Source organism: Pan troglodytes, chromosome 12 (assembly GCF_028858775.2).
Source record: "Pan troglodytes isolate AG18354 chromosome 12, NHGRI_mPanTro3-v2.0_pri, whole genome shotgun sequence".
Classification (NCBI taxonomy): domain Eukaryota; kingdom Metazoa; phylum Chordata; class Mammalia; order Primates; family Hominidae; genus Pan; species Pan troglodytes.
In genome coordinates this window covers 53,472,954-54,049,669 of record NC_072410.2, presented here as the reverse complement: position 1 = coordinate 54,049,669, position 576,716 = coordinate 53,472,954, and the positions used below count along the sequence as shown (strand labels likewise).

Sequence of the window (576,716 nt, the reverse complement as noted above, 5' to 3'; positions counted from 1 at the left end):
AAATGATTTCTTAGTTAAATTGTTTGACCTTTTCTGTTCTTGACATTGGATACATATGGCCCTCCACCATCTCACTGCTCCCGAAGATAAGAACCCATAAATGTCAGTTTGTATGATTAAAATGCAACAATTCCAACTGCACTGTGAATGTTTGAAGCTGCTTTGCATTTTTCTAAGTTCCTCTGGGGGAAAAGCACCTTTGCTAATGAAAAACATATTTTCAATATGGAAATTGCAACTGGAGGCACAGCCTACTGTGAAGAGTTCAGACATATTTGGTTAATTGGTGAACAGATTTGACAGATGGCTATTTGCATTGGGGACAAAGGAATCTTCTAATTTGTGCTCTGTGTCCCTGTGTGGGATTCAAGCTGTGCACACTGCTGGAGTACAGACATAACTTGATTTTTCTGGTGGGCTGATGGGATGGCCTACTTCACTCTGCTTTGTGAAGTCATAGCCTGAGGCAAGAAGGAGCCAAGCATGAAGAGTTTGAACCAGTGAAAAGATATATTTCCCAGGGGGATTAGGGATTCAGAGAACATAAAGACTATTCCTTAAATCTTCCCTTAGCTTAGATCCCCACATGTCCATGGGGGAATAAGATTGAAGGGAAAACTGGAAATTCTGTAATACACCAGGATCCAGCAATCCTGCTTCGGGATTCCTCATTCAGCACATAACACAAAATGGAGTGAACCATTCTCAGTCATTCCTCTTCAGAACATTGCACAGATGGGTGCCCTGTGGCTCGCTCACTGTTTGCAGCAGGATAGCCCGGGCAGCAGAGATGGTCAACCCGGATGAGCTGTGCCGGAGCAGAGGCAGGATCTTCTTGGCAATGTGATGGTGACCACAAGTCAGGAAACTGCTGTTGAAATTGCCTTTGCAAACATTGTATCAGTGAGAAAACTATGACAGTGAAATAGATCTGATCTAATCAACCCCCATCTTGCCCTTAACTTCCAAACTTCCCTTGGTCATTCCTGGGCTTGGGCTAACTTTGGGAGAAATTTAGTTTATAGTTCAAATGATAATAGCCCTCCCCCAAACTAAACCACCATAGCAAAACTAATGAAAGACCACCAGGTTAGGAGGATGAGATGAGGCTGAATTCTGCTAAGATATAGGCATAAATGATTACCAGCCATTATTCCATACACAAAATTTGCAGCATCCCTAATTACTCCTGCAGATAACATCATTGTTATAGAACCCACTGGCCTTTTGAAATGTCTTTTCAGGGTTTTGTATTTCTGATGACCAGATGGCCCCATCCAAACCAGATACTCTTGACTCAACAGGCCCTGTGGCCCCACCCAGAACCTGACTCAGTGCACAGGGACTGTTTTCCACAATCCTAGGATTGCATCCTCAACCAATCAGCAGCACCCATTTCCCTGCCCACCAAACTATCCTTGAGAAACCATAGCCTCAGAATTTTCAGAGACACTGATTTGAGTAACAAAACTCCAGTCTCCTGTTCAGAAATTAAACTCTTTCTTTTCTGCAATTCCCTCCCCCATCTTGATAACCTGGCTGCATCTGGACAGTGGGCAAGGAGAACCCCACTGGGCAGTTACACTGTGTGCAGTGGAGATTTGAAGGAAGACACAGCTAATGGCAGTGTCTATGGAACTATACAGATACCATGAGAGTGAAACTTCCCTATGTACACAGCCCACGAATACTACCTGCTCTTACCTGCTCACACTGTTACTCCAGAAATACCTAGACTAGAGTAACAGTGTAGGCAGGTAAGAGCCAGGCTATTTGTTTTTTATATACAATTTAACTGAAATTAATATTAGAATAGCTTAAAGCTAAAATATGAAGATACAGGATATTAGAAGTATGAATACATTCAGAATATTGGTTACTGAGTTTTATTTTTAGGTAGCAGGTCACCTTGATTGAGGTCATTAGGGAGTGCAGAATCCAATAACAGTAAAACATCAATGTAAAAGTTTTGCTTCTGTTTAGAATATAGAAAACAGAAAGGGAATGTCACTCTACTAACAGGACAAAAAGCCAGATAATCTATGGAATTCTTGAGTCCATCAAGATCTAAGGTTGTAAAATGATTAGGTGACATGAATTTGAAAGGGTTACAGGCCCCAGTGAGGAGAGATAAGACATACAAATTGGGTTTTAGCATGGCGAGAGCATGGAAGGAAGTGGTAGGAACCTTGAAGGCAAATAAAAAGAAAACTAAAATTTTAAGGAATTCTTAATGGCCAGAGGGTTCCTACCACTTCCTTCCACTTAGCATGAATGAATACATACTCTTTTGTGCCTGGGCTCCCAGAATACTAAACTGTCATGCTAGGAGTCATGCAGCTAGAGGCCACAAGATTCTGAACCTCGCCAATTGCTCCTAAGGATAATATAACTATTGTAAAACCTAACATTGGCGTTCGAGATATTTTTCAGACCCCACATTCTGATGCATTAGCTGGTTCCACCCAGACTGGTTATCTGGCTTAGTCAGTTCTGTGATACCACTTAGGAACCCACTTTGACCAGACAGCCAGAAGAAACCACTTTGACCCCCTACAATTTAATCTTTGACCTGGCTAATCAGCACTCTCCATTCCCTGGTCTCCTAAACACCAAATTATTATTTTAAAAATTCCAGTCTCCAAATTTTTGAGGAGACTGATTTGAGTAATAAAACTCTGGTCTCCCATTCTGCTGGCTCTGCATGAATTAAACTCCTTTGCTATTGCAATTCTCCTGTCTTGATAAGTTGGCTGTATCTGGGCAGTAGGCAAGAAGAACCCATTTTGAGGCTAGAGAAAGAATGGGGGCTAGATTCTGCTAAAACAGGTTATGAGAGGTGGGGGAAGAGGCTTGGCTAGCAAAGGTGGCCTTGTTATGTAGATGAAGGCTGTCTCAGAGAGAATAGCTGGTAAACGGAGTCAGACTCTCAATCTCTGCTGGATACAGGGAAAGAAATAGAAAGGGAAGGGGCATGGCTGCATTAACAGAGATTCTTTACAGATGTAAAACTTCCCCACTTGAGACAGCTTTGCAAGGCCACTTCTGTCAGGATAGCCAAGTGGCAGCCATTTCAAAATAAGTCAAAGAAATATATTTTGGGGTAAAATATTTAATTTCCCTCAATATACATACAAATATAGAGTCAATTCTCATTATTCATGATAATTATGCTCTATAAAGTCACTCTAAACACTGAATTAGTGAATTAAAGAACCATCGGTCCTAGAGAAAATATAGAGTTAGGTTCCTATGAGTCTTTGGCTGTAACATGTTTGTCAACTGATCAATATATAACCTTGTTTTATATATGTTTCTATTTAAAGGCATCTTATTTAATATATATTGTTGATTTTAACATTGAATTCATGGTCAATAGCACTGTAACTCATGCTCAAACAAAGCTTATTTAACATATATTTTCTCCACAAGGCACATTACCATAACCACCCAGTGGGTCCTTGCCTGCTGCCTAGACAGAGCTGATTTATCAATATAGGCGAATTGCAATAGAGAAAGCATTTAATTCACACAGAGTCAGCTGTACGGAAAACTGGAGTTTTATTATTACTCGAACAAGTCTCCCTGAAAACTTGGAAATAGGGGTTTTTAAGAATAATTTGGTGGGTAGGGGGTCAGAAAGGGGAGAGTGCTGATTGGTTGGGTCAGAGATGAAACCATATGGAGTTGAAGCCGTCCTCTTGCACTGAATCAGTTCCCGGGTGGGACCACAAGACCAGATGAACCAGCTTATGGATCTCGGTGCTGCTAAGCTGAACCATAGAGTATGGCTCCGTAAAAATCTCTCAAGCACTGGTCTTAAGTTTAACAATAGTGACGTTATCCCCAAGAGCAATGTGGGGAGATTCAGGATCTTGGAGCCACCTGCTGTATGACTACTAAACCACAATTTCTAATCTTGTGGCTAATTTGTCAGTCCCCACAAAGGCAGTCTGGTCCCCTAGCAAGAAAGGGGTTTGTTTTGGGAAAGGGCTATTATCATCTTTGATTCAAAGTTAAACTATAAACTAAGTTTCTCCTAAATTAGTTCAGCATATGCTCAGGAATGAACAAGGACATCTTGGAGGTTCAAAGCAAGATGGAATCAGATATGTCAGAGCTCTTTCACTGTCAAAATTTTCTGTTATAATTTTTGCCAAGGTGGTTTCATTACTGTGAGAAACATGCTCACCCGTCCACACTCAAAGAATGGACCCAGAGGCATGAAGAACAGCGAAAGTGAGACTTTTAATGGCGGTCTTGCAAGATGGGGTGTCTGGTAGGCAGACACACTGGGGGCAGCTACAGCAGGTAATTTATCTCCTAGCACACAAGTCCTTCTCCCAGTTCGTCACTGGTTGAGTACTATGGGGTTACAAACTTCCTGGATGCCGCCTAAGTTTTATGATTCCCCTTATAAGGTTATACCCCAGTCCCCTTCCCCACTTGAGTTTCAACTTCCCAATAATGAACCTTTCTTCCCTTTTATGGGCTGACCGCTCCTCTACATTCTGTTCGCTTATCATGACTTTCTAGGAGCATGAGCCATGCCGTTGGTTACATCCACAGGCTGGCTGCCAGTCCTTAGATTTATCATGCCTTGAAAATGGACCATTCAAAATATTTTCTCACAATTACAGCCTTCTTGTGCTTAGGAATGACAGGTAGCATTTCAGAACTACACTTGGGGATCATTTAAAAAAATGATACCACCAATAAAAATGCAAAAACATAGCATTAAACAGATCGTGGAAAGGACATGAGATCGCGCTGAGAAAAGAAGGCAGAGCGTTGCTTTATTTAACCTTAGTGAGACAGCCTATTTTAATGGTGCAGGTGTGCAGAGTTTGCCAAGGCTTGAGGGTAAGGCAAGAGTACCTGGTAAAGGTTATTTAATCTCTTGGCTCTGTATGAATACAAGGTAGTAATTATCTGCCACTCAGAGAGTCAAGATAATCTGTATGCTTTCACAATAAGAAACAAAACCCATCTGCTTCTGGGAATAGGGAGGGAAATAAAACTGCCTACATCCTGGACTTCACTTTATTTGATGTGACGTGAAGTCATCTGCTGCCAGAGTTGCATCTCCCCCATCCCTATTACTTCCACCTATTTTCCTCTTCCCACATCCCCTGGCTGGCCATCTCATCCCAGGCTTAAGTTGGCTGTTGCTGAAGAGGGTAAAAAAGACTCCTGCTCTTCCACCTTGCCTGGACACTAGGAAAAAAACCTTTATCCTCCTGGGGAAGGAACAGAAAATTTGCTTGGAGTGACATCATTCACTGATACAAAAACTGAAGTATGCTGCCACTGAAGGAGAGGGAAGAAACTGGTTTGCCCAAAACCTCCCTGCCAATACCAGAGTTTTGTTGCTATAAGGAGGAGTAGCAGGAAACCTACCTGTGTGTTAGGTCCTAGACTTCGTAGAAGACAAAGGTTATCTGGCACTGGAGGAAGACAGACAAAGAGAAAGCCATATTCTGTGATTCAGGAAGACAGAGACTGCCTAAAACTGAGGCTGAAGCAGAACAGAGAAACATCCCCTGCTGCCACCATGAGCCTCAACTGAAGAACCAGCAACTACCACTGAGTAAAAGTGAGTACAGAGACCACCTCTGTGACACAAGAGGCCAGGCCTGGCTAAAAACTGAAGGCAGGGTGGCATTATTAACAAAAACCATCTGGAACTCAAGACTGCTTACCACAAGGTAGCAACGATCTACCACTGAAGGAATAGGAAGCCAGTGCAGTGGTACACAAAAACTATAGCACCAAAAAGAAAAAGACAATCCAAACTAAGCTCAATTATTGGCTAGATCAACTCACTCCTTTACACACACATCTACACACACACACAAACACACTTGGTCTGAAAAAATAACTGTGTCAATTTTCCAACATAAACATTATTTAATTTACTCTCTACCATTCTTTAACATTCATTGTTTGGCATTCAATTAAATATTATAAGACAGAGAAAAAAAAGCAAAAACATATTATCAAGAGATAAAGAGAACAGAACAAGACTCAGAAATGGCCAAGATGTTGAAACTATCAGCCAAAGGATTTAAAATAACTATGATTAATATAATACAGAATATAGTAAAAAAGGTGGTCAGCTTGTATAGGCAGATGAGAAATTTCAGCAGAAAAAAAATAAAACTGTAAAAAAGTGTCAGCTGGGTACAGTGGCTCATGCCTGTAATTCCAGCACTCTGGGAGGATGAGGCAGGAGGATCACTCGAGCCTTGGAGTTTGAGAGAAGCCTGAGTGACATGGCAAAACCCCAGTATTACAAAAATATTTTTTAAAAAATTAGCCAGGCATAGTGGCTGTGCCTATAGTCCCAGCTAATCAGGAAGCTGAGGCAGGAGGATTGATTGAGCCCAGGAGATTGAGGCTGCAGTGAGCTGTGCTCATACTACTGCACTCCAGCCTGGGTGACAGAGCAAGACCCTGTCTCAAAAAAAAGTGTCACATCAAATGTTATAGATTTTAAAATCTGTGATGCTAAAGAAATATACTTCTTTTGGTTAGACTGTCATAGAGAAGCAGGAGAGAAAATAACCAGCAAATTTGAAGATATATCATTAGGAATTACTCAAAATAAGACACAAAGAAAATAAGGCAACAGAAAATAAACAATTAAAGAACTCAAGATTTCTGAACAATATCAAACATCTAACAAAGGCAGTCTGCTAAGCTGAAGAGAAAGACAATATAGCAGAAGAACTATTGGAAGAGATAGTGGTCAAAATTTTTTCAAAATTAATAAAATATAACAAACCACAGATCCAAACAGCTCAAAGAACAACAATACAATGAAAAAAGCCAAACTGTGGAAAACTAAATAGAAAGAGAAAGTCTTGAAGAGAAGATAGAAGGAGGGGCAAACCCATTGCATACAGAAAAACAAATACAAGAATAACAGCCAACTCCTCACTGGGATCGATGCAAGCCAGAAGACAATGGACACTGTCTTAAATAAAAAAAAAAAAAAAAAAAAACCTGTCTTCCTAGAATTATATACCTAGTGAAAATATATTTCAACAATAAAGATGAAATGAATATTTTTTAGGTGAACAAATCCTGAGAAAACTCATTGCCAGCACATCAGCACTATGATAGAGGTTAAAAAATTTTTTTTAGGTAACAGAATATAATACTAGATGGAAATAAAATTTGGATATACACAGAGGATTGAAGGGTGATAGAAATGGCAAATATGGTAGGAAATCTTAAATGACTTTTATTCTTCTAAATTTCTTGAAAACATAATGGACTGCTTAAAGCAAAAATTAAACTTTTTGTTGTATTTATAATATATATAAATTAAAATGTATGACAGTGATAGCACAGTGACAGAGCAAGGGAAAATAAGAGTATACTGCTGAAAGGAGTTTATGCTACATGTAAAGTGGCATAATATTACTTGAAGGTAGACAGTGATAAGTTTAAGTGCTGTAGTCCTATAACAACTACTAACCAATAAATAAATAAATAAATAAAAGAGTTATAGCTAATAATCCAATAAATAAAATAAAATAGATTTATAAAAATAGCAAATTAATTAAAAAGTGCAGGAAAAAAGGAACAAAGACCCTAATAACAGAATTTCAAAATATAATTTTTAAAAACCCAACCTGATAAAACAGAAAACAGACAAAGGCAAATTCAAAATTACAGCTAAAGGTTTTAATACTTTACCCTTAGAAATAAATAAAATGAGTAGAGGAAAAGTAAGTAAGGATATAGAAATCTGAACAAAGCTATCAATCAGTTTTATCTACTTTACAATTATAGAAAAATCCACTTACAACACTAGAATACATATTCTTTTCAAGTGCACATACATCATTTATCAAGATAGGCAATATTTGCAATAATTTTTAAATGATTCAAATTATATAACGTATACTCCTTGAACATATGCTTCCATTAAAGTTTTAATATCTAGGATTTATAAGGAACTTAAACAATTGAACCAGTAAAAGACAACACCATTAAAAAATGGGCAAAAGATATAAACAGACATTTCTCCAAAGAAGACAGACAAGCAGCCAATAAACATGACAAAATGCTCAACATCACTAATCATCAAAGAAACGCAAACCAAAACCACAGTGAGATACCATCTCACACAAATCACAATGGCTATTATTTAAAAGTCAAAAAACAACAGATGCTGGTGAGGCTGCGGAGAAAAGGGAACATTTATACACTGTTGGTGGAAATGTAAATTTAGCTCAGCCACTATGGAAAGGATTTTGGAGATTTCTCAAATAACTTAAAACAGAACTGTCACTCAACCCAGCAATCCCATTACTGAGTATATATCCAAAAGAAAATAAATTGTTCTACTAAAAAGACACACATACTCTTATGTTCATCGCAGCACTATTCACAATGGCAAAGATATGGAATCTACCTAGCTATCCATCAATAGTGAATTGGATAAAGAAAATGTGGTACATATATACCATAGAATACTGCCCAGCCGTGAAAAAGAATGAAATCATGTCTTCTGCAGCAGTATGGATGCAGCTGGAGGCCATTATCCTAAATGAATTAACGCAGGAATAGAAAATCAAATACTGCATGTTTGTACTTATAAGTGGGAGTTAAACATTGAGTATTCAGGGACATTAAGATGGCAGCAACAGACCCTGGGGACTACTAGAAGGGGCAGGGAGGCGGTGGGGCAAGGGGTGAAAAACTAAGTGTTGGATACTATGCTTACTACCTGGATGAAGGGATTATTCATATCCCAAACCTCAGCATCATGCACTATACTCATGTAACAAGTGTGCACATGTATCCACTAAATCTACAAGTTGAAATTATTTTTTAAAAATAGAAATGTGTCAGAAACATCCTCAAATAATTGAAGATGAAACAACACATTTTAATTCATGGTCAAAGAAGAAATCAAAAGTGAAATTAGAAAATGTTTTGAATGAAATGAAAATAAAAATGCAACATATCAAAATTTGCAAGCTAGACTTCAAGTAATGCTTAGAGGGAATCTTATAGCATTAAAATCTTATATCAGAAAAAGAATAAAAGGTCTTAAGTCACTTATTTAACTCTCCATTGTAAGAAACCAGAAAAAGAAGAGTAAATGTAATAATAGTAGAAAATAATGAAGAGTAGGAAATGATAACAATGACAGCAGAAAACAGAAGCACAATAGAGGAAAAATCAGCAAAAATGTAATAAAAATTCCATTATCTGAAAAGATCAATAAAATTAAAAAACTCTAGCTAGAAAAAAAAATAGAAGAGACTAGGTAAACTAGTAAAGTTCACTTAAGAAGACGTAGGTAATCTGATTAGCCCATATATATCTATTAAGTAAACTAAATCTGTGGTTAAACACTTTCTCACAAAGCAAACTCCAGTCATAGGTTAAGTTTATTGGCAAATTCTATCAAGCATTTAAGGGAAAAATAATACAAGTCTTGTACAAACTTTTCCTGAAAGTATTAGAGAAGCAAATAGTTCCCAAGTTATATGAGGCCAGTATACAGTACAGACTATAATCCTCATGAAGTTAGACACAAAATCTTCAGTAAAATATTAGCAAATCAAATCCAACAATAAATAATCAGGAAAATATAATCAAATGGAGTTTATCTCAAGAGTACAAAGTTGGTTTAGCATTCAAAACTAAATCAATATAACTAACTCTGTCAATGGAATAGAAAAGAAAAATCGCATGATCATCTTGATAGATGCCAAAAAGGCATTAGACAAAATTCAATATTCATTCATGATCAAAGCTGTAAGAAAACCAGGCCAGAAGGAAAGTTTCTCAACTTGATATAACGCATCTGCAAAAACAAACAAAAACTGTATCTAAATTGTGATGAAAATGTGAATGTTTTTCCCTTATGACTGGGAAGAAGGCAGGGATGTCCAATTTCACCACTTTTTAAAAATATATATAGAAAGAGACAGAGTCTCACTATTGCTGCCCAGGCTGGTCTCAAACTCCTGGACTCAAGTGATCCGCCTGGCTTAATCTCCCAAAGCGCTGGGATTACAGGTGCGAACCACTGCTGCGCAGTGAATTTCACCACTTGTATTCAACATTGTCCTGGAGGTCTGAGCTAGTGCAATAGTCAAACAAAAGAAATAAAAGGTGTAAAGCTTAAAAAGGGGAAAGCAAAAGGCATTTTTATTCTCAGATGTGATCATCTGTGTAGAAAATCCTAAGGAACTTACAAAATGTTAGCAGAATTAATACATGAGTTACGCAAGGTCTCAGGATACATGGTCAATATATAAAAGTTATAATTGTGTATACTAGCAATGAAAAATTGGAAATTGGCTGGGCACAGTGGCTCATGCCTGTAATTCCAGCACTTTGGGAGGCCAAGGCAGGCAGATCCCTTGAGCCCAGGAGCCTGGGCAACATGGTGAAAACCTATCTCTACAAAAAAATACAAAAATTAGCTGGGTGTGGTAGCACATGCCTGTAGTCCCAGCTACTTGGGAGGCTGGGGTGAAAGGATCTCTTGAGCCTGGGATGCAGAAGTTGCAGTGAGCCAAGATGGTACCACTGTAATCCAGCCTGGGCAGCAGAGCCAGACCCTGTTTCAAAAAGGAAAAATATTTAAAAAAAAGAAACAAGGCTGGGTGCGGTTGCTCACACCTATAATCCCACCACTTTGGGAGGCCGAGGCAGATTGATCACGAGGTCAGGAGATTGAGATCATCCTGGCTAACACAGTGAAACCCTGTCTCTATTTAAAAAAATACAAAAAATTAGCTGGGCGTGGTGGACGTGCGTGTAGTCCCAGCTACTCTGGAGGCTGAGGCAGGAGAATTGCTTGAACCCTGGAGGGGGAGGTTGCAGTGAGCCGAGATCGCACCACTGCACTCCAGCCTGGTGACAGAATGAGACTCCATCTCAAAAAACAAAACAAAACAAAAAAAAGAGAAAGAAACAAAAATTGGAAATTGAAACTCCAGAAAGTACCACTTATGATAGCATACAACATAAAATATTTTAAAATGTGTAAGACCTGTGTAAAGAAATCTATAAAACATTGCTAACAGAAATTAAAGAAGTCCTCTATTAAAAGACAGCAAGTCCCTGAGCACTGACCTAGAGCTCTCTCTTAAAGAAAGCCAAATCCAGTTTCAGAGATAAGCCTGCAGATGGAGGCTAAATAGCTGTGATTGATGAATAGAAAGATGATAAATTAGTTAAGGTAGCTACAAGTCAGAGGAAAAAAACTGACTCATGTCTTAGCCTGGTTTCCCTAAAGGGGAGCCTTTGGCAAAGGCTTGTGTGTCAATATTTCACTAGGGATTCCAGTTCCAGGGAATACGAGTGAAGTTAGTGAGACAGGAAAGGAGAGTCAAAATGAAGGTGCATTACCTGGGTAGCCATTACTTGCAATCAAGCTGACTGATTGCTTGATAACATGAAACTCTCTTTGAAGAAGCCATATACATGACTATTTCTCAGAACTTTCCAATTGAGGTAGAAAGGGAGAATTTGTTAGCTGATTTCTGTCTCCCTCCACTCAAATTTCTGCCCTACAGGGTATTAATTCATCCATCTGTCTGAGTTGCACATGCCTAAATATGAGAGCAGTCACACTGTCTCTCTTGACTTATTGCCAACAGGCAAGCTCTGGGACACCTGAAGAAATCGGTGGTCATGAGGCAAGATGGTTTTGAGTTGTGCCTCCATAGAGTTGTTTTGGCTCCACGCTGAGTTGGCCGACCATCTTTTCACTCTGCTTTCCTCATTCTCATTGTGTCAGATTTTATCTCAGACCAGACCCTTCATGCTTGCAAGAGGCTGCAGCAGTTCCAAGGATTGTATCTAGAAGGTTTCTTTCTGCATTGTCTTCCTTATTGAGGAAATCCTTTCAAAATATTTCCAGAAGGCTTCTAATTGGGTACCCTTGGCCAGAATTGAGTCACATGCCCATCTCTAAATAACAAGTAAGAGAAATGAGATTACTGTAACTGAATTACTAGAACCAGGGTATATTCCCTGAGGCTTGTGGTAGGAGCAGTTTTCCCTGAAATGCATGATAGGTTGTAGAAGGGATGGTAAACTGCATATAATTAGGGTTCTATTAGGAAGGAAGAAAGGAGGATTAAGAGGTTAGATAGACAACACACAGTATCTGCCATAGATTTAAAGGCAAAGATCGAAGATCACATGGATTATGCCTGTATTCTATTTTCAATAGAAAACCAGGAACATTTTTCTTCTTAAAAAATCTTCCTGACTTCAATATAAACCATCCATCTATCCATCCATCCATCCATTTATCCATCCACCTATTTATCCATTTTTGCCACTTGTATTATTTTTTACACATATTAATTGCCTTGATGCTGTGAATAGGCACAGAATCACCTAGAATCTGATTTATGTGTATCTGTTGTAAGTAGACTTTCATAGACATTTCATTTTGTTACTAATCTTCTTTCAGATTCTGTGCCTAAGGGATCTGTCACACGAAGTGCAACTAATTTAGTTGTTAGAAGGCTATTCCTTTTCTCTGTGTGCCAATCAATTTAGTATCAGCATCCCTGCACGATACTGGCCAAGCAAAGTCAGACACTGGCGAAGCTTAGCCTCTTTATCAATCTGAAGGATAGTCCTGAATGCTCATATTAAGTAGGTCGCTTTAGAAGTTACCAAACATCCATACTCAATGACTTCCTTTTAAAGAAATGACATGTAAAATTTGCTCATTTGATATTCCTTCAATGACCTTGTGGACTTTTCAAACTGAAAAGTTTCAAACTGAAAAGTCCAGGATGCAACTCTGGACCTCCACCCCTCCCCGACAAATGTCTTCCTCTTCCCAGTCTTCATCCTCTCAGTCAATGGCATTGAACACTTATTGCCCACTGTAAGAAAGGGGCAAGCATCTTATTCTCCTTCTTCCTCATCTTTCTCTTTTAGTCCAACAGCAAGACCTATGACTCCTATTTCCAAAAATGGATCTGGAATCTGTCCCTCCGTTCCTATTGTGGCCACTGTGGTCCTCCTCCAGGATCTCTCCCCTGAGCTACTGCAGTAGCTTCCTCGGTGGACTTTTTATACTCCTTCTTCTCTTCTTCCAGTGTATTCCCTTCACAGCAATCAGGGAAATCTTTTGAACATATAAATCAGGTAATGCTACTCTCTGCTTAAATCCCCTCATGGCTATACAATACACTTTAAATAAACTTCAAACTTCTAATTACCTAGGAAGCCCTAAATGATCTGACATTTGCCTATCCCTACAAATCCATCTCAACCTGTATTCCCTCTAGCCAACTGGAGTCTAGCATTGCTGGCCTTCTGTATTAGTCCATTTTCACACTGCTATAAGTGTATGTAATTTATAAAGAAAAGAGGTTTAATTGACTCACAGTTCTGCATGGCTGGGGAGGCCTCAGGAAACTTACAATCATGGTGGAAGGCAAAGGAGAAGCAAGCACCTTCTTCACAAGGTGGCAGGAGAGAGAGAAAGAGTGAAGAAAGCCACATGCTTTTAAACCATCAGGTCTTGAGAAAACTCACTCACTCTCATGAGAACAGCAAGGGGGAAATCTGATCCTATGATCCAATAGGCTCCCACCACATCCCTACCCTGACACATGGGGATTACAATTCGACATGAGATTTGGGTGGGGACACTGAGTCAAACCATATCACCTTCTTCTCTCTTCCTGGAGCACATCAACTGATCTTCCAAGGACTCTGACAATACCCTTCTCTTTGCCATTTTAACTAAGTCAGCTCCATTCCCACCCTCAGATCCCTCCGTTGGACTCTTCCCCCCAGAGTTTATAAGTGCATGACAGTGAGAGTTCATGCCCATGTTGTCTACCATTATATATCTAGTTCTAATACAATGCCTGAAACCTAGAAGGCATTCAATAATGACCTCAAGGCCTTCATATCTGTGTTTTCTGTTCTGAAGTACCCTTCCTCCACATCTTCACACCACTTGCTCCTTCATATCAGTTCCCTGAGCTCCTCTCCCCTGTCACCTCTTCCAAGAGACCTTCCCATCACACTCACCCATAGCTCTCTTTACCTTTAGGTAAGCCTTCATTATGTGAACTATTTTATATATTCCCTTAAGGAACATGAGCTCCATGAAGGCAGTGGCTTTGTTCATTGCTTTATGTCCAACACTGAAAGTAGCACTTAGAACATAGTGATACTTCATAGACATTTGTTGAATGAATGAATGTAGAAAGCCAGGGAACGTAACATTAAAATCCAAAGTGAAATTGCTGTGAAGAAGACTAGAAAATAAGTTTGCATTAATTGCCAATTATTAGCAGCGTGAGAACAGACTAATACAAATGCAAATTCATTTTTCAAAAAACTCCCTGATTTAAAAATTACAGGTATATGTATAAATATATGTGTATGTGTCCATATGTAGACACAGACACATAGTAACAAATTATAACAAACCAGTGTAACAAATCAGTATGGTTTTGTAGTGTGACAGTTGACTGTAAAACAGTATTAATATGCTTTGTAAAGAACGAAGGGTTGCAGGAAGGTATTATATTATGTGTTTATAATATCTTCCTAGATAGAAAAAACTATATAAATCTTTTGTTCCCTTGTCCTATGTGTGCTTTGACTGACGCATGACTGCTTGGGCAAATTTTGGACTGCTTCCTTTGGTAGGAAATAACTGAGACCATACATTTGTAAGGCATCTATCTGGCCAAGGTCATGGACATAGCCTAGAGCCTTGAAATCATTTTTCTTGGGGAGCTCTAACTAGTGTAAATAGTGCTCTGGCCAATGACAACCAACCTTTTAGTCTCTGAATCGACATGAAAAAATCTCTTCTTTTGCCAGGGATAGATTTGATCCATAGACCTCAGGACTGTGGGCTCAGTGTGCTCTGTGTGTCATTCAGCACTGTGCCCTGGCTTCCCTGCCATCATGCACAATGAATGGCTGTGAACAGGTTGGGAGTTGTTGGGAAAGGCTAAGACCTGTCTTCCCAGTTGATGTGGACCGGACTTTCCTACCAGCTCACATTTGGCAAGAAGATGGCCCTCGATGTGTACAAAGCTCAGATGCAATTTTGTCACTGGGTGGGTCAGCTGGCTGCTCACCAGCTTCAGAAAGAATGCAGTGGAACTAGGAAAATCTTTAGGGACAAGAAATAAGAAAGCTCAAGATGAGAAAGCAGCAAGATCTTTGGAAATTTGGGTATATTGCTGAAATTCTCTCGGAATTGCTGTTATTGGTTCCTGAAAATCTTTGAGGAGAATAGGAACCATGAAGAAAAGATAACATAATTAATAACATTTTTGTTGTTGTTCGAGGAAGCAAAGCTATAGGTCCCATTTAAATAACCAAGCATATTGAGTCAGATTGATCAACCGTTCTCCATTTCTTTCCCTACTAAGCCTGAATAAGTGATATAGGTTTAAACTATGGCAGTCAGAGTTTGCATTAAACATAACACATAGCTTCGGGCAGAGTAAACATGCCTCAGTCTTATTTCTTTGTGGGGTGGGCTGGAGAATCTGTGTTTGAATTTGGACTTGCCACGGGGAGGCCCCTCTTCCGTTCTCATCTTTTGAATCACCAGGTTCCTTGAGAAGCCAAGATCTGTCTTCCTAGTTGATGTGGACTGGACTTTCCTACCAGCTCACATTTGGCAGGAAGCTGGCCCTCCATGTGTACAAAGCTCAGGATGGGATCCTGAGGGGACAGGTGGTTTTCTGAAAGGCCAGCAGAGGGAGCTAAGAAACAAGAGTTTTTTCCTTCTGTCAACTATTCCCAGTGGTTACCGATGTGGATAAACAGTCTTTTCTCTACCAGGTTATGATCTGGAACATATTAAACCAAGATCCAAACACCCCGTAATTTGGCAAGTGAGTGCGCCTTGTGTATCAGTCACTCTGTGCCTCCCTGAGCCAGCCATGTGGTCTTTGTCTCTGAGTGCTAGGAGGACAAATGCAACACAGGCCAGTCTATGTGGATGTCTGCACTGCTTTATGATCCTCCTGGGGTGGAGGCAAAGAGAGCAGAACCCAATCGCATTTTGGATTATGAGACTGTTTCGCCAATACATTTCTCCTCAATTCTTTTGTTCTAATAAATTAAAGAATGGCTTTCCTTAAGGTAATAGTGTTAACCCTTCTGAGATGCTTTATAAAAGAGTCTGATGACAATCTCTTCATAAAGGAAGCAGCCAATTACCCAGGGCAGATAGCACGGGGTTGATTTTATGTTAGGTCAGTCAGCAAATGGACCAATTAGGTAATTTACAAATTTAAAAAAAATAGCCATAGAAAGGCAGGAAAAAAACAATAATTCAACCCAGAATTGCAATTGTAAAGAGAAAAAGAAATGCTTTTTAAAAAGTACATAAATTTGAATTCTCGAAGAAATTCATCTATGAACAGAATCCATTAAATCTCCAAACAAATGGACTAATAACAATAATTTTGCACTAATGGAAGACCTCCAGATTATTTCCTGGGCATTAGTGGGGAATGATGACTAGAACCAAATGGAACATAAGTATTATTTGAATCAGTCTTTATTCTTCAGATGTGAATGAAATAATGATTATGGACTGAATTGGGCTAAAAATAACTACAGAGCTTTTATTTATTTACTTACAGAGTCTCCTGCAATGATTCAGACTTGGCTTTTCTGGCTTCTTCCATAGATAAGCACCAGCCTAGGAGCTCTCAAAGTTGTTCCAGCTAAAGGACACACTCAGCTTTTGGTCTACAGTGGCTTCCAGCCTAAGTGGCTCTGGACACTGCTGGAACCCCCCGCTCCATCTCCCTCCATAAATATGTCTCTGCAGCAGGTGAGTGACAGCTCCTTCTCAGAAGGTCAGAGTCCTCAGTCATCTGGTGATTTCACAAGGCTCAAATATTTGATCCCTGACATAAACTTGGTGGCTTTTTCTAGTTCTTATATAACTGAGAGTTAGCTAGGGGGCTGCCTGCTGCTTGAGATGGAGGCAAAATTGGCTTCAACTCTCTAATAAATGGGCCTATGGAAAGTGAAAACCAAGATCTCTGCTACATCTCTCTAGTGTGGAATCACCTTATATGGTTCTCAGAGTCTTTTCTGCCTCCTTGGACTTCCACTTCCTCCCTGGTTGTCTAGGTCATCCTATGTCAAACTTGAACTTGGCCTTTTAAGTTTCCACCACAACAAAATCATTCATACAGAATGCAGCCCCCTCCCTCTCAATGGCACCCATTTAACTTGCCTTCTTTTCTGTGCTGGATTTGCCGAGGAAATCCAATGTCTTCTCCTTTTATTTGTAGTGCATTCAGCTGCTTTCTCTTCAGCCTTGGTGCTGACCTTCATGAACATCCATGATGCTGGTTGTGGTGGATGGGGGAGGAATGGAGGTGAATTTTCCCATAAGTCCTTCTCAAAGTATTTCCAAAGGGGAAGAGTGACTTTGCTAAGATAAATTTTGGTGCAAACCACAGGTTGATATTTTGCCAACCTCATTATGATGATTTTAACTCAATTATTAGTATTTATTTTCATTTTGAGATGGAGTCTTGCTCTGTCACCTAGGCTGGAGTGCAATGGCGTGAATTATTAGTATTCTTGAAAGAATAGCTACTCCCACCTCCATTAAGCTCCATTCACAACCTCCATCTTTTTAAAAAAATTTTTTAATATACTTTAAGTTCTGGGATACATATGCAGAACGTGTAGGTTTGTTACATAGGTATACATGTGTCATGGTGGTTTGCTGCACCCATCAACCCATCATCTACATTAGGTATTTCTCCGAATGCTATCCCTCCCCCAGCCACCCACCCCTGGCAGGCCCCAGTGTGTGATGTTCCCCTCCCTGTGTCCATGTGTTCTCATTGTTCAACTCCCATTTATGAGCAGGAACATGAAGTGTTTGGTTTTCTGTTACTGTGTTAGTTTGCTTAGAATGATGGTTTCCAGCTTCATCCGTGTCTCTGCAAAGGACATGAACTCATCCTTTTTTACGGATGAATAGTATTCCATGGTATATATGTGCCACATTTCTTTATCCAGTCTATCATTGTGCATTTGGGTTGGTTCCAAGTCTTTGGTATTGTGAATAGTGCTGCAATAAACATACATTAGCATGTGTCTTTATAGTAGAATGATTTATAATCCTTTGGTTATATACCCAGTAATGGGAATCCTGGGTCAAATGGTATTTCTGGTTCTAGATCCTTGAGGAATTTCCACACTGTCTTCCACAATGGTTGAACTAATTTACACTCCTACCAACAGTGTAAAAGCATTCCTATTTCTCCACATCCTCTCTAGCATCTGTTGTTTCCTGACTTTTTAATAATCACCATTCTAACTGGCGTGAGATGGTATCTCATTGTGGTTTTGATTTGCATTTTTCTAATGGCCAGTGATGATGAGCTTCTTTTCATATGTTTGTTGGCCACATAAATGTCTTCTTTTGATAAGTGTCTGTTCATATCCTTCACCCACTCTTTGATGGGTTTCTTTCCTTGTAAATTTGTTTAAGTTTCTTGTAGATTTTGGATATTAGCCCTTTGTCAGATGGATAGATTGCAAAAATTTTCTCCCATTTTGTAGGTTGCCTGTTCACTCTGAAGATAGTTTCTTTTTCTGTAAAGAAGCTCTTTAGTTTAATTAGATTCCATCTGTCTATTTTGGCTTTTGTTGCCATTGCTTTTGGTATTTTAGTCATGAAGTCTTTGTCCATGCCTATGTCCTGAATGGTATTGCCTAGGTTTTCTTCTAGTGTTTTTACGGTTTTAGGTCTTATGTTTAAGTTTTTAATCCATCTTGAGTTAACTTTTGTATAAAGTGTAAGGAAGGGGTCCAGTTTCAGGTTTCTGCATATAGCCAGCCAGTTTTCCCAGCACCATTTATTAAATAGGGAATCCTTTCCCTATTGCTCGTTTTTGTCAGGTTTGTCAAAGATCAGATGGTTGTAGATGTGTAGCATTATTCCTGAGGACTCTGTTCTGTTCCATTGGTCTATATATCTGTTTTGGTACCAGTACCATGTTGTTTTGGTTACTATAGCCTTGTAGTATAGTTTGAAGTCAGGTAGTGTGATGCCTCCAGCTTTGTTCTTTTGGCTTAGGATTGTCTGGGCTATACAGGCTCTTTTTTCATTCCATATGAAATTCAAAGTAGTTTTTTCTAATTCTGTGAAGAAAGGCAATGGTAGCTTGATGGGGATGGCACTGAATCTATAAATTACTTTGGGCAGTATGGTCATTTTCACAATATTGATTCTTCCTATCCATGAGCACAGAATGTTCTTCCATTTGTTTGTGTCCTCTTTTATTTCCTTGAGCAGTGGTTTGTAGTTCTCCTTGAAGAGGTCCTTCCCATCCCTTGTAAGTTGTATTCCTAGGTATTTTATTCTCTGCAGCAATTGTGAATGGGAGTTCACTCATGATTTGGTCCTCCATCTGTTATTGGTGTATAGGAATGCTTGTGATTTTTGCACATTGAGTTTATATCCTGAGATTTTGCTGAAGTTGCTTATCAGCTTAAGGAGATTTTGGGCTGAGACGATGGGGTTTTCTAAATATACAATCATGTCATTTGCAAACAGAGACAATTTGACTTCCTCTCTTCCTATTTGATTATTTCTTTCTCTTGCCTGATTGCCTTGGCCAGAACTTCCGATACTATGTTGAATCGGAGTGGTGAGAGAGGACATCCTTGTTTTGTGCTGGTTTTCAAAGGGAATGCTTCTAGCTTTTGCCCATTCAGTATGATATTGGCTGTGGATTTGTCATAAATAGCTCTTATTATTTTGAGATACATTCCATCAATACCTAGTTTATTGAGAGTTTTTAGCATGAAGGGCTGTTGAATTTTATCGAAGGCCTTTTCTGCATCTATTGAGATGATCATGTGGTTTTTGTCATTGGTTCTGTTTAAGTGATGGATCACATTTATTGATTTGTTGATGTTGAACCCGGGGATGAAGCCAACTTGATCATGGTGGATAAGTTTTTTGATGTGCTGCTGGATTCAGTTTGCTACTATTTTATTGAGGATTTTTGCATTGATGTTCATCAGAGATATTGGCCTGAAATTTTCTTTTTTTGTTGTGTCTCTGCCAGGTTTTGTTATCAGGATGATGCTAGCCTCATCAAATGAATTAGGGAGGAGTCCCTCTTTTTGTATTGTTTGAAATAGTTTCAGAAGGAATGGTACCAGCTCCTCTTTGTACCTCTGGTAGAGTTTGGTTGTGAATCCGTCTGGTCCTTGGCTTTTTTTTGATAGGTAGGCTATTAATTACTGCCTCAATTTCAGAACTTATTGTTCTATTCAGAGATTTGACTTCTTCCTGGTTTAGTCTTGGGAGGGCGTATGTGTCCAGGAATTTATCCATTTCTTCTAGATTTTCTAGTTTATTTGCATAGAGGTGTTTATAGTATTCTCTGATGGTAGTTTGTATTTCTGTGGGATCAGTGGTGATATCCCCTTTATCATTTTTTATTGCATCTATTTGATTCTTCTCTCTTTTCTTCTTTATTAGTCTGGTTAGTGGTCTATGTATTTTGTTAATCTTTTCAAAAAACCAGCTCCTGGATTCACTGATTTGTTGAAGGGTTTTTCCTGTATCTATCTCTTTCTTCTGCTCTGATCTTAGTTATTTCTTGTCTTCTGCTAGCTTTTGAATGTGTTTGCTCTTGCTTCTCTAGTTCTTTTAATTGTGAGGTTTAGGGTGCCAATTTTAGATCTTTCCTGCTTTCTCCTTTGGGCATTTAGTGCTATACATTTCCCTCTAAACACTACTTTATCCGTGTCCCAGAGATTCTGGTATGTTGTGTCTTTGTTCTCTTTGGTTTCAAATACCTTATTTATTTCTGCCTTAATTTCGTTATTTACCCAGTAGTCATTCAGGAGCAGGCACAACCTTCATGCTGATACACAGAAATGCCTGGTTGGAGAAGGGCAAAAAGTTGAAAATATTCTTTAGTAGAAAAAAAATGTGCACTAAAAAGTTTTTTTTTTATTAAAATACAGAAGGAAAGAAAAATACAATGGGTTCAGATGGGCATATGACAATAATAAAATGTCTCACTTCCCTTCCTCCCCTTCTCTCCCAGCACTCCCCTGAGGTTGCCATTTTTGGACATTTCTGCTTTTAGCTCTTCTGGTGGTTAGAATCATGACTTCCCTGACTGAGAGGCATGACTAGCCCTGAGCATGAGGGTGGGGCTTGTGCGCTGGAAGGCTTAACTTGAACCTTGTGAGCAGGAAGTCAGTCTAGAACCACACTCCTAAAGTGCCTGGGGAGGTTGGGACTTTTCACTGTTGGTTGCTTCCTCAAATCCAGTGGTTCTCGAACTGGAATCCTCAGCACTGCCTGAAAAGTTGGTAGAAATGCAAATTCTTGGGCCCTACCCCAGACTTATGGAATCAGAACCTTTGGAGGTGGTGCCCAGCAACCCATGTGCTATTTTAACAAATTCTCCAGGCCATTCTGATGCCTGCTCAAGTTTGAGAAGCCCCGTTCTAAGACAGCCAATCAAACAACCAAACACCACCACCACCACCAACAAAGAGACAAAACTCATTTCTTCTTCCAGTGATTGGTTTGGGGTGGGCACGTGACCCTGCTCTGGCTAATGCAGTGCAATGGGAGGCTTGTTTAGGGGCTTCCGGGAGGAGGTCATGCTCTTGAAAAAGATGCTTGGGAAGAGTAAGAGGCATTGCACCGGGTGCTTTCCTGTGTAGGTGAGAGGCATGGGGCTGCTACTGCCATCTTGTGGACACACTGAGTGGAGGAGGTGAACCGAGGGAAGAACCTGGATGCCTGAGGAATGAATGCCAGAGCCCCCAGAGTAACCATCTGGGAGCCATCCTACTGTGGACTTCTTGTATGATATGTATTATTTTTTAAAGTTAAGAACATGTTGAGTTTGGTTTAGCAGTGAGGCACCCGGACACAGTTCCATTCTGGAACTGTATCTCCTCCCAGACATAGATGAGTGGCTGCCAAGAACAGCTCTCTGGGTAGGCTGGGCCATAAAAGCCACTATTACATGAACAGGTGAGGGCGGTTGGGAGGAGAAATGAATCTACTTCACTCTTTATTCCATAGGTATTTTCAGTCGTTTTCACACCTGCCATTTCTGAGTCCGGGGCCCTTCTGGCGCCCTGCCCTCTTTCATCCTTCTCTGGGCCATGTTCTGAGCTGTTGTTCCTTCTGCTAATGTTACTTCCTGAGTGTAATTCCATCCACTGACAGGCTTCCAGAAGTTAATGAAAATCCTTGGCCTGCCCATCCTTTCCTGTGCCCGCCATTCTTCCTATCTTCCTTACTGCCATCTATTTGGGGAAAGTAGAGAGATAAAGGAGTGTTTGGCTTGCCAACTTGAATGGGAAGGCCCAGATTGTTTCATTGTTTGCTTTTACTGAGACTTGGTTATCATTCTCCCTTTTCAAAAGAAGAAAGAAAGATGAAATAGTGGAGGAGGAGAGCTGCCCAGCAAGGTTCCCTCTGGGACATCCATGTAACCCTCTTGGAACATATGCTAATGCTATGGAAATGATTCTTAACTCTTCATTTTGTGGCTCCTTCCAAAATGCAGACCATTCAAGGTAGATGGGGACACTGTGGTGAGTCAACTTGATGGGGAGGGGCTCTCAGAGCTCCCGAGTTTGTCCTAGATTATGTCTATCCTTCCCCGGAGCTTGGGTGGACATCTTTCTCTCTAAGAAGATGAAGAACATGGGTCTCTTTGCCTTCATAAGTTTGTGAAACTGAAATTTCAGTTGTCCAGCACAAGCAGATTGAGAATGTATATACATAGTTTTATTCAAACCTTCAACCACATGATGTTATCTTGAGGTAGCACTTACACTGGTGAGAAACCACCGTGGGATCTTAGGGTCATCTCAGATAGGCGTCCTTATTCTACTGTATAAGTTTTCTGAACCAAACTTCCTTCATTGTGACATGGTTTTGCCACAGCTGGTCTTTCTCTTTACTCTTTGATCCTGGTTGAACGATTCCTGTAGATTCTATCTCTCTTTAAATGTCAGAATGTGACATTCAATATTTTTGGCGGTATTTGTTTTATGTGTATTCCTTAATGTTTCTGTTTTAGTTAAATACAGTCACACATCATTTAACAATGAAGATATGTTCTGAGAAATAGGTTGTTAGGTGATTTCAGGTGATTTCATCGTTGTGCAAATGTCATAGAATATACTTACACAAAACTAGGTGGTATACACCTAGGCCATATGGTACAGGCTATTGCTCCTAGACTACAAATCTGTATAGCGTGTTACTGTACAGTAGGGAATTGTAACACAATGGTAAGTATTTGTGCATCTAAACATATCTAAACATAGAAAAGGTACAGTAAAATACAATATTATTGTCTTATGAAACCACTACTGTATATGGGATCTGTCATCAACAGAAATGTCTTTATGTGGCACATGACTGAATACATCAAACCTTAGGTTCATTGCTGTGTGAATCAGGGACCTCTATGTTAAAAGGCACAGTATGGGAGAAGCATTGTGATCTGGCCCAGGGTCAGGATGTTGAGGCTTTTACTGGCTCTAGAACTGAGTCAATTCAATCTTTTCTTTTTAAGCTTTAGACACTTCCTCTGCAAAAGACGATAACTTAATCACAGCCTCTGACAGGTTTGTGGAGTTGAGGCTTGACAAGGGTGTTAGGTAAAAACTGCAGTCTTGCATATGTGAAGCCAAAGGTCTGAGCTGTGAGCAAACCTATCATCACTGCTATTGAGTGACAGCAGTCACTCGGCCTTTCACATTCCAACTTAAAAAGCAGATGCCTATTCCTATGGCTTTTCTTTGTATAAACACTATCCATAAAGCAATGGCAGAAAAGTTCTGGTTTCTCTAAAGTGGGAGTGAAAACTAAGACATATTTTAAGGTGTTCCAAGTGTAGAGGTTTTTATGAGTCCCCCTTCCACTTACCCACATGTGAATTGACATATTTTTGCCAATATAAATTTATTCTTCCTTTCCAAAGCCATTAACTTAATATTCATAAAAAGAGCTCTGTTTTTTCTTTTGCACTCATATTTCATTGGTTTAAGTAACCCACTTTATCATATAATTAGAATAGTAAGTACGGTTTATATCATCTTGGAATGCATTAGCTGGGCAACAGATAATTCACTTGGTGGGAGTAGAAGTAAATGGTGTACTACCAGCTGTGAACACTCAGCAGCTACTATGCACTCATCAAAGAATGTTATAAAGGGTTACAGAGAATTGGGAACTTAGTTAAGGGCAGATTTGTTAAAAAAAAAAGTATCTTCTTTGCCAATCAAATGTGTCCCCTCAAAGTAGACCTCTAGAGCCTGGCTACTCAAAGTCTGATCCAGAGACCAGCAGCATCACATCACATTTTCTTTTTCTGGAGGATCTAAGGGGAGAATCATTTTCTCACCTTTCCCAGCTTCTAGAGGCTTCCAGCATTGCCTGATGGCCCCTTTCTTCCATCTTTCTGACCTTTGTTTTGTACTCACACTTTCTACTTCTACAGTCAAATCTCTTCTTACCTCCTTCTTATAAGGGCACACTTGGATAATCCAGCATGGCATCCCCATCTCAATATCCTTGACTTAATCGCATCTGCAAAGTACTTTTACCATATTGTGAAATAATAAGAAATATATAAGTGTGTGTGTGTGTGTATGTATAGATAGATAAATAGATAGATACCTAGACAGATAGATACGTACATAGATACATAGATAGATACATAGATAGAGATATTTGTCTCTGACCCCGGTTCCTGACATAGAGCTCCTAAACTTTTCTAATACCCTAAGTGGTACGGGTACTAGCAGCATCATTTGTTCTAACATTTGGTCTTTGAGTCCAGTTCCTGACACAGAGCTCCTAAATTTCTTGGTATTTTCTGGGTGATAAGAGTGTCTTTTATTCAAATGAAACAACTCTTGATGAGGCCTTGGATAGCTTTAGGATAGGGGCTTGTCATCAGAAAGACAAGGCCATGATTAGAAGCTTAGCACTTTTAATTCCCAACCTTCATTCTCTGGGGAGGGCAGAGGAGCTAGAGATTGAGTTAGTAATAGATCAAGCCTACATGATGAAGCCTCCAAGAAAAAAAAAATTCCCTAAAGTATGGGTTTTGGAGAGCTCTGGGGTTGGTAAACACATCCATGTACCAGAAGTGTGGTGCACCCCAGCTCCACAGGAATAGAAGCTCCTGCACTCAGAGCCCTTCCAGACCTCATCCTACATACCTCTTTATGTCCTTTATTATAAAAGAAAGTGGCAAACACAATAAGTGTCTCCCTGAGTTTTTTAAACTATTCTAGCAAACTATCAACCCCAAGGAGAGGGTCATGGGAGCCCCAGTTTATGGCCAGTCTGTTAGAAGCACAAGTGAGAACCCTGGACTTTTGACTGGTGTCTGAAGTGGGGGCAGTTTTGAAAGACTGAGCCCTTCGTCTGTGGGACCTGATGCTAACTCCAGGTAGATAGTGTCAGAACCGAATTGAATTGTAGGACACCCAGCTGGTATCAGGGAATTGGTCGACATGGCAAAAAAAAAAAAACCCCACAAAACAAACAAACAAACAAATAAGAACAATGCCCACATTTTGGTGACCAGATGCAAAGTGTTGAAAATGTAGAGGAAAAAAATAACTTTTTTTTTTTTCTATATACATGTAAAGGAACACATTCTCATGTTCTAGGGATTAGGATGTGGATATCCTCGGGGGCTGTTATTCAGCCTACCACAACTTTGCTGTCAGATACCATTTTAAGGTAACTTAATGATTATTAACACTACTGTTTAACAAGTGCCTGCTATGACCCAGGCACTTTACATATACATGAAACCTACTTCTTATAAGAATACCCCACAGTAGATATTATCACCCTATCCATGTAGATGAGAAGTCTGGGGTTCAGAAATCCCAGTAGGTAATGACAGAGCAGGGGTTGGTACCCAGACCCCCATGGGTCCCAGCCTCTGACCTTCTGTTGGTACCTGGCTCATGCCACCATCATAATCATCTGCTTTATTCCCAAACTCAGCATAAGGTACGTCTATGTCCAGGTTTGTCCAGTGACCTGTCGTGTTCACTGATCTAAAGTCCATGCTTAAAGATTTCCTTTTGAAAAGGAATCTTTAATGTTACATGAAGACCAAATTGATGGTTTCGGTAAAAAGCCAGAGCAACTTCCTGTGCACTATCAGCTGACTGATCAGGGTTCTTTTCTAGAAATCACACACCCAGTCAGGGAAGGTCTCCATCTTCAAAATTACAGGAGTTAGACAGAAATGCTGTCCCTTGGCAGGAAGTGGCTTGAGAGATGCCACTCTAATGGGCTTCCTTGATAAACTGTGCCTTAAGGGTTTAGTGGAGCCATGGGATGAAACTGGGAAAAAACAGGAATTGCAGACATAGAAACACTTCAGTCAAAAAAAAAAAAAAAAAGAAAGAAAAGAAAAGAAAAAAGAAAAAAAAAAGCTCCTATACTTGCTCTGGAAACTTTACTCTGTACAGAGATTAACTTCTTCTTAATTATGTAGCCATTATTTAGCCATAATCACTTTGTTGTTGGTATCATCCAAAAGGACAAGTTCTGGATGCATAATGGCCACAGTCTGTTTTTTGCCTTTTCTTCACCTTCTTGATTCCCAAAGTCCTACAGTAAGTTGGGCAAAAATCTATGTAGTTTTAAAATTTGTAGGCTATTTTCTAATAGACTTTCTCTATGCTAGATGTTTTGGGGCATTTGAAGGTGATCCCAGTAGATTCCTCTGCTTGACCAAAATTATCTTTCAAAACTGAAATCGATTTTTATCTGGATGTCAGGATTATAACTCTCCCCTTTCCTACCTACCCCTTCCCACAACACAACTTCCTTTCACCTGGTGAGTCTAAGCTGACCAAACTGGGTGTGCCATTGTTTGCACACGTACTGGGCCACTGGGCAGGCAAGGAGGGGCTCCTTAAACCACACCAGAGGTTTTTGGTCCAGAACTGGTCACCACCCTCAGCATGTCACCATGCAGTGCTTTGTGGACTGAAATCCATCTGTACTCACAGATGTGGCTGAACGCAGAAACACTCAAGGCACCCCCAGACTCCAAAGCCTTACTGTGGCATAATATCCTCATTGCTTTTTCCCTCCTTATGTTCCTGGAGCTACACATGAAACTTCTTGGGGGCAACTTCAACTAATGCCAACTTGATTAACATTGGAAATAGTTATGTTTCAAATAAAAATGTACACAAGTTTTAATTGCACTGGCTACCTCAAATTTTCTGAACAAAGCTTTTTTGCATAAGAGATAAAGGTTGGTGACGCCTTTTATGAAATTGGTCCAAACTCATCAGAACTAGCAATCAAAAATTAATTCCTTGTTTTATTTTGAATTTTATACTTTATTGTAATGATCGTATTGTATATTTCTGAGCATTAGGTTTGCAACAACTCATGGATAAAGTATGGATTTCTGACCTGACCTGTAAGCAAATTACTCCTCCATTCCACACCTCTTTTCTGTGAAACGGGATGACTTAATCTCTGCCCTATTTACATACAAAGTCATGATGACAGTCATGAGAAGGAAGTGGATTTGAAATGGCAATGAAAGTCAAAGTGTTATCTTTGCCAGTGTGTGGACTCAGTTTACATTAAAGTTACAGGTTCCCACCAGCTCCTCCTCTCCCCAGGAGGTCTGGTGTTCTACGTGTAATCACTCAAGGTGAACCATGACTTTCATATCAGCAGTGAAATCAGCTGCTTTAGTTATTTCCTGTTCTGGCAGCACCCTGCTGAGCATCTCGTGATTTCAGGAGAGTAGAAGCTGGGTGGTGGAGCAGTCCAGGTTTGTCTTAAAAGTACAGTTCTCCAGCTGTTGTATTGGATTTCCTCTCACGGAAACCTAAGGTCGACAGAGGATTACAAATTTGCCTTTCCATAACTTGGATCCCTTGCTCTTCTCTAGGTGTCGGGATTATAACTCTCTCCTTTCCTACCTACTCCTTCCCACGACACCACTTCCTCTCACCCAGTGTGTCCAAGCTGATCAAACTGGGTGTGTCATTGTTCGCACACTTGCTGGGCCATGGGGCAGGCAAGGAGAGGCTCCTTAAACCACACCAAAGGTTCGTGGTCCAGAATTGGTCACCACCCTCAGCATCTCAGCATGCAGTGCTTTGTGGACAGACAGCGTCCTTTCTCACTCCTTTGAGTGACCCTCCCCAGCTGGCTCAAGTTGGCCTTGCAGCCTGATAGGCCTTTTAAACAAGGAAAGGAAGGTCTCTCAGCACACTTTAACTTATTAGTTATTCAGCTTATTTTCTTAATAAGCCACAAGCTCTAAGGGCTCTTCAGAACTCCTAATTTCAACATTGGAAATTATTTTCTTCTCTTTATTAAGAATTTGTAGCCAGGTGTGGTGGCTCACGTCTGTAATCCCAGCACTTTGGGAGGCCAAGGCAGGTGAATCACTTGAGGTCAGGTGTTCAAGACCAGCCTGGCCAACATGTTAAAACCCTGACTCTACTAAAAATGCAAAAATCAGCCAGGCGTGGTGGCACATACCTGTAATCCCAGCTATTCGGGAGGCTGAGGCAGGAGAATCGCTTGAACCAGGGAGGCGGAGGCTGCAGTAAGCAGAGATTGCACCACTGCACTCCAGCTTGGATGACAGAGCGAGACCCTGTCTGAAAAAAAAAAAAAAAAGAATTTGCTACATGCCAGGCACTATATTGAGTGCTTTTTATATATAAGAAGTAAAGCTTAAAGAGGTTAAGCAACATGCCCAGGGTCACCCAGGCAGTGAGCTGAGGAGGTAGGATTTGAACCCACTCTGGCTCTAGGGCCCATGTCTCACCCTAGCTCAGGCTCCTGAACCTCCCAATTTTTCCCCATCAAGCTGGGCACATGAGCCCTCAAGGACAGCTTTGCAAAGCACCATACAAAGTGCTTGAGGCAAATACGAGTGTCACTTGGTGCAGACACCCTCAGGCCAAGGTCAACAGCCACATAGGCTCCCCACTCTCCAAATGGGAGAGGTGCGCTAGGTCTGGAGTTCAGCTGGAAACACATGGGCCTGTGCTCCAGCAGAGGGCTCCCACCACCTCTCCGCTCTCTTTTTTTATGAAGCAAGGGTGACAGCGCCTCCGTTTTGCTTCTTGAACTGGCCATTCCAGTGCTCATTTAGATGCACCGGTAATGGTTCATAGGAGTGTGGAATATCCAGCAAATTCCACGATGCTGGGTGTGGTCATGGGAGGCAGTGGTCATAAATGAAGTTCTTGCTGTGGGATTGTCAGGGAATCCAGCACATGACAAAGGGAGTTATCCATGATCATAGTAGTCTGTGATCATTCCCTTGGAAGAGACAGACAACTTCATGCCTTGAGAATGTTTTCAAGAAAGTGAAGTCCCCTAATCGGGGGCAGGGAGCCTATAAAGTTAGCCTTCTAGTTGTGGGCCATGCCACATCCTGGTGGGATGCAGCCCAGCTCACTCAAACCACATGCCACTTAGCTGGTAAGCAGTCTATCTCTGTGTCACATAGATTCCCTGTTGGGCTTCCCAGTCCTTGGTGGCTGTTTCATGACTGTGCTGAGTCCTGCAGGCCTCTATGGTCTGTGGTATAATATTATGGCTCCTGCATCCAGAGGCTTCTTGGGCTTCTTCATTCCAAATGCTTTTCTCAGAAGCGGTCTTTTCTGTGCAGCACAGTCCCACACTGCTAGCTGAGAGGATGGGGACTGTGGGCACCTGCTAACTCTTCTATCCCTAGTCCCAGCCTGTGGAAGTGATGGCCCTGGTGTTTTCTCTAGCAGAGTATACCAACGTGGAATGAATGATGTCTGACTAGGCCTGCAGAAGGGATCAACAAGGCCCTACAGGGTGGTTTATTTCATTTTGGAAGGAGGAGGAGAGACCCTAATTGTTCAGGTGTAGACACATCTGATAATGGGAAATGGGTGGTGTGGGAATAAATCTCTCTCTCTCTCTTTCTCTCTCGGTGGGGCAGGCTCTCACTCGGTTGCCTTGCTGGGGTGCCGTGGCACCATCTCAGCTCACTGCAGCCTGGACCTTCGGGCTCAAGTGATTCTCCCACCTTGGCTACCTGAGTAGCTGGGACTACAGGTGTGCCACCACGCCCAGCTAATTTTTGTCAAATCTCTCCCTTCTTTGAGGTCTGAGTATGACAGGACAATGGCCTCCATTGATGAGCCACTGGGGCCAGAGAGCAGAACCATGCAGCTGAGAAGGACCGTCAGATGACTGACCTCTGGAGCTCTCTGGACAGCCTGGAAGAGTGGCTTCTTTCTTCCAGGGAGAAAGCCTCAGTCTCTCCTGGACTGGGCCCCAAACTCTCTGCACTTCACACTGGACTGGCCCCGAACTCTCCAGGTGTTAAGGAGCTGACATTTCCCCCCAACTCTCTAAACATCTTGTCTCTAAGCTTAGACTACCTGACACCTAAATCTATAATGTTTATTTCTCCTGAGCAAAACCTCTCTCATACTAGCCCCTCTGCAACAGCAGGCAGCTGCCTCACTGGGGAAGCTCCACAGTGCATGACCTCTGTGGGATGCTAAGAGGATGGGACTATAGCCACCTGCTGACCCTCAGGCCATTACCAATTGTATTTGCTGATGTTCTTCCTGAGCCACTCTGAGTGACAAAAAATATTTAAGGTTGAGGAAAGAAGCCTTTGACATTATTTAACTATGCTCCAATGGACCTCTGCCCTAAACACCAGTGGCAGTAGGATCTCCATTTGGAGATGTTTACTGGGCATCTTTGGCCTAATGCGGGCCTATCTCCAGCCTCTGTCCAGCCTGCTCCTTCCCTGTCTTTCCCATCTCAGCAAACGGGACCTTCTCCCTTCCATTTTCTCAGGCCGTGCTCGACCTTGTCATTTTTCCCTTGGCTTCTCTCATTCTGTCACGCCTGTCATCCAACCCATTGGGAGAGCAGATAAGATCGATCCAGGATATATATGAAGTATTGGACACTTCTCATCACCTCCCTGGCTACCAGCAGAGCCTTTGCTGGTCTATATTGTGTTGCTTTTCTACAATTTAGAAAAACATCACCCCCATGACTGAATGGGTGGCAGAGCCTTTGAGTAGAGAACGATACTCCTTCCTTGGATGGCTGAAGCCCCACAGTTAGACTCTGGGCTGATGCTCAGTGCCCTGACTAGACTCCAGTCCCACCTATCCATGAGGCTGGTGCCTTGCTCCCTGCATCACCTGCACAATCATGCGCAGTGAGCTGAGCAGGCCACGCTGGTGCAGACCTGCTGTCTCACTCACCTAGACCATTGCAGTCAGCTCTAAGGTCGCCGCTTTTACCCTTGCCCTACCACCTTTCAGTCTATTCTCAATGCAGAGGCCACAGCGATCTTTTATTATTTTATAATAATAATTATTATTATCATTGAAACAGAGTCTCTCTCTGACACCCAGGCTGGAGTACAGTAGTGTGATTGTGGCTCACTGTAGCCTCAAACTCTTGGGCTCACACATTCCCCCCATCTCAGCCTCCTGAGTAGCGGCGATTACAGGTGTATGCCATCCTACCTGGCCAATTTTTTTCTTTTCTTTTCTTTTAGAGATGGGGCCTCAACTGTGTTGACCAAGCTGTTTAGAATTCCTGGGCTCAAGTCATCCTCCTACCTCAGCCTCCCAAAGTGCTGGGATTACAGGCATGAGCCACCATGCCCAGCCTGATTATTTAAAAGTATACATCAAATCAAGGCACTCCTCTGCTGTAAACCTCACTCTAAGCAAAAGCCAAAGTTCCGGCAAAGTCCTATGAAGCCCCATACAATTCGTCCCCTATTACCTTGTTGACCCATCTCTTGTTATCTTCCCCTTCCTCCCTTTGCTATGAACACAAGACCTCCCTGGGGTCTCTTGAAGTGCTAGGCCTCCTCTCACCTCTGGCAGAGCTCTTGCACTCACACCTCCATCTGCTGGAAGGTTCTCCCACATAGGTTTACCTGGCTCATTCTCAACCTGGCTTAGGTCTTTACTCAAATGTCACCTATTCTGTGAAATGTCACCTTCGCTGTCCAACTATTTAAAAATGCAATCTCCCTCCTCTCTCCCCTCAATCTGACATTTCTTTCACCCCTTCCCATAGCACTTTTTCTTTTTCTCCACAGCCCTTACCACCATCTAACACGTTACATTTATTTCACTTATTTATTTTCTTGTCTCTTTCCTCATTAGAACAAGCTCCACAAACGCAGGCATTTTCATCTGTCTTCTTGTTGGCTGTGTTCTCAGCCACTAGAGCACTGCCTGATCCCTAATAGGTGAACGGTTCCTTTATATTTGTTGAATGAATGAGTGGCAGGAGGCAGAGTGGGCCTATTATGTGGAAATAAATGAAATTGTTCTTGCCAGTCAAAAGCTGTCAAATATTGGCAGCTTCACGTGGTTCAAATTAATGTAACGTAATACAGAACAATGGCCAAAAGGAGGTGTTACGTGAGGGACATTTGCTCCTGATTTGCTCAGTGTGCTCCTTCCTGTTGGAAAACATGAGATTCTTTTATAATCCCTTGGGAACGAATTTCCCATATAAATAGACATTTCCCTTCCTGAGCCCATCATTCACAGAGCAGCCTTCTTCCAGGTAGAGCCCCAGCAGTAATAATGCCCGTCTTGGCCTTCAGGCCTCCAGATATAAATTTTTTGGCTATGGGACAATTTTTTTTGGCTATGGGACACTTAGAAAAAATAAAGGTCAATAGACTATCAAACTGTAGCCAGACATCAGATCCAATGCCAGGGACCTTGGCAAAGGTGACATCAGTAACGAGAGGAGGTGCCTCCAACTCACTGCTCAGGGCTGGGAGGAACAAGCCTCTGTGGTCTGAGCCCAGGAGCCTGCACCCCATCCACTGGGCTCACACAGAGTGTTCAGAGCCCAGAAATCTCTTCCTCTGCCAGGTCTGCCTCTGCTGAGCTTGCAAAAAGGCATAGTCCTATTGCACAAATCTTTTTTTTTTTCTTTTCCTTTCTGTTTTTTTTCCATATACCTAAGGGAATGGGAATAAAACCTTGATTTTGTGCCTTGTAAATACAGCTTTTAAAAAGATATAGACTATTAAAATCCAAATAAAAAAGATCTTTACGTTTGGTGTCTCCAAATGCTATATTCCAGGACGTACATGCTGAGGCATCTGTCAGTCAAGACCACAAGATACAGCCATCCGGCCTATGCACTTAGTATTTGCTAAAAGCGTGGTTACTGGTTGAGTGCGTCTGCAACACGGGGGCCCACATTCAAATGCCTGCACGAGCCAGGTGGGAAATACAAGCGAGTGAAACTGGCTGACTCATGGCCACAAAGAAATGTGTTTCCTCCCAATCTGCTTGACTTCAGGCCATCTTTTTTTCCCCTCACTTTTGGTTAAGATGTGGATACAAAAAGTATTATGCTTTTCTTCTTAAATCTATTAGAAGGAAAATATCAATACAAGTGTGACTACAATAGCACCTGGCACAGTCTCCCAGGAATGTAAAGGTTTGTGCCAATTTAGGGCACTTGATCTGCCTCAGAGGGTCTGCCTCTGCGGAGCTTCCATCTGCTGATTAACAGGGCATCGCCCTACTTCACAAAGGCCTGTGTTCAGAGAAACCTCCCCCGGCTTTGTGCCATGGCCAGGGACCTCCTGACAAAGGTAGACCCTCACATTCTGACTCTCCTGGAGTCTGTTCTTCACTCTGACCCAAACTGTGTCAAGTTCAGAAAACTGATCTCTGCTTCTCCCTCCATCCATTTATCTGATGCTCATCCGTGAGGCAGCTGGAATAGGATTGCTCCATTCCCCTGCCCAGGCATTGTTTTAAATCCCTGCAGAAAACAACAGCTACAACCATCATGGTGATGAGGGATGACGGTGACAACCACAACCTGGAGAGCTCGATGGAGAAGGAGAGGGAGAGATCTGGTGACAAGTGACTCTCTTCAGCAGATCTAATCACTCCTAGAAAGATGTGACTGCCTTTTCATGCACAGCATCACTTAAAAGTTCTAGAGAACTAGGCAAGGGGTAGGGGAAATGCAGCTGAAGTACATAGAAAAAAGTCTGCCGGAAATTTGAAATGATACTGAGTACAATGTACATCAGAAGGATTAAATGGAAATAAGGCAAAAGTAGGAAAGTTTCAGTCAAAGTTGAAGGCTTGAGTTTTAGCTGGATGTGGTCTTGAGGAAATGCAGGTTCAGTGGGACTACATCATCGGATGTTTCACGAAGCAGGAATTCTGCTTTGGAAAACCAAACCAGCCAATAAGCAAATGAAAAGATGCTTAACATCATTAGTCGTCAGGGAAATGCAAATCAAAACCCCAATGAGATAATAACATTTCATCCTAACCATCCACTAGAATGGCTAAAATTAAAAAAGACTGATGATAACAAGTGTTGGGGAATACGTGGAAAAGAATGAAACCCTCATACATTTCTGGTGGAAATGTAAAATGGTGCAGCTACTTTGTAAAACATTTTGGCGGTTCCTCAAAAATTTAAACATAAAGTCACCATATAACCCAGAAATTCCACTGCTATGCCCATCCCCAAGAGAGATGATTTTTTAATTAAAAAAAAACTTGCTTATTCAATTGAAAATAATTTTTAATAAAAGCAATGATAATGCCATTTTGTCAGGGGAAGATAATAGTTTATAAAACTTGTGCACAAGGCCAGGCATGGTGGCTCACACCTGTAATTCCAGCACTTTGAGAGGCTGAGGCAGGAGAATCACTTGAGCCCAGAAGTTTGAGACCAGCCTGGGCAACATAGTGAGACTCCAATCTTTATAAGTAATATAAGTAAACATAAGTAAATAAATAAATAAAATTTTAAAAACTTGTGCACAAATGTTCATAGCATCATTTTTCATAATAGCCAAAACCTGGAAACAATCCAAATGTCCACCCACTAAATGAACAGATAAACAAAATTTGATCTATCCACACAATGGAATATTATTTGGCCATGAAAAGAAATAAAGTTCTGATACATGCTGCAATATGAATGAAACTTCAAAACATGCAAAGGGAAAGAAGCCAGTTACAAAAGACCACATATTACAGTATATGACTTCATCGTGTGAAATGTCCAGAACAGACACCTTTGTCTATACACAAATCTATAGAGACATAAAGTGGTTGCCTAGTGCTGGGGAAAATGAGGAGGGTCTGCTAATGGGTATGGAGTTTCTTTTGTGGAAGAAGAAAGTGTTCTACAGTTGATTGTGGCAATGGTTGCACAACTCTGAATGTACTAAATCACTGAATTGTACACTTTGATGGGTGAATTGCATGGTATGTGAATTATGTATCAATACAGCTCATAAAAAACAAGCAGTCAGGTGAAGAACAAACATGAGAAACTGTCTTCAAATGCAGATAACAGTAACAGAGATGACAAAATGAAAGACAAGGAAGTGACAGAGTGGAGAGCTAACATGCAGATAACTGACGCTCCTGAGGAAGATCCTAGAGCCAGTGGGCTGCAAATCAGAAATAAAGATATAAGAAACTCCCCCTGCACTGATTCCTTGCAAAATCACTCAGACACATCGACACCTAGACACATCCAACCCTTACAAATGCCCAATAAACACATTAAAAAATAACTTTAGTTTCACTATTTAATAAAAAAAGTATTTGCTTATTCAACTGAAAATGATTTATAATAAAAGCAATGATAATGCCAACTGTTAGTGAGGCTCTGAGGGAACTGGGCCCTACATATATTGTTAATGGAAACATAAACCGTAGAACTTTCTCATGTTTGTTCTTCACCTGACTGCTTGTTTTTTTATGAGCTTTATTGATACATAATTCACATACCATGCAATTCACCCATCAAAGTGTACAATTCAGTGATTTAGCAATTTGAGAGCACATAGCAAACCTTAGTATAAGTATATTCTTATTCACTTTCCCAGCATTTCTATCTCTAAGAATTCCCCCTGAGGGGGGAAAAGGACTAGATTTATCCAGATATTTAGCTATAAGAATATTATGAAAATTTATGCATATCTCCAATGCTCAATGACACAGGGATTTGTTAAATTAATTTTGCTCTCATCAAATATTAAAAATCATGAGGCCACTGATGATGTTTTGGAAAAATGCTTAATGACAGATACTTTTTCATGATTTTTTTTTGTCAAAGGAAGATAACGGTTTATAAGACAGCATATGCACCATTTAAAAAATTTACAATACATGCATACATACATACATTACATGTACACATGAGTAGAAAGTGAGGGAGAAGTAGGAAACCAAGAATGGGAAAAGTTCTTATTACACATTAAGTGGTAACAATGATTTTTATTTTCTTTTTGCTTTTAAAACACTTGTATGGTGATTATGCACGGACTTCTGTAATGGTAAAAATAATAACGAAAGATGTTTTAAGAGTTCTCCAGGCTGGACACAGTGGCTTATGTCTGTAATCTCAGCACTTTGGAGGCCAAGGCAGAAGGATCACTTGAACCCAGGAGCTTGAGACCAGCCTGGGCAACATAGTGAGACCCCCATCTCTACAGAACGAGTTTTTAAAAAATTAGCCAGGCATGGTAGTGAAAGCTTGCAGTCCCACCTGCTCCATAGGCCAAGGCGGGAGGATTGCTTAAGCCCAGGAGGTTGAGGCTGCAGTGAGCCATGATTGTGTCACTGCACTCCAGCCTGGTTGACAGAGTGAGACCCTGTCTCAGAAAAAAAAAAAAAAGTTCTCCTCAGGCTAGAGTCCAACCCTTCAGCAAGTGCATCAGACCCTGGCCCCAGCAGCCCCTGCAACTTCAACTAGTGGGTATGGGGCATCTTTGGGGGCCATACATCATTTCTGATACTTCCCTAAATGGGGGCCGTATTTGTGTTTTCACAGCGATCTGCCATTTCATTTGCCTGGAGCGTTCTCCTCTCACTCCCCCACCTGGCTTCCTGACTATTCTCTCATGGATCCCCTTTCCTGGGATGCCGCCCAAGCAGAGGGAACCATTTCCTGCTCCCACTTTACCCTGTGCATGCACTATTTTTGTATCTTGCACGGCAAGTTTACATTTCTCTCTCATGACTCATTTGAGGATTAGGCTGGGTTCTTAATCATCCTTCTTGTTTAATCAGCATCCAACGCAGGCCTGTACAAATGTTTATGGAGTAAACGAGTGAATGAATGAATGAGTCTGTTTGAGCTCTAGGCTCACATGAGCCTTGAGTGCAGAAGATCTGCACTCAAGTGCCCCTTGGGTCCCTAAATCAACATGCCCCAAACTAAGCCCACCGTTTTCTCCTTGTTCCTCATTACCAATCCTCACTGTTTTTGTGCGTGCCCCATCTCTGTGATTGGAACTACACCCTTCCAGTGACGAGCTGGGATCTTGGGTGTCTCTTTTTTCTGCTGTAATAATTCTCCTGGGGCTATCAATTCTGTCACTCACATGACTCCTGTGTTGTTTTCCCTTCTTTCCATGCCCATGCTGCCGACCTCTCTCCCTCACTCTTCCTCTCTCTTAGATATCTGCCACAGCCTCCTCACCCCTATCCTGTTGAAAACTCCCCAGTGACCTCCGTTTTCCCCAGGATACAGTCAGAACTCTTTGTCAAGGTTTACCTGCCCTGTGTGATCCAGCCCTGCTCAGCCCTGACTATCTCTCCAGCTTCGTTTCTCCTCAACCCCACCCCTTTCATCCTTCTTAGGAGCGACCTGAAGAGCTTTCTTCTCTCCGTGCCTCATTCATATTGTTGGTTTTGTCTGGAATCCTTTTTCCAACCCCCTTGCCTCCCTAACTCATTTGTCAAGCCTTACTTTAAAAGACACTTCTTCCAGGAACCCTTCCTTCACTCCCCAAGTCTAGTTAGGCCCCTCGCATATACACCCCCCTAGCTCCCTACACTTTCCCCAACATAGCTCTCTCACACTGTATTTAATTGTTCACTTAATTGTTCTTCTCCCCCAACAGACTGTAAGAGACAACAGCCGGTGTCAGGGCGGTGAGGTGGGGAAGCAGAAAACACGTCTGCTTGTTCACGAACGTTCCTCCAATGTCCAGCAAAAATTTGGTCCTTAATAAATCCGCTCATCATTCAACAAGCCAACAGATGGAACAATGTTTGCTTGCGCTACTGCAGATGCTAATTCAAACTTTGGGACCAGGCAAGGCATTTGGCTCTTCGTTTTATGAAGATCAGAGAGAGGGAGCGCAGTACCCAGCTGACTGACCGAGAGAGAGAGCTCTGTGGTGGGGGAAGGCTGCTGTGTTGGGCCCTTGTGGGGAGTGTGCTTTCCATCTGATTGCCTTTCCGCATCTGCACAACTAACTTCCCCCATGGGTCACGAGTTTTTCCAAGACTGACAGGAACCTACCCTGAAAAGTAAAGGAAGTTCCCTGCGTGTTTCTTAATGACACCTTCAAAATATTTTCAACATTCCTCAGTTTAAAGGTCCCAGGACTGAAATTTTAGATGGTGTCGAATTCCCCCGTGGAGATGCTGCTGGGCCGGGCCAGACAGCTACCTCTCCCACACCCGCTTCATGAAGTTGGGATACGAAAAAGAGCAGTGGTGTTTGGGTCAGGCAGGCAGTAGTGCAATGTCTCCAAGTAGCTGAGTCAAGTTCAGCGGAATCCAGCTCCCTGGGGAGGCTGGAGGGTAGCTGGGTAGACTGGGTGAGTGTGGTGGATTGGAGTCTTGATCAGCAAACACTCCGGCCCTTCTTCCACCCCTCCGGCCCTTCTCTCTCCCCACTGCTGCTGAGGACTGGGTGTACTTCCGGCCTCACTGACTTTGAGCTTGGCCATGTGACCTGTGTTGGCCAATGGAATGTGAGCAGACAGGGTGTGCACAGAGGCGTTAAATGTGCTTGCAAGGTTCTTCTCTCTTGTGCTCCTTTCATTCCTGAAGACAGGAGTATACACCAGGTCACCACTGTTCCTTCAGCCTCGTTCTCTGGATATACAGTTTGGATACATTTAGTTTGAGATGGCTACTATAGATCTAAGCAGAGATCCATGTGATTTGGAGTTCAGGGGGTCTGGGCTGGAAATACACATTGGAATCATCTGCAAATATGTGACATTTAAAGCCTTGAGACAGATGAGCTCACCAAGGTGTGAGTGTGGATGGAAAAAGAGTCCAGTCGAGTCTTGGTTTCCTTCAATATTTAGAGGTCAGAGAGATGAGAAGGAATCAGCAAGAAAACAGACACGGAAAAGCCAGAAAGGCAGGCAGACAGCCAGGCCAACCATGGGCCGTGGGAGCCCCATGGACAGAGGGCTCAGAGTTGGAGAGAGCTATCAAATGTGTCCGACACTGCTGATGGGCCCGTGAGATGAAGATGAAGCCCTGACCTGTGAGTTTAGTGACAGGGAAGTCGTAGGTATCCTTGATGAGAATATATTTTGTGGAGTCATAGGGGCAAAAACATCAACCAAGGGATTTGGGAGAGAATAAGAGGAGAGATATTTGCAAGTTAGACAATTCTTACTAAAGCTTGGTTCAGAAATGAAGGAGAGAAATGGGACTCTAGCCCAAGGGGGTGGTGGCATCCAGAGAGATTTTTTATGGGATAAAAAATAGTAAGTTTGAACGCTGACAGGAAGGATCAAAGAGAGAGAAGAAGTTGATGATGCAATAGGGATGGGAGAGTGTTAACAGCCAGTTCACCCATTGTACCAAGAATAAGGTCAGGGGTACAGCTTGCATGCAGGTAGGTGAGCAGATAGAGTGAGGGAAGCTTGTGGACATTCTCTTTCAGTTACATTGATTTTCTCAATGAAACGGGAACCCAGGTCGTCAGTAAGAGTAAGCAAGTGGCAGGTGAAGAAGAAAGTATGACAGAGTCATCTAGGAGAGTTGGAGAATGAATGGAGCAAGGTGTGCAGCTTAGATGCTGGCTAGCAGTGACTGTTCTGAGCACTTTGTACTGGCTTTTCTACTAAAGCCTCACAACAGCCTATGAAGTAAGCCCTATTATTTGCCCCATCTACAGATAAGAATTGAAGCACTAAGTGGTCAAGAAACTTGTCCATAGTCCCACAGCAGGAAAGCCAGGATTTGACTACCAGTGATCTGTTTCCAGGGCCCAAATGCTTAAGCACTAGGTTAGGCTGACCCAGTTAAACATGAAAGCTTGTCACGGAACTGAACTAAATAGAATAGAATAAAGGTTGAATTAATGTGTGTGGTGCAACCACTCTGTGTCAAGCTCTGCACTAGATTCCTCTGCAAAAACCCTTTGAGTTGTGGTTATTATCAACCCCATTTTACTGATGAGGACATTAAGGTCTGGAAAGATTCAGTTGCTTGTTCAAAAGTTGAAGAGCTAGCAAATGGAAGCCCACACCATGTATACAGCCCACACACCCTGATTCTAAAGCCCACACCCTGTGTACAATGCCAAAGAACCCTTAGGATATGTGAGTGGGTCGACCTAGCTTAAGTTGCTTCATTAAGCCAAATACATCAAAACCCTCCCTACATCAGGCTGAGATCACTTGCAAACTTTATCCTGAGCACCTGGAGAGCTTGCGACATGGTCCTTACAGCAGGAAGAATTTAAAAGAAGATAACTTTGGGGGAATGCTTGTTGTTTTTCTGACCATTTTTGGATGCTTGATCCGTTAGGTGAGGAAGAGGAGAGCTTAGAGTTGAAGTAGATGATGGGAGTTTCGACATTTTCTTTTAATTAAAACTGTAATCTTTTATAACAGAAGCAACCATTCTGGTTTTTCAAGCATTTCCAAAAACGATTTTCTCAAGAAAGAGTGCTCATAATGTATCATCTTCACTGAACAGCCACCCACTTCCTCAAATGCAAGGAAGCAGACAGTTAAAAAAGAAACACACACACACACACACAAAACCAAGAGGCAGCAGTTGTTTATCACGACCTCAACTCAGTAAGGCCTGAGATTCTTTCGAAAAGGAGCTTTGCTTCCCATGACGCAGAGGGAAGTGTCAACTGGGATATTTCTGGTAAAACTGAAAGCAAGAAAAGCAGGGTGCTAGCCCCTGTGGGACTGAGGGTGGAGGCTGGGGGAGTTTGGGTGCCATCCTCCAGTGACAGATGGATGGACCTTTCATCTAAGAGAAAGGAGGAGACACGTTGGCAAATCAGCCTCAAGCCTAAGATTGCTTGTGAAGCAATCATAAGGAGGAACAAAAACAGACACAAAAACAGAGGGAAAGAGCGAAAAGACAAGAAGGGCGCAAACTGTGACAGACTCACCGCTTCACTGACTACTCACTTAAACTGGAAGCAAAATGTCCCTAAAATTGCCAAGGAACTGGGATTTCAACCTGAAAGTGGAGGCTGCGAAAATAGGTATGGTTGGTGTCTTTTCGTTGCCTCTGTGATTCTTACGTATACTCGAGCACCATTTGCATGTTGGTCTGCAGGGAGCATAGTCTACTTAAAAATGGATCTCGCAGCAAATCTGAGTTTGAGGGACCATTTGCATTTAAGTTGGCATGCCAGGTCCAACTTCTAAAATGCTGGGAGGGGGTTCTCTTTCATTTGGACAAAACAGTGGGATGGAACTCCTTGGTGTGCAGGATCTGGGGTACTTCGGATGATTTAAGGCTACAGACTACACACAAAACTGTGAGTTTTTAGCATATTCCATTTCCTTCCTGTTTGGAAACTCATCCATATTTTGAATGGTTCTGAACAGGAGCACAAAGACTAGAGTCTTTTGAAGTGCTCAATCTGTAAGTAAATTCAATGGGTATTCTGTTTTGTGAGCCCAGGAGTCAAGGTGTATTAAAAGGTAGTAGCAAAAGGTAGACAACAAAAACAAGACAGGAACATAAAAATATACTAAAGTATAATAAAGACCTTACATAATAAAAATATAATTAAAGGAACAGAATGGGAGGGAATTCTTAGATGAGTTGGAAAAGAGATGTATTTTTTATTATTTTAAGGGAGACTGGCATATTTTCTGAGATAGTCTGGCCTTTAATCCATACCCTGTCCTTCTAATGATGATAGTGATACATTAAGTTTAATCTATATATTCGTTATGAAGTTCTTTACATAGATTTCTTCTATTGCTAAATTGGTCACAGTAATTCACGTCAGAGCAATCGGGCTGAAAACTATTGCCTACATTTATGTATCTCACCCATACATGAGATAACTTCCTTGATATTAGATATAGATAAGTATTAAGGTGTTTCTAACAGCTTGGAGGAATTTTGCTTGGAAAAAGGTTTAGATTTGAACCTCTAATGGGGTTAAGTGTGCTACTAAAATAAGTGCTCCATTGAAAAGTCACAAGCGGAGCATTAATGATGTAGGTCTGAGAAAGGGTTTGAAAGAAAACAGAGTAATCAGAGAAGCCATTTATCTTGATAACTAGGGGAGATTAGCGTTCCCTAATCAAGCTGTGAATGATTGTATGCTGAGGTCAGTTCAGAGAAAAGGTAGTGTTCATACCTCTTACAAAAGCAAGAGATTTTCCTCCTAACTATCATTGATACAAATGTACTTGGCTAATGCTCAATCTATGTCATACAAATTATATGGTTCTGTTCCTTTGAAAGTGTCCTGCTTCTACATAAATAAGGTCATTCTGCCTTCTCTCCACCTATGTTTGAACCTGTGTTTGAACACAGGTTATTAGGGTCTTACTCTCCTTTGGTTTAAAAAACAAGAAAGTTGAGACAATTAATAGTTAAATGATTTTTTTTCACAGATATAGGAAATTACCACACTAGAGCTCAAGACTGCATATACTCAGGTCTGGGATTTGATTGAGTGAATTTCATGATTTTTACCAATGTTTCTTAAAGCATGGTCCCATAGATAACCTATATCAGACTCACATCAAGTGCTGGCTAAAAATGCAGATTTCTGGGCACCATCCTTACAAAATCAGAATCTCTGGAGGAAGGCCCAGGATCCTGCATTTCGACAAGCACCCCCCACTTTCATCCTCACCTGAGGAAGAATTCCTGCTGTAGGTACTGTGGTCTATGTTCACTAGCCCCAGCAGACAGTTTTCACCCATTTAGTATAGGGCACAGTGCTTGTTCTTAACTGGGCACACAATAAATATTTGTTGGCTGAATGAATGCTTCAGCCAACAAAAACAAGCAGATGATGTTATTTAGTATTACTTAATGAAAAAATAATAATAAGGACATAATGAAATACAGAGGAGCCCTTGTCATTATCCATGCTATCTATAAGTTTGTCACCCTGAAGGACTGGACTACAATAGGGTGCATTTATAAGTGTCACATGAACTAGAATTCAGATCATAATCTGAGTCCTCTGATGGGGGAGAGCCCTTGACTCAGTCACAGGACTTCCAGTCCCCTCTCCAGCATCCTGTGTCCAGGTGTAACTGTAGGAACTGGCTTACCAATATATCAAAGAAACTTACCTCTATTGGGAAGACCTGTGGAACTGGGAGTTATGTCAGGAAAGCTGACAGTCTGTGGTTTTAACGTTTTCTCAACCTAGATACCATTGACATTTGGGGTTGGATAGTTTTTTGTTGTGGGGCCTGTCCTGTGAATTATAGGATGTTTAGCGAATCCTTGGCCTCTACCTTCTAGGTGATGGTAACACCCCCCTACCACTACCAGTTGTGACAAATAAAACTGTCTTTACATATAGCCAAGTGTTCCTTGGGGATGGGGGTGAGGGTAATATCTTCTCTAATTGAGAACTCCTGGAGTAGATGATCACCAAAAGGGTGGAATATAAGGTCATTTGGGACTAGAACCCAAATATAACTCATGATTCACTCTGTAGCTCAATTTTTTGGAGGCTTTTATTGAGATCTGTCCTCAGGGAGCCAGGCCATAGCTTAGGAAGGACACTAGAATGGGCACTTGGTGAAATAGCAAGACACTGACCCAGAATGTGACCCAGGAAAGGGGCCCTAGCTTTTTTTGATGAGCTATGCTTCCAGTTTCCCCAGAATCTTGTGAGCTGGAGTGAAAGTGAAAGTCTCTGAGAGCGAGGGGAGGGACTCTCCACTGTACTTCCATCTCAGAGCTGAAGAGGGTCTTGCTGGATGGCAGACTCACCTGAGTCCACTACCATGAGTCTGACAGATTTTCATGCAGTGATGAAGAAAAGTCACAGAACTTCCTGCATCTGACCTATTGATCCTGGCAGGAATAGGGGTTGGAAGAAAAAGGAAAATGCAGAACAAACAGTCTTGACTTGAGGTGGAGCCAAGAGCACACACTTCTTCCTTTGATCCTTTATCATTTTCAATTTTAGAATCATGGCAGCCTTTCACTGCCTTCACGCAGTTACTCAAATATTTTGCTCGTTAATTTATGTGCCTTTTTAACTGAATTGTCATCACTGGAGGACAGGTCCAGACTTTCTGGACCTCCAGCCCCAGGTTACAGGGCTTTCTTGAAAGAGTTACATGGCTTCCCAATGACCAGGCCAGTCTACTTGAGCACATTTTGTACCTTATTTGAACACTGAAATGCTGGTTCCCCAGTTTCAGGAGAATCCTGAAACTATATAGCCCATGGTGAACTGATTTGTGTTTGTTTGATGTTCAGCTTTCGGAACATCAGAAAGTGGTGAGTGTTTTCTTTACAATTCATTACCAAACTTACTATATACTAACCAGACCAGCCTGGGTTATGGACTGAATGTGGTCTGTTTGCTGTGCCCAAAGTCTTTGCTTTCCATGAGTAGCCTCCGGTCCCTGATCGATAAAGGTCCCCGATAGATAAAGGTCCCCACACATGCAAGTAGAGTCACTGCTAAAAATACAAAAAATTAGCTGGGCGTGGTGGTGGGCACCTGTAATCCCAGCTACTTGGGAGGCTGAGGCAGGAGAATTGCTTGAATCCGGGAGGCGGAGGTTGTAGTGAGCCACGATCATGCCACTGCACTCCAGCTTGGGCGACAGAGCAAGACTCTGTCTCAAGAAAAAAAAAAAAAAAAAAAAGAATATGAACATGGCCTTCTATAGACAGTGAACAGCTACACAAGGGAGCTGTTCCTTCCAGGGCCCACTCTATTTTTATGCAGAGGTTACATTGCCATTGGTTGTTTAAGTAAAAATGTCTGTCCATAATGTTGCTGTTGACTTAACATTTAGGCATAAATTAAATTCTCTCCACGAAGTGCATGCTTCCTGCTGCCCAGGCCAACAGCCTTCTGGCTATTTGAGGAAAAAGGACTGATGTCACCTCTGGGCCTTCTGCAGCAGCAGCAGAGTGGGGACCAACCTAAGTGGTGATGGGAAAACAGGACCTGGTTTTATATCCACTCATGCACAAAATTCCCCCTGTACATGCCAGATGAGGTCAGCTTAGATTCTGTACTTTGTCTGAGACTGTGCACTTGGATTGGCAGAGGCTAGCTTGATGGTTCTTGGTGCCTATGTGTCTGAAACTAGGCCAGGGTTAAGATGCCCAATGGCCCTGGCGTGGGTATACATCACTATAAGTCACTTCATTAATGGTAGTGCTGCCATCTCCCTGTCTCACACCTCACAGTTATGAAGCATCTTCATGTAGCATCCAATGGGAGAACTCTATGGAGACTCCACCAGCTGGAATGTGGTCCTTTTGAGTAAGGCCCACTGTGGGGGTGTTGGAAAGATGCTGGGACCAATTGAGAGAAGTAAGTTGATGAAAATGGTCCTATCACACACAACGCAGCTTGAGGAAAGAATCTTGCATGAAGGTGCACCCCAGTCGAGTGGTCTGAACTTGTGTTAAGATACAAGAGATGGGAGGGAGTAAAGAGCAGAAGCAAAGTCCCACTGGTGGCCACAGCAATTGAGACCAAATAGTACCTGGAAGAGCATGACGGAGAGCCACAGCGAGGCACAGGCAGATTGTGGGGATTCTGTCACAGAGGATGGCATGGAAATTTTGTAGAGTCCCCAGACAGGAACTGAGATACAAAAGTTACAAAGAGAGAAAATAATTGACATTTTTTGTGTTATGCTTTACTCATCATCCTCTTTCTCTTTGAAAGCTTGTTTAAAAACCAAAAGTCACTTTGCAAAGAAAAACAAAAATGATACCAATAGGTCTGGCAGACCTAGAATATAACTTTGTCTTCTTTGAGGGACTGCAGTGCTTCCTCATTTCTAGTAAGACAGGAGTGCAACTTACTGTGTTCTCTTTGTCTTGGCTGCCAGGAAGCTGAGCTAAATATGAAATATGAAGACAGTCCTGTAGGGCATACAGTTCAGTGGGGGCAGAGACAAGGAAACAACTGCAAAGCGGTGAGAGAGGTGCAGTGATGATGAGAACAGCTATGGGAGTCCCAGATGGTGCCTAAGAGGAATTCTGGCCCCACCACCCCTGTTCCCATCACTGCCATTCACCTTCTTTAAGATCTAGGTGCAGACGTTCTTGAGGGGGCCCCAGACTCGCTGTCTTTCTCACAGTGATTTTCCTGCACATTGTATCTACTTTTTTGGAGAAACAGAAGGCTTTATACTATGTATAGACCCTCTGCATGAAGGAATTAAATGGAAAGTCTTTATGATCTGGCCCTTCTTACCTGCCCACCTCTCTCTTGCCACCTTCCCTTCTCCTGCTGCACACTGGAGACTTCAGCCACATCCTCCCTTCTGTAGCTTCCAGCTCTTTCTCATCTGCCTGGAGCCCTCTCTCCATCTGGGTCTCCCTTACCACCACCAGTTCCTACCCATGCTTTGGTCACAATGTAAACATCTTGTCCACGGGGAGTCTCTAGGTCTTCTGATCACTGGAGAGAGAGTATAATAATCCTTTCCCAGGCCATTTAAACAGAGAAGTTTACAGCTCTCAATACTATGGACTTCCTTTTAGATAAGAGCCATGAACATTTCTGAGCATGCATATATGAGTCAACCCCACAAGTAACTGATCCTTTGGCTTTTGAACAAAATGAGTTGTTCTTAATACGGTATGTAACACCAGCACTCTAGGCCCTCACTGGGGAGAATAACCTCAGATTGCCCAAAGAAAGGGGCTAAATTGTCCATTGACTCTTCTTGATAAAAATTGTGAAAGAAAGGAGGACGTGTGATATAGGAAAGTGTGCATGAGCTTGGGACTCTGCTTTAAGCAGTAGTGAATCTGGGGCAAGTTGCTTAGCTTCTACAAATGAGATAGTAACACATATGCTGAGAGGAAGAAAATATTTCATGCATATGACATATGTTAGGTGATCAGCAAACATCTGTTTCCTTTCTTTATAGGCAGTCTCATTTCCAACCTCAGATCAGACTAGAAGCTGTACTTGGATTACATTATCTTGCTACCCTCGCAGAATAGGGCTCACTGAGTTGTCTTTTAATGTTATATCTTCAGTTTATAGCTTCCCTGCAAGTAATGATTTCATGAAATCTGCTCCTAATTGTACTGGAAAAATGAGAATGAAGAATGGAGAACGCCAGCAACTTCTATGTATAACTCTATGTGAGAAAGTTGCTTGGGAATTCAGTGTTCAGAAAATAACTTTGTCTTCTTTGAGGGACTGCAGTGCTTCCTCCTTTCTAGTAAGACAGGAGTGCAACTTACTGTGTTCTCCTCTTTGTCTTGGCTGCCAGGAAGCAGAGCTAAATTTGAAGCTGAGTCACAACTTCTAACGCCCATTTGATTAGCATACTTTTAGTCTTTGTCTTTGATCAGAGTTTATGTGTTCATTGCAAATAATTTCCATACTTTAAAAAATGTTATTATTTAAAAATATAGATGGGGGAGTCTCACTATGTTGCCCAGGCTGGTCTCGAACTCCTGGGCCCAAGCAGTCCTCCTGCCTCAGTCTCCCAAAGTGCTGGGATTACATGCATGAGCCACCACACTCAGCTTCAGATTTCCTACTTTTTAGTAGTGACTGAGCATTGCAATTTATCTAAGAAAGGTTCAAGGAATATTAAAATGTTGAAAGTTATTTCTTTTAGTTCATAAAGTAAAACGCAATTCCATGACCACTCATATTCTTTACCTAGAGTTACATAAAATTATGCAATCTTCAGTACATTCAGACCAGTCATTTCATTTCATGCACTCATTGAGTCACTCATCATGAAACATGTATTTGCTCACTTGTATGTGAGAGGTACTTAAGCAGCATTGCCCTGCTGTGCCTCTCATGCTGCAGGCACCCCTCACCACCCCTCCACCTTTCTAAAAGTGATGCTCAACTTTGCTACCACCATCTATTCTCCTTAAGCTGTGACTGACTAAGGTGAGAGCTGCCGCACTGTCTCCTTTCCACGCCGTACTATCCATCCACCCCCAAAATATGCACACATGGATCTCAGCTCTGGATGGGGCTGCGATACCCCACTGCTGGAATTTTGGCCTACGGTGGCTGAACCATTTGCTTCCTTGTTGGTTTGGAGTTTCAAAGTGAAAGAGGAAGCAGTAAGATATAGAGTTCCTGAGTGTGATGTAAATACTTTTTAATATTTTAAAATAATTTTATAAAGTTGACAAAAAGAATTTTCTGACAAAGTGTAAACTAACCATAATGGAATGAGCCAGCTATCATACAGTGGTTAAAAAGCTGGCTTTGGGGCCAGAATGCCTGAATTTGAATCCCAGTATCATCGATCGGTCACTGTGTGACGTTGGTCCTCAGGTTTTCCAACTGTAAAATGAGTGCAATCCTAGTGCTAACTCATGCAGTTATTGTGAGGGTAAGAGAAGATGATCTATGTCAAACTTTAGCATAAGAGCTGGTATCTAGTAAGTGCTTCATAAACACTAGTAAGTATCATTATTGTTATGGACATTAGCTATAATGGAGATCTGATATCAGCTCCTTTGAATCAAGTCATTGGTGAAAACCACAGCCAGCAGTGCCAAGGTTTTGTTTGTCTTGATTAGGTTTAGTTCTTCATTCTTTTCTTTAGACATATGGTCTTTACAACATCTGCAGATATCTCCTTTCCTGCCCAGTGTCTGTTCCTGGCTCACAGCACACATGCTGATCTGCAGTTGACTGGTCATGTTCTGCTTCTTACTCTTTATGCTTCCAAATGCCATGTACTCACTTCCTTCTCAATTTGCATGAATTGTGTCAATTTTGTCTGCATGGCTATTCTTGTTTTCTTCCTTTTTGCTTTGTTTTGTTTGTCTGTTTTTGCCAGTTATTTTCCAAATAAGTAAAATGCCTGAGTTGTGACTTTCTAATAAGGATAATGATAGCTTCTGGTAAGTTTCCTGCAGAATTCCTGCCTTAGAAATGTCATTGTCTCTGTGCTATGACAGGAGCAGTTCCTCAAACTTTCCTTGCTTTGGGTAGGCAAAGAGTGACTCTGGGTTGTTTGCTGTGTGGAAGACCCTCCTCCATGACTTAGTGCTTCCTCCTCCAGAGCTGCCCACCATCTCCTACTGTCATGCGTACCTCTGGTCACTGAAGTGAGGTTGGAAGTTGTTAGTTTGGGCTTCAGGGGCTCAGTGTTTAACTGCTTGTGATCACTTACATGTGGGTTACAGCAGTGGCAGAGCAGTTTTTCCTATTAGCTGTAAGAGTCCTGTACCTGGCCTACCATTCTCTTTCAGATCATTATTTGTAGATATAATTGTGGGGGAAGAGCAGGACCTTCAAAATGAGGCTCCTGCCTTTCTTGTCCTCAATTCTGCTGTTGCTACCCAAAGATTCTTGTGCATGCATTCTTCCTCTTTGACTGTCATTCTGCATTTGATTCTATGCACCTGGTCATTCAGAAGCCAGAAATCCACTTTATTAGTGAGTGAGGAATCTCCTTATGCAGACATCTCAGAGTAAAAATGATAGCAGATGTAGAGTTGTCACCTCCAGTCCATTCTCAGCCCAGCCCTTGTGCTCTGTCCTGAGACCAATCTGTTTGATCTTGATTTTGGCACTGATCTTCTTCCTGTGAGCGTTCCTCATTCTCTTTCCCAGGTACAGTGACAGCTGGCCTGATTTGTCTGGGACTCAGGGGGCTCGTGGGACATGGAACTCAGTGTGAAAACCAGGAAAGTAACCCTAGAATCAGGTCGCTAGGCCCAGGGAAACAAAGCTGTAATTGTGTTAGGTGCTTTGTGTGTTTCTTGAATTGAATTTCCTGAGAAGCCACACAATTTATGGCAAAAATTGATTTAGGAGAAAATATCTTTAAACCTGGAGTCATTATTCTTTCTTTTTAGTACTCATGGTTAGAAATCCTTCCAAATTCATTTTTCAGCCTCCTTGAAACTGTCATGCTAGCTTCCTCCATCTGTTTTTATGAAATCTTTTAGTCTTGCTCACATTTTCTCCAGAAAGATCGGGAGCCACATCTGTCAGTGTATTGCAAGGTACTTCTTTCTAAAATCACACAAAAATTCCTACCCTTGTGGGTCCTATATCTGGCCCGTAAGTTTGCTATTCTGCTTTCTGGATATATATATATTTTTTCCAACTCTATCTCTCCCTCCCCATTACCAGGGCCACCACCCAGCTTGTCCTGGGAAGGCTTCCTGAATTACCCAGGTACAATTAGTCCCTCTCCCTTTTGCGAGATTGTACCGTTTTGCTCATTTTTCTTCTATTCTGATTGACACACATTTATTGGACACCTACTATGTGCTGGACACTTTACTAGGCTCAGAATTAAGAAGATGAAAAAGATTAGGATTCTGACAGTCTCATTAGAGACACTCTGAGGAAGCAGGGCTCTCCCACTAAAGGGAATTAGACATATGCAGTGTGACTGTGACTGTGACGTTTAAAAAGCTGACACAGAGTTTGTTCTGTAACAAAAGCTTTTCTTGCCCCACTTGAGCCATAGCCCCTAGATATCTACAAGGGGCAAGTTTTTACATGTTCATTCAAGTCTATATGCTCCTTCCAAAAAGCCACAAATCAAGCTTCTAATGCCACATTGTTATTCTGATTTAGAGCCAGTAGAGAGTGCCCGCGGACAATGCAGTTGCATTTCCACCAATAAATGTGGTCTATTTTCATTATTTCTCCCCAGAAAACCCTGGATTTAACCAGTTTTCTGGCCAGCACAAAATTATCCCAATCTCGTTCTTCTGTGGCCTGAAATGCCCAGCATGGTAATGAAAGTGATTAATAATGTAGTCAACTTTGTGTCTTCACAGATAAAAAGTAAGATTCCAGATAAAAATCACTTCCTGAAAGAAAAACAAAAAAGGACACTTGACTTAACTACGAAGACATACCTGAATGTAGTAGGCAGTCTTTGAGAATGAGGCCCCTAAAGGCAGATGAGCCTGGGTTTGATTTCCAGCTCAACCTTTTCTCACTTCTTTGACTTTGGGCAAGTCACTTTAATGTCTCTGTGTCTCAGTTTTCTCATCTGAAAAATGGGGCCGGTAGTTCCACCTCCTTTGCAGAGCTGTTAGGTAATACTTCCTCCAACCAGCTCAGCCACTCATAGTCATAAATAAACCATGTCACCTCCTACAATTGTACCACCTCTGAAATCTCACTTTCAGACTTCCCACTCTGTGCCCACCACATCCTATGTGCCCAGCTCACCCACTCCAGCAATTCTCTGACATTACCTCAGTGAGCCACCATTCCATTGGTCCCACCATTTTTTCACTATCAGTCACCCCATTAGGTCCTCCTTACCATAGATTCATAACTAGCATTAAATCTACTACTGAATATGCACCCTTAAATTCTCTGGCCATTTTTCCTCATCATAACCCCTAACCCTATTTAAACCTAATAATCCACCTTCTTAGTGCCTGTAACTGGACAGCTGAACATCGCTGGAGAAGATCACCCCTGAGCTGCCTGGATTCACTTTGAGTTTATGACCAGTCATTTGAGGTGGGCACTCAACAGAGCCAGACAAACTTACTATGTCTACTGTCTTAAGAGTCCACTAGTGCTGCTGTAACTAAATAGCTGAGACTGGATAATTTATACAGAACAGACACTTATTTATTACAGTTCTGGAGGCTGGCAAGTCCAAGATCAAGGTGCTTTCAAGATCCATGTCTGGTGAAGGCTCATTCTTTGTAGATGATGCTGACTTGGTGGTCTTACACGGCAGAAAGGGATGGGAGGGCAAAAGGGAGGAGTGCCGTGACCTCACATGATGGAAGAGCAGAAGAGGGTGAACCCACTCCTTCAAGCCCTTTTACGAGGATCTTAATACCATCCATCAGAGCAGAGCTGTCATGACCTAATCACCTCCCAAGGGCCATACCTCTTAATACTGTTGCATTGGAGATGAAGTTTCAACATGAATTTTGGAGGGGACACCATCATTTAAACTATAGCACATAGCTAGTAAATTCACTTTCATTTTCCCCAAAGCTTTTATGCCTACTTTTTAATTTTCTCCTCAAGGTCTTAACACTTCCTTCTGCCGTCACTCTCACTGATAACATTCATAGAGAAAAATATGTACAACTAAGTGAGAATTACTCAATTTTCCTACCACCAAAAGTTTTCGTCTACCCACATCTTTATCTCCAGTGCTTCCCATAGGCCTGGACAACAGGGGCCTCCATTGGAAACATGTATTTTAGAGGGTCCTGCTCTTTTCTTGCTCCATCTGTACTCCTTCCTCCTCACAGGGCAAGGAGTCTGGTCAAGCGGACATGCCCACCTAGACCCTGTGCCCTGCCTGCCTTCTAGACCATCTGAGATTGTGAAATTCCCTACGCAGATGGCCAGGAGCTGCAAGAATGTTTTCTAGGTCCTCCCAGTGGTTTTTCTGCAGACGGTTGATTGCAGAGAGGCCCAGAACAAAGTTCGGATGTCTGGGCTGGGGTGTCCACATTCATGTGTGTAAGGCCCCTGACTGTGAAAAATGGAAATGGAGATGGAGGGAGAAGGGGCATGGGCATGGGTTTAAAGACAGGGACCACCCCCCTCCCCGACCCCACAGGGCCGGGCGCGGTGGCTCACGCTTGTAATCCCAGCACTTTGGGAGGCCGAGGCAGGAGGATCACCTGAGGTTGGGCGTTCGAGACCAGACTGACCAACATAGAGAAACCCCATCTCTACTAAAAATACAAAAAATTAGCTGGGTGTAGTGATGCTCGCCTGTAATCCCACCTACTCGGGAGGCTGAGGCAGGAGAATCGCTTGAACCTGGGAGGCAGAGGTTGTGGTGAGCTGAGATTGGGCCACTGTACTCCAGCCCAGGCAACAAGAGCGAAACTCCATCTCAAAAAAAAAAAAAAAAAAAAAAAGACAGGTGTCCCCATGTATCTTCTTGACACAGGCTTTCAAATATAAGTGATAGACTGATTCCTTCTCACTCATCAGTCAGCCCAATTAAGCATCTGTCCTCGTCTTACTCAACTGTCCTGCAGCATTTGACACAATCAAGCATTTTCTCCTTGAAAAAAAATTTTTTAGACTTCCTTGACACTGTGCCCCCTGGCTTTCCCTTACCTCATTAGTTACTCTTTCTGAGTCTGCTTTCATGAAGTCTCCTTCTCTACCAGATCTCTTAACAATGAAGCGTCCCAAGCAGGACTGGCCACATCATTCGTGGAGCCTAGTACAAAATGAAAATGTGGGGTCCCTTGATAAAAAATTATTAAGAATTTCAACATAGTGACAGCAAAGCATTAAACCAAGTGCAGGGACCATCTAAGCATGGAGTGCTGTATGACTGTACAGGTTTTCTGTGAAGCTGGCTCCGGTCCCAGGGCTCAGTCCCCCTGTCCTCTTCCGTTTATCCAACCTTAAAACCTTTAAAGCCCTTTCCATGGCTTTAAGTCCTACCTTAACTTTCATACATTAGCTCCAACTTCTCTTCTGGGTTCTGGATGGCCCCACACCTCCACCTGAATATCTCACAGGCTTCCTCCCCCAGTGTGTCCAACACAGAATTCTGAATCATCCCTCTTCCCACCCCTCCACACCCAGTTCACCTGCCCTTTGCAAAAGGCTCTACTATTCACCGAGTTGCTCAGGCTAAAAACCTAGAGTCATCTTCATTCATGTTTTCCCCTTCCACTCCAGATCTAATCCACCAGAAAAGACTTTTGGATTCACCACCAATTTATGTCCTTAATCTGATTATTTCCGTTATCTCCAATGCTGTAAACACTGCCATTTCTTGCCTAGTCTAGGAAATAGTTAGCTGACTTGGCTTCCTGCCTCCACTCTTGTCCTGGACCATGTATTTTCTGCACGGTGGCCAGACTCGACATCTTTTAAAAGTGGAAATCAAATGTGTCAGTTCCTCATTAAAATTTTCAGTATACTTAGGATTAAATTCAAACTCATGATCTATGCCCGTGGGATCAGGCCCCTTCCCCTCTCTCTCCACCCACCTGTAGTCCTCTGCTCCTCCCACACTGTGTCCCAGCCACACCCTCCTTCTATTAACAGTTTTCTGAACATCCAGTGCTCATAGCCACCATCTCAAGGCCTGTCTGCTGTTCTCCCTGAAATGTGCTTCCCAGATCTTACCATGGCCTTTCCTCCACTCCATCCAGTTTTAGTTCAAATATTATCTCTTCAAAGAGGTCTTTCCTGACCCTAGCATATAATTAGCTGTAATTAGCCCCTGCAAATCCAATCTCTCTTTATCCCATTATCTTACATTTTTTCTTTATACTGTTATTTGTGCCTGAAACGATCTCATTCCTTTGCATGTTTGCACTAGATCATAAGCTTCTGAAGGCAGGGCTTTGCCTGTTTCATGCACTTTTAGATAGTCACTGCCAAGAACAGTTTCTGGCACATTACATGTATCAAAGAGACTTTTGTGGAATAGCCTGTGGCCTGTTAACTTTTCTGCAGCCCAGTGAAATTAAGTAAGTTAAAATGAGTCCAAAGCATTTTTTTTTTCCTGTCCTTATTAGTGATTGAACAACAGTTTGGTCCAGAGAGAGACATTTCTGACTTTCTTATGGAGAGGGAAGTGGGGCTTTTGGTTTCTGAAGCTAATTTGGAACAGCATGTGGGTGACTGAGCATTTAGCTATCCCTGAGGGCGGTCAGGTCTTAAGTCATTAAGGCTTAGACTACTGAACAGAGCTACAAGGGGTATGTCTTGCTCCTATAATCAAAGTCTTCTTGATGATTGAAACTCAAGTGTGGTCAGAGAAATCCTTCAGACTCAGGGGCCCTGGGAAAAGTAGCTCTGCTCAGGAATCCAAACATGAGAATTAAACCTCAGTTTTGTAGTATGGGCAGTTAGGTTTAGTGGGTAACTGTGATTAGAGGCGAGGATGGGCAAGGGAGAGGAAGAAAGAAAGACAGAGAAGCTTAGAGAGAGAGGGAGAGAGACACCAGCATATAGGGGTGAGGGAGAGGCAGATGGAAGGAAGAAGGAGGAAGAACAAGTGGAGGGTGGATATGGGTGGAAGAGAGGACCAATTACATTGGGCCCTATGCTTAGAAGGGTTCCACACTGAATTTGATGTTTTGTTGTGACCATACTAAAATTCTTAATGATTTTTGAACAAGGGGCTCTACATTTTCATTTTGCACTGGGCTCTGCAAATTATGTAGCTGACTGACATTCTGCCACCTTGTATCACAGGAACTAGGTCATCTTTGAGCCATCCCTTGGCCTCATGACTTCCCCCTTCCCCAACTGACTGCACCGTCAGTCCTGTCCACCTCCTACCTAGATCTCACATTCATCCACTTCTCTTACCTCCCTTTCAAGCCTAGATTCCACTGTAAGCCTCTTAACCATTTCCCGTCTTGCAGTTTTCATGGCCTTTAATTTATTCTCTGTGAGCACCCCAGTGCTTGCGAGTGTCGATAGCTTTGTCGATCAGAGCGGTCACCCTGAGGCTAAAGGGAATCATGCAAAGGCAGCCTCAGTGCTTGAGCTGAACATTCTCAACTCCTGCACTAAGTTAGTGGTTACCAAACGTGGCTGTCCTGGGGAGGTTTAAAAAAATTCACCTGCCCAGGTTCCACTCCAGAGACACGGATTTAAGTAACAAGGGCTGTGGTCTAGGTATTCGAACTTTTCTAAGCTCCCAAGTGACTGGATATGCAGCAAAGTTTGTGACCTGTGCCATAAGTGTTGCTAAGACCCAGAGCCACAGCGCAATGGCAACACATTCCCAAAATGTTTGCAATTGTGTTACTTTATCATAGTGGTTTTGAGTTTTGCAAAATTTTCTTCTCTAAAAATATACATTAAAACATTATTTAATATTCCAGAGTACAGCTTTGAGTAACCTGGCCCTTTTTTAAATTTTATTTTTTAAAGAGACAGGGTCTTGCTCTGTCACCCAGTCTGGAGTACAGCTGTGTGATCACAGCTCACTGCAGCCTCAACATCCTGGGCTCAAACAATCCTCCCACCCCAGCCTCCCAAGTAGCTGGGACCACAGGCGTGCACCGCCATGCCCGGCTGATTTTTTTATTTTATTTTATTTTTTTCGTAGAGATGAGGTCTTGCTCTATTGCCCAGCTGGTCTTGGACTCCTGGCCCCAAGTGATTCTCCCACCTTGGCCTCCCCAAGTGGTGGGATGACAGACATGAGCCACTGCGCCCAGCCCCATGAAGCCACTTTTTTTTTTTTTGAGATGGAGTTTCATTCTTGTCACCCAGGCTGGAGTGCAATGACATGATCTTGGCTCACTGCAACCTCTGCCTCCCTAGTTCAAGCGATTCTCCTGCTTCAGCCTCCCGAGTAGCTGGGACTACAGGCACCTGTCACCATGCTCGGCTAATTTTTGTATTTTTAGTAGAGACCGGGTTTTGCTATGTCGGCCAGGCTGCTCTCAAGCTCCTGACCTCAGGTGATCCTCCCGCCTCGGCCTCCCAAAGTGCTGGGATTGCAGGCACGAGCCACCGCACCGGGCCGAGCACTTTTTAATTTTTGGAAAATGTGTACCTCCACTGTGAGAGGCGTCTGTGTGTGTGTGTTGTGGTTTGAGTGCCCTGAATTAGTTAAAGGCATTCCTTCTTCTCTGAGGTTCCCTGCAGACCTGACTGTCTGTGATTCTGCAGATGTCAGGGCTGCACAGAAGAGGGTGGAGGCCGGGCCGGCCCCAGATCCTGCTCACACAGGGAATTAGTGTCAGAAGTGACGTGTTAAGGGGTTACTGAAACCAAAGGTGAAAGCTTTTTGCTTATAATGTGAGTAGTGAGGAGGAGGCACTAATAATAGTTATTAATGCCACTTGTCAACAGACCCCTGGAAAATAGGACAATACATCCTTTCTCTCCCAGCAAGTCCAGCTGACATTTATTTCACCCGCTTTAAGCACGAATTACCTGTGGAGTATCCTAGAAGGACTTGTTTTTGGAATAACATTGCAGACTCCAAAAATTGTCTACCGTTTCTGACTCTTTCAATGTCTTTCACTTGTACACAGTGTCTCATTCCATCCTAAGAGGGGTTAAAGGATGCTCATCCTCACGCTGAGCCCAGGGAGGGTGCAGGACTTGCTCACTCACCCAGCCAATGGGGGGTGCTGGCCTAATCCCAGGCAGTATTCTGACTCCCAACCCAAACCTATTGTTGGTCCACTAGAGACTTTGGATAGAAACCAGAGGAGAATAGGAAGGGCCAGGAAAAACTCAGGCATGTAAAACAAGGAACCAATTTTAAGGGTGGAAAGCTAAGGTGGAGATACATAGCATGTATAAATACAACTAAAGAGCCATGGGCATTTGGCACATTTTAGAGGACAGTTAAGACTCTTACTATCCTCCAGTTAGCAGTAGATTTCCTCCTATTCGCACACCTGCCATTGCCATTTTCCCTTTCTGTTCCAAACGACTTCAGAATGGCTTACAATTACACCCAGCTAACATCTGTATCAGGTTTATATTCAGTGTCTTTCCCTTTGTGTCCATGGATTAGCTTCAGTAAGCCCAAAACCCTCTAGAAATTCTGTGAAAAATTATATGCATATAGGCAGATTCTCAAAGGGGCCTGTAATCTCACAAAGGTTAAAACCATTGCTTTAGGTTTCCAAGTACAGAAAATCTCCTCATTAAGTAATCCTGTAATAATTAGTCTTCCTGGTCTGGACCAATCCAAGAGCGACAGCTAACCGGGAAAATCCTAGAATGGCCTGCTGAAGGCTGGTCCTGGCCAGCCACAGCTGCATCCTGTTCATTGCGAGGTGTAAACTGACGCTGGGAGTGGCCACTAGATGGCGGCAAACTCAGCCAAGTTTGGCATGGGCTTCCGTTGGCGCTACCAACTGGCAAGCTGTGCAGGTTCCTGGCATCCATTTCATTAGCTTCAAAATAACGCGACCACGAATAGTTGATTGAATTTTAGACCCCACGTAAAATTCTTCTGGACCTCACTTATTGTGTTGGGGCAGAGATTTACTGTTCTTTCAATTCACTTGGTCTTTAAAGCATAGAGGGCAGGCAGCAAAATTACCCTCCACGTCCTGACATCTCTAAGGGAATAAAGCTTGGGACTGCTATAAATAAGGAAAACTTGTTAAAGTTCATGAAATCAGCTATGGAAATTGTGGAACATAAGTCATGGTTCCATTTGTTTTATAGAAGTGTAAAAAATGAAATCTGTTCTTCAAGATAGAAAAAAAAGAGAAATATTATGAATGCCATTTAAAGGAGACACCTGCCATTTCTGTTTCCAAGTTCCCCTGGGGCCCACAACCTTTTATTTGATAGTAGGTCTCCAGAGGAGCGGTGGCATTATTGTTATCTCATAGATAAATATAATGGGCCTCCTTAGGGCTGTTTTCCCAACTCCACCTTTCTAAGGGCTCCTGACCCAGTCTCCAAGGATGGTCACTGGCTTGAACTTTGGCTTGAACATTCCCCCTTGGACATAGCCAACTAGAGCAGAATGAACAGCTGACTCAAGCTGTGTCTATTTCATTTCTCCTCAGTCTGAGGTTCACAGAGAATGGGCATTTGTAAGTGAGTCCTGGAAATCAGAGGGCACTAAGAGGAAGGCCTTTGAACTCTGTTGAGAACTCAAAACCTGCAAAATGTGCCTTGTTTTCTACTCTTTCTGAGCCATGATTTCCAACCCCCCAAATTTCCCTAGATTTTGTGAAATAATATACTATGCTTTAAAAATTACACACACATATATATTATATACATAGTATATATACAAAGAGAGAGAGAGAGAAAGAGAGAGAGATATCAGGGATTCCCAATCTCATCACTATTTTGATCCAGATAATTCTTTATTGTTGGGGGCCATCCTATGCATTGTAGGGTAGTCCCTGGACTTTACCCAGTTGATGACAGCATCAATCCTCCCAGTTATGACAACCAAAAATACCTCTAGACATAGCCAAATGTCCACTTGGGGTGGATGGGGGGGTGATAAAACCACCCCCCAGTTGAGAACTATTAGCTATCTATCCTTCTATTTATCTGTATCTAGATTAAACCAACTTGATTTGGTACCTGTTTCTTGCAACCAAGATATTAACTGAGACAATGGGAAAATAAAGACGTAGAGAAATTATCTGAAATGCTCATATAGTAACACAGCAAGTTGCTGTATGGCGGAATCAAGACTAGATCCCAGAGCTCCTGAACATTAGTGGGTTTTCTGCTACTTTCCACAAGAGAACTCCTGTGCAGGGTCTTTAACCACACCAACTTGCCCAGCATCTTGCTTTCCTTTGTATTAAAACCCAGTACTACTTGAATTATGGAAGGAAACACTCCTGGCTACATTTTCTTATTTGTTTGGGTCACCAAAATAAATAATGTGGGTGGGGATCATGGTAGGGCTTTCTTCACAGGAAGTTGAAGCAGTGTGGGTTTGTTGCCAGGCGTGGCATCGCATGGCTTTCCTTAGCACCTGTGAAAAGAGCAAAGCTAAATGAAGGGGTGCTATCTGTCCACTCTGAAATGTTACTCCCAGATCACTGGGGTAGATTTAGCTTGATGTTGCTCTTGAATGTAGTCTTTCCCACGTTCTCATGTTTTTTCAGGTTACTTACCTCAACAAGTCGCTGTAGAATAGTAAATATCACTTAATTTTTTTCATTCAGAACTTCAGAACTTGCATTATCTGTGGAAATATTTGAAGGTCAGGAGGAGGTGAGAATGTCAGCTCTGTGTAACAAATGTGCAATAAATGTGAGCAAATGAAAACAATGTTTTTAAATGGTCATTCGGTAAGATGTATTTTTTTTTTTTTTTTTTTTTTTTTTGAGATGGAGTCTCGCTCTGTCACCCAGGCTGGAGAGCAGTGGCCCAATCTCGGCTCACTGTAAGCTCTGCCTCCCAGGTTCACGCCATTCTCCTGCCTCAGCCTCCCAAGCAGCTGGGACTACAGGCGCCCGCCACCATGCCCAGCTAATTTTTTTGTATTTTTAGTAGAGACGGGGTTTCACCATGTTAGCCCAGATGGTCTCGATCTCCTGACCATTTTGAACTGCAATCAGGTGGGTTTTGTTAAATACATACAGCCACGTAACAACCACCACAATCAAGAGTTCCATCACTGTAAAAAATTTCCTCCTCTCATCTATTTCTAGTCAGCCCCTCTCACCCAGCCCAAACCTTGGACAACCACTCATTTGTTATCTGTTCCTATGCTTTTGCTTTTTTCAAAATGTCATATAAATGAAATGATAATGTGTGTTTTTTGAAGCCTGGTTGCTTTTATTCAGCACAATGCATTTGAGATTCACCCATGTTATTACTTGTATAGATAGTTTTGTCCTTTTTATTGTTGAGTGGTATTCTATTGTATGAATGTATCTATTCATCACTTGAAAGATATTGGGATTGTCTCTAACTTTTAGACATTACGAATAAACTGTTGTAAATATTTGCTTATAAGTTTGTGTGAGCATAACGTTTTATCTCTTTTGGGTAAATATTGAGGAGTGCTACTGCTGGATCATATGATAGGTATATATTTAACTTTATAAGAAGCTACCAAATTGTTTCCCAAAGGGGCTGTATCATTTTATGTTCCTACTGGCCATGTATAGAAATTCTGGCTGTTTCTAATTCTCACTGATCCTTGATATTGTTAGTTTTTTAAAAATTTATGTTAGTTATTCTAATATATTTGTAGTAGTATCTCATCTTGATTTTAATTTACATTTTCCTAATGACTAAGGCTGTTTGGCCTCATTTCATTTGGTAAAGTCTCAGATCAAAATTTTGCTCATTAAAAAATTTTCTTGTTTTCTTATTGTTGAGTTTTGTCCTTTTTCAGATATATGATCTGCAAATATTTTCTCCTAACATGTGGCTTGCTTTTCACTCTCTTAGTGTTTGCTTTTCATTCTCTTAGTTTTAATTTTGATGAAGCCAAATATCATGTTTTTCTTTTATGAATTGTGCTTTTGGTGTCAAGAGTTGTTTTTGATAACCTCAATCCAGTATATTCTGTAAATATTGAATACATTTCATAAATATTACAGACTCTTTGAGTCTTTTGTTCAACTCCTGCTTGCAATGGTTTGCAAACATTTTCTTTTATTTTTTCTCTCCAGCACTGCCCACATGAACACACCCACACACTTAAGCATTATAAACACAGATTTCCTGTGTTACTCTGAACTCTCAACCCTCCTTTTCCAGGCCTCCTCCCAAAGATCATAAAAGCCACATTTTCCAAAATATCTTTTATCACTCAGAGAAAAGTGCTGGAAGATTGTAATGACCAGTGCTATTTTTATGGCAGAACACTCCAAAATAAAAAAAAATATATCATACTGGATTCTCTTTTTCAAAATTATGCAAGTTAATTCAAAATGGCATTCTGAAAACTCACCGCCCGCCAATCCATCAATCCCAGGTGTAGCATAATACATGCTATGTATTAACTGAATTTAATGTTAAAGTCAATTAATTAGCTACATTTATCTATTTGTATTTTGAAACCTCTTCCCATAAATTAAAAGGAACAGAAATTTTTGCATGCTTTTTCTTGAGTCTGAGTACAACTTCTACCTACCGCTCTTGCATCTGATTTTAAGTTGGCTTGTTTCACAGTTGATACAATAAGAAAATGCCAAGAAAGAGGAGTGGGGGTAATGGTTGAGTTAAAAAGTTGAAAGAGGAAAAATTTGATTTGTTCTTGAGCACACGGAGCAAATCCCTTTCTTTTGTTTCTACAATTTTACGTTAAGATATTTACTATTTCTTTTCTAAATGTATCCTAAACAAGCTTATCATAAAACATGTTATTTTATGTTTGATGAATCTCTATTTGGTATATGCATTAAATTTAATGAAATTATACCCTTAAAATATAGCTCATAGAGGATTATGTGTACATGGCAGAATCTATCCCGCCACCTAGACAACAATTACTCTTTCCAAGTCTGTCTGATGTATCTATTTTGGGACCCTGGTGTCTAATCAAAATTGGCAACTTCCAGAAGGAGGCTTGGACAGTGAGTTGTACTTAATTTCAGTGAGTTTCAGCTCTTAACACAATAGTGGCTGCACATCCTCTACCCCTAGCCCTCTGGCAGGCTTTCCAGATGTGCATACATTCCAGTAGCAGCTTGTGCTCAACGTGCAGGGGCCAGAATGGGAAAAAATGAACCCTGTCCTACAAATAACAGGGATCTATGTTGTGATCACTGATGCCTGCCTCTGATCACAAAGGTACAGACAAAGAAATGGCAACCATGTGTTTGCAACTCTCCCTATTGTTGTAAGCACCTCCCCCTCTGGCTGAGGTGACTTCCAGGGGATTTAAAGAGCTTGTGCCTTTTCCTGTGTCTCCTTCGTTTTTCTCCTTTTCCCTTTTTGGGAGCCAGACATTGAAGACTAAGACATTCAAAAGCAACCACATATATGGGGTAAGTTGGAAAGACATTGAACTTGCCCAGGGGAAGGTACAGCCTCAGAAAAGACCTAAGAAGACTCTTAAGTGTGCAGTTCAGGCTGATCCTTGGCAACCTACAACAATTACAATAAACAAACAAAATCCAGCAAATCCTTGAGGAAGGGAGACAATCTGATTTCCAGAGTTACCATATCATCAGATTCAGATATCCAGTTTTTAGCAAAAAATTATGAGGCATAAAAAGAAACAAAAATGTATGGCCCACTCAAAGGGGAAAACAAAGACCAACAGAAACTGTGCCTGATGAAGACCTGATGGCACATCTACTAGACAAAGACTTTTAAAAAAATCTTAAAGATGCTTAAAAAACCGAAGGAAAATGTGGAGAAAGTCAAGAAAATGGTGTATGCATTAAATGAAAATATCAAAAAAGAGATAGAAAACATAAGAAAGAAACTAAAAAGAAATGCGGGAGCTGAAAAGTACAATAACTGAAATGAAAATTTTAAAAGAGGGATTCAAAGGCAGATTTGAGCAGGCAGAAGAAAGAATCAACAAACTTGTAGATAAGACAGTGAAAATTATCAAGTATGAGAAATACAAAGAAAAAAATATAAGAAAAGTGATCAGAGCCTAAGAGACATCTGGGTTACCATTAAGTGGACCAGCTTACTCACTGTGGGAGTCCTAAAAGGAAAAGAGAGAAGGGTGCAGAGAGAATATTTGAAGAAATAATGATGGAAAACTTCCCAAATTTGATGAAAGACATGAATATAAACATCCAAGAAGTTCAATGACAGCTGATGAACTGAAAGAGACCCACATCGAGATACACTATAATCAAACTATCCAAAGTCAAAGAGAATTTTGAAAACAGTGAGGGAAAACTGATTTGTCTCATACAAGGAATTTTCAATAAGATTATGAGCAAATTTATCGTCAGAAACTTTGAAGGCCAGAAGTAGTGGTCTGATATATTTAAAGTGCTATTTTTTTCAGCTGTCAACTAGAAATTTTATATGCAGAAAAAATATTCTCCAAAAGCAAGGGAGAAATTAAGACATTCTCAGATAAACAGAAGCTGAAGGAGTTTTTTACTTGTCTTTGCAGTAAATGCTAAAGGGAGTCCTTCCTGCAGGTTGATATAAAAGGACACTAAACAATAACTTGATGCCATATGAAGAAAAAAAGATCTCAGCGAAGGTAAATACATCTATGATTATAAAAGTCAGAATTACTATAATGATGGTATGTAACTCCACCTTTGTTTTCTGCATGATTTAAGGGGCAATCATTTTAAAAACAATTATTAGTCTGGAAGCTAGCATTATTGTCAGTCTGGTTTGTAATTTCACATTTTGTTTTCCACACAATTGTGGAGACATGAAAAATTATTAGTATATAAAGATGTAATTTTGAGACATCTGCAACTTAAAGGGGTGGGGTGCAGAGCTGTTAAAGGAGCAGAGTATTTGTATGTTATTAAAGTTAAGTTCATATAAATTTAAATTAGAATATCATCACTTTAGGATAGTAAGTGTAATCCCAATTGTAACCAAAAGAAAGTAGCTAAATAATATAGACGTACACAAACACGAAGGAAGAAAGTTAAATCTTTCACTACAAAAAAATCAACTAACATAAAAGAAGATAGTAATGCAGGGAATGGAGGACAAAAAAGCTGTAAGGTATGTAGAAAATAAATAGCAAATTACAGAAGTAAGTTGCTGCTTGCCAGTAATTACATTAAATGTAAATTAGACTAAGCTCACCATTAAAAAGACAAAGATTGGCAGAATGGATAAGAAAACAGCCCACCTATACGCTGTCTACAAGAGACTCACTTTAGACCCAAAGATACAAATAGATTGAAAGTGAAGATAGAGAAGGATATTTCATGTAAATAGTAACCAAAAGAGAATGAGTGACTATACTAATATCAAAGAAAATGAACTTTAAATTTAAAAAATGCTACAAGAAACAAAGAAAAACATTATACATTAATAGATTGCTCAGTACAATGAGAAGATATAACAATAATAAACATTTACACATCAAATAACAGACCATAAAAATATATAAAGCAAGCATTGATAAAATTGAAGGGAGAAATAGGCAGTTCTATAATAATGTTGGAGACTTCAATACTCCACTCCAATAATGAATAGAACAACCAGACAGAAGATAAGTGAAGAAATAGAGGACTTGAACAACACAATAAACCAACTAGATCTAAGAGACATATACAGAACACTCTATCCAACAACAAAATACACATTCTTGTCAAGTGCACATGGATATTTTCTAGGATAGTCCATATATTAGGACACAATTTAAGTCTCAATCGATTTTAAAAGGTAGGTATCATACAAAGTATCTTCTCCAGCCACAATGGGATAAAATTAGAAATTAATAAAATAAGGAATAGTAGAAAATTCTGAAAATTGTGGAAATTAAACAATACCCTATTAAACAAACAATAGATCAAGGAAGAAGTCACAAAGATGGTTAGAAAATACTTAGAGGTGAATGAAAACAAAAACACTACATGTCGAAACTATGGAAAACAGAGAAAGCAGGAGTAAGAGGGAAATTGATGGAAGAAAGATCCCAAATCAACAACTGAACTTTATAATTTAAGAAACTAGAAAAAGAAAGGATAAACTGAACCCAGAGCTAGCAGAAGGAAGGAAATAATAAAGATCAGAACAGAGACAAATGAAATATAGAATATAAAAATAAGAGGGAAAGTTAACAAAACCAAAACTTAGCTCTTCAAAAAGGTCGACAAAATTTACAAGCCTTTTGGTAGATGGATAATGAAAAAAAAAGAAGATTCAAATTACTAAATTCAGAAATGAAAGTGAGGGTATTACCACCTATTCTACAGAAATAAAAAGAATTATAAAAGTACTATAAGCAATTGTACACCAAGAAATTTGATAACCTAGATTCAATGGAAAAATTCTTAGAAACACAAAACCTATCAAGCCTAAACTAAAAGAATAGTTTTAGTTTAGAAAAGAATAAAATCTGAATATGCCTCTAACCAAGGCAATTCAGTCAATAATCAAAAATCTCCTAATGAATTAAAGACCTGATGTCCTCACCAGTGTGTTCTACCAAACGTCTAAAGAAGAACTAATACCAGTCTCTTTGAAACTTCTCAAAAGAATTGAAAAACAAGGGAAACTTCCTAACTCATTCTACATTACCTTGATATTAAAGCCAGACAACAACATATCTAAAGAAGAACTAATACCAGTCTCTTTGAAAATTTTCAAAAGAATTGAAAAAGAAGGGAAACTTCCCAACTCATTCTACATTACCTTGATATTAAAGCCAGACAACAACATATCTAAAGAAGAACTAATACCAGTCTCTTTGAAAATTTTCAAAAGAATTGAAAAAGAAGGGAAACTTCCCAACTCATTCTACATTACCTTGATATTAAAGCCAGACAACATTACAAGAAAACTGCAGACCAATATCCCTTATTACATTGATGCAAAAATCCTCAACAAAATGCTACAACAGAAAAATGACACAACTGCACAATAAAAGATTATAAATCCAGACCAAATGGGATTTATTCTTGGAATGCAAGGGTGATTCAACATAGAAGAATCAGTCAATTTCATTAATACATCTCATTAACAGAATGAAGGAGAAAAACATATGATCATCTCAAATGATAGTCATGTATTCGACAAGATTCAACATTCCTTCATGATAAAAACACTCAATAAACCAGGAATAGAAGGAATCTACCTCAATGTAATAAAAGTCATATGTAAATAACCCACAGTGAACATCATACTCAACGTTGAAAGACTCCAAGCTTTTACTCTGAAATCAAGAACAAGGCAAGGATGTCCACTTTTGCAACTTCGATGCAATGTAATACTTGAAGCCCTAGACAGAGGAACTAGGTGAGGGAGAGAAATAAAAAGCATCCACATTAGAAAAGAAAAAGTACGCTTATCTCTATTTAGAGATAATATAATCTTATATGGAGAAAATCCTAAGGATTCGACCAAAAAGCTGTTAGAACTAATAAACCCAGCAAAGTAGCAGGATACAAAGTCAAAGCTCAAAAATCAGTTGCACTTCTATACACTAACAGTGATCAATCTGAAAAGAAAATTAAGAGAATAGTTTCATTTACAATACCATCAAAAAGAATAAATTAATTAGGAATTAACTTAACCACCAGAAGGTGAAATACTTGCACTACAAAACTACAAAACTGCAAAACATTTCTGAAAGAAATTAAAGAAGAACAGAATAATGGGAAGACATCCCAGGCTCCCTAGGTTGGAAGACTTAATACTATCCAAACCAACCTACAGATTTAATGCAATTCCTATCAAAATCCCAATGACTTTTTTTTTGTAGAAATAGAAAAACTCATCCTAAAGTTCATATGGAAACTCAAGGGATCCTGAATAGCAAAAAAAAAAAAAATTTTTTGAAAAAGAACATTGTTGGATAACTCACATTTCCTATTTGAATCATATAATTCAAAAATTATATGATTAGTTACAAAATTTAGAGTAAACCAAAACAGTGTAGTAATGGCATAAAGACAGAAACAGATGAATGGAATAGAATAGATTGTCTGGAATAGAATAGATGTAGAGGTCACATACACATATATGACCTCACATATATGTGTATGGTCAAATGATTTTCAACAAGGGTGCCACGATAATTTAATGGGGAAAAGATTGTCTTTTCAAAAATGATGCTAGGAAAACTGGATATCCACATGCAAAATAATAAAGTTAGGCCCTTACCTAATACCATATACAAAAATTAACTCAAAATGGACCTATGAACTAAATTTAAGACCCAAAACTGTAAAACTCTTAGAAGAAGACGTGGGGCAAAAACTTCACAACACTGAATTTGGCCATGATTTCTTGGCTTCAACACCAAAGGCACAGGTAACAGAAGAAAAAATAGTCAAATTAGACTTCTGAAAATTTAAAAAATTACGTATCAAAAGATACTACCAACAGAGTAAAAAATCAACAGAATAGGGGAAAATATTTTCAAATCATATATCTAACAAGGGATTAATATCCAGAATGTATAAAAAGCTCCTAAACTCTACAAAAAAAAAACCCCACAAACAACTCAGTTCAAAAATGGGCAAAGGACTCGAATAGACATTTCTCCAAAGAAGATATGCAAATGGACAATAAATGAAATGATGCTATCAATATTAGTAATCATTAGGGAAATGCAACACGAACTACAGCGAGATAGCAACTCACACCCATTATGATGGCTGCTATTAAAAAACTGGAAGATAACAAATGTTGGTGAGGATGTGGAGATATTGAAACCCTTTTGCACTGTTGGTGGAAATGTTAAATGTTACAGCTGCTATGGAAAACAGTATAGCAGTTCCACAAAAAATTAAAAATAGAATTACTATCTGATCCCAAAATTCCACATCTAAATATATACTCAAAGAATTGAAAACAGAGTCTTGAAGAGATATTTGTACATCACGTTCATAGCAGCATCATTTGTAATAAACATGGAGGCAACCCAGGTGTCCATTGACAAATGAACTGACAAACAAAATGTGGTATACACATTCAATAGAATGTATTCAGCCTTAAAAAGGAAGGACATTCTGCAATATGCTATAACACTGATGAATCTTGAGGACATTATGCTAAGTGAAATAAGCTGCTTCAAAAAAGACAAATGCTGTATAATTCCACTTATGTGAGGTGCTTAGAGGAGACAAATTCATAGAGACAGAAAGTAGAACGGTGGTTACCAGGGGCTAGGGAAAGAAGGAAAAGGGAGTTAACTCTGTAATGGGTACAGAATCTCAGTTTTTCAAGATGAAAAGAGTTCTGAAAATGGATGGTGATGGTTGTGCAATAATGTGAATGTACTTAATACTACTGAACTGTACAATCAAAAATAGTTAAGATAGTAAATTTTATGTGTGTTTTACTGGAATAAAAATAATTGGGAAAAAATAAATCATGCAAGTTATAATTTGAGAAAAATAGCCCAAGTCAAATATTACAACTCATTTTTCATCTTCAAAAGATCTCGTATGCTATTAGATGTGCTAAGCCAGAGGGATTTGGAATTAGGACTGCATCCTGGGGTCCTGGTGTTAGCCTGTTGAGTCACCCCCTCATGGTTCTCCTTCTTTTACCTCCTGTTTGTGCATCTCTGGTTCCTGCTTCTTCAGCCTTTGCACAAAAGCTTAGTTGGTCCTTCAGTGACTACTGGCTAAAAACAAACAGAAAAAGAAAAAAGAAACAAAAATGGTGTTCTTCTAGTTCTTCCATGAGAACTGTGAAGGAGTGGCCAGCCAAAAAGAAATGTCAAGCAGAGGCTAGTGTGTGGGCCAAGAAAGTCCAGGTCAGACAGAAACACTACAGTTGCTCACAGATACATACAAAATAAGTCCTGACATTTTTGTGAGGACCTTGGGTGATAAAAGGGAAACCCCCTAACGCATTTTTCAGGCAGCTGATAATGTTTGACAGCTTTGAAGAGGAAACAGAACTACCAGATGTCAGTGGCTGAATCACAGGGAAAATACTGCATTCTGCAAAGCCTTACTCAAGCATCATGAAGTGTAGCCCAAAGTTGATAGAAATGCTGATAAATAATAAAATTTTATGAAAAAGTAAAATCTCGATACTTTTTCACAAGTCACTAGCTGTAACCAAGACAATGATGTTGGCTTTTTTGTATTTGATCATCTTTCATGAATTTTAGAATGCTTTCTTTATCAAACTCTAAAAAATCTTTAACAAAATTGCAAAGTGTCACAGCAGTGAAAATTTTCATAAACTTCACAGCTCTCAATTATATGACACAGTAGAAGTATCAGAAGTATTCTGCTGTGTCATTTTCTGTTTCTTTGAAGATTCTCTGCTGTACTTCATCATTTTTCCATATACAGTTAAAACACCAAGCAAATATTTGGCCTGAATCCTAAAAATGTTTAATTCTTCCAATTTTCTGTAGTTGCATTTTCAGCAATATAGAGCGTTCCTTCAATTCTTCCCTCCCCTTTTTTCGGTTTGAGATACACTTTAACACCTAGGAATGTGATCTTCTGTTCTTTATAACTAACATTTAATATAAACTAATGTTGAATTTATCAAAAGCAAGTTCATAATCTTTGAAAACATAAGACTTTTTAAATTATTGATGGGCTAAACCATTTACTAGTTTTTTAAATATTGAAGTATTCTTGCATTCCTGGAATATTCCAGACATTTGAGTGACAAAACAGGCAAAAATCTCTAACTCTGCAGAGTTTCTGGCATGTTTCACCGCATAAAAAGTGTAGAAAATTATTCTCATTTTTTCTGCAGAAACTGTTCTACTCTTCACTGTTTCCATGGTGGGTTTTTTGTGTGTATGGCAGTTATATATATTATTTAGTTTCTAATCTTTCTTTTAAAAACTTTACTGAGGTATAATTTATATGCCATAAAATTCCTTCATTGTAAGTGTACAATTCAATGATTTTTAGTAAATTTATAGGGTTGTGTGATGATTACCATAGTCCAGTTTTAGGACATTTTTATTACCCCAAAAAGTTCTCTCCAGCCGTTTTGCAATCAATCCCTGCTCTCACCCTCAGTCCTGGCAACCACTGTCTCTATAGAATTGCCTTTTCTGGATATTTCTTATGCACAGACTCATATAATTTGTTGTCTTTTGTATTCAGGTTCTTTCACTTAGCTGAATGTTTTTGAGGTTCTTTGTGTGGCATGAATCAGTCCTTTGCTCCTTGGTGTTGCCAAGTAGTATTGCGCTGTTTGGCTTTCCCACATTTTGTTTATCCAGTAACCTGTTTGTGGCTTCTGGATTGTTTTCAGTTTTGACTATCATCTATAATACTGCTAGAAACATTCACATTCAAAAACTGTTATGGACATGTGCCTTCACATCCCCTGAATAGATTCCCAGGAGTGGAATTGCTGGGTGCTATGGCAAGCTTATGTGTAACTTTTTAAGACGCATCCAGTTAAGGGGTTAAGGGAGGGTAGCTACCCTCTCTGTTGAAGGAAAGTTCATTTTCTTCTTGTTTTTCTTCTTGTGTAGCTCCAGGTTAGTTGGACAGGCACCCTCTGTTCTCACTGGTATCGTGACCTGGTTGAGGAGGCAGCAGGACAGAGCTGTTACTTTTTGTCTGGCCTGACTTTGGGCACCCAGGGTAAACTGGAAATAACATGCCCCAGCCAGACCTCTGTGCGCACTTGGAAGGAGCTCTCAGGTCTCCATCTGTTCCCCGCCTCCATGCTGCTGCTGTTCCTCTCTAGGTGTTGTTAGTGCAGGATTTTCTTGGGCCCTTTCCGCTCCCTCTGGGGCAGGCTGTTCCATATGCATTGAGTTGTGAGACCAACAGCTTTCTTCAGTTTAGCCTTGCCTATCCTACATCTTGCAGAAATCCCTCTTCCCCCCAAATGGCATGCAGATAGAATCCTTCTTTACTTTTACTTTCATTTTAGATCTCCCCTTGTTATTACTGAGCTAGTCCCTTTGTCATTTTAATGGAAATTTGGAAATGGAAGCTCTTGCCATGAGGTCACCTAGAATTCTAGGTGGTCATTCCTTCCTGAGTTCCCTCACAGACCACCCTTGGGCTCCCTCCGGTTTCTGCTGCCCTTTCTCTCTCTCTGCCAGTAAGTGTTGGGGTAAAAGCTGACTTTACAGGAAATACTATCCATACTGGCAGCCTCAGTAAGTCCCTCAGTTCTTCCCATTCATCAGCTGATAAAGTGACAGTGCAGGGATATGGAGGCGGATCTGTCTGGGAGGAAATGTGTACGTAAGTGGTATAACATCTGTGTAGTGTCATTCCGCTGTGCTCTGAGGAGTAACAGGTCTGAAATGCAGACCTTGGAAAATAGACAAGTTGAAGTTTAGAGCAATAGTTGACATGTAAAAAAAAAAAACCCAACAAGCCTATTGAATTTATTTTTAAGCCGAATAAAATATTTAAAAAGATCATTTATTATATCAACATTCCAAACACAACAGAGAAAATATAATGAACCCCCATGTAGACCCACTACTGAAGTTCAACAGAATATTTCGTCACATTGTTTTATCTATCCCTTTCTTTTTCTTTTATTCCCTTTTATGCTAAGATATTTTAAAACAAATCCCAGACACATTTTCCCCATGCTTAAGTATGCGTCCTTAAAAATATGGAAATTTTATTTTCTAGCCACATTGTCCTGATCACGCCTAACAAAACTAATCAATAATTCATTGGTATCATCTATCCTTTATCCACGATCAAATTGTCTCAGTTTTTAATGAAATCTTTTTATCAGGTTGTAGAATAGGAGAAACATATTATGACTCGTTTCCTGGGCCCACCCCACTGCTAGCATTATTCATTGGTCACTTTAACTCTCAGTAGTGTTAAAGTTTAAAATCACCGTTCCCTAAGACCTGTAGAGGCCCCAGAAACTGACTGGAGTGATGTCTGTTAGGCTGTAATGGCTTGTAGCCTCCTCAAGGGCCAGTGCTTGATGGTAGTTGCCGGTACTTGAGCATTGCCCCGGAAGGGTCCTTCCTGTGAATTACTCAGGCCATATAATTCATCCATGCTTATGCAATACAAATATTTCAAGCATCCTAATGCACTTATTTATTTATGAATGCTAGTGACTAGTGAACCAAAACCTCTTACCTAAAATAAATGACTAGCTTTGGCAATGGAGGGGTCAGTACTTCGATTGCTCTTCCTAATTTAACACACCACTAGGGTGTTGGGCAGAGCTTACTGCACTAATTATCCTGCAGTCCTACCTGATGAGAATTGTTCTTCCTTACACTAACGCCTGGGAAAGCAGGTAGCTTGCATATGCAGTTAACCAGCTACAGTGTCAAAGAATTTTCTACAGAGAAAATTTGCCCTCTGATTGCCAAATCTCCACTTTGCCTTGTGCTGAGGAAGAGGCAGCTCTGGGGCAGTGTTCAGTAGGAAATGTTCATAATTCCGCAAGCTTCTTGTTATTACACGTGGCTTCCTGTTATGCAGAGATAGGCGGAGAGGGCCGGGTAAGGTGTTGCAACTGATGGAGACACACAGACCCACAAGAGGCAACTGCACTCTAAATTCCTAAGAAACACGAAAGCCACAAAACATGAACACTGGAGGGGTGGCCCTGGAGAGGCACCCTAGGTGAAACAAATTTGCTGGCGTGCAAAAAAACCTTGCAATATTTGTTGCTGGCTCAGGTTTCCAGAGCTGCTGATAAGAAAGAAGTAACAGAAAGCCAGTACTCCTCTCTCTCTCCCCTTCTCTCTCTCTCTCTTGTTCTCACTGTCTGTCATTCTCTCTCCCTCTCTCTTGTTCTCACTCTCTGTCATTCTCTCTCCCTCTCTCTTGTTCTCACTCTGTCATTCTCTCTCCCTCTCTTTTTCTCTCTCTCACACACACAGATAATTTCTCTCCCTCTGTCTCATATTGCTACCAAGACAGCATTTTTTACCTCTTCCTGCAGAACACGTAGCTATTGGTGCCAAGCCCCTTTCCAAAGCAGATTCTTTTCCTTTAGGTTGACATAGTCACTTGTCAAACAATAAAGGGCATTTCTAGAATCCGTAGAACATGGGAAAATGAAATCTGCCCAATTCCGGAGTATTGAGGCAGGCATTTAGGGAACGACTTTTAGACATTTCTATGAATTCGGTTATACAAATTTGTCTCAAGGGTGAGTGCCCTGGGAAGACCCGTGTGGTTTAATTTCAGGGTACAGAGAGAAGGCTCCTTTGCCGTCATCAGTCTCACAGTAAAGATGCCTTTTGAAAGGGCAGTGCTTTTCATACTAAAGTTAAAAACAAAACTCAAAAGAATGATGGGTGCTTTTCAATGGGGGGGTGGGCGTTTGCTTTGAAGACAGAAAAGGGATACAGAAAGTGAGCCTGAAGTTTCTGAAGTCACATGTCCTAATTTCCTTCTGGGTGGAAACTGAGGGCCGTCATCCCGCAGTCTGATAACAGGATAGGTGGGGGGTCTGCATGTATGTATGTGTGAATGTGGCAGGGGCGTTGCATGTGTGTATGTGTGTGGGGTGGGGGCAGGGACGTATGAATCTGTTTATCATTTTCAGGTGGTAGCAATGCCAGGTCTGCTGTTTCAGAGAGCTCCCCAGTCGGCTCCCTCCTCAGCTGTGGTGTGGGCCTGACTGCCGGCCCACGGTAGCTTAGCTCACTCTCTCTCCCTCCCATGCCTCGGCCACGTGGGACCTTGCTCAGAATCCCTAGGTCTCTCCACATGAGCTTGGGTAGCAGCTGGTAAGACGTGGCAGGATTACCTAATATGTCCGTTTTCTTGTTGGGGTGTCAGCACAGCCTCAGTGGTGGGCTTGAGGTTTCAGTACCATTTCTCTGTCACTGTGTTTTCGAGGCCTGCTGAGCCTTGCAGAGCATACACTGGCGGAAATAGCACAAAATTGTTTGTGCACAATCTAGAGGCAAAATGGGTGGGGCTGAGGCAGCTGCTTCACATGATAGGTTAGGAGTAGTGGCTTTGTTCCCAGCTCAGTGAAGGGTGGCATGGTCTCTCCTGTCCAATTCACTCTGGGTTCTTTAACCCTGTGAATTACTAGACATGGATTCCATCTCCAATGTGGATGCCTCTCTTCACCACAGGAATACATGCTCCTTTCTGGGCTGTGGCTTAGGTATGGATATTGGGCTTTGAAATCAGATTTCTAGTTGTTAACTGGAGCAGATCATTTCACCTCTGTGAGCTTTGGTTCCTGGTCTGAAAAATGAGGGTGACAGTATGGTACTTACATAAAGAGCATGAGCATTAAATGACACAGCTCTATAAAGTGCTTGCACTGTGGCTGGCTCATGGTAAGTACTCAATACATAAGTAACTTGATATTCATTATTGTTAGATCAGGGATTATATCTTCCATCGGCCACTCTGCTCAAGTGGATGCAGTGAACATATCCACAAATCCCGCCAATAGGTAAATTGGCCAATATTTCTTGCAAATACAAAATGCCTGCGTGGTGGCTCACATTTCGTTCTAAAACATTTATTTTATTAACTCAGCAAATATTTATCAAGATGCTTCAATTGCCAGTTGCTTTTCTAGGAAGTGTGGAGCTTTACTAAAAATCCCAAGGAAAACAGCACCCTTTTCTGTCTTGCATCTCAGTTTATCCCCACAGCCTCAAGTTAGAAATGCTTCCCTCTGTGCTGGTTTCCTCTATGCCATCTTTTCTTTGGTTTCTGAACGTCTATGCAAATAACTTTTCTGGTCTGAGATTTTCATGTCACTCAAATCTTCTGGCTTTCACTTGCACCTCTTTTCTCCCCCTAGTCTCTTTCTTAATTCATAAGCCTTACTTATCAAAAGCAAAACTCTTGGGAAGCTTGAAGCTCTCAGTCCACGCTCACACTTTATCATGTCCAGAACTGGACTCACCTGCCTGTTCAAACTGGCCTTGTTCTCTGATTTCCTTTCTTGCTTCCATGAATGGGTCTCCCAGATCTATCAGGGCTATGTCTGGCTGATCTCATATCCTCAGGACCCGAAATTGTTCTGGTGCATGTCAAGTCCTCAATCTTGAATGAATGAATGAATGAATGGGGAAGGCTACCTTACCAGAGCCACTCAAACCCCAAACCTCACAAAAATCTTTGTCTCCTGCTCCTCCTTGTTCAGCAGGGGGCTGAGTCCTCTCAGTATTAGCCTCTCATATTGTTTCCTCTTCCATCCTAATCCAGGCTTCTGGCTTTGCACCTGGGATATTATGCAATGTCCAGCCAATCTCCCTCTATACCATCTCTCTCCCTCTTTTCATCCCTCCCCTCTGTAATATTCTCTTTCTTTTCTCTTATTTAGAATAAAATTGAGTCCATACTATAATAATAATGTTAATAATAATAGCTTTCATTTAATGTCTATGTTTTAAGAAGCAGGCACTGGCTGGGACCTGTCCACTTATCCTACTAATCCCTATGGATTTATCACCCCATAAGATACATGTTATTATCACAGCTTTACAGAGGAGGAAACTGGCCCTCAGAGATAGAATATGGCTTACCCAAGGCTGCGTATGTAGAAGCCTGTGCACTTCTGCTAGTTTCTCCTTCCTTCTCTCTGTTAGGCACTGTGTTAGGTGCACGATACAAGGATGAGCAGAGCCAAACATCAAGGGAGTACCCCTGTCTTCTTAGAGTGCAAGTGGAGAGGGAAGACAGGAAAAGAAAAAAGTACCAAGCAAGGCGACAAAGGCTACGATACACATGTGTCTCCACTGACAAGGGTCCAGAGCCAGGGAGCAACTAAGTCTGGCAGGGCCAGGAAGGCTTCTCACAGGAAGTGGGGCCTGAAGGGATTCTTGAAGGATAAGTAAGAGTTTTCCAAGAGGTCAAATTGGATGTAGGTGGGGGTGGGTGGGGAGGACATTCCAGCAGAGAGAATAGCATACTGTCCTGGATAAAGAGCAGGATGGGTATGGAGAAAGAGCAGGAAATGCAGCAGAAAAAGCCACGAAGGACTCCAACTCCATGGTAGTTTAGACTTCATCGTTTAGGAGGGAGATGCTGGGGGTCATCAGAGGCTTTTAGGCAGGAAGGTAACATGATCAGAATTCTGTTTTAGAAGGCTCACGTCATAAGCAATGCTGTCAGTGCTGAATATAAGGAACAGGCAGCCTTCTGTGTTGATTGGTTGGCTGGGAGAATGTCACTCAAATACATCAGAGAGACCAGCGGACGTAAAGCAGGTTTGGGCATGTGTGTCAGTGTTAGCCAGAGGAATGGTAGAGGTGAGAAGGGGAAAGGTGGTAAGTTTGATGAGGTGGTAAGCATGATGAGCTTGACATTCTCATGGAGGTGTGTTAGGAAGCTGGATGGATGGGTCTACAGCTCAGAAAAGAGGGCTGGGGGAAGCCATGCAAATTCTACTCCCTTTTCAAATCCATTTAAACATGGTTCCCAAACTAATGCACAGCTCATATCAACATACTGGGAAAATACCTGAAATTGTTTCCCCAGCTCTGAAAGAACTATTCACACCTCACCCACACATTTACAGCCATCCAAAGTGGAATCTAGACTGAGTCAGAATTGAGAGCAGATTATTTTGAGGGTTCAGCGGCAGAGGATGAAGAAAGGAAGTGATAACGTTTCTCAGCTGACTTCTCTGTTCATACTTCCTTCTTTAATTTTCCTTTGCCCCATCTTGGGGCAAAAAGCAGCTAACTTCTACAGCAGAAACAACATCCCTAGGCATGTGGCACTTCTTCTATTTCTCTTCTTTCCTTTCCAGTACTCTCTCACACCTGCAGACTAAAATTCAGCACCAACAGTCCAGTCATACAACTATATTTTATCATGGGCCTCCCTTGCTCAGGAATATGAAATAGCTCCCTACTACCTCTCTAATCAAGTTGAATGCCTCACTCTGTCATCTAAAGCATCTTCTTCTCTGGGCCCTCCAGCTTGATTTCTCTATTTGATAAAATGCTGCCTCACTTTTATGGCCCATTTCCACCCCATGCTTTGTAATGATAGCACTCAGGTTCTGGGAAGTGCTGACCAGCAGAACTTTCTGTGATAGTGGAAATGTTCTCTATCTGTTGTCCAGTACTGTAGCCACGAAACACACAGGCTTACTGAGTACTTAAAACATGGCTAGTATGACGGAGGAACTCAATTTTAACTTAATGTAACCTATTTAAGTCATTTAAATGTACACAGCCACTTATGGTTAGTGGCTACTGTACTAGACAATGCAGTGCTAGGGGCTTGCTCATCCTCTCTCTACTAGAATAATGTGAGGTTTCTAACCTTATTGAGGCCCTCATTTCTCACTTGCCCCAAGGTGTTCTGTAAACACTGAGCAACTGCCTTCCCACCTTTCCCTGCCCTGGTCTGCCTGCAGCCCCCTCTCCAACCCTCCGCCTGGTTCAGACCTGCTTCCTGAAGGGCTGGGAATGTGCACTCAGGGTACAATGACTGGCTCACAAGTGAAGCTTATCATGGTTATTATTTTCATTATGAGAAACAGCTCCATTAATAGTAACAGATCTCTTTGTTTACTTTATCCGGAACAAGTCACACCCACAAAGAAGAGAGACTGTTCAAAGAACCTAACAAGGAAAGTTGGTCAAAACCAAGACAAACTCAAGGCCCCCAGACTTTCTTCTCTGCTATTTTAATCATCTCATGCTAGGCCTGGCTGGTGAGCAACACTGTGGGCTAGGGAGGGAGATGGCTCTGCACTTGGGATGGAAAGTGCCCCTGCTCAATCCCTAGCTCATCTGAGACCCCAGCTGTCTCCCTACCCTCAGGGTTTGGGCCTAATTCCAGCAGTGTGGAACTTCGTACTGAGCTATCCCCACTCTCTAACTTATAACAGGTGGCCCAGTGCCCATAGTTACACAAACTATGGTGGGATGTTAACAGGCACTAAAGAAACACTGGTTGGATGTAGAGTTAGTGGTATCATTTATGGATCTAAAACATGGCCAGGCAGAGCCTTGTTCATATGTAAGCAGATAAGCTGGTTGCCTTTCTGCTACAAGGGCATCAAAGGTCCCCTTGGCCAGGTCTGGGAACATAAGATCCTCGCACTTACTCCTGCCTTTGCCAGGTCATTCTGCAATGCACACGTGCTCCTAGGAGGGTTTTTTGTTTGTTTGTTTTTCTTATAGTTGTTTTTGCCACAACAAAGCATGAAAAATTTCACAGAACTGTGAACAAAATACCAGCAACTAATTTCTTCTATGCTGAGTGAATTCTTTCCAATCTGTAGTATCTTTTTCTCTTCTGCTAACCCCTTCCCACTTCTTCAATGCTGTTGGAGACCTTCAGTTTCCCCTAACCCCCACTGTGGTCCTAATGATGTCTGTGGGCCTCTGGGGGTGGCCCAAGGGGCCTGAGTCCTTCTAGCCACCATGTGGCACTTCCCCTCACTCCTGAGTTGGCTCCATGTGATGGCATCACCTCAGAAGCCAAGTAAAGGTTCCTCATATGCCACTGCTAGAAGGGGGTCCTCCCTATCATGTCTGATGTTGCTACAGTTGGATGGTCACAAAAGCCACACCGGGATAGACTTCACTGAGGCTACTGAAGTGGGGGAGAATGCCTCTGCATCTGCTGGAATGCCTCACTCTTCGATTTTCTCCAAAAGTTTTGTGTGTAAACTATCTTTTTCATTTTTGCCTACTCTCTGCCCTCTTTCTAGGACAGATAAGAGTCCTTGCAAGGTATAGTCTCTGACTTAGAGAGATACAGAACTGTATACAGTCCTTCAAATTCCCTCCTCCCCATTGTATTCTGCCAAAATCTTTCTGTAGTTCTTTTGGGATCATTTCCCCAGCCTTAGAGCAAGTGATCAGCCCACACTGGCTGCTTTTTAATTACAGATAGAAGGCCTTGAAGATAGCAAGTAACTGAGGAGCAAGATCTCAGATAAAGTTCTTAACTGGGATGCTAAGACACACTGATATAAAGCAAATCCTTTGTAAGCAAGCTACCAAATTGTCATCAAAATATCAAATTATCTTTTCTACATCTGAGTATAAGCACTCTTGTGATGATGTCTGTCCAATGGGAAGCTGAATCAAATATGTCTTGCAACGTGGGATACAACCTAGTATGACCTCACCAGGTCCCTGGTGGGAGGTAAGAAGTGACTGCCAGATGGAACCAGGTATAAGAGTATATTATGGGAACTCAGACCCCTTGTGAGGGTCAAGGGAGCCCAGTTACAGTGGAGTCCCCTTCAGACAGCAATATTGGACCGAAGGGTGAAATGTGGAAATAGGGTGATAACTCCAGATACAATTGGAGATAGCTACAGAAAGACTCTGTAATGCCATATAAAACTCTGGTGTTTGAAAGTATGCCATGATTATAAATAAAGATTGAGAATCACAGGCGTAGAAGGAGATAGAAATAAGGGAATCAGAAAGAATGAAATTCTGTCCTTTGCAGCAACACGGATGGAGCTGGAGGCTATTTATCCTAACTAACTCAGAAACAGAAAATCAAATATCCCATGTTCTTATTTATAAGTGGGAGCTAAACAATAGGTATACATGGACATAAATATGGGAATAATAGGCACTGAGGACTCCAAAAGTGGGGAAGGCAGGAGGAAGGTGAGGATTGAAAAATTACCTGTTGGTTACAATGTTCAATATTTGGGTGATGGATACACTAGAAACCCAATCCCCACCATTATGCGATGGACTCATGTAACAAACCAGCACGTGTACCCCCTGAATATATTTTTCAAAATCAATGAGGAGATGTTGGCAATTTAATGCATTAAAGATAGGAAAGAAGAAAGAGAGGAAGCTTGATGATGGAATGACATTTTGAAGTGAAGAGGGAAGTTGAAGAAGCTCTCAGTGATGACTCCCATCCTTTTAGTAGGAAGTAAAGTCACCTGTTGATAAAAACAGCAAGAGTAACATATACTTACCTTTGACCAGGGACTGTGCTAAGTGGTTTGCATATGTTTGTTTAATCTCTATAACAATTCCATAAACAAGGAAGTATTATTATCCTAATTTAGCAAGTGAGGAAGCCGAGGCTCAGAGAAGCATAATTTATCCACCGTCAAAAAGTCAGGAAAGGTAGAACTAGTCTCCAATCAGGTGAAATGAAATGGGTTGGGAGCAGAGTTGGTAGCTTAGTTTAGCTGTGTCGTGAGTGGTCCAGGGATGGACAAAAGCTGAAAAGGGGGGTTGGAAGATGGAGCCTTCCTCCAGCAACACTTGGCAGAAGGAGAGGGGTGCAGACACTGGGTATTAGCAAGTGTGGAGGGCAGTGCAGGCCAAGGAGACAAGGGCATCATTGACCTGGCTGGGAAATAAGGAAGATGGGGCTCAGAAGGAAGTGTTGAATGGGGACCAGGGTGATCGATGGAGCGCTGCGGATGGAAGGAAAGGAGAGCATGGTCCTGGGTGGGGGTTACCATGGAGACAAGATGTGGAGGTACAGGCTGGACTTAATCGAATGACAGGCAGAACTCCTGTGTGAAAACGAAAGCCAAATATACCATGCTGAGTGCATGCAGGTTCAAGGGGTTCTGGCTTCAAATCCTGCTTCTGAGTTCTATTGGCAGTGACGATCTAACTGTAAAGGTCATAGGAAGGCAGCAGCAGTGAGCGCCTTGTACAGCATAAAGGGCTGGGATACTCTCCGTGGGCAGGGGACAGAATGGCACTGGGCAGGAGAATTCAGAAGGTGCCAACTCCCTGCAGGCTGGCCCTGTGGCCGGGGGCTGGGGTTTGAGTGGGGTCCGCTGGAGGGGGCCTGCGTTCCACAGCGAGGTTGGAGCTAACAGCTTCTGTCTTGCGGCCCCTCCTCTAGCCGGCCGCTGTGGAAGAGTGCCCAGGCAGCTTCCGGCGGCCTCTGCAGCTGCGTGGGACTCACCCCGAGCCTTCAGAGTGAGGCATTATTTTCTCCTCTCTCTTGTCAGATACTGACGCCCACGCAGGAAAAAGGAAGCACCTTTTGTCAGATGCTGTGGCCACTTCCTCTTCAGAAGGCTCCAGCCAACCTTTCGGTTTGCAGAATGACGGGGCCCGCCGCGGTGCCGGACTGCCTGTGCACGGGGCCACCGACTGCAGCCTGGGTTTTATTCTTGGCCTGGCCCTGACCGGGAGCTGGCCCCTCGGCTGCTTCTCTGGCTCGGGGGGGACTTTCTCTGGCTCAGATCCGGACCCCTGAACTGGACCTGGTTGTCGTCCCCCCGCTTCTCAGCCCCCTCTGGGGTTCCTCTCTCCTCTCCGCCCACTCTTTGCTCACTGCCCCATGTCCCTCGGTCAGTCGGCCTGTCTGTTCCTCTCTGTAGCTCGGTCAAGGAGTGTGATGACTGGCGAGCAGATGGCTGCCTTCCATCCATCGTCCACCCCCAACCCGCTGGAGAGGCCCATCAAGATGGGCTGGCTGAAGAAGCAGAGGTCCATCGTGAAGAACTGGCAGCAGAGGTACTTTGTGCTGAGGGCGCAGCAGCTCTACTACTACAAGGATGAAGAGGACACGAAGCCCCAGGTACCAGCCAGGCTGTTTGTCCCGTTCATAAGGCACGGAGGAGGCGGGCCTGGAGCCCGCTGGGATTTCACTTAAACTCACAGGGGCCTTCTCAATAGGACCAGACACACCCATTGGAAAGGAAATTGCTTTTCCCTTTACACCATTTTCTAGATACATAAAGTGAGTTGCAAAGATGACAGAGTGGTCCTCCAGGAAGCACCAGGATGGGCACTGTGGAGTTTCCTACACATGGCTCTAAGTCAAGACTGGCAACAGGGCGGTGATGGTAGTGACACTCAGTCAAGGGCTCGGAGAGAGTGGATTTGGGTTCAGGAAAACCGATTTTGGGACTCATTGATTTGTTTGTTCAGTAAGTATTTATTGAGCGTTTATTATATGCCAGACACTGTTCTAGGTACTTGAAATAAACTATGAGCAAAACAGATAAAAATCTCTTCCATATGCAGCTTAGAATGTGGAGGAAAAGACACATAAACACAACAAATAAGAAAAGTATGTAGTTTGTTAGAGAAAAGATTAGTTCTATGAGGAAAAAATAGGATGAGCTAGCAGATGTCAAGAGTTAAGGGAAGATGTAATTTTAAAAAGGATGGTCAAATGACCTCATGAAGAGGGTGACACTGGGGCCAAGACTAAAGAGGAGAGGGAATAAGCTGGGTAGATCTCTGGGGAAAGAGTGTTCCAGGCAGAGAGAACGGCCGGTGCTAAGGCACCAAAGGGAGCATGTCTGGCCTGGCTGCGGAATAGCAAGGAGGGCACTGTGGTGGGAGCAGAACTAGCAGGTAGGAATCAGAGGGGATGAGGTCTGAGAAGCAAGAGGGTAGTCAGGGGTCAGGGGCACAGACTGCTGGGGCACTGCAGGCCACTGTAAGGACCTGAGCATTCACACTGAGGGCCACAGGGAGGCATTGCAGGGCTCTGACCAGAGAGTGACAGTTTTTGGTTTAAACTGTAAAAAGACAGCTGTGGCTACTGTGCTCAAAAATAGAGCCAGAGGAGACGCAAGTAATCTAGGTAAGGGGTTATGATGTTTAGGGGCTCAGTAGGAGTTGTGGGCTGGAGGAAAATGGTCAGCTTCTGGATATACTTTGAAAGTAGAGCAAACAGGATTTCCTGATGCAGTGGATAAGGCTGTGAGAATGGGCTTTAATCCTAAATCTTGGGCCTAGGTCTCTTCGGCCAACCTCATTGCTTTTTTGGCCATTGTGGTGTGTGAGAATAAAAGAGGATGCTCTGAACAATTACCCCAGGACCCCAGGTGCAAACTGGATGTCTCAGGGCATCCAGCACAGCTGTCACCCACCTAGAACTCATGTGTGTGGAGATGGAAGTATGGGCTTGGCCAGAAGGAGCTTATTTGGGATGACAGACTCTAGAACCTTCTGGAGCCAGAACAAAATCCCGAGAAAGGCAAGGACAAGAAGTGTGTAGATATTGGGGGTGGGTGGGACCAAAATGAAAAGGTCATTTTGGAAGAGGACTGTTTTCTTTAAGGGCAGGCTTGAGGATCCATTGCACATCAGCAGGACTTGGTTAACCAGTTCCTCCACTTAAGGGCTCTGAACTCTGGAGTGTCTGTCACTGCAGAGGCCAGGGAAGGATCACAGGGACCCCACCACAGATGGGGCTCTTGCCTGGTGTTCTGTGCATGGTAACCAGCCTTCCTTCTTTTTATAAACACCCCAGACCTTATTAAAGCCAAGCAATTCCAGGCTAAGATGGCGGTTGATATGTTAAGACGATGGAGGAAGTCCTGCTATCTGCAGAGTGTAAGGGAGACGGCAGTAACGCTTTGGCCACCCCAGATCAATGAAAGGGGCAGCTGAGTGTGTTTCCATGAAGTGTAGAGGGTGAGAGGTACTTTATATAAAAGGATGTGTTCTTTTCCTGGTTCCACCACTGTTTGGCCCTGTAATTATTTAATTTTTCTGGACCCCTCTTTATTCTTTTATAAAATTAGACAATACTACCTGGCCTGCATTTGTCACAGGATCAAATGATATAAAGCCGGTGTAAAAAACTGTTTTGTAAAAACATAAACTAATGTCAAAGGGTAAAATAAATATCTGAAGGTTCTTGCTTCTCCTCCTTACTTCTGGGAGGAAGAAACCCAAAGCCTTCTCAGGACTAAATTAGCCTGAGATAATGAGGTAACACTTCTAGGATGACAGGGATAATTTATTTTGAGGAAATCTATTGATATAATACATCGGATCAATAGGTCAAGTAAGCAAAACCACACAACCCTTCAATAGATGGCTGAAAAATGCATTGATAAAATCCAACACTCATTTCAGATATGAAAAATAGAAAAATAAAACCTTTAGGAATAAAATAATAATTTCTTAGAAAGAATAGTGTATTTTACCACATGTTGATATGTATCATTTGATTATAAAAGCTTTAAAACTTATTCACAATCCCATCAGTAAGAAATAGCCACCTATATCCCCTCCACTTTCAGCCTTCCCTATACATATGTATTTAGGAACTCATCTATTGTAAATGCAAAATTAGTATAATAAATATTATTTAATGAAAAAATTAACAATATATCATGAATTTTGCCCCAACACTAAATATGATTCTACAGTGTAATTCTTAGTTATGTCAAAACAATCTATTATATGAATGTTCCATAATTTATTTAATTAATTTTCCACTGTTAGGAATTTGGGCTGATGTTTATACTATTATCACAAACAATAATTAAGTATATTCCCCACAGCATTGTTTATATTAGTGATATGACAACAATGCCCAGTGGTAGGGGCTAACTTATATTAGGCTACATTTATATGTCTATACAATAAAATACAATTCAGACATTGATGCTCCTAATTAATACTTTTTGAAATGGAAAAATGTCCATAACATTACTGTCTTTAAAAAGCAGTTTACAACAGAAGATGATGTATATACTAATCCCATTCTTGAAAAAAAAAGCATGAATCTGTATTTATAGAAAAAGGCCTAGAAAGACATACACAGAAGTATTAACCGTGGTTATCTCTGAATACTGGGGTTACACATACAATTTCTAATGTCTCTTTAAAAATATTTTTATAATTGAAGTGTAATCATTGTAAATTTAAAAAGAATGCACACAAACATCCTATCCCCCAAGATACCAAAAAACAGAAACATCACAATAATCTTGGAGCCATCAGGCGTAAGGGCCCTCACATACACTGATGATGTGTGTGTTGGTTGGTACAACCTATCTAGAAAGTCATTTGGCCAGATTTACTAAACACCAAAAAATTGTCATATCCTTAGACACAGTAATTCTGGGTCTACTAAGTTCCAAAAGAAATAATAAGAATATTCAATGCTATTTATAATGAGAAACATTGGACCTAGCATCCGGCAAAGGAGAATGTAGATAAATTATGGAGCCGTGTATGATAGACTTTCCTGTATGTGCTTCTGGAGAATCCTGTGGCCCTACAGAAGGCAGTCTGTGCATTTTTTCTTTGAGTTCTCGGAAAGATCCTGTCCAGTTTTAATGGTTTAAGGCTGTGTAAGTCCATGAACTAGCTTTATATAAACCATTCTAGAAAGTTGTTTGTCAGGGAAATTGTTTCAAACAGAATCTCAGCTTATCGCCCTCAAGTTTCTGTTACAATGATGGTCTCAGACAATCCTAGTAGTAGGGTAGACCCGTGGTCCCATTGTCTCATCTGCCTGTTTTCTGAGGCATCGCCACAAGTGGCTGTCTACCAGCGGTGTGCTGGTAAATAGTTAACAACTGGCCCTCTGATGGGAGAGCTGATTGAAGTGCAACATTTGCTAATTTCTGTGCGGCAGATACTCCCATCATGAGTGATGCAAGCTACCAACATTATACCACTGAACTCAGAGTTGAGAAGAGACATGCAATAGCACCACATTATATAGGATTTCCACCACACAGATAGAATAGATGGAAATAACAACAGCAGAAATGATAGCAAAATAAAGAATCAGAAAGTTGTACAATTTAAGTATCTTCACCTTTTTAATAGAAAATATTTCATTGTAAGCTTATAGAATTTAAATTTTAGTAATAGCTGTATTTAACTGGCTTAAAATTTAACAGTTAAGTTCTCATGAGCCAATATAAACATTTTGAAAAATGCTTTAACAAGGAGTTGGGCTAAAATGTAGTTCTAGATGAACTACAAATTGGATTTAAAAGTTATAGCTAGAGAATTCTAGATATTCTGGCACCTCACTGCCACAGCTGTCTCCATTGCTTTACTGCTGAAGGACTTGTGGCCTCCTGCATAAACCTTTCTGTCCTTCCATCTTTATACAGAGTCCACCCCAGTCAACTTGCTAAGTACAAGTGGCTCTGGGCAACTTGGGCCCTTCCCTTCCTGGAACAATTCTTCCTTCCCTATCAGTGTCCCCACCCTCACCCCTACTGGTGTCTCTTCCTCTTACCTGCTTTCTTCTTGCCATTTATGAAGTTCAAGCCTCTCATGCTGAGCTCGAGGAAAGGGCCTGCAATTAGTCATTTACACCTTGGTGTGAACATGTTTAACTCTGATTGTTACTTCTCTCAGCAAGTGGGACTTGTAAGTACAGCCTTATTTGTAATTCCGGAATCACACTGACTGAGGCTGGAATCGTAGATTTCTTATTATCTAGCTTTTGTGATCCTGGGTCAGCTAATTAACTTCCTTGAGCTTTACTTCTTCCTTTCTCCGATGGGGAAGAATAACAGTCCTTCCCTCCTAGACTTCTTATGAAGATTAGATGTGCTGATACATTCAGGGCAATTAGCATAGAGTCAGACACCTAGGGAATGCTCAATAAATGGCATGTATATTTTTAGTATTTTATTGTTACAATTTCTGATGAAATGATTTTGGGTATCAAAACACAGTTTCGAGAGGTACTTAGGGGAGGCAGACACCTCTGTGTTTGCCCGTTCCTTCTCTCCTTACCAGACAGTGCTCCATCCTGTCTAAAAGCAACAAGGCCTTTTATTCTGGTGCCATAACTCATCCAAAGTAGCTCTGCAGCACAACCTCAGGGTCATTTTTTCTGAAGGCATGGATGTGATTTATTAAAGATGGTGAGGACTGTGTAGGTGGAGGTTATTTTTAAATAATAAAATTAGAGGAATGTAGAGGAATTGCAGAATTCTACTTTCTAGACCGATTTTCTTTTTCTTCTCCTCCTTCCCCTTCCCCCTTCTCCCCTTCCTTGTCTTTCATCCTCATTCTCCTCCTCCATTTGTTCTTTCTCCTCTTCCTTCTCCTGCCCTTTCTGTTCCTTCCCCTCCTCCTCCTCTTCCTTCTTGTCTTGTTCTCTCTCAGTCTTAGGCATTTTTATTTCTAGATCCTCAAGAAACATTTATTCTCTTAGGCTCCTGAGTGGATCTTACTTCTGAGATTTCCTTAAGACTCTTTTGCCTTTATAGTGTTCTCTGCCACCAATCATCTCCATCGGTACTTTGTTTTGAAATAAAGACACGTGTGTTTACTCAACTCAGAATCAGGCCTGCTACCTTCAACAGCCAGCGAGGTGTAAATTATGAATAACTAGATCCAGTGCGCACTAACTATGTTACTTTGTGCAGTCACTTAGACATTCAAAGTGTCAGTTTCCTCATCTGCAAAGTGGCAGTGATAAATCTTGCTATGCTCTGGATATGGAGCTGTTGTGGGGGTCTAATGAATTATCTCAAGTGGGCCAGGCATGGTGGCTCACGCCTTTAATCCCAGCACTTTGGGAGGCTGAGGTGGGTGGATCATGAAGTCAGGAGATCGAGACCATCCTGGCTAACACTGTGAAACCCCATCTCCACTAAAAAAAATACAAAAAATTAGCCAGACGCAGTGGTGAGCGCCTGTAGTGCCAGATACTCAAGAGGCTGAGGCAGGAGAATAACTTGAACCCAGGAGGCAGAGGTTGCAATGAGCTGAGATCACGCCACTGCACTCCAGCCTGGGCAACAGAGCGAGACTCCGTCTCAAAAAAAACACAAAAGAATTATCCCAAGTGAAATGCACTGTAAGTGATAAAGCACCATGCACACACATGGTGGAAGTGGCTTGTTTTTCTGATAATATATCTGTGTGTAAGAGGTCACAAATCCTACTAAACTCTCAGACCCCTTCATAGATCTGGGCTTGGTGGTGGGACCATTTCCCACCACCTCAGCTTTGATGGTGAAGAGCATTGGCTTTGGAGTGACTTCTGAGATGAACTACTATTCTGGCACTTACTAGCTCTATGACTTTGGGTAGATTATAGAAGCTTTCTGATCTCTTTTCTTCACCTATAAAATTTACATAATGATACTTTGCTTAGAGGACTGCTGGAAGGACTACATGAATAATACATTCAAGGTGGTTAGTGAAGGTGCGAGCACCTTCTACTCAATACCCCATCCCCTCCAATGGTCACCTGAGTGGTTCAGTCCTCCCTGAACCCCTCTGGCAGCTTGGCAGGTAGTATGGTCTCCGCAGCCTCAGCATTGCCTTCACAAAGACCAAGTGGCTCATTTGGCCATCAAGTTGGGTCCTTGGAAAAGTGGGAAGAGGCAAGTATTGGTGATGGCACCCTCTTAGCTCATTCTTATATCAGAACCTTGTCTTTCTCTGGGCACCTGATTTGCTCTGGAATAGCTGCCCTTTGATTTGCCCAAGGCCTGAGTAGCAGAAGGGGCCCCATTAAAACTGGGAGGCTAGCTTCCCACGTCCCTATCCTCCTACTCTCCTCCCCATCCCATCATTATCCTATCTGTTCTCCAACCCAATTTTAGTTTATATTAAATTGCTGCTTATCCTTAAGGCCTGACTTTTCATCTTTCAGGGCTGCATGTATCTACCAGGATGTACAATCAAGGAGATCGCCACAAACCCAGAAGAAGCTGGGAAGTTTGTCTTTGAAATCATTCCAGGTAGGCCACAACAGGTAGGACAGAGGTGCAGTGCAGAAGTAAAATTCCCATTTTACTTCTGGACCCTAGAAGTCAAAGCTATATTCGGAGAGTAATTCAATTAACTAACCAACCAGCCTGTTGAGAGCCCACAGTGGTTCTTTATACAGTTAATGAAGCTATTGTAGTTTATTAACTAGTATCAAGTGCTTGAATAATGCCCATGAAAGAAGTAGGTGAGCATTTTGTTCAACTCTGTAAGCATTTCATGAGCGTGTGCTAGGAGCCAGGTACTGTACAAGGCTCTGAGACACTGACATGAAAAGTGCACCTTCTCTACTCACTAAAATGAACTCAGTGTAGAAGGAGAGTAGGTCATCAAATTTAACAGTTAAAATATAAATGGAACCACGTGAAATTGCCATTTTGATGGGTCAAAAATTGTAAAAATTCAGCAGCCTCAGATGGTTCCACCCATTGCATCTCACCCATTGCACATGACTGGCACATTGGAGGTGCCTCTTTCAAATCAAGAGTTTCCTTCCTTGAATGCATTTGGAACAAGGGGAGTTTGGGTCATGCTCCTGGATCTGCCACACTGAGATGCTTCTACTCTTCTCCCTGTCTCTTGCTCCTCTGCTAGCCCTAGCCCTGCCAGGGGCTCCAGGACTAGAGGCTAATCTGGCTGGGTAGCCTTGCTGCTACTGCTGTACTGACCACAGCGGAGGAGGCCACATGGCCCCTGAGTGCCTCTTTTCTTCACCCCCTCCTTCCCATTCACACAAGGTGACTGTGTGCATAAGAAAGTTGATGGAGAAGGCAGCGTAGCATAGAGGTTAGAAGTGTCCAGTCTGGAGCTAGCCTGCCCTGACCCTGGCACTCACTATTTGTGTAAGAGGTTACTTAATTTCTCCCTGCCTTTTGATTTTTTGTCTATAAAATGGGGACAATAATGATAATAGTAAAGATTTAATAAGGAAATAAATATGAAGCATTTGATACAGTGCATGTCATATCAGTGTTTGATATTTGGGAATAATCTAGAGATAATTATAATGCAGAAAAAAAATCCTAAACTTGGCTATGACTGTTTATAGAATACAAATTTACAAAAATTTTTAAGTTCCTAGATGCTTGCTTGTTTGTTTTTTTTGTTTTTTGTTTTTTGTTTTTTTGAGTTGGGACAGTCTTGCTCTGTTGCCCAAGCTGGAGTGCAGTGGCGTGATCTGGGCTCACTGCAGCCTCTGCCTCCCCAGTTCAAGCAATTCTCCCTGCCTCAGCCTCCTGAGTAGCTGGAACTAGAGGTGTGTGCCGCCATGCCCAGTTAATTTTTGTATTTTTAGTAGAGACAGGGTTTCACATGTTGGCCAGGCTGCTCTCGAACTTCTGACCTCAGGCAATCCACCTGCCTCAGCTTCCTGAAGTGCTGGGATTACAGATGTGAGCCACCATTCCTAGCCTCCCTTGCTTTTTCATCTGAATGTCTGACTTCCTCTCTTTCTCTTCAGAGGAAAAGCAGGAAAGCCTGCTTTTTCAGTCTCTCCTCACTAGAAATATCTCTCTCCCTTTCCACAAAGGTTATTCTGTTCTTAGGATGCTTCTCCCAGTGCAATTCATGGGACACAACCATCCATGGTAACATGTGTGTCCTAAAGCCTGGGTTTTCAATCTAGAGTAACCCTACTGAGAGATCCAGGTGAAGATTCACTGTGGGCTTTGCACCAAAAATACCTACTCTTCAACATTGCTATACCAGTGCAGGAGGAAGGTTTGTTCTCTCATTATCACTTATGTTTGCAGCAGTCTCCTGGCCTGCTAGAGGAATTCACAAACAGATCCTTTCTCTCTCTCTCTTTCGCTCTCTCTCTCTCTCTTTCACACACACACACACACACACACACACACACACACACACACACACACACACCACATCTCATAAGGACAAATAATACTAAAGTAATAATAAGATAGGAAACCATTTTCATAAAGATACCATCATCTTCCAAGGTTCCACCCAACCCTAAAGTGAGATATCCTTCATGTTATAACATAGAGAATTTTTAGTTCCTCTTTTTATCATCCTCTTTTGCAAGATGATTCTCTGGAGCTAATGCTGGTGTAAGAAATGGGCTTCCCAGATAGGATCCTCTCTCTGTGATCACCAGTTTTAGTTGCACAAACACCACATAGAAACTTTTAATTGTAGGCATGCTAGTTTTTTTTTTTAATTGGGGGCAGGCAACAATTTAGGGTAGGCTTCCCTCTCCCTACTGATCTCTCATAGTATAACTATCTATTCTTCTATTCTCCTCCTACCCCAGGGAACCACCAGGAAGGGGTTGTTCCTTCTGTTGCATATGTTATCTCATTTAGTTCTCATACCACTTTATGATCTGTTGTTACTCATTTATATGACAAATTCATTGAGCACCTCCTATGAGCCAAGTACTATTGCAGGACTGGGAATGTGGCAAAGAACAAAGCAGCCTGCATGCACGTTACGTGGGAAGAGACTAGCAGCAAACCAAATATATGGGCAAATTATGTAGTTTTTCTGATAGGAGAGCAATTATGGGGAAAATTAAACCAAAGAGAGAGAAGGTGCTGGCTGAGGTGGTTGATTGGTTATTGTGAACAGAGCCGGCAGAGTTTGTGTTATTAAGAAGGTGAACTTTGGGCACAGATCTGAAGGCAATGAGGGAGTCAGCTAAGAGCACAGCTGGAGGAAGAGCATTCCAGGAAGTGGAAATTGCCAGTACAAAGTCTCTGAGCCTATTTCATATGTTCAAGGAAGGTCAAGGAGGCCAGTGTGGTTAGAGTGAAGTGATGGCAGGAGACAAGAATAGGACATTTTCTCAGGGGTGGGCACAGATTTCATAGGCACTTGCAGGCAATGTGAGAACTTTAGCTTTTCTGCTAGAAGGATGGCGAGCCACGGGAAAGTTTTGAGCAGAGGTGTGACATGACATAACTCATGTTTTAAAATTCTTTTGAATTGAAAACAAAAGTAAGTAGTGGGGGCAAGGGCAGAACAAGGAGATCAGTGAGGAGGCTTTTGCAAGAATCCAAGTCAGAGATAGCAATGATGAAGGGGCTGTGAAGTAAGCAATTTCTGATCACATTTTGAAGGTAGGGAGGGCTTCATTTGCTAATGGATTGGATGTGGGAAAAAGAAATCAATGTTGACTCCAAAAGTTTTGGCCTAAACAATGGAAAAGATGGATTTGCTGAGATTTGTGCATGTAGCAAGTTTTTTTCAGGGGTTTGGGGGTAAGGGCATCAGTTTTGGACATATTAAATAATATCTCCATTGTACTGGTAAGGAAACTATTGCTCAGGATAATTTAGCTACTGCAGCGATAGAGGTAAGAACAAGATATTAAGGGATTATAGAATAAGGACTCCCCACTCAACTTGGAGTAGGGGGAAGAAAGGTCCCTAGAAAAGGTAACATTTGAGTTGGGTTTTAAAGAATGGGTAGGAGTTCTTTAGGCAGATTAAGAAAAGAAGAGAGGTCCATTTCCAACAAGAGAAATAGCCCAAAGGGTAACACATGTTGAACAGGCTGTGTTTAAGTCAGATAAATTATGTGCCTGAGGTCAGAGGTGCTGTTCATAAGCTTTGTATTAATGTCAGGCAATTCCTGTTAATGAAAGTCTGTTCTAGCACCCCAATTATGCCCAAATATTTACTTTTTTTTAGGACAACAGAAACCTTTCAACCCCCCTTTGGTTCTTGTCTCTTGGACCTATCTTAATATCATCAAGCTTCACATTATTTCACCCTTTGGGACAACCTGATTTTCAATCATCCTGTCATCAGGTCATCAGCTCTCCTAACCAGAAGAGTTAGTCCATGGAAGTCCTCTTCATTCAGGAATATCTTGAGACCTGCGTGTTTCCCAGTGGGGTTGCTCATGACAGAACAAAAAGACCTCCCAGGAATCAGGGTAAACTGAGAAGACATGTTTTAACAACATAGTAGACTGGAGTTGAGGCATGGTGGAGACGGAGCGGGGAAAGACACCAGATAAATTTTGTCCAAGGTCAAATTTAGGAGCAATATGGGCCAGTGGAATCTTTCATGGGAGTAAGGACACCGACAGACTTGCCCTGTGTTTGGCAGCAACTCACTGGATACTGACGAACTGGTGCTTTTGCATCCCTGGGGTTCAGTTCTATTATCTATAAAACGGAAATAATACTAACTCCTTATTCTATTTCAAAGGGATATTGCAATTCCTAGAGGGTCTTTTCGTTCTGCCCTGAGTATTTTTAACTTACCATTTTACTTCTGAAAACATCCAGTTCTCAGGATACTCTCAATGCCCAGGGCTTTAATGGTCAGAAAAGCTGATGACCTAATGACAAGATGGAGTCAGAATCAGGTTATCACAAAGGGTGAAAGAAGGTGAGGCTCAGTGATATTAAGATAGGTCCAAGAGACCAGAACCAAAGGGGATTTGAAGGTCTTTTCCTGCCCTACAGGGAAATACAGGTTTAGGCACAACTACTCAGCTAGAACAAGCTCTCTGAGGGAGATGGCCTGCCATTGTGAGAAGAATGGATTGCTGCTTACGAAGGCACTTTGAAATTTAATATCCCATAATTGAAAGGGATCACTATTGTTTTCTTGTCCCCGCTAAGACCTTTTTATTTTAACCAACTAAAGAAAATACCAACTTTGAGGATTTCCATTTGCAAGCAGGTCCACGGATGAAGTTAGAGTTCAAGTCTCAGATCTGATACTAACTAACTGCATGGTCCAAGACCTGTGTTTGATACTCTCCTTTTCCCTCTCTTGCTTCTTTCTTCCTTTTTCACTTTCCCACATTCTTTCTCTTCGTCTCTTTCTCCCTGCTCTCTGTTCCCTTCAATTTCTCCCACCTTTTTGGTCCATTTGAGAACACCAACCGAGGAAGCACTACACCTATCTATAATCTTAGGTTTGAAGTGAAAATGGTAAAGAAAGTTCTAACAAGTTTCATGTATCCATTAACTGAGTATTGAGAACCTACATTTGAAAGGTGTTGTGTGGCCAGGAGAGCAGAAATATGATCACCAAGCACCAATTTTGTGAAAAAAGCACACATCTATTCACTGTCACTCCCACCTGAGGTTGTCATCTCCTACCCTACCCCCACAACTGAGCTCAGGACTAGCTTAGGAAAGTATCCATGATTGGTGTGATGATCTAAAGTCTTCTAACTTTTATGGGCTGACCCTGTCTCATCTATGCTGAAACTGCACCATGAACTTCCTTTTCCTTTTGGTAGGAAATGACTTCTGTCCTCTTAAATGAAAGTAGCTCTCAGCCCAAGCTATGCCAATTGCAAACCATTGTGTTCAATGATTTGTCTGTTGAGTTAGAGCTTCAGTAAGAGTGCCCGGATATCCAGTTCCACTGAGGATAATTCAACAATGCATTTGTGTTGTTTGGCTGGTAGTGCTTCATTGAACCAAGACATCAATTTAGGTCTGGTTCCCTTCCCTTCCCCTTGCTCTCATGTTCTTATCACTCTAAGACCTTCACAAGTGCTAATTCTTCCTCCAGCCTCATGGGACCAGAATCGCATGGGACAGGACTCCTATGTCCTCATGGCCAGCTCTCAGGCGGAGATGGAGGAGTGGGTTAAATTCCTCAGGAGAGTTGCTGGCACACCCTGTGGAGGTAAGGACCCCTGCAGGCTTTCCTGGGCAGGTGCCTATGACATCTCAGAAAGTAGGAAGTAGCTCCAATGTGATAGCTCCTTGAGCAGTGCTCAAGGGAGACAACCAGAAAGCAGTTCTCTGCATGCCCATGGCCAAGTGCTCTGTCAAATGTGGAGGAAAAGTGGGCTCAGAGCTTCTAGCTTCCCACCCCCTGCGGCACCTGGGTCATCTCAAAGAGCCATCTCCAAATTAACTGGAGGGAAGGCAAGTCTTTTGCAGTGAGTAAATGTGTATGATATCTGGAAGTAGTGCTTTCTCCTCTCTGGGCCAAAGTACTCTCATCTGTAAAATGAATGGGTTGGATAAGCTGACCCTGGGTACCCAGCAGCACTGGCTCACGCAGCACCACGAGTCTGCCTGGTTCTGGGAACTGATGGCAACAGCTATGCTGAAAGCATAAGTTAGGCTGCATAAGTCAGCACATGAAAATAAAGCTACTGTCCAAAAGAGGGATGATCAGACTGGGGAAGGTTCGGGAATTGTGTCTGAAGTCTTGCAGGTGTACAGTGAGTTCAGCATTCAACACTTTTCTGGGTTTCACAACTCAAGAATTTGAGCTCTCTGGGAATCCTGGTGATGTTTCCACATTTGAGGAGGGTCCTGACTAAAGAAAACGGATGCAAAAACTATCTGAAATTAACAAACACGTGAATCTAGTAAGTTTCTCTCCCTTTATAAAAATATGAAAAAACCGACAGGTATGAGTTCTCAAGTTAACATTTTCCTTCAACTTTTTAGGAGCACGCCTACTTGTGTCAACTCCAGATAACCTTAAATATATAGTTATGTATTGACTGTGTGGCCTGTTATTTTGGAAATTATTTAGGGAGGCTTTTGTAGTTTGAATATTAAATATTTATTTCATTGGCCTACAGCTTCCTTCAGAAATTTCAAGAATATCACAATAATTTTGTGGAAAGTAAAGAAAAAATATTCCATCAGAGGCATTTTATGTTTATCTTTCATCTACTGTTTACATCTACACACTTTTTTCAGAATGGCTTAAGCATTTTCCCCAAGTTGCTATGGAATCTTTTTCTTTTTTTTTTTTTCCGAGACGGAGTCTTGGTCTGTCGCCCAGGATGGAGTGCAGTGGCGTGATCTCGGCTCACTGCAAGCTCCACCTCCCAGGTTCACACCATTCTCCTGTCTCAGCCTCCTGAGTAGCTGGGACTACAGGCGCCTGCCACCACGCCTGGCTAATCTTTTTTTGTATTTTTTTTAGTAGAGACGGGGTTTCACCATGTTGGCCAGGATGGTCTCGATCTCCTGGCCTCGTGATCCACCCGCCTCGGCCTCCCAAAGTGCTGGGATTACAGGCGTGAGCCACCGTGCCCGGCCTGGAATCTTAATTGATACATTTCAGCATTTATTTGGTTACAAATAGAAATTGTATCCAATGATGTTAAACAACCAAGAAAGATTTGCTGGTTAGATACATTAGCTTCTCAAAGCAACCAAGAGCAGAAACTGCCAAGAGGTTTTATAAGAGTCTGGGACCAAGAAAGGGGACATTAGCATTGATTTTATCCTGTCTGTTTCTCTGGGAGCACATGACCTGCAGGTACATAATTAGGCCACATGCTGGAAAATCTTAGCTGTGACCATCCTTATTGCGCTGGATTATGAGATTGTGAGCCACCCTTTTCTGTTTTCTCCAGTCCAGTGCTTTAAGCTATCTGCATAGACAAGGGTAGTGGATGTTGCCTAATCATGCACCTGCTCTCTGAGTCAAAATGGTATCCGTGTACTTTCACTAGATTCTGTGGCTACTGTGATGCTTGGCTGAGCCTTGCCATAGTGAACTGCTGTACTCTGTCATGATACACATGGGGATTTCACCCTCACCGCACCCCGAGACCACCACCCTGAGAAGCAAGTCAAGCATGAGTCCTGTAGGCGGTGGAAAGTCCAGCGAAGGGGAAATCAGAGTGCAACAGCACCTATTTATTCAAAGAACAGTGTTGCCTCTGATACAGCATCTCAGATTATTATTATTATTATTATTTTGAGATGGAGTCTCACTCTGTCTCCCAGACTGGAGTGCACTGGCACGATCTCGGCTCACTGCAACCTCCACTTCCAGGGTTTGAGCGATTCTCCTACCTCAGCCTTCTGAACAGCTGGGATTACAGGCATGTGCCACCACACCCAGCTAATTTTTGTATATTTAGTAAAGACAGGGTTTCACCTTGTTTTGGCCAGGCTGGTCTCGAACTCCTGACCTTAGGTGATCCACCACCTCGGCTTCCCAAAATGCTGGGATTACAGGCATGAGCCACCGTGCCCAGCCACGTTTAAAGTTACTAACCAAAATCATAGATCCCAGAATGTGAGGGCATTTTTAAGACAGTATAGAGTCTCATTTGAGGCCACTGGACAAATCAGAAATTTGTTCTTCCTATTTGTAAGTTAGGGAATGTTGGCCTTAAAGGGACAAATGACGTGTCCCGTGGGCCCAGGAGGTGAGGGGCAGGGCCAGGGCTCTTTTGCCACAGCACATTACCACTTGGAAAGAATCTCTAACGTGGGTTGACTAGATGGGAAAGACATGCCTCCCAAATATTGTGAAGTCACCGAGACATGTGGCTGCCACCTCTTTCTAGCCCTTTGTGAAACTTTCTTTTTCCAACCAGAGCCTGCCCCCTTCCCACCACCTTCACTACTACCACCCCAAAGGAGATGGAATCCTTTCTTGTCAAATTACAGCACTAACCTTGAAACTCATCTCCACACATTCACCCCTGCCTTCTTACAGTCTGTTTTCGACAGAGCGGCCAGAGTGAGCCTGTTAAACCTGTCTTATCAAGATTCTTCTCAGCTCAACATTCTCCGATAGCTTCCTTTCTCACTCAGAGTAAAAGTCAAGGCTTTATAATGATCTTACAGTGCACAGTCTGCCCACCGCCTCCCCTCCCGCATTTCCCTTCTGACCTTCTCCCGTGCTCATTTCACTCTAGCTTCACCAGCCTCCTCAAACATCCTACCCGTGTTCCTGCCTTCAGGCCCTTGCACTTGCTGTTTCCTTCGCTGGGAATCCTCTTTCCCCAGGTAGCTGCATGGCTTGGTCCCTCACCGTCTTCAGGTCTTTGATCAAACATCACCTTAGTAGGCCTTCCTCTGTGATTCTGTTTAACGTTGGATCCCTTCCTTACCCCTCAGTTCTGCCTCGCTTTGCTCCTTGGCACATAACCTCTTCTAACATGCTAAATATTTCACTCATTTGTTTTGTTCCTAGCTAGACTCCCCTCACTGGAACGAAAGCTTCAATCTACTTGGCAGGAATTGTTTTTCTCTTTTTTTGTGCAGTACCATATCCTAGAATCTAAACAGTGCTCAATAAAGATTTATTAATCGAATGGGTGAAAGAATCAAGTCATTTTCCCATAGCAGCACTATGTTCAGCTCCCTCAGTAGGCTCTTCTCTGCTAGATGATGATCAGCTTATCTGAGAGATTATTCAGTAAATGGGTTGTGTCCTCTATAATTATAATATCTTCCTCCAAGTATGTCGGTGGTGAGTCTCGGTGGAGCTCTTTATGGTGCAAAGACCTCCCTTGGAGAATCTGATGAAAGCTGTAGAAACTCTCCCCAGAAAAATACCTAGACACAAACAATTTTGCTTCGACAGCAAAACATTTTCAGACACCTGTAGCCCGTCTGTACACCCTAGGGAATGAATCCTAATTTTAAATTTTAGAAGTTACTCTGGTGACAATTGTGCAGAGCCGATGCCTCTTCTGGCTTGCCGTCCCCTTTTGGGCTCCTTTTCTCCCTTGACTGGAGAGATGGCCCACATAGTCTTCACGGCATTCCCAACTTCTTCCTCAGGGCTCCTCCTGCCTGTAGCTGGCTCTGAGTGTTCCTCTCACTTTAGAGGGCAGCACATTGGTGTTTCAGCCTTTTTCTTATCAGTGGGCTAATTTCTGGCCACCCTTCTCTAAGGGCTTGTGACTTCTGACAACTCATTCTCAGCTTACTCCTGCCCATTTCCTCTAAACTACTCCTTCCTTTTAGTAAGGCAGGCTTGCCTTCTCTGGATCTCCACACTGAAACCTGGCCCCTGTCCCGTCTCCAGGGAGCAAGCAGTCCAAATTGCAAATCATCACACTCTGTCCAGACCTGCTTTTGTCCTCTTCCTCCGGAGATGAGCCATCTGAGGTTTTGCTCAGGCTATCGCTGAGTGAGGAAACAATGCATTACATTGTTCTCCTTTACCCAACCCAATTTTAAAGTCCTGAAACAGGTCCTATGTTTTTGAAATTATTATTATTAGTATAAATTTATGGAGTACAGGTGCAAATTTGTTACATGCATAGATTGTGTAGTAGTGGCCAGGTCTTTTAGGGTACCCATCATCCAGATAACACATATTGTACCTATTAAGTGATTTCTCATCATACACCCCCTTCCATCCCCTCATCCTTCTGAGTTTCTGTTGTCCATAATTCCATACTCTATGTCTGTGTGTACACGTTACTTAGCTCCCACTTATAAGTCAGAACATGTGATATCTTTCTGTGTCTGCCTTGTTTCACTTAAAAATGGCTTCTAGTTCCATCGATGTTGCTGCAAAAGACATGATTTCATTCTTTGAAATGTCATATTTACTATTCTTTGGCTGAACAGTAAGTATACCATTGTGTGTTTATACCATATTTTCTTCATCCGATCATCTGTTGATGGACAGTTAGGTTGATTCCATATCTTTGCCATTGTAATAATCATGTGAGAAACATACAAGTGCAGGTATCTTTTTGTTATAATGATTTCCTTTCCTTTGGGTGTATACCCAGTAGTGGGATTGCTGGATCAAATGATAGTTTTATTTTTAGTTTTCTGAGAAATCTCCATACTGTTTTCCATAGAGGTTGAGCTAATTTGCATTCCCACCAACAGTGTATGTGTTTTCTTTTCTCTGCATCTTGACCGACATCTGTTATTTTTTTACTTTTTGGTAATTGCCATTCAGAGTGGCATAAGGTGCGATCTCATTGTGGTTTTTATTTGCATTTCTCTGATGATTATTAATGTCGAGGATTTTTTTCGTATGCATGTTTGCCATTTGTATGTCTTCTTTTGCAAATTGTCTGCTCATGTCCTTTACCCACTTTTTAATGGGGTTATTTGGTTTTATTGTTGTTGAGTTATTTGAGCTCCTTGTAGATTCTGGATATTAGTCCTTTATCATATGCATAGTTTGCAGCTATTTTCTCCCATTTAGTAGGTTGTCTGTTCACTCTGTTGATTCTTTTGCTGTACAGAAGCTTTTTAGCTTAATTAAGTCCTATTTGTTTATTTTTATTTTTGTGGCCTGTGCTTTTGAGGCCTTAGTCATGAATTCTTTGCCTAGACCAATGTCCACAAGAGTTTTCCCTTGATTTTATTCTAGCTTTATTCTAGGTTTTATAGTTTCAGATCTTACATTTAAGTTTTTAATCATCTTGATTTTTGTATATGGTGAGAGATAGGGCTCCAGTTTCATTCTTCAGCATTTGGCAATCAGATTTCCCCAGAACCACTTATTGAAAAGGGTGTCTTTTCTCCAGGGTATGTTCTTATAGACTTTGTCAAAGGTCAGTTGACTATAAATATGTGGCTTTATTGCTGGGTTCTCTATTCTGTTCCATTGATCTATGTGTCTGTTTTTATACCAGTGACATGCTGTTTTGGTTACCATAGCCTTGTAGTATAATTTGAAGTCAAGTAATATGATGCCTCCAGCCTTGTTCTTTTTGCTTAGGGTTTCTTTGGCTATTTGAGCCCTTTTTTGGTTAAATATAAATTTTAGGTTTTTTTTCTAGTTCTGTGAAGAAATGACATTGGTATTTTGATAGAAATTGCATTGAATCTGTAGATTGCTTTGGGTAGTGTGATTATTTTAATGATAATGATTTTTCCAATGCATGAGCATGGGATTTTTTTATTTGTGTCATTTACAATTTCTTTTGTCAGTGATTCTGTAGTTTTCCTTGTAGAGATCTTTCATCTCCTTGGTTAAATATATTCCTAGGTATTTTATTTTCTATAAGCTATTGTAAATCAGAATGCCTTCTTGATTTTATTTTCAGCTAGATCGTTACTGGTGTATAGAAATGCTACTGATTTTTGTATGTTGATTTTATATCCTGAAACTTTACTGAATGCATTTATCAGATCTAAGAGTTTTTTGGTGGAGTCTTTAGGTTTTTCTAGATATAAGATCACATCATCAGCGAATAGGGATAATTTGACCTCCTCTTTTCCAATTTGGATACCACTTATTCCTTTCTCTTGCCTGATTACTCTGGGTAGGACTTCCAGTACTCTATTGAGTAGGAATGGTGAAAGTTGGCATCCCTGTTTTGTTCCAGTTCTTAGAGGGAATACTTTTGACTTTCTCCCATTCAGTATGATGTTGGCTGTGCATTTGTTGCATATGACTTATATTATTTTGAGGCACGTTCCTCCTATGCCTAGTTTGTTGAGAATTTTTATTTTGAACAGATGCTGAATTTTATCATATGCTTTTTCTGTGTCTGTTGAGATGATCATATGGCTTTTGCCTTAATTCTGTTTGTGTGATGTATCACATTTATTGATTTGTGTATATTGAATCATCCTTACATTCCTGATATAAAACTTATTTGATCATGGTGTGTTATCTTTTTGATGTGCTGTTGGATTTGGTTTGTTAGTATTTTGTTGAGGATTTTTGAGTCTATATTCATCAGGGATATTGGTCTGTAGTTTTCTTTTTTGTTGTTGTTATGTCCTTGTCTGGTTTTGGTATCACAGTGATACTGACCCTGTAGAGTGAGTTAGGGAGAATTCTCTCCTTCTCAGTTTTTTGGACAGTTTCAGGAGGGTTGGTATTAGAACTTCTTTGTATGTTTGGTACAATTCAACTGTAAATCCATCTGGTCCTGGGTTTTTCTTTTTTGGAAGATTTATTGTTACTGATTCAATCTCACTACTCATTGTTGGTCTCTTCAGACTTTCTATTTCTTCCTGCTTCAATCTTGGGAGGTATATGTTTCTAGGAATTTATCCATTTCCTCTAGGTTTTCTAGTTTGTGGGCATCTAGTTGTTAATAATAATCTCTGATGATCTTTTGTATTTCGATGGTGTTAGTTGTAATGTCTCCTTTTTCATTTCTGATTTGTTTGGATCTCTTTTTTTCTTGGTTAGTCTAGCTAGAAGTCTAACAATTTTGTTTATCTTTTTGAAAAGCCAACTTTTCATTTTGTTGATCCCTTGTATTGTTTCTTTGGTTTCTGTTTCATTTAGTTCTGCTCTGACCTTTGTTATTTCTTTTCTTCTGCTTATTTTGAGTTTGGTCTGTTCTTGCTTTTCTAGTTTCTTGAGGTTTGAAGTTAGGTTGTTAATTTGTACTCTTTCTACTTTTTGATGTAGGCATTTAATGCTATTAACGTCCCTCTTTGCACTGCTTTTGCAGTAGCCTACAAGTTTTGGTATGTTTTTGTATTTTCATTTGTTTAAAAAATTTTTAGATTTCTATCTTAATTTCTTCCTTGACCCAGTGATCATTCGGTAGCATGTTGTTTAGTTTCCATGTATTTGTGTAGTTTTTGAAGTTCCTCTTGGTATTGATTTCCAGTTTTATTCCACTGTGGTCTGAGAAGATACTTGATATGATTTCACTTTTTAAAAATTTTTTGAGACTTATTTTGTGGCCTGACATATGGCCTGTCTTGGAGAATGTTCCCTGTGTTGTTGAGAAGAATGTATATTTTGCAATTGTTATATAGAATGTTCTGTAAAAGTCTATTCATCCCATTTGGTATAAAGTCTAATTTAAGACTTTTAAATTTATTTTCTGTCTAGATGATCTGGGTAATGCTGAGAATGGGGTGTTGAGTTCCCACTATTACTGTGTTGCTGTCAATCTCTTTTTTAGTTTTAGGTCAGTAATATTTGTTTCATGAATCTGGATGCTCCGTGTTGAGTGCATATGTATTTAGAATTGTTATATCAGTTCATTTATATAGTTCCAAATGACTCACTTTGTTCATTCCTTTTTATTCTTTTTTCTTTATTTTTGCCTGGCTGGATTATTTCAGAATACTTGTATTCGGGTTCTGAAATTCTGCCTTTTGCTTGGTCTAGTCTGCTGTTGCAGCTTTTGAATGTTTTCTGTAATTCCTCCAATAAATGTATTTTGTTCTAGAATTCCTGTTTGGATTTTTAAAAAGATATCTATCTTCTTGGTAAATTTATCATTCATATCCCGAATTGATTTTCTGATTTCTTTGTATTGATTTTAGATTTCTCTTGCATCTAATTAGGCTTCCTTAAAATCAATATTTTGGATTCTTTATCTGGGATTTTGAGAAGTTTTTTTGGTTAGGAGCTATTGCTAGAGAATTATTGTTTTCCTTTGAGGGTGTCATATTACATTGCTTTTTCGTGCTTCCTGTATTGTTACATTGATTTCTGCACATCTGAAGCAATAGTCACTTCCTCTTATTTTTGAATTTACATTCATTATGGGGTGGGGACATTTTTTCTTGAAGATGTGACTATGATGTTGGTTGGGTAGGGCCATTTGACTTTGCTTCTTAGTGTGTACAGTGGTGAAGACGCTGTATGATTTCCTTGGTCATAAATAGCCTTAGTGGTATCTATGGATTCCTTAGTGTGTTAGGGTGCAGTTATTGGTTACTTTTTCAGGTTTCAGTGGTAGCAGTGGTGGGCCAAGTGTGTTTCTCCTTGAGACCTCAGGCAGCATATGCTGGCACCTGTATTGGCAGTTCCAGGCAAGTTGATTCTTGGGCCTGTGGGGGGCTTTTCTGGATGCTGATTGTAGTAGTGGTGTACTGGGCAGGTGAGTGGGCTTTTGACCTTTTGGGCAGCGAGGATGGTGGGGGCAGTGGGTATAAAGGTGGTCATGAAATGTTCTTCTAGTTCTCAAGCACAGTGCTTTTGTGTTAGCCGTTGTTTCAAGTTTCAATGGGCTGTGTGGGCCAGCCTCCAGGCTAGTAGATGGTGCTTGCAGGTAACAACGAGCGGTGGGGGTAGCATGGAGATTTATGCCCGACCGCTGTTCCCCAGAAGAGGTATTTGGGTAACCCAGGTGGTAGTTGGGTTGTGGAACACCCAGGAGCCTGGATCCCACACTCTGTCTTGGAGTAGGGGGCAAAGTTGGGCAGAGCTGGACCAAACAAGCTTGTATTCAGGCCCTCCAATGGCATATGCATGCACCAGCCTTGATTAGGGGGTAGAAGAAGTCCTTAGGCCGCTTGTGAAATGCTTGGTGAGCGGCAACCTTTGCTGTCCTGAAGTCTTAGGATAGGGAGGATAGGGCTGTCCCAGTGGCCACTGCTTTGGCCCACAGGAATGAGACTTGCTTTCGTCTCACACCCCAGTCCCAGCAAAGTTCCCTCCTCCATCCTGGCTATGGCAGCCAACTTGGCCACCCAGTCAGTCCTGGCAGGCTGCACCTAGTCCACAACTCAGTCCTAGGCCATAGGAGATGCCATTCAGCTTAAGGCCAAGCCTCCACAACAACTCTCCTCTTGCTTAGGACCTGGGATGGTGGTGTGCCACGTTGCAATGCCAGTGGCTGGAGCCCACTCCACACTTGCTTCTCAGAACAGGCTGCAAGGGTTCATCCCCCGCTCAAGCCCCAGTCCTGCAAGCACCACCCAAGTTCCCCCATGCACAGCCTGTAAGAGCTCCGATCCAGAATGTTGTCCCACAGCAGCCAGCCAGGTTTCAAAAAGGGTGTAGGACATTCCCTGGAGCAGTTCCATATCATAGTCTTCTTGCCACTCCCCAGGTTAAGATTCGTGGTGTGGGAGAGTCAAGGTGCTCTCCTACGGCCTGGATTGTATAATTCCCCAGTGGAAAAGTGGACAGCAGAAAGGCACTCACTCACCCTCTCCCATTTGGGGGATTCGCTCCCCTTTCCCAGCTGGCCTCAGCCACACAGCTTTCCTGTTTTCTTTCTTCCTGGATATCAAAGCTTCCTCTCACTTTTTTGTTGAACTCCCAAGTTCTTTCTTGAACACTGCATTTAAAGTGCAGTTGTCTGCACACTTGCTTGGTTTCTCTAAGTGGATGAGATTACTGGAAATGCTTGTAGTCAGCCATCTTGAAAAAGAAGATCTTGTGTTTTAAGCATCATTGTGTGTTTTCCAACAGGAAGCATACTGTATGTAAATATTGAATTGTTATATACCTTGGATTTCTTTTCTCCTTTCATTCTTTTAAGTTCTCTGCACCCTTCTGAGCATGATTTCCTAATCCACAGCACAATTTAGCCTGGAGGGGTGTGCAATCATTGTTATTCCATGTGTTCTGGTCTTTCTCACCAGCTACATTCGATATTAAAATAGATGATATTTACTTATTTCCATGAATTCCCTCATCTCTCCTGCCCTCAGCTCCTAACAACAGACAGATACTTATTTATTCATTTGGTCAACAACTCTTTCTTTAATATGTGCTATGTGCCCAGTTCTATGCTAACACTGGGGCACAACAGTGAGAAAGAGAGAGAAAGAGGAGAGAGAGAGAAAAAAAAAGCCAAAGTCTTTTCTCTCAAAGAGCTCACAAGCTAGGAGAAGACACAGCAATTACTTTTAAAGAGCCAAGAGAAAACATAGTTACAACTGTGAAAATAGCCATGTGGGAGAAACACGTGACACCATATGGGGAAAAAATATCTTTGTCAAGTAGGTCAAGGAAGGCTTCCTTGAAATAGTGATGATTAAGCTTAACTCTGGAAGGCCAGCAGAAGCTAACTAGACAGAAAAGGGGGAAGCAGAATGGTGTCTTAGTCACAGGGAATAGCATGTGCAAAGGTCCTGTGACAGAAAGAAGAACAGGCTCTGGAGTGAGGGGAGGGTAATAAAAGGGGAGATAGCTTTGTTAAGGATGTTGGTCTTCATCCTAACAGCAATAGGTAGTCATTGGGGATTTCAAGGAAGAAGGTGAAAAAATCAGATTCTATTTAAAAGATCATTCTAGTTGCTGTGTGGAAAATGGATTGGGCTGGAGGTGGCAGATCAGAATGAAAGCAGGAGACCAGATAGGAAACTCAAGCCATTGTCCAGGCAGAAAGGACAGATGGTGGGTTGGACACGGGTGGTGGCAGTGGAGATGCAGAAAAGCAAACAGGTTTGCACAATGTTTTGGAGGCAACATTGCCAGGGGGTGGGAGTGAATTTGATATGCAGAGAGAATGTGGAGTCAGATGAGTCCGTGATTCCTGGCCTATTAATGAATGGAGAATAAACACTGGGTTGGCAGCATGAGACAGCCCCAGGGCCCTTCCTGACAACCTTGCCTGTCTCTCTGTAATGCTGAGAGCCTGTTTGCTGTCTCCTGGGTATGTCTGATAGGGTTGCTGCACTATTTACTGTATCTGCTCATCAGGAGGACAAAATCATCTCAGTCTACCCAACAAACTACCTTCAAGATCATTATCTCTGAAGGCCCCCATGGAGCCATGTGCAACTCTGAAAGCATTTCCAGGGAATGGTGGGCTGGCTTCATAAACGCTAAGTGAAATTCTGTGTTTCTGCCAGACACATTGATATATAGAACAATGCTGGTAAGGGTTCCCGCGTGGGATTTTTTTTAACCCACCTGGGAGGTATCCCCTGAATGGCAGTTGACAATTAGCTGCTAAGTAAAAGGAGGCACTTATTTTTATTGCGGGCCTTGACAGCTTTATGTTCACTGTTTAAAAGCTGGGGAGTCCTGTGTGTAAAGGTGAGTGGGGAGGGGAAGTGCTGGGGGAAGAAGGGCCGGGAGGGCTGGGGCAGGTGCATACAGATCCCATGGTTTCCTTTTTGGAGTCAGAACCTGAGCAGTATTTGCAAGCATGTGCTGATCTGGAAGTGAGAGAAGAGGGTTCTTTCAGTCTGGGGAGGAGGGAAGGCCTGAGGCTGGCTCATTGGAGGCGTGAGTCTTCGGCCCTGCCATGCCTCACATCCCCAGGATGCCGCGGTGGGAACTGGGCTGTGGCTTTCCTGCCCTGGCACTGCTTGTTTGCTGGGATTTCAGGAGGAAAACCCCCAAGCTCCGAAAGAAAGGTATTTCTTTTTTATTTTGTGGTTCACTTCTTCCACTAAAAGACTCGTTTCCCAGAGCCTCTACCCTCTCCTGTCAGGGGTGGGGAGCGCTTCTGGAACTGATACCCTGGGAAGGAGGTATCAGTGCTGAGCGGGCAGGCACAGTGTGTATGGGGGTGGGGAGCTCTCCCTGAGGCCTGGGCTGGGCTAGAGGCGGGGTGGGGAGGGGCTCTTGTCCTGATCTTAGGATTGTTTCAGTGATGACAAAGGAGGACCAAGGTAGGGAGGGAGGTGACAGTTGCTCTTTCTATTTCCACCTCCCCAAACCAACCCAGTTTCCTGGAGTTTTCCAGCAAATCTAAGGAAGGGGTTGAGGGATAAGGGGTGGAGATGGATTGTGGGGAGAGCTAGGGCAGTTACTAGTGTGGTAGTGAGGCCTCACCCTTCTGTGGTTGTTCAGGATGGGGTCCAAAATTTTAGGTCTGAGGACTGGAGACAAGGCGAACATGGTATGAGGGGAGGTGGGGCTGGCATGGGCTGGCATGGTCTGGCATTAGAGGAACTCCCTTGAGACTTTATGATCTCTGAACTTTTATTCCATTAGCTTTAAACTCTAAAGGGAAATAAAGCACTGAATATAGAATCACAGGGTAAATATGACCTGGGAAAAATTCCTGACTCAAATCTCAGTTTTCTCATCTGTAAAATGGAACAATAATATTTACTTTGTAGAGTTCTCATGAGGACTAAATGAGATAGCGCATGTGAAAGTATCTGGGGTCAGTTCTCAGCATAAAGTTAATGTCATTAATTACATTGGTTAATAGTTATAATTATCATATTACATATATTATAATTACATTATGGTAATTATATTACTTACAATTATTATAATAAATTCATGAAAATTTATACCTATTAAGATGGAAATGCTCTGCTAATGGCCAAAGGGGTGACAATTAGGACCCAGAGGTCAGACACTGGTATAACTCAGGACCAGGTCTTTGGAGTTCCAGGGATGTTTCTGATTCCAAACTCCTCATGTGATCTGAGATTAAGAGTGACAAAACCTGACTTAGCCAAGCTAAAAAAAAACAAAGATGATTTTTCTCTCATGTAAGAAGTGACACTGTTGGTCCTGATGTCTCCAGAGCATCCAGTGGTTGGTTCTTGTTGAGAGAATAGCTTTGACGGATTTCTAGGCTGCAGATGTCAAGTTCAAAGTCTTCATCATATGGGTGATATTTAAAGTGGTGAGACTCTGAGAAAGTGTGCAGATGAGGAAGGGAGGCCCTGGGACCCTCCAACATTTAGAGGACAGCAAGGACAGGAAGAATCCTCAGAGGAGGCTAAAAGCATCTGATGAGACACACGGAGAACCAAGAGGGACTGGTGTACCAAAAGCCACATGAGAAAGTGTCCCAAGAAGGAGGGGGTGGCTTGCTGTATCACTTGCTGCTGATAGAGTAGTTAAGATGAAGACAGAGAATTTCATCTCAGATTTTAAAATGTAAAGGCCATTGGTCTCCTTGACAAGAATAGGTTTGGGGAAGTACTGAGCAGAGAAAAGGGGCAGAGAATGGGAGGAATGGGAGGCAGCAGGTAGTGACAGCTCTCTGAGGTCCATCACATACCAGGTTCTGAAAACAGATGCTGAGCCAGATGGACTGTCTGCCTTTGAGGGGTCCACAGTCCAGTGGAAGAGAGGGATGTTTAAATGAATCATCATAAAATTACATGACAGTGATAACATCGAGGAACACACAGGGAGCTCTATGAGTAGAGGAAAGAGTGACCAATTTTCTCTGAGAAGACATCCAAATTCAGAAGACTGGGTTTCCAGGTGGAGAGTAGGAGGAAGGGCATTCTCTTGAGAATTTTTTAAAAGCAAAGACCATTTTTCATTCATCCTTTCATACTCTCTAGCTATCAAAGAGCCTGGCCCACAGCAAATGCTCAGCCTACATTTGTTGAATGACTTTGTGAATTCTGGTGGAAGGAATTTGCAAGAAACAGAGTTGCAAAGAAACCATTATAACGATATAGGCAGCAGCAGTGAGAATAGGGAGCTTGTTCAAAGCATATTTGGAATGTACCAACCTAGGCCAGGCGCGGTGGCTCATGCCTCTAATCCAGCACTTTGGGAGGCCAAGGTGGGCAGATCACGAGGTCAGGAGATCGAGACCTTCCTGGCTAACACGGTGAAACCCCGTCTCTACTAAAAATACAAAATATCATCCAGGTGTGGTGGCACGCGCCTGTAGTCCCAGCTACTCAGGAGGCTTAGGCAGGAGAATCTCTTGAACCCGGGAGAAGGAAGTTTCAGTGAGCCAAGATTGCGCCACTGCACCCTAGCCTGGATGACAAAGCAAGACTCCATCTCAAAAAAAAAAAAAACAGAATGTGCCAACCTATTTGGGGAGAGTGAAGAGTGTTGCGGATAATTCTAATGCTCACAATTTTGCTAATTGGGTTAGTTAAGTGCAGGCACCTTGTATTAATGGCTTTGTATTTTCAGTGCCTAGGAGAGTACCCGGCACTTGACGATGGAATGAAGCTATTGCCTTTGAGGAAGGCTACAGGAGAAGCAGTGATTTAGGGATGGGATGATAGTGAGATTAGAGAAGATACTGGGAGAATTGCCATTAGACATTGAACTTATGGGAATAGAGGAGAAACAGAGAGAGAGAGAGAGAGAGAAAAGATGGAAATAGATATGATATAACTACATATACAATGATAAAATAAAACACTTTTTTATGAGTATAATACTAAAGAGAGAAAAGCAAATGTTGGTCATTTGCATGAGAGCTGAGGTGGGGGATTATTCTTTCATAAATTATATCTATCAATCCATATGTACACACACATATATCCATATATACACATATATCCATATATACACATATATATACACACATATACATACATACATATATATATATAGAGAGAGAGATCTGGACCAGATATGCAGATTAATAAGTTATAAGTTTATAGGTGATATCTAAATGTGTGGAATCATATGCACTTTCCTAAGGAGAATACTAGAGTGAGAAGAAAAGAAGCCTGAGTTGGAATCCCAGGAAATGATGCACCAAACGAGCAGGTGGAAGATGGAGCACAGTCAAAGACACTTGAAAGGAGTCATCAGTGACATGAGCATAGAACAGGAATGATTGGATTTATTGCAATGTAGGGAGACAGTATTGAAGAGGAAGGAGAATTAACAACATCAGTCTTCAGAGAAGATCAGTAAGTAGGGTGTGGAATGAACATTAGGAGAGCACTAGAAATCTTAGTGAGCAGATTTAGTGAAGAAGTGCAGGCTAATGAAACCAGATTGTGATGGGTTGAGAGGCTGAGTAGTGAGTGATAAGTGAGGAAGTGGGGCAGACATCTCTCTAGAAGTAGACATTTTTATTACAAGTATATGGTAAAGAGAAGGAAGGCAAATGTTGGTCATTTGCATGAGAACTGAGGTGGGAGATTATTCTTTCATAAATGGCAAAGACTTAGACCCACGTGGGATCTTTCAATTGAAAGAGAAAATTTCAACATACAAAGAGAAACAGTAAGTACTGGAAGAGATGGAAGGAATGGAACCCATAGTTCAAGAAGGCATCATCCTAGATGAAAGGTAGGGCCCTTTTCTTCCTCTGGGAGAAGACAGGAACACAGAGGAGAAAGGATGGGAAAGGCAGGGACTGGAGATGAGGGAGTTCACTCGTAACCCTCCATTTGATAATGGAAGGAAAGAGGAGCCAAGATCACCTGTTGAGACAGAGAAGGGAGGGAATGGGTGGGGAGCTCAACAGGAGTGGCAAAAATTTGGAACCAATGTCTTGCAGAGATTGGAAGGATAAATTTCCGCAATATGGTTGTGCATGGTCTTTTGTAGTTCTCAATGGCCTGATGAAGACACGCAAAGGGTAGTAGGAAGCAGCAGGGCGGGGATGTTGAAGAAAAAAGTATGGGTCAGATTAATATTAAAAGGGCTGCATTTGAGGCATGAGAGAAATAGAGGATGAAGGCAGGACAAGGCTGATAGACTGGGATGAGGAGAAAAGCTAGAGAACTAGACATATATTAAGGTGTAAGAAGGAGCTTGGCCCCAAATCACCTGCAAGGTGGAGCATCTCCTATAAGACCTCAGAAATGGAGCTTGAATTTGAAAGCTTTGACTTCTCTGTGCACATCCTTACATTGTGTTTGTGCTATCTTTCCCCATCAAGTCCAGTGGACCTCTGGAGCCTGAGTTTCAACTGTTCCAAGAGACATCTGCCTCTCTCATTGAAGGGCGCCTCTCTGGACCTCTCAAAAGAGAATTTTCCTGATGCTATCTGGTCTGTTTTAAGTCGGAATATTTCAATCATGTCCTATCAATTTGGTGAAAAGATCTGTCCAGCTCCTTTTACAGACAAATAGAAACCTAATTCCATATGGTTATTGAAATTTTCTAATTGTTTCTCACCATGTTTTGTGTGACCCCTCAAAGGCAGACAGTCCATCTGTTATGTTATTTTCATAACTTGTTGGCAAACTCATTAAAAGCAGGAACAAGGTCTTCCATGTCCCTTGTCTGTACAACCCATTCCATGGAACCTGGTGCTGGCACATGGCAGGGCACTCAATGCATGCTAGTGGGAAGCTGAATTCATATACCAAGGAGATTCCTTTTAGTGTTTAAACTAAAGAAATGCCGAATAACCATTAGTCATGTGAAATACTTGCTTAAAGACAAATTGATTCATTAAATCCTTCAGCAAAATTTGTTGACTGTCTACCTTTTGCCAGGGGTTACACTAGACATTGGGGATGAAAACAGCCCTTCCTCCTCTTCTCAGTAGCAGGGCGCTTACAATCATGCAGATGACACAGGTACATACAAATCATGATCACAGAGTGCGGGAAGGATTGGGATATTCAAGAAACAATACGGTGCACAGAGTAGGATGTAGTCCCTCCATCTGGATGTCAGGAAGGCATGGCAGATATGATGACATTTGAGAGGGGCCAAGGAGGAGAAAAAGAATTTTATCCTCTTTGTCCTCCTGGTGCAGCCAGGGAAGGGGGAGAGCAGACTGGACAGGGAGGAGACTGTTCAAGGACATGGAGACTGCAGAGCATTACGTTTTGGAAACGTCAGTGTGAGTTGCTTCTTGGGGCCTGGCAGGACATCAGGCCAGGAAAGCAGGTGGGTGCCAAGCCTTGAGGAATGCCAGCCTTGATTCTCAAACTTTAGCCACAGAAGTATCTAATCACAGTCTCACCGCAATGCAATAAGTGAAACGAACAACAGCCAAGCAGATTTGGTGGTAGTGGGGAATACAGAGGCCACCTATTCAGCTCCTTCTAGATTCCACACTCTCACCTCCCAACACCTGATGTGATGAAAGAGGAGTCCCTGATGAACTGCCAGGGCTTTAAATGTCTATTTGAAAACCATCACTGTGGCAGTTGGGAGAGAAGCGGATGAGTACTGAAAACCAAGAGAAAGGCGCTCAAGCAGAATGATGCTTTAGAAAGGCAAGCAGCAGGAGGGTTTCGAACATGATAGAGAGAAGAGACTGTAGCGGTTACAGGTGAGAGAGGAGGCTGGCCTACGCTGGGTAGTGGGTGGGAGCGGAAAAGAACATGAGGGTCAAGAGCCTGGTACAGCTCTATACAGGTGGAATCCACAGGAACTCGAGATGGGATGGAGGGGACCAACGTGAGAGAGAGAATCATGGGGAGAGTCAAGTGACTTTGCAAACGGATGTCCTAGGGATTGAAGTGCTGGGTGCAGCAGAGCCCTGATTATGGCAGAGGGAAAGTCACGCAGGACAGGACAGAAGCCACGGCCTGTCTTCTGAACCTCCAGGGTATGGAAGCCTGGTGGGAGAATGGATAGGCAGTGGTTGTCCTGATTTGTAAACTTGTCTTCTCACACTGCCGGTGCGGGGAAACTGTGGAGTAAAGTTTCTCCACGCAGACAGAGCTGGGGTGGAGCTGGCCCACACTTGCTTTGCTGGAGGCAGGGTAATTTGGGAAAATATTTTTGGAAAGCAATTTGCATGCCATCAAGTTATAAAAATGTTCAAACCTCTTGACCCAGTAATTCTACACTTGGGAATTTGTCCTAAGGAAATAGTTCAAAAGAATGAAACGCTTTTGTTCATGCATCCAAATGTTAATTAATTAGAAATTATGCATTGTACTGCATACATTCCAGGATCTCTGCCAGGTGAATGAACGTGTTTGCTGTGGCAATGTTTATAATTAAGACATAGTAAACAACCTAAATTATTTTAAATGCCACAGTGGTTTAGTGAGATGAAACATCTATGTGATAGACTACAGTAGTCCCTCTTTATCCTTGGGGGGATACATTTCAAGACCGCAGTGGATGCCTGAGATCTCAGATAGTACTGAACCCTATACACATTATGTCTTTTCAGTCTTATAACTGAGACAACTACTAAGTATAACTGAGACAACTACTACGCGACTCCTGGGCAAGTAGTGTATATAACGTGGATACACTGGACAAAGGGATGACTCACATCTTAGGCTGGACCGAGCGGGACCGCGAGAGATTTCATCATGCTACTCAGAATGACATGCAATTTAAAACTTATGAATTGTTTGTTTCTGGAATTTTGCATTTAATATTTTCAGACTGCAGTTGACCGTGGATAAGGGGGGATGCCATACTGTGTTATGCTTTACTACTCTGTGACGCCAGTGGAACTCAAAACGGCCTGCTTGCTGCCGTGGTTAAGGCATATTGTTGGGAGTTCACTGCCTAGGCCTGAATCCCAACTGTGTCATGCTCTGAGCTGCCTGACTTTGGCAAGTGTCTAAGGCTCAGTGTCTTTAACAGTAAGGTGCGTGTGACATTAATACCATCTCATGGGGTTGCTGTCAAGGTTAAAGGACAAAAAGTGTGCAATTCCTAGCAAAAGAATTCAGTAAAAGCCAACCATTATTTTAAATATGTAAGAAATGTGGGTCAAAATAAAAAGACTGATAAAGACTGCCTCAAATTTACAGGCCCCTATTTATAGCTACAGGAAATATTCTGAGTGATTTGTCTCCCATATTTTGTCTAGTATCATTGCAATAAAACCTGTGAAGTCACAGGTGACACAGAAAGTCAAGAAATAGTTCATCCAAGGAAGCACAGAATGACGGGCAGGTTCTGTTTGCTCTCTCCTCAGCAGTGTTTGGCCAGCGCTTGGATGAGACTGTGGCCTATGAACAGAAATTCGGCCCCCATCTGGTGCCCATCCTGGTGGAGAAATGTGCAGAGTTCATCCTGGAGCACGGCCGGAATGAAGAGGGCATCTTCCGTCTGCCTGGGCAGGACAACCTGGTGAAGCAGCTGAGAGACGCTTTTGATGCTGGGGAGCGGCCCTCCTTTGACAGGTACATTGCCCCACTGCAGTGTCCCACCTCTGCCCTCCCCTCTGCTTGGCTTGGCTGGGAGGGCCTCTCCATTCCAATTGAGCTATGGGACTTGCATAGACACTTCTAAGAGCCCTGGCTTACAACAGAAAGAGCCTTTGTTTTGCCCATGATTGGGAATTTGGGAGACTGGAGCACAGTTAGGAGAGTGTGCAGATAGTTTATGTGACAGATGATGTGAACCAGAACTGGAACCCTGCTGGGCAGATTCAGGTGATGTTTAAGGCACAGGAGAAGGTGATGTGCAGAGGAGGGGAGAAAGATGGGACCTTGCCTGAGGCTCACCCTTCAGGACAGATGAGGAATATGGAATAGCTGAGCTGTACAAACACTCGGTGTAGTGGAGAATGCACCAGATCTATATCCAAGGGCACCAGCGGCTTTCGTTAGCATTCCAGAAGTGGCTAGAACCAGGACTTCTTGTTAGTTTCCTGGATCACAGTACTACGTGATTCTGACTCAGTTCTGAGCCCTTTTGCAGGAGCACATCCTGATATCTTGGCCGCCTGGCATTCCTAAGTGTGGAGGTCTCCCAGCCCTGTTTGGGGCATATCAGGCATAGTGACATTTCCTCCCACCACCCCCTTCCTCCCCACCTTCTCCAGCCACTCAGCTGAGGTTTCATTCTCTGCCACACTCAGCTAGTAAAATCCCCACCCGATGTTGTGCAATCTCCACCCCAGTTGCCTGCGTGAACTTGTCCTGCTGGCATAAGATTGACTGCTCTTTCCAAATTAGCAGCCCATTAACCAAGGTTTAATAAGATGGGCCTGAACTCTACCCAGTTTCCAAAAATGAAAGTTGCTAAGCTTATTTTGGACAATGGGGTTGGGTTGATTCTGAGAAAATTGTGAAGACCTAAGTGTCATCTTGTGTAGAAGCTCCCTCACCCCTCACTCTAATCACCAACGCTGCCCATTTTTCCTCCAAAGCTTCTCTGAGATCTATATGTTTCTCTCCATGCTTATGGCCACAGTCGTAGTTTGGACAACCATAGGGGTGTCTTTCTTGCCCTTAATAAGTTAATTTCCCATGGGTGCTATATTTTAGCACCCTAGGAAGCAAGAGATGGGGTTCTTATTGGAACAATAGCCCGTTATTGGCATCAAACACAGGGACCTTTCAGCAGCACCATAAACTGCATCTTGTTATCAGGCACTTGTTCCATTATGCTCACCACCTTTATATTCAGTTTCTTTTTATGTTTTCAGTTAACCTTGGCCTGAAGAAAGATACAGGTGGGTTGTTGCTAGAGCAATGCCATATAGTGTGCCAAAAGGAATAGAGGTGATTGCTGGGATATGCCAAATAACTGCCTTAGGCTCTAGCCTATGCACTATGGAGTTGGCGTGGGTGGTGGTGTGGGAATCTTTGATTATTTTGAAATATTTGAGGCTGGAAGGAGGAAAATTACCTTACCTTGCGACATCTCCACCCCTAGAAGTGAGGGGTAGGGTTTTTACACATCCAGAAATAGGAAGGGTCATCGGGGGCTTTTCAGGGGCTTCGCAGGGGCAACTCTTAGGTCCACATAACCCTTGAGAGGACAAGTCTGATTTGGGAGGTATGACTGACTCTTATTTGATTCTTATTATTTAGTTACATTTGGGCATATTTAGGAGAGACCAGGTCTTCTCTCTCCTATTCCACTCATGATTCTGAAAACCCTCTTTTCCCCTTTTTCTGCCCTCTCTCCACCCCCTTTTATCCTCCCCTACTTCTCATTCCATGGTGTGTTTTGGTGTTGAGGGCTGTGCCCCGCAATGGACAGAGCATAGAATGCCGGATGCATAGGGAAGGGAAAGGAGGGGAGGGGCTTACAGGGATCAGCCTGACTTTGGGATCATAGAATTGACAAAACCAATAACTCAAGACAGGTCAACAAAACGGGTAAATTAACTCTGAAGTGAAAGTGACCAGTGTTAGATGATTTCCTGAGAGTGAATCTGGCCTGGGAGTGGGAGAGGAAGAGACCAGCCTTGAGACAGTGTTAACCTGAATTGTGTGTGGGAGTTCCGAAGAGGGGCAGTGTGAAAGGCGGTGGAAAGAGGGCAGGAAAGCGGGAAAGGGAGGGTTTTCAGAGTCATGAGCAGACCAGGAGAGAGAAGCTATGGTTGTAGCTTTTTCTGCCTCCTATAAAAGGAATTCTAGGAGTCAGTGGGTGGAAGAAGGGGTATTTGGGAGAGCAAGGAGCTCCCTCTTGCTGTCCCCAACTTCACGGCTGTGGGAACTCACCCAGATCCTCTGCATTGGTTATGTGCTGGGTTCCACCCCAAGATGCCCCCATTACCTCACTAGAATGAAGGTGAGCAAAGGAGCTGTTTGGTGAGACTAGTGCAGGTCTTTCTGGTCGCCTTAGACACAAAAATGTGAACTTTAAAATCTCCTTGCCAAGTTTCTACCAGGATGGACACTGCCTGGCTACAAAGCTAATACACTTCTCACCCCTATGTGTCTGTGAGAAATGCACTTACAGACATGCCACATTACAAGCATCAATGCCCCCAGGGAAGGGCTGGCAGAACCATCTGAGTCTTGGGTAATCCCTAGTGCATCAGCCGTTGAACCCAGAAGCCACCTGGCTCCTGACTTACTCTTAGCCCTTGATTAAAAAAAAAAAAAAAAGAATCATTTAAGGGTGCTCTATTGGGTTAGAGGAACAGCAAACTCAGAAAAAATAATGCTACAAATTTAGACCATAAAATAGACATCTGAGTTAGCCCTAGTACAATGGGGTGCTCACATTAAAATAAAAATTTATAGAAATAATTGTTTAATTTCCATGGTGTTAAGTGCTAAAAAGGAAACTCAACACTATGAAAACTTAGAACAGGGGCTTTTCACATGGTCTGGTGTATTTAGGGAAGTCCCCAAGAAAATGACATTTAAGCTGAGACCCAATAAACAAGAATGAGAGTTAGCAAGGCCCAGCAGTGGGCATGGCTTGTCAGGATTCTTTTTGGTGAAATGAACTGGGAAGCTTTCTGTAAGTTTCAGTGTTGTAAGATGATTTATATAGCTAATTTTGCTCTTTTATTATAACTTTGAAGTATCCATGGTGTAGCTGTATTTATAACCCCTTTCTCTTTTCTAATGATGGATGCTTTTGCTGTCTAAATTTCTCCCGATTAAACTGTCTAGGTGTCTTTTTTATTGTTGTTGTTTCTCTTCAGAAGTTCAAAAGATCCAATTTCCTTTCTTTTCTTTTTTTTTTTTTTTTTTTTTTTTTTTTTTGAGACCAAGGCTAGTGTGCAGTGGTGTGATCTTGGCTCACTGCAACCTCTGCCTCCTGGATTCAAGTTATTCTCCTGCCTCAGCCTCCCGAGTAGCTTGGATTAAAGGCACCTGCCACCACGCCCAGCCAATTTTTGTATTTTTTAGTAGAGATGGGGTTTTGCCATGTTGGCCAGGCTGGTCTCGAACTCCTGACCTCAAGTTCTCCACCCGCCTTGGCCTCCCGAAGTGCTGGGACTACAGACATAAGCCACTGTTCCCAGCCAGGATCCAGTTTCTTGAATTATCCTTTACACTGTTTCTTCCCTTTCAAACTCTGTTTTCTTCACTCATTCCATTGGTGTGTTTTGGTGTTGAGGACTGTGCCCTAGAGTGGGCAGAGCATAGAATGCTGGAGGCATAGGGTAGTGAAAGGAGGGGAGAGGCTTACAAGGATCAGTGTGACTTTAGGATAATAGAATTGAAGGGAATTGGAAGACTGATTGGATGGGGGTGAAGGAGAGGTCCCAATCAAACGGGAGTCCCAGGATGCTGATAGAGACAAATGGGTGGGTTACAGTGTAGGAACTTTAGGAAGATGCAACTTTTGGACTTTGGGAGAATTCTGCTCCTGCAAATTGTCAGCTGACTGTCTTTCTGCCACTTTCTCGGGAACTTCTCATAACATATTTTGACAAAAGTACTTTTCCTAGCCTGGCTTTGCCTTGGGTATTTTTGGGCAGTGACTCAGCAGGGAAGGATTTTCCAGAATCCCCATGTTAAATGAATGGTTCCTACCGCAGATTTCTCGAGGGCAGCCATGGAGCACAGAGCAGGCTCTGTGCCAGCCCGTGTTCTCCTATTGAGGTAGAGTTCACAGGCTGCAAAGGGGAAGCCTTTTCAGAAGACAGCTACAACAACTGGCTGTCAAAACCAAAGTAAAATGCACACAAAGCACCAAGACAGAGCTTTACAATCAAGCCCCAGTATTCTTGCTTCTGTTGCCTCAGATGCCTCCCTTCTCCTCCTCTTGTCCAGATCCACCCCTCCCTTCCCTCCTAGGACCAGGAGACATGTTCTCCAGCCTATTCTATATTTCTCATCACTGAAATCAAGGAGATTCCAAGGTTATTCTGGACCTCTTGCCACATCACAGCTTTTCACGATGCTACCAGGGCTGCTACCTAAGAATGCCAGGTTTTATCAATATGAAATAAACAAACATTTCTTCAATAATCAGCTTCAGGAATATGGTAGTGAATCTTATTTTCTCTTGTAGCGTTGCAGAATCAATGCAATCGCCTTGTAAGCCAGGGGTCAACAAACTTTTCTTAATGGGCCACATATTAAATATTTAGGCTTTGCAGGCCAGATGGTCTTTATTGCAACTATAATACTCGCTCAGTACATAAATGAACAAGTGTGGTGGTGTTCTTCTATAATTTTACTTACAGATGCTGACATCTGAATTTCCTATAATTTTTACATCGTGACATACTCTTCTTCTTGTGAGTGTTTTTCCCCCAGCTATTTAAAAATGTAAAAATAATTCTTAGTTCCCAGGCTGTACAAATAGAGGCAGTGGGACAGATTTGGCTCCTGGCCCGTGGCTTGCCAAGCCCTCCTGTAAATGGAGAAGCTGAACTGAACAGCCGTGCCTCTTTCAGTCAATCAGGCCCACGGGGAGGCGTCCTCTCCTCATGCTCCAGGCTGACACACATGCTGCCTGCCTCATGCCCTAACTCCTCACCGCCTTTCAGAGTTCATCTGAGGTACTCTTTCATCTGAGAAGTCACCTATGTGTTCCCATCTCTGCCTTGGGTGTTCTTTTTCCATACTTCCATAGGATTCTGAGTCCTGGGCTTCCCATATCATGGCATTAGCCACACAGTATTGTAAGGACATTTTAATACTTGAGTCCCCACAGTTCTGTGGCTCGATGGGGCCAGGGCTCCATCCCTGGATTGGATGGCTACTGATGTCCCTTGGATTGGCTACTGAAATCCCAGTGCTTGACAAGTATCTTGCAGTATCTTGCACCTAATAGGTTTTCTCGATGCTTATTGATTGAGTGAATTATTGAGTAAATACGTGAGTGAACCTCAGAACTATTTTAAGCACTCTGGAAGATTAAAGAGAAGAATGGACCAAGAATATAAAGGAGTTAACACAAGCAATATTAGAGACTAATTAGACAATGCTAATTGTGAGGCACTAAATGACTTGAAGAAAGAAGAAAGCAATAAAGACAAAAATCATTAAGGAAGGTTTAGTAAAAATGTAGACCTTGAACTTACCTTTGAGGTAGTTGGGTGGAAGAGACAGAGGAACATTTATTCAAGAATGTTGTTCCAGAAGGGCGAATTAACAAAAATGTTTTGGTCTGATTCTTCTTTATTAGACTCTACTCCTCTGCAAAATCTCCCTTTGTAATTTATGGTTCTATTCACTGAATCATCAGGATGGAAGAGAGGAACATCCTAAAGTTTTTCTTTCAAAGAGTTTCACAGAGTGTTGCTTATTTTCTTCCAGAGACACAGATGTGCACACTGTGGCTTCCCTGTTAAAGCTCTACCTCCGAGACCTCCCAGAGCCCGTGGTTCCCTGGAGCCAGTATGAAGGGTTCCTGCTCTGTGGGCAGCTCACGAATGCGGACGAGGCAAAGGTTTGCATCTTAGAGTTAGTTGTCCTGCTTTAGAAGAAAGTGATTGGTTTTCTGGACACTAATCCAGTAGGCAGCAGTGGGTCAAGGGGCCTATACTTTTTGGTAAGATAGTCAAATGCAACTTCCTCAGCAACATAAGGTATATGAACTCAATCATAATGACTGGCAAACCACAGCCTTCATGAGATGCAATAATCCAATAAAGAATTGGACCATAATCAAATACTGCTGGATCACATTAAAAGTAGTGAGAAAAGGAGGATACATCGGAGGACGGTTTCAAGCATGATGGCCTTGCTGAGACTTGCTGGGACACAAGGACAGGCTGGAAGGCAGGTGTGAGGTCACAAAGCTCAAGCTCTACAGCAGCTGTGACTGTCAGGTGTGGTCATCCAAGGAATGCACGTGCCAGGGAGAAGAAGGACAGGGAGGGTTTTTTGATTGTTGTTCTTTTCAGCCACAGCTGCCTGTAGGGTCTGTAACCACCATCTGCAATATGCTTGTGAGAGCGCGCAAGTTCACTAACAAGATTTTTGATCCTGTATAAATTTATTTCTAGAGAGGCCTTATAGTCAACAATGACCACACTGTAGTCATGTTATTATAATCAACCGACCAACCAAACAACCAAAGAAACTGATGAAACCCAACCAACAACAATAAACCTTGATGATTTTTAAACAAGATTTTCAAAGCCAAGTGATCCATGAAGAAGTTTATGTTTATATCAATGACCATGTTAAAAGCCCTCTCTGGCAAAATGGTGCACAGAAAAATCTATAATGAGACCTAGATTTAACCTTGATTTTGCCATTAGACAAATTATGCATCTTTTATAAGACTCAGTTTATTTACTTAGACCAATAGAACTTTCTATGGTAATGGAACTTTTATGTATCTGCACCATTCAATATGGTGACCACCAGCCACACATGGCTATTGGGCATCTAAAATGTGGCTAGTGCACCTGGGAAGCCAAAATCCTAATTTTATTTAATTTTGATTTAGTTAAATTTAAGTAGTTACATGTGGCAAGTAACTGCTATATTAGACAACACAAACTTAGATAATTTTCATAGTAATATCAGCCATGCCTAGGATTGTTTTCAGGACCCAGGGATATGATACTGGTGGGTGACTTTAAAATTTTTTTCAATATAAGGGAAGGTTTATTATCTTCCACACTTCAAAATGTATTAGATAGTCTGCTTCATAGAATATATTTATTTAAAATGAATGAAGAAATAGCACCCTAGCCCTGCAAGAAAACACAGCTGTGAGAACTTCCATCCCTGACTGAGCATCATGATTTGAATAGATCCTGACATAAGAGAAAAGCTGACTTTCTATTTCAAAATTAAGAAAGGAAGAGAACATGATGCAGGTTTTGTAGCTCTTGTCCAAACAAAAATTAGATTGCATGGATCTGAGGTACGATATTTTGTGCGTAACTTAAGAATTTTATTGGGGGAGGGAGAAAGGGATATGAAAAGGCTTAACTTATACTGGTATATCTGCTCACCATTGTGAAAGTAATAAAATTTTATGGAATAAGGTTTAAAAGGCAGCTAAAAAGATAAACGTTTCAGATCGCATCTCACCCCTGGGTTCTGGGGAAAGTAAAGGAGGCACCTAGATGCTGTGCTGACAATAAGATTCCCACCCCTGCACTCACTTTAGACTTGCTTCTCCCAGCTTTCTCAATCTCAGCATCTTTGAGAGTTTCCACATCTGTGGCAATGCATGTCTACACACAGGGACCAAGGTCCTTCTCACTGGTGAAAACATGGCAGAGGTGGCAGCTAGGAGGGGTGAGTCTGTAGCAACCTTTGCAATGAATTTACTCGGCTCAACTGAAGAAGGGATCTCAGCATGAAGCTGATGCTACGCTAAGAAGGTCTATATCTACGGAAGCTGCTGCGTGTAGGCTGACAAGGCTGGAGGGTGCGTTTTCTGCAGGAGAGCTGCTCAGGTTTGAGGAGTGCCTGCACACCGCATGTGAATTGTGTACTCTCTTTTTTTTTTTTTTTTTTTGAGATAGAGTTTCGCTCTTTCGCCCAGGCTGGAGTGCAGTGGCGCGATCTCAGCTCACTGCAATCTCCGCCTTCCGGTTTCAAGCGATTCTCCTGCCTTAACCTCCCGAGTAGCTGGGATTACAGCCGTCCGCCACCACGCCCGGCTAGTGAATTGTGTACTCTCACAAGCACCATGTTGCAGATGGTGATTACAGACCCTACAGGCAGCTGTGGTTGAAAAGAACACGGAAAAGCTCGCTGGCCCTCTTCTCTCCAGCACATGCTTTCCTAGTAGACCTTGCCTGACATCCACGGCCATCCATTGCAGAGCTTGAACAGTCTGACCTTGCACCGTCCTCCAGCGTGGTCTGCCTGTCTCTGTGTCCCGGCATGTCTCAGATAGGCCACAGTGCTTGAAATCCTTCTCAGAAGAATCCTCCTTTTCTCACCAGTCTTAAAGTGATTCTGAGATATCTTATTGTGGTCTTATTTTTTATTGGATTGTTACCTCTCAAGCATTCGTTAAGCAAACAATTAACGTATGAGTTGTTAAACAGTCCTTCCTTAGAGTAGCTCAGGGTCAAGGGTGGGGTGCAGTGGCATAATTACATATAAATAAAAGTATACATAACAAAAACTATGACCCTTTTTTAAAAAATGCTGTGAGAATTGAGTTATTTCCCATTTTTTTTTTAAACCCACAGAACTACAGGAACAGGAATGACTGCCAAAGTGTTGTTTCTGCAGATACATCAATTCTGTTCCAGGGTCTCCTTGCTGGCACGTGGGCAGGCTCATTTACTGGTAAATGATTTACTTGTGTAAATCTCTTCCCAGGCTCAGCAGGAGTTGATGAAGCAGCTCTCCATCCTTCCTCGTGACAACTATAGTCTCCTGAGCTACATCTGCAGGTGAGAGGCCCCTGGTATCAACTCTACAGTTTTCAACCCCATCAGAAAGAAGCTCCTAGTTAGAAGAGGAAGGGACCGCATCTGTGAACAGAGAGATTCTGGTCTAGCACTTTGGAAGATCAGCTGTATTCACATAGCACTGAAGTAACTTCCTGTATAATTTCAAGGATTCTGAAAACCTGGTTGACCCAAAAAATGAACGTGCTCCCCACTTTAGGCCTGCCTCAGCACTGCCCAGAGTCCTGGTACATGCAAGAGAACCCAGAATCCTTATAATGTTTCTAGAATGATCTCCCATCTTTGTGATTCTGAGCCGTAGCTTAGCTCCAGGGAGACATGCATTCTGGGCCACCCTGGTTATTTTCCTTCAGCCCTTTCTGGGGACCTGCTGTGCACCACCCCTGTGGCAACTCTAGTTGTGGATTGACCCAGATCTGGCTCGGCTGGGAACTGGGATCTTCATCCCAGACTGACCTGAATTTTGTCTTTTATTTTTTAAAAGTAATTTGTTGTAGTTCCTAGATTATAAAAGTCATGCTTGCTTGACTTGGAAACCAGGAAGATATAGCAAACAGTAAATGAGAAATAAAAAGGACCCACAATCCCTTCACCAGCAACAAGCACTATTAACACTTTGGCATTTTTCCTTCTGGGTGTTTTCTCTCTGTGATAAATCTTTTCATACCTTAATGTAAATATAGGGGAATAATATTTTATACTAAATCAAAATTATATAAAGGATTGTGTCCTTTTTTTCGGTTTAATGTTTTATTATGAACATTTCCCTATGTCATAAAATTGGATTATAAATAACTTCATAATATTTCATAATGTTTCATCATTTGGACACGTCACCAATATTTAATAATTGCTCTGTATTTGAAATTGTGTTGCTTCATTCTATCCATTTTTAAATGGTTCTTTGAGAGAGTATTTAGAAATTCCCTGTTTTTACAGTGAATCTGAGAGCTTTGTGCCTCAAAGGGGTAGAATTTTAACAAAAATTCAGTATTAGTTATGGAGAACCTGCTGAGAATTAGCAATGCTTGTGCTCTAATCAGAGGATGAGAGCAAGGAGGCACCATGGATTCCCCAGCCCTGAGATTTTCTTACCAATAAAGTTTTCCTCTCTGGAGACTTGGGTGGGATGGGTGCTGAGAGCTGGGAGATAAGCCTATCAAGGCAGACATGGGTATGGGCAGATACCCATTTTACCTTTTCTAGTCCAGTCTGAGCTCCTGGAAGTGGATCTTGCCTCCTGCTTATGTGATTCCATTCACCTCCCCATCCCCCACCCCAGCAGCTGGGCAGGACCCTCCTGATTTCTCTTCCTTCCTTGGTCTTGGGTCTTTCAGGATGAGGCTAAATTCTTGGGGCAGAGCAGGCTGGTCTCATTCCTGAGTCTGGGAGGAAGCACTGGATCCATCCCTGAGTTCTCATTGGAACCCTGTAGTGCTTCCTCCTGGCTACTTCCTGCTTTCTACCATGGGATTTCTTGGCTGTCTGTAGGTTCCTACATGAAATACAGCTGAACTGTGCTGTTAACAAGATGAGTGTGGACAACCTGGCTACTGTGATTGGTGTGAATCTCATCAGGTCGAAGGTCGAAGACCCTGCCGTGATCATGAGAGGTATGGCTGGTCCTGTAGTGAAAGCAGGTACACAGGAAATAACAATTACAACATTCCCCCTGATATTTGTGCACTGCTCTGTAGTTTCCCAAGCGTTTTCAGCTGGTTATCGATCTCATCTGAATCATGCAATAGCCTTGTGAGGTAGGCAGGGCAGGAATTGTGTCCATTTTTCAGATCACAACAAAGGACAGAGGTCAAGGGTTTGCCCAATGGTCCCACAGTGCAGTAGACTAGTACAATAATAGCTAGCTAGTGTTTGTTAGTCTTTTATTACTTTTAAATACCCTTAGCCAGACTGAGCAAGCAGGTTTCATTTTATTTTATTTTATTTTTATTTAGGTATTTATTGAGTTGGAGCCTCACTCTGTTGCCTAGGCTGGAGTGCAGTGGTGCGACCTTAGCTCACTGTAACCTCTGCCTCCAGGGTTCAAGTGATTCTCCTGCCTCAGCCTCCCGAGTAGCTGGGACTACAGGCATAAACCCCCACACCCAGATAATTTTTGTAATTTTAGTAGAGACAGGGTTTCACCATGTTGGCCAGGCTGGTCTCGAACTCCTGACCGCAAGTGATCTTCCCGCCTTGGCCTCCCAAAGTGCTGGGATTACAGGCGTGAGCCGCTGTGCCCAGCCAGCTTTCATTTTATAAGCCAGCCCACAAAAAGGCTGCTTAAAAAGCTGTGCTGTGCAGGCTTCTGAGGCTGTGTCCTGACACAGAGTACTGATATCTGCCATGGGCGTGGGGGCAGAAAGCCTGGCACATATTTGCTATGTGTCTGATAAGAAACCAGATATCATATTGAGGACCACATCAGGAGAGAAAGATGTCTTCATTTTCTCTGCTGTTTATTGCCTACTTTCCTGATCAAAAACTAATCCAGTGGACTATTGGCTCCCTCTGAAACAGCTCCCTCTTTTATTCTACTCCCGTGTCCTTCTGTTCCATCCCTTTCAACATAATCTCCAACTCCAAGCAATTAAAAAGGGTGTTTTGAGAAGCAAAATGAGGCCCTTCTGGGCCCTATAGTTTTAGAACCGAGTTTGGAGACATCCGCAGGTGGGGATCCTTGAGGACTGACTACCTGCCTCCTACACTACACAACAGATCTTTTTCTTCTTTCTTTCAGGGACTCCTCAGATCCAAAGAGTGATGACTATGATGATCAGAGACCATGAAGTCCTCTTCCCCAAGTCCAAGGATATACCCCTGTCACCCCCTGCCCAGAAAAATGACCCCAAGAAAGCTCCAGTGGCCCGGAGCTCTGTAGGCTGGGATGCGACTGAAGACCTCCGAATTTCTAGGACAGACAGCTTCAGTAGCATGGTAAGGTGCAGAGAACCTTCCTGCTTCCATTGGGTTCTTCCTTTAGTCCAGGCCATCCCATGTAAGGCCTGCTCTCGGGTGGCAATTTGGGGAGTTTTCGCTGCTGCTACAGACTCATCTGAACACACCTTGAAAGCCTGGCCTCTTTCCAAATCTAGTTTCTATTGGCATCTTTGAGGGGGGTGAGTGACAAGTGTGCCAATCACCCAGTGACTGAGCAATGAGGTCCTCACTGAAGCCCACTCTAAAAGAGAGACTCAAATACAGTCCATAGAAGTTCAGTGGGAAAAATGTATACAACATTGTAAATGTTTTGGTCAGAATTGTGGAAAATTCTGGGTGAACGTCCAGAGAAAACTGGTTTCCTGCTAACCCATGAAACGTGATTCCTTTCTCAGAGTATGTGATGTGTTTGTGTAATATTTCTCATTCCTCGATAAGCCGTCTCAGCCGTGTCAGCCCCCACATTTGTGCTGAAGGGTTGAAACTCACGTTCCCAATGTCCAAAAGCTCTGCTGACTCTGAAATGTAGACCTCGTGAGGACAATAATTTACAAAGGTCAAATATTTTTATATATTTATAGGAACAAATATTTTTACAAAGAACATGTGAACTTTATATAGTAGCTTGATCTTTATGTGTGGCCAAAAAATGGATTTCAAATTTCTAGTTGACCAGATGATTCAAGTTACCTACAGTACTGTTAGCCCTGAAGATTGTTTTTAAAAGGCAGGTAGTGGGTAGTGGTTGTAGTTTTTCTTAGGATAGGTCTTTCTGAAGGCAATGCATTCTACTAACACTCTAAAACTAAAATAAAATTTAAAAATGCTCATACTTCATGTAACAAGATCATTCCATAGTCCTTGAGAATAGCTATTATTGTACTCATTTAATAGGTTTCTGCCATTTACTGATTTCTGTGGGCAGGCACTATGCTGGGAAATTTACACTGATCACCTCTAGAGTCCTCATATTACATAACATTGTAGGGCAGAATTTATCATTCGTATTGTGTTATTGAGGAGCAGAAACTCAGAGAGGTTGAGCAGCTGGCCCAATGTAGTAGCACTAGCTTGTTATAGAGGAGGACTCAGATCCAGTCCTCCCTTCAGAACCCAGGTACCTCTAACTCCGGGTGGGGTTTCTGAAGCAAGCGATTGGCTGCAAAGGTTAAAGGGAGGGCTCGAACCTGATTGTCTGATTTTATGTTTAGGTCTCACTTGATCTTAGCCAAAAGGCCGAGAAGTGATTGATTTTGTGTTTAGGTCTCATATTCTCTCTCCTTTTTCTTTATAATTTCATTAAAAAATATATAATATATTCACATGGTTCAAGTAATCAAAAAGATAGAAAAAGGTATACGTTGAGAAGTTCTGCTCCCTCCCGTATCCCCACCCACCCCATCCCTCACTGCCTTAGTTTCTTATTTATCCTTCCAATGTTCCTTTATGAAAATATAAGAAGACATGAGTGTAAATTATTTACCTCCTTTTTTACACAAAATGTAGTATAATTCTCTCTCTCTCTACAGTCACACACATACACATACAGTCACACACAAACTCCCATACAAAACTCTGTATCTTGCATTTTTGTACTTAGCAGTATATTCTGGAGACTTTTTCATGTCAATACATAAACAGCTACCTCATATGACCTCATGTTTTCTAGAGGTATATAGTGTCCCATTCTGTAGATGTACCAGTCCCTATAGATGAAGACACTGCCTTCAGTTCTTTTCTTTTTCTTTTTTTCTTTTTTTTTTTGTGACAGGGTCTCACTTTATTGCCTAAGCTGGAGTGCGGTGGTGCGATCACAGCTTACTGCAGCCTTGACCTCCTGCTGAGGCAATCCTTTGGCCTCGGCCTCCCAAGTAGCTGGGACTACAGGTGCATACTACCATGCTGGGCTAAATTATTTTGCATATTTTTTGTAGAGACAGGGTTTCAACATGTTGCCCAGCCTGGCCTTGAACTCCTGAACTCAAGTGATCCACCCTCCTCAGCCTCCCAAAGTGCTGGGATTACAGGCATCAGCCGCTGCACCCAGCCTTTCAGTTCTTCATACTACAAAAAAAGCTGCAATAAATAACTCTGGGACCTCCTTTTGTACTCAGGCAGATGTATTTCTCAAATGCATTTTCAGAAGTGGGCTTGATGGGTCAGAGGGTAAATAGATTTGATTGTATGATTTTGAGACAAATTATTGGAGTTTGTGTCATTTTACACTTCCAGAAGCAATGCATGAAAGAACTGTTTTCCTACAGTTTCGCCATCAGAGTGTGTTGTCAAATTTTGGGGGTTTGCTCATCTGATAAGTGAGAACTGGCATTTCAGTAATTTTAATTTTAATTTGAGTTTCTTGTATTATGAGAGAGGCTGAACATCTTTTCTTATGTACAAGGACTAGTTTCATTTTTTCCTCTGTGAGCTGCCTGATCTTGTCCTTTGCCCGTAATTACATTGGTTGTTGATCTCTTTCTTCACAATTTTTATGAACTTTATCTATTAAGGAGAGTAACCAATTGTCTGATATGCGTTGCAAATACTTTTTGCTAGTTTTTTTTTTTTTTTTTGGTTTGGTATGTGGTGATTTGTTATTTTGTTTTTATTTTTGTTCTTTTTAATTTTTTAGGTCATGGAAATCAAAAGGTCAAATTTATCAAACTTTTATGGCTTCTGGGTTTTCAGTCATAGTTATAAAGACCACCCATTCTAAGATTACATAAGGATCCTACTTTAGGACTCTTTAACCACAAACAAACACTTGATTTTGGTGAGACTTCATCTCTAGAACATGGTTCCTTTAGTGCAATATCCATTTGGAAAAAAAATGCCAATGCAGATAATCAACTAATGTGATATATTAAGAATTTCATAGGTATGCTACCAGGAAACTTTTGTTTTGGGGTCTCTAATCCATACCTTGGGAGCATGACACACAGAGGTGAAAACCCCATGTAACATCCATGGCCATTTCTTTTCTAGACAAGCGACTCTGATACAACCAGCCCCACCGGACAGCAGCCGAGCGATGCGTTTCCAGAGGACAGCAGCAAAGTACCCAGGGAAAAGCCAGGAGACTGGAAAATGCAATCTCGTAAAAGGACTCAAACACTCCCTAACCGGAAATGTTTCTTGACATCAGCTTTTCAGGGTGCCAACAGCAGCAAAATGGAGATCTTTAAAAATGAATTCTGGTCGCCTTCCTCAGAGGCTAAGGCAGGGGAAGGGCACAGGAGAACGATGTCTCAAGACTTGCGCCAACTTTCTGACTCCCAACGGACTTCCACCTACGATAACGTCCCTTCCCTGCCAGGGTCCCCTGGGGAGGAAGCCACTGCACTCTCTTCCCAAGCCTGTGACTCCAAGGGAGATACTCTTGCCAGTCCAAACTCTGAAACTGGGCCTGGAAAAAAGAACTCTGGAGAAGAGGAAATTGATTCTTTGCAGAGGATGGTCCAAGAGCTACGAAAGGAAATAGAAACACAGAAGCAAATGTATGAGGAACAGATTAAAAAGTAAGTCAGACAGAGGGGCACTGAGAGGCACTTGGCTTCCATCTTTAGAGACAAGAGGGATTGTTCCCATCCACCAGAGAAGTCACATCATAAAGCTTCAATTTGGGGAAGACAGTAATCTATAGCAGGCCTAGAAAGGAAAGAGTAAAGGGAACAATGAGATAGCTAAATTGGTGAACACTCTAAACTTTAAACTAGATTTAGTAAATGTAAATATCTAGCTTAAGTAGTTTAATCAATAATTTCCAAACAGTGGTTCAAGAATCAACATGCTTTAATTAATTTAAAGGAAATTAATTTTTTTTTATGTTAAGGTCATTCATTGATTCTGCAAATATTCCTCGAGCCCCTCCTCTGTGCCAGGCACATTCCAGTTGTTAGGGTATAGCACTGAACAAAAGAGACAAGAGTCCCTGCACTTACAGAACTTCTTCTAGTGGGGACAGATGGACAATACAAATGTATAATAAAATATATGTTATGTCAGCTGATGGCAAGTGCTGTGGAGAAAAATAAAGTGGGTCAGGAGGTTGGAAAGTTCAAGGAATGGGTTCCAGTGTAAAATAGGGGGGTCAGGGAAGGCCTCCGTGAGAAGGCAGCAGGTAAGTAAAGGCCTGAAGGAGATGAGGAGCAAGTCAGTTGCGTAGATGGGAGATGACTATGGCCAGTGCCGAGCCATGAGAAAAGAGCAGGCCCCCATGGTCCCACCCAGGAAGAGTGGAAGCTGCCTGGGGCCAGGGAGAGTGATTAGAGGAGATGAGGGTGGAGAAGTACAGGAGGCCAGGACGCAGTAGGGTTTTGTCAGCCACTGCAAAGCCTGACTAAGAAGCTTCGGGGTGGTTTCAACCTGGTTTATGCTTCATTGGCTCACTGGCTTCCCATTGAGCACCGGCTGCAGGGGGCAAACAGAAGTGGGAGGCCAGTTAGGCAGCTATTGCCTCTGTCACATGCACATTCCCAAGATCTGTGCACACAATTTGTTCTCTTGGGTAGGTAGAGTATTTTTCTTGAAATATTTTTCACACTACTGATTGGCTGGCAAATTTGTTTTCAGGAGAGAAAGCCTTGATCCAGCTGTTCCCATATCAGCACTAGTCATGAGGCAGTGAAATGTGAATTCGTGGGCTCTTAGATTTATGGCTACGTCTTAGTCCATGCAGACTCAGGTATCTGAAGGGAAGACTACTGTGAACCCTCATTCATTGTTCCACACAGAGAGCTGCCATCCAGAAGCAAAATGTAGCTTGTTTGTCTAAGAACCTGAAACCAATCATTTGTAGAATTAAAGACTTCTGTGACATCTTGGCAGTGATCAAAGCAGTCCCATAGAAGGCACACACTGCCCTCAAATATGAGTATCTTCAACAGGGTAGAAAAAGAACTGGCTGCCACAGATGTGCCAGAGTCCTCTGAATCCATCGGTCGGGGAAGCCTCCCATCCCAGGCTCCTGAGCCCACACAGATTCTACCTTCCACTGGAACCCATGGTCAGGATCTAGCACAGTGCCTCACTTGGAATTTCTTCCAGAACCAGAAGGGTACAGAGAACTTGGAGAAGAAAAGTAGATTTGTAATGAGAGGGTCAGAAGGAATGGCCCGGCACGGTGGCTCACGCCTGTAATCCCAGCACTTTGGGAGGCCGAGGTGGGCGAATCACGAGGTCAGGAAATCGAGACCATCCTGGCTAACACGGTGAAACCGTGTCTCTCCTAAAAATATAAAACATTAGCCAGGCATGATGGTGGGTGCCTGTAGTCCCAGCTACTCAGGAGGCTGAGGCAGGAGAATGGTGTGAACCTGGGAGGCGGAGCTTGCAGTGAGCTGAGATCATGCCACTGCACTCCAGCCTGGGCAACAGAGCAAGACTCCATCTCAAAAAAAACAAAAGGAAAAAAAAAAGATGGAATGAGATCAATTTAGCTTTAAGAAGAGATAGGTGGGGGTAAGCAAAGTTCTGAAGATGGATTGTTACCCACAGAATAGGCCAAGGCCCTTGAAGGTAGAACCCAAGTTTTGGGCTCACATGGGAGCTCAAGTCTCCCTTGTGCAAATGGGCAGGCCATTTGGGGAGAAGGGAGGCACACTCTACAGAATGAAATTCTGAAACAAATTTCCAGTCACACAATCGGCGAGTGTACACTCATTCCTAAGGGTTAATTCAGCACAGCCTGGCAGGGGGCCACCTGGCACTACATTAGGATTTGGGCCAGTAACGATTAAAATCCTGGCAATTCAGGAATCCCACAGGTTTTTCACCTGGCATGGGATTCAGAAGTGAGGGTGAGACTGCCAGGACCACAGCTCCCCAAAGGGCAGTTCCCTCTGTTTCTCCAAATCTTGGTCCCCAGGAGATCCTTAATAAGAAAGGGTGCTGGTCTATGCTCTCCATTGACACAGGATGAGGAGGCACTCATGAGCACAGAGGTGTGAGAAATTTGAAATATGGATGGGGCTTCCAGGACTGATACAAGGTGCCATGGGAGTGAATATATAGATCTATTAGAACTGGTCCCTTCTTTCAAAGACTTTGTTATCCGGTTGAAGATACAAAACATAAAACGACATGAGAAAAAACACAATAGATGTCACAAGATGGTGTTAAATGACAAATGAGGGGGCTGGGCGTGGTGGTTCTTGCCTGTAATCTCAGCACTTTGGGAGGCCAAGGCAGGTGGATCACGAGGTCAGGAGATCAAGACCATCCTGGCTAACACGGTGAAACCCTGTCTCTACTAAAAATACAAAAAAAAAGAAAAAATTAGCTGGGCATGGTGGCGGGCATCTGCAGTCCCAGCTACTTGGGAGGCTGAGGAAGGAGAATGGTGTGAACCTGGGAGGCGGAGCTTGCAGTGAGCCGAGATCGCGTCACTGCACTCCATCCAGCCTGGGCGACAGAGCGAGACTCCATCAAAAAAAAAAAAAATGACAAATGAGGGGCTCAGAAGTACTGTGGGGATTCAGGTTTCCTGGGACATCTTCATGTGGGAAGAGGGACGTAGCTGAGAGGTTGGATAAGGGTCTTGTGATTTGAAAGGAAAATGAGCAGCAGGTTGTGAGCAAGGGGGAAGGAAGAGCCTAGAATGAATGCCACATTCTTTCATTCTTTTCTTTCCTTCCCTGTAGCCTTGAGAAGGAAAATTATGACGTTTGGGCTAAAGTGGTGAGGCTCAATGAAGAACTGGAGAAGGAAAAGAAGAAGTCTGCAGCCCTAGAGATCAGCCTCCGCAACATGGAGCGCTCCCGGGAGGATGTTGAGAAGAGGAACAAGGCCTTGGAAGAAGAAGTCAAGGAATTTGTCAAATCCATGAAGGAACCCAAGACCGAGGCTTAAGGGTCCCAGGAATACTGCAGGGACAGCCCCAGAGAGGCCCAACTCTGGCCCCTTTCTCAGTGCTATCTGATGACGGGGAAACAAAATTACTCTCTGAGAGGGAAAGGACATTTGAGGGAAACATCAAATTTCCCCATAAATAAATGAATGGAGTTTGCAGGAAGGTGAGGGTGAGCAGAGATGTGTGTGGACATCTCTGACCATCCCATCCATCGCTGTATTCAAATGGATTGTTCTATTCCATTCTGGTCTCAGGCATGACCACGTCCAGTGAAGACGTTTGAGGCAGCACATCTCAGGACCCAGGCAATAGACTGGCCCCAACTCAGGCTGGACTGAGGTGTGATTAATTCTTTGTTTTTTGTGTGGAACAGCTCACCTTGTCAGACAGCCTCAGGGCATCTCTGAGACACAGGGCCAGAAAATGACATTCATCTTTTGAGTCCTCATCCATGGAGTGCTGTGTTTGGGGGGCTGCATCTGCTGAAGCGAGAACCCCATTCTGCCACCCCACCAGGATGCCCATTCTCCAGGACTTCTCCAACTTACTATTAGACTAAACCAGAACAAGCAACAAACTGTATTTATACAAGCAAAATTGATGAGAAAATTATATTCAAATAAAGCAAAAATTAAAAAAAAAAGGCTATTGCTAATCCATACGGCACCTTTGTGAGAATTAGCAAAAGACACTCCTTCCTTGGGGCAGGTGGCTTGCTGAGCAGGGCATGGGCTGAATTTCAGTCCTGACTTGCCTTTCAGGGACAGGTGTTTCTATACTTGCGGAGCCCCCATTTCTTCTGTATTTCACACAATTGCTGTGGGAATTACATGAGAAGAGGTAATCTAGTCCCTACTTGCTTTTTAATTGTGTATGGAGGGCCTGGGAACAAACGTTTCCTACTATGATAGGATTTGTTGTGGTTTTAGACAGTAATTTTCATGATAATAGTTTCTTTTTTCCTGTTTCACCAAAATGCAAGTGATTTTACCCTTAAAGGGACAACAGGCACTAGATGATAGGTGGGAGAGGGGCTTTCCCAGTGGACAGCTGATTCTTCCCCTTCTATGTCGAGCCAGCTTGGCAGAGGCCCTGGTCAGGCCCCGGACCTCTAGGTAGGTTGGTTGAGTCTTTTTTTGTTGTTATCATTCTAATTGGATGGTCTCCAAGCTCTTTTGACTGGGTAACTCGTCAACAGAAAATGTTTGAGCATACACCCCCCAATATATTTATTTATTTATAAATTATATATATATACTACTATAGTACTCCATAATGTATATTATAAAATACACAGAACAGTAACTGAATAATGATGAGATAAAAACAAAGATCAATAGATGTTCCCAAGTGTGCTTTCAGCTCTGGAGACCCCTGACCCAGTTGCCCAGGAGGTATTACCTGTACCAAATTTATATCTTTCATCCCACTGCTCCCATAAATGTGCTTGAACTCTTGAAGCCCCATGGCTTAATTAGTGATTTGGAATCTATGGTTGCTGCAGTGAGAGTTTAGCCTTCCCAGCACATGGGCCTCCTCTGTCATTCCTTTTTCTCTCTGTCTTCTTCACTCTGGTTAGTCCTCCCTTCCTATGGCCAGGACTTATTACCCACAGAGTGAAAGTACAGACAGTAGCATCAGCATTTCTTGGTCCTGCTACTCAGGCCCTGCTCCACCAACGCCAGCCCCTTTGAGGACCAGACTGATGGAGAAGGAGGGCGACTCCTACGGCATTCCTATCTAGGCCTGCTTGCAGAAGATTGAGGGGAAACTCATCTGGAACATTCATAAGAAAAGCAATAAAATATTGGGATTCCTGAGTTTTAGGTGTTTTTAAATTACAGAATAGCAAACATGGAAACACTTATTGACCACCTGACTTACGTTGGCGAGTGCCTGCATTTCTGCCAGTCACATATCCTTGTGTTCTCCCACGGATTCCTCACACTGACTCTTTGGGGGCTAAAACAGAGTTGAATATGGAAGTGGCTGCTGTCACAATTTCCAAAGAAAACATTTGTCTGAAGATGCAAAGAGGAGGCTCTCAAGTCTGTTTGGAGGCCCGTGTCATTGGACCTTACTGGGTCCGGGAGCCAGAGCTCGTGCTGAGTGGAAGTGCCACGTTTGAATCCCAACTACCTCCTGGTCTGGCAGTGTCTCTCATTCTACTTTTTTCCACCAGTATTATGAGACAACAGAGCAGCTGTTGGCCTCAGAAGCACTAGACAGCCTAGCCTGCAAGTGTCAATCCCTCTTCACAATCAAGAGAAGAGTTTGGCTCGCTTAAGTTGCTACTATTTGCTCCTGTACCACCTTGCATACAAGGAGAAGACAAGAAACAGGGTTTTTTTTGGACCCTGGGACCTTATGAGTGCAAGGGTCACACAAACCCCTTCATCCTGCTGGAAAAGGCTGGGAGGAGGGAGCCCCTGAGGGCCAGAAAAGAAGATCTGGAGTCTGATGGCACTGTTTTAATGCCCTCAAAAGGCATGCATGTGATTGCATGACAGGGTAGCTCCAGGTCTCACCTGGACCAAAGGACCAGGTTCTAGAAGGCAATACCTGGAGACTGACCTGTGTCAAGGGGTGCTGTTGGACTCTGTCGCTCCTACCTGTACTTTCAGAGCCCTTCCATGGAAAGGACTCCATCAACTTTGCCTTTTTCCCAGCCACACCCTCACCTTTATGTTAGCCGCTCTCCTCTTTGCTCATGAGCTGAGAACCCAGAAAGGTCTTCAATGTGCATTTGAAAACCCCTTGCCCTCTTCCCTCCCAAACTCCTTTTCTGTCAGAGCCTCAAGCATGTCCCTTATCAGGGTACTCTTAAGTTTGGGGCAGATATGATGCTTTTCCAGTAAGTCTGTACACTGGATAGGACAATTTGTACTAGGGTATTGGCTGGGATGATCCCCTTCCAGTGGATTCTGTTCAGAGCCTGCAGTCTGGAGAGACCATGTGTGGCATTCCTAGTGCATAGACAGCTGCAAAGGATGTAAACTATAAACATTTTGTTGTTGTTGTTGTTTTGACCAACTTCCTAAAACTCTGCTCAAAGGCCTGTCCCCTCAGAAAAGCACGAAGCCGGAGATTCCCAGGCTGCCCAAGGCCGCTGAGAGGGGGAGGCCAGAGAACACAGTGGCACAGCAACTGCTGGCTGGATTCCACGGGCTCTGGGCCAGAAGATGCGTGTACACGAACGCCCTGTAAACTTCCACATTCCACCACTTCCTTTCCAGATAGCAGCAGTGGTCAGGTCACGTGCTTGCTGGAGAGCAGAGAAAACACTTGGAGGCTGCTTCTGCAATTAAAATGGGCTGCATTTACAAGAATTACACAAAACCTTTCATCCTGCCAGAGAATGATGGGAGGGAGGCCCTGAGGGTGGAGCTCCAGCTGCCACTCAGAAGCTCAGGGTGGCATCTGGCCAGCAGCAGCAGAGAGGCTGGAGCCAGGGGGCTTGTGGCTCAGATGATGTCCCAGGAGAGAATATCGACACAGCTGTGTAACTGTAGCTTCTATTTCTTCTGATGCTGGAAACTCTCTTAGAATCATAGGATAAAAACTGGAAAACACTCTGATTGTATTTAATTCAACCTGTTTATTTAATGGACAGGGGAACTGAGGCCCAGAAACATAAATTAAATGGCCAGTGCTCACACAGAAATTAGGAAGAGGATTGAAGGAGGTGATTTTGGAGGGCTCCTCTAACCCATGATTCAGTGATTCTTGTGGTTCTTGCTTTCTCTCCAAGGGTTCTTTCCCCCAAACTGCAACCATGGTGTGAACCCCATTGAATATCCGTTGCTGAGTGCTTCCAGAATATAGAGCTCTCCTCAGCTCATGATCACAACCAAGACCCACCTAATATGATGCCAGTTTTTCACCTACTGTGTATTCCCAATACTATTTTAAAACACTGGTTCTCAGTCTTGGTGGCACAAGAGAATTACCTTAGGAACTGTAAACAAAAATTCTGATGCTCAGATCTTACTTCATATCAATTGAATCAGAATCTTTGGGGATGGGGCCTAAGAATTGGTAGTTAAAAGAAAAATTCCCAGTTGATTCCAATATACAATCAGGATGGTTAAATAGTTTTAAAACTGCTAAGTTTGGCTTTAGTCATGACTAATGGTAATATTAATTCTACCTGCTCCCCTTTCCCATCTCCAGTTAACACAGCTACATTCTCTGATTTACAGGCTGATTTTTCATGTGTTTATTCATCTAGGATAAGACATGATTAAGTGATACAGAATGGATTTATGTTATATGCCCATTATGCAGATGGTGAAAAGTGAGCCCAAAAATTTTTTTAAAAATGAGTATAACAGTAGCTTAGTATGAACAAATCCAAGGATTTTGAGAATTCCTAAATATATGGGGATACTGTTTACTTGCTTTAAGGGTTGACTCTAAACATAGGCAAAGAAGATAAGCACTTGAGGGCCTGATTTAAAGAGTCCTGAGAATAGCTCTGATGAAAATCATCTCTTTTTCAGACTCATGGTAGATTGAGAAATCCCTACCAGTAGCCTTTGGAAATTAACCACAAACGTGATATTTCTGGGAGACTCCATGAAGCCTCCATTAATCGTTAGTATCATCTTTATATTAGTTATCTGATTCCCAGCAGAAAGCTGTGTAATGAAGGAACGAGAGCCTGGACAGATAAGCAGTGCTGTGGGTGGAGGAACAGATCAAGAGTATGGATGTTGGCCAGGCACAGTGGCTCACGCCTGTAATCCCAGCACTTTGGGAGGCCGAGGCGGGCAGATCACGAGGTCAGGAGTTCGACGCCAGTCTGGCCAACATAGTGAAACCCTGTCTCTACCAAAAATACAAAAAATTAGCCGGGTATGGTGGTGTGCGCCTGTAATCCCAGCTACTCGGGAGGCTGAGGCGGGAGAATCACGTGAACCTGAGAGGCGGAGGTTGCAGTGAGCCGAGATATCGCCATTGCACTCCAACCTGGGTGACAGTGCGAGACTCTATCTCAAAAAAAAAAAAAAGTATGGATGTTACCTAGGAGTATTGCAGTGTGGGGCCCTGGCTGCCTTAGGTGGGGTGAGGGTGCAAAAATCCGGCCTTAAAAAGGGAAACGGGGACTCATCATCAGGGTGGACGGAGAAATGGTTTGCCCCCACATACACCTGATACCTGCTCAAAGTTGGCACTTGTCCTCCTTCCTTCTCTCTGTTCTCCTTTATTGATGTCCTTTCAGTCCTGCTGAGGCCAGCCCATGCTAAACATCACCCTGGTTCTTGGGTCTTTGTTCAGCATCAGTAGCAATATCATGACAATAACTACAAATAATAAGCAACAAATACCATTTTAATACTTTCTGGTGAGCACTGTATCCATGTCATTTCCTTTAAATCTCAAATCAACTCTTTTCTGATTGCAATCAGACCTGTTTTACTGAGGTCTCAATGTGGCTTAGCTAGGAACTGAAGCATATATACAGTCTACACGAGGCTACATTATCCTTGCCCTCACATAGGGAGGAAGTACAACATAGAAAATGACCCCTTGGCAGAGATGGACTAAAGCAAAATCTGCAAAGACTTTTTCTTTAAAAGGCTGGCAGGGGTTCTGGAAAGAACCACTAACTGCCTTTCTGACTCAGCATCAAGATGGAAAAATATACAGAGGCTGTTGCCTTCCCCACAGCCTAAGTCAAATCCACCTGCTTGTTCTGAGGCTGTCTGGGAGGCCACACATCACCATGCCCTTTCCTGGAGTCAATTCTTGGTCCCATGTCATTAGCTCTGCCCTCGAAAGAACTCTGGGAATGGGGTTGCCTTGGAGTCCCTGGTTCCGTGTGGCTAAGGAGTGAGCCTCTCATATCTCCATGCTGAATTTCCTCACTCATTCACAACCCTCCTTTCCATTTCAAGAAATCTTTCTGTTCCCACAAGCCTGGGAGGGCCTTTGAGTGGGGCATATTGGGTAAGTTTGAAGGAGTACTGCCAGTGAGACCTTCAAAAGGCTCTGTGTGAATGGGCTGGTGTTGGTGGGAGGAAACAGGGTCACAGATTCCCCATCCCTTCCCCCTCGTAAGATGTGTCATCAGTTAAATATAGGCTCTGGCCCTGTGGACGTTTACAGGCTAAGACAGCCCGCCCTGACTGGGGGCTCACAGCTTCTGAGAGGAGGACACTGGGATGTCTTCAGCCCATTTCACGTGGGCTGACTGTTTCCAAAACACTGCTGGTGGGTCAGCGAGCAGAGGAAGTGTTACCATGTGATCACTTTAGAAACAACACCCACCTAATGACGCACTAACACGGATTTGCCCTCTGTTTTTCACATTTGATCATTCCTGACACTTTGGCGAGGATACAAAACCCTATTTCTCTTAGAAGTCGCTCCTTCCCTGGATGTGAAAGAGGGCAGTGGTTTCCCTGTCAGTCCTCTTTTAGGGAAAGATCTGGGTGAGCACATGACCCAGCTCAGCTGGTCTGGGGCTGGACACAGACACAATTGTGAGAACTTGAACTGACTCACCAGGAAGCAGGTGGTTGGGACTAGGTACTGTGTCTATTTCAGTGCTAGATATTGCCTTTAATGAAAAACTAGCCCCAATCAGAAAAAAGCCAACACCATGCTCTGCAATACTAAGTTGACTCACCTGTTGAAATGCTGTTTATTAAGCAAAACCAGTATCCTCAGAATTCCACCTTTCACTTTCAAGTTTCTTATGTGAGATTTCATAGTATTGGGCCCAGTGATGTGTACATCAATGGTTTGGCTTGCTGTGTATGCTACTTATTTACTCGAGCAGTCACTCTGGTGTGTTCCCATGGCTTTTCTGAAAGTATTAGAATACAGCTCCCAAAGAATGTGAGTACTATTGGAGAAATAAAATACATGGAAATCATATGGCATCCAGCAATTGCTATGCCTATCTTGAGATAGTTGATCCCTAGATAATCTTGGTAGTTGTGTTACCAATGATGTCTTTACTTAGTACACATAGATTGCACTCAAGGAATAGCAAAATGTTACAACACTGATTCTTCCTCCTATAGTTAATGGCATTTTAAAAGAGTTATGCTTGACTAAAGACATAGTTTTTAAAAATGCAAATATTGAGTGCTTTCAATTCCCTAAGCATGGTGTTTTCTGCTTTACCTGCAATGTACTAATTAATTTTCACAGAAAACTATGAGGCAGCGGCTACTATCATCCCCATTTTACAGATGAGAAAACCGAGACTTAGAAAGGTTAAGTAATCTGCTCAGGCTCACAGTTCATATCCCATTTCTAAGAGACATTTTTTTTTCATTCTAATACTTTTGAAATTCAGTATGTATTTTATAGTTGATTGGTGCATTTAAAATGGAACATCTTACAAATTGATGGCTACTTAGAACTGAGAAAATATAACTGACAGAAGCAAGCATCAAAACCACGTCTACCTGATTCTAGTATTGGATCATCCAACCACAGTGGCTTGAGTGTCAAAGGAAACACTCAACCTGTGTCTAAGTAATGACCATAAAAGTAATAATTAGTCCACATTCACATTGAGGATAATGGTTCATATTCTTCCTATTTGATACTATTTACTCTATTAGAAAAATTGTCTGGTTTGGTCAGTTCAATTAGATTTATCTATTTATTTTTTGTAGAGTATCATCAGTTAAACCTTCTAACCTCTGGGCCACCCCACCCAGTATAAGCCATAAGATATGGCTCATATTCTTCCTACCTATTTGATACTATTTACTCTATTAGAACAATTGACTGGTTTGGTTGGTTCAATTAGATTGATCTATTTATTCTTTGTAGAGTATCATCAGTTAAACCATTTTTGCTGAGAAAGCTTCAGGCTTTTCATTTCTATAATGAGAGTTGTTTTCAAAACACATTTAAATAGTCAAGAGCCCAGGCATGGGTATGGTCACAAGCAGGAGGGTCTGAAGCTCCCTGAAGTTTGAGTTCACAGCGCCATGGCTCCTGCCGTCCTTCCAAGGAGAGAGCAGTCACGTCAGTTGCCTTTGGTTCTTGTCTAACTGAGGAGAGATGCTCTATATGTGGTTTTGGTAATGACAGCATGTCTCTAACTCGAGATTAAGTTTCTGTCCTCTGAAGATCTCAATGTAATTCATTAAAGAAGTGCTTCCCAAAGCTTATCCTTGGAAGGCTTTTCTTTGCACGATATACTCTTTGAACAATGGATTCCATGCTTAAATAAGTTTATAAAACCCTCTTCCCCCTCAAAGATTCAGAAGTCAGGGCAACCACATCATATTGGGAGTCTAATTTGTAAGTCGATAAGATAAAAATCCCTTTGGTCAAAATTATCCTTGAAAATCACCAGAAATTTTATATAAGGTCCCCCAATTTATAGCTTTATGTGTACACCCTGGTCACTAAGGTGTGAGTGTAGTTATAAAGTACTGTTAATGATGAGACTAAGAATACGGACCACTAGGATTGCTATTTTCTTTCCCTGGCATCCTCATTTAAATTGTTTTTATTTTTCATCTAGTGTAAAGTTTGATTCATAGAATTTAAATGCATATATTAAATTAAAGTAGTAATTATTATAGTACTAATAATAGTAATAATCATTGACATTTATTGGGGGCTAGCTATTGCCTGCCAGACTGCTCTAAGTGCTTTATTTGTATGAACTGAGTTAATCTGAACAAAAACTTCAGGGCTGGACACTATATTCCCTTTTTACAACAAAGTCACTTGCTTCTGCTTTTACTCGTGCCTTTGGCAACACAATGACTCTGCAAATTGTCCTGTGCCCAGAGGAAACATTTTTCTGAAAACTTCTGCGCTGGGGCAGATTTAGGGCAAAGTTAACACTTCAAAAAAATCTCCAATAATTGAGTAAATTGCTCATCTGTCAAATTGGCTCTTTGGCAAATTACTCTGCTTGCACATATTAATAGCCAAGCTTAGCCAACTTGAAATATGGAGATTTACTGGAAATCACAGTGAAGTGAAGAGAGAGGCAAGAGCAGAATTGAAATTCCCACCTGGCAGCAAAAGAGAGTTATGCAGAGCATATCAGGTAAGGCAGAGGCACTTCCTGGACCGCTCAACTGAAGGGCACAGCCAGCAGTGAGGTGGGGTGGCCCAGAGGTTAGAAACCCCACAGAGAGAATCAGAGGGAAGCTGGAGGCAGAGGGAGTGCGCCATTTGGAATTCCAGGGGATGAGGACCTCTAGGTCCCAGGTACAGTTGTAAGGCTGGGGGCAAAAAGTTGCTCCTGCCGGGCACTGTGGCTCACGCTTGTAATCCCAGCACTTCGGGAGGCCAAGGCGGGCGGATCACTTGAGGTCAGGAGTTTGAGACCAGCCTGGTCAACGTGGTGAAACCCTGTCTCTACTAAAAATACAAAAATTAGCTGGGCGTGGTGGCACGTGTCTGTAATCCCAACTACTCAGGAGGCTGAAGCAGGAGAATCACTTGAACCTGAGAGGAGAAGGTTGCAGTGAGCCAAGATTGTGCCACTGGATAATGTTGGCTGTGGGGTCAGAGTGAGACTCTGTCAAAAAAAAAAAAAAAAAAAGGAAGAAGCAAAGCAGCTCCAGGCCAGCCTGCACTCTCTTCTTGGAGCCTTTCACCCTGATGGTTCAGCCAGGGAAAGGGTGCCTTTTCTTCCCTGCCAAGGCACAGTCAGCTTCCTAAGCCTGCAAGGCTGCATCAGTCTAAAGTAGGCACTATTTTCAGCTCGCATCAAGGAGCCATAGAGGCAGCTGAATGACTCTCCAACAGATGGTCTCAGTAGAGTAGAAACGGCAGTGTAGCACATTGACAATGAGGAAGTTAAGGTGTGCCACAGTTGTTAATGGAACCTAAGTAAAAACTCAGAGACAGAGGAGTTTAAGGGAGTCTTAGCTCCCCAGAGATTTCTAAGAAGCCCACCTAAAAAAATCTCTTGATTAGTAAATGAAACTATTATTATTGTTATTATTACTAATGGTAGATGAGAAGATATTTTTGTAGATAATGAAGTCAATATCAGAAAGATTTAGTAGTGGACAGATTCAGTAGGCTGCAAAATTATAAGGTCAGACTTCCAATTCTAAAATGACTTCCTTAGTCTAGTCCAGGTGGAGGGTGGTGCTGGTTAAGTTTAAACACAGTATTACCTTGTGAGAAGTGTTCCAAGTTTTTAATTGTCTACTTCCAGGTGTACTACACATCTAATAGAACTACCACACGCCTCTCTGCCTTATAAACCTTTGCCTACCAACAATACAAGCTCAGATACCTTCCTTGAGTGTAGTGGGTACTTACAGAATGGTCGGTCCAGGTTCCTTTAGTAGAACCTGCTACCACGTGCATATCTACATACACCCTTTGTCCTTATGTTACTGTGGAAGCCGCTTTGTCAACTCAGCCTGTTCCTCAGCCGCAGATTTGTTTTCTTTCCTTGGGACCCCAGGACAAATGCCATGATGACACTGTTGCAGGAGCCAGCAGTCAGCTGCTTAAGGTTGTCTCTTCTGTCCACATCTTTGTGCCATTCTTTGGCTAGCAATGTAGGTGCCAGTCAGGGTCATCCTATGAAATATCACATTCCTTGCCTGTAAACTGTGGTAGTGTGGAGGCCTGGCCTACTCAATGCACAAGACCGTCTTTAGGACAAAATAGGCTACTATGGATGAAAGGGCCACATCAGGGGTGTCCAGTCTTTTGGCTTCTCTGGGCCACATTGGAAAAGAAGAATTGTCTGGAGTCACAAATAACATACACTCACACTAATGATAGCTGATGAGAAAAAAAAAAATCTCATAATGTTTTAGAAAGTTTACAAATTTGCGTTGGGCCACATTCAAAGCTGTCCTGGGCCATACACAGCCCGCGGGCTGCAGGTTAGACAAGCTTGGGCTACATGGTACCAGTGTTAGCGTGAGGATGAGGGTGTATTGCACTTCATAACCCCCAATATAAGGATTCTCCTTAAAGCAGTCTTTCTGCCCTGTTTGCCTGGTGGCACTCTGCTCTCACAGTGAGACTTGCCACTAGGAAGGGTGGAAATTCTTCCCAGCTCCTCTGAGTAGTGGGGCTCGAGGATGAGGGTCCATGCCATAGTGAGAGCCTCTAGGCCTCTGACACAGACTGAGAAAATGGGCTGTGACGACACAAAGCCACTACGGGAAGTCTCAAGTCCTTGACCCAATGTGCACATTCCGAGCTTCCGGTGCAGCAATGAGCTGACACAAACCGTGGCGGCCTGAGGACCTGGACCTTCCATTTTGCCTTTCAGGACCCGTGTTCACACCAGCACTTAGTTTGGAGGAAGCACCTGGAGGAGATGCAGAGTCCAGATGTGCGCCCTCTGCCGGAAGCCTACTGCACCAGGACGTAGGCCTGGAGTGGCCCTTAACGCATTTGGAAATCAGTCTTCACTAAAAAAACTTCCTCCAAAATGTTCTTTAACAGCCCTTTAAAAGCCATTGTTTCAAAACAGTCCAAGGTGGTGAACAATTAATATTTTCGATTTACATGAAGACTCTGGAGTAGGAATTACCTGAGTTGGAAACTCAGTTCTACTCTATTGGTATCAGGTTGCATTCTGTATCATCATTAAAATTTTCAGAAAAACTCTCAACCTCGGTGCATTAGTTTTCTAGGACTGTCATAATGAAGTATATCACAGATTCCATGGCTTGAGCAATAGAAATTTATTTCCTTGCGATTCTGAGGCTAGAAATCTGAGATCAGGGTGTTAGCAGGATTGGTTTCTTCTGAGGCCTCTCTCCTTGGCTTGCAGAAGAAGCATAGTTGACCTCTCCCTGTGTGTTCACATGGTCAAACCACTGTGTACATCTGAATCCCAATCTCTTCTTGTAAGGGTGCTAGTCATATTGGATGGGAGCCCACTAATGCGATCATGACCACACCTTACCTTAATTATCTCTGAAGGCTCTGTGTCTAAATACAGTCACATTCTGAGATATTGGGGGTTAGGACTTCAACATATGAATTTTTGGGTGACACAATTCAGCCCATAACAGTAACCCTTTTAAGACTGTCACTTATTTCTCTAATGAAAAGGCAGAACTTTCAGAATCTTTTAGAATCTCCCCTGCAGCTGAGTAAACATCTTAGTGTCTTCATAACTAGAAACCACAGGTGGTTGTTTCATTTTGTTTTAAATTTTCTATCACTGAAGATAAGTAAGATCAGAACTCGAAAGTCTTGCTAACCCATCGATGTCATGAGAAAGGCCCAGGATCAGGGTCGGAAAACCTGGTTTTTCTTTGTAATAGTTAATTATGAGATTATTTATTCAGCTATTATTATTATTATTATTATTATTGAGACGGAGTCTCGCTGTCTCCCAGGCTGGAGTGCAGTGGCGCGATCTCGGCTAACTGCAAGCTCCGCCCCCCAGGTTCACGCCATTCTCCTGCCTCAGCCTCCCGAGTAGCTGGGACCACAGGCACCCACCACCACGCCCAGCTAATTTTTTTTTTTTTGTATTTTTCGTAGAGACTGGGTTTCACCGTGTTGGCCAGGATGGTCGCGATCTCCTGACCTCGTGATCCACCCGCCTCGGCCTCCCAAAGTGCTGGGATTACAGGCCTGAGCCACCGTGCCCAGCCTCAGCTATTATTATTAACAATAATATTTTTATTAGCTGGATGTGATGAGGCAGTATTTAACTTGACCCGGCAACCCTGAATGCCTGATTCTATACTCATCCACCTATTACTACGATGGGTTTGCAGAGATATGCCAGACAAGCACATTCCTTATTACTGTAATGATTTTGCTCCCAACGACAGTTCGGTTCTCTCAGGACCTGGAATGGACCTCGAGGGGTCTAGCACAGGGGCCCATTGCACCTGGGCTCCAGGTGGATCTGCAGCCTACACTGCAGCGGCTGAGAAGTCTCTCCTTCCCCTTCATGCTGGACTCCCCCAATCTCACCATTCTGACACTAAGGAAGCATCACTGAGGAAAGGAAAAGAAGAGCATGCTTTTCTTAATCCTTGCTGTAGAGCTTTTCTAAGCCACTCACTCCAGACCTTCCCAGTCTTCCTACCCAGCTTTAAACTTCCCTCCTGCTAACTGAGGCTTTGGGGGCCAACAATGAAAAGATGTTCCCAAGTCCTGGAGGCATCCATGGCTCCCTGCAAGTCTGTGGAAAATTTCCAGTGTATGGAGAAAAGCCCCTGCAATGTGGAGACAGCATTTTGGGATACTTCTGGTATACCATAAGCCTGGCTGTTGATCGCATATGTGGAAGGGAAGAAACAAATGAAAAGGCAGAAAATGTTGGTGGCCCACTTCCTGCCACTAGTGGGAGCTCTAGGTTCATGCCACTCCATCAACCCAAGGATGGGGTAGAACACCAGGTGAGGATGGAGCCTGGGACTAGGGGATGAGAGACTGAGGTCAAAACTCTCCCCTGCAATATTATCTTTCCAGAGTCCTGTTACTCCACACAAGTAGTTTGGCAAGAGAGGCCTGGGGCCTTTGCCTGCCTCTTGAGCCCCAGTGTGAGTTTGAAAAGCAGGGCTCTAGAGATGAAGATGGGGACCCAGGGGACAGAGGCTCAAGAAGCCAGGCAGCCTGCTTCCAGGTTGCAAGCAGCCTGGGACCTGGACAAAAGGCATCCATCCTAAAAGCCCCAGGTGTTGGACTGGGCATGGTGGCTAACACCTGTAATCCCAGCACATTGGGAGGCCAAGGCAGGCAGGTCACTTGAGGTCAGGAGTTTGAGACCAGCCTGGCCAACATGGTGAAACCCCGTCTCCACTAAAAATACGAAAATTAGCTGGACATGGTGGCATGCACCTGTAATCCCAGCTACTCGGGAGGCTGAGGCAGGAGAATCACTTGAACACGGGAGGTGGAGGTTGTAGTGAGCGGAGATCATCTCATTAACACAAACATTGTTGGCTGGGCGCAGTGCCTCATGCCTGTAATCCCAGCACTTTGGGAGGCAGAGGCGGGTGGATCACGAGGTCAGGAGATTGAGAGACCATCCTGGCTAACACGGTGAAACCCCGTCTCTTCTAAAAGTACAAAAAATTAGCTGGGCGTGGTGGCGGGTGCCTGTAGTCCCAGCCACTTGGGAGGCTGAGGCAGGAGAATTGCGTGAACCCAGGAGGCGGAGCTTGCAGTGAGCCGAGATCGCGCCTCTGCACTCCATCCAGCCTGGGCGACAGAGTGAGACTCCGTCTCAAAAAAAAAAAAAAAAAAAGAAAAGAAAAAAAGACAAACATCGTTAGTTTTAGTTCTATTCTGTACCTACCAGTTTTCTTCTCTGTGCAAGTCATTATTTTAGGAAGGATGGTGTTTACAATCATAGGTTTGCTTCTGCCAAAAGAAACACCTGCTGAGAACCAAATGAAGATAGATTCTTCTCTCAGGCCTAAGAACAAGGCCCGTCTGGCAACACCCTGGCTTCACTTCACTGCATTTATCATAGTTTGTGATCATGAATTTATTGGTAAGATTATTTTATTAATGTTGGTCTCATCCACTAACTTGTTAGGCTCATGGAGAACAGACCGTGTCCATCTGCTTCACTGCATTAGGCCACATGCCTAGCAGAATTCTTGGTACGTGAAAATTGACAGTCTGGTGGTTCTCAAACTATGTCCTGGTGGTTCTCCCACACCAGGAGCTGCAGCAAACTCAGAAGGGCACCATGATATTTTACATTTTTTAGGTAAAAGCACAGCGATCCTCAATATCTTGGTGACCCAGAGCAGATGACCAGTTTGAGGTAGTTTGTAACTTCAACATCAGTTCATCCACATTCCTTTCAATTACATCAAGGCTTTTGAAACTGGGCTTCTGGTTGTTGCTGTGATAAAATGCAAGTGTCTCACAAAAGTGAATGTGAAACAGGAAAGGAGGGTGGTGGTGTCCAATCTAATTCCAAGGTTTGAGAAACCAGGCAGTACCCTATAAAAGCACATATCCCATTAGTAATTGTGGTTATTTACACATGACAAAAAAGTAGCATTGTTTTTCTTCCTATTTATGTGTATTCTTTTTCAAACAGCTACTAAGTTATTGAGACAGAAATGCTTAGCAAATCGTGTGGGATTTACCCAAGAAATGGCACAGTTAGGTATTTCTTTTAGCCCAGGGGCACTGTGAAATGTCCACTGAGAAACTAAGGGCACGTGAACTGAGGTTTGAGAGCTTCTGGCCTAGTCAATACTTGTTGATGGATCGATGGATTCAGGATCCCATGCCTTTAATTATGATGTCCTTGATCACTTTACCCACAAAATATTATAAATCAGAATAAACAAAAAACACCCTTAGAGAAAAAACATCACTGTATCTTTGTTTTTCCTCACAGAGAAGAGGAGAGTTCTACCACTGAGCTCTCTTTTTGAAGACTTACCATTTACTGTTTGTTGAATACTTACTATTAGTCAGGCCGTAGGCTTGGTTTTTTCCCCGCTTCTCTCCCCACTTCAATAAGATGGTCTAAGCTTGAATTTATTTATTTATTTTTAACACAAGAGTCAAAGGAGGTTTGCTTTAATACTAATAACCATTCTTTTCATGATGATGATACATTTTTATAATCCATCACGATTAGTTATAATTTTAACAAATCATATCTTTATTGCTATTGTGAAAGTTAAGCTTTAACAACCTGCCAAACATTGTTTAAGCAATTTACTTAGGCTAGTTTATTAAATGAGAGTAAAATCTTAAAGAAGTGGGTGTTATTAGGATGATGACTCCTATTTCATGAAATAGGTAAACAAGCAAATAAATAAAGGTTTGGCAAGGTCACATGACTAGCCCAAAGTCTCACTGCTATTGGTGGGGGAAACAGGTTTTGAATTGACCGTGCTCCATGCTAATAATGCCTGCAAAATATGAGAAGTTACTTGGTTACTAGTAATTACTTGGTTACTAGATAGAAATGACTTGTTACTGATGTGAAAATTAGGGGTAGAGAAGGCTCCTTACATTCTGGTGTGTTTTATGTAGTTCAGTGTGCTACCGTTCTGAGTGAGCTGGAAGTTTTAAGAAATGCAAAGGGACAGAGAGCCAAACTTCTCTCCTGAAGAGTCAGTAGCTCTTTTTATAGAAGTGTACCCATTGCGGGGGAAGGTGGGCCTCTCAGATTTAGGGTACTTATTCTAAGTAGAAATGTAATTGCCCTTGGAGAGTGATATGTGTTGAAGTGATGGGGTGGCCAGGTGAACAGTGGATCAGGCATTCTCGGTGCCCCTCCCCAATCTGACCGTCTCTTCTACAATCACCTGTACTGAAGGTACACTGAAGGTCAGATATGCCAGGAAAACTAATACAAAGAAAAAGAAGATCATATCTTCTCTATGTCATGGTGACAAACAATACAAGGAGACTTCTAAAAGTTTGTGAAAAAATGACATTAAAAGATAACATGAAAAACAGAATATTTATTTCTCAATATAGGCTCCATCAAGTTGAAGACACTTTTGTAAGCCATGATACCAGCCGTTTAGTTAGTCCATCCCTAAAGAACTGAGGGTCCTGGGAATTTAACCATGTCATTGCAGTCTTTTTTACATTATTAACTGAAGAAAAATGGCTACCCTTTAAAGATTTTTTTAAAATTAGAAGATAAAAGGAAGTCAGGAAGAGCCAAATCAAGACAGTAAGATGAATGCCTAATCTCATTGAAACTCTTGCAAAATTGCCATTGTTATATGAAAGGAATGAGCAGGAGCATTGTCCTGGTGGAGAAGGACTCTCTAGTTGAAGCTTTCCGTGGCATTTTTCTGCTAATGCTTTGGCTTTCTCAAAATACTTTCATAATAAGCAGATTTTGTTACTCTCTGGCTCTCCAGAAAGCCAACAAGCAAAATGCCTTGAGCATTCCCGAAAACTGTTGCCATGACCTTTGCTCTTGAATGGTCCACTTTTGCTTTGACTGGACCACTTCCACATCTTGGTAGCCATTGCTTTGGTTATGCTTCGTCTTCAGGATCCTACTGATAAAGCCATGTTTCATCTACTGTTACAATTCGTCAGATAAATGCTTCAGGATTTTGATCCCACTTACTTTAGTTTCCATGGAAACTAAAGCTCTTGTCTGCAGCTGATCTGGGTGCAATGGTTTTGGTACCCATCAAATGGAACGTTTGATGAGCTTTAATTTTCCAGTCAGAATTATATATGCTGAATCAATTAAGATGTCTATGGTGTTGGTTATTTTGTGTGCTGTTAATCTTCTGTCCTTTTCAGTTAGGGCACAAACAAGTTGAATTTTTTCCTTGCAAATTGATGTGGATGATCTCTGCTGTGGTCTTCATCTTGAATATCATCTTGTTTCTTCTTAAAAAGAGTTATCTATCTATCTGTAAAATGCTGATTTCTTTGGGCATTGTCCTCACAAATGTTTTGTAAAGCATTAATGACTTCACCGTTCTTCCACCCAAGCTTCATCATAAATTCAGTATTATTCCTTGCTTCAATTTTATCATAATTCATGTTGCTCTGATACGGGCTCTTTTCAAACTGATGTGTTATCCTTCTTATTGCCTCAAGCTAGATACTGTTCAGACATGTTATAATAAGTTAGTATGAGTTTATTTTGGTGCAGAAAAATTTTTGAAATCCATATATAGTTTTTTCATAATATACATTTTCCATGAACTTTTTGCAGACTCCCGGTATTTCTCTTTTTTGCATGAATTGTGGAGGAAACAGTATTTTCTGAATTTGTCACCCCACCTGAATAGGTAAGTTGAGTTGATAACAAGTGAGATACCAGAATTCTGGGCTGGAGCTAACATCACACGTATCCAACACTGGCTATAGGGCAGTCCCTTCTGGTCTGGCCCCTGCTCTGTTACTACCTGCAAGGGAATGTTCAAGAGTGCTACCAGCAGTTTCAAAAGGAATAATTTTAAAAGAGAATATGTGTTGGCTAAAGCTCATAAAGAACCAACAGTCTCAGAGAAGGATGCAGTCCTTGTCACAAGGAGACACTATCCCACAGGAAAAAAAAAAATCTTTTGCATGGTTTCTACCTACACATTTTGTTTTTTGCATTATCATATTAATAATACTTGTCCTCATAAAATAAAAATTTTCAACAACAAAATATAGAGATAATTAGCTTTTGGAAAGATATGCTGTAAAGCAGCTCCAGGTTCAATTTTAGGTAGTAGATTTTACTATTTTGTGCCAGACATATTATTTCTTATAACAAATATTTTTAGAGCACCTAGTGAATGCCAGTCTCCATGATAGATACAAGAAAACAATAGTCATTGCCTTCACACCATGGTTCTTCTAAAATGAGAACCAGATATGAGAAAGCAAATAAATAAAAGACCTGTAGATTGTGATTAATACTACTAAAGAAATAAATAAAGAGCTTTGCTAGAGAATGAGAACAAGAGCCCTAAGAAGAATATTTTGGCAGAGGGAATGGTAGAGGTAACGTTCCTAGTAGGTATTGGGATTAAATTATTTAAAACACAGTTCTTGTAAGTAGATACTTCCATATCAATAAAACCAGTGCTGTAATAGGGGCATGTACAGGTTACTATTGGAACACAAAAAAGGACCACTTAGTACCAAATGTAGGGGGAGCTACTTCAAAAGATGGCACTTGAGCAGTACTATGGTGAGCAGGGACTGGTCAAGGGATGATTCTGAGGAGGGAGGAAAATGGTTCAGATCAGAGGAGGCAGCACATGCAAAGTGGTGCCATCAATAATTCAGAAACGCATAATCAATCTGGCTAAATGGAACCAGGTCCCAGAAAAGGTTAGAAAAGATAGGATTGAAATTAAAGTTGGCAAGATTTTATACTAATTGTTCAAAGTTCACAGATAATATTGCTATTAACAATTGTATGTCCTTAGCTCCAGCTCAAACTTTTAAAAATTTGCTGCAGAGCACATTGGTGTAACTCAAGATTTTAAGAACTTGCCTATCCTTTAATAAATACCCTGCAAATTTACCTGGTGCCAGCTGTTTCTCATCTCTTTCTTTGACTCCATTGTCGTCTCTTCATTCTACTCCATAGGGTGGCAGCTGGAAGAGATATACAATTGGACTAGGAATGCTGAAGTATACAGTGTGACCTAAGAAAGGTTCATCTGTTGTACAGAAGCTATGAGGTATTTATTATTTCATAATAACCTATAGCTCTGGGCCCACATGGGCCATTCTGTGTAACTTCCCTAGTCATTGTATAGTATCAAAGACAGCATGGAGAGATCAGAACTTTTTTTTTTTTTTTTAGGAGATGGATTCTTGTATTTTACTTGTGTCTTTTGAAACACTCCCAGCTGGAACTGTCCTTAGCTCCAGCCTTTTACATACCTCTCTCAATGGAGTGTCAAATTCATTTTCTCCACCCTCACCCCAGATGTTCTGTCAATTTGTGTGTTTAACCTTGGTCTCCCTGCCACTTCTCTTACATAGGTCTAGCTTCTCTTACTTTGTTCTCTCCTTGTTACTCCCCTCTAACTGGTTCTGTCTTCCTTTGCCCATCATCCAACTGTACATTACCAAAGTTTAGTACCTGGAACCTGGCAGGCAGAGACAGAACCCAGAAAGCAGGCCCTGGAATCAGTCTGTGTGTGTTTCATGTGAGACTCCCTCCCCACTGACCAGCCTTGGCAAAATAATTTACCTTCTTCAAGTCTTAGTTTCTTCAACAAAAGGGGGCTAATGATGGTAATGACCTGATTCAGTAAAGAATGTTTGACTGCAAATAATAGGACACAGAACTAAACATGAGCCAGGCAGTCCAGCTGGACAACTCTCTCTCCTAATGAGAAATCGAGAAATAGGAGGTACAGATGCGGGAGGGCAGCTCCACAATATCTTAGAGACTCAGGGTCTTCCCTTTCCCAGCTCCCCCTCCACCATCCTTGGTCCTTTGGCTTGTGTCATGCTGGTCATGCTGGTCACCTCATGTTTCTAAGGTGACCCCCACAGCCCCAGGCCATTTGACAACTTTCAAAGTCAAGGAGTGGAGGACAAATGCCTTCCACTTTTTGAGGCACTGTTCTTTCATCTGCAAAAAGAAACATCCCAGAAAACTTCCCCTGACCTCCCATTGCTCAGAACACAGCCACGTGGCCACCTCTTGCTGGACAGGGAGCTGAGGACATGCCTATCTTGCAAAGCAGGGCAGAACACAGTGGTGCATTCAGTCAATTATGAGCCACACCATGGGTGTGAACTAAATTGGGGTTCTCTTAGCAAAGAAGCATGAGTAAACAGGGATCTGTTTTTACCCACTTCACGATGTTGTCATGAGGATTAAATGAGGTGACATCCTTGGAACACTGCCTGGGACTTAGTAAGAGCTTAGTAAGTGTTAGCTACTATTTTTTATTTTTATCTTAATTATTTTTGATTCTGCCTCATCACCCCTTGCTGTAGCAGCCTGGAGTCTTCTGTGCAGCCATTTCACATTCACTCTGAGGTGTGCACACCTGTACTGTAAGCAGCATAGACAAAGGCAGGTCATGTTTATGGGTGAAGCTGCAGTGGTAGCTGAGATCCACAGGAAGGACAGGGGCCGAGAGCAAGGAAAGAGAGTTAGGAGTCTAGAATAATCTTTAACCAAATGGAGCATGGAGACCAGTGGTGACACTTGGAAGTATTGTTAGGCAGTCTGTGGTCTGGACACTATGAGACTAGAGAGAATCTGCATCAATCTCTTGACTACATGGTTTCCCCCAAAGCAGTCCCAGAACCTGAGTGAAGAAGGCAGGAAGTAGTACAAATCCAGGCTTGGAGCTTTGCCTTGTGGATGAGCTGAAAGGACAAGGAGACTTGAGAACACAAGCCAGAGAGTGGATAGACTGATGGATGGTGGATCCATGACAGTAGACATGGGAGTGAAACTTGGAGGGGCTGATAAATTAGGATAAAAATGAAGAGACTGGTCAAGGGACCGAGTGTCTTTTTAAGTCAAATAACTGGTACAGTCAGTGAGAGTGAAGAGAGAGCCAGAAGAGGAAAAACTTGCAAAATGAGGACTGAATAAATCTATTCCTGTCTGCCTGTACCACACATCACTGGTCTACCCACAGGTTTGACATATGTTTCCACAAAATTGTTCCCAAGTTTCTATTTTTCTGTGAAGAGTTTCAAATCCCCACATATTTCTATTACACTTCCACTGATGTGTTCTATCTCCCAAAGCATCCCCAGCGGTGCCAAGATTCACAGTGCCCACAAGACTTCCCTGCCTCCTCTGAGATCATGCCCAAGGGTGAACATTCAACCAGGGCTGGGACAATCCTAGTGCCTTGACCCACGTCTCCCTTGGTGGCTGCCACAGCCACTGCCACTTTGTCATGGTCACCCAAAGGCAACAGCTATGCTGGCCACTTACTCAGAGAAAGGGTAGATTCAATAGGGGTCTTGGGTAGAGAGATGGGTAGTCCTGTGAAGAGGACAGTCTTCTGGTGGTGACTGGCAGACCAAGGTCAGCTACCATCTTCCCAGTATGGGTCTTCATCTCTGACCTTTTTCCCGTCTCCATATTGATATTTCTAACTGCCGGACACATCCACCATGGGAGTGGGCATCTCATACTCAGTATTTTCAAACTAGAAACCTTGTTTTTTCCCTTCAGTCATGCTCCTCTCCTTTGCAATTCTTAGGTAATATGTCACCATTCAACCAGTCACTGCTGCTAGAAAACACAGAATCATCTGGAGTTTTCCATGGCCTCCACTCTGTTCCTGTCACATCTGTTTTCCCACCAAGCTCAGGCAATTCTATTTCTGAAAATATCTCTAACCCATCCTCTCCCAACCTCAAGCATTTATATTGACTCAGACCAGTATCAACTTCCCTGATGGACTTTCTACCTCCAATAGCTCTGAACAAGGAAACAGGACAACTCTGGTAAACAATGATCCTGGTGGAAGGAGGTGGACAAAAAACCTGAGTGACAGTGAGTGGCCACTGATCAGAAGACTCAGGGACCTGTAGCTGTTTTAGCTCCTGGAAATAAGGCAGTGAGAGATATTGTCTAGTATCTGGTATGAAGTGAGCTGCTGATACTGTGGCAGGCAGAGCACCATTGTTTGCAGACTGCAGCAGGATCCACCAGGTCCCTCCAATTGCTACTATAATTAGCTCAGGAGATTAAATTCTGTTTTGTTAAATGCTATTCTTTCATTACCTACCATGTTTCAGGTCCTGGTTGAGACCATAGGGGTATCAGGCAATGCATGAGAACAGCATGTGCCATACCTCATGAAGGAAACTTACAGTCTAGCTGGGAAGACAGATATTAATCAAGTGTGTTGAGTGTTATGAAGAAGAAAGTCAGGGTCCAGTGGAGCATATACCTGGAAGACTTAACCTAGTCTAGGGGTTCATGGAAGGCTTCCCTGTGGAAGTGATAAGAAAAGATCATGCAAGTAGTTAAAAAAAGAATGAATTAACAGCATTTGCAGTGACCTGGACGAGATTGGAGACTATTATTCTAAGTGAAGTAACTCAGGTGTGGAAAACCAAACATCACATATTCTCACTGATATGTGGGAGCTAAGCTATGAGGATGTGAAGGCATAAGAATGATACAATGGACTTTGGAGGTTTGGGGGAGGAATGGTGGGGGGCCGAGGGATAAAAATCTATAAATATGGTGCAGTGTATACTGCTCAAGTGATGGATGCACCAAAATCTCACAAATCACCACTAAAGAACTTAGTTATGTAACCAAATGCCGCCTGTATCCCCATAACTTCTGGAAAAATAAAATAAAATAATTTAAAAAAGAAAAGATTATGCAAGTAGGGAATACCCACAATGGGTGGGAAGGGGGGGAATTGCATTCCAGAGAGAGAAACAAAAGATGAAATTTTATTAGTTGTCCAATTTCAAAATACATTGATTCTTGGAAATGAGTGGAGAGATTTTCAAATGAGGCATGTGGTCACAGTATAGCTGCTTCTTGGAGACCCCTGGTTTTAGCACCACTATGATTTTCTCAAATATATCTGCTAATGTCTGTAATGGCAGAATATCCCATTGCAAGCTAAAGTCTTCGATGAAATCATCATATTTTATTTTTAACACTCATGTATTCATTCATTCAATAAATATTTATTGATTACCTACTATGCCAGGTACTGTTCCGGGAGCTAGGGAATCAGTGATATGAAAATTATCTTTCATATCAGTGATATGAAAATTATCTTTCATATCAGTGATATGAAAATTATCTTTCATATCAGTGATATGAAAATTATCTTTCATATCAGTGATATGAAAATTATCTTTCATATCATCAGTGATATGAAAATTATCTTTCATATCAGTGATATGAAAATTATCTTTCATATCAGTGATATGAAAATTATCTTTCATATCACTGATATGAAAATTATCTTTCATATCAGTGATATGAAATATCTTAGTGTAAAATGGAAGCTGTAAGAACATGCCTCAAATTGTGTTCTGTAACTTTTGTGTGCCTTGTATACATGATCATTCCAGGGGAGCACATGGACCCCAATTTCAAAAACCTTAGAGTAAGTCATGGAAAGTCAAGGTTTGGGAGTTCTCAACCTAGTCCTGCCTGAAAGTGTTTTCTGATCTCAGAAGTTCATTTAGCCTCTCTGGTTTCTGAAAATAAGAGGGCTCAGCTAGATGAATTCTGAAGCCATTTCCAGTTCTACACATATATAAATTTGTACGCTCACATGGTTGGAAGCGACCCTAAAGCCATCTTGCCAATTACACTAAACCCTTAAATCAGTCATTAGTAGAATCTTAAGGAAAGAGCAGCAAGTGTCAGGAACACTTAGGAAGAAAAATGAGAAACTCCGACCAAGAAGGGCCACTGGAGAGTGTTTATTCAGAGACACACAAACATACGGAAGCTTTGCCATGAGGTCACCTCCACTTATCTCTGCACTGCTGATGGACTATACACATTTGTTGGAATTCTTCTCTCAGAAGCTGTGAGTCAGCCGGAAGCCAAGTCACAAATAGGTCCACAATTAACTCAAGAAGTAGGAGCCCTTGCTTTCTTATCTTCCTACCACCCTCATTTTTCTGGTGATGTGAAAGTGAAAATTCTTTGGAGCTCAGAAGGAGGTTCTGCAAAAGGCAGAATTCACAAATGTAAAGCATTTTTTTTAGGACGAGACAGAAGACATGACATTCGTGGGAACCACCACATTTACAAGAGGCAGCACTCCTCCAGGATTCACCTCCAAACTTTTTCGAATGCTTCCTGTGGAAAAGTCTTGTCAAGGATGGTCTTATTTTTTTAATCGGGAATTATTTTCTCACTGATCATTGCCAAACTAAAAATCTTGGGAATTTCATTTTAGCCTTTTACTGTGGGACACTCATTGCTAAAGGAGACCATTTCAGACAAACCACATTTAATAATGTGTGTTCCAATCCTCCAAATTTCTGGTGTGCCAGCTCTGTTGGACTCTACTAGGCTTTGGGAAATGTCTTTGCCTTCACTGGGAATGGCATCAGGAGGGCTCCCTGAGAGCTCTTTGCTGACGCCCTGCAGGTTTATAAAATGATGCTTCCCCAGATCATAACCAGTAACTCATGTGTACACAGAAGAGTAAGGTAAAAATCAATCAGCCTTATATTCAGCCTTCTGGGAAAAGAAGTAAAATATGTAGCAGGGAAAGGTGAACCGGGGTTTTCAGTGGAGGGGGCAGGGCTTCCCACCTTCACTTAGGAATGCTATTCATTGACATTTATTGCTTCCTTACACATTGACACACATTGTTCCAAGTACCTTGAATGCATCAACACATTTAATCTTCATAGTAAGTCATAAGGCCAGTGCTTTTGTTCTTTTCAGTAGGCAAATGAGGGAACTCAGACACAGAGACGGGAAGTGACGTTCTAAGGAAATGTAGCCAGGAAGTGGCAAAGCTGGAATTCAAACCCAGGCAGGCTGGGTCCAGCTCAGGCTTTTACCCTCTGAGCTACACAGCCCCTTCAGGAGCAAAAGGAACCAGGGCTGAGGGACCAGCTCATGGCCATCTAGGTTTCCTGAAGCTTGGCGTGCTAGGGAGACCTTAGCTCTTCCTTTCCACACCTCTGGTCAGCTGAACAAGGGAATGTGCAAAGCACTATCAACTAGTAAAGATTTCAAGATTTCTTAATTTGCAACAGGGTGGCCAGGAAAATATGAGGGTTGTTTCCTATGTCTGTTTTATTTTCCCTGCTCCAACCCCAGCTCTTCTAATTTCTCCATGTGGTCACAAACATTTGTCTAATCAAACATATTTAAGGACATCTGTAATACCTAAGTAGATGTACACACACACACACACACACACACGGCAAAGGAGAAATTCAAAGTGTGTTCAATAGTTTCAAAAGTAGTCATTTACCCTATTTTAATAGAATTGGCTTCAGAATTGAAAAGAAACTTAAAATTCCTTTTGTCCAATAGGTCTCAACTAGAGGCAATATAGCTCCCTCCAAAAGATTCTCTCGAGGGCTCTGGGTTTTTACAATGGCTGAGGGTGGAGTATCGTGCTACTCATACTTAGGGAGGCCAGGAATAATACATATAATGTAACGTGAGGGATAGTCTCTCTCAACAGCAACTTTTTCTGCCTCAATTGCTAATGGTACTCCCTTAATAAACACCAACTGAGGTTCAACACTTTTATTTTACAGTTGAGAAAATTAGTCATAGAAAGATAAAGAATCTTTCTTAAGGTCTCTTAGCTAGTTAATAGCACAGCCTGAAGCTGAATCTAGTTTTATACATCTATAGGAAAGAACTGTGTTGTTGTTTTTGTTGTTGTTTTTTTCCTAGAGAAGGCTCTGTGGACCAGAGAGTCCATAGAAGTCAAAACTATTTACATAATAACACCAGGACATTATTTGCTTGTATCAATATCATTCTCTCACCAAGCGTACAACAGTTTTCCAGAAGCCACATGATATGTGATAATATTGTTTAATGAAATATGTCAACATGTAGAAGGTCTGATGACAAATATTTTCCACATAACAAATATATAATGTTATAGAATTATGTGTAGGTAAAAGGTCCATTAAAAGTACAAGACAAATGGCTTTTAATATAACTAAGTACAAAGAGTTTACAAAAAGATTTAAGATTTTCCCTTGCAACTAACGTTGAAGAAACTACCATTCATTAAGTTTTAGTGTAGTGTCCAAGAACAATAGGCACAATTATCTGAACAGATGATTAAAATATGTTTTCCTTTTTCAACTATAAATTTGTGTGAAGCCACGTGTTTTTCACATATTTCAACCAAAACGACATATTGCAATGGATTGAATGCAAAGCAGATAGGGAAATACAGGTGTCTTTTTTTTTTTTTTTTTTTTTTTTTTGAGATAGGATCTCGCTCTGTCGCATAGGCTGGAGTGCAGTGGCATGATCTCAGCTTGCTGCAACATCCGCCTCGCGGGTTCAAGCAATTCTCCTGCCTCAGCCTCCTGAGTAGCTGGGCCTACAAGCATGCCCCACCACGCCTGGCTAATTTTTTGTATTTTTATTAGAGACGAGGTTTCACCATGCTGGCCAGGCTGGTCTCGAACTCCTGATCTCATGATCTGCCCACCTCAGCCTCCCAAAGTGCCGGGATTTCAAGGATGAGCCACGGCGCCTGGCCCCCAGGTGTTTTACATTAAGTCAGACACTGATGAGATTTACAAAATTGTAAAGCAATGCCAATCTTCTCATGAAACTAATTTTGTTTTGAAAAACATTTATTATTCAAACAAATATAAATAACAACTGTTATTTATATTAATGTGCAATGAGTTTGTTAGTTTTAGAATGAATTAATACATATATATTTTAATTTTCAGTTTTAATTCCTAATATGGTAAATATCAATAGATAAAACCCACATGAACACAAGCTCTTTGGAGTCAGTGATTTTTTAAGGGGATAAAGAGCTTCTGAGAATAAAATATTAGGGAATTACTGCCGTATATCATACCCATTTGACTAAATCTCATTCTCCTGGGTGAGACCAGGGGATCTATTTTTTAAATTACTCTTCAGAAGATTCTGATGCACAAACTAGCTTGAAAACCATTGAAACAGAGTGCATCTTTGTTGAAGAAAGTCCCATTCTAATGTTGGGCTATAGGAACAATGTTAGGATCAAGGGCAGTTCTTTGAGAACTTCAAGGATGCTGTTGGCTATGTGTCAACAGGAAACAGAGATACATTCCCCTAGAATGAGGGAAGAAAGAAGCACCCAACCCAACTCTTAATCAGTCTTAACAAGAAAAGCAGCTGCACATCAAATGGAAGGATGAGCAAAAAGGAACAGTTCCAATTCTGGGCATTATTGGCAGGACTATGGGCTTAGTGGGAAAGGCCATAGTCTCAGTCAAGAGGAATGTGATTCTCCCAGTATTTGTACTAACCTCAAGGCCAGACAGGGTAAAGACGTAGCTTTGGAACCAAATTTGACTCACAAATGTGCATTATTTATACTTCCAAGAATTGTATAAACACTTTCTGTAACCAGGTGGAAAAATTCAAAAACTTTTAAGTTCCATATTTCCAGTTTATCTTAAAAATTGGAATATCTGGTACACACAGGTCTAAACTCCATTATGGTAACAATCATCTAGAACTGCATAGCTGCTGCTCCCAACAGCTGAGGCCTGAGCTGTCCAATGGTACCCTGGCGACTTTCCTTTTTTTATGTTACTTGCTTGGCCCTGGGGTTGCCATTCTGCTGTAGGGAGCTCAAAGAGAATCCTGGGATCCTTGGATGGTCTGAGAAGAAGACAGGAACTAGGGCTGTACTGGTGGACAACAAGATGGCCATACAGGATGAGATGGCATAGAAGAGTCTGTAATCTGGCATTGCAACTTCAGGTTGGTTTAATTTTCCTGGAGCACAAGAGTTACAGGCAAATATTCCAATCTTCCTATTCCTGATTTTAAGTTGTCACATCAGTAATAGCACTAGTATTAGCTCTAAAGGGTTCAAATTAGCTGTAGGTGGTTGATTAACTGCATCTTTTTGGTGAATATCAGAGTTACCAGTATTTGGCATTGTGTCTTTTTCTATATCAGTTGTGCACCCATGAAAAGAGCAGTTCTAACAAACCTCATAGTATCTCCCATATGGAAATCTCTCATTCTGCTGCTGAATTTTCATATTTGGTCTTTGTTTGTCAAGCCAGTTAAGGAAAGTCACTTCCTCAAGTGACAGCTGTGGATCCAAAAACATCTACCAAAGATAAGCAGTTGTCATGGCAAAAAACAACAAACCTAAAGGTGATAGATCATGGGACTCGGTTACTGTACTTGCCGTGTAAATCCGCACTGCCTTCACCCTTTACTTAACTCCACACGCAGCTTTTCAACACCATGCCCTGGGATGTGTCAAAAGCACTTTGCTTCTCACTTTGCAACTCCTCAAGCAAATAACATTCTGCTGCATCATGTGGACCTCTACTTATTAAATAATATTTCTTGGCAGCATTTATTTATTAAAATCTGGCTTTTGTTCAAGTATATTCCTGAAAGTTCAGAAAATGCAGAATATTGTCTAGGAGAATCTGAAATTTTTTCTTTGTTATTTATTTTCTGCCTCATTGAAACAAAAATATTGAGGTAAATCTTAGAAAAAATTTCACTGAAAACATCTTCATGGCAAAAGGTTGAGTCTTAATACTAGAACTTGAGAAACCTAGATCTTGTGGTCAATCCTTTTGCTGATTGATAAAATGACCTTAGTTAAGTTGCTTAATTTTTCTGTGATTCCTTTGTTCAAAGTGCAAGAATTCCAAATATAGCTTTAAAATATACTAGTAAACCAAAAGAACTGAAAGTAGTCTTTGGCTCTAGCTTAAATACATCATTTAGCTTGGGTCACCAAATTTTAAAGACCTGTCATGATTTGACTTAAGAAAAATTGTTATCCCATTAAGGAATATTTGCCATGCCTACAAGTATTCTTCAAAACTTGATTTTAGTCAACACACTCATTTCTGGGTGAATCTTAATTTACTTAGCCAAGCTCTGATTGTTGGGATTTAGGGGAGGGAAGGAGGAATGTCTGCCCTTCACTTCAGGTACAGGAAGAGTTGTTCAAATGGTACCCCTGGGATAACTTGATATGTGTTTCTACATTTGGGGGTGGGGGGCAGGGAGGACTCCAGTCTGAGCCCACTCAGAAATCTGAGGTCAAGAGAGAGCCTGGCAGCCTGGTCTGGTGGAGGAGTGAAGAAGAGAAGCTATTGTTGAGCAGGGACTGGCTTGCACCCTTAGGGTTCATCAAGGCAAGGAAGATAGGGGTGTTTCCTATAGACCCTGCACAGGCAGTACACACAAGAGAGAGAATCCATTTGGAGGATTCTCACAATTTATCTGTGAGAGTTTTTAAAGATGTCTGAAGATTCATCAGCACACTTCCCATCAGGAGGTGGAATCTAATTCTCCTCCCCTTGATTATAAGCTGGTCTTGTGACTCAGTCCTACCACACGGGGTGAGGAGAAAGTAACGCTGCATGGCTCTCAGGGTTAGGTAATAAAAGCCAATACAGTCTCTCTCTCTCTCTCTCTCTCTCTCTCTCTCTCTCTCTTTTCTGAACAGAAAGTCTGGTTACCCTGAGGTAGCTGTGTAGAAAGACAGCGTGGAGGGAACAGACAGAGAGATCTAAGAAGCCCCAACCCAGGGCCTTCAAAATGATGGCATCCCTGTTACCATCAGATGATATGAGATCTCAAGGGAGAATATTCTCCTTAAGCCCATCTGAATCAACCATCAGATTCATGAGCAAAATAAATGATTGTTATTATCGAAAGCACTGTCTGGGTGTGGTTTGTTACACAGTGATAGACAACGATATCATGGCACCATCCGATAAGACTGCCTGGAGGCATAAGGGGACATTAGCACAGAGGAGCCTGGCTGGTCTGCAGGTTCTCTGGGCTTTGCAGGAGTAAGCACCCAGGCCTCAAGTCACAGGAACTGCAGATTGAGAGGTTTTCCAAGAACTCTCCCAAGAGAAAGTAAGGCTTTAAGCTTCTTCCAGGCTCAGATGATGTGAACTTGGTCTAGGATAGTCCAAGGAAGAGACAAAATAGAAAACACTTTCCTTTTCCCTCTACCTTTTCTTATTCCCTTGGCAGTTTCATTAGGCCAGGCCAAAAATGACAGTTATTTTGCCAACAAAACCTTGTAATAATTTTGAAATGGAGAAACCACTTCTAAGTATGAGGCACCTAAGTGAAGAAGCCACAAAGGGAAAGACTGAAAGATTTGACTAAATAAAAATGTAAACTTTTTAAACAACAAAATGTATTATTTTTAAAAAGTTAAAAGATGAGCAACAAACTGGGAAAACTATCCACAGCATATAACAAAGGATTAATTGTGCATAATACATAGAATTCCAACAAATTAGCTAGAAAAATATGAACACTGGGTAAAAGGAAAAGTTTATTTATGAAATGAAGAAAACTGGTCAGGAAATATGTCAAAATATGTTCAAACTCACCAATCACTAAATAATTAAATTTTAATTTTAAGTCAATTTAAATCATTAAAGAAATAAATGTATAACAAGGAATTATTGTACTTAGCATCTGTAACAATTTTCTAGACCGGTTGTAACAGTGTATCACAAACTGGTCTAAACAACAGAAATTTATTCATCTCTCAGTTTCAGAAGCTAGAAGTCCAAGATCAAGGTGTAGGCTTGGTTGGTTCTTTCTGATAGTCGTGAGGGGGAATCTGTTCTATGCCTCGCCCATAGTTTCTGGTGATTTGCTGGCAATCTTTGGTGTTCTTTGACTTGTAGGAGCATCACTGCAATCCTTACCTTCATGTTCAATGGCATTCTCCCTGTGTTCCAACTGTCTCTGTGTCCAAATTTGCCCTTTCTGTAAGGACAACAGTCATATTGGGTTACAGTCTACCCTAAGGATCTCATTTTAACTTGATTACCTCTATGAAGACCCTATTTCCAAATAATGTCACATTCTAAGGTATGTGGGGTTAGGGATTCAACATATCTTTCTGGGGGAACACAATTCTATCCATAACAGGGTCCATTGAGAAAAGCAATAGTATTGAATATTGGAAATTATAGAAATAGTACTCTTATACACAGCTGATGGATTATAATTTGATGTAAAGTTTTGGAGAGTCATTTTTGGTAGTATCTCTCAGAATTATATATTTTAAATGTGCATAGCCTTTTCTCCAGGAATTTCACTTTTAATGAATATAGCAAAATCTAAAATAGGTGAAGTCAACATAAAAAAAGAGAATCTTTGAGGGTAGGGTTTTCAGGACTTGGTGTTGGAAAGACTCCCAGGAAAGGTAGTGAAAATGTCAGTCAGTTCAGTTGAGAATCTTCTGAAGTTCTGGGGAAACATGTCTCTTCCCCAGTGGGGGTCGAGGAGGAAAGAAAAACCTCTCAGGTCCATGTGGTGTCTCCTCACTAAGGGTTGGGAGTTTCCAGTTAGTTGACAGACAGATTTCATAAGAGAGGGAGGGGAAAATCCTGAAAAGACATAGCTGGCCAGGACCCTGGCAGAATGTTTGGGGCATGAGATTAGCCAGCAGTGTCAGCCTGATTCCTCCTTGAGCTGTGGGCTGAGCATCCTGGTCTCACAGCCAACACCTTCTAGGCTCCCAGCCTTGACAGAAATGTCTGGGCAATTCTGATGAGGAGCCGAGAGGACTCAGAGACCAAATGAGTGTCCCAGGGTCTCTATAGGGTTATCCAACCTGTGCATGTGACTCTGCTCTGTCCTTGTCATCACTCCGTGTCTATCTCTGCAGAATTCTCAGTGAGCTCTTAACCTATGGGACCCATACATTGAGAAAGGGCAAGAAGAGGAAGCACCTGTATTGCAGGGAGAAAACTCTTAAAGATGTAGTAGTGAAGAACAGCTCCAAAGAGGGAAGGAAAGCAAGAGACAGGAAAAAGCCCCAGGGGAGGGATGGAAGTATGGTAGGCAGCCTGGATCCTGAGGTATGAGGCCCACTCAGTGTCGCCTGGCTAAAGCTTGGGGGTTTCCAGTTTGTTGACAGATTTTGTAGGAAAATGGATGTGAAAGTTCACTACTTTTGTGGTTTTAAGTAGAAGGCAGCATGGCAGAGCAGGGAAGGGCTTGGTTGCTGGAAGTGAGCTGCTTGGGTTCGCAATCCTACTTCTGCTTCTGCCTGGTTGAATGACCTCTAAGAGTATGCCTTCTTCACTGTGACTCAATTTCTTCACGTATAAACTGGGGATGATGATTTTGGGGTGTTACTACTGTTTTTAGCATTGGCAGACATGGTCAAGGGGATTTCCACTTCAAATCTCAAAGCTATTCTTCAATGATGAACCTTACTAGAATAATTTGTTTAGTGTAAACAAATTAATGCTTTGTGATTAGTCATCTTCTGAATAGCCCTTCTAGGCATAGAAAGGCAAACGACTTCATCTTTCTCTGGATCTTTCCACTCATGTAACCTTCTGAGCAATACCTGACTTAAGCTGCCAGATTTAGCAGATAAAAACATCCAACCAAATTTGAATTTCAGGTAGTCAACCAACATTATTTAGTATAAGTATGTTCTGTACAACATTTAAGACAGACTTATACTAAACAAACTACTCATGGTTTGATCTTAGATTCATATTTAATTGGACATCCTGTATTTCATCTGGCAACCTGATATCTGACCCCAAACTGCACAAAGCAGGTGAGCCTGGACCTGGGGAGCTAGAATGCAGGTGTAATTCCCCGGCGTACACCTCGCTCAGGCATAGTCTGCAACTGTGCTTTTGCAGGATCTCTTTTAAAAGAAAGAACAACAACAACAACAAAGAATAAAACATGCAATATTTGCAGCAAAAGACGTAACAGGAGCTGGTCTCATGTAAATATTACGTTAATTAAAACAGATGGGTCTGGAGCATAAACAAAATAGCTGCAGGGGGCTGGTTTTTGTTCTTGCTGGGTTTCTTAATATAGTAACTCAGTTCCCATCCTGTTAGCACTCTTTGCTTATCAAACATTGAACTGGGGTATAAGGAAGTTTAAACTACCAGTGATTGGAGATCCGTTTTCTAAACACTTGAAACAGATGGCTTATTGCCTGAAAAGCATGTTGAGTTTGGTTATTTCAGGAAAATGTTTTATTGCAGCTCATTTATTAACATCAGGTTTGCCATGTGATGAACAATTTCCCTTCAACTCTGTTCCTTGCATTGAGTTTGGCTACTGAGAAAAGAAAGGTTTCATTTTTAATGCTGTCTGCCTGCTTCTTGGACATTGCATTGAGCAAAAGCCTAGTTACTCCTGTATAGCTTCTCACAGTTTCAGAAAAAGAGCAATAACCATGCAGAAGATTTTTACAAATGAATGTCATTTGAGAGCATACAATGGATGAAGTTGGACTCTCTACCAGCTGTGGTAGCAGTGGACTTAACAAAAAGATAATGTGCTTTTGGCCAGTTTTTGAGGGGTCTAGGATCCAATTCAGGACCACATACTGCACTTAGTTGTCACGCTTCTTTAGTCTTTTCTTTGCCTTTCATTGACTTTTTAAGAGTGCAGAATCTTCTTAAAATAGGTTCATCTGATGTTTCCTCATAATTAGTAAGGTTATGGTACGCATTTTAGGCGAGATACTAATAAGGAGTTAGAACTAAATTTTCTAAAACCGTTCCCATGCTGTGCAAGGAAGTGGGCTCAGTGTTCTGTGTGTGAAAACTTTCTAGCAAATCTTGAGTTGACAATGGTACTTCACACCTCCCATCAATCTTAATTTGAACTGAGTGGCCTAAATTTTTTATAAGATTCTCAGAATCACATTTAAGAGTAAAAATGTATTGCATTGTCTATGCATTTCTGGGCTTTCTTCTTGGAATGAGATGAGCTACTTTAGATCTGTGTGAATGGTCTGAGGAAGGTTAAGAGAGGGCAGGAGCTGTTTCTTGTAAACTGACAGTTCAGGAGAGTGAGTCGGAGATAATCACATAATCCATTTAAACCACCCAAGTTAACAAGCTCTCACCTTCTCCAAATAGGCCGCTTATTTACAAATAGTCACTTCTATACAGAAGTGGGTTCTCGTTCATGTGACTGGAGTCACATGCAGAGATCTCATGGCATGATTTCCCCATACCACAAAGTTCAATTCACATCAGGAATACTATTAGAACCTGTAACATATTATAAATGTATAATGTGAGCTTTGAAAATAATTTTGTCTTACTTTGTAAACAAACTACCCCCCAAATAACTTGCAGCTGTGTGTCTGCCTAGTGCAATTCCAGGCTGTATCAGTAGGAAAGAAATCCCAGAACAAGGCGGCTGGTCCAGCATAGCTGTGATCAGGTCAAACCAATTGCAGAGATGGGTTCCAGAGCCCACATTGTGACAGACTTTTATAAATGGACTTATTTAAAGAAGAGAATGGATAGGTTGCTAAAGAATTCAAAATCAAATTACACGAGTGGCTTTTCAGGTCTGTTTAGTCCAGTCCTGGGCTCAGCCCCATCTTGGGCTCTTAGCTCCCTTTCCTCCATGGGAGAGCCCTGTCTTACCTTATCAGTGCTCATCCAGGGATGAAGGCTGTGCTTCCCTCCGACACACTTGCCAGATTCAGCCTGCCAGCTGAGACACTGGAGGCTTCCCCTCAAAAAAAGTGATGCAGGTGATTTTCTGGTGGAAGAGATTTTATTCTACCTGGGGCTGTCCCTATGCCCTTCAAATTCCACATTCTGCCATAAGAATGAATTTCCTTCTTGAAAAAGCAGCAAGGTCTGTCTGTTGGCCAGGACTGTTACCTCTAAACTGCCTCCTTTGGTATTCAAAGAAGAAATATTTCCCAGCTACTGACAAAAGGGAGCCAATTGTATTTTCTATGAATGCCTGTGGCATTAATGGGAATTACACAAAGTCATATAAAGTGGGAGAACCATGGAGCTACAAAATCCCACTCTCTACTGAGGTCAGTTACAAGCCAAAAACAACTTATGGTTTCTTCAGACCATTCTTTATTAATATAGCAATTAGTTTTATTCCATCGGGATGTGTTATCAAGTAGAAACATGAAAAAGTGGGGTGTGTGCAAAATTAAATACCTTACCTCAAGGAAAAATAAGCTGCAAATAATTATCACCAAAATAATTTTTTTATTTTACTTAAAAAGACTCTGAAGGCACACATTTGGTTCATGAACACAGGGTAAAATATTTATTTCCATCTTCATTTTAGTCTAGTGATAACTATACAAATCTGGACATGGATAATGAACAGGTTTTACCCCAGAACATGACCGTGCATCAGCTGATTCGGTGTGTCTGTGGTGTTCGCTGATTTCCAATGTCCATGAATGCTCAGTAGGTGGGCGCTGGCACATTGGCCGCCCCACCACTATCAAGCCAGGTGCTCACAAAACCAGTGCCCATGTGTGATAAAAACATGCTGATCACAACAAACAGTTATTCCATGATGGGTTTTTAACTTATGACAAATATTCCACATGCAGAAACACCCCTGTGTACTTCTCTTCCATAGTCACATCTACCTTCCATTTAATGTATGAAATCAACTGTTCCTGTTTGGGGGCAAGAAAATGCACAGAGTCATACCAGCATTTCCTCTTGCACCATATGTGAGCTTGCAGAACTGCAAAGGGTTGAGAATGACCCACAGTGACTCCGAAAAGATCTACAACCTTAAAAAGGGCAACATCCCTTCTGTGTTCTAGGCAAGTTAAAAAGGTTTTGCCAGAACACTGCTAGGCTTCATAATCTGTTGATGAATCAAGTAAGAAGAATACATAAAATTCTCTTATATGAAAATATCTTTTACTTGAAGAATATAAATCATAACAAATACTGAAACATTTAGTAACAGTTCTTTAAAAAAAAAGGTTTTTGTCATTAATTCCCCGGACCAAAATTTACACATCAGGAAAGAATTCGGCACTTTGGGGCTGACTCTTTTGGAAATCACTAAGCTAACATTTTTGACATTTACAAAGTAATTGGTCCAATTACAAATGAATTTGACCAATCACATCTCTGAATTTCTGGGTCAGTGAAGGCAACAGGTGAATTCAGAGGGGAAGTACCAGATTTGGGGGATGAAAAGATTCATTTAAATAGCATCTCCATTTACTGAGTAGCAATCACATTCTCTCACAGCCTGACAATATTTGCTTCTCATGATAGACTGACAACATCACTTTATGAAACTGCATGACAATGTATTGGTTAAATATTTCCTGGAACATCTACACTTCAGTTAAAACTGTACTATTTACAAATCAGAAAATATACTACAAAGCATGCTTGTAGGCACAGCATGCCTACAAGACACAAATATACAAAATTATGGCAAGCTATGGCAAGATTCCTTAAACCAATAGAATATTCTGATGCAAAAAGAGAGAGATGGAAATACAGGCCATATATTATATGTGAGCCATACTCTGAAGCCCAGAAGACTCTCTATCCAAAAGGGAATCACAGACATAAAAATAAAATATTTGGTATTCTACAATATTTTACAAAAATAAATATATCAATCAATAAATAGTGGGAAGCCTAGAAACTCTTACATGAATATTTTGGCTGTGGGCTGCCCAAGTCCCTCTGCTATAATTCTCCTCAAGAGTTGTTTAGCTATATCAACTTCAGTGATGATAATTCTGCAATAAAAGGGGGAAAAAAACTGGCATGGGACCTAGAAGAAGGTCTATGACCAGAGAAACATTAGTAAGATTCTACCTTTTTAAGGATCTGACAATATTCTGGCTTCCTGTCAATGCAGGAGTTGAAAGTGACACCGGTGTGCTGCCGGGGTTCCGGTGGGAGCTGGGAGAACTCCTCTACGGGCTGTGTCTTTTCACTTTCTGACAAAAAGCAAAAAAAATACAACTAGCAACATTTGAATAACAATGTATTGCTCTCTGCACTCCCTTTCCACAGGGAAGCAGAAAATCATAGAAATGCAGGTTTACATCTGGATGGGCAGAAAGAAACAACTGGGCTATGCAGCCTGATCGCCAACAGCCTATATTTTCATATCTCTTTAACAGAAGAGTGACTATAAGTGCTCGAGACAAGATTTCTCCAGAAGCCCAGAGCCAGCAGCGCACACAGTGGAAAGCAGGGCTGGCACATCCTTAACATTCTAGTATCAGGGTGCTAATGTCAGCGGTGTGCTAATGTCAGTGGGATACTAAATGTCAGCGGTGTGCCAGCACCAGTGCACAGCTCCCAAGAGCTGACTTAGGTTTTAGAAGTTTCGCAAGCCAGTTGACATCACCTTGGTAGCTCAAGATAGACCATGTAGGAGCGTTTACAGCATTGAAATCCACAAATCAGGGCTTTTTCTCCCCCTGGATTGCTGGTTGTAAGGGATTTACCAGCACACCACTGTCATATGTATTAGACATAAAGAAAATTTGCTTAATTTTTATCTAACCAGGACTATCCTGGTCAGCTGAGGTTTTACTGTGTATCTATTACAGTGTCCTTTAGAAAGGATAAGAAGTACCTTGGAGTATGTGAGTATACATTGTGTACCATGGAGTATGAAGGATGCACCACGTTCCACTGAGGGTATTAAGCGTGGTTATTCAAAGCCAGCTATACATCACACACACATACACACATCATGTTATATGGAGGCTGTTCCACAAATAGTGATTCTGAGTTGCATGGCTTTCTCAAAGCATCAATCACTGTATACCCACTGACGGTCAAAACACCACTCTTCCACGAGCAATGAATTCCCCAGGATTCACCCAGCAGACAACAGATCTAGCGAGCTGAGGTTCAAATTGGGCCTTCTTCAAAATAGTTTTCCTTGCCTCTATTGTCTAGTGCAGTTTGAGTTTATAACCTTAAGAGATTTGTAAAAGGGGACTGATTGTTTTCCAGGGTAAAAAAAAGAAAAAAGTGTCAGACTTCTTAAGGAAGCATTCCTTAAGATGAGTAGGGGTGAATGGGGGATGACGTACTGGAAACCACATTCCTGGTTCTAACAGGAACCATCCATGTTCCCTGCCTGGAGATGCTGGAACAGTTTGGAAACTGCTCTGCTCTGCTCTGGTTCCTCCTGCACAAAGCCCGGAATATGCTTGCCAGGTAGAGGGAAATGGTTAGGGGTTAAGACTGGAGGCTGCCACCTGCCAGGAAAACCCACCGGACCCTTCCTGTGCAGAACACTTCCTCACCACTTTCAGTCCTGGCCAGTTGCAAAATGGGAAGATGGTAAGATGAGAAGATGGGAAAGTTACTGGGTTTCTACCATGAAACAATCATGATTTCAAAATTCAGGCTTGGCTTTTGAGTCATTTGCTTGTGTGTCTATTCATAAATTCGTTTATTTAAATCCATTCATTTGGACTCTGGTTTTCTTTTTCTTATACTTACTTATTCTGGTTTTCTTTTCTCTTATATCTAAGTATTCTTCATGAACAAAACATTTGATAAAGGATATTATTAAAATAAAATCAAATTAAATATCACAGGAAGATTTAGAAATTAGAACACTAACTCCTTTCACCCTGAGAGCAAAGGCACTTAGGTGTCCCTTTACAGTTCACAGCATGCATCATGAAGGCCAGGGAAGAGCAGGGACACAGGGATGGGAGGAAGGTGAGAGGCACTAGGGCAAAGAAGAAAGAGGGAAGGAAGAAGATGGAGCAGAGGAAAGCAGGGGTGCTGAGACAAGGGAACAGTGTTAACAGGTGAAGAAAGATATTAACATCCTTTCTTCCAACAGACAGACCCCTTCTGATTTTCCTCCTCTTAGTCTTTGATACTTCTATTTTGTCCAAAAGATTTAATTCTTTAAATAGAACCACTTTTGGTTTTACAGACACATCTGAGGATAGCCTCTGAGGATAACATCAATATCCTCTTCCCTTTCTTCCTTTCTCCCCTTCAAGTGCCCTCCCAACCCCTCTACTCTCTGCAGCAGCAATGGCCAGTACTCATGGCCTTGCTTTCCTATTGTCTCAGGAACAGATTTCATGCTGGTTTCTTCTGTTTTCCTGCCTTGACCAGGAGTTGCCCTCTGGAGCACATTGGTCCTCCATGGGTTCATTTTTTCCTGTTGTACCTCTAAGTCCTCTTAAGTCCATTTGGTTTCTGTATCAATTAACCCTTCCCTTCAAGCATCCTTTGCCAGGCCCCTCCTCTCTGAGCAACTACAGAAACTCAACTGACAAAAGCTACACTTACATTTCCAGAGTATTTAGGAAGGGTAATACTTCCTAGGATGATTAAAACCCTGATGCCAATTATCTTGACTTAAATCCTACTCAGAGAAGAGGTAACAGAGAACATACCGTTGGCCTTTAATATGCACACATTTGAGTGAGTCATGCATGTAGATGAGTATAACCTGCCTGCATAGAACCAAAAGATTTTTGTAAGTTCATGTATGTACAAATATACATACACAAGTGTGTGTCTTTTGACACTGTATTTTGCCTAGGGGTTGTTTTCAAATCAACAGGGAGGTGGCATTGCCAGGAAATGGCAAGTCCAAAGAGAAAACAGATTGAAAGGGACTTAACTGGAGAGGAAAATATGCATTTCCTACAACAAACTGACCTGTCCATTTCCTGAAGGCAGCAAGCCTCTATTACTGTACACCCTTATTAAATAATCTCATTAAATAGGAACACCAAATATACACATTTACAGTTATTAAATAAGCCATAGGACTCTTCTTCTATCTACAGCCACATTCGGAGACGGCCATGCCTTCGTATTTAAACTTGTAGGTGACGACGCCTTTGTCTAAATAGAGGATGGAGATGGGCTCTAGCTTTGTGGGCACACAGCAGGCTTTGGAAGCTTTCTGGGAATTCTTGAGGTGGACCAAGGCCTGGATAATTGCATGCTTTGTGGGTGTGAGATGCTCTGCCAGGGGGTAGTTACAAACACCACGGCATTCATAGGCTTCGTATCCAGGCGGAGCGATGATCCAGGAGTCCCACCCAATCTCCTTGAAGTCGATGTAGAGCGGGGTCCTCTTACAGTAGTTTCCTTTGGCATTCCTTCTGATTCGGGCAGTGGAGTCATAGATGATGTTTGATCTCATCTGCAACAAAGCCTCTTCCCCAGGTCCACTGGAAAAGCTATCCAGGCCCAAGTTGTCCAGCTCTGGAAGTTGCTCATGGGAAATCATTTCATTCAGTTCCTCCTTCCTCTCCTTGTCACTGCTTTGGTCATCAGAAAACACGATGAGCAAAGGGTTATGCTTATTCTGGGCACTGGTGTCTATTTCTAGCCGTCCACTGCTGGCATCCTCGGCTTCATCGTGTTTGCTCTCAATGTGGACCTCCAGCTGGTGGGTGGATGAGCCTGACTTTTGCCAACGTCTGATGGCATCTGTGACATCAAAAGTCTCCCACTCACTGTTGGTTCCATAGATCTCCCCAGACACCAAGACCAGCATGTTTCTTTCTCCCTCATTATCCCCTTTGCTCTCCAGCACTTCAAAAATGGTAATTTTCCGGTCTACTCCATCGTATATCATACGATCCCTTTGCACCAGTGTGTATAGCCTAAGTTCAGCCATCATGACCTCTTCATGGTGAGGAATGGACACATTGAAGAGGAGGGGGTATTTTCGGAGCCCATTAAAACTGACCGGCTGGGAAAACAGATCTGAAAAAAGAAATTTGCAAAAATCAGGTTTGCAGTGGGTCTCAGGGAAAAACAGATGCTTATTTATGTAATAAGAAGGCCTTCCCATGCACAAAGCTTACTGCAGAAAGAATGAAGGGAGAAAATCAATGAGAACGAACACAATGTCAGCATTCTGTGACACAGGAAATCCCAAAAGGTCAGTGGTAGAATGCCCAAAAGAGTTCAGCTGCCAAGACTAAAATGGAAAATGGGGGTCTAATGGATGGCATAAAACTCAGCCAACCTTGCTTGAATAGCTCATCAGCCACAGAATTACAGAACTGGGAGGGACCTTGGAGATTGTGTGGGCAAGTCCCCAAATTTCCTAACAAACAAAATGCCACCAAATGGGACATGTGGTGATTGTTCCTTTCTTGAAGCTTTTCGGGGATGAGGACTTCATGGTTTTTTAATATTTGTGTTTGTAGTGGGTGGAGATCCCCACACAGTTGGCTGGACACTGGTCTTCCTAAAAGACCTCCATTTAGATCAGAGGTTGGTAAACTATAGCCTATGGGCCAATATGGGCCTGCTACCTGCTTTTGGAAATAAAGTTTTATTGGAACACAGCCTCATCCATTGTTTTTGTATTGTCTGTGGCTACTTTTGCACTATAATGGCAGAGTTAAATAGATACAACAAAGAACATATAGCCTGCAAAGCTTAAAATAGTTATTATCTGTCTGGCCCTTTACAGTAGAAACTTGCTGACTTCTGTTCTAGGCAACAAAGCCTGACAAGGCCAATAAGACAGCCATAAACCAAGAGGGTCTCAGCAATTGACTGCTGGTTATATGGTCCTCTATAAAGAGGAATGGGAGAAAATGAATCCTGGGACTAGATTGGTTGCCTTAGTCTTGTACCCCTAGCACCTGGCATGGGGCGTGACATGTATAACTCACTCAATAATGTTTATGAATCAACTCTGTAAAAGTCCTTTAGTCTTAGAAGCATACTTCCAAATACTATCATGTTGACTTCCTATCTGAATATTTCACAGTGAGCCCAAAGCTCCTGCACACTTGCCTCAGGTAATGAGTCTACAAGGAAGCCCTGAAGGCATTTGCCATCAGATTATCAAAGGACTCCATGGCACCGAAGATGCTAAGGACCACCAACGGGGGGTTCTCTGTCATCATTGGCAGCATTTCCCCAAGTTTATACTTAGTTCATGATCTCAGTGAGTCCCTGTTTCAGATTGTAATCTTTTAATATTTTTCTTTAATTTGATCTAATTATTTTATACTTATTATCTATTTTAGACTGTTCCTAAGCAACACAATTCATTAAAGGAGAGATTTGAGGTGATATTTATGTGTGTTTGCTAAAAATCCATACTAAGAAAAATATACAATAATTTCACATGATTAATAGCTTTCTTTGGGTACCACCTAAATTAATCTTACACACTGCTAGTGGGAAATGCTGACCTACAGAATAAATTTAAACTCCCTGGCATGGCTCTCAAGACCAGCTATATCTGGGTCTTAACCTCCTGATCAGCCATAGCTTACATACGTCCTCCACAGTGCATGGAACATTGTGATTACCCAATAATATTTGTGAACAATTGAATGGATTTGTAAACCCTTCTGTTTTAACTACATTCATATCTTTACCACCTGTCAAAACACTCTTTTTTTCCCTGCAATTTTCACCTTTTCACATGTTCTTCTGACCCTTGGAAAGCCCTTTCACCTCACCTCCACCTATCCAGCTCTGACATCTCCTATAAAAGCCTCCCTTACTTCTCATCTGAAAGTTCCCTCCTCTCCCCTCTGAAATCATTTGATCACTTTATATCTCCTTTGATCCTTGTCATTTACATCCTTATATTTCAGCCATCTTTTTATGAATGGATTTTCCCAACTAGATTGCCATCCTCCTGGTTTGAATGGCTCAAAACTCCCTTCTATGTCTCTATCCTACTACGATGGCTTAAACAGAGGTAGTGCTTTAAAAATATTGATTAGTTGATGATTCTAGGCACCAGACTAAATTGATTTATGGGCGTGACATATGACCTTAATCCATCATCAAGCTCTTGGGTTGGGCTTGGGAGTTATTCTTCCACTCTAAGAAGGGAAGAGACTTGACTCCCCATGGACAGGGAACATGGAAGAGTAGGCTGGTTGCTCTACCCAGGAGAAAAGTATAAAATAAGAGCTCACTGTAGTGGGAGGAAGGCATTACAAAGTATACAAGGAAGCTTTTGGTGTTAATGGATATATTCATGATCTTGATTGTGGTGATGGTTTCAATGAATGTTGCATATGTCAACACCTTTCAAATTATACACTTTAAATATGTGCGATTATACTTTTATACATCAATATTTTTATATGTCATATTTTTATAAGTCAAATATACCTCAATAAAGCTGTTTTGAAAAAGTAAGTTCACTGTGAAGTTCTGTGCATGTGCAAATGCAGTAAGCAATAGATGGAAGAGTTACATTTCAGGGCAAGAGAACGAATGTTTGTTGACAAATTTCTCATGCCAGGTGCTTTGCAAGCATGATCTTCTCTGGTTCTCACAATGACCCCATAATGCAGGTATTGATTCTCTACTCGTTTTGCACCAGAATAAATCAAGCCTCGATGCAGATAACTGATTTCCCCAAATGACAAGGTGATAAAGGAGCAGTGCTAGGAACTGAGGGCACGCTTTTTTCACCTTGGAGGTGGCACTTTTTTTTCCCAAGATGGGGTAGGTTTGGAGTTTTTTTGGTCTTTCTGTCCTAGGGAGCTGCACTAAGCAGATCCAAAGAGTCAGAAGAGAGGCAATAGTAGCCAACAGGGCATGCCCTGTGCAATTTCTGTCCTCAGGCTGCACATTTCCTGCAGACTGGCAGAGGTGCTGGCGGCTGGGTTGTTTACTAAGAGATGTGTTCCTGCCCTCAATAATCTCCAGTAATAATAAGCACCGTAAACTCCACATCCTGACCTGGATCATCCAGATACTCTATGAGAGAAGTGAGAACGGAAAACGTTTCTAGTTTTCCAGGGGATACAAACAACATTTTCTCACCCACACCCTGAGCCAGACACTTAGGGCTCAGTGCTGAGAAGTATTAGGGAGGGTTCTTACAGGAGGAAGTTGTTCATTTTCAATTCAGACTCACCTCCAAAAGGAATCTGTAATCTCAACTTGCCATTTCCATGAGAAAGATATTATGAAATATAAATTTTGGCAGCCAACTCAATTTTAAAGGCAGATAATATCTTAGGGACTAAGGAATACCTACTCAACATTTATTCCAGTACCTAGAATATTAAGTAACTCATTAGTAGTCACTAAAGTTTGATCAGCACTTCATAGTAAATGGAGTGCTTTCTTATCTGTAACCTCCTTTGAGTCGCTCAACTGTGTTATGTAGGTATTATTACTCCCACTTTATAGATGAGGAAATTGAGGCTCTGAGGCATCAGCTAATTATTCACAACCACTAAGCCAACCAGCTCTCAAAATTCCAAATCCTGAGCTATTTCTTCACTATTACCTTTCTTCTTTCAAGAACATCTGGCCAATATTAATGGGAAGCTTCTTTTATACCTGGTTAGTGACTATAAAAGCATAACTGGCAAATATTAAATTAGTTCCTTTGGACCTTCAGCTTCTACTATAGATATCTAGATATCAGGGGTTTTTTTTCCTACTAGGACCATATTAACCAAAAAACAAACAAACAATCAAACAAACAAACAAAAACATTAACTTGCTAGCTCATTAGATTTAGTTACCAAATTTAAAGACCTAAGAGAAGAAAACACACTTTTCCCACCAATAATTCAAAGCTTGTACGTTGCTCTTTATAAAGACGGAAATGATGAGCTGGATGATTAATGGGCCATCTACACTTCCTGGAAACTGTAAACAGTGCTTTAAGGATGTACATGACACATCAAACAACACAGCCTTAGGAAGAATCTTTAAAATATATTTCCATCCTGTTTGAACATTTCTTAAATAAGGTCACAAAATAAAAACTTATCAAAAGTTTGAACAAAACACAAATCACAATTTGATGTTTTTTGACTGTTTTTACCCTTTTTATTCTAAGTAGAAGTTGAGAAATTTTTTAGTTAATTAAAAGCCCATATGGCAATCAAGGCCTATTTGGAAAATGACAAAGGTACGGCAGTAGACCAACATTAATTCTTTGTATTAGTTGGTGTTCAAATTAACATTTTTTAAAAGGACCCAATTATGATGTCAAATTGATAGATGTTTTGTGGCTTTGGATTAAAAGATGTTTGTAAGTATTTTTCGAGGTTCCTGAAATGACTATATAATTGGTATAGAACAAAATGTGCCTTGTTTTTGTGTATCCGTATGTATTTAACATCCTTATATAGATGTATTTACCCTTACCTATATCATTCCCATGCATTGTAAATTTACTTATTGTGTCTTGAAAAAATCCTAGCGAAATTTCATCAGCAAAAACTTACCTTCATTCTTGAAACTCCTAATGATGTTGGCAGAGGGCATGGAGGTCCGATCTGTTGCAAATTTGTTGTAGAGTTCCAACATGTACTCTGGTGGGTCCACCTTGGCTGAATCCTGCGTGGGGATGTCAGAGAGGTTTAGTGTCTTAAGAAACTCATCCTTCATGCTCTGGAGCAGTGTGTTAAAGTCGACACCGTCTTGCTCTGAGAAAACATCACCAAAGAGGGACATATCTTCTTCCAGAGGAGACTGCTCTAGGTTCATGATGGGGCTGCCAGAAACCAAGTAAGCTGCCAGGCAGAAAAGAGCGCACAGTGTCAGGACCAGAGAGCCCATGGCTCCGCTCGAGCTCCTAGGCCAAGCCAGGAAGGTTTAGCTTCCCTGGGCTCTAAGTGGCAGTTTTATCTTGTGGAACGTAAATGTCTCCTGTCACTGGAGACAAGTTTGGAAACTCTTCCTCTCTCTCTCCCTCCCCCTACCACTCTTCCTCTCCCCCTAAAAGTCAGGTTGCAGTAATTGGATAACAAAATCCCCTATAGGGGCCTAGCCTTTCTTATCTCCCTAGTGTAAACTTGTGCACCAGAATTTGTTTCTATCTTGCAATCCCTATTTCTTTTAATGAGCATTTTGTAAACATTTCCACATTCTGACACTGGTTGAGAGATAGGACAATTTTCTCTTTGCAAAGGCTCTGCTTCTCTTCCCTTCAATTCACTTCCTTTCAGCAGGAATGCCTAAATTCTGTTTTTATGGGGCTTAGTTTCACACATGCATATAATAGGTATAAGAATCAACATAATGCACATCAATGGTGATACATGTTAATTTGAGAGGTAGGGCTCAGATAAACACTTGTGAAGACAGACCAAATATCCAAACTTTCCAAGTTTAAGTTAATAGCTATAAATGAATTATATAAATTTTTAGAAGTGTACCTTTTTAGAAACAGGAAAGTATAAACTTCATGATTGACAGGCTTTTTCCTACCTATTTGATCTGGCTAAAATAGCATTTGAAAAATAGGGCAAATGCTTAGTTATACTGGCAACTAGAATTTATTAGATGCTTCCTACAAACAGGCATTGTACTGAGTGCTTTACATCTATCATCAAGTGTGCTCCTGTAATAACCGTATCATTATCTCCATCACATATATGGGTCAGTGAAGTGCCATAGATTGCCAGAGGCCACAAATTTGCAAAGTGATGGGGCCACAATTTCAACCAAGGCAGCCTGATTCTTATGAAGAATAAAACAGTCACACTTTTAAACCACTCTTCTACCAGACTAGGGCATGGGCAATAATGCTGAGAGGCCAACACATCCCCAGATCAGCCTGGAGGCAGGAGGCAGGCAGAAATTTGCAGCTGGATGTGGACATCAGGTCCTCCATCTGTGCAATGAATTGTTAATATAAGCAACATCTCTGCGAAATTCATCCTTCTGACTCAATCAAAATTGTCATCAAGAGGCTCCAGCAAAAGCTTGGTGTGATGGTTAATACTTACTGTCAACTTGATTGGATTGCAGGATGCAAAGTATTGATCCCGGGTGTGTCTGTGAGGGTGTTGCCAAAGGAGATTAACATTTGAATCAGTGGTCTGGGAAAGGTAGACCCACCCTTAATCTAGCTAGGTACCATCTAATCAGCCGCCAGCACGGTTAGAATATAAAGCAGGCAGAAAAACGTGAAAAGACGAGACTGGCCTAGACTTTCAGCCTATCTTTCTCCCATGCTGGATGCTTCCTGTCCTTGAATATGGGACTCCAAGTTCTTCAGTCGGGGAACCTGGACTGGCTCTCCTCGATCCTTAGCTTGCAGACAGCCTATTGTGGGACCTTGTGATCGTGTGAGTTAATACTTAATAAACTCATAAATATATCTCCATCCCCTATTAGTTCTGTCCCTCTAGAGAACCCTGACTAATACACTCGGCAAACAACATTACCAGGCACACAAAAAACGCCAAATGCCTTGGTCCTGAAAATAAAAATGGTAGAATCGATTGTGTGTCCAGATTAGGAAAGACAAATCAGGTTCATCACATTTTCCATTCTAACTAGTGACAGTAGCAGCCGGGGTGCAGCCAGAGAGGCCCTGCGGACAAGCCCAGGGGATGTTTTTCCCACTGAGGTGGTAGGTCTGGTATCTTTCTGACGTGCACACCATTACTCACGCGTCCTGGTGCTGTGTTCCAAGGGCTGTGTCAAGATATTTGGTTCACTGGAATCCTTTCTCAGTTTCTAGGTTAAATTTTCCTATATTCATTCTCATCGTTTAGCTACAATGTCTCCACTTAACTTTTTCTCCAGGCTCACTTAGGTTTCTAGTCATCTTTTGATTCTTTTTCCTCCTAAAATGTACAATGTTACAGCCATTTTTTAAATTACCATAGAAAGAACCATATTTTGTTTAGTAGTTGTTAATTGTCTATTCGTTTAATAGTTTTGATTTTGATTCAATGTTCAATTTTGATTCAAACTTTCTATTCCCATAGTAAAACGACAATTGTAGACTGGAGACAGATTATACCCTGAACAGTCCCACAAGTGAGTGAGTGACTCCAAGGGCCAGAAGCCGTCCTTCGGGTGGTTCGTTTTCACATGAGGTTTCTGACAGCATACCAGCAATGCCCTGTATCATGTCCTGCATCCAAACAGGCACCCATTTATCTTCACACACACACAGATGTCAACGCACACTCCAAAACTCTGAATGCAGGCATGTGCATGTAACTGCCACAGGACAGCAGTGTAAGTGGTGGTACTTACAACCCCTGAGCACACTGGTTTCAAAGGTCACGGGGAGAGACATGCATCCCACATTGCGGAGTTCTAGTTCTTTACATTCTTGAGCATAAAAACATTAACTGAGACTTCACTGGCTTCCCTGTACTTGGTGTTAGAAAAACTACAGGGTTAAATATTTGGATCCATGTTGATATTTGGGGATGATTAAAAGATACAGTAGGAAAATGACTATAGCCATATTTCAGACATTTCAAGATATCAGCGTGTCTTGAGACGCATGCTTGGTGAAGGTTCTTAAACCCATACCTGTGCTGGGTGGACAAGGAAGGAGGTTGGCTTCATGCTTGGAGGAAGGGGACATAAGCTCTCTCCCTCTTCCAGGCCTGAGACACCTCACATCTTAGCTGCAGAGTCTCTTTATCCCCATATTTTTCTCTAGAAGCTTTTTCTGATGACTCTCATCTGACCCTAAAAGGTCCAAATGTCTTTACATTCCTACCCCTATTTTGATCTTTCTGGATGCAATTCATTCTATTCTTTTGCACTTATCTCATTATTTTGTATCCTTCTCCTTTGGAATGTGTTACAGTTCATTCAGAGTGGATGGGCAGTTTCGTGAGCCAAAGATGTAAAAGGTATGTTTAGATGTTTTAAAAGAACCCATACATGTGGAAAGCAAAATATTAATTACACATTATGCTTTTCAACCTGACTGCAAAATGCTCCAGAACCTCTGATTTGCAAAGTTCTGGGCCAGTTTTTAAAACTAGTTCCATAACTGTACAAACTTAAAGAATCTAACATTGAACTTCACTGGATTCTCAAAGGGATCTGGGATCCAGACATGGTCAGAGCCACTGGACAGCATCCTGATGAATTCTGCTGTTTCCTGTGAGTAGTGCACAGCCCCTGAATAAATGCAACCAATAAAATTATCCTGAATGAAAAGAGGCCAATGAAGTCAGGAGGTCTTTGAACATGACTCTAGGTTCTTGGAACCCTCTCTACCTTGGATCCCACTTCAGAAGCATTACATTACTCCTGCTGCCTTCTCAGGACCAGGTGTGATAATAAAAAAAAAATTTAACAAGCTATACGACAGGTTTTGCCCATTTAACTTATATATGAATTGAATCATGTTATATGTTTTCTTCCAAGACTTACTTTTTTGCACTCAACAGGATTTTTCCAATGCACACATGTTGATGCCTGTAGCTGAGTTCATTGATTTTCACTGAATTGTTGTCAGCTTTATAAATACATAAAAATTTATTTGTACATTATACTGTTGATAGAGACTTTGTTTCTTTTTTTCTCATTATTTACAGTACTACAGTGAATAATCTTACTGTTATTTTCTATTTAAGAGATTCTCGGCCAGGTGCGGTGGGTCACGCCTGTAATCTCAGCACTTTGGGAGACCGAGGTGGACGGATCACGAGGTCAGGAGTTCGAGACCAGCCTGATCAACATGGTGAAACCCCGTCTCTACTAAAATACAAAAATTAGCCAGCCATGGTGGCATGTACCTGTAATCCCAGCTACTCAGGAGGCTGAGACAGGAGAATCACTTGAACCCAGGAGGCAGAGGTTGCAGTGAGCCAAGATCATGCCACTGCACTCCAGCCTGTGCTGGCTAATAACCACCATGTTGGACAGTGCAAGTCTAGACTTTATTTAGTAAGAGTAAATATCAGAATAGAATTGCTGGTTGGTAGTCAGAAAAGACTCCAACAATTTTACGTAATGCCAAATTGTTTTCGAAAATGGTTTTCCCAATCCTGTGTCTCCCAGCAAGAGTTCGTGTTGTTCCACATCCTTGCCAATGCTTATGCTGATTGACTTTGGGGACTGTAGTTGAGCCTTGGAGGCTCTCTCTTCTGCTCTTCTCTGCCAGTCATTCCTGAGAGATGCAACAGAGCATGTAGATTTTCACCTTGAGAAAAGGTATAGTTTGGGCTGGGAAACACTGTTTTAGTATTGTGTTGGCTTCCACACCCTATATTAAATGACAGCCCATGTAAAGCATGGTGTCCAAGAGCAAAAAAATTTATTGAAGGACAGGAAAGGAGACTTGCATGAATGTAACAATATTCCAAGTCAATGGATAAGAAGACAATATAATAAAGATGTTAAAAAATCCCCAAATCAATATATAAATTCAATAAAATGTCAATCACAATCCTAACAGGACTTTTCATAGAACTTGAAGAGATGATTCTAAAAGCTATATGAAGGAGCAAAGGATTAAGATTAAGTAAGGGTACTCTTAGAGAAGAATTAAGTAGGAGAATTTTCTTACCAATATTAAAATCTATTAAAAATCAGTAATGATCAAGATAGTGTGGCGTTGGTGTAGGAATAGATCAATAGAATAAAAAAGAAGTTGGAAAAGGACTCACATAAATCCAAAAATTGACATAGAATACCTGACATCACATATCAGTAGGAAAAAGACGATTTCATGAATAATGCAGGGATCATTTATGGGAAATATCAATTGACTACTTTGTACTTTATGCAAAAATCAAATCCAGATAGACTTGGGACTTCATATGAAAGCACAACTTTGAAACTTTGTCTTGGAGAAATCCTAGGAGAAGTGTTTCTTTGCCTGAGAATAAGTACCTCATATACTATCTCCAACCCTAGCGGTTAATAAGGAAATAAATGATTGTCCTAACCCCATTTCCACAAAAAAAAAAAAAAAAAAAAAAGGGAGAAAAGGACAGCTCACATTAGAAAAAGTAGGTACACTGATATTATCTATCAAATTCCAAACTAGCAAAAATAATAATATTATTAGCTTCAGAAAAAACTTCAAGAGTTTCTTGAAATAGTGAGTTCCTCAATTACATTTTTTTTTTTTTTTTTTTTTTTTTTTTGAGACAGGGTCTCAGTCTGTCACCCAGGCTGGAGTGCAGTGGCGCTATCTGAGCTCACTGAAACCTCCACCTCCTGGGTTCAGACAATCCTCCCATCTCAGCCTCCCGAGTAGCTGGGACTACAGTCATGTGCCACCACGCCCTGCTAAGTTTTGTACTTTTTGCTAGAGACGGGGTTTCACCATGTTGGCTAGGCTGGTCTCAAACTCCTGACCTCAAGTGATCTGCCCACCTCAGCTTCCCAAAGGTGGGATTACAGGCGTGAGCCACCACACCCAGCTTCTAATTACATTTGAAATCATGATCATTTTACTTACCCTCCTTTCGGAAACACATTTAAAGCACAGAGTGAGGCAACTTTTACATGTTACAGACAAGATTATGATTATATTATCTGTATTTTAAGTAATATATTCATAGTTCTTAAAGCTAACAAAATCTTTTTTGCATGTGCTTCTTAAGAAGTAAATGCTAAAAATGAAAATGCCCACTGACCTAGGATATCCCAGGAGTGGAATCGACTGTCTGTCAGTGTGCTCTTAGAATCACTAGAGGTGTTTGACAGCTGTGCTAAGCAACAACACAGAGTGCAAAGACAAAGAAGTAAACCCAGCCAGGGCACTCTGCCACCACACTGAGATAAGTCAAGCCCTTTAACACCAGAGGCTGCTAAGGGTTTATTCCACACTCTCAGCAAGATAAGCTGCCATTCACACCTCACAAGACACTCAGATCTGGAAAGCAGCCTAGAGGAAAAAGTAAGAGATGCGAATAAGTGCAATTATTTCAGTGAAGAAATTAACAGATTTCACATTGTTTGATTTCACTCCCATGAACAGCCATCAAAAGCCATGTTCCTTGGAAAGCTGGCTTTTCCAGCATGTTCATGTGGACTAGGACAGAGGAATAACCCCAGGGCCCTACACTGAATTGCACCATGTGTCTGCCTTTCACACTCACTGTCTGAGCATCACTGTGTAAGAAGGTATTTGTTTCTCCATTTTACAGATGAAACTGAAGTACAAAGGATTAAATGAGTTGCCTCAATTCTCACTGCTGGGGAAACTTGGGGATCCAAATTCACACTCTTGCCACCGCTCTTTCCTAGTTCTCTAAACAGCCTTTGTTAGACTTATAGTCAGTTGGGTTGGACTCTGAGAAGGTGAATAGGGCATGGCATAATCCTTGGCCATATTAAGATTATCACATAATTTGGGTGTATTAATGGGCCTCTCTGTGCTAGCTATTAACAGTGGTTTCCCTGAAAGCTGAACGAACCCTCTAAAGTTTTGAGATTTCCTAGGACAGATCCAATTTCAAGTGTTCTGTCCCGTTTTCCCCAGAAGAATAGGCAAAACACGAGTCCCTATTCTTTTTTCTTCTTCTTTTTTTTCATTAAGAAAATAAGATTACCTTGTCAGTAGAACTCAGCGTACATACATTTCAAAGAAAAAACACACATCCCCTCTTCAAATGATCACCCCCAGGACAGTGTCTGGAGAGCTGGAAGATCAAGGCAAACCACACTCATGGTATTGAACTTGGAAATTAACTACTACATGATGATGAATATACCTGAAAGGAAAAGAAATGTGGTTTTATAAAAAAGATTCATCTCAGCCAAATCAGTCTGCAAATGTCTGCGTCACAGTCAGACTGTAAGCCATGTGGAAGGTTACAGGAGTAACCCCTTCCTCCCCAGTTTCATGACCCACTAAGTCAAACCCTATAACTTAGAATTATCAACTTTCAAATATGAAAGGACTATCAGAGTTCAGCCAGGCTGGCCTTTGACACGCTGCAGGAAGAGGGAAGGAAGGAGGGAGAAATAACTGGGGACCTGTCTTATCAATGGGCAGCCAGTTTTCAGCTGACTTTCACTTGACAAGTTCAGAAAGTTGCATGCCAAAAGGGTTTCTTGGAGAAGACCTTCTGCATCAGAGTGATAGCTTAAGTGTGTCATGACAGCCCTGTTGCTGGGCATCATACATTTCTTTGTGAAATCAGTGTCTACATGTGACCCATCTTCCTTAAATGCCACGCATAGAAGAAAGGGAAAAAAACGTGAAGCCATGGGCCACGTTCAGCTTTAGGTAATGTTGGTAAATCTGTTTGCGGAAACGGCCTTCTGGTTCCTAAAAAGAAAGAGATGGTCACTTTTGCCTTAAAAGGCTAAGTTATACCCCAAGAAAATCTCTTTTTCTTTCTTCCCTTCAATGGGAAAAGGTCAGATTACGAGAGTCACGTCCCATTCTAATTATATGATGTCATAAGACTGCAATTTTGCTTAAGCAAGCCTTACAAAGCATTGTGAATATATGGCTGGAAAATGACAAAGTGAATTTTAGATAAGTGCCTTCAATTAAGCTTGTTCTGGTGCAATTTACATTGTGTGGAAGTCCAGGGAACCAAAGCCGTTTATGTGGTCCTACACATGCCCTCCAAAATTAGTGAATTATCTGTCAGGGCTATGTGTTTAGGACTCATTGGTTAATTATCCCCGGGGATTTTGTGCAGCTGGGATTGATAACAGCACCTAAAAGGGATTCTAGTGAAGGACAATAACAGAATTCTTTAAATAGCCAACCAGACAGTTAAATGGAACTTGGGTAGCTGAATTCTCAGAAAATGTAGGGCTTTTTTTTCCAGAAGATTTTTGCAGTTACCTTGATTCTATTGTACCATTCTTGCCACACAGCAATCATCACCCTAGCTAAGATAAAACACCCAAGTGAACTTTGTAATAAAGTCAAATGACCAAATCTGTGATAAAAAGAATTCCAAAATCTGCATCCCCAAGCTGTTATTCCAGGCACAAGAATGGTCATTCTCTGTTGCATGGTTGACATACTTCTGAGTTTTATCAGCTTCCCTGAGATAAGGTTAGAATGTCCGTCTTCTCAAATACCATGGACAACTTAAGGGTGGGGGCTGTGTTCCATTCATGTATCCCTGCAAACTAGCTTAAGGCTTGAGACATAGCACATGCTCAATGAATCAATAAACAAAAGTGCACATTTGCGAATGGCACTATGGCATATTCATCTGCTTTCAGTTTTACAAGGTACTCCACAGAGAATTAAGCTTAAATATAACCAAGGGAATCTACATTTAAATACAGGATATTAACCTTCCTAAATGTCACAATCTTCCCCAAAACTGCAGGTGCATTCTCATCCCTAAAGGAACTTGCATCTCTTGCCTCTTGCCATCCATCTTCTGCCCCACTCCACACCCACTCACCGTCCTCCCTTTGAAAATATCAAGGTTCTCTCTCTGGCTATTTCTCTTTGGGACAGTGGGAAATGCTGGCCAGGGCTCGACCCATGGGAATCCTGGTCCTCCAAGTGGCTGATGAAACAAAGACGGTCAGGGCATCCTTCAGCTAAGAAGGCTCATCCCTCCCCCATCCCAATTGTCCTGCCCCAAAGCCCTCAAGAGGAACTTATTTGTACTGTTTCTTTTTTTCTACTGTGCTTACTTTAAAATTGTCTTTCTTATTAAATGGATTGGAGTATTATCTTAGAGAAAAGAAATAAGTAAACAGCTGCTGTCCTTGGGTTCTGCACCTTGAACCTGCTTACAGCCAAAGCAAAAGTCTATTTCCTCATCAGGAGACCACATTAGGTTTGGGGCAAAATCCTCAGAGAAATAAAATGACTTTTTCTGGAGTGTCCCCCTTCTACATAAATGTTGTTCTCTGGAACTTGTGGTGGTGATGTCAGACAGCTCTGAGAGGAGCCAGGAATCTTGAGCCCCAGCCAGGGGCAACTTATCATGGCTAATAATTCATCCTTCACCACCACTAGAACAAATGTTTATTAAGCACCTACCCTGTGTAATGCACAGTGGCACTAGGCTAGCAAGGAAGTGTGTGCAATACTAACCAAAATAACAATAAAAAGCTACCATTTATTCAACTCCTACTCTGTGCCAGGCACTGAGCCCCATTGTTTATGGTCATTATTTCAGCTAATTCTCCCCTAAACCCTATGACATAGGTGCTATCATCATCTCTGTTTTACAAATGAGGGTGCTGGTCAGAGAGCCAGGAAGAGGAAGATCCAAGATTGACACCAGCTCTGTTCAATCCCTAAGCCCAGTCTTTCAGTTAAACACATTCTACTTCCCCAAGAGGGACTAATTTGATAGAGTGAAGACATGGCAGAGAGAATACAGTTGGGGGAAAAGGATAAGGCAGAAGAAGGGGAGCACCTTTGTCTGTAATTGTAGGAGAGAGGAAAAGATAGATGAAGTGGTAGAGGAAGAAGTTGAGAAACATCATTCTTAATATTCTCAATTTCCTCTGTGAATTAAAAGGCAAAGTCATTTGGTAAAAAAACAAGTGCCCCGCCTGGACAACATAGTGAGACTGTCTCCGCTCCCACACCCCCCCAACACACACAGGCACACACACACACACACAAATTAGCCAGGAACCTGAGGTCCCACCTACTTGAGAGGCTGAGGTGGGAGGATTGCTTGGGCACAGGAGGTTGAGGCTGCTGTGAGCCATGACTGCGCCACTGCACTCCAGCCAAGAAGACAGTGAGACCTTGCAACAAAACAAAACAAAGCAAAAAAAAAAAAAAAAAGAAAGAAAGAAAGTGCAAGAATGGGGTAGAGGTAAAAATAATAAGGATGATAATTATAGTAATGATAGCAGCAAACGTAAATTGCTATGTGCCTAAAAATGCAATTTTAATTCTCACAATTCAATAAGTCAAACAGTATTTCACAACTAAGGAAACCGAGGCTCAAAGAAATAAAATAATATGCACATTGTAGAACACTTACTAAATAGTAGATCTGGGATTTTAACCCAGGAAGTCTGACTCCAGAGGCCAGCCTGCTAAGGAGAAAGTGAGTAAATGGATTAGAAATGTGTAAAAACATAGCTTTTAATTTATTTTCATTTAAATTATAAAAATTTGAAAAGTGGTGGTCTAAGAGGTGGTTGGAGGAAATTTTTGGCTTAGCATGTTTGAACTGAAAATGGAACAGCTAGGTCAATATGTGAAGGAGATAAACATGCTGAAACTAAATTTCAAGAGAGAAATTAGGTATAGAGTTTTAATAGTAACAATATACCATATATATTTATACTTTATTATTAGCACCAAAATTTTTACTTGGTGATACAATTCAAGACATGTATAAATCCCAATATTTATAAATAGTACTAAAACATATCATTTCCCCTTTAAAATTCAATAAAATATTGCATAAATTTCAAGCAACTCCTTAAGAATCTTAACCAGTCTATACAAGTAGGACTAGAGTCATTTCCATAATTATTGAAGTCAATCCTACTTTGAATTTCAGCAACACTGAAGAAATATTGTAAAGCTCGGTAGCAAAATAAACTGTGCCTGAAGGATCAAAGGGATGATGGCAAGTGCTGTGAGCTGCTCGTCCATAAGCTGAGCTTCCGAATGAAGAAAATAGATGGTCTGTAGCACCGGAAGCGGTCAAGTTCCCAGATGACAAGGTCCTCACAGTGAGTTAAATGGTGAGAAGAGGGGGAGGACAACTGGGAAGGAGGCTACCAAGGACCAGAGAGAGGGGCCTTGGAGAGACAGTGGTTCTTGCAGGGAAAATGTAAAGATTGGCCCCTGCTTTATTTCCTTTGCTACTTGCTACTCTTTTCTTGGTACAGAGCCAACGAGAGATCAATTTCTCTGTAGAAAAGAGTTCTTTCGTCGCTGAATTTTTACTGTAGAAGATGCCAGGCTCCAGTGTCACACACTCAAGAGTTTTTTTAGATTAATGAATGTCTCAGGTTCCTTGGCCAAATGTTTTAACATTATCTCTCCTCTTTTTTAACCGGTACTGCTCAGACTTCTTCCATCTGTTCCTCTCTAGGACCCTCCGTCAACCCTGTCCCATCATCGACCAAGCCCGTAAACTCTCTTACTGTGCACACACAGTCCACTTGTTTCCATATTCCAAGGAAGGTAACTTCATCCACAGGGTTCTCAACAAGCTGTCAGTCTTTGGGGGGTCTCCTTTACAGCAACTTCAATACTTATTATCCAGGCAGCAAAGTGGTGTTCCCACTTCAGCTGTGAATGGAATCTGTAGAGAAATCTCTATTCTTTTTATTCTCAGGAAAAATTTTTTAAACTTTGAATATTTATCTTTTCACCTTCATAACCCAAAAATATCATCTAAAATGTACTGCCAGAATCAGACATAATCTAACCTAGGGTTTCTACTCTTCAGAGTGTTACCCTGTGTTCAGAAAACTTGAACATTGCTCTGATTAGGTGGTTTTTCTTAACCCCTCAAAAACTGTATTTTTGTCATCTGTGAAGTGGGGATAACAGTGGTTGGCATAAAAACCTTACTTCTAATAATCGTTATTATGAGAAGTGGGGATAACAGTGGTTGGCATAAAAGCCTTAGTTCTAATAATCGTTATTATGAATGTGCACATCTATTCAGCTCCAGGCTTTTAAATTGTTTATTCTCCCTTTTAAATGGCATCTTGTTTTAAAAGTTAGTATCTTCTGTGTCTTTTGTCATGTACTAATCTGTAAGTGATTCAGGTGCTCTTGAAAACTGCTTAGAAAAAGTTGTTTAAACAATTAAATGAATACATAGCTAATTCTTATTTAATGAAAGAATTCCATTCATTAGAATATGTCAATTGATTTATGTCGGCTAATGTAGCTATTAGAAAATGCCATACAACTTTTGACTTCTGGGTACTCATTTGTTAGCCAGCTGTTTGGAACTCAGAACACATTTTCTCATTATGTGATTATGTTGGTTGTTGGATTCTCAGGCAAGTTCATAAAAGTATATTTTAACCACCATGAGGTAGAAGCATACAATACCAATGCCACTATGGAATATAACAGCTAGAAACTAACAGAGATTGCTGAGGATCAATTAAGGTTGTATATTTGAAACATGCTGAGTATCCAAGAGTTTATATAGAAATTGTAAACATCATTTAAATATCATTATTAAATATTATAAATAAAGCTTATTATATTTTCTAAAAAAAAAAGAATACACTGTAGAAGAGAAGGTCGAATCCTGAACTCCAACTAAATCCCCATTCCTTTTGCACCTGTGTTTGCCAAAGGAAAACAGTATAAAATAAGGTTAATAAAAAACTGCAGCTTGCAAAAGCAGGAGAAATCTGAGATATTCTGCAGCCTGTCCTCTCATGGATATGTGGATGTGAATGAAATGACCATAGTCAACAGAGACAAAGTAAAGGAGAAAGAGTATGGGAATTTACAACCTTGATAATATGGGATTATGAATAGTTTATTTGCTATGTCCTCTCTTCCTCCTATTCTTCTTTCCTTTCTCCCTTTCTTTCTCCTTTCTTCCCTTACGTTCTTCCTTCCACCTTCCCTCCCTCCCTTTCTAAATATATGCTTGGAGTGTTTCAGGTTGTTAACTTAAAATATATGTTACATGTTTTATATGTTTAATATATATATGTATATATTATACACACACACACACACATGGAAAGAAATCTTGGTTAGTACACTACTCTTTGAAGAGTTTACGTTCATGCCATCTGACCCTCACAGTAATTAAAAGAATAGGTGAGGCAGACAAAAATCATCCTTTATATCAATTGGGAAACCAAAACCCCAAATGGTGAAATGATTCTTCCCAGATAACAACCTTGTCAAATACCCCTTCCAGTTGTCATGAGAACTGGGGCTGAGGTCTCACAATTAAACTAGGTCTAAGCTAAAGCGAATGAGGAAATAGGCAAGGGATTATTTTCAAATGGAAAACATGCTGGGTAGCATCAGTACATTAAACTTAGTAGGTTTGTTAATGGTTTTAGTAATTTCAGAGACAATGCAGATTTTAATATTCTATAGAATTTTTGCTGACATTATTTTTAAAATTAAAATCAATAGGCAAAATGAGACACCCAAACACCCAATCTCTCTCATATTAATGACACTTGACTCTTCCCTATACTACTCCACAAATATTTCTTAAGTTCCATATATACCGCCAAATAAGATGATTCCCTCATTTCCCGAATAAAAAATTAAAAAAGAGATAGATTTTGGGGGAATTTTGTATATATGCCTTTTAAGGATGTAGATGGAAGAGTCAAACGTTTACCTATTTTATTTAATAATTTTACTACATATATATTTTTCATGTTATATAAAATAAAATAAAAAACTAGAATTTTTCCACTTTCACATTTTCTTTTAAAATTGCCTTTAAACTCTCCAAGTGAATCTCAAGAGTGTCATCATTTGAGCCATTTTTTCAGTCATTTAGTTTAGCTTCTAGACTTTATCCTCTTGTAATTGTAACATAAGACTTTGTAAGACCTTAAATATAAAATGACTTCTCTTGTCTGCAGTAGAATTTTGGGGGAAATCCTTGCCTTTCTGTGGTAGAACTTTGGGGGAAATCCTTGGGTCTGTATAACAGATGAAGAGCTTTGTGCTCTGTGTCTCCAGGACAGAGTATTTCCCCTTGGGTTAAACAGTCCAGTCTCTGACCGTCCCAGGCAATGGGGCTGCCTACATGCAACACTGGGAAAGCTGGAGAACTTCAGGTCAGGATGGAAAGCTGTCAATGAGATGAGGTATCAACCTGCAGATACACATTCGAGACATCGCTTTACAAGGCCAGAAACCAGGCCTTGCTTCAGTATATGGCCATGGTTCCCTTGCTAGCTGCTTTCTGGCAGTGGTGATAGGATTCCACAGAGTATCTGCTTGAAATGTTACACATTCATTCATCATCATCATTTCAGAAGCTTTTTTCAGAGCAGTTGACATTTAGACCTCTGAATGAGGATTATTTTGGAATGGGCCATGTATGGGGAAAAATGTGGATGATGATGGCTGTTCCAGAGATGGCAGAAATGAAGATCTCAGATTGGAAACTAATTTTAGTCATGCTGCACATACTCATCCCCTGTCACGCTCCTCTATATCTCGCCTCTCACCGAATGGTCTGCTCATGCTGCAGGCAGTGCCCGATAGCATTTATGGGCATCTTCATGATGCTCTTCCCAAAATGTTTTGTAAAAACTTAGCATTGCTCTTTGATACCAATGACTTATGAGAACGACTTGTATCATTCCATTGCCCAAAGAGCATCGACAGATGTCAGGATACTGAAATAGCTGCAGAAGCCGCTGCCAGCACACATTTTGCAAGCAAAATTTGCAGGGTGGCGGATTACAATGACAGAACTTTGGGGAGGAGTATTCATCACAAGATGGAATCAAGTGGTTCACACGTTGGCATTTTCCCAGTTGGTGATTGTTAGTAAATTCAGAGGCATCCTACCAGGCAGATTGCCTCTGCCCAAAGACAGCCTGAATCACCGACACAATAGCATTCTGACGGGAGTGTATTAGGGCAGGACCCACTCATATTTCATATACATGTCTTCTCCTGATGTTTCATATTGCTATTCAATTTTCATGAGTTTATATCTTATCTCCTAATTGGTTTATGATTGGAAATCTAGGACTTGTTTGGGCCACCATTGGAAAGACAGGAGCTTAATGTGGAAATGAGATTCTTGTCCAACAGGTTGAAGATTCTTGACAGGAATCAGAGATAACTGACAAAAGGGGTGGAGATGGGGCCTGCTGGGAGATGTTACTGCTTGAGGAAGATTGTTCTGTACCCTTTGGAATACAAGAAAAGATATGGAAAGGATTTCCTTGGGCTTTTATTAGCATTAACCATTCCTTTCTCTGCTTTCTTGCTCATGTATTCTGCTAACATTTATTAAGCATACACTCTGTGCTAGAAACTTGAATAAGGACTTCTTTGTAGCCCTTATTTTCTCTCCAACTCCTTTAATGTTTTATTTAATACAATATTTAAGAGCACAGTATTTTTGCATCACACAAACCTTTTGATGTATCACACAATAAGACCGCTTATTGACAATATCAACTCAAACAGATGACTGAATCTTTCTGAGACTCTGTTTTCCAAAAAATGGAGATCAGAATATTTCCTACCTCATGGGATTGTTGTGAGACCAAATCAAATAGTGATTATGACATATTTTAGGTCCAATTGCTGATAAATTGTAAGCAATTCTATCATTATTTAGTGCAAGTTTTTTTATTGGACTGAAACTTTTGGATGTCAAAAATGGTAGAATATTGATAACTTCACATGGATCAACTTAATATATGCTTTGTTTTCTAGATGGGTTTATGTTGGTTGTCATCATAAATCTTCTTTATAGTGTAAATGAGAAAAGAACCATGGTGTCCAAAGACTGGAACCAACCCTCCACATTATAAGTTTATGAAAGCCAGGATTATACTTTGTGTAATTAAGCACTAAACTTGAGGCTCTCTACATAGGAGATGGTAAATGAATATTAGAATAATGAATTCATATGTTTGAGATATTTGGACTTTAGGAAATAGGCAACTATTTTTAATCACTTGATTTTCATTGGCCATAAAATTTCATTTCTGATACCTAAGAGCAAGTTGACACAATCACTTTAAAAACATGAATAGTAAATATTTATGAGCTGGCCTGGTTGAGTTTGGGAACTAGATCTGTCATATACAAACCATCTGACTTCAAATCAGTGATTCTTGATGAAAAACAAGGCTGTGAAAATCATAACATGACAATGGTTAAGGGTGAGGGTTTCATTTATATCTCTGCCTCTCTTCAAAAGATGAAAAGATATCTCAGATTAGAAATAAAAGGAGCTAGAAGGTACAAAGCTCTCTTTCCAGTTAGGGATGAGAGCACCATCAGAAGTGAAAGGAAGCTTGGGATCCCCATACTTCAACCCATACACTAAGCAGCATTACTACCAGGTCTGAAAACCACCCTTAATTGTAGATGTGACTCTGCTCCCTGGTTTTGGTCCAGAGAAGATAGTGACGTGATAGTCGTTTTGATGCACGATCATTGGATGGGCTCTCTGGCAAAGTCTACCGAAAACCAAACTTGATTGCTGTAAATTTGAATGTAAAACATAAATTAGGAGAACGTTTGCAAATCTATAGAGACCAAAAGTAGATTGGAGGTTGCCAGCGGGATGCTGGAGGGGGAGGTGGGACAGGGGTTGATTGCTAAGTGGTATGAGGTTTCTTTTTGTGGTAATGAAAACGTTCTAAAATTGACTATGATGATGGTTGCACAACCCTGGAAATATACTAAAAGTCATCAAATTATACATTTTAATGGTGTGTTGTAGGGTGTGCAAATTATTTCTCAATTAAGATTTTAAAAATAACAGAAGAAAAAATTCATTTTGAAAACCTTTAATCCTTCCATGAATATATATAACTTCTTTAAGCACTTCGATGTGTAATATTCCAGACTTTTTCCTATGCTTTGGGAGCTGTTTAGTCAACTACTTTTTAAACTTACCGATATAACTCAAATATCTTTTTATGCCAATGTACATTTATGTAATCTTTATTAAACTGTTGTATAACATTCCAGTTATTTGCATATCCCTAGACTTGCTTAGTGAATCTCTTATTGTTAAATATTCAAATTGCTTCTTTTTATTATTAAAATACTCCTTTGTATCTACAAGAAGAAAAATTAGCAGGGAGAATCCCTGAAAAACGGACTGAATTAACTAAAAACACTGTCAGTGGCGCAAGAGTTGACCTTCTCCTTCCATTAAAATAAAGGTTTGCACTGTGTAAATAGTCTGTTTGACACATAAACACCTACTGTGTCCCAGGTTCTGCACTTTGTGCTGGGGATTCTACAAATGACAGAAATTATCTATCCGTAGTTCAGGCCTGAATTATCACTTCATGGGCAATATTCCTAACTCTTTTTAGGTAATAATTCCAGATAATACTGTATCATAAACTAGACAGTGAATTTTCTAAGGTGTATTTTACTGTCACAACCTAAGCACAGAATCCAAGAATATTAGTGCTGACAGATCATTTATTGAAGCCCTGCATCCTTTTGTTGTCAATGAAAAACCTTAGGCCTGAAGATGTTTAATAACTTTTCCCAGGTGACATAGTCAGAATTTAACAGAACTAAGATTTGAACCCAACTCTCGGTGAGTCCACAGCATTTCCACCATACCACACTAGCATCCAACAGCAAATCTCTCTGTAACACCTTCCTTGCAACTGCCCCACTCCAAAACCCCTTCCCAACCAGCTTGTGTGAGCTCAGCGGAAAAAAATTCTCATTTTTCCACTAGTTATAATTAGGAGTTTTAAGAAAGCAATTAACACTAAGGAGTGAATGAGAGTAGGTTTAATCCTCCAAGGAACATGTGTGTTTTAAAAGACAGGAAGTCCGTAATAATAACTATTTTTGCATATTTGTAGCTCTTTGCCTTTTACAAAGCCATTTCATATTGGAGTTGCACGATAGTAGGATATTAACTGTACAGATGGAGACACTAAGGCTCACGGTGAGTCTTCTTTTCCCTAGAGAGAACCAGTAAGTGGCAAAGCTGGGGTAGACACCCAGATCTTTGGTCATAAATCTGGAGATCTTTCCAATAATAAATTATCCAATTAAATGGATGGGATGCCTGTCAGGGTATTTTTGGTAAGTGTAAATTATCCCTTCCTCCTTCCAGAATAGGAGTCAACCAGTTGGCTCTTCTGCCAATTTGCTGCCCCTGTCACCACCACTGTGAAGCTGAAGAATCTGGGCTCCTGTGACTGCTGTCTTACATGTTCCCTCATTTCCAAGGGGATGGGCTCTTTATAAACTCCATAAATGAATACAAGAGGCGTTGTCCCCTTTTAGCTTATTAAAACCCAGTTTTAGAAAAGGCCAGGTCAAAAGATTAAAGGGAAATAGATATGAAATGTTAGAAAATGGAAGCAAGCCCTTCTAATCCCCTCCACATTCTTCCCCACGACCCTGTCCCCCACTTGCTACCCAGGGAAGGATCACACCCTTTCGATCACAGCAAATCAGCCACCCTGACACGTCCTGAGATCTGCTTCTCCTTCCAGCCTTTCAGCACCCAATATTGGACACACATTCCTTTAGAGCCTGTGGCGGCTGCTGCCTCGTGCGACAAGTGGCCGCGCATTGCAGATGCACACCACAGTCCACCAAGCGTGGTGGAACGGGTTATCTCAGATCAAATTCCTGCGGCAGCCACTTCCTCTCCTTATCTGGGAATCGGGGATTTTTATGAGGGCGGGTGGATGTAAGCCCTTCCAGTGCACCAGCTGTCCTAATAAGCATGACTTCTTGGCAATGCAATCTGAGAGTGAGCTCTAATGTGTGCTAAGGGGGTATGCTTCCAAAGAGGGAGACTTGACAAGCAGAAACCCACTCAGTCATGCATTCGTTCACCCACAAAGGCCTATTCGATGCCCATATTTGCCAGACCTGGACTGGCACATTGGAGACCATGAGTGAGGCCTGATCTTTGCCCTGAAGGAAAGCAAGATGAACAATGTGAAGAATGTACAGAGTGCTGTGGGAATGAGCTATCCAACTCTAAGAAGAGCCAGGGATTACCAGGGTTGACGCGAAAGAGGGCTGACACTCAGCAGGTGAATGATTTGTCCCATGGCCCTCCATGAATGGGTTATGCAGCCAAGATTAGAACCCCGAGCTGATTCCCATACTCCCCACTGTCCGAACTCCCCACTATCCCCACTGTGAGTCTGAAGGATGAGGAACAAATCACAAAGAGAGATTTTCACAGGGTTCTTATTCACAGATTGCTTCTGTCATTTTTTTCCATCAGTTATTGGGGTACAGGTGGTATTTGGTTACATGAGTAACTTCTTTAGTGGTGATTTGTGAGATTTTGGTGTACCCATCACCTGAGCAGTATACACTGCACCATATTTGTAGTCTTTTATCCCCTACCCCCGTCCCACTCTTTCCCCCACGTCCCCAAAGTCCATTGTGTCATTCTTATGCCTTTGCGTCCTCATAGCTTAGCTCCCACATAACAATGAGATCATACGATGTTTGGTTTTCCATTCCTGAGTTACTTCACTTAGAATAATAGTCTCCAATCTCATCCAGGTCACTGCAAATGCTGTTAATTCATTCCTTTTTATGGCTACATAGTATTCCATCATATATATATATATATATATATATATATATATATATATATATATATATATATGTATCTCACAGTTTCTTTATCACTTGTTGATTGATGGACATTTGGGTTGGTTCCACAATTTTGCAGTTGTGAATGTGCCGCTATAAACATGCATGTGCCAGTATCTTTTTCTAATAATGACTTCTTTTCCTCTGGGTAGATACCCAGTAGTGGGATTGCTGGATCAAATGGTAGACCTACTTTTAGTTCTTTAAGGAATCTCCACACCGTTTTCCCTAGTGACTGTACTAGTTTACATTTCCACCAGCAGTGTAGAAGTCTTCCCTGTTCACTACATCCATGCCAACATCTATTGTTTTTTATTATTATTATTATGGCCATTCTTGCAGGAGTAAGATAGTATCACATTGTGGTTTTGATTTGCATTCCCTGATCATTAGTGATGTTGAGCATTTTTTATGTTTGTTGGCCATTTGTGTATCTTCTTTTCAGAATAGTCTATTCATGTCCTTAGTCCACTTTTCGATGGGATTGTTTATTTCTTACTGTTTGTTTGAGTTCATTGTAGATTCTGGATATTAATCCTTTGTCAGATGTATAGATGATGAAGATTTTCTCCCACTCTGTGGGTTGTCTATTTACTCTGCTGACTGTTCTTTTTGCCATGCAAAAGCAATTAATTAATTAATTAATTAGGTCCCAGCTTTTTATCTTTGTTTTTATTGTACTTGCTTTTGTGTTCTTGGTCACGAAATCCTTGCCTAAGTCAATGTCTAGAAAGGTTTTTCCAATGCTATCTTCTAGAATTTTTATAGTTTCAGATTTTAGGTTTAAGTCCTTAATCCGTCTTCAGTTGATTTTTGTATAATGTAAGAGATGAGGATCCAGTTTCATTCTCCTACATGTGGCTAGCCAATTATCCCAGCACTATTTGTTGAAAAGGGTGTCCTTTCTCCACTTTACGTTTTTGTTTGCTTTGTCAAGGATCAGTTGGCTATAAGCATTTCGGTTTATTTCTGGGTTCTCTATTATGTTCCATTGATCTATGTGCCTATTTTTATACCAGTACCATGCTGTTTTGGTGACTATGGCCTAATAGTATAGTTTGAAATCAGGTAGTGTGATGCCTCCAGATTTGTTCTTTTTGGTTAGTATTGCTTTGGCTATGCAGGCTCTTTTTTGGTTCCGTATGAATTTCAGAATGTTTTTTTTCTAATTCTGTGAAGAATTATGGTGGTATTTGGATGGGGATTGTGTTGAATTTTTAGACTGCTTTTGGCAGTATGGTCATTTTCACAATATTGATTCTACCCATCCATGAGCATGGGATGTGTTTCCATTTGTTCGTGTCATCTATGATTTCTTTCAGCAGTGTTTCATAGTTTTTCTTATAGAGGTATTTCAACTCCTTGGTTAGGTATATTCCTAAGTATTTTATTTATTTTTTTGCAGCTATTGTAAAAGGGTTTGATTCTTTGCTTGGTCACTGTTGGTGTACAGAGGAGCTACTGATTTGCGTACATCTTGTATCTGGAAACTTTGCTGAATTATTTTATCAATTCTAGGAGCTTTCTGGAGGAGTCCTTAGGGTTTCCAAGGTAAATGATCACGTCGTCAGCAAACAGTGACAGTTTAACTTCCTCTTTACGGATTTGGATGCCCTCTGTTTCTTTCTCTTGTCTGACTGCTCTGGCTAAGACTTCCAGTACTAAGTTGAAGAGGAGTGGTAAGAGTGGGCATCCTTGTCTTGTTCCAGTTCTCAGAGGGAATGCTTTCAACTTTTATTCATTCAGTATTATGTTGGCTGTGGGTTTGTCATAGATGTCTTTTATTACATTAAGATATGTCCCTTGTATGCCAATTTTGCAGAGAGTTTTAATCGTAAAGGGATGCTGGATTTTGCCTAATGCTTTTTCTGCATCTATGGAGATGATCGTGTGATTTTTGTTTTAATTCTGTTTGTGTGATGTATCACATTTACTGACTTGTGTATATTAAACCATCCCCACATCTCTTGTATGAAACCCACTTGATCATGGTGGATTATCTTTTTCATATGTTGTTGGATTTGGCTAGCTAGTATGTTGTCAAGGATTTTAGCATCTGTGTTCATCAAGGATATCAGTCTGTAGTTTTCTTCTTTGGTTATGTCCTTTCCTGGTTTTGGTATTAGGGTGATGCTGGCTTCATAGAATGAATTAGGGAGGGTTCCTTCTTTCTCTATCTTGTGGAATAGTTTCAAAAGGATGGGTACCAATTCTTTGAATGTCTGGTAGAATTCTGCTGTGAATCTGGTCCTGGACTTTTTTTGTCAGTAATTTTATTGGTCTGTTCAGGGTATCTAATTCTTCCTGATTTAAGCTAGGAGGGTTGTATTTTTACAGGAATTTATCCATCCCTTCTAGGTTTTCTAGTTTATGTGCATAATGGTGTTCATAGTAGCCTTGAATGATCTTTTGTATTTCAGTGGTATCAGTTGTAATATCCTCTGTCTCGTTTCTTAGTGAGGTTTTTGGATTTTCTCTCTTCTTTTCTTGGTTAATCTTGCTAATGGTCTATCAATTTTATTTATCTTTTCAAAGAACCGGCTTTTTGTTTCATTTATGATTTGTATTTTTTTTGTTTTGTTTCAATTTCATTTAGTGCTGCTCTGATCTTGTTTATTTCCCTTGTTCTGCTGGATTTGAGTTTGGTTTGTCCTTGTTTCTCTAGTTTCTCTAGTTTCTTGAGGTGTGACCTTAGAATGTCAGTTTGTGCTCTTTCAGTCTTTTTGTTAGAAGCATTTAGGGCTGTGAAATTTCCTCTTAGCACTGCCTTTGCTGTATCCCAGAGGTTTTGATAGGTTGTGTCACTATTGTCACACAGTTTGAAGAATTTTTTAATTTCCATCTTGATTTTATTTTTGACCCAATGCTCATTCAGGATCAGGTTACTTAATTTCCATGTATTTGCATGGTTTTGAAGGTTCCTTTTGGAGTTGATTTCCAGTTTTATTCCACTGTGATCTGAGAGCATGCTTGATATAATTTCAATTTTCTTAAATTTATTGAGGCTCATTTTATGGCCTATCATATGGTCTATCTTGGAGAAAGTTCCATGCACTGTTGAATAGAATGTGTATTCTGCAGTTGTTGGATGAAATGTTCTGTATATATCTGTTAAGTCTATTTGCTCCAAGGTATAATTTGAACTCATTGTTTCTTTGTTGACTTTCTGTCTTTATATCCTGCCTAGTGTTGTCAGTGGAGTATTGAAGTCCCCCAATATTATTGTGTTGCTGTCTATCTCATTTCTTAGGTCTATTAGTAATTGTTTTATAAATTTGGGAGCTCCAGTGTTAGGTGCATATATGTTTGGGGTTGTGATATTTTCCTGTTGGACTAGTCCTTTTATCATTATATAATGTCCCTCTGTCTTTTTTAACTGCTGATGCTTTAAAGTTTGTTTTGTCTGATATAAGAATAGCTACCCCTGCTCCCTTTTGGTGTCTATTTGCATGAAATGCTTTTCCACCCTTTTACTTTAAGTTTATGTGAGTTCTTATGTGTTAGGTGAGTCTCCTGAAGGCAGCAGATAGTTGGTTGGTGAGTTCTTACCCATTCTGCAGTTCTGTATCTTTTAAGTGGAGCATTGAGGCCATTTACATTCAATGTCAGTATTGAATTGTGAGGTACCGTTGCATTCATCATGCTCTTTGTTGCCTGTGTAGTTTGTTTTTTGTTTGTTTGTTTGTTTGTTTTTGAGACAGAGTCTCACTTTGTCACCCAGGCTGGAGTGCAGTGGCACAACCTCAGCTTGCTGCAGTCTCCACCTCCTGGGTTCAAGCAATTCTCCTGCCTCAGCCTCCCAAGTAGCTGGGATTACAGGCACCTGCCACCACAGCCAGCTAATTTTTTTGTATTTTTAGTAGAGACGGAGTTTCACCATGTTGACCAGGCTGGTTTTGAACTCCTGACCTCAAGTGATCTGCCCACCTTGGCCTCCCAAAGTGCTGGGATTACAACAGGCATGAGCCACCATGCCCGGCCTGGTTTTTGGGTTTTTTGTTTTTGATCTTTAACTTGTATTTTTGTTGTATAGGTCCTATGTGGTTTATGCTTTAAAGAGGTACTGTTTTGATGTGTTTCCAAGAGTTGTTTCAAGATTTAGAACTCCTTTTAGCAGTTCTTGTAGTGGTGGCTTGGTAATGGCAAATTCTCCCAGCATTTGTTTGTCTGAAAAAAACTGTATTTTTCCTTTATATATGATGCTTAGTTTCACTGAACATCAAATTCTTGGCTGATGATTGTTTTGTTTGAGGAGGCTGAAGACAGGGCCCCAATCCCTTCTAGCTTGCAGGATTTCTGCTAAGAAATCTGCTGTTGATCTGATAGGTTTTCCCTTATTGGTTGCCTGGTGCTTCTGTCTCACAGCTCTTAAGATTCTTTCCTTCGTCTTAACTTTGGATAACCTGATGACAATGTGCCTAGGCAAAGATCTTTTTGTGATGAATTTCCCAGGTGTTCTTTGTGCATCTTGTATTTGGATGTCTAGGACTCTGTGAGGCCAAGGAAGTTTTCCTCAATTATTCCCCCGAATATGTTTTCCAAGCTTTTAGAATTCTCTTCTGCCTTAGGAACACCGATTATTCTTAGTTTTGGCCATTTAACATAATCCTAGACTTCTTGAAGGATTTGTTCATATTTTCTTTTCTTTTTTTTTTTTTTTTTTTTTTGAGACAAAGTCTCGCTCTGTCTCCTAGGCTGCAGTGCAGTGGTGCGATCTTGGCTCACTGCAACCTCCACCTCCTGGGTTCAAGCGATTCTCGTGCTTCGGCCTCCCAAGTAGCTAGTATTACAGGTGCCCACCACCATACCCAGCTAGTTTTTGTATGTTTAGTGGAGATGGGGTTTCACCATGTTGGCCAGTCTGGTCGCAAACTCCTGACCTCAGGTGATCCACCCACCTCGACCTCCCAAAGTGCTTGGATTACAGGCATGAGCCACCATGCCCAGCTGTTCATATTTTCTTATTGTTTTTTCTTTGTCTTTGTTGGATTGGATTAATTTGAAGACCTTGTCTTTGAGGTCTGAATTTCTTTCTTCTACTTGTTCAATTCTATTGCTGAGACTTTCCAGAGCATTTTGCATTTCTAAAAGTGTGTCCAACGTTTCCCGAACTTTTTGTTTTTTCTTTAAGCTATCTATTTCCTTGAATATTTCTTCCTTCACTTCTTGTATCATTTTTTGGATTTCCTTGCATTGGGCTTTACCTTTCTCTGGTTCCTCCCTGATTAGCTTAATAACTAACCTCCTGAATTCTTTTTCAGGTAAATCAGGGATTTCTTCTTGGTTTGGATCCATTGCTGGTGAACTAGTGTGATTTTTTTGGTGTGTTGAAGAACCTTGTTTTGTCATATTACCAGGGTTGATTTTCTGGTTCCTTCTCATTTGGGTAGTCTCTGTCAGAGGGAAGGTCTAGGGCTGAAGGCTGTTGTTCAGATTCTTTTGTCTCACAGGCTGTTCCCTTGATGTAGTACGATCCCCCCTTTCCTATGGATGTGGCTTCTTGTGAGCCAAACTGCAATGATTGTTGTCTCTTTTCTGGGTCTAGCCACCCAGCGAGTCTACCTGGCTCTGGGTTAGTACTGGGGGTTGTCTTTACAGAGTCCTGTGATGCGAACTGTCTATGGGTCTCTCAGCCTTGGATACCAGCGCCTGTTCCAGTGTAGGTGGTGGGAGCGTGGGGGTGGTGCAATGGACTCCGTGAGGGTTGTTAGCTTTGGTGGTTTAATGCTCTATTTTTGTGCTGGTTGTCCTCCTGTTAAGAGGTGGCGCTTTCCAGAGAGCATCACCTGTATTAGTATGGGGAGGAACCAGTGGTGGGTGGGGCCCTAGAACTCCCAAGACTATATGCTCTTTGTCTTCCTCTACAAGGTGGGTAGGGAAGGACCATCAGGTGGGGGCAGAGCAAGGCATGTCTGAGCTCAGACTGTCCTTGGGTGGGTCTTGCTGCAGCTGCTGTGGGGGTTGGGGGTGAGATTCCCAGTTCACTGGAGTTGTGTACCTAGGAGGACTATGGTTGCCTCTGCTGATTCATGCAGGTTGTCAAGGAAGTGGGGGAAAGCTGGCAATCAAAGGCCTCACCCAGCTCCCACGCAAACCAAAGGGTCGGTCCATTCCCTCTGTGCCCCCACCAACAGCCCCGGGTCCGTTTCCAGGCAGAGGGCAAGATGAGCTTGAAAACCAGGCTACGTGCCTCGTAGCTGTGAAAGAAAAGGGTTTGTGTCTTCCCCTGCCTGTGGAGACTGCACACCAGATTTGTACCCTCCCACAAGTTCTGGCCAGGAGGCTTCTCACCCCATTCAAATGTTTACAAAGTTCAGCTAGAGATTTCCTTCTATTCTTCCTGTGGAGTTTTTTTTATTGCTGTTTTTGTTTTTGTTTTTTGTTTTTTGTTTTTTTGATGGAGTCTTGCTCTGTCGCCCAGGCTGGAGTGCAGTGGCGCAATCTTGGCTCACTGCAAGCTCCACCTCCCGGGTTCATGCCATTCTCCTGCCTCAGCCTCCTCAGTAGCTGGGATTACAGGCACCAGCCACCACGCCCGGCTATTGTTTTTTGTATTTTTTAGTAGAGATGGGGTTTCATCGTGTTAGCCAGGATGGTCCCGATCTCCTGACCTCATGATCTGCCCGCCTCGGCCTCCCAAAGTGCTGGGATTACAGGTGTGAGCCACCGCGCCTGGCCCTCCCTGTGGAGTTTAACCTGGCTCTCTGGCCTCCCTCCCATTGGATCCCTGTGGTTCCAGAGAGGAATGGCCTACTAGGGGACCCAGCAAGCTCCCAGGGCCTTTCTGCTGCTTCCTCTACCCCTGTATTTTGCTTGGCTTCCCAAATTGACTCAGCTCCAGGCAAAGTCGGAAACTTCTCTCCCAAAGAGACCTTCAGTTTCTCCAGTGGGGGTGTGTGTTTGGGAGAGAAGAGTCTCCCTTTCCCACTTCCACATTTGGGGCACTCACAGTATTTGGGGGTTCTCCCAGATCCTGCAGGAGCAGTCTGCTTCCTTCAGAGGGTCTGTGAGTCCTCTTGGGATTGATGATTTGCTCTTGCAGTTGATCTGGAGCTAAAATTCACAATGCGAGCCTCCGCATGCTGCTCTGTCTGGAGCTACAATCTAGTCCTGCTTCCTGTCCACCATGATCATCTGAGTTTTAGGTATCCTTTCTGCAGAATCGCTTCTGTCATTTCACAGTCAGGTCATTGCAGCTTGTTGAGACTGTCTTTGAACAAAGATTCTCTACTTCAGAACACCTTTTGGTGCAAAACTTTCAGGATATTAGTTTCAGATTTATTCCCTTTAACTCTAAGCCACTCAAAATAGTCACCACTGTAGACATTCACAAGTGCTATGGTAGAAGAGCTCTCCTCTCCTTTATCTTGCAAAATATCAATAAATGAGCTCCTTCTAGTCTCTTTCTTTCCCTTCCTGAGCAACATAATAACATTTCCCTAAATCCATTAGGTGGGGCACTGCTAAGTAGATACCCATGCCAGGGAGGATAATGTGAGAGTAGGAATCATTGTTGCCCAGTATATTAGTCCATTCTTGCATTACTATAAAGAAATACCTAAGGCTGGGTAATTTATTAAGAAAAGAGGTTTAATTGACTCACAGTTCTGCAGACTTTACAAGCATGGGCTAGCCTCTGCTCAGCTTCTGGGGAGGCCCCAGGGAGCATAGCAGGAGGTGAAGCAGGAGCAGGCACATCACATGGCCAAGCAGGTGTAATGCAAAGAGAGGTGTCATACTATCACAAGGACATAACCAAGCTATGAACAATCGGCCCCCATGACCCAAACACCTGCCACCAGGCTCCCCTTCCAGCATTGGTGATTACAATTCATCATGAGATTTAGAGGGGACAACACCCAAACTATATCACCGAAGGTAGGGTGTCAGGATCTAAGCAGGCAAGGAGGGTGTCCGTATGGTAAGGAGAGGGCCATGGCTGGGGTGGGCAAGCAGAGCCTGAGTGTGGTAAGGAGGGCATCCACACAGGGGAAGGGGCGATGGTGGCCATGGGAAATTGGTGGCATGCAGGATGACTGAGCAAAGAAATAAATATATGAAGGATAACAGGAGCCTGGTTTCTCACTGTCAGAGAAAGGAGTTACAAATATGGAAAATGAGAAACTAAAATGAACCCTAGTATTAAATTTAAATTGAATGGGCTGAGCACAGTTGTTCACACCTATAATCCCAGCACTTTGGGAGGGCAAGGCAGGAGGATGACTTGAACCCAGCAGTTTGAGACCAGCCTAGGCAACACAGTGAGACCCTATCTCAGTAAATAAAAAAGAAAAAAGAAATAAGTAAATTGAAGATCCTGGTGTGAGCTGAGGTTTTCATTAGATAGATAGACATGAGATGTATATAATAAATTGATAAGTTAAATACATTATGCAGCATATTTCCATCTATGTCTTTCTATTTCTACATATATTGGTGCATATGTATATGCATACACATATTCCCTAGCTCTGTCCACTGAGAAGGCCTAGGGCAGACCTACTCCAATAGCAATGAGCACATATTGAGCTCAGATCCTGGCTTCTGAATACTATTCTCTTATAAAAGGAATCATTGCTACTTGAAGAAATGGCTGATTGCAGGATCAGGGCAGGAAAATTATAAGATCAACCTGGAATATCCTGTGCCCAGCAGTAGGAAGTACTCAACGCATAATAAGAGCATATCTATAGGACACAGAAGTCAGTGTGAGGCAATCCTCTGGGCAAATCAGGAACAATCTGAGCATCAAAATGAAAAATAAGAGTAATGGATTACTACCCACTGAATTGAATAGGATGCCAAGTCCATGCTGATATAAATAAAATAAATGAATAAATTGAACATTTGATGAGAAATGAAATATTTACATAGTTCCCAAGTATCTCTCAACAAAATTCTTAGTAAGTGCAAAGGGAAAAGAGTAGCTACAGTGGAAAAGCTTGGCAGAAGCCACCCTAGTCAAGTGATCCGAGTGGGCAGAAACAGTGTTAGGACAAAACAAAATCATGTGCCACCTGATGGGAGGCAACAAGAAGAACACAGCAACACTTTAGTGCTATTTCTGACAAGGATGAATCCAACCTGAATGACAGCTGGAATCCAACCATAAGGATGCATCAACTGAACTGTAAACTCAGGGACATTCCACTAAATAACTAGCGTGTAATCTTCAAACGTGTTAAGATCATTAAAATAAAGGAAAGACCGAGGAAGTGTTCCAAACTGGAAGGGACTAAAGAAGCATGACAACCAAATAACACATGATTCTGAACTGGCTCCTTTTTCTATAAAGAACATTAATGGGATAGTTGGCAAAACTTGATCAGGGGCTTACAGATTATATGGCAACAATGTACCAATGTCCGTTTCCTGATTGTGCTGGCTGTTTTGTGGTTATCTAGAAAAATATCCTGGTTTATAGAAAATACAAAAAAGGATTCAGGAGGAAGAGGAGGCAGAGCAAGATGGCTGAATAGAACCATCCAGCATCATGCCTCCCTTAGGAACATCAAATTGAACGACTGTTTAACAAGAAAGCACATTCAATAGGACCAAAAAAAAAAAAAAGAGATGAGTGATCACAGTACCTGGTTTTAACATAATAACAAGGAACAACACATTGAAGAGTGTAGGAAGGACAGTCTTTCATTGCCTACACCATCCTTGCCCCAACCCCAGGCAGTGCAGTGCAGAGAGAATCTGTGTGTTTGGGGGAAGGACAGCAAGGTGATTGCAGGAATTTCCATTGAAACTCCATGTTGCGCTGTCATGAAGAAACACAACACTGGGCAGAAGTCCACCAGTGCCCATGGAGGAAGAATTTAGACCAGCACTGGGCCAGAGGGAAATCTTCTGCCCCAGAAGGAGGAAACCAAGTCCTAACTAGCTTCACCACCAACTGACTAAAGTGGCCTGGGGCTCCAAATAAATTTAAGTGACAGTCATGCCAAAAGAGCTGAAGTTCTTGGGCAAACCCTGGTGCTTCACTATTCTTGGAGGCTGTGGGTTTGCGGCGCAACCCTGTGCAACACCAGCTGCAGTGACCAGGGAAGTTCCTGCCTCAACCATCCCCTAACTCCTGGCAGTGGAGGATGGAGAGAGACTCCTGCTGCTTAGGGGAAGGAGAGGGAAGATTACAGAGGACTTTGTTTTGTAACTGGGTACCAGCTCAGCCACAGTAAAGCACTGGGTGGAATCCTGAAGCCTCCTACCCCAGGCCTTTGCTCCCAGAGCATTTCTAGGCTTACCTCAGGCCAGAAGGGAATCTGCTGTCCAGGTGGGATGGACTGAGGTCCAACAGGATTCACCACCTGCTGACTAAAATTGCCTTGGATCTTGAATAAACATCAGCAACAGCCAGGCAGTAGTAGGTATGGGCCTCCGATGAGCCTCGGTACTGTGCTGTTCTAGGAGAAAGTGGGCTTCAGGCACAACCCAGAGTGGTGCTAACTATGGTAGCTACAGAAGCACCTGTGTCAACTTTCCCTAAATTCCAAGCAGTCCAGCATAGAGAGAGACTCCTTCTTGGGGCAAAGAGAGGGAAGAGAGTGATGGACTTTGCCTGGGAACCCAGGGAATTTTCTAACTTCCCCAAGTCTACACCAAGGCTGTGTGAGTCTGCAAGAGTTGCAGCATACCTGGGCTTAGGGTGTCCTCTAGTGCTGAACTGGCTGAAATGCTGAAGTGATCACAGGCTTAGGTAAAAACACTCAATCCCCTTTGAATTCTTGGAAAGCCTTCTCACAAAGAATGAATACAAACAAGACCAGCCTGCAAAGACTGGAATAAACACCTAACTCTTCAATGCTCAGACGTTGACGAATGTCCACAAGCATCAGGAACATCCAGGAAAATGTGACATCATCAAACAAACTGAACAAGGCACCAGTTATCCATCCTGGAGTGACAGATATGTAACCTCTGAGACAGTGAATTCAAAATGGAGGTCTTGATGAAGCTCAATTAGCTTCAAGATAACAGAGAAAAAGCTCAGAGTTCTATCAGAGAAATTTAACAAGGAGACTGAAATAATTTTTAAAATCAAACAGGAATCCTGGAGCTAAAAAATTCAATTGACCAACTGCAAAGTGCATCAGAGTGTCTCAACAGCAGAACTGATCAAGCAGAAGAAATAATTGGTGAGCTTGAAGACAGGCTATTTGAAAATACGCAGTCAGAGAAGAAAAATGAATTAAAATACATCTACGAGATCTACAAAATAACCTCAAAATGGCAAATCAAGATTTGTTGGCCTCAAAGAGGATGTCGGCAGAATGTAAGATGTAAGAGATAAAGGCAGAAAGTTATTCAATGAAATAGTAACAGAGAAGTTTCCAAAGAAACAGATGGAAAAAAACATTCCATGCAAATGAAATCCCACCTCCCCACCCCCCCCAAAAAAAAGAAAAGAAAAGAAAAGAAAATAGCAGGAGTAACTATGTTTATCTCAGATAAAACAGATTTTAAGACAACTATGGTAATCTCAGATAAAAGAGATTTTAAGGAAAAACTGTGAAAGAAAGCTATTATATAATGGTAAAGGAATCAATTCAGCAAGAAGATATAACAATTGTAAACATATAGGCACTTGATGCTGGAGCATACAGATATAGAAACCAAATATTATTAGAGCTAAAGAGAGAGATAGACCCCAATACAATAATGGTTGGGGACTTCAACACCCCACTTTCAGCATTGGACAGATCATCTAGACAGAAAATCAACAAAGAAATATTGGACTTAATCTGTACTATAGACCAAATGTTCCTAACAAACATTTATATAACATTTCATTCAACAGCTGCAGAATACACATTCTTCTCCTCAGGACATGGAACAGTCTCAAAAATAGATCATATGTTAAGCCACAATACAAGTCTCAAAATTTTTTTTAAATATTGGAATCATATCAAGTATCTTTTCTAACCACAAAGAAATAAAACTAGAAATCAATAACAACAGGAATCTTGGAAACTATACTAATATGAAATTAAACAACATGCTCCTGAATGATCAATGGGTCAATGCAGAAATTAAGAAGGACATTTTAAAATTTCTTAAAACAATGAAAGTGGAAATAAAACATCCCCCAATCTGTGGGATACAGCAAAAGCAGTACTAAGAAAGAAGTTTATAGTACCTATATCAAAAAAGTAGATAATAAGTACCTATATCAAAAAAGGAGAAAGTTTAAATAAACAACCTAATGATGAACCTCAAGGAACTAGAAAAGCAAGAACAAATCAAACCCAAAGTTAGTAAGAGGAAAGAAATAATAAAGGTCAGAGCAGAAATAAATAAAATTGAGACTAAAAAATCAATACAGAAGATCAATGAAATAAAAAGTTGGTATTTGGAAAAAAATAAACAAAATTGACAAACATTTAGTAAGCAAAGAAAAAAGAGAGAAGATCTAAATAAATAAAATCAGAAATTTAAAAAAAAGAAACACCAACTGAAACCATAGAAATACAAAGAATCATTAGAGACTATTATGAACAAGTGTACACCAAGGAACTGGAAAATCTCGAAGAAATGCATAAATTCCTAGACACATAAAACCTAACAATATTGAACCATGAAGAAATACAAAGCCTGAAAAAACCAATAACAAGTAATGAGCTAGAAACAGTAATAAAAAGTCTCCCATCAAAGAAAAACCCAGGACAGGATGGATTCACTGCTGCATTCTACCAAATATTTAAAGAATTAATAACAAACCTACTCAAACAATTCCTAAAAAACCAAGGAGGACAGAATACTTCCAAATTCAGTCTATGAGGCCAGCATTACCCTGATACCAAAACCACACAAAGACACAACAAAAGAAAAAGAAAACTATATGTCAATATCTCAGATGAACATAGATGTAAAAATCCTCAATAAAATACTCGGAAACCAAATTCAATGTCAATATCTCTGATGAACATTGATGTAAAAATCCTCAATAAAATACTAGGAAATCAAATTCAACAACACAATAAAAAGATGGGGTGCAAATATCGTTCAACATGTGCAAATCAGTAAACATGATATATTAACAGAATGAAGGACAAAAACGACATGATCATTTTAATAGATATCAAAATGGCATTTAATAAAATTCAGCATCCCTTCATGATAAAAATTATCTCAACAAACTGGGTGTAAAAGTAACATATCTCAACATAATAAAGACCATATACAAGAAACCCACAGCTGGCATCATACTTAATGGGAAAAACTGAAATATTTTTCTCTAAGATATAGACAAGACAAGGATGCCCACTTTTACCACTTTTCTTGAACATAGAATGGAAAGCCCTAGTGAGAGCAATTAAACAAGAAGAGGAAATAAAGGGCATCGAAATTAGGAAGGAAGAAGTCAAATTATTCTTGTTTGCACATGATATAATCTTATATTTAGAAAAACCTAAAGACTCAACTAAATAAACCATTAGAACTGATAAATAAATTCAGTAAAGCTGCAGGATACAAAAAAGACAAAAAATCAATAGCATTTCTATATGCCAACAGCAAACAATCTGAAAAAGAAACCAAGAAAGCAATCCTATTAACAATAGCTGCAAAAAAAAAAAAAAAGAAAACAAACAAACAAACAACAAACCTAGAAATAAACTTAACCAAAGCAGTGGAAGATCTCTACAGTGAAAACTGTAAAACATTGATGAAAGTTATTAAAAAGGACACACAAAAACAGAAAGACAGCCCCCATGTTCATGGATTAGAACAATCAATATTGTTAAAATGTCCATAGTACCCAAAGTGATCGGCAGATTCAATACAATCCCTATCAAAATGCCAATGACATTCGTCATGAAAATAGAAAAAAAAATCCTAAAATTTGTATGGAACTACAAAAGACCCTGAGTAGACAAAGTAATCCTGAGCAAAAAGAACAAAGTTGGAGGCATCACATTACCTGACTTCAAATTATGCTACAAAGCTACAGTAACAAAACCAGCATGGTACTGGCATAAAAGCAGACACATAGACCAATGGAACAGAACAGAGAACCCAGAAATAATCTACACATTTACAAACAAACAAACAAGTTTGTTTTTGATAAAGGCACCAAGAACATGCATTGGGGAAAGGAGAGTCTCTTCTGCAAATAGTATTGGAAAAATTGGATATCAATGCGCAGAAGAATGAAACTAGATTCTCATCTCTTACTATGTATGAAAATCAAACCAAAATGGATTAAATACTTAATGTAAGACCTGAAACTATGAAACTACTAGAAGGAAACATCAGGGAAATACTTCAGGACATTGATCTGGGTAACGATTTTTTTTAGTAAGAACTCAAAAGCACAGACAACTAAAGCAAAAAATGGACAAATGGGATCACAACAAGCTAAAAAGTTTCTGCACAGCAAAAGAAACAATCAACAAAGAAGCAGCCTACCGAATGGGAGAAAATATTTGCAAACTATTTAACTGACAAGGGATTAATAACCAGATATATAAGAAACCCAAACAACTCAATAGCAAAAAATAAAATAATCTGATTAAAAACAGGCAAAATATCTGAATAGACATTTCTTAAAAAGAAGACTTACAAATGGCCAAGAGGTATATGAAAAAATGTTTAACATTACTAATCATCAGAAAAATGCAATTCAAAACCACATGAGATATAATCTCACTCCAGTTAAAATGCCTTTTACAAAAAATAAATAAATAAAGATTCTGACAAGGATGCCAAGAAATGGGAATACTCATACACTGTTGGTGGGAATGTGAATTAATACAGTATAAAAACAGTATGGAGCTTCCTCAAGAAACTAAAATGAGAGCTCCCATATGATCCAACAGTCCCACTGTTGGGTATATATTGAAAAGAAACGAAATCAGTATATTGAAGAGATATCTGCACTCCCATGTTTATTGTAGCACTATTCACAATAGCCAAGGTATGGAATTAATCTAAGGGTGTGTCAATGGATGACTGGATCAAGAAAATGTAGCACATACACCCAGTGGAATATTATTCCACCATAAAAAAGAATGAAATCCTGTTATTTGTAACAACATGAATGGAACAGGAGGACATCTTAAGTAAAATAAGCCAGACATAGAAAGAAATATCACATGTTCTCACTCATAGTTAGGATCTAAAACAAAATTGATCTTGTGGAAGTAGGGAGTAGAATGATGGCTACCAGAGGCTGGGAAGGGTAGTGGACAGGTGAAGATAAAAAGGGGTTCAGTAATAGGAACAAAAATGCAGTTAAATAGTAGAAATAAGATCTAGAGTTCAATAGCATATTAGGGAGGGTACAGTTAGCAATAATTTATTGTATATTTCAAAATAACTAGAGGAATAGATTTGGAATGTTCCCAGTATAGGGAAATAATAAATTCTTGAGGTAATGGATATCCCAGTTACCCTGATTCAATGGTTACACATTGCATACATGTGTCAAAATATCACATGTTCCTCATAAATATGTACAACTATTATGTATTTATAAAAATTAAAAATATTCAGGAATAATGGCTGTCAAAATGCCAATTTATACTCACAAGGGTAAGGAAAATAAAGCTCTTCTACTTGCAACTTTTGTATAACTTTGTAATTGTGTCAAAACAAAAATAAATTATACATAATTATTATGGAACTGGTGCCCATTTGTTTACAAAATGTACAATATATTCTACTTCATATATTATTTCTTCCAATACATTGTTCCTACCAAATGAGACCATTAAAAAGGAATGTTAATTTTTTTTTTTTTAAGACAGTGTCTTGCTCTGTCACCCAGGCTGGAGTGCAATGGTGCAATCTTGGCTCACTACAACCTCCGCCTCCCAGGTTCAAGTGATTCTCATGCTTCAGCCTCCCGAGTAGCTGCGCCACCATGCCCAGCTAATTTTTGTATTTTTAGTAGAGACAGGACTTCACCATGTTGGCCAGGCTGGTCTCAAATTCCTGGCCTCAAGCAATTAGACCACCTCAGCTTCCCAAAGTTCTGGGATTAGAGGCATGAGCCACTGCACCCAGCCAGAATGTTACTTTATTTGATCAAAATTGCATTTTTACTTTGAACAATAAAAGCCCCTACTTAGTGATTATTCCAGCACTTATCTTTCTTAACTAAGTAATGAGAAGTGATGACATTAAATTTACCAGCAAGCTGTTTAGTTTCTAAAATTAAATACCCTAACGGAAGCTAACTACCTCTGCTGCTCAGTTTTTGACTTAATTCAGTGAGCAAATTGGAGTAGACTTCCTGGTCAGGTGACATCATTGATATGAGAACAAGTTGGAACTGTTACTGGCCCCCCCTGAGAATCTTTTTCTCTATGGCAGTTGACGCTGAAAATCTGTGGGGTGCGTGTGCGTGTGTGTGTGTGTGCAGGGTGGTTGTACAGGAGGAAGAGGAGGTATGGGGGCCCAGCAAGGGCAGGCATTTGCTAATGCATTCTAGCTCTCACCTTCTCAAAAACATTTTTTTTTATAATTTTTTTTAAAAAATTTTAAAAAAATTTTTTATAATTTTTATGAGATCTGAATTCCCAAATGCAAGATACAGAGCAGCTCTCAAACTTAAGTTCTGAGTTTTCTAATCCAATAATATAATTTCATAATACTAACTTTGATAATACAACTGTATAGAATGACTCAGCATCAATTATTGAATCAGAATTTGAGTAAGCTGCAAAATTTATCTAAGTTTCCTCACACTTAAATTAATAACCATAATAATGATAATTCAATGAGATAAGATAAGAGGCTAGCATGGGGTTAGATTCATAGGAAACAGTCAATAAATTGTGACTCATGATTATTTGGTCTGAAAGGAGGCACAGAAACAATAGATATGTGGCCTTCAATAAACTATATAACCTCTCTGATTCTCTTTTTTAATGCACAACTCATATTTAATATTCTATCCAAGGTCATTCTCCTCTCCTGATGGAGGCTAACTTGATCACCTTAATAGCTTGGGGTTGAGGGTGCGACAGAATGGTCTATCTCATCATCGCCTTCCCCTCTGTTGTCATGGGTTAGCTGCTCATAAGGAGGGCAGTGTTAGACATGAGGGAGGCAGGTGACTCAGATGCATGCCTTCAATGAATGGAGCTAGGCAACAAGGTATGGACCAGACACTGAATCAAGCCAGACAGAGTCAAAGGGAGTATTTGAGATGAAAGTTGTCAAGTACGTGTTGTGCAGGGCCTCGGAGTGATTCCTACATTAAGAAAGTAGCTGTGGAAACTTTACCCATCCCAATTCCAGCTCCTGAAGGTGGGGCTGGCAGGGGACTTAGAGAAGCAGCCATGGGTAGATATCATGGGTGGCTGCTGAGGGGAGGCACAGAGCTTTCCCCAGCGGAAGTAGGCTTTGATAAACTCTGGAGTGCTTCTAAGGAGCTGGTAATTTTATCTCTGGAGGTCTAGGACCTCTTCAGTCAGTCATACACCTGAGTCCCTGTTTTGGATCACTGAGGTGGTTTTCTGAGGGATGGTGTGGAGAGTCGGATGGGGTGACCTCTGAGCTTCAGTGCATCACAAGCAGCGGCCTTCTAACCTCAGATCTGAGGTCTTCTTCTTCAAGGCACAATTTATGCAGAGCTGCTTCCTGAAGGGTGGAAATAAACATCCCTCCAGCGACCCCACGCCACCATACTGGTACAGGTGAATCCAGGTTCTGTGTGTTTAAAAGGAAAAGAATTCACAAAAGACAAAAGAGCGTGTACAAGTATGTGGAATGGGTGAAGGAAGCTTCTCCCCTGCTCATGTGTGAGCCTGTGTGTGTGTATATGCAAACCTCTGATCTGTGTGCAGCCACTTCTCCCTCCCCTCCGCAGGTGTCCCTAAGTCACAGCCCTTCCTTCTCAAAGAATTGCCCCAATTTGCCTTATAAGGCAACACTGAGGCTTCTAATTTCTCTTCAAGCTAACAGAAGTAAAATAGCAGGTGCCAAGAGGCGTGGCCCAGGGTCACACTGCCAGAGTGACTCAGCAAGAATCATTTTGGAAAGCAAGCCCCAGTGTGGCTGCTCATTCTTCAGCAGCCTTTCCTTGATAGACACCGGAGGGTTGCCCTGTGCTGCCTGCTGCTCCCTGGAGCTGCCTGGCAATTGTCCCCAACTTGCTTGCCTGCTCTGCCCATGCCCTGGAGTCAACAGACAATAATACCCTGCCCCTTGGAGAACCTTCAGGAGGCTCCTTGTGGGTGTCCCAGTAGGAGCCAGGAGAGGTGTGGTGGGCATGCCCTTGACATCTCATCCATCAACCCACCAAACTATTCCCAGAAGGCCCGGCCTGCTTCGGAAGGCCCATCAGCTAGCTCAACCCCAGGCACCTCATTCTGGAAACAATAACCTTGTTTGCCTCCATTTCCCCACCTCTGACTAATGAAAATTATTACCCTAGTGAAGGGGATAGACTGGAGGGGAAAACTGGGGTCCTGGATACCAGTCAGAAGTGAGATGGAGATGATATTGGGAGGAGAGGAAAGATAGATGTGAGATACACCATGAAGGACAATGACAAGGCTTGATGACTAACTACACAGAGATGAGAGGCACATGGAGGCTGAGGCCAGGATTCTGAACATGGGGATAATGGTCCTGCACCCATTTTCCAGCCATTGCTTTGGATTTCATTTCCACTTGTTTTTTATTCCTTTTGGATAGCGTAGAAAAGAGTAACCTTGATACAAGAGGACATGGGCTCTGTGTCCTCCTTGTAGAGAAGTCGTCCCACTTCCGAGGGCTTCACTTTGTCATCTATAAAATGGGGAGAGAGGCCAGGTGCGGTGGCTCACGCCTGTAATCCCAACACTTTGGGAGGCCGAGATGGGTGGATCACCTGAGGTCAGGATTTTTGAGACCAGCCTGGCCAACATGGTGAAACCCTGTCTCTATTTAAAAATACAAAAATTAGCCGGGCATGGTTGTGAGCCCCTGTAATCCCAGCTACTTGGGAGGCTGAGTGGGGAGAATTGCTTGAACCCAGAAGGCAGAGGTTGCAGTGAGCTAAGATTTCACCACTGCACTCCAGCCTGGGTGACAGAGCAAGACTCCATCTCAAAAATAAATAAATAAATAAATAAATAAATAAAATGGGGAAAGATCGCTCTTCATTTATCCAAAGAAAATAATGAAAATGAAATGTTTGTAAGCTAGGCCAAATAAGTGCAAGATATTATATGTAGATAATTGCAGCCTCATTCTGTCTAGCAAACTCACTCTTTCCCTTGTACCTCGTACCAGGTCTCAAGAAACACCAAAAAGGGCCTGAGGGTCACCTTCCTTGCTCCTACACCCACCTTGTGGCCACTTTGTGAATGGCATGCTACAGGGATAGTAAGCAGAAAGAAAGAAAGAAAAGACTTGGCAAATTTACAAATAGAAAATGATTTGTTGGTTATCCCCCAATTTAGTTAATAAGTCAATGCATTGCCAGTCAAAAGCCCTTGATAAGATGGTTCTAAAATTCATATGCAAAAATAAATGAGCAAGAATAAACAAGACAAATTTGAAAAATAAGAAAGAGGGAGAGAATAATAATATTGGAAAGCTGCAGTTATAGGCCTGGTGTGGTGGCTCACACCTGTAATCTCAGCACTTTGGGAGGCCAAGGTGGGAGGATTGTTTGACCCCAGGAATTTGAGACCAGGCTGAGCAACACAGTGAGACTGCGTCTCTATTTTTAAGAAGAAAAGAAAAAAGAAAATGATTAATGTGACAGGTGGCATTTTCCAAAGGCAGCCACAGTGATATCTCCAATCCCACTTGCTCTTGCAAAATGACCTTTCTATGTCTCATTAGCATTCAAATGTCAGAGCCAGCATTCAAAGCTAGGCAGTTGATAACATCCCAAATCAAGCCCATGACTACTCACCAGCATTGTTCTGAGTAACCAATGCTTTCAATAATCCTACTAGGTAACACTCCTGGTATACCCACTGGAAAGCAAAGGAGACTCATAGAAGAATTGCAAATTGTACTTGATAGGAAAGGAAGAAATAAAGAACAGAAGACAGGGATTTTATGAAAAAATATTTGATCTCATCAGTAATCAAGGAAATAAAATTGAAACAAAGATGAGATGTGATGTCATAACTACTAAATTACAAAACTGAAAAATAAAAGAAATTGTTGTTACTACAAAATTTATATACTCATATACTATGAGAAGTTAAATTTAATACTTTAGAAAGCAATGTAGCAGTGATGATATACATGTATTCTATTGTTTAAAAAGTTTGACTTAGATTTACTTCTAAGAGTTTATCTTAAGGAAATAATTCAAAACAATACTATTGTTTTCACACAAAGATGTTCTTTGCAAAGTTATGTGTGTAATTAGAAAAAGTAACCTATTTTCTATCAGAATGTGAATGAGTAATAGAAATACATAATAAAAGAAATAAGGACACACTTTCACTTATAGAAACTATGTTAATAGATAAATTTGCATAGGAAAATAACAGGAGAGATTATGCAAAAATAATCATAGCATGTGAGAGCGCTAAAGTCAACTCAATTTTCAAGATGCTTAATAATTTTGCCATTCTGTTTAAAATTTATTTTTAGAAGAACAAAACTGTTTTGATGATGCTCCTCTGCAGGCCAGTCTCTTTCTAAATCACAATTTTTGTCTTAAAGAGTCAGAGCCAGGAAATCTCACCTTGTCATCTGGCACAAAACAGGTTTCTTCCTGCCCTGTTGGGGGATGGTGGCAGCCAGCAATCAACTACCCAGGGCCATCCAGAAGTTCACCAGCACTGCCCCTGTGCCTTCCACGGGGAGGGGTCAGGCCTGGAGTGTCCGCACGGTGCCTGCCGTGGGTGTCTGACATTCTTCATCATCGAGGCCTGTCTGCTGGCAGCTGAGGTCCTTGACAGTTGGTTAATCTGCAGTGGAGTTTAAAGCCAAAGTCAGTAGTTGAATTATTCTGTTATCCAGATTGAGGATTAACACCTCTATTGAGTTGATGTGGAAAATGGCTCCAAAATTCCCCTTGACAAGCTCTCTCTTTATCAAAAAACCACTCCAATCTCACCTACTTTGCAATTTGCAGTAAGTGCTGGTATTAAACAAAATTATAAAAGGTAGATTCAGAGTCTGCCCACTCTTCCCAGCTCTCAGAGATGAGGAAGCAATAACTCAACCTCACCCCCCCAACCCCCTAGGGTGAATCTGACTAGGTCCTCACAGAACCCAAACCACATTTAACAACCTTCCTCCCCTGGAGAAAACTGGTCCCCATGCTTCCCTCTTACTGGGCTCCAACCCATTCTCCACATGAGAGCTAGAAAGGTTTCTACAAAAACCCTCTGGTGACCTCCCACTGCACAGGTGATAGAAAACACTGCTGCCGCACCCTACAGGGCTCTGCCTAGCCTGGCCCCTGAAGCTTTTCCAGCAGAGTACTTGAACTTGTCCCACCCTCCACCAGGGACATTCTCTTCCCCTTCTGCTAAAGTCACCAATTCATCCTGGTTTGCCTGGCACTTTCCTTTTAGCGTTGAAAGTCCCACATCCTGGGAAACCTCTCATTGCCCAGCAAACTAAAGCAATGGATCAAACTACTTTGTATTCCCCAACGCACACTCCTAAGGTCTTATCCTAAAAGCCACTTGCCAGAGTCCTGGCTCCTCCTACCTCCCCCACACCCACCATATCTAAAGTGGGTCCTGACTGATATTCTCTCTCATGACACTCTTCTTTTGCTTGAGGCACCTTTTAATTATTTGTTCCTTCATTCACAATTATTGAATTTCTCCTAGGTGCTCTGCATGGTGTTATGGGCTGGGGCTAAAGCCGGAAGCCGAGTAGACAAGGTCCCTATCTTCGTGAGCTTACATCCCAGTGAAAGGCAAGAGTATAAGCAAAGGAATCCATAGGTAAACCACATAGTATGTTAGGTTACATTCGGTGTGTGAGAGAAAAACAAAGCAGGGAACAGGGATAGAGATGTCAGGGTTAAGGATGACATTTGCAATTTTCGATAGGGCCACCAGGAGAGGCCTAATTGAGGTTACATTTTTATAAAGACCTAAAAAAAAGTAGAGAACAAGGAAAAGAATTCCTGAGGGGAAATATTCTAGATGGATGGAACAGAACATGCAAAAGTCCCAGGTAAAGAACAGCAAAGAAGCCAGAATGACAGGAGCTGAGGGTGCAGAGGAGAAGTAGCAGGGGGTGAAGGCAGAGGAAGTAGAGGCCTGCCTCTGTGGGTGTGGGACCATGTGGCTCATGTGGCTTTTATGCTGAGTGAGATGGGAAGCTAAGCTGGGTTTAAATCAGGGAGTGACATGATCTGCCTTACTGTTTAAAACGGGCACTCTGGCAAACACCTGTTAAGGGACTTTCAAAATATTCTGGGTAAGAGATGGGGGTGGATTAAACAAGGGTAGAAGCAGTAAAGTTGATGAGAAGTTCTTTAATCCTGTATATATTTTGAAGGTAGGGCTGGGGAGATCTCCTGATACCACGGATATGGGTGGTGTATTAGTCTGTTCTCACACTGCTAATAAAGACATACCCGAGACTGGGTAATTTATAAAGGAAAGAGGTTTAACTGACTCACAGTTCCACATGGCTAGGGAGGCCTCACAATCATGGCTGAAGAAGAAGAAGAAAGAGCAAAGGAATGCCTTACGTGGTGGCAGGCAAGAGGGCTTGTGCGGGGGAACTCCCATTTATAAGACCACCAGGCCTCGTGAAACTTATTCACTACCACAAGAAAAATATGGGGTAAACCACCCCCAGGATTCAACGATCTCCACCTGGCCCCACCCTTATCACCGTTCAAGGTGAGATTTGGGTGGGGACACAGTCAAACCCTATCAGGTGGGAAACAGAGTGGAGATGGTTCCAATATCATAGTGCTTCCATTCCCTGAGATAAGAAAGACTGTGAGGCAGCAGGTTTGTAGGGGGTGGAACAATTGGAGATCACTTTTGAACAGGCTGATTTTTAGATCATTAGATATCAAGGAGAAAGTTAGACATATGAGTCTAGAGCTCAAGAAAGAGACCTGGGCTGGAAATGTAAATTTGGAAGTTGTCAGAGTAGAGATTATATTTAAAACCATGACACTGAATGCAATCGTGAAATGAGCTAAATAGAGACAGAAGAGAGGAAAGGCCCAGGAGCTAAGGTTGAGGACACTCCTTCATTTGGGGTTGGGAAGATGCAAAGCAGAAGGAGTGGTCAGAAGGATAAAGCAAAGCCACACACGTGTGGTGTTCCGGAGGCCCATTGAGGGTTTGGAGGGGACTCAGCTGTGTCAAAGACTGCTCGTTGGTCAAGGAAGAGTGGGGCTGAGAGTGGACCATGCATTTATTATTGCAGAGGTCATTAGATGTATTTAGGGCAGTTTCAGTGGACTGTTTGAGCTTAAGCCTGATTGGAGTAGGTTCAAGGGAAACCAGGAGGAGATAGTATGAACCACTCTTTCAAGGGATTCTGCTGCTAATGGAAGAACAGAAAAGAGGGTAGTACTTAGGGTGGGAAGTGCAGAAAGGAGAGGAATTTTTTTCTGTTTTATTTCTATCATTATTGTCATTTTATTTTGTTTGAATGTGGGAGGCAAAAATGCATATATTTTTGCTCACAGGAATGATCTGGAAAAGAAGCAAAAAATAGGCAATGCAGGGAAGAGAAATTGATGGTGATAGAAAGGCATGAGCGAGCCAGAAGGAATAAGGTCTGGGATCAAAGCAGAGGTGGAAACTAGGGCTAGGAACTCAGACAGCCAGTCCTAAGAAATAGGAGAGAAGCTAGAGTTTATACACACAGATGCTGGAAGGTGGGTAGACATGGTGGTGGGAGGATATGGAAGTTTTTTCAGATAGCTTCCATATTCTCAATGAAATAAGGAACAAGTTTTATCAATCAGTGACCAATTTGGAAAACATGAAACATTCTCAAGCAGAGAGAATTTTAATGGAAGGAATTGGGTGCAAAAGGCTGGAAGGACTGAAGAAGACAATGGGAGAGAGGGGACCTCTAAGGGGGGCTGTGACTTGCAGGCTGAGCAGGAGCTACCTCCTCTGTAGGTGCTGGAAATGCTGGTGTGGCTGGAACCTGCAGTTGCCTACAGGCAGCTGCCATTGTCAAATCCAGAATAAGAACGATTTCTCCCCTCCTCCTGCTTTCTAATCTGTGTCAGGGTCTCCTTGGCAGATGCTAACTGGAAAGCAGCTGACAACAGTTTGGATAATAGATTTTTGAGACTTGTGCCCCCTGCAATACAAGGAATATGTTGAAAAGTCAGGGATCAAGCTAAATACCACAAGCCACACAAGACTGTCATCTTGTGTGAATGAGGATTGGGGAGAGATATCGGAAGTTTGGGGAGAGATAAAGACATGCAATAGTTGTCTGGCAGAATAACAGTGTGATTGGACTTGAAAAATACAGTACAATTTCCTATGAGTTTTAAGGCCACCCTAGAGGTAAGTGAATGTGAATTTAAAGTCAGACCACTCAGCACAGTCACCAAGTAGGCAATGACGTGGTTTAATTAAGAGAGTTAGGCCGAGGCGGGCAGATCATGAGGTCAGGAGATCGAGACCATCCTGGCTAACACAGTGAAACCCCGTCTCTACTAAAAATACAAAAAAATTAGCCAGACATGGTGGCAGGCACCTGTAGTCCCAGCTACTCGGGAGGCTGAGGCAGGAGAATGACATCAACCCTGGAGGCAGAGCTTGCAGTGAACCGAGATTGTGCCACTGCACCTCCAGCCTGGGCGACAGAGAGAGACTCCATCTCAAGAAAAAAAAAAAAAAAAAAAAAGAGTTCACTGAAGCGAGAATGGGGCAAGGGAGTGGAGGGTATATTCAAGAGAGTGATTATAACACAGGAAGGTAATTGGCCACAGAATTTAAGCTGCATATGGAAGGAAGTGAAGACAGGGAGCAGGGGTAGATAACAGACATGTTTATGTACTAAGTTCTTATCTCCTCCACCAACTAAGAATTCCTTGACATGAAAGATCAAATCTATGTAGCTCACCATTGTATTCCTAACACCTAGAATTCCACCTAGCTCACAATAAGAACTCAATAAACATTTGGTGGGTAAATGATCAATTGAATGAATGGATACCATACTCCTTAATAGGCTGTCAGCAGTATCAGGTCAGGGACCATGTCTAACGTGTTCATTTCTGTCTCCTCAATACTATTATAGTGTCTGGCATATTGTAGATACTTTGATATATTTGTTAAAATGAAATGAATTTAATCCATTGGAAAGGCAAAAAAGCAAACCCAGCAAACAAAAGAAGATAATATCATAAAAGATATAGGGTAGGCTGTGTAGGACCTGTAGACTCTAGCCAGAAGAGAGAGAGAACAAATGAAGGCCTGGTGGTGATCAGTATAATCTAGTAAAATGCCAAGTTCAACTTGAGTCTGAGAAGATGCTACACTTCCCAATCTGTCTCAGCTGAAGGAATGGAAAGAAATGTGGCAGCACCAGAACAGGCAGGGGTCATTCTTGGCACAGGCAAAGACTGTTATTGATGCCAGGGCAAAATGAATGAAGCCTGGCTCAAAGTCCAGGCTCAGGGTTTGAAATTGAGAGTTGAAAGGCCAAAAAAAAAAAAAAAAAAAAAAAAAAAAAAAAAAAAATCCACCCCAATCCTCTCTCCTACCAACTCCCCCAATCCTAAACTTAGAATACAAGCAAAGCAGGTGTATTGCCAACTGGGCTGTCCTCCAGGAGGGGGAAAGCCAGGCCAGCCATGGGGAGCCCAAATATGCTGACAGGCAAAGAGGACTGGGTGGGAACCACAGCAAGTGCTCACTTATTCAGCCTGGGAGGGTTTAGCCCTGGACAAAATCATGAATTTGGCAATGTTGGTTCACCAACTCTCAGAAGCTTGGCTTCTGGATCCCAGACAAGTCTTAAATCTGCTTTCCTTAATGTGAAGTTAAGTCCTCTAATACTTCCCCATGTCCCTTTCAAAACTGCTTACAGTTGAAATAGATGACAAATCTCCGCTATGATAAACATCTCATCTCCCCTAGTTGACAGAAGGCTCTTTAGGGGAAAAGACTTTATTTTATTCAACTTTGAGAACTCCACAACCCCTAGGACCTATTCTGTAGAAGATGCTCAAGGAATGTTTGTTCAAGAAGTGAGTTAATTAATGAGTTAATGACTGGGACACTTCAATATATTATTTTTCCTACGGACCAAATTTATGCCTTGATAGCGTAAATTTGGAAAAAGTTTTAAATAACTTATTCCTTCATTAGGAAAATGCAAATCAAAACCATAATGGGGTACCATCTTACCCCCACTAGGATGGATATAATCAAAAAAGTAAGTGTTGATGAGGATGGCTTGATGGGTCCTCAAAAAGCTAAACATAAAATTACCATAGCCCAGAAATTCCACTCTCCTGGGTGTGTGTATACCCAAAAGAATTGAAAGCAAGTACCCAAACACATACATGTACACACATGTCCATAGCAGCACTATTCACAATAGCCAAAAAGTAGAAGCAACCCAAATGTTCCTCAACAGATCGATGGGTAAACAAACTATGACACATGCATACAAAGCAATAGTGTTCAGCGATAAAATGGAATGAAGTACTGATATTGTCATGTGAATGAACCTTGAAAACACACTATGTTAAGTAAAAAAATCCAGACGCAAAAGGATATATATTGTATGGTTTCACTTGCATAAAATATACAGAATAGGTAAATCCATGCAGACAGAAAGCAGATTGGTGCATGCCAAAGTCTGAGGGAAGGGAGAATGAAAGTAACTGCTCAATGGTTATCAAGTTTCCTTTCAGGGTGATGAAAATGTTCCAGAGCTAGACAGACACGATGGTTGCACAACTTTTTGGCTGTGCTAAACGCCAATGAATTGTCACTTCAAAATAGTTAATTTCATTTTATATGAATTTAACCTCAATTTTTAAAAAATTAGCTCTCTTATGGCATAATAAATTATCCAAAACATGAACACAATTAACATGTATTACATTACACAGTTTGAGAGTCAGGAATCCAGGAGGGCTTAGCTGGGTGGTTCTGACTAGAGTAGCTCATTGGGTTTTAGTCAAGATGTTGCCCAGGGCTGCAGTCCTCTGAAGGCTTGACTGGGGCTGGCAGATCTGCTTCCAAGATGGCTCCTCACATTGCTCTTAGCAGAAGGCCTCAGTTTCTTGCTACATAGACCTCTCCATGAGCCTACTTGAGCATCTTAAAACATGGCAACTGGTTCCTCCAGAGTGAATGATCCATGAGTGTACAAGGCAGAAGTCATAATGTCTTTTATGAACTAACCTAGAAAGTTCCATACCTTTATTTCCACAATATCCCATTGGTTGCACAGGTCAACTCTATTCAGAGTGAGTGGGACCTATACAAGGATATGAATTCCTGGAAGCAAGTATCCTTGGACATCATCCAGAAAGCTAGTGATCACTCCCCATTCTCCCTTACATAAGAGATAATAATGAATTAATGCATCATCCACTCAGCCTAAATTTGACCACCAAAAGTGAAGTACAGGAGGCAGCCTTAGGAACACATGATTGATAGAAAGCAAGGGAAACATTGCATGTGAATATTATCTGTTGGGGGAATGAGTAGATCATGACTGAGTATGTGCAGAAGTTGCTTCATGCACATGTGTTATAATGAGAACCTATATCTTGCAACAATTTCCTGGAAACCCAAAGTTTCTTTGAGACAAGACTCTCCTAAGTAATGGGAGTACTGATCTCTGATAACAAGACATCTAACTCATAATAGCATATTGGGGATGTTGTAAGGGAACTAAGGAAGGGAGTCTTGCCCCCTCTTCCTGTCTCCCAGTTTTCTTTCACGGGTTATTACATGCTAGCACATAGCTTCCTCAACAGTTCCTAGGCATGTCCTACTGCCCAAGCCCAGGGCCACTTCCCTCCCTTCTCTGAAATGGCAGTTTTGCCAAGGTTACAACCCTCAGCGCCCAGAAGGTACTCCAATAAGACAATAGGCACAGTTGTGTCATCTCATGAGTCAGAGCTTCCAAGACCCTGCTGATCTTGGAATCAGATTGCTGATAAGCACATTCCTGAAAGTTAGGCAGATCACTGAAATGTTACCAAAGTCTTGACTTGGGCGTAACACTATAACACTATTTGGATGCCTTCATGGAAGCAAGGGGGCCAACGGCTGGCCACTTTTCATTTGGAGAGAGAAAAAAATGATCAGGCTGTTTGAAGTTTTCAATTGAATAAAAAAATTAGAAATAAGAGAATTCAGCTTTGTAAAAGACTATGTCAACTGCCTAACAAGATGGGGTGGACTGGGAACCCTAGCTGCCAATTTACCTGGAATGAACTTCAGAAAGAAGTGGGGTAAATCAAGCCATTGAGGTTGGGTGCACATAGAGAAAAAAATAAGTAGCTCAGGATAGATACAAGATGCTGCAAGATAACGTGTGCTAACATGCTTTGCCTACTCAGAGGTTCCTGCTTTAGAGAAAATATTAAGGACAAAAGAAAAGGCACAGAAACATCCAGGGAAACTGAGCCAGAAGAAGAGCTAACAGGAGAACAGTGGGATCAGGGCAGTTGGTGTCCTGGAAGGCAGGAGTCCTGGGTTCCTGGATGTATATAAAAATGCAGGAGGTGAAGAAGGTGAGAGGAGAAGATCCGCAGGGTAGAAGAGGGAGGAGGTTGAAAACAGCCATAGAAAACAGACGAATATAATCATAATTGAATATAGAGATGGAAAACAAGTGGCACATGCATGAAGAAGGCCAGGTGTCCTCATGTGTATCTGACTGAATGGAAAGAGCTAATGAAAAACAACCAAACCAAACAACAATATGAGAAGGAGAGTTTGTATGTGGGCCATAATGATGTGATTGGGTTACTGACTTATATTTTTATTTGCTTAGAGATTAGGGGAAAAATACAAGTATATGGGCCAGGCACATTGGCTCACGCCTGTAATCCCAGCACTTTGAGAGGCCGAGGCGGGCAGATCACCTGAGGTCAGGAGTTCAAGACCAGCCTGGCCACCATGGTGAAACCCTGTCTCTGCTAAAAATACAAAATTAGCCAGGCATGGTGGCACATCCCTGTAATCCCGGCTACTCGGGAGGCTGAGGCAGGAGAATCGCTTGAACCCGGGAGGCGGAGGTTGCAGTGAGCCGAGATCAAGCCATTGCACTCCAGCCTGGGCAACTGGGTGAGACTCCATCTCAAAAAACAAAACAAAACAACCTACTCTGTGTCAGGTACTATTTTAAATATTAGACACTAGAACTACAGCAGAGAACAAAACAAAGTCTCTAACCTCACAAAATTGATAATTGACATAAATGTCCAATTTAATATCCTGATCAGACAACTGTACAAATAGATATAACACAACAAAAAATATAAATAGCCAAAGTAAGGTACAGGCAAGGAACTGTGATGATTCCAACTTCTTTAATAATTCAATAACTATTGAGTTTGTGGTCTGTGCATGGTGTTTTTGAAGTACTGAGAGCAATAGAGATATGAGTATGATATTATCTGAGCCCTGGGTGACCTATAGCCCCCTAAAGGCAACTGCTTGATGTTCCTGTGGCCAATTTTTATTAGGCACTGTAAGGACTGAGCTGTCTGTCTTTCCTCCTTGGGTCATTCCAGTGCCCAGGCTTGCCCATACAGAGCACATGTTCTCAGAAGAAGTGTCTGTTTGGTTCTGGCCTTCTGGAATTTGATCCAGGTAGCTGGGCCACCGCCAGTCAGAGCTTGAGGAAAAAAAAAAAAAAAAAGATAATGTATGAAAAGGCCTAAATTCATGCTTGACTTATTATATAAAGGCAATATTTTCCTATGTCTCAGGACTTCCAGGGCTAGTCAAAATATTCTTTATGGAAAAACGTGCCCTAAAATGAAAGGTCAGAGGAGAGAAACAAGCCATGTAGCAGGAGCAAAATATCAGGACATCAGGAAAGTCCACCAGGGTGGATGTTTGAAGAAGTGAAATGAGGTCAGCTTGGTGGGTAGACAGAGGGCAGCGCAGGGACAACCACATGATTTTTGGTTTGGATGAAGAGCGGGACCAGATTGCTTTTCAATCAGTCTAATTGTGTAGTTCAGCCTGTCTCTTTTGGTTTCATGAGGTTTGTCTCAATCACCCACACTGTTAGTAAAAACACTTTCAGGGAATTGAGAAGTAGAAACAGTGAGCTCATTGATTTTTATATTAGAACCATTTTGTGAGATCAATGTTTGCAATGTTCACCTTAGTTGCTAAGGTCATGGGCATACCAGCCCACAAAGATTTGCTCATATGCCATGTTTATCTTGGAACCAATGTTTACCTTGGTATCAGGGTAAAGAGAAATACTCAGATGTAGTTAAAGAAAAGCAATAACTGTGATTACATAAACCTGCCTTTTTTCCTCCCTGAATGGTATCCGGATCATAGGAAACTACCCGGAACGCCTTATCATGGCAATAGTTGAAAGGCGTAGGACTATATAAACCAGATTTAGAAAATAAATGGGACATAGAAAATTCTTCTATGCATGCTGTTGCGTGGGGTATGAGACAGCATGAAACACCTTGTAAGTATATTTTCTAACTTCAAATGTAGGTGATTATGTTCTCAGAGCCAAAATAGCCAGGGAGAAGTTCTTTTTTCCCCATGGACTCTTCAAATTAAACTCAAGGGGAATTTAGAATTTTCAAATATTAATTTGAAAAAACATAGCCTCTCTGTTTTGGAACATCTGAACAAAGAGTCTCTCCCAAAGGAAGTAATAACTAAGTTCTTAAAGGTCCTGAATCCTTGGGGGTTACATAGATATTCATATTTTAGGGTCCTCTCTTCCTAGACTTGTCTTATTTACAAATTTCCAGTGAAGGAAAGTTTCAAATATATTTAATATATACCAACCCTAATAGTTTCATAAAATAGTGTTGCTATTTGCAGCTCATATATTTCCTCTATTAGCCTTACAGCATCATGATGATTATTCATAGAGTAGCTGTTTTCTTTTCTTTTGTATATGTATCTCACCTTTGTTTGCTTTCGTTGCATGTGGGATATTGCGGGGTGGGGGAGAAGGGGAGTTCCTGAGCCTTCAGTAGACCAGATGAGGATGAGGTATGGAATGTGGGGAAACATTCATTGTGCACTTTCTCACCTTGTCCTGTTTCTGCTCCCACCAATTCTCTCTGACTTACTCTCTGATGCTTACAATTCCCTCAACAAGCAAGCAGGCCACACTGAGAAGAAATGATTAACTGCAAATATTTCAATAATTAGTCACATTTAATTATCACGATCTATTTCAAAATAAAGTGCAAATAAGTGGTTCACGGTCTTTTATTCTCAGGCAAAGTGGAGAATCTAGAGGAAAGGAAATCAGGAGGATATCAGTTTCCAGAGAAGGCAGAGAGGGAGTCTCAAATGCTTGGAAAGAGAGAGGAAGGTGCAGAAAAAGAAGACTGAGAACCTGAGTTATCATCACTTATTTTACAATTTGGCCTGAGATGGTCCTTCCCCATGTGCGCATCAAGTGGTTGGTCAGGTTGCCTAATATTTAGCCCAGTGATTAGCAATACATGCAGAGTGAAGCAAAAGGTATCCTTGACTGAACTATATAAAGCTTTGTCTCCTGAGTAGCCAGCATATCAACCATACTGCGTGACAGTCTCCTGATACACTGGGTCCCCCATGCCATGAAAGAGGATGGGAGTTAGAGATCATTAAAAGAAGGCTCCAGCCCCAGCAGGGCTTGGGGCTCTGGACTCTGAGCTCACCTGAAGCTAAGGCAAAAATGCCCTGATATTTGTTTTCATTTCAGGTTGCATCTTCCATCCTTGGGGTCTTTGTCCTAACCCCATCCCTGGCCATGATGGTGAGTAAGGATGGAGAGAGTTCAACCTGTCTAGTCCTCCTTTAGCAGAAGCATTTTAAAAGGTGATAATTAAGGGCAACCTCCTCAAATTTCCTGTGGGTACCCGTAAAACCTACAAGGCATGGGCAAAGTAGGAACTCTGAACTTTCAACTTTTCTCACTGTTGCTTGGTTTTCTCCAGAATATCCGTTTCAACCATCCTTTGTATGGATCTTTTGGGACTCAAATTATCCATATTGGTGCCTTCCAAGGTATGGTCAGCATCCAAGACAACAATATTTTCAGTGAATGGGACGGAATCCTGGACTACAAGAATGTAAGACGAGAAACACATTCATTACAATGTGAAAGAAAGCCACGTCTGGTCCAAAACGTAGCCTTATGCTTTTCCAGAGAAAGAGGACATTCGCCTTCTCTAGGTTTAGGTCCTTGATGGGCATGCACATCATTAGGTAAGGGAACAGCTTTCCTGCAGTTGCAGTGACTTCTTTTTGAGCCAAAAAATATAGGGGGAATTCTAGCTGGTCTATAGGGATCCTACATCCCCTATGTTCCTGTGAGGTGTTGACTTCACACGGCCACCGAAGGCCTCTGATCTCAGAAGCCCCCATGTCTTGTAACTGGTATGTGCTGTAGAAGTTATTTTGTCTTGACTTCTGATTTTAATGTTAATTTCCAAAGAAGAAGAATGATGTATTTTCATTTTTAGAAATCTGACTGCAACTTGCCCATCACTTTCAATGGTAAGACCTAGCAGAAAGACACAATATTGAGAAGGCTCCACCTGTGTGCTTGGCCTGGCTCTCTGATAGAAAAGCACTATAACCACAGGGACATCACTCGGCCTTTGTGTGCCTCAGTTTCCTCCTCTGCAAAATAGCGTCAATAGCTACCATTCCTACCTGGCAGGACTCTGAAGGGTTAAGTGAAGCAGAAGCGCACACTTCTTGTTCTGTCCTGCAAGGCCCTGTCCCATCTGGCCCCACCGTCTCCCATCTGGCCCCACTCCCACCCACATCCATGACATTCCCTCCAGCCACTCCGGACACCTCAGGATGGGCACCTCAGGCACAGGCTTTCTCTCTGCTCCAGCCTGTATCTTCCGTGCTCCCTTCCCTGACCAAGTTCCTCGCTAGTCACCTAACCCACTCCTGATTTCCTCAAGGAAATGTCCCCTGAATCCTGCTAGAGGGCACACAGTGTACACAGGTTAGTGATTTTCAACTCTGCTCTATGCCATGGAGACTTTTCTTCAAACAAAAATATTCCACGGTAGTCTATGACGTGGAACCGAAGAAGCCAGAACTACTCTGGCTGGAGGAGGGAGATGCAGGCGAACCTTAGGCGCAGTCAGACACAGCTGGAGAACTGCTGCTCTGCTCCAGGCTGTGAGAGGCCAGATGACAGGCCCAGGGACTCATGGAGGGGGATGGTCAGTGGCAGACCTAGGGCTAGAATCTGAGTCTAGAGGGCCTGGCCCAAGGTTCCTGAGAACCTTGTACATTCAGAGAGCACTCCATAATTTTCACAGTGCCCTCACAAGCTCTCACAAGCAGTTAATTTCTCCTCTCATCTTCACAGCAACCCTGTGGAAGAGGGGCTATTATTATTTCTGCTTTCAGATGACAAAACAGAGGATCGTGGAGCCCACTGAGGACCATGATGGTTGCTAAGTGGCAGAACAGGACCTGCAATCAGCCTTATTATTAGATCCAACCCCCTATCCCTCCCATCCCACCTTTCCATTCATTGTGTGCAGAATGCCCTGAGAGATTCCTTTCCTCACCCACATCAGGGGACAGTGCCAAAAGCCCCGGGAGCATCAGGGCTCTGAACGTGTTACCAGCCCTGATGCTGGCCTTTTTTTGGTGCCCAGAGTGGCACTCTGCTGGATGCTGTACATCAGTCAGAAGAGCAGCTGTGCCACACTGATAGAGAGTGGGTGTCCATTAATATCATGACTGCATGAATGACGTGTTTCTGCTGTGTTGCTTTAAGGCCCTTTTGGTGGCTAAGGTATTTAACAAGATGGCCTGTGTCCTGGCCAGGATGGACCAGGCAGTCTTCCCAAGTTTGGATGACATTAGCAAGGCCCTGGACAAGCAGGCAAGTGAAGCCAGTTCACTGTGGTTTCCTTTTAGTTTGGTGTTTTCCAACTCTGCATCCAACCTCCTAGGACAAGGCTGTGCACACAGAGAGACTTGGGTCATGCTTATTCTTCATGCCCATGAAATTCCACCATCATACCAAGGACTCCAGGTGCTGTTGATGGCTCATTCAAGTCAAGTCATAATTTAATCAAATAAAAGTTGTATACAGTGATCTCATTTTGATGAATTCCAGAAGGGTTTGAGCTACATGTTAGTGAATATAAATTGTTGAATGTAAATATTAGAGTGAAGTGATAGAATATTCACATTCCCCTACCTTCTTTCTCCTCTACCTAACCCCTAAACATATCCACACATATTCTCTTCAGTTGAAAATAAGCCCAGGACTGCTGAAGCTCTCTTCCCCTCAGCTTCTTAAATGACAAAAGTAGTCCAGTAAGTTAAAAACCAGCGAGTGGTCCTGGGCAAGTCATTGAAATCTGCTGTCATTTGCTTAAATAACCTGCACAGCACGTTTGGCCGACACTGATATTCATGGCAGGAATTGCTGACTCTCCGGCGGGAAGAAAAGATACACTTCAGGTCACATAAAAATAAGGCAACTTACCAATTTTTTTAAGAGAAAAGCTGAAAGTATCCCATCCGATTTAACAAGCAAAAACATAATATAATGCAACAAAAAAATTTAAAGCATTCTGTATTTTCATTAGAGATGAGAAAGCATCGAAGACTGAATGAATTATTAAGTTTAAAAGGTTGAAAGGAACGGACAGGAAAAGCCACCTGAACGCACAGGCAGATTTTTCTGGAGTAATGTCATCACCCTGTGGCCAGACAGGATATTGCTGTTAGAGACTCCAAGGACATGTTTGGGTTCAGAGCTATTCTGGTCAATTTTATCACCCCATGCACTGCCTCCACTTACTCATGGGCCAGGGTCTCAGATCCTTTTTGTCCTGCCTCTTGTGCCACCCCCAAATGCTGTCTCATCATTTTGATGTGCCACCCCTTCCAGGCTTTTAAGCATTACCCTACTACTCGCGGCCTGACTTACACTGTTTTACCCAGCCGGGTCAAGAACTTAGCACAGTATGGAATGCCCATTAAGAACATGTGCAGAGATGACCCCACCTACTTTGCCCGGCAGCAAAAAGAAGGTGTGTTAGCAACTTAACTAGAAACCCAAGACCATGGGTGAGTCAAAAGGCACAGTATGAATTTTAGGTCATTGACAAATTCTAATAACAGTTGTTGGGTTTGTTCTATTTATTCGTTACTGGATATAAAAATAATGGGGCCTAGGATGTATTCCCCCTCTGGTTGTGGAGATGATTTCCTGACAGCGGGACTTGTTGAGAATGGCGAGCTGAGTTAACTTAGCTTTATCAGGAGGCTAAGTTCAGTCATCTCATCAGTGGGATTTGACAGTGGGTACATATCCTCACTTGACCCAAAGCCTCATCACCCCCTGCCCAAGCAACACAGCGCCCAGTATCCTATCATTAGAGTCCCATTGCTCTGGGATCCCCAGTTTCCTCTTCTGCAAGCTGCCCAGAGGTTGGAAGGCAAAACTCTAATAGTTATGGACCACCCTGGAAAAGGAACATCTCAGTGGCTGGCACTCCTGCTAGGGATGTGGTGGCAGATCAGTAGTAACCACCTTGGAAAACTACTAGACAAGACTTAAAGAGCTGCTTTCTAGTCCAGATAGTCAGTAACCGCTTCCCATTAGGCTGCTGCCAGTCACTTACATCTTAATATAAGTTAACCCAATGAACAGGGGTTCTTCATAACAGGAGGATCCAGCAGGAAAACAGGGAGAACTTGAGGGGCTGGGGTTCAGAAGGATGATTAAGGATCACTTAAAGAAATAGAAAAAGTAGAGGTGAGGCCAATGATTGCAGGGGCAGGCGGTAGTAGGATCTTTCATTTTAGTCCCAGTCTTTTGCTAGAAGAGCTGTCCTGAGCACTACAACTGTGTTAGTTGCAACTCATAATATAGCCACTCTATTTGGGGGTCTTAAAGTGCTATTTTTTAAAAATAAAAATCCTTCTCTTTCTTTTTAAAGGTACTGCCCTGGTAATTGACTCCAATTCTTGTTTTGAAATCCAACTTCTGTCCTTTATGGGACTCTTCATCTGCGGTGAGATTCCTGGGCTCTGAACCTCCAGGAGGGCTGTCTGGCATGTGGACTCACCTGGCCTGAGGCTAGTGCTAGGACCCAGCCCTCCCTCTGCCTGTGGGAAGCTGCTCCTTTTAGTCTTCTACCTTCTGCCTTTTGTCCCAGTACCCAGCTCTGTAATCTGAAAAAGTGTGTCCACTTTCTCCCTCTGGGTTAGAACGATAGTTTCTTGCCTCACTGGTCTAGCAAATGAGTCCTCCCTGGCTGCCCTGTCCCCTCTCAGCATTCCCGGCTGCATGCAGCCCGGGACCTCCCACTCCGGCATGGTGCAAAGGAGCTGGCACCTCTCCCAGGATGGCTCATTTTTAAGGGCTTCTTTCTGGGGTATCTCTTGAAAAATTTCTTGAGAATTTTAGCCAAAAAAAAAAAAAAAAAAAAGAATCAATCAATCAATCAAAAATAAACACAGACACTAGCCATAGCACAGACTTAGCTGTTGGGTCTGAGGCTATATCTCAGTCTCCTGAAAAATTGGTGCTGAAATTCCAAGGAAGCCTATTCTCTGTGGTGGCCCAGCCTGTAACATGAAAATTTCTGTGAGAGATCCAGGTAAGCCTCCCTTTGGAACTGGCCTAAGCCCTTTAGTGGTAACTCTCAGGCATTTCTCTCCACTGCAAATGAATAAGGACCATGGATTCTCAGCACTCTTTTTATGTATGTATTTATTTATTGTTTATTTTTTGGAGACAGGGTCTTGCTCCATCACCCAGGCTGGAGTACAGTGGTGCAATCATAGCTCAATGAAGCCTCGGCCTCCTGAGTCAAGTGATCCTCCTGTCTCAGCCTCCCAAGTAGCTACAACTATAGGTATGAGTCACCATGCCAAGCTAATAAAAAAAAATTTTTTTTGTCAAAGCAGGGTATCACTATGTTGCCCAGGCTTTTTTAATCTGTCTTTTTCTTTCTCTCTTGTTGAAATCGAATAGGCTTTGTATTTTAACTGTCCGTTCCTACAGCTGGGAGGGCCTGAGCCACGCCTACCCAAACCCCAGAGCATCCCTGGCTCCTCTCACCTCAGGAACAAGAATAAATGGGGAAGGAGTGTTAGAGACACATGCGCAGATGTCCACAGAAGGTCACGGTGGAGTTTGGAGGACTATAAAATAAAGTAGGACTGGGTGGGGTGTTGCATAGTGCGTGTGCATGGAGCAGGAGGGTTCTGGGGGATGACAGAGCTGCTAGGAGCCAGTTCTGCCAAGAAGATAGAGCAGTGGTTGACTGCCTATAGCCAGGAATGAAAGCCAACTGCACCAGAAAAGCCCAAGATGAACCTCTACCAAGGTGTACACAGGATGTGGTTGGGCAGGCCAGAGGCTCTGAGCCTCTGGAATTGGTCACATATGACTTGCTGAGGGCAAGGCAAGTACAGATACGTACACAGCCACACTACTTGTAAATATCAGATGCAATATACCAAGGCTTGGTCAACCCGAGGCCCTGAGAGCACCATGAGGCAGGGTCTGGCCCCCAAGACTAAGCCCAGTGAATCCCGAGAGTCAAATCACCATGGTTGTCAGTGCATCCTGTATGTGCCTTATCCCTGACACCCAGCCTCCACCTTCAACCTGAGCTCTGGGGACCAGTCCCTATCTTGTCGTATGTGCCTAAGTCCCTGTTACAGTTGCTAGATCCCCACTCCTGAACCTTCTGTGATGGTGGGGGCCTGCTGCCTACTGACCACTCTGATGCCAGTCTCCCTCTTCTGGACTTCTGAGCTTCAGCTGCTCCTGAATTTCCCTTCACCTCTGGACTTCATCCAATTATTATAACATCCTTGTTATTTCCAGGAGACTTCAAGACCCCCCACCATGCTTGTCTCCATCTGTTACATCCTTGCAGATACTCGCTTTCCAGCTGGGACTGGTTTCCTTCCAGAAATGCCAGGTTCAAGGCCTGCTGCCCTCCCGATGTACATCATCACACTTGGCTGTCATTGGCTGGGCTGTGATAGCTCCCTCCTGAGAAAGAGCCAGCACACGCCTCTAGACCTTAGAGGACTTGTCAAGGTAAATTTGGGTCCTTATAAAGAATCTTCCATGCATGCACCAGGATTTGGGTCCTTTGGGAGTTGGGGTGGTGATGGCAAAAACAGCTTTCAAGATGTTACCATCCTACTGATGGCCATTGTTAACATTTATTCTCAGAATACATCTAATTCAGCACTCAGTGAAATTTACCATATTTGAATCTCAAATCAGTGTCCCTGACCCAAATGTATTCCATGTTTATTAAGGCCCTAGCCTTCTGTTTAAAAGAGGATCATATGAACACTAATAACAGATTGTATGTTCCACCTGGGATTACAGAACTTAAGCTTTGGACCTCTTCAAGGAGAACTACAAACCACTGCTCAATGAAATAAAAGAGGACACAAACAAATGGAAGAACATTCCATGCTCATGGATAGGAAGACTCAAGATCGTGAAAATGGCCATACTGCCCAAGGTAATTTACAGATTCAATGCCATCCCCATCAAGCTACTAATGACTTTCTTCACAGAATTGGAAAAAACTACTTGAAAGTTCATATGGAACCAAAAAAGAGCCCACGTAGCCAAGACAATCCTAAGCAAAACGAACATACCTGAAGGCATCATGCTACCTGACTTCAAACTATACTACAAGGCTATAGTAACCATAACAGCATGGTACTGATGCCAAAACAGATATATAGACCAATGGAACAGAACAGAGGCCTCAGAAATAACACCACACATCTACAACCATCTGATCTTTGACAAACCTGACAAAAACAAGAAATGGGGAAAGGATTCCCTATTTAATAAATGGTGCTGGGAAAACTGGCTAGCCATATATAGAAAACTGAAACTGGATCCCTTCCTTACACCTTATAAAAAAAATAATTCAAGATGAATTAAAGACTTGAATGTTAGACCTAAAACCATAAAAACCCTAGAAGAAAACCTAGGCAATACCATTCAGGACATAGGCATGGGAAAGGACTTCATGACTAAAACACAAAAAGCAATGGCAACAAAAGCCAAAATAGACAAACAGGATCTAATGAAACTAAAGAGCTTCTGCACAGCAAAAGAAACTACCATCAGAGTGAACAGGCAACCTACAGAACAGGAGAAAATTTCTGCAATCTACCCATCTGACAAAGGGCTAATATCCAGAATCTACAAAGAACTTAAACAAATTTACAAGAAAAAAACCACTCCATCAACAAGTGGGCAAAGGATATGAACAGACACTTCTCAAAAGAAGACATTTATGCAGCCAACAGACACATGAAAAAATGCTCATCATCACTGGTCATCAGAGAAATGCAAATCAAAACCTCAATGAGATACCATCTCACACCAGTTAGAATGGCGATCATTAAAAAGTCAGGAAACAACAGATGCTGGAGAGGATGTGGAGAAATAGGAACACTTTTACACTGTTGGTGGGAGTGTAAATTAGTTTAACCATTGTGGAAGACAGTGTGGTAATTCCTCAAGGATCTAGAACTAGAAATACCATTTGACCCAGAGATCCCATTACTGGGTACGTACCCAAAGGATTATAAGTCATGCTACTATAAAGACACATGCAGATGTATATTTATTGCGGCACTATTCACAATAGCAAAGACTTGGAACCAACCCAAATATCCATCAATGATAGAATGGATTAAGAAAATGTGGCACATATACACCACAGAATACTATGCAGGCATAAAAAAGGATGAGTTCATGTCCTTTGCAGGGACATGGATGAAGCTGGAAACCGTCATTCTCAGCAAACTGTCACAAAGACAGAAAACCAAACACCACATGTTCTCACTTATAGGTGGGAATTGAACAATGAGAACACTTGGACACAGGGCAGGGAACATCACACACTGGGGCCTGTCCAGGGGTGGGGGGCTGGGGGAGGGATAGCCTTAGCAGAAATACCTAATGTAAATGACAAGTTGATGGGTGCAGCAAACCAACATGGCACATGTATACCTATGTAACAAACCTGCACGTTGTGCACATGTACCCTAGAACTTAAAGTATAATATAAATAAATAAATAAATAAATGAGAACTTAAGCTTCTTGCTGAGTCCATTGAAATAATTTTTGAGTCTCCCTGGGAGTGCCTAAAAGTAGCTAAGAATGAGCCCAGTGATCTTCCAAGCAGGGAAATCATCTTTCTTTTCTTCCTCCCTTGGGGCAGCCCCTGTCTTTGACATAGGCTGACATAGTCAGTGCTGCCTCTTACAGCTGAGAGAAGGGTCCAGGGAACCCACAGCACCCAGAGTCCTCAGCTGAGCTGTCTCCACCTGCTGCCCCTCTGTGGAGTGCTGCCTTTTGGGCAGACACTGCCATCTCTGCCACTGATCTGGGGAGCCTTAGGGGGCTTAAGGGGCATTAGCCCTCTGGACCCAATGCAAAAATAAGAAAAATGAGTCTCTCCTCACCCTTTGGCATCTCAATCATTCATGTATGCCCTGTGTATTCGTTTGTTTTCACACTGCTATAAAGAACTGCCCAAGACTGGGTAATTTATAAAGAAAAGAGGTTGAATTGACTCACAGTTCTGCATGGCTGGGGAGGTCTCAGGAAATTTACAGTCATGGCAGAAGGGGAAGCAGGCATGTCTTACATGGTGGGAGGTGAAAGAGAGAGTGTGTGAAGGAGGAACTGTCAGACATGTATGAAACCACCACATCTCGTGAGAACTCACTCGCTATCACGAGAACAGCATGGGGGAAACCGCCCCTGTGATCCAGTCAGCTCCCAACAGGTCCCTCCCTCAACACATGGGGTTTATGGGGATTACAATTCCAAATGAGATTTGGGTGGGGACACAGAGCCTAACCATATCACCCTGTAATGTGTACCCTAGTTTCTTAGAGAAACTAGTGAAAAAAAGGGGGGGCTTTTCTCATCTGTGGCTACTGTTGTTTTTATACTCAGTCCCCACCCACCACCCTGGGACCTGGAATATGAGTTCACTAGGGACTGGACCAGGGACAAATTTGAGCCTGAAACATCACAATGTCATTAAACTGCTCCTCCCTCTCCAGAGTTTGTTACTGGATTAGGACTGTGTCCCAGCCCCCTCTTTCCTGAGCTGATCTACCCTGGAAGAATCTTTGGGCACTTGGAGGATTACCAAGAAGTCTTTAAGTAATGTCTAAATCCCAGCTGGGACTCAAAACTCTCTTGCAATAAATAAAACTCTCCTGCAAGAATTCCATCCTTGCTCAAGAGTCCTTTCCCAGTGAGAGGAGATCTAAAACAGAGGTCAAATTTCCTGGTCTCCTTGTTTCGAGAAAGGCACTCCATTGACAGACTTCCCTTTAGGGGGAACATCTTAATTTCCTTACCAGTCCTTTCCACCCCCAATGGTGCCACTTCTAATTCTCCCTGCCACTCCTGCTTCTCTGCAGTCTAGGGAAGAGCCAGCTGTGTCCAAGCTCAGGACCGTGGGTATGGGCGAGCTGGCTCGCCAGCCACGTGAGGCAGCTGCCCAGTGTTCATTTTCTGGCTACCTGCTCACTCTGTGCTCTCAGTTTCCTTTCCAAGAGATCAGGAGCAGTGCCCCTTATCCTGCCTGGAATGTGCTGCTTCTCCTTGTCCTGCTGTCTGCTTGGGGCGGAGAGACCCACCCCATAACTTAACCCATATGTCAGTAGTTATTTGTGTGGAGCCCCTCCATTGGACTGAGTTAGTTTGGGCGATGCTTTACACAGAGGCAGTACCCCAGCCGTCCACAGCAGGCAGAGCTGTAGCTGTCCATGGACTTACATCCTCCCCATCCCTGAAGGAAGACCACAGCACTGGGTCCTCTGGCCTGGCTCCAGGCTCCAGGCAGCTGGAACCCGGGCCTTTCGTGCTGATGGGCTCTAGCCATGGCCAACTTGTATGTATCTTGAGACTGCTGAAGACTGGATGGGCCTCCTTTTTGTGTTTTAAATTTTAAAAATATATGAACATTTTTATTGAGTTATACAATGAAGTGCAGATTTTAAGTGCACAGCTCAATGAATGTTTACATATATTCATCCAATGTAGCCATCAACCAGAGGAAGACGTAGAAGATTTCCAATGCCCCAGAAGGCTTTTTCATGCCACTCCCAGGCAATAGCCAACCTCGCCCTTGGCCCCAACGGAGTGGAAAGGGATAGTAATGGAATTATCCTTTAATTTATCCTTAGCACAATGGAATGTGCTGAGGAGTTCTCAGCAAAAATCAAGCATACTCTGGCAAGTCTCTTGAGATGGGGGTCAACTGCAGATGGTAAGGAGTTGGCGAGTAGCCCCAGGATTCTCCCTATTGTGATTAGTTTGGGTCAAACAGGAGAAAAGAGAAGCTAACAAAGGTCATGAATAAGAGGACAGGATGATGTAACTCCATTGACCAGGCATTGTTTACCTAAGGCCATGTATGGGTGTAGCAACAGTAACTCCATTGACCAGGCATTGTTTACCTAAGGCCATGTATGGGTGTAGCAACAGTAACTTTTTAGAGGAAGATTGAGGGGTGAGCTGCATCATTAGAGGCAGTGAGGGGTGAATTCTTGGGGTGTCCCTTTTTGGGGTCATATGCTACTGCATGAGCTGGAAGGGCCATGCAGCAGCCAGGGAATCCTTCCCTAGTGGTTAAAAGCATGCTGAGGAAATGGGCTTACCACCTTAAAATGGGATACACCTAGATCCTAAACGCCAAGAAGCACTCAATTCCATTCCTGAATGTGTGCTGAGCCCTGTGCATCAGAGTTGCTGCAACATCAGACATTTCCCCAAGAGCCAAGGGAGAATTAGGGACAGTGTCTGGACTGATAAGAAGGAATGGCAGGCCAAACAGAGCTGGGCAGTGAGCTTCAAGTGACATTTGCTTGAAGTTATCCTAGGAGTAGCCCTCAGTATTGGGTTTCTGCAGCGTGAGTAAAGGAAGGTGGTGAGCCTGGAATTTGCAAAAGGGTTTTAGGGGTGAAAGAAGTGGAGACAGCAGTGCTGGGTGGGCCCAGGTCTGGAGGCATGTGTACTCACTGGAGTTATCCAGCCTCTTTCAGGTGTATCTGTAAGGAATGCTTTCAACTGTGAAAAAAGAGAACTCAGTCACAGTGGCCTAAACAGGTAGATACTGATCCAGGAAGGAAGTCCCAGGTGGAGCAGCTCTGGAATAATGCAGTCAGGCATTCTAGCTCTTTCTTTCTTTCCCGAATCTTCCTTCTCTAGGATTGTTGCCTCATGGTCCTAAAATGGCCAATCATCTCCTGACATCAGCCTCATATCCTCATTGAGGGAAGGATGATAGGAACACACAAAGGGCAGAGTCACATGCTAGCTGAGTCTGTTACTCCTTATTAGGAAAGAAAAATCTTTCCTGAAAGCCCCACTTAGCAGATTTCTACTTATAACTCATTGGCAGGAACTGAGATCATATGGCCACCCACAGGCCAATCATAGACTGAGGAAAATGATACTGCTTTATTGTCTTAAAAGAAACCAAGACTGATTTAGCCCAGGGCTTTCTCAGCCTTGGCACTGTAAACATTTGAAGCCAGTACATTCTTTGTTGTAGGGCGGTGCCCTGGGCATTGTAGGATATTTAGCAGCATCTCTGGTGTCTACCCATTAGATGCCAGTAACGTACCCTCCAGCTGTAACAATCAAAAATATCTTCAAACACCACTAGACGTCTCCAGGGGAGGGGAGAAAAATCACACCCCAGTTGAAAACTACTGATTCAGACTAATCATGATTAATCCCCTGGAACTAAAGGAATATATTTTCTAAAATTAAGGGCTTTTTTTTTTGTTGCTACTTAAATTGGAGCTGTGGGATTGGGTAATCAATGGACTGGTTTTGCCACAGAGTATTAGACAACTCTTACCAGCAATAGATGAATAAGCATTTCTTTTAAAGGTCATATCCTCGTTAGTTTCTGCCTGTTTGGGGTAACTTTATTGTCTTCAAATGGCTACTATTTATATTTTTTTCCAGGTTTACAATTGTTATGGAAGGAATGTTAGTCTGATATAAGCTACTTCATCATTATTAGAAGCTAGAAGTCTCAATATTTTATTAATTCACCAATTTATATTTATTATGTTTGAGTTAACAAATGCTTGAATTCATTCATTGAGTCAGTTATCCAAACAGACATTTGTATAATAAAGTATTTGTCTGGGTCCATGTATTCTAATCCTGGGAGCTCTGAATGAACAAATCCTATTTAATTCTATCTCAGATGAGCAAAGGAGTTTGCATGACATGTGACATGTCATTTACTGTAAGAAACACAATTGTATGGGAAATAACAAAAATAAGAACCTCATCTACATGCCTCACCCAGCTTCCTGCAAAAGCTCCATTGGCACACTCATATCCTGGGCCCAGTTGCTCCTTCAGGCCAGCTTTTAAAAAAAACAAAAAAACAAAAAAAACCACAAACATCAGTATATTTTATGTGCATACATATGAAAAGGAAGACAGAGGGACCAATGAAGACTCAGAGCAGGCAGTAGGCACACACACTGGTCATGTGTCCTTTTCAAGAGCTGCCCATTTGGGAGACAGTCTCACCCACCTCAAAGGTCCTTTTGCAGAGCCAGGGCTTGCAGCTCCTCCAGGTCTGGGGTGGCCTCAAGGTGGAAGGTACTCTCCCTGCTGTAGCTCCTCTAAGGGCTGGGCCTCTTACTTGCCTTCACTGAGGATGATGCCTACACACTCCAGAGCTTCATAAATGCAGGTTCTCATGAACCGATCCACTCAGCGGATGCCTTCCCAGGAGATCCATGCGGAGCGAGGGACCAGGACTAAAGGGCTTCATGGGCACTCCCTAGGTATTACTGCTGTGAACAAGCATAGACCATTGTGACTCACTGGCATCGAAGAGGGCATAGGGCACATGGGACGGGATGCCTAGCAGATGTCAGAAGTGGTTCAACCATGCAGGGCAGCACATTGTTGTCTGTAACTTAGAGATGCTGCTGTGTCCAGTGGAGAGAGACCCAGGACAGCAGAGGTTCATGAACAGCCAGCAGACACTCCCCACCAGCACCCCTACTGTTTGGCAGGGCTGTGATTACTCCAAACTTTCAATCCCTGGGCACTAAGGGATTGGGGATCCAATACCCTGAAAAGCAAGTTGAAGTCTGGGCTATCACCAGTGAGATCTGAACCAGTATATCCCGTGGTCAGACAGGCAGCATTGCATTTGCTGTCTCCCTTTGCTGAAGGATTGATGCCCTATGACAGGAAATGGGAGCAACAGGACACCTAGATGAAGCAGCAAACACAATGCTGGATGTTGCCAAGCACGCAGGTGTACCCCAGAACCTCCTGCACTTGGGAGCATCAGGACACCTAGATGAAGCAGCAAACACAATGCTGGATGTTGCCAAGCACACAGGTGTACCCCAGAACCTCCTGCACTTGGGAGCTTACAGGACCCAGAGAGAAAATGGTGCCAGGGAATGCCCACAAGGCCACATCTGAAGCAGCGAGACCCGCTGGGCCATCCGAGGGCTAGCTCTGGCTGAGAATTAAGGAAGTGTCAACAAGCTGGCCACTGGACTCAGTTGTGGAATGGGAGTGTGAAGGTAGGTGGTGTGGTCTAGGGGCCCACATGGAAGACCTGGAGGGGTACTGGGATCCAGGAGACTGAGACAACATGGAGCTGGGGAGAGAACCAAGGAAACAACCCAGAGAGAACAGTGAAGCCAGACAGTATTCTCCTTTTGGAATCTTCTCCAACTGTAGATGAGAAGCAGTCTACCTCCCCCCGCCCCACCCCACTGAAAGCCTTGTTCCCTGTAACCCTCAAAGCCCTGGAATTGGTACCATAATAAAACCAAAAGGAGGGCTGGCCCTGCAGAAAGTATTAATTGTTCATCCCTGGATTTGAGGAGCCTGCCCAGGCAGGAAACAGGCTGGGAAATTCCCTTCATTCTGCCCAGGAGATGGCTAATTGCAGAAAAATGCTGCCAAAGGCAGAGTCTGCAAGCCTTTCTCCAGAACTGGGACACCACTGCTTCCCTTCCCACCACAGCCTGCCCCAGCCTGCACCCCGGGTGGTGCTATCTACAAGATGCAGGTAGGGAAGCCAGCAGGGAAGAAATTAGCCTTCTCCTTTTAAAAAATCATTTAAAAAGTGGCAATATCTCCTGTGGAGTGTGGTAGTACCACTTTTTAAGTGATTCATAAAAAGGGAAATGCTAATTTGTACTTGAGTCCTAGTGTGGTCAAGAAGAGACCATGTACCATGGGATGGGCCACTTTCTAAAAGTCCCTACCCCTCGGGGAATGAGGAACAGAGCTGAAGTAGGCTAGAGTAAGGATTTTACCTGTCCACTGCCAGCAAAGGACCTGTCACAGGAGAAAGGGGGTTGGGGAAACCAAGATGACAATGCCTATAAGTGTGGCATGGTTAATACTGTGTAAGGAGTAAGCTCAAAGCATCAGCCTTACTGGGAGGGGTGTGGAGAGAGGGGAAGCCCTGAGGAGGTTTTGCTACAGGGCTGGGAGTATGGCTGAACCAGAACTAATCCCGTCCCACAAACCATGCACCAAAGAGCCTTCCACAGCCGAAAGGTCCTCCTCTCTCTTTCTCCCCCGTTCTCCATGGGTTTCCAATGCTGGATACCTGCTCCTCCATCCCGCAGAAAGCTAGATTGCTCAGCTGGCTTGAACATAAATTAGTCAGGGCACAGATGACCTAGAACTCTGCCTTTTCCCTATCAAACTAACTTGCCTCTAGGTCCCCATTGTGGATCCCCAGGGCCATTCCAGCCTGATTGTGCATTGGAGGATACCATCAGTTCTCAGCTGGGCCACTATGAGGAGAGAGCACTGCCAGAACCCACTAGACTCTGGGCAGGGAGGCATAACTCAGCTCAAGCCAGCTTTTGTAGCCTGACCAACTCTTCCAGCATCCTAGGTTCTTTGTGGTATTCGGTCCAGGTTTGCTCCTTCTCCCTGATGGCCCAGAGAGGGTCTCTGGCTTGAGCATCCAGTAAATTAACGGAGTCAATGTCTACTTTTTTCAGCCTTTAAGAGGGGGCTAATTATGGAAAAAATATAACCAAAGCCCCAGCTGCATCGTAGCTTCCATTTAGACACATTCCTTTTAGGGTGTGCCTGTTATCCTCCACTGGCTGCTCCTAACATGTATTCAGCATGACAACAGCAAAGAGGAGAGTTAGAGAGCAAATGCTAAAAATAGGAGCAATGCTATAAAAATTAATGAGGATAACACATCTCTAAGCAGTAGATTCCAAAGGAGTTTACCAGTCATAACACCCCTTCCTGCACCCCAACTTCCTATCCCTAATGCTGGCCACAGGATTGTGCCCCACATGAGCCAATTAGGATCACATACTTTTAAAATTAAAAGTAATTTGAAATTAGAACTAAAAGGAGTCCTTTTCTCTCTGATGATCAAGGTGGGAAGATGAGGACCAATAGCGGTTGACTATAGTGTAGTTGACAGTGGTATTGACTCTATCCTCATGGAGAAACCCAGTGTAAGATACTGAGGTTGAATGTAGAGAGGAGAGTTGAGACATGGAAAGAGAGTGTGTGGTCACCTTCAAGCATCTAGTTCCACTACTCAAGACCAGAGTATCTCTTTTCTTCCATGGTTAGTTATATGAGACAGTAAATTCCCCCTTGGCCTCAGCAAATTTGATTTGGTTTGCATCACTTGCAAACACCAAAGCCCCAGCTCAGACACTCTACCATTCATTTGGCACTTTATTGTGCATTCATTACTGTTGTTATCAAATGTTTTCATACTAATGCTTATTTCCCCAACAAGAAAATAACTTTGGCAGCTATGGTAGCTTTGCCTTGGGCCTCTTCCCCCAGCATACCTGTTCCAGTGCTGAATACATTGATGACTGTTAAGAAGTAGATGTACAGTTTTAGAAATAAAAATAGTAAATGGCACATAGAAATTATTTTTTAAATGTTATTAAACTCCTTTTACGAAACAATCAGAGAAACCCCAAAACTTTCCTGGCTAGTTTTCAACTGTATTTGAGTTTCCAAAGTGACAATTGATAAGGAGAATTGGAAAAACCTATTTGTTGTTGCATTTAAAAAAAAATCAGTGTTTATTTTATGTGCAGGGAGTATACATACGGGTTTCTTACATGGGAATACTGTGTGATGTTGATGTTAAGTATACACATCCTATCACCCAGGTACTGAGCATAGTACCAGATAGGTAATTTTACAACCTGAACCTTCCTCTCTCCCTCCTTCCTCTAATAGTCTGCAGTGTCTATTGTTCCCATGTTTATGTCCACGTGTACTCAATGTTTAGCTCCCCCTTATAAGTGAGAACACGTAGTATCTGGTTTTCTCTTCCTGCATTAATTTGCTTAGGATTATGGCCTCCAACTTCATCCATGCTGCTGCAAAGGACATGATTTCATTCCTTTTCATGGCTGTGTAGTATTCCGTGGTATATATGTACCACATTTTCTTTATCCAATCTACCATTGATGGGCAGCTGGGTTGATTTTTATCTTTATTATTGTATATAATGCAGCAATGAACATATGAGTGCATGTGTCTTTTTGGTAGAATGATTTATTTTGCATTGAGTATATACTCAGTAATGAAATTGCTGGGTCAAATGGTATCTGTGTTTTAAGTTCTTTGAGAAATCTCCAGACTGATTTCCAGGGGCTGAACTAATTTACATTCCCACCAACAGTGTATAAGTGTTCCTCTTTCTCCACAGCCTCACCAACACCTGTGGATTTTTTTACTTTTTGATAATAGCCATTCTGACTGGTGTGAGATGGTATCTCTTAGTGGTTTTATTGGTATTTCTCTGATTATTAGTGATGCTAATTTTTCATATGTTTGTTGGCCACTTTTAAGAAGTATCAGTTAATCTCCTTTGCCTATTTTTAATGGTGTTATTTGTTTGTCACTTGTTGATTTGTTTAAGGTCTCTATAGGTTCTGGACAGATATTTTGCCTTCGTCAGATCCATAGTTTGAGAATATCTTCTCTTATTCTGTAGGTTGTCTGTTTACTGTGTTAATAGTTTCATTTGCTGCACAGGAACTCTTTAATTAGATCCAACTTCTTTACCAAGGCTAATGTTGCCAAGGTTAATGTTGTATTTCCTAGGTTATCTTCTAGGATTTTGACAGTTTGAGGTCTTTGATCCATTTTGAGTTAATTTTTGTATATGGTGAGAGGTAGGTTCCAGCTTCAATCTTCTGCATATGCCTAGCCAGTTATCCCAGCACCATTTATTGAATAGGGAATCCTTACCCCATTGCTTGTTTTTGTCAGCCTTGTTGGAGATCAGATGGTTGTAGGTGTGTGGCTTAATTTCTGGGTTCTGTAAGCTGTTCCATTGGTCTATGTGTCTGTTTTTGTACCAGTACCATGCTGTTTTGGTTACTGTAGCTTTGTAGTGTAGTTTGAAGTCTGGTAGTGTGATGTCTTCAGCTTTGTTTTTTGTTTGTTCATTTGTTTTGTTTTGTTTGCTTAGGATTGCTTTGGCTGTTTGGGCTCTTTTTTGTTCCATATGAATTTTAGAATAGTTTTTTTCTAATTCTGTGAAGAATGACATTGGCAGTTTTATAAGAATAGCATTGAATCTGTATATTGCTTTGGGCAGTATGGCCATTTTAACAATATTAATTTTTCCAATCCATGGTCATGGATTTTTTTCCATTTGTTTGTGTCACCTATGATTTCTTTAAGCTTTGTAAAGATCTTTCACCTCATTAGTGAAAGCTGTATTCCTAGATATATCATTTTCTTTGTGGCTATTTAAGTGAGTTTGTGTTCTTGATTTTACTCTCAGCCTGGACACTGTTGGTATATAGAAATGCTACCACTTTTTGTATATGGATTTTGTATCCTGAAACTTTACTAAAATGATTCATCAGTTTTAGGAGTCTTTTGACAGAGTCTTTAGGGTTTTCTTGGTATACAAATATATCATCAGCAAAGAGAGGTAGTTTGACTTCTTTTCCTATTTGGATGCTTTTTATTTCTTTCTCTTGCCTAATTTCTCTGACTAGTATTTACAGTACTACCTTGAATAGGAGTGGTGAGAGTAGGTATCCTTGCCTTCTTCCTGTTCTTAAGAGGAATGGCTAAAGCTTTTGCCCATTCAGTATGATGTTGGATGTGGATTTGTCATAGATGGTTCTTATTATTTTGAGGTATGTTCCTTTGATAGATGTTGAATTTTTATTGATAGCTTTTTCTGCCTCTATTGAGATGACTATGTAGGTTTTGCTTTCAATTCTGTTTATGTGGCGAATCATATTTATTGATTTGCCTATGTTGAAGCAGGCTTGCATTCCTGGAATGATGCCTACTTGATCATGATACATTAACTTTTTGATGTGTTGCTGGATTTGGTTTGTTAATATTTTGTTGAGAATTTTCACATCTATTCAATCTTGGGAGACTTTTTGCTTTCAGGAATTTATCCATTTCCTCTATATTTTCTAATTTGTGTACGTTCATAGCAGTCTCTGAGGACAAGTATTTCTGTGGATCAATTGTAACATCACCTTTGTCATTTCTGATTGTGTTTATTTGGATCTTCTCTTTCTTTTGTGTTCATCTAGCTAGGTGGGTCTATCAATTTTATTTATTCTTTCAAAGAAACAACTATTGGTTTCATTTGATCTTTTGTATGGATTTTGCATCTCAATTTCATTCCATTCTTCTCTAACTTTAGTGACTTCTTTTATTCTGCTAGCTTTGGGGTTGGTTTGTTCTTTTCTGTCTAGTTCTTTTAGGTGCAAAGTTAGACTGCTAATTTGAGATCTTCCTAACTTCTTGATTAAGGCATTTAGTGCTATAAACTTTCCTCTTAACACTGCTTTAGCTGTACCCCAGAGATTTTGGTAAGGTATGTCTCTATTTTTAGTAATTTCAAATAATTTTTTATTTCTTCCTGAATTTTGATGTTCATGCAAGAGTTATTCAGGAGTAAGTTGTTTAATTTTCATGTATTTATGTAGTTTTGGGAGATCTTCTTGATATTGATTTCTTTTTAATTACATTGTGGTCTGATATTAAGGTTTGTATGATTTCAATTTTTTTTAATTTATTGAGACTTGCTTTCTTACCTAGCATGTGATTGATCTTGGAATGTGTTCCATGTGTAGATAAGAAGAATGTATATTCTGTCTTTGTTGGGTGAAGTTTTCTGTGGATATCTATTAGGTCCAATTGGTCAAGTAACAAGTTTAAGTCCAGAGTTCTTTTGTTAGTTTTCTGTCTCAATGATCTGTAAGTAGGATGTGAAAATCCCCACTATTATTGTGTGGCTGTCTAAGTCTTCTTGTAGATCAAGAAGTACTTGTTTTATAAATCTGGGTGCTCCAATGTTGGGTGTGTATATATTTAGAATAGTTAAAACTTCTTGTTGGATTGTACCCTTTGTCATTATGTAATACCCTTCCTTTTTTCCAATAAGCCTTCTGTGGTCCAGGCAATACCCTTCTTTGTCTTTCTTAATTATTAAGGGTTTAAAGTCTGTTTTGTTTGATATAAAACTAGTGACTCCTGCTCTTTTTTGTTTTCTGATATTGCATGATAAATCTTTCTCCAACTCTTTACTTTGAGTCTGTGGGTGTCATTACACGTAACATAGAGCTCTTGAAAATAGTGGATGATTGGGTCTTGTATTTTTATCAAGCTTGACACTCTATGTCTTTTACGTGGGGCATTTAGCCCCTTTACACTAGGGGTTAGTATTGATGTGTGAGATGTTGATCCTGTCATTGTGTTGTTATGTAGACTTACTGTGAAATTGCCTATAGTGTCTGTGGGCTGTGTGCTTAAGTGAGTGTTTGTGGTAGCAGGTGTTATTCTTTTGAGTCCATATTCAGCACTCCCTTAGGACCTCTTGTTAGGCTGGTCTAGTTGAATTCCTTCAGTATTTGCTTGTCTGAGAAGGTTTTTATTTCTCCTTCACTTAGGAAGCTTAGTTTGGCAGTGTATGAGACTCTTGGTTGGAATTTTTTTTCTTTAAGGATGACAAAAATAGACCCCTCTCCCTCCATCTCTTCTGGCTTGTCAGGTTTCTGCTGAGAGGTCCACTGCCAGCCTAATGAGAGTCCTTCTGCATGTGACTCGACCCTTCTCCGTAGCTGTCTTTAAGATTTTTTTCTTTTGCATTGACCATGGTGAATCTGATGACTATGTGCCTTGGGGATGGTCATCTTGTATATTATCTGGCCAAGGTCTTCTGTATTTCTTGAATTTACATGTCAACCTCTCTAGAGAGATTAGGGAAATTTTTGTGGGCTATGTCCCCAAATATATTTTCCAAGTTGCTTATTCTCTCTCCTTCTCTCTCAGGGATGGCAATGAGTCATAGATTTGGTCTCTTTACATGATCTCATATTTCTGGGAGATTGTGTTCATTTCTTAAAACTCTTTTTTCTTTATTTTTGTCTAAGTTGATTCAAAGAACCAGGGGTCAAGCTCTGGGATTCTTTCCTCAGCTTGGTCTATTCTGCTATTAATACTTCTGATTGTATTATGAAATTCTTTTTTGAACTCAATAAGCTCAGTTTGGGTCTTTTGTAAAATTGCTATTTTATCTTTCAGCTCTTAAACCATTTCACTGGATTGCTTGGTTTCCTTGGATTGCATTTCAACTTTCTCCTGGATATCTATAAGCTTCATTGACATTCAGATTCTGAATTCCATGCTCGTCATTTCAGATTGGTTAAGAACAATTGCTGTGGAGCTAGTGGGCTCATTTGGAGGTAAGGGGACGCTCTGGTTTTTTAAATTGCTACAGTTCTTGCACTGATTCTTTCTCATCTGGGAGGGTTGGTGTTCCTTTAACTCTGGTGTAAACTGAATATAGTCAGTTGGCTTCATTTCTGGAAGTTTTCAGAGGGCTAAAGCTCTAAACAGTCTGTTGAATTCTAGTCCTCAGCCTGGCAGGCAGGAAAATTAGCAGTTTTTCGTGTTGTAGTTTGGGATGAAATCCAGTAGATGGCGCGTGAGAGCAATGGGAGATAGCTAGACTAATATTCTGCCACCTGGCTCCTTTGTGTATCCGGGCCTTTGAAGCCGTGCTCTGTGGTGCAAGGGGGAGAGGGGTGACCCCTCACCAGGTCTCCTCCTCGGTCTTGGGGGGAGGGACCCCTGATCACTGGCACTGTGGCCGTGACTTTCTGTTGTTGTTAGGTGTTCCAGGTCGTTGGGCTCCTTCAGGCAGAGGTCCAGCAGGGAGACAGGCCCCACACTTACTGGACCAGCTCTGTGGAGGGAGGCACGCCTAGGTTCCACACCAGCCCAGGAACCTGTGCGACTCACCCCTCTCTGAGAGTTTTCTGAGAGTATGGGCTCCTCTTCTGCTGAAGCACTGGGCCCAGTTCCGCACTCCGGAGCCACAGCCCTGGGACGTCCGGATCTGCTCACAGCTCCCTCCCCTGGACCCTTGGGGTTGGGATCTGTGTGCACTGGGGGATTCAAACAGCTCCCACGCTGCCGGAATGCACTCAAGTGGAGCAAAGCTGAGCAGCTGAGGCTGCACTGTGTACACACTCCTGTGGGGTGGCCAGGCAGGAATCCTGGGAGGGACTGGCAGGCAGGCGGGCCTGCGGGACAGATGTGCCCTAATCCCACGGGTAAGCCCTTCTTCTCCCATTCTGGTGGTTATATGGGGCCAGAGCCTCTCAGAGGGAGACAGAGAGCCCTGGGGGATGAGTGCTCCCGCGGAGCTGTCTCACAGACAAAGCTTCCAGCTCCGTGCCTGCTGAAGCCCTTTCTCCATCTAGTCTCTAGTGAGAGTCTCATGTCAGCTCAAACGCGGAGGCCGGGGGTCCTCTGCAGCTAGGATCCCAGAGGTCTACGGCAAGAGAATAAATTGTTGTTAAAGTAATTCCTCTTTGCTCTGAATTTGCATTCAGCCGAACGTTCACGTGTGACCCAGCTTCACGATCTGAGATTTGTAAGCAATGTGCAATTTATTTGAAATATTGAAGTTGCTTTTCTGCTATGTATTGACTTGGCATTTCTAGTCTTTCACTCCTGTTATGATCTTCAGTATGGTGCATCTTTTCCTGGATGTTAGGTGCTCCTTCCTCTCTCCCTTTCTCCCTTCTCACTCCAGGGCAACACATATTATTATAATGTTTATTCAGGTTGAGTCTACTGCTTTGGTGAGTTAAAGGACATTTTAACTCATATGAATGGCCCTAAAAGCCTTCACCTGAGCATTCAACTTGTTTGATAAGCATACGCTACGTCCCTCCCCTGGCCAGGTCAAGGCCACCACCATGTGAGCCTCTTCTCTACCCAGGTTGCTCCCATATATTTGGATGGTTAGATGAGAAGCTGGTCCAGAGGGCAGACGAAGAAATGGAAATTCGACCCCAGCTGACTAGTCCACATGTGACCCAGTGGTATTATCTGGGAATTTTCACACATTATGCACCTTATTTAAAATTCTGGCAATTTTTTTTCTTCTATATAGTGACAAAGACATTGCTTGGATTCCCTTTGCTGCTTACAAAAAACAACAAACACCAAAAAATCTATAAATACAGCATTTATATTTTCTGACTGAATCTCAAAATTAGTTGGGGCATTGGGAAAGAATTTAATTTGACTTTTGAGTGTAAACCAAGGATGTATTTCTTTGAAAAGATAAAACAAGAGGGCTAATCATCCTAAACATGAATGTCTGCACAGATTGAAATTCCCAAGATGCCCAGGAGCCCAGCCTTTGCACAGCCTCCAGCACCGACATTATCTGGAAAAGGGAAAATTTTTCAGAGAAAGAGCATTAAAAAATATATTATTGGAATTATTAGAATAATAATACATTAGCTTAAATAAAACTGACAACTTTTGGAAGTGCTGGTTGGCTCAATCCCAGTGATATTATGCCACTCTGTGTCAATGGCATACCTATGTGCCTTTATTTACTTTATGAATGAGTACTTAAAATTTTTTTCTGGGCAGTAGATATATACTAAACATAAACTCTTCTTTATCTACCTTCCAGTACTCTGAGAAATTTCCTTTGTTGTGTTCATCATCAGTTGGCCCGACCTCTTTCACTCTGGTTGCTCTGCCACGTTTAGAAACTTTGTATAAAAATGACAGTAATATCTGCAGTGGCATATGTTACCCAAATGAATCAGGGTTTTTACTCCCTGTCTGTAAGTCCACTTGGCCTCCTCTTTCCTATACCAATTCTATTCTAGATCCTGAGAGCATTTCTTAGTGACTTCCTTCTTATTATCTTCAAAAGATGCTATTCTAAGGGCCCAGATGACTTTTTGCTACTTGAAATTCTTACATATGAAAGTATACAAGAATCGAGTAGTTTTTCATTGGCACCCAGAAATCCTTTACTCCATCCTCTCTTTTCACTTGTCAGCTTCTTCACTAGACTATGTGTTCCCTGGAGATGTTTAATTCATTTCTGTATTCCTAAAATTTAGCACAATTTACACACATGGCATGTAATTAATTCCCAAAGCAAACTGAACTGAGTACTGTTCCCATTTATTTGCATTTCACTTGGCACCCAACAGAGCACCTGGCACATAGTAGCTTTCAGAAAATATTTGGTGAGTGAATGACTTATTGGTACTCACGTGTGTTTTCAACCACTTCCCCCTTATACAAGGGGATATGTTTGCAGAGTTTCTCAATGGGTGACCCAAGCAGGAACCAATCCACGTCTTTGATCAGAGACTCCAGAGGGTTGTACTTGACCCAGGTGTATTTGTTGGAGAACATGTTGTCCAGAGCCTAGATCGGTATAACAGAAAAGAACAACATAAAATAAATTGACAAAAATTGGTGTACCTTATTCTAAATTGTGACAATTTTTCTCTTTCAGATTATTAAACAGAAAGAACTTAGGGATCTCAAGACATCATCTCTTTTTGAACACTGTATCTGTGAAGTAGCCTCATTAGTAATTACCAGTGTTATTTTACCTCTGGTGGCAATGAAGCCCAAAGAAAGTAAGTCCCATGTCAAAGGTAGCACCTATAAGAAGTTGTGGAGGGAGACTTAAACCTTGGGTCTCTAGCCGCAGTGCACTGTTTGTATATGTTCACTCAACTGTATTATTTCTTTGCATCTTTGGGTCATTGAATATTAGAACTTCTCTTATTACTGTTCCAGTCACCATTTCTCATAGCCCTGCTCTGAGAAGAGAAGCTGATCAGTCCTTGCTATAATGTCACTGGAATTTATTATAAATTCTTGTATTTAGGACTATATTGTGGAAATCAAGCTAAGATTTGCTCCTGCTCTTAAAAAATAATAAAATAAAAGTAAAAACACTTTAATAACTTTAATAAGTTGAGTATCATATTTATGGTAAGGCATGATAGTATGATCTTCTCCCTCACACTCTTCATTTCTCCATAAATACCAGTATTGCCTGGCTTAAGAACAGAGAATACTCAAGAGTGCCCCAGAATTACCTGTTTCTCATAGATGTACCGTTGGAGATTGTTCAGAGGAGGGATGTTCTGATGGTCCATCTTCAGGATAAAGCAGGCTCTTCGGGAGAGCACCCTGGATGCAATGTAGCCCTGAGGCAGCAAGAGTACAGTTACTGTTCCTCCCTAGTTCCCTGAATCTGAACTTGGTGAAGATGATGCCTGAACCTCGGAAGAAAGACTTGAACATGCACAGTGAATATATGGTGGGATTGCTCTCCAATCTGCAATCAACTTTATCCACTTGACTTATTTTACATAACATTTTCATTTTTTCACTTGTCACTTCTACCCCTTTGAAATTGTGCAAACCCATGACTATATTCTGCTTTTCATGTCATGGAACCAGGGTCTGCAGTTTGAGGTTTGAAAGATTGAGAAGAAGCACTTCTCTGTCTCTTTCCATTATTTCATTATTATTATTACCATTATTTTTTTTTTTTTTGAGACAGACTCTCACTCTGTTGCCCAGGCTGGAGTGCAGTGGTGCAATCTCAGCTCACTGAAGCCTCCACCTCCCTGGTTCAAGCAACTCTCTTGCCTCAGCTTCCAGAGTAGCTGGGACTACAGGTGTGCACCACCACGAACAGCTAATTTTTTATGTTTAGTAGAGATGGAGTTTCACCATATTAGCCAGGCTGGTCTCAAACTCCTGATCTCAAGTGATCCACCCACCTTGAGCTCCCAAAGTGCTGAGATTAGAGGTGTAAGCTACTGCATCTGGCTTCTTTCCATTAATTTTATTCTGCTTCCTCCCCAGTTTGGGGTAAATAGAATATTTTTTAGAACTGTGCTGTCCTGGCCAGGTGCAGTGGCTCACACCTGTAATCCCAGCACTTTGGGAGGCCAAGGCAGGCAGATCACAAGGTCAGGAGATCGACACCATCCTGGCTAACATGGTGAAACCCCGTCTCTACTAAAAATACAAAAAATTTAGCCGGGCGTGGTGGTGGGCACCTGTAGTCCCAGCTACTCGGGAGGCTGAGGCAGGAGAATGGCATGAACCCGGGAGGTGGAGCTTGCAGTGAGCCAAGATCGCACCACTGGACTCCAGCCTGGGTGACAGAGCGAGACTCCGTCAAAAAAAAAAAAAAAACTGTGCTGTCCAATATGATAGTTATTAGCTATATGCCGCTATCTAAATTTAAATTCAAATTCGGTAAAATTTAAAATGCACTTCTATTACAAATTTTGAGTACTCAATAACCACAGGGGGCTGGGGGCTTCCCTATTGGAAATTCAAATCTAGAACACTTCCACCGCTGCAGAAAGTTCTGTTAGACAGTGCTGCTTTAGGAGCTCTCATAAGCATACCCTTACCCACACTCATGCACGCTCACACACGTCTCATCTATCCTCCCCTCATTTGCCATCTTTTCTTCCTCTCCAGTTTTCCCCATCCCTTCTCCATCTCAAACCCAAGCTGGCTGGAGAGGGATGGGTTGCAATAAGGTGGGATTGAAAGAGCAATGGAGGGTGAAGACCCTGGGGCCAGATGGGACCTAAGGCCACTGAGTCTTCACCTGGAGTGAAAATTGTCTCTACAGAGTTCCAAATAATGATATACCCTAGAAAGCTGTATCTAATAGAAATCTTTCTGGTTCTTATTTTTCAATTCTCACAAATTGTCAGTTCCTAAAATTCAAAAAATAGACAGAGGCTGAGCCTGGTGATAATGGAAGAAGCTTAAAGCAAATCCTCACTTCTCCATTTTTTTTTAAAGACAGTTTTGGGATTTCCATGACAGTTGCTTAAAAACAATTTCAGTGCCACTTCCTTTGAAACCACATTTTCTAATGACTCTATACTTTCAAATGTGTGATTGAACTGCCAACACCAATGGGAAAGAGGAACGTGAAGACATTTCTAGAAGAAAAGGGACAGAAAAGCAGTTCAAAAGTCTAGTGAGATGAGCAGGAACCTACTTACATCCATAGTGCATAGCTTGGAACCTAGGTAGAAGCAGGTTCATAATTCGTTGGTGGAAGAAATGGAAAACAAATGAATAAATAACTGATGAAGGATACATTTTCTGAGCAGGTTTCTGTGACTTATTGTTAATGCCAGTATCTAACACTTGAAAATAGTTTAGTGCTTTTAGTTAGCAGACTTTCTTTCTTACAGAAAAAGTATGATTTTTTGCCTACCCTATGTACATAATTAAATGTGTATAGTTGCTCTGGATTTCTGCTATGTTGTGATTGCTTTGTGATTGTTCTTTTTATTATTTTATATTTTTTAATTATTTATTTATTTATTTTTTTGAGACAGGATCTCGTTCTGTCACCCAGGCTGGAGTGCAGTGGTGCAGTCTCAGCTCACTGCAGCCTTGACTTCCTGGGCTCCAGCAATCCTCCCACCTCAGCCTCCCAAGTAGGTGGGGCCACAGGCCCGCACCACCACACCCAGCTAATTTTTGTATTTTTGGTAGAGATGGGATTTTGCCATGTTGCCCAGGCCAGTCTCCAACTCCTGGGCTCAAGAGATCCTCCCGCCTCAGACTCCCAAAGTGCTGGGATTACAGGCATGAGCCACTGTGCCTGACCAATTGTTCTTTTTCTGCATGATGTTCTGTGTTAGAAGCCCTATTCATTCATTTATTCACTCAACAAATGAGTTTGAGTGTCTGCGTGCCAGGCTTTGCTTTGGACTTTGGTTACTCTTCTTTGCACTTTCTGAGCCTGTAGTAGGATAATAGCATCACTCTTCCAATTTCTACCTGAAAAGGTCAAGCAAATGCATATGTTTCCTGTCATATGTTTTTCTTCAAAATGGTTTTGTTTTTTTAACCAATTGCTTGATTATTTAAAGAGAAAAGTGAAAGTGAGGAATTCTTAAAGAATTGCAAGGTTAAGTCTAAGAATTCAAGTATATATGCCCCATATATATATAGATCCCTCTGCTCTTTAGCAAACTAGTCCTGATTAATATGAAAATTCATTTGCTGCTTACATGTTTATAGTCAAAAATTGTGGTAGAAGAGCATGATCCTGCATGGATGTTAACGATGGCGGTATTTTTTTCATTATCAATTGTCACTGTCTCCTGAACATTGCCACCATTGTTGCTTGGGCTGATGATGTTAAAAACCTAGATTGAAAAGAAAGACAAAATGTTTTTCCATAAATCTTATATATTTGAAAGGCAACTCTTCCAACAAAATAAAGCAGCTGCCTGCTATGAACAAGGGATTAAAAACTGAAACTGTCCACTGGGGTCCCAGTCCAAAAACTTATGATGCCATAAGAAGGCAAAGCTTTTCCTTAGAGTTTACTATATTATATATGGGAGAAGCAGTGATATCACAAGAGAAATGAGACTGACCACATTTTAAAGCAATGGCTTACATTTGCAAAGGTATTGTGGTTGGAGAGGAATAGCCAAGCTCATTATTTCCATTATTGGTTATTTCTGAGATTCCATCCCAAATAAGGCATATGGCCTCTCTACTGTCTTCAGGCTCTCTTGTACCTTCCCTTTCCTCTCCCAACATCTCTAAGAGATAAAGTCCATAAGGAACCAACTCACCTCGTATCCATGAGATTGTATCCCAAAGATGGTCAGCACCACCAGCAATGCCACCTGAAAAACAGACCCACCACATCCATTCTTTATAGGGTAGTCATTGAGTGTGGGACAGGAGGAAACACTGGACAGGAAAGGCACAGATATCTCAGAAAATGTACACCTAGAGACACTGAGTGGCCACAGATGGTCAGCACTCCCTTTCCATGCACACGTTGATTGGCTCACACATTGGCTCATTTAACAGGCATTTGTTGAGTTCATTCTATTTGCCAGACACAGGGTTCTACAATTGCCACCTAATTCCCAACTCTTTCTAGCATTATAACCATGTAGATAGTAGGAGAAACCCGGGGCAGATGAGCAGTGAAGGATTCATTTCACTATGGAAATACTCTGGTATGATTCACACTAGCTTTGGATAACAGTGGTCAAATTGTGTCCTCTAAAAAAATAATTAATTAATTAATTAATTTTAAAAAACTTTAATCCCTTAAGACTGAGAGGGTAATACAGATTTAAAATGAATCATGGGTGATAAAGACCTGACAGGTTCCTAAGGGAAACTATGAAAATAGAATGCTTGGGAGCACAATTAACTTTTGAGGCTGACATCAAGTAAAACCCCCATATTCTCCTATGCCTTAGTGATACTATCATACAAGTGCTGGGCCCACAGGTCGTGAGCTGACATTGAAGCAGTTCTGATATTTTGCTGTAGTTCTGTAAGAGTCTGTTCCAACATGCTAACCCAGGTTTTGTACCCTCTCTTCTGAACATCAGTGAACTGTACTATCACTGAAAACTACATCAGTACATAGTTGACTGCACTGTCATTTGAAAACTGCTGATGAAAGGAGTCTTGGGGAAGGGGGATATTTTTAAGAACTGTCAGTGGGACTTTCCTACTTCCCTTTCCATCCCACCCTTAATATTTCTCTTCTGGGGACTGGGAGTAGAGCATCTAACAAAGACCTGTGTGCTGATATTCAACCTTCCATAGGGATACATCTTCTCTTACCACAGACCAGCTCCAGCAACATATGATACTCCCGTATATTCTATTTAATGAGTCTAAAATGGTTTGAACAAGTAGTCGAAGGACTAAACCACTTTAATGGTATGATTAGAGAGAGCTTGGGGAGTGTCCTCTGCCCCAAAATGATCTCCCTTCCAACACTGTGGTTAATACACCATGGTTATATAATAATTTTGTGCTTCAGGGTTAGGTCTCAATTTGGAAAATCAAGACAGCCCTGAGAGAGGGAGCTCTTTAAGCTGACAGTCTTTAACACTTTAGAAAGAGGTACTTAACATTTTGCTTTCTCCCTTAGCAGCTGAATGAGAATAAAGGACAGAGACTAGGGGAGCGAATTCCATTCTAGGTCAGAACATAGCCCACTGTCCATGGGGCACTGCAATGTGGAACTACGGAGGCTGGGATCAGATGGAGGGGTGGAGTGGCCATAGAAGGAACGTTTTGTCCTAAGGGAGAATTTGGTCATAATGAGAGGCCATTGAAGACACTCTGGCTGCTTAAATTTGCCATGATTGCACCTGCAAGTGGGGATTCAGATGGATAAATTACATTCTAAATCCCACATTTACGGGCTTGGGAAAATCACATTCCTCTGCCTCTCAGTCTCCTTATCTGTAAAATGGGGAGAATACTACTCAACTCATAGGGTTGTTGCAATGAATAGATGAAATTATTCCTGTGATATGCTTAGTCTAAGGCTTAGTATGCATTTGAGAAATAAGAGGTACTATTGTTACTATTACTGAGATTATTTTTAAATTACAACTTCTCTCTTAGATAGCAAATGTAGTTGTTTTAAATAGCCCAAATTCCCTATGAAGCTCATAATAAAGGATTATTATTAAACACCCTCAAAATCAAAATTATCTAGAGATTTCTTTGTATTTTTGTATTTTCTTTTAAGTAAATATCTCAAAACAGGAAAAGGACAAAAAAAGTCAGACTTATTCAACACTATTTCTGCCAAAGATGTCATTAATTCAATCACAGAAGCTTAGAAGCATGCACAGTATCTGTCTAAGACTCCCAAAATCCATGGCATATTAGATATGAGCATTGTCTGCAAGCAGTCACCACAAGAGTATCAAGAAGCAGAAACAAATACTCACAAATATTTTCATTTTGCCTGGGAGAGGAAGGTGCTGCAGTAAGTAAAGCTGCCCTGTGCAGCTTCTATCCTTTATATGGGCTTGAAGATGTGGATATCTCTTTTTCAAATGATCACTTTGGAAAAGACCATGTCTATATCTCTGACACACCCTAGCAAACTCCTTTATCAGAATTGAGATCCAACCACATACCTGATATCAATGAAGTTCATTAGTCAGTAATGAAAATTCACCACTTGGTCACTCTGTAAATATTCCCTGCTATTTGTACTATGCTGCACTTGACATTTTAATTTCCACCCTTTAAAAATATTGCATGATGCTTGTTCTATGCATACATTTTATAGCTCTACAAGGACAAACTTCTAACATCTCCTCCTAAAGAAAGAGTGCTTCCTTAAGGCCTGAGTTGGGCCCCAACTCAATGTCTTTTCACCACTGTTCTGCTGGCTGAATTCTTCCACAGAGGGAACGGATATGAGACTGGGTGCCAAGACAGTGGCTGGGGAGGCCTGCTTGGAGAACAAACAGCCCAGGACTTTCTTCATTCTTCCCTTTAGATTTGGTGTCAATTTCCAGAAATTAATGAGGAACAAGACTCAGAAAGCATTCTCCCCAATTACCAGGGTTAACCAAATTTTTACATTAAGCTTCGTCCAAAACTGCACAAAACTGTAAGTTAGAGACCTCTAGTTATCTTGCAGAGTGTTAAGAAATTCTCAGATTGAAAAAAAAAAGAGAGAAAGAGAATAAAGTTTAATTTGTGTAATTTTTTTAACCTGACAATTAGAAATGGCTAGTTAGTGTCAGGGTATAATCATGAACTCAGGAAGGGAAATTTAAAAACAAAACAAACAACAACAACAACAAAAACAATAAACTTCGGCTGGGCGCAGTGGCTCATGCCTGTAACCCCGGCAATTTGGGAGGCCAAGGCGGGCAGATCACCTGAGGTCAGAAGTTTGAGACCAGCCTGGACAACATGGTGAAACCCCGTCTCTACTATGGTGAAACCCCGTCTCTACTAAAAATACAAAAAAATTAGCCAGGCGTGATGGTGCTCGCCTGTAGTCCCAGCTACTCAGGAGGCTGAGGCAGGAGAATTGCTTGAACCCAGGAGGCAGCGGTTGCAGTGAGCCGAGATCATGCCACTGCACTCCAGCCTGGGTGATAGAGCAAGATTCCATCCCAAAACAAAAACAAAAAACCCAGTAAATTGCAAAATTGTAAAATACTGAGAATCACCACAGTAAACAAAGAGATAACATAAATAATGGCCTTGTTTTACAGCTGAAACAACTTTCTAACTAGCAGCTTTAAACAAAAATGGGGTTCTCAAAAAGTAGACATCTGGGCAAGTTAGGGGTTACCTAGTTCACTGGAATCTCCCTACCCTGGCTGTTCAGTGGGGGTGGATGTAAAACACGCAGCTTTATTAAATCTTTCTGAGATAGTAGCTGCAGAAAGGATTACAGTTTTGTAAGGCACCTGCAAATTTTCTCTCATATCTGGCTTCAGAGACTCAAAAAAGCAAACCAGCAATGCCCGTAGACATTAGGGCTAATGAAAGTATCACATGCTATCCTCTACCATGTCCCCCTCCTGTCCTCAGGAGTTCTGGGTCTATAGTCTAATAATGATTGTTGCTAGTGTTTGTAGAGCACTCAATATGTTTCAACACTTTCCAAACACTTCGGATATATTGATTCATCTGATTCTCATATCAACTCTAGAAGTTACCTTCTATCCTGTTCCATTTTACAGATAGGAAAACCAAGGTGCAGGGAAGTTAAGTAACTCTCTGAGATCACACAGCTTCGAAAGGCAGTGTTTGGGATCTGAGCCCAATTTAACTCCAGAGTCCACACTCTTAATTCTGAAAATGATACAGCCTCTCCTTGCCTTGCTGAGACAGGAGCATTAGCAAGGAGGCTTCTGCTTCCAGAATGCTCCCTAACTGAAAGATAGACTTGGAAATTGTCAGGCCTACCCACAACTTAGGAGTGAAAACTAAAATGAGAAGTGGTGCTTGTAAACGTTGTTATGAATGAAATTCCTGTCTTCACTCCCAGCTCCCCGCCGAGGGAGTGAAATTGCTGACCTGGAAGGGCCTGGTGCTGACGGTGCCCACCTTTGGATACCCTGACGTAGTAGGTCTGAGAAGGGGCGCAGGCATGTGGACTTCTAAAACTTCCGTGGGTTATTCAGATTGAACGCTGTTTCAAGTCTCATCTAAACCTCTTACAAGGAAACTAAGAGCCAAACAGGTTAAGGAATTTGCCTAGGATCGTATATAGTTAGTATATAGTTTCTGGCAAAAATAACTCTCCCTCAGGCCTTCTGACATTAAGTCCAATATTCTTTAGTTGGTAAAGCACCAAAACGTTTAAAATAATACTTCAATGAATGAAGGTATTAATGTTTATTTATCCACTCTTTTTTAAAAAATTATTATCATACTTTAAGTTCTGGGATACATGTGCAGAATGTGTAGGTTTGTTACATAGCTATACACATGCCATGATTGTTTGTTGCACCCATCAACCCGTCATCTACATTAGGTATTTCTCCTAATGCTATCCCTCCTCTAGCCCCCCACTCCCCAACAGGTGCCGGTGTGTGATGTTCCCCTCCCTGTGTCCATGTGTTCTCACTGTTCAGCTCCCACTTATGAGTGAGAACATGCGGTGTTTAGTTTTCTGTTCTTGTGTTAGTTTGCTGAGAATGATGATTTCCAGCTTCATCCATGTCCCTGCAAAGGACATGAACTCATCCTTTTTTATGGCTGCATAGTATTCCATCGTATATATGTACCACGTTTTCTCTATCCAGGCTTTCACAATAGCGAAGACTCGGAACCAACCCAAATGCCCATTTATTCACTCTTCTATATGGTCCTTTGCTTTGCTGATACAATCGGTGCTGACACAGATGTTTTCATACCTGTTCAAAATCGTCCTGTAGCGTACAGCTTGCTTGGGTCACAGGAGTGTGCAGAGTCAACTATTTGCTAGTTCATATCCTTTCCCCTTTTTCTAATTCTTGTCCATTTTTTATTGTTATGTAGGAGTTCTTTTCATATTCTGAATAAGAATTCTCTAATAATCTCCTAGTCCATATAGCTCATCATTTAACTTTGTTTATGGTGTCCTTTGCTATACAGAAGTTTTATTTACATTTTGATGTTGTTGAAATGAGCAATATTTGCTTCTCTAATTTGTGCTTTTTAGTCTTGCTTAAGAAATGCTTCCAAGGTCTTTAATGTATTTTCCTACATTTTCTTAAAGTCTAGCGTTTTACATTTAATTTTACTGTTATGTTTGAATATAGTATTAGGGTGCAATCTAATTTTTTTCTTCATTTTGATATCCAGTTGTCCCAGCATCCATTATTGAATAATTCAGGCTTTTTTCACTAATTTATAATGTCATATAGTTTCCATGTATGTGTTAGTCTATTAATTGTCTCTCTATTCTATTGTCCTATTTGTCCATCCAGATGACAATGCCTCCCAGTCTTAATTTCACTGTCTTTATAAGTAAGTTTTAATATCTGGCAGAGGAAATCTTCCAGCCTTGCTATTTTTAAAAACTATCTTGGCTATTTTTGTGAATTTTCTGTATTGCTTAGTTGTTTTTCATTTCATTGATTTCTACCTTTATTAGTTTTTCTTTATTTTCACTTCCTTCATAACTATTCTGTTGTTATTTATCTAACTTCTTGAGCTGAAACCCACCCATTTCTATTAAATCTCTTGCTATTTTTAAAGGATAGCATTCAGCAATAAATATTTACCTCTAAGTACTTTTTATTTGCATCTCACAACTATTTTGATCAGTTCTTAGTATTTCTTAATTTCCAGTGTGATCTTCTCTTTAATCCACAAGTTGTTGAGAATATTTTTCAGTTTCTTAAGTAAAGATTTTTCTCCTTTCTCTTGCTCTTTCTTCACCTTTTCCTCTCTTTTCCCTCTCTCTTTCTCTTTCATCATCTATAAAAACTCCAATCTTTGAAATAAATGTATATTTTATATCATCTGGTTACATTTAAAATGGATATTTCCATTAGATCAAGCTTGTTAATTATTCTACATTATTCCTAATTTTTTATCTACCAGATCTAACTAATTCTACTAGAGTCATGTTAAAAACCTTTCTTAGGACTGTACTTTTGTCCGTTTCTATGTAATATTTATAAGTTTTTGTTTGATGACATTCACAGCAATGCTCTTTGGAAAATGCAAATTCATCTTCAGTATATCGTCCTGGAGAACTGTCTTTCATTCTTATGTAATATGTCCCACTGTGCCTCTATTTATGTTCATTTCTTTTTGCCTTTGGTTTGCCTTTTCTTTAGTACTATCTGGGTAGTAGACTTCTTTGCTCATTTTATTTTTAACTTTTCTGTGTGGCATTACCTTAGATGTTTCTCTAGCTTATAGTATTTTACCAAGTTTTATTTATTCTACAGTCTGAAAAACTCCTTTAATATGTGAATGTCATCCGTTTCCTATATTGTGATTACTAATACAATTTAGACTTCTTTCTAGTCTTATTTTATTGTATACTTATTGCTGTCTTTCTTAGCATTCATTCCTTTATTTTTTGCCGTCTTTGTACTGATAAAGATTGTATAGTCTTTACCTGTTATCTTTTTGAAATATGTAAATTTTTATTATTTAGGGCTTCCTTTGAAATTTTAACAAATATACTTAATTATCCATATTTCCTACGAATCCAAAAAGCATCCTATATTTTGTTCTTCCCCAAAGACATAGAAACTCAGTACTTTTATGAGCATGCTTTCTATCCCAAGAGTGTTATAATTATGTAGTTTATTTTCACCTTTAAAAATATCACACAGGCCAGGAGCAGTGGCTCATGCCTATAATCCCAGCACTTTGGAAGGCCAAGGCCAGCAGATCACTTGAGGTCAGGAGTTTGAAACCAGCCTGACCAACATGGTGAAACTCTGTCTGTATTAAAATACAAAAATTAGCTGGGCATGGTGGTGCGTGCCTGTAATCCCAGCTACTTGGGAGGCTGAGGCAGGAGAATTGCTTGAACCAGGAAGGCAGAGTTTGCAGTGAGCTGAGATCACGCCACTGCACTTCAGGCTGGGCAACAGAGTGAGACTGTCTCAAAACAAAAACAAAACAAACAAACAAAAGAAAACAAAGAAAACACAAAACCTCAAAATAGTTAAGTGTACCGTCAACGGATAATTAAATTTACTAAAATACTTTATCAATCTTATGCTAATTATTTCTTATAGCTTGAATACTCCATTTTCTTTTTGCTTGAATATATCTCTTAATAGATTTTTTATTGGAAGACTATTGATATTAAATTCTCTTGTTTTCCTATGTTTAAATAAGTATTTGCCTCTTACTTTTGGATAGTAGTTATACGTTGACAGTTATTTTCTTTGTAGCATTGTGAAGATATTACTAGATTGCCTTCTGGCACTTATTATTGCTTCTGTGAAACCTGCTCCCAGTGTAATGTAATGTTTCTAATTTTTTTTTTCACAGTAATATGCTGTTTTATTTCAGCCTGTTTTATTTACTAATTTTATTCTTCCTTATATATGTAATACCTTCATTTATATCTTTAAGTATCTTAGACATCTTTACAGATGTCTTTTTCTCACTATTCTCCTGTTCAAACCAAACAGTAAAATCTGCTCTAACTATTGATTTGGTTAGTTGCCTTTCTTGAAGATTAGACCTATTTAGACCCATTGTAACTATTACTTTTTAAATTACAAAACTTAAATCCTCTATTTTTACAATATTTCTCTGAAGCACACTCATGATCTCGCGCTCTCTCTCTCGCTCTCTCCTTCTGCAACTCTTTTCTTATTTTCCAGGCAGCATATACTATCTCAAGCTCACCATGTCTAAAATAAAAATTGTTGCACTCCTTTCCCAAAGCTATTCTTTTTTCTGAACATTGTTATTTCTGTTGACAATTTATCTAGGTCTTTGGGCTACCCTTGAAGTCTTCCTTGATTCTTCTGCCAGTTTTCCTCTGTAATGCCTCTCTCATTTATATCTTTTTTCCAATCCATCAGCCCAAGCTCTATTGCACATTCTTATTACTGCACAGTGTCCCTGTCACAGTGACTTTCATTAGTCAGAATATTGGCACTAACTACTCCAACAAGCAATGCCTAAGTCTCAGTGCTTTCACAAAATAAACTTCTATTTCTCACTCACATATAGTTCAAAGCAGATGACGCTCAGGGTGGGTAATTCTCCTCCAAGGAATGATTTGTGGATTCTAGCTTCCTTCTTATGTGGCCACCATCTTCCCACATGGCTTCATGTTTTTCCTGGCATCACTCAGCTGGCAGATGGAGGTTCAGACGGACAACATGGAGAAGTCACACCTGCTTTTAAATTTTGCTTTTAAAAAAAGCAATTAATGATCTTTTGCATTTCATGCAGTTAGGCTTGTATGTCTTTTTCATATGATTTATTTCAATATTTTTAGGCTTAGAAAATCCTTTGCATTGCCAAAATCAGATTAAAGTTTACGTATATTTTCTTCCAGTTTTTTATGGATTATTTCATATCATATATATTGTTTACATGTATTTTTAAAATTAATTTGGAATTAATTTTTGTTTATGGTCGGATCTATTATACATCAGCTTTTCCCAAATAACTAAACCCTCATCCCAAGGCTATTTAAAGCAGAGTCTTTTTCTCCCCAATAGTAGTTTTTGAGCCCCTGCTTGGGGTATGGCAGAAAATGACACAGTAATGAATTAAAATACTTCTAATGTATGAGGGAGACAACGAGTAGGGTATCTTCAACTTACCAATAGTTTCAATAAATCCACAAGAAAATAGACACATAGGATTTTTTTTTTTTTTTGAGACAGAGTCTTGCTCTGTTGCCCAGGTTGGAGTGCAGTGGCAAGATCTCAGCTCACCACAACCTCTACCTCCCGGGTTGAAGCAATTCTCCTGACTCAGCCTCCTGAGTTGCTGGGACTACGGGCACGCACCACCACGCCCACCTAATTTTTGTATTTTTAGTAGAGATGGGGTTTTACCATGTTAGCCTGGCTGGTCTCTAACTCCTGACCTCAGGTAATCCACCCACCTCGGCCTCCCAAAGTGCTAGGATTGCAGGCCTGAGCCGCCGTGCCTGGCCAGGGTTGTTTTTGTTTTTTTTTTTTAATGGGCAAATGACCTGATTCGAAGGAGAGGAGCAATCACAGGAGGTGGTAAAGAGTTGAGGCCTCAGAAACATCCTACCTGGATTTGAATTCCATGTTCCCTATCTCTCACTGTGTGCCTCAGTAACCTCATTTGGAAAGAAAGAATAACAAAATACCTCCTCAAAGCATCATTATAAACATTGAAAAGTTCACATATATAAAATATTTAGAATAATTGCTCACATAGAGTAAGCTCTCAATAAATTTATCTAATAATATTATCAATATTTATTATAAGTAAAACATACCAAACCTCATAAACTATTAGGGAATTATACATTTAAACAGCAGTATTAAATTAAAATGGAACTATGACATCCAAAAAATCCCTAATTATTGTTTTGTAATCACTTCTAAATAAGGCATAGACTAAACAGGAAGTCACAGGGAAATTTAAAAAATATTTTTAATTCAATGGAAGGGAAAATACAATATATGAATATTTATGAGATGCAGCTTAAGCAGTACTTACAGAGAAATTTATAGCATTAAATACTTATATTAGAAAAAGGAAAGATCTTAAATAAATTATCGAGGCATCTACCTTAAATTTGAAAATAAATATCAAATTAAACCTAAATCAAGCACAAAGCAAGAAGTAATAAAGATAAGAGCAGGAATCAACAAAATTGAAAATAGAAAAACAAAAGTAAATCAATGAAAAACACCAATGGCTTATTTAAATAATCAATCAAATTGATAAATCTCTCACCAGACTGTTCAAGAAAAAAAAAAAAAAAGAAGACGTACATTATTCATATCAATATTAAAAAGGGGACATCAATACTGATCTTATACCTGTTAAAAGAATAACAAGGAAATATTACAAACAATTTTATATCCACAAATTCAACAACTTAGAAGAAATTGAAAACTTCTTGCAAGACACAAACACCAAAGATGACTCAAGAAGAAATAAATAACCCGAATGGCCCTATATCAATGAAGAAATTGAATTTGTAGTTAGAAACCTTTGCACAGAGGAAGCTCCAGGCCCAGGTGACTTCACAGGTGAACTCTACCAAACATTTAAGGAAGAAATAATCTGAATTCTATACGAATTATTCTGGAAAATACAAGAGGAGAGCATACTTCCCAACTCATTCTATGAGACCAATATTACTTTGACACCAAAAATAGACAAAAATAATATAAAAAAAGAAATTACAGATCAGTATTCCTCCTGAAAAAAATAAAAAAATATTAGTATATTGAATACAGCAGTATATAAAATTAATAATAATAATACATAAGTGAAGATTTTCCTGGGACTGTAAGGTTTGTTTAACATTTGAAAATCAATCAATACACAGCAGGTTATCAAATAACATTGTTTAGTTCAAAGTGTTTCATTATAATGCTGATGAGAAAAAAATCGATTTCCAGCCAAGGTCACTCACTGTCTGTGTGGAGTTTGCATGTCCTCCCCATGCCTGTATGGGTTTTTTCCAGGCACTCCAGTTTCCTCCCACATCCCAGACATGTGCCCATTCAGTGAATAGGCATGTCTACATGGTCCCAACATGAGTGAGGGTGAGTGTGTGCGTGAGTGTGCCTTGCAATGGGATGACATCCTGTCCAGGGTGGGTTCCTACCTTATGTTCTGAGCTTCCAGGATAGGCTCCAGATGCCTACCACCCTGAACCAGAATAGCAGCTGGAAAATGAAGGAATGAATACAAATGTTTGTCAAATAAAAACTCATAAAGTATATGCCAGTCATATAAATGCATATCAATAAACAGTGCTCAGTGATCCCACTATATTTGTTATTGTTTGTTTTATACTGTATGGTGGCAAGAAGCACTCTATATAATTTTCTCTTAGCAAAATCTCTTCCTTGATTTAACCCACTACTACTACACCAGCTTCACTTGCTGATGCACCAGAACCTGGGAAAACAATTATCTTACTTGTTTTTATGAATGTTTCTTAAATGTATGTATAGCTCATATTTATTTCAATGTTTAATATAAAAAATGTTTTGGGTCTTTATTTAGAAGTTTGATGATGTTTTTATGACCAGAAATAGGCCTCAGGAACTTAACTCTCATTTATATCAATTATCCTATAGTAAAATTGATTTTTTTTTTTTTTTTGAGATGGAGTTATGCTCTTGTTGCCCAGGCTGGAGTGCAATGGCACGATCTTGGCTCACTGCAACCTCCACCTCCTGGGTTCAAGCAGTTCTCCTGCCTCAGCCTCCTGAGTAGCTGGGACTACAGGCAAGTGCCACCACACCCGGCTAATTTTTTGTATTTTTAGTAGAGACGGGGTTTCACCATGTTAGCCAGGATGGTCTCGTTCTCCTGACCTTGTGATCCGCCTGCCTCAGCCTCTCAAAGTGCTGGGACTACGGGCATGAGCCACCGTGCCCAGCCTGATTTTTTTATACATCATTTCACTTAAAGTTGCAGTTTCCACGAACCTATTCACGATGTTAAGTGAGGACTTACTATAATCTAATATATTGTATATTAAAATGAAAAACCATGTGTTCGTCTTGATAGGTGCAGCAAATCATTTGACAAAATTCAACATATGCTCGTGATAATAACTCTCAGAAAACTAGAAGTAGAAAGGAATGTCCTCACTCTAAGAAAGAGCACCTATGAAATACCTTGAGTTAATATCATCCTTAAAAATTCACAAATAGAAAATTAATAAATTGGAGCTCAGTAAAGTAAAAATGTTTGCTCTTCCAAAGACAGTCAAAAATATAAAAATGAGAGGCAGACTGGGAAAAAAATACTTGTAAAATACATATCTGATATGTACATCTGATGAAGAATTTATATCTAGAATATATATGTAACTCCCAAATTCAATAACAAGAAAACATACATTCCAATTTTAAAAACAGGCCAAAGATTTGAAAAGATGGTTTACCAAAGAGGATATACAGATGGGAAATAGGTGCGTAAAAAGATGCTCAGCATCACTGGTAATTAGGGAAATGCAAACTAAAACCATGATGTGATGCCACTATACACCAATTAGAATGACTAAAACAACAAATAAGCAAACAAAACAAAACAAAATTGAAAAGTCCAAGCATTGTCAAAGAGCAGAGCAACTAGAATAATCATGCATTGCTGGTGGGGATGCAAGATGGTAAACCACTTTGGAAAACAATTTGGTAATTCATCATAAAATTAAATATAATTATCATATGACCCAGCGATCCCACTTTTAGGTATTTACCAAAGAGAAATGAAAATATATGGGCCCATTAGAGCCTGTACATGAATATTTGCAGTGGCTTTCCCTGTAATTACCCAAAACTGGAAACAACACGAATGTCTTTCAAATGAACTGTGGTACATTTATATATTAGGATACTACTTAACAATAAAAAAGGAATAACTCAATTTTTAAAATGTGCCATGACACATACGAATCTCAGTGCATTATGCTGAGTGACGCTCTTGTCACCTATACACAATGGTAAGCACAATCCAACTCCTAGCAAGACTAACATAAAACCTCATGCAAAATGCCTATTCACCTCAGTTTCTATCACCCGATAGGTCATATCCAACTTTCAATAAAAAATTACAGGTCATGCTAAAAGCCAAAAAAATTTAAAAACTGTCTGAAGAGACAAAGCAAGCAACAGAACCAGACTTATATATGGCAGGATGTTGAAATTATCAAATAGGGAATTTAAAATAACTATGACTACAATGCTAAGAGCACGAACGGAAAAAGTAGACAACATGCAAGAGGACATGGGTAATGTAAGCAGAGAGATGGCAACTCTAAGAAAGAATCAAAGGAAAAAACAGAAATCAAAAACACTGGAACAGAAATGAACAATGCCTTTGATGAGTTCATTGATAGATTGGACATGGAGGATGAAAGAATAAGTGAACTGGAAGGTATGCCAATAGAAACTTCTCAAATTGAAATACAAAGAGAAGAAAAAATTTTAAAAATGAACAGTTATTTAAGAATTATGGGACATTTTGTAAAGGTGTACAATATATATAACTGAAACAGCAGAAGGGAAATAAAGAGAAAAAGGAGCAGAAGAAACCATTGAACTAACAATAGCCAAGAACATTCCAAATACAATGACAGACACCAAACCACAGATCCTGGAAGTTTAATGAAACTAAGCAGAATAAATACTAAAAAAAATCTACACCTGGGCATACCATATTCAAACTGGAAAAAAAAACCCAAAGACAAAAAAGGAATCTTGAAAGAAGCCAGGAAAAAAACAAAAAAAAAAAAAAAAACAAAACAAAACAACACCATACCAATAAAGGAAAAAGGATAAAATTACAGTGGATGTCTCTCAGAAATCATGCAAGCACAGAGACATTAGAGTGAGATATTTAAAGTGGTAAAAGAAAAAAATCACTGATTGATTCAGCAAAATTTACATTCAGCAAAAAAAAAATGAAGGAGAAACAAAGACTTTCTTAGACAAGCAAAAAGTGAAGAAATTTATCATCAGCAAACCAGCCCTCTAAGGAAATATCAAAAGAAGTTTTTTAGGCAGAAGGAAAAGGATATAGGTAAGAAACTCAGATCTGCATAAAGAAAAAAAAGCATCAGAGGAGAAATACATGAAGGTAAAATAAAATCTTTCATTTTTATTATTCTTAATTGATCAATATTTATTCAAAGTAATAACAGTAACTGTATTTTGAGATTATAGCATATGAATAAGTAAAATGAATGGCAGCATGTTATAAAGGATAAGAGGGAGGAATTGTAAGTACTCTGTTAAAAGGTACCTGTACTACCCATGAAGCAGTATAGTGATGTTTGAAAGTAGATCTAGATTAGTTGTGAATGCACATTGCAAAATCAGCAATCACTAAGAAACTTCTTAAAAGGTATAATTGAGGAGAGAAAATGGAATCATATAAAATCCTTAGCTAAAACCAGAGAAGGCAAAAAAGAGAGGAAGAAAAACAGAAACAAAAAACAAATGGAATGAACAGAGAAGTTACAGCCATGATAGATATTAATTCAACTGTATCAAGAATCACTTTAGATGTGAATGATCTAAATACACCAAGTAAAAGATAGAAAGCGACAGAGTTAATCTGGCTCATGCCTGTAATCCCAGTACTTTGGGAGGCCGAGGCGGGTGGATCACCTGAGGTCAGGAGTTTGGCACCAGCCTCACCAACATGGAGAAACCCTGTCTCTACCAAAAATACAAAAAATACAAAATTAGCTGGGCATGGTGGCACATGCCTGTAACCAGGAGGCAGAGGTTGCAGTGAGCCAAGATCGTGCCATTGCACTCCAGCTTGGGCAACAAGAGCAAAACTCCATCTCAAAAATAATAATAATAAAATAAAAAATAACACCGAACTATATGTTGTCTATAAGAAATTCACTTTAAATATAAAGACACAGAGAGGTTAAAAGTAAATGAGTGGAGAAAATACACCATCTAACACTAATCAAAAGAAAACTGAAGCACCTGTATTAATTTTAGACAAAGTGAACTTCAAAATAAAGAAAATTATCAGGGATAAAGAGAGGCATCACATAATTATAAAGGATTTAGTTCTCCCAGAAGATATAACAATCCTTAACGGGTATGCACCTAACACTAGAGCATCAAAATATGTGAGATGAAAACTAATAGAGCTGGAAAATCTTTGTACCTTCCAATCAATTTTGCTATAAACCTAAAATGGCTCTAAAAATTAAAGTCTATTTTTTAAAAACTGATAAAACTGCAAAGAGAAATAGACAAACCACTGTTATAGCTGGAGACTTCAATACCCCTCTTCCAAGTGCTAATAAATCAAGTAGGCAGGAAAGCAGTAAGGGTATTGTTAAACTAAACAGTATCATCAATAAATTGTATCTAATCAACATTTATAGAATACTTCATTGAATAACAGCAGAATATACATTTTTCTCAAGCTTCCATGGAACACTTACCGAGATAGACCACATGCTAGGCCACAAAACCCACATTAACAAATTTAAAAGAATATAAACCATACAAAGTGTGTTCTCAGATCATGATGAATTTACATTACAAATCAATAACAGGAAGATAATTGAAAAATCCTCCCAAATTTGAAGACTGAACAGCACGTTTCTAATAATAAATGAATCAAAGAAGTCACAAGATAAGTTTTGTTAAAATATGATAAAAAGTTAACAGTGATTATTTCTGCGTAGTAGAATGATATGTGTGAATTATACTTTGATTATTTTTATGTTTTCCACAATTTCTTATGAGTTACTTTTATGCTCAGAAAAGAGTTTTAGATGGTTTTTTAAAATAGATATTTAAAAGAATTTAAAGGCTCTAGTTATCCATTGTTAATCAATTTGAGAGTAGCTGAGGTATCTATTTTGATTGATTCAGAGATTAAAGTGCCATTAAAATAAATAGAAATAACAGAAAAACAGCATGTTTGAGAAGTAACGAAAACAATTTGGTTTGGAGTCTATCTGATTTTGAAAAATGATTATTAAATACATCTAATGTATGCAACAAACTAAAGCCTGAAGCTCAGTAGGGTTGGACCTGTTTTTCCATCTCGTATGGGAGGCTCAAGTATTTAGAATAGAGGAGGTCACACAGGAAGAATGCAAAGGATGAAAAAAAGACCAAGGATGGACTCCAATGCCAACATTGAAGGGAAAGATGAAAGAGAAGAAAGCAAATGTTGAGATGGTAGAAGGAGCAGTTGAAGTGCAAATGGGAGAAAGCAATGTCACAGAAGTAAAGAAAGGAGATAATTTTTTAAAATAAAGGAATTGCAGGATCGAAAAGTACAAAGAAGTTAGATAAGTACTAAAAAAATAGCGGCATGTCAGCAATTTTGAAGTTAGGCTCTTTGTCTTCCTCACTTTTGTGTCACGAATACTGGAGCCCAATTGCCGTGGGTTGAGCCATGATGGTAGGCGGGGAAATAGGATCAGAAAATGTATGTGATTCTTTTAAGGGATGTAAAGAGGAGGGGAGATATAAGGTCTCCATTTGTGAGGAAAGTAGACTTAAGGGAAAGTTTTTATGTTTTGTTTTATTTTGTTACCACTGAGAAAATTTGGCCATACAAATCAAAAAGAGGGAGCAAATCAAAAAGGAAGAGACTGAAGTTTGAGAAAAAGGACAGCTATTTGATGGAGAAAGATGAAAATCAGAGATAGAACTGTTGGTCTTAGAAATGATGTATTAAGAACATATTCCTCCAAGATGAGAGGGAATGAAGTTTGGGTGAAGACAAAGATGGAAGATGGAGGGATGACAGTTCAAGAAGCCTGATACCTTTGAGTTTCTCCATGCAATAGGCTGTTAGCTTGAAGATCGGAGTGATAGAGAGGACTTGGATAATCTGGCAAGGATTTGAACAGCCACTGAAGGGAAGAGGGAAGAAGCTGGCGATAAGTCACAAAAGCTGAGCTCCACTGATGCTATGATAGGTCCAAGAGGAATCAGTTTTAAGTTTAAATTCTTTTCTATATTGGCTCCCACCCAAGAAGAGAGAAAGGGGTTTTCTGGGAAATTGGCCTCTTCCAGATTTGAGAAAAGTGGCAAACGTTAGTACAACCTTTTTTGTATCAGAATTTCATTTGAGGGCAGGAAGTGTGCTGGACACAAGTAGTGTGAGTTTCTTGAGAGAGGAAAAACAGTTTCTGTCTCAAGAAACTACACAGCCCAGCACTCTGAGAGGCCAAGGTGGGTGGATCATCTGAGGTCAGGATTTCGAGACCAGCCTGGCCAACACGGTGAAACCCTGTCTCTACTAAAAATACAAAAAAATTAGCCAGGCATTGCGGTGGGCACCTGTTATCCCAGCTACTCAGGAGGCTGAGGCAGGAGAATCGTTTAAACCCGGGAAGCCGAGGTTGCAGTGAGCCGAGATCGCGCCATTGCACTCCAGCCTGGGCAACAAGAGTGAAACTCTGTCGAAAGAAAGAGAGAAAGAGAGAAAGAGGAAGGAAGGAAGGAAGGAAGGAGGGAAAGAAGGAAGGAAGGAGGGAAAGAAGGAAGGAAAATCACAGCCTAATAGATATCCAGCGATTCCATCATATATCATCTCTATACACATTCTATTTCAAGGTGAGTCATGAAATTCTAAATAATAAAGTGTATTTACATTTCTAAAAGGTATATACTTATTTATATACTCTCCTTTATATGTGCTTGATGGTCCTTTATGAAAAAGCTAAATCAAATTGAAAGGTGTGTCAATTATGAAAAAGTTAAGTGACTACGTTTTTAGGGAAACACCCATGGCCGCTACCTAAAATATTAATTTACTGGGAGGAGCTCAAGGCTGTTGAAAAGTGTGGGTGTGGAAAAGAGAAAAGAACCTTCAGACATGCAGGGAAGTACTGGGCCAAAGAGAAAGGGAAGTTTCAAGTGTCAGTTGGTGAAGATTAAATCCCTGTAATATCTTGATCTCAGTGTGTAGTAAATTGTAGGTTTTTGATAAGTTAGATAATCCTGAGTCAATTCTTCTCTATCTACTGTGATTAAATGAGATATTTAGCAACCCTAAAAGCAAATCTGAGCGTGTTAAGAATGCCATAAAACAATCTCCTCACAACTACTGAACCTCCAGTTCACACCACCTGGCTCTGCTGCTCCTCTAGGCTGGAGTGGCCTGACCCTCTCTCTCTCTTTGTCTATGTCAGTCTATCCCACAGGACTCAGCAAAAGCCCATATGCTGCATGAAGCCTCTGTAACCACTCCAGCTGAGAGATGGCACATTCTTTTGAATGTCTGTCTCTACTGCTTATTTGGCATAAAGGCAAGAGCACAGGCTCCAGGGTTATGTGACTTCAATCACTCCATTCTTACCTGCCATGTGACCTTGGACAGGTCAAAGCCTCTCAGAACCTCACCCTCCTCTCATCTTGCTTTGGTGTGTCTATACTACGTGTGTGTCTTGCCTCCCATCAGGACTAGCTATGCAATTTGCAATGCCCAATGCAAAATGAAAATGTGGGACTCCTTGTTCAGATAGCAGGGAAAAAAAGCTTTTTCCTTTCATCCATAGGTTATCTCTGTCTCTCAACTTGTGATGGTGTTTTTGATTTGCTATTTATTGTCACACACTCCCTTGGGCATAGGGATTTTTGCAACATAAGTGGCCCCTGCAACTCAGCATCTGGGTATATGTGTCTGACCTCAACTCTTCCTGTACCTCTAGCCGTGTACTACCAGTAGAGAGAAGTAGAGGAGTGGTGATCAAGAGCCCATCCAGGGAGGTGGGCATAGCAGGATGACGTGTGAACCAAAGCTCCAAGCAGAAAGAATGCAAAGGATGAAAGAAATGCTCCGTTGTCCCATTCACTCCACTTAGAAAACAAAAATTCAAAAATGAAAGTATTAGGATTTTCAAGGTGGCAACTGCAAAGCACTAAACCCAAGTGTGGGCCTTCTGCGACTGCACTAGTCACAGATCTATAAAGCCAGCCCTGCCTCTCGTATAGATTTCAGGATCTTGGAGTGTGAACATTGTTTGTTTTACATCTTTAAATCTTCTGTAGCACTTGTGCTTAATTGGGGCATGGCATTAGCTGCAGCATGATGCATTGCTATTAATGGGCTATTTTTCAATAAGAGAAAATGAGTAGGGGGTTGTAGGCCCAGTGACCCATTTCTGAGCAAGCAAATGATAGAACTTTCCTGGCATGGATGAGAGGTTTTTATTCAAATCCAGTGGGACCTCCGAAGGAAAAGCGCACTCCAGAATGAATCCTGATGGATACGTTTTATTAAGCATTTCCAGGAATTACAGACTAGGAATGTAGGTAGGGAGAGAGCATAATTGAATAAACATGGAAACTCAAAATTCCCTGAGGCACCCTTGAGGATCCAATGTCACCATCTGAAGATGTGTTCTTTCAGAAGTGAAAAGATTGCATATGTGTGTATTGTGTTCTATGTAAGACGTAGAAAAGGAAACCAATTCTGACCAGTCACCCTACAGAAAACTTGATGATTTACAAAACTGTGCTTCATTGTTCACTGGCCTTAGGGCAAGTCCTTTACTTTGGCCTCTTCTGCCAGGGATGACATGGTGTGGCGGCCTGGGGTCCTCGCAAGGCCCTGGCTCTAGGCACTGCTCTGCCAGCGCTAGCACTTTGGTTCCAACCATTTGGGATCTTATTCTCATCTTTTAATAAGCAGTTTAGTCATTTCCCAGCCTGATTGCTGTTATTTAATGAACACACCATCAGTATGAGTGCTTTTACAACATTATCTCTAAACCGCTTCAATATGAACACTGAACAAAGTATAGTGTTATTATTTCTGGATTAGCCAGGACGTAATTATAAAGCAACATGTTGCTATCACTTTATGATTTCTATTCCTCATATGGGCATACTTTCTTTAAATCTTTTTCAGAACGAATTGTTTAACCAGGCTTGATTGTCCTTCACGATGATAAACATGAAGTTATTGGTCAGCGTTGTCTTTACTTCTACTTTCATATATTTCATACACATGATGCAATTACTCAGGAGATCTTCTTTTAGCAAGATTTTTCCAAACCCCATTTATATTACTCTATCACTCAAGGTAACAACTAATCTTAGGCATAATATATCACTGCCTGCCTCTGAGGGGATCCAGAAGGTTTGGCAAATGCAATTGAACAGACATACAAATAGCCAGAGAAAGCCAGAGTTATATGTATTTTGGAAGGCAACGGTCCCAGAGGAAACAACAAAAATATCTGCTCAGTAATGCAAAGTGCTCCCTCCACTCTGCTGTAACTCGAAAAGAATTTCTCCCCTATATAAAAATAATTATGTATTAAGTTTGGATTTTCTGGAACTTGAAGCTCCTCTAGCAATAACTATTAAAACGTTATTTTACATGTTTCTATCGCTATTTTTTAGACATGTCATTCCTAGCCATAAGTACATATGGAGGCTTTGATAAGGGTGTGTCACTGCTGCAAGCACCAAGGCTGTAGTCACCGGAACCATCATGAGAGTCTTAGCTACAGGCTGGGAAATCAAGACCAGAGAGGGGCAGAAATTTCTCCACAGCGAAGTGTATTCAGACCTCATAATGAACCACTTGACTGGGGACCATCAAAAGGACCATCAGACTGGTGTGCAGTTTGCTCAGAAAGACAAAAGTAAAGGCAAGGAGACTGAAATAAAGTCTGCATGAAGGGACTTCCACACTCAAACAAACAAATTATCATTTGCAGGCAAATGGACTAAGGCCAGTTGAGTCCTAACTATCAGAAAATGGAGAGCAAGAATGAAAAGGAAGCCAAGGTTACTAAGGGCTTCATAGGTATTAATAACCACTAGGTCAGCCCATTAACAGGTCTGTACAGAGACGGAATCTTGAATGAGAATATTTAATGATTAAAATGTACCCTATAGGCAAACATTCCCTTCCACTCAGAGAACAAGAAGGAATGTGAAAAGTCTGATTTCTGTGGGAAAGCACTTTGGTTCCAACCATTTGGGATCTGATTGACATCTTTAAATGAGCAGTTTAGTCCTTTGCAGGCCTCCCTCCAGTTGCACACAGGAGCATATTGCACATGGGATGCATCCCGTCTGCTCCACACGGAGGGAGTTTCCACTGAGCGCAACACAGGGTGTGGAGTAGAATGAAGCCTTGGGTGTGTGTGCATTGTGAGATAAGATGACGATAGGGGCTTATTTCTTCGCATGGCCCAGCATCAATCTCTGTAGGCAGGGCAGGCTCTATTTACCCATGGGCTGATTTGTTCCACACTAACCCCAAGCCACAGAGGTCACACCATCAACTGAGACTCCCTCAATGTGTCATCACAGCCAGTGTAGGGCAGCCCCTCTCAGGCTGGCACCAAAACCAGAAATGACTAAATATAACGCACTTTTTATCCTGTAGCTTAACATCTCCTTTACGCAAGTAAAATTTTTACAAGGGGCCTACTGAGCACCATATATGTGTCTGCATATTTTAGATTCTATGGAGGCGGCCAAAAACATTGGTATGTTCTGTCTTCCCGGGAAGACATTCTTCTTCAAGGGAAGAATGAAACATAAAACACAGTTCTCAGGGCAGAAGTCTTGCTCATGCTTCATTAGGACTTTTGGCCTTGGATGAGACCACGATTGAGGTGAGGGTTGACCCCCACCTTGACCCCCACACTCCCTCTCCCCCAACCTCCCACACCACACAAAGTACAGAAAAAGAGGTTTTTATGGTTATAGAGCCATTGAAGTAACAAATATTGTATAAAGGAGGAATTTCTTCTCTTTTACCCACAAGAAACCTAAGGCCTAAAGCAAAAAATAAATGACTCATTGAAAGATGGGAAAATAGAATCTAGGTCTCCTGGCTCCCAGCTTCATCCAGTAGCTCCCCAAATGGGTTTTCAAATCCAGGGTGCATCCTCAGAGGTGGCACAATTTTTTCACTAAGGCAGGGGTCCCCAGAGTTGTTATGAGATGTTAGGACAAATAAATAAAAGAAAAAGGGAAAACGATCAGGTTCTGTAGTCAACTAAGATGAGAAGAACCTGGATGAAACAGAGATTTTTCCCCTGTAAATTTCTTAGCCCATTTGATGTGTGAATGTGAATTGTCAGTCTCTAAAGGGGGGATTATTGGACCCTGAACCCTACCTATGTATCTATGTATGTGTGTGTATCTATGTGTGTATATGTGTGTATGAATGTATGTATGTATGTATGTATCTATCTATCTATCTATTTATCTATCTATCTGTCTGTCTGTCTGTCATGGAACATCTTCCAGACCAGCATTTCACAGGTCCACTGCAGAACTTCAGGCCCTTGTCCTTGGTATGACATGCAAAATGTGTGCTGGGCACTGCACCTGTGTACCAACATGACTACTGGTGGCTGAGTTTAAACGTAGAGACCATGCTACCCACTCATTGACTTCTCAGTGACATGAAGTTTCCTAAAGCAGATGAAGGCCTCTTCACACATGTCTGCCCCTTACTCCAGGATTATTACCTTCTGTGGATAAAGAGTGAGTTTGAAAGAAATCAGTGGACACATTAAAAAATATCCAGTAATACTGCAGCTGTTCTAATCCACTCCTACCAACAGTTTTGAAGAGATGTTGATAGCAAATCAAGCTTTATAACCATGTGATCCCATCTTATGATTTCAATCCATGCACAGGAGGAAAATTGTGGGCACGAAGTTTCCAAAGGGAAAATTTATAGATTGGTAGTTAATGAAATACAGTTTTCCTCTTTGGCAAATTTAATTTACTAGCTTCACTGTATAGGAAAAAGCAGGAAAAAAATTAAAACCAACTCACCTCCAAACCTGTTTTGAGCTTTTACTTGTCTGCCCAATTGATAGTTTCTACTCTCTGCTTTTGATGAAAGTATTTTTTATTATTTTAATGTAACTTCTGAAAACTAAATTATCTAGAAGCAAATAAAAAGATATTGCTTTTATAGTTCCCAGAAGGAAAAAACAAACACTAGGAAAGTTCTATCTAGCAGATGGGGGAGATGTGATGGAGGCAGTGATATTTGAGCTGAGCCTTGAACAATGAACAGGAGTCTACCAAGCGAGAGGCTAGCGGGTGGCCCTCCAAGATAAAACAACAGCATGTACAAAGGCATGGAGACATACACATCTTGACTTTTCCAGGAATGGTGGGAACGCTGGTGGAGCTACAATGTAGGTACATAGCATAAAGTGGCAGATGGGAAGCCTTTGGAAATCTTATTACGTAGGACCCTGGATGCCATTCCAATGACTTTGCATTTTCTGTAGGCTGCCAGTGAAATTTCCAAGCATGATAGCGTCATGTCTATCTATGCACTTCAGAAAGACAACCTCAGGGTTAATGAAGAAAATGCATTGGAATATAAGAAACTGGTGACCAGAGTGATCAACTGCATGACTGTTGTGAAAGTCCAGGTGAGGGGAGCTGTGGGCAAGGTCAGAGTTGAGAGGCATTTCAGAGATAAAATGACAGTAACTAACTGGATGTGAGACTGAGAAGAAAGGGCTGTACCAGATATATGGTGCTATCATTAAGTGAGCTCAACATTGCAGAAAAGGGATAGGTTTGGTGGGAGTTGCTCACAAAACATGTTTAGTCTAAGCAAAACCATTGCCATGGGCTCAGATAAAAGTTAAGAAGTGGAAACCATTCCTACATTCCTATAGGAGCTGCTATCTGGAAGGCCTAGTATACACGTGGCTTTTCAGCTGTGATTTTGTTTGATTTTAGGGATTATTCTTTTTCTGAATCTGAGCAATGTTAGCGTGTAAAATACTCACACCCACAGCTTTGACTGGGTGAGAAGTTATCATAAATCATATTGAGTTTGTTGTGATACCTTCAGCTTCAACAAGTGATGAGTCAGGTCAACTCCATGTGAAAGTTCCTTGCTAAGCACGCAGATATTCTGAAAGGTTTCCTGGTACACTGGCTCATGGCACAGATAGGAGAAATTGAGGAAGGTAAGTCTTTGACCCCACCTGATAACACCTAGTTTGAGTCAACCTGGTTAAGTACAAATATGAGAAGGCTTCTCATTCAGGTCCATGCTTGCCTACTCCTCTGTCCACTGCTTTCGTGAAGACAAGATGAAGTTCACAGTGAGTAGATTTTTCCTTTTGAATTTACCACCAAATGGTTGGAGACTGTCAATATTCTGAGATTTAGGAGGTCTGCTTCTTATGGCCCCATCATGGAAAATTTGTTTTAAAAAAATTCTCTCTTCAAACACATGGACACAGAGAGGGGAACAACACACACCAGGTCCTGTTGGGGGGTGGAGAGTGAGGGGAGGGAACTTAGAGGACAGGTCAATAGGGGCAGCAAACCACCATAGCACACATATACCTGTGTAACAAACCTGCACGTTCTGCACATGTATCCCTTTTTTTTAGAAGAAGAAATAATGAAAAAAAATCTTTTTTCTATTTATATAATCATGGCATTTATAAGCATCTCTATAGAGAAGGATAATTGTGCTGAGATTAGACAGCTGTCTGAGCACCTCACACTGACCTATTTTTAACAAAATGACTTTCCACATCACCTGATTCCGGTCTCCATGCAGGGTAAGCAGTTCCTACGCCCTAGAAAGTGCAGATCATCCCTCATTCTTGAATTCCTCCTTTTATCTACCAAAATTCCTGAGCATGTTCAGGAAAGATGAAAAGCTTATTATCAAAATAAGTGGCTGAGATAGACTTCTTATCACATTTGTTACAGTAAAATGGGTCTCCAAGAAAGAAAGATTTGCCTTGGGCTCTAGCATGGCCATTTATTTAAGAAAGCATCTGAAAGATGAAGCCACCACAGCATCTCTCCTGTGGTTCCAGACAGAAGCCTGAGAGTCTAGGAGGAGGTGGACCGAGAAACCCTGCCAAAGTAACTAGTAGTGCCGGGTTTCTCACAACACGATGCAAAGGGGCTAGAATCAGATGACTATTTTCATGTTTCGACATACTACACACTGGAAAACGTTACGGCAGACTCTACTTTATAATGGGGCTGCAAATGTAAAATGATTACCTAGAACTAGGTCCTCTTAATAGCAGCAAAGTTTAAAAGGGTCAGAGGGAGCTCCAGACACAGGTTAGATTTGATTTCTCTCCTAGTTCTGCTGTAAACAAGAGGTATAAGTTTGGCCAACTCACTTAACCCCTGAAGCTCAGTTACCTTATCTGTAAAATGATTGCATTGTACTAGGTGTTCTCTAAAATTTCTTCTACCTCTGACTTTTTAGGAGACTAATTTTTAACTCCTTTTTAAGCTATTGGGAGAAAAATTTAATTTTTTTTAAAAAGTTACCTTGAATCTCTAGAGCAGTTCTCAAAACTATTTTGTCCCAGGCAAAGGAAATGAGACTAGGTACCCAGAATGAGGCACCCTGCATAAAGCTCTGTGCTCTGAAAACCAATGTCAGGGACCCTGTGATAAATAATTAAACCAAGTATCCTGGGACACTGCTAGTGACATCGCCTCTGCTGATCACTCTTGCCAGCCAGACACTCTATCCTTGCTTTCTCATCATTGGCATCCAAACTGCCTACTAATCCATTGCTTTGGAAAGTTTTTTTTAATAAAAAGATTATTTCTATTAGGAAGAAAACATCCCAAGTTAAATAGGAAAATTAACTGAAATCATTTTCAGATGTGATTTTTAGCACTTATGGCCATTTCAAACCATAGTATTCATTTATACTATGCTATTTATTGTAAAACTTCTTTTTTTTTCCAAGGAAAATAAGATAGTTTGCTTTATTTTAAAACAGTAACTTTCTTATATTGGGGCACTGACCAAAATTCAATACTGATACAAATATGTTACCTAGGAGGTCAAAATACATGCCAGGTGAATTTTCTGAATTTCTCTAAAGAGAGAATTTTAAACCTTATAAAACAATTAGAAACAAGTGAGTGAGAGGTGAACATCAACAACCTGTGTAACATAAGCCACAGTACAAATTTAAGCTGAATAACCAAGCCATGTCAGTTATCCCAAATCATTTTTGTTAATATTTAGGAGGATACACATATTTTCAATAACTTAAAAGTGAATCTTTACTCCTATCTCTTAATGCTCGAAGAAGTATAACTTTCTTCTTTTACTAGATTTAAGTAATCCAAATATCTACTCAAGGTAGGATGCTCTGTCATTAACTATAGCTGAGTTTATCCAAAATAGAAAAATCATGAAGATTTATAAAGCATTTAAAAAATAATCATTTATAGCAAGTCCTTGAAAGCTCTAAATAAGAAAGGCAGTTCTCTACTTTCTAATAACACCTATGGTTTATATTACATAATATAATTCAACAAAACAGCATTCTGACCAATGATAATTTATAGGAAATTCATTTGCCAAGTATATGTTTTATTATAAAGTTAATATTTTGACAAATCTTAAAAAATTTTAAACTCTATTCTGACATTTCCAGAAGTATTATCTTAGCAAAGTCATCTTTATGATACCACTTATTAAACTGAAGAGAAACAAGATGGTACATTCTGGGTTTTACTTTAAAAGGGATTTGATTTATCACTACTTGAAAATTACATTTTCTTCCTCAGTACTGGATGGCAATGAGATGAAAGCAGCTTTCCTGGCTCTCAACTTCCCTTCTTCATCAATTTTTCCAGCGTTGCATAAGGCCTACACTAAAAATTCTACAACTATATATCACATTAATATAATTACTTATAATTAATCAGCAATTTCACATTATCGTTAAAACCTTTATGGTTAAAAAATGCAAGGTAAGAGAAGAAAAAAACACATTGAACTAGAACTGAACACATTGGTAAAATTAGTGAATACTTTTTATAAGCTTGGATAGAGGAAGAAAGAAGACATCATTTTGCCATGTAACAGGAGACCAATGTTATTTGTGATTTCAGATTGTCTTTGCTGGACTTCTTGGAGTCTTTCTAACTCCTGCCCTTGCTAACTATGTAAGTCTCACCTTTTCAAGTTTGCTACCAAGATGCATTTGCAAGGAAATGTGGTATTAAATCACTCTCAATCTCTTATAAACTTCAGAATATCAACGTCAATGATGACAACAACAATGCTGGAAGTGGGCAGCAGTCAGTGAGTATCAACAATGAACACAATGTGGCCAATGTTGACAATAACAACGGTTGGGACTCCTGGAATTCCATCTGGGATTATGGAAATGTAGGTAGCCAACGTGCAATTTTCACCTTATTGTTTAAAAATACGATTTCTTTTTAACAAAAAATGTGCATGTTAACCATAAATAAATTAAAAATAAATTCTAATTACACATAGCATACAGTTATAAGTAAAGGTGCCCATTTTGCTCATCCAATTTTGTTCCCTAGAGATAACTACTGTTAATAAGTGTTGCATGATCAGTTAAAATTCAAACCAACAAACACTATGTTCAAGGGATTGTGGGTATATACAACAAATATGAACATCCTTTTGCCTTGCCTGCAGATACCCTCAATAATGCTGAAAGACTTATACAACATTACTGCTTCCAAAGCTTAGACTATCTCACTTTGTTTTCAAAGGAGGTTTTACGACCTTCTAAAGAGATTGAAATTGACATTTCACCTAAAACTCGGGAAATGTAAATGACAATATTAATTGGTAAGAGAGGAAAGAAGAAAGAAAGAAAGAAGGAAGGAAAGAAAGAAAGAAGGAAGGAAGGAAGGAAGGAAGGAAAGAAAGAAAGAAAGAAAGAAAGAAAGAAAGAAAAGAAAGAAAGAGAGAAGGAAAGAAAGAGAGAAGGAAAGGAAAAGAGAAGCAAAGAAAGAGAGGAGCAAAGAAAGAGAGGAGCAAAGAAAGGAACACTTAGCACTAGTTAGGAGACCCAACTCTGGAATTATCAGCTATATATTTAACAAACGTTATACTTTTAAATAGCAAACTCTTTATTGTTTCAATTTTATCTGGTCAATTGGAAAAATAATTTTTGTCTTATCTGTCTCCTTGAAATGTGAGGATCAAAGGAGACTAAAACATGATAGCTTTTAAAGTCTATTTCAGTAAAACAGACTTATATAGAGGGGTTTTTATCATGCTGGAACCTGAAAATAAAGCAAACCAGTTAGATGCTCAGTCTCTGCCCTCGAAGAATTGCAGTCTGTCCTCACAAATGTCAGCAATAGATATGATTGCCAAGCAGTGCCCCATCCAGTGCTCTTATCCCAGCTCATCACGATCTTGGAGTTCCCATTTCTCTCTGCAGGTGGAACTGACTTCTGATAAGAATAGCTCCTTGGAGAACACATGCCTCACTATTTGCCTTCTACTTTAACAGGGCTTTGCTGCAACCAGACTCTTTCAAAAGAAGACATGCATTGTGCACAAAATGAACAAGGAAGTCATGCCCTCCATTCAATCCCTTGATGCACTGGTCAAGGAAAAGAAGGTAAAAATAAAAGGCTTTTTATTTTTGGTGAGGGGAGAGGTTTTACGTCCTTCAGTAAATAACGAGAAGATCACAGTCATTCCCTCTTGACTACAGTATCTTGTAGTGTGCAGCACAAAGGGGGAAGTTATTGGTGATTGCCTGAGGGAAGGCAACTACTGCCACATCAAATGCTGTGGCTCACACCTACCTCTACAACCACTGAGCAAAGCACTTGAAACCTTGACTGTTAGAGGAGCAAAGCTCTGGTCACACCAATAGGAGCCTCAGTACTTTGCCAAGGACATTTTTCTGCAAGAGTTAGTTAGGGTTATTAGATTTAGCAAATGAAAATAGAAGATATCCAGTTAGGTTTGAATTTTAGGTAAGCAGCAGGTCTTTTTAGTATAATATATCCTATGCAATATTTGGGATATACTAAAAAAAGATCCATTGTTTATCTGAAATTCAAATGTAACTGGGTATTGTATATTTTGTCTGGCCATACTAATCCAGGTGAGTGGAAAGAAGAGATCCATAATGTTTTAAAATATTTGCCTGAGTTCATATTCCTATAACTGATAAATGGGTACCTTTCATTGACAAGGTAGAGAAAATAAATAAACTGCATTCTCAGAAGATGATTATTACATAGTCTAATCCAAGGAATCTATGATGACCAAATGAGGTCCAAGTTGCAGAATAAATTAAGCCTCAGACTTCTGTGTTTATGAGAAGCTGAGGTTTCAAACCAGCTAAATCCCTTAGGACACTTAGAAATGCTAAGATATACAGAATAAGCTAGAAATGGCTCTTCTTCATCTTGATTATGGAAAAATTTAGCTGAGCAACACTCACTGTTGGCCTCGTATACCCCTCAGGTCAACAAACCACTGGGCTTGGCATTCATTCTCTCCCATTCTTCCTTTCTACCTCTCTTTTCCACACTCAGCTTCAGGGTAAGGGACCAGGAGGACCACCTCCCAAGGGCCTGATGTACTCAGTCAACCCAAACAAAGTCGATGACCTGAGCAAGTTCGGAAAAAACATTGCAAACATGTGTCGTGGGATTCCAACATACATGGCTGAGGAGATGCAAGGTGAGTAGCATCCCTACTGTGCACCCCAAGTTAGTGCTGGTAGGATTGTCAGACTATCCTCGCGCGTGTCCATAGTGGGCACCAGTGATGCAGGGATGGTCATCAAGGCCAACATTTGTGCAGTGCTTGCTCTGTGCCAGGTACTGTTCTATGTGCTTTAAGTGCGTTAACTCAGTTGGTTCTTCACAGCAATCTTATAGGTTCTATTTTAATCCTACTTTATGGATGAGGAAACTGAGGTACAGAGAGGTCACAGAATCCTTGCCTGGGTCAATTCCAAGCATTTTGGCTGTGGATTCTGTGCTCTTAAATGTGATGGAACACTGCCTTTTAAGTGTGAATCAAGAGTAGACTCGAGTCATATTCAAAAGAATGCATGAATGGCTAAATGAAAGAAGAATGCTAATAGAATCTATTAACTATCTATAGCTCAGACAATCACTTAATTTCTGGACATTCAAAGAACAGCTGCACACAAACAAAGTGTCTACCTAGGGACCTAACTTAATGGCAATTTTCCAGATCTCTGAATTGATTGATTTCATCACAACAAGTAGATAAACCTTGACATTAGCACATAGCTAGTTTGGAAACCCCTACTCCCCCAATCCCCTCCAAGAAAAGAGTCCTTAAATAGACATTAATATAGGCTTCTTCTTTTCTCTTTATTAGAGGCAAGCCTGTTTTTTTACTCAGGAACATGCTACACGACCAGTATACTATGGATTGTGGACATTTCCTTCTGTGGAGACACGGTGGAGAACTAAACAATTTTTTAAAGCCACTATGGATTTAGTCATCTGAATATGCTGTGCAGAAAAAATATGGGCTCTAGTGGTTTTTACCATGTCATTCTGAAATTTTTCTCTACTAGTTATGTTTGCTTTCTTTAAGTTTCAATAAAATCGTTTAGCATTGAATTCAGTGTATACTCACATTTCTTACAATTTCTTATGACTTGGAATGCACAGGATCAAAAGTGCAATGTGGTGGTGGCAAGTTGTTGAAGTGCATTAGACTCAACTGCTAGCCTATATTCAAGACCTGTCTCCTGTAAAGAACCCCTTCAGGTGCTTCAGACACCACTAACCACAACCCTGGGAATGGTTCCAAGACTCTCCAACTGCTCTGAAGGCTGCTCTATAGTTGTTGTGCACAGTAACGTTTCAGATCAGCAAGGACAGAAATTTACTCAGAGTCGCATAAGCAAGAAAGGGTGGTTTATTGCAAGGATATAAGAATATCTCAAAAAATCTGAGGGCAAGAAAAGCAGCTGGTTATCAAAAAAACTACATCCAGGAACTCTGCTGACACCAAGACCCAAGTCTGCTTCTCTCCCTGAAGCCACGCGTTACCTCTTCTCTCTTCTTCTCTAAATTTTACTTCCCTCTTTTTCGCATATTGCAGATGGATTTTTTTGTGCTCATGGCACAGAATGGCTGAACCAAATTTTCAGCCTCATCTCTCGTGTTTACATGTCTTTCCAGTTCAAGAGGTAATAATTCATATTGAATCCTGATTCCATTTTCCTTGATCCTGTTTGGCTCAAAGTTAGCAACTTCCATTCACTGATGGCCAAGAAAGTGAAAGGTCTCAGAGAAAATAGAGACTCTAAATATTGTGTATTACAATATAAAACTGTTAATTTTTAAAAGTTGCTCCCATACATCTTTTTTTAATCCCCAGTGCCATAGGGGAATATCTAATCCATTCCCATGTCTTCAGGTGAAATAGCCACAAATAATCCTAACAAATAAAACTAAAGACATTGATTCTCACCATTTGGAAAAATGCTAATATTTACCAGTTTGTATTGGGATGAAACTGCTATATTTTTCCTCATACTGATATTATTTCATAACTGTTCACATGAAGTGCACTATGAGGTTGGTAGAACTTCCAAAATATTCTGAAGCCATGAGAGGTAAAAACTTATCAAAACCCCATCAAAGGTCATGGCCTTAGATATTTTCCTACTGTGAGTGAGAAAGAAAGAAAACTGTGACTCATAAACTGGATACAATGTCATCTACCTGACTTTTGGGAACTGGTAAATCCCATGTTTCTTAGAAGAATTGTCTAGCCCCTATTTCACAATAAAAAATTAAATTCACTAGGAATATATAAAAATTCTAGATTATATATACTTATCAAAATACATAAAAGAAAAATTATAAGAATTGAGAATTTAACAATTTCATTATCCTAGTTGAAGATTTTAACATATATCTTTCAATAAGCTAGAAATGAAATAGTTACAGATGTAAGAAATGTTTAACACAATTAACAAGCTTATGTTAATAAACATATGTAGAACACTGCAGAATATATATCCTCTTAAGCATGTATGAAACATTTACGGCCGGGCGCGGTGGCTCATGTCTGTAATCCCAGCACTTTGGGAGGCTGAGGCGGGTGGATCGCAAGGTCAGGAGATCGAGACCATCCTGGCTAATACGGTGAAACCCCGTCTCTATTAAAAATACAAAAAAAAAAAAAATTAGCCAGGTGTGGTGGCAGGCGCCTGTAGTCCCAGCTACTTGGGAGGCTGAGGCAGGAGAGTGGCCTGAACCTGGGAGGCAGAGCTTGCAGTGAGCCAAGATCACGCCACTGCACTCCAGCCTGGGCGACAGAGCAAGACTGTCTCAAAAAAAAAAAAGAAAAGAAAAGAAACATTTACAAATATTGGTCATTGCTGAGACATAAATAAAATCTCAAAAAAATTCAAATGATTGGCATCATAAAAGAAGAAATTTTTATGACCTAATTTTAATTAGGATAAAATAAACATTTTTCTCTAAATAAAACCAAATTACCCATTTGTTTTGAAATCAGGTATGCTAATTCTAAATAATGCAAGCGCTAACAAAAATTTCATGAATAAAAGTAAAACACATTTAGAACTGTGCAATAATGAAAACACTGCATATAAAACCTTATGAGTAGTAGCTATAGCAATGTGTAGTGAAAAACTGGTAGCCTTAAATCTTTATTTTATAGAAGAATGGCTGAACATTGAGTTAGGCCTTCAATTTTACAAATGAGGGATAAGCATAATGTATACAAAATACATACGAGGAAAGAAATAATATTGACAATTCAGAAATTAATAAAATTGAAAACAAATGTACAATAGTAGTAAAGGAATAGGGTCAAAAGTTTATAAACTTCACAAGAGAAAATTCCAGACCAAGACGGTTTTTACAGGCAATCTAACAAATATTGAAGATACAAATTACTCTAAGCTTATACAAACTATTCAAATGTATAGGGGGAAAACAAAACCAGGAGTACTTCCAACTCATTTCGTAAGAATATTATTAACTTGATTTCAAAACCTGACATGGATTGTATGAAAAAGTGAAATTAAAGAGTGATCTCTGTCATAAATATAGATGCAAAATTTCTTAACAAAATCATTGCAAATCAGTTGGGCAATGTATACAAAAGATAATATAGCATGATTAGGTTGGATGTTTCATAGCAATCCAAGTTGATTTGATCATAGGAAATAATGTAATTTGCTGCATTAAAAGACAACAATTTTGTGATGTATCTCAATAGCAACAAAAAATATATAGTAAATTTGAATATTCGTACTTAAAAGAAGTAATTCTTAGAAATTTAGGAATCAGAAGAAACTTAATTAAACTAAGATCATCTCTTCCAAAAATCTACTGTAAGTATCTTATAAAACAATGAAAGCATTCCTATTAAAAAAATAAATAAAACAAGATGCCTGCCATCACAATTTCTATAAACATTGTACTGAAAGTTAGTAAAGCAAGAAAAATAAATAAAAAGACATAAAGATTAGAAAGAAAGCAGAAAAAAGCCATCATTCTGCCCAGATGATATGATTTTCTGTGTAAAAACTCAAACAAACCTATATAAGTTATGAGTCAGAGAATTTAGAGATTTCTAAGTACCAAAATGACAATCAAATATGAATTGTATTTTTAATGCATCAGCAGCAAACATAGAAACTTCAATTTTTTGTAGTTACACTTATAATTGCAAAAGATATGACATACCTAGGAAAAACTATTTAGTAATATTTCTTAAGCACCCTAATAGTGCTACATCCATAGCACTATTCCACTATAGAAATCCATCAGCATATAAAAATGCAAAGATCCCTGCCTCTTTTAGCTAACATTTTAGTTAGAGGAGACAGAAATAATGATAAATATAATTAATAGTAGGATATTTTGTAGGATAGTAATTTATACTGTAACATAATAGCATAGTATTTTTTCTTAGCATGCTAAGAAAAAAAGTACTGAGCAGAGTAAGAGGAATCAAGAGTGTCAGGACGTAAGAGGCAGTTTGCAATTTTTAATAGGGTATTTGGGATACACATCATTGAGAAGGTGACATTTGAACAAAGACGGAAGGAGATGAAGTTCTTAGCCATGCCAATATTTCTGAGAGAAAAGCATTATGAGCAGAGGAAACAGCCAGTGTTAAGGCCTAAGACAGAAGCGTGTCTGGCATATTAAAAGTACAGCAAGGGGATCAATGTGGCTGAAGCAGAATGAGCAAAGCAGAGAGTAATAGGGGATGAGGGCAGAGGGGTAATGGAAAACTAAATCATGAAGAGCCCCTTTGGGTGTTACTCTGAGTAAAATAGGGAGACATTGCAGGAATTTGAGCAGAGATAAGACATCATTTTGCTAAGTAATAACCAACAAAAGAAGTGCTAGACTTCTATGGAAACTTTATTGAGATGTTAAGGTAAACTAAATAAATGCAGAGATACACCATAGCCTTGAATTAGAAGATTTAATATTACAAAAATGTCAGCTCTTCTGCAATCTATAGATTTAAGGCAAATTATAAACAAATTTTCAACATATTGTGTGTGTGTGTGCGTGTGTGTGTGTGTGTATGTGTCGACTACATAACAAACTAAATTTAGAATATACATGGAAGATCAGGAGCCAGTTGGGAGACAGTTCTCCATGAGTTGTTGGTGCTTCTATACATCTTGTGAGTAGAAGCACTGACTGCCCTTTGTTCTTAACTAATTTTTGCAAAGATTTTTTGTATGGCAAATAGCTTTGGAAGATAGAGATAGTGTCTTCCTTTAGAAGAAAGAGCAAGCATGCTATTATAAAAGATTCGAGTTCCCAAAGCTCAGGGTTTCTCTCAGTAATGCAATCCACTGTGTGTGCAAGCATCAATCTTGGTCTACATCATCACTTCTATGAGACTTATAGGCAACGAGCACTGACACAAACATGCTCATGCTCATACTGCTTGCTGTGACACGAGTAATAAAGTCCTTTGTCTCTGATCCAGAAGTCTCATGTCTTCTGTTATCATCCATGAAACGATAGCTTTCAAGTAGGATAAAATTTCAGACCCTTCCTGAAAAGGCCAAAAATAGCCAAGTTACTGGTGCAGAACAATGAAGTGAGTGACTTGACCTATCATAATTATGATAGAGACATGATAATTAAGATGGTGTGATATGAGTATTAGGATACTCAAATTCATCAATGGAACAAAATGGAAAGCCTAGAAATAAATTCACACATCTATAGATGGCTGGAATAGGACACAGGTTGCACTCTAGGTTCAGTGGGTGAAACATGGGCTTTTTAATCAATGGTATTAAAACAATTAGGTAGCCAAATGAAATAAAAACAAACTAAAAAATGAAATAGACCTCTACCTCATACCTTATTAAAAAATTAATCCCAAGTATATTAAATCTCTAAATATAAAAGGCGAAAAAGTAGAAGGTAATATAAAATAATAACTACATGACTATTGAGAAAAGAAAGGATTTGCTAAACTTCACATAAAAAATCTTAGCCATAAAACAAAATATTAATAAATTTCTCTACATTAGAAATAAGAATGTCTGTTTACCCAAAGACAACAAAAATCATGTGGAAAGACATAAACTAGTAGAGATATTTGCAACACATAAACTGGGTAAGAGATTTGTACAAAAGCGATGTTAAGAATTCTAACACATCAATGAGAAAAAGATGAGTAGAAAAACGGACATTAATAGGTTTCTAACATTAGAGGAGCCCTGAATGGTGAATCTGGATATGAAGAGATCTTAACTTCATTAGTAATAAGAAAAATGCAAATTTAAGCCATAGTGGGAAGATCATTGTATACCCATCCAAGTGGCAAATGAAAAAGTCTAATATCGGGTGTTGAAGAGAATGTTCAGTAACCAGAAAATGGCCAGAACAACTGTGAATTTATACAACTGCTTTGTAAAACAATTCGGCATTGTCTAATAAAGTTGAAGCTGTAAATATCCTGATCCAATAATTGCACTCTTCGGTATATATCCTAGAGAAATTCTTGCACATGGGCATCCAGAAACATGTACAAAAAAGTTCATAGCAACAGAGTTTGAAACAGCAAAAAACTGGAAATAATCCAAATATTTGCCAACAGTAGAACAGACAAATATATTTATTTAGTAGGAATACTAAACATCAAAAAAAAGAAAACTATATTAATCACAGCCACACACAACAACATGAATGACTCTCTGGAAAATAATTTGGGGCCCAAAAAGCAAATTGCACAAGAAAACATATAGCATTTATATAAAGTACAAAAACATGCAAAATAGACAATATGTATATTTTAGAAATGCATGCATTTGTGGTAAGACTATGATGAAAAACAAGGGAATAATAACACAAAATTGGGTATAGATATTAACCCCTGAGATGGGGAGAAGTGTTCATGATGAGTACATGGAAGACTTCCAAGGTGGTAGTAATGGTCTCTCTCAAACTAGATGGAGGGGAGGGGTGTTCATGGGTGTGTATTGTAACATTATTCTTTACATCTTACATATATTTTAAAGTAGTCTTTGTACTTACTCAATACTTAATCACAATTTTAAAAAGTTGAAAGCACAAGTAAGATCATGTTATGAAGACAATAAGAGAGTAGACCTGTGCAGATGGAAAGAAACTGCTCTTTCATTCCAACATGAGGCAGAGGCCTCTCATTGCTGGCTCAACTCAATGTTTGTTGGTTCCAAACATTCAGCCTTTGACCCATATTCCCAGAAGAGTGGTGTAAGTGAAAATGAGTTCATTCAGCACCAGGATACAAGAGGACTGCAGAGAGAGCTCACTGTTCCTGGGCTATGCCAGGGCCAAGCCCTGCTCTCTGCAAGATTCTAAATCACCACTGAGAAGCCTGCTGTGCACAGCTTTCCATTTGCAGTTTTGTTTGGCCTTGGGGATGACCTGAGTAACTAACGCCAGGCCACGGTTCACCTTCCGCACTTGGCCTATTGGGACTGGGAGATGCAGCACGTACACAGAGCTGGCTGGCTTGCAGGGTCATCAGAAGTTTTCCTGACTTCATGACCCCAAGAGACACCAGAGAGGAGCAGATAATATCCTATTAGAGGCCTCTCAGAGAGCGAGGTTAACAAAAAATATTTTAGATAAGCCCTTGCCCATTATTACAGTATCTTTCTGGTCTCTGCGCATTTGTAGATACTGTAATAATGGGCAAGGCAAGGGCTTATCTAAGAGTTTATCTGACATAACTAGATCATTTAAAACAAACCTCCAGCAATTGGATCCTTCCAGAACATTCACGAATACATTTTAACCTATAAGTCAATTTTTCTAAGGAACTTTTATATTGATATACACATATATTCATTAACTGAGTTTTAATTTCCCAAATATTTGAAAGTTTAGAAATAATCAATCAAGAATATCAGCACAATCAAATTAAGGCACAAGAGGCCAGCCACAGTGGCTTCCGCCTGTAATCCCAGCACTTTGGGAGGCCAAAGCAGGTGGACCACTTGAGGTCGGGAGTTCAATACCAGGCTGACCAACATGGCGAAACACTGTCTTTACTAAAAATACAAAACTTAGCTGGGTGTGGTGGTGGGCACCTGTAATCCCAGCTACTGGGGAGGCTGAGGCAGGAGAATCGCTTCAACCTGGGAAGCACAGGTTGCAGTGAGTAGAGATCGCACCACTGCACTCCAGCTTGGGAGATAGAGCAAGATTCCGTCTCAAAAAAAAAAAAAAAAAAAAGTAAGGCATAAGAGAAAATATGCCAGACCTTACATTTAAATAATATCTACCCACATATTCAAACTAGGCTGAATTTGTAGCCAGCTGGTCAGAGGGGAGGGTGGCCTGGTGACTCTTGGACATGCGACTGGTTTCCAAAGTAAAGGTACTCTTGTGGAGATAATAATGCCTAGGAATTTGATCATGTATTTCTTTTTTACAGTATGTACTGTATATTATTTCTTTTTTCCTTTCTGTCTCTCCCTCCCTCCATTTCTCTCTTTTTCTTTCTTTCATTTTTTTCTCTTTCTCACTTTTTTTTTGGCCTAATTGAATTGGTTAAACCATTAAGTACAAAGAATATACAAAAGTGATAGCAGATATCCTCAACTTATATTTCTATTTTTTTCATCGCCATACAGAATTCCAACAATCAGTTTGTCATAGATACATTGAAAGATTTATCTAATTTATCTAATATTTGTTAGATTACCTTAACTTGGGAAAATAAGAAAGAAATTAATGAGAAACTTTTAAATGTTCATATTTGAATGGATTATTTTAAATGAACTAGGAGGATAGAACTTCGCTCAGATTTTTTTAATGTCCTATGATTTGAACATTATTAAAAGGTCAGTTTCATAACGCAAGACAAAACATTTAGCTTAATCAGAAAATGGACTTCAGCTCCTAATAAATTATTTCTAGATAACTGGAGTATCCTGCCTTACAGTTGGGGTGCAAATAATAGCTCCCTGGCAATACGCTCAAAACTCATTTGCCAAGATTTGCCAGATTCTAGACTTTCTGTCTCCCTAGTGCTTTGCCTACCATGTCTGTATATTTGGGAGTATATTTGTGTCTGAAGGGCCTTCCTGGTCACTCTCAGTTCTACATGAAGCCAGAACCATACATGTCTCACTGAGCCTGGAAGACTCCTCAATGGCTGCCAGAATAAGCTGAATTGCAGCTGCTGCCGTCCCCTAAACAGAAGGTCTGGTTCTGTTGCTGAAATCTGGATACTTGAAAGAGAGGTCTTTGCTTGCTCTTATGGCCCACAATTGAATCAGAACAAAGCTTCCCCTCCTGAAACTTGTGATTGTCAGACACGAGGTTGAGGTTGAACACTGCATTGCCAAGGTTTGGCTCCTGGTGCAGATTCCCGCCTAAGCTGCAATAGTTCAGCCAGATGACTTCTGCAACCAGGTGTGTGTCATCTTAACACTGGGCTCTGCTCCAAACCAAATACGTTGATCCAGGGTTTGCTTATCAATTCTCTCGTTTTTCTGTTTTATAATTCATCAGTGTATGTTTTCTTTAATATTACTTACTAATTTTTAAATTCTTACTCTCCTTAAGCTTATCATTCCTTTTATATTAAGCAATAAAACCATTTACCACCATTAATTTCTTCTGTGTATAACTGACTTCATTCCTTAATTTTCGACATGTATTCTTAACATCATTATTATTTATTTTAAAAGCCAATAGCTACATGTTTTATTACTTCAACTACAAAAAATACTGTAGGACCGTATTTTGAATTGTTTTGTCATTTGTTCTTTTATTGTTAATTTATAGTTTTATCTGTGGCATGTGAATCTCCAATTGGAATTTATAGAGCTTTTCTCAAGTCTAGATCAATTTTTGAAAACATTCCAGGGATATTTAAAAAGAAGATGTGTCAGCTCCAAGATTCAAAGTAGAATGTAAAATTAGAGAAGGTGGAGTTTAATTCTCTAGCTTTGAGCATAGGTTGGACTCAGTGACATGCTTCTAGCCAACAGAACATAGAAAGGAAAAAATAGTGAATTTCCAGTGGAGAAATCTGGCTGACACCACCTTAACCAAGTGATCAAGGTGAACATCATCAATATTAAACAGGTTGATATCTTGTGTCCTCTCATATGATGTGACCTTCACCTTGCTCATATTCTTCCTTCAAATCCATAACCCCAGTATAATCATGAGAAAACTTCAGACACATCCAGACCAAGGGACATTTTACAAAAGATCTGATAGAAATCTTCAAAGATGTCAAGGTTATTGTATTTGTTTCTCGGGGCTGCCATGCCAAATTACTACAAACTCAGTGGCTTAAAATAACAGAAATTTATTTTCTCCTAGTTCTGAAAGCCAGAAATTTGAAGTTGAGGTGTCAGCAGGGCTACAGGAGGAGAGTCCCTCCTTGCTTCTTCAGCTTCTGGTGGCGTCTGGTGTTCCTTGGTTTATGGCAGCACCCCTCCAATCTCTGCCTCCGTCTTCACACAGACTTCTCCCCTGCATGTCTCTCTGTCTCAAATCCTCTTCTCCTTTCTCTTATAAGTCATTAGATTTAAGGCGTACTCTAAATCCAAGATGATCTCATCCTGCAATCTTTAACTTAGTTATGTCCACAAAGACCCTATTTCCTAATAAGTTCTTCCAGGGGTATCAGAGGTTAGGGTTTGGACACATCTTACTGGAGAACCCAATTCAACTTGCTAAAGTCATGAAAGACAAGGAGACTGAGAAACTGTCATAAATTGGGGAAAACTAGGGAGCCCTGATGACTGAATGCAATCTGGGATCCTGTCTTGGATCCTAGAGCAGAAAGAAGGCATTAATGAAAAAACTGGTTTAAAAAATCCAAAGAAAATCAGTAGGTGAGTTAACAATATTATGACAATGGTAGTTTCATAATATTGCTTAACAATGTCTTAACATTAATTTCACAGTGTTGACCATTGTGTCATGGTTATTTAAAATGTTCAGATTGGGGGCCGGGCGCGGTGGCTCACGCCTGTAATCCTAGCACTTTGGGAGGCTGAGACAGGCAGATCACGAGGTCAGGAGATGGAGAACATCCTGGCTAACACGGTGAAACCCTGTCTCTACTAAAAATACAAAAAATTAGCCAGGTGTGGTGGCATGTGGCTGTGGTCCCAGCTGCTCAGGAAGCTGAGGCAGGAGAATCACTTGAACCCAGGAGGCAGAGATTGCAGTGAGCTGAGATGGTGCCACTGCACTCCAGCCTAGGCAACAGAGTGAGACTCCATCTCAAAAAAAAAAAAAAAAAAAATATATATATATATATATATATGTTCAGATGTTCATCCATATTAGAGGAAGCTGGGAGCAGGGTACATAAAATCTCTGTCTTTATCACTTCTCTATAAATCTGAAATTGTTTCAAACTCACAAGTTTTTAAAGTGACTAGACTGAACTACTTTATTCAAAGATAAAGATTGAGATTTTGTTTAAAAGTCTAGATATTAGAAAAGACAAAACTAAAGAAACACTGATATGTGAAAAAAGAAATTGGAATGTATAGATACATTTTAAATAAATAATAAAATCAAGGGTGGTAATATTGTCAAAAAGAAGAATTTGTGGCAAAATTAGTGAATAAAATAATAGGAGGTCCTTTGGGATAACAAAACATTCAATCTACATTGAAGTCAACTTTAGAAACAAAATTACATAGATTGAAGATATATAACACCAAAAAAAATCTATTGGAAATGCTAAAAGAAACTAGCAAAGCTACAAAATGGGAAGAGATTTCTATCAGTTTCTGACAGTTCAAATTCACAAAAATAAAATATTAAAAACTTCAATATTTAGATGTTTGCACCAGGAAGTGGAAGCTCCATGAAATGCAGACTCATATAAGTATCTGCTGGCAACAGCTTAAGTGTCACAAGCTGTGTTGCACTGATGACATGATTTTTCCGAAACAGCAAACAATTCTTGATAGTGTTCTAAACAAAGGAAATATAGCCTTCCCTAAATTTACACGCATTCCTGAAAATTTTGGTGCCTACTAAAAAGTTACAAAGTCAATTTCTTTATGTTTGAAGCAAGTTCATATCTCATCTCAGAAAATTACAATCAGATGGAACACAGGACAAGTTTTCATGGCATGCAGCTGTAAACACAATCGAACAAAGTTAGCAGAACATCCCTTCAAACAACTTGGGTATGTAGTGTGTCCCCCACCTTCATTAATTTCGACAACTAAAATCCCCCTGAAATCTTCTGAATTTTTTACTTTGCTTGATACATATTATATGTGAGTAATATGCAGAAAGCCCCAAAACAGAGGCCCTTAGCATAGCAGGCATGTCCCAACTGAGCACAACTTTGGTTACTGCCTACACTTAACTTGGTCTTCTAATAGGATTCCCTAGTTAGGGGACCATTAAAGCAACTGACACCCCTGTTGTCTTCCCTACATCAGCATGCTTCTCTTGCTTGGAACAAATGTCAAAGCCCATCACACCCTGCATGCCTATTACTCTTGAAAATCCTGATGTCATGGGCAGAGTCAGACCTTGCCCAGGGGCAACTGCCTTCAATTCTGTCCTCTCCTTTTCTGAACACAGCAGTATTTGTGTCAGGGTAGAGGTCTCGCCAGAGGCACCCTCAATGTTGGAAACATTCCCACCGTGCCAAATGTTTTCTTTGACACGTTGTTGTTGGTGCTGCTGACGTTAGGCTTGGGCAATGGCCCCTTTCTTGCCTGCAATGACAATTCTCATCATAACCCTGTTGCTGAAATGACTTGCAGGTTACCGGAGTGAAATGGAAGCTGGGACTGTTGCTTCAATCACCTGCTCTCCTGCTGGCATGGACCACAAATCATTTGCAGATTACAGGTTTGACTGCATCTAGACGCTCCTTGTTCTGCTTTCACATCCAGCCCCGTTGGGGCTTAGCTTTAAGTCCCATTAATGTACTGTTCAGGTACTGTTTTTTTTTTTTAATCATGAGCTCATTGGTACTTCCCTCAGACTGGTCCTACATTGTATTATAGTAACAAAAACTTTTTAGATTTTGGCTTTTCAATAGCATCCTTCATCTATTCTACTGCTAGGACAAATTTTTACTCTATTTTTGTATTATTTGTTCAATTCAAAGGGAATATGGAAGAGAAGGGAGTTAATATATAGGCTTAAAATGTTGCCTTGGCCAGGGGCTAGAAAGGGAGATGAGTCAATGGCAGACACCACCCATGGCCTTGTCATGAGGCTTTGAGGGTCTGGCTGGTGGCCAGTGGGACTGGTACGTGTGATAGGCCTGTGGTGACCCTGAAGCTGAGGAACGGGAGGGGCAATTGTTGAGCTGCTGATGTCTCTGTCTTTGGTCTGGCTTGGCTGCAGTCAACAATGGCCATGTTTAGCAGTGACCTGGACAGACTGCGGCCAGATTCTAACAGAGGCAGGCCCCACATGCATTATTTTATTAAAAAGACAAAAAAAGATTAAAAATCAACTATCTAGGTCTTAGATATGAATTAATAATTTATTTTCCAGAAATATGCAGATTTGCTCATCTACCACCTGTTGGATGAAGGTGTGCATTTCTCCACCGTGGGGGTGTCATCTGCCTCTCATGGCATGAGGTGGCGCGGGCAGATGCCATGATGCCATGCAGAGACTGAGCTTTAGCCAGCCAAAGGGACTCACTCAGAACCACCCAGGCCAAACCAGGACCAGGTCTCAGGTTTGGCTCTCTCTCTGACTCCAGTATTTTCCTCTCAGACATTTATTCAAATATCATTCAGTGGGAAAGCAAACATAGCTTATGGGAAAAAAAAGCTTTAATTTATATCAACAACAAAAGCTAAGTCTTAGATGAATGCTAAATCCTTATTTCTCATTGTCAAGAGTATCAAGCGCCAGAGTTTTGGGGCGCACACATACACACACACACACACACACACACACACACACACACACACACACACACACAAGCTAATCTCAGTGAGACCGACGCCCTCCCAGGCCTTTTGAGTTCTTTAGCTAATTGCACAAGGCGGTCAAATCAACAATGCTCTCTTTCATGCTTGAGCAACGGAGATGGGTCCTCCCTACTCAGCTTTTCATCTCTTCAGTGGAAATTATTCAATAAACAGTGAAACACAGTGCAGCAACCTCCTTCCCAACCCACACACCCCCCAAGATCAAAATTGTCAGCAATCTCTAAGAACTTCCTAGGGGCATGGCCACACCTGCCTATGATACCCGTGTGGCAGACAGTGTAGGGCAGTGGATTAGCCAGAGCTGGATTCAAAAACTGGTTCCTAGCTAAGTTAATTAACTTCCTAGGGCCTCAGGGGGGAAATGGAGTTAATAATGCCTACTGTTGTCAACTATTACGACCAACAACAAAATCTTAGTAGCATTCAATAACAAGCATTTTGCATCCATCTATGGGCAGCTAGCTGGAAACTAGCTGACTGAGGCTGGACTTGGCTGAGCATCTCTCCTTCAAGCTATAAGTCCATCTGGCGCCAATGTGCGCCATGCCTCTCATTCTGGCTACAGGTGGAAGGGCAGCACCTCCAGGGAGAAGCCCTTCTCATGGAGCATGGTCTGCCACATAAATCCCTCTTTGCATCACATTTACTTTTATCCCTTGGGCCAAAATAAGTTTTACGATCAAGCCAAAAGTCAAGGTGCAGGTAAATAACCCCTTTGTGTACTTCTCATGTGAAAGGCACTCAACAGTTAGATGGCAAAAGAGGGTGGTGAAGAATTGGAGCTGAAAATTCAATCTGCCCCACTACTGCATAGGGTTGTGGAAAAGATAAAATGCAATGATGTGTGATACATATACATATTAAGCATTTAATAATCATTTGTGTCATTTCATTACATGCACTCCAGACCCATTGCTATAGTGCCCTGGCTGAAGTCTATTCAGGCTGTGGGAGGCAGTCAAATATGGCTTCCATCAATTTCTTCCTTTACTCTATTGGCATGCTTTTCCATGAATCAAAAAGTAGAGTATAATTCTCTTCTTTCAAATCTAAGTTAAACTTTGTGACTTCCCTTGACCAAGATAGAGAAGCAGAAGTGACAGTCTGAGATTCCTAAGGTTAACACATAAGAAGACTTGTCACTTCTGCCTGAGTCATTGGAATGCTCACTTTAGGACTGCTCCCTCTGAAGCCCAGTGGCCAAGCTGGAAGAAGCCCAAGCCACATGGGGAGGCCACAAGTACGTGCCAAAATTTACAACTCCAGCTGAGCTTCCAGCCAACAGCCAGCATCCGCTGTTAGCTATACCAGTGGGCCACTTGAACGTCCAGCCCAGTTGATCCTTCAGATGACCAGAGTCCAGCTGATATCTTGCTGCAGTCACATGGGAGACCCCAAATGAGAGCTTCCCAGCTGAGCCCCAGTCAGCCCTCAGAACCATGGGAAATAATAATTCATTGTTTTAAGTCATCATGTTTTAGGATGGTTTATTTTGCAGCAGTAGGGAGGCAGAAGGCTGGCCAATGCTAATATTTCCACTGGTCACTGAAGCCATGCAGAACCCTGGTGGCTAAAGAATCTTCTCATCCCCAAACTCACCAGAGTTCCCTCTTCGTGTTGGTCCTGTCTCCCCTTTCCAGGGCTGTCAGAGCCCTTTAAAAAGGCTTTTAGCATTAGCTTAGCTCCCTCTCCAACCCCTTTCACTTCAAAGTGGGGAAGGTGTCCATGGTGTGGGAGGTAAACGAATTAGTTTGGCAGCAACTCACTGAGAGTGGACACATGCAAGTTCAAGCCTTTCGAGGGGCTGAAAGGGGATGGCTGTTCAGAGTTCTGATGCATGTATGTTTCCCTAACGCTCTTCATTCATGGGACTCAGAATGACTCAGACTTCAGATGAATTGAATTGACTCTTAGACTTTTGACTAGTAGATGATCTTTGCATTTGACCCTAAATGTACTTGATGCCATATTCAAGAGGCATCTGAGAATCTGATTCCCCAGAATTCTGCACTGACTTCTCCTATTTCACAAGCTCTGGGGAAGACAAGCCCATGGGCAGGCCCATGAAGCTCTACAGAGTGCCTGAGAGCCACTGAAAAGGCCCTGGTGGATCTCATGGGGCTCAGCTGCCAATAAGAACTCCACCCATCAGAGCATAGATGTCCACAGCAGCCCAACAACGTTCTTGGAAACCAAATGCAATTACAACACTTTCATTCAAGTGATTTCTTCCTGCTGACTTGCTTTATACATCTGCTCTGCAAAAGTAATTTTACAGTAAATAAAGCAGCAACCCCTTGTTGGAATTCAAGGACCTTCAGCCCTATGTAAGTCAAAGGAAGAATCCCCATCATCCGCTTATCTAAACATGAGAGTTACACAGTCATTTAAAGGATTCAAAGGAACTAGACAAATTGCAAGTTGGTGACACAAAAATCAACATCCTGCAGTAGAATAAAGAAATAACAAAGCCAAGCACCGTGTTATGAATGGGATTCAGAAAATCTAGTTCCTAGAAATTCCAGTCATGGAAAAAATTGCAGAAAAAAAAAAGGATTATCAGGTTTAAACCTAAACTTTCAAAACTTGTTCAGCTCCTCACCTTCCCACTTACAGACGTTATCAGCAAGCTTTCCTTTGTCTCAATGGGTGACATGGGCGAAGGAGCATCCCAGCTCTATCCCTTACAGGCACATGTATTTTTAACAAAGATATTTGGCAACTGTCAGATTTTCATTCACAGAATGAGGAGCATAATATCAAAATCACAGTTGTGAGTCTTAATGGAACTATGGCATTCATGTAAGCCTTTAACAGAACTCTTGTCTTACAATAATTCATTTCTATGGTCAATGCTAACCCCTAAATCCAACTCTCTCTAGCTCTCTCTGTCTTTCTTTCTGTCTCTCTCTCTCTCATTGCCAGCCTCTACATTTCCTTATTCTCTTTTCAGACAAGGATATCTACTTAACTCCCAACTTAAAAAAAAATCACACAAACAAGCAAACACAAAAGCTCCTTCAACCTTGTATTTCTTTCCTACCTCCAACTCTACCCCAACTATTGCCCATTTTATAGCTTCACAGTTAACTTTTTACACTCACTGTATCTACTGCCTCCCCTTCAATTTACTGTTTGTTTTTAACACTATGTGATTTGTAACATTTACTTTTGAGCTCTTATCCATATGAACATTTTTCATAGTTGCCAACATAAGCTGCATATATCGTACATTTATTTTTTGTAAGAATGCACAATGATATCACTTTCTCATGTTTTACAGGCTTCATGTGCTTTATTTGTGATGGCTACATAGATTTTATTACTGATCCAAAACTTATTAAATTGTTCTCATAATGTTGGGCATTATTTTACATTTTAATTATAACTGTTAAGTGGTGTATGTGTGTGTGTGATGTGGTGTTTATAAAACAAAGAACACACAGAGTAATTTATAAACATTGAAGGCAATGTATTATATATAATTTTTACTGTGTATGTATGCATGATTTATGTGTATATATATGATTTTTAGTGTTGCTTTCAATGTTTATAAGTTACTGTGTGCAGTGTTTTTTTTTCAACTCTTTCAGTTTTGTCAACATTATTTTATAAATATCTTCATGTATTGATATCTAGTTCATGTGACTGTCACTTTTAATGGCCTAGCATTTCATTGTGCTAATAGCTCATTAGGATGAAGCAATGTTAGCAGGATTCCTTAGCAGAACCATTAGAAAAATCTGAAGCATCTCATTTTTTTAAATACTGTAAATTTTTGACTAAGTACAGCAGCTCATGCCTGTAATCCCAGCACTTTGGGAGGCCAAGGAGAATCACTTGAGGCCAGGAGTTACAGACCAGCCTGGCCAACATGGTAAAACTCCATCTCTAGTAAAAATACACACACACACAAATAGCCAAGCATGGTGGCCAGCTACTCAGGAGACTGAGGCAGGAGAATTGCTTCAACCAAGGAGGCAGAGGTTGCAGTGAACCGAGATTGTGCCACTGCGCTCCAGCCTGGGTGACAGAGACTCCATTTCAAAAAAAAAAAAATTTTTTTTTAATGAAATAAAATGCTGTAAATTTTTACTCCAAATAATAAATACACATAGTTTAAAAGTCAGATTGTCCAGGCCGGGTGCGGTGGCTCACGCCTGTAATCCCAGCACTTTGGGAGGCCGAGGCGGGCGGATCACGAGGTCAAGAGATTGAGACCATGCTGGCCAACATAGTGAAACCCCGTCTCTACTAAAAATACAAAAAAATAGCCGGGCATGGTGGCGGGCGCCTGTAGTCCCAGCTACTCAGGAGGCTGAGGCAGGAGAATGGCATGAACCCAGGAGGCGGCACTTGCAGTGAGCCAAGATCACACCACTGCACTCCAGCCTGGGCAACAGAGCGAGACTCTGTCTCAAAAAAAAAAAAAAAAAAAAAAAAAAGTCAAATTGTCTTTAAGTCACAAAACAAAATGCTCTCATTTTCTATCTCACCATTCTCCCTGTTCCTAGACCTTTTCAACTATTTTAACTAAATATTGTCATTTCTACATTGCCATGTTTCTCAATGATATGCATAAACTGATATATTTTGATTCATCAATTTCAGACATTATCTATTGACTTTCTATTTTAGAAGTGATACTCAGCTCTCCAATGTCAATCACATCAAGGTAACTATTATTAATAATTTCTCTTTTCCCTGTTGGCAGTATCCTTTTAGGAACCTTCTTTCTGCTTCTCTCTGGACTGGCTCTTCTCCAGGCCACCTGCACAGCCATCCTCCTAGGGTGGCCCTTTGCTGTCATCCTAAGCATTCCCTTTGCCTTTCTCCTGAGTTGGTGTATTAGGCAGGGTTCTCCAGAGAAATAGAACCAATAGGATATGTGTGTTTGGAAAGAGAGAGAGAGACAGAGAGAGAGAGAGAGAGAGAGAGAGGAAGGTGGGGAAGGGAAAGAGGAAGAAAGAGATTTATTTTAAGGAATTGATTCATGTAATTGTGGGGACTGGCAAGTCAAAAATCTGTAGAGCAGGCTAGAGACCAAGGGAAGAGTTGAATTCTTACAGTCTTGAGTCCCAAGGTGCATTGGAGGCAGAATTCCTTCTTCTTCACGGACCTCAATCTTTTCTCTCAAGGCCTTAAACTGATTAGATGAAACCCACCGCAAAGGACAGGTAATCTGCTTTACTCAAAGTCTACTGATTTAAATATTAACACCATCTAAAAAACACCTTCACAGCAAAGTCAAAACTGGTATTTGACCAAACAACTGGCCACCACAGCTTAGCCAAGCTGACACATAAAGTTAACTATCACAGATGGGTTCCCTGTTTTCTTGGTATCAAGTCTTCCTTTCTGGCTTTCCTCTTTCATTTTGGTGCATCTTGTCTAGCACCATCTTGAGAACATATGCATGGCAGGTAAATTTCTTGAGATCTCACATATTGGAACATGTCTTATTCTATCCCAGCATTTCACTGATAGTTTGACTATGCGTGGACATACAACCCAATTCTGGGTTGTAAATAATTTTCCTCTATTACCTGCTGGCTTCAAATGTTGCTGTTGAGGAACCCAAGGTCATTTTAATTCCTGATTCTCCTTACATGACCTGATTTTTCCCTCTAGAATCTTACAAAGCCTTCTGTCTGTCCCAAATATTCTGAAATGTAATAATGAGCTTGGAGTAGATCTATTTTTAGCTTTATTCAGGGAACTCAGAACATTTTTTTCAAACTAGACACTCATGTCCTTCATTCTAAGAAATTTTCTTCATGATTTTTTTTTCTTTTTTAAATCAACTTTTATTTTAAACTCCAGGGTACATACGCAGGATTTCCAGATTTGTTACATAGGTAAATATATGCCAGGGTGGTTTGCTGCACAGATCAACCCATCACCCAGGTATTAAGCCCAGCATTTATTAGCTTTTCTTCCTGATGCTCTCCCTCCCCCCAAGCCCCTGATAGGCCCCAGAGTGTGTTGTTCCCCACCTCCCCATGTGTCCATGTGTTCTCATTGTTCAGCTCCCACTTATAAGTAAGAACATGCAGTGTTTGGTTTTCTGTTCCCATGCTAGTTTGCTGAGGACAACAGCTTCTAGCTCCAGCTATGTCCCTGCAAACGGCATGATCTCAATCCTTTTTATGGCTGCATAGTATTCCGTGGTATATATGTACCACATTTTCTTTATCTAGTCTATCATTGATGGGTTTTGGGGTTGGTTCCATGTCTTTGCTATTGAAAATAGTGCTGCAGTGAATGTACGCATGCATGTATCTTTATAATAGAATGATTTATATTCCTTGGGTATATACCCAGTAATGGGATTGCTGGGTCAAATGGTATTTCTGCTTCTAGATCTTTGAGGAATCACCACACTACTTTCCACAATGGTTGAAATAATTTACATTCCCACTAACAATGTAAAAGCATTCCTTTGTCTCTGCAACCTTGCCAGCATCTGTTGTTTCTTGACTTTTTAACAATTGCCATTCTGACTGGCATAAGACAGTATCTCATTGTGGTTTTGATTTGCATTTCTCTAATAATCAGTGATGAGCTTTTTTTCATATTTGTTGGCTGCATGACTGTCTTCTTTTGAGAAGTGTCTGTTCATGTTCTTTGCCAACTTTTTGATTGGGTTGTTTTTTTCTTGTAAATTTGTTTAAGTTCCTTGCAGGCTCTGGATATTAGACCTTTGTCAGATTGATAGATTGCAAAAATTTTCTCTTATTCTGTAGGTTGTCTGTACATGCTAATGACAGTTTCTTTTGCTACACAGAAGCTCTTTAGTTTAATTAGATCCCGTTTGTCAATTTTTGCTTTTATTGAAATTGCTTTTGTTGTTTTCGTCATGAAATCTTTGCCCATGCCCATGTCCTGAATGGTATTGCCTAGATTTTTTCCTATGGTTTTTATAGTTTTGGGTATTACGTTTAAGTCTTTAATCCATCTTGAGTCAATTTTTGTATAAGGTTTAAGGAAGTGGTCCAGTTTCAATTTTCTGTATATGGCTAGCCAGTTCTCCCAGCACCATTTATTAAATATGAAATTTGTTGTCCATTATTTGTTGTTGTCAGGTTTGTCAAAGATCACATGGTTGTGGGTGTGCAGTCTTATTTCTGAGTTCTCTATTCTGTTCCATTGGTCTATGTATCTGTTTTTATGCAGTACCATGGTGTTCTGGTTATGGTAGCTTTGCTGTATAGTTTGAAGTCAGGTAGCGTGATACCTCCAGGTTTATTCTTTTTGCTTAGGATTATCTTGGCTATACGGGCTATTTTTTGGTTCCATATGAATTTTAAAATAGTTTTTTCTAATTCTGTGAAGAATGTCAATGGTAGTTTAATGGGAATAGCATTGAATCTATAAATTACTTTGTGCAGTATGGCCATATTTACAATATTGACTCTTTCTATCCATGAGCATGGAATGTCTTTCCATTTGTATGCTCCCTGATTTCCTTGAGCAGTGGTTTGTAGCCCTCCTTGAAGAGGTCCTTCACCTTCCTTGTTAGCTGTATTCCTAGGTATTTTATTCTCTTTGTAGCATTTGTGAATGGAAGTTCATTCATGATTTGGCTCTCTGCATGCCTATTATTGGTGTATAGAAATGCTAGCAAATTTTGCACATTGATTTTGTATCCTGAGACTTTGCTGAAGTTGCTTATCAGCTTAAGAAGCTTTTGGGCTGAGACAATGGGGTTTTCTAGATATAGGATCATGTCATTGGCAAACAAAGATAATCTGACTTCCTCTCTTCCTATGCGAATACCCCTTATTTCTTTCTCTTGCCTGATTGCCCTGGCCAAAAATTTCCAACTTTTATTTTAGGTCCAGAGGGTACATGTGCAGGTTTGTTACATGGGTAAATTGCATGTCTTGGGGGTTTGGTGTGCAGATTATTTTGTCACCAGATAATGAGCATAGTACCCAATAGGTTTTTTGATCCTCACCCTCTTCCCCCGATCCACCCTTCAGTAGGCTCCAATGTCTACTATTTCCTTCTTTGTGTCCATGTGTACTTAATATTTAGTTCCCGCTTATAAGTGAGAACATGCAATATTTGGTTTTCTGTTTCTGCATTAATTCACTTAGGATAATGGCCTCTAGCTCCATTCATATTGCTGCAAAGGACATGATCTCATTCTCTTTTATGGCTGTGTAGTATTCCATGGTGTATATGTGTGCCACATTTTTTCCCTTTATTTTCCTTGTTCTCCCATTCTATGATTCTATTATTCAGATGTTGGACCTTCTGCACTTGTGCATTATTTTATTCACATTTTTTCTTCTCTTTTTCATTGCATTGTCTTTTTTGCTCTACTTCCTACAAAGAAGTCTTCAAGCTTATTTTTCTAATATTCTGTTGTGTTTTTTTCAATTATACTATTGTGTCATAATTTCTCAAAGTTCTTTTTTTATCTGAGTGTTCCTTTTTCTAGCACTTTTTTAATTTTATGGATGTAATATCTTCTCTCAAAGCTCTGAAAATAGCAATTTGGGAAAGAAGCTCTTCTTTCAACATGGTCTCTGTTACCTCTGAGTGCTTTTCTCTGTGTGTATGTGTGTGTTTGTCTCAATCTTTTATAACACAGTCTATATCAGTCCATTCTCACACTACTATAAAGACATACCTGAGACTGGGTAATTTATAAAGAAAAGAGGTTTAATCAGCTCACAGTTCTGTGGGCATACAGGCTTCTGCTTCTGGGGAGGCCTCAGGAAACTTACAATCATGGTGGAAAGCAAAAGGGAAGCAGACACATCTTACATGGTGGCAGCGGGAGGAAGAGAGAGAAAAGGGAGGTGCTACACACTTTTAAATAAACAGATCTCATGAGAACTCACTCACTATCACAAGAACAGCAAGGGTGAAGTAACACAATCATCTCCCACCAGGGCCCTCCTCCTACACTAGGGATTAAAATTGGACGTGAGATTTGGGTGGGGACACAGAGCCAAACCATTACACATCCTTTCTGTGAATGTGTGGTCATTATGGTTCATCTGTTCAAGTCTAAGTGTGGGAACTGATTAGAAGCTCAAAGTTTGTGAGTGGAGCTTGTCTTCTTTAGGCTTCTTTGCAGAGTGACTGGGCAGAGTCAGTCATTGAAAAAGCCCTGATGTTAGTATCTTTAGAGTTTTTTTCTTGGGATGACAAATTCCCAATAGAAAACATTTCATTCTCCTGCCGGTGCCACTGCACTCCAGCATGGGCAATAGAGTGAGACTCCATCTTAAAAATAAAATAAAATAAAATAAAATAAAATAAAATAAATTCCTGCCCGGAAGGTAATGGTCTGGCTGCCAGCACTCATGAAGATCAGTGAGGGAATAGAGCTGAAGGTCTGAGCCTTCAGCATTCAGTACATTCAGTACTCCTCTACTCCCACAACTCCCCTATTTTCAGTAGAGAACTGATGCCCTCAGCTATGCCTAGCATCCCCCAGTCCAAACCCTCTGTTTTATTTTCATCAGAGAACGACATTCCAATCTTCTGCTGAGGTTGAGGAAGACTGACTACCCAGAGAGCATCTGGGGATCTAGCTGCTTTTTAAAGAGCCTTCAATTACTTTCTTTATTTTAGCCCCATGCTGTATCCCTCAGTACCAGTGATTCTGCAGTACAGATAAGGAGGGTTCATCACTTTTCCCATTGTCAGGTTAGATGCAACTTTCCAGCTGTTAGATTTGTATTGACATTGTTCCCTCTTCCTTTTTCCCATCCTTGTGGGACTCGTTATTGTTGTTGTTGTTGATGACGATGATGATGTTTACTTCCCATACTTTGGTTTTAGTGAGATTCTGAGAGAGAGCAAACTTAGATGGGTGTGTTCCATCCACCATCTTCACCTTGATACTTCACACACTTTTCTGCTCACTGAAATATAAATTATTCTCCCAAATTTCCACAAAGCTTCTTGCATGAAGATAACTAAAGAACTCCTAACTGCCAAATCTAATGAACAGCTTTAAGTTCTTATCTTCTTGACCTCCCTACCCCAATTGATATTCATGACTATTCTCTTCTAGAAATGCCTGTTTCCCTTCTTGTTTCCTCTTTCTATGTCAAGCTCTGTAAAGATGTTGGTGCTCCCCTGGGCTCCATCGTTGCCCTCATTTCTTATTACTTTCTTCACTTAGCCCAAGGTGGGATTTAAGCACACTCATAGCTTCAACTCATACATTCATGACTTCAAAAGCTCTTTAGCCTAGGCACAGTTCCTGTGTATAAAATTCATATAAGTATCTTCAGGATTATAATTTTGCAATTAAATTTGAAGCAGCAGTATCAGTGAAGAGTGAAGGAGAATACACTGAAAATTTTGTAGAAAAGATATAAAGAGTACCAAAACAGAGACATAGATCAATGGAACAGAACAGAGCCCTCAGAAATAACGCCGCATATCTACAACTATCTGATCTTTGACAAACCTGAGAAAAACAAGCAATGGGGAAAGGATTCCCTATTTAATAAATTGTGCTGGGAAAACTGGCTAGCCATATGTAGAAAGCTGGAACTGGATCCCTTCCTTACACCTTATACAAAAATCAATTCAAGATGGATTAAAGACTTAAACATTAGACCTAAAACCATAAAAACCCTAGAAGAAAACCTAGGCATTACCATTCAGGACATAGGCATGGGCAAGGACTTCATGTCTAAAACACCAAAAGCAATGTCAACAAAAGCCAAAATTGACAAATGGGATCTCATTAAACTAAAGAGCTTCTGCACAGCAAAAGAAACTACCATCAAAGTGAACAGGCAACCTACAGAATGGGAGAAAATTTTCGCAACCTACTCATCTGACAAAGGGCTAATATCCAGAATCTACAGTGAACTCAAATAAATTTACAAGAAACAAACAAACAACCCCATCAAAAAGTGGGCAAAGGACATGAACAGACACTTCTCAAAAGAAGACATTTATGCAGCCAAAAAACACATGAAAAAATGCTCACCATCACTGGCCATCAGAGAAATGCAAATCAAAACCACAATGAGATACCATTTCACACCAGTTAGAATGGCAATCATTAAAAAGTCAGGAAACAACAGGTGCTGGAGAGGATGTGGAGAAATAGGAACACTTTTACACTGTTGGTGGGACTGTAAACTAGTTCAACCATTGTGCAAGTCAGTGTGGCGATTCCTCGGGGATCTAGAACTAGAAATACCATTTGACCCAGCCATCCCATTACTGGGTATATACCCAAAGGACTATAAATCATGCTGTTATAAAGACACATGCACACGTATGTTTATTGCGGCATTATTCACAATAGCAAAGTCTTGGAACCCACCCAAATGTCCAACAATGATAGACTGGATTAAGAAAATGTGGCACATATACACCATGGAATACTAAGCAGCCATAAAAAATGATGAGTTCATGTCCTTTGTAGGGACATGGATGAAATCGGAAATCATCATTCTCAGTAAACTATCGCAAGAACAAAAAACCAAACACCGCATATTCTCACTCATAGGTGGGAATTGAACGATGAGAACACATGGACATAGGAAGGGGAACATCACACTCTGGGGACTGTTGTGGGGTGGGGGGAGGGGGGAAGGATAGCAGTGGGAGATATACCTAATGCTAGATGACGAGTTAGTGGGTGCAGCACACCAGCATGGCACATGTATACATATGTAACTAACCTGCACATTGTGCACATGTACCCTAAAACTTAAAGTATAATAATAATAATAAAAGATATAAAGAAACATCTCAGAGAGGGATAAAGTAATTCAACTGAAGATGCATAGTAGGATTGCAGTTTATAAATCTGAATTCTAGCTGCAATGAAGACTAGAGGGTGTAGTTGTTTTAACTGTTTCTTAGGAGAACATGATTTATGGGTAACTATCAAAATGTAGAAAAAATATTCCAAATATGTCTACTACATATGCATAGCATATTGCTATGTATAGGATTTGGATTTTTTCCCTTGTTTTTCTCTTTTCCACAGTTCCTGAATTGACTATATGATTAAACACTGTGCTTTAAGCTGACACCATTACCTACCAAGGTTGTAATAATCTCCTGCCATACTTCTGTTTTATAATTTTCTGTTCAGACAGCAAATTAAAAAGCCTTCTTGTCTACCACCTGAGGTTTTTGCCTCTGCCTCTGAGCAAATTCGATTTTTAGAGGACAGTATTCTAGGGCTGGACCTTTACTTCCTCCTTATTGGTCCTTGGATTTGTAATAATCTCATTGAGTTTTTTCCTCTATTTCAAGCCAAGATAGTAATTCCCCTATGCTATAAAGTCCCTTGGTCTTCTTTATCTGTTAATTAATTGACCCCACTATTTCTTTGGGTTAAGCTCACAATTTAAGTACCTACATTTATGACTACAATTAAGATTGCATAGCAGGTGAGTCTTCAACACTTGATGAAAAATATAATGAAGAGGAAAACAAGACCTGTGGTAGCAACACCATTCATGCCTTTAGCTCTCCCTATTTTGAGAAGAGTCTGCCCTAGCTTCATGAATCAACCCCTATCTCAGGGACACAGGACTCTCTTATAAGAATGGTATATGATCTCCCCACTGTTACTTTGGCCACAGAAAGAACAAATGCTTTTACATATGAGGTTCCAGGATAAGCCTACTTCTTAGACCCCCATCTTGGACATATTCATTTCAGCCTGAAAACCTGTGCCAGAAATCTAACCCAGGTCTGAGTGCTCCCAAGCACTTCCCTAAGGTGTCACTGCTCAGAGGCAAACCCATCAGGTAAATGCACACCTTGTCACTAGCTACAATTCTGCCCCAAGCCCTTCTGTGCCCTGGTAAGCCATGATGGATTATGAATAAGAGTAAGCACCCTAGAGATCCCTTTCACTCAGACTGGAAGTGGCTTAATTAGCCCAGATCTTGGCCTCATTGCCACAGGCTGCTCCCTGATCACTTTTGAATATTCTTAGTGAAAGAATGTCTCATTACTAGTAGGAAGAGACATTTGTCATGTTTTAATTCATTCATCTTCTGGCACGAGTTGCCCTCACGAGTTGTGATCCAACAGTGCCTCACTAAGGAGTCCACTGTATCAGAACTACTTGGGATTGGCACAGTGCAGTGATTGGAACATGCTCAGCTTCCTCTAAAAGACAGTCTAAACCACGTTATTGTACCAACACCTGTTTTATGTGTTTTGTCTCCTGACTAAACTCTGTTAAGGTCCAGGTTATATTTATTCTTTTATCTTCAAACACAAGGCCTGCCATATAATAATAGATATCCAAAAACTATTTTCAAATGAATGAATGAGTTAATGAGAATGAATAATAATGGCTCTTTCCTATGAATCCCTAGGTCTCAACACCCAATATCAGAAAGAAGCATCATGGGTTATTACAATGTACTCAAGACATTCCACTAAAGCTTAGCTATCCAGCATTTTTGGCTAGCAGAAACAGCAGGGCTGCCAATAGATAATTGATATCCCCAAAGCATGTTTTCTATTTGTTTTCTGCATGCATCCTAGGAAACCAACAACTCCCAGTAGTTCCTGGGTGAGCTAGAATATTTATCTTTGCATATTTCAAAGTTGATAATGTGAATGTCCACAGCAGAGAAATAGCTTTGGTTCACTGGTGAGCCACTCTGAATGTGGCTCTTCTAAAATTTTTTCTCATATCAAGAAGAAATTCATGAGCAATTTCCCAGAACCCTCCAATAACAATAAAAGCCAGCATTGACTGCATGCTTCCTGAGGGCCACACATAACATATTATCTCATGGAAACTGCATAACAACTCAATGAGGTACATAATATTATTATCCCCATCTTGCAGAAAGGAAGTTGTGGTATGGACAGGTCAAGTACCTTGCACAGTCATCCAGTTAAAACTGGTGGACTTGTGCTTTGCCCCAAATAGCCTGACTTGAGGTTACAGCATTAGTCAGTGTGTTGTCCTGCCTAGGCCTCAAACAGTATATGGGAATTATCATTCATTCTACCTATTTCAAAAGATCGCATCAGGAGGAAGAGGGTCTGAAGCAAGAAGGAAACAAAATGGGTCACTTTAAGACTATTTAAAAGTATATGTGTTCCTCAAACCCCACATTCATTATTGATATTCTTCAGATGAAGGTACCTTGATAAAGCTCCACTGGTTATTTCAGAGTGAGCAAATCTCTTTGTCCCCACCTTCACAGTACCCATTCCCCACATCAACCACAACACACACATACTCACGCATTTTGAGAACCACTAGTCCCTCTGGCTTTGGACTTGGATGGTGGCCATTAGCAAAATGATCAAAGGAGTGTTAGGCTTGATGGGTTGGGTAGATTTTTCCTGGCATCTTCAGTTGTAAATTGATCTGGTGTCTCCAAGTAAGACCCTAGTCTTAAATATGTTTAATTATGTCAGAATTGAGCAGAATTGGACAGGATTGGGCTGAATTGGTCTTGTGGCTAGATTTGTGTTGGCCTTCACTTGCTTAATACAGGTTTCCATTGGGCATTTGAACTCTCTGGGCTTGTCAGGACCCTGGACTGTACTGGTCCATTTCCACTGTCATCTGAGTTCTGAGTTGGATTGGCCTGGTCTCTGGTCTAAATGAAACGAACTTTTTGTTCAGCAAGTCTTTGGGTCCTTTTGAGCATCTGAAATGGACGTTTTAGGTTGTTATAAACTATGGATTACTCTTGACTGGATCCTTGGTAAGAATGTGCTCTTCAGAGGCTTGGCTGTGACTTAAGATGCACAGGGATGTTGTGTGGCCCTAGCTGAGCTGGGATGCAAACCAGATTAAACAGGATCTGCCTCTGGGCTGACAATGATATAGGAAATAGGCTGATTTTTTGCAGGGCTCTGAATTGGTCAGAGTTTGATTGGGCCTGTGTTGAATGGATTTCATCACTGCATTGGAGTAGGTGTTAGCAGGGCTTTGGGATGGGTTTTGGAGTGTCCTTAAATGAATCAAGGGACTTATTGAACTGAATTTATTTTTAAGGTTGACTTGGTTGGGCTTTGGATAGAGTATCAATGGGATGCTGAGTTCAAAGAGGTTTTGACTGTTTCCAGGCTGAAGTTGTGGCTGGCTTGACCTATAAGATACCATCAGGACATCTTGCTCTAGCCTATGGTTCTGCCCCTGGGCTTAATTTTATTACTGTATCTCTGCTTTCCCTATCACCAAAAGTCAATACTCAGCTGATTCAGATTCTTAAGACACTTTGTTTTTCCAGATGATTAATTGCTTCTGGGAACACTCACTTCACTTTTTGCCTATGGTGGTCCCAGAGACTAGAGGATCCTCCAAGATCCTGGAAAACACTGGACCTACCTGACTGACATAAAACTTTATGGAGAGTATCAGATTTTTCCACATTGTGGCAAATATTTCTTCTCTAGGGAAAAAAAAATTTTTACTCAAATTTTTTTGGGGTAGTCTGGGTTACCTGGAACCTTTTCTAAAATGTTAAGAATGCAGACAAATGGCACTTAGTGCCCAGTGAGTTCTTGATAGATTATTAGGACAGTAAACTTTGTGTTTGACAACCGGGGAAAAGGGCTGGCTCACATGTGTTTGAAAGTAGAGGGCAAGTAAGAGACAGCGAGTTACTAAGAGGCTGATATTGTAGCTAGGCAGGGCATATTTAATAATTACTGTCTCAAGGAAGGAAGCCTAGTAACTTCAGGTAGAACAGTGATCAGAGTGCAGGACTAAAGCCTTGAGACAATCAGTCTAGTCAGACAAACTCTCCAATCTTTTGGAAGGCAGGGACCTTGAAATTCCTGGTACCTTTGAATATCTTGGGATTCTTCCTTGCGGCAAATAAAACATTTGAACATTTACAAGTTACCCCTTATCCCCTTATCTTCTTGAAAGAGAGTTTTCTGCTTCCTGGTAACCCAGCACAGTCTAACATTGTTCGCATTACTTTACTGGAATGCTCCTTTGTGACACAGTGACACTTGTGCCAAATCACTGGAGTTTTCTTAGGGCTTATCCTCCTGACTTCCACAGCATATGGCTCTGTTGACTACTTCTTCCTGCAAGAAACTCTTCCCTGCCTAGGCTTCCAGGTTACCCTTCAAATGCTCCCACGTGCATGGTTAATTTTCTCCTGTACTTCTCCAACTCCAGAAATATCCATCCACAGGCTGAACATCACCATGTATATCGTTCTTCCACTGCCTTGAATTAAAGAAGCAGAAGAGTCCCTTCCAAACCTCATGTATCTATCTTTATAGGCCTTGAAAAGGCTGATCAACCTCTTCCAGAACACTGGAGGCCTTGGAAGGCATTAGGAACCAGGACACTCCCAATCAAGTCAGAACACTGAGAATTACCTCAAGAGGATGGTAACATTTGTGTAGGAAGATCTTGACATTTATATGTCTCTGAGTTGTAAAATCATTCTGGAAAATGCTAGCAGGAACCCACCAAGACTCTCCCCAAGCCGCCTTCTAGCCTGCAGTGACTGACCCACCTCTCCCATTTCTCTACAAGCACTAATTATGAGGCCACTACAGCCTAACAAACAAAGGCAAAAGTTGTTGCCAATTTTTGACACCTGACAACATCCCCCGCTGAGCGAACATGCTGGGATCACAGAAGAGGCTTCATTTACCACTGTTATAGACTATGGACATCTTTGTCGTATTTAAACTCTCCCTGCAAATAACCATATCTCTGCAGCTCAACTTCAAGCTCACTTCTCAAGAATGTTTGGAGAACACCTCCCTACAGTGAGTGAGGCTGGCACAAAGCCCTCTAGGTAGAAGAGGCAGCCTGGAATGTATTTCCTCAGGCTGGAGGGAGAGCAGGGTAGAGGCATTTTTAAGATCTAGAGATGGACTTCTTTCTAGAATCCTGGAAGAGAGGCAAAGGCACTGGGACACTCAAATATCTGAATTCCTCTCACTGCCTGTCTGCCCTGGAAAATACCATCTTTGTCCAGAGGTGCCTCTTGCTCTTTCTCCCCTTCCCCATAACCTTGTTTCCCACGGAATATCCTCTCTCCTCCCACCCCTGGAAGAACTATGCCCTCATCTATCTTGGATAATGGTGTCTGTAACTTTGAAGAGCTCTATCAGGACACCCTCTGCTTCCTTCCGGGGTAATTTCCTAAACTATTTTGCCTGTAAAGCTCTCAACACATTCCTCTGTCACCTAAACTCTTAACAACTTGAGACGGCCCTGGGGGCATGACGGTGAGAGAAGATATTCTTAATGCTTCCCTGATTCCTCTCACCCCTCCACCCGCTTTCCACATTCAAGCCCTTTCCTATTCCTTGCCAATCCCATAAACACTCTCTCCATCACATTGTCATATCCCTTTTCTTCTCTTACCAGCTCCCACCAGTGTTTCTGCTTTCCCTTACCCATCTGATTTCTATAGATTTCCTCACTGTCTTTCAAGTCATTGAGCTGCAGTGGGGTCAGCATGGGTTTTCAATCCTTTGAGGAGAAAGAAGACATGGAAGAGGAAGACTTGGATGGTTAGGGTATTTTAATCTCCCTCCAATTATTTTTTTCCTGAGAGCAATAATTCCCAAAGTATGGGTTTAATACATGTTATCTATGAAACAACAGTTTCATGGTCAAGTAAGTCTGGGAAACACAGTTCAGCAATTTTTTTCCTACAGAAATTCTCAAGGCTTTAATATGATACCAGGCATATATTAGTTATCTTTTATTATATTTAAAATTGCCCCCAAACTTAGAGACTTAAAACACTAATAAAAATTCGCTTATTTCTGTGGATCAGGAATCAGGGAATGGCTTAGCTGGGTAGTTCTTGTTTGGGGTCTCTCATGAGGTTGCAGTCAAGATGTCAGACAGGGCTGCAGTCAGCTGAAGGCTTCACAGGAGCTCAGGAACCTATGTCCAAGATGGGTCACTCACAACGTTGGCAAAGTGGTGTTGGCTGCCAGCAGGGGTCTCAGTTCCTTACCACACGGACCTCTCCCTGGGGCTGCTTGTGTGTTCTCACGACATGGCAGTGGGCTCTCCTACAGTGAGTGATCCAAGAGAGAAGGGAAAAACCACAACATCTCTCATGGCCTATCCTCAGAAGCCACACACCATCTTCTTAATTACTCACAGGTCAGTCTCACCCAAGGTGGAAGGGGTGTGAATTCCAGGAGGTGAGAAACACTGGGTTCATTTTGGAGGCAGGTCAGTGCTACGCATGACAAATCTTCAAGGCTGATTTGACAACATGATTATTGGTTAGTGGAGCATTCCAAGACACTAGGATTCCATGGTACACATGTTGGGGGAAACCACCATGGACTGCCACATTGGGGTATAAGGGTCTGGGAGGCACACAAGTGGAGGGGACTATGTGTGTCTGGAGGAAGAATCCTGGGAAAACAGTACATGCGTACGCACTGAGGGCTCCCAGAGTGGAAGACAATAGGAAGCTAGAACTGGGGTACCACTCGGAACTGGGGCTCAGAGGCTGATTCTCCAATTTAGAGAGGCTAGCACAGAACTTCCCTGCCAATTCCAAACTGCTTGGAGCGTCTCTACTCTTGTAAGCTGTTTACTTCCTCCATCCTAAATCAAAGATAGAGAGAAAATGTCAAAGTTCACAGGCTGAAAAGAAGAACTATTATCATAGAATCTCTAAAAGATGGAGATGGTGGCCATCTAGAAGGCTCAGCTGTTCCATGCCGGGAGCAGCCCTAAGTACCACACTCTGTGGGGCTGTTTGTGATGGTTTCAGACCGGACCCCAACAGTCTCTTTTATGGTCCAGACTAAGACCATGTAAGGTCACTCTGATGACTCAGACCACAAAGGTCCCGTTTTTCCCCTACTTCATCTGCACAATGGCTTGTTTGCAAAGGTCCTAGCCTGGGGAGCCGGAGTCACCGTGCTTGGAGGAAACAAGTTCTCATCCAATGTTTAGTGACCTTATCAAAAGATGCAGGATAGGGAAGGAAAAGAAGGGATAGAAGGACTACAGAGAATGGAGGGGCGGTCACGGAAAAAGAAAGGGAAAGTGCGTGGGAAGAAGGAAGGAATAAGAAAACACGCACAGCTCACATGAGAATGGTAAGGACAAGGAAATTTATACGCGAAGCCTGGAAGCGCCCCCGCCCCCGACGCACTCCCGCGGGTCCCATGCGTGCTTTCGCCGCCTTTGTCCACAAGGTGGCAGCCTTTGAACTTTCTTCCCCGTAAGAACGCGAAAGGGGGGCAGAGAGGAAGGAGAGAAGGCAAAGCACTCCCCCCACCAAGAACAATTTGAAAACCCACCCCATCATATTTAAAATCTGGGACAAAGAACCGTCGGGACGGAACTCCTTCCATTGCAAAAGCTCGGCGCGGCCTCGGGAGCTGCCCGGCGGCCCCGGACCGAGGGAGCCCTCCCCTTTAAAAGAAGCGGAGGACACGATTGGGATCCTTGAAACCCGAAACCCAGAAACAGCATCGGAGCGGAAACCAGAGGGAAAACCTTGAACTCCTCCAGACAATTGCTTCCGGGGAGTTGCGAGGGAGCGAGGGGGAATAAAGGACCCGCGAGGAGGGGCCCGCGGATGGCGCGTCCCTGAGGGTCGTGGCGAGTTCGCGGAGCGTGGGAAGGAGCGGACCCTGCTCTCCCCGGGCTGCGGGCCATGGCCACGGCGGAGCGGAGAGCCCTCGGCATCGGCTTCCAGTGGCTCTCTTTGGCCACTCTGGTGCTCATCTGCGCCGGGCAAGGGGGACGCAGGGAGGATGGGGGTCCAGCCTGCTACGGCGGATTTGACCTGTACTTCATTTTGGACAAGTAAGTGCCGCGAGTTGTCCCCCCCACCCCAGGCTAAGCGGGCGAAAACGCTTTCGCCCCGGGCCGGGCTCGTTGGCAGGGTCGCCTGGGGACAGGAGCGCATCTCCAGGGGCACAGAGGGACCGCGCGGCAGGCGGCGGCGGAGTGCTGCGCCTTTGTTGGGGCGCGCTCCTCCCAGCCTCGGCTCCAGAGCCCGCAGCCGAGGCGACGCCGCTTGCTCGGAAGGGGACAGACTTCTTTTCTGTCTTGCTTTCTGTGTCCCAGGAGCATACAAGGGGCTTGGAGGATGCTATTGTCTTGCTGAGTTTCTGTGACTCCCTCCCGTGTTGGTGGTGGGAAAGGCTTGCTTACCAAAGGCAGAACTTGCAGGCACAGGTACTCCTAAAGTTAGAGGCTTGGGCATTTTAAAGCCAATCGTCGCATTTTGTTTTTGTTTTCGTTTTTTTGTTTTGTTTTGAAACGCTGTCCCACGGAAGGCGTTATCTTTGCTCCTAATCGTGTAATGCATACTTCTCACCGGGCACTGAGTGAGAATGAAAGGCAGGGTTTCTTAACCTTAGCGCTTCTGAGATTGAAACCTGGTAATTCTTTGTGGTGGGGGCTGTCCTGCGCGTTGTAGGATGTTTAGCAGCATCCTTGGCCTCTGCCCACTGGATGCCAGTAACATCCCCCGCCCCCCACTCCTTCCTTATTAGTGGTGACAACTAAAAATGCCTCCAGACATTGCCCAATGTCCCTCCCCTTCGACTTGAGTACCCCAGATGTAGGTGAATTCAAGCTCTTGGCCATTTGACTGGTGGGCTACCAGGGAGGTGCAGGAGCCCTGGTTTCCTTGCAAAAAGTGGTTAGGCTTTAGGATTTGCTCAAGGGAGAGCTGAATTCTGACCAATGAAGCACTTCCCAAATCCGCATAAGTTTGCCAAGCCACAGTCACCCAAGGAAGCTTCATGCTGTCTGCTGAAAACCAGCTTCAACGATAAAAAGCCCCTCACAGAAGATCCGTGCTCATTAAAACTGAGTGAGCTCTCCAGTGCCAGGAGAGGCGCTTTGCTGTTACAGTGGTGGGGAGAGGATTTCACAGACTGGAAAGTATTTAGGAGTTGGAAAAAGAGTCCTGCAAAATAAGCTGGCTAGCTAGACACCAAATGTGCTTTGCAGTTGCCCCTGGAGTTTGATTTTTCCGTAAAGGCTGTTTTGAACTCCAGATTCTTTGGATGAAAAGTGAGATTTCTTTTCTGCAGATTTATGAGAAGGTGGATACTGAAAATATGCTCCAGTGCTAAGGAATGGAATTTCTTTTGTTACTTCTAGTGGCTGGAAGCATCAGCTCACAGACTCAGAGACAGTGCATGAAAACAGTCGGAGGTGCTCCTCCTCCGTGCTTTTTTAAAAAGCCAATTCAGAATGATATTCAGGAAAATCTAAAAAAAAGAAAGGGGGGGGACAGAATCACCATGTCTCTGAATGGATGACTGTAGAGATACTATAGAGATATGGATACTGTAGAGATAACCAGTTTTCCCCAAATTAATTTAGAAATTGAATTCGACTTTTCAGTCAAAGTTCTGAAAGAGTTTGTTTTGATGATAAGAATTTAACAAAATGATTCTAGGCTTATCTTAGCAAAAAAAAAAAAACAGGTAAAAAGAGCTGAAACATTTTTGGAAAAGAATAATGAAGCCATATTCTCTCTCCAAATATTAAAATGTATTATAATGTAAATTAATAAAAACAGGATGGTAAAGGCCAAAGAATAGGTGGATAGAGTAGAAAATCTAAAAAGACAAGTACATGTAGATCCAAACACATGTAAACATTTAGTGGAATTTCCAATCAGTATATAATGATTCATTAATTTTAAAAAAAAATGGTTCCTGGACAAGTGATTGATAACATGGAGAATGAAAAAGGTTAGATTTATACTTTACAAACCATACACATAAATAAATTTCAGAAAGGTTGAAAATCTAAATATTTAGAATGAAATGATCAAAGAACTAGAAGATAATTTAGATGAATATTACTGTAATCTTAGGTTTAGAGCTTTTAAAACATGACAAGGAAGAAACCATAAAGGAAAATAGAGATTTGAATATATTAAAATTTTACACTTCTATAAATGAAAAATAAGCCATGAAAAAACATAAGAAGTTACAATAACTATTGCCACATAAATCACTCTCTTAAGATTGATTTTCATATATAAAAAGCAGTAAAAGCAAAATCCCATAGGAAATCACCTAAGTGCATAATTCACAAGAGAAAAAATATGAGTCAATAAATGAACCAAAAAGGTCGTTATTAATCAAAGAAATGAAAAAATCAAACAATGTAATTTTTATTAGGTTGGCAAAAACTTTTTAAAAAATTACAATATTCAGTATTGGCCAATTTGTGGGAGGTAGGCACTGTCATTTCTTACTAGGGAAAATGTAAATTGGTGCAGTCTTTCTAGACTTGCGCTGTCCAGTAGAACTTTCTAGGTCGGTAGAAAAGTTCTATATCTGTGCAGTTCAATACAGTAGCTACTAGCCATATGTGACTCGAGCACTTGAAATGTAGTTAGTGCGATTGAGGAAGTGAATTTTTAATTTTATATAAGTTTAACTAATTTGAACTTTAATAGCCACATGTGGCTACCATACTGGATAGGGCAGACAAGAAGATAATTTTGCGACACGTATCAAATGCTTTTAAAAAATGAGGGGTGTTCCTTTCCATCGAGCAATTTCATGTCCTAAAGAAAAAAAATCCAAATAGTCACAAAGAAGTACCTACATGTATGTTTATGGAGGTGCTGTTTATAATAAAAAGCTGAGGATTTCATGTGTCTAACAGCAGCGGATTTACTAAGGTATGATATATGCATAGTATTGAACCTGCATTGCATGTTATACAAGCTTGTAAGCTATTTTAGGAGAAATACATAATTCTTAATATACTATACACTTTTAGATGAAAATGCAATTACCAAACGTCATCTGCGTTATGATTCCACCTGTTTAAAAAGTTAAACACACACATGTGTATGTCTCTATTTACCAATATGGTACTACTATTTGTCTCTAGCAGGTAGAATTTTAAATTTTGTTTACATGTTTTTCTTAATTTTTCTGTACTGAACATACATTACTTTTATATTCAACAAAAATAAGTTATTTTGAATTTGTTTTAAAAATCATGTCAAGTGGGTCTCTAACCAGTGTGCTCACTTCCAAGCCCCTTGCTGTTGTAAAGGATGCTGCTGCTTTTATATTTAATCCTGGAGTAAATGTCTGAGTGCATCATAGGATTCTCTGAAGCACAATGGGGACCCAAAAATGCTCCAGGAAAAGAAATGGTGGGGAGACCTTTACAAACATTCAAGTGGATGCCTCTGACTTCCTTTAGCTGTTCTGTTGCTGGAAGAGAAGGATATTTTTGTGCTGAATGAAAAACTTGCTAGAACTTGGTGTGGTAGTGCACACTCCACCAGCTTACCACCTCGATCCAGGCTAATTTATGAGATTGATGAGTCCAGAGCTAGGGGATGGGCCAAAAGGCAGTGGTGGCAAACAGACCCCTGGGTGGTCGCTAAAGACATGATCTTCTGTCCTAGAGAGAACCTCCTCACACAGTGCTGTCCAGCACCCAACCACAGCCAGAGTGGAAAGTGAAAAAATGCTGACTCATTTTTTCCTTGGGCTTCTTAGATCCTTTGGCTGGCAAGACACTGTCTACAGTCTGAAACCGAGGGATCATAGGGGACTGAATCCACCATTCTTCTCCCAATCCCTGCAACTCCCTTTTCCCCTGCAACTGGTTCTCTTTTCCATGACATTAAATCTCAGCTCATTTCAGCTTTAAGCAAGCTGCATCTCTGGCCTGGAGGGAACCCAGATTATACATTTAATGGAACGTCATATTTTCTCAACCAGGAGCAAAGACTTCATAATGATAACCTAGAAAATACCACAGTAACACAATAGGGCATTATTAGTGGCTTTGGCGACTGGGCTGGTGGACTGGGCTGCACAAGGCTTTATACTGATGGAATTTCATGTTCACTTAAACATGCTTTTCTGGTTATAGTCAGGAAAAATAGATTGCTGGGAATTCAGTCGGGGATTTGAAAAGTTAGATTTGGAAGGCTCGGTTCAACAAAAAGCAAAGAAACAGCTAGCCTCTTTTAAGTCTTCCAGGGGATCTTCCAAGATGAATGCACCCATTTGACCAACCCACAGACGTAACTACCTTCCCTCTCTCACAGCACCCCCCCACCCTCTCTTATTACGTATATGTTTATGTATTACATATTGGCCTATTTTACATGGAGCTATTAGTCACTTGAATGGAGAAAGTGGATTCTGCGTCGTGAATCTCAAGTGGCTGGCTATGTTATGTGTGCCCTGAAGACTTCAAAAATAGAATGTGGGAAAGAGAGCAGGAGGAGTGGAGATGGTGGGCTGGAGGGCAGGAGTAAATGCTGAGCAGCTTTATTTATAGGACTTTCCAAAGCCACAGCCTGTCATTCATTTTCTGCACCTAATAAATCCTTATATGTCTAAAGGCCCCCCACAGGCTCACCATGTGCTCCTTCCCCGTAAGACCTCCGACTCCCCCTGCCATTTCCCTTCTATTCGGCACCAATTTTCTTTTTCTTCCACTGTACAAAGGGATTCCATGTTACCACTCCCCCAGAGTTCCAACTACAGCACCCACACCTGGATGATGCCCTGCTGGTGCCGATTTGCAGGACCACTGTTATGTGTTGTACTCCAGGGACAGGATCATCAGACAGATTTTTGTAGCATTAGGCTGGAAATTTCACCATCAGGTATAGTACTGGCTTTTTTCTGGGAAAATATCTTCTGAGTTCCCAACTACTATCTCACAAAAGAAATACTGGATTGGGAACTTGTGTGAGTCTTGCAGACTCATGCTCTCTCACAAGGGTCCCAAAGACAACCTTGTTTGGTAGGTAGGGCGAAGCATGACTGTCCCTAATTTGAAGATAAGAAAACCTTTGTTCAGTCCACTGGGTTAAGTGACTTGCCCAAGGACCTAGGATTAGATCACGACAGAGCTAGGACAGTGTCTGCCCTTGACTCCCAGACCAGCTCTTTCCACCCATCTTCCCTGTAGAGTTGGGCCATAATGAGAAGCACATGGCAATACAACTAGAGGAACTGGGTAGATTCCAGGAATTCAAAATCCCCGCATCAGAGTTTCAGTAAATCATGGTGCATAAGGCGATTAAAGTTACTTCATTGAGGAGCTACTGCTCTGCTGTTAAATCAGCTGTAGTTGATGGAAAGTATCAGGAACTCCAACCCCCTGCAACCCAGAGAAATGCTCCAGAGATCTAGGGGGTTCATTGATGAGTCAGACTTTAAGGTGTGTTCAGGACATTTTATTATGATAAATTCGTAATTTGTTCAGACTGAATCTGATAGAAAAGGGAAACTGAAGTCTGTAAATGTGCTAAAACACACAGATGTAGCTTATTTTCAGAAATACATTGGAAGATGGCTTAGTGTCTGCAAAATTGGCTCTGAATAAGGAAAGCAAAGAGTTCAATAGAAGGCACCTTGAAGGTGCTACAATCAGATATTTTTTATATTTTTGGATTTTAATTCATATAAGTCTTGTATATTTACTGTTGATTTCATTCCTAAGTATTTGATCATTTTGGTTATTGTAATGGGAAATTTTCTTCCATTTTAACTTGTTTGCTCTTAGACATATAAAGAGTACAAGTATCTGTGTTGATTTTGTTGTGAATTATTTTACTGTTTCAAATAATTTCCTAGTTGATTCTCTTGGGTTTTCTGGATATATAATTATATAACCTGCAAATAACAATTTTATCTCCTCTTTTCTCATTTCATACTCTAATTTCTTTTTTTTCAACTTTTAAGTTCAGGGGTACATACAAACCTGCACATCCTGCATATGTACCCCTGAACTTAAAATAAAAGATGTTAAAAAAAAAGAAATTACATAAGAATGTGTCATGGAGTTTTGTTGTACAGATTATTTCATCACCGAGGTATTAAGCCTAGTACCCATTAGTTATTTTTCCTGATCCTCTCCCTCCTGTCACCTTCCACCCTCCGACAGGCCCCAGTGTCTGTTGTTCCCCTCTATGTGTCCATGTGTTCTCATTGTTTAGCACCCACTTACAAGTGAGAACATGCGGTATTTGGTTTTCTGTTTGTGCGTTAGTTTTCTAAGGATAACGGCCTCCAGCTCCACCCATGTTCCTGCAAAGGATATCATCTCCTTTTTTATAGCTACATAAAATGCCATGATGTATATATACCACATTTACTTTGTCTAATTTATCATTGATGTGCATTTAGGTTGATTTCATGTCTTTGCTACTGTGAATAGTGCTGCAGTGAACATATGCATGCATGTGTCTTTATAATAGAACAATTTATATTCCTTTGGGTATATTCTCAGTAATGGGATTGGTGGGTCGAATGGTATTTCTGTCTTTAGGTCTTTGAGGAATCGCCACACTATCTTTTACAATAATAATTTTAAAGGGCATCAGAAAAATAGTTATCAGGGGCCAGGAATTTCTTTTATTATTATTATTTTTGTATTGAGGTGGACTTAATGCTTGGTTTTAAATGCTCCTCCAATTAAGTTCCACATTTGGAGAAGCCCTTTGAAGCCAGGCAAGAGTTGGTAGAACTGCCTGCAAATTGGATGGTTTGGCATATGGGTCAAAAATAAAAATAAATAAGGCAAAACTGTTTTGTTTTGTTTTGTTTTGTGTTTCTGTCTGGGTCAGCCAAGTAACTACCTCTACTTTATTTAGCTGTGGAGACCTGGTTAAACTCAGTGTCAAGGAGTGTTGGAGGAAGGCACCTGTCCCAAGATAACCTGTAATTATGTCCAAATGCTAAAGGATTCCTAGTGGTCCAGAAACAAATTCTGGGATCAATTAGGGAGACTTGGCTGTCACATAAATGCAAATGGGATTTGCTCTATGCTAATTTAGAACGTGTGTCTATGTTTGGTATGCGGCCAAGAGACTGGATCTCGCCTCTCCCACTGATTACTCTGCAATAAAAGACAAAGAGAATATTTGAACATTTGTTGACATGTTTTTCAGACACGTCAGGTTCATACTGAAAAAGTAATTAGATTTCTCCAATATGACTCAGCAGATTCTTCCATTCATTTGGCATAGATGACATACTCAGTTTTGATCACAAGTGTGTACTCCAATACAGGTGTGGATGAAACAATGCCTATTGCAAGCAATGTCCTACTATGGGAGGTAAAAGGAATGCAAAATAAACAGGAAGAAGTCCCAGGCTGTCAGGTTTTTATGGAGAAAAGTGTTAGAAGGACTCTAGGCAGCCAAAGCGAAAGGCTTCAATGAGGATTTGGGAAAGGGGCCAAGTAAAGTCAATTTTAGATCAGTAAGAAATAAGAAGTAACATTTACTGAACCCTTGCTACCTGCCAGACACTATAGTAAACACTTTGCCTGTATGACCCTGTTTAGTGTTTACAGCCCCCATAAGGTCTGTACAGTCATCATTACCATTTCACACATGAGGAGACCGAGGTTTAGAGAGGTTACCCAAGGTCACTCTGAATGGTGAAACTAAGCCTCAAACCCAAGCCCCTCTGACTCATAATCTATGCACAAAGTTAAAAAGAATCTAAATATGCAAAAGAACATTGAATCAATCAAGGTAGGTCAGGTTATGCTGTGATAACAAATAACCCCCGAATCTCAGTTACACAAAACCACAAAAGTTTTATTCTCTGCATATACTACATGTCTGATAGGAGTCAGCGGGGCTCTTCTTATGGTGATGGTTCTGGGAGCCAGGCTGGTGGAGACCCTTCCTGATACCTCCTGCCACCATCAAGGCTGCGAGGGAAGAGAATGCTAGATGATGTCTCGCTGGCCATGAAGTGCTCCAGCCAGAAGTGACGTGCGTCCTTCTACTCACAGCCTGTTGGTCAGAACTGGTCAGATAGCCTCACTTTATGGAAAAAGACTTGAAGAATAATCCTCCATGTGCCTCGATGGAAGGGAAAGCCAGATATGGGTGGACAATAAAAGCTTCTACTGAAAACATATAATTATAGCTTGCTTTGGCTCGAATAAGCAAGAAAGAAGTAGCCATTGAGAGAGAATAAAGAGATAAGACTTCTGGAGAAAGGTCAGTTTTGAGCCAAGTCTTGGATATACAGCATTCATCAACCTAGAATTACTGTCAGACGTGATGTTTCAAATATGCCCAAGAGGCAATGATAGCTCCTTCTCTTTTCCTCCCGTCCCCATTCTCTGCATACTTTAGATGAAATATTCAGTGAGGTGGGCCGGGGATTAAATTAGATTAAATGGAAAGTAGAAATGGAGATTAGACATGCTCTCCTGCCACCTAAGTATTACATGAATATATTTGAAAGATAAAACTCTCTTTTTCCATAGTTTATGGAATATGAGGGAATTTGAAAGGCTGGGGAAAGACAGCAGCCCATGGAACACAGACCACTGCAGCAGCAGAGCTCAGAGGATGCCTGTACACTGCAGGGGCTGATTCTGAGTTTGAATCAAGAGTATCTGGGCTCCTACTAGTGCTTCTCAATGAGGGTGCTGTTAGCATTTTTGATGGGACGGTGTTTCATTGTGATGGACTGTGGGATGCTTTAGCATTCCTCATCCTTGCTTTCTAAATACCATTAGCCTTTCTGGTCATTGTGATGACCAATAAGTAACAGCCTCTATACTTATTTCTAAGGTTGGTACCACCTTGGTTGAGAACTCCTGACTAAAAGAAGGCAGGGCAGAGCAGGGTATGCCATTGATGTTGATTCCTAGCATCCAAGAACCACATCTGGGCATTTGTCTGAAGGAAGAAATTGGGAGGCTTCCATGATAAAAGCTCCAGTGGAAATTGTAGACCTTGGGAATGAATATGCTAAACTGAGGTTCTCAACCAAGGGCCAGATCACAACTTCAGAGGCCTGAGGCAGACGTGTATTTTGGAAAAGCTTCCCAGGTGATTCTGATTCAGGTCCCTCCCTCAGTGAGTCATAAGACTGAACAGGAAGACAAGAAAAGCTGCCCCATAATGATGGCTCATGCTTATGGCCTTATGATGAGGATATAGCTGAGGCAGCACACACCTTGGAGCTGGGCTACAGGCAGAGCTCTTATTTTAGATGGTGGCAGAAGAAACCACACACCATATGAAGGCAGAAGAGCAAAGGTCACTGAGAGGCCATGTTTTGCCCTTCAGTGTTGCCAGGTCCTGCTGTGTGTACATATACATTTAAGCCATGATGTTTACTAGCCAGGACACTCCTTTGCTTCCTTTCTCATAAGTCTCCCTACATGAAATGTGCCTCATGGGAATGCTTAACACAGGGCTTAAGAAGGCCACCTTTGGAATCAGGCATCTGCAGCTTCAAATATCAGCTCAACGCTTCAGCAAGCATCGTGACCTTGGGCAAATTATTTAGCCTCTCCGAACTTCAGTATTGTTAATAAAATAGGCATTAAAATGTCTGCCTCACAAAAGTGTTGTAAAGATTAAAACCTTTAATTCACCATTTGGCACATGAGTGCTGAGACGATAGATGGTGATGGTGATGGTTATGGTGGTGGAGGTGGACGTGATGATAAAGATGATGGTGATGGTAGTGGTGATGGTGACAGTGATAGTGGTGATTATGGCAATGTTGATAGTTGTGATGAAGATGATGATGGTGATAAGGATAATGGTGATGGTGGTGGTGGTGATAGTGATAGTGATGATGATAATGGTAGTAGTGATGATAGTGATGGTGGTGGTAGTGATGATGGTGATGGTGATATGGTGATGGTGGTGGAGGTGGAGATGGTGGAGATGATGATGATGATGATGATGATGATGATGATGATGATAGCAGTGGTCATGGTGGTGGTGGTGTTAGTGCAGAAACAGAATATGGTCCTCTAACAAGAGATACCTCCATAGATTCCAAGCAGTACTGCCTGGCTAGGATAAGGAATATATCAATTCAATATTTATCAAGCTGTGCTAGAGTTCTGGAATCAAAAAATGCCTAAAACAAGTGCCAAGTCTCAAGGAGCTCATAGTTTTGTAGAAGACATGGAGAAACAGTGAAATAATTTAATTTTGGTTGAGATGAGAGGGACTTAGGAGGCTTCATAGAGGAGGTGACTTTGGATCTGGAACTTGGAAGTTGATCAGGATTTTGTCAGGTGACAAAGTAAAGAAAAAGGCAACATTTGGGAAAGCAAACGAACACATACTCTTTGTAATATGAGTGTGACAGGGAAATAATCTGGAAAGAGTTTGGATTTTATTCCATCAGGAATAGGTTATGAGATTAAAGGTTTCTAAGGACAAAAGTGTCAAGCTTATGTATGTGTTTTAGAAATACATATCTATCATCTATGTTTGCAGTGAGGATGAAGGAAAAAAATAATAAATGAGACTGGGGGCTCTTTTGTGTTAAGGATCAGCAGGATTGGATGAGCCACTGGCTGAGAGTGAATGGGAGAGGAAAGGGTTGCAACAGTAAGGAGCAGGCATCAGAAGGAAAGAGAAGTTGGTGTGGACATGCTAAGTCTGAACATGTAGGGCATGTGCATGGATATGTTGAGTAGGCAGTTAGCTTGATACCCTGGAGCTGAAAATAAAAACTTGAGTGTTGTAAGCCCAAGGGTAATAGTTGAAAATGCAGGTAGGGATAATAAATAATATCAAGATAATATCAGGATTTTTAAATGCCCAGAAGAGGTAGAGTTTGAAGAGGAAGATGGCCAAAGTCCAACCCAAAGGAATTGCTAACAGGAATTGTCTGGGCAAGAGAAGAAATTACATTAAACAGAGCTGAGAAGAAGCAGAACAGTCAGAGAACCAGCAAAGAATTGTATTAGTGAGGCAAGGAGGGACAGAATTTCAATGGGGGGAAGGGGTGATCATTCAGATGTTTTCTCCTGAAATCATCTCCTCCTCAATTTGTGGTCTTGGTGAATGGTGGCACTGTAAGTCCAGCTACTTAAGCCAGAGATATGAGAGTAATCTCTTGTTCACACTCAAGTCTGATGATATCCACTGCCATATCTCTCCCAGGTTGACCTTGTTCTCTACCTTGTCATTGTCTTAGCTCAGGCATTCACCATTTTCACCCAGTTATTGGTCTCTTTGCTTCATTTCTTTACCCCTCTCCCCACCTTGTATTCTTGACAATCAATTCTAAAATTGATCTTTTTAGAACACAAATCTAATGTCGTTACTATCTTCCCTCTCACCTCTTACCCCTTAGACATTTCCGAAGCTCTTTCAGGATAAAGTGTAAACTCTTCAGCAAAGTATGCAAGACCCTTATTGCTCAGGTCACTATGCATTTCCAAAACTTCATATCTTACCATATCCCACATCTTTTTAATTTTCAAAAAACTGTACTGCATAGTTCCCCAAACTAACCCATGCCCTCTCTTGCCTTTGGCTCTAATGCCCTTCACCACCACACCCATCTTTACCTAGGTGATGCCTCTCCATTTATCCTTTGAGATGATTACTAGTACATGGTCCCCTTCTATTACTAGTTGCGGGCTCCCTGTGGTAAGAAAAATAATAATAATAAGAACAACCACTTTTCTATGTTATTTCTTCATTCAAAGTTCCTTCCTTATTCAGAATCTCCTAAACCCATAACAACTCATATTGCATGACAAGCAGTGGAGTGGTCCCTTTTCAAGAGATGGAGAGGAAAAACCCTTAGTGTTTGTCCTATGAGGTTTCATCCAGTGACCTGACCTGTTTTTCCCCTGATGCTTAATGATATGCAGCCCTAATTAATAAATACCTGTAGAGACCTCCTGGAAGATGGCTTTCCCAACATCTTGATTGCAAAAGGATTATGATCAGAATCATAGTCAGCCTACCATCACTCTGGACGTTAAAAATAATGCAGATTCCAGGTTTGCAGAAATTATATAGCAAATAAGAATTCTATAGCAAATAAGAGAAAAGTGAAGACTCCTAACTGTAACTTTAGACCAGTCACAATAATAAACAATATAAGGTAAAATGAAACTTCAGATGCTATTAGACAACACTAAGCATAAATAAACGTTAAAGTTCATTGTTAACAGAGTGACCAAACATCCTAATTTGCCCAGGACAGGCCTGGTCTATGCTTGTTGTCCCAGCATAATTATGAATGTCTTCTTCGTTTACTCTCAAAAGTTTCTCAGTTTGGATTTTAAATTATATGGTCATCCTGATTATTAACTATTGTAAAAGGCAATATCAAAAGGAAAGGGGATTGAAGGTCAAACAGGTAAAGCAACTTGCACACTTTGTTCCATTAAAATGGGCAGCCATTTCAGCACTCCTGCTTCCATTTAAGTGCTCTAATTTTAAGTCTTTTCTGGAATCCTCACTCCCAAATTCCCGTAACAATTAGCGGAAGTTCTTTAATACCTCTCACTATCTTAGCACCTAACACTCTGAACTGTAATTGTACATTTCCTGACCCTTCCATGGGGAGGCAGTGTTGCCTAATGGTTAAGAGCACAGGGTTAAACCCAGAAAGACTTTATGAGCATAGCGTTTGGACAAGCATGGACTTCAACATGGACTCTAAGTCTAGACCACTTGGGTTCAAATCTCAGCCCTACCACATACTAGCTGTATGTCCTTGAGTAAGCTACTTAACCTCTCTATGAATTCAGTCTCCTCATCTGGAAAAAGGGAGATAATAATAGTATGTGTCACATAAGGTTGTGCTCAGAACAGCGTTGGCCACACTGGAAATGCTAGCTGTTATTATTAAGTGGCAATGAATGTAAAGTGCCCAGCACAATGCCTGCTGCTTAGTCAGTACTCAGTAAATGTCAAGTGTCATAATTATTCATCTTTATATAGACTACAAAGGACCAACCAGGCACTCAAATATCAGTTTGCTGATCAATATGTGGCATACTATAAGTAGGTCCAGCAAGATGAGAACTGAAAACAAGCCATATACTTTAGCAGAAATAAGGGCATTGGTGACTTTTGGAAGTGCTGTTTTGGGGCATCATAAGAGCAGAAACTAAAAATTAATGAGCTGAGGGGCTTAATGGGAGATGAGAAAGCAAGTTTATGACTTCAGAAAAAGATCTGGAGCATCTGGAGCATAAACAGTTAGCTTCTCCCTCATTCCTTTCCCCTCTATCATCTAAAACTGTCCCATCTCCCAAAAGAAAAAGCCTGAAGAAAGTGTCTAGGAGACGCTGCATCAGGTCCAGAGACTAAGGGCGTTGACACTGACATGCAACACATGCGTTAGAAATTCACTAGAAATAAAGCAGACGGACTGAGTATGAAAGAGGTCAAGCCAGGGTCTACTTTCAACTCTGTTGCCAAATTGTAAAAAAATATGGAGAGAAAGATCAGTGAGGAGCCCCTAGAATAATCCCAGATCTGGAAGTGAGTTTGCAGTCGAGTGGGGACCTGAGAGAGATGAGAACCATCCCCTTGGAGCCCTGTTGCTGTTGGGCATCAGCATCATGCAGTGGCAGCTGCTCTGTGGGGGTCAAAGGGGAAACCAAGCCACAAGAGATGCCTATGAAAACCAGGCACCTCCATGACTGTGATCCTGTCCAGCGCTGCTGAGTCCTCCCGCTAGATCGCGCGCCTCCAGGGAAACGGCAGAGTTTTGTGTTTAATTATGTGGATGTACTGGGGATCAAGATGAGGCCAGGTATAGCACAATGTGAACCTGAAGTAGAGGCCAGGCCAAAGCATCCCCTACATATGGCAAGCTGGAATGATGTAACTGTGTCCAAAACAAGCAAACAAACCTTGCAAAGGTGAAGTTCCTTTGTGGAAATGACTGGGGTTGATTCCATTCCCCACTCTCCCCTAACTGATGGAACAACAACATGATCTTACTTTAGCCATCAAGACTAACTCCTTTTCACCAGATTAATTCCTTAGAGAAGTTTATAAGTGTGAGATGATGCAAGTGTGTGTGTGTGTGTGTGTATGTGTGTGTGTGTGTGTGTGTGTAAGCTATTTTGGAAGCAAATGCCAAGCCAAGTTATACCTTTCCACATTCAAGGATGAAAATAGGGCCTACAAAAGTTTAGCACCTTAAGATAAGTGATTAAACAAAATTCCTGAGGTGGAAGAATAATATATTTATGGAAAGCATTTTCAGTAGCAAAAAAAAGGTCAATTGTGGCACCATATGACTTCAATTAAGTTAAATAAAACAGTAAATTTGTGAAACAGGAGAAAAAATATGAAGTGAGAAGATAAGGGACTTAGAACAGTTAAGGAAATATAAAATAATATGGAAAAATTTAAAGTCACCAAAGAAGCAGTAGAGAGCAGAACAGACAATGCAGAAAATGAAATAAATGATGCAGGCATGTTTAAGGAATTCTCATAATTTGAGGAGGAAAACACAGCTAGAGGAAAGTGATGAATGATAAAATGATAAATAATGAATGAAAAAAATAGCTATTCAAAGGACCAAATAACTTTGCATTGCTAAAGTATAGTCTAGAAGAAACTTTCAATGCTTTAATAGAAGAAAACTCTTCTGACTTAAGAAAAATTTGAAAATGCAGATTAAGTAGGCTCACCAAGTGATAATCTCAATTATTCATTAAAAAACACTAATACTTAAACATTTCCTGGTGACAATCTTTAAAAGACAAAAGAAGAACTTTATAAGTGGGAAGAAAACACATGGTACCTGCGAAGGCTCTGAACATTAAACGGTGAATTTTGATTGACACAATTAATCTTTTATGATGGATAAAATTTTTGATGAAGAAATTCTGATGGATTTATGAACTAAAATGTTATACCTAGCCAAGATATCACTTACACATGAAAAAAAATAAAAAAGCATTTTCAGATACATATGGATTCTTTCTGAAAGGGGAATGGGATAATTTTCTTCAGGAAATTATCTGAAATGTGAATCAAAGTTTAAACATATAAAATATAATAGTTATTACACAAAAGAAGTGGAAATGACCATTGAATCAATTTTAGCAAATATATGTCTAAATAGTATTTTCAATAAATTTTGACATAATATTGCATCAACAGACAAAACCAGTCTGTCATGAGAAAGGAACAAGCTGAAAATAAGAAGCTTTGGGGGAAAAAATACACTGTTTCTGAATATTCAAATCCATTAGAAATAATGACCACCTCATTGAATATTACAAAAAAGTAGATTTAGTTCATCAGAGGACAGTTTGAGAAAATTCCTCAGAACTTAAGCTGAAAGGATGCAGAGATTAAAATTATGAGAAAAGAGGCCAGGTGCGATGGCTCTCACCTATAATCCCAGCACTTTGGAAGGCCAAGATGGGCAGATTACTTCAGGTCAGGAGTTCAAGACCAGCCTGGGCAACATGTTGAGACCCCCCCCCCCTTCCATCTCTACTAAAAATACAAAAATAATTAGCCAGGCATGGTGGCGCGTGCCTGCTGTCCCAGCTACTCAGGAGGCCGAGGCACGAGAATTGCTTGAACCCAGGAGGCAGAGATTGCAGTGAGCCAAGTTCACACCACTACACTTCGGCCAGGGCAACAGAGCAAGACCCTGTCTCAAATAAAATAAAATAATGAGTAAAGAGAAAAGTAGGTCAAAGACTAGATCCAGGATATCTAATATCTAATATACATATATTAGATATATATAGATATAGATATATACACAATAACAATTCTGGGGACAGAGAACACTTATAAGAGATACAATAAAAAATAATAATAAAGGAAGATAATTTTCCTGAGCTGCAGAAAGATTGGAGTCTTTAGATTTGGAAGATTTAGGTAAAATACTCAGCCTAATTAGTTTTTTTAAATGGTCTACAACTTGTACAATCTTCGATAATTTCTTAAAATATAAGAATAGAAAAGTCTACATTCTTCCAACAAAGAAAAAAAAATAGGCTCAACAAAAAGGAAAGTGAGATTCAGACTGGCGTTAGTTTTTTTACTCTACACATTAAATGTTCCAAAAAAGCTCAATAATTATAAGGTTTTGAGTGAAATGTGATTTTAAAATTCCTTAGTCAGGCTTTAAAATGATACACATTTTAAAATTGTATTACTTACTGAAAAAATTACCTAAAAATATTGACATCGGAATGGAAAATATATATGAAAAAATATATAAGAAAAAGACATGGCATAAAAGAAACAGAAGGAATGGCTCTAGAAAAGTTAAGAAGTCAATAATAAGGCCATCAGTGAGACTTTGTAGCAAAATATAAAACTGAAAGAATGGATTGTCAATAGAGAAAATGAAAAATGTAAAATTTTTATGCGAGGTAGCAAAAATCACTCATATTACATTTACATATGCAAGAAGATGCGGTTTATTCTTAGCTCCCAAACTCCTCTTTTCTTCCAAGTCCACCTTCTGGGTAGCAAGAGGGAGGGAAATCCATAAATTTTGAATCCAAGTTGTGATAATAGTCCATTGTGGTGATTTTTTAAAATCCCTTTAGGTAAAATGCTCAGTCTTTCAAATGTTGCCTTTCCCTCACCAATAGAATCTGGGTATTTGAAGGAGATGGATTTGTCTCTGTGAAGGAGTCCTTCGATTCTGGACCAGTTGGTTTCATGGAAAGTTCTGTCACATCTTCAAGGAACAGAAAATTTCAGTACTAGTGTTAAACGCATACAGACAGCAGGAAAAAATAGTTTCTCAATTCACTTTATGAAGCTAGCATATATCTAATAACCATATCTACCAAAGATAATACCTTCATACACAAAACTTCCCACCAACTTCTGAATAAAAACTTTAAATTTTAAATTAAATACATACTGTTAAAAAACTAACAGTATAGTAAAAGAATAATATCCTAAGACCAAGTAAAATTTATCCTAGGAATGCAACAGGGCTTCAATATTTGAGAAATGTGTAAGATAACTCCAATTTTTTTGACTGCTGAAGATAAAAACTGTATCTCAGCAGAATCTGAAAGACATCTCTGAATACTTAAGCATTCAAGGATATATTCAAAATATATTTTGAACCCTATACCCTACAGAGAATAAACTTTCCTTTCAAATGCCCATGAAATATTTATTAGGTCACAAAGAATGCCTCCATATATCTCCCAAGGCACAATTTTTCCAGTCTGCATTATCGGCAATAAATAACAGGAAATGAATAGCAAAGTACACCAAAACTTCAGCTATCAGGAAAAAAAATACAGATTTGTATATTATCTTGTCATGAGAAAGACATGACAGTGAATACAGAAATTTAGAAAAAAACAAGTCTGAAAGAAAGTGATTGTCTGGGACATAAGCTGGCAAACTATGGCCTGCAGCCTGTTTTTGTAAATAAAATTTTATTGTAGTACGGCCACATTCATTTTGTTCATGTACTATCAATAGCTGCTTTTGTGCTACAAAAAGCAGAGTTGAGTAGTTGCCATGGAGACCACATGGCCCCCAGAACCTGAAATATTTACTGTCTGGCCCTTCACAGAAAAAGCTTGCCCACCCCTGGACTAAGAAAACATTTGCAACCGAATATAAAATGGGCCAAAAATATTGAGACCAGGGTCAGCTTCATGGGCATGGGACCTGTGCAGTCAGTCACCCAGGGCCTCTCATTTCAAAGGGCCTGGCCCTTGGTTTAAGGGCCATCTTGCCATCTTGAATTTTGTTAAGTTTTGAACAAGAGACACTGCATTTTCATTTTACCCTAGGTTCTGCAAATTATGTAGCTTATCTTAATTGATACAAAGAAAAATGAACCATAAATGTGAAAAAATTATGGCTTATAGTTAAATACATCCAAATTAAAACAATAGTGAAATCAGTTTGTCCTTCCTCTGCCCACCCTCACTGCACAGTCTAATTACATTGATGTGGGTACAGTCTATAGGGTAATTGGCTCCTAGAGAGCCAAACATGAACCCCTCATTCTTAGCATCTGTCCCTCCCTCTCTCTTTTCTTTTCATAATCCTCAGATAGCAAAGGGCTTTCTGTCCCTCTGCTGTACTGCCTACCCTAAGGCATGGATTTCTTCACCAAATGACACAAGAGGAAATTATGTCCTCCTTATATTGTGATCTTAATCCTCCAAGTTTTGTTCTTTAACTGCTAAAGGAATTTAGAAAATCTCTCTTTGACAAAGTCTTGCTTCCAAACCAGTTGTCTTGCTGCAAAAATCATATTTTGAATTTAAAATGTTAACTTTTTCCCCTTTTCTGCATCACTGCTGGAGAAACAGAATCCCCCACTGCTCCAGGGTGGCTCCTGCCTGATGGATGTCTCCGACTGACCAGGGTCACTTTCTGTGCAGTTGCTAAAGAGAAAAGCACAGTACAAAGTTCAAAATATTACCCCCATTATGTATGTAAAGATATTGTTAAAAAATATTCATCAGAATTCTTTTATAATAGTGAAAAAGTAGAAGCAACTCAATGTACAAAAAGGAATTATAGCTATTATAAAGTCATAATTATACAAGTTATAAAGTGGAGAAAATGGAGATGTTACAAGTGATGTTGGGAAGGATTAGTGAATGAAATAAAAATTTGTTCATAACCATAATGACATTAAGTGAAAAAAGCAGAGACCATAACCTGTAAATACACAAAGTGAAGATGCTTGGGAAAAAGTCTGAAAGTAAAATCATTGCAGTGAAGGCAATGGTTCTATCTGAGCTGTGGGATGATGGGTGATTTTTATTTTCTTCCTTTTGTTTGTCTTTCCCTCCTCTCTACCCACCCCCCCAAAATTTCCAACAATGGACCTGCTGCTTTTGTGATACAATATTTGTAAACCCTCTCCCTTGGTGCCCTCATTCTGAGTCACTTCCTCCTAAGTGACATCATCCACAGCCACTCTCACCCTACGATGTTGACCCATCCCCCTTTGATCTTTCTGGGGGATGCAAAGTGGCTACTGTGGCTTCATCTCTGTGAATCTGGCGAGTGTGAGAAACGGAGCCGCAGCTGTGCATTTCAATTATGGGAAATACCTTTTGGGTTACTAACCCATTGTCTGTATTCTTAACAACAGTGCTTTTGTGTTGAATCTGCACCAAAAGTACCAATAGTTGATATCAGAAAATGTTTTTAGGGTTCTCCTGGTGTACATGTGTTGTGTGTGTGTGTGTGTGTGCACATGTGCCTGTCGAAAAAGGCAGAGTGGAGTTGAAAGGAGTGCATATTTTGCTTTTTGATCATGATCCACAAGAAAAATACATTTTATATCTTGACACAGTACATATACAATACTTATGTGTAATTGAACAAAAGTTAACACATAACATTCTTTTTGTTACTGTATGCAGTATATTCTGGTATTTCTATTCTATTCTATTTTTTTAATGTTAGCAATGTCCCATGACATTGCTTTCCCAAATCACTAATAAATTCCATTCTGCAGCTTAAAAATCATTGTTTCCATAGGCATCAGTTAGATATACTAACAGGATATTTCATCACAAGTCAGTCGAGTGGGGCTGGGCACCCTGTCCTGGGGTCTCAGTGACACAGACAGGAGCAGGGCGGGTGGCCCCAACTCAAAGTACAGTGCTCAGTGACTAGGTTTGGGTCTGTATTGGTGTCTAAAGAAGTTGGAGTGGAGGCAAAAGTCAAGGTCAAGCTTTTTGAGCAAGAGGGAGGCATGGCTGTGACTTGAAACAGTACTAGGAGGACAAAGCCTGAAGGCCTGGGCCAGGTTTAAGACTCCAGGCAGTCAGAGGACAGGGCAAGGCTAGGAGGAAGCAGAGAAGGCATTGCCCTCAGATTATTGTTCAGTTACTTCCAAGGGTCTAATATGCAAAGAGTAGAAGCAAAATAAGAACTCCAAATCTCATTCTGACTTGTCTTCTAAAGGGCACTCTTTTCCTTGGAAGCAGCTGGGGAGGGAGCACAACAGCAAATGAATGCAGGGTCTTTGACAGCAGAACCAAGTGTGAGTCCCACTTACATGCGCCTGAAGCTGCTGAACATGTCTGTATCCTTCCAGGATTGGGACCCAAGTGGGTTGCTGAGGACATCAGTGACTTCAACTGGGTGGGGCTAAGGACAAGTAGAAATTGGCAGTTTTATAATTTCCATCCTTAGAGCTGCTCTGCTCTTCCAGGATTAAAAGACTCCTTGGTGATGGTTCCAACTGCAAACTTTCTTTTTCCCTTTTATTCTATTCTAATCTGTGTGCAAAAGAAGGGAGGATAATTTAAATTCAATTTGGCCAACTTGATTCTTTCTGACTCTGGTTGTATGTGTGGCTAATGGAAAGAGCCTGTGTTTTCTAAGGAGCTTAACCACAGGGAGGTTTGGAAACTCACATAAACAGAAAAGAATGCACTTCAGAAAACAAGTCAGAATGAGATTCGGAGTTCTTATTTTGCTTCTACTCTTTGCATATTAGACCCTTGGAAGTAATTAAACAATAATCAGAGGGAAGTGTCAGGTTCCATGCAGAATCCTGCACTGGGAACACACAGTGAGTGCAACGTCACAAAAATTTCTTGACTTCTTATCATGTTCCAAACACAAGAGAGAGCATAGAAAAACCAAAATAAGAAAGACACTCTGGAACTGCTTTCAGCAACAACCTTCTGGGTCTAGTAGTGAAGACTGGTGGCTTTCCCTCCCCATGGTCTAGTGAGTCCTTCTCCAAGGCCAAGTCAGATGATAGTGTGGGAGGGCATTGACTCTGGTTTTGAGTACCCAATACCCAAGAGTATTGAAAGAATCTTCAAGCACAGAACTCTGTAAGACTATCTTCAAGCAGAATTCCTGGGAGGCTACTTGAATTCCAAATTCTGCTGAGATTTGTGCAGTGAAACACAGGCACAAAATCCCAAGAAGAGGTCTGGACCCTCTGTGCCATCCTGAGACCAAGTTGACCTATAATAGCCTTCAGGGGCTAGAACTGCATTTGAGTTAGGATTTAATGGAGTCGAAATTAGGGACCTTTTCCATCCACTGATTTCTAGAACGTGGCACTGCAACTCTCTGTGACTACAGCTTGCCCAGCAGTTACGTGTTAAAGGCAGTTCTGGAAAAAAAATCTACAACAGAGTCCAATGAAACACTTTCTAGTACTATTTATATTTGGGCTTAGAAGGTTTTAATTTCCAACTGCAGCTTTGGTGATAATGACTGGATGGGCCATACTATCTGAAGATGGTATCAGGACTCCATAGCCAGAGTTTAAGGTCATTGACTTATAAAGAGACTGACATGATTAATGGCATATTCTATACATTGTAGGGTGGAAAGAAACTGGAATTGGATCCACTTTCTGCCATTTCCCCCAGCCAACACCTACCTGGTTGTGACCAGGAGTCCACTTAGGTCTTCAGGATTGAGAGGAAGCCCAGGGTCTGAACTACCCTGAGTCAGTTATTCTGGCAATAGCTACTAGGGCAGTTTCCACACCAGAAGATCAGTTACAAGGCCAAGTGCAGGTGAGACATACGTGTTTCAACAGAAAGTCTAAACTTAGTCATAGACCCAGCAAATTCATCCCTATGGAAGAAGGCAGCGGGGGGCGGGGTGGGGGTCTGGTTGAGGTCCCAGTGGTCATGGATAGGAAGTCAGCTGGGATTGGTGGGTGGTGGTGAGGCAGGGGAGAGGACTGTGGCATCAGACAGGTAAGCCTCCTGCCACTGGGGCTTTGGGTTAAAGAAGTATAAGCAGTACCCCCAACAAGTCTGCTGCCATGCTGAAACCATAAGCAGCGGACATAGGGCTCTTTCTTTCTCCAAGAGGTGGTTTGATCTTGCGCTAGGACAATGCCTGCATGTGTGGGTTAAGAAGTTTCAGAAATAAAGAGTAGAAGGAGTCCAAGGTGCAGATCGAGATAACCCTTTACTCTCTTTTTCCTTTAGTAGCTGAGGCCCCTTGGAATCCCAGGGTAACCCAGAGAAGACAAACCCAGTTTGGTTCCTAGAATCTTAGAAGTTTGTGGTTTTACCTTTGATGATTGAGGAGGCAGGCTATGTACATCTCCAGCGTGGCTCAAAGGGTGTATATTTTGGTTAAGGCTTAAATAATTGTGTAAAGAACGATCACTTACATACATGAAGTGACAAACCCCAGCAGCGACAGGGCAGCTGTTAGCAGAGGAGCAAGCCTGTCATTGCCTTTTTGCCTCCAGTTTTGTCTTAAAGCTCTCATTTTATTTTCTTCTTCAGAAAATTCAGCTCTTGCCCATTAGCAAGAGTTTTGATGGATGTAGACTTTTGTCAACACCCAAGGATATATTTTGGATCTTTCCCTATATCTGGCATCAACAAATCAGGTGAACATCAAAACGGTATAAACTTTACATCAGTCAGATAGAAGTATAGTGAAAATGACATGTTTTAAGAAAGTTGGAAGTATGAATTATCATTGGGTGACACTTTTCAATAAGTAAAGGAATGCAAATTAATTTGTGGCTGTGAAATAGGGCCACTCCTTGAGAATGAGGAAATATTAACACAAAAAGGATTTACTTCAAACTCTTGCTCCTTAAACAGGGAGTCAATAATAGTTTCCCAATTCTAATTCGAGTTCCTATTTCACCAACACATTGTTTCTCCTCCTAGTATAATTTCCTGATTTTATTCTTTTATTTCTATGGGTACATAGTGGATGTATATATTTACAGGGTACATGAGATGTTTTGATACAGGCATGCAATGTGAAATAAGCACATCATGTAAAATTGGGTATTCATCCCCTCAAGCATTTATCCTTTGTGTAACAAACAATCCAATTATACTTTTTAAGTTACACTTAAATGTACAATTAAATTTTTATTATTATTGACTATAGCCACCCTCTTGTGCTATCAAATACTAGGTCTTATTCATTCTTTCTAATTTTTTTTGTACCCATTAACCATCTTCCCAGTGTAAATTCCTCCCGGCAGAAATTCTCTACCGATGAGGAAATTGGACATGGGATAAAGGAGGTTTGGAGATTCCTCCCTAATCATTAGATATCTCACCCTACCCCCTCAGTAACCAGAATTTCAAAGATTAATTTTTCTGGTTGTATGGACCAAAACACAGCATCGCATTTCAGAAGTGGCCACTAATGGCCAGTCTTTAAGGAAATCTCTTGATTCTAGTGGAAAAGGGTTGTAGAATTCTGGATTGGCAATGGCTTATAGGCAGTCATGTGGAATATCTTCTGAAGCACCTGGACAGCATTGGGCCATCTCTGCCAGATCACCACCCAGGACCCCCAGGGCCAGAGCATCCACCCTATGGCTGGAGGATGGCACCCTGGACCAGTCTATGTGACCTGAAGTATACAAGTGAACCCTGTCCAGGGGGATGGCCAGGTCTTTATGAAAGAAGATTTCTAAAGCTTTAAGCCCAGGGCTAGGATATGCAGTTCTGGTGAGCTCGTGGGAGACTCCAGATGCCATTCAGTTCAGAGATCTACTGATGATCATGTGGGCCCAGTCACCAAGCAGCTATGCCCTAGAATCAGTGGCCCATCTGGGAAGGCTTCTTACTTCACATAAGTCACGGGAATTGGCGAGAGCCATCTGAGTCCCAAACCCAGGCTGTTTATCCAAGCCAAGGCAGAATAGTTGAGGTTCAGTTGGCAAAAGATCAGGAAGCTTCCATGAGCAATGGAGGCTTTTCCTCTTCATGCTCTTCTTTCTTTCATTCAAAAAACAGGTAATGCTCGGGAGGGAAATTTCTTTAAGACCGATTGCCACCCAGTATCAGGGGATGCTGATAGAGAGGTGGACACGGTGGCCCTGAGAGCATAAGGCAGGGCCTTATGCATAAGGTAGTGATCCTGTCCGTGTTGGTTAAAAGCAACATGGAGAGACCAACCTGAGTTTGCTTGTTTTTTTGTTTTTTGAGATGGAGTTTCCCTCTTGTTGCCCAGGCTGGAGTGCAATGGTGCAATCTCAGCTCACTGCAACCTCAGCCTCCCGGTGCAAGTGATTGTCCTGCCTCAGCCTCCTGAGTAGCTGGGATTACAGGCATGTGCCACCATGCCCGGCTAATTTTTGTATTTTTAGTAGAGACGGGGTTTCGCCATGTTAGCCAGGCTGGTCTCGAACTCCTGACCTCAGGCGATCCACCTGCCTTGGCCTCCCAAAGTGCTGGGATTACAGGCGTGAACCACTGCGTCCACTGACCCGAGTCTTGAATGAAGAGTTGCTTGCCACTGCGGACAATGAGTATCCCAAGCAGATGCAGTATGTATAAAGGCTGAGTGAGCAGAATAGACAAAGGGGTGCTTTTGACAGGAGGGGACCCTGGCACGCTCCTTCCAGATCCCTTCCCCATCTCCCCAGCTCCTCACCTCCCCTCTACAGGCTGCATGGTGCTGCACCATGAAACCACTTGCTCTTCCCCAACTTCCATGTTTTACACCAAGGATGATCTTTCTCCCCTTGTCTTCCTCACAAGTTTCTACCTGTCCTTCAAGAATGGGATTAAAAACCACCCCCCTTCACAGCCTGCACCAGCACAGAGAGCCATTCCCCTTTTCTTTTTTCCAAATGCACAGTCCTCAACTGCAGCACTTTTCATGACAGGTTACATATTAATTCTTCTGTCTTCCTCTCTCATCTCTGAGTTCTTGAGGGGAAAGCACCATTTCTTAGCCATCTCTGCACCTTAGGCAGCTAGAGTAGTGCTGGGTGATGTTATTTTTAATAGTTAATGAGAAATATTAAATCCCCAGTATAATCTTCCTGCCTCTGGTTATGCCAAATATCATCTCAAATTAGCCAAAGTGGGGTTCAAGATGAGCACACAAAAACATAATTATAATGAATATCTCCTGTATGAGGAGAAGAATCCAGGATTGAATCATTGCTTTTGACCCTTTTTACAGTGCCTATTATAAGATTCTAGACAATCTGTGTTGTTCAAAAAAGAACAAAGGATAATATAATGAACACCCATGCGTTCTCCACATAAAATGAGCAAATGTTAACTTATTTTCCCATTTTTTTAAAGAAATAAGAATGTGTATGTGAATATATTCATAGAAATTGTGTACTGGTGGATTTATAATTTTTTTCTCTAGCAGTGGAACAATGACTATCTCTGTAAAAGATGCCTATGTACATTCTCCAGAATTGAAGTTCTAGATTAATTTGAGGAAAGTGAGACATCCTTATGACACAGAGTATCTAATGGTATGACCAGAGCATATTATACCACTTTTTCAGGTCAGACAGATATATCATTTCTGGATATGGGACAAAGAAAAATAAATTGTCCTCCTGGAAATGGAATACACCCGATCAGAATGAGAATTCTTGTGACTATCATTCCATTAAAAGGAAAGCAAAAAGTCCTCTTAAATCTCTATAAAATAGTTTGAAACAAAGGAAAAACAGCAACAAATAGCTCTCTGGATGTTAAAATTGTAAACGAGTGCATAATAAATAAAAATCATCAGAAATCAGTGGAAAATGTTTGCAATACAAAATGTCAGAGTAGAAAGAGCAAACTCTAACCTCAACAGTTATTAGAATGGCAAGCAGAAATGCAGAGCTTGCCTGAAATTGATCCTTAGGTGAAAGGGAGGAGGCATCACAGCTACTAAAAAGAGTGGGTTTGAATAGAAAAAACTAATCGGAGCCATTGCAACAAACTGAATATGAGCACTATGGAAAATATAAGCTGACTGAAGCAGTAGGAAATGGTACCAGTGAAACAGAAGTCAAACTTGGGAAATAAAGAAGCCCCTTTCCAAATCTAAAATCCCATGATTCCGTATGTCCTAGGGAAACAGTTTCCTTCTTTTGTCACTAAGAGGATTCCTTTTTCGTATAACAAAAAGCTGTGTCGTTTTTCTTCTTTTGTTTATTAATACGACTAAATTAGATTTCCTTAAATGTTCAGCTATCACTACCTTCCTGAAATAAACTTCACCAATTAATTAATTATTATTCTTTTGGATTCCTGCTGTGTTCATTTCATTAATATGATTTAGAGATTTTGCATCTATATTTACAAATGAAGTTGGACTCTTTGGGGAGGGGATGTGTTTATCGTGTGTGCTAATTTCATTTAAATGGATTAGAATAGTTTTTCTTCCCTAATCAGAGAAATAATTTAATAGCACAAAAATAGCTGTTCTCGAAGATGCAAAACTCACTTGTGAATCTCTTTGGGCCCAGCGTTTGTTGTTGCTGCTGTTGTTTTTCAGGGTTTGGGTGTGTGGATTTGGGGTGGGGGCAGTGCGAGATTGGGGGAGTTCTTTTACAACATCTTAAAGAACCCTAACAGAAAGTTGAAACAGCCTTTCAAATAATTTCCAAAGTTACAGAAGTTTCAAGTAATGAGTCCAGTTATTGGAGAGGTCAAATGTAAAATGACAGAATGTGAAGATAAATAATACAAGGTAAAGACAAATAAACACCTGAGTCACGCAACACCTGCTTTTGTTTTCCTAGATCAGGAAGTGTGCTGCACCACTGGAATGAAATCTATTACTTTGTGGAACAGTTGGCTCACAAATTCATCAGGTGAGAAACACTATGCATTTTGTTCACTTGTAGTTCTCTGTCATGAGTCAAACTAGTCCACGTTTGCTATTCTATTAATTACTACATACTTTGGGGATGTTTTTTGACTAAGTTGGGCTCTCAGATCTCGGACCAGAGACTGTTTGCTTTGTTTTCATCTTTGCCACATTTTAGAGTAACATTTGGCTTTATGTTTTTGGGAGGAGCCAAATCTGGTTACGAGACCAAAAATATTTAGCATTCTCCCTTCTCTGTTGAATAGCCTATTCTTATTACCTTTAACATTTTTCTTGCACACTGCATCATGCAGCAGCAATTGGCACATTTTAGCTGGACTCACGTGTAGGGTGTACAGTGTGTAGGATGAACAATTCATCCCAGTTTGCCCAGATCTTTCCCAGTTTTAGCACTGAAAGTCTCACATCCTAAGGGGAACCCTCCTTAGTCCTGAGCAAAATGTGACAATTGGTCACTCTCTAGCTGTGTGTACTATCAGGTAGAATCCTCTGAGCATTTTCAACACCACTTTCCCAGGCAAGGCAATGCAGTTTTGAACATAGTCACTGCAAATATCATGGGAGTCTTGGACTTAGTAGTAAGGAAATGAGGTCACTTCACCCCGCTGTGTACAGCCTCCAAGGGATAACACAACAGTAATAGCTTTCATAGAGTGCTTGAAGCAAGCTGTCAAAGTCTTTGGTAAAATTGGTCTGATCATCGTAAATTCTAACACAGCTCCACTTCATGCTGATGGCCTCCATAGAGTCTTCCAGTTGATAGGAGTGACCATAAAGTTCTTCTTTGAGTAAGGTTCTCTGTCTCAGAATACAGGTTATCCTCTAAGCCCTGGGTAGTGACAGACATGTTACCCTCAAATTTGGTTATTGACCTCAGCACATACCTACCTGCCTAATTGGAGGGAAAGGGTTAGGAGGTAGCTTGTCTGTTATGCCAAAAATTGGAAGCTGCAGCAGGAAGCATCTAAACCCAGATGATTAGGAAAAACAGATGCTGAGAGGACAGAAGGGAGAAAAAGTACAGGAAAAGGAGAGAAACAAATACATGGGTGGTGTTAGAAAATGTTTGAAAGGATCATAGAAACTAGGAATTAAAAGGAATGAGATTTCCCAGCCTATCCTAGGAGGCGTTGTGTAACTCTCTACTTGAATAGCTCTGGTGAAAACTCACTGCCTTTGAGGCAAAAGTCCAATAGTTGGACAATTCCAGTTTTCATAAGTCTTTTTGTCATTAAGCCAAGACGTCCTTTCTTCACTCGCAGCCATTGGTCCTTTGGAGTGATATAAAACAAGTCTGCCTCCACACCCTTCACAGTAACTGCTCTGTGTCTCATTGGCTCTTCTGGGCTTCTGTTCTCTCTGAAGTGGAGGAGTCTAGTGGGATAGGCTTTGAAGTCAGGCAGATGTGAGTTTGGATCTAAGTTCCGTTGTGCAACCGTAGCAATTCACCAACCTTGGCTGAACCCTAGTTTATATATGAGGCTTATAAGAGAAAACATGTGCAAGCCCACCAGTCCAGCACCTGGCTTAGAGTGGGCACACAACATCTTTCTCAGTTCCCTCAGCAATCCCAGACTCTTCACTATCTTAGAATCTTAGAAAATTGTGGGCAGGGGCAAGGGAGGGGATTAAGAGAACCCTTAATCCAATTCCCTTGCTTTATAGATGAAGAAACCGAGGACCAGGGAGGTTGACATGGCTTAATCCAGACAAGGCACCCTTCTCTGGTTGTCTCCGCTAACCCTACTTGGCCATGGAGCCCCTCAAAGTGTGGAGCCAAGATCTTACCATCACCCAAACTCCACCAGGCAGAGGCTGGGCTGTCGTCTGTTGACAGTCACAGCCCAAGTGCCCATAACAGTGCCAGACACATAGTACATGCTCAGTCAGTATTTTTAAATAAGTGAATGAATGGGCAATTTTCATTTATTTATTCATTTTAATAAAAAGTCTAAGGCAGCTGGGACTACAGGGGGGAAATTCATTCAATAACAGTGGCTGATGCCAGTACAAGTACATCATTTCTAATCTCAGTGGGATTTTTGACATTTTGAGTCCTTTTATTTATCTTTATTCTGACCTTCTATCATTTTTCTAATAATGATTCTTATGCTTTGCTGTTTTCCTCAAGCCTTCAACCTACACCTCACACCCATTGCTGTCAGCAAATAACCTCACCTCCTACTTCACCAAGAATCCAGAGAGTAGTAGACACGAGTTCAAGTTCCAATCTACTCCTAAAAGATGCATATATGTCCTTCCCACTAGTCTCTGAGATCCAAGTATCCCTCCCATGTAAGGCCAACCTCTCCATTTTAGTCTGACTTTATCCCATTGTCTCCAGTTTCCTCCAGGTCTTTGTTTCTGTCTTGTATTTTTCTCTACCTTTCCCCTGGCTCCTTCCCCACAGTCTACAAACACAAACTAATCTCTCCTGCCCCTTGTCCCAAAAAAAGCAATGACAGTGAAACTCTTCATCTTGTCTTCCTATAGATGGGACCCTATTTCTCTACTAGTTTCTCACTCATTTGTCTTTAAAGACTGGCCATCTCCATATCCTTACTTCTCATTCATTCCTTAACCCACTGCTATCTGGCCCTCCTCCCCACCCTTCACCTGCTTGCCTGCCAAGGTCTCACCCAGGGATGACCCAGAGGAAAAATCCAGGAGCACTCTGCAGCCTTTAGTCCACTGGATGCAGAGGTTTCATTGGATCCAGACTTATCCTTCCTTGAAACTCTTTCCTCCACTGGCTCTCATTCTGCTTCCGTCTCACTGGCCTCAGCCAGCCCTTCCCACACTAGTGTTGGTTTTGTATTTGGCTCACTTCCCTCCTCACTGCTGACACTCTCTCTGAACAACTTTGCCCACATCAGTACACTGAGGACTTCCAAATTATGCCTCTAGCCTAGACTTATATGCCAGTTGCCTCTTGGAGACCTTTATTTTCCACATTTCAAATTTATTATTTCCAGAGCTGAACTTGACAGAAGGGGAGCAGTATATAATGTGGCAGTTAGGAGCCCAAGTTCTAGAATTAAAACACTTGACTTCAAGCCCCAGGTCTGCCACTCCCCCACTGTGTAACCTCAAGGAAATTGTTTCATCTTTCAGGGCCTCAATTTCCTTTTGTGGAAAATAGGAACTGTTAGTTTGATATGAACTATCAGGATTGGTACTATAGGTACCAGTCTCATACAGTTGTTCAAGTATAATGAGATCATACGTGCAAATCACTATGATCTCACACATGGTAAGAACTCAGTAAGGTTGGCCATTATTATATTATTATAATCATTATGATTGTTGTTATTATCATTTAGGACATGGTGTCCTGCTGCCCCAGTGCCGGGGAAGTAGTCCCAGGCAGCACGGGGTCATGGACAGAAAACTGAGATCTGTTTTAGGGACCAATATTCAATTCACCAGGTATTGCCTGAGCTCCTATCAAATATTAAACACCATGCCAAGGGCTTCCAAAGATGCATCAGGCACATGGTAATAAATGCAGACTTTATCCTGGAGACAGTAGGAGTCATTGGAAATTTTATAGCAGATAAGTGACAGGTTCTAATTTTTGTTTTAGGAAAATAATTCTGGGAGCAGTGTGAAGAGTGAATTGGAGCAAAGAATCTTCCTAGGCAAGACAGCAGCTAGGAAATTGTAGTGGTCAGACGATTGAGGCCAGGATCCTAAGCTAAGATACGGGAAGTGAGGCAGGTTTGAGAAACACTTGGGGAACTGGAACTGCAAGGTTCAGAGCCCGATCAGGTGTGGGAGGTTATTGCATTGTGAAGAAATAGATTGATGCTATGACGGAAGAACAAGTTGAACACACAGAACGGCATTGCATTGCTGAATCCACTGCAGTCTGATGGTCCATCTTGCAGACTGAGAAACAAGTTCGTCCTCAGGTGAGAGTGCTTCTGTCTCCAGAGTGTGACTCTTACATTGAGAATGCTCCTGAGCACTGCCATATAAAAACCATGCCAATTTATTCATTAATAATGAGAAGTATGACTACCAAATGGAATAGATATTCTTATGACCAGTCAGCACATTCTCTCCTTATAGGATAATCTCCTTGGGAAGCCAAGGAGAAATTAAAAGTTGATGGTGATCCCACTTTCAGATCAAAGGGAGTTTGTTATATAATGTTAATAGCTGATGGCATCAAGCTGCAACTCATCATTAGAGAATACACCAGGCTACCGTGGAAACATTATCAAATTTTACCTATCGGGATCCCCTTTTATAGACACCATACAGATTGGTCCCCTTGTTGGGACACACTTCAAACAGAACACAGGGCACCAATGAAGTTTATCATTCTTACTCGTAATCCACACTCACTAAGCAATGATATCAGGTCAGAAGCAGCCTCAGGAAGATCCAGTGTGTCTTCTCTTTGACCCACACTTCAAGTCCACTGCTGGCTAATCAACACCCGCAGCACCAGCCTAGGAGGCCCCCTGTGGGTTACGGGTCTTCAGCTATGGCAGCCGTGATAGAAAGGGAAGGACAGGGAGGGAGCCTGAAGGGAGTGGCATGCGCAGTCTTATTGTCTGTCCTAATAGAGCTTCTTTTCCTTTCCAGCCCACAGTTGAGAATGTCCTTTATTGTTTTCTCCACCCGAGGAACAACCTTAATGAAACTGACAGAAGACAGGTAAGGATACTTCTTATCTCTGTTGTTAAAAAGTCCATCACTTCCTGAGTAGCCCTGAGATTTGTGCTCTGGTGCCAGCCTTGACCTGTTGATCACTTTAATCTAATAGTTCCTTCTTTTACCCTAAGTTTTTAACCTTACGTATGGGCACGTGGGTCCTGCTGCTAGTTTACTCTTCAGTTACTTTTGATAGAATTTCCTGATATTGGTGAAATTTTATAAATGATGAAATTACATTAAGATAAATCTCACATTTGATTGTTGATTCCATCTGCTAACTTGGAGCGAAATGTTGGCAAACCATATTATTGGGGGTCTATATTTTCTTTTACTTAAATTAGACTTATTTTGGATTAAGGTTTCAGATACAAGTGCACTGTGAGACAGGTAAGAGCTTGAAATATTTACTGTTCATAATTACCCAGGAAGGGAGTAGAAAGGGAGGGCTTATGGTACCACAAAATAAAAGGAAATTTAAATAGTGTAAAAGAATGTTGTTGACACAAAGAAGTTAAACTAGGTAGATCTAGCTTAACAAAAGTATTTTAGGTTTTGCCACATTTTACTTGCAGATGAAAACTAGCAATAACAGAGTCATATCATTTATTCATAGTTAGGATGGTATACTAGAGAGTGGAGAGGATAGTCTTCCCCCATTTATGAAATTGTACACTTTTTAAATAGTGAGATGGCCCACATGAGAGAAGCACCATGGGGAACACATGTGGGATTATTGGGAGACTCATATATGGATGTGTTGGAAAAAGAAAAGGAGGAAGGGCCAGTACAGGGGGGGCAGGGAGACTTTATTCTCTAACGTTCTTATAGAAATGAATATAGGACTAACAGGACAGAGTAAAATTTTCTAGCTGAAGTCAGCAAACTTGAGCTAGTCCCTATTTTTTTTCCCATGACTTTGTTAGGATTTGTAACAGAAAGAGTGCTCTGTACCATGTAGGAGTTTTCAAATCCTGTTACTCCTTCAACCTGATCTACTATATGCATGCATTTCATTAAAAAAAACAGGAGTTTCTGATCCCTTATTAACAGAAGGAGAAACTGAGGCCATGTCACCTTCCCAAGAATAGCAAACAGAACCCAGACCAGACCCAGGCTCCACATTCTTTTCAGTTTACCTTGCTGCCTTCTGTTCAACAGAGAATCATAAAATCCAAGACACTTGTGTGACTTGCCTTCAATACTGGCCAAGGATTTTAAGAAGCTCTGAGACGGTGTCTCTAGCCATCTCAAGACTCCTCATCTTGCTCAGTCTTTAGATGATGCCATCCCTTATGCAGAGATGTTTTTTGTTCCGCGATGGGGAGCTAAACACCCCTCTCACCTGTTCTTCACATCCTCCAACCCGAGGCTTCCTAGTGCAGCTTCATGCTGTCCATGCCCCATGCATAAGAGTTTGGCCAAGAGACCAGGTTCACACATCACTTGCAGGTGCTTTGTGTGCTAATGCTCACAGCTTCTGGGAAGTTGACAGGGTCAGAGGGGTCAGGGATTTATAAACACTATCAGAATGCCAAGTCTTCCAGACCCATTGTGGTTTGTTATGCTTGTTGGAATTAGTCATCCTCCGAATCTACTGGGAATCTAATTTTTGTGTACCTTAACGTCACTACTGCTAGTTTCCTGTTCTGAAGAGAAAACAGAGGGTAGAGTCCCTGGTTTGCTGGAAGCAGCATTTTGTATGGGTCAAATGTGCATCAAACAACAGCCAAAAATGCCTTGGTGAAGGCTGTGTGGATTTCGTGTGGTGACTGCTTGGCCTAGGTCAGCTGGGAAAGCACAGCATGGTTTATGGACACACCCCCAACCTCATCAGCCTATGGAAGAAATGTGGGCAAGATCTCTCTGAAACTCTTTCTCAGGAGACTGGCTAAAAGAATCAGGCTTTCAGATCTTCCAAGCTAGTACTGCTTCTGAAATATATGACTTGCAGTGTTTTAGTTGGGCACAGGAATTTGTATTTTTCTATCTCACTTGATTGTCACAATATCGCTATAAAACAGTAAAGGGTCCATTAAGATACCTGTATAATACTTGAGAGACCTTATAAAATTAAGAAAAACTTGTTCAAAAGCAAGACATGAATTGGCAAAGACTTTCATTTCAGCAAAAGTTTTGGGTAAATCAAAAGAAATGATATCAAAGATATACGGCTGATCCTTGAACAACATTTTGAACTGAATGGGTCCAATTATACACAGGTATTTTTCAACCAAATGCAGATCAAAAATACAGTATTCACAGGATGCAAAATCCACATATATGGAGGGCTGACTTCTAGTATATGCAGGTTCTGCAGGGCTGTCTGCAGGACTTGAGTGCATGGATTTGGTATACTCAGGGATCATGAACCAATCCTCTGCCTATACCGAGGAATGACTGTATTCGCATTCAGTTCTTGGGATCAAATACACGTAGGGTAAAGCTATGAGAAGATGAAAAAATAGAATGGAAAATAAACATAATGTGTTAAGATATAGTAAAGAAACTCCAATTAGAATAATAATGCCTACGATTTGTGTCTTTTATCTGCAAGCATTTTATATATCCTTTTTTATTTATCCTCATATAACCATTGTTACTCTATTTTCTAATGGGAAGGAACTATGCGGTCATTTGAATCATTGTTATATATGGAATGTGTCGTTTTTCTCTGTTTTCACAGTTTCTTCTTTTTTAGTTCTTAGCAGTTTGATTATTTGTGTGGGCATGGTTTTCTTTCAGGGTACCCTATTTTGACTTTGCAGAGCTTCTTGAATCTATAAACTTGTCTGTCACCATATTTGGGGAGTTTGCAGCTACTTGAGTTGGGGGGTAAATTCTGGACCTCATGGTAGTGTGGGTCATTTCTCTAGGTTTAAATTTTCCTCCCCAGTCCACCAGTTCTGTTTACCTTCCAGTCTACTTGGTTGCTTTTTCTGTTGTAATCAGCAGGTGATATAGGCAGTAGCAAGTATACTCTATCTTGGCTGCTGTTACTTCAATTTTACAGATAAGGACACTGAGGTTCAAAAAGTTTAGGTAACCCGCCGAGGTCAGATAGCTAGTAATCTGCCAAATTAGTATTCTGATTCTGGATTCTAAATTTGGTCCAACTCCTGTACTTTGTACTGTATCATGTTGCTCTTCCAAGATTTCCTGGCTTCATCAGTTTAAATAGTTGATAGATTGTAACAAAGTTTGCAGGTCACTTCCTTAGTATAATAGAGTATACAATGTCAATTTAAGTACTGTTAGAATAAAATGATGTTAACTACTGCAATATGAGTCCCTGGATACTCCAAGGAGAGTCTCGTTCTTACATTAATTGAAATACTTCAAATGTGTCATCATTTAGAAATAAGACCATGTGAAGGAAGTTCAACTATTCATTTAAAAAAAAATAGATGCTCAATTTAATCAAATGCAATTTTGCCTTTTGTTAAGATGGTGATATTTTTCTTTTACCTACTAGTACAGTGAATGTCATAAAAAACATTTTTAAATATTGGATCATTCTAGTATTTCTGTATACATTTGGTTATGATGTATTCTTTTAATGTATATCTGAATTCTGTATTTTTAATATTATTCAGAAATTTAGCACCCCTATTTATAATTGTAATTGGGCTGCCATTGTCCTTTTTATTACTACCTTTCTTTATAGTACTTTTGATTCTTTTTTATTTAAATTAGTACTCCTTCTAGAATTTATTATGATGTAAGGTACAAGGTCAACATCCAGTGTTTCTTTCCCCGATTGATTAGCCAGTTCTTCCCACACCACTGTGTAATAATCTTTTACCAACAACTTGAACAGTTAAACTCTTTGGTAGGCTTGGGTTCATTACTGGATTTTCTATTCTGTTCTGTTTTTCTGTCTGTTTCTATATTTGGATCACATTGTTTTAATTAGTTTTAACATCTGGAGGACCAATCTATCCTCATTTCTAATCTTGGGTGAAAATCTCCTTGGTCTTTACTGGATTTTTCCAACCACATACAATTTAAATAATTTTTTATGTTCCCAGATATCCCTGGGATTTTCACTCGAACTGTGTGAAAAATACAGATTAACTCAGCAGCAATGGCGCTGCATTTTTTCTATACTTATTTTCTTATTTAGGGATATACCATGTCTCGTTTACGTCCCTCAGTACGGTTTTGTTTTTTCTTCAAATTAGTCTAATTGTCAACATTTTTTTCCCAGGCATTTTAAGTTGCCTCCATTGTGAAAAAATGCTTTGCTGTTGTATTCTCCAAACTGTCATTCTTCACTCTTGACTGGTGAACCTATAGTTTGTGATCCATGGGCTTCTATTGAACTCCATAAAATGATTTACAAAAATGTGCATGTCAGTGGGTTTTCTGTAGAAAAGACCATGCATGCAGCCCCCATCCCCATCCCCTGCCAAAAAAAGAGCTTCAGAAATATTAGTTTTGGGGAAAACAATAGGTTTCTAACAGGTTTTTTGTTGATTTCTTTTATTTTTATTATTTTTATTTTTTTAAGAGGGAGTCTTGCTCTGTCACCCAGGTTGGAGTGCAGTGGTGCGAATTCAGCTCACTGCAACCTCCATCTCCCAAGTTCAAGCGATTCTCCTGCCTCAGCCTCCCTAGTAGCTGGGATTACAGGTGCACACCACCATGCCAGGCTAATTTTTGCATTTTAGTAGAGACGGGGTTTCACCATGTTGGTCAGGCTGGTCTCTAACTCCTGACCTCAAATAATCCACCCACCTCGGCCTTCCAAAGTGCTGGGATTACAGGTGTGAGCCACCACATCTGCCTTCTTATCCCACCACTTTAATGAAACATTTTATTAGTTCTAATAGTTTTCCAGTTAATTTTTAAGTAGTTTTCCAATAAGGTGATTGTAGTATCTGTGATTAATTCTGTCTTCTTTTCTAATATTTATAGCTAGTATATCTTCCTGTGTATCTTCTTACATTCTAAAATTTTCAGACTTTAATTCCCAATTGGGTTTTACAATTATGCATTTTATTGGATGCTAACTTCATACATTTTATCTACTTTGTTAAGGAAGGATTCTTCAAATGCGAGATTATTAAAACTTTTTATCTGAAATAGTTGTTATATTAAATACCCTTTTGCCATATCAAAATAGTTATATCTTTCTTCTATTGCCTTTGACCTCTCTGTAAAAATTTTAAATCAAAAGCTCTCCTAATGGGCCTGGCACAATGGCTCACACCTGTAATCTCAGCACTTTGGGAAGCTGAGGTGAGAGGATCGCTTGAGCCCAGGAGTTCAAGGCCAGCCTGAGCAACATAGGGAGACCCCATCTCTACAAAAAATAAAATTAAAAATTAGCCAAGCATGTTGTCACACCCCTGTGGTCCCAGCTACTCAGGAGAATGAGGTGACAGGATCGATTGAGGCATGGGAGGTAAAGGCTGCAGTGAGCCGTAATCATGCCAATACACTCCAGCCTGGGCAACAGAGTATGCTGTATCAAAAATAAATAAATAAATAAATAAATAAATAAATAAATAAATAAATAATTTTCTAATGAAAAACTAACCTTACATTCCTACAATAAACTTTATCATGGTTTGCTATGTTTTTATTGTGTTTCTGGATTTGATTTAAGCTGAAAGATATTACTTATCAATATTTAATATTGAGAGTATTCTGGGGCTTTATTTCATACAATCTCTGTCAGTTTGGGAGTAAACGGATTACATGAGCTTGGAAAAATGAGTAGGCAATCTTGCTGTAAGCTGCAGAATTGCTTAATTAATATAGAGAGCAAACGTTTGTTCGAAGTTTGATATAACTCAGAGGAAAACCATCAAAGCCTAAATTATTATTGAAGAAGCTCTTTGACAGTTACCTCAGCTTTTTGTGTTTATTGCTTTTATCGTGTTTTCTAACTTGAGAAACAGTAGAAATTACCAATATGTTGACATTTTAAATTTATCACGTATCTTTTTAATTTTCAAAAGCTCTTCTGTATCTTTGGTTATATCCCTTTCCTCCAATTGTATAAAGCTATTTTCTTTTCTCTTATTTGCCCCATTCAGATTACCTAATGGTTTGTTTCTTAAATGTATTCATCAGTTCTGTTTTATATATTGTTAGATTTTATGATTCGTTATTTTATCTTATTACTATTATTAGTTCCTTCCTTCTGCTTCTTATATTGCAAGTTTTTCTGGTTTCTCGAAATAAAAGATAATTGCCCGGTGTGGTGACTCACACCTATAATCCCAGGGCTTTGGGAGGCTGAGGCAGGCTGATCACTTGAGGCCAGGATTTTGAGACCAGCCTGGCCAACATGGTGAAACCCCATCTCCAGTAAAAATATAAAAGTTAGCTGGGCATGTTAGTGTGCACCTGTAATCCCACCTACTTGGGAGTCGAGAATTTCTTGAACCTGGGAGGCGGAGGTTGCAGTGAGCCGAGATCGCACCACTGCACTCCAGCCTGGGCAACAGAGCAAGACTCTGTCTCAAAAAAAAAAAAGAAGATTATTCACTATACTTTCTTTCTTTCTAAATAATAAAAGCTTTAACAGTATAAATTGTACTTTAAATCTGATATGGTTGTTGAATTTTATACATTTTGACATGTCCTGTTCTTATTATTGTTAATTTTTTAATAGTTATATTTACTATTTTTAAGATGATTTAGGAAAAGTGTTTCACAATTTTCACATTTTTGTTTACCCTTTCCTCAATTTCTAGAGTCATTGAAGTTTTTAAAAATTCAATTTATATAATTTCTATTTTTTAGTTTATTAATTTTTGTTGGTGGACTACTACATGATCAAATTTTATTTAGTATCCATGGATGTTAGAAAATATGTATACTTTGATGATTAAAATTTTGTTATAAGAAACATTAATTCAATTTTTAAATATTTTATATTTTTGTTTACTTGATCTATGAAGATAGACATTTTGCATTTTCCACCATGACTGTTTTATTTGAATTTCCAACACATTGCTTTTTAATTTACATCATCTTACTTGGCTTATGTGTATTTTCATTATGGAGTGTGCATCTAATCAATATAAAATAATCTTTTTGTCACCTTTAGTGCTTTTGGCTTTATATCCTTTGTCCAAGATTAGTATTATTAAACTTGAATTTTGTTTGCACTTCCTGATATATCTTTTTCATTCATTTATTTTTTACTTTCGTTGATATTTTGTGTAATTTTTCAATGATTTGAAAAGAATAATTTCATTTGCATCCTAGTAACAGTTGCAAATTAATTTTGCTTGCCTCGATAGTGACAAGAATTGAATAAATATCTACTGATTCTTCTTGCTGAATTTCTTTTTAAGAAATATTTGCATTGTATTTTAGAAACATATCAACAATAATTATCTAAACTTACTGTAAGATTTACAGATTTCATTGAATATATATGAATACACGCACACATTCACACACATACTTCCTTTCCAGTACTTAAGTTTTAATTATATATTTTTAATTCCTCAGTTTGCTAAGTCTTTTTTTTAGGTAAGATTTTCCTGAAGAATATGTGACTATTAAGACTTATAAGTCACCATTTATATGAGAATTTTTTTGTATTCACCTCCAGGTAAATATTTCCATTGAATATAAAGCTCTTCTATCTTAACTATCTTTCCCCTTACATTTCTAAAGACATAGTCAACTTGCATTATTAGAAAGGAGAGATGCCAATTTAATATATCTCTCCTATGTGGGTAGCCTGTTTTCTCTTCCTGGCTGCTTATAGAACTTTTCTCTTTATCATACATATTTTTTTAAATATCAACAGAATATTTCCAGGTGTAGTCCTTTCATTAATTTTGTAAAGTACTTTGTGTAGTACTTGAGCCATTCTATCTGAAGACTTAATAAACTTTTTCAGCTTAAAACATTTCTCTTCTATGCCTTTTGTGATTAACATTTCTTCTGTCCATTCGATTCTTGAATCTATCCAATATCTCTTTATATTCTAAGTATAATTTTTTAATCTTTCTATTATTTTTTTGACATCTGAGAGAATGTTTCATTCAGATCCTGTAAATACCAGTCTAAGTTGTTTATTTTGTTTTTGCTTCTGTTTTCACAGTCACCCAGCTTACTTTTCACTGCTTCCACTGCATTTTTCAGTTGACAATATCTTTCATCCCTATGAATACTTTCCTGTTCCTAAATTTTTCCACATGTGTATGACCTTGCTGTTGAAGGTATGTCTTCAACATAAATATACATTAGAATGTCTTCAACATAAATATAAATTAGAATTGGTTATATGTGCTCCCTTGTTTTTTATATGACTTTATTTCAAAGGGGGATATTTTCTCAAATTCCTAAAATTGGTCCTCTTCTTCCCAACTGCTGAGACTTTTTCTGAGTATAGTGACTTAAAAATGGAACCACATGGGCTTTTCAGTACTGGGATTTGGGAAAAGTTCTGCAGCAGATCATGCAAGATCCTTGTTGAAAATGTTAAGAGCTCAGGCTAAGGAAAATGAGAACATGTGTATGTAGCATAATTTTATCTTAGGCAGAGTAGAGACCCAGCAGTCTTTCCAAGGCAAAGAGGAAGATGAAGCTAAAGGAAGATGGTCAGGTGTAGATGCTGGATTATTGTGTTAAGAACTAGTTTCCTTGACTTCCCCGCCATCCCTCATGCTTTTCTTCTTGTGCTCTAGGATCCCGGGGTGGTGGGTCCTTCCCTTACTCTGACCTCAGCAGCTCCACATCATGCAGAAATTCGAAGTTTCTGGCATCCTTGCCTATTTTTCAGCAGTGAAGAAACATTTTCTCTATTATATCAGTTAGCTATTTCTACAGTAATTTGGAAAAAGAAGCAAAAGTTAAAATATGCAGACCAAGATCATTATCTTTGACTGGAAATTTCACCTTTCTTCCAAACTTTGCAAGATTGAAAAACAAAGCATAACAGAACAACTATGAGTCAAAGAATTATTATATCTTATCCAACCCACTGACCTCATTTTACTGCTGAGGAAAATGATTCCCAGAGAGACAGAATTCTTTGCTCAAATTCATTCATATACTCACTGGCAACACCATCTTTTTAACTCACAAAATTAAAAAGTTTTAACTCAGTGATTTTTCTATTACATTACAAAGCTACCCAGTACATACTGCCTCTGCATGTATTATTTTGTTTCTTATCTGTGTAATAGTCAAATGGAAGCCACCAATATGTGTATGTACATATTTATGCATATGTACATATATATGCATATGTGTTTATATCTAAATATAACCTTTTATTAAGGGCTTATTATATACCTGTAGCCTAGTATACTTTCCTCATCTATAATCAGAGGAAATAGTAGTATCCCCCTAATTTGGTAGTTTTGAGAATTACATTTATTATATGTATTATCAAAGATGGGGATATCGAGGTGGAGAAAGCTCATGGCCACTGTAATGTGAAAGTGTAGGAACCTGAATTTGAACTCAAGAAGCGCTATCCCAGTGTTCATATTCTTAATTACTATACTGTAGGATTTCCCATGATTTTACTATTATGTACAGTTTTAAATTTAAAACAAATCTAAGCATACACAATTCACCACCCAAACCCTCTGACATCTTTAAGAAAACAGTTCCCCGAGGCAGCCTATGCCCGCTATACATTTCATCTTCATGGGCTTTTGGAAACCGGAACTTGGAAATACTCCTCACAAAGAGGTAAAGAGGTAGCATCAGCATTTCACAGATGGGGGTACGAGGTTAAGTATCTTGCTTATTGCTTAAGGAGGTAGAATGGAAGCCAAGAACACTTGGCTCCAACTGCTGAGTGAAAACCAAGAGACCACACGTCTCTCTCCTTCTCAGTCATCCTTTGGTTTGGTTGAAAGTGTGGTTTTGCTATTAGTGTCACAGGGGAAAATGACATACTCTGAAGACATCACTTGATTCCTGGAGCAGAATGATTACAGGCTGCCATTACCAAGAGACATAGTTCTAAAGGCCTTTTCTAAATTTAAAAGCAACAAGGAGAAAGAGTCTTAAGATATTTAGTGCTTGAAAGAACTTGGATTCATTTCATTTTGAGGTACTGTTCTTTTGGTTGTGTGAGGGCTTGATGGTGAAATTAAGACAAATGGTGAGGGAGTGGGGCATTTGTTTATTCTCTTGTCCTGTTGATTGGGAGATATTATGTGGTCTGAGTCCATAGGCAAGTGTCTTACCTCTCTGTGCCTCAGTTTTTTTAATCTATAAAGTGAATGCAATGATGACCCCACTTCACAGAACTGTTGGAAGGGTTAACAATGCAGGCACATAGTAAGTGCTCAATTAACATTAGTTGTTGTTACTACTGTGGTTGTTGTTAGGGGTTTTTATAAACAGCTAAGGAATGGCCCCAAATCCTCCTGGACAAATCCCACCTCAAATCATCACAGTAGGCCCAACAGTGATTCAAAGGGTGAGTCCCCAGCTCCCCTTGGCCCACATCCTTCTTGAAGTTTTAACATTTGGCCAGTCTATCCCTATATAGAGGGATGCAGGTAGAAAATATTGCCTCAACATGAGGCCAGATGAAAATTATTGTTTCTTTTGTGTAATAGTTGTAGGGAGACTTCTTCCAGATAAGGGCACACAGGCAATGTCTCTACAGAAGGTTTGTTTAAGGGGTCTCCATGTTGGTCACAATGATGGTAAAAAGAAATCACCATGGAGCAATTTAGCAGGTCTGGGAACAGATTGATTTGTGAGAGTAGTGTAGTCCACTGCTTCTCAATCCCTTCCTCTGGAGTACCCTTGTTAGTAGAAGGAAGTAAAAGTGTACCCCCTGAGGCCTCACGGTATAGTATGAAGTGCCTCGTTAAAAGCAAGAACTTCTTTAAAGTTCTTTTATCTTAAAAATGTGCATGCATGTGTATTCTATCCATAATATAATTCCATAATTCCATTATATGTGATGTTACATAAAAATTCTGTTGAGTTCTTTCTCAAATTTTGGAGTACAATTTATGCTCCAGAAAAAAAAAATTACGTGTCTCCTGTGTCTTTGTATATAGTACACTGTTACATACCAAGTTTGGGCACCACAGATGTAACAGAGAAAACACAGACTTTGGACCAGGACCCATTATGGTTTCCAATTTGGGCTCCGCCACCATGTGCATGTAATTGCACTTCTCTGAGTCTGTTTTCTCATATGTGAAATGAAGATAGTAATGCCCACCATATGGAGTTGTTATGAGACTTTCATGAATTAACGTATGGAAAGCACCTAACAGAGACCCTAGCACATCACAGATACCACCCTTCACCTGCTACTACTCATGTGGCAAATACAAATTAAGAATAAAAACTGACAAAGCAGTGCCCAGAAACATTTCTGTTGTCTGGATGGAGACAGCAAGGTAAACTTTAGAAGTCGTCAACAGAACCAAAGAACAGTAGCGTTCTCATATCCAAAGCTAGCTAGCCAAAACCAACATATTTTTTATTGCCCAACAAAAACAATCCCAGTACTGGTCCACATCCACATTTCTACCTCTGAAGCCACATGGCTGTCACCTGACTCAGCTCCTTTACCACCAGTGTGGGTGACCTGTTGAGTCTTGTATTTAATGCTGATTCTGATAGCCTCTGAATGCCTCCTCATGAACTCCAGGTTCAGTCTTTGCTACTCACTTCAATTTTTTAAGTGATGAAATATTTGAGGTATAACAAAAGTATAGAAAAAAAAAGGTTAATGAACACTCATTACCCACCAACCACGCTTGTGGAATAAGAGGTTACAGGCAGCATCTCCTATGTAGACTTACCATTTCTCTTTCCTCACCAGAGATAATTATTATCATGAATTAGGGATTTATCATTTCAATGGATATTGCATACTTTTATATGTGCATAAGCTATAATATATATGCATATTAAACTTTTTTAAAATTTTTATTTATTTTTGAGAGGGTTTTGCTCTGTTGCCCAGGCTGGAGTGCAGTGTGCGATCTTGGCTCACTACAACTTCCGCCTCCTGGGTTCAAGCAATTCTCATGCCTCAGCCTCCTGAGTAGCTGGGACTACAGGCAAGCAACACCATGCCCAGCTAAATTTTTTTATTTTATTTTAGTAGAGACGGGGTTTCACCATGTTGGCCAGGCTGGTCTCAAACTCCTGACCTCAAGTGATCTGGCCACCTAGGCCTCCCAAAGTGCTGGGATTATAGGCATGAGCCACCACAGCCAGCCTAAACTTTATTTTTTAAGTGGTCATATTGTGTGTATTTTTCTTGAACTTGCTTTTTATACTTAATGTCATGTTTTTGAGATTTTTTGTGTGTAGATACATATAGCTGGTTGGCTCATTTTAACTACTGCATACTTTTCTATTTTGTCATATTTTATTGTAATAACATACCACCTGTACTTACCTGCTGTCTTATTCATAGACAATTTGTTTCTAACTTTTTGCTATTATAAACAAAGAGGAGATGAACGTACTTATACTTGCCTCCTGTTGAGGGTAGGGTGGGCAAAAGCAAGAATTTCTTTATGCACTTTGCTTTATTGCACTTTGCAGATACTGTGTTTTTTACAAATTGAAGGTTCATGGCAACCATGATTTGAGCAAGTCTGTTGGCATGATTTTTCCAAAAGCATATGCTCATTATATGTCTGTATGTCACATTTTGGTCATTCTCTCAATATTTCAACCTTCATTATTATTATTATATCTGTTATGGTGATCTGTGATCAGTCATCTTTGATGTTACTATATTGTCCTTGTTTTGGGGTGCCACAAACCACACACATGTAAGACAGCAAACTTAATTGACAAATGTGTGTATTCTTACTGCTCCATCAACCAGCTCTTCCTCCATCTGTTTCCCTCTCCCTCTACTTGGTCTTCCCTATTCCCTGAGACACAACAATATTGAAATTAGGTCAGTTAACAACACATCAATGGCCTCCAAGTGCTCTAGTGAAAGGAGTAGTTGCAAGTTCCTCACTTTAAATTCAAAGCTAGAAATGATTAAGCTTAGTGAGGAATGCAGGTTAAAAGCCAAGACAGGCCAAGAGCAAGGCCTCTTGTGCCTGTTAGCTAAGTTGTGAATGCAAAGGAAACGTTTTTAAAGGAAATAAAAACTGCTACTCCAGTGAACACACAAATGATTAAAAAGCAAAACAGCCTTATTGCCGATTTTAGTGGTTTGGATAGAAGATCAAAACAGCCACAACATTCCCTAAGCCAAAGCCTAATGCAGAGTAAAGCTCTAACTCTATTTCTAGAAGGCTGAGAGAGGGGAGGAAGCTGCAGAAAAAAAGTTTGGAGTTAGCAGATGTGGGCTCATGAGGTTTAAGGAAAGACGCCATCTCCATGACATAAAAGGCAAAGTAGCAAGTGCTGATTGAGAAGCTGCAGCAAGTTACCCAGAAGATTTAGCTAAGATCATTGGTGAAGGTGGCTACACTAAACAACAGATTTTGAGTGGAGATGAAACAGCCTTCTATTGGAAGAAGATGCCATCTAGGACTTTCGTAGATAGAAAGAAGTCAAAGCCTGGCTTCAAATCTTCAAAGGACAGGCTAGCTCTCTTATAAGGAGTGAAGGTAACTGGTGACTCTAAGTTGAAGCTAATGATCATTTACCATTCTGAAAATCCTAGGGCCCTTAAGAATCATGCTAAATCTACTCTGTCTGTCCCATCTAAAGGAAACAACAAAGCCCGGATGACAGCACATCTGTTTACTGCATGGTTTACTGAATATTTTAAGCCCACTCTTGAGACCTACTTCTTGAAAAAAAAATCATTCTTTTCAAAATATTACTACTCATTAGCAATGCACCTGGTCACCTAAGAGATCTGATAAAGATGTACAAGGAGATTAATGTTGTTTTCATGCCTGCTAACACAACATCCATTCTGTAGCCCATGGATCAAGGAGTAATTTAGATTTTCAAGTCTTATTATTTAAGAAATGCATATCTATAGCTGCCATACGTAGTGATTCCTCTGATGGATCTTGGCAAAGTAGATTGAAAACCTTTGGGAAAGGATTCACCATTGTAGATGCCAATAAGAACATTTGTGATTCATGCAGGAGTGGCCAAAATATCAACATTAACAGCAACTTAATGTTAGAATCAACTTAAAGTTAGAATCAAGAAGTTGATTCTAACTTTCACAACTGACTTTGAGGGGTTCAAGACTTTAGTGGAGGAAGTAACCACAGATGTGGTGGAAACAGCAACAGAACCAGAATTTGAAGTGGAGCCTGAAGATGTGGCTGAATTGTTGCAATCTCATGATAAAACTTGAACTCATGAGGACTTGATTCTTAAGGATGAGCAAAGAAAGTGGTTTCTTGAGATGGAACCTACTGCTGGTGAAGATGCTATGAACATTGTTGAAATTACAAGGAACTTAGAATATTCCATAAACTTAGTTGATAGAGCAGCAACAAGGTTTGAGAGGATTCGCTCCAATTTTGAAAGAAGTTCTATGGTGGGTAAAATGCTATCAAAGAGCATCACATACTACAGAGAAATCTTGTGTGAAAGGAAGAGTGAATTGATGGGTCAAACTTCATTGTTGTCTTATTTTTAAAAATTGCCACAGCCACCCCACCTTCAGCAACCATCACTCTGATCAGTCAGCAGCCGTCAGTATCGAGGCAGAACCCTCCACCAGCAAAAGATTATGATTCACTGAAGGCTCAGATGATCATTAGCAATCTTTAGCAATCAAGTATTTTTCATCGAAGTGTGTACTTTTTTTTTTTTTTTTTTTTTTTGAGACCGAGTTTTGCTCTTGTTGCCCAGGCTGGAGTGCAATGGCACGATCTTGGCTCACTGCAACCTCCGTCTCCCTGTTTCAAGTGATTCTCCTGTCTCAGCGTCCTGAGTAGCTGGGATTACAGGCACCTGCCACTATGCCCGGCTAATTTGAAGTATGTACTTTTTAAAGACATACTACTATTACATGCTTAATAGACTACAATATAGTATAGCATAACTTTTATATGCACTGGGAGGCCAAAAATGTTGTGAGAGTCACTTTACTTCAATGTTTCAATATTCACTTTATTTTGGTGGTCTGGGACAGAACCCACAATATATCCAAAGTATGCCTGTGGATAACCAGGAGTTAAATTGCTAAGTCTTAAGGTATGTGAAGGTCTAACAGCATTTATTTCAAAAGCCAGATGGTGCCATAGAAAACCACATGGTGAAATTACTGCACAAATGTGTGACCAATGAAAATAGAGTTGTATAAAGAAGAGTTTGGACAAATTCATCTTGTCCTGTGATTAAACCATCCCTCTTGTCTTTTATGCCAGCTTATGCTGCAACCTTTAAAAATTCTTTGATGGGCTCCTCTTTGTCAGCTTCACTTCTGGCTCTGCACTGGATCCTGTGTTACATCATGGACTATTCCTGTCTGCCAAGTGTGGCCTCTCCAGTTCCCAGAAGATACCCAGGTTCTATTTCTGCTTGCTCTTTTGTTCCCAGTTCAAATCAGATGCAATATTCTAAGCTGGAAGAAATCTGGTAGGTCTTAGCATTCCACACCTTTGTTTTACTTTGAGAAAGCTAAAGTTCAGGGAGGTTAGCTGACATACCTAGCACATGGTAGAATCAGATTTCCATCCCGAGTCTGTCTTCCTCCAAAGCTCATGCTTCTTTGATGGAGTTTGGCTCTGAAGTCATGAAAGAATGAGGTGACCTTGTAAAACAGTGCTGATGTGAGGATGGGTGATCTTACTGAGTTCTGGAGCTGGAACTCCAATCTTTAGAGTTCTAGATGAGATGGAACAACTTACATAGAAATGTGAGAAAGAACAGGTGGTAAGGTAGAAGGAGAGAGTATGGTGTAATGGAAATCATGCCATAAAACACAAATCTACTCTCAAATCTTTCAGAGAAGAGAGCATTGCTTAAATGAAGGACATCAACTGTGTCTTATGCTGAAAGAGGTTGAGGAACATGAAGCCAGAGAGGTGACCATTGGATTGGTAACGTAGCGGGCCTTGCTAGAAGCAGTTTCAGCAGAGGCAGAGTTGTGGAGACAGAAGTCAGAGCAGAGTGGGTTAAAAAATGAGGACTTCCGACTTTAAAATGAGATTTTTAAATTAAAATAAATAAAAATATTTTAATAAGTTAAAATGTTTTCCCCTTTCTTTCAAAAAACCAACCCCAAACCAGGAAAACTTGAAACAAAAGCACAAAGACCATCTTTGAGGAAACTGAGAAATATTTAAACCATAAAAACACCACATATAAGAATAGAAGGGAAGGAAGAGTGGCAAATGATATGGCACTGTGGAGAAAAGTCAAATATAATCCTGTGGAAGGAAATACTGAAGATGAACAAACCATGTAGCCTTGTAGAATCCTAGAATGCTCAAAACCTGGATATTGCAAAAGGCAAGGAAGGGTTAGAGAGTGAAAACTGAAATATTGATTGTTTAAAAGCTCTTCAACCTTCAGAACCATCCCTCCTTCCCACTAGAGTTTGAAAATTACCCCTTCTTTACCTCCACCAGAGAGGAGAAGCATATTTTCTGACAAAATTGCACAAGAATGGTTTCATAGTCAGGGACACCAGGCACAGAGAAATTATAGAGACATCTGCAAAACAAATGTTGCTACTTCCAGCCTTCTTCCTTGTCCAATTTCAGACTTAAAATCTAAGAAAAGAGTTTGAAAACTACTTCTCTGTAGAAATAAATGTCTTAGAGGGAAAAATACATACACATAAAATGATATTTGAGAGTCTTCAACAACAACAAAAAAACTGCTAAAAAAAAAAAAAAGCTGGTCATTCATCAATTGGCATGCCCACCATGCATGCAGAGCTTCCAGCAAGGCTTTTAGTCTCATTCATTTGATATGGACAGACAGCCAAAGACCACTAAACATTTGAAGAAGGACTCCACCAGAAAAGACAAGGAGTGAGGAGACAAGTTTCAAGAAGCTGTGTCATATAGAGAGATGTGAATAAATAGGTCAGTAGCTAGAGGGTGATGTGGGATCAAAGAGGACTTTAAAAAATTTTTTTAAGATAAGAGATACTAGAGTGTATTTGTATGCTGGTAATCAGCATCTAGTATTTTTCTTTCTGATTTGAGACAAATGTGTAGTCACAAACATTTAGAAAAGAACTGTAAAGTATGTCTGCTTCTGTTTATGATATTCAGAGATGTGAAAAGCCTTCATTTCCATGGTCAACCAGAAAAGCCCAGACAAAATAAAATTCATATGTTTCCATGAGGCTAGTAGAGATTCAGGAAGCACTGATTAACTGAATTAGAGAGAAACAAACCCTTTATATAATAGCTAAGCAGAGAATCTTCTGCAGAAGCTTCCATACTTAAAGGTGGATGCGTGGTCTAGGTTTGGGTAATTGGAGGAGTGGGTCTGCCATAGACAGACACTCTGCAGGGATAAGGAAAAGTCAGCTGAGTCTTACATAAACATGTGTGCCAGAAGGAGGCTTTAGAATCTGAAATGAAAAAGAAATGTCTCAGCCTAAGTTATCCCCCCTCACCCACATTTCTGCATTTTTCAAAGAAAGCAGCAGTGGAGGAATTGCCTGCAGAGTAGAGATAAATCACATAATTAGGTGGATTCTCATTGTGCTTGGATTCTGGAGTCCTACCAGAGTGAAATACAAAGGTCAAGCAAAAATATCTGAAGCTGCACCTAGCCATCTACCAATTCAAATACTGAGAAGATCACAAAGGCAGGGCAGGGCAAAAGTCCAGGAGTTGGCCTAATAACAGGGAACATGAATCTAACAAAAGGTGCAGCCCAGCCCAAGCTCACCCTGACTCAAGGAGGAATCTAATGATCAGCCCCTCACCCTAGCTCACAAAGAATAAAAGCCTTATGCTCTGCAGTGAGTAAACAACACAAATCAATATTATACCGAAGTCTCCACTGCTTTTTTTATACTCAGTGACTGAAATGTAAACTGTTATGAAAAATGGGAAGAAGCAGAGGAATATTACTCACAATAAAGAAAAACATAGTTAATAGAAACAAACCACAGATGACTCAGTTATTTGAATTAATGGACAGGGACTTTTAAGCAACTATTATAAATAGGTTAAATAATTTACAGGAAAAGGTGAATATAATGGGGGGGAAGATATGGGTGATCAGAAATTAAAAAAAGAAAACTCAAAGAAAGAACCAAGTGAAAACTGTGGAACTGAAAGATACATTATTTGAAATAAAAAAATTATCAGATAGGTTTAAAACCAGATTGAACACCACAGAAAAGGGATTAATAAGTTTAAAAACAAGTGAATAGAAATTATCCAGACTGAAAGACAGAAAGGGAAAAGTTTGAGGGCTGGAGGGAGAAAATGAACCAGTCCTGTGACTTATGGGAGAATATCAAGTGATCTATACTACTTGATAACATGTATTTGTGTAATTGGAATACCAAACGTGATCCACACACAGATCCAAGAAGCTCAAAGAACCTCAAGCAGGACAAATGCAAAGAAAGCATCACCTAAGTGCATCATAGTCAAATTTCTGAAAAATCTAAAAAGCGGCCAGAGGGAAGGCAGGAAAGATATATTAAAGAGAAGCAACATTAAAAAAATAACTTACTTTTTATTAGGAAAAAAAACGCAATCCAGAGAATGAAGGTCCAATATCTTTAAAGAGATAAAAGAAAAAAATCAACTTAGAATTCTATATCCAGTTAAAATATTTAAGGCAGAATTAGACATTTTCAGAAGGGGGAAAATGCCTAAGAGAATCATCAGCAGCAAATCTGCACTATGAAAAAAAAATGCTAAAGGAATTCTTTAGGGTGAAGGAAAATGATACCAGGTATAAACTAGATCCACAAAAACAAATTAAAAATAAAGAAGACGAAGGAAGAGTACCAGAAATGATAAATATTTAGGTAAATATAAAAGGTTATTTTTTATCTTTTCATAATTTTGTAAAAAGACAATTGACTAAGAAATAACACTATTTTGGGATTTGTTACAAACAGAAATAAAATGTATGACAATAATAACACAAAGGATAAGAGGGAACTATATGGAAATATAATATTAAAAGGTTTTTCTATTATGTGAGAAGTAGCATAATATTGACTTATAGTAGCTTGTGATGAAATAAGGATGCATATTATAATTCGTAGAGCAACTGCTCTAAAAAAGACAAGACATACAGCTTTATGTTTTTAAAAGCTAATAGATGATACTAGATGAAATACCAAAAAGTACATGATCAATGCAAAAGAATATAGGAAAGGAGAAAGAAACAAAGAACAGAAGTGACCATTAGAAAGCAAATAGCAAGATAGCAAGATGGTAGACTCAAACCCAACCACTCCAAGACTTACATTAAATATAAAATGAACTAAAGATTCCAGATAAAAGGCAGAGAATGTCACACTGGCTAAAGAAGCAAGATCCAGCATATCATTGATTTATTACTGCATAAAATATACCCCAAATATTATAGCTTGAAACAATAATTTCTTATGCTGATTTCACCTGGACTTATTTATGCAGCTTATATATAGGATTCAGCTGGGGATTAGGCTCAGCTGGGAAATACAATGCTTCTGGAACAGCTGAAGATCTCTCTCTCAATATGGTCCTTCCTTCTCAAGTAGTTGAAAAGACCAGGTTTTCCCTCACAGTGGCTGCAACAGTCCAACAAAACAAACTCCAATATTCTTGTGCTAATGGAGCCTTAGTTTTTGTCATATTTACAGATGTCCTGTGGGCTAAAGCAAGTTACATGGCCACATGCACAGCCAGTATGGGAGGGGACCATACAGGGACCATACAGTGGGAGGAGTGATCTTTGGGGACATTAGTATAACAGTCCACCACATACAATTATATATGGTTTACAAGAGACACTTTAAATATAAATATGGTGATAGATTAAAAGTGAAAGAATGGAAAAAGATATACTGTGCAAGCATCAATCATAAAAAGTTAGAACGGATATTAGACAAAGCTGACTTCAACATAAAAAGTATTTACTAGAGATAAAAAGTTATTGAAGAAAGTCTGTGTGTCAAAGACAATCCATGGGTTAAAGAAAAATCACAAGGGAAATTAGAAAATGTATCCAACAAAGAACGAAAACCCAGCATATCAACATTTGTGGGATGCAGCTAAAGTCACGTGCCTAGGGTAAATGTATAGCTTTAAGTGTTTTTCTTAGAAAAGAAGAAAAGTTTAAATGATTTAAAAGCAATGAAAAAGTAAAAAGAACTTATTAAGCTCAAAATAAGTAGGGAAAGGAAAATAATAACAAGTGAATCAATAAAATTGAAAATAGACATATAATAGAAGAAGACAAATAATACAGAAAATCACAAAGCTCAAAGTTGAGTATTTTAAAAGAATAAATTGATAAACCACTGGTAAGAGTGGTTTTTCTGGGCTGGGAGCAGTGGCTCACGCCTGTAATCCCAGCACTTTGGGAGGCCGAGGCGGGCGGATCACGAGGTCAGGAGATCGAGACCATCCTGGCTAACATGGTGAAAGCCCATCTCTACTAAAAATACAAAAAATTAGCCAGGTGTGGTGGCACGCACCTGTAGTCCCAGCTACTCAGGAGGCTGAGGCAGGAGAACTACGTGAACCTGGGAGGCAGAGGTTGCAGTGAGCTGAGATTGTGCCACTGCACTCCAGCCTGGGTGACAGAGCAAGACTCCATCTCAAAAAAAAAAAAAAAGTGATTTTTCTAAAAGGAGAGAAAATATGACTTACAGATAATATCAGGAAAGGGAATATTACTACAGATCCTACAAATGTTAAAATATAATAAAGGAATATTATAAACAATTTTATAGAAATATATTCAACAATTATAAGGGAAATGAACAAATATCTGGGCGTGTTACTGTGTATAAATTGTATTTCACTAAAAAGTACACAAGAGGAGCTTTGGTTCAGCATGCATCTTGATATTATATTAATCATTTTGGCCTATGCTTAGGTAAAAGTCCCAAAGAGACTATGTTTTATATACATTGTAAACAAATTATTACAATTGGTTGTAGAACTTCATAACTCCTAAAATAACAGCAAAATGTCTTTAATTAATCCGTGTTCTTCTGTTCACTACACTGTTTTCTTATAGTCAACAATTGGAGCCATAAGGCCATCTGGGAATGTTCCAGGAGTGGCATTAGTGGTAATAAATAGTGATAGGTGTTTACTGTATAAGTTGAGAACCAAAGGCAACAACTGCAAAGCATTTGAGAAGAGTCCAATTCCACAGAAGGAAAATGATACCAGGTGTAAACTAGATCCAAAAAACAAATTCAGAATAAAGAAGAAGAAGGAAGAGTACCAGAGATGATAAAGCTCTTTTACAAGAAGACTAGGAAGTTGACAATGCAGAGCTGATATTGGGTTATTTTTGGATGGTGATGGAGGCTGTTTTTATAGAACCAAAATATGATAGCCATTGCAGAATCCTAAGGGAGATTTTGCAGTGGAAACCTCAGTAGAATACTTGGGATAAAGGCTTGTTGAAGCACTTCTTGACATTCTATGTGTGTCCATCTTTTATTTTTTTTTTCTTTCTTTTATTTATTTTTTTAGAGACGGAGTTTTGCTCTTGTTGCCCAAGCTGGAGTGCAATGGCATGATCTTGGCTCACTCAACCTCTGCCTCCTGGGTTTAAGCGATTCTCCTGCCTCATCCTCCCTAGTAGATGGGATTACAGGCATACACCACCATGCCCAGCTATTTTTTTTAATTTAATTTTTTTCTTACGTGTTCATCTTTTAATGTTTTCATCAGCAATGTTATCAAACTGTCATAACACAACCGGAATCCCAGAAAGTAATCATGAAGAGTAGAGCAATTCCTAGAACAACAGAAAGCCCAGAAGACATTGTGACTGATTCTCCCCACCTTCTACCCCTACAAACCAGCAGAGTGCTGGGTGCATGGTGTATGCTCAACAAATAGCAGTGGCCATTAATGAATGATGGGTGAATGCACCCAAACTGGAATCATTCATTTGACAATCACCTGCTTGAGGCCAATCATTAAGTGTAGTGGGAGTTGCAAAAGGAACACAAAACAAGTGGCCTAAAACCCTTAGCTTCTAAGTAGGAACACTGGCAGACATGTGAAACCACCAAGGAAAACAGGGGCTCTGTAATAGCAGCCTCTCTTCATAGGATTCCCTGCCTCTTTCATTTCCCAGGAAGACAACATTTCACTTGAAATAACCAAGTCCTCAGAGAGGTTCTTATCATCCCCTAAAAGATCTTTCTCCCAATCTCCTTCAGTTTCCAAGAGAAAATAAGAATAGACCCTTATTAATAGTGCTGTTGTCCCAGAACTAAAACACACCCACAATTCCTATGAAACCATCCATTTTGTTTGCTTAGATGTTGTGGGTCCTTCAAGAAGGGCAGAGAGTAGGGAGATGGGGCCATGTGTTATTTGATCTTTTGAGCAGCAAGGGTGGTATAATGGGGAGGTTGTGATCACCACTCGCAACTAGTGAGTTCATATCTTGCCAGATACAAAGCATCAAGGATAAGGACATTTTCCAAAACAGCCTTTGATTGTTCTGGTACAAAAAAAAAAAAAAAAAGTCAAGAAAATACTTGTAAAGAAAGGGCTTAGAGAAAATACCCCAGTTCCCAGACTTTATTTGGCAGGGAAAAAATACAGTGAAGCCAAGCAAATATTTCCACACCCCCAAGATGCCTTTTTTTTTTTTTTTTTTTTTGCTCTCTTTTTAAATCTCAAGTCTTAACACAATATTCCACTTTTAATGTTACCCAAATGTCCCAGACTTCACTAGTCTGTGACCAAAGAATTAGATCATGTTTACTTTTAATGCTCAAGCTTCTCCCACCTAACTGTCAGAAATTATCCCTCTGCCCCATAGTGCCCCCCAGCTATTATGAGGGGTTCCATGGTGCCACCTCTGTGTGCTCACAAACAGACCCCAATTTTCCTATCCCAGCCTCCCCGTCATGTCCCCTTGCCACTAGCTCTGCTGCTCGGACCCTCATGAAACTGGCAACTCACAGGGCAGAGCTGCCCCCTGCCTGGGGATTGCTGGTGCCATGCACTGCCCCCAGCATGGCCTTGGTGGGGGACACTGCTCTCATCTTTATCCTCCAGGATATACGCCCTTTCTCATTACCAAACAACAGAGTTTGAAATTAAAGTATGCCTTTTGATGGGATTTATTGGAATATTAGAGGTAATATAAGAAATACAACCTAGAGAATGATTTTTAACCACCACATGGGCCCAGACTTGTCAATGACCAGATCTGGCTAATGTCCAGATCAGGTCCTGCTTGGCCTCCTTCCATATGGCCAAGGGAAGCTCATCCCTGCCCCAAAATGGTTTCTTCCCAGAATGAGTAACAGTGGAGACATCCATTCCCTCCACTCACCCCTTCAGTAAGTATTTGTTGAAAGTCTATTATGTTCCAGGCACTGTAGTAGGCACAGAAGATATAATGGGGACCAAAACAGCCATGGCCCAGTCCTCAAGGAATTTAAAGTCTAGAACTGAAACAAACAAAACCTAAACAAATAATTGCATAATGAAATGTTATTAGTTATAAAATATCTTAAGTGCTATAAAGCAAAATTGTGGGGTACCAGGAAAAAGTCTAATAGAGGAAGACAATTCAGATTAGGAAGGTCAAGTAAGACTACTCTGAGCAAGTGGCATTTAACTTGGGACTGAAGGCTGGATAAGAATTAGCCCCATGAAGAGCTGGTCAAATAGTGTTCCCAGGCAGCAGTGATTGCCGACGTGAAGTGCCTATTGGAGAAAGGGGCTTGGGAAGACCAGTATGGCTGAAGGCAAGAGAGTGGGGGCAGAATGATGTGAGATGAGGCTGGACAGGGAGGCAAGAGCCATCTACATAGGCACTGGAAGGTCATGAAAAGGATTTGGGATATAATCCCAGAGTGTAATGGGTTGGTGTTGAAGGGCTTTGAGCCAGAGTGAATGCCATGATTTCATCTGTACTTTAAGGACATTCTTGCAGCCTTATGGAGAAAGAATGGAAAAGGGGGCAAGAGGCCATTCAAAAGATAGCAGGTGACTACCCCAGTGGCTAAGCAAGAGATGATGGTGGCTGGGACAGTGGTGTTGGCTGAAGAGATAGAGAAGTAGTCCATTTCAAGATATGTTTGAAGTAGAACTAACAGAATGTGATGATGGTGAGAGGAAGGAAAGTCAAGTTAGTGGATCAAGGAGGGCTTCCAGTTTCTGACTTGGGCGGCTGGGCATGTGATCTGATACACGGGTATTGAAAAGAGAATAGTCAGTTTCCAAAGTCTGAGTTACTTGGTATTAAATATTCCACCTATGAAGCACCAGCAGCCCAGGGACAGGTACAGGCAAACCCCTTTTCAGTTTGTCTTTTAAAATCTCCAGCAGTCTGGCAAGCCACCCTCACCCACGGTCTCCCAATCATATCAGTTTTAACAAAAGATTACTATTTTCTTTAGAATTCCCCCTCCAAGCAATGCCAGGATAAATATGAGAGAAAAAGAGAGTATTTATCATACTGATTAAGAACAGGGCCTCTGGGATTAAATCCCACCTCTGTCTTAGGTAAGAGTGGCCTTGGGTAAGTCCTGTAACCTCTCTGTGACTCAGTTTTCTTATCTGTGAAATGGCGGTAACAATAGTACTACTGCAAAGAGCTGTCATAAGGCTTAAGTGGATCGATTGTATTTCATGTATTTAGACAGAGCCTGGCACCATAAGTTCTCAGAGCCATAGGTTCCCAGACAGTGTTAGGAACTGCCATTGCCTTTCACTGATGCAAGGTTCCCACTTCTCTAGCATTATTCCATGCTAGAGGCTGCTTTGCAGAGGAGAACGCCTTTTTTGAGTCAGGTAGATTTGACTTCAAGTCTCCACTCTCCTACTTAACCTCTCTGAGCCCAAGTTTTCTTACCTGTAATGTAAGAACAGTAATACTCACTTTCAGTGGTTATTATGAGGATGAAATCAGAAATCTTTGGTCACTACCTTGTATATAGCGGATGCTCAATAAATGTTAGATTTTTTGCTATTCAAAAGAGTTTCTCTTCCCAATTTAAATAGAGCATCTCCACCCTGTACCACTAAAAAGACCCCAGCAGGAGGAAGGCAAAATTTCAAACCCTTCATAGGGTTACAGTTTATGAATAAGGTATGTGAGTCAGAAATTTTACTTTACTGCCCTTTTTGGCACAATATGGAGCTATTTAAAAGACAGAAACATGAATGTAGACTTCTTACGTCCCAGAGAGAATGGTCCACAAAGATTCCATTTGGCCCCCAAGTCATTTATATTTCCCACTGCCATTTGGACTCTTCCTGCCCACACTGTCACCTTGAACAATCAGAGTAAGAAAACACAGGCACCGGCCCACAGAAAACACTCTTGGCTGTCCTGGAAAGCGGAGATTCCTTGGGTTTTTATTTTCCGTTTCCTTTGGCACACCCGTGCGGTGGCAGTTTGCTGTGGATGCCACCCTCTTCCACCTGCGTCCTTGTGGTGGCCTTTCCCTGGGTTCTTGGTTCTCACCTCTTATCTGGCTCACATGAGCCATTTGTATTGTTGCCTAAGTTGCTGTGTGTCCCATCAGGAGCAGCATTTAGAGACTCATTTCCAATGTAGAAGGAAAACATTGTCTCTGTTAAGGGAAAGGAAAGTGTTTACAAGCAGATGGAGATTCCTGCAGAAGAGTCTTTCCCCTTAATCCTTGAAATCTCACTCATCCTGTGCTATGGTTGACCCTGAATGGATAATATAAAGGCCTTCCCTTTGATAGGCTTTTAGGGAATTACTGGGACTAGACAGCAGTATCCACAGAGGTAAGAAGAAGACTAGTACATACGACTACAACAGCAAAGTAAAAAATACTCAAATAAGACTAACAGAGTGTCTTTGGATTTCAGAGAACAAATCCGTCAAGGCCTAGAAGAACTCCAGAAAGTTCTGCCAGGAGGAGACACTTACATGCATGAAGGATTTGAAAGGGTAATTTTAAAACAGTTTGAAATCCAAATATAAAGCGTGATATTGAAATATCAACATGGGGTGACTGATGAGATAAGGCACTTATATTAAGAAGGCTGTGTAGCACCCAATAGCAAGAGAGTATATTTTCTTCCCATAAGCTTGTACACTGATAACTCTAGCCAAAAGAACTAAAGAAATGGATTCCCTTCCTCCTTCCCTGACCCTGATGAATGGTTTGTTAGCTAATGGTTGGCTGGCAGTCACAAATTCACGCCACACACAAGTCCTGCCACTCCAAAAATGTCCTTTGTTGGATGTCAGCTTCAGTGATTGAGGCAGAATTTCAGGGACTTCAGCTTTAAGGGAAACAAGACCATAAGGAATAAGACATCAATCCATGTTGACAACTACAGTCATCTGTCACTTAACAAGTACTAGGCCATAAGGAATAAGACATCAATCCATGTTGACAACTACAGTCATCTATCACTTAACAACAAGGATTTCAACGAAATGCCTTTTTAGCCAATTTTGTCATTGTGACATCATAGTGTGTACTTACACAAACCTAGGTGGTATAGCCTATTACACACCTAGGCTATATGGTATAGCCTATTGCTCCTAGGCTACAAACCTATACAGCATGTTACTGTACTATACATTGTAGGCAATTGTAACACTAATGATATTTGTTTCCAAACGTAGAAATGGTAATGCATTGAACTACAGTGTTACCACAGCTACCATGTCACCAGGTGATTGGAATTTTTCAGCTCCATTATAACCTTAGGGGACCACTGTCATATTTGTAGTCTGTCCTTGACCAAAACATTGCTATGCAGCACATACCTGTATACTACTTAAATGAGAGGTAACTTTACATGGATATCAGCCACTGATAATTGAGCAAAGCCTGGGTGAATTACATAAGGAATCAAGACTGAATTGGCTGCATATTCAACAACAGAGCCCATTATCCACTATGGTTTTTGGAGTGACAAACAGTGGTTATAAGTCTAAGGGCTCTTTCATATGTTTTTCAGGCCAGTGAGCAGATTTATTATGAAAACAGACAAGGTAAGACTATAGTATGAACTACCATTATGAATTATTTAACTTTTTCCGTGTTTGTTGCTGAAAAAGTGCTTCAGTCATTTCATGTTTCAAAAGACATGTATGATATTATCTGTAATTCTTAGACACACATTTCATCACAAACAAGGAATGCATAGAAAGGTGGCATGTATTGGGTCAAATTCCACTGTCCTGTTGATGCCAAGAAAAGTTATATAAAAGTAATTAAGATCCCATTTTGGCCACAGTCTAATTCCCATGAAGAGTTTTGCATGTTGAATTCATTAAATTAGTAAATACTTGCATAGGTTAGTAAAGTCTTGGATTTTTATGTAAAATTTAATTTTCTTGTTCTTCTCTGAGCTCCAAGCCTCTTCATTACTGTGACTGAACATAACATTAAGATCAAAATACCAGTTTGATTTAAACTTTCCTATATTTAAATGAAAAAACTGCATAAAATATACTCAGTAGAGTGCCTAGCACATAGAAATTTTTATTATTTTAGCTATTATTACTACAGTGTCTTTCGTGAGTAGCATTTCTGTATCTCAGTCAAATCTCTTAAAAAAGAGATTCAATATTACAGTAGAGATTTTCCTCCCAGGCCTATAGAGGTGTCCATTTCTTGTTTCATCCTAAACTGCAACAAACAGAACAGACTCAATATCAACACCAAATCTTGCTAATGTAAATCAACCATGAATGTTGATATGAGAAGCCTAAAAATCACTGAAATAATTCTAGTAGGTTTTGCCAACTGCTATAATTCTTCCAGTCAACTTGTAAATCATGATGACTATTACTTTCACCAAACTATCTTCAAGGGGTGGTGTATGTGGTCCATTACAGCAGGTGACAAGGACGTCTGAACAGTCCAGGTGGGAGTTTGCTCACAGCTTGGGCAACAGTTACGTGTCTGCTAATAGAAAATAATCACACTTGATTCACCGGTGCTACTCCCAAATGTTGGTTTAGTGACCATTTCATCAGGTTTGGCCATTTTTCGAGATGAGGCTGAAAAATGAGAAAGCAAAACCTATTCCCCCTAAAGTCTGTCCCCATGGGGGGTCCTTCTTCATGCTGGAGTTGCTTCCAGGCCCAAAAGAAAAGTTGGTGATTCTCACAATATTGACTTTGGGTGGTTGAACTCGTAAGAGGTTGAATCCTGGGACTGAGAGGGTGTTTCCTTGGGTGGAGCGGGTGGACTGAGCCAGTCTGTATTGTGTTAAACAGGGTACAGGACAGCCAGCGTCATCATTGCTTTGACTGATGGAGAACTCCATGAAGATCTCTTTTTCTATTCAGAGAGGGAGGTAAGCGACGGCCTGGCTGTGTCTAAACATATACGTGGAACGGGGCTTCTCCTTTCTAAAATGGGCCACACTCTCTCTATTCATGTGATAGGTGTTCTTTGCAAATCCCCTGAATGAAATAGAGTTTCATAAGTAGAAATAATAATAATAATTCGTGTTCTACAAGTGAATTTTCATGTCTTACACATGGTAAATGTTTTCCCCTTTCAAAATTTTTACATATTACTCGGTTTTGAAGGATTAAAAATTCTACCCTGCCTTTATTGATGGCATTATATTGCTCTAACAGTTTTTAAATACTGTATATCACTTGTAAACAAATAAACATTGATATAATTTTTCCTTATATTTTCTACTAAAACAGGAGGAAGGGAAAGAATTACTTGAAATATGTAAGAGCCAATCTTGTCAGAATGTATCAATCATTGAGATTTTCACTCTAAGAACCAAAGTTAAACAGCAGTTGGTAGCAAAGTTAAATTGTTATCTCTCTTTCAATAGTTCCTTTTTTTCCTTTTCTTTGTGTTCTCAAAAATTATTCCTCAAGGCAAGTGGAAAAATTCTCTCAATGAAGATTTTACCTTGTATAAATAGACTTAGAAAAAGAAGTTTGCTGATGAATTGAAAACTAATGTTTATACTTACGAAATTCTTTTCTTTCAAGTTTCACATTTGAGCTATATGCATAATTAGTATAACAGGAAACAAGTTAACCATAGAAATGTACTGAAACCATAGCCTTATTAGTGACAAAGGGTCATTCAGGCCCAGGGTAGAAAGAAACAACATCCTAGAGATGCAAGCTGTAGAAGAGGAGTTAATGGTAGCATCACACTTTCCTCAAGCTCTTAACAACTATTTACTTTAAATTCAGCTCTTTCCACAAACACAAAATATATATTCATTCATTTATTCATTCAGTGTTAACTGAGAGCTTGGCATATACTTGACCATTTGCTAGAAACTAGAGGCACAGAGGTGAGTGAAACACAGCTGCTGCCCTCATGAGTCTTACCATGAAATAATGGTCAGCCTTTTGAAGCCTACACTGGTAGAGGACTTAGAGAAATTATGTAGGTAAACTCTCCTCCCACTAGTACAAAAAGTAACTCTAATGAAGAAATACACAGGGTAATATGACAGACACTCCCTGAGCATTTGGAAAATAATACATCTCTGTATTTGAAAATAGAAACTCACTGTGTGATGGGAATGCAAGATGGCTTGATTGGGTGCCAAATAACAGTCAAATAAAGTAAAAACCCTAATAAGGAAAGAATTGAAACTAAAATAAATGATGGGGTGTCAGAGGCTTAAGATAGGGATTAGTGGGAAGGAATTTTAGGTATGGCACATACAAACTTGGGAAAATATTCAGAGTGCCAGTAGAAGGAGACCTTCTGAAAAAGAAAGATAAAGCTCAAGATACAAAGAAATTGAACTTTTCCCTTCTTGACAATTCTATATAAAGTACAACTGGAGGAGAAGAATCACAGAGTTGTTGCAAATAAAGCTGGGGCTACACTGAGTCTAAAAGTTTATTTTATCCTAAAAGCAGCAGGGAAATTTCTAACATGAAGGAAAAAAAGACATATGTTTTTGTCCTTTCTAGAATTCAGTGTTAAACAGAAATGGATTTGAGTACTAAGAAAGGGAAAAAAATAACACAATCAAAATCAATATGCATATATTGAGCACTCACTCTATGTTTGCTATCAGTTATTAAGCACCCACTGTAAGTGCCAAGGATCTCCAATTTTTTTTTCCATTCTGAAACACAGGAGAATCTGGAAATCAGATTATCAGAAACTTTAATAAATCAAATATTGAAATCAAGCCAAAATCTGGGTATTATTCATTATGTTGCCATCCCAATGCTTGATTGTAGAGATCATGGATTTACCTATTCAAATATGGACCACAATTTCCATACCATTAAACCACTTTATTCTGTAGGAATGAAAAGGGCTTTATTCACAAAACGTGCTGACGTTTATGAGTATCTACATGGTTCTAGCCTTGTGTGAGGAGCTCTGTAAATGTTCTCATTTAATCCCCAAAACATGATACAGAGTAAAGCCAGAGGTCAAACTCAACTATATCAAGTTCCAAAGGCCCCATTCTTTTGTGATATCACGCCCCCATTACAAAGAAACGTATGTCAGTAAAAATCCATCAAAGGAATAGAAAAGGTAATCATTTCCCCAGAATATTTAACTTAGCCTGCAGTTTTCCCTTCCTCCCCTCATCTTTCAAAGCCCTTCATCAAGACTCTACTTCAGTGTGTCTTTTCAAGTCCACCATGTGTTATGTTAGAATGTGATGTCCACTGAAGTCTGAGCTTCCTAGGGACAGGGATTGCCTTCTCCAGTACGGCACCAGGCACGTGGTAGGTGCTCATTAAATACCTCATCATTGAAGTTAGTCAGGTAGCTCCAAGAGGAGTTCATTTGTCACTGCTTCTCTTTCTAATGTCCTTTCTTCCCTTTTCCCAGGCTAATAGGTCTCGAGATCTTGGTGCAATTGTTTACTGTGTTGGTGTGAAAGATTTCAATGAGACACAGGTATGGTCATGGATTTCCTCAGGTTTGGAGCATACTGAGCTTGTGAATGATGAAGAACATGTTCAGTCAGTACAGAGGGCAGATCAACAGAATAAATGCCCCTGAAATAATAGGTTATTTTTCTAGAAATGCTAAACAGGAAGGAATTACTGGTTGTGTAAGGAATATGAAGTCATTTGCTGATGCTCTTGAGGTCTTCAACACAGACAATCAAGGCAGCATCTTTCTTGGCAAACATTAAATTGCCAGGATGTCAAAAGATATCTGAATTAACTTGGAAAATGGGTTCTTTCTGTTTGTTTGTGTTTTGAGACAGAGTCTCACTCTGTCACCCAGGCTGGGGTACAGTGAGCTGTCTCAGCCCACTGCAGCCTCCGCCTCCCAGGCTTAAGTGATCCTCCCGCCTCAGCTTCCTGATTAGCTCGGTATACAGGTGCACATCCTGAGTAGCTGGGACTACAGACGCACACCACCACACTTGGCTATTTTTTTTTTTAATTTTTTGTAAAGATAAAGCCTCACTGTATTGCCCAGGCTGGTCTCTAACTCCTGGGCTCAAGTGATCCTCCCAACGTGGCCTCCTAAAGTGTTGAGATTATAGGCATGAGCCACCACACCCAGGCCAAATTTAATTTGACAAGTATGATTTTCTTATTCAAATAACAAATGTTCCTTTTCACTCATGAAAAATGCAATGCATTTTCAACACAAAAATATGGAAATAATTGGACAAGTGGGCAAAAAAGTGTGTATAGGTGCATATACTAAGCAAGTTGTAAAAGCTTACTGGCAATCTAAATACATGTTCCTCAATGTAGTTCATCGTTTCTTTTTGTTTTAATGGCATAGGAAAATGCTCATGATATATCATTAAGTGAATAAAACAAAATTACAAAGCAGTGAGAATAGTATGTGCTCACTTCTAAAATAGACATTTGCATGTTCACATAGAAAAAGTATGAACAGTATCTATCAAATGGCTAATAAAGATAGATAGATGATAGATGAACAGAGAGAAGGATTATGAGTAACGTTTGTTTTCTTTTTGTTTTAACTCTCCTGGATTTTCCTAAGTTTTTACAATGAGTAAGTATTACTTTTGCAATCAGTAAAAACAATAAAACATATTTTTTTTTAGAAGCCATACACAACAACTGACACTGACTCTGTGGCAATCACAGAACCACACAGAGATCTGGGGGCAGACAAGCCCTACATCGGCTTCTTCTGGCCCTCAGTTTCCTGCTACATAAAGCAGGAGCAGCCAAACCAACTGCAAGGGCCCTTTCCTTAATGGGCAGTTTGGGTGAAAGGTGAAGGTGGCCTCACCCAACACCAAAGCTTGAATTTAAATTTGCTCTGAAAGGGAACTTGAATCTGCTTGATTCAGATAAAGTTGCCAACAGGAATTTGGGTGAATGGGAGAAAAATGAGCCCATGGCCTGTGCCCAAATTTATAAACATATCAACCCAGGCCAAGCGTTCATCAAGCTGGGCACTCTTACCTCTGCTCCCGAGGAGAAAAGTATTAAAACAAATGTAAAAGCTGGAGCCAACCCTTGGCCTGCTCCAGAGAGGCCACTGGTGAGCTTGTTATTACTGATGGCTTTTCAGGGCAGCCCCTGAGCCCAGTGAAGGCCTCATATTCCCCTGGGTTCTGAATATAACTAGAGCCCCTTAGCCCCAACAGCTTTCCTAAATTTTCCATATCCAAGCCTAACAGTCTCCCCATGGGTTTGTGTATTTGCTGTGTTCTCAGCTGGCCCGGATTGCGGACAGTAAGGATCATGTGTTTCCTGTGAATGACGGCTTTCAGGCTCTGCAAGGCATCATCCACTCAGTAAGTAGAGCTCTTCCTCTGAGACTGGACATTCAGGCACCTTCCATCTCTGATCTGCTATTAATACCCCAATTCCATCTCTCCAAGCCTGGTGTTTTTCTGCTTAAGAGAACATCATTTCTTCCTATATCTTTGTGTCTGCCACGTCCCATCTCTCGCTTCTGCCTTTTACACATCTTTTCTCAATTGTACCCTGCAGTGGAAAATTAACAATTGAAAGGGGTGCTGCTCTGGCAGTGAGCCAAGCTTCAGGAGGCCCTTTCCATTCTCCTAACTGGGCAGACTGTGGCTGGTGGTTTACACTTGACCACCTCAGCTTTCCCACTGTGACTGAATGCAAGCTGCCTTCAGAGCACTTGTAGGCTTGAACTTATATCACTTGGCCATTGGATGCACTTTAGACCAGGCTGTCCATTGAAGTCATCTGCAGAGATTTAAAAAGCACTGCTGCCTAGGCATCTGGTCTGGGGTGCAGCCTGGACCTCAAGAGTTTCTTTAAATCTCCCCAGGTGATTTTAATGTTGAGACCCACTGCTTTCGACCTATAATCCCCAAATACATGGGCTCCAGCGTTGTCCAGGGTTTGCACAGTCACCAGTCCTCCTTCACACATAGGTGATTTTCTTCACATCTTTTCCTGAATGGTAAACAGGACACTGGCTTCCAGGACCTCTATTCTCCACCTCCCACACACAGGCAAGGCCCTTGGTCCAGATAGAATATTGGATGCTGCTGTCTTAAAGCCTCAGCCAGCAGGTCAGTATGTGTGCTGCACCTGCAATGATGTTCAGATGCTCTGCAGCCTCCACCGTTAGGTTTTGTGATCAGGCAGGCATCTGTGATCTTCATGGGAAGCTTACCAGGCTACAGACTTGGGGTCCAGGATGCAAACTCAGAGCTCAGGGGATCACTTTCCTCTTAAGACGTCAAGGGGGTCTTGATCCAGGGGTTACCGGCCAAGGGCTCAGCATCTGCCAGCCCTCCCAGACCAACCCAGGAAAATTCCAGCTTGGCTGTGCCTCCATGCTGCTCTCCCTTCAGGGTTTGCTAGGAGCTCCAGCAGAGTGGAATGCAGAGTGGGAAGTAAGAAGCTCAGAGCCCGGCAACCCAGAGTTTCACTGGCCCACGTACTTAACACTTAGAGATCCTTGGACATTTCTTGTTTGGCAACAGAGACTGATGATGACTTATATCATAGGCTTGTTTGAGGATTACAAGGATTACTGGTGAAAATTCCTAATATTTTTCCAGACATACAATAGGCACTCAAGGCATATGAATTATTGCCTCTTCCACTTCCCTTCCCTATCATATGAGGGATATTAATGTCAGCTTCCCTTGATCCCCTAAATATGCATAAAAATCACTTGAGAATTATGTTTGCCATACCTATTCCCAAGAGATTCTATTGCATTGAGTTTCAGATGGATCCAAGGGATCCATATATTTCAAATCTGCTTTTTTTTTTTTTTTAAAGTGCCACAGGTATGCTTTTAGAACATTGACATATCTGACCTTAAGAATACAGAATTGCAAAAATTCATCCCACCTCAGGTTGGGAATTTCTGTCTTAATTATGTTCCAATGACAGTTGTTTTATTCAAGAAGTGCTTGTTTGCAAAGAATATATGCCTCCTCAAGCTACCTTAACCAGAAAGTGGAAATTATTGATAGCATAGAGAATTATCAGACCCAGTTGTCAGTCCACAGGTGAAGGACTCCTACTCTAAATTATTTCTGGGGTCACTGTGGCATACTTGACAGTGTAAGCAATAAGAACTACAATAACCATGTAAAACAACAACCCAAGGGATGCAAAACATGATTAATAGCAGGACTGGGGGCCGATCATGGATCCTTAAGAAGCTCAGAGGTGGATTATTCTGGGCAGGAGTCCTCATGAGAAGGCAGGGCAGACCTGAATCATTGAAAGACCAGGGAAAGGTGATGGGTACCACCAAAGGAGAGATATTATGACCTCAACCTAGAGGCTGGAAGACAGAAAAGCATACTCAGGGGTCAATAATAATAATAATACCTATCTATCTAGTGGGACAGTTTGGGTAAAGGAGTCAGGAGTAATGGAAAATAAGCCTAGACATTGGGTTGACGCCAGATTAACATGAGCCTTGAAGGGGTTTTGCCTCTAACCTATAGGCAGTGGGTGTAGTTACTGAAACAAGTTAAGAAAATAATCTGATGGCAGTGCTTGCATACATAGGAGGGAGACTGGGGATACCCAGAGACTGTAGGCCAATTAGGAGGCAATAGTCCTGCCTTAAGATGGCTAGATTCTGAAAAGGGACAACTCTTATCTGTTCAGACGTTCTTATGAGCCGTGTGCCTAACTCTAAGTGTTGTTTCCCACATAGATGACTGGACTCTTTTTGTATGCATAAATCAGTGTTGTCCTTGAATACATCAGCCTTAGCAACTCACCCAAGCTCAACATGAGCCCAGATGTTTGTAAAACTTCCTCCATCCCCAAATGGAAAGGACTGCAAAGATCTTTAAGAGATTTTAGCAAAACCATCATTCAAAATAGAAAGAAAACTAATTTGAGACTTTAGTCTCCAAACTTTTAGCTGAATGATAACATTCCTGTGAGCTTTTATCTGTGAGTTATGCTAGTGGTTTTGATCCTTCCAGTACTCGAAACCCATGTTTATGGCAGTTGTTCATTCGTTTGCTTGGACAGAGAAACAGGGACAAGTAGAGCGAGCTCATCTTTCTCAAATCAGACAGAAATAATTATGGCCTAAAAGTTGGCTAACTATTTTTAAGAAGTAGATTCATTTCCCCTTTTGGATACTGAAAAGAAAACTCTCAATTTCCCCCCTCCCCATCTGAAGCCTCTATCCCAGCTTGTTCCCATGAATGTTGTTTTGTGGCTGGTTGTTTTCTCATAATAAAATAGGACTGGGCTTAATTATCCAAAATAAGATGCAGAGCAGCTTCTGATAAGCTCAAATTCTTCACAAAGTTTTCTGCCCATAATGCCCATATTTTTAAACCTTAAATTAATATGCAGGAGCTAGTATTTATTCATACATCAAATACTTATTGAAAATCTTTTATGGCAGGCTCTGACCATTCAGTAATAACTAAAGCAGGTAGAGGCTCTGTCCTGGTAGAGCTTACAATCCAGTGGGAGAGACACATTAAAAACAAGTAAATAAATAATCATGTGGAATTAAAATTGTGATAACAGGAATAAAAGAAATAACATGGCCATGAGATCAAGAATAAAAGGGTTGACAAAGAACCCAGGTTCCTTTGAAGAGATGAACTGAAGGACATAATGGAGCCATCCATTGGAAAGGCATGGATAGAATGTTCTTGGCAGAGCACGGCCCAGGACAGTGCATAGGAGAATGAAAGACCAATGCTTAAAGTGAAGAATGGCAGAAGATGAAATGAAGAAGCAGGCAGAAGCTAAATCCAAGGACAACAGGAAACTATAGCTAGATACAGAGTCTGACAATAGAGCAATCAGGCTTGAAATCAAGACTCAGGAAATCTAGACATCATGGCACTCAGAATCAACAGCATTTCGGCCTTTGAAGAAGAAAACCCACTATGACTTGAACATGTTCTCTCTATTAGCTCCTCTGCCAGGCACTTGACCACCACTCTCTGAAGAAGGATTTATTATCCCCATTTTATAGATGAGGAAACTGAGGTGCAAGAAGGTTGGAGAAACTGCCCTCAGGTCTGCCCTCTTATAATGGTGGAGTGGGGAATTTGAACTCAGCTCTGGTTCCAAAGATTCTGCTCTTTCCATGACATTTGGCTATGAATGTCTGAGGAAATGGAAAATCACCACTGGATTACCAGAAGCCAGTTGCCCAGGGCTTGGATTCATCAAATCCCCAGATGCTCTGCTTCCTCAATCTGATGCTCATGTTTTGATCTTTCCACTGTTCTTCAATCCTCTCTCCTTCAAGAGGAAGTACTTATGTGTCAGATTTTTTCAAAACGTTCCCACTTGTTTTCCATTTTAGTTTCTTAACTGAGAGGGATAGGAAAAGGGCAGAAGGAAATTAACAGCTGTAGAGAACTTACTTTGGAACCAGACATTATCCCTTTTTCCCATATAATATTATCTCATTTAAAAATCATAACAATGCTGCAAAATAAATATTCCTATTCCAATGTTACAGATGAAGAAACTGAAGCTCAGATAACCTGCCCAAGACCACACAGCCCTAAAGGGGAAAGCAGGGTTAGAACCTGCTTTTTCCTTGACTCTAGAGCCCATGATTTTTCCTACCTCTATTTTCTTAGGAAGCTAAAAATAATCAAAACCACCATTCAGTGAGTTCTTACTATGTGCCAGGTACTGTGCAAATCATTTCACATAATCATCTCCTTGAATCCTCACAGGTGCCATTTGATGTAGAAATCATTACCCCTTTTATAGAAGTAGATACTAAAAGTTCAGAGAGATTCACCAACTTGTCCAAGGCCACACAGCACAGTGAGTAGTGATCCCGAATAGACTCAAGTCTTTCTAATGCCCACGATGTGAATGCCCACTGTGTTCTACTAAACAATGCAGGCAGGCCAGGAAGTAGCTCCATTTCAGAGAGGAAGACACTGAGGACTGAAAACGTGAACTGGCTTGACAGAGGCAAGACCAGAATCCATGTGGCCTGATCTGAATACACCGTGGATGGGCAGGGGAGCACTTTGCCTCTTACTACCAGGTGGAGACCACCTCCAGAAATCATTACTGCCCAACAGATGAAGTACCATTGTCCTGAGAAGCTGGAGAATTGACACAGGCTGAAAGGAACATCTCCCCTTCCACACTTGCACAGGACTCTACCTCTGAGCACCATGACAGTTTTCCCACTCGCTTCTGCAGAATATGGTGATAAAATTACAAGAAGAAGTCTGGATGGTTGGAAGATTGTAGCCCTTGAAGCCAGTAACACTGTAAAGGAAGAAACTATTCCTGTGCCTTCTCATATTGTGGCTTCTTCAGGGAATTTCCACTGACCACAACTGGTGAATTTAGCACCAGCCCTCGAGCAATAATATGAAGCAAAGGTCCAGCAAGGCTCCTGGGTCTTTGCTTGCCTTTTCAAAAGTGTTTCAGGCAGTGAAACAGGAACCTGCATAAAAGCTGGGTTCAGATAACACCGAAATGGGTCAGCAGCTTTGAATCCCAACACTTGGCCTGGTTACCGCGATGCCAGCTCCTCCTCCCAGCTATCCCCACTTGGTGTGCAATTGAGGGTGGTGCCTGAAACCAAGGACACTGTCGGAAAAGGAGAGCCCATAGTTGCTGGCACCAAGCCATCTCCATCTAGGAGAATTTCCCTAGAATAAATATTTAAGCCGACATCAGGCTTCCTATTAAGGAGAGTGAGTCAGCGCATAGAGCTTTCTGCATGTTTGATCAACAATAAACAACAAGCATTGAGCAAACACAACTATGTTTGCAAGCATTTCTCGCAAGCTGTGGCATGACCATCCTTGTTATCAGGGAAACTGTGAGATCAACGGAACCGAGGAATCAATCTATTCCATGGTATATATAAATTTATTTTATTTATGAAAACCAGATCCTGTGCTGATTTGTCCCTTCCACTCATGGGAAGCAATGTAACCCCCTAATCTGGCCCAGGCCCTAACAAAGCTGTGATAAAAGGTGAAATCTGTTTTCCAGGCTTGCCTCCCAGCTACTCTTCCAAGACCCCAACAGGAACTGCAAAGGGTTTTCCTGTGATCAGAATTCATGTCACATTCCCAAAGTCCTGGAAAGTGTCTGCCTTATTGAACTAATCCCTTTTCCAGGGCTAGCAGATGGGGAGGCACATTTCAGCAGCAGCAGCTCTTCTCATAAATCAGGCTTGTTGGTCACTGGAGGCAACCTCCTTCCCTTCCTTCGCCCCATCTGAATCCTGTCCAAAGGCACCCTTCAGTCTTCCCATCTCTACAAAGCCTGCCCTGCTCTCTCCTCCTCCATGAGCTCTCCCTGCCTTGGACTCCAGTGGCACCAATTTTTTGAAGCTCTTGCTTGGCATGTGGATCTGTTCCATGCCTCTGCCATTCCTCCTGGTCACATGCTAAGTTGTGCAATCCCAAAGACTGCCCTATGTGTCATATTTCCCATGATATGCAGCCCTGTGCTTTGCATATTTATTAATTATAAAGCAACCCAGAGTACCATAGAGCTTTTGTGACCCAGGGAAGACCTACACTGCACAACAAGAGGGCAGTCTGTGGCTCCGTTTCTTGTAAAATCCCCTCAGCCTCTCCCCTCCCCTCTCTTCCAAGATTGCATCTGTAAAACATGGCATTCTGGGCACCATTCACATTAGCAGGCTTGGATACGAAACATAAATAGAATCAATTGTAATTTCTGTAGTGGGCAGAAAATCTTTTTTCAAAAAAATCTTTTGCCTCAGCAGTCATTAATTAGACTCAGATTTTGCAGACACTCAGACCAGGCATTTCTCCTACACTATTATTTCTATTCAGCTTATTAAAAAGTCCAAATTGAACAAGAATTCCCAGAGCTTGAACAGGCTACAAAGATTGCAGAGGGGCATGTTCAGTTAATCCTCAGATCATTCCCATTCTTCCTGCAGCCCCTCCTCGATATTGAGGAATCTGCTGAGACCCACTATAAAAGCAACAGCAGAATTTTAGAACGAAATCAGCTCCCAAGAAAGGCCACTCACTTTTCCAGTCTGCTCATCTTACTAAATAAACCACATTTTGAAGTTCCCAGCTCTCTGAGCTTTTCTCCTGCAGACATGAGAAGAAAGTGGTTTAGTGGGGAAACAAATGAATTTCCTACTTTTAGAACCTTGTTTATCCTACACTCCTTTGGATCGGATTCTCATTGAGTGTGAAACTAACAGAGTAGCATCTATTTAAGTGAGTGGGGTGCCCTCCCTCAGACAAAAACTTTGGCAGGTTTTAAGAATAAGCTTTATTGTTTAAGATACACAAACTGCTTCAAAATGTGTTTTGTTGCATGTAAGAGTGGTATAATGTATTTGGTATAGTGTATTAGTGTACATAAAATCATATATGAATCCCAGAAATACGTGTGTATAATATTCCATATTTGTATTTGTAAAGTTTTTTTTTTTTTTTTTAGAGATGGGGTCTTGCTATGCTGCCCAGGCTGGTCTCAAACTCCTGGCCCCAAGCAATTCTCTCACCTTCACCTCCCAAAATGCTGGACTTACAGGCGTGAGCCACTGCACGTGGCCATATTCCATTTTTATTTAAAGTCAGATTCTATAGAACTGACATGGATTTGGGGTAATGTCCATGGTTAACAATATGTGTGCCTATTAAAGTGTGGAGAATTTAGTTAGAAAAGGCAACTTTTTTTTTTTTTTTTTTTTTTTTTTTTGAGGCAGAGTCTCGCTCTGTTGCCCAGGCTGGAGTGCAGTGGCGCTATCTCGGCTCACTGCAAGCTCTGCCTCCCAGGTTCACACCATTCTCCTGCCCCAGCCTCCCGAGTAGCTGGGACTACAGGCGCCCGCCACCACACCTGGCTAATTTTTTGTATTTTTAGTAGAGACGGGGCAACTTTTTAAACATTTTATTAATTAGAGATTAAATCATTTCAAAATTCATGGGGACAACATTGACAGTCCTGAAGATGTGTTTGAGCCAGTTGTGTGTCCCAAGCTGCCTGGCTATCCCCAGGCTTATCCAATGTGCTTTCTGCCATCAGCTGTAATAACGTTTGTGGCGCTTCTGTGGGAGGCTGAGCCCCACCTGCCAACTACAGTTCTCTATGTTTTTCCCAAGGAAAGGGGTTGAGGCCTTTACAAAGCGGCCGACCTAATACAGGGGATTATGATATGCCTACAACATTTTTTTTAAGGTAAGCAATTTTTTAAAAATGAGGTGTTGAAATTGGCCTCTTGGGAAGGCAGCAAGTCCCCAAAGATGGTGGTACTTAATCAGACGAGGGGAGTATTACAAGATGCAGCATATGGACTTGTATTCAGAAGACCCTGAGGTTACACTTATAGGGGGAAAGGGAGATTAATACATAATATGCTACAATGCCAGTTTATTAAGACGTGCAGGAAGTGTGTCATTTATTCATTTATTTATCCAATATTTATTTAATGCCTACTATGTGCCAGGCTAGTCATTGTGAATATAATAAGTAAAAACAAACCCAGTCCTTCTCCTTGTAGAGTTTATAATCTAAGAAGACAGTGACCAAACAATAAAAAAAAACACTGTAAATTATAAACTAGGATAAGTTATCTAAAGGATGGCAGTTTACATTAAAATGTGCATGGATATAGAGATATTTCATTGGTCAAATCACCAGCACTTAGGTGGCAGAACTCATATTGGATTTGGAGAGTGACAGAGAGAGCAAGGCTAACTTAAACGTTCAGGTTTTTGTCTTAGACAACTGAACAGCTGTAAATGGTCAGTAGATACTTAACCATCCTTGACACCAGCATACTTCAAACCCCATACATCTTTAAACCAGAATTTGCCCTTTACAACAAATAAGACACCAAGGAACATGCTCTGAAAGACTTTCTGAAATATGTGTGAAAGCAAAAGACACCTATACCATCAATGGATAAAAGAGATTGGTCCATTATAAACACACAAAAAAGTTCTCCAACAGGAAATGGCCAAGTAAATAAAGATTGGTTGTTTATTAAAGCAAGAAGCAGAGCAAGTAGAAAAAAAAATGCTGTGCCTATGATAAGGGAGGGATTCCTTGTAACTCTGTGCAGATATTCACAATTCTATAAAGATTCTTGAGAAATCTCTGCATAAACTGAGAACTTCATGACAAAGGACATTAGATTTTTAGAATTTGAAAAAATAAACTCTTCTATACAACCCGGACTGGTCCACAATGGATTTCACTTTAAATATATCAAACAGCTCCTGTAACTTGGCAAAGTTCTTGTACATCTGCTGCCTCTCTTACTCGTCCTCCCACCAATAATCCAATGAGATGTACAAAAGTCAACTTACCAGAAACAACACATTACAATTATTTAGCTCTTTATGGATTTCAAACATACTTTTCCATCTATTTTCTCTTTGAAATCTGTCCAAAAGTTGGCAGGAAAATAGCATTAACCTTGGTTCAGTTTTTGTCGGCAACTATGATTAAGCAGAAGGCCAGTGGTGGGTGATGGGGCTTAAGCACATGTGAACCACGGTCCGTGCCCAAAAGTAGCAGCAGTAGCAATAGTAACGACAAAGGAATAGTTAACAGCCACTGTTGTTTGAATACATGCCAGACATTCTCTTAAGTGCTTTACTGCCAAGGTCATTTTGACCACTCTTCTTGGTGCCTTATTTTCATAAGGTGCTCATGCTGGCTGGTGACCCAAGGGTTATTAACTTTCTGTGGATCAATCACATCTGTCTAGTTCTGTCTATAAGACAAAAACCTTGTCAGTTTTCCTTGATCTCATGCTCTCCCTCACTGTCCAATCCAATATGAATTTTATTACCTAAATCTGATTGATTTTACAAACAAAATATCTCTGCGTTCATGACTGTTATTTTATTTAACCATCATACAGCCCTTTGAAGTTGGTGTTTTTCTTATCCCATTTTACAGCAGAGGAAACTGAGATTTGGAGGTTTGATAACTTGTCCGAGTCCACATGGCCAGTAAGTGATGGGACTTGGATTTGAATATAAACCCATTCAGAGTCCAAGTCTATCTTCTCAGTCTCCAGAGCTTAAGTTCTTGATAGTAATAGCTACCATTAGTTGATTACTTATCAGGTTTTAGGCACTGTGCTATGGGCTCTGCCTGTGTGATCTCATTTAATCTTCCCACACAACAACTTTATGCTAGTACTTCAGGTAGATACTATTGTTATCCCACTTTTATAGAGAGGAAACAGGGACTCAGAGAGGTTATGGAACCTGCCCAAGATCACACTGCTCATGAGTGAGTTGACCTCAGCTATTTGATTCCAGATTCCAAGCAATTACTCAGGATACTGAACTGCTTTCCAAAATTGGGGTTCAGAAAAGTTAAGGGATTTGTAAAGGAGCATAGGTCAGGTAAATACGTACCAGGGCCAAGACCCAACTCTTCACGTGGGATTATACTTGAGGCGTGCAGTTATCTTATCCCTCTCTCCTCTGCAGATCAATCATACCCTCACCTCAAAGCCTCTTACCTCTAACATCAGCCTTACCCTGTGTAAGTCTCTTCCACTGCATCTAGTGATTTCCCATCAGCGATTCCCCAGTGCTGTGTCTACACCTCTGCCATGGCTACCACTGCCCGGGCCTCCCTACCCCCACACAGTCTCCAGTCCCTGAGCTGATCTGCTGTCTGCTACAGTTCAGACAGGCTGATTACCATACAGTCTTGGCTGCTAAGAACCACGAGAACCCTTCAAATCCACCAACTGCCATTGTGACTTCCTACCTTTTGAAACCAGACATTTCAAATGAGTAGGAGCCCCAGTCCCAGACAAATCCTGCCCATCCCCCTCACTGATAAATTTTACTCTATTGGCTGTATTGCATCCTTCCAGATGTTTTAAGTTAAGATTGGGAAAGCTGTGTTTTTACTGGATTGAATCACAGTGCTTGGCTGACATTTTTTGGCCCTCCATACACCCCTTAGATTTATCAGCTAATTGCAGACACTTTGAGAGAATAATACAGCATGTGTTTATTATGACAACCCCTGTTAGTGTGCCTTTGTGGTTAAAGATCCACGGATGGTTCCTTTACCAATCCCTGGTTAAGGATCAGAGTTGGTTCAGAAAGGTTGGTTGAAACTCAGGTTGGGTAAAAATTTCATGTGTGTGTTTGGGGAATGGGAACAGGACTAGTCCAAAAGCTCTTTTTAAATTCTTGGACTGTTTTGAAGTCTTTAGTTTTGGATGATAAAATGATTTATTAGGAGATGTCAAATGCCTGAGGAATTTTATTTAAAACATCAAAAAACAGCTTTGTGTTGTTCTAATATCACTGTTTAATAAGTTTCTCCCTCTGGGCTACCTCTATTTCTCAAATGTGGGCTGTCTGGAGACTTGTGCCTGAGGACAAGTCAAAGGGGGTGGCTTCCTCCCTTGGTCATGGCAACCACTGGCTGAAGTACCCCATCAAACAGGAAGAGCCCAAGAGCAGCAAGTTCAGGGATTGGCAAATGGACAATCTTCACAATTCAGGCAGGGCTGTCTGGAATGAATCACTGTGCACCAGGATGCTAGCAAGTCCCAGTCCTAGTACGGTGCTATATGCACAAGAGACCGAAAAGACTAGATCAACCATAAGACACTGGGGAAGCCAGCAGGGAAACACAGGTGCCCAGGATATATCCTTGGGGTCCTTGTTCCCGAGTTAGACTGACAATGAGTGGAAAACAGGAGCTCAGTGTTTTCCCCAGGTGCCCAGAGCAGGTGTGTGAGGACCGCTGACTCTAACAGAGATGGGCAAGGGACATGGGAGTCCGGAGCATTCCCTTCATGCTACAGTCAGGATAGACTTAGGGACCAGGGAGGAACTGAGGCTGCACCTGTGTCTGGGGTGGGTGGAGGTGGCTAGGTAAGCCAGAGGCTGAGGAAATGAGGCAGAAGCTGAAGGAACTAATTACTTCCAACTGCGGAGTCAGAAGGATGCTGCAAACAAATAGGGGAATCGAAGTACAAAAATGCCATGAAGCTCTACAGAGTGAAGGAAAAGTAGTCAGAAAATCTGAATTTTAGAATTGTCAAGAAGAAATGTTGCTTTTGGTGACATTCAGGTACATAGAGTTACCTAAAATACATGGTTGGGAGATAACCTATTTCAATGAATGCATCTTAATATTTTCTTAAGCATGTTTGTTCATTTTCTTTCACAATGCTTCTCTATAAGGATGCCCAGATTTCTCTCTGGAATGGGTAAATATTACCTCTTCTGAGAAACTGATTTGTTTTCATTCCACAGATTGAGAAAGCTCATAAATATTGGCTGTCCTTTTCGTTTGGTACTAGAAAGCTTGGAACTAAGTCCACTCTAGCAAGGAAATAAGCTCCTCACAGCATATTTTTTCTATGCTATTCTCACTTCTTGCGTCATCTTCCCTTTATTTTCCCTTTAGTCAGCCCCACATTTTCATTTATTCTCTTTCATTTGTGTCTTGTGATATATCATTTAAGCTGGAACAAAGAAGCATATGTAAATAAATACAACGATGCAAATAAATGGGCGTTTCCCAATGCTAAAAGATGCTTTCTTCTTTCACAGACTTTAAATTTTATAATCATATTGTCAGTTGTTTTAACAAATGCCCTTTTCAAGAATAGAGAAAGGGTTTCCTTCAGCCCTCTAAACCATCTCAAATTCCAAATTAAGTAAAGATACTGCATTTGGTTGGTAAATTAACTCAATGTCTTATACTTGTTTAAAATACTTGATTCAAATTCTAGAATCAATATTCTCAAGGTAGGATTTATAAATGGTGGAGAGAAACTTAGGTGCTACCAGTGAGAAACCCCACTCTAGCCAGCAAAAGTCTTCATTATTAACTCCTGTGAAGTCACAGTGCTCTGCTGACTCTCCACTCAACCCTATAAGACTCATTTGTGGACAAGTGTACATTTCCATTTAACTAAGTCTCAGGAGGTCTTCCTGAAGAGTGAGGCACAAATGCCCCCTTTGAAGCTCACATTTTCCAGACTTTTCAAGCAAAAAAGGAACTCTTGGTCATCTGACTATGCAGCTTCTGTGGAGAGTTGACCATTTCCATCCTATCTCTCCAGCTCTATCTAGTATCACTCTCTTATTTCTGCTTTTCAAGCTGCCTTTGCTCCAGTTCAAGAAGTCTATGTACTTTTTCCTTCTCACCTTTGCTCATACCATTCCCTGCCTGGACCCTAACCCTCCCCTAACCCACTCCCTTTCATTTGAGTCCCACCCTCAGCTCCCAGCTCTTCCATGAAGCCTTTCCTAGCATACCTGCCCCAGCATCTCCTCCATGAATTCTGCAGCTCCTACTGTCTACTCTTTCACCCTTGCACCTACCAATAGGAGCGGCCATTGGCATTTATCATTTCCAGAATTAAGTCCCATTTCCGCAACCCTATGTTAAACCTCTGCAAAAACTAGGACTGGCATAGCATAGGCTCAGTAAATACCTGCCAAAAGAGCAAATGAATGAATAATTCTTAGGGCTTTTAGGATACCCAACAGCATCTAGCACAATCTGGCTTAATAAATGTTTGGTGTTGGTACTAGTCAAGATGTTAGACTCCTCCCGCCACCACCGCAACCAAATGTCCTTGAACCTTCCTATCTCTATCTCAGTAGCTAAAAGCAAAACCCTGATTCTGTCTTTGAACAAAATAAGCTGTGCATTGACTCTTTTATTTCCTCTCCTCCTAGATTTTGAAGAAGTCCTGCATCGAAATTCTAGCAGCTGAACCATCCACCATATGTGCAGGAGGTAAATTGAAATGAAATGCTAATTGCTTTCATACAATTGATGATATTTTGAGTTCAAGTCACATATGTACTTCATTGGTGGTGGGGTGGGAAATAGGAACAGGAAGGGGGAGGGTGAAAAGAGGAGTTGAAATTGCTAACCAGATTTGCTCCAAGGAGAAAAGGAAAGAAAGAAGCCACATGTCAGTTGTTTGAAAGTTAAAAAAAAAAAAAAAATCTGTCCAAATTCTCTTCTTTCACTGGGCGTGGCGCCTCATGCCTGTAATCCAAGCACTTTGGGAGGCCAAGGCAGGCAGAGCCCTTGAGGTCAGGAGTTTGAGACCAGCCTGGCCAACATGGTTAAACCCCATCCCTACTAAAAATACAAAAAATTAGCCAGGTGTGATGGCGCTTGCCTGTAATCCCAGCTACTCGGGAGGCTGAGGAAGGAGAATCTCTTGAACCCGGGAGGCAGAGGTTGGGTTGCAGTGAGCCGAGATCGCACCACTGCACTCCAGCCTGGGTGACACAGCAAGACACCATTTCAAAAAAAAAAAAAATTATCTTCTTTCATGGGACATAATTAGAAGGGAATTGTAGAAATACTGGATTCTTACACTGAATACTCAGTGACTACCAACACCCTACCTCTGGATAGAAATGGAATCACCCCTCTTTTTCATGAGGCCCTGCAGATACCAGACAATCATAGTGGTCATAGGCCATACTGGAAATACTGCTAGACTAAAGTTTTTAGTTGGATGCTGGCCTTCTCACACAGTTAATATATTTATCTTAATTGTTTAATCTGCCAGTCCTCACACAATGGTAGTGGACGGCTCTGGTTGTCCCTGTAGAGGGCCATATAGTTTTGTCATTAATAAGGAAGTCTCTATGTAAAGAATTAGCCTTCTTCGAGTCACAAGATTTTCTCTAACTGATCAAAATCAGGGTCATGCTCTTGTTTCATATTTAATGGACCGCTTAAAACTTCAACCACATTGGCGCTTCTCGTATAATTCTTGACAGGTTCCCCATCACTCTTCTTTCATTCATTTGAAAAGTATTCTTAAGTGCCTGCTGCATGCCAGGCACTATGCTAGGTGCTGGAGATAAGGAAGGAAAAACTCTCTGTGTGAGTTCCTGTCCCCCAGAAACTTGCATCTTTCACCATTGAGAGTTTATTGTTGATATCACCTTTTCAGCCTCCCAGAATACAGTGCCAGTTATTAATTTACCAACGGAAAATATGTCATACAACCTGATAAGGTAGGAAGCATTAAAGGAAGAACTTTCAGGCCTCTTCAAACACTACACACATCAATGTTTATGGCCTATTTTACTGGTATAAATGAGGGAACTCCTTAAGGATTTTATTCCAGTTTCTGGGCTATAGTTTAGAACAACTGAAAGACTTTAAGGGAGTTAGATGCACTAAAAAATTGGTGCCAGAAGCAAAACATCAAGTATATATGTAAAGATATAAAGTTGTTATCAATACTTGGTAACTAGTTATGTACATACATAAATATACAGCATGCATACATAAATACATATGTACATACATAAATGCATACCTACATAAAGTTGTTAGCAAAATACTTGGTAACTAACTATTCAGAAATATGTGCTAATTTCCCAAAGAAAGGCAATCCCAAAAGATTACCTACTGACCTTTAAATAAATTGCTACCTGACCACACAGATGGCAGGGGTAAATGTGATTGCCACAGAGGTAGATCGGTGAGAATCTCTTTAAGAATTCAGAAATCTTACCTAGGCAAATTTGACAAAAACATATGACCACATGAATGCAGTGCCAGGGCTTCATAAGGGGCCTGTGCAGTGAGGAGCCTCAGTTAGGCTTCATGAATTTACCTTGAAGATAAATTCACCTCTGGGCTTTGTGTGCTTCAGGTAGAGGAATTGAGTAGGATATTTGATTAATTAAATCTCATGTAGTGTGTGTGAATTGTTTTATAAACACACATTTTATAGTTCTGTAATTTTAAAACAATTAGAAAATAAGGGAGTTCCTTGACTGCAATTATTGCTTTCATAAAGAAAACCCAGACTTTGAGTTTAGCAGTCTAATTGGCTGTGTTGTGCAACCTTGGAATGAATCAGAAAGTCTAAAGACAATGAACACAATTTCTGTTAATTCACTAGTATAATGAATTCCCTTCCTGTAGGCTCCTTGAAGACAGAGAAGGAAACTTATTTCTCTCTACTTCCCACTGCCTAGCAGGGTACCCAGCACTCACTAGGTGACCAATAAATGTTGACTAAATGTCTTGATTCATGTATTCATTAAAAAAAAATGCCACTGATATTTGCCTATTTGACCGTTATTAATTCCTTTCACCAACCATAAGAAGTTAATATACCTTTGAACTGCAACTAAAATGAAGCAAAATCTAAAATTAATAGACAAAGATAGAGTAAGACCAAAGTAAAAGGAAAAATCTCCACCACTTAGACAATGGAAAATTGCCTTTGTAAGTAATTTTAACCTCAAAAAGTAAACAATATCCCTTATATGTCATTAAGGTGTTCAAGACAATAAAAACACCACAAAAACAAAAATGACACAGAAATACCAGGGTCCACAGGATCTGATCATATCAAATTCATAGATTTCAATGTTTCTCATCAAGTGAAAAAGAAAAATAAATGAATTAAGAATTAAAAGATAATTTTGGAAAGGGTAAGGAAAATACAAGAAACAAATACACAATCCACTAATAAATTTAAACAAATTAAAGCAATTCAACAGATAAATTATTCTAAGGTTATTTGGTAGAACCAATAAAATAGACAAATCTGGTAAATCCAATCTAAGGAATCTTTCTTTAGATTTTCTTAAAATCTCTGGCTTATGTGCAATATTACATATTTTATAAGCAAACAACAGTTATCTGTATCAGAGTAAACTATCCAATCGTATTATCTTTATTTCTTATAGAGAAAAAATTAAAACAAGACACAATGATGAAAGCTAGAACTAGGTTTTGTAAAAGGCAAGCTCCCGCCTCTCAAATCCAAGTCGTAAGGGTTTAAACATGCTGATTACAGAATAACATTTCTAAGAAGAGAATGAAACTCCCAAAAGATATCCTTACATCAAAATTTCTTCCATAGATTTCCTTGAAGATTTCTTGTTGACCATTCTCTGGAGTAAACATAGTTTTCAGGAAGCCTGGGAGCCCATTTCATTGTCCGGATGCCTGTCAGATAGAGCGAGGCGTAGCCCCTCTGTGACTTTCATTAAGCTAGTTCAAAGATATAAATATTTACGTGAAAGTGCTTTGAAAAGTATAAATTGTTATGCAGAACAAGATGGCTTGTTATCAGCATCATCTTAATAAGGATTAAAGGCCAGTGTTAGAATCATGATGTTGATAATGTCATACCTAGATGAGAAAAGCATTCCTGTATGTTTCTCCGCTGAAAGAAAATTGGGGAAGAGTATCTGCAAAATGATTAATTAACTCAACATGTATTGGGGGAGAGAGTAAAAAGGAAATAACTGATTGTTCACATTTCTAACATATAATGGTGGGACCAATCCCTAGACAGATATATAAAGAAGGTAAACTTTGCCTTCATCGAAAACCTTTCCTCTTAGCCTTCTCCCTTCACTCTGTGAATTCCTTCTTTTCCTTGGCCCCTAGAACAGCCCCTGCTGTGGAGTCCTACCCAGGTCTGTCCTGCTCAAGACACTCTATGCTGATGATTGCATTCCCCTAAGACAGTGATCTCAGCTGGCTTTCAACCCCAGCTCAACACCAGCAATGGTTCTGACAGCAAACTGAGCTCTGGGCGAGGCAGCGAGATAATGACAACAAAGCCAAAATCTAGCACAGGCCTTTATATGTTGGGCTGCACATAACAAGGTGTAATTTAATGGGACAAATATAAAGCGTTGAACTTGGGTTCAAATATCCAGTTTCACATACAGGCAGGTTTAGGGAATCCTGACTTAGTAACAATTAACGGTAAGATAGGAGAAAAGACAAGAATGATCATAGTTGTCTTGCTCCCCAACAAGAATGCCTCTGACTGAGAAAAGCTGACACAACCTTAGGGTGCATCAATAACCATCCAGTGTCCAGGTCAGGAGAACTAACAGTCCTATTCCATGTTCAGACCATGGTTTCAAGTCCCACATTTTAAGAATGGTATTGACAAAGGCATGTCCATAGGCGAAGAGGTAATGGATCTGGAAATCACATTATAATTAATTCATGGATTCATTCTTTCTTTCATTTCCTTCTTTCCTTGCTTTTTTCTTTCCTTTTCTTTCTTCTTTCCCTCTTTTTCTTCCTGTTTTCCTTTCTTCCTCCTTTCATCGATTCTTAGTGTCTTTTATGCACCAACCCACATGAAAATGTATCAATACAAAAATGCATAAGACTTAGTCCCAAATCCACCCACACCCCTATGAAACTCACAGTTCACTCTGGGAGATAGTCATATGTTCAAATAAATTACAAAACCACGCAGTAAGCACTGTAGCAGAAGTCTGCTTACAGAGTAGTGAGAGCACTACTGAGATGCCTGTGCGATGAGGAAAAACTGAAGTCATCACAGAGACTGAGGCCAGGAATTGAGATACTCACAAGAGCATCTTTAGATATTTGGAGGATTCCCATGCAGAAAGAAATTATTAGGCTTATAATGTATAGCTCCAGGAGACCACCATGGAGGGGTTGGGGAGGAATTCAGTGAGGCAGATTTTGGCTTACCACATGCAACTTGTACAACTAAAGCTTTCCAACAATGGAGTGGATGGTCTGAGCTCTCCCCCCATAGAATCATGTGAGCAGTGGCAGAATGGCCATCTGTAAGCAGATGCTATCTGGAGAAAACCTCCTCCGGGTCTCCTTTACAGCTTCAGATTTCTAAAGATTTAATTCAGTTTCCACTAAGATATTAATGGATGATTATTTCTCAATAACTGAGGAAACCAGTATTCCTGGAACTGTTTCACATTTTTAACTGGAACTCTTATTGGGGAGAGGGAATGGAGAGAATATGTAATCTGCTGCCATCAAAAAGAATTCCAGCCGAGCACGGTGGTTCACGCCTGTAATCCCAGCACTTTGGGAGGCCAAGGCAGGCAGATCACGAGATCAGGAGATCGAGACCATCCTGGCTAACACGGTGAAACCCCGTCTCTACTAAAAATACAAAAAATGAGCCAGGCATGGTGGCGGGCGCCTGTAGTCCCAGCTACTCGGGAGGCTGAGGCAGGAGAATGGCATGAACCCGGGAGGCAGAGCTTGCAGTGAGCCGAGATCATGCCACTGCACTCCAGCCTGGGCAACAGAGCGAGACTCCGTCAAAAGGAAGGAAGGAAGAAAGGAAGGAAGGAAGGAAGGAAGGAAGGAAGGAAATCAAAAAGAATTCCAATCACTGCATTGGTAAACAGAGTGACACTCCATCAGGAAAGAAAGAAAGAGAGAGAGAAAGAGGGAGGGAGGGAGGGAGGGAGGAAGGGAGAGAGGAAGGAAGGAATCCAATCACTGCATTGGTGAACATATATAGGGAGAGAGAACCTTCCCAGAACTCCTCCACTCTCAGAGGTTATAAACTGGCAGCCTACAAGTCCTATCTGATCTGCATATATATTCTTCTTGATTCATACTGCATTTTTTAACTTAAATTTATTGCTAACATTTAGAAAGTCGGATTTCACCTAAAAATACAGATTTTCATCTTGACTTGAAAAATCAGAACTGACAACACTGAACCTGTATTTATTACAAGTTAATGATTATTGAGGACTGAATAACTTCCTTTAAAAGAAGCGTATACACTTTCCAGTTCACCATACTCCTCACCACTCCCCATTGTCACCCCAGTACCCAGGCCAAGCATGTGGCTGCCATTTAGCATGGTGCTTATGTCACTGTATTTACAGTCCCTGTTCCAAAACATGCAGGAAGTCTACCTGCTATGTGGAAACCCTTTGTAGCAACTTTGACATTACTTGTATTTCAGTAATTCTGCTCCCAATATAGACTCTTTTTTAAAGTTTCTAATTAAATATTTTTGCAGATTAGCCTCTGTTTAATTAAGAATATGGACCCATTTGGCCCTGTCTAATTTAGCTCCTCTCTGGAAAATGCACCCTGTGCCTGAGCACAGTCTTTCTGTGGTCCCACTCAGTTGGCCTCCAACTTCCACAGTTCACAATGTGCTATGTAAGCAAGGATGCCAGGAAGGAACTAATTGGAATCAAGTGTGCAACTTGCCAACTGCTCTACACTTGAAGTTCTTGTACTCCAGAACTGGAAGGAAGTTATAATTAGCTCCTCACACTGTCATTTCAGCGGCAGTTGTATTCCTACTGTGTTTCCCACTGTTTCTGATAAAACTGGGTGAGTTGGCACAAAAGGAAGGTCATTTAAGGTGTCATGTTTACCATTTGGAAATTTCGATGTTTAAAACAGACACATTCAAGCAACATCAGATAGTGGTGTATTCCTGTCACTTTTCATTGTTTTTCGAAGCATTCATTTCTGACCTTTGGCCACCTCTTCTAAATGGATTGCTTCATTCTCTGCTCAATCTTTCCTTTCATTTAAAGACATTTCTATGTGGAGGAAGGACTCTCATTTACAAATACAAAACAGCACAACACTTTGGAAGAGTTTTGGTAGTTTCTTACAAAATTAAATATACACCTACCATATGGCCCAGCCATTCCACTCCGAGGTTTTACCTAAGAGAAAAGGAAATCTATGTCCAAACAAAGAAAGGCTTGTGTACAAATGTTCATAGCAGCTCCATTTTTAATAGCCAAAAACAACTAAAATGTTCATCCACAGGTAGGTGGATAAACAAATTACAGTTTACCTGTAGAATGCACTAATTAATACTCAGCAATAAAAAGCAATAAACTATGTATAAATCTCAACATAATTATGACTGTGTCCTAAAATAATTATGCTGAGTAAAAGAAGCCAGACAAGAAAATTACTTACTGCATGATCCTATTTACATAAAATTCCAGAAAATGCAAACTAATATACAGTTCCAGAGAGCAGACCAGTGGTTGTGTGGGAGTGGAGGTAGGGAGGGCTGGGAGGAGAGATTACAAAGCAACACTAGGAAAGTTCTGGGGGTGACAGCTACGTTCACTGTCTTGACTGTGGTATTATGATTGTGTACATATGTCAAAATTTATCAAATCATACACTTTATGTGCAAGTTATTGTATATCAATTATGCCTCACTCAAGTTGTTATAAATTAAAAGCTATAACTGAAAAAAGTTCTAGAACAATTCAGGCCTCAGAAAGCACCCATTATATGTCAGTCCCTACATTTTATTTTTGATGTTCCATACCACATTAAGCATCTAAGAGGAGAGCAAATTCAAACTGACTCACAAGATGAAATATCACTGACAATAATTTGGCACAAAAATCTTGGGTGACCAGAACAAGTGGAGAATATACAGATGTCTCATTTTCAGACACAGTGAATGACATGCAATCTTTATTGAGGTCATCTCAAAGCTATGTGTTCCACATTTCCAAAAAGAAAAAAGGAAACCAAAGAAATAAAAGGAGAGAACAGAATGGAATAAATCTATCGAACTACTTACTGACCTTATTTTTTCTTTTTTTAAATTGAGCTATATTTTACATGCTATAAAAATCACCCTTTTAAAAGGTACAATTCAGGCCAGGCGTGGTGGCTCACACCTGTAATCCCAGCATTTTGGGAGTCTGAGGCAGGTGGATCACTTGAGGTCAGGAGTTTGAAACCAGCCTGGCCAACAGGGTGAAACCCCGTGTCTACTAAAAATACAAAAATTAGCCCGGTGTACTGGCACATGCCTATAATCCCAGCTACTCCAGAGGCTGAGGCAGGAGAATAGCTTTAACTTAGGAGGCGGAGGTTGCAGTGAGCCAAGATCACGTCACTGCACTCCAGCCTAGGTGATAGAGTGAGACTGCGTCTAAATAAATAAATAAATAATTAAAGTACAACTCAGTGGTTTTTAATGTATCACAAAGTTGTACAACTATAATAACTATCTAATTCCAGAATATTTTCATCACTCCAAGAAGAAACCCTATACCCATTAAGCAGTTATTCCCCCATTTCTCCCTCCCTCCAGTCCTGGCAGCCACCGATCTACTTTCTGTCTCTGTAGATTTGCGAATCTGGACATACTTTATAAAGGGAGTCATGCAATATGTGGCTTTTGTGTCTTGCTTCTTTTATTTAGCATAATGTTTTCAAGGTTCATCCATGTCATAGCATGTATGAGAATTTGATTTCTTTTGATGGCTCAATAATATTCCATTGTATAGAAATACCATACTTATCAGTTGATGAACATTTAGGTTATTTCCATTTTTTGGCTGCTTTTAATAATGCCACTGTGACCATTAATATATAAGTTTTTGTGTGGATATAACTTTCAATTCTCTTGGGTATATGTCTAGGAATGGAATTTGGGGGTCATAAGGTAACTGTGTTTAACTTTGTAGAACTGCTGAACTATTTTTCAAAGAGGCCACAGCATTTTACATTTCCACCAGAAATGTATGTGGGTTATAATTTCTTCACCAGCAGATGCCATTGTCCATCTCTTTCTTTTCAGCAATCATAGTGAGTATGAAGTGATATCTCCATATGGTTGTGGTTTGTACTTCCATGTGACTAATGATGTTGAACATCTTTTCATTCATGGACCTTATTAAGCCTCAGAAAATAAACAGGATTAGACCTGGTTGGGACCTGAATAAATGATCACCTTATCCTTCCCCTTTATTCTCTTTCTATGCCAAGATATGTTATTTATTCAATCACTCAATGAGCTCATCCTGAGACTGACTCAGTCCCGGGTTAAGGCACAACCCAGCATTCAGAAGAAATAGAAATCTTGGCCTCTGCCGTCAGGAAGCTTTCAATGTAATTGGGAATAACAGTGACAAAAGAATATAGATCTTAAGGAAACCTTAAAGGATAGATAACTTAAAAGATTAAATCAAAGACCATTTTCAGGTGGAAAATTCCTCCCTAAAGCCCTGCAATCTTGAGGTACTTCTTATAGGAGCCGTAAGCCAACATACAAGTTGCCTGAAAACACAGCTGTACATATTTTGAAAGGTGGGTTCAGGGCTTTGTAGATTAGTGGAGTTAAATCACTATGTCCTGGTTCTAGTGTGTCCTGGTTTTCACTTACTGGCAGATTCATTTGAAAGGGTTTTTGTTACATAACGTCTATGTGTGAAGAGCTGACATTCTAGTCAGGCTGCTGGGCCAGATGTTTGAGCTCTTCTGGTAACCAAATGTGTGCACTAACACAGAAACCCTATCAGGCAGGATGGGAGCTCACCTCTGCCCTGGTGCACTCCCCAGAGCATCATTTCCTCCATCGTCTCCCCTGGCCTAGGGGGTTAAATTGTTTGGTTTCCACCATTGCCACATCATGGATTCCTGCTGTCTTTCTTCCTAAACTCCCTGAGGTTGGGCCAAGCAGACATGCAGGCAGCCTCTTTTATAGAGGATTTAGCAACTCAACTGGTAATGTTAGAACATGGTGTTAGAGAATAGAGTTTGGCATGTGGCCTGCATTTCCACAGTCTTCTCTTCCTGTGCTGATCTTTGAGGAAACAAGAGAAGTAGGCACAGCAGTGAGGCAGAAAACATTTGGAATCAGCAAAAACATCAAACAACAGATGTCTGTATGTCTGGCATTCAAAATGGACACAGAAATAGGTTTCTATAGGCTTAACTGAGCAAATAAGAGAAGATAAGATTCTTCTACAAATGCTTGACACGTACTAAATTGCTTATTGAGCCAACCAAGGAATCTGTCAGATGCCTGACAGACATCTAGAGAAAACTACTAAGCCCATCTTTCTAAACGTAGCAATTGTGCATTTTCATCAACGTGTATGTATAAATCCTTCATAGTCATAGGACTTAATGCTCCTGAAAAAACCATAGGCCCGTCACCTTAGCTTTTGGATATGAGTCCCAGTTTTTCTACTTTACTAATGACATGACTCTGAGCAAGTCATTCAAAATGTCACAGTCTCCATTTCCTTATTGTGAAGGCCTCTTATACTTCTAAAAAGCATTCTTTTCTAACTTATACTCCTTGTGGCACATGTAGTGTCTCTGTATTCTTTTACTTAAATTTCAGTTTCTTGCTTCACATCCAGGCCTGTTCCACTTTTCTGCAAAATGAGCAAACCTGCCTAAAATTAAAATAAAATAAGCTTTAAAAAAAATCACAACTTCAACTCCTAAATGACTCATCTGTCAGAAGGCAGTGAGTCCCCCTTTTCGCATGGTGGTTCAGAAGCTAATGGCTGAGTTCTAAGGGCATGGCATTTGGTGCCTAACAGACCTCGATTCCAGTTCTGATTCTGACAAGTTACCAGCTGTGTGATCTTGGACACATTACTTAACTTCACTAAGATCAGTTTTCTCATCTGTACCTCCCCAGGCTGTGGTGAGGTTTAAATGACATCAGACATGTACAATATTTCACAGAGGGCCTGGCTCACATTGAGGGAGCAATTAGCATTAGTTATTATTGTCTTGGCAAACATGACCTCTAAATTAGTTTCCTGGGACTGAAGGTGGCATATACTCATGACATTTATTAAACTTCGAGAGTCCCATATACTAATTCTCTAATTTCATTATTCCTCCAACAAAAAGTCTACATTTAGATGGCAATGTACTGTATAAGATCCATATTCACAAACATTGCATTTTTTCCTCTGACCTTCAGTCTATTTCTCTTGTGATATGCCACATAGCATTATCCCGAGCCCCAATTTTTAGATACAAAAGGATGATAAAAGTGAAATAAAGTGGAACACTGACCACTAGATACCAACAAACTTAAGCAAATATTCCCAAACATTTAGCCAACTAATTATTGGGTTTTTTCCATGGTAGGAGTATGGTAAAGGAGAGTTGTTTTTACTTAATAATGATTTTATTCATGTGCATTAATTAAACATACATTATGCCAATGAGAAATTAATATGCAGGCCAGCAAGATATATGATCTCTTCTATGCAGAGACAAATGAGTACTACACTGAGGGGCTGATATCAATTCAAGTAGGTAGTGCTTGGCAACTGACCACTGCTAGGAAAGACTTTGATCCATTCCTAAGTACAATTATTCCTACCTAGCCTATGTACTGCTACTGTGTGCCCAGTAGAGATAGGAGTGCCATAGTGGTATCAAACAACTCCTGACCTAAAGGAATGTTTCTCCAGCTGGGGGAGAAAAGACAAGAAAACAACACCAGACCATACATAATGACAGTCCTACATTGCTCAGGACTAGCTGTGAATGCCCTAAGGCAGTGACTTTCTAAAATGTAGGCACCTTGGGCTCTTAAGAAATCCTTTCAGGGAAGTACAATGTGCAAAACAGACACAGAGGAGGTGAGTTGATTAAAGAGGAAGTGGAGGACCCCTCCCCTGTGGCTCCCTCTGGCTACTGAGATCACAGATTTTCAAACTGCCTGGATTTGAAAACTGGCTAAGATTTGAATGGACAGAGAGGAGGGAGGAAGGTGTTCTGCGTTAGGACCAGTAAGCCCAAAGGTAAAAGGGTGGGAATTCAAATAAGAAGTGATAGGCCCTTCTTGGGACACCTGGTGAGGATGCACTGGTAAGTAGTGAAAGGAACCCACTCGGTTGCTTTTGGTGTTCAACCTAAATTAATTTTTGAATATTTTAAGCCTGGTGAAATAGTGAACAAATGCTCTAAATCAGGGCAGATGTGAAGCTTAAGGTTATTGGCCAAGTAACGAGTCTTGTCATTATTCTTTATTTCAGAGTCATTTCAAGTTGTCGTGAGAGGAAACGGCTTCCGACATGCCCGCAACGTGGACAGGGTCCTCTGCAGCTTCAAGATCAATGACTCGGTCACACTCAGTAAGTCCTTGCAGAGTCCATGGGTTTCTTCGACAACTGACTTCAGGGAAGGGAATTCCCACCCTTGTCTTCCAGCAAGGCCACACACATGAAACCAGCAGAAAAGAGTCTTATTTGCTGGAAAGACCCCCAGCAAGGGCATAGTGAGCCCTTACAGTGGTTCCAGTCAGAAAAGGCACCACTTGGGTGGGCACAGCCCCATGGGTGTCCAGCTTGGTAAGCAGAGCAAGGCTGGACTTGAATCCCCGTCCTCCACAAAACACAGAGCCACAAGCCCCAGCCCTGCAGCAGCCCTCTGGAAGCAGCGGGGCACTGGTTTCCTTGTCCCCTGCCATCTACCGAGTGGCTCACTCTCAGGTGGGAGTGCTGGTGATGGTTAATTAGGGCTGCGGAAACATGAGCCTCCTTAACAAAGTATTGGGACTCTTAAGGGTAAGTGTGAAAAAGGAATGGTGTAAATGCATTAATCTTGAATAAACCGAAAACCAAACCATTAGGCTTGCACATGTAGATTCTGCAGCTTTTTTCAATCTGGATGATTCTTGCGTGGAGTAGCCAAGAAACTCTCATCGTGGTGAATATCTTACATGAAATACAGGAATATGGAGTAAAACTAAGTGCATTTCATGAGAAAAAATGAATTATCATAACATTGGCTTCTTCACAAGACATTTGTAGCAGTCAAGTTCCTAATTTAAAGATGTACGTGATTCATGTGGTTGACCAGGAGAGATGGGGAAGATGATTATATGAGGAACAGATGCCAGAAGCACTGGTTATGATTTGCATCTGGCATCCGTCACACAGATAATTATTTATTCCACATCTGCAGTGTTAACTGTCATAATATACTGCATTTTCTGTAATGCTATGTACCTTCTAAATGCTTCGCATCTTTTTGCTACAACAGCCCTGAGAGGTAAAGAGAGCAAGGAGGACAGGAGGACACACATTTGTTGACTAATCACTCACACTAGTTTTCTCCTCCTGATAGCCTATTTTTTTTTTTTTTTTTTTTTTTTTTTTTTTTTTTTTTGGAGACTGAGTTTTGCTTCTGTTGTCCAGGCTGGAGTGCAATGGCACGATCTAGGCTCACTGCAACCTCCGCCTCCCAAGTTGAAGCGATTCTCCTGCCTCAGCCTCCTGAGTAACTAGGATTACAAGTGTGCATCACTACACCCAGCTAATTTTTTGTATTTTTAGTAGAGGTGGGTTTCATCATGTTGGCCAGGCTGGTCTCGAACTCCTGACCTCAGGTGATCCACCCGCCTCGGCCTCCCAGAGTGCTGGGATTACAGGTGTGAGCCACCACACCCAGCTCCTGATAGCCTTTTGAAGGAGGTTATCTTGTTTTTAAAGAAGAAGAATTGAAGGGCTATGGATATTTCCTGCTTGACATCATAAAACCCACTTTAGTAGTTAAACAGACACATGCTGTGGCTTCCTCACAAACATCTGGAATTCCTGGCCTTGGAGTAATTCCAAACATTAGAAACATTCAGTTAGTTTTCTTAATATTTGGAAATGCTCTCACAGATCCAAAAAGTACGTGCTATTTGAAAACATTCTGAAATATCCCTGAGTAGTCACAGTGTGAAAGTTGGACGTGTTCCCCCAGCAGAGTTCTTTCTTTTTTCTCCCCTTCAATTGTGATGTTGCTTAAGTCCCCCTTTTCTCTTTAACCAAAATCCCAAGTCTAACATCAGAAACTCCTGAAGGTTTAACTCAAAGACATCAATACCTTCCAAAGAAGACTTCCCAGACAAGCAGGCTTTCAGGCCCAAGCTCTCTGAAGATACATGGAAGTGGGCTGGGGAGAGAGAGAATCTACCCTATGTGCCGTTGCTCAAAGGTTACACAAGATGCTGTATTAAATAAGATGAGGCCAGGCACGGTGGCTCACGCCTGTAATCCCAGCACTTTGGGAGGCTGAGGTGGGTGTATGGCCTGAGCTCAGGAGTTCGAGACCAGCCTGGGCAACATGGTGAAACCTTGTCTCTACCAAAAATACAAAAAATTAACTGGGTGTGGTTGTGCACACCTGTGGTCCCCAGCTACTCTGGAGCCTGAGGCTGGAGGATCACTTGAGGCCAGGAGGCAGGGGTTGCAGTGAACTGAGATCATGCCACTTCACTCCAGCCTGGGTGACAGAGTGAGACCCCATCCAAATAATAATAGGAAGAAGATGAAATGCAAACTCACTATGGATTTGTAAAGTGAGTACTCGAAGGCCTATTTTCCAACTTCTTTTGGAAATTTTATTTCTTTCTTGGGAAACCAGTCCATCCCTCTCTCTCCTTTCTTCCTTTCCTAATATATAGTTGCAAACATATGCACAGGCTTGTCACCTCATTCATATTCAAAAAGAAATGGAGGTTGTTGGGGTAGGGATTTGGCTTAAATCACAAACCCGTGCCTTTAGCACAATACTAACAGTTTGGAGAAGATGAAGGCAGTGATTTGATCATATTCTATGCTGCAAGCAACACCCCAAAACTCAAGCATACAGCTATTAAAAATATTCTAAGGGGAAAAATAGCGTTTGAGGAAAACACTTGGCCTTTAGTTAGTAATTCACCTGTTCATTTCCATGCAGAAAATAATATGAACAAGAACCTGTGGAGGTAGAAAAGATGAACAAATTCTAAAATGCAGCACGTTTAGATCTACATTTTTCTGTCAACTTTATAAATGTCATAATTTCTACTGATTCCTCCCTGTAAAATAAAATACACTTAGATTCCTTTACCTTTCCCATTTTCCTTCCCCACCTCGATACCCCAAGTTTTAAAATGTTATCTGTTTTTATTTGTATATCACATATTTCTTTTTTCAAGATTTTTTTTCCTAAGTGCTGCATTGGATTTTGTGACAAAAAGAGAACATAAGTGCCATTATTAATGAGAAAGACTTAATTGAAGGCCCAATAATGAAGCTAAGGCTGTGTGGCTCTAGCCCCTTCAAACATGAGGCAGACCTCAGGATCTTCAGCAAATAATGCAATAGCAAGCTATATGAAGCAAAATCTGTCAAAAGAACAAATTAAAAATGATATGGACAGTGGGAGATATTAATATGGTTTTTCAAGTCTTAAAACTTAATTTAAAAATTAGAGATATAGAGCATGTATCTTTATGCTCTAAAGATATAGGTAGGGCATATAATACTTTTTTAAATGACTGTGAACAACTTTGCAAATTGATCATGCTAAGACATGGATAAAATGCCGATACATTAATGCCAAAAGTAGAAATTGTTTAGACACATTCTTAGATGATAAGCATAACCAGAAGATAGGTTAATACATGCTTCTCTCCCAATTTCCTTGCATTTGCTTAAAAAATCAACCACTTAGAAGTCCAAGACAGTTTCTAGATTTGTGGTCAACAAAATAGATCCAAAAATCTGGATAAAATATGATTTTTAAAATTACATTGTGTGGCCTCACTCAAAGGAAAGAAGTGGGAATCTCCAAGTATAGGAAACAAAATGGGAATAAAAACCTAAGTAAGAAACAAAGTCACAGGGGCTCCAGGCCAGGCTGCGGGCTGTGACCCCGATGCTGATGCAGATACAGGACACCAGATCTCAGGTCTGTGCCAAGGCATCACACAAAAGCAGAGCCCCCTGCAGAAATCAGGCTCCAGCAGGCTACACCAAGCATTTAATTGGGCAAGGAAGCAGGCAGGGGATGAAAATCCACAGGTGTAATGATGTTACACCACCCATGTGATACAGAAGCACCAAGTCAAGAAACTAGCCCCAAAATGTGTCCGTGATCTTCCTGATCTCTGTGGCCCTACAGAGGCCATGCACCTTCACCCTGTGGGAGTCTTCCACATAGCCCAGCCCCACAGCATGCCTGCAGCAAACAACCCCCTAAAGGTGGGCTGATGGCACAAAATGACAAACCATGTCAAGATGAATGAAACAAACAGAACAAGCAAGAAGAGAGGATCAGAGAGCCAATCTGAAAGAGAATGGAAAATAAACGTGTTTAAAATGTGTGAAGAGATCAAACAGATCATAGGGGAAAGAATACTCATCAAAAGCAGATTTGCAGAAGAACTGAGTATAAATTCTAGATTTGAAAAAGTTTATTCACTGAAATAAAACTTCATGGATGGATTAAACAGTGTGATTAGACACAGATGAACAGGAAATATATGAACGAGAAGGGAATTTGAGGAAATTTCATCCCCCCTGCCGAACGAAAGCACCACATCCAGATTTTTTTCACCCAAGTTTTACCAAGTTTTAAGGGACAAATGACCCATATCAGATATGTACTGTTCCAGAGGAAAGATGTAAAGAAAATGTTTTGTTTTGTTTTGTGTGTTTTTTTTTGAGACAGGGTCTGGTTCTGTTGCCCAGGCTGGAGTGCAGTGGCACAATCTCTGCTCACTGTAACCTCTGCCTCCCAGGCTCAAGCGATCCTCCCACCTTAGCTTCCTGAGTAGCTAGGACCACAGATGTGAGCCACCACACCTGGCTAATTTTTGTATTTTTTGTAGAGACAAGGTTTCACCACGTTGCCCAAGCTGGTCTCAAACTCCTGGGCTCAAGCTATCTACCCACCTCAGCCTCCCAAAATGCTGGAATTACAGGTGTGGGCCGCCACACCCAGCCAAGAAAAAGCATATAAATTCATTCTATGATAATAACATAATCTTGGTTTAAAAAAAAAAAAACTGGACAAAGGCACTAAAAGTAGACAATATTTGAGATCGAGCTCACTGATGACAAACATCTAAATCAAATATTGGCAAACAAAATCCAGCAATGTATTTCAAAAGGACCAAGATAGCTAAGACAATTTTGAAGACAGAGGGGGAATTTGTTCCTCATATAGCAAAAGTTACTGATGCCAAGAAGATATTAAAATTCATTATCTGTTCCTAATTTTAAAAATATATTTCTAGTAAACTAGGAATAGGATAAGACTTCTTTAACATAAAAATGTATCTACATATTTGAATTCAAAACTCAACATCATTCTAATAATAAATCACTATGTAGAGGAATTCACTTTAAAGTTCAGAAGAAAAAAAGCAGGACAATCCATTTCACCACTATTATCTAATATTGATCTGAAAGTTCTAGCAGCACTGTCCAATAGAACTTTCTGTAATGATGGAAGTGTTCTAAGATGGTAGCTGCAAGCCACATGTGGCTGCTGGGCATTTGAAATGTGGCTAGTGCAATTGAGGAACTGAATTAGTAATTTCATTTAATTTTTATTAACTTAAATGTAAATAGCCACATATGGCTAGTGACTACCATATTAGACAATGCCATGAACATTATAATAACACCAGAAATCTGATAATAGATATAAATACAGGAAAAGCAGCCAAACGTCATTGCTCTAAAATAATGCTTGTGTCTTCCTGGAAAACTAGAGAGTGAATAGAACTACTAGGCTACCAAGAGGGTAATTAAGTTGGAAGACTTCAAAATAAATCCCTTGCTTATAATAATTGGTAGCTTTGCCAGTGTTCAGCAATGACCATTAGAAAATATCACAAGAAAAATATAGCAACAACAAATAAAGTTTTTTATTTAACTTCCATTTTAAGTTCAGCGGGACAAGTGCAGGTTTCTTACGTAAGTAAACTTGTGTCATGGGGATTTGTTGTACAGGTTGTTTCATCACCCAGGTATTAAGCCTAGTACCCATTAGTTATTTTTCCTGATCTTCTCTCTCCTCTCACCCTCCACCCTCTAGTAGGCCCCAGTGTGTGTTATTCCCTTCTGTGTCCATGTGTTCTCATCATTTAGCTCCCACTTACAAGTGAGAGCATGCAGTATTTGGTTTTCTCTTCCTGCATTAGTTTGCTAAGGATAATGGCCCCTAGCTCCAACCATGTTCCTGCAAAGGACATGATCTCGTTCTTTTCTATAGCTGCACAGTATTCCATGGTGTATATATACATTTTCTTTATCCAGTCTATCACTGATGGGCAGACAAATAAAATGTAACAAGAACTAATTTAATCAAATTTGTAAAGACATATATGATGAAAGTCACAAAACTTTCTGAGGGATATAAAGCAAGTGTGAAGAGTTAGAAAGCCATAGACTCATGGCATAGTTACAAGCTCTGGAGCCAGACCACCAGGGAAAAAGAGTTCTGGCTCTGTCGTATCTAGCTGTGCGACTGTGACGTCTTATTTAACATCTCCATGCCTCAGTTTCTCTCTCTGTAAAATGAGTATGGCAATAATAGCCATACTAGGTCTTGGATTATTATGAGGTTTAAATGTGGCAGGCAGGGCTTAAAATGGGGCCTGATGCACAGTTAAGAGTCAGTCAGTGTTGGCTGCTGGTACTACCATATTATCGTCACTGTTATTAAATGGAGCAGTAACTGAGTATTGTAAAGATATCAATTGTCTTCATATTAATATCTACTTTTATTACAATCCAAATGAAAATTCCAAGGGGACTTTTTAAGTTAACAAAATAATCTGAAGTTTGTATGGAAGAATAAACACACAAGAATAGCCAAGAAAAATGTGGAAACTCACCCTGGCCGATTTTAAGATGTATAAAAAAGCTGCAGTAATTGGAACAATGTATGATCACACCACAATAGGCGAACTGAGCTTCGGAACAAAGCCCATAAACAGAACCAAACACTTAGGTGAATTTAGTATAAAATAAGGCAGCCTTTTGAATCTATAAGGAAAGAGTGGGTTATTCAAAAAATGATGTAGAGACAACTGGCTAACCACTTGGAAAAACAGTTAAGTTCATTTTTAATCTCACACCTTTCATCCAAACAAATTCCAGATGAAGGAAAACTTTTAATGGGACATGAAGCTGTAAAAATTCTAGAGGGAAACAAAAAAATTTATATAATCTTCCAGGTGGGAAGGATGTTTTAAACATGAAGGAGCATACCATGAAAGAAAAATTTGAATGTTTGAGCGCATATTTTTAAATTCTCATGTTAAACCCTACTACAATAAAACAAACAAGAAATAAAACTGGAAAAATAGGATATATAACAAACATAGGGTCAATAAACTTAGTATAAAGACAATTCCTAAAATCAGTTAAAAAAAGGTGAATATATCGGTGAGTAAAAGATATGCAAAGGAAATTTTTAAGAAAATAATGATTAATAAGCATATAGAAAATGTTTCATATAACCAAGAAAATGCAAATTGAAATAATCAATTGCCATTTTTACTTTGTCAGACTGACAAAGATTAACAAAACTACAACATGCAGTCTTGGAAAACCTGTAGGAAAACAGGTGTTTTCATTCATCATCAGTGAGAGACCATTAAATCGTTAGGAAGGAAATTTTTTAAATGAGTCAACTGCTTTTATACATTTTGACCCAGAATTTCAATTTCAGCTTCATCAAAAGAAGGTGACTGGGAATGTTTACAAAGACTTGGCCACAAGGATATTCATCACAGTGTTGTTTATAATAGCAAAAGAAAAAATGGAAAGAACAAAGGGAATGAGGGAGAGAGGGAAAAGAAAAACATCTAAATGGTAACAACCTAAATGTCTGACAATAGGTAATCTGTTAGATAAGTTATACTTCACCCCTAAATAATTAAACAATGTTGTAGAAGAATAATTACTGATGTGGGGAGTGGGGAATGTTAATAATATGGCAAAAATAAATAAATAAATAAGTTACAAAACAGGCCGGGCGCAGTGGCTCACGCCTGTAAATCCCAGCACTTTGGGAGGCCAATACAGGCGGATCACAAGGTCTCCGGAGATGGAGACCATCCTGGCTAACACGGTGAAACCCCGTCTCCACTAAAAATAGAAAAAAATTAGCCAGGCACGGTGGTGCGCACCTGTAGTCCCAGCTACTCGGGAGGCTGAGGCAGGAGAATGGCGTGAACCTGGGAGGCAGAGCTTGCAGTGAGCCAAGATAGCACCACTGCATTCCAGCCCGAGCGACAGAGCGAGACTCCGTCTCAAAAAAAGAGTTACAAAACAATACACTGATACTATTTTTGTTTTTTAAACACACATATTTATATGCAGACAGAGACTGGAAAGATATTCATCAAAATGTTAACAGCCATCACCTCTGAATGAAACCACTATTAATTTTTACATTCTTCTTTCCATCTATCTGTGTTTTCTAAGTTCTCTGGGATCATATGTCCCTGACGTAATCAGAAAAGAACCCACAAAATTGATTTAAAACTTAATTTTTAAATTCTTGCTAACTATTGAGGTCTAGAATACATCTTAAGTTTAACATTTGGTTAGCTCCTCAGTCACCAGGCTGAACTCTGCTGGCCAAGAAAATATCTTGGAAATCTTCACAGAAACTGTATTTACTCTGGCCGCACTTTTTCCTCCTTTAGTATTCAGTGTACTGTGCCAAGAAAAGATCCACTTTCAACTGGAGATCCACCTTCAGAGAGATTCAAATGCTAAAAAGGAGACACTGGAGTATGAGCTGAGAAGTGATCCATTTTATGCACTGTAAATTAAAAATGGACGTTTTACTAATGCAATAATGAAAAACATGCTAGACTATCCTAGTGTTGCATGGAGATGCATGAGGTATGACTACAAACAAAAGAAACTGATTTTTAACAAACTCACTAAAATTGAGTTTATAGGCCATGTGAGAAATCAGATTCATTATATTATAGGCACACTATTTTTTGATGCAAAATTTTATTTCTCAACTTGATTTTCAATCCAATTCACCAGGCATGGCTCTGGTTTACTTTTGCACACGCTCAAAGGATAAAGCTTTGTCCCATTTGAACATATTTCCCCAAACTGAACATTGGTCAGGAAGGCAGTTCTAGGAGTTCTGAGGAGGGGGCTCAACTTCCTAGGGGGAAGAGAGACAACACTCATTCGAATGTAGATGTTCCAGAGGGTGGTGTTTTCAAAAACATGCCCAATTTTCTAGAAACTAAACTTCATCTTAGAAAACACCTGGGCTCCAGGGCTGCTGTGGGCACCCTAAGGAGATCATTAAAGTGCAGATGGGGAGGGAGGATTGAGGGCAGGAGAACATAAACTTCCCAAAAAAAAGCCTATTGTTTCCTTTGTTATGGGTTAGAGTCTTGCCATATGTTGGTCAAAGGTACTTAACACAATCTCGATACATCCCTAGGGATTTTATATCATGTGAAGGTGATGAAATGCCATTTCGTGTAACTCAGAATGAAGAGACATAAAGGAGCATATAGTCTCATGTTCTTCATGGGGATGCCCATCAGAATCACCAGGGAGCTTCCGCCAAGTGATAGCAGCTACTGATTGTTGAGTACCTACTCTGCACCTGGTGCTGGGCCAAGCACCCTCCTGTATTATCTCATTTCATCATCACCGCAGCCCAAAGAGGGAGGAGTTATTTGAATCCCCATTTTGCTGATGAACTCAGAGAGATGAAGTGCCCAAGTTCGCGCAGTTGGCAGGGGTGGAAAGGACTTGAACCTGGGCAGTCGGACTCCTTCAAAGGCTTTAGACTGCTTCCCTACATTGCCTCCAAGACACAGATCCCCAAAGATCCCTGGGACCACTGACTCCAAATGCCCAGGTGACAGATGTGTGCCTGATTCAGAGATGCTGATTTCAATAGATCCCCCTCATTTTGCAGAAAGATAATCGCAGCTCAGAGAGATTTAACTCCTTGACTAAGGTCACAGGACACATTAGTAGAGAAGTCAAGACTTGAGCCTAAGATCAAGAGAAAAAGCCCCCGACCAGGGTAGGAAGAACCCCAGGCATTAGGGTGTCAGTGTCTGCAGCTGGCTGTGTGACCACAGTTAAGGCACCTCTCCTCATTCCCCGAGTGGCCCTTTTTCTTGAACTTCAGGAGCATTTTGTGTATCTGGTGGTGTTTCCCCTTTGGCCCTCTTTCAGACAGAACTCTGGTCTTTGCCCACTGATTTTTGAAGTGGCTTCTGCAGAGACTGTGTTAGTGGATGTTCCCATCTTTCAGTTCTAGAAAAATACAGATACGTTGAAATTTACTGCCATAATCTAGAATGGTTGGGGGACAAAAGGGAAGTCACCACCAGAGGTAACTAGGTGGCAAGGTTTTCAGTTGGGAGTAAAAGAGTTTATTCTGGGGGTGAGTTGACACAGTCCAAAGTTAGCTGCACCAGTCCCTGGTGGACAGTCATCCTTGATGTTTCCCCTGCTCTACCAAGTTTGAAATTGACTCCACGTGAAACTCGTGAGCTCCACGAGGACTCCAGGCATGTGCTGCATTTGTTTTATGCACGGCTGGGAGAGATTTGCTTGTGAACTTCTCTGAAACCCACCTTCCCCCTAGTCCTGCTGTCCTGCGGGGGTAAGTTGGCATCCCCCTCTATTTCTGCACCCCATGGCCCAGCTTTCATGTAAGGTGACCAGCGGGTGGATGCTGCCCTTCCCCATGCAATACTGCTCCTCTGCCATTTCAGTAGGATGATGGAAGAGAAGGTGATTAACTCAGAGACAGGCCATACTCCTGGAACCCCAGGCAGGCTAATAGTCTGTGTCCCTTCAAACTGACATTCTTTAAATATTTGTTCAACATCCATTGAGAGAAGTTGGGTACTACTGAGGGAAAGGAAGAAAGTGCTCCTGGTGGCTCTGTCCCCCATGCCATTCAGCTCTGGCAGCCAGCAAGCATCCCACAGCACTTTAGTGGCCCAAGTGTGTGCCCAAGGTCTCCTTCCCACCTCTCCTCTGAGTTTCTCTGTCAATTTGTGTCCTTTAAGAGCAGTCAGCATTTGCCATAACCCGTGGCCTTGAGTGTGTGGAAGGCTTTAGCCATTTTGGTAGACTTGCCACTCAGTTCCAATTCCAAAGGTAAAATTATTCCAAATTTGTATACTGCCACAAGGGTTCGTGTGTCAGGAGACACGTACCTTGTGCATGAATCCTGAATTATCCTCTACCAAGTGAAAACAAAGCTTTGCAAATATTTGTATTCTTAGCAAGTTATAGCTGTTTTAAGTGCTGCAGTTATTCTGACCTCAGGATTACAAAATCTTAAAAAGCTGATGCTTTACTTAGAAGATAATTTGTAAGTTCTATAAATGTCAACAGTCAAGAATTGTTTTGGGTGTGGATTTATTGAGAGGAGAAAATACTTTGCAAGAATGCTGCACCCCATTAGCTTCATTTCATTTCCTTGTACTGCCTAAAACTACCCTATTAACTTCAGATAAATGCCAAATGCCACAGAATTATATGTAATCTCAATTATGTTAAAAGTAATATGCATGGAAAAATTCTGAAATAGTATTTCCCAAGACATTAATTTTACCACTGGAAGTTGAGATTATCAAGGATTTTAATTTCTTTTTTATATACTTCTCTGTATTTCCCAGGCTTTTATACTAATATGTATTACTTTGTGATTAATACAAATAACAACACATATGGGTAGATAATAATTTACATCCTGAGAAGGCAGACCAGCTGTGCTGACAAACAGTTCTCAATGCTGGTGTGCCCAGAGCTGTGAGGTCACAACCTTGTGCAGAACTTGGGGTGTGTAGCCCAACAGACAATCCGGATATCTGCAGGGCTGCTAGACCCTGGGCCTGCACTCCTCTGGGAATGGACTCATGGTCCCTCACCTTTTACTTCCTCTCCATCTGGGGCCATAATGTAATCTTGATCCTCATGAACACAGTAACAATAATAACCCACTTCATTTCCTTCCAAGACTGCCCACAGCTCTGAGTCCTGTATTGGTATTTGTATGTAAGGTGTCCTGACTCTACAGCCCTCCCATCCATGTCATGTCAGAGCCTTGGCGGCAATATAAGGCCCATTGCTGGAGTGCCCCATTTACATTATAAAGCTCCACCAGGCAGAGTGGCTCTGATGCATTTCCATCTACCCCTAAGAAAACCTGGACCCATTCAAGCCTGCAAGGAGGGCTTTATCAAGAGACATTCTCTTACTCCAACCAGGACTGGTCTTTCAATGCCTCTCTAGCTGTTACCTCCTCCCTTTTCTACCCATCACCTCTAAACTTTTCTGGGCATTACACCAGTACCCTGCAGGCATGAACTACAGAGTTATATCTGTAGGCCCCTCTACACTGGGCTAAAGAAGCATATAAAGCCATGGTAGACATTACGCCAGGTTTTCTAACCTCAACGCTACTGACATTTTGGGCTGGATAATTTATAGCTGGGGAGTGGGGAGGGGCCTGTCCTGTGCATTGGAGGATGTTCAGCACCATCCCTGGTCTCTACCCACTAGATGCCAATAGCATTCCTCCCCCAGTTGCAGTAACCAAAACTGCTCAGGCATTGCTAGTTGCCCCTTGAGGGGCAAAATCAACCCCCATTTGAGAACACTGCACTATATTCATGTCCAAAGATCCTATTTAGATAAGTAACTTGCTTCTTATCACACCAATATTGTAAAGCCCTGATACAACCTAACAGACAGGTTGCAAGACTCACTCAGTTTGTGCACACATCCACAACTTGTGTTTTGCAGGTGCCTCAGTCGATGACTCCAACAGTGCCCCACCTTAGTAATGACAGTTATATGTTGAGTGCTTATTAAGTGCTAAGCATTAAATGATATCTTCTCATTAAAATTTACAACAGCCTATGAAGTATTACTCCCATATTATAGATGACAATTTTGAGTTATGAATAGAGTGAAAAACCTTGCCCATGGTGACAGCCAGTTAGTGGCAAGGCTGTGTTGGGTCTCCAGAGTCCAGGCTCTTAGTGTTCTCCATTCTACTCCAGCCTTCCTCAGAGAACAGAATGGGAAATCAAAAGACATGTCCTGGGTATCTATAGAATATAGGAACTGGTAAAATAGCTACAGACCCAGGAAACTTACCTGGAATGTGTTGGCCAAGCCCATCCCCTGATCTCATGGCAACTAGCCAGGGAGGGCTTCCCAGGAAACCCTGTAACAATACCAGGTCAGGGAAAAGGTGAGTTGTGAGCGAGGGTATGGGCCATGTCTAAGGAAAAGGATGGTGGCCAGCTTGGTTCTGCCACTTTAAAGGCATCCCTCTGGCTTTAGCCCAAGATAAGAGGACATTACAGTGGGTATACTCACTCTGAGGATGTTTCCCAAATTGGCCCAACCAACCTACATTTCACTGCCATCCATTCCCATTCGGTTTTGAATCTTCTCATTTCTCCTTGACTTCTCAACCACTGTTCAGCCTGTCCAAGTAAAAGCCATTCTCTCCACTTTCAAAATCTCTTTTTCTAGAGTTTAATGTCTTCTATCAAAAGCTTGTTATCTCACTCATCTCTGAAAACCTTCTAGCCCAGGGCCTGACACATAATACATCCCTTTCTACTCTCAGCAATGGCTCCCATTTTGCTTTGTAATAAGACCCCCCCAACACACATTTGTGAATTATCAATGAGGCAGCCCCAGTTGGGCAATCAGTCATCTCCATTCTCTTTGGAGCTCCAGAAAGCTCAGCCCGGATTCTTTGAATTTCACCAACTTGGAGTCCTGCTGAATATAATTTTATTTCAGATTTTTCCACAGTATTTTACAAGTCTAACTTTTTTCAGGCTGGTTACTTTTGGAGGCAGTGAGGAGGTAGAAATATTCAGCCTAACTCCGGCCTGTCTGTTGTTCCATCATTTGGAGACACATTCCCAAACCAGCTGATAATTTGGTGCTGAACAGTTATATTTGGCTCTGGAATGCCCTGAAAATGCTCCCTAGACCCAAGGGACACTAGGAGAAACAGCAAGGCGAGCTCATTTCAGTCCCTAACCTCCACTGTTTTTCCCACTACCTAATGTGAATGTCACTATGGGAATGTAAGCTCTGCTTCGGGCTTACATCAGCTTTGGAGGGTTTTAACACACCCTCCCGCTGCCTCCATAAGACTAGGGATTATTTTTCTCTTCCTATTTGCCAGAAATAAATATTTATAACAAGAAAAGATTGCCAAGACTTGAAAAGTATTTGAATTATTTAATCCACCCTTATAAAAAGGATTTTCTCTGATTGGTGTTTGAATTGGCTAATGAATTTCAACCCTGGTTTTATCCCAGATCCATTAGCCACTAAACTGCAGGGAAGAATTCTGGGAACTTTCTTCTTTGCCAGTCTGAAAAGGATTACATTGTCCCAAGGTCTAAACCTGTAAATATACACTTATGAGTATATGGTTCCAGAGCATGGCTTCATTCTAGTTGGCATGACCAGGGCCTCTCAAAAGACACCTGAACCTTTTTCTTCAAGCTCTTCATCCCTAGCCCCCTCTCCTGGAAGGCAAACTCCTGTTGGTATCCAGCCTTGCCCATTGAAGATCTTGGCCATGTGCCTCCAGAGCTGTCAATATGAAGAGCCTCAGCTCCTGGTGTGCTTCCAGCTACATTATAAGACTAGCTGGGCTTACCTTGGGCAAGCTATTTCAACAAAACTTGGGTTTGAATTCTGGCTCTGACACTCACAAGTGGTGCAGCACTAACTCAATTAACTAACCCTTCTGACTCTCGGTTTCTCAAAATGTAAATAATATCTCTCTCAGAGGGCTGTAGAAGCATCAAATGAGATCATGAGTATATGATGTTAGAAAAAATCAACATGCATGCACGTGTGTGTATAGATATGCATATGTGTATATGTGTGTGTATCTATACACACACACAAATTCACTAAAGCTTTTCATTTCCTTATTAATTCCTGATGTCTACAAAGATGTTAATTTGGTAAAATGATATCATTAAGCAATCAGGCATTTTGAACATTTTAATGTTTAATCCCTCTGATTTTAAACCATACATCCATGTAGTCTATTTTAAAGGTGTGGAGGCCCATGTAATAAAGAAGAATAACATTTACTGAATGCTCAAGTGCTAAGTATCATGCTTTGTGCTTGAATACGATATTATTGACTCCCCACACAATGTCATCACCACTGTTTATAGATGGAGAATGTGTGTCCCTAGTCACACGCTAGTAAGAAAAGGGCTCAGATTTGACTCGGTGTGATCTGAAATATCCTCTGCCCTTCTCTGTCCCCTCGGTATGCAGCTTGAGGGATGCCTAGCTCCCAAGTCTGGGGCGTTTAGCACTCTGAGATAATGATACTCATTGGCCCCCAAATCCTGATAAATCCCCAAATCCTTATCAAGCTTGTCAGACTCCTATAGACAGATGCCTTGGGTAAACCAATGTCATAGGTACACACAGAATTCTAAAATATCTTTGGTAATGGACAAAAGAAATTTATATTTCAAGATTATCTAAGAATTACATTTGGCTAGGCCCAGTGGCTCACACCTGTAATCCCAGCATTTTGGGAGGCTGAAGCAGGCAGATAGTTTGAGCCCAGGAGTTCCAGAGCTGCCTGGGCAACACAGGGGACCTTGTCTCTACAAAAAAAAAAAAAAAAATTTAATTAGCCAGGTGTGGCACTGCACTCCTGTGATGCAGTGACTAGGGTGGGGTGGGTGAGGGGGACAAGGTGGGAGGATCACTGAAGCACAGAAGATTGAGGCTGCAGTGAGCCATGATTGCACCACTGCACGGCAGCCTGAGCAGCAGAGGGAGACCCTGTCTCAAAAGAAAATCACAAAAATTTAAACATAAAAATAAAATTTTCACTGAATGTCTGATTTCAAACTCCCACCCCTCCCTAATTTTCTCCCCACTTGCAAACAAAAGCCAAGTGGGCCAGTCCGAGCTCCTGGCCTTCATTTCCCCTGCCCACCCGGTGCTAGTGAGCAGTGAAATGGCCACCTAGAGGGTGGACCAGCAGGGGCCTCGGCTGTCCTAGGAGTGGATCACGGCCCCACATATGTCACGACACCACTGGCTTTGGCACATGCTGCAGCGAGGCTGGCACGGCCCTGGGGCCAAACGTGGCACGGCCGAGGTGCGGCAAGGAAGGCTTTGTGCCCTGCCTCCCAAATGGAGTTCCAGGAAGGAGTCAGATGACCTGAGTTATGGAAACCAAATGGCCCTCCTTTGTTTAGAGAGAGAGAGAAAAAAGTCACTCATTTTTGTGGTATAATGAAAACAGGCTCCAAACCAAACAATCCTCTCGGAGCAGAAAATGCCAGCTCCACAGAGCAGGCCCACAGCCTGGAAGGCTGATACACTCGGATGGAGGAAGGTCTTCCACAGCCTCAGCGAAGCCTTTGCAGGCCTCCCAGTGAGATTTTCCTCTGTTTTGCTCCAGAAATATTTGGTCTCCCAAGCAGAAAAGGAAAAGGAAAGGAGGGGGAAAGTGAGAAATGTCTGCCTGGCCTGGGCCACACTCATCCTCTCACTCCTTTCCAGTTGGGACGGAGGAAGGAGAGAGGAGTTGTCCAGAGGCAGCCGGAAGTGAGGCCAGGCGCTAACCCAGGAGCAGGGCATGCCAGCCTGGAGTCTCCCTGGCTGTGGCGCTGCAGTGCGCTGCCTCGGATGCTCTCCTCGGTGTGACCCAGCTCTTCCCACAGAAGGCAGCCAGAGTCACAAGGCCTCCTGTGGCTGCTCTGTGGCTGCCCCGTGGCTCTGTGGGCTGGCTCTGTGGGCAGGAATCTGTACTCCCAGGTACTGCTGGTGCATGTGCAACAGGATAAGCCATGGCCACGAGGAAATAAATATAGGTTCGAGTCAGCCACGCCTGTCCCCAGTTCAGTTTATTCTCTAATACAAGCCCTTCCTGGAATGGAGAATCTCTTAGTGAGAAAAGAGTAATGCAGAGTTCATTTCTAGTCTTGGCTTTGCCTCTGGCTTGCGGTGCAACCTTAGATCACTGTCATCCCGCTCAGCCTCCATTTTGCATCTGAAATATGAGCCTAATGATCCCTGCCTTGCCTTAACTCACGAGGTTGTCATTACAAGGAAACAAAGCACAGCTTCTATCAAGGCTGGTGCTTATAGCCTATTAGATAATCATGCAGACTCTGCAGCCAGGCTGCCTGGGTGCAGATCCAAGCTCCCATGTGTAACCTTGGGCAAGCTACTTAATCTCTCTATGTCTGTTCCTCACCTTTAAAATGAAAGGAATAATACACCATCCTGATAGCTCTGCTAGAAGTTTAAATTTGACTAAGTGACATACAGGAAGTGCTTAGAGATTGCCTGCATGCAACATGCCCTGGCAAGTCTGGCTGTCATTGTAGATGCTCCTTGACTTAAGATGGGGTTATGTCCTGATAAATCCATCATAAGTTGAAAATACCATAACTCAAAAATGCATTTAATACACCTAACTTCCCAAACATCATCGCTTAGCCTCGCCTACCTTAAACATGTTCGAAACACTGACATTACCCTATGGTTGGGCAAAATCATCTAACGCAAAGCCTATTTTATAATAAAATGTCGAATAGCTCATGTAATTTATCTAATATTGTACTGAAAGTGAAAAACAGAATAGTTGTATGGGTACTCACCATTAATATACACAACTGAAAGCACCTTTATAAAGTCACAGTATTGTTTAAGTCGAACCATTGTTAAGTTGAGGACTGCCTGTATTATCATCACAGATGGAAGGACATCTTGAAAATAATAATGCTTGGGCCGGGTGCGGTGGCTCATGCCTGTAATCCCAGCACTTTGGGAGGCCGAGGCAGGCAGAGCACAAGGTCAGGAGTTTGAGACCAGCTGGCCAATATGGTGAAACCCCGTCTGTACTAAAAAAAAAATACAGAAATTAGGCGGGCATGGTGGCAGGTGCCTATAATCCCAGCTACTTGGGAGGCTAAGGCAGGACAATCGCTTGAACCCGGGAGGCAGAGGTTGCAGTGAGCTGAGATTGTGCCACTGCACTCCAGCCTGGGTGACAGAGTGAGACTCTCAGAAAAAAAAATAACAATAATAATAATAATAATGCTCAATTTAGGTACTGCATGATCCTACACTGTCATCATAAGCTTTATAATTTTACTCAATACAGCGTCACCATTCCTGCAACATTCCATCATCTGCCAACAGCTGATTCCAAATATGAGGATAACCTCCAGTAGTTCCCTGTTGCGCTTAGAAAAAATTTCAAAAGCTTCATCATGACCTATGTGGCCGTGGTCATCTGGCCCTGCTGCCTTTTCTAGCCTCATTTGGAGCCATTGTCTGTCTCACTTAGATTCAACAGCCTCACTGGCCCTCTTTTAGCTCTCAAAAGATCTGGGGTCCTTCTTGCCCCGGGATCTTTGCAGTGCCTCCCCCTCTCCCACTCCATCCCATCACCCAACCTCAGGTTTCAGCTTAAATAGCCTTTCCTCGGGGAAGCATTTCCTGACCTCCCAGATGAGGGCCAGCCCCCTCCTCCTTTTGTGTGCTCATCACAATTATAATTACATAACAATTTATGTAATTACTAGCATGTTGGCTCCTTGGACAAGGTACTTTATCTGTTTTGTTCATTGCAAGCCTTAGCACATTGCTTGGCACATGGTACACACTCAAAGAATTTATTTTTTAATAATGTTAAATAACTGTCTCTCCTGCTTCCTATAAAATCCATGAAAGCAGAGACTGTGTTTCTCTTCTCAAAGCCTGCATCTCTAGTATATAGTAGGTCTTCAATAAATATTTGTTGAATGAATGAATAAACAAATGACCTGGAATAACCTCCCTAACTTTTCACCACTTGAAGATTTTCCTGTACATCTTCTTCCTCCTCTTGCCAATGGGGACGTTGTGCTTAGCACTCAGATGTGTCCTCTATCTTCCATCCCAGGCAGCTTCCTAACCTTCACTCAGGCGAGAGTTTAATGTCAGCTATATTCTGCAGTCATGACTTGCAGATATCATAAGCGACATCAGTGTCACAACAAAAGCAGAATATTATCCTTTAATAATATATGTATTCCTTTGTATCTTCTAGTTATAGGAACTTGTAGTCACAGCCTGATTAATGACATAGATCTTATTCATCTTCATTTCACCTATAGGCCCTACCACAGCCTTTTTGTACAGCACATGTACCCAATAAAAGCTGAGGCTTGAAGGGATGACTATTATATACTTAGTATAATAACTTCTCAGCCCTGTCTCTGGCCCCAGAAACTGGGATACAATGAAGTTCTTAGTGAGCTTGAATTGAAGCCACTTTAAGCTTTTTCCTGGTCATCCGTTAGAAGAAGCACAAGAACTTCCCTACTCCAAGAGTCCCCGACTCTGATTCACCTTCTACAGCTACATCTGCTATGACCTCCAAAATCATCACTTCAGTTTTACTCAAAAACCCACCAAAGTTCTTTCTATAACTTACAGAACTTTGTCCAAATCCCTCAGGCTAACTCAAAGAACTTGACCAAACTTTCTATACTGATCTTTTCAAATTCTTCTTATATCCTACCTTGGAACATGCCTTTAGTGTGCCCTGTCTTTGCTCATGCCATTCCTCCAACCAAGAATGTCTCTTCCCCATGTCTGCACAAAAGCATAGCTCATGTTTTGTGCTTTCCTAAGACCTGACTATGGCAGCCATGTAAAGGAAGCTTCCTGTCTTATGAAGCCCGATGATACTTTGGTGAAGTCATTTGTCAGCAAACTTTTTCCACAAATATGGCTTATCTCTCAAACTAGCCTTAGACGTGGAACTCCTTAGGACCAGTCTAATATTTTCTTGTTTCCCCTCAGTGATTCCTGCTCTATCTAGGAGTTCACTCACTATTTTCTCACCAGTTGACTCAACTGCACATACCACAGGAAGCTATGATTCAGGCAGGAGCACTTGAGTTCACTGCTAATGGGTTTTACAGCTCAAGAGTTTTGTTTTTGTTTTTGTTTTTGTTTTTTTATTATTATTATACGTTAAGTTCTAGGGTACATGTGCACAACGTGCAGGTTTGTTACATATGTATACATGTGCCATGTTGGTGTGCTGCACCCGTTAACTCGTCATTTACATTAGGCATATCTCCTAATGCTATCCCTCCCCGCTCCTCCCACCCCACAACAGGCCCCAGTGTGTGATGTTCCCCTTCCTGTGTCCAAGTGTTCTCATTGTTCAGTTCCCACCTGTGAGTGAGAACATGCGGTGTTTGGTTTTCTGTCCTTGCGATAGTTTGCTGTACAGCTTAAGTTTTTAAGCTCAAAAAGATTTTTGTTTTTCTGGTATCTCCCTGGACTTGGTTGATGTTCTCTAGAAGTCATTGAATTTGAAATTATAAACTCACCTCCCTCTTCTTAATCCAGTGATTTCCTTTTTGCAGATGAGAAGCCCTTTTCTGTGGAAGATACTTATTTACTGTGTCCAGCGCCTATCTTAAAAGAAGTTGGCATGTAAGTTTTCACCAGCAACTGAACCTCCCAGCCAGGGAAGAGAGAGAGGAGGTGTACGGGGACAGGGGAAAAGAAAGCATCTAGAGAAAGTGGAGCCTTTCTCTAGGTTCCTCCAGCTTATGATGGAGCCAGTGTTTACAGTGACCCAGACGCCAGGATAAGTGTTTTACAAAGTATCTCACTTCATTCTCCCAGGTTCCCCATTAACTAGGTATTCCCACTCTCCCAGTTTTACAGACATAGAGACTGTGGCTGCAAGACTTTAAATAGCTTGCCTAAGGTCACACAGCAGTGAGTGGAAGAGTCTGGGCTCAATCCAAGGTCTGTCTGGCTTAATCACACCTACACTTCTAGAAAGTTCTCACACACTTGACCTCGCTCTGTCATCACCATTGCCCTGCTAGATAATTGTTATCTCCTCCTTGGAGAAAGGGAGGCTCAGAAAGGCCAAGTAGGGCCATGGCTGGTTCATGGCGAGCCAAGACCCCAGACTCATGCCTTCTGATGTCCCACACGGTGCTCCTTCCTCGACTCTGCACAGCATCGGATGTTCACCCAGACCAGAAGAAGTTCCCTGAACTAATTTATAGGGGAAAATCTCATGGTGATGCAATTATAATAAGCACTAGTGAGATGAGATCAAAACCATCAACAGAAGAAAGAGAATGGGCACCCTGAGCAAGAAAAGAAATACATGGGAAATGAGGCAATGCTGGTGCAGAGAACAACAACAACAAAAATAACCTCTCCAAAACCATGTCTATAATAGGCTAGACAAAGAATGGAGGCTTTAAGGGAAAAAAGTTGAACTTGTTCATCTGAATTTTGCCTTCAATCGTGTGTTCATTTTGTAAAACCTCCAACTCTGGTTGCCCAGCATCAATCTGTGATGCCACTGATTTCACAAATTAGCTCAGTGTCCATGCTGCGAAATGCAACAAAACAAGAGGTCAGTTTCCAGCGAGTGTCTTAGAGTGGGAAGAGATGGAAGACAAATGCATCTTCTGCTTTACTTCTGTGAGTCTGTTGAATGGTAACAAAGCCACCCCCATCAAATCACTGAGAGTCCAGATAACAGCAGAATATTGCATTTATAGTTAGCCCAGTCTACCCCCATTGACTTGGACTATTTTTGAAGAATACTTTGTCCAACTACAATGTGACAAGCAAGTTAAATGAAAGTAAGCTTTGCCCATTCAATGCCACTCACTGCAATGCCAGAACGTCTGAATGCACTGCCTTAATATACCAGCCAAGCATATCCTGACACTTCTCTAAACTTTAAAGGAGGATGGGCTATACAGACTATCCCCCACATTTTACAAAAGAGGAAACTCAGACCCCTCCTCCCCTGGAGAAGAGACTCCAGTCTCAAGGGTAGTTAAGAGCAGAGCCCAAAGGAGACCTGTGTGTCTGGCTCTCAGCCTGTTGCTCATTGCACACCATGCTGAGAGTCTGCTTCCCTTGTTGTCATTGCAGGAAAGCTGCACTCCAGGTCAGCATGAACGATGGCCTCTCTTTTATCTCCAGTTCTGTCATCATCACCACCACACACTGTGTAAGTCATAACCTTTCCCTTTACTAAAGATCTCATTATCATTGTCACTATCAACGTTTCTTAAGCAGTAATCTTCTCCAAAGGTACCCTGGAAAGTTTTTTGGTTCTTCGTTCTGCTTGCTGAACTTTGATCCCAGCACTGCTCCACCAGCCCCAGGCTGGATTGGGGTGTGCTGTACCCCAGAGTGTATCAGGCATGTCTGTGTTAAGTTCTCCAGCTTCCCCATTTCTGCTGAAGGGGAGATCTAAAGTCACTGGCCTGACCAGATGGTAAGATGGGCTATGTCTGTGCAGTAAGGAGGGTGGAGTCCCAGATAGAGTGGGTTTAGGAGAGAATGGACAGAAGGGAATTGGACAGCATATGCAGAAAGAACGTCTTAGGGAGTTCATCTCTAAAGGGATGCAGGAAAATGGGTATGAGCTGAAGGAAAATGTGGAGTTTGGGGAGGTCATTTTATTTAGGATGGGAGAATTTGCAACTTGCTTATTATTGTGGAAATAATCCAGGAGAAAATGGAAAACTGATGAAGCAGGAGAGAGAGTGGGGAAGGAGCCCTTACAATAGGGATTGTGAGGCAAGAGTGGGGACTGCATTCTCTCTCCCAGCTCCTCAGATAGCCCTTCTCTGGAGCCTTCGCATCAAGTAGTTTTCATTCCTGGCTATATATAAAATCACCTGGAGAGCTTTTTAAAAAGATTGGTGCCCTGACCTCATGCAAGACTGACTGAACCTAAGCCTCTGGCATGAGCCCTAGCTTTGGTGGTTCCACGGCATCCCCAGGAGGTTGTCATGTGCAGCTGTGACTGAGAACCCATCAGCCTCTGGAGTTGGTCCTGCCCACTGTCAATGTCTCAGAGCTCAGCCTGTCAGGGGGCAGTCAGGGCTTAGTTAGCTCATGTCAAGACCTCGAACTTGTCTGGGCACAGTGGCACAGGCCTGTAATCCCAGCACTTAGGGAGGCCGAGGTGCGTGGATCACTTGAGCCCAGGAGTTCAAGACCAGCCTGGGCAACATGGTGAAACCCCATCTCTACAAAAAATACAAAAATTAGCTGGACATGATGGCGCACACCTGTAGTCCTAGCTACTCAGGAGGCTGAGGTGGGAGGATGGCTTAAGCCCGAGAGGTGGAGGTTGCAGTGAGCTGAGATTGCACCACTGCACTCCGGCCTGGGTGACAGTAAGACCCTGTCTCAAAAAAAAAATTAAAAAAAGACATCAGCCCCTAACATGAGCATTTCCAAAATAACCTTTGTTGGCGTATTCAGTTTCTTTAACTGAATACATTTCTGCATTAGCTCGTTCTAGAAACTAATGTTTGGCCTGATGGTCAGCTTAGGTAGTTATTATACTATAGTCACTTCCTCGTTGGCCTTTGGAAGCTGTGTTGATAGAACCTCTCAGTAACTGGAGTTGTGTCCTTAATACCATCACAGTTGGACAAGAAAGAGCAGGCATGCACTGAATGTAGATAATATAGAAATGGGTTATCATAAAAGAACAGGAAGCCAGTCCTCATGATGGACAACAGTCTCCCTCCTAATGCCCCCAACACCAATTTTCATCTTGTGTTAGGAGCAAACCAATTTTCTTGAAAGCAGGGTAACCCATTGTAAATGGTACAGATGATGGGAAAGTTTTACTTGACCAAAGCAAGAAACTAGGATTGTGTCAGAGAAGTGTTACCACTGAGAAATGTCCATGTCTCGGACATCTGGTCAACCCTCAGTCTGTAGGCCTCAGCAGGACACCACCAAATTTTAAAAGCTGTATGCAGAAGTGTTGAAATTTCTTCAAGTGTATCCTGCCTGATCCTGTTGAAAATTGACCCTTCTGGGACCTGCCAACCTGCAGGAAATGATTAAAATACTCTAAATCAAATAACTCCATTTCAGATTCCTCCCACCTTTTGAGTGATCCAACAGTTGGATCTGTATTTCTCATTATGTCTGACCATACCACCAAGAAACAGCCACTGCCCTTGAGACCACAGAGCAGAGGAAGTGGGAAGGGAAGACATCTCAGGACTAAACTTGTGGTATGGCAAATACAGGGCTACAACTTTAAATCATGGGCCTCTAATTAAGAAGAAAAGATGTCCTTGCCAATGCATTGCAAAATTAGAAGAATTCCCATTGAGTCCCACTACACCTTCCCAACCCACGCCAGCCTCCAGTTACATCTTACATCTCCCTCATCTGAGCACATGCCACTAAATCTTCTCTTCACTTGACCCTTGATCAAGACCACCTCATAATATATTCTGCATTATTCCATTTTCATGTGAGAATGCTGTATTCATTTACAACAAAATTATAACCACTCTAAGATTTGTGATCCAAGTTCTTTCAATCGTGTATTCAACACATATTTATTGATCACAATGTGCTAGGTACCACTCTGGGTGCCTGGGATATATCAGAGAACGCAACAGATAAAAATACCTGTGTGATGGGGGAAGGGAAGACAATGAGTTATAAACATAGTAAACAAACTACATGCTGTGGTAAAAGGTAATAGATGCTATAGGATAATTAGAGGAGAGTGAGAGGATTTCCTACTACCTAAGCGAGTAGGTTCCAACTGTAAATAGAGTAATGGATACATTGAAAAGGTGGTATTTGAGTAGCAACCTGGATAGTGAGGAAGTTAACCATGAGACTATGGGAGCATGGGGAAGGGTGGGATATCCCAAACCAAGAGCCCTCATGCTAAGACCCTGTGGCCAGCGATCCTTGGTGTTCACAGAAGAGCAGGCAGGGAGGTGCCATCCCCAGGCATCTCCACGCCTGCTGCTGTCCTCATTCCCTCTCAGGATAGCAGCAGGCAGTGAGGTGCCTGGGGATAGGATGTGCAGGGTTGTGGAAGGACTTTGGCTTTTGAGCAAAGGAGCAACATGGTCTGACTTATATTTAGAAGATTACTCGGCTGAAGGCAGACAGAGACAAAGATGGAAGCAGTGTGACTTGTTAGGAGGGTTATGGCAATATTTCAGGCAAAAGGTGATGATGGGTTGAATCAGGGGAGGGCAATGGAGGTGGAGAGAAGTTGTCAGAGTTGGATTTATTTTGAAAGCAGAGCTAATGAATTTTCCAAAGCATTGAATATAGGGTTTAGAGAGAGAGAGAAGAATCAAGAATGTCCCAAGGGTTTTGGCCTAAGAAACTGAAAGGATGGAGCTGCCATCAGCTGCCAGACAGGAGGAAGACAGAGGGAGAAGAAGACTTAGGGAGGAGGGGGAACAATCAGGGAATCAGTTTTGCTGTGTACTGGTTATGTGACCTTAATAAGTTGTTTAGCCCCTAGCGAGGTGCCATGGCTCATGTCTGTTATCCCAACACTTTAGGAGATATAGGCGGGTGGATCACTTGAGGGCCAGTTTAAGACCAGCCTGCCCAACATGACAAAACTCTGCCTCTACTAAAATACAAAAATTAGCCTGGCATGGTGGCACATGCCTGTAGTCCCAGCTACTTTGGAGGCTGAGGCAGGAGAATCAGCCTGAACATGGGAGGTGGAGGTTGCAGTGAGCTGAGATCATGCCACTGCACTCCAACCTGAGTGACAGAGCGAGACTCCATCTCCGGAAAAAAAAAAAAAAAAAATTGTTTAGCCCTTTTGTGCTTTAGTTTCCCAATCGATAAAACTAAGATAATAAAAAATTTATATCAGTATTGTGAACATTAAATGAAATAATATTTATAAAGTATTTGGCAGAAGACCTAGCAGGTAGTAAGTGCTCAGTAACTATTAGCTGTTTTATAGTGGAAGCTTAATGAAAAAAGTTTTAACTAATTTGAGATTCTTCCTAGAGAGCTGGCTCTTTAATTCAGAGTCTCATTATAACCAAAGGGCTCCACTGAGACAACATGTATCCGGGGGTACATGTTTATCACTCGACCAAGCCCAGGTGATTGAAAGGGGGAAGAAGAGATGGCCAAATTCATCCAGAAAAGGGGCCTTATATTCAAACATAAAACTCCAGTCCCCAACCAGGTCCTACACAGCAGCTCAAATTAAAGGCTGAAACTATGATTGGGCAAAATAGAGATGCAGGTGGAACGTGTGGGTATCCAAAATATGAAGTAAGGTCTTGGACTTGCGTTTGTTTCTTGGGAAGCTGGTTTGGAGGACAAGGTTTTTCAATCAAAAGTGATCCTCTGGGTCTGAGTAAACGGATATTGTCAATGCCAGTCACAGCCTGCCCAGTTCATCACCTGGAACCAAAAATATTTTTAAAATATGTAGTTGAGACTTTTCTTTTCTCACTTTATTTGGTGCCCATTTGGACACCTGTGTCACAAGTTTTCAAGGTCTGCAATGAATAACTGTTGCCTGAGCCAGAAGCAGAAATTCCATGGAGTTTTACAGGAAAGAGATTTTTCCGTCCAAGAGCTAAAACATTCCTATACAAATGGTAAACTTTGGTGAGCTCCATGACTATAGAAAATGGTCAAACATCCAGAGTCCTCTCTCACCAGATATTTAAATACACCCATCTCTGTAGTCTTAACTGCCTCACTTTTCTTCACCAAACTCCAGCCAGAAGTTGAGAAAATTACTAATATAGTGCTGCTTTCAGTAAAGTATTGAAAACAGATTTGTCCTTTTGAACAAAGCAAGCAAATTTTAGAAACATAAAGAACTTTTCATGAAGATTGTTTTCTTTTAGATACTTAAAAATTCTATTATTTCCCACCCAAAGTGTCCAAAAATCAAGAAATCAATCAAATATGTCTTGAACTCCTACTGTGTCTCCTAGTCACTGTCCTTAAGGAGCTTAAAATCCAGTTGGAGAAAGAGCCCAACAAGCATATAAAAGAGTGTATAATAGGCCGGGCGTGGTGTCTCACGCCTGTAATCCCAGCACTTTCGGAGATTGAGGCGGGCAGTTCACAAGATCAAGAGATCGAAACCATCCTGGCCAACATGGTGAAACCCTGTCTCTACTAAAAATACAAAAATTAGCTGGTGTGGTGGCGTGCACCTGTAATCCCAGCTACTCAGGAGGCTGAGGCAGGAGAATCGCTTGAACCCGGGAGGCAGAGGTTACAGTGAGCTGAGATTGCACCACTGCACTCCAGCCTGGTAACAGAGCAAGACTCCATCTCAAAAAAAAAAAAAAAAAAAAAAAAGAGTGTATAAATGTATAATAAAGAACAAGATTGTATGAGTCAGGTGTAAATGCCATAGGATTTCAGAGCAGGGAAGGATAAGTGAAGGCAAGAAGAGTCAGGAGAGCTTCATGGAGAGATAACACCTGAGTGATTTGAAAAATTACAGGTGAAGAAGTGGGACGACGCCATGCCCTAAAGGGACACCAACCCAAACCAGGGATGGATATATCTCTGAGCATAGTTTGTTCATGGGCTCTCCCAGACCATGACTTTGTTGTTGTTTTTCCTTCTTGTTTTGCATCCATTTCTGGAGCCTTTCGATTTGGGGACATTTCTCAAGTTGGCAACTATCCTTGTAGGATGTACGCTCTACACCCTTGATCTTGAACACCCAGGATGTGACAGTGCGGCCCAGTTGATGCTCATCCCTGTTAACCCTGATCAGGATTTGCTTTGTACTGGCTGCTGGGTTGGAAAGTCACAATCTTTGAAGAAAAGAAAATGACCTAAAGTTAGACACAAGGTTCCAAATTCAACATTAAATAAATGAAGACCCCTGTTTTTTTCTCCTGATTTATATGAAAAACAGCCTGACTGCAGTAGCAACAAGGTTCAATAACTTTGAGCGGATCCATGTCATATCACTGTTTAGAGAAATGCCATTTGAATGAAACCTGAAATTCAACAAACTGAGACCTGAAACATCAAAGCGAAAACAACTGCTGTATAATTGCAGGGTAATGGAGGAATTAAGAATATAAGATATTGAGTCGAATATCTTTATTTCACATCACAGCCCCTTGACTTTCCAGGGTGATCCTGGACAGGTTTACCTGGAGTCTGTTTCAGAACCTGTCTCGCATTTTTATAGTAAAGATTAAGTATATAAGGGGCTTGAGGTACATAATAGTGTGTCAAAAAATGACAGCTGTGTATTAGGTTATTGACCTAACTTTCCTTGCCAAGTAAAAGTCTAATGCCCTGCCCCATTAGATTCACTGTACATGTCCTGTGGCTTATAAACAGGCTATCTCCCCCTGATTAAGAAGCATGCTCCTTTTGAGTCTCTACGATAAGCCTGTATTTCAGGAGCAGGCTGGAAAAAAACTTTGAAGATGTTGCCCACAAGATAACTAGGAAGAAAAACACCAGTAAATCAGATGTGGTGATAAGTCAAACAAGACTGGGTGGCAGGCTGACTCTTTGCTACTTTTGAAGAGTTTTCCTCAATAAATGAATCAAGTAAATAGTAAATATACTATAAGTAAATAGTAAATAGGGAAATATTTAGACAAATTAAACACATGAATTAAAGCAAATAAAGTTGATACATTATTACCACATGCAAAATTTCTGTTGCCACAAAAAAAAATCTATCATGCATTCAGAATCTTGGGATTCTTAAATGTTCTTTTGTTCTATTCTATATGTACTTTCTTTGGGGCCCCTTTTTCTGATATAAAGATAGGAATTTGCCTAAAAAAATAATTTTAGCTCAAGATGACAAGCCTAGGGACCTTCTCACTTATATGTTGCCAGACAAAGACTCCAAAATTTTGTCTCCAAATTCCTCTTTTCCATATTCCAAGTCGTGCCTTCACTTCCTCCTCTCACGCAAAGGCCTGGAGAGCCACAGACTTGTTCATTATTTCAGGAAGAAAGACCCTCTTAACATCCGGGTTATTTTCAACACTTCATGACTACCAATGTTTCACAGGAAGGCGGGCCTCCGGCTGCCATATAGAGGTAGTTTATAGCTTTGGAAACAACTGGAGAGTTGTCATAAAGCAAACGCAGACATTGGAAAGAGCGGTTGTCTCTCAGGCATAGTATTGCCCCTATGTTTCTTGAGGCAAAACAGACCATCTTGTTCACCGTCACAACCCAGCACCTGGCACAATGTCTGCACATACTCATTACTCAGCAAATAATGATGGTTGAGTGAATAAATGAATGAACCCAATCAAGGGTCATACTGGTACCATGATGGCACCTACTGGCAGGAAAGAAAAGGAGCCAGAAGGAGGTAGAATCAGAACAGGGGGCTCTGAGTTGGTTGGGAGGTAGACTTCAGAAAAGGATGGCCAGCAATTCTATCTTCATATCCAAGGAGCTTGAGCATAATTTAACAGGGGAAAAAATCTGCCAGGTAAGAAACTATAACCAGCGTTCCCAGGAAGGGCAATAGTCAAAGATATCATCATAAAAGCACCAGCTCCAGTAGGAGCAGACCCCTGCCTGGGGTGCAGACTTGGTAGAAGGGTGTAGAAATAGCCCACTAACTGGATCAAGATTCTGGGCAGGCCTCTAGTCTGTGAGGGTCTGCAGCACAAGGTTGGAAGCCAAGCAGAACCATAGAGACTGATAGACTCAAGATCACTCCAGAAAAGCTGTGACCCAGGGAACATTGGCATGGCCTGAGCTCACCCTGGAATAACAGAAACGTAGATTACAGCAGTTCAGCTAATCTGGATGCTGCCAGCTGGGGCTGAGGATGCACAGTCTGCTTTGGTGAGGACTGGCTCAGAAGGGGATGTGCTGGAGCCCAGAGATAGAGGCCACAGTGACTGCAGGTAAAAGACAGCAGAGGAGGGCAGTGACCATCCCCTGCACAGTCTTTGGAGGAAATTTCCAGGGGTCTGTTTTCTAAGTCAGTTCATTTCCATTACCAGTTACTCCAGAAAAGCTATGACCCAGGGAACATTGGCATGGCCTGAGCTCACCCTGGAATACCAGAAACGTAGATTACAGCAGTTCAGCTAATCTGGATCCTGCCAGCTGGGGCTGAGGATGCACAGTCTGCTTTAGTGAGTACTGGCTCAGAAGGGGATGTGCTGGAGCCCAGAGATAGCGGCCACAGTGACTGCAGGTAAAAGACAGCAGAGGAGGGCAGTGACCATCCTCCGCACAGTCTTTGGAGGAAATTTCCAGGGGTCTGTTTTCTAAGTCAGTTCATTTCCATTACCAGTTGCTTTAAAGCGATGAGAGAATACAAATCCAGCCTGGTTTTGTAGTCATTATGACTCTTTAGGTAAACAGACAGCTGGCATGGCTGCCCTTGCCAAAATCTCTTGAATTTCACCAGCCTGGTAGGGAGTGAATCCAGTAGCCTGTGCTGAGTGGCAATCTCACCTTCCAACATAATAAAAAATTATTGCGTACTCTTCAGAGAAAGTAGAAATCAGAGACATTTTTGTCTTCTATTTCTTTTCCAAGGTCAGCAAACAGTCCATCAATCAAGTGGGTAGCTGTCTTTGGGACAGACAATTCATTCCAGTGCTTTATGCACGTGGGCCTCTTTACTAAGGAAAGAAGGATGGGGACGAGGCTGCTGGTAGCAAATGGAGCCAATGATATCATAACAATCAGGACCAACGTGTTTTAAATCTATACTCTGGGCAAAGTGTTAGGGACTCGAAGAATAGCCAGTCCTTGCCCTCCAGAGGCTTACAATACAGTTGCCAAGGCAGGATATATTACTTAAAGAGGTAAATATTATACAATTTGGGGTATAAAAGCAAATATCACACAGGTACCCTAAAATTCCCCACCTGTTCCAAAGACTCGTGAACCTTTAGATAAGTCAATGGACACAAACATGGCACGCTCTGAGGAGTGTCCACTTCATGGGCCTGGTGAGTTACTTCCCAGTTACCTAAGAAGGATTTTCACCCCTTCTGCAAAGCGAAGCTGGACAGATTATTCCAGAAATTCAGGTATAACAAGTAGGCAGCTCATGATTAGCTCAGTCCCAAAACTCTATCCCATGAGTGTATTTTCCCCAACAAGGATCTCCCCAAACTGTTTCTCAATACCAGGAAACAACCTCTGAAGAAAAGAAGACCCTTCCAAACAACCAGTTGCAGAGAACAGAATCAGGACTCACTAACTGACTTTCCCCTGTAGGTTCCTCCGCCCCAACAATATTATTCCACTTCCTGTCCAACTTTCCCACACCCACTGCTTCTTACATTCAGTGTCACATAACCTGGAAGAATGAGGCAAAACTGAACTGGAAGGGAGATTGGAGACTCACCTTGAAGAGGGTTTGAATGACAGAATATGGAGTTTGGGCAATGGGAAGCCATTTGAGGGAAGCACAATGCATTATTTTAGGAGGCTTAATTTAGCATGTGTATGCTTTAAGTATATTAGTAACAAAATGGCATTAATTTGGATGCCACTGATTTGTGAATTTGGTCATCTGGAAAAGGAGTAGGCTCTAGTTTACTTTTCCATTATTTGAGCTAAAGGAACTTAGTACCAAGAGTGACCAATCCACAGCATTGGGGCTACAAGTGAATCATTAGAGCCTCATACTCAGCCCTTGAAAAAGCATAGCCACTGACGCACTTTGTTATTGCTGTAATTATAGGTGATAGGTCCTTTGAAATATGTGGCTTAGCAAAACACAGAGGAAAGACTTGAGAGGAAAAGTGGGCTTTGGGATCAGATCAATGTGGCTAAAATCATGGTTCTGCTGCTTACAGGGTGTATGACTTTAGACTGAAATAATGTACTTAGAAGAGCTGACATGGGGCCTGGCACACAGTAGATGCCCAATCTTAGTTTTCTTGTACTGATGTTGTGGTCTCTATATGAATTTGTGCAGTGAGATGGTTTCCAAAGACTCTGACTTCTGGTTGAATTAGCAGAAGTATAGTATCTGAAACTAAGGAGGTGATGGGACCTCTCAACTTGGTGAAGTTAAAATCTCCGTTCGAATATTGTGTTCAGTACCAAGGACACTCCAAGGGAGAACATAGAGAAACTGAGTGTATGAGAAATACTACCAAATACGGTATGTTATGTAGAATATAGAATTGGGGCTCTTTAGCCTGGGGCATACTTAGCATAGAGACAATATTCAAAAGGCTGTGCTGAAACACATGCAGCTATACCTTTAGAGCCCTAATTCTACAGATTATTTGTTGTATAGATCCAAGGGGTAGAATAGGCTCAAAGGAACAGTTTCTGGCTTCGTTTTTAAAAAGGCCTTTTTAATTAGCTGCATTGGGTGGGAATGAGCTCGCTATTATAGTTGCAGTCAAGCACAGGCAGCAGGACAACTTGGCAGGATTATGTAATCACCATTCATGCCTCAGAGTGGGGATTGGAATAGAAAAGCTTTCAGACTCCTTATGCTGCTGAGAGGCTGTGACTGTAGACCTAAAAGTATGTTAGGAAAGGAGTAAACTAAATACTACCAGTCCTATACAGTATCACAAATAAGTTTGGTTCTTACATCTTGAAAATGAATCTAAGAGAGCTCTGTTGGTGATACTGGAGACAACTTCTCTTAGTGCAGTTCAGATTGGCCAACCTCCACCTAATACAAGTGGGATCATATTTCAGACCAGAGTACTTCAAACTCCTGAGAATAATCTGTTTTCAAGTAATCTCAAAACACACCCTGTAATTTACAAACAACACATTAGTCACAAATCAGTCTCCTCTATTTATTAGCCAGTCTCCATAGAGCCATACATAATTCAAGGTATTTTTTTACAATGTCCCAGTATTTTTATTATTATGATTACTATTATTATTATTTTAACAAGATGGCTTGTGGTTTTACATACAATCATTAGAGATGGTAAAAGACCACAGGAATATCAGAGTGCGGAACTCAGATCTCAAATATTGTTTATGAACTGAAATAAAAGTAGTTTGCCAACATCTCTGTTTTGACAACCCTTGTAACCCTTGTATGTATAAAAATATCTTTTAAAAGATGTTTTGGATGATTTGTGCTGATTTGTTTTTCTTGGATGTTTGAGCAATTGACTTTCAATATGTTTATATCTAAGTATTTTAAAGAATGTTTTCCCTAAGTTTGAAATTTCCTTGTTTTGAGAGTAAATTGAGAAAAAAAATATTTTTCTGAATCTATACTTTAGAAAACACTGAGATAAGCAAATAGTAAGATGGTAGAACTAGAAGTTAAATCAAAATAATCCACAAGCAAAATAAATATAATGGACCAAACTCAGCAGTTTAAAAACACAGATTGACAGATTGTGTTTTTAAAATATCCAGCTACGTATGATTTACAATAAAACATATATTCAATAAAACATAAGGACACAGAAAGATTGAAAATAAAAGCATGTGAAAAGTTTTATCAGGCAAATACCAAAAGAAAGTTAGTATAGCTATATTAATATTTGATAACAAACTTATTGGCAAAAAATTATCGGTCTAAAGAGGACCATTACATAATGTTAAAAGGAACAGTTAACCTAGAAGTTATAATAATTCTGATCTGCACTTAATGACATATCCTCAGCATATATAAAGCAAAAATTGATAGAATTGCAAAGAGAAATTGATAAATCCACCATCACAGAGGAGGTTTCTGTACAATTCTCTCAGTAATTAATAGATCAAGCAGCCAAAAGAATTAATAAAATATAAATGAAGAATTTAATTAAATATAATCTAGTGGACACGTGATAAAGCCCCAGCATAACATTCAAAATAGGGTCCAAAGTTTTTTGGTTGCATAAAATGAAGACTTATGCAACTATAAGACTAATGACAAAAATATCATACTTCATCAAATCTAAGACACACTTTTCTTTCCACATTTTAACATCTCTAAAATTGATATGTTTCAGATCATAATAATATATCATGATATAATGGGCAGTGTTTTCCCTAATAGCTCATAAAATAGTGAGACATCCTACCACAGATACATCTGAAATGCAATGAAATATTTTCTATCAGTCTGTACTGTACCAAAAGTAAAGATAATGAAATATATCCTGAATGAAACTGATCAGTCACTTATTTTCCACTGCCCACCCCCATTCACAGTGGAAAATAAGAACTCTAGGCCTTTCCCCTTTGGGGAATGGCTTACTGTATATAGGAAATCTGCATCCAACAGAGAATATCTATTCTTTTTTAAGTACACTTTCACACTTTAAAAAAAGCAGTCATGTACTGTAAGCCAAGTCTCAACAAATTTATAAAAATGACATATAGATCATATTCTGGTACCAAATAAAAAACAATTGAAATCAATAGCCAATCAAGTTACCAATCAATTTTGAAAATCTCATGTTTTGAAATTTCAAACACACACCCAAAGCATTTATGAGTCAAAGTAATATCATAATGTAAATTAGAAAATACTTAGAACTGACCAATTATGAAGATGCCAAAACCAAAACTTGGAATGCAGCTAAGTGGTCCTTACAGGGAAATTTGTCATCCTGAGGGTTTATGTTAGAAAAGACTAAAAGTTTAAGACAATTAGCCAAGCATAGAACACAGGAGATTAGAGAAGAATGACAGAGTAAACCCTTTCAAAAAAGAGAAGGCCAAGACCAAGAAAGAACAGAATAGAAAACAAGATAAATGGAGAGGTAACAAAGAAAACTATTAGTTGGGCATAGAAGAGGTGAAAAGAGAAATAGACATGTATAGAAAGAACTGTGTACTTGCTTGTCAATCTGGATGGGAAGATAAGCTGAAGTCAATGCTGTCATGGGGTCTGGGTAGTACTGGAGAGTAATCATTAATCAAGAGAACCAAGAAAGCACACGCAAACTGAGTTCATCCGTCACCTACCCCTTTCCTTCCTAGAAAGCCTTTGTACACAAAATGGTTGCTATAAAATATTGTAAAATGTGTACATTTTATTCTCCCCCATTTTTATCACCAACTAAAATTTGGCGGATTACTATGAAACTCTCAATTTGCAAAGCTGTTTGTCCCTACAGCAGTCTTTGATCACTATGTTCTGTTTTTTTTAAGTTTATGGTTCTACTTTTTCTGGTCTCTCGCTTCTTGATATCATACCTGTGTTTTCTAATCTAGATACTCCCCTCTGCACTTCTAATTTGACAGTCTAAGCTTCTGGGTACCTGAATATCAGAAAACCAAGCTTATATAAATTGCATATGAAATAAGGATTCCTAGTCTCTAAGAACTTGAGAGAAGGTATATGGCCTAAGAACCCAAGCTTTAGTGAATGACCAATGTGTCCATTTATGCCACCTCCTGGGTTATTGAGGCTATTCCAGATAGTCTTTTGGGTTGAGCACCCTGGTTCATTGAATCCATTTGAGAGAAGCACAATTATAGGAAGAAGTGCAAAATTGAAAAAGGATCTGAAAAGTCATTGGGAGCCTGGGCAACAGGCTCTACAACAGGGTCTTTTGTAGAGACCCTATCTCTACAAAAAATAGAAAAATTAGCCGGGCATGGTGGCTTGTGTGCACGTAGTCTCAGCTACTCAGGAGGCTGTGGTGGGAGGATCACTTGAATCCAGGAATCCAAGTCTGCAGTGGGTCATGATTGCGCCACCCTATGCTGTGCAAGAGAGCAAGACCCTGTCTCAAAAAAAAAAAAAAAAAAAAACAGTGGGCGCGGTGGCTCTGCCTATAATCCCAGCACTTTGGGAGGCCAAGGCATGTGGATCACCTGAGGTCAGGAGTTCGAGATCAGCCTGGCAAACATGGTGAAACCCCAAATCTACTAAAAATACAAAAATTAGCCAGGTGTGGTAGCGGACACCTGTAATCTCAGCTACTCAAGAGGCTGAGGCAGGAGAATTGCTAGAATCCGGGAGGCGGAGATTGCAATGAGCCAAGATTGCACCATTGCACTCCAGCCGAGGCGACAACAGCAAGACTCCATCTCAAAAAAAAAGAAAAAAAAAAAAAAGAAAGAAAAAAGAAAAAAAAATTGGTAGAGGGGGGAAGGAGTTGTCAGTGGGAAAGAGAAATGGGAGGAGGAGGAAAAGGAGAGATTTAATAGTTTGGGGAAAAGGACCAAAAAGCAGAGAAAATCTGAGAGGATCTCCTTTCTACCAATGCTAAAATAATTGTCAACTCTTTAAATAGTCCAACATTGGCAAAATCAGTGAGCTAAGTTATCTGAGAATGGGAGATGACCCACCAGGATCATATTGTCCTAGTTGGCAGCTTACAGTCATACTGCACTAAATTACAAGTCACCCCAGAGTCATTACGTGTATTTTCTAATCAGGATAGTATTTGGGACTGACAGGATTTATATTGTTTGCATTCCCAGAAGGCAGTCAAACTCCTCCCTCTGTTCCCTACAGAATGACAAGGTCCCATGAGGGTATATAAACACCTTCCCTTTTGCAAAGCAGCCATCTTCTCACCTATTCATTAAGGCACCAAGGAAATGCGAAAGGCAGGGAGTTAATTTATTTCTCCTCGAAAGAAGAGTCAGCCACAAACGATACATAACTAGCATTCCTTTGCCATTACTGTGGCTACTGGAACAGACGTTAGTTTAGTCAGTGCCCAAAGCAGTGGGCTTCATGTTTTGTTTCATTTTTTAAAAAAATAAAAAGCACTTGAATAAGTGACAACTGAAATATTACTGAGTTTCTTTTCAACACAACCCAGCATCAGGAAAACTGTTTCATTTGCAGGCTGAGGAAATATGAAAGAGCAATTTTATTTTACCTGCATTGCCCAAATTTATGGACTTAGAATACTTTATAGGTATCTATAAAGCTCAAGATTCTTGAGATTGTATATAAAAGGTGCAAACTCAGCCAAAGTACATACCTACAAAATGCTCCTTATGATGGAGCTTGACCTGGCAGCCCCAGTTAGCTCCTACCTACTGGCCTTAAAATTTGTGAATGTACTGATCCCTAACAGATAAAAATGTTGAATGGCAATTTTGTATTTCATACATCCTCACTCTAAATAAAATTATGTCCATTTCTACTCTGTGCCTTTGATCACATTTCATTTTCCTTCTGGAATGCCCTCTCTTCTTTCACCTATCCAATTTCACTGTGGCCTTAAGGCCTAGCCCAGGGCTTTCTGGACCTGCCCCAGGATGACTCAGTGGCCTCTGCAAGCCTCCTAACTCCCTCTGCTCTGAGCTCAGGCACTGCACATTGCAGCACCTTTGAGAGTTTAACTGCATTTCACCAGTACGGCTCTCCAGGCAAGCCCTGAGAATCAGTCCTGACTTTGTAATTGGACTCTGACAACCTCTTTCAGGGTTAGAAGTTGATGTCTATCTTTCTATGCCTCCTACTGTTGAGCATGCATTAGAAACTCAATGGGAAATAATTTCTTGGTTTATTGACACCCTATTACACAGTTTAATGACATTGCTTTAAGGAATTGATCATCATGGTTACCTCTGGTTGATCATAGATGATAGATTCATGGTTGATCATAGATGATAGATGCTCGGGTAGAGCATCTATCTTTTTGAGGCACCACCCAAATTCACCTTTCCAAGTTCGTAATCTAAAGCAACAGCCCATGGTATATTGTAGGTGGTGTTTACTTACCAATAATAGGTAACGGTGATGCCAACTAATACATGAGGGATGATCAATCAGACCAATTGAGCATATACATTAAATAAATGGCTACATTAACGGTAAGTAAACGAATCACTATATTTAGTAAAACAAAAAATGAAAATGAAACACCAGCCTTTCTCTTCCAGTGTCATAATATTTGAGCACTACTAAGTACCTTCTCTGTAATCCTATTTCAACACCCCACTTCCAAGAACTAAAGTACTCCAAGTACTAACAAGCTACATCTTGTCTGGATTATTCTCTGAAAACTGGTTTTGATTAACAAGCTCCATGCATTTTATGGAGAGAAAGGGAAGTGCTGAATGAATCCAAAATTTACTTTAATCACCTTCACCATCATAAGTAACATGAAATGTCATGACTGGGTCAGGGTGACAAGAGTACCACAAGAGTACTTATCACCTTCTGTGATAAGAGCCTCAAAGCTTGAGTTTGTGGGAGTATGTCATCAATCTTCCCCTTAACTGCATATTAATGATGGCTTATCTCAGTCCTTCTGGTATTATTCATATAAGGCATAAAGTAATAAGATTTATAGCAAACTAGGATTTATACATCCATATGATTTCTGCTCCTTCAAAGGATTTGCTTTGGAAAACCATATGCTTTCTCCAACAACGCTGTCACTATTCCAAATATATTCTGCACTCTTGCTTTGAAATGGTCATAACTTTAAAGCCACAATATTTGAACATCCTCAGTAGGGGATTAGGGGAATATCGTCATCATTTGATTTCTAAAACCCCAAAAGCTGTAGGAACCAGTTCTGGTGAATGATGGATTATCAAGCTCAGAACTTTCATGAATGCTTTCATGAAAAGCAAAGCATGACTAAGAGATTATAAGATTTTCTTTTGGGGGCCTATAAACTGACTTTAGAAAGAGTCCCAAGGGAGGTGTTTCAGAATTGCTTTGGGCAATGGCTGTATCACTGGAGGTAGTCTCCAATCTCCAAAGCCACTAGTTTGGAGATAATTAGATTCATTTGGATGTGGGAGTTCAGTTATGTTCACTACATGAACAGCCTCATTGCTTTATAGCCATGCTTTTTAGAAAGAGTTCCACAAAGGTTTAGGTACCTAATACTTTTTCTATACTGCCCCACTTTGGGTTAAGGAATCTACTATCTTCAGTGTCTTATCAATTTAATTGCCATCTCTAGCCCAAATTACCTCTCAGGTGGCCAGAATGAATCACAGTGTTTCATTATGTTACCCTCATTTATGGTTGATCAACTTTGATCAAGGATATTAAATTTACCATTGGAAACTCCACTTGGGTTTCCCTTTTCTTGACACATGGATGGCAATCTTAAGGGCCTGAATTTCTCAAATGTGTAATCTGGGACCACCCACTAACACCATAGCTCTAGTCAGAGTTTGTACAGGGTTGTTCAAGAAATCAACTTCATTTACGTTGGCCAAGCATGGGCACATCACCAGGAACTTGGCTTGGACGTAGAAGGAAAGGGAGGATGGAAAGGGAAGTGCCATTTTTTGAAGGCTGGCCATGTGCCAGGATCTCTGCACACCTTGTCTCATGTCATCACAGAACCAATCTGGGAAGCAGGAATTATCTCAATTTCACATACATAAAGAAAAAGAAGTCTTACATTCATCTGTCCATCACTGGAAAGATTTACAATGATTCTGAAGGACAGGCAGTGGAGTTTTAGGTTTCAGGGGCAAGAGCAGTTTTCAAAAGTCTTTGAGTCCAGTGTGCACAAGTCAACAAGCAGTACCTGGTGTGCAGGAGCACTCGTGAGTGAGTCTGTCTCGGGTCTCGACAATTAGCAATTGTGTGACAGTCATTCTGTTTCCTTCTGCCTGACCCTGGGAGACATACCAGTAATGGATGTGCAAAAGCAGGTCTGTTTTATGTCTTAATATAAGATTAACTGTATTGAAAAAATGCTGAAGAATGAATGTGTCAAAATGGGTTAACTGTGTACATTGACTTTCATGTCATCATCCATCTGTCATGAATGAGTGATACTTTGCAATGGGCTGGTGTATGACAGTGAGGACCTTAGGGCATGAAGGCTTTTTGCCTGGTCCCAGCAGCGTCTGCCCCATGAAGTTTGTTTTCTCTCACTGCCTCCAGGCCCCACTGATACCCCCAAATAGATGCTGGGTTATGAGAACCAGTGAAGTCCCCCATGTCGTCAGTCTTAAAAATAATTTTACAAGTCCACATATTTGTCCCATTCTTGGAGTAGTTTTAGTGTATGTCTTTAAATTAACTACTAACAGTATAAATAACTTGACATCATAAAAAGAAAAGGAAGGCTTAAAGAGGTTGTGCAACTTACTCAAAGCCCACATATTAGTAAGTAGAAGTTTAGGATTTGGATCATCTTTTCCTGCCTCCAAAGCCCAAGCTCTTTGCCATGAGGTTGATGCAGCCATTAACAGGAATGAGACCATGGAGGGGAATTGAGCAGCCACAGGAAACGTAGGCTCCAACGCCATTCCTGCTACCCACTAACTATAGGCGGCATCAGCCTGCTAAATCCTTATTCCCCTCATTCTATTAAACACTTGAAGGGCATTTAGTGGCAATTTGTGTTTGAAACACTGTACTATGTCTCACAGGTACAAATATGAGTAAAGCAGATATGTGTCTTCTAGGGGCTTCTAGTTCAGTGGCAGAGACAAAAACATAATAATATAATTTCTATAAAATAAAGTAGATAAGACAGAGCTATGATTGTGGTAAAATAAGAGCACAAATGCAGAGTTCAGTGGTGGTATTTACTGGTCTCTGTTTCCCACTCAATGACAAGGGCCATGATTGGCAAAACCATGTCCATTTTATGCTCTTGTTCTCCAGTACTTGGAGAGGGCCTAGCACATGGGAGGTGTTCAATAAATATGTTAGGTATGAATAAATCAGGTGGTACCTGAGCAAAGACTTGAAAGATGAAAAACAGCTAGCCACGCAACGATAGTTAGAAAGAGTGTCTCAGGGAGAAGAAGACCGTGACAGAAGAGCGAGGTATGTATGGGGAGCTAATGCCATTTAGTTCTGTCAAAGCACAAAGTGTGAGGAGGGAGGGGGAGGTGCTGGAGAGATAAGAGAGGGCTTGTATGGGCTAAAGACTCAAAGCCTTGTACCTAGCAGTCCACAAATAGATTCCAGGGATTTCATGGACCCCCTGAAATGGTAATAAAAAATGTGTGAGCCTCTGCATAAATGTGAATGTGTACTTTCATTAGGAAAGGGATGTGTCACTTCCATAAAATTCTCAAATGTTAAGAACTCTGTGGGCAATGAAGAGCTATTAAAAAGTTCATGGGCAGGCAAATCGATCAGAATATCATTTTAGGGTTTAGAGCCATAAGTGGCTCCAACTGCAGTGTAGAAGATGGAATTCCTGGCAGTAATACTGGTGGTGGAGAAACCAATAAAGAGATCATTGCAATAATCCAGGAAAGAAAGAATGAGATCCTAAGTCTGTTCAATGGTATTAGAGATGAAGTAGACAGGGGCAGATTTGAGAAGTATTTAGATCAGAGGATCAGGATATACTGATGGCAGGTGTCATATTGGGGAAGGAAGAGAGGGAGGAAAAGGCATCTGAGGTTGACTTCCAAGTTTTCAACTTGGGCTGATAAGTAGTGCCATCAAATGAGAGGAGGAAATCACGCAGCTTTGAAAAGGAAAACAGTGAGTTCAGTGTGAAAGGTTGAGTTTGACGTATCAATAGGACCTACTGGACAATTGAATGGTCCTGAATACAACCCTGAAGCATGGGGAGAGATCTAGGCTAGAGATGAAGACTTAACTCATCCATATCTAGATGAGAGTTTAAACTATGGGAGGAAATGAGACAACCCATCGAGAGTTTTAGAAAGAAAACCGGCCATGGACAAGAATGGATCCATCAGTCGCACAATATCATAAATGTACTTAATGCCACTGAATTGTACATTTAAAAATAACAAAATGGTGTATATATCTCCACAATTTTTAAAGAGGAGGAAAAAAATGACCTCCTAGGGCATGCTGACATTTAAAGGTCGGGTACAAGAAGAAGCCCATGAGGAAAGTGGAAAGGAATGGTCAGAGATAAGAGGGAGATTGGGAGAGTCACAGATGCCAGAGGAATAGAATTTCAAAAACATGCAGGGCAGAGTGGGCGGATGAGTTAGATCATCCCTAAGGTGCCTACCAGAAATAACAGAATATATAAACTCTGGGAGAGAGAGAATTTAGATCTCTAGGCTTGCCCATCTAGAACTGCTCAGCAGTAATAAAATGGCTTAAATTTCATCTTTCAAAATAAAAATTGCCCATGCTTTGCCAGTTTTGTCTGGGCAGGAAACAGCTCAGACCAGCTGCTTGGGATGGTTCTGAATTCCACTCAGAGCCCTGGGATGTGATGCCTCCAAGGCGCCAGTCCTGTGAACCCCTTCCTGGTGCTCACAGAGGGACAGCGGCAGGTGTGCAGAGGCCTCCAGCCTCCAGCCTCCCTCTGCCCAGTGGCTGATGCGCCTCTCCCTCTGCCCTCAGGGTCTCTCCTTGGAGCAGAGTGAAGTGGACATAGTTCCTTGATCTCTGCTGTTTCTCTCTCACCGGGATTAAGTCTTTGTAATTAGAACAAGCAGATTGCTACTGAAGTCACCAGGTTAGTGGAACAGAGCTGCCCCCGCTAAAGGTCTCTTTCCCTTGAAGGCACTCCAAAGTGCTTCATAGGCACCCTCACTCTGTACCAGAGAAAGGGGGAGAGGGAGTGGATGGCGGGCCTTTGGGGAGCCTCACATCATCAGCTGCATCCCCAGGTGCCCCTTGGAGGGGAGAATCCAGAGAAAGACCTTTGCCAGCTCTCAAGAAGCTCTAATGGATCCCTCAGCAATTTTCCTGTCCTATTTCTGCCAGAGATCAGCTAATATCTCTTCATTGTGGCAGAACCAACCTACTAATTCATTCTTTCATGTTAAATGCTTACAAGATAGTCTAACCGTGTGAAAGCATCCAAGCATCTTCAGTGGCCTCAGTGATTCAGTGTTGCTACTCAGAATCTGCACAACCTAGCAAAGACTGTAGAACTACAGCAAACCCACCAGCCACCAGAGAGGCTTCTGATAACCTCTTCCTTCAGAAATTGACCATACTGTTGTTGTAGAAATATAATTGTTGTAGTTACTCGGACCTATCCTGGGGTTAGTTAAAATAGAGATATTGGGGTCACTGTCGTGGGGGCAATAAAGCATGCCTCTTTCCTGCCTTGATTGTGAATAAACTGAAAAATGAGGCCAAAAAATGATACATGAAAACCTCAGCATTGCCTTTATTACTGTGAGTTGGAGATTTTGGCTGAGTGTGGCAGCAAACAGGCTGGAAACGGAAGCCCAGAGTTAAATAGATTTACCAGTCTGATGGCAGGCAGGGGGCCTGTCCAGGGAAGATGCACAGCCAGAGGCAGAGTTACGGGGGGCTGATTCGCTTAAACTTTAGGGACCCTCACTTGCATCGGTCCCTGCTAGGCCCTTCTAAGGCCAGGGGAGTAGCCCTTATAATTTTGCATTTGTATTTTTATGTTCTCTTTCTTAAAGAGCCTCCACAAAATTGCATCAGGCCCCACAACAGCTGCTTGCATGGAATAGCAGAGAATACCGCCTGCTCCCTCCGGACAGCACACTCCTGAAAACGGGGAGAGAGGAGCCAAACATGCTCGGTTTACACTTTCCTTATTTACTGAATGAGTGGAGGGCAGAGACAGGCCTGGAGTTACGCACACTGAGTGCCCCAACATGGAAAGAAACGTCAGGAGGGACAGGAAACATTCCCTCCTTAACCAACACAGTTTTCAAGACCTTACTGGAGGCACTTTATTGGCTACATAATCACTCCATGCGGTGGGCATCAGGCAGAATCCTGGTGCAGACCCAACTTTGAGGTGGAGGATTTCACAGTTTCTTTATTTTGAACTTCCCCCAGGCTCCCACTAATTCCTCTCCATTCTATCCTCCTCCCTTTCCCACAAAAGAAAACAGAAAGGAGCAGCAGTGTTTGATAATGTATCATCCAGAGGCCTGGTTCTCTCCCATTATAGGGCAAACAAGCCCTGGCAAGATATTTCACTCCCGCCCCATGCCATGCATTAAAAATCCAAAATTGCCTCTATTCCGCCTGCCAAGCAAGAGATGCTTTCATTATTGAAGTTCCAAATGTATACCTTTGAGAACAGTGCCTTCTCGTCTTAAAAGAGAGGTCCTCATTTTGTGAGTTGGGAGCAGAGGGAATTAAAGAAAGCCATGATGCAGGGATTTGGCCATTCAAGCCGGGCAGCCTTCAGAGAAAGTCATCCCTAATGACACATGCCCGAATGAAGGAGCGGGGCTGAGCTTGTCCTGCCTTCGTATTTAATGTTGCCTGTCTGCCTCCTTAATAGCGGGCCTCTGTGTGAGCATTTGACAAGACTTAAAACTATTCATTGAAGAAAATGGATGATCCCCCAACAGGAAGATGCAACCCCATGGGCTGCCTGCTTGACCACAGAAGTGCTTCCAGCTCCAGTTGCTCATCTGAGAACTCCCCCCACCACTTGCTGTTAAAATTGTTAAAATTAAAGGCCATGTTGATTGATTTTTTAAACTTTATTTCCATTTTTTTTAATAAAATAAGAATTGGACTTGGGTTGATACTTAGGCTATTGAGAAAATAACATTGGTAAGACTCCACGTGTGGCTGTTTGCTGTTTCTCCCCCTCTGGAATCTTTTTCAAAGGTTTGTGGTGAACTACATGCAGGGGCTACCTGGTAAGGGCAGGTGGCACTGCCAAGGGCAGCAAACACTGAGAGTCTGCTGGGCTGGACAGGTCAGCTTCCGCTGTCATCTGCGTCATAAAGTCAGGTCCATGCAGGGCCCCACTCCAGATTCCCCCTGCCCAATGCGGACTCTCAGATGGATCATGGAGAATGAGTCTGAACTTGTGAGTCAGGGAGCACCCATTCTCAGAAGCTACCTTGCACCCTGCCAGCTCTCATCTGAGATGAGGCCTGGGCAGGCACAACTCCGCGAGGGGGACCTCTGGCCCAGATGGTCCCACTTAGTTCCAGAGTGGTATCTATGTGGCCCTATGGTCTCACCTGTCCTGGCCACCCCTTCCCCTGGTGAAGAGGGAGGACAGAGGCCAAGCTCACACACCAGTCCTGAGTTAGGCTGTGAGCAGCAGTCCCGACCCTCCTGGGGTGCAATCTGGGAAGGAGATCTTGGGAGCAGGTGGCAGTTAGCACGGAGTATGCCAACAGACAGTGAATCAGGGGCACAGGAGGGCAGCATGGAGGCCAGAGCCCAAGGAGTCGAGGCAGTCTGCCCCAGAGCAAAACAGTGCAGAGCGGAGCCAGGCTCTGTGGGGGTCAGGCTATGCCATGTGAGCTCTGCTGCATTCTACATGCCTCCCAACCACTGGCAAAGCCTGTTCCTTAGCACCTGAGTGTCTTCATCTTGGAACGTGGTAAAGATGGAAAAGGACTGATTTAGCATAACCAAACTATTTTGTGAATGAAGCAAATACTATTTACTAAACAATGCAGATGTGCATCTATTTCTATTCTAATATTGATATATATTCAACAGGTAACTAGGGCCTTTCTCACATTAGCTGTTAATCCCCCTTCACAAGGTAGTTGATTAAGACTCCAAGCCAAGAATCTAAAGGGAAGACAGCCTCTGCCATGGTCCCCCTCCCTCTCTGACTTTCCTCTGAAGTCCACGTTCACCCATGCTATGTGCACATCCACACTGGGCCACGTAAGTGAACTGCTTCTGTCAGAGTGGAAGGAGCAACTGCAAACATGGTCTCAACTTCTGTTGCATCTGCTTAGTCTTTAAAGTATAGATATTTCTTAACTAAATTGTTATAAATCTGAAGTTATAGTGTAATGGTTAAGTGTGTATGTGGGGGGGGGTCAAGGTTCTAAAATTAGACCACACGGATTCAAATCCCAGTTTTGTAACATTAACATTGTGAACATATAAAAATAAATTTGTCTATGGGTGGTATGTGGAGGTCTTGAGTGAGTTACATATCTTCACTGAGTCTCAGTTTTCCTTACCTGCAAAAGGGGGTAACAGTTCCTACAAGGCTGTTTTACCGAGGCTCACTGAATTAAATGAGAGAATGCATAGATAGCACTGAGCACGGTGGTTAGCTGTTGTTAAGTAAGTTAGCATTGGACACAGCCGTAAAAATGCAGGCGTTTCAAGAGTGACCTCGGGAAATGACACTGCCCAGAAGAATTGGGCAGAATTGCAGCTGTCCTCCACCTGGGTCTTCTATTCTGAATCTTTCCCTCCTCCAGTCCATACTCTCCAGTGTCAACAGCATTTGCTTTCCAAGAAGCAAATCTGATCACGATGCCCCAGTGTCACTGGGTTAAAGCCACTAAGGGTTCCCCTGGGCTCAGGATAGAAGCCACACTCCTCAGCCTGGCTTGTGTGTCCTCCCACAGTGGGGACCCCACCTCCTTTCCACCCGCACTCATGCTGTGCTCCCAGCATGTGGACCTCCACTGCCCCTGCCCTACCCCAGGGATTTGTGCTTGCCTTTTTGTGCGGGAATGCTGACGCCTCCTTGGCCCTGCTCTGCAGAGTGTCACCTCCTCGGTGAAGTGCTAGTTCCCAGACACTCGGCTCTTCAGCACTTGGCTACTTGCTAAGAACAATAGCCTGCTGGTCTGCTGGGAGCTATGGAACCAAACTGCCCACGTTTAAATTCTGGCTTCTCCACGTGGCTGTCAGCAAGTTTGTCCATCTCTCCTTGCCTTGGTATTTTTAGTGAGATGAGAAAGAGAATATTATTGAATTCACAAGATTGTTAATGAGAATTAAATGAGTTAGCGTAAGGAAAGCATGTTAGTACATAGAACACTGCTTGGCACACAGTAAATGCTCAGTGAATGTCCACTGTGCTAACGACAATGTTATTATCATCATTGTCATTATTCTTATTCCACCAAAATGTAAGCTCTTTAAGAATAAAGACTGCCTATTTTGTTCACTACCTGACACAAAAGGTGCAGGATGTACAGCTGTTGAGTAACACGCAGACCACTGCATGTGGTTAATTGTTTATACGAATGCCCAAGCCCCATCAGCCAGCAGAACACAAGCATCTTGACTAGCCAATCAATCCTGTATTTACTGGTTCTGCTCAATGGGGAAATAATAGACCCTCAATAAACGTTTGCTGAATTAATAAATGAATGAACCTCTGAGGTTGCACGTACACGTTATCTCCTTCTAAAACGTCAGCTTTAGCTCTAAGTTTATCAAAAACTCATGCCCTTCATTCTTTTAAACTGGATATCCAGTGGCTTCTGGAAGATCTCAAAAAACAGACAGTGCATTCGGGGGCTTTATCCCAGAGCAGTCTTCAGAGGAGGATAAAGTTCCTCAAGAAGTGTCTGCCCCTCTGCATTTCCACCCACCAGGACCCCCTTTCCTGCACCTCTCCCCTTCCTGAGCCCCCCGGCTGTCCTCCTCCACCACAGCCAGAGGGAACTGGGCCTCATTAGGGGGACGGTTTATTCCTCATTAGGGGCACCAAGCTTGGCTGGAGAAAAGCCAGCTATCACTTTATCCAAAGCCAGGAAATCTCCCAGTGTGGAAGCCCCCTCTCTCCCATTCTGCACCAAGTCCTTCATTCTCGCTACTTCACGGAAAACCTTCCTCTAGAAGGAAGTGAAAAAATTCCCCCAAAATATATCAGCCCTTCTGCTTTAGTTCATCTACCTAAAGTGAAAAAATAAAACCAGGGAGAGGGGAAATTGTGTATAATGTGAATAAACGTAGTCTGTAGACTTTATTGAAGTACTGCTGTTTTGTAAGCCTCTTACTGACCAGAACCACTTATTATTCCAAATGCACATAGATTTATGATCTGAAATGCTCACCATGTTTTTTACCCTGGAGAACTAGAGGGAGAGCGAGTTCCAGCTCAGTGTTTGACAAGATAGCTTACATCATTTTATCCCCACGTCAATGCAGTGAGGCAAGTGAGGTTTATTATCTTCCTGTTATGAATGTGGGCTGTAGAGACTGAGAGATTAAGAGGGTTGTCCTTGGCCAGCCCTAAGTTTGGAGAAAACATGTAATTTCATTCTGTCACTACTGAGCCCATCGCTCTCTGCCATCACCCATGTATAAATGTTGCAGCCCAGAGCATCCCGTCGGCCATGGCATGTCCGTCGTCTGGCCCCTGTGCTCTCTTCCCTCCCCCAACTACCCCTGGGCTGCCCAGCCCTGCACCTGCACTTGTGAGGCTGCAGCTCCCCTGGGGGCAGTCTGGCATTCCCAAGCTCTGGCTAGGGACCAGAGGTGTTTAGCTCCCTGGCTTTTTGGTCAGAGACATTCCAGGGAGTTTCAGCAAGTAAGAGCTGCCTTTAAACAGCTTCCAGAAGCCCCTGCTGAGCACTCAGAGTGGGAGTGAGCCACATCCCAGCTCTGCTATTCACCTGCTGTGTTACCCTCAACAGACCACCCAGCCTCCCTTCCCTGTAATGGAGGAGAGGGAGCAGCTTTGAGAATCTGATAGTGCTGTGAACAGTCTCCCCTGAAGACACTTGCACTAAACATCACAGGTGTCATTTCAGGAGGGTCACAGTGTCCATCAATTGAGCCCACCTGGGTACCCCATAGATCCCCTGCCCCTGGATAAGAATCCCTGGGCCCAGTGAGCTCTAACACCAAAGTGGGAAGCCCCCAAATACAGATTTTTTTAAAGGAAACTTCAGTAGTTTATTTTCTCACTATGAAAGAAACAAGATAGATTTTAAAAGGAAAATTACCATAAAACCACTACCAGTAAAATTACTATTAATAATTTAGTAAATATAAATTTAAAAATTTAGTAAATGTCAGACAGTCTTTATGTCTCTCTCACTCTTGACATACATATACATAAATCTACTCATTATACCAGGAGTGTTTTGTCATCTTATTTAAATATCATTTAAATATTATTTGACAATATGGCCGGGCACAATGGCTCACACCTATAGTCCCAGCAGAGTGGGAGGCCAAGGCAGAAGAATCACATGAGCCCAGGAGTTCAAGACAAGCCTGGACAACAAAGTGAGACCCATCTCTACAAAAAACAAAAAAAATAATTAGCCAGGCGTGGTCACATGCACCTGCAGTCTCAGCTACCCAGGAGGCTGAGATGGGTGGATCCCTTGAGCCCAGGAGTTCAAGGCTGCAGTGAGCTATGATCACACCACTACACTCCAACCCAAGTGACAGAGTGAGACCCTGTCACAAAAAATATGAATAAATAAAATTATTTGACAATGTAATGTCTACATAATAACCGATTGCATAGTAATTCTGTAATGCATTATTTAACTTTCCCTAATTGTTAACCATTTATGTTTTCATTATTATTATCTGTACAAACATATCTGATTATTGTCTTAGACTAAAAGTGGAATAGCCATTTCTATGTAGAAGGAAGCTTTTGATACCTATCACAATTTGCCCCCTCTCTCCTAGAAAGTTTTGCTGATTTGCACTCCCAGTAGCTGTAGGGAGGCAGGGTGGAGGGGACTTAGACCTGTGTTCCTAAGCAGCTTCCTTGAACCAGCAACTCAGAATGTTGATACCAAGTGGGGTCCCTGTTTGCTAAAAGTTAGACATCTCAGTCCACAGAAACTGTGTCTAGGACTGGCCTCACCACATTTTTAAGTGGGTAAAACTGGTCTTCAGTGCCTTCCTCCCTCCCTCATTCCCATGTAGCCACTTGATCTGACTGTAGCCCCTCGCCTCCCAGGTTCAGCAGCAGTTGCTCTGCCCCCACCCCTTGGATTCACAGACCCTACAAGGCATCCCATCAGCAGGCTCTAGACTTTCCATCCACAGCTTTATGAATCTGTTACATGCACCTGTGTGAATGGGTTCAGGGGAGCAGGCTGAATTCAGAGTACAATGGTCCTGAGTCAGCCCAGGCAGAGACTGGGACATCGGACCCAGTGAGGAGGCTGTCACCAGGCAGGGGATGGTGTTCCAGGGCCAGATGAGCAGTGGAAGTCCATGTTCATGCCTGCTCTGTCTCTTATACAGTTGGTCCTTCAAAATGTTCCTCAAAGGGAAGAACAGGGCCTCTCTGAAAAGATAAATTCATTTCCCTTGAAAATTGGCTAAACAGAGTGTGTTGCAGGGCCATGAGCCCCAGAATGATGGGCAGAGTTTCAACCATTTGCTTGGCAAACTGTGCTGCTCTCTGAGCCTTAAATCTGCATATCAGTGATGGGAGTTTGGGGAGGGAAGATCACACATGGTCCCGTCCCGCTGCTGACCGCCTCTCTCTTGGCCCTGCAGTCTGACGGCTCCATCCTGGCCATCGCCCTGCTGATCCTGTTCCTGCTCCTAGCCCTGGCTCTCCTCTGGTGGTTCTGGCCCCTCTGCTGCACCGTGGTAAGTGCCCCAAACCTCAGGCCATGCAAGGTGAAGGGTGACATAAAGTTCACAGACCATGAGTAGAGAGAAAGGGATTTTTAAAAAACTAAAGATGGGAGACAAATCTTGCATTTTTTATACAATTTATACAAAATTGATGTGAACTGACATTGATCAATGGAACCATGAGTCATCAGCAGTCAGTATGAGTTAGGGTGTGAGATTGCCAATGGCCATGCCCCTTGGGTGGGGCAACTGGGGTGTCCGCTTTAGTTCTGGTGCTTAGGGAAGATCCACAGGACACCACAAATGATGAGTGTTATTCGACATGTAATGAATATATATGCCTCTGTGTACGGTACACACACATACACACATACACATTTGTTGAGTTGCCCAACCTATACTCTTCTAAGGCCACCCTGGTCTTAGTAACTAGTCTACCTATCTGAGAAAGTGTCTCTGGCCTGACCTCTTTATTTTCAACAATGAAGAATGGCACTTACCTTTATTCATTGATTTTGGCAACTTTTGTAGGACACACCTACTGTGTGACCAGCACTGGGCTAAGCACTTTGGCTACAAGATCAATAAAAACCTGCCTCCTCCCCATCAGTGTCATATGGAGTCACCACATGACAATGTCTCCCCAGAATAGCTTGGGGCCTGGAATAATCCACCCTGACGATAATCCCAAATGGTAAATGTCTGGTTGTCAATTTCTGTTCCCTGGCCCTTAGACTGGGAGAAGTCCAAACAAAGTAATAGCCAAATAAAGAAAAAAAAAATTCCCTGTGACATGTCTATTTCTAGCCTGTGCCCTGCCTTTCAACAAATCAGTGTGTGCTGTGAAGCCCATGAGTGTGAAGTGGCCACTGCTCCACTGCCACGGCATCTTCATTTCCTGTATTTTAGTTCTTCCATGGAAGAGCCGGCAAGGCACAATAGACAGTGAGCCTCTCCAGGACAGGGACTCATCTTCATTTTCCCTCTGAAACTTCAGCATTTAGCACACAGTGTGAGGGAGTTCACATCTGTGTGTACAGCTCAACTGAACCAAGACCACAGAGAGACAGAGCACTGGACTTGAAAAGCAAGGGGAAATGGCTTCGGATGACATGTTAAAGAGGTGGCAAATGAGTGAGATGGGAAGCTCAACCAGGATGTGGACCATATGGCAGGGACTTCTGGAAAGGGTTGACTTGCAGCAGACAAGTATGGAAGGAGAGACCCAGGACAGGCACAAGTCTTGGGTTAATTAGGACCCTGCAGGCTGGGCTGGACTTCACCAAGATTTTAAACAGATTCTTACCAGAGCAGCTCCAAGAGTTGAATGTTGTTTTAAACACTTAAGGCTGCAAAACCATTTTATTTTGAGGGTAAAAAATCCTCATGAGTCAGCACAAGTGCTTTCTATGGAGATTCAAAAACAAGCACATTTTCAAGTCTAGAAAAAGAAAAGAAAAACCTTACAGTGGGTTCTTAAAGAAGAGTCGGCAGGCCTGGTAGCAGCAGGCAGTGAACACTATTATAGTCCCTTTGATTATTTACGGTTACCTCTGGGTGAGGACAGCTAGGAACATTAGAACAGCCAAGCAGTGCTCCACCAAATACTGGCTGTGTGACCTTGGGCAAGTTTCTTCACCTCTCTCTCAGTTTCCTCATTGGTATAATGAGGACAATAAGAGCTCCCACCTCATCGTTAGATGGTGAAGACTATAAAGGAGTGTATATATATGTGCTTAGAAAGCACCTAACACATAGTAACTGCTGTATGTTATTATTATTTAAAAGTATTTTACTGTAATAGGAATCTATTATGATACTGGATGGCATTCAGTTTATATTCTTTGGAAATGTTTCTCAAAATAAACCTTTTGTTATTGGAAGCAATGTCACCCAAGGCCAAATTGAGTTTTGCAATATTCAAAATATTTTTCAATGAATTTATCTGGTTAAGTCCCTGTTGCTTTGGAAGGCAGCCAAAATGTCTTAATGTGGTCTGACTTTGTAAGTCGTGAAGGATTTCTTTATGAGGGTTGATCTTCGGGATTCATTTTCCTGTTTATGATGTCTATTTAAGCCGCCTCCTCTCACTCTTTCTGAAAGCTGGCTTGGGCTCCAGTGCTTGGTCTGCCCCCTAAAACTACTTGCTGATCACTTGCTTCCTTGACGAGGGGTGATGCTCCGGAGCAGGGCAGATTAAGGTCATATGTTTCCTAAACAGTATACTCAGGAATGAAGGCAAACATGGGCCTCCCATCAGAGTTTCATTCAGAGGACACAGGGAAGTTTCTCTCCCGAGATACAGCACCCCTCACCACAGTCCCCAGATTAATAGAGGGCATTCTTGTAAACAATGGTCCTCAAACCTTCCTCTGTCACTCTTCCTGCATCTACCCCAAGGGTGGGGAATGCCCCTCAACCTACTAGCAGAGCCGCATCTCCGTGCTGGAGGAAAAGCCAGAAAGCAGAAAAGACCTAAAAAACGTGGGGTACGTGTCTGCCATGTGCCTTCTCCTTCCTGCTGCAATCTTTTCTTTAGGGGTGATACTCAAAATATTTAACAACCTGCAAGGCCCCCACCCCCGCTGAGCCACACATTAACCCACAGTGGCTGGGTATGTGAAGGGGTGGGGGATGAAGTCTTGCAGGGTGGCTGGGTAGGAGAGCAGGCCCAGTTACTAGCTACAAAGACCAGTTTTAGATGTACTGGCCAGGATGAGCAGACCAGGCACAGGGGCTGCTATCAGGCCTGCCTCTGCTCAGCATCCTCCTGCTTCCTGCTGGTCCTGTCTGGAAGAAGAAACCTGATGGGTGAGGGTGACAGATGATGCCTACCCACTGCACTTGGCCTTTCCCTAAGGACCCCACTCCCCCATTTGGGCTCTTAACTTCCAGCCAAATGGAACCTGAATTAACTTGTTGCCAGCCTGCCAGATGTAATCTACCAGTAATGACTGATGGGGAGAGAGAAAACTGACCATATCCTGAATCAAACCTTTAGTGTTTCCCAGCTTGTTCCTCAGTATCGCCAGGCGGACCTCTGGCTTTTAAGATTCCTATACCTATTCATTGGCACAAAACACCCACCTTGAAGGGGAGAGAGGTATTGGACTATGCACACTGGGCTTATTCGCATTTTCAAATAGGTAATTCAAGGGGTTAATATTTTCCCAAATAATAATAATAATAAAGTCCTGCCTCAGTTCCACAAGGGACATTTCCAGAACCCTTCAAGTCACGCCATGCCCACTCCAGCTACTCATAAGTTTGGTCCGATATTATTGAAATCTCAAAATTGAACTTTAAAAAGAGGAAGACTAGGAAATCTAAAACAGAAAAGGATCTTTTTTTTAAAAAAGTTGCAATGTATTAGACAAGTAAATGTTATGAATGGCTTGAATGTGTAGGGGGGAAAAGTCATCAATGAATCAGTGACATTAGGGCACTAAAAAGTTGTAGAAAATGCAGGTATCCCTGAGAGTCTCCCCTCACCCCAGCCAAAAGCCAATGCCCTGATGGGAGCCTGCAGCCCAGGTAGGGGGTAGCTTTATGTATACAGAGAAAGGCCATCGTATCCTGCCTAAATTTCAGCAGGTAGCAAGACACTGGAGGATTCCGATTAGCAATGGGGACTGGCTGCCCCAGATGAGAAATCTGGAGTATCGAAGAAATCCCTGTTGGGGCTCTCAGTTTCATGACTCCATGTTGACACTCTGATAAACACCCCAATTCCCGATCTCCCCTCTGTCCCTATACCTACACCTTCCCGGTGGTGTGTGTTCTCCTCTCCCACTCCCAAGATATCAGTCACCTCAGAAGAGAGCAGCCCAGCTTGCTGATGGGGCCACTGCACATTTATGAGGGCTTCAGCACTCATACTTTAGCAAACCGCCAACTTACCTCTATGGATAAGAACTCCTCCCAAACTGCAACCGTTTCCCTGAAGTTCCCTGTACTACCTCTGACTGTCTCATATTCAGTAGACAACCTGCTGTTCTATCTCCGTGAGAAAACAGAAGCTGTGCTGTGAGAAATCCTTGCACTCCAGCACCCTCATATGTGCATCCTCCTCCAGCATCCCTCTCCCTCCCTTTCCACAGATGTTCTTCGTTTCTTCCTTTCTCACTCAGCATCTTCCTCCTTTCCTTTCCACTGGCTTCCTCCCTCTGCCTACAAACATACGCCAGCCACCTTCATCCTTTAAAAAATGGGTCTATGTTAATCTGTCCTCACACTACTACAAAGACATATACCTGAGACTAGGTAATTTATAAAGAAAAGAGGTTCAATTGGCTCACAGTTCTGCAGGCTGTACAGGAAGCATAGTAGCTTCTGCCTCTGGGGAGGCCTCAGGAAGGTTCCAATCATGGCTGATGGCAAAGGGGGAGCAAGGCATCTCACATGGTGGGAGCAGGAGGAAGAGAAGAACGAGGTGGGAGGTGCTACACACTTTTCAACAACCAGATCTCAGGAAAACTCACTATCACAAGAACAGCACCAAAGGGATGATGCTAAGCCATTCATGAGAAACCCCACCGCCATGATCCAATCACTTGATGGATCAGGTGATGACTGATGGCTGCAATCAGCCAATCACCTCCCACTAGGCCCCTCCTCCAACATTGGGGATTACAACTCGACGTGAGATTTGCGTGGGAACACGGATCCAACCCATGTTAATCTCATGCCTTATTTCTCCTTCATGCTACTCTCTTCTCCTTCCCTTCCTTTCACCCACACACTCCTTTGCAGAGCATCCACTGTCCACAATTCCTCTCCTTCCCTCTTCCTCCCACTGCACCCTGAGCACCATTGCCATTATTTCTCCAGTCCTTCGCTTGCAAAACTGAATTTCCCAGCCACTGGTCTCCATTCACTTCTCATTCTTCTTTACCTCTTTCAGCAGTAGGCACTGTCGACCTCTCTCTCCTTTAAACTGTCTCCTCCACTGGTGTCTGCTGGCTCTTCTCCTACGTCTCTGTGCAGTTTCTCCCTGTCTCCCTCATGGGCTCTCTTTCCTCTGCTTGCCAATTGTTCTCCAGGGTTGCCTTCCACCCTCTTCTCTAACACATTGTTCGTGGTCAGTGTCACCAGCTCCCACAACTTCAACTACTTAATGTGTTTACCCATCACTGGCCTTGGCTCCAGAGGACCAGCCCACATTAAAGGGACCAATGGACATCTCAAATGCAGGCATCTCACCCTCAACATACCCCCCACTGAACTCTTCACGTTACCCCCTAAATCTGCTCTTCATCAGTGGATGTGCCATTGTCCTCCAGGCTGCCCAAACTAGGGACTGCAGAGCAACCGCTGCTGTCTTCTTCTGTCCCTCCTTGTCTTATCTCACTTTGGAGCTGCCTACAGCACATCCTTTCCCACACCTCATCTTATCTCACATCTGTCCACACCTTCTACTCCAGCACAGTCACAGTGCCTGTCACTCAGTAGTTGCTTAAGAAATATTTGTGGAATGAATGAATGAATACCATTGTCTTACTCTAGGATTCCGCATCTCCCACCTGAATTATTTCAGCAATTTCCTAACTGCTCTTTTAGTCTTTCTCACCTTCATTAAAGAGACTTTTCATTTTTAAAAAAGGCAGCCAGGTGATGAGCCTACTCACTACCCTGCCTAGAATTCTCTTGAGTGTTCAGAGGCTGTAAAACAGAGTTCCCGTCCCTTGAGATGGCATGAGTAGGGCTTTTCCATCCTGGCCCCACTTCTCCAGCCTCACCTCTTACCTTCCCCTCCTGTGCAGGGTCTCCCTTAGCACCTGTACCTGCTTCTTTCATAGCACTGATCATGCTGTGAAAATTGCCTGTTTGCTTGTCTGTCTTCCTCTGTTAAGCTGAAGCTGTTGGAAGCCAAGGCTGTAGGTCCCCAGAGCATAATACAGTGCCTGGCTCAAAGCTGCTGCTCAGTGTATCTCAAAGTTCATTAGCAGCCAAGTGGATGGAGGACCAACTGTGGGCACACTCTACTCTTTGGGGCTCCTTAAACATATCAGGTACTTCCTTATCATGATCTTTTTGCTCATATTATTTCCTCTTGCTGAAATAGTTTCACCTTCTTTATGTTCTCTATACAATTCTTCCTTCAAAGTCCAGCTTGCTGTTCAGTCCATTTCAGTAGCATCCTGCGCACCTTTTCCTCACCTGGGGAGGATCAGCTGCTATCTCACTTGGTTTCCATGGCATTTTTCTCACACCTCTTTTAGAGCATTTGCTCATTCTATCACATGTATTTATGTATATATCTCTCACTGTACAGACAGTCCCCAACTTATGGTGGTTAAACTCAGAATTTTTCGACTTTGTAATGGTATGAAAGCTGTGTGCATTCAATAGAAAGCATACTTCAAGTACCCATACAACCATTCTGTTTTTCACTTTCAGTATAGTATTCAGTAAATTACATGAGATAGTCAATACTTGATTATAAAATAGGCTTTGTGTTATCTATTTTGCCCAAGTTTAGACTGATGTCAGTGTTCTGTGAGCACATTTAAGGTTGGCTAGGCTAAGCCATGACGTTCACTAGGTTAGCTATATTAAATGCATGTTCAACTTATGACATGTTCAACTTACAATGGGTTTAGTCTGGACATAGTCCCATCATACATCGAGGAGAATCTGTACCATGAACTCCTCCATGGCAAGGAGAAACTAGTCACAGAAACTAATCCCAAAATATGGTACAGTGCCTAGTACATATTATAATTTGTGTATTTTCCAAATCAAACTAAAAAGCTAAGTCTTCCTAGGGGAAGAGTGTTCGATGCAGAAGGAGCCCACAGACCTATGGAACTGTAATGAGTGGTTGTGTCATGGGGGTTTGTATTATCCTATTTCATGACTTACATGTATGTTATATGCAATATTTTATATGTATCTAATATTATATAACAAGGACATTCAAATCAGTTTCTTAAATAAAATCCTAGAAATATGCCCATTTTATTGAGAGGTTAATGGTATATGAGAAACCCCAAGTGAAAAGATCTTAGCATATTTTGCAGAATGAAAAAGTTCTGGGCAGGGCACAGTGACTCACACCTATAATCCCAACACTGTGGAAGAGCCGAGGCAGGAGGATCACTTGAGCCCTAGAGTCTGAGACTAGCCTAGGCAACATGGTGAGACAGCATCACTATTTTAAAAAAAAAATTAACGTTCTGGAAATTAGTTGCATAATTATGTGAATATACGTAACACTACTAAACTGTACACTTAAAAATAATTAAGATAATAAGTTTTTTATTAAGTGCTTTTAACCATAATTAAAAAGAAAAAAAATCCTGCTTTTAAAGCTGCAATTTTTCTGCAATCCACCTAGTTAAAACATCACACTATTTAGGTCAAATCAAATCACTGTATTTCTGTTCAAATAACAGCAATTTTTTTTCAGTATTTTGGGAGAGGCTCATGTCCATGCATTCAGAATTTTTTCCTATATAAACAAAATTGTTCTCCCTGTCTTGTTTTCAGTGGCCTTATAGGTATCTTATGAACAGCTTTTAAAGAATTACGTAACAGATCACGTTTAATTCATTTAATTGAATTTCAAGGATAGTTCAACAAATAAGCCCACCGGACATCTCCAATGATAAATTGCAAAGGGCAAAAATTAATCAAAAACTTGATATACCTTAAATGGAAATAAAAATAAAGCATTAAAATAATGTTCTTCACACCGTTAAGAATAACATTTAATTTGTAGGGCCAGACAACCCAAGCTTAACATCACCAAAAGGATTTACTGACAGTTTAATAAAAACATGACTGGGACAGGCAACTTCTGATGCAGGCATCTTGGGCCTAATACTGATTGTGCCTTCTTGATCCTGTTCCAGCCTCCACCCATTCCCATCTGGACACGCCTCACGCTACAGCTGACAAGATTATTTCTCGTTAGCACACAGAGCTCTGCCATGACCTGCCCTCACCTCTGGAGGGCAGGTACACCACACACCTCACACACCCATTTTTTCCTCATCTCTGGCTTCCCTCATCCTTTGTGGGCTGCCTGATAACCCCCAACCCCCATGGCTTATGCCTGCCGGTGAAATGGAAAGAGGCGAGTTATTGTCAAAGTCGACTGGGTTTCAATGCCGCATCTTCCTCTTCTGGTTAAAGGATTAGTCCAATCCTTTAACCTTAATTTCCCCTGTGTGAAAAACTAGAAAATTGGAACCATATTGTCTCTAAGGTTGCTTCCTCATATTCGTACCTTCTTTGAGTGAATCTGCTTCTCCCTTTCAAGATTCCCTGGTCTGTGGTTTTCAAACCTGGTTACATACTGAAACCATCTGAGGACTTTTTATATGATACAAGTACTCAGGGGCAGCATTTCCAAACTATGTCAGGACAATCATACCCTGCAAGTATGAATAGGGGCACTTCAGAACAAGAGGTATTTAGACAGTGAGTTTTAAAGACATCCTTAAACTAAGTTGAATCACTGTCTTTACTGCAGGACTTCTCAGAGTCATTAATAGGATAATTTGCATGTGACTCTTCAAATTTATTTTGACCCTAGAACTCTTCCTTGGCCTGTCACTACCTGTACTCTCCCAAACACCTATTAACATACTGACATCTGGAAGGACACCAGTATTCTGCCAAATACTATTTGGGAAACACAGTCCTAGAGAACGCTGAAGCAGCTAAAAGAGCAGGTTCCTGGATCCTCAGATGCAGCCTCTTTTGTGCCCTCCCTGAAGGCTGTATCAATATCAACAAGCTTGAACATCTTGTGAACATCATCAACTCACCCTTGTTCCTTCTGTGCCCTGCTCAGATCCCACTGACACTACTAGTGTCTAAAATCAGCTTTCCCGTAACCCAGGCAGAGGCCAGAGGCTGCTCCTTCAAGCCTCAGGGAATCTGAAATCATGGATTTATTTTGCTCTTTCACTTCACAGACTTTTGCAGTGACACTGGCATACCATCTGATGGAGAACATGCACAGCCATTCTCTCACATTACCATGTGAGTCCCTTAGGCCCTGTGGACTAATGGTAAAGTTCCTGCTGCAACTCTCACTTTAGACAGTGATGAATTGGGCCTTTTAAATAGTCTCAGTCTTAAGGGAGATGAGATGAGAGACCAAAAATCATTTGAAATCTGAGTTCCAAATTGGAGGGAAAAAAAGTTGACCTCATTTCTTTGAAAATTTCTGGTACCACATTCCAAATTAACACCCTTGGTACCATCCTTTGCTAAACTTCTACAGTGTAAAATTACTGGATTCAGGCAGTCCTTGGCCAGCATTAACCCACCCCAATCAGTCATGAGGTCTCTATTCAATTGATGCTGTCTATACAGTGGAAAGATTCCTTTATCCTCTATCAACTAGCATCTCATCTCTCCTGGATGTTTTCCATATCAAGTTGCCTACTTTCCCTTGATTTCTTGACTTCAATTAAAAGAATACTTACAAGGTTTGGGAGCCAGAATGGAAGGCTAGAATGTAAAAAGGGTCAGAGCAAGCATCTCCTTCTAGCTGTGATATTAAAGCCCTTATTAGATGGCTTTTCAGATCTGGATTGGCATTTCTTCTATACATAACTCTGTTCTGGTGGCTTCTCATGCAGAATTTAAAAGGCCAGGGGGGCAGCAGTTGAGCTGGCTTTAAGAGATCAACCCAGAAGTCCCCCAGGACATACAGTGCTTTAAATCAAAGGCTTCAAAAAAGACCTTTGTCATCTAAATACAGGCACATTTATTTGAGCTAACCTCTGAGCATGCAGGAAGTCATCATTTGTGGGGAAAAAAAAAATCCGTTACTATTGACTGACAATGCAGCAGACTCCACAGCAAAAGAAAAACAAAAATTCCTGGAAAAAATAGAATAGAAGTTGCCTTAAATGCATAGCCAGGCTCATGAGAAAATAGGAGATGTTTCCAGGGCCCAAATAAAGCAGGATCTGGAAATCAGATGGTCAGCTGACCCTAAAGCAGTGGCTTCCTGCCTGAGATTTTCTTATCTCAGTAACCTAGATGTTTGGCTTAATAGCCTTTCATGGGCCCATAAAAGTTTGGGAGTTGAAATTGAGTCTTCTGCCTAAAGCTGCCTAAAGCCTTGAGTGAAAGATGGGCTATGGGTTTGATGTGGGTGTGTATGTTTGTGTCCCTAAGAATTCATAACCTCTGAGAGGTCTAGAGTTCAAACTTACACTACTTGAGGTTTTGTAAATTGGAAGCTGAGAAAAAGTTTGGAAATGCTTAGGGATCTGCAAGAGGAAACCTGAAACCTCTGGCAGGTTCGTCCCTCAACCCAGGCCTCATAGAATTTCCATAGGTAAATGCCTACTACACATGAGCTCACAATCCCAAATTACCAAAAACCCAAGGAATATTATTTATTACTTGGGCCCTTGGGATTTTATGATACACATGGAAAGCACAAAAGACCAGAAAAAGGATGAGGAAGTCAGTCCCTGTCAGCACTATTCCCTTTGCTCTGTCCAAAGTTAACAATAATTGTTAAATAGCAGATACACTGAAAATTCTCTGTGTATCACCATTTCTCCTGTAACATGAAATGTGTTCCTGAAGATATGACTGCATTATGGAATTTTGGCCCATGAAAATAATAGGACTAATGGGGGAAATGGGTTCAGAGCAGAACATTCAAAACTGTGCGATCTTACAAAATAATATATTAGGTTGGCACAAAAGTAATTGCGGTTTTTGCCATTGAAAGGAATGACAAAACTGCAATTACTTTTGTGCCAACCTAACGCTAAAAAATAATAAACTCAATAAAAATGCCACCGTTTTAAACACCTTAAATTCTTAATAAAACATACTTCAGTAAATATGGCTCTTTACCTTGATTTTTTTTAAATAAACAGGTGAAGTTTCTTAGTTGACGTGAGTCTGATGCAGCACTGTGGCTTTGAGCTACAGAAACAAGACGGAAGGAAGGACATTCTTAGGGCAAAGTGTCACAACACAAGGGGAGATGGCTATGACTCAGTGTCTTGTTATTCCTTCTGCACTGGCTTAAAATAGAATTTCAGCTTTTGTTGTGTTGCCAGGTTCCTCTTTTCATGTAAAAAAAAAAAGCAATTTGCGTGGTTCCAAATAAGACTGAAAACCATGAAAGTACTATTCTGCTGCTCTCGGCATTACCTCCTTTTCTTCGCTCCATCACACATGCCTCTAATCCCCCTAAAGCAACTGGTGGCTCCTGTGAGTTCCATTCTCCTTTCTTTGGTTTTTCAGCATGGTCTCTGAGGAAGCTCATTTGGGTTTCTTTATGCCCATTGCTCTCACAGTATCTCATCTTCTCTTATATCTTTACAAACATCTCCTGCACAGGCTGAAGGCTTTCCTCCCTCATTCAACCCCTGCATTTTTTGAACCAGGACACACGCTCCTATTGACAGTGCTATGTAAAAGGTTTTTAATGAGGAAAAGAACACGCATTCAGGAGCGCCATACATGCTGGACTTGCACAAGGACACACCTAAGTGAGAAAGCAAATGAGGTATGCCTGGTTTCTGCATATTCCTCCCCAGGTCACTACTGGTGGCTGGGCAGCATTTTCACATTCACCTGATGTTACTCAGTGGCGCCAAATACTGTCACCTCACACTTTTAAATGTGTAATGGTTAATGTTATATGAAGTTGACTATGAAGAACAAAAGACGAAAAATGTACATTACCTTCTCCTTTACCTTGCGAAAATCATATTTTGAGCTGGCACAGTTTTGCAGTTTAGTGATTTTAATGCCCTGTTTAACTACCACATATGAACAGTCACAAGTTACATATCTGTGTTGGAACAAAACAGACTGTGCACGTAGTTTTCAAATTTTCAGAAAGCCTTCTTAGAAATGAATTTCGGATACAAAACTGGAAAATGGAGTCTATAATCACAGGGCAAGTGAATTTACATGGAAGCCTGGGTTAGGGGATGAAAGGGGGTATAGGTGGTATCTAATAAGATGGCATAATTAACCGTAAGGCCAACCCGTGACTCTGATTAGATTCCCATGATGCAATGCATCCAAGCATCACAACCCGCTCTTGGCAGTTGGGACTTTCAGCATCTTAACTACTGAAGAAACATTTATATGGAGGGTTAGGAGACCAGAATTGAATCTTGTAACATGTATTAAGTGCTTATTTGCGAGGCAAGGAAGTTTATTATAATCAGAAATGCTTCCTTTATCCCTCCCTTTTCAGGAACACACACTCATTTATTCCAGAAATAGTGGCCGAGTAACACACACCGAGCTGTGTGTCAGGAGATAAGTATGCCCATGTCTTCAAGAGCTTACAGTCCAGTGCGGAAGACAGAGGAACAAACACAGTTCAGTGAGTTTATTGCTAACAGTGCAGACAGAGAGAGATAAGATCCATGTCCCTAATTCCCAGGGAGCCATCTGGCTGGGACCGTTTCAGGGCTGGATCTAGAAATCCAGGCCATGCCAGCCTTGTATGCAGATGACCACAAATTCACATCAGTGGAAGCCAAGGAGTACCTGCATGCAGAGCTGAAAATTTACTCCAGAAATAGTTCTATGTCTTCCCCCACACAGGACGGGAGGCATTGGAGAGCCCAGAGTTTCTGACAATGGAGCGCGGACACCAAAATTTTTAGAATGAAACAGCTTCAGAGCTGGTCTTTCTAATCAGCTATAAGCAAGTCTCAACAGAACACTCATGGGAATGTCTGACTTGAAGCTAAACATAGCCCCTGCATATCTAACAGAGGTATGGGGCTCCAAGAAAGAAGCTAATTCACAGTTCTCAAAATGTGGTCCCTAGACCAGCAGGTACTTTGTCAGAAATGCAAGTGCCCCTCCCCAAACCCACTAATGAGGAACTCAGGGGTGTACCCCGGAAAGCTGTGTTTCAAGAAGCCCTCCAGGTGATTCTGATACTCAATAAAGTTTGAAACCACTGAGCTAATTAAAATTAGAGGACAAATGCTTCATTTTGTTAATAAAGGAGTTATCTGAAGCAGCTCTCTTGGACTTTGTCTAAACAGCAGAGATGCCTGTGTGTCAAGGAAGTATCTCCTTTGCAGCAAGAGACCAGCCCTTCGGCAGAGAGGGCTTGCAGGAAGTGCCCTGCATTCAGCTCATGCAAAAAGGACACGGAGACACAAAAATACAACTTAAGAAGAAAGGGGCCAAAAATGAGTCCCCTGTTTTGTTCCATTTCTCATGCCATGAGATGAGCATTTGTCAACAATGAGCCTGTCTATACAGCTTACCCTATTAACCAGTCCCAGTCACAGTGTGAGGAGACAAGAAAGATGAGGAGGAGAGATGTGAAGTTGTGGTGGAGGATTTCTCAACAAGGTGACAGAGGCAAAACAGGGGGCCACAAGGAATCACTAGGCCTGGCATTCTTTTGCTGCTAAAGCAGCATGTGGGCCTGACTCACGGCTTCAAACGGAATGTCTAGTGAGCCTGTGCAGCCATCATCTGGTAGGTGGGAAAGGTGCCCATGTTCAGAACTAGAATGATAGCATCCTTTCTTCCGCTGCACAAGACTGTAACAGTAGAGTTAGCAAGTGACAAACACAGTGGCAAGGATCAAAGCCTACACATTAAGAATCAAACTTCAATACTGCTAGAGAAAAAAGAAAAGCAAAATAAACTCATCAGGTGTTTTATCTCACTTTAACAATTTATAAAATCAATTTATAAAGCCATTTATAAAAAATAAAATGAATTATTAGAGAGCGCTTTATAGAGACCCAAATGGTTGAACTTAATTCATAAAACCAAAATAGTTCAACTTCCCAGGCGTGAAACAGGCCCTGAGCACACGTGATCTTTCTACTCTATTCGTACTATGCTGATTGCATCTCCACATCTTCCGTCATTACTATTTCCAACAGCCAAACTCAGGGGTGCACATAAAAACTGGAATTTGTTTGACTCAGTGAGAAGTTGTCAGTAACATTTCAATTTCATCAGATTCTACCTGGTCTTTTCTGACTTTCCTTTATCTATGCAATGCTCGTCATCAAATCTGACCCTACCTCATGTCGGCCTGAACAGAGACGGATAAAGTCAGAATTAAAGTCACTGGTAAGAGAGGGGAGGAGATGCATCTCCCAACACACAGCAGTTTCAAGAAATTCTCAGGTATCAGAGAAACACCAATAGAATTCAGGAGTTTCATATTCCATCTCATTTTTCCCGTCCCCTTTACCTCACCAGTCCATCTCTTAGTGCAAAAGGGACTCTAGGGCAGCTATCCCAAGGAGGCAAATGGTCACTTTCTGCTTCTCTAAAATACCCAGTCTAAAGGTGGTAGTAAGTGGGGAAGTGGTACTAGCCTGCAGAGTAGAAATATGAAAAATGTTCTCAGATTTACTCCCATACTACCATCCAGTACTTCCATGTTATGCTTATGTTTATTATTTTCCTTTAAAATATTTTATTAACGACCCTTCAACCCTATCCATCTTCTTTGTTCTTCCTAATGAGGAAGGCGCAAAAGAGCCCACCCATAACCAGGAGGATGCTCACATAACCTGAGAAAAAGGAGAGTGGGCCAAACCAAGCCTGAGCTTGGAAGCTGATTCTAGCTTGCATTCTAGTTGGAAACAGAAGATTTCTAGTCATGCTGGTTGGAAACAAATAATTATGCAATTTGCCTTTCAATTACAATTCAAAGTGCTACAGAAAACAAACATGATGGGAGCCCACAAAGAGGACCCTGTCCTTTCTGTGAGATTCCCAGGGGAGGTGCATTTACTGGAGATCTGTTTGATAAGTAGGTGTTCACTGGGGAACGTGCAGGGCTGTGGACTGAGCGTGGAGGAGGTAGCGAGCATTTGGGCAGAAGATACTGCACTTGAGAAGCAGCAGAGCATGTGGAAGGAACAGGAAGGTGCCCAGGAGACTGGAGTGCAGAAAGTGAAGGAGAGAGACACAGTGGGAGGGAAGTGAGGCCACATCATGTGGAACCTGTAGGACATGGGGGCAGTTTGCATTATATCCTATAAGCCATGGGAAGCCATTAGCAGGGGTGCACTTGTTTTAAGTACTGAAGCAACCATGGAGATATCTATTTTTAAGGCTACTCTGTGTGTGGCTGTGTTGCCATGGTGCCGCAGGCTACAGAGCAATGCAGGCTTTTGCCCAAGCTGCTCCTCCAGGCAACACAGACTCTGGCCCTGAGGGGAGTAGGGTGGGCTGAGAGAGCTGACATGTCCCTGTGCTCAGAGCACTCCTTTGGGTGGCCCATGTACTGGTCTTGGCACAAGGATTTGGCCCACTCACAGACAGCTTATCCAACTTTACTGCTTGGAATTCTCATCCCTGACTCCAGGCTTAGCCTGTCTAGATCATACTTTTAAAAGCTGTCCTGCCATCCTGTGGTGAGCTGCACCCCGCTCCCCAGGGGCAAGCTTTCGGTGCATGGGCTTGAAGCAATGAGAAGACTTCCTGCCCATTCCTGCTGAACATAACCAGAAGCCCAACCAGTGAGACCAGGTTGGAGGTGCTTAATTCCTGTTTACCTGAACAGAGTGGCATTTTTTCCAGAAGCTCAGGTGCCCAACTTACAGTGTGTCAATGTGAAATTTGGATCATAAACCAGCCCCTCTTTATCAATATTTAATAAATCATGGATTTTAGCATTGTGTTTTGGGTTCCTTAGGGTCTGGCACATTGCAGGATGTAGAATAGATATTCAATTAATACTTAATACATTAAATTAAATAGCAACCGCATTGATGGGTTGGTCTGAGTGTTGGGCCACCTAGAACTGCATTCCCCAGCCAGTGTCATATGCTGACACACATGTGGCCAGGCATACTGCTACTGACTCCCCCAAAACCCTTGGCCACTGTCAGAACACCAGCGTCCTGTCTCACTCAGTTCATGAAATGCTGGCCCCTTGGCATCTGTCTGGAAGCCACCATGCAAAGGCATTTAGTATATGCAGGGTGGGTATGAAAGATGTAATCAAGGTAAGAGACAAATACAACAAGAAAGGGAAAGGAGAGTACTAATAGCATGCAGCGTCTATTGAGCACCTACTCACTACCAGATGCTTAACACACGTGATCGCTCATGATGACTCAGTTTCTGCAAGGTTCATGTTATTACTTCATTTAACAAATGAGGACAGTGGAGATCAGATAGGTTAAGGGACTCATCAAATCCTGACAGTCATGTGAAGGCAGGTCTGGAATTCACATATAACATCTATGCTGTGCTTAGCTCATAGCACCGTGGAGACAAAAGCCCTCTGCTCAGCACCAAACCTCTTCACACCCAGGGGCCTTGCCACATATGCTGCCCTCTCAACATCTGTCTCTTCCCAAACATCCTGTTCCCCCTCTCACTCCCTTCCCTACCCCTGCCCCAGGAGAACAGATGCATTCCAGATCTTGGTCCCCAGATCCTCACCCCTCCCTCCAGTTTCCAGACATTTCCTGCTGTAAAGTAATTTACTGCTTCTGGGATGATGGGAAATCAGTCCTGGACAGGAGTGATCCTCCCCAGAGATTTCCTTAAGGAACTCTGAGCCAGGGTTGAGTGGGTGAGCACAATCATGGCTTTGCATTTTCCAGAGACTTTCACCAGGCGTCTCACAGCAGCCAGGAAGTGGAGGCAGATGAAATGAGAGTTTGAAACCCCTGGAGGCCTTCACTTCTGCCTCTTCAATTAATGGAATACCATACTTTCAGAGGACTGGAGTCTTGGGCCATTGGCTAAGGTTAACAGAACCTGCAGTGGGAAGCCTGCCTCCTCATGCAGAGATGACGTTATCGATAATGGTAGGGTGGGTAACAGCGTGGGGATTGGAGCCCTAACAAGGTCCCAGAATAATCATCAAACCAGAGGAGACATGTGCTGAGTAGGGAGAGCTGAAGAGGTGCTTGCTGCCAGCTAAGCAGCCTGGCCTGCAGCCAGAGCCCGGCTCCCCAACTGGAAGAAGAAAAAATGGGTCCTGTGGGCTGTGCCCGAGCACCCATCTACAAAGGCAGCACCTGATGTTAAGGCATCAAGAGATAGGGAATGAGCTTTGGATTTGCCAGAAGTGCTCTAAGTAAAAGAACTGAGTAGGGGACCCAAAATTCTGATAATAAGTTTGGGGTGAGAGGAGGAAGCCCTCCAAGGGACAGAGTGGAATTATAGTAGATAATTGCCAAATGCCATGTAAGAGACTCTAAATCCATTGAACGGTGAGGGCTTTCCTTTTATGACAGAGGGGTACAAGTTGGGGTCAAGAGGGAGGAGGGGCTGCTCACTGGCCCCAGCTGTCCCTGCCCTGTCCTTATCCCATGTGTCATCATTCTCTCATGGGTTAGACTGTCTCCCAATTACTTGCCCATCCAGAGTTTCCACATGGCTCTCTTCAGCCCCAAAGATGGGACAGTCAGAATCTTATAACACTGTTAGTTAAAGCTTTGTGCCCCTAAGTGTCAGTGCCCTGAAAGAAATCCCTGGACACTCCTTTGCTGCCTCTGTTGGGACTCGGTCTGCCTGGGCAGCACATCCACCCTGCAAAGACACCCGTGGGGACCAGTGACAGCTGAAGGACTGCCAGCAGCCTGCGTGGGGTCCACACTTGACGCATCCCTAAAGCACCATGTTAACTTCCATTGTGTGACAATTCTTTGTTAAATGTGTAGACAATTGGATAGATGGATGAATAATCTGATATGTGAATGACTCGGTGAATAAATGAGTGAATACATTTGCATGATAGTTATCTGGGGTAGGAAATGAAACTGTGACCTGTGGAACATTTATTTCTCTATACAAAACCAGAAAAGACGCAATTGAGACTGGAACCCTCAGCCTGAGTCATATGCTAACTAGCAGAGCTACTCTGTCCAGCAAAGACACCTCTCATAGCAGTGATTAAGCCCGACTTGCTGGGGCCATTGCCATGGTAATTATGGCAGCACCACCACGGTACCTCCTGACAGCAGGCCTCTTAGGAGGCAGGTAGCCAGAGATTTTTCACTGACCTGTTCTCTGTTTTCTTTTCAGATTATCAAGGAGGTCCCTCCACCCCCTGCCGAGGAGAGTGAGGTAAGTGACCACAGCAGGATGGCAGTGGGTGGGCAGGGTGGCAGAGTAGGGTGGAGAGCTGGCTGGGCAGCTGGACACTTAGCCCCCCTGCAGAGCAGAGCTAAGTCAAGCTCAAAGGACTTAATGTACCTGCCTGTGAAGCAGAAGGGAGGAAAGTGTCTGGCCTTTCCTAACCAGGGATGAACAAGAAACTGAACTAAACTGCCAGAAAAGACAATGGGTTTTGGAGGTTTTTCTCCCTGCAGAGATAAAATTTGAGATGGAAATAAATGTTTTTATTAGTACAGTTATTTGGAGCTTTGAGATACTGACTTTTCCTCTCAAACAAACCCTAAGATTCTCTTCTCCTGCAGAGACTTAATGCTTTATGTGTGTAGATCAGGCACGGCTTGCTACATTCTCCAATCATTGGTTCTAGGAATAACCTGATGCCAAATTCTTCATTTTTCTTTCATTTAAAAACAATATTACCTAAAGATGTGCCAGGCAGTAATGAAAATAGGCTGGAGAGGGATATGTTAATATCCTGGCCTTCCTCTCAAATTCTCGTCATCTAAAGAAAAAAATTCTTGGACTCTACCACTGAATTGGCCAGTAAACTGTTCTGATGCAAGGGTGGCCTGGAGTAGAATACAGTGGAGGCATTAAAAGCTAATCATGAGAAAGGCAAGAGTGCCTAGCAAGTGGCTTTGCTAATCTGATCACTCTTAGTACAGCTGGAGTCTCTAGAAGTAACATCCACCAATTCAGAAGCCAGGGTTACATATCTAAACACTCGATGAGACCAAAAGATATATTGATAAGGTTTCAAGTTCTTGTCCTCAATCCCTAAGGTCTGTTGTGTGCAAATCAAGTGCCAGTTCCTCACCCTTCCCCTTCCAATGCATTTGTCAAGTTTCCTACATACAGAAAGAGTAATGATTAAATTAAAAATTCCATGTGGCTCTTATATCCTGAACCATATGCATGTAAGCCAAGGGATTTAATAGCTGCAATCAATTAAAGCGCATCTTGTTGGAATGCTAACTTTCTGCCCAGAAATCAAGGGAGGAAATTACATTGCTGTGCAAAGAAGAAGAAAAAAACCTTCTTTACATACATTAAAACCTTTCCTTAATCCTTCAAGAGAAAGTACTGTGGCTAGTTCCACGACTGCAATTGGCTTTGTTTCTGTTACGTGCAGCTATCTCTTAGACTTCCAAAACATAAAAAATAAAATAGAGCAAGGAGCTCCCTTATTAGGACTTTGTTTGCCTGGAGGCAAAGAACATTCCCTCCCTTGTTGTGTTCAATTAGAAGGGTTGTGGCTTTTTCTTTTGGCTCTTGCTCTGTATTTGCCTTTAGAAGGTGACGTGGCAGCCATAGTGGCCAAAGTGCACCTGGGGATATAGGTTAAGACTGGGCTCTGACTTACCCCAGATCCAACATCTAGCCTAGGGTTTCACACACAGTACAAGCTCAGCAGGGACTTTTAGGATGAAGGACCCAGCAACACAATTTTGGAGCCAAGTAAAAAAGCCCAAACTAGAAAACCATCTAGGAAGGACAGCTAAAAGCAAGGAAGAGAAGTAGTTGAGTTTTTTCTGTTTCATAAAAGTTGTAGTTACACCCAAAGAAAGCTGACTTCATTTCCCAAACAGAATGACAACCTCAGAATGCTTGAATCTAAAGGGTTATGTTAGGCTTAAAGGAGTTTTTGGGCTGAAGCTTCCTCACCTGTCCCCTGTCACTCTATCAGAGGGATAACTCACGTGAACACCTGCAGTTGATTATACTTGGTCAGACCTGAGCTGGACAGATGACTACTACATTTCATTGGCTGATGAAAAACAAAACATTCCCTTCCTGGAGTCTAGATCCCCTCCCCTCCATTTCCCTTTGAAACCCTCTGACTTAATCAACTAAATATGACGTCAGAAATAAATCAAGAAACTACCCAAACTGGAGACCTAGGCAATAAAAATTTAAACATCATACTTTTTAGCATCAGGCACTTTTTGGCATGTGCTGATTGCCTTAGCGTGTGTGTTGGCCCTGTGAGTTAGGCCACCTAATCTCCTTCCTAATGTATTTTGGCAGGAAAATAAAATAAAATAACAAGAAGAAGAAAGAAAGAAATCCCACAGAAACAGATAACCTAACACAGCCCGTGCAACATATTTTATACAATGCTCTGAAAATCATAGTCTCAATCTAGACAGTCTTTTCCTCTGGTTCCCTGTATTCAAATCCCAGTGTCTAACATTCAATAAATAGCTATATGAAATCAAACACTCTCTGCCATATATGTAAAGACCTTCAGTATTATTTATCCCAACTTTCATCAGCTCTATAAGCATCATATTCTGAGAGAGGCATGTCTACTATTTAAATAACTAAACTTAGAGAATGAAGATAACTTTATAATAAGCTCTCAGTGACCTTTTTAATAGAAAATATAAAAATTCATAATGGAAAAAGGAACTGTATTCTGAGATTCTATGTAACCAACGGTGACACACTTGTATGAAGAGAGTACAAAGAGAAATTACTTGAAACTTGAAGAGCTCAATAGAAGCAAGGAAGCTCAGTTTTAACAACTAAGAGGGACATTTCCTGGGTTAAGAATCTTCTCAAGTGGCACCAGTGGGGATCCCTCCCTAACTCTCCAGTTACTCCAAATAACTGGCAGTTCGTGGGAGAATGCAGTAATGGAGCACTTCATGTGACGGTTTTGTTCTGCATGTAATCACCTTCCATGGATTTTATGACCATATTTGAGTTTTTATCAGCCTCATTCGCCTGCAAAAAACAGAGACCAGTTCAAGCTAGTCCAAGATGAAAGAACTCAGGTAGACTGTGGCTGGGGAAAGAACTGAGGCAGCTCTAGACACCACCCTCATGGGCTTTCGATTTCACTGCTAGCAGCTCTGCTTCTCTCTGGGAATTTATTCCCTTCTACCTTCTCTTACTGGCCGCCTCTCTGCCCTTGTAACTCTGGTTTGTACAGAGCCCTCTCTCCTGACTCTATCTGATATTTCTAGTCTTCATTTCACCATCTGCCCCCAGTGCTTATAGCTGAGTCTCTCAGTTTCCATCTTTCAGTCCCCAATAGGGGAAAATACTTGGTCCAGCTCATCTTTTCACTCCAGACCATAGATCATCAGTCACAGCTCACAGCCAACCAACAGACTGGTGCTCTTGGGTCACATCTGGCCAAAGAGAAGCTTCCTAGTAAGCCCCGTGGCCATGGTGAGAATAGCTCCCCTCAGAAGGAGGAATGGACCTGGTGCAGGCCCTGTGGCCTCTCTGAAATAGTATTGTTTCAGAAACTAAACTTCGGTCTCATTAAATACTATCAAAATAAAAGCTACACCCAGGAATCCATACCATATTCTTCCAACATCTGCCACTTTTACAGGCTCTCAAAGATCCTATCATTCCCAATATCAAGCATATTTGAAAGGCAATAGATAGCAGGAAGCCCCATGACTGAATGGAAAGTGGGTTATGGCTTAGCCCCAAGCAGCTCCATGTCTCAGACACACACAGACCTACATATGAAGTAAATGTGCTGGAAAGAGAAGATGCTTCCTTTTCCATGTCCTGTCTCACTCTATCAAAGGCATAGCTCTGGAAACACCTGCCATTTTCTTCCTTAATCACACTGCCTTGGCCAGACCTGGGCTGGACAGATGACTAGTACATTTTATTTGCAATGAAAAACAAAACATTCCTTTCCTGGAGACTAGAGCGCCTCCCCTTGTTCATTTCCCTTTGAAACCCTCTGGCTTAATCAACTAAATATTATGTCAGAAATAAATCAAGAAACTACCCAAACTGGAGACGTAGGCAATAATAGTTAAAACATTGTACTTTTTAGCATCAAGCAAATCAAGATCTTAGAATCTGACTTGAGGGATATTAGAGAAGTCAAATAAGGCAGAGGTAAAAGGTATGTAAGTAGCCCCAATGTTTTTTGATATTTAAAAATCGTATTTATTCAACAACTCTAGAATGAGTGCCTCCTGTGCGCTGATAGCAAGTGTGAGATTCTATGCCAGAGTTGCCTTAAGAGAGTGTATAACTGGGCCAGGTACAGTGGCTCATGCCTGTAATTCCAGCACTTTGGGAGGCCAAGGCGGGCAGAGTACTTGAGACCAGCCTGGCCAACATGGCAAAACACTGTCTCTACTAAAAATACAAAAAATTGCCTGGGCATGGTGGCACATTCCTGTAATCCTAGCTGATCAGGAGGCTAAGGCAGAAGAATTGCTTAAACCTGGGAGGTGGAAGTTGCAGTGAGCCAAGATCACACCACTGCATTCCAGACTGGGCGACAGCGCAAGACTCTATCTCAAAAAAAGAGAGAGAGAGAGAGTGTAACTGGACATTTATAAAGTTGGTGACCTAATCAGTCCTAATCAGGAAGAAAGGCAGAGATTCCTGGTGGATATTGCATGTGAATGTATGAAAATTAATAATAATAGTGGTTAATTACTGAAGATGACATTTATTGAGCATTTATAACTATCCAGGCAATTATGTGAAGCACTTTTTGTGGTACATTTCATTTTATCATTCAGCAGCCCTGAAACAAAAGTGTGCTATTATGAACCCCTATCTTATAGATGCAAAACTGAGGTATAATGAGATTAAAATACCAGTGGCCCCAATATTTCAGTTATTAAGTGATGGGACTGGGATTCAAACTTGTACCTGAAAAAGAAGCATAGAGCAGTCTTTCCTCACTCGTCCCTGAAGACAATGTAGCTCCTGCAACCAAGAGCAAGTCCTCCTGATGCTCATTGTTGGGAGCATCAGGTGCTCCTTTCTTGAGTGGCAGTGTCACCTGTCTCTGACCCGTGTCACTCACACAGGGCACACAGCCCCTTTTAAGACTGTTGTAAAGATGGCTACTTATTTTCTGTGCTCTGTCCATGGCCCTAGTGTGTAGCTATTCTCGTTAGCTCTCTTATCCCTATGTTTCCCGCCTGTCTTCTCTTTCATGCTCCCATGTCACCATGTCTCATCATGAAGCTTTAGAATGTATCTGGGAGCTTGGTATGGTGACTCACTCCTGTAACCCCAGCACCTTGGGAGGCTGAAGCAGGATTGCTTGGGGCCAGGAGTTCGAGACCAGCCTGGGTAACATAGGGAGACCCCCCCCTCCCCCCGCTCCCGCCGCCGATCTCTACAAAAATAAAAATTAGCTTGGCATGGTGGCTGTCACACATGTGGTCCCAGCTACTGGGGAGGCTGAGGCTGGAGGGTCACTTAAGCCCAGAAGCTGGAAACTGCAGTGAACCATGTTCGTGCCACTGCACTCTAGCCTGGGCAACAGAGCAAGACCCCAACTCTTCCAAAAAAAGAAGAATGTGTCTTCTTGTTTTAATCATGGGTTAGTATATATGCACTGGGGGGCGGGTGAGAGTGGGAAAGGATGTGAATATGTGGACATCTATAGGTTGGTATTTTGTATCTGAAGGGAGAGGGGTGCCTATTGAAAGCATTGATGCCCATCCAGTGAACAATAGGCACCTGGCTTTGAAGGATGAGCTTATTTTCAGATTTATTATTATGCTCACTGATCCTAAAAATTTCTCTGTGGCAAGAAATGTTTAGATAGGAAAACTGAGCTATGGAAAATTATACAGGGCCAGATAAGTTGAACTCCTAATAGCAACAGGTCTGGCATCCTTCCAGCCATGTCTACACAGACACCCAGAGTAGCCTCCACCCTGGAGGGATGAAGGGCCAAGCTACTGTCAGGCATCTTCTTGCCAGTGACCATTAAATACGCATATACAGACACCCCACACACACACATACACACACACATTCACACACACATACACTCCAAACAGAAGTCCTAGAGAAGGCCCAAAATTCAGTATTCTATGTTTTAATACTTAAAAAAAAAAAAAAAGAACATTGCTGCTAGGAAAATAAACACCTTATTCTTTATTGAAGAATACAGGACAATCCTTGTGTTGTCTTTAATCACTTTGTTTACGTAAACAGATATAATGGTGCCATGACATGTGAAATGCGGCTCAGAATGGTGAAATCTTAAATCCTTTGGAGTGTTGTATTTACAAACAGAAGTATTGCTGGATCTTTCTGACTTGCCAATTCACTCCTAGGAGTTTACCTCCAAGACTGACATTGAGGGGATCTCCCTGACTTCTCCCCAAAGACCAAATGAGACAGTCCTGCCAGTTCTACTTTAAGTTCTGCCCTTCGGAGCCTCCCAGACCTGGGAGTTTCTGTAGCCTTAGTCCTTTAATTCATGTCGTCATTCTCACAAAACTCACTCCTCTATAAATGTAAACAATATTGTCGACAGCTGAGTTCTCTTTATTTTCTCAAAATATAACACTGTGCTGGGAGGTGATGGGGACTCAATGATAGTTGCTTGAGTTAGTGAAATAATTGACAAATAAAAGTCTCTTGTTGAGCTTATACATTTAAGATGTGCTCCAGTTCAATGACATTTAAAATTAATTTAAAAGCTGATTTAAAGCTACTGCCTTGGGTTTGATTCTCTTTCAGTTATGTGCTCCTTTTCATTGATAGTTCCTATTGAAACCTGCAGTGAACTGGGAGTTGTAAGCCTTCTTGAGTCAAACCGGCCATGTGGCTCTTCTAGTAAATGGATACCAGAGAAGCAGGAAAGTTAAAGAACTTATCAATTGAGTCTGAGAAGGCCACCCTTTGCACAACTCCAGGGGACGCTATTCACATCAAGTCTGTGGAGTTGTCCCATGCACAGTCTACATGCAGGAGTGAGGCAGTCCCAGAATCTGGAAAATTCATCCTTTCTACCCTCTGGTTTGCTTAATAACTAACAGTTAAACGTGTTGAGTGAGTGGAAGGTGGAGTTGTGGAAACTCATGAGGCGAGAGCATTGCATTCTCTGGGGAACCCGGGAGTTCTTGGCAGAACAGGTTACCCTTAAACAACATTAAGGGATGGGTAGAAGCAATGGGAGAAGGGCTTTCCAGGCATGTGGAGCCCTGCATGTTGAAGCGTGGAGCTGCACAAAAGCCTGGCATGATTGGGAAAGATGGGAAAAGTTCAGGGTCTGAGGACAGCACAGGGCTAATCCAATTACAGGCTAACCAAGTGAGTCCACAGACTTCATCCTCTACAGCTGTTTCTTCCTCGAGCAGCACTGTGCCTGCAGGCACACCCAGGTCTGCCTGAGGACACGCAGGTCAGAAGGGGCCTCTACCATCTGAGGAATGTGCTGCCATTTGTGTTACCCAAGCTCCAGCCAGCTGGACGTCTGGAGCCACCACATCCTTTCAGATTTAAACACAACTTCCCTTGATGGGAAACCGGCCTCCCTCCCCAATCCCTGCGGTTTCTCCCAGGCACCACTGACTCCTACTCCTCGCTTCTTCCGCGTTATCTCATCTTCTCGGTTTGCTAGACACGATCTAGCAGCTCTGGCACAAATCCAACTGCGCAGCAAATTTTACTGCAGGTTTAAAAGTATAGTGCAGCCCACAACCCCTGACGGAATATTAAAGGGCCTCTTATTTACCACCGGCCACCCCCACCACTCGGGGGGATGGGGGGTCGTAGCTGTTCGCTGGTAGCTCGGCCCCACTCTGTTCTGCTCATCTTCTCATTCCCCACAAGCCCCTGATTTCTCATTCAAAGCAATTGGGCTCATCCAGCCCCATCCTCCAATAACCATAGAGGACAGCAAGGTTTTTGTTTTGTTTTGTTGACTAAAGGAAAGCCAGCTCACACTGAGGATTTCTATACTGGTGTTTTCTCCCTCCCTGCTACCATCCTTGAAGGGCAGTGTAGGAGGAAGATCTCAAGAGCCTTTATGATTTAATGAGATGTAAAAATCCACCCTCCAGTGCTGCCGAGTTTCTTAGTGGCCTTGCTGAGGGGCTGGGATTCTACTCCATCCATTTTTGGCCAAATGGAAAGACACATCAAAGATTCCCTTCTCTTCCTGGGGATTGCAAAACCCTTCTGTCTCCAGAATGTGTAAACAGACCCATGCTAACTGCAGGGGAAACTCTGACTCTCCCGTCCGTCAGCCCCTGGGCCTTTGTGCTGCCTGGTGCTGTTGTCTGAGCTTGGCAGGCCAGCTCCGGTCAGGGGATTAAGCGACGGGCTCGGTGGCGCGGCAGCGTGTGGAGATTGCCCAAGCCCTAGGCATTTCCTGTTGCGAGAAGGCCAGGCCCTGCCCTTGAGCACGAGGGCGGCGCCTCCTTCCCCAGGCCAGGGACAAGAGGGAGGAGCCAGGGACTAGAGGGAGGGGCCAGGGGCAAGAGGGAGGGGCCAGGGACTAGAGGGAGGGCTGCCCCCGTGTGCAAGTGGAACCTGGAAAGCGGGGAAACCGGCTTCATGCATCTTAGTATATCCTGAGCACTCAGCGGGGTTGCGAATTAGAGAAAGCCAGTTGTAAATCCTTCTTTAAGTTCTTTTCGTAAAATATAGGGGGAGAAAAATCCCTGGACAAGGCATCAGAAAACCACACCAGAACTTCACCTTTAGGAGTCACTTCATTTCTCTAGATCTGACTCCTCTTCTGTGCAGTGAAAAGACTTAATTAGATGAGCTCCTAAAAAATTAAGAGGCTCATGAACCTAGTTGAGTCCCCTGTGGAATAAAGCGGCTTTATTCTTGGAGTTTCTTAACGTTCGTGGTGCTGCTGTGTTCAGCTTTAGGGGATAGAATTTCTGTTATCTCCTTTGGAAAACTGCCCCAGACTGGGAATGCCCAGGCTTTCAGAGCCATATTTTGTATATCTGTGTTCACAGCCACTTACACAGAAACATACATCCACCTCCAATGTAAAGTTTAACCACATATAGGACATATAAGATTCCTGCTTTCACATCATAAGGTGAAAGAAACCTCGGAAATTCTAAGGTAAAGTAATATGAACTATAATATTTTATTGTGTTGGGGACTTTATTTTGTTATATTTTGCAGTTATAAATTATCAAAATTAAGTCCATGTGCGGTGGCTCACACCTGTAATCCCAGCACATTGGGAGGCTGAGGTGAGAGGATCACTTGAGCCCAGGAGTTTGTGACCGGCCTGGGCAATATGGCAAAACCCCATCTTTACAAAAAATAGAAAAATTAGCTGGGTGCATTGATATGTGTCTGTAGTCCCAGCTACTCAGGCAGGCTGAGGTGAGAGAATTGCTTGAGCTGTGGTAGTTGAGGCTGCACTCCAGCCTGGGTGACAGAGTGAGACCCTGTCTCCAAAAAAAAAAAAAAAAAATTATCAAAATTAGTACAAGAAGTCAAAAATGAGCGTGTATTTGTTGCCATCAAATGATTGGAAAAGCAAACCACAAAAGAACAAAATCCAGACTGGCCAATGCTGAGAAACAATCAAACGAGAATGAGGTTGCATGAGTTCAAATCCAGCTCTGTCACATACAAGCTGGGTGACCTAAGTCATTTAACATCTCTATTCTCATTCTCTAAAATAGGAATAATAACACCATGTACCTTCCTGGGTGGTTGCAAGATTAAAGGATTAATAATACATTTAAAGCGCTCAAAAGAGTGACTGGCACATAACATGGGAAAGGCTGCATAAATTCAATGGTGTGTTATCATGAATGCAATATGTGTTTATTGAGCACCTACTTTGCACTTAGAATACAAGGGTCAGCAGAATCTGAGAGCGAGCAACCAAGTAAGAGAGAGAGAGACATCCAAGTGTCAGCTGTCAGAATGTTGTACGTCCTAGTCTGCTGTGACCTCTCTGTCCTTTAAGATGTATTAAATTTTTTAAAAATCATTTTAAAGAAGACTGCCCATCCCAAGCACAACATGTAACTCAGGGAGTCTTAATGTGCCAACATGTTTCTGCTTTGCTTTGTCACCTTTTGTCTTGACCTCTCCTGCCTTTGCTTTTTTGCACCTTGCCTCCTGCATGGGGTGCCCCATCCCACGCAGTGGTGCCCTGCATAGGACTTCACCCAAATGCCACCAAAACAAGGCTGTGAGAAGCAGGCTTCAGCATTGTGAGCAATTTCTCCCTCTTTTGTTCATTCCTCTGCTTTATCAACCCCTTTTCCAGCTTCCTTTCTCTACCCAGGAGAGAAATCATGCCACTTCCTTATAATCCATCCATGACTGTAAATGGTGATATTTTTCTCCCCACAACAAGAGTAATTACAGTGCCAAGATGAAGAGCAGTTGCTACATCTCCTCCCTTTTTCCATCCATAGTTACAAGTTCCTCGTCTTCTTTCTTCATCTTAAAAAATATAAACACTAACTTCTTGTCACTGAACTAAGTTGCAGACACTGAATTAACTGCTTTATTTGAGTCATCTTATTTAACTGATTTGTAAATTCAACAGATAATTCTTGGGCACCCACCACATACAACATAGTGCTATTCTAAAAACTGGGAATACAATTGTAAGCATGACAAACAAAAGCCTCTGTGGAACGTACGTTCTAGTGTGGAGAGACAGATATTAAGTAAATATCAAGCCATGATGAGATCCTTAACTAAAAATAAAACAGATTGATGGGATGAAGAGACCGCGGCTACTTTAGAAGAAATTTCCAGGGGAGGTTTCTCTGAGGAGTAATACGAAAATCCATCCGTCAGAAGATGGGGTGGGGAAAGTGCTTTCCTAGACAAGGGGACAAGGGGACACTGTGCACAGGCCCCAAGATAGGAATTTGCCCAGAGTATTTGAGAGAGGGCAGGCAGGCTGGAGCTCAGGAGGAGGGGGGCACATGATAAGGAAGAAGGCCAGAAAGGTGAGCAAAGGCCAGAACACACAGGGCAGAGCTGGCGTTTGCACTTACTCTGCTGCTTTGTGGAGAACAGATAATAGGTGAGTCTTAGGGCAGCAGGAGGCCAGTTGGGAAGCTACCACAGTGTCCATGAGCAAGTGCATGGGGGCTTGGGCCCAGGATAGTGGTGGTGGGGGTGGAGAAGTCAACAGATTTTAGATCTTTAAGTAGTAGCAACAGAACTAGCTGGCAAGTTGGGACAAGGCAGAGAGGCAGTAAAGAAGAGAGAGGCAGTGGGGAAGACTACAGGAGGGGCATGTTTAGGGTAGGGAAATCAGGACATCTCTGCTGTGGTATTGTTGAGATGTTTTTTAGCCCCCAAATAATGTGAATGTCAAGTGAGCAGTTGGAGTTCAGAGGCATCAGGGCTGAAGATGTAAAGTCACAAGTCATTAGCATGTAGGTGGGGTTAGATGCGATTCCCACAAAGGAGTAGAGCTGTAGAAGAGAACAAGAGAACAGGACTGTACCACAAACTTACCAGGTAGCACTGCTTACATTCCCACTCTACAGATAAGGAAAACAAGCTTAGGTGGTTTCAGTGATTGGCCCAAGGTTCTAGGAAACAGTAGCACTGGGATTGCACCCAGGCAGTCTGACTCTATAAGCTCTACTCCTAATCACTTGGCTGTAGTAGGCAGGTCCACACAGCAGTGCTGTTTTGCTTCCTTCATGTGCCACAATTTCTCTGCAGGAAGAAGATGATGATGGTCTGCCTAAGAAAAAGTGGCCAACGGTAGACGCCTCTTATTATGGTGGGAGAGGCGTTGGAGGCATTAAAAGAATGGAGGTAAGAGGACAGCTTAATATACATTTATCTATGTGCTGACTACTCCCATCCAGGTACTAGCTGGGCCTGACCCTGCTTAGCCTCTAGATATCAGGCATGCCCAGGGCAGTATGGCCGTAGACCACACTGATGACTGAATGTCAGAAACCCAAAGCAAACTGCTGAAAACCTCCTTGAGGTCTGGTGGGGATATGGATTGTAAGGCAGACGGATGGAGAGATAGGAGGGACAGCCTTTCACTGTGCGTTTCCATGTCTTGCCCACCGTGAGTCAGAGCAGGTCACACATCGGCTCAAACGTCCTCGTGATTTCTTTTCTCACTGGAATAAAATCCAAAGTTCGTACCTGAACCTGCAAGATCTTTGCATGTGCTGTCCCCGCTGCCTGGACAATTCCTCCCTAAATATCCACCCATGTGGCTCAGCTCTCTGCTCCTTCGGTCCTCCCCTTTTCTCTTTTTCCACAGTTTCCCTCTTCCCTGGCCCTCAAAACCCAAAGGAATCCAGGGTTGGGTAGCATTCACATTGCAACTCATGCATGTATTTGTCATTCTCATTCTCGAGGGGCAGCATATTTTGTCATTTCATTTCATTGTATTTTGTTTATTTTAGGTTCGTTGGGGAGAAAAGGGCTCCACAGAAGAAGGTGCTAAGTTGGAAAAGGCAAAGAATGCAAGAGTCAAGATGCCGGAGCAGGAATATGAATTCCCTGAGCCGCGAAATCTCAACAACAATATGCGTCGGCCTTCTTCCCCCCGGAAGTGGTATTCTCCAATCAAGGTGTGTCTCTTTACTCAAAAAATCTATCATCAGTCCTGATAAAACACTTACATAGTGAAGAATCAAAATCTTTCCACATGATAAAATCCCAACCTAAAACCCAGCTTATCACAGGGGAACAATTATCTAAAATTATGGACTTGAAATTACAGGTAATTACTTTGTCAATTTCCACATAATCTGGGTTGAAAACTAGGCTTTTTAAAAATCACCGTGGTGCTCACTTCTGCAGCACATATAGTAAAAGTGGAACAATATAGAGAAGATTAGCATGACCCCTGGGCAAGGATGACATGCAAATTCGTGAAGTGTTCCATATTAAAAAAAAAAAAAAAAAAATCACCATGGCAAGGTACTGGAAAAAGCATGGACTATGAGTCAAGTAACTTGGGTAGTAACCCCAGAGAGTGACTATAAATTTCCATAGCATCTCATAACTTCACTTAGCAGACAATCTACTATCTAAGAAAAATGGCAGCATTCTCCTTAATGCTAATCTCTACTCCTTTTGCCATAATATAAGCCCATTCTCTTTTATTTGAGCCTCCTGCCAGTGTATCAGGGCCCACCAGCAAATCTCATTGGCCATGGATCTAGGACTCACTCTTTCTGGTTGTAAGCAAATCTTTTTTCTCCACCATCTCTCTTTCCCCCACACCTCCAGAGCTTAAAATCCTCTTTGGTTTATTGGGAAGTGTAAGCCATTGGAGGCAGTTAATGTTTCCTAAAGGCCTCTTTTTTATTTTCTATTTATTTATTTTTTGAGACACATTCTCACTCTGTCACCCAGGCTGGAGTGCAGTTGTGTGATCTCTGCTCACTGCAACCTCGACCTCCCAGGCTCAAGCCATCCTCCCACCTCAACCCCCAAGTAGCTGGGACTATGGGCACGCACCACCACACCCAGCTAATTTTTTTTTTTTTTTTTTTTTTTTTTGAGGGACGGATTTCACCATGTTGCCCAGGCCTGTCTTGCACTCCTGAGCTAAAGCAGTCTGCCCACCTCGGCCTCCCAAAGTGCTAAGATTACAGGCATGGGCCACCATGCCCAGCCTGAAGGCCTCTTTTCTATTTTTATTGGTCCAAATGGCTTTGAATTCACATGATTCAGTTAACACCTTCAATCTTTAGCCATGCCCATAAACATCTGCACTATGCCACTTGTCAGAGAGCACTGGAAAATTACAGCCGAAAAGACTCTAGACATAATCTGTCCCCACTCTCTGATTTCATACTGAGATAGGCAAAGTCCTTGTTCTGCTGAGGTCTGGAACCCAAGGCCCCCAACTCAGGGCTACAGACTCCAGTTTCAAGCTGCAAACAGAACCGATCCAACTCCAAAGCCTCAAGTCAAAGACTCAATAGAGCCAGCTCCCATCACCATCCATACACACACACACACACACTCACACACACACACACAGCCTTACCCCCCCTTCCAATAGCAACAAAGATTATTTTCATCATTCGCTGAGTTAATTTGCTAATTTTGGATCAGGCCTTCTCCAACAAATCAAAAGAAGTACCATTTCAGGCAGTGTAGCGAAATATTATTGGTGGTTACCTTTCCTCAGCTGAGCTAGCTCAAGCTCACCTGAATTGCCACGCATTTCTATTTTGGTTTGCCATGTTTGAAGCAGGGAGATTCTTTTTTTAGGATAAGCCTGCCCTCTGGGGTAATGGATTGAACTCTGGAAAGATGTGGGCAAAATGCAGCTTGCTTGACTAACAGCTGTTTGCTTCTAATTATTTTCTAATGAAGAACATGCAGTGGCGTGCATGCATGTGCAGACAGGAAGGAGCCAAGCAGATTCTCAGCCATGAAGAAGAAAGGGGATTTTCTGTTATGCCGTTCTCAGAAATCTGTACCTTGTGACTAACGCCACATCTTTGGTTACAGCCAGGTTTTTGTTTCTGTAATCTTGGACACTGAGAGAACATTAATTCTGTTTGAAAACTCCGGTTTCTACTTGAGAGCATATTATTCCTCTATTGACTGGCGGTTTAGGACTGAATTTGATGAGATAAATAAGTATATGGGCCAATACATTTAGAAATCTAAAAACATTCCCAACACCCACTTGGAATTAGTATCAATTCAGTGAGTATTCATTGTGCAGCTACTGTGTGCCAGGCACTGTAGGATGTTGAATATACAGAGGCTTTCAAACCCGGCTGAGTGTCAGAATCACCTGAGAGTGCTTTAAAAAATACAGATTCCCAGGCACAGTGACTCAGAATCTCACAAAAGTCCTCCAAAAGCACACTGGCTCTCAGCACTCGCCCATCTTTTCCTATCAAGTGAAACTCCTTTTGTTCACAGTGCCTCCCTTCTCTAATTTCACTTCCAGACTCCCTGAGTGATAGGCCTCTGTTGCCCCAATTATCACTTCATCAGTCCTGACTCTTGAGCTTCTTTTTAGTCTCTGTAGTAAAGCACTGGCTCTCAAAGGTGGTCCCTGGACCAGCAGCATCAGCATCTCCCAAGAACTTGTTAGAAATGGACATTCTTAGGCCCCACCTAAGATCTACTAAATCAAAAACTCTGGAAGTGGGGCCCAGCCATCTGGGTTTTAACAAGCTGAGTTAAGAAGTTGTCACCAGCTGGGCACAGTGGCTCATGCCTGTAATCCCAGCACTTTGGGAGGCTGAGGAGGGTGGATCACAAGGTCAGGAGTTCGAGACCAGCCCTGGCCAACATGGTGAAACCCTGTCTCTACTAAAAATACAAAAATTAGCTGGGCGTGGTGGTGGGTGCCTGTAATCCCAGCTACTCAGGAGGCTGAGGCAGGAGAATCGTTTGAACCCAGGAGGCAGAGGTTGCAGTGAGCTGAGACTGTGCCATTGCACTCCAGCCTGGGCAACAGGGCAAGACTCTATCTCAAATAAAAAAAGAAAAAAAAAAAAAAAGAAGAAGAAGTTGTCACCAAAGGTCCCAGCCAGCATTCCATAGGAAGTCCTTGGAGGGCAGGAACTGTGGTGCCTGGATTGTTAAAATAGGCAAAGAGGCCATGATTACACTGCGGTGATTTTTCAGGCATCTCAGCAAGGAGAGCCACGTTAATGTTCACACTGGGTCCATTTTTACCACAAACACAACTGCTGAATTAATGTTAAGTGGTTGGGAATCTGAGTGTCTTAGGAGTCAACTAAAACGCCAGATGGAAATGACCTAGGATGCCGGTGGACTTGAAGAGCTCCTCGGCAGGACTCCCTCGTTAGGACGTGCAGAGCATGAATCCTCCTTTTGCCTGGTGGAACAGCCAATGCCAATGCTTACTCAGCTCCTTCTACTGTAGAAGAAATGCATACATAGCCGTTGGTGTGATTACTCATGTTTATGAGCCTTCTCTCCACTAGATTTGACCCCCTGCAGGCACCAGCTATGCTTTGAATCCCCAGTAAACAGTGTTGTACCTGGCTCATCCCTTATTAAAGAGCTGAGGCATGAACGGCAATTATGAAACCACTCCCCAGAGCATCCTGCCAGTCAAACCACACAGACCATTTTGGCATACTCTATCCAGAAAACTGACATTCTTCGTGCCATCTCTCTGAGGAGAGAAGAGAAAAAGAGATTGTTTTAGATGCAACAAGAAGGATAGAAGCACAGGAAGAAATTCAAAAGTAATCATGTGTGCTCTCTGTCCAGAAGTAAGGCAGGCTTGCTTCCAGAATCTCAGGGTTCATCCTATTTTACATGATGTTCGATCCACAATGAGTCCCGTGCTAGCCACAATGCCTAAGGACATTTGCTCAGCCTTGGACAAAACATTTAGCCTTATGTGGTACCATAAACTCTGCTTCCCTTTCCCGAACTCACCGTGGTCCTAATAGGAAACAGAAAGCACACTGAAAAGAGTTGAACTAACAGAGATGTGGGCAAAGTGAAGGGAATCCCCAGGGATGATCGGGCAACCAGGGGCTGGCAACAGCGAGAGCTGTTACACCTGAAGGGCATGTGGGGAAATGGTGTTACTGGGTTCCAGAAAGAGCTGTAGCCCTGCAAAGAGACTACTCGACAGGAACTGTTTCTTTAGTTGACAATCTAAATCCACCTGTTTTTATATGATCTGCAAACAAAGAATGGTTTTTACATTTTTAAAAGGTTATATAAGTACCTATATAATGTTGCCTCTTGCCCTGCAAATCCTTGGCTCTTTACAGACCAAGACCAAAGGGCAGCTAGGTGATCCAGAGGCAGGCTTCCAAGGCATGGAGAAGGCAGGCAGAGAATGGATGGGGGCCAGCAGGTCAGGGAGAGTGACCCATCCACTCGCTGCCTGCCTTCTACCTCTGCTATAAGCAAGGAGAACAACAGCTCCACCTCACACAAAACTGTCAGCAGGTATTGGAAAGACTCATGGCTCCCCAGTGAAAGGAGCCAGAATCGTATACTTACTGAATTGCATTGCATTAGACCCATTGCTTTACATGAAATGGGGTTTTTGAGAAGCAGGTGAGCACATTTGCCAAGCAAACCCAGAGAGAACACACGGAGGGAAGAAGTCCACAGTGGGCTCTTCTCCACCCACCATCTCCCCATCTAATTTAAGGCACCAACCACACCAACCACACCTCCCCCCTTCCTCATTCCAGACTCATGATCGGGAAATTTTCCCTGATATTTAGCCTGCATTTTCCTTTGCTTGGTTTTCACCCCCGGATTTACAATACCCCGTGCTTCTCATTAAATTGGAGCTGACCATTTCAGACAAGTGAAGTCATGCCCAGCTATATGGGCAAATTTTCGTAAAAACCAAAAGAAGAAAAAAAAAAGCGCAACAAAAATTACCCTGTGCATGGCATGCACACACTCATGAGTGCATGTGTGTCTGTGTGTAGGGAAAGTTTCTGACGTTATCCGTTAAATCCATTAATTTATTTCCTTTGGGGGAAAGCTGGGTCACACTATTTATCATGTATTTCTTTTTTTTTGTTTTGTTTTGTTTTTTTTTTGAGACAGAGTCTCACTCTGTCACCAGGCTGGAGTGCAGTGGCGCAATCTCGGCTCACTACAACCTCCACCTCCCAGGTTCAAGTGATTCTCCTGCCTCAGCCTCCCGAGTAGCTGGGACTACAGGCGCGTGCCACCACATCCAGCTAATTTTTGTATTTTTTTTGGTACAGACGGGGTTTCACCATGTTGGCCAGGACGGTCTCAATCTCTTAACCTCTTGATCTGACTGCCTCGGCCGCCCATAGTGCTAGGATTACAGGCATAAGCCACTGCACCTGGCCTACCATGTATTTCAAAGTGTAAAAAGTCAGGTGTCAGTTTATAGTGGCCTTATAAGTTGAACTACTCTCAGAATTCTCAATCTCTGACTGTCTTCCAGCTGGCTAAGGCAGACAAACCAGTAGAAAGATACAACTGCTGCCTGGCAAAAAAAAAAAAAAAAAAAAAAAAAGAGGAAACCCCGCCACAAAAGCTGATGACCCAGGGTGCTTTGGGTTTTTTGTTTGTTTGATTTAAAAATAGGGTCTTGTTCTGTCGCCCAGGCTGTAGTGCAGTGGTGCGATCATATAGCTCACTGTAGCATCAAACTAGGTTCAAGGGATTCTCCTACCTCAGTCTCCCAAGTAGCTGGGACTACAGGTATAAGCCATCACACCCAGATAATTTTTTTAATTTTTTGTAAACATGGGGGTCTCACTGTGTTGTCCAAGCTGCTCTCAAGTGATCCTCCTGCCTCAGCCTCTCAGAGTGTTGGGATTATAGGCATGTGCCACCGTGCCCGGCTCCCTACCTCCAGAATGCTATGAATGCTGGCTGCATAATCATTCCCAGCACAGTCTTATTGCTTAGAAAGAAACCAAAGCTAGAGTTTACATAGAACTTCCACTTTGCCTTTGTGAATTGGCAGGTATTTTCTGTGGCTAAGATACAGTTTGGGAGCATGGAATTGGTAAATTTCTCATTTTATAGTCAAAATTTGTCAACTTCAAATGAAAGAAAGCTATTTATAAATGTCAGCTAATACAATCTGCCAGAGGGCTTGAGGCTTGTGGATAAATCTTTGTCCTAGCTTCACAGAAGCAGTTGGGCATTTTGCCAGGGAGGAAGGACCAGTGTCTTAAGTGCATGCTGTGGAGAGGTTTGTGCATGACAGACATCCAAGTCTGAGATAGATAAAGCGGAGGCAACTCAGAAGGATCCTCTAAGACTTTAGGTGAAGCCCAGAGACTGTTTAGAAGACTCTTCTATGGCACATCTAGCCCCAAAGGGTTGTTATTAACGAGCCCACTACTACCGTCTTTAAATGACAGACTTCTGCCTACATTCAGAAAAATCAAGGTTCCAAGAGCCTTTGTCATGCAGTGCTCATTGAATTTTGAGAGTTATTTTTTATTCTCATTTTGGTTGTAAACACTGTTTTTTCTAAAGCTTACTTCTTGGTTGCAAACACTGTTTTTCTAAAGCTCTTGCATAAAAACTACCTGTTGTAGGAGTAGAAAGAGGTTATAGGTTGTATTGATTGCCTGGATTGTTTTCTATGCCACAGACTGGAGAGTTTAGGTTCATTTGTGGGACAATCAGAACTCAGAATGCTAAGGATACACCTGGAACTAGCTAATCTCGCCTTGGCCAGAAGAGCCCAATGACAACAGCTCACCTGGATCAAGCATGCCCTGCAAGTCGGGCAGCGCTTTCTATGCACGAATGCCTTTATTATTGATAACAGCCCTTGAAAGTAGAAAGTACTTATCCATCGGTAAATAGATACCCAGATCAGTAGAAACTACAAATGCAAAACCAGAGCACAGAGGGGTTAGGTAACTTACCCAAATTCACTCTGGCCAGTAAGATGTTTCATGGTTCATTTTATTGACTGCAGTGCATCCATTTGGGCTCACAATAAAATTCTTTATTAATCAATAGGAGAGAGGACAGGAACCCTGGAGATGAAAGGCCAATCAGGAAACTATTCCCAGAATGAGTGACAGATGATGAGGGCCTGGGCCCAGGCAGGAGCTGTGGAGGTGGTGGGTCAGGGGTGGATGGGAAGAGGCGGCAGCAGAGCTGCTACAGAGAGAACATTAACGAGACACGGTTGATGTTGGACATGAGCAGGTGGCAGAGAGAAGGGAGGTTAGAATGATTCCTGGTACCCAGTATGCCCATCTGGATAGATTGGTGGTGCCATGAATCAAGGCAGGGTGTGCAAAAGGAGGAGCAGGTTTGGGGAGAAGAGTTAGTTCAGTTTATAATGTTTGACTTTTTGATACCTGTGATGTGATGTGATACATCCACATTACAATTAAGATTTAATAGGTAAATAGATACCCAGATCTGGAGCTCAAGAGAGGACTGGGCTGAGTATAGAATTTTTGAGTTGCCGGCAGATAGGTGGAAGTTGGACCCATGAGACTAGATGAGAGCACTCAGCTGAGAGATGAGAATAGAGGTGCCAAATGAAGGCCACCATGTCAGGTGTAGGCAGAGGGGGAGGAGCAGAAGAAGCTGAAAAGGACTTGGCAGAGAGGTCGGAGGGAGCAGGTAGAAGCTCGTGGCACAGAGACTGAGGGAGAGTGTGCAGGGGAGAGGCCCAGCACAGCGGATCTACCCAAAGAACCAAGCGAAATGAGTGTCAAGGCATTTGGCAGTTGGGATGCCGTGGGTGGCCTTAGCAAGAGCAATTTGGGTGGAGTGATTGGGGCAGAAGGAATAAAAACTGTGGCTTGAGGGTAAGAGGAAAATAGGCTTGGAGGAGCACAGAATAGAAGATGGACAGATGCATGCTTACAAAGTTCAAATTGCTGGATTCCTACACTCTGTATTACATTCTTTTCCATCTCTCTACAGAGCCTCCCAAATGATCATTTTAATGACTTTACTATGATCATAGGTAACATTTAATGAATACCTTTTATGAGACAAGTACCTAACTTCAATATTTAATTTTAAGTCTTATAGCAAGTCTGCAGAGTAGACAGTATTATTATCTCCACTTTAAATATGAGAAAAGTAAGGCTTAGGGAGATGAAACTACTCATCTAACCCATAGAGCTGGTGAAAAGGAGACCCACAGTACAAACTGGGGCAGGCTGGCTTCAGTCACTTTGTGCTTAAACACTACACTGTAGGGTGATCGGTTGCCACAAAGAAACATCATTTTCTACTCATTCTCCTGGTATTATACATCTAGGTGGTTTCTGGTCTTTTGCTATGCATGTAACTTTAAATTTCTGCTGAGTTAATTAATGTGTTCCTTCAACAGCCCAGTGTTCTTCTTTCTGCCCCATCTCATTGCCCATTTGTCACAGAGTTGGGTGATTAGCACACACAGCTCTGTGGGTGGGCTGATTTACAAACCCAAATGCTGGGAGTCCTCTCCTTCTGAAAATGAAGGGGAAAGAAAAAAGAGGCATTCATCCAGGAAACCCACCTGGTTACAACCTGAAATATAAATGCTTATCCAAAAGAACCTTAAAGGAAAACATTTAGCTGGTGATTGAAACGGCTTAATACAGAAAACCATGCAGCACACAGCAGCAGTTCCATCCAGCATTCTAAAATCATTTCAAAATATTTTTCAAGGCGTTTGTAAATTCCTTGCCAAAATAGATGAGAAACACTACACTTGGCAAGACAAAGTTTAACCCACAAGACAAAGTTAAACCTACAAGAACTCAAACAACAGTTTATAAAGATTAAAGAACACAATTTTATATGTGTATATAATCCACCAGAAAATCATTTCAGAACATGAAATATTTGAGATGCTTCTTAACACTGCCTCTATATAAATGCTTTGTGTCCAGGAACTTAAACTCTTTAGACTCCTCCAGCCTTCCCAGCACTGTCATTCAAAGACCCCTGCAAGATCAGGATTTTCAAACGTTCCTAAGGCTTGGGTAGGAAATACATTTTACATTTTGGCCCAGTTTATGCCCACACATGTGTGCACACACAGTCATACACACACCCATACACATTTAACTGAGATAAATTTTTCACAAAATAATGCTTATCCTCACCATGTGCAATTACTATTTTCTCTTCTATTCTATTTCTTAAAAGTTCTGGTCCCATACAAAATTGATTTCATGAGGGCTTAAAGGGTTGCAACCCACAGCTGAGAAACCCTATGTTCTAAAGGATCTAAATTAAAGCGCTCTCACCAGAAGATCTGCATGAGGAAGAATCTGCAATTGGTGTAATAGAAAGCATATGTGATTTGGAATTAGACAGACATGGATTCCAATCTCAACTCTGGTTTATAAACCATCTGCCTTTGGGCAAGTTACTTGATCTCTCTTTGACCCTCCATTTCCTCTCCACAGCCCTCTGGGACTGCTGGGACAATTCAATTAGAGAACACTCATGGAAGCACCTACCACTTAGTTACATTCATTCCTCCAACAAATATATATTGAGCACCAGATGTTGTCCTAAGGGATAGGCAGACAGAAGTGAACAAAACCATCAATACCCCTGCTTTCATGGAGCTGGCATTCCAGGGGGCACAGACAATCAGCAAATTAACATAGAATATATCAGGGAGTGAGAAGGACTGTATTAATTTCCTCTTGTCGCTGTAATGAATTACCACAAACTTAAAGGTTTAATCAACACGAATCTATTATCTTACAGTTCCAGATGTCATAAGCCCCAAACAGGTCTCACAAGACTAAAATCAAGGTGTTGGCAGAGCTGTTTTCCTTTTGGAGACTCTAGAGGAGAATTTATTTCCTTGTCTTTTATCGATGCTAGAGGCTGCCCACACCCACTGGTTTATGGCCGCCCTCCATTTCCAAAGTCGGCAACATTGGGTTGAGTCCGTCTCACACCTAATCACTGTGACTCTGCTTCTATCCGCACATCTCCTTCTCTGGATTTGACCCTCCTGCCAAAAACCACCATGGGTCTTCTAGGAAGGACCCATGCAGTTAGACTGAGCCCACCGGATAGTCCAGGATACTCTCCCCATCTCAACATTCTTACCTTAATCACATTTGCAAAGTCCTTTCTGCCATGTAAGGTAACATATTCACAGGTTCCCGGGAATACAAATAAAAGTCACCTGTAGGGGCGTTCTTGGTCATCAGTTGTGAAAGCCTTTGTGCTGACATAGTCACTCTTCTCCGTTTCAGCCAATTACATACAACCTCAAAGGGGTTGTGGTTTTTGGTCATCTGTAATGCTTGGTAATTTGTCTCTCAAGCCCAGGCTTCAGAGCAAGTTATAGCTACTGAGCGAGCCTAGAAGACAGCCAGGGATGTGCATTCCAGGGGCCTTTAATTGGTCTTGCCCTGTCAACACTTAACGTTTAGGAATTTTCCAGAATTTGTCATTAGTGTCTTTACTAATGAGCTCTGGGCACCAAGTGGGAAGAAAAAACTTTAGTGAAATTTGGAAAGATTGACTTGTGGTCTGAGGATATGCCCAGAAATGTGATAAAGACAAAAGCCCAAAGCTTGAATCAAGTTATGTTTGCAAACTTGGGGGGCACTCAGACCTCAGGGTGCGTCCTTCACAAGCATCAGAGTCTCCTGTGTGTCTCTTCTTCTCCTCCATTCATGAAGCTCCAGTTTTGAATTAAGGGACTGCAGAGTCACTAATCCCATCATGACCATATTGACAGTGTTGTGTTGTTCACATGACTGAAGAAGCACGGAAAGTTCTGTGAGCCTACGGCGGCTAGCCACAGGTCTGGTTTCATATGTAATCTTGGTGCATTTGTTTTATTTCAGGGAAAACTCGATGCCTTGTGGGTCCTACTGAGGAAAGGATATGATCGTGTGTCTGTGATGCGTCCACAGCCAGGAGACACGGTAGGACTCGTTAATTCATTAATGGTGTCTCTCTCTCTCTCTCTCTCTCTCTCACACACACACACACACACACACACACACACACACATATTCTTTTTCTCTCTCCATCTTTGTAGAGCTAAAATAATTTTGGATTCTAAAACAGAGCTAGAATAACTCCAGATTTACAAATCCAGCTATTATTTCATGTTGCAACAAATCAGACATCGATTTTCAAAATGTTGGTTATTACAAGATCTTGAGTTTTGATTTGCTTTTCTGAAAAGGATTTTGACAGTAATATGTTGGGTTTAACTTCCTAGAATTTGAGCTTCTCAATGTATAGGCACAGTGAGAGAATAAAGCAGGACTGGCCCCTACTTGGGGCAGTTTCAGGAGGGAGCTCTGCTGGCCACTGGCCACACAAGCCAGTGGTGCACCACAGAGTACCCGCACTGCAAGGATGGGGTGAGGGCAAGGAAGGGGCCACAGAAAACACCTACCATCTTCCCAGCAGGTATGGGGCCCAGCTAGCCCAGGACCACAGAGGGATCTTTCACCCCAGGTGAGGATTTGTCTTGGCATTGTCAAGGCTAAGCTTGGAATATCTCTAGTCAAGAGCAGTCCTGAAAGATAGAGCCAGGGGAGACCTTAGAAACCATCCAGCCCATGGCTTCATTTTGTAAATGAAGAAAGAAAAACAAACAAAAACAAAAATCACCTAATTGCATTCTCCGAAAAACAAGAGAAGTTCAATAGCTTGTTCTGTTTCAAATAGTAAGTAACAAGTAACTTACACTGGAAACAACCTCAGTTCTGCCGAAACAACACTATCACTATTTCTTCATGTAAGAGCTAGTCTCTCTTCCTCAAGTTTTACAGATCAAAACTCAGGACCAAGTTTTCCCTCAACTACCAGCAACCTGCATCTTCCATCCATTTCTTTGGGAATCAGGCACATTAATCCAAAAACAAAATAAAAGTATCTCATTTAGAACTCCTTTCAAATCAAGCAGACTTGGGTTTGAACCGCCTTTCCTTCCTGGCTGGAAAGCTCCAGGCAAATCACCTGACCTCTCTGAACTTCATCCTTATAAAGTAGATGGCACGGACTTCTTCCTACTGTGGCTGGTTGGAGAAGTAATGTTTGTAAAGCATTTGGCCCACTGTTGAACACATGGAAATGCTCAATCAGGATGGGCACGGTGGCTCATACCTGTAATCCCAGCACTTTGGGAGGCAAAGGCAGGTAGATCACTTGAGGTCAGGAGTTCAAGACCAGCCTGGCCAATAGGGTTAAACCCCATCTCTACTAAAAATACAAAAATTAGCTAGGTATGGTGGCACATGCCTGTAATCCCAGCTACTCAGGAGACTGAAGCAGGAGAATTGCTTGAACCCAGGAGGTGGAGGTTGCAGTGAGCCGAGATCGCACCACTGCTCCAGCCTGGGCGACAGAATGAGACTCCGTCTCAAAAAATAAAAATTTTTTGTTAAGAAAGAAATGCTCGGGCCGGGCGTGGTGTCTCACACCGGTAATCCCAGCACTTTGGGAGGCCAAGGCGGGTGGATCACAAGGGCAAGAGATCGAGACCATCCTGGCCAACATAGTGAAATCCTGTCTCTACTAAAAATACAAAAATTAGCTGGGTGTGGTGGTGGGCACCTGTAATCCCAGCTACTTGGGAGGTTGAGGCAGGAGAATCACTTGAACCCAGGAGGCGGAGGTTGCAGTGAGCGGAAATTGCACCACTGCACTCCAGCCTGGCAACAGAGCAAGACTCTGTCTCAAAAAAAAAAAGAAAAAAGAAAAAGAAAAAAAAAAAGCTCAATCAATGACAGATATCCTTATGGTCATTTACTCTGTGCTGTTCTGCTGTCTGGGGATGGTTGATACAGAACTTCAAGCCATATTGCAGTTGATGTGTATGGTCTCCTGACTGTCCAGCATGACACGGCTAACACTAGAGAACACTAGAGCAGAGCCCGATAGACAGGCCCTGCTACCCCCTCCCCTTGCACCTGGTGACAGTGGGTGGTTTGTAGCTGAGAAGATTTGGTCTAAAGTTTCATAGTTTATGTGAGCCACTGCCCAATTAGCTGTTCTTGCTGTGACTAGGACGGCAGGCAAGTAAAAACGTGAAACCAGCTCATATAAATGCTGGGTTGACTTGGCCCTCATCACATATGGAATTTGAGCTTTTGTCTGTGACAGTCAACAAGACCAAATTTCTATATGAAATTTTAACTACAAACTCTACAGTTAGGAGAAACAAGCATAGGCCATAAAGTTAGTACTCTGGGAGGTGTTTGGTCTTATAAAGTGTACATTTGCTTTCTATGGGAAATGAAGAAATTTTTTTAGCATGCATGAGACTCCTCTGACAGATTGAGAAAAAAATAATAATAAGATCCCTAAACTAAGGTTCAGTAGTACTATTTTTTTGTGACAAGATGCTGATACAGTGTATGACCCCATTTTTTTTTTTCACAGCAATTGAAAAACATCTCCACTAAAATATGTTAACATTCCATTTTCCACTGACCAGTTTGGCAGAAACCAATTCATAAACTGGGTCAACCTAAGAAGTGGGAGGGTTATAGGAAAGAGGCTGGATAGAAAGAAATATTATCATTTATAAGACAGAAGAATCAATGCTGTTTGGGAGCAAAAGGCTGGTTATATAAATCCAAGAACAATAAATGAAAATAAATGGAACTTCCTCTAATGAATCACACTTAAATTGAATCTCTTATTTACCAATTCTGAATGAAAGTTTGTATTAACAGCTGAAGATGTTCCATCTGTTTTTGAGAGACATAATACCACCTTGAACTTTTATTCTCCAGCCATGCAAAATAATAGATTTGAGATATAAGAAGCATAAGAATTTGGATACATTTGAACACACTCTCAACACCGTTACAAATTATGATTATCCAGTTTACTTTTAAGTGCCATTTCTTTATGGAAGTCTTGCTAAAATAAGATACATGAGAGAAATCGATACAGAAAATTGTGTCCTTGTTGCCGTGGCAACAGCCACACGATGTACACATGGAGTTACACAAGAAAGGTCACAGATGAGGTAAGAACCAGAATTCATAGCTGCCTATGGCTACTCAGGAAAGAATTCCAGGGGAGGCAGGGGGGGCAATATTGTAGCTCTGTCTATATGCTTCTTCTGTTTTGTTTTGCATAACCTTAGGAGACTCACTAGAGAGGCCTGCCTTGCTTGCATGGTGGTGAGTCTGTAAGAATTCTTCAGCACTGATTTATGGAGCTGACCACATTTTCCATAAACTCAAAATGACTCCATCCAGGCATGTGCTCATGAACAAGAGTCACAGGTTCTGAATTTTTTCTTTAAAACAAAACAAAAACAAAAATCACCTAATTGCATTCTCGGTTACATCCTAAGTTGCTTCAGACACATGTTGACCTCACAGAAACCTGGCACATTTTCCTCCTCAGCTCCTGTCTCCCTCATCCTCCCCGCAGCTACTCCACCCCAGCCCTCCAGATGCAGACACAAGCCCACCAACAGAGCCTCTGAGGCTGCTGAAAGGCCTCCAGCTCAGCACAGAGCAGGGGCTCAGGGAGCCAGAGCCTACAGCCACCGCCCTTCCCTGGGATTGGCACCCACCTCCTCAGAACCATCCAAGCCCCAGGCCAGGGGTGGCAGCAGGGAACACGAATGTTTTCCATCTGCCATCACCCATCTCCCTCTTTTTGCCTGCGGTGGGCTCATGGTCCCATTGTTCCTTGGAGCCCACCAGGAAATGCTTGGGCCAACTTAAAAGGGAAAGTGCCAAAGGAAACCACCTAAATAGCAAACCAGTAGCACATCTGATTCTAAGATTGTTAAAATTTACTAAGCACATGGTGTCCCCTGCTCCCAGTATGTAGCCACCACAGTGCTCCTTGTAAAACCAAACCTCAACACACCATGCCTCCACTTCAGACTTGCAAAAACTGTGGGAAAACCCAGAATCCTTAGCTTGATTTAGAAAGGCAAGCCTTTCCATTTCATACGCTACTTACCCCAGATTCCTTCATCACCTCCAAATCGGCTCTGAGCACGTGGAATTAATTGCTGGTCATGCCCTGAACATGCCAGGACATTTTGTATCTCTGTACCTTTGCTAGGTTTCTCTGCTTGGAATGCCTTTCCCATCCTCTCTACCGAGTGAACCTAGCTTGGTAATATTGTTCATTGTTCCCACAGTTTCCTGTAAATACAAAAAGTTGCTGGCCAGACTCATGCTTGAAAGGGGGCATTGCCCAAGCAGAACACATTTGACAGAGCCTAGGTGAGAAGGTTTGGAAGTTAGAACCTCTGTCCCAGGATGGTCCAGGATGGTCCCCAAGGCTTCCTACACAGCTTGGCCACTCTTTGAGTTCAGAAAATTTGCTCATCTTTCAAGGGCAAATGGTTGAAGGAATTTAGAATGTTCTGAGAAAGAACGCTTCAAGGGGTCATGAGAGCTTTTTAACTTACTTGGTCCATGATGATATGGTGTGTCATTCCACTTTGCAAGCTGTTTCTTATCACGTCACCATTGTCAAGGAATACTCTTTCCATGTCACTACGTATCCTTGAATAATATTTTAATGACCATGTCATATTACATTGGATATCTTCCCTTTTTGGAGATTGATTTTCAAGTGTCTATTATTATAAATGAAGCTGCAGTCAGTATCCTTATTGCCAAATCATTGTGCACATTCACAAATGTTTCCTTAGAATAAAAGGTCCAGCTTTCTACTGGATCAAATAGTGTGCAAATTTTTAAAGCTTTGATACAAATGGCCAAATAATTGCCCTTCAAAAGATTATACAAATTAACCCTCACATTAGCCCCCTATGAAACGCCCATCTCCCCAGATGCTCCTCAGTATTATTAACGTACCTATTTGATTGATAGGTGCTGATTTGTATTTTTTATTATTACTGAGGTAGAACGATTTTTTTAATGTTTATTTTCTCGTTTGTCAATTGGTTTGACTTGGCTCATTTTTCCACTGGATATTTTAGTGTTGGTTTCCTGTGATCATTTGCTTAACCCATCTTCATTCATATATTAATCAAATGTTTTGAAAGCCTACTATGTATCAGATCCTGTGCTTGCATTAAGTATGTGGTACTTAATCCTTATGACATTTAAAGTCTAACCATGTAATATATGTCCAAAGTTTTTTCTAGTTTGCCATTTACCTTTTAACTTTTTAGAAATATATTCAAGTTTTCTACAATTTTAGAGTCAAATCTATAAATATTTATGATTCCTGCCTTTTGTTTCAAATTTAGAGAAGCCTCCCCTACTTCAAGAGAACATACATTTTCACAAAAATTTTCTTCCACACTTCTACCCCCTCCGTCTGTTTTTGATGGTAATGCGAATTGTCACCTTTTCTGCATCTTCCTGAGTATTTTAGTGTAGATTTGGGAAAGGCTCCTTTGGAAGCTATGGGCCATATGTTATATTAAATCAGAAGTCCTAGAAAATTATCTTGAATGCCTTGAAGTGGATGTATTAATAGAAAGTGACTTGGATTTACTCTGGGCCATCCCATTGAACAGAGCTAGCCCCATAGGTAGAAACAATGGTGAAACAAATTTCATCAGAAAGAACTGAAGGATGCAAGTTTCGACAACACAACGGGCTGCCCCAGAGACTAATGTTCCAGGTAACTAATGTTACCAAACACGGATAAGACAAATTAACCACTAGGCCAGGACACAGGGGATTCCTGTAGCAGATCAATGGTTCTCAAACTTAAGCATCAGAATCACCTAGAAGGTTTGTTGAAGCACAGCTTGCTGAACCCATGCTCGGAGTTTCTGATTCAGAAGTTCTCGGGTGGAGCCTGGGAATTAGCATTTCTAACAAACTCCCATGTGATGCTGATGCTGCTGGTCTGGGGATTACACCTTGAAAACCAGTAAGATAAGGAACCAAATAAACTTCAGAGTACCTCTCACCCTGACAGTCTGGGGTCCTAAGCAATATTTCTATACTGCTTTGGCCACCAAGCCACCCCTTTTCTATATTTCTCCATAGAGCACCTATTGACACAACTGGGGAATAACTAGTCTACCTTGAATCTAAATATTAAGCCTCAGTGAGTTGTGAAGAAATCCTTCCCATCTTCACATATTCTGTTCCTAGATTACTAATTTCAAACACAGAAACATAAGGGAATTCAGAGATCAGAGCGTGGACTCCAGTGGTTTTCAATGTGTTTGCACATTGTTATCACCTAGAGCTTTCAAGGTCCCCCCCCAAAGGTTCTGTTTAATTGTTCTGCGATGAGGTCTGGGCACTTATAGGATCACCTGGGAATCACAAAGCCTCCCCAGGTGATTCTAATGGGCATCTAAGGTTGAGAAGCAGTGAGGTGGTCCAATTCCCTCTTTTTCACTCAGGGCAGCATCTTCTCTTTCCTTTTTGAAACAATTTAAAGGCAACTCTCCATGTTCCTTCAGAAACCCCAAGAGTAAGATAGGCTGATCACACTCTTCATGGGCTTTTAACAGTCCCTTTCCTATCAGGAAGATGGTTAATCTAGACTGAGGCTACCATGTCATTGCTACTGCTTGAGTAAAGAAGATGGAAAAGAGAAAATAGAACTCAGCCTCATATGTCTTTTCTGGATGGAATTCAATCATCTACCAACCAGCCTGAGCCCTCCCCAGTCACTTTTACTCCAAATCGAACTCCATCCCACTTCACGTGCTCCCAGAGAACCCACTGGGTTTAGATGTCATCTGTTTTCAGATCTGGCATCAGGAGGCTGGTACATTCCATTACTATCTGCAAGAACAAAATACTAAAGCTCACTCAGGGCTTGTTTTGCAAGCCTGGATCTCCTTGCAACCAGAAGAGACCCAGGGAAACACACACGTAAATGTACATAAACAATGTTTGAAACTCATCTGAAGCCTCAGAGGTTGTGAAATCCTCCCCAGCTGTTTCCAATAAGGGCGTGAGGCCAGTCACATGGGCACCATGTCTCCCTACTGTCGCAGAGGCGAGAATAGCCTGGGCAGGTTATCCTCCAGGAGAGAGGTTATCCTCTGCCCAGTCCTTCTAAAGCAGATAAGCCTCCTGTAGCAGGCCTCAGAGAAAGTGTCTGCACTCTTGCATTCTCTCTCCTCTCTTCTCTCTCCTTCACATTTCCTGCATTCCCTCTTTCTTCTAACCCCTTTCCTTTTTTTCTTTTCCCTGTTCACTGCCAATTTCTAAGGCCTGCCATGGCTGCTTTCCCTCAACAAAAACCAATTGCACTCCCACTAAGAATCCATTTCTGGGCTGAGCACTAGGGATATCCATTAGCAGAGGACTAAACTCTGGCTTCCAGGAGTTCATGTATGTATGTATGTATGGTGTGCAAGAGAAGAGAGTGTCATGCACTGTATGAACTGCAAATGTTTACAGAAGCATAAACCCATTCACAGTAACTTGGGGTAATGATGATCTCCATTTTAAAGAACAGAAATTGAGGCTCAGGGAAAATTACTAACTTTTCCAAGGACACACAGCTGGTAAGGAGGTCTGGGGCTTGAATTTAGGGCTTTCAGACTTGAAAGTCAACACTAGGGATTCCTGAACTCCTTCATGCATTCAACAGATAATTGTTAGACGTCTTCTAAGAGCCAATGAGCACTGTATTAGTGCTTGATATTCAAGATTAATGAATGAGCCCTGTCCCTGCCCTCGAGGAACAGGGACAAACAGGAAGCTCCCAAACACTGCCTGGTGTGAAAGGCTCTGTGATGGAGCTGAGCACATGAGGTGTGCGAGCTATACCCAGGAAAGGCATCTCACCAGCCTCGGAGTCCAAATGCCTTCTTGAATGGACATTTAAGCTAAGACAAGAAGGGGGAATGGAGTTGGGGAGGTAGAATATTCTAGTGACAGGGAAGCTTGCATACAGATCTGCAGGTGAGACTGTGGCTCCTTCAGGGAGACACAAGGAGCAGGGTACAGAGGAGGACAGAGTGGGAGGCACTGAGAGGAGGGACTGTGGTGAAGAGGAACCTGAGTTGCCGGCCGTGGGAGCCTGCTCTGCCAGCCTGACGAGGCTGTACTCCACCCTGAGGACAGTAGAGACTTACTGCAAGAGTTTTAAGCAGAGGCGCAATCGGATGTGCATTTTAGAAAGGTCGCACTGGCTGCAGTGTGGACATAGCGGCAGTGAGAGAGGCTGGCACCCTGAAGTGCAGAGTGGTGGGCAAGGAAGACAGCTTGGATTCACAAGATATTGAGCAAATAATCACAGATTTGGTAACTGCCTGGGTGTGGAGGATGAGAGGGTGGAAGGTGTGAAGGAGGACCTCCAGGATTTGGCCCAAGCGACATTGCTGACTGTGCTGCCTGCCATTCACCAGGATGAGGACAGCTTTGCGAGGGAAGATGAGGACGTCGCTTTTTAACTTGTGGAGTTCGCAGTGCCTGTGGGACATCCAAACAAAAAGGACCTGCAGCAGGTCAGGACCAGGGGGAAGCATGAAGGCATCTAGGGCAGGAACTCTCTGGGTTGCTCACTGTCAGGGTTGTGTGAAAGTAGGGACCTGCGAGTACATGCCTCCTTAAATTTTGTGCCCTAGACACCTCGCATGCCTCACCCTAGTCAGGGGGCAGTTTTGCTCCAGTGAGAGTTTTGGGCTGCAGGCAAAGATCTGAGAGTCATTGGCTATGGCAGTTGAGACCAATGTGACTAGAGGGGAAACCAGGGAGAGGGGTAGAGAGAAGAAGTTAAGCACTGAACCCTGAGGGTCACATCCTTTAAGTCAGGGTGGAGAAAAGAAATAGAGCAAGAAGACGACTAAGAAGGACCAGCCAAGAGAAAGAGAAGTTTGTAAGAGGAAAGTCTGGGATCATGGAAGCCAAGGGAAAATAATACATTATGGAGGAGGGTGGAGTGTCAAGTGATGGGAAATTAAGATGCAAACTGAGAGCAATCATCTAATAAGATTAGCAGTAAGGAGGTTATGGTGCCCTTAGTGACCCGAGCTCTGTGGGATGATGGGGATGGGAGCAAAGCTTAACAAACAATGGGAGGGAGAGCCAAGGCAGTAGCTGGAGGAGATCTAGAATTGGAAAGAGTTCTTTGTCTTAGTAAGACTTGAGCGTGATTAAGTGCATGTGGCAGAGATCCAGTAGAGGAAGGGGTTGAAGACAAGAACTCACTGTTAGACTGCAGGAACTCTTAGGAGAAGGGGTTGGAGGGCTTAGGAGGAAGTGCCAGTCCTCCTTAGTGACATGGGTTGTAGATCCCAGGTATGAGTGAGAGGGCAGGAAGTGAGGACATCCCTGTGGGAAGTGATGGGCTCTGTTCTCCCTGTGATGTGGCTGGAGGAGTGGAGGAGCTGGAACTGGAGCTCCTGGAAACAGCCACACCTTGGGAACCCCATTGCTCCTGTGCTGGCAGCACTTCTCCATATTCCAGAGTGAATGTCTCAGGATTAAATAAAATGGTAGGTATAAATAATTTGAAAAGATGGGAGCTTATTTTCTTCCCTTCCTTCCCCCTGAAAACTGCCATTGATTTCAGAGAATTTTAATTACCTCTTAACCTGTAGGAAAAAATTTTTCTCAGAATTATTTTATGTTCAAACCAGCAATGACCAAAAGAACCAAGTTATCTACATATTGAAGTCTTACATGAAAGTCGTTTTTCTTGCACAAGAAACAATTAAGTTTACATTAGCTCTTTATGTTGCGTAAATGGACATCTTCAGAATTCCTATCTGACACCAGGTATAAGGTCCCAACAGATCTGGAGGGAAAGTCTCCTGACCTTTTATAAATTTTTGTAAGAAACGGATCATTTTAAGAAAAAAGAAGAAAAAAGAGCAAATTATAGGAAATGTTCCTAGAGGGTGTGATTTATTCTGGCACAGCCATCTTCCCTGGATGTTTGAATTCTCTGTAGTATTCATTCAGTTCTCACCCTTGGAAGCCTCTCCTTTGCTGTCTCATTGGAGGGGGACATGAGTACTTAGAATTTTTGGCTGAGTTAGCTGAATTTAAGGAATAAAAAGTTCAAAACACAATCTGTCCACAGCAAAAACCAACTGTACCCAAAACCTGCAAAGTTAACTTTTTTCAGAGATGTTAAACCCAAAGTTGATGCTGCAAAATATACCATCTTGGGATTTTTTTTGCGCCAACTTCCTTCTCCCATGGTAGGAACTGTCTCTGAGTAAATACATATGAAAGCAATTGCTATGGTTGAGCATTCTTCCTCTCCCTCTCTTCCAATCCTCACAATCTGATCCCCCTTTTTCCACAAGCATTACACACCCACATTCACACACATTCCTCCTCCTCCTTATTATCACCATCATCATCATCATCATCATCATTTTGTAGCTTCTTTCAATTTCAACTTGTAGGACTTTCAACTTCAGATTGTCTCATCTCCCAAACAGCTGCAACAACAGAAGGTCAAGTCCTGGAACCAGGTTGCAAATAGCAAACAGAGAAGTAAATGCTAAGGCTAAACCAGACAGGGATGGGAATAAAGCAACCCTGTTCAAATTCTCCGACCTCATTTTTTCCCTTCCAAACAACATCAGGATTGAGGGAGGTAGGGATTAGCTCTAGGGTCAGAATTTTACCCAAGTGTATAATATTTTAGGAGGTTTGCTACTTTGTCTAAGCATGATGATCATGTCTAGCCACTTGGCTTCTGCGGGCCTGCTCCTCCAGCTGATGGCACCAGAAAAGATCATCTCGAGGGACATTCAGCATCTCTGTGATGGGCCTCAATTAAGAATCATCAGAATCCATGCTGGTGGGAAGTTCTGTTCTGGCCAGAAAGTATTGGGTTAGATTATAGATGGCAAAATCTGACCTAGGAAATAGGCTTTTGAACAGTGTGGGGAAGAGCCAGCCTGCTATAAAACATCCACACACACCCATCTTCGTTCAGCATCTCCATGACCACCCCAACTCAACCTGACCCTCAGTCTCGGAGTTGGACTGGCAGTTCCTCATGATCCCAGACCCTTCATTTTAGAGGCACCAAAGCTGAGGTCTGGAAAGGTGGTCTGGAGAGATTCCCGAGCCCTCCCAGGTCCATTATCTTATCTGTTCCCCATCACCTTCTTACTTTATCCTCTTTTTAATATAGGAAAGATGAGGCTCAGATAAGGTCTCTGCTCTTTTCAAGGTCACAAAGAGTGTTGGTGGAAATGGCAAGACTGGAAACCCACCAGCTCGACACTGCCTGGCTCTCCTTGAGTCCTCACCCCAGGCCATGAGAGGAGGATAAGCATCCAGACTCAGCCTTATCTCTTGAGGAGAAGGCAGAGTTAGTCCTTGCCCTTCCCTTCCTGTCCTCCTACCTCTTCCCACCTCCCAGTACCTTTCCATTTTTATATCCTGCCCAAGATGACATACCCACTGATATCCTCCCACACGGGCCTGCTCTCCTGCATAGGATGCTGTGCTCCCAGATCACCTCATGCTCTCCCTGATTCCACCTCTCGCTGCCTCCCACTTTACCACCAACACTGTGTCTAGGACAGAAATTCCATTCATCCAGTTAATACATCCTGAGCTCCCACTCTCCAGCAGGCACCAAGCTAGGCAGTGGGGATTTAGCATGAACAAGGCGAGATCCCTGCCCTTGTGGAGTGTACACTGGAGTGGTCAGAAAAGATCACTAAATTACAGCTCCACATGGTAGATAGTATGAGGGGGAGTTTGGAGTTCTCTGGGAGCATAGAGCCAGAAGATTTAACCCAGGCTAGGGCATCAGGGCATATTTCCAAAGAGAAGAGACCATTTGGGCTGAGATCCGAAGGACAAACTCTCCCAGTGCAGGGAGAGAAGGGCCTTCTAGTTGGAGGAACAGCATGTGTAAAAGGCCAGAAGGGAGAAGAACTGAGAGAGGACACACAGACCCGCAACCAGGGAGGGTAGGGAGTGCAGCAGCCCCCACCTGCAAGCTCCACCTTCTCCAGTCTTTATCCACCCAAATCCTTCAGGCACTCAGTACTCAGCCAAAGCCCAAGACCTTCTCCCAGTCAAGGCTCATTGTCTGGCCCTTCCTTCCTCCTCTGCTTACAGCCACAAAGTTTAGCACCAAGTTAATTTTAACCAATACTGACTTTTCACTCCCTGAATAAGTTGTAAGCAATTTGAGGGAATGAACCATGGCTTTCTTTTTTTTTTAACTTTCCCTCACAGCACTGAGGACCTAGGTCAATTTGTTTCCTTGTCCCAGGGAGTATGGTTTTTTTCTGCAACCTCCAGGCCACAGCTGTTTGCAAACTTCATAGGAAACTGCATTTGAGTCACAGGCAAAGGGACATCTGAATGAATCCTCCGTCTCTTAATAAGGAGAGAGAATTCACAAGGTCTTCTAGGGACATGTCCAGATAAAATGAGGCTGATTAAAACTTTAAAACACTAAACTTTTATTATAATTGCTATTCATACTTTTGTCATTGCCATTTATTAATAACTTTTCTTTAAGTTTGTTTGAAAATAGAAAATTCATTTTTAAAAAACTCTCCAAGGCTTTACCAGTCTCACTTTACAAATTTGTTCCTATAACATTTGTTTAATATTAGTGTTTTTCCGTTTTTTTTCTTTTTGGCTAATACCATTGAGAGCAGTGTCACGCTGAGAATCCACAGTGATGACAGAGCTAGTTGTGAGGGTGCTCATTCCATTCCTCTAGCATTCAGCACCTCTGTCCATTTCTGTGTATGCCCCCAGTGTCTGAATTTGGTTGCTTCACTGAATGGTGTGGCCCCACCAGCTGACACCCAGGCATTGACTGGCCTCAATTACTGCAACACCTATGTTTCAAGGACTCTGTGGCCCTGACTTAAGTACAAGCTTTAAATGGGAATAAATCTTATATAAGCCTTTCCATTTACTTTCCTGCTTATTAAAGGTGAATTGTAATGGAAAACCCTAAATGTCACAGAGTCTGGAAAATTGAAATAATAATGGGCAGCATTCTCCTTAGTGGTATAACTAGTAAAAGTGGGCCTAATGGAAAGTCCACTGTGGAATCATCTGTGTTTCTATGCAACAAAATTATTTTCCTTCTTTCTCTAACAAGGGAAGTAGTTCTGACCAACAAGGTTGGCTGTCTTAGGCATTGTGGTGGAGAGCAATGGAAAGATGAGTGTGTAGTGGGAGCAAGCTTAGCAGAGTTCCTGAAGCCATTGCTTTAGTGTCCCACCACATCTGTAGGCCTAGGGGATGCCATGCAGTCCTCCAGAGATAGCCAAGGAAGGTGCAGAGCTGAGGCCACCCTCTGTGCTTGTAAACAATAAGCACACCCCCCAAAATCAGGAATAAGCCCATGAGAACTGCCCATATCCCATGGTCCCACAGCACCTCATCAGCTGCACTAGTGTGTTCTGCAGTAGATCCACTGCTGGTGGGCCTCAGGTTGCAAATATATTTAGTAATGGATCAAAATAGAATCTCTTAGCAAAAACTGGACCTTACAAGCAATTTGCATCAAGTCAGAAACCCATACATCTGTGTCCCACAGCAGGCCACCCTTAAGCAACATGAAGGCTTCCAAAAAGGTTACCCTGCCCATATGAAAATGCCAATTTTATCCAGCAACATTGCTGTGTTTTCAAATTTCTGTAGACGCCAATGCTGTAATGAATGTTCTGACCCTCAGGGTGTCATCCACAGCCAGGCTTTGTGCCTGTCTTTTGCAAAACTTACTCAATTTCTGTCCAAAAAAAAAGTCCAAGACTAGGTTGATAGTAGATTTATGTGTCAAAGGAGAACACATAGACTTTGGATAACTTTACTCCAAAAGAATTCTCTTGCTCTCTCAAGCCTATTCTGTTAATAACATGTTTAGTTCTATTTCTAAGTTTGATTTTTTTATGGCAACAGTTTGACTATTGAAATTCTTTAGCTTTGTAAACCATGGCACAAACTGTTCCCCGATGAAAAAACGCAGCTTTCCATAAGGCTTCCCCAGAAATACCAACGTTAGAATGGGGGATGTGATTTGACTTTTTGTGAGTAATCTTCCTAGCACTGCCCGAAGAGAGAGAAAGAGAGAGATGCAGTTTCACGTACAGTTTTACATGTAGTAAAGCATCTGTGGAGATCAGAGGATAAAAATATTTCCATGACAGGAACTTAAAATTTTAAGAGAATTTTCTTTTAAGCTCTTCACTGGCCAGTGGAAGAGTTGACCATGGCTTTTTCCTTCATGTGTAGAAAAACACTAGGCAACTTGGTAGTGAAGCAGGATTTTTCTCGGCCAATTTGCCAACTGGGACCTCTGCTGGCAACACCCCCCTACACCCCACCCTGTGTTATAGCTTGTACCCACATTCAGCGGTTCCCAAGCTCTTGTCCCACATCCAAGAAGAGTAAAGATATGCTGACAATTTGAAGGTGGAGAAGAATTTTATTGAGCGACGGAACAGATCTTAGTGGAGACATAGTCAGGTGGTTTCTCTCTCCCCCAGTGTGGCTGAGTCTGGGGCTTTTTATGAACTCAGAATGGGAAGTGCATGCTGATTGGTTTGTGAGTATGCAAAAATGGTTAAAGCAAAGACATTCAAAGGTAGGCACAACAGTGTAGAAAACCAATTAGGAAAGGGTAGGTATATGTAAAATAGATAAAGGGTGGGATCCATCAGAGGAAATTGTGTCAAAAAGGAAGAGGGGTTCTCAATCCGGTCTGTGGATTTGACTTGTAGCTTGGCTTTCAGGCTTTAAATTCTTTTCGACTTGGAGGTGGGGTTTTGCTGGGGACCCACCCCTGTTTGCCTAGGCATTTGTCTGCCCCCTGCTGCTGTCAGTGGGATTACAAATTGACTCACATTTTTAAAAATTGTGGCCTCCCTTCTTACCCCCACAAGTAGCAAAAGATGTTTTTAGATCCTGAACATCTCAAAAGTAAAATCTAGAGCTGACTATCCAAAAAGGCAGCCACTAGTCACATGTGGCTATTGAGCACCTGAATGTGGCTAGTGAGAAATGACATGTGCTATAAATGCAAAATATACTCTGGATTTTCAGGGAAGTAATATGAAAAAAAGAATAGGAAATATTTCTTTAGTGATTTTTATATTAAGTTGAAATAACATTCTACATATATTGGGTTAAATAAGATATATTAGTAAAGTTAATTTCACCTGTCTCTTTTTATGTTTTATAAATGTGGTTACTAGAAAACTTAAAAGGCCCATGTGGTTTATGTTATGTGTCTGTTGGACACACTGGTCCAGAGGACTGGTCTGGAAGACACTTGTGAGAAGGGGTAATGACATGATTTCCATACAGGCCCTGAGTTCTTCAACTATTTTGGTTTTTATTCACAGTAAGAATTTCAGAAATTATGGATCTCTGCCCTTTCTGGTTTTCTATTAGGTCAGCTGTGACTTTGCCTTTCTGGGCCAATTCCTATCCCAAACTTCTTATTTTTAGGCAGAAGTCCTGCATGCTCTAAGCCAGCATGTTAGGTGTTTGGGGTGTTTTCTTTTGAGATGGCATCCCATTCTCTTAACCCAGGCTGGAGTGCAGTGGCACTATCACAGCTCACTGCAGCCCCGACCTCTCAGGCTCCAGTGATCCTCCTGCCTCAGCCTCCCAAGTAGCTGAGATTACAGGTGCCTGCTACCACGTTGAGTGTTTTATTAAAGCAAACAAGCATTCAAGGTCTCTCTACTGCTTCTTCCCTGCAACATCATCACAGAGAAGAACTTGCATCCTTTAAAACCTTGTTCTAAGTATCTGTACATTTATTGGATTATCTGTTCTACTTTATCTTTGAAAAATTCCTGAGAAGCAAATATTATCCTCACTTTACAAAAAGGAACCTGAGTTGACTAGAGCAATAATGATGGTTCATGTTTGACGAGAGCCATATAATTTACAATTATTTTCTAATATATTTATTCTGACCCTGTGACACAGTTGTTCCTATTCCTGTTTTACATACTGGGAAATTATCTTTACAGAGGGCTCGAGTGCCTGTGCCCCACAGCTGATAAACGGAGGAACTAGCATTTATTCTTTCAACACATGTTTATTTGTTGTGCTAAACACTAGTAAACAAGGATATGGTCCTTTCATGGAGTTTGTATCCTAGGATTCACAGCACCCAAGTGTTAAGTGCTCTACTAAGAATCAAAACAGTGTGATGAGTGGAAAGACAATAGATATCTAGGCTGCATGGTGGGAAAAGCCCTCTCTAAAGAGGCGACATTGAAGATGAGATCTGAATGACAAGAGGGAGCTGCTACGTTAAGATCAGGGGACAGCAGCAGGCACAAAGCCTGCAAGGCTGGAAAGAGCTTGGCATGTTGGAGGAACTCAGAGGCCAGCGGTGATGGGTGGGCAGTAAGGTCAGAGACGGCAGGGGAGATGGCCATGCAGGCAGGCTTGTAACCTGAGGAAAGACATTTGGATTTTACTCTGGATGTAACATGGAGGGGAGGGCTTAGCAGGGGGGAGACAAGTGCCCTAGCATCCTCCACACTTGAATACTGCCTGCCTCTAATTAACATTCTACAAAGATGACCAGGGATGAAGTGGGAAGAATCAGTTATACAGAGACCAGAGTGAAGCCGGGAGATCAGTGACAAGGTTGGAGTGCCGGATGAGAGGCGATGGTGGTAGATGAGTGTGGACCCAGTAGAAATGGTGAGAAGTGGATGGAGTCTGAAGTTTTTTTGGAGATAAAGCCAATGAGACTGGCTGATGGATGGCTTATCCCTCTTTACACCTGACTGTCCCTCCAGCTCTCTTCACTCCTGCAGTGTCCATCCAAAAACACTCTGCCCAGGGAAATCTAATTTCTGTTCACCCCGTAATAATGCCCAGAAGGCAAAATGAAACACTGACAGATTGTCATTATTTATCACCCCTTTGTTTTGCTTTGTTAATTCATTGTCCTGCCTAGCTGTTAGCGTCTTAATTGTTCATGTTGACCTTTAGAAACACATTCAAGGTGAATAAGGAGGCCTTGCTATATTCCAAAATCGTGTCAGTGGGAATAACCAAAATGATTTTATTCTTTCACTCTCCTTTTGGCTGGCAGGAAGATGAGCTGTTCACATATTCATATGACACACTACCATTTGAAAACCAAAAAACCAGAAGCATGCAATGTCATATATGCAGTCATCGGCAAATGTACAAAGCACCCTGCAGCACAGCATAGTTACACACTCCTTAGTAGGGAATGGGGGAGGAAAATTGTACGTAAGAACCAGATGTTGGCTGGGTATGCTGGCTCAGGCCTGTAATCCCAGCACTTTCAGAGGCCGACAGGGGTGGATCACTTGAGGTCAGGAGTTTGAGACCAGCCTGGCCAACATGGCGAAACCCCGTCTCTAACAAAAATACAAAAATTAGCCGGGTATGGTGGCACAGGCCTATAGTCCCAGCTACTTGGCAGGCTGTGGCACAAGAATCACTTGAACATGGGAGGTGGAGGTTGCAGTGAGCTGACATCGTGCCACTGCACTCCAGCCTGGGCGACAGAGTGAGACTCCATCTCAAAAAAAAAAAAAAAAAAAAAAGAACCAGATGGTTGTCACAAAGTGATAATTTTTTTGCCACTGGCAGTAAGATAAAGAAGAGAGAGATCTTGGGTGGAAGTGACAAGCCAGAGGCAAGGGCTGGTCTGAAAAGGCTACAGAGAGGAGGTGTTACCTAAGATTTTCCTTAGAGGATACCCTCAGGCTCTGGTTAAACAAGGAGAAACAGGGAGGGTATGAGATCAAAACGGGTTGCCAGTCAGCAAAAGTTTACACATGCATGCATATGTATATGCAACTTCTTCTCCAGCCAGTGAAAACATTTTCTTGGCATATAGGCTGAACTTCATTAATTCCCAAGGGCAATACATGCTGTCAGTGCTAAGGAATGCAAACCCACCCTTCTTCACTTACCAGCACAACTACTCTCTTCCCCAGAACACAGAGCGGGATCAACTGTGGCAGCAGGTGTTGGGCACATCTGTGTAGACTCCACATGCCTCTCTCTCTGACATAAGGGAATTTTTACTCCTACACACCAAAGAACTACACTCCCTTAAACACCTTCACTGGTTCCCACTGCCTGCCCACACAAAGTGTGTTTTGTGGAATAATTATTCTGCAGCTGTTCATAGGTGTCAAATACATTTGGAAATTGTTGCACTTAGTGTTAAAGAGGGCTTTTTCTCTCCAGGACTTCAAAGATGCTTTAATAAGCCAACATGCATTGGGAATCTCCAAAGGGGGAACATATACAGCATTTCCCAAACTTGTAAATTACTGATCTGTTTTCATAGAGCATCACTTGGGACTAACGGTCTGTGAAAGGCACTTTGGGAAATGCGGGACTGACTAAGAAGGGCTTCCCCTAGTGCCCTCCACAGTCAGACGCTGCCTGCTTCTCAGGAGTCCTGCACAAGGCAGACTGCCCCCAAGACGCTGTTTCAGCCTACTCACCATATGTATTCCCACCTGTGGACCTCTGCTCACACAATCCCAGGCCCAAATTATGCTGTTCCTTCTCTTCTCATTGTAAGTCAACCCACTCCTCTCGTTGTAAGTCAACCCAAGTCCTTTCTTCTCTGGAAAGCTTTGCTCATCCCTACCAGGACTGGAGATGCCTTGTGCCTCAGACCATCTTAATATTGCTTTATGTCACACTCATTTAGCTTTTGATAGCTGGCTTCTACCTCTAATACCTTGCATATGGTAGAATTAGTAAATTCTTTATTAAAGAAGAAGAAAAACAGGAAGGAGATAAAAGAGGAGAATCACAAAGAAAGAAGTAGGGGAGGGGAGGAGGAGGATGGGAGGAGTAGAGAAAGAGAGGAGAAAACCAGGGAGGTGACAGTAGGAAAGAGAATTTCACAGGACCTTGGACGTGGTACTTTGATTGAGTGTAGGTAAGAGGCAAAGCCCAGGGAGCGCAGCCTTGAGTACTTAGTGGAAAAGAAGATCCATGAGGTTCTGCATATATGACCATGCAAGGCAGCTCCCAGGAGGTGTTCCTGGCACCATGCCACACTTAGCTGCAGGGCAGTGCCCATTCATAAGGTGTCAGCTCTAACCAGTGAGTGCAATACCTAAGAGCAGGCGCAGACTGTGACCCCTTAACCTAACCTATGCTTTATGATAAAATAGATACATATTTATATTTGTACTATTCAGAAAACAGCATATGTATCCATTTCTTGGGGGTTTTTTTGTAAACAACATAATACAATATCCAGTTAGTACTGAGGTGTTTTTGAGACAAGGTCTTGCTCCATCACTCAGGCTGGAGTGCAGTAGAGTGATCACAGCTCACTCTAGCCTTGACCTCTGGGACTCAAGTGATCCTCCTACCTCTGCCTCCCAAGTAGCTGGGATCACAGGTGCATGCCACCAAGCCTAGCTAACTTTTTTTAACATGGGGTCTCACTATATTGCCCAGGCCAGAGTGCAGTGGTGAACATAGCTCACTGCAGCCTCAAATTCCTGAGCTCAAGTGACCCTCTCACCTCAGCCTCCTAAGTAGCTAAGACTACATGTGCACATCACTTTTTTTTTTTTTTTTTTTTTTTTGGTAGAGAGAGGGTCTCACTATGGTGTCCAGTCTGGTCTCAAACTCCTGGCCTCAAGCAACCCTCCTGCCTCAGCTTCTCAGAATGCTGGTATGACAGACATGAGCCACCACCACACCTGGCTATTACTGTTAAACAAAATTAATAACATACAAAGTGCAAATTATATAACCCTAAAGCAATCACTGTCAAGAGACCTACCACTAAAGCCAGTGCCTTCGTTTCACAGAGGAGGGGCCTAAAAGCCACAGAGCAGATTGAGCTGTGACTAGAACCTCAAATCTATGGCCTAGTGCACTCACTACATGGACCATCTGAAGCGCTGCTTCTCATGGCTGGGCAGCCTATAATCTCTTTGTCAGCCAGATGGCCAGTTGCCTGAGATGGGAGACACAAGAAACATTCCCACATCTGCTTCCTGCTTTTAACTCACATAAAAATGGCCAGTCGGTTTAACAAAGCTATTTTCCTAAAGGGACCAGAGCTTCTATTTTTTCTGTACATTTAAAACATGCCAAACAAAATGACACATGTTGTCAACAAGATGCAACAGATATCTTCCCAAAAAGCCTCTTCTTTGTAAGCTGTCATGCCAGTTCTGTTGATGTAGTTACCTTCTGCAAAGACCAGCGGTCTTGCCAGAGCTCCACCCTGGAAAAGCTCATCCTGTGGAAGCACAGCTTGGTGGGGTCGCCAGACTCCTGTCTCTAACACACTGTTAAATGCCTAGATGTATTTCTTTCATGCTTGTGCAGAAATTCCATCTCAGAGTGTCGGGGCAACACCTAAGTCAGTCTCCCACATGTGGGTCATGGAAAGAGCCAGGGCCTGGACACCAGGAGGCCTGGGTTCCAGTCAACATTCCCTATGACTTTTACAAGTCGCAAGTGGATGACCATGCCCCCATTGCCATCAGCCTTGGGACGTATGTGGGGGCACTAAGCATAATGGGCCAGTGTGGGGCATGGGAGGGGGTCAGCCCAGCTGCTGTGGTCCCTCTGCCAGCCCCCAGGGCAACCCACAGCCAGGCAGTCTCAGCCAGGGCAGGACAGGGGCCAGGGCCAGAGCAGCGCCTCCACACTGAGTCACAGCCAGCCCTGTAGGAGAAAAACAGCTGAATGTGGGTGAGAACCTGAACATCCATAACAGCCTGGTCCAGGAGAGCATTTCTGGGTCCTGTGAAGAGGAAGAAGAGAAAATGATGTTGGAATCCCCAGGTTAAGGAAAACCAAGCCATTCCCTGGCCTGCAAGCTGTATCACTTCCTCTGTAACTGTTTCTCTCCTTCTGAGCATTGGTACCTGGTTTGTGGGACAAGAAGACAAGTGACATGATCAAAACAAAGCTTTGGTTTGTATTTCCTTCTACTCCTTGTAAATTTTATTCATTGAGAGAGATTTTTCTCCTGCCACCAGATACAGCCATGGCAGGCCCTGTAACTGTTCAGTGTATTCTTAGGCTATAAGCAGGTCCACCCTCAAAAACAAACTCCAAATTCAGTCATAGAAAGTACAATCCGAGAGATTAATCAAAACCTCCAACTTGAGCCAGGGTAAACCTTCCTTCCTCCCCCAGCTAGGCTAAACTCCAACCCCACCCTGTGAAAAGGCAGGATGAGGTTGTCTCTCCCCTGTTTCTCCATTTTGCTCTTCTCCTCCTAGTCCCCACCCAAGTCTGTTAGCCAATTTCTTACCCCTCCTTGGTAGGGGCAGGTGAGCAGAGGTAGGAGAAAAAGTAGACCTTCCTTGAACTGGTCCCATTATAAGCTGGTCTGTGCTCTGTGGGCCCAGCCTGTGTTTAACACTGACTGTCTTTTTTCCCCTGGGGTGCTCCTTGGAGCTCTTTTGGGATCTTCCTTCCAGTAGTTTCCTTGACACAGGCAGATGTTTCTTTATTCCCAGTGTTTGCTTGTGGTGCTTTCATAGCCTCTGGGTCTAGCAGTCACCTCCAGCTTCCTACTGCCGAAGTCCCTCTGTCCTATTACATAGCCTCTTGGACAGCATCCAAGATGACTCTGCTCTGCACTTCCTCTGCACGACCCACATCTGGTCCACAAGAGAGACTTACAGGACGCATGGATGGGCGAACCCAATTGCAGTTCCTCCATCCTGCTGCACAGGCTGCCTCCACTTTCTCAGACATGAGAACTCTGTATTCGCCATCTTCAGGGAACCCATTCCAAGCTCTCCAAGTAGCCCCATGGGGACAGCCTCACTGCACTGGAGGGGAAGCCCAGGGAAGCCCTGATGAAATCTCTACTGGAAGGGTCTCTGGAGACTCACAGCACAGCAACTTTTCTCTCCAAGAAATCCCTTCATACATCCTTCGCCCTACCCAGGCCCCTTTTATAGCCTTCATCTGGCTGAAGAGTCCAAGCATCATGAAGCCAGTTTACAGATGTTTCCCTATTAGGCAACTTATTAGAATATCTTACAGCTCAGAGCATAGTCAAAACTTCCATTTTAACATTCATTACATGCTTATCTCAGATTTTAATTATCCACCCATTTAAAGATATGCCCCATGGGGCATAGACATCATCTGGTTTATTCACTACTACATCCCAGCTATGATAGGCATTCAGTGAATAATTATTGAATTAACAAATTAATGTTTAAGTAAAGTAGCGTCCCCTCCTCAGCCTGCAAGCCATATGGGAGTGGGAACTGAGATTATTTGTACTCAATATTTGCCCCCAGTAGAGTCTGGTAGAATGCTGGCCCATAGTAGGTACTTTAAAAGTGGCTTTGAAAAAAATTAATGAACCTGGGCAAAAGGCCACATTTCTCTAGGTAAGATTAATGGAGGCTCTACTGACCCAGAGCCTCTCTCCCATTCTTCTTCAAATTCTTCACTTGGCTACACTGCTTAAAACTCTGCTAATCAGATATTCTATCAGTTCAAAGCTTTTTTAACAACAAAGATATCACCACTGAGAAAATGGAAGCCAGTCATTTACACTTAAGAAGACAATTTGATACAAGGAATGTACAGGAACACTGTCAGGGGCCTGAAGAGTGCTAGGAGGCACTTAAGAGAAAGGAGATGGCAGGCCCAGAGGTGGGAGCTCTTTTAGAGGCTTGCCAGGGAGACCGTGTGTGCCAGGAGGTGAAAAGGAAGTGGCAGACAAAACCAGTATTTTTTAGAGTTTGCCTTTAGCAAGCTTCCTTCTACACAATTTTTAAGAACCAATTAATTTTTAGAGCTAGAAGGAACCTTTGATATCATCAGATTCCATGGCTTCCAAACATTTTTAAGCCAAAAAACTTCTTCTTTCAATGAAATCTTACCAGAAAGCCAATATGAAAAACAGGTAAGCGGAGATAATCTGGTTCTAGATGGGTGGTTTTAGGTGGGTTCTAGATGTTTGGGCTGGGAAACCAAACATGCACATACACATACATATCTATTAATACATACATACACACATGCATATACATACATATACACACATACATATATGTATATACACACACATATACATGCATGCACATATATACACACATGTACACGCACACACACGATTTTCTCAGAGTAGTCTTCAAACCTCCCCCTCAGAATCACTAAGTGCTCCTGAAACACAGTGTGTCCAGATACAATGAAAGACCCACAGTCATCCTCACCCATCACCATGTCCCAGAGACTGGGCTCCAGAGGTCAAAAGAAAATGAAAGACACTAGACCCTACTGCTTCCTCCTCTTGATCAAGGAGCAAGACCTTGTCCCCTCCACTTCCCAAACTCTTTGTCTATTCTGTAAATGTTTGCAAATCAAAGAAAGAGCCCTTTCACGGGACCACTGAAGACTTCCCCCATGAGTTTAATACTACCAACAAATATTTACTCAGTTCTTCCTACATTCTTGACCCGTGTTTGGCACTCAGAACAAGTGACCATTGTCATTGCTAAGTTAACCAGCACTCTCTGGGTGCTGCCTGTTCAACCTTCTCTGAGCCATCTCAATTGCAGTTAAATATCCCACATCTTTCCATCTTTCCCCTAAATGTGCTTTGAGACACTGTGTGAACTGATCTGCTGAAATGCAGATAAACTACATCTGTCAGCCCCCATCTATGAATCTAGTGAGACTTGCAAAAAAATGAGGTTTGGCACAATTCGCTTTCGGCAAACCTTTGCTCCCAGGGATGACCACTGTTTCCTGTCTTTGGAACTTATAAGCCATCTGTTTAATAATCTGTCCTAGCTTCCTGCCAAGGACTGACATGCATCTCACCAGTCAGCAGTTCCCACCAAAAGTGCTTAGGGCCTCAGGGCCTCCCATCCCTGCTGCTGGCCAGTGTCCAGCTCACACAAGTGGCCCCCTCATCCCTAATGAGGCCTTACTGGAGAGGATGGGCCACTCGCCTATTGCAAGTGCACAATGTGAATCTGAGAGTTCAGTTTTGTGTAATTATTTCTGTATCAACAACATCAACTCAGGGCTCAAGATCACCTAGGTGAGAGTGTAAGAATAGAGACTTTCCAGTTAGCAGAGCTAGGTTTGAAACCTAACCCCACCACTCACTGTGTGGTTTTGACTAATGACCCACTCTGAACTTGTAAAATGAGCCCATGGGAGCTCATGGTTGTGATTACTAAATGCAATATAGTGCATTTAGTATATGCAATATTGTGCATGAAATGCTCAGCACAGTGGCTGGTGCATATCAGCATTGTTATTATTAAAAGAAAATACCCTTATTAATTAACTACTGCAAGTCAGGGGTGGGAATGGGACAAGGAGCAGGCCTGGGTGGAGGGCCTGTGTGTGAGGGGACTATTCATAGGTATCCAGTTCAATTCTTTTTCTAGGCACTAGGCGGTATATGGAAAAGATCCTCTTCCCTGTAGAGCTCGAATTTCATGGAGAAGAAATTAAGAGAGAATGCCTGTCTCCTTTCAGTCACCTGGCTTGTGGATTTGCTATCCCCAGGTGAAACCAAGGCCCTACTGGACTGGCCCCAGGCTGATTCCTGGAGGAAGCTGCTTTTCAGAGGGGCACACAGGTTATCTCATGGACAGGTTCTTCAGGGTGTCTTCTAACCCCCAGAGATCTGAGGACAAGGGATTCCTATCATCTCCTTGAGCAACTGTTAAGGAGGCAGAGAGGAGCCTGGTGGAAGGTCCTCAAATGAACAAGGTCAACCAAGCGGCAAAGGTTCTAACAGTTCATTCTCCTGGCCCTCGTGTGAAAACTGCAGAAAAGTCACCCCATGCCCTTGTAGATTAAAATTAAGCTGGCAAGATTCAGCTGTAGTGGGCTTTAGATGGTCTGGGTCACTTTCTGAAGCCAATTTCTTTTAAAAGCTCTCAAGCTGAAGGCAATAGTACTAAATGACAGCTGAGAATTTTAAGTTTTATTTTCAGTTCTGGAAAAAAGGGGGGGGATGGGTATCCCTTTATATTTTTATACTGAGGACAAGTCAGTAGGGAGATTTCACTGTGTTGTCGGTGTAAAAGTAATCAACTCAGTGTGCCATAGCCAGGAATTCAAACTGCTTGGAAAATGCAGGTGTAGTTAGCCCTTTTCACTGGAAAATACACTGGACAGTGACGTGGGTAGGTTAAGAGCAGAGAGCTGCTGGGAAGATCTGCAGAAAGGGCAAGGTTGTCTGCCACATTCCTTCTTCCTAAAGCACTTATGCCATCTAGGTGAAACTGGGCTGTTCTAGAAGGGGTAGTACTTCCTGCTTTAACACTAACCAACTTGAAAATCACACTGGGAACAAAACCATGACAGCCAGGAACACAGCACCAGAAGGTGAAACCCAGCCCAGAGTATGTAGCCGCTGTAACTTACAGCATTAATAAAAGGCTTACAGAAAACCAAAGGCCTATTAAATATCCCTGCCCCACCTAGACTCACCACTTAATTGGGGTGGGAACCCTCAAGGCAGAAGGAGTATAAATGGTTCCAAAGGCCGGAGCGACTTTGGTCTGAAAGGCCCAGGTCCAATTAAAACAAACCAGAAGCCTTAATAACTGCTCCGTTTTGACATCGGGAAACCCACTCTAAATTCTGTCAATGGCTATGATGTAGAGATTTTATTATGATTATTTCATGGACTTAATGAATGCTTAAAAGAATTAAGCCACGATAAGACCCAAGGTCATAACCTCCTCATCCACCACAAAAGGGCAGCTTGCCCCAGAGCCAGCCTCTTCTTGGGAGGCAGTCCCCAGGTCCCTGGGTACTGGTGGTCCTACTATTTGATTTGGGGTTGATTTAGAGCGTGCACAAGCAAAATGGGCTGTAGGCCCTTGCCGTGACTGTAAAGGCTTCTGTGTGCATAGTCATCTCCTCAACCTGCCAGAAATTCCCCAAAAGGAGAAAGGTTAATCCCTCTAACTTAAGGAATTTTAGCCTAGGTAACATCACAGTGTCCACCAGAAGGAGGACACACACACACACACACACACCCTACTGATGAAAATTAGGTTATCTATCTCCCTTAACCAACTGGCTATGAGTACATCTTGTTCTTTTATGCATTCACCATTTTTTTGTATTGCCAATAAGCCACAATAAGCAATATTGAGTATTTCTTATTGAGTTGTATTGAGTCCTTCACCATGAGCCAGGCACTATATTATATGCTAAACAAGTTCATTATCTTTGTGTATCACAAACCTTTCTGATTATAAGCAGTACTTATTAAGTGTTATGTTATCAACGTATATTAAAATGACAAATTCTCTTGGTAATCATGATTCAGTAGATACAGGGTGGGGTTTTGTCCTCTGTTTTTAACAAGCGGCCCAAGGGATGCTTATGATCAAGTCATTGTCCTAGAAAGCTTCCCAGCTTGTCCGAAACCTCTTGACTGAAGTGCCCACAGACTCCTCCACCATCAGAAGGGTCCCCTTTCCCACTGTGTTGAGCCCTCCCATAAGCATCTCCATCCTTCCTGATTTTTTTTTTTGAACAGGCTTTTAGCTGCTGAAAAGCAAAATGATACCCTCAAAGGAAAGTTTTATTGGAGGGAAACTGTCTCAAACTGCAGACAGTATCTTTTTGCATTTTATTAAACCTGCAGAGCTAGAGCCATGATTTAAAGCAATGGGTGGCCAAGTAACTTGAAGTCTATTTTAGTTACCATTTTTGTTACTGATGATTCCACCTACTCAAAAGAAAAAATAGTGAATAGAAATATTAATATAGGAAGCCAAGGCAGTCTCATGGCTGCAAAGAAACATTGGTTCTGTGCCCTGACCTTCCTCTTTGTGGCTCAGATTTTCCACCTAGGGGAGGGTGATTTTTGCTCTCTCCTCATCATACAGAGCTGCTGAAGGGATCCTTAAGAGAAGGCTCTTCTAGACTTTGAGTTTCCTGACCAAAATTAAACCGTTGCAGTTGTAGTATCTTTCTCTTAAAGTGGGTTTCCTCATTCACCAGACATTACCATTAGAGCCTGGAGTGATGAGAAATGTCTAAATGTAGGTAAATAGACAAAGACTTCCAGAGTTTTCCCATGTATTGTCAATGGGGCAACAAGGCATTGCCCTGAAATCTCTGGGTGTGTGACACTAAGATTACAGCTTGTATGTAGAACATAAAAGGCCTCTTTATACTCTATGATTATGAATTATGATAATCTTTCTTAAAGCAAGTATGTATATATTGTTATTTATTCTTTAAAACAACTTTTCAAAACATATATTCTCTATCTCAGCTTAAGTTGAATGTACTTCTTAGAATGAATTTATGTAGCAAGTCAACTCTGCTCTGTGCAGACAGGGTCAGTTGTCTTCTCTCTGAGCAGATTGTTGGGGGCCAATCCTAGCTAACTATGAAACTAAAGGATGGAACAGTTGACCCCTGGAAGTCCCTATGCTCCAGTGATCTCTCTCCGTGTATCAGATGGTCTTGAAACTCTTAAAAAGATTGTTATTACCTCAAATATAAAGGGTGATTTTATTTGATATATCCTGGGAACACTGCTCGTATGCACCATCTTAATAAAATGAAAGCCTATTAAATAAAACATCATTTAAGGAATAGAGGAGATGGATGGAATGCCACAGAAAAATGTAATGAATATTCATTTATAGATTGAGAAGTGGAAACATATGGGAAGGCTTGTTTGGGGTTTTTATTTTTTGCAACAATATGGGGCTCTTAAATGACACTACACATTTATAACAGCTACCTGTTGACCAAGAGCTGTAAAGGGACTCTCCAATTACAGAGGAGCAGAGCCCAGTGGATGCTGTTCCTCAAAATAGTCATCTCCCATTGAGATCTGTTTAAGAATACCTTTCAAAGAGTATCTTTACAGTTTTATGCACCTAAAATACAGTAAAATCTCACATAAGGAGATATCAGAGTTGGGGGGCTTATTAGCTCATATACTGATACAAAAGTTTATTTCTTTTCAGTTCTCCAGATTAAGCCCCATTTTGTCCCTATATCATAATTCAGCTTTCATTTGAGTGAGAGTAAAAGGGGATCTAAGAATAAAGTAAAAATAAAACAGACTCAGTAGCATCTTAGTTCTGAGACCCAGAGACCATTTAGGAGGCTACTGTAATGTCAGGCAGAATAACAGAACAGAAGGGGGCTGGGGGTGACCCTGGAGTCACTGGATGGTGAAGAAGGGGTGGAGTTCTGATCACAGAACAACCAAAGAGAGACTCTCAGTGAGTCAATTAAATTTTGCCTAAACTTAGTTTTCCCCACTACAAAAAAAAAAAATTCCTGTTGCATCACCTCAAAATAGGAGATCCATTGAAATGTGAAAATGATGAAATGTGGAAATAAATATGTACTTTGCAAATAATAACAATGGCTGTGTGGAGTTAGTGAGCCCAGGATTTTCTCTTCTCTTTTTTCCATAGAGTTTTTAGTGCCTTTAATTGCTTTTATTTAATAAAAGAAATGGTAATTTAAGAGAAGAGAGAGAGAAGCAGATGTGAGCTTTAAGGGATGACTATAGAACCAGATCTATGATGTCTGAGCTAGACTCCTTAGCGGGTTTCGGAAAAATGTTCCAGCCCATTAATTCAAAGCCTGAGTGAGGAGGTGTGAGTGACTGGTCACACCAGGACACAGTGGTTCTCTGCAGTGGCCACTTCCGCTGACATTACATCCAACACCACCATCACTTCTGTGGCCCAGGTCTCCCAGGACACTCATTTGCAAGTTCACCATTGTTAAAAATCACTCTCCTGTCTTCTTGTCATTCTCCTTGTCTAGTGATCCCCAAGGTTTCTGGACTCAGAGCTTTGGTATGAAATTCAATCTTCACTTAGTTTACAATTTTTTTCTTCACCCAGTGACAGTGTGATGAGGTAATGTTTTCTAGCAGACTGGCTCAAGATTTGAACCTTTAAAAGTGAAAAACATTGAGAGCTTAAAAGGCCAGTGTTCAATATTCCTTCAGTGATTTTAAGTGGACAGTAATGTCTTCCCAGATATTAATTCCAGAGTGACAGAACTATCATTGTCTCCATCTGCCCCCACAGCAAAGTTGTAGTTAGTCATTCTCTGTAACAGTAGTAATGAACTCTCTAGTTATAAACAAGCAACCCAAGAAAAATTTCATTTCCCCAGAGACCATTTAGGAGGCTACTGTAATATCAGGCAGAATAACAGCAGACCGGAAGGGGGCTGGGGGTGACCCTGGAGTCACTGGATGGTGAAGAAGGGGTGGAGAGCGAAAAGATGCTGGAGGAGGAGGCATCCTTATCCAGATTGCCTCAGACTCCTGCAGAAGGGACCCAGCCCCAGCCCTTGCATATCAAGAAGAGAAACTCAGAGGACTCTTCTCATTCACAAGGAAATGTTCTGAAGCTGTGAGACTCTGACATTTGTGGTGTATAAACCACTTTTGCATGGCCCAGAACCTTCTGTGAGGTTCCATTCTGCATAAATTACAGTTTTGTAATCACTTTTTCTAACTGATGCTTTTTGTGCTCTTTAATGTGCATTCAGATATGAGGGGAGGTGGCATCCTTTTATTTATTTAAAGAATGCATGTCTTTATGATTTGCCTTCAGAAAGAGGCTCTTTACTATCAGCATGTCCCAGCTTTTGGGGACCCTGAGGTCCAGTGTGGAGAAGCAAGGAGCTGGCTCTCCTCCAGCCTGGAGTAGCTGTGATCAGCCTCAAGTCACCTCTACTCAGAAGGTCCCCGGAGGCCTGTGCAGGCTGGCAGATGGCCCAGGACTTGAGATCACTTCAAGTGTGCATGGATAGGGAGGAAAGCTATACAGACTCATGTGACCTATAACTTGGACATTAACAGACCAAAGGAAATGCCATGCCTTACTCAGAGCCAATTTCTCTTTAGAAGAGAATTCTAAATTCTAAATTCTCTAATTCCTGTGTCACTCTCCAAGTCCCCTGCAGTCTTCCTCCCATTGTCTTTTCTCTTTTGTTTGGTAACTTTTCTTTCCTACGAATTTACCAGCCTGAAGAGATGAAAGTCCTGAGTTTTCCTACTTCCTTATTACACAAATGGAGGAATAAGGAAAGCTGTTGTTGGAAGGATAGCACTCAGTAGATGAGCAAAGCAACTCAAGATTGTCTCCTTTAGCTCCAGTAAGTTTGATCCAAACTGGGAGGTCACCGATGAAGCTTAGATCAAACAAGGGCCAACATCATTGTCATCAACACCATCACTGTCATCATCATAATGACAAAAATGACCCAAAAATGTTCTAATTTTTGAGGAGGTTTGCTTAAAGTGAAGAAGGTTTTAATATCTTCATTGTGTGCTAGATTCTTTAAATCAGAATAATCAAACTGAGGTGTTAAGAGAAAGAATATCAGAACATCAGGCAAGACCTTGCTTGCTTAAGGAAATATGAATTGCCTAAAGGAGGAAACGGCTAAAAATTACAGATGATTTGCTTGATCTCAAATGTAGGTGTATACCCAATTTCAGTTAACCTTTGGGTATGTGATGAGCAAAAACCACACCTCCACCCTTCCCTTAGAGTTTTCAACTCTGGCACATAAACTGTGTTCTCATCTCCTCCTGGTCCTGCCAATGACAAGTTGAATGCTGTCTACTATAACTGCATGGCCAGGGCCCCTGAGTAGCATTTAAGGTAATAGAAAAAGCCAGCTAGTGTGCCAATAGCCTTTGAGAGATGACCTGTACTGATACAGATTCCAGTTTATCTTTGGCATAAGCCAGCCAAAAACACAAATAGGATCTCCTCAGAAGCACTTTCAAGGCTTACAGACTGGGAATTTTCCTTTTGATACCATCCTCATCAATCGTCAGATTGTGTATGATCATTATTTCAGAGACTCAAATCAGAAGTAATGTTCATGTAACTACCAACCTTCTGAAACAGAAGGTTGAGATCACTGTTGGTTTTTGTTGACAGAAGATTGTGGCAACACACTTTGAAAGTAGGCGAAAGGTAATCCAGAAGGTAATCAGCCGTAAAATTGTTCTGTTTATGGGAAGAATGAAGTACCATGTCCTGCTGCTGCTCTTCACTTTAGTTTTATCACCCTTTTTCCTCCCTATTCCCTTTCCCTGCCCTCAAATCTCTACCTCCCTGCAAGTGCCCTACTTCCAAGTTTCGGAACATGGGCTTGCATTCCATTCCATCCCTAGGGAGAGAGCCTGCAGGGCCCCACCGTTGTTCAGGCCCTCTCTTGACCGGAGCATAAAGGATTGGCAGACACTCTGGCAGGATCCTGCACAGCAGTCTTCAGATACAGCTGCTCTTCCATCCCCAAACATGAAAATCTGTGGCTCCTGGCAGCTTGGAAAATGTCATTTTCCCATGAAAATGACGTAAGAGGCAGAAGAGTCTCAACTCCACTCTGTTACAAAAGTATTCCTCCTAAAATATTAATATTTGCACTTAGTCCATATTATACCATGTGACTAACATATGAAAAGAAATCTTCTTGGAGATTAAACAAGTCTCTCTTGGGCTCATTGCACAGTTTGGGGAGGTAAGCTCCAGGTCAGAAGCTGCCTGGAGACATCTAGAGTGTCACCCTCCCTCCGTTTTCTGTGGTGTTCCCAGCCTGTGTGAATGAGCTCATGTGCTAACCTCCTGGCCAGCCCCTCTCTTCCCTTCTCTGTAGTGCTCTGCACACTTTGGTCCTTTTGCCTCCCCCCATTCCCTCAAAATTTGACATTCCTGTGTCCCTTTCTCCCGATCACCACCACTCAAATTTCACAGTCCCGAGCACCCTTTCCCTGGCCTCAAAAGAATAGATCTTTATGCTGGCTAACCCACATGTTACTGGATGCCAGTGTCCAGGGAATTTCTCTCCTGGGTAACACTCTGGCATTTTAAAAGGAGTCTCCATGAGATGCCCACAGGGGATCCCTAATGTTGAAAATATCAGACTGAGCCGGGGACAGTGGCATATGCCTGTAGTCCCAGCTACTCAGGAGGCCAAAGTGGGAGGATCGCTTGAGCCCAGTAGGTTGAGGCTGCAGTGAGCCATGATCATGACACCGCACTCTAGCCTGGGCGACAAAGTGAATTTAAAAATTTATTTTTTATTTTATTAAATAATTTAAAAATACATATATCAGACCAATTGGTAGTCTGGACATGTCCGGGGTGCAGAGAGTAGGAAGAAGACACCTCAAGGCAGGGAAATTTTGGTGTTCTGCTCAGCTCCCTACCAGAGGCACTCATTAACCTCATGGGTAGGGGAGAAGCAAGGGAGATAGGATGCAGGAGAGAGGCGAGCTGAGAAAAAGCAACAAGTTTAGAGAAACTGATGATGCAAACCCCCAAACTCCCTCTCCAGCTTCACAATGTAGTTCTTTAGCCTCTTCAGGGAGCTTATGGATTGAACACTAGCAAATGTTGGGTGCTATTCCAGAGCTTCTTTTAGGCCAAAACCAAATAATATGACAAAGTCCCTGCCTTCAAAGAAAGAAGGCTGAAAGGCAAGAAAGGACCAGGTAGGAATTGTGATGGCCGGAAAGAGGACAAGGAGTATTGCTGTTACTATTGGGCTTTTTGCTTATTCATAATTTCAACCACTGCATAGCTAAGACTCCCAGAAAATCAGAGTGAGCTGTTCAGAACTGCAGTGTGTCCCCACACTGCCTCTCCATTGCATTCCTCTGCCTCAGTCCCAGCCACATCTCTCAGCCTCAAGAATCCTGTTCCTCAATGAGGGGGTTGGTAGCCATAGCTCGGGGGAGTGGGCCAAACCACGAGCACCCCCACTCATTGCAGGGTCTTTGGAGACTGAACAGAGATTGTTCTTACTAAGCATGAGGTCACCTTTCTTTTCCTGGACTGTCTGGATTCACAGAGTTTCTTTGGGTTCTCTGGCTGAATTCACTCCAGGGCTGATCTCTGTGAGCAGGCCCTGGGATCTAGCTCAGAGAGACTCCTCCAGGGCCCAGTCCTCATCCCCTGTGGAATGGGACCTAGTGAAAGACCAGTCAATTGGGGAAGGATGTGGAGCAGGTCATGAGGCCGGAGGAAGGCAAAGGTCAAGCTATTTCCAAAGGCCTCATCAAGCGGTAGGAAATGGGAGAGCCTAGGAGCCAAAATGGTGGTTGAGAAGTAAGAAATGCTGCAAGCCAGGAGCAGCAACATAAGCAGTGAGAGGAGGCTGAGAAGAATTCGGGAGTCAGAGGCCCATCCAGGTACTTGGGGTGACCTTGTTATCCTGGTAAGGGTTTGTGCAACTAGGAGGAACCATTGAAATAGAAGAAATGAAGTAGAGGTCATACCGTTTGTCATCTCTCCAAGTGGAGCTTTCTGCTGAGTCCACTTTTAATGAACAAATAAAATTCGTTGGTAATTAGCAACATTCTTTATTTATAATCCAGGTGCTGAAATCCCCCCAAAGCTTTACCCTGCCTCTTTCCAAAAGATTTAACATATATATTTTTTTTCCTCTTAAAGATTCCTCTTACAGTCTCAATATGAGTCCAACAACCATTTCTTCCCAGATCATACAGAACACGAGCTCAGCCCAGCCTGGGGAGAAGTATCACAGACATTTAATTAGTGCAGGCTGGATTCGTGAAGCATTTCGTGCACCATGAAAATGGGGCATTTTGATACTGGCTCATGGTCTTATTTCAGATCCAACTTCTACATGGTCTTGCAATTAGGAAGAGTACTGGGGCCCAGTGGAAGCCTGAAAACAGTTTTGAGGTTGGATAACTTCATGCTTTTTTTTACTCCTAAATGAATCCCAGATTTTGAGTGCTGTAAATTTTCTGTTTCTCTGTCTGACATCAGCCGGAATACTTCAGGGTTTTGACTACTGTCTTCCTTTAGTTTTATCTGAGAGGCACTCTGGCAGGATCATGGCAGCCCTTACCTAAAAAGCAGATAAGTCCAGGAAACAGTCCAGAGGCTTCTGGGAGCCAGCTGGGCAGGTCTCACTTCTTCAAAGGTGGGCATCCAACTCCATGGTCAAAAAGTAAGAGGCTGCCCAAAGCCCAGCCTAATCCCAGAAGATCACCACAAGAGCCTACCACAGCACCCCAAATGCCCAGCACTGGGGCTGCTCCTTTAGAATAAAATACTGTCATCAGAAGGTTCCTTTCTTGAATTATATTATTTAGGTTAGAAGTTCAGCTGACCTACCAAAAGCCCAAAATAATACAAGCTTCAACTATCGAACTTTTTTTTCCCCTCTCACATATAACTCTCCGGGAATAAACTGTCCAGGATCAACATGGCAGCTCCATGCTGTCAGGTGCCCAGGCTCCTTCCATCTTGTTTCTCCACCACCCCAAGAGTGTGGTTCTTGTCAGCATAGTCCAAGAATGAAAAGGGTTAGGGTGTGCCCTTTAAGGCACAGCTTAGAATTTGGACATATAATTTCTGCTCACATTCAGCTGGCCAGAGCATAGATTACATGGCCACACCTTGATGCAAAGGAAGCCACACCCACCTGCAATCCTTGCACCACACTAGGTCAAGCTCAGCATCATTTACTGCCTCTTGAAGCAGCTTTTGCAAGGAAGGCTGGGAAGTGTAGTCATTGCTGGCTGGTCATGTGGCCAGTGAAACTCAGGGGTTCTACTACTAAAGGAAAAAAGTGAAAATGCATATGAGAGACAGTTATCAATCTCTGTCATAGTATATTTTTGTGTCTATGGAAAGATAGAGCCTATTAAGAAATAAACCACTATAGTGGACCCAGCTTGTGGATCTGATTAGAGGTTTGTCCCTTAGAAAGCACAGAGGATTATAAGGGGAGAGGCACATAGGACAAGTAAATTATGATTGGAAAAAGGGATAGGGATACACAAGGCACTTCTCCAGGAAGGGTTGCTGCAGGGCACTGAAATCCTAAAGAAGGAAGAAATAGAGACATGGAAAGCTGGAACAGAACAACGGAGGCTGGGTAAGTGTTGGGACCCGTGGAAACTTCTCAAATGGGTAATATTACTGGTGGCCAACTCTTTTCATGGCTATGCTTCTTGATTCATTCTGCCCTAGATTCATTCCAATCTAAAAGCACATGTTGCTCAAAAGAAAGAGCATAGAGTCTAAACAGACCTCGATTTATATCTTCACTCAGTCACTTACTTACAGAGATAGCCTGGGAAAATTACGCAGCCCCTGAGCCATTTCTACATTTTTGAATCAGGATAATGGGGATATTAACCAATGGTGCTTTTAGGAGAACAAAATGAGTTGATGAATATAAAGCAGCTAGTACCAAGCCTGGCATAGGGTAAGCACTCAGTGAGTGGCATTTGGGATTAGTATGAAACTTTTCACTCCATAACAAACAACTTGTCCCTCAAATGAATACATATGAGTAGGGGGCTTGGCCAGTGTGACAATGTTGTGGGATAGGAAAAAGGTGCATGTGTGAAGTGCTGAGAACCTAGCAGACACCTACCCATTTAGGATGCTTCTCTTAGTGTGCTCAGGCTGCCATAACAAAATACTATGGACTGTGGGCCTTAAACAACAGAAATTTATTTTCTCACAGTACTGGAGACTGGAGGTCTGAGATCAGGGTGCCAGTGTGATCAGGTTCTGGTGAGGCCCCTCTTCCAGGCTGTGTGCTCACATAGCCATTTCTTGGTGCATGTGTGAGTAGAATGAAAACAAGCCCTGTGGGAACTCTTCTTCTAAGGGGACCAACCCCATCATGAGGGAGGCACCCTCATGACCTCATCCAACCCTAAGTTCCTCCCAAAGACCCCACCCTCAAATACTATCCCATTGGAGGCTGAGGCTTCAACACATGGATTTGGGGAGACACACACATTCGGTCCATAACAGTGCCACTCACTGGCAACAATACAGGAAGCACAGAAGCAAACTTGTTCTTTTTTAAAAAAATTAATATTCCATTTTGGGGAAAAGGTGTTGACAGCTACTGGCATAGGAAAAGAACTCATCCTGAAGATGGCATTCCTCGATTGGTGCAAAAGAAGAAAACAAACCTTCATCCATGAGCTTGTATATATGGAGCAGGATGATATTAGCGCTGTGCACCAGATGAATCAGTAATTTTTACATTTTCACATCCAAGCTAAATAGTGCTCTTGACCAAAAAATCTTAGTCGGTTTATCTTCTGGCACCAATATTTAAAGCAAATACCTCAACATAAATAAAATAATACATTGAAAGACTATACTAATTGTCGTTCTAAGTAGTTAGAGTCATTTAACTGGGGACAGGAAAAATATCCTCAAGATTCTTAACAGGTGAGACAGAAAGGGCAAGAAGGAAGACTCTAAATAATATTAGTTCATCCTGGGTCAGACTTTCACTCACTCAGCATGACCATGCCATGGTGGTTTTTTTTTTTTTTTTTAATCTTAGAAAAGTGCATTAAATCTAAAGTATTAGTGAGACCCATCCAAAATGTTGATTAAAACCAGGCTCTTTGGAGAAGTAATTGCTACACTGCTTGGCAGGACCCAAGAGTGTACACTGGACTTGATGCCATTGATGAAGAGAAGATGGTCAGTACCAATGGCTGGTTTTAAGAAGAGCAAAGTTAAGAAACAATATTTAGGATGTGCCACACTGGGTCACCACTCAGCATGATTTGCTTCCTCTTAATGTTTTCAACTTTCTCTACCACCTCTAAAGTATACTACCCAGGGTATCTCTGCATAATTCTTTGTCTTGCCCCTTTGAAAGGTTTGAATTCTCAGAGCCAGTCCCTGTTTAGTGACAGCACTTTGGCCACCTGATCACTTTTCCTAAATCTCCTTTCTCCAACCCTATTTTGTCTTTATTTTTTGAAATTTGTCAGAACTAAACAAGTGCAAACATAACATGCCATGATTTTATATAGTGCTATGAGATTTAAAGAAGGGATTTAAGCATCAGACAAGGAGGTTTTATTTCCTTATGTCATCTAGTATATTTTTGCCTTTTTTAGCTACAATGGTTTATCGACCTTCCTCAGGGGCCATCAGAGTGAGTCCTTTACCACTTGGCCTTACAGTTTCATTCATTTGTATGGCAAGTAGTTGTAACTTTACGCATAGGGTAGACATGGAGAGTTAGCATTTCATATAGCCTTAGGACAGAGTTTGGTCATCCCTATTTTGATGGCAAGGCTACTTTATCTTACTGTGTTTCCTCTGTGTCCAAGTATTTATTAATATTTTTTAAGATTTTCAAGTCAAAATGGCAATTTGAGTATATGTATGTAGCCTGACTTCAGAATCGGGAGAGACTTTTCAACCTTGAGCTACCCACTGGCAGCGTGAGAGAAGATGATAGGATGTCATAGGCTCAGCTTACACAAGTAAGCATGCACAAGTGTGTAAATAGGCAAAAACCCCTTTCCAGATTGCAATATTTTTCCCAGTCCTGAGTTCAGCCCTTTCTCACCAACATAACAACCTATATTTCTTTTAACTTTTATTTTAGGTTTGGGGGTACATGTGAAGGTTTGTTACATAGGTAAACATGTGTCATGGGGGCTTGTTGTACAGATTATTTCATCACCCAAGTATTAAGCCCAGTACCCAATAGTTATCTCTTTTGCTCCTCTCTCTCCTCCTACCTTCCCCACTCACGTAGACTCCAGTGTCTGTTGTTTCTGTCTTTGTGTTCATAAATTCTTATTATTTAGCTCCCACTTATAAGTGAGAACATGCAGTATTTGGTTTTCTGTTCCTGCTTTAGTTTGCTAAGGATAATGGCCTCCAGCTCCATCCATGTTCCTGCAAAAGACATGATCTCATTCTTTTTTATGGCTGCATAGTATTCCATGGTGTATATGTACCACATTTTCTTTATCTAATCTATAACCTACATTTCAAAATGAACACTGCAGGATAATATCCAGAAGACAGAAAAGGAAATGTGTGATGGTTACCTTTGGGGTTATATCTTTCTGTCATCCAGTTATCATCTTTCTCCTGGGGACCTTGGGTTCCAGTGGCATAAAGTCCTAGTCCATCAGGCAATGACTAAAGCACAGATCGGGATCCTTCGCAGCAACTTTAGGAAGGGTGCCAAGTTCAGAGTCCAGAAAAAAAAAAAGGGAAACCTACAACTCATACTCAGCTTCCACACACCATGAATGACCCCACTAGGCAAAGAGATGAGTTGCTTCTTGTTTCAGTATTGTTCCATAACAAACCATCCAAAAACCTAATGACTTAAACTATAATTTGCTATTTTTCCTCACATTTTTTGGGTCGATTGGGCTCAGTTGGATAGTTCTCATTTAGAGTCTCTCATGAAGCTGCAGTCAGATGGCGGCTGGGGCTGGAATCACTGGAAGGTTGATTGGACATCCCAGAGGGCTTCTTCACTCCTTTGACCACCTTCATTGTACCTCAACAGGCCTCCCTGCAGTAGGCCAGCCAGGATTTCTTACATGGAGGCTCAGGGCACCAAAAACAGGAAGCAGAAACTGTCAGGCCTCAGAGGCAGGCTCAAAGCTAGCACATCACTTTCATTATATTCAAAACAATCACAGCCAACCGAGATTCAAGGGAGTAGAGGCATAGACCCCTCCTCGCCACAGCACATGTGTACTACAGGGGGAAAAGATGGCAGCCACCTTTGCAGATAAGCTACCACCACCACAAACAGGAAGCAAGAATTATTTAGGATGGAAGATTTTCCTTCTGCCCAGAGAGCCCTGAAAGAGCACCCTCCGTGCTACTCTTGGGTGGCCCAGTGATTAAAGAGCAAAGTTTGTGCAAATATAATTGTGTAAAACATTGGAGAAAAGTAACTTAATAAACTCACAACCACCCTTGGACTTCAATAAAGCAAGCAGATGAAAAAGTAAATAAAAGATATAGAGGCTTTAATTAAATCAAATCAAAAAATGATTAATGGATATTTAACAGCACCCTTCAAATAAATAATTCATATTATTTTCTTAACTTGTAAAAATCAACTATAACTTAGGCCACAAAGAAAACCTGAAAAAAGAGAGAACATATAATTTTTAGAGTCCACATATACCACCAAAAATAAAAATAAAAATCTACAATTTAGCAATAAGGGATTAAACTCTTGCTTTAAAAAAGCACTTAGACACCACTGCACTCCAGCCTAGGCGACAGACCGAGAGCTTGTCTCAAAAAAAAAAAAAAAAAAGCACTTTGAAGTTTTAAAAGCAGTCTTATAAATTACTATTCAGTCCAAGAGGAAATCAAAACTGCAATTAACTGGGATCCTAGAAAATAATGACAATTGGAACATCTCAATAAAAACTTGTGGGATTTGGAAACATCATAGGCTTAAATTCTTTCATTATTAAACAAGAAAAAATGAAAACAAATGAGGTAAGAATTAGTTAAAACTTAGAAAATAATATGAAACAAATCTACAGACAGCAGAAACATGGAATCTATGAATAAAAAACAAATTAATGAAAACAAAGCAAAATCAGTAGAACCAAGAAATAAGTCTTTAAGAATTTCTTTGGAACTATCAGTATCATCAATGAATCTTTGAAAGACAAATCCAAAAAAGAAGGTTAGAACATGAAAATATGTAATTATTAAGAAAGACAAAAGGGCTATCACAACAAAGAAGGAGATTTGTTTACCTGTAAGAATGCCCTGTGAACAAAGTACAAGTCTATGCAAATGCTTCTAAAATCTTGATGAATGATTTTCTAAGAAAGGATAAATTACAGAAATTGACTCAAAAAAAGTACAAAACCTGAATAAATCAATATCTGTGGCAAAAATTTTTAAAGGCATGAAAGAACTATACTTTTAAATAACAGCATGTCTAGAAAATTTTTGAGAGAATTATCTCATGCTTGTATACTTGTTATACGACAAGTAATTCTTATGCTATTTCAGAAATACAGAACATATAAAAAGATGAAAATCCTCCCAAATTGTTTTGTGAAGTTAACATAATCTTGATGAAAAGTAGCTCACAACAAAAGAAACATGGCCAAATTCACCTGTGAATTTGGGTGCAAAAATCCTAAATCAAAGAGAATTAATTTCAGAACTTTTCAAAAGTTTGTTTCAGAAATGTGCAGATAATTTTTATTAGAAAAAAATTTATAAAATATGTATCAGTAGGTGAAAATATAGGAACAATATAATGATCTTGATATCAAAAAGATTCTGATAGAATTTAAAATATTACTTTCTGAAACTATCAACTGTGAATAGGAAATTATTTCCTTAACATTAATAAAAATATCTATCAATAGGGTTATCTTACTTTATATCAAAAAGGTATTTGATAGTTGCTTACATTTTTTAAACACTTAAACTGGAATTAAAGTATATTTTTAACAGAAGCAAGGATATCTAAACTATTATGAAATACTGAAGGTATTCCCACTAAAGACAAGAATAAGATAAGGGCACCTGACATCACTTCTAATCAATGCAATAAAACAAGAAAATGTAATAATAGGTAAATATTAGAAATGGAAAATATTAAATTATATCAACAGAAATACTGTAAGAGAATTCAGTAAAATATTTAAATACAAAATAAATATACTAAGAGTAGGATGCTAAAATAGAGAAAAGTTAAACTTTACAATAGCAACAATAAAATAAATCTAGGAATAAATGTTTAAAAGAAGGCTGGAACTTACATTCGAAAATCACAAATTTGGAATGTGCTATTGATGGATGAGAAAACATAAAAATATAAAAGGCCATTTTCTCCAACTTAATTTATGAATTACATTATTCTAAGTTATTGTTTGGAAGAACAATCAGATGAGAATAGTGCAGATAATTTTGAAAAATAATAAAGATAGACTTATAAGATCAATATTACAATATGTTGTGAAACTATAACAGTGGAAACTGCTGCTACAGATATAGAGAGACACATCAGAGAAGTGGAACAGAGATCTGAAAACACAAATGAAAGAACAAGTGAGAATCTGCCATACAAGGCTGGCATTAAATTAGTTGGAAGGTGGTAGATTATTTAACAAATGGTATTTCTAAGTTAGCACAATTGGCTGATTTAGAAAAAGATGAAATAAATTTGAACTTGCACCTCATACCTCATAGCAAAATATATTCCAGATGATAATAGTTAACATTTACTGGGTAATTTTATATGTCAGGCACCATTCAAAGTTATTTATAGTCTGGGCACAGTGACTCATGCCTATAATCCCAGCACTTTGGGAGGCCAAAGCCTCCCAAAGGTCAGGAGTTCCTTTGGGAGGCCAAGGACTCCTGAGGTCAGGAGTTCGAGACCAGCCTGACCAACGTGGTGAAAACCCATCTCTACTAAAAATACAAAATTGGCCAGGTGGTGCACTCCTGTAATCCCAGCTACTTGGGAGGCTGAGGCAGGAGAATCGCTTGAACCTGGGAGACAGAGATTACAGTGAGCTGAGATTGCACCATTGCACTCCAGCCTGGGCAACAAGAGCAAAACTCTGTCTCAAAAATTTAAAAAAGTTATTTAGTATTTTCATTAATCCTTACAATAATCTCATGAGCTAGGATCAATTATTTAACCCATTTTACAGAAAAGAAAACAGAAGTTAATTAATTTGTCTAAGATAACACAGTAAGTTGCAGAACCAGATCTCTTGAATCCTAGTAGTTTGGCTCTTTAGTCCACATTCTATAAACATAGAAAAGTGAAACTATAACATAACTAAAAAAAAAAAAAAGAATGATGAAAGCTTTTTTTTTTTTTTTTTTTTTTTTTTGAGACGGAGTTTCACTCTTGTTGCCCAGGCTGGAGTGCAATGGCACAATCTTGGCTCACCGCAACCTCCACCTCCTGGGTTCAAGCGATTCTCCTGCCTCAGCCTCCTAAGTAGTTGGGATTACAGGCATGTGCCACCACGCCCAGCTAATTTTGTATTTTTAGTAGAGACAGGGTTTCTCCATGTGGGTCAGGCTGGTCTCAAACTCCCGACCTCAGGTAATCTGCCCGTCTTGGCCTCCCAAAGTGCTGGGATTACAGGTATGAGCCACCATGCCCAGCCCTGATGAAGGCCTTTCTAAGGGATATGAAAAAATAGACTCTATGGGCCAGGGGCAGTGGCTCACGCCTGTAATCCCAGCACTTTGGGAGACCAAGGCTGGTGGACCATCTGAGCTCAGGAGTTTGAGACCAGCCTGGGCAACATGGTGAAACCCTGTCTCTACCAAATATACAAAACAATTAGCCAGGTGTGGTGGTGCATTCCTGTAGTCCCAGCTACTTGGGAGGCTGAGGTGGAAGGATCACTTGAACCCAGGAGGCAGAGGTTGCAGTGAGCTGAGATCACACCACTGCACTCCAACCTGGGTCACAGAGTGAAACCCCGTCTCAAAAAAAAAAAAAAAAAAGAATAGACTCTATGGATTGATATAATTGGCTACCCACATAGACTTATTTAACTTCTGTACATCAAAAAATACCATCAGTAAAATTTTTAAAATCACAAACCAAAAAAAAAAATAGCTTACATAACCAGTGTAGTAGTCTGCTCTCATACTGCCATAAAGAACTACCCAAGACCGGGTAATTTATAAAGAAAAGAGGTTTAATTGACTCACAGTTCTGTATGGCTGGGGAGGCCTCAGGAAATTTACAATCATGGCAGAAGGGGAAGCAAATATATCTTACATGGCGACAGGTGAGAAAGCATGTGAGCGAGCACAGGGGAACTGCCCTTTATAAAACCATCAGCTCTCATGAAACATCTTCACTATCATGAGAACAGCATGGGGAAAACTGCACCCATAACCCAATCACTTCTCTTTCTGGACACGTGGGGATTACAATTCAAGATGAGATTTGGGTGGGGACACAAAACCTAACCCTATCAACCAGTTTCATCATTACTCTATAAAGAGCTCTTACAAATCAATAAAAAAGATCAATAAAAAAAATCAAAACCTCAGTAAAAGTGGGCAAAGTATATGAGCGGACAAATCATATGTAGTGTGTGTGTGTATATATATGTGGGTGTGTGTATATATATGTGTGTATGTGTGAGTGTATATATGTATATGTATACACACATATATCTTTACATATATACACACACATTTTAAAAACTTTCATCTCACAAATAAGACAGTGAACAGGGAAACAATAATACAATTCCTTCAGATAGTCAAATTGGCAAAAATTTTTAATTCTAAAACTCTGTAATTGAAAATGTAGGGAAATAGAAATTCTCATAAAATAGTATTAGAACTATGAATGAATATCACTTTTTCTAGAAGACAGTTTGACAATATATTATCAAAAACTGTTAAAATGTGCATAAACTTTGACCCAGAAATTCTACCTCAAACAGTTTGTTCTAAAACAATTGACAGATGTATGAAAATATTTATGGATAAATAGTTTTATCACAGCATTGTTTATAATAGAGACAAATTAGATACACTCTTACTACCCAACAACAAAGAAATTCTTAACTGCATTTGGTGCTTCCATGTGATAGAAGATTATGCAACCATTGAAAATGACGGGAGAAATGGTCACAGTAAACTACTTTAAAACTTTCATACAGGATGATCCCATTTTTGTAAATAAATCCACCACTGGGTGTGTGTCTGTGTTCTGTAAAGATAAGCACAAAATATTAATTCTGAATGCTATAATTTAACATTCCCTTCTCCCTTTTCTTTTTTCATTGTGTATTTTTCAAATTTTCAACAAAGAACTGTGTAATCAGATGGAAAAAGGGGATTTTATTGTTAAATAAGTCATATCTCAACATTAATTCTTGACAAACCTTGTATTTACACATGTCCCACTAAAGAGATGCCATTTTTATTTCTACCCTTTCCTTCATTTTTCTAGTTTCCTCGTGTTACCAAATATTTCCTGTGTGCTTTCATCTTACCCTCAGTTCTGGCATCCAAAGACATTATTATGGAGAACGTGCCAGTATGTGTGTCAGCAAAATGAATCAAATAACTAAAAGAGTTGACCTTGTATCCCTTTCCATGAACAGCACATAAAAGGCAGGCTATTATGAGATTTATAGGCAGGGCAAGTTTGAAGTGGAGAAAAGGGAGCCGAGAAGGATCAGAGCATCACCACTCACAACACACCCTTCTCTTTGCCCGTGGCTCCAGCTTTGGGGAAGGGGAAGGAGCAAGACAGGGTCTCACTCTGTTGCCCAGGCTGGAATGCACTGCAGCAGTGCCATGATAGCCCACTGCAGCCTCAAACTCTTGGGCATCCTTCTGCCTCAGCCTCCCAAGTAGCTAGGGCTAAAGGCACACACGTCAGGCTAATTTTTTTTATTTTTTGTAGACACGGGGTCTCACTGTGTTGCCAGGCTGGTCTCTAACTCCTGGGCTAAAGTGATCCACCTGCGTTGGCCTCCTAAAGTGCTGAGATTACAGGCATGAGCCACCTCACCTGGCCAGAAAGATAACTTTGAATGCATCTGTGTATCTACACATTTTTATATATACAGGTATACATACATTTTATACATACCTCTATCTATACATATGTAGACATACATATATATGTATGTATATGCACATTTTTATTTATATATATGTGTGTGTGTGCATGTGTATGAATTTTACATGGAAAACCGAAATATCAAAGTGAAAGGGAAAGGCTGAAAGCAGGAAGACTGGTTTACTTGGTGGCCAAGTGTTAGAAGATGAGCAACAATGAGGGCAGGGCAGAATGAATGAGTATGAAGGATCTTTATGAAACAGAATCAGAGCTTTCTCTGCTTCTCCCTGACTGTGGCAGAAGATGGCTGCTCCCTCATCCCCAGGTTCCCACTTTACATTCCCTCTATTCAAATGATCAGTCCTGACTAACTAACTACCTGTCACTCAGTGGTCATTCCAAATTCGCAGGAGAGAGAATCTGATTGGTCTAGCTCAGCATAGTTGTCCAATCAACTGTGGCCAAGCTCAGGGTCACAGATCACAAATGTGGTTGCTGGGGTCCATTTAACTACTGTCTGTCTTCACCTCTAGACTATATTCTTCATGAGGACAGGGATCTCAACATTTGCTCAATACTGTCTGTAGCACCTTTGAGGACATAGCCGGCACTTAAAACCCATTTGTCAAAAGGATAAATGCATAAATAAATTAACAAATGAAGAGAATCATAGGGTAGAAGGCTAACTATTAAGTCATCCAATCCAGCCATCCATTCATTGTTCATGTGTTTAATTCATCAGTAGAGCACCACCTTCGGCAGGATTATGTCAATTGCCTTCAATATGTCAATGAGGTTTTGTGGTCTAGCCTGAGTTTACAAGAATGATTTAAGTTAGAAACTATGCTCATAATTCCAAACAACTGACTTGGGAAACCTAATTCATTAGTAACTTGAGAAATACCTACAGCCCTCCAAACAAGGTAATCAATGGGAGAACTAGGCCAGAGAGAAAAGGTATTTGTCAGAGGAAACTTGGCATGTATGTTATACTTTTACAATCTAATTATTTTAGTGTTCTTCCTGTGAAATCCAATTTCCTTAGATGACCTCTGTTCATAGGAAACTATGGTTTAATCTGTGGAAGCCATAGCATATTTTTAACCATCTCCAAGGTCCAGCTCCCTCTCCACGGAGCGTGCCTGATGCCCAAACAGATGTCTCGTAACACTCAGCACACATGAGCTCACCACTGGCAAGTCTTTTGCACACAATCGGCCCACACCTCTTCTCACGTCTCCCTGTCATCCCACAAGCCCAAATTCAGAAGTTGCAGGCAAGCTCAAACTCTTACCACAATAATAGAAAAGCAGAAGGCAGACCTCCAATTTTGAAGTTTCAATTTATTAATATTTTTTAAAATCTAATGACCAACCAGAAAAATATGCAATACAAAGCATTAGCCAAACTAATTAGTATAAAGAAATGTGCAAACTGGCTGCCCCAAAAGCATTCAGATTAAATTATCCAAGGAAAAGGTTTCAAAGGAATTCAAATTTTGATGGAGGCCAGGTGTGGTGGCTCACACCTATAATCCCAGCACTTTGGGAGGCCAAGGCTGGAGGATCACCTGAGGTCAGGTGTTCGAGACCAGCCTGGCCAACATGGCGAAACCCCGTCTCTACTAAAAATACAAAAAAATTAGCCAGGTGTGATGGCACACGCCTGTAATTCCAGCTACTTCGGAGGCTGAGGCAGAAGAATCGCTTGAACCCGGGAGGCAGAGGTTGTAGTGAGCCGAGATCACTCTCACAGAGTGAGACTCCATCTCAAAAAAAAAAAATGTTGATGGAATTATAGAATATTAGGACTGAAAGGCCCTTGAACGTCATCTAGCCGGTACAACTTTATTGGACAGATGAAGAAACCGAAGCCCATAGAGAGAAAGTGACTTGCCCCAGGTTTCACAGTGAGTATGTTAGTGGCAGAACTAGAGGTAGAACTCTGCCTCCTGACTGCAACCCACAAGGCAGACCACAGCCCCCAGCACCAGTGTCCTGTCTCTAAATGCCTCAGACCATCAATGCCTGGAGTTCAAACCCAAGGAAATCCAGAACCTGATCAACAAGATCTTTCATCCTGACCATTTCATCATAACCATTTCAGAATATGTCACCTCCAATTTAGGCAAAGCTTTTTGTTGAGGAACAATTTCCTTTAATAAAGCAATCGAAGGTAACCCAAAAAGTATTTTTAGAGGTAACATTAACCTTTCAAGTGTGGAAGCCAAGGGAAGTACGTAGGATTCTTGCCATCCTTTCTCCAAGAACCTAGGAGATGTCCAAGGAGACCATGGGGAGGTGACTGAGAAGCCCTAAACTCATAGCTGTGTTCATGGATCCTTGACCTTTGGAGAGCCTAAACCTGCAGGGAAAAATCAGAGCTTTCTAAGACACCTTGCTGCACCTCGGAGCTCCAGTGTGTGAGCAGTACTTGTTGAGTGCCAACTTGAACTTGAACATTGGGCTCTTTAGAGCAACACTAGGCTCCAGAGGAGAAGCCCTTGAGGGTGCCTCAGAGGTGCTCACCAACCAGTTAAGGAGCAATGTTTCTAATGGGAAACATTTAGAGTAGAGTTCCACATGGCAAATTATATTCCTCATTGAACAAATATTTGTGGAGGGCATAGGGTGGACCAAACTGGACATCTTGCAAGAAAAGAGTAAGACATCAATTGAAAGACATAAGCAAGCACCAGATCCCAAAGGGCTGTGTATGCCAGTGGAGGTGTTTGGCTTTTATTTTAAAGGTGATGGGGAATCACTGAAGAATTTTGAGCTGGAGAGTGAATTGACGAGACTTAGGTTCGGGAAGAATCGCTTGACTGTGTCAAGAGCTGCTGGATTGTGGTCAAGTGCTACACTGTGTGATGCTATCTACAAGTCTTTCAAGAAATCATTTGCACTTTTAGTCTATATTCAGGAATACAGTATAAAGAGGATGAGTTCCTGAGGCAAACAGAGCTGGGTTTTAATCCCACTCTGCCACTTACTGGCTGTGTAGTCTTGAGCAAGTTATTTAAATAGGTGTGAGACTTTAGTTTTTTTTCTGTACAATGAAAATACTGATACATAACTGACAGAGTTTTGATGATAAGTAAAGACACTAATGTACCTGGACGTTTCAAATAGTCCTCCCACCACCATTAGATACAGCCAAATCAAAATGGCACTTTCAAGCCTAGGAGGAAAGCCAGCTGGCATCCTAAGCCTTCATTTAGCTGGAGATATTGTTGCATTTTCTTCTTAGAATTTAATCTGAGAAATTTTTGCTAATGTGTGAAAATAATTGGCATTCATTCCTGTAAATGAGGATGCTGAGGTAAACTGAGGTCAAAGCCAAATCTTGGATTGGAATCAAACCACCCAAAACCAATACTGTAGAAAATAAAACTGGGTCACAAAGACCAGTGTTATGAAGCGAGAGTTCCAATCGTCCTAGCAACCTTTTAACCAAACACTGGTGCAGATTTGCTGGCCTACATGACGCTGAGAACATCTGGCCTTTCTATTATCCTCTTGCAAGCAAAAAACGATGTTGTGTAAACTGATCTTTAGGCCAATTGTATGGTCTAAATGTTACCGTGTTTATGCTGGCACCTCTGACTCCGGGTTTTAAGAACTTATTGTAACCACACCCCTCTTACAAAGACTGTGGGTCTTACTGTATATTACCCCAGGGATTTATTGATGCCGAGTCTGCACCTTTTTTCAGGAAGATAAATTCAACATCAGTCAAATTGTGTGCAGTGCACTGTGGGAGGTCCTATAAGAAATAAGTTACAGGACTTAGTGGCAACAGGAGGAGAGAACAAACATAAGAGAGCAGGCTCTAGGGGCTGCTTTGTTTTTCCCTACATTTTTGCTACATTTTTTCCTATTTACCAGTTGTATTATAGAAGCCAGGTGTGGAGGATAGAAGCTCTAGTCTGCAGCTCACTCAGAAGACACTAAACTAGGAGTTGGAACACCTGATACCACCTCCAACTGGCCTTTCCACCACAGACAGGGTCTGATTGTGTCTGCGCATCCCCACCTGCAGAGAGACAGCATTAGACTCCATTTACTAAACACAACGCGCCAGGCACTGTTCCAAGCCCTTCATAACACTGATTAAGGGAGTCCTCCTAGTACCTGTAAGTGACAGGCGGTATGATTACCCCCACCTCACATCACACTGTGGGGTGTCCCACAGTGGGGGCCACGCAGAAGCTCTGAGCTTGCCCCTCCCCTCTGGCTGCTCGATGAGAGCTCTGGGCTTTTGTGCTCAGCTCTAAAGGACCAGGTGGTGGGGAGTGGGGAGAGGGTCTATAATGAACCACAGCACAATGCTCTGGAGTAGGTGACCCATGGGCGTACCCCTAGGGTGTTACTGACCAGAGGAAGGAGGACTCTTTGCCTCCACCATCACCATTTTACCCCACCCCATCTCCATCCCTCTGCTGCTCTGGCCAAGACACCACGGCAGGAGCTGGAAGTGCTGACCTCAGGTCTTCCTCCCCACCTCACTCCCCCACAGCCCCCACTGCCCTCTTTCATCCCATCTTCAGGGGACAGATGTGAGAGACCATCTTTTAGTCTGTGGATGCTTTCAACTTTTTTGAAAACCCCTGGGAATCCTAACATGGATTATGAACAGAGATATTGGCAGAAGAAGGCTGGGAGCTCCCGATTTTGTCTCTGGACAAAACAGCCTCTGGTAAAAACAGTAGAGTGACTTATTTCAATTGAAGAGAATAAGTACATGAGCTTCTGGATTCATTAATTAATTAGCCTCCCCTCTCGGCCAGCCTGGTGGCCAGCTCTAGAAGACATCTGAAGCCAGATGAGCACTCGACCCCAGGCACCAGCAGCTCCTTCCCCAGGATGTGGGTTTCCCTTCATCTTTCAAGGACATGAATCTCTTGAGCCTCTCTGACTTAGCATGTCTAGGAACGAAGGGCAGAACAGATAGCACAGTAAATCCCAGCTCTAAATTGTCGTCACGGGAATTCATCACAGATGGTAATCATTAGGGCCCTCACATCTTAAAGGAAAGCTTTATCCAGAATCATAAATAAACTGTAACCAAGGCTTAGATTTATAAAGCTATAAAAGAGGGCAGCTTGAACAGCCGGGAATGTACAGTACTGGCTTACAAAATCGGCATCATGCCTGAAAGGCTGGACATAAACCCGGGAGCTCTGGGCAGTGCAGCGAGGAGGGGGTAAATTCCTTCTGCAGTGAGTGGAACCCCAGTCACAGCCTCCCCCGCTTAGCACCTGGTTTAATCACATGAAATGCAAGCTCAGAGAAACAGGGGTGCTGGCATCTAAACATAGCACTGCAACTCCTAAACCAATTGCAGTCCCATCAAGTTTGGCCCTTCCTCACCAAGATGCCCTCTGACTAATGCTATGTCCTAGGAATTAATTTTCACTTTATTGCTAAGGTTTCCCACCCCCTACTTTTCCTGAGTGGCTCAAACAACTCCGTTTTTACCAAAAGTCCCTGTACCATGCAGAACACCCTGTGAGGCTGTGAGTTGTGGAGCGGCAAAGCACAAAACAAGGCTGCAGCCTTCCAGAAGTTTCTTGTCTGGCCAGGGAGGCAAGGCATTTACAGATGAAATAACTGTAGTATGCAGGCTGCAATGTGTGGTGTAGGCTGTAACTAGAGCACTCAAGGAAGCAAAGGGTAAGTGGAGGCTGGAGTCACTGTGGGGGAAATGTTTGGGGGAAAAGGGACATGATTTATGACTTGAAGGATGCACAGGGCTGTGCACAAGGAGGGAAGGTTTGCTCAGCATGTGGCTTGTCCCTTCTGTGGCCCATCCTGAGCCAAGTCTCTAATAGCACACTCTCATTTTCCTCTTGTCCTAGAGCTAATTTAAGCAGCAATTGTTCCCCAAATTCCACACCTCACCCTCTTCATTCTCGTTCAAGCTCATCCCTAAAAGGCCTGGAAAGGGAAACTCTGTGCTCTCTGGACATATCTCGTTCAGGCTGGACACCACAGGATAACTTCCATCCTGGAGCATGTGGCCAGGAACAATTCCACACCCCAGCCCCAGGCCCAGCATAGAGGGCAGCCTCAGAGAGGAGCAACCCCACCCCAGCCGCTGTGGGGAGCAATTCTGTAGGCATCCAGACATGCCAGAGAGAGAACAATAAGATACCCCACAGGCATGGGAAGTGAGGGAGGCCAGGAGCCCTCAGAGGGGTGGGTACCCACCCAGGCAAGTGGCCAAGCGAAGAGAGCTCACGCCAGCATGGAACATGGTGAGCAGGAGAACCCCTGTCTCCCCTCCATTGCAGAGCTGAGTGTTGCACAGAAGTTCCTGAGTACCAGATGAGACTAGTGGGTATCTACTGGGGGACAGAGAAAGCATGCCTGTGACTCTGGAGAGCAGAGCAGATACTATAGGGGAGACAGGGCTACTTAAGGCTGGCTTTGGACGCTGACTTTCAGGAGGCTGCTTTAAGGGGTTCCAGGGTCTTCTCTGCATTGTTCAGTTGAGTACCCAAGAAGGGTAGGAGAAAAGCAGAATTCAGGGCAGATGCCTGCTTGGCAATAGAATGTCCCCAGGTTGTATTTCTTAAGGTACACAGGTTGTCAGTTCCTGTGACAACAACTAAGGCTACCTGCACAGGTGCAGCCGCGTGTAGAAGAGGGATTCCCACAGCCAGAACAAGGGCAGGACAAACTGTTTATTATTTACTAGCACTTTGGAGAAGGCAAGGCGTGGATGAGGAAGCTGTATTGATCACATCAGTAGAGATAGCTGCCTCCTTCATTCATTACCGGAAACAAGTGTTTGAGGGGGCACAGGCGAGGTAAATGCATCAGGGCCTCCATGACAACTCCAATCACAGAATCTAGATACATCCTTGAATTACAATATAGGAGAAGCTCGTGGTGTTAACCTTCTGCCATTTCCAGGCATGTAACTGAACTAATCAAAATAAATTACTTTTGTTTATGAAATATGAGGATCCCTTCCAGAAGGCAAAGTAGCAGCAGGAAGAATAATTCTGGAGTCTATTTTGGGTTAGAATCACCAACCCCATCTCTTCCTAGTTGTGTGGCCTTGAAAAAGTAACTCCGCTTTTCTGAACCTCTGCTTCCTCATCTGTGCAGTGGAACAGCTAATAATACCCGGTTAGCAGGGCTGTTGAGGAGATTCAGTTTAATGACCTCTGTACACATCACCCAGTTAAGGTCAGTCTCATTCCCTTTCTCCCACTTGAGAGAGTTAGACTCCAGGAAAAGATGAATTTTAACAGTTTTGCAACACAGTCCAGGAAAAGGAAGTGGGGAGCTCACTTGTCCTCAAGTTCTACTATGTGCCACTAGAGAGTTGTCACCAACAGGGGCCAGCTTTCCACATATTGCTTGCAAGCCGCCCACCACAGCACCACAGGCCCTGATGTGAGGCCGTCCGCTCACGTTTCCTTCTCTCCAATTCTTTTCTAGGGGCGCTGCATCAACTTCACCAGGGTCAAGAACAACCAGCCAGCCAAGTACCCGCTCAACAACGCCTACCACACCTCCTCGCCGCCTCCTGCCCCCATCTACACCCCCCCACCTCCTGTGCCCCATTGCCCTCCCCCGCCCCCCAGCGCCCCTACCCCTCCCATCCCGTCCCCACCTTCCACCCTTCCCCCTCCTCCCCAGGCTCCACCTCCCAACAGGGCACCTCCTCCCTCCCGCCCTCCTCCAAGGCCTTCTGTCTAGAGCCCAAAGTTCCTGCTCTGGGCTCTCTCAGAAACTTCAGGAGATGTTAGAACAAGTCTTTCCAGTTAGAGAAGAGGAGTGGTGATAAAGCCCACTGACCTTCACACATTCTAAAAATTGGTTGGCAATGCCAGTATACCAACAATCATGATCAGCGGAAAGAAACAGATATTTTAAATTGCCAGAAAACAAATGATGAGGCAACTACAGTCAGATTTATAGCCAGCCATCTATCACCTCTAGAAGGTTCCAGAGACAGTGAAACTGCAAGATGCTCTCAACAGGATTATGTCTCATGGAGACCAGTAAGAAAATCATTTATCTGAGGGTGAAATGCAGAGTTGGATAAGAAATACATTGCTGGGTTTCTAAAATGCTGCCTTCCTGCCTCTACTCCACCTCCATCCCTGGACTTTGGACCCTTGGCCTAGGAGCCTAAGGACCTTCACCCCTGTGCACCACCCAAGAAAGAGGAAAACTTTGCCTACAACTTTGGAAATGCTGGGGTCCCTGGTGTGGTAAGAAATTCAACATCAGACGGGTATGCAGAAGGATGTTCTTCTGGGATTTGCAGGTACATAAAAAATGTATGGCATCTTTTCCTTGCAAATTCTTCCAGTTTCCAAGTGAGAAGGGGAGCAGGTGTTTACTGATGGAAAAGGTATGTTGCTATGTTGATGTGTAAGTGAAATCAGTTGTGTGCAATAGACAGGGGCGTATTCATGGGAGCATCAGCCAGTTTCTAAAACCCACAGGCCATCAGCAGCTAGAGGTGGCTGGCTTTGGCCAGACATGGACCCTAAATCAACAGACAATGGCATTGTCGAAGAGCAACCTGTTAATGAATCATGTTAAAAATCAAGGTTTGGCTTCAGTTTAAATCACTTGAGGTATGAAGTTTATCCTGTTTTCCAGAGATAAACATAAGTTGATCTTCCCAAAATACCATCATTAGGACCTATCACACAATATCACTAGTTTTTTTTTGTTTGTTTGTTTTTTGTTTTTTTTCTTGGTAAAGCCATGCACCACAGACTTCTGGGTAGAGCTGAGAGACAATGGTCCTGACATAATAAGGATCTTTGATTAACCCCCATAAGGCATGTGTGTGTATACAAATATACTTCTCTTTGGCTTTTCGACATAGAACCTCAGCTGTTAACCAAGGGGAAATACATCAGATCTGCAACACAGAAATGATCTGCCTGAAATTTCCACCATGCCTAGGACTCACCCCATTTATCCAGGTCTTTCTGGATCTGTTTAATCAATAAGCCCTATAATCACTTGCTAAACACTGGGCTTCATCACCCAGGGGTAAAAACAGAGATCATTGTCTTGGACCTCCTGCATCAGCCTATTCAAAATTATCTCTCTCTCTAGCTTTCCACAAATCCTAAAATTCCTGTCCCAAGCCACCCAAATTCTCAGATCTTTTCTGGAACAAAGCAGAATATAAAATAAATATACATTTAGTGGCTTGGGCTATGGTCTCCAAAGATCCTTCAAAAATACATCAAGCCAGCTTCATTCACTCACTTTACTTAGAACAGAGATATAAGGGCCTGGGATGCATTTATTTTATCAATACCAATTTTTGTGGCCATGGCAGACATTGCTAATCAATCACAGCACTATTTCCTATTAAGCCCACTGATTTCTTCACAATCCTTCTCAAATTGCAATTCCAAAGAGCCGCCACTCAACAGTCAGATGAACCCAACAGTCAGATGAGAGAAATGAACCCTACTTGCTATCTCTATCTTAGAAAGCAAAAACAAACAGGAGTTTCCAGGGAGAATGGGAAAGCCAGGGGGCATAAAAGGTACAGTCAGGGGAAAATAGATCTAGGCAGAGTGCCTTAGTCAGGGACCACGGGCGCTGAATCTGCAGTGCCAACGCCAAACTGACACATCTCCAGGTGTACCTCCAACCCTAGCCTTCTCCCACAGCTGCCTACAACAGAGTCTCCCAGCCTTCTCAGAGAGCTAAAACCAGAGATTTCCAGACTCATGAAAGCAACCCCCCAGCCTCTCCCTAACCCTGCCGCATTGTCTAATTTTTAGAACACTAGGCTTCTTCTTTCATGTAGTTCCTCATAAGCAGGGGCCAGAATATCTCAGCCACCTGCAGTGACATTGCTGGACCCCTGAAAACCATTCCATAGGAGAATGGGTTCCCCAGGCTCACAGTGTAGAGACATTGAGCCCATCACAACTGTTTTGACTGCTGGCAGTCTAAAACAGTCCACCCACCCCATGGCACTGCCGCGTGATTCCCGCGGCCATTCAGAAGTTCAAGCCGAGATGCTGACGTTGCTGAGCAACGAGATGGTGAGCATCAGTGCAAATGCACCATTCAGCACATCAGTCATATGCCCAGTGCAGTTACAAGATGTTGTTTCGGCAAAGCATTTTGATGGAATAGGGAACTGCAAATGTATGATGATTTTGAAAAGGCTCAGCAGGATTTGTTCTTAAAACCGACTCAGTGTGTCATCCCTGGTTATTTAGAATTACAGTTAAGAAGGAGAAACTTCTATAAGACTGTATGAACAAGGTGATATCTTCATAGTGGGCTATTACAGGCAGGAAAATGTTTTAACTGGTTTACAAAATCCATCAATACTTGTGTCATTCCCTGTAAAAGGCAGGAGACATGTGATTATGATCAGGAAACTGCACAAAATTATTGTTTTCAGCCCCCGTGTTATTGTCCTTTTGAACTGTTTTTTTTTTTATTAAAGCCAAATTTGTGTTGTATATATTCGTATTCCATGTGTTAGATGGAAGCATTTCCTATCCAGTGTGAATAAAAAGAACAGTTGTAGTAAATTATTATAAAGCCGATGATATTTCATGGCAGGTTATTCTACCAAGCTGTGCTTGTTGGTTTTTCCCATGACTGTATTGCTTTTATAAATGTACAAATAGTTACTGAAATGACGAGACCCTTGTTTGCACAGCATTAATAAGAACCTTGATAAGAACCATATTCTGTTGACAGCCAGCTCACAGTTTCTTGCCTGAAGCTTGGTGCACCCTCCAGTGAGACACAAGATCTCTCTTTTACCAAAGTTGAGAACAGAGCTGGTGGATTAATTAATAGTCTTCGATATCTGGCCATGGGTAACCTCATTGTAACTATCAACAGAATGGGCAGAGATGATCTTGAAGTGTCACATACACTAAAGTCCAAACACTATGTCAGATGGGGGTAAAATCCATTAAAGAACAGGAAAAAATAATTATAAGATGATAAGCAAATGTTTCAGCCCAATGTCAACCCAGTTAAAAAAAAAATTAATGCTGTGTAAAACGGTTGAATTAGTTTGCAAACTATATAAAGATATATGCAGTAAAAAGTCTGTTAATGCACATCCTGTGGGAATGGAGTGTTCTAACCAATTGCCTTTTCTTGTTATCTGAGCTCTCCTATATTATCATACTCAGATAACCAAATTAAAAGAATTAGAATATGATTTTTAATACACTTAACATTAAACTCTTCTAACTTTCTTCTTTCTGTGATAATTCAGAAGATAGTTATGGATCTTCAATGCCTCTGAGTCATTGTTATAAAAAATCAGTTATCACTATACCATGCTATAGGAGACTGGGCAAAACCTGTACAATGACAACCCTGGAAGTTGCTTTTTTAAAAAAAATAATAAATTTCTTAAATCAACTCTTTTTTCTGGTTATTTGTCTGTTTGTTATAAAAATAAAGTGCAACGTATTCAAGTCCTCAATATCCTGATCATAATACCATGCTATAGGAGACTGGGCAAAACCTGTACAATGACAACCCTGGAAGTTGCTTTTTTAAAAAAAGTAATAAATTTCTTAAATCAACTCTTTTTTCTGGTTATTTGTCTGTTTGTTATAAAGTGCAACGTATTCAAGTCCTCAATATCCTGATCATAATACAGTGGTTGCTGTGCTATACATTAAATTACATTTCTCAAATGATTTCATGCCTTCCACTAATTTCTCTACTGTCTGGATTACTGTCATTTCTTCCTTAGCTGTCAGACATTCAAAATATTTTTTATTTCTCATAACAAATTTCAAATTAAAAATGTAATCCATGCTAAGAGAAAATAAGTAAAAAGTGAAAACAGAACACACAGGAAAAATATACTGCATCAGTTAGGATTGTGTTTGGCTAACGTAGCAGAAAGGCAACTAGGATTGATTTTACAAGGAGTCCAGAGATTTGCAGCAACCCAAGAACCAGACAGTGTTGTGGACAGTGCTGCAATAAATACCTTTCTATGTACATCTCAAAATCTTTGTATTGCTTCTGCATTTCTGATACAACTCACTTTATCCCTCCTAGCAGTTTTAATTCAGCTCCTCCATTTAAATATTTTGTAGGTAGAAGAGCATCTCCTTCTAGTTCCTGAATTTCTTTGTAAGATCTCATTGAGCCTTGAATACATCTTAATTGGAATAAAACCATCCACAAACAGAAAGTCATGCCACAAGTCTTTTCTAAGTTTTCATTAGTATTTGCTTTTTAATAGGTATGGGTATGAACACATTTTAAAATTATATCTTTAATAAATGTGTTTTGGGGGTTATTTTGAGACAGGATCTTACTGTGTCACCCAGGCTAGAGTGCAGTGATGCAGTCATGGCTTACTGCAGCCTCAAACCCCTGGGCTCAAGCAATTCTCCCGCTTCACCTTCCCAAGTAGCTGGGACTATGGGCATATGCCACCACACCTGGCTAGTGTGTGTATGTGTGTGTGTCTGTGTGTGTGTGTGTGTGGATTTTTTGTTTGTTTGTTTTTAGAGATAGGGTCTCACTGTGTTGCCCAGGCTGGTCTCAAACTCCTGGCCTCAAGTGATCCTCCTGCCTCAGACTCCCAATAGTAAATGGTTTTGAGATAATGGGTTAGAAATTTGAAAAGAAACAGGAAAAGCTGGAGCCCTACCTCACTCCTTACACCAAAATAAATTCTAACTGAATTTAAGTGTAACAAATAAAGCTAGAAAAGTACTAGAATTGTGAAAAAAGTTTTCTGTGTGGTATGAAGAATGTTAAAATCCTACATATTGTTTGCATGATCAATCAACTTTGTCATGAAATTGCTTGAAATAACCCTGAGTAATGATCCAATGCATTAAGTTGAACAAAGGAACCATTAATAACGGGAATAAGATCATTTATCAGGTGCTAACTGTGAACATGAATTTGAGATCCACCGTTTTTCACTAATCTGTCTTCAGATAAATCTGTTTTGTGGAGTATCACTTAGATACAAAACAATCAGAATAATACTTTGTCCATCTAAATACATTATAAACCAGGTGTCACTTAACAGTTACTATATATTTGGTATAAGGTTATAGAGTTGGCGTATGCCAAACATGATTTTTATTCTCTTTACAACTGTATTGTAATTTTTATGCTGACAATTGTATTGTGTTCTTTTGAATCACCACACCCCATCCCAAGTTATCATATCTAAACAAATTAGAAGCCTTATGATTCCACCACTGTAATCTTTTATTCCTTTCTCTTTTTTTCCTCAAAATTCAAGTAGTCACTAAGTTATAAAGATTCTTCCTTCTCTACTTAAGTTGGGACATTTTAGTTTTTGGAGTTTGAAAGTATGCATCTCCTTTACTTGGTTTTAAGTGCCATTTCGCAGTGTACTTATAAAGCAATTGCTGAGCTAACACAATTTTCTCTGAGTCACTTGAGAGCTGAAAGCAAGATTCTGTTAAAAGATATTCAGTTAATTGTGCACATTCAGTACTTTAGCCAGCATCTTTAGTTGGGACTTCTTTGTAAACATTAAAATAGATGCAACTCATAAAATACATTTTCCTTTGGGTAGTTAAGTAGTTTACATTCTTACAAAGGATTTTTAAAGTACAAGAAATGCTGGTTGTGAGGGCTGAGTGCAGAAAACATTTCACTTTTTTCTGAAAAAGAAGTTGTAAGACAAGAGAACTGTCAACCACCTATGATGAGTCCCTTCCAAAAATGTGCACCCTCAAGAGTAGCCAGGAATCCCTATACAGCCCTAACTTCACATTTTTTTAAAATACAAGCACTGTGTGACATTCGCTTCCCTGTGAATCCCACCCCAACTTTGCAGGATACAGAGTCCATGTCTTTTTGCTTAGTTTTACTCTTAACATTATTTACAGGACACCTGTAAATGTAAAAGACTTGTGTGAAATTAATGATAATCTGCGTTTCCAGCCAAGCTCCTGTGGAGATAAATATTCCATGCAAACCCAAAGTGTGGTTCATAAATAAGATGAGGCAGAAGCATCCACATTCATCTGACATTGCAGGAAGGGGCTTCTCCTGGCTGGGGTGGACTCTGTTCAATTCCTCTTCTTCTAAATGGTGGCCAAGATGGTGGGTCTCAAACCTCAGGTGAATAAACCCATCCCTAAGGGGAGTAATGTAGGTCCCCAGTCATCTCTCCAGGAAGAGAAATACTTTTTCCTACTTCAAATGGGCATTGTAAGCATTTGCCACAAATAATCCTTTCTGATGCCATACACTAGATTGCCTTCCCCACTCTGGGCAGAATTGGGTGTTTATGAGCATTTCTGGCCATTGTCAGTGCCTGTGTTATATTTGACCCCAGTGATGTAATCACTCCAAGAAATAAGACTGCAAAGCTCCAGGAGATTTTGATTCCACCTCCAATACTTGTCAGACACTTTCACTTGCCCCATGAAAGCTACCTCAGCAAATGCTCACTCTCAACAGGCCCTGGCCACTCTACATGTTACTTCTGTGACTGTTGGTTTTCAGTGCATTCTAATGTTTAGATCGGCGTTTTTATAGGCTCCTTCAATATTTGCTTTTATGAGATCCTTAAAAGAGAATTATCTCTGTTTAATCTTGGACTATTAGTAAAAACAAAAAGTGACCCTATCACTATGTCTTAGTGTGATTAGTTTTTTAAAAAAATTTAACTTCCTTAGCAATTTAGCAATAGGGAGGAAAAAAGCAACATCATTAACCTGATAAAGTGTATCTACCATGAACCTACAGGAAATATACTTAACATAAAATATTTTTAAATATTACCTTTACAATCAAAAAGAAAAAGATTCCAACCATCAGTGTTATTGTCCACCTTTGGTCCTAGCCAGTGCAATAAAACAAATGAAAGGAAAATGTAATTATAATTATCAGGAAGAAAAAAACTGATTTGAATATAATTTACTACCTAAAAATTCCATGGAATCAACTTAAAAATTATTAGAACTAATAAGAGTTGTCCAGGTACATGGTAAACACTATCAATGATCAGTTAGGAAACAAGAAAAAGTTATTCATTCATTCATAATAGAAAAAATTATATATATATATATATATGTGTGTGTGTGTGTGCATGTGTGTGTATAAATTAACCAGAAATTAACTATAAATAAACCTAACAAAAAATGTGCAAAACTTATGGAAAGACAACTATAAAACTTTAATGAAATATTCTTAATGGAGAACTATACTACATTCTTGAATGGAAAGAGTTAATATTGAAAAGAAGTCAGTTCTCTCTCAATCTACAAACTCAACTCGTGCCAATTAAAAAAAAAAACTAGTAAGATGTCTACTTCCAAATGCTGATTCTAAGTTTTAATTAGAAAAGAAAATGGACAACTATAGTTAATATATGATGATAGAACAGTTTTCAGAAACAGACCTGTAAATAAATGGAAGTTTAGTTTATCATAATAGCATTTCCAAAACTAATTCTTTAATAAACGACTAAGTAGTTGGGAAAAACAAGATGAAATTCCTATCTCTGCTACATACAAAAATAAATTCCAAATGGATTAAATAAAAGCAAATGCATGCCAAGTTTTCTTGCTTCTAATTAACAGTGACAGTATCCCTTAGTAACACTGCCTTATGAATGGAAGTTTCTTATAATCTTGCCAGTCAGACAGATCTCATCTCCCAGAAAAGAGTGGAGAGAGAAATGGAAGGGCTGAAAGGAGCTGTCTTCTCTCTAATTAAGGCAGGAATAAGGAGAAAAAAAGAAAAAGGGTCCTTCCGCTGCCCATACTCTGATACTACAGTAGAACATATATTATTGTAACCTCTCCACTAACAATCTCATGCATAGGGTGCCTCTCACATAGTAATCAGTGAAAAAACTATTAATAGTTGTAAGTAGTTAATGAGTAAATAAACTTATAAATGAAGAATCTCAATGTTTCTAAATGCTTAAGCAAATCAACAATAGACATGGAAGCTATGTATGGGACAATGTTTTCTCTCAGGAGCCAAAGGTAATAAACAAATTCCCATTTTCCTATTGCCTTTGTGGAAATATTCAAAGTGCTGACTCTCACTGGGTGGTATTGAATGAATTCCTCTGAAAATTCATTAACTCTGTCAATTTACTGGATTACTTTTCAACGCATGCACATTCTTCCACAATCTATGTCTGTTGAGGTTAAGTCCTTTTTGCATTTGGCTTGAGAGGAAAAATAAGAATCGATGCCAAGAACTTGGGGTAGGTGCCAGAAGAAAAAACAGTGCCAGCCCTGGCAGTCGTCAGAAGACTGAACTCCAGTTTGTCTCATCCGTTTATCAAGTGTCCTGTCACAGGACCAGATCCCCTGCCATTCTTTGAATGCGTAGAGCAAGACTCAATGGTTGGGTCATGGCTCACTGAGGAAACAGTAAGATTCCAGAATCAAGAGTCAGGCTGTTGTGATACCTATTAATGCGTCATAAACAAGGCAGCTGTTGATCTGTAGATTTATGTTCTGATATTTCACAACTGCCAGAAAGGGCTTTGTTCAGTCTATGAGGAGGAGGTCTCCTCTCTTCTGCCCGCTAAGCATGTGATCTGTTAATTCAGTCACAACTACTGCTGGCATTACTAGTAGATTATAGAAACTGATGCTCACTTTCTTTTTTCTTTCTTTTTTAATTAGTGCTTTATTTTTTGGAACAGTTTTAGGTTTACAGAAAAATTGAGGACATAATGCAGAGTTCTTACATCCCCTCTTCCCTGCACACAGTTTTTCCTGTTGCTAACATCTTCCATTGGTGTGGTACATTTGTTACAACTGATGAATCAAAACTGACACATTATTATTTACTTTTTTCTTTTTGAGACAGGGTCTTGCTCTGTCACCCACGCTGGAGTGCAGTGGCACAATCATGGCTCACTGTAACCTCAACCTCCTGGGCTCAAGCATCCTCCCACCTCAGTCTCCCAAGTAGCTAGGACTTCAGGCACATACCACCGCACCTGGCTAATTTTTGTATTTTTTTGTAGAGAAGGGGTTTCGCCATGTTACCCAGGCTGATCTTGAACTCCTGGGCTCAAGTAATCTGCCCCCCTCAGCCTCCCAAAGTGTTGGGATTACAGGCATCAGCCACCACACCCAGCCCACATTATTATTTACCAACGTTCATAGTCTAGTACATTAGAGTTCACTCTTTGTGTTGTACAGTTCTGTGGGTTTTGACATACGCACACACATCCACGTATCGTACAGAATACTTCCACTGCCCTAAGTATCCCCTGCACTTCACCTATTCATCCATCCTCCTCCTCTCCCACAAACCCTGTAAACCCCTAATGTTTTTTTTTCAGACAAGGTCTTGCTCTGTCACCCAGGCTGGAGTGCAGTGGCCCAGTCATGGCTCCCTGCAGCCTCAACCTCATGGGCTTAAGCAATCCTCCCACCTCAGCCTCCCAAGGAGCTGGGGCCACAGACACACACTGCCACACCCAGCTAATTTTTTTATTTTTATTTTTTGTAGAGACAGGATCTCACTATGTTGCCCAGACTGATCTCAAACTCCTGAGCTCAAGAGATCCTTTTGCGTCGGCCTCCATGATTTTTTTTAACTTCTCCATAATTGGCGATTTCTAGAATGCCATATAGCTGGAATCATGCAGTACATAGGATTATTGGGTTGGCTTCTTTCACTTAGCAGTATGCATTTAAATTTCCTCCATGCCTTTTCATTGCTTGATATTCCATTTCTTTTTTTAATTACTGAATAATATTTAATTATCTGGATATATCACAGCTTTTTCACCCAGCCATCTACTAAGGAATACTAAGGCTGACTTTCTAACTGATTTGAACAGCCCATAGAGAGGAATCAGTGGGGAAATTTGTGTTTTCAATCAAGTATTCTAAGGTTTTTTTATGTGTGTATAAGATACAGGTGGTGAGAGGTGAGTAATGAACGTCATTCATTTTCCCAGCTCCAAAACAAAACCTCTTAAGCATTTTAATTCTTCTAGTCATTTTATGTATATTAATTTTAATAATTAAAATTATACTATAAATACAAGTTTCTACCTTGTATTTTTTACTTAATATTATGAAAATGTATAAGGACAGTTTAGGTATTTTGCTCTGATCCCCTCTTCAAGGTATTTTCCCCTGCTACCCACCCCCAGCTACTGGGAATAGCAGCTGCTGGCAGCTCACAGCTGCATCCCTCACTAGGACTCGCTCTTGGCCTTAGCCAAGTTTATGCCCCTCCCAGGGTGGGCCCATGGCCAGTGACCGGCTAGCGCTTAATACAAAGGCTTGGACCCCTTTCCCCAAATTGGGGAATACTCAGAACAGCCATGCCAGCTCCAGAGGTCAGCTGAGGCTTCCATTGTAACTGTATCGCAAATCAGCTTCTCCTTCCACTCAATCTTTCCTTCTTTAATTCTAATCTCTTGAGAGCATTTCCTATTACAGCTCACTAACTGTGTGTCTGTTCCCAGGGATCAAATACAGTTGATACCAGAAATAGTCCTTAGAAGCAGACTCTTTCATTGAATTCTAGATCACTTACAGCAATTACTTGGGCAATGGGGACCCCATCACCTGTGGTAGGTGGGGGATGGAGAGCCCTTAGAATCCTGTTGTGGTGCAGTTATTAAAATTTTCACAGGTGGTGAGCTGGGATGGGAAACCAGTGGAGGGAGATGCACTCGCTGGTGCAATATATCTGGTATTCAAAAGGTATAAGAGATGGTAAATATAAGGGCTATGGGATTTGAGGGCCATTGCTATGACTTGATTCATTGAAGAAAGATACGACAGACTCAGGGTCATTCATCATCAATTCAAGGAAAAATAAGAAAACTAGAAGGTCTCTTGGGTAGCATTTAAGGAAACCCCAACCTGCTACAGGTAGAGGGCAGCAGAGCAGAGATCCAGCTAAGGACTTCATCATAACAGTAGTGGAGCTTCTGGCCGGGCGTGGTGGCTCATGCCTGTAATTTCAGCACTTTGGGAGGCTGAGGCGGGGGATCATTCGAGGTCAGGAGTTTGAGACCAACCTGGCCAACATAGTGAAACCCCATCTCTAGCCAGGCGTGGTGGTGTGCATCTGTAATCCCAGCTACTCGGGAGGCTGAGGCAGGAGAATCTCTTGAACCCGGGAGGTAGAGTTTGCAGTGAGCCGAGATCACGCCACTGCACTCCAGCCTGGGAAAGAGTGAGACTCCACCTCAAAAAAAAAAAAAAAAAAAAAAAAAAAAAGTAGTGGAGCTCCAGAGAGAGTTGAATTCCCAACACCAGGAAGTCTCCTGTGTCAAATTCGGGGCCCTACTAAGGAAGCAGTGAGACCCTGATTCCCCTACACTTGTTGGGACTACAAAAGCAGCCCACTCCCATTTGTTAGAGGATACTGCCTCGGAAGTCTTAGCTAGAGCAATCAGACAAGAGGAAAGAAATAAAGGGCATGCAAATTAGAAAGGAAGAAATCAAATTATCCTTGTTGCAGATGATATGACCCAAAGACTCCACTAAAAAACTATTAGAGCTGATAAACAAATTCAGTAAAGTTGTAGGATACAAAATCATCATACAAAAACTCATAGCATTTCTACATGTCAACAGTGAATAATCTGAAAAAGAAATCAAGAAAGTAATCCCATTTACACTAGCTACAAATAAAATATCTAGGAATTAACCAAACAAGTGAAAGATCTCTACAATGAAAACTATAAAACATTAATGAAGGAAATTAATGAAAGAAAGACAGCACCAAAAAATGGAGAGATATTCCATGTTTATGGATTGGAAGAATCAATATTGTTAAAATGTCCATGCTGCCCAACACAATCTACAGATTGAATGCAATCGCCATCAATATACCAATGGCATCTTTCACAACGATAGGAAAAAAACAACCCTAACATTTATATGGAAGCACAAAAGACCCAGAATACCAAATCTCTCCAGAGCAAAAAGAACAAACCTGGAGGAATCACATTATCTGACTTCAAATTATACTATAGAGCTATAGTAACCAAAACACCATGGTACTGGCATAAAAACAGACACATAGACCAAGGAAACAGAACAGAGAGCCCAGAAACAAATCCATACATCTACGGTGAACTCATTTTCAACGATAATACCAAGAACATACATTGGGGAAAGGACAGTCTTCTATAAATAGAGCTGGGGAAACTGGATTTCCGTATGCAGAAGAACGAAACTAGACCTCACCATATACAAAAATCAAATCAAAATGAATTAAAGAATTTAAGTTGGCAAACTATGAAACTATGAAAGAAAACACTGGGGAAACTCTCCAGAATATTGGACTGGGCAAAGATTTCTTGAGCAATACCCTACAAGCACAGGCAACCAAAGCAAAAACAGACAAATGAGAACACATCAAGTTAAAAAGCTTCTGCAAGGCAAAGGAAACAATTAGCAAAGTGAAGAGACAATCCACAGAATGGGAGAAAATATTTGCCAACCATCCAGCTGACAAGGGATTAATAATCAGAATATATAGGCAGCTCAAACAACTCTATAGGAAAAAATCTAATAATCTAATTAAAAATGAGCAACACATCTGAATTGACACTTCCCAAAAGACATACAAATGGCAAACTGGCATATGAAAAAGTGCTCAACATCACTGATCATCAGAGAAATGCAAATCAAAACTACAATGAGATGTCATCTCACCCTAGTTAAAATGGCTTTTATCCAAAAGACAGACAACAAATGCTGCCAAGGATGTGGTGGGAATTGACATTGTTGGTGGGAATGTAAATTAGTACAACCACTATGGAAAACAGTTTGGAGGTTCCTCAAAAAACTGAAAATAGAACTATCATAAGATCCAGCCATCCCACTGCTAGGTATCTACCCAAAAGAAAGGAAATTAGTATATCAAAGAGATATGTTCACTCCCATGTTTTTGCAGCACTATTCACAATAGCCAAGATTTGGAAGCAACCTAAGTGTCCATCAACAAGCAAGTGGATAAGAGAAATGTGGTACATATACACAATGAAGTACTATTCAGCCATAAAAAAGAATGAGATTCTGTCATTTGCAACAACATGGATGGAACTGGAAGTCATTATGTTAAGTGAAATAAGCCAGGCACAAAAAGACAAACTACATGTTCTCACTTATTTTGGGGAGCTAAAAACAAAAACAATTGAACTCATAGAGACAGCAGAAAGATGATTACCAGAGGCTGGGAAGGGTAGTTGGTAGGAGGGGGTAAGTGGGAAGGGTTAATGAGTATAAAAATATAGTTAGACAGAATGAATAAGATCTAATATTTGATAGCACAGCAGGGTGACTATGGTCAATAATTCATTGTACATTTTAAATAAGAGTATAATTGGATTGTATGTAACACAAAGGAATGATAAATGCTTGAGGTGATGGATACCCCATTTACCCTGAGGTAATTATTACACATTATATGCCTGTATCAAAATATCTTGTGTACTCCATAAATATATGTAACTACTACGTACCCACAAAAATTAAAATTTTTTTTAAATTTAAATGTTTTTTTTTTTTTAAGATACTGCTTCCTTTTCTGCTTGAAAATCATGCAGAAACCTCAGATGAGGCAGTTGCCTTGCAGACAATGCTTGCCCCTCTTGGGATCGACCACCACCTACCATCATGACAACCAGACTGATCACAAGGGTGGAATCCCAACATGGTCCAACTGTCAAAGTGCTGCTAAAGGAAGAAAGAATCAGCACACCAGAGAAGCTTTAGGACATGGCTGGCATGTTCAAAAAGGAGCCAGGAGCATGTGCCTGGATCTGAACCCCAAGAAACCTGGATCAAGGGGGAGTAGGCAGAACATAAGGTTGAAGAAGGAGCTTGTCAATGTGGGAACACTTTCCTGAGACAAATGACTTTACACTCTGGCAAGAACCCCGGGAGAAGGTACTAATACACCAGGATTGTTGTGGAAAGTCAGGGACCCCGAACGGAGGGACCAGCTGGAACTGCAGCAGAAGAACATAATTGTGAAGATTTCATGGACATTTATCAGTTCCCAAAATTAATACTTTTATAATTTCTTATGCCTGTCTTTACTGCAATCTCTGAACATAAATTTTGAAGATTTCATGGACATTTATCACTTCCCTAATAATACTCATAATTTCTTATGCCTGTCTTTAGTCTCTTAATCCCATTATCTTTGTAAACTGAGAATGTATGTCACCTCAGGACCGCTATTGTACAAATTGATTGTAAAACATGTGTGTTTGAACAATATGAAATCAGTGCACCTAGAAAAAGAACAGAATAACAGCGATTTTCAGGGAACAAGGGAAGATAACCATAAGGTCTGACTGCCTGCAGGGTCAGGCAGAATACAGCCGTATTTTTCTTCTTGCAGAGAGCCTATAAACGACGTGCAAGAGAGATATCGCTGAATTCTTTTCCCAGCAAGGAATACCCTGGGGAAGGAATGCATTTCTGGGGGGAGGTCTATAAACGGCCGCTCTGGGAGTGTCTGTCTTATGCAGTTGAGATAAGGACTGAAATACACCCTGGTCTCCTGCAGTACCCTCAGGCTTACTAGGATTGGGAAATTCCACCCTGGTAAATTTTGGTCAGATCGGTTCTCTGCTCTCGAACCTGTTTTCTGTTAAGATGTTTATCAAGACAACATGTGCATAGTGGGACATACACCCTCACCAGTAATTCTAATTTTGCCTTTGCCTTGTGATCTTTATTGCGCTTTGAGGCATGTGATCTTTGTGACCTGCTCCCTGTTCATACACCTTCCCCACTTTTAAAATCTCTAATAAAAACTTGCTGGTTTTGCAGCTCAGAGGACATCACGGACCTACCAATATGTGATGTTACCCCCAGAGGCCCAGCTGTAAAATTCCTCTCTTTGTATTCTTTCTCTTTATTTCTCAGACTGGCCAACACTTAGGGAAAATAAAAAGAACCTAAGCTGAAATATTGGGGGCTGGTTCCCCTGATAAAGGATGGATTTTGGAAGCTTGGAAACAGTAATGACCTACCCTAAGTGAATTAGAAAAGCCAGAATTTCTATGGCAGATGGAGGAAGAAGGGATCAAAAGGCTTGGGGAAGTAGGCAAGGCTTAATGTTATACTAGTAAGACAGGAAAACCCACTGACTCACTATGCTCTCTGGTAGGGCTAGAGGTACTCCAATGACCAGAACAGTAAAGAATGCACTGGTAAGGGAACACCAGCATTGCTGAGAAGCTCAGTGGGGCTGTGCTCTGTAGGCCAGGGTTGATGGTAAGAGAAGCTGCTGTAGAAATAGGATCCCTGATAGCAATGAGAGGTATAGAATCCCAACATTAAATTAGAGTCTGAATGGAGATACTTACCCATCAGAAGCAATATGGGTACAATTATCATAAGACCACAGTAACAAGTGGGGGACCCAACCCATAGAAGGTATGAAGATGGTTAACAGGACACAGGGTCCCTAGGAGCAAGATAGATGGGCAGCCAACAAAGGAACAATCAAAGGAACCAAACAATCAAAGGAACCAAAGATGGATGAGGAACTTGACAACAGCCACCCCAATAAACAAAATCACAATCTGTTGCCCAGTTTCTGGATCTAGCAAGTTCTCAGACCAGGAATTCACTGATGAAGGAGAGACCATTTCCTATAAGAATAAGTCTTGCCACACCATGACTACTGTATCTAGTAATAATTCCTCAACATTTCCCCAAAGACCATCTATTTGGTACTCACAAAATGGGGAAGGAGGGTTTTCCAGACGTTTTGAGGATTGTTGGAATTGAGGTATAAATTGACATTGATAACCAGAAACCCAAGGCATCACAGGTTATAGACCCTTGTTACAGAAGGGACATATGGGGGCCAGGTTGAGTAAATGGAGTCTTGACCTAGGTTCACACTGGGTCTACTTGGGTCCACAGACTGGATCCCAAATGTATAATGCAATGAACATGCTTAGTAGTTTGTAAAACATTTACATTGATTCTTTGACTTCTGGGGTAAGAGATACTGATGTGGGACAAGCCAAGAAGAAGACTTTGAAACTGCTTCCTCCAAATCCCATCCCAGGCCAAGAGAGTAATATTAAGAATAATATTGCATCCCAAGAGAGATGGGAAAGATTAGTGCTACACTGGAAAATGCATAATTAAGAGACGTTGGGTCCTCTGATATTACCATTTAATTCATTCATCTGCTCTCTACAAAAATTAGATGGATCATGGAAAATGACAGTGAATTACTAAAACTCATCCAATTAGTAGCCCCTATTGTACTGCTATACTAGATGCAGATCTTCACTAAAGCAGATTCACACAGCCATAGACCTGGCAAATGCTTCCTTTTCCAGACCTATTAGAAAGGAGGATCAAAAACAGTTCTCATTCTTGTAAAAGGAATAATCATATACATGCATGGTCTCACCCCAGGGCTATTGTTAATTATTTTGCCCTCTGTGTTAATATGGTCTGAAGAGCCTGAACCATCTGGACAACCTGCAAAACATCTCATTGGTCCACTATTATCCATAATATTATGCCAATTGGGTTCAGTTGAGCAAGAAGTGGCAAATATATCGGAGACCTTGGTAAGGCATGTGGGAGATAAATCCTCTAGAGATTCAGGGGCTACCCCATCACCAATGTGGATCCAGTAGTTTGGGGCATGCCATTATGTCACTCAAAGTAAAAGACAAAGTACTACATCTCTCACTTCCCACCACTAAGAAGAAAGCACAATACTTGGTAGCCCCTGTTGGTTCTGGAGGCAGCATATTCTGCATTTGGGAATTCTGTTCTGACCCACTTACTGGGTGACATAAGATGCCACTATCTTTGACAGGGGTTCGAAGAAGGAAAGGGCTCTGCAGCAAGTCCCAGGCTGTAGTGAAAGCACCATATGGGTTATACGAGTGATCAGAGCCTATTGCACTAGCAGTATCAATGGTGTAAAAAGATTCCATGTGGGGTTTTATGGCAAACCCCAATAGGAGAAACACAATGTAGGGCCTGGGGTTGTGGAGCAAGGCAATGCCATCTGCAGTAGAAAACCATACGCCCCATGAAAAGCAGTTCCTGGTGTTCTACTGGGCTCTGGGAGACACAGCATCTGTTCACAGGACATCAGATGATTATGTGGCCAATCCTGCTCACCATTCACTGGATGCAGTCATAAAGTCAGGCAGGACCAACAACCCATGATAAGATGGAAACGGTGCATCTGGAATCTGGAATCAGGCATAAGCAGGGTGAAGGGATATGTGTAAGCTGTGTTTTTCCCCATGTTGAACCAGGGTCCCTTTCTCACATCCATGACTGATAAGTCTCTTAGGGCCAGTTGATGAAGAGAGAAAAGTCCAAGCTTGATTCATGTATTGGTTGGCTTAGCATGTCAGTATGAGCCAAAATGGACTGATGCTATCATATAACCTCATTCAGTAGTGGCCTGATAGATAAGGGCGTGGAAAAATCCTCCCAGTGAGCAGAGCTCTGGGCCGTGCCCATGGTCATCTACTTTGTGGAGGGAGAGGAGCGATCATAGGTAAGAATATACATGAATTAAGGAGTATTGGCAAAAAGCCTGGCAGATTGGTCAGAGGCCCAAAATTAGGAAGATTAGAAAATTGGAGACAGGGAGATCTGGTGAAGAGGGCCACTGATGGAGCTAAGGAATGGACACTGAGTATGAAGATCTTATATCTCATTTTAACACACAACAGAGAACTTCAACTGCAGAAGAGATTAACCACATAAACAGGACCACTCAGCCAGCTCATGCCAGCTGGCCTCTCTCATCAACCACCCAGGTGCTGGCACAGTTAGCTTTTGAGTGGAGAATCCAATACCAGTGGGGATGGAGGTCATGCACGGACCCAGCCACATGGGCTCCCATTCCCTAAAGCTGATCCAGCTACTGCTGCTGTCAAAAGTTCAACCTGTCAGCAACAGAAGCCAATATTGAGCCTCTAATCCAGACTAGTCAGCCATTTGATGGCAAGTTGACCACACTGGACCCCTTTTACTGTGGAAGCAGCAGCTATTTATTTATCAATGTGGAATTGACACATATTTCAGGTATAGGTTTGCCTTTCCTGTCTCCAGGGCCTCAGCCAGATCCACTATCCAAGGTGATGAGAGTGTTTGATCCACCAACACAGCATCCTGAATAGCGCTGTCTTGAATCAAGGACCCCTTCACAGCAAAAGTGGTGAAACCATGGCACATGGAATCTACTGGTCCTAACAGGTATGGCACTACTCAGAAGCCACCAGCCTGACAGGGCAGAGGAATGGCCTCTTACAGATACAACTGAGGCACCAGCTTGGAAATAATACTTTACAAACAGAGGCACCATCCTCACCCCAAGTAGTTAGAATACATGGATCTAATAAGGGGTGGAATCAGAGGTGACCCCACTTACCTGACGGCCAGTGGCCCACTTGCTTCCTATCCCCGCCACTTAAGCTCTGTGAGCCTTGTGGTCCTGATTCCCAGAGAGCACACACTTCCACTAGGGAAGGCCAAGGGAATCCCACTGAAAATGAAGCTATGACTGCTTACTAGCCACTGTAGAGTCCTCAGGCCAAGAGACCAGCAGGCAAGGAAAGGAGCCACTATCCTGGCAGGGTCATTGCTCCTGATCATCAGGAGGTGGGACTCCTTCTCCACGATGCAGTCAAGTGATCCACCAGTGTCCCTTGGTGCTTCTGTATCCCGTTTTAGTAGTAAATGGGAAAGAAAAGCAGTCATGGTCTGAGAAATAGGGCTCACACCACACAGGGATGAGGATCTGGGTCACCCCTTCAGGCAAGCCATGTAGACCAGTAGAGATGCTGCTTGAAAGTGAGGAGATACTGGAATGGGTAGCTGAAGAGGGGCATGATACATAATCATTTCAGCCTTAAGATCAACTACAGCAAAAACAGCTGTAGTTTATTCTAGCAACATTTCTCTTGTAAGCTCCTCAGGAAATGAGACAAACCAGAATGCTGGAGAAGGCATGCCCAAACATGGTGGCAAGTGGATCTGAGCAACTCAAAGGGTGGACCGTGGTAAAAACTGTGATGCTCTGCTCAGAGCCCCTCTTCAAGGACAATACACAAATCCTCAAGCTGCTGGGAATATCAGCTGCTGGTGGTTCATAGCTGAATCCCTTCTGAGAATTCCTCTCAGCCACAGGGGATTGCTTTGGCCAAGGTTACATACCCCACCCATGGGACAGCCCAAGACCAAAGACTGGTTGTTGGAGGGCCACAAAGACCTGATCACTTGCCTCAATTTGGGGTTACTCTGAAGGGCTATTCCAGCTCCAGGGCTCCTTGTGGGATCAGCTGAGGCCTCCGCTGCAACTATATTGCAATCTGCCTTCCTTATTTTCTTATGTGTATAGACCACTCCACAATAAAACTTCTATATACAACTCATTGATTCACTCTCTTTCCAAGGAACCCAATCGAAAACAAATGCTCCTAGCATGGGAAAATATTTATGAAAAATCATGTATTCTGATAGCATATAACTGATTCAGGGCAAGCAAGCCCTAAACTGGGGCTTAGCCTGTGAGGGTTCTTGGCTTTGCCCAGGAGAGAAGGGCAGGCTCAAGTAGATGAAAATGGCTTTATTTGAAGAGGCTGTGTTACAGCTCCCTGACTGCTCCTGCTGAGCAGGTGTATCCTGTAGGCAGAAAGTAGGAGCTCAGAGCAGTTTTGCAGTCATATTTATACCCATTTTTAATTGCATGCAGATTAAGGAGCAGTTTATGCAGAACTCTCTAGGGAAGGAGTAGTAATTTGTGGGCCATCAGGTCATTGCCATGGAATGGGGTGGTAACCCCCAGGTGTTGCCATGGCACATTAGTGGGCATGTCTGATTAGAAAGCTGCTTCCACCCATCCCTGTTTTAGCTAGTCCTCAATCTGGTCCTGCATCCGAACCCCACCTCTGGAGTCAAGTCCCACCTCTTACTTCATTACCACTCTCCAACATGTGAACATTTGCTGATCTCCAGCTATGTGCTAGGAACTGTCCCACACTTTTTAACATTTACTCTTTCATTTAATCTTCACAATGAGCCTGCAAGGTAAGTATATCTGTTACAAATGCTTTGGATTGCTAGAACAGCCTCAGCAGGTCAGCTTTTTGTTGTGTGTGTGCCCTAAAAGATGTACTTCGGTAGACAGAACAGTAAATGTACACTTTACCATAAACCATGGTGAGCAAAAAACCACATTTTTAAACAGTATAAATGTATTTAACTGTTGACTGCCAAGAAATAACGGTAAAGCTAACTTCTGTGTTAAAATGTAAGAATAAAAGTTTACAACAATAGCAAGAATAGAAAGGGGGTTGGTCAGTGCATCATTAAACATGATAAAGTCTTTGCCTTTGTTAGAAAGACAAGATAAAATACCAAGTAACTTTGAAATATTAAAATAATTTAAATTTAGCTTTAAAAATTAAGGTATACACTAAAAGAATAGCAATATAATTATAGCTTTCAAACTGGCAAAGAAAAAAAGAAAGGGAATATAGATAATTTTATGAGTCTAATAGAAGACAGGAAAAGAGGCAGGGAAGTAGTAAAAATAAAGATGGACTATTTCTAGCTGGAGATGCTGGCATTTCCCAATCTCCTCTGAGGCTAAGGTTTGCATGCAAGTGAGGTTACACATCGTTTATACCAGTTGAAGAGTTAGAAGATGGAAGTGAGACAGAGGCCATGTTCCTCCAAACTTGTTGGCTGTCTTCACTAATATGCAGAGTTGTGGCAATGACAGGCTTGACTTCAGCAGTTTTTCTGTCTGTTCTCCAGCTTCTTGGGTCCTGAGAGGAAATTGGTACAGCAAGGATGGCTTCTTGATTTTGGCACAGCCAAGATGGTAGCCTTAGAAATATTGGTCTTCTGTTGAGTCAGTTCTATATTCCTCAAGGAATCATTCTGGAAAACGCCTAGAACCAACTCTTTCAGCTAGGCCAACAATCTTAGAGCATCTAATTCCCTATGCTTTAGCTGTTTCTAAGACACCTAGAACAGTCTCAGTGTCCTTAACAAAACCCTAACTGATAAACGTGAGAGGAAGTAGCTTCCAAGAAGATATAAAAGCCATGATAAGTTTGTAATGTACCTAAATATCATACACTTGAAATACGTACAGCAAAAACAGAGAATTTCAAGGAGAAATTGTCAAACCCAAAATGATCAGAAATTTTAAACTTATTTCTATTAGAAATAGATAAGCAATGTGAAAATTTTTAGGGCATAGAAATTTCAAATAACACAAATAACTAAGCCTGATCTAATAGAGCTTCATGGAATCACACAATTAACAAATAGAGAATAGGTGGGTTTTTTTGTTTTGTTTTGTTTTTTGAGACAGAGTCTCGCTCTGTCACCCAGGCTGGAGTGGCAGTGGCGCAATCTTGGCTCACTGCAGCCTCCACCTCCCGGGTTCAAGCGATTCTCTTGCCTCAGCCTCCTGAGTAGCTGGGACTACAGGCGCGCACTACCACGCTCAGCTAATTTTTTGTATTTTTAGTAGAGGTGGAGTTTCACCGTGTTGGCCAGGGTGGTCTTGATCTCCTGACCTCGTGATCCGCCTGCCTCTGCCTCCCAAAGTACTGGGATTACAGGCATAGCCACCATACCCGGCCAAGGATATGTAGAATATTTATTAAAATCTACTACATTCTAGGTGTCAAAAAAATTCTCAACCAATTTCATAACAGACACTGCAACCTGGCTATAGTGCAATTAAATCATAAATTAACAATAAAATAATGTTTTTAAAATTTATGCTAGGAAAAATTTAAATAAATTCCTAAATAGTTTAAGGGTGAGAGGAGGAAACTACAAAATACTGTATTGAGAAATTATCAAAGAACCACATATCCAAACTTATGAGATGAAGTGAATTTGTAGCATTAAATCCATTTATTACAAAACATAAATGATTGAAAATGAATGAGTTAAACATTCAAGAATCTATGAAAAGAAAAAACAGTAAATTTGTTATGAATAAACTAATAGCATAAAAAGTATTACTAAACAATGAAGGTCATAAATAAATATTTAACTTAAAGTACTGGCCGGGTGTGGTGGTTCATGCCTGTAATCCTAGCACTTTAGGAGGCCAAGGTCGGTGGATTACCTGAAGTCAGGAGTTCAAGACCAGCCTGGCCAACATGGTGAAACCCTGTCTCTACTGAAAATACAAAGAAAAAAAGTAGCCAGGTACAGTGGTGCCCGCCTATAATCCCAGCTACTCAGGAGGCTGAGGCAGGAGAATCACTTGACCGGGAGGTGGAGGTTGCAGTGAGCTGAGATCACGCCATTGCACTCGAGCCTGGGTGACAGAGGGAGACTTTGTCTCAAAAAATAAAATAAACTGAGTAAATCTAAGGAGAGTTGTAGGAAGAAAACAATAAAGACGGGGACAGAAATTGGTGAATAAGAAAACGATAAAGTCCATGCACAAAAAAACAAAAACTGGTTCTTTAAAAAAATTATTAAAATGGTCAAACATCTAGCAAGAACAAACATGAATAAAGAGAAAAACGTATAAATAAAAATATTAGGACCTAAAAAGGAGATATACCTATAGAAACAGCAGAAATTTTAAAAAATTATATAAAAACATTTTAAAACCAATGCAAATAAATTTGAATACTTAAGTAAAAGGGAAATTTTCTTATAAAAATATTAATTAGCAAAAATCACTCTGCATAGGAAACCTTTAAAAAAATGATTAAAGAAATTAAATATAGGCTGGGCGCAGTGGCTCATGCCTGTAATCCCAGCACTTAGGGAGGCCAAGGTGGCGGAACACTTGAGGTCAGGAGTTCAAGACCAGCCTGGCCAACATCATGAAACCCATCTCTATTAAAACTACAAAAATTAGCCGGGCATGGTGGCCGGCGTGGTGGCGGGCACCTGTAGTCTCAGCTACTCAGGAGGCTGAGGCACAAGAATCACTTGAACCCCAGAGGCAGAGGCTGCAGTGAGCTGAGATCGTGCCACTGCACTTTCTCTAAAAGAAATTAAATCAGTAATCAAAATCTCTTCCCTGCCCCCACAAAAGTCAGTCCCTCAATTCCAGTTATCAGATTTGAAAAAAAAAAAAAAAACACTGAATAGATTTAAGTTGGAGAACAACAACAAAAAATATGCTTTGTAAACTCCACATTGCTGACGACAGAATATTCTTGTACCTTGAAAGTAACACCCTTCTTCCTCTCCCCTTCTACCTTCCTACCTTTTCTTCTAGATTTTACCATTTATGGACGTATCCCTAAGTAATACATTTTTCAATATTGCATTTAATTTGAAATTTCAATGAATGGAACCACACTGTCAGTATTCTTTGCAACTTGCTTCATCCCCTTAACATAGCATTCATAAGAAACAGCTATGTTTTATTATCACAGAATGAGTATAATATTCATTATTACTAAATTAATATACATAATTTATTTCTGCATTCTCTTCTCAAGGAGCATTTGGGTTATTTCTAATTCAAACAATGCTATGATTTACAGTCTTGTACCTATCTCCTAGAATGTCTCTAGAGCAGTACTATCTGAAAGAAAAACAAGGTGATCCACATGTGAGAGCCACATATGTAATTTTAAATTTTATTTCAGCTACATTAAAAAGTACGAGACAGAATTGATTTTAATGCTATAATTTATTTAAACCAATATATCCAAAATATTATTATTTTAACTAATAATCAATATTTTTAAATGAATTTAAATATTTTTAATTTTTTCATAGTAATCTTCAAAATTCACTAAGTATTTATACTTTCAGCACATGTCAGTGCAGTCTAGACATATTTCACGGACTCAATAACCACATGTGGCTAGTGGCTACTGCATTACACAACATAATATTTGAGTATATGCCAAAAAGTAGGACTGCTGGGTCATAAGATATGCACGTTTTCAACATCAGTCAATAATGACCTTTTTTTTTTCAGTTATGGTACCAATTTACACTTTGACCAGAAGCCTTTAAGAGTTTCTGTTATTGGCCGGGCACAGTGGCTCACACCTGCAATCCCAGCACTTTGAGAGGCCGAGGCAGGTGGATCACAAGGTCAGGAGATCAAGACCATCCTGGCTAACACGGTGAAACCCCATCTCTACTAAAAATACAAAAAATTAGCCGGGCATGGTGGCAGCAGCTGTAGTC

General features: G+C 41.4%; 6 protein-coding genes, 4 long non-coding RNA genes and 1 other non-coding gene across 22 annotated transcripts; 6 read left to right on the top strand and 5 right to left on the bottom strand.

Moving 5' to 3' along the window:
• The first annotated feature begins 40,886 nt into the window (after positions 1 to 40,886).
• ARHGAP25 (Rho GTPase activating protein 25) lies at positions 40,887 to 133,057 on the top strand. 7 transcript variants are annotated; one of them, XM_001135470.7, is made up of 11 exons: positions 40,887 to 41,368; positions 81,542 to 81,741; positions 88,555 to 88,642; positions 94,175 to 94,291; positions 113,556 to 113,763; positions 119,548 to 119,680; positions 122,533 to 122,606; positions 124,116 to 124,237; positions 125,365 to 125,561; positions 128,550 to 129,082; positions 132,206 to 133,057. In XM_001135470.7, the coding sequence occupies exons 1-11, from the start codon at positions 41,308 to 41,310 to the stop codon at positions 132,411 to 132,413; spliced, it is 1,941 nt and encodes a 646-aa protein (XP_001135470.1). In that variant the 5' UTR covers positions 40,887 to 41,307; the 3' UTR covers positions 132,414 to 133,057. The 7 variants fall into 7 exon arrangements, with proteins under 7 accessions (XP_001135470.1, XP_009440879.1, XP_063645093.1 ...); XM_009442604.5 differs by having other exon boundaries at positions 40,891 to 41,368; positions 113,559 to 113,763; XM_063789023.1 differs by lacking the exon at positions 40,887 to 41,368 and adding an exon at positions 41,420 to 41,647.
• LOC129143139 (uncharacterized) lies at positions 49,129 to 120,018 on the bottom strand. The gene is made up of 4 exons (XR_008546274.2): positions 119,313 to 120,018; positions 59,866 to 59,936; positions 53,378 to 53,483; positions 49,129 to 51,129 (listed from the first exon to the last, which is right to left on the bottom strand). It is a non-coding gene; the product is annotated as an uncharacterized LOC129143139 (long non-coding RNA).
• A 2,935-nt stretch (positions 133,058 to 135,992) lies between the features above and the next one.
• On the bottom strand, positions 135,993 to 151,428 carry LOC107973504 (uncharacterized). 2 transcript variants are annotated; one of them, XR_010149107.1, is made up of 3 exons: positions 151,341 to 151,428; positions 139,049 to 139,267; positions 135,993 to 137,720 (listed from the first exon to the last, which is right to left on the bottom strand). It is a non-coding gene; the product is annotated as an uncharacterized LOC107973504 (long non-coding RNA). The 2 variants fall into 2 exon arrangements; XR_008546273.2 differs by lacking the exon at positions 151,341 to 151,428 and adding an exon at positions 142,684 to 143,510.
• LOC134807814 (uncharacterized) lies at positions 141,138 to 144,001 on the top strand. Its single transcript, XR_010149108.1, has 2 exons — positions 141,138 to 141,451; positions 143,657 to 144,001. It is a non-coding gene; the product is annotated as an uncharacterized LOC134807814 (long non-coding RNA).
• Positions 151,429 to 167,341: 15,913 nt separating the features above from the next.
• On the bottom strand, positions 167,342 to 177,914 carry BMP10 (bone morphogenetic protein 10). The gene is made up of 2 exons (XM_525772.6): positions 177,480 to 177,914; positions 167,342 to 173,004 (listed from the first exon to the last, which is right to left on the bottom strand). Exons 1-2 carry the CDS (start codon positions 177,811 to 177,813, stop codon positions 172,064 to 172,066), a joined length of 1,275 nt encoding a protein of 424 aa, XP_525772.1. The 5' UTR covers positions 177,814 to 177,914; the 3' UTR covers positions 167,342 to 172,063.
• A 49,838-nt stretch (positions 177,915 to 227,752) lies between these two features.
• LOC735576 (gastrokine-3) lies at positions 227,753 to 233,338 on the top strand. The gene is made up of 6 exons (XM_001135030.2): positions 227,753 to 227,764; positions 229,010 to 229,063; positions 229,245 to 229,379; positions 231,062 to 231,169; positions 232,190 to 232,331; positions 233,244 to 233,338. The coding sequence occupies exons 1-6, from the start codon at positions 227,753 to 227,755 to the stop codon at positions 233,336 to 233,338; spliced, it is 546 nt and encodes a 181-aa protein (XP_001135030.2).
• Positions 233,339 to 251,859: 18,521 nt separating this feature from the next.
• On the bottom strand, positions 251,860 to 259,604 carry GKN2 (gastrokine 2). The gene is made up of 6 exons (XM_003309065.4): positions 259,466 to 259,604; positions 257,321 to 257,374; positions 256,745 to 256,882; positions 253,775 to 253,885; positions 252,932 to 253,088; positions 251,860 to 252,078 (listed from the first exon to the last, which is right to left on the bottom strand). Exons 1-6 carry the CDS (start codon positions 259,475 to 259,477, stop codon positions 251,996 to 251,998), a joined length of 555 nt encoding a protein of 184 aa, XP_003309113.1. The 5' UTR covers positions 259,478 to 259,604; the 3' UTR covers positions 251,860 to 251,995.
• Positions 259,605 to 281,202: 21,598 nt separating this feature from the next.
• On the top strand, positions 281,203 to 287,554 carry GKN1 (gastrokine 1). The gene is made up of 6 exons (XM_001136301.5): positions 281,203 to 281,256; positions 284,051 to 284,104; positions 284,193 to 284,330; positions 285,445 to 285,555; positions 286,487 to 286,634; positions 287,307 to 287,554. Exons 1-6 carry the CDS (start codon positions 281,203 to 281,205, stop codon positions 287,399 to 287,401), a joined length of 600 nt encoding a protein of 199 aa, XP_001136301.1. The 3' UTR covers positions 287,402 to 287,554.
• A 32,032-nt stretch (positions 287,555 to 319,586) lies between these two features.
• ANTXR1 (ANTXR cell adhesion molecule 1) lies at positions 319,587 to 555,951 on the top strand. 5 transcript variants are annotated; one of them, XM_525774.8, is made up of 18 exons: positions 319,666 to 320,173; positions 346,585 to 346,656; positions 351,270 to 351,341; positions 377,231 to 377,312; positions 378,338 to 378,371; positions 379,605 to 379,684; positions 382,180 to 382,248; positions 384,008 to 384,088; positions 397,457 to 397,517; positions 409,334 to 409,432; positions 429,550 to 429,619; positions 431,099 to 431,177; positions 458,961 to 459,056; positions 477,036 to 477,077; positions 488,559 to 488,654; positions 489,266 to 489,433; positions 500,132 to 500,212; positions 552,004 to 555,951. In XM_525774.8, exons 1-18 carry the CDS (start codon positions 320,022 to 320,024, stop codon positions 552,262 to 552,264), a joined length of 1,695 nt encoding a protein of 564 aa, XP_525774.4. In that variant the 5' UTR covers positions 319,666 to 320,021; the 3' UTR covers positions 552,265 to 555,951. The 5 variants fall into 5 exon arrangements, with proteins under 5 accessions (XP_054533914.1, XP_525774.4, XP_054533913.1 ...); XM_054677938.2 differs by lacking the exon at positions 552,004 to 555,951 and adding an exon at positions 531,333 to 531,639; XM_054677939.1 differs by lacking the exons at positions 458,961 to 459,056; positions 477,036 to 477,077; positions 488,559 to 488,654; ... (1 more) ...; positions 500,132 to 500,212; positions 552,004 to 555,951 and adding an exon at positions 452,195 to 453,236 and having other exon boundaries at positions 319,587 to 320,173.
• On the bottom strand, positions 424,600 to 427,652 carry LOC129143140 (uncharacterized). Its single transcript, XR_008546275.1, has 3 exons — positions 427,582 to 427,652; positions 426,781 to 427,023; positions 424,600 to 424,767 (listed from the first exon to the last, which is right to left on the bottom strand). It is a non-coding gene; the product is annotated as an uncharacterized LOC129143140 (long non-coding RNA).
• On the top strand, positions 489,650 to 489,756 carry LOC112208320 (U6 spliceosomal RNA). Its single transcript, XR_002942722.1, has one exon. It is a non-coding gene; the product is annotated as a U6 spliceosomal RNA (small nuclear RNA).
• Positions 555,952 to 576,716: the final 20,765 nt, after the last annotated feature.

What these genes read in the sequence shown, in the direction of transcription:
- GKN1 (XM_001136301.5), top strand. Translation starts at nt 281,203, where the DNA reads ATGCTTGCCTACTCCTCTGTCCACTGCTTTCGTGAAGACAAGATGAAG. An exon ending in AAGACAAGATGAAGTTCACA is followed by an intron (nt 281,257 to 284,050) that starts GTGAGTAGATTT and finishes TTGTGATTTCAG; the next exon opens with ATTGTCTTTGCTGGACTTCT. An exon ending in CATGGCTGAGGAGATGCAAG is followed by an intron (nt 286,635 to 287,306) that starts GTGAGTAGCATC and finishes TCTCTTTATTAG; the next exon opens with AGGCAAGCCTGTTTTTTTAC.
- GKN2 (XM_003309065.4), bottom strand. An exon ending in GGTACATCTATGAGAAACAG is followed by an intron (nt 253,089 to 253,774) that starts GTAATTCTGGGG and finishes ATACCGATCTAG; the next exon opens with GCTCTGGACAACATGTTCTC. An exon ending in GGAAGTGGTTGAAAACACAC is followed by an intron (nt 252,079 to 252,931) that starts GTGAGTACCAAT and finishes TCCCTTTTCCAG; the next exon opens with ATAATGTCGGTGCTGGAGGC.
- LOC735576 (XM_001135030.2), top strand. An exon ending in GAATCCTGGACTACAAGAAT is followed by an intron (nt 229,380 to 231,061) that starts GTAAGACGAGAA and finishes TGTTGCTTTAAG; the next exon opens with GCCCTTTTGGTGGCTAAGGT. An exon ending in GCAAGGCCCTGGACAAGCAG is followed by an intron (nt 231,170 to 232,189) that starts GCAAGTGAAGCC and finishes CACCCCTTCCAG; the next exon opens with GCTTTTAAGCATTACCCTAC.
- ANTXR1 (XM_525774.8), top strand. Translation starts at nt 320,022, where the DNA reads ATGGCCACGGCGGAGCGGAGAGCCCTCGGCATCGGCTTCCAGTGGCTC. An exon ending in ATGAAACTGACAGAAGACAG is followed by an intron (nt 351,342 to 377,230) that starts GTAAGGATACTT and finishes TTTGGATTTCAG; the next exon opens with AGAACAAATCCGTCAAGGCC. An exon ending in GGCCCCTCTGCTGCACCGTG is followed by an intron (nt 459,057 to 477,035) that starts GTAAGTGCCCCA and finishes TTTTCTTTTCAG; the next exon opens with ATTATCAAGGAGGTCCCTCC.
- BMP10 (XM_525772.6), bottom strand. Translation starts at nt 177,813, where the DNA reads ATGGGCTCTCTGGTCCTGACACTGTGCGCTCTTTTCTGCCTGGCAGCT. An exon ending in TAGGAGTTTCAAGAATGAAG is followed by an intron (nt 173,005 to 177,479) that starts GTAAGTTTTTGC and finishes TTCTTTTTTCAG; the next exon opens with ATCTGTTTTCCCAGCCGGTC.
- ARHGAP25 (XM_001135470.7), top strand. Translation starts at nt 41,308, where the DNA reads ATGTCCCTAAAATTGCCAAGGAACTGGGATTTCAACCTGAAAGTGGAG. An exon ending in GAGCGGCCCTCCTTTGACAG is followed by an intron (nt 113,764 to 119,547) that starts GTACATTGCCCC and finishes ATTTTCTTCCAG; the next exon opens with AGACACAGATGTGCACACTG. An exon ending in CCCTGCCGTGATCATGAGAG is followed by an intron (nt 124,238 to 125,364) that starts GTATGGCTGGTC and finishes TCTTTCTTTCAG; the next exon opens with GGACTCCTCAGATCCAAAGA.